This window comes from Myotis yumanensis, unplaced genomic scaffold, assembly GCF_028538775.1.
Source record: "Myotis yumanensis isolate MYYU_CA2020_CCGP unplaced genomic scaffold, mMyoYum1.0.hap1 SCAF_2, whole genome shotgun sequence".
Classification (NCBI taxonomy): Eukaryota; Metazoa; Chordata; class Mammalia; order Chiroptera; family Vespertilionidae; genus Myotis; species Myotis yumanensis.
Genome location: NW_027223753.1, coordinates 122,550,685 through 123,127,400, shown reverse-complemented (window position 1 = coordinate 123,127,400; position 576,716 = coordinate 122,550,685).

The window sequence follows — 576,716 nt, the reverse complement described above, 5'->3', positions numbered from 1 at the left end:
AGTTCTCAGTGTGTAAACATGCAACATACATTTGTGGTCTTCTTAGGAAGTAAGAGGATTCGTCCCTGAGGACTTACTTGCATGCCATGATCCAGTTTGGAAGGAGGCATTGGTCATATTGTGATGAGCGCAGGTTCTTCCTTCCTGCCTGCCTTTTCCAGCACAGCTGCGAGAGGGATTAGAACAGCTAACACTGTGGGGAGCATTTTATGGATCAACTAATGAAAGTGCACAGTCATTTTAGTAGGCATTGTGATATTCATCCCCTGGTACCTGGCTTCGATTTACTATCTTCTTTGATTTCACTGAACAAAAAAATATTGAATGCCTACAATTGTAAAGCGTTGTTCTATGTATATATAGCACAATAGTGGACAAAAGAAACAAAGTCCTTGCTTCACAAAAATGACTTTCTAAGGTGAGTAGAAAATAAGCAATTCTATGTGTTAGGTGGTAGTAAGTACTATAAAAAAGAAAAAAAAAGGCAAACCAGGGTAACATGGTCAAAAGTGAAAATATAAATATAAAATGCAATTTTATATAAGGTGTTAAAGGAGGCCTCTCTGGTAAAAATAAAATTTAAAAAGATCTGAATCAATTGGTGAGTTGAAAAGATTGTTTGGGAGACTATAGACCAGACAGAGGCAAGGAACTTCCAGACTTTACATGGGACAGTATGCTTGACTATTTGAGGAATGCAGAGAGACTTATGGGTTGCCAGACCAAGGGAGGTCATGAGAAATAACCTTGAAGAGACAGACCAGGGATCAGAAGAACATCAAGCATTATGATCTTGGGTATCTTTCTAATCTTCAGAAAATGTAAATAACAGCACCTACTGAAAATGAGGCATTAGGAAAATATTATTATTAAAGCCAATGACTTTAATAAATGTAAGTTATGATAGAAACTACTGTTTTTTAAGTTCTTAAGATATCAAAAGGCTAGGTGAATATATGATTAGGTATATTAATTTTAATTCCATTATCACTATAACATTACTGTCTTCATGCTAGTAAAGAAGAGAAGAGGTACACATATTTATTTAATGTGTGTGTATATAATTACTTATTGTGTATATATATTTTCCAGATTTTTATTATACAGGTACTGCTATGAAATTCCTGGCAGATAGTTCCTACTGTGTATGTGCAAGAATATCTCATGGATATGTATCTAGGTGTGAACTTGTTAGATCATAACTTTTTGCTATTATTAGGTTATCCTATCTAATAAAAGAGAAACATGGTAATTAGCGTACGACTGCTAACCTTCCCATTGGCTAATCAGGGCGATATGCAAATTAACTGCCAGCCAAGATGGTGGTTAACCGCCAACAAAATGGCGGTTAATTTGCATATGTAGGCACAATACAGGGAGGCGAAAGGGAAAGCACGGAAGAAGCCCCCTGCCACTGACAGTGATTGGAAACCCAGGGGGGAGCTAAGAGCTGGGGGGCAGGGCAAAGGTGGCCCTGGGGGCCGCCTTTGCCCTGCCCCCCAGCCATGATCGGAGAATCAGGCGCCTTTGCAGCCCCGGCCAGTGATAGCGGGAAGCAGGGGTGGAGCCAGCGATGGGAGCTGGGCAGGGTGAAGCTGGCAGTCCGGGGAGCTAGGAGTCCCTTGCCCAGGCCTAAAGCCTTGGCCACAGGCGTTAGGCCTGGGAAGGGGTGGAGCCTGCAATTGCGGGGAGCTGGGGGGGTCCCCTGCTCATCCCTAACGCCTCGGCCAGAGGCATTAGCCCTGGGCAGGGGCAGAGCTGGCAGTCCGGGGAGCTGGGGGTCCCCTGCCCAGGCCTAATGCCTTGGCCAGAGGCATTAGGCCTGGGCAGAGGTGGAGCCTGCAATCGCGAGGAGCTGGGGGGGGTCCCCTGCTGAGGCTTAACCCCTTGGCCAGAGGCATTAGGCCTGGGCAGGGGCGGTGCCAGCGATAGCGGGGAGCAGGGGCAGAGTCGCCGATGGTGGAAGCTTGGAGTCCCCTGCCCAGGCCTAAAGCCTTGGCCACAGGCATTAGGCCTGGGAAGGGGTGGAGCAGGAGATCCCTTGGAGAGCTGTGGGTCCCCTTCCCAGGCCTAATGCCTGGGTGAGAGGCATTAGGGCGGAGCTGGCAATCTCAGGGAGCAGGGGCCGAGTTGGCGATGGTGGGAAGCTGGGGGTCCCTTGCCCAGGCCTAATGCCTTGGACAGAGGTGTTAGGCCTGAGGATGGGCAGAGCCAGCAATCATGAGCAGGGGCGGCATGGGCGATCGTAGGGAGCTGGGGTTCCCCTGCCCAGGCCTAACGTCTTGGTCAGAGGCATTAGGTCTAGGCAGGGGCAGAGTGGGAGATCGCTGGGAGCTGGGGGTCCCCTGCCCAGGCCTAATGCCTTGGTTAGAGGCATTAGGTCTAGGCAGAGCGGGAGATCGCAGGGAACTGGGGGTCCCCTGTCCAGGCCGAATGCCTCCACCAGAGGCCTTAGGTCTGGGCAGGGGCGGTGCCAGAGAACGTGGGTAGCAGGGGCGGAGCAGGGGATGGTGGGAGCTGGGGGTCCCCTGCCCAGGCCTAATGTCTCAGCCAGAGGCGTTAGTTTGGGCAGGGGCAGAGCCAGCGATCATGGGCAGCAGGGGCAGAGCCAGCGATTGAGGGAGCTGGAGGTCCCCTGCCCAGGGCTAATGACTTGGCCAGAGGCGTTAGGCCTGGGCAGGGGCCAAGCTGGCAATTGGTGTGAACTACAGAGGAAACACCTTTTCTGACTGCTCATTGGCTTAGCTCCCTGTATGCCACTGGTAATATTCTTAGTAACTTGGGTAATAAGAATCCAAAAAGGTGATCTAGGGTTTTTCACCACACTCCTGGAGAAAAAAAAGGAAGGTCCGCTGCTGTAGGGCTAAGAAATGTCATATCCTGCCCTAGCTGGTTTGGCTTAGTGGATAATGCCTTGGCCTGCCCACTGATGGGTCTGGGTTCAATTCTGACCAAGGGCATGTGCCTAGGTTGCAGGCTCCTCCCTGGCCTGGGCCCAGGTCAGGGCTCATGCAGGAGGCAACCAATCAAAGTGTTCCTCTCACTTTGATGTTTCTCTCTGTCTTTCCCTTTCTCTTCCACATTCTCTAAAAATCAATGGAAACATATCCTCAGGTGAGGAGAAAGGAAAGAAAGAAAAGAAAAGAAAAGAAAGAAAGAAGAAAGAAAGAAAGAAAGAAAGAAAGAAAGAAAGAAAGAAAGAAAGAAAGGAAGGAGGAAGGAAGGAAGGAAGGAAGGAAGGAAGGAAGGAAGAAGAGAAAGAAAGAAAGAAAGAAAGAAAGAAAGAAAGAAAGAAAGAAAGAAAGAAAGAAAGAGAGAGAGAAAGAGAGAGAGAGAGAGCGAGAGAGAGAGGAGGGAGGGAGGGAAGGAAGGAAGGAAGGAAGGAAGGAAGAAAGGAAGGAAGGAAAGAGAGAGAGAGAGAGAGAAAGAAAGAAAGAAAGAAAGAAAGAAAGAAAGAAAGAGAGAAAGAGAGAGAGAGAGAGCGAGAGAGAGGAGGGAGGGAGGGAAGGAAGGAAGGAAGGAAGGAAGGAAGAAAGGAAGGAAGGAAAGAGAGAGAGAGAGAGAAAGAAAGGAAAGAAAGAAAGAAAGAAAGAAAGAAAGAAAGAAAGAAAGAAAGAAAGAAAGAAAGAAATGTCATATCCTATGAAAGACACATCTTGAAAATGCCTAAAGAAAGTTGTCATTTTTTCATGGTAAAGGGACTGGAGTCTGTGTTGATGAAAACACCTTGGTGGCTGCGGTGACTGGCAGCGGCTGCAACAGTGAGGGTGATGGGGCTGGTGCCTTCCCCTGGTCAGCCGGGTCGCCTCCCACAAAGGGAGGCCAGACACTGTGGCTTAGGCCCGCTCCCCAAGGGGAGCAGGGAGCAGGGAGTAGGACATCCCCTGAGGGCTCCCAATATGTGATAAGGGGCAAGCTGGGCTGAGGGACCCCCCCCTCCAGTGCACAAATTTTTGTGCACCGGGGCCTCTAGTCCTATATATAATAAAAGACTAATACACAATAGACCAAACAGTGGAATAACTGGTCTCTATGATGCGCAGTGACCACCAGGAGGCAGATACTCAATGCAGGAGCTGCCCCTTCGTGGTCAGTGTGCTCCCATAGGGGGAATGCTGCTCAGCCAGGAGCCAGGCTCACCGCTGGCGAGCTCAGCAGCAGTGGCTGAAGCCTCTCCCGCCTCCACAGCAGTGCTAAGGACCCCTTGGGGGATGTTCGCCTGCCAGTTTATGCAGGCCTAAGCCAGCAGGCAGACATCCCCCAAGGGGTCCCAGACTGAGAGAGCATGCAGGCCTGGCTGAGGGATGCCCCCCCACCCTGCCAGGGCACGAATGTTGTGCACGAATGTTGTGCACCTCTAGTCTTTTGATAAACAGGTACTGTTTCTTTTAATATAGTCATATTTGCAAATGCATCTTTTATATTTAGTTATTTTTTCAGACTAGCTTAAGAATAGCACAAAACAAGAACAAAAATTTTTGCCTACTTTGTAATATTTATTATATGTAATATTTTTATATACACAATACTGTTATTTGTATTCTTCTGAAATCTTTTAACATTCTATCTCATTTAGAACTCTTCAAGTTAGGTTTTTAGTATATAAACATCCTACATTATTTTGCTATCCTATATAGTAAAGAGATAATATGAAAATTGACTGTCACACCCTCACAAGATGGCTTCCTATGATCAGGCTGGCAGGGGGGTTAGTAAGGGACAACCAAACAACTGAACAAGCAGGCTGCATGGGGTGAGCAGGCCAGCAGGGGGGCCGTGAGGGATAACCAGGCCGGCAGGGAGGGAAGTTGGAGGCGACCAGGGCGACGAGGGCGGGTGGCAGTTGGGGGCAATTAGGCTGGCACAGGGGGCAGTGGGGGACAACCAGGCAGGCAAGGGGGGCAGTTAGGGGTGACCAGGCTGGCAGAGGAGTGCAGTTGGGGGTGACTAGGCCAGCAGTGGGGGCAGTTAGGGGCAACCAGGCAGGCAGGCAGGTGAGTGATTAGGAGCCAACATCCAGGATTGTGAGAGGGATGTACGACTGCCCGGGATCGGGCCTAAACCAGCAGCCAGACATCCCCCAAGGGGTCCCGGATTGGAGAGGGTGCAGGCTGGGCTGAGGGAACCCCCCCTCGTGCACAAATTTGGTGCACTGGGCTTCTGTTGTATAAATAATTGCCACAGTGTCATATTCTGAACATTCTCCACTCAGCTGATTGTAATCTCTTTCACATGTCAGGTTGACATACATGTGTGGATCCATTTCTGAGCAGTCATTCATGATTGGTCATTCATGATTGCATTTTTCAATATCCTAGTTTGGAAGGTAATTTTTAAAAATTATTTTTTGGTGGGTGGGCTTAAAATTTTATGCTGCATTCTTAAAGTATAAATTAATACCATAACACCCTTTCTCAACAACACAGACTTTAAAAAGTCAATACTTCACACATTATTAATATCATTAGTTTACATAGATATATGTTTAAATTGACTTGTCTACATATTAACTCAATTTGTTTAGCTCCTATTCCTCTTATATCCAATACAGTCATCAGGCATTATCTTTGTGTTTTTTAAAATATAATTTTATTGATTTCAGAGAAGAAGGGAGAGGGAGAAAGATATAGAAACACCGATGATGAGAAAGAATAATTGATCGGCTACCTCCTGCATGCCACCTACTGGGGATCAAGCCTGTAACCCGGGCATGTGCCCTGACCAGGACTTAACCATGACCTCCTGGTTCATGGGTTGTCGCTGAGCCACACTGGCCAGGCTGTGTTTGTTTGTTTGTTTGTTTTAATTGGCTCTGCTAAACAAAGCATAGACAAAATGACTAATACGAATCTTATCTAATATTATTTTTTAAGTATTGTATTGTTTCTTATCTTTTAAAATAGTTCTGATTATTGGGTTACAATATAATTCTTTACCTAAAAGTGAAAAAATGTTGTTTTTTTAATCTTTAATTTCTTTATTGGTTAAGGTATTACAAGTGTGTCCTCATCCCCCCCATTAGCCCCCAACCTCCCCCCCTCCCACTCATGCTGTCATCCCCCTGTTGTTCATGTCCATTGGTTTGGCTTACATGCATGCATACAAGTCCTTTGGTTGATCTCTTCCCCTTACCCCCACCCTCCCCTACTTTCCCTCTGGGGATTGATAGTCTGATCGCTGTTTCTCTGGAACTGGAGAGCATTATGCTAAGTGAAATAAGCCAGTCAGAGAAAGATAAATACCACATGATCTCACTCATTTGTGGAATATAGAGAACAACATAGAATGATGATCAGGGACAGATCCAAAGAAAAAATGTTTTATTTACACTGTACAAAATAAAAAACTCAAACTAAAAACTGCCCTTGGCTCCTTTAATAACTGCCTCTCTGACTTTTACATTTTTATCCCTTTTATTTTAAAATTTAATTTCCAATTATTTAAAGGAGGGTGTTAATCTCATATTGCTATTTTATTTAATCAAATAAAAATAAGTGTTATTAAATAAACTGCCTTGTATCACAAACAATTTAAAGGAACAGAATTGGGTCTAATATTTAGCTCTTTAGAGTAGTTGTAATCATATATCATTTAATTCTTCAGTTGCACTAGATGGTTTAGTACCCAAAAACTATGAAGGCAATTAATAAATGTAAAATGGAGACAAGTGGAAGTCAAACAAATATTTGACTCCATTTAATTAAAAATGATAATTTGAAAAAATGACAATGGTTCTTGGAGATTATTAGCATGGCATAATGTTAAATAATTTATGCATACCATATTGATTTAACTTTGTTGAGTAAAAGTCTTTAAATGTGTCATCATAGAATGGTTTTAAATTCCATTTTGTAACTAAATAAAAATGAAAATAAAAATGTATCACAGTTTGTGGGCTGCAGCAAAGCAGTTTTTAAGGGCAAATTTGTAATATTGAATGTACATACTAGAAAATGGGAAAGATATAAAATCAATAAACTAAGCTCCACCTTAGGAAACTAGAAAGATTGAATTAAATCTATATTAAGCAGAAGAAAATAAAAAAAAATAAAAAATCCAGAGCAAAAATAAATGGAATTGATGCTGAAAATCAATAGAGGAAATGGGTGAAATCTAAAGCTGATTCTTTGAAAATATCAATAAAATTGATAAACCTCTAACCAGATTAAGTAACTTAAAAAGAAAAAAAGAGAGAAGACACAAAGCTTTTAGTTTTTGGTTTGTTTGCTCAAAATTTCTTGGGATATTAGAGGTCCCTTGTGATTCCATAAGAATTTTAGATTTTTTATTTTTTTTCTACCAATGTAAAAATATGCCATTGGGATTTTCATAGGCATTGAACCTCTAGTTCACTTTGGGTAGTATGAACAATTTAACAATATTAACTCTTTAATTCATGAGCACAGAATGTCTTTCTATTGATTTATGTCTTTAATTTCTTTCATCAATATATTATTATTTTCAATGTACAAGTCTTTTTCTTCTTAGTTAACTTATTTCTAAGTATTTCATTATTTTTGATGCTATAGTAAATATAATTATTTTTAAATTTTTCTTTTCATATAGTTTGTTGTCAGTGTATAGAAATAAGTGATTTTTGTATGTTGATTTTGTTTGCTGCAATATTATACATTCATTTATTCTAACAGATTTTGTTTTGTTTTGTTTTGTTTGTCATTAGGGTTTTCAGTATGTAAAATCATGGTATTTGTAACCATAGATAATTTACTCATTAATTTTCAACTTGGATGCCTTTTATTTATTTACTAGAGACCCGGTGCACAAAATTCATGCACTGGGTTGGGGGGGTGTCCCTCAGCCCGGCCTATGACCTCTCGCAGTCTGGGACCCCTCAGAGGTTGTTTGCCTGCTGGCTTAGGCCGATCCCTCAGACAACCCTCTCGCAATCCGGATCTCTCCCTCCTTACCACCCTCCTGCATGCTTCTTACTGCTCAGCTCACTTCTCCTTAGCAGTAGACTCCTTACTGCTTGGCTCACTGCTCCTTAGTGCTGCCGCGCAGGCAGGAGAGGTTCCCGCCACTGCCACTGCACTCGCCAGCTATGAGCTCGGCTTCTGGCTGAGCAGCACTCCCCCCTGTGGGAGTGCACTGACCACCAGGGGGCAGCTCCTGCATTGAGTGTCTGCCCCCTGGTGGTCAGTGCACATCATAGCTGCCAGTTGTTCTGGTCATTATGACTTAACATTCGCTTAGGCTTTCATTATAGATTTTTTTCTTGCCTCATTGCTCTGACTGGGACTTCCAGGTTCATGATGAGTAGAAGTGATAAGTGTGGGCCTGGCTCTCAGTTTTTTACCACTTAATATGATTTAATTAAAAATGATAGGGAGATTTAATTAAAATCTCTTTTATTGAGAGATTTGTTTTGTTTTTAGCTACTTGAAGACAGTTTGACAGTTTCTTACAAAGACAGACATAATCATACCATATGATCCCATTATCATGCTCCTTGGAATTTATCCAAATGAGCTGAAAACTTATGTCCACACAAAAGCCTACACATGGACATTAATAAAGCTTTTCTTTATATTGTCAAAACTTTGTTGAAACACCAGGAGATAGCATGCCAGGAGAAAGCAGGGAGGAACCTTAATGCATATCACTAAGTGAAAGAAGCCAATCTTACAGACTAAAAACTGTATGATTCCAAATATATGACTTCATGGAAAAGGATAATCATAGAGGCAGTTAAAATAGTCAATGGCTTCTAGGGCTTCAGGGTAAAGGAAAGGTAGGGGAGGCCATGCATAGGTAGAACATGGGATGTTTAGAGCAGTGTAACTATAACATAATGGTATGATACTGTTATGGTAGAGACATGACATGCAAATGGTCAAAATCTATGGAATTAGACAATACAAACTCTGGACTCTTGTATAAAGTATTAGAGGCCTGGTGCATGAAATTTGTGCATGGTGGGGGGGGGGTCCCCTCAGTCTAGCCTGCACCCTTTCTAATCCAGAACATCCCTCTCACAATCTAGGACCACTGGCTCCTAACTGGTCACCTGCCTTCCAACCTAGTTGCCCCCAACTGCCCCCCCACCAGCCTGGTCACCCCTAACTGCCCCCCCCCCCCCGCTGGCCTGGTTGCCCCTTACTGCTCCCCATGCTGGCCTGATCACCCCCATTACCCCCCCCCCCCACAGGTCTGGTCACCTCTCATTGCTCCCCCCTGGCTGGGCTGGTCACCCCCAACTTCCCACCCTATGGGACTGGACACCCCAAGCAGCCTGCTGTTTGGTCATTTGGTCGCCTCTCACTAACCCCCCTGCCAGCCTGGTCGCCCCACGCAGCCTACTGCTCAGTTGTTTGGTCACCCCTCACTAATCCCCTGCTGGTCTGATAACCCCACGTAGCCTGCTGCTCGGTCGTTTGGTCTCCCCTCACTGAACAACCCGCCAGCCTGGTCGCCCCATGCAGCCTTCTGCTCAGTTGTTTGTCTGTCCCTGACTAATCCCCATACTGGCCTAGTCCCCTCACACAGCCTGTTTGATTGTCCTTTCGGTTGCAATGTCACTTAGGCTTTTATATATATAGATGATCTTTAGTTAGCAGTAATGTATCAATCTTAGTTTAACAATTGTAACAATGTAATCACAGTAATAAAAGATATTAGGGGAAATTGTTTGAGATGGTGAGATGGAAGGGAGGGAGGAGGGAGAGGGGTATATGGGAGTTCTCTTTATTTACTACTCATTTTTTTTTTTTGTAAACCTAAGCCTTCACTAAAAATCAAAGTCTACTATTGATACAAAATAATAGGCTACTGACAATATTTAAGAGTATAAGCATTTATTACATTACTTATATGTGACAGAAGATGATTTGACTTTGGGTAGTGGGCACATAGAAATCCACACCTGAAACCTATATGATCCTATTAACCAATGTCACCACAATACAATTAATAAAAATTAGCAAATAAAAACTTTCCAAAACTTTATACCTAGAAACAAGGCTGCTTATAAATTTCTTTATAGTTTTTCACATTTTGCATCAAATTGAATTATCCTATCTAATAATAGGATAATTAGGGCGATATGCAAATTAACTGCCAACCAAGATGGCGGCCAGCAGCCAGGCAGCTTGAAGCTAACAGGAGGCTTGCTTGCTTCAGTGACAGAGGAAGCCAACGTTCCCCGCCTGTGGGTGCCAGCCTCTGAGCTTGCAGTTTGAAACATTGTTACAAATATAGAAACTAAACAAAACCCCAGAAACCTGCTTTCATCCAGCCGGGATCTCAGAGCTGGAGTTGAAACAGTGTTTCGATTATAGAACCCAAACAAACCAGGTACCTGCTTTCAGCAGCCAAGGCCTCAGAGCTGGAGCCAAGCCTCAGAGCTAAAGCTGGCCCAGAATAAAAAAAAAAAAGAAAAAAAGGAGCGGTTGGGAGCTTCAGTCACCCGCCAGCCTGCAAACAGCCCTCAGCCCCTCCCCCAGGCTGGCCAGGTACCCCAGTGGGGACCCCCACCCTGATCCAGGACACCCTTCAGGGAAAACCAGGCGGCCCCCACCCGTGCACCAGGCCTCTATTCTATATAGTAAAAGGGTAATATGCACCGGGATCAGCGGAGCCTCAAAGCCTCCTGGCACCGGAATCAGCGTGACATGGGGCAGTGCCCAAATCCCCTGATTGCCCTGTGGCTCTGTGTGTGACAAGGGGCGAGGTCACAACCTCCCTATCTGTCCTGCTCTGTTCATGACAGGGGAAGGCACCCCAATCCCCCTGATCAGCCCTGCTCTGTGCCTTATAGGGGGGAGCTCCCCAACACCCTGATCGCCCTGCGGCTCTGTGTGTGACAGGGTGCAGTGCCCTAACCCCCTGATTGGCCCTGATCTGTGTGTGACAGGGTGCGGCGCCCCAACCCGCCCCCCTCCACGGGCCCTGCTCTGTGACAGGGTAGAGCCATAACCTCCCCATTGGCCCTGCCCTGAGTGTGACAGTGGCAGCGCCCCAATCCCCTGATCGGCCCTGCTCTGTGAGTGATAGAGGGTGATGCCCCAACCCCCTGATCTGCCCTACTTTGTGCGTGACAGTGGTGGCGCCCCAACCCCCTGATCGGCCCTACTCTGTGAGTGACCATGAGAGCTCCTCAACCCTCTTATGGGCCCTGCTCTGTGTGTGACGGGGGGAGCTCCCCAACCCCCTAATCGACCCTGCTCTGGGCATGACAGGGTACGGAGCCCCAACCCCCCTGATGGGCCCTGCTCTGTGAGTGACAGGGGGCAGCACCCCAACCCCCTGATGGGCCCTGCTCTGTGCGTGACAGGGGGTGGCACCGCAACCTCCCCATCGACCCTGCCTTGAGTGTGACAGAGGGCGGTAACCCAACCCCCCAATCAGCTCTACCCTGAGCGTGACTAGGGGTGGCATTGCAACCTTCCGATCCGCCCTGCTCTGTGCATGACAGAGGGTGGCGCCCCAACTCCCCAATCGGCCCTGCTCTGAGTAGACCAGGGGCTGCACCTAGGAATTGGGCCTGCCCTCTGCCACCCGGGAGAAGGCCTAAGCCAGCAGGTCGTTATCTCCCGAGGGGTCCCAGACTGCAAGAGGGCCCAGGCCGGGCTGAGGGACGCCCCCCTGCCGAGTGCACAAATTTTTGTGCACCGGGCCTCTAGTCCTATATAATAAAAGGCTAATATGCAAATTGACTGAACAGTGGAACTACCAGTCACTATGACTTGCACTGACCACCAGGAGGCAAATGCTCAATTCAGGAGCTGCCCCCTGATGGCAGTGTGCTCCCACAGGGTGAGTACCCCTCAGCCAGGCTCACGGCTGGAGAGAGAAGCAGCGGTGGCTGGAGCCTCTCCTGCTTCCACAGCAGCACTAAAGATGTCCAACTGCTGGCTTAGGTCTGCTCCCCGCAGCTGTCAGTCAGACATCCATGGAGGGCTCACAGACCGAGAGAGGGTGCAGTCTGGATTGAGGGACCACCCCCTGAGTGCACGAATTTTATGCACTGGGCCTCTAGTTAAAATATAAAGAAAACAGTGTAAATTAACCACCCCTAATCTAAAACTATTATGCTTTGTGTGGTTTGTCATAATAATGCCAAGAAAAAAAATGAATAACATTCAAAACATCAATAAGCAACATAATATAAAAATAAATTTTGTATCCTGAGATCTAAAAGTATGTCACATTAGCCTGGCTGGCATGGCTCAGTGGTTGAACTTCAATCTATGAACCAGAAAGTCATGGTTTGATTCCTGATCAGGTCACATGCCTGGGTTTCAGGCTCAATCCCCAGTGTGGGGCATGCTGGAGTCAGCTGATCAATGATTCTCTCTCATTATTGATGTTTCTATCTCTCTCTACCTCTCCCTTCCTCTCTGAAATCAACAAAAATAGAATCTATACTAATAAAATCATAATATGCTAATTAAATTAGATATCCTTCCTGACATTCTTCTGGATGATTTTTTGGGAGAAGCCTAGGCTGTGAGGAAAGCCCGGGTCCGGGTGCTTGCTGGTGGCTGGAGGGAAGCCCTGGTCCCAGGTGCCTTCCAGTAGTCAGAAGGAAGCCCAGGTCCTGGGTGCCAGAGGGAAACCAGTGTGGATATCTGGCAGAAGGAAGGCCTACTCTTGCACAAATTTTGTGGATTGAGCCTCTAGTAAATAAATAAAATAAACAAAAGTTAACAATATAGTGTCACATTAATATCATGGTGACACTATATTGCAGTGATGGCGAATCTATGACACACATGTCAGAGGTGACACGCGAACTCATTTTGTTGGTTTATTCTTCTTTGTTAAATGGCATTTAAATATATAAAATAAATATAAAAAATATAAGTCTTTGTTTTACTATGGTTGCAAATATCAAAAAATTTCTATATGTGACACGGCACCAGAATTAAGTTAGGGTTTTTTAAAATGCTGACATGCTGAGTTCAAAAGGTTCGCCATCACCGCTATATTGTAATGAAATATAAATAATTACTTGGAATTCATAAGGATTTAAGCCAAATTCTGCATTTGTTAAAACTATAGAGTTATTTTGGTAGAATTTTTTATTTTTTATTTTCTGGAGTTTACTGTCTCCATCTATGTGAAGAATGGTTCAAATTATCTCTGAGGTCCCATTCACCTTTACATTCTATTGTTATATGATTATACAGTTGTACTTAATGAAAATCTTGTGATTATTTTTTGTGCTGAAACAGTTTAAGAATCAGAGGCCTTGTTCTCATGCAAATAAACCAAGTGATGAACAATAAAAGAGAGAAATGAAGAAAATTATGAGCAATATTAATTTTCCATCTGTTTAATTTCTTTTTCTCTTTATTCTTTCTCTAAATATGAATATAAAATTGGAAGGAATGAGCAAACTCAAAATCATCATCCTAACTAAATGAAAAGCCATTAACATTACCCAAATATGAATTTTAGTGTTTTTAGAGCATTTAAAATTACTGATATGATATGACAAGTGGGTAATTTTATCAGACCAAGTCTTTTATAGAAAGGAAGATTTGGGGTATATAATTTAGGTAATTTTGAGTGCTTAATTGTTACCAATATTTAATGAAGTCTTTTTCTTGATTGGAGGTTATTAGTAGACTATAGAACCAAATGTCTATTAATAATTGTTTTTCACATTTTTATTTTATAGAAGCAATTTATGAATTATAATTAATTAGTCCCTTTCAGGTATATGTATAAAAACCTGACTTTTAAAAATCCCTATTTTATTTTTAGCTACGTTCATCTTTGATATTGATACAGATGATCATAAAATTAATTATAGAAGACCAAGGTCAACACACCATTATATTTATTAAAAAATGTTAAAGCCTGTAACATAATTTAAAAAATTATCTATTTTATATTCCATACACTTAATTTTCAGTTTTATATCAATTATTTAAGCTAATACTAAAATCATTAATAAACAACTTTTTCTTTAAATTTGTGCAAATTTTTAAGGTTGTAGGTTTGGGTTCTAGATTACTTCAAATAGTTCATTTAAGATAAAAACCATTAGAAAAATTATAAAGCCTGGATTTCAAGTTGGCGGCCAGGAGGATGCCAGTGAGGGAAAGTGTGAGTGAGTGAGGGAGTGAAAGGGGAGTATGTGGATGTGTGGTGTGTCTGTGTGTGTCTGAGGGAGGGATATCTAGACCTCACAGGACCTTCGGGAGCTGGTCAAACAGGCTCAAATAGCCAAGCAGTCTCAGATACTGCTATAATCTCTCCCAGAGTGCTGGCTCTGCCACAGAGGCTGATCCATCTTGAAGGGGGGAGCCAGCAGCTGCTACCTACTACCATGCACACAGGAAGCAAGCAGCCACTGTCCATGACCTCACGGGGAGCATCAGCCACTGCCCGAGATCACACACACCTGTGGGGAGCCAGCAAACGCCATCTGTGACCGCGTGGGGATCCAGCAGCCGCTGCCCGCAATGGTGCAAGGAGCCAGCAGCCACCCCATGAACCCTGGAGAGGAGCAGGCAACCGAGGAAGAGTAAACACTGCCCATGACTGCCTGAGGAGCAGCTGCTGCCCACGACCATGTGACCTGTCACCAGGCACTTTGCTGAAGCCTCAGGTCCCATGTGATTCAACACCTAGATACTTCAGTGAGAGCAAAATAGGGACACAGAACACCTCCCACCCCACGCCAAAGAAGAAATTGTCAGGAAAGGAACTAAATGAAATGGAGGCATGCAATATGTCAGAAAAAGAATTCAGAATAAGGGTCGCACAGTTCATGAACTAGATGAATGAGAAAATCAACAACTTATTTAAGAACCAAAAAGAAATAAAGAGTGATATAGCTACAATAAATTCACTATGGAAGCTTTCAACAGTAGACTAGGAGAAGTGGAGTACCAAATTAGCAAATTAGAAGATAGGGAAGCTGAACTGCCATTGGAGAAAAAAAAATCAAAAGAAAGGAGGAGAGCCTGAGGGAGCTTTGGAACAACATGAAATGAAGCCACATACATAAAATAGGAGTGCCAGAATGACAAGAATAAGAGCAAAGGCTAGAAAACCTATTTAAAGAAATAATGTCAGAAAACTTCCCGGATTTGGGGAAGAAAAGTCACACAAGCACAGAGTCCTAAACAAGATAAGCCTAAAAATATAAACCAAAACACTTTGTAATAGCGATGGCAAATGTTAACGACAAAGAGAGAACATTAAAGGCTGCAAGAGAGATAGAAAGTTACCTACAAAAGATCTCCCATTAGATTATCAAATGATTTCTTAACAGAAACTCATCAGGCCAGAAAGGAATGGCAGAAAGTATACAAAGTGATGCAAAGTAAGGAACTGAATCCAAGAATAATCTATCCAACAATACTATCACTCAAAATTTAAGGGGAAATCAGGAGCTTCACAGACAAAGAAAATCTCAGGGAGTTTATCACTACCAAGCTAGCATTGCAAGAAGTGCTAAAGGGACTGATGTAAAAAGAAGAAAAAATATAAAAAAGGGTGAAGAAGGAACACAGGCAAAAAAATAAAAATGGCTACAAACAAGTACCTATCAATAATAACTTTAAACATAAATGGACTAAATGCTCCAATCAAAAGACAGCAAGTGGCTGAATGGATAAGAAAACATGACTCATATATTTGCTTTCTACAAGACCTGCCTCAGAACAAGAGACTTACACAGAATGAAATTGAAGAGATGGAAAAATATCTTTCAGGCAAATGGAAATAAAAAACAACAACAACAACAACAACAACAACAAAAACCAAAACAAAAAACAAAAAACTGGGGTAGCAATACTTATATCTGACAAAATATACCTCAAAGTGAAGGCCATGACAAGAAATAATGAAGGCCACTTCATAATACTAAAGAGATTGATACAACAAGAGAATATAAGTCTGGTAAACATATATTCACCCAATGCAGGAGCACCCAAATACATAAAAAATTCTGGAAGAGATCAACAGCAATATGATCATAGTAGGGGACTTTAATACCCCACTGATATCACTGGATAAATACTCTAGACAAAAAATCAGCAAAGAAACAGATATCCTAAATTACTCACTAGATCAGGTGGACTTAATTTACATCTTTAGAACATTTCATCCCAAAGCTATAGAATATACATTCTTTTCAAGTGCACATGGGGCATTTTCAAAGATAGATCACATATGGGGTTACAGGCAAAGTCTCTCCAAATTCAAGAAGATTGAAATCATAACAAGCATCTTCTCAGACCACAATTGCATAATATTAGAAATCAACTACTATAAAAACAATAAAAAATTCAAACACTTGGAGGCTGAATAGCATGATATTAAACTATGATTGGGTTACCAAAGAAATCAAAAAAGAAATTAAAAACTTCCTGAAAATGAATGACAATGATAACACAACAATCCAAAACCTATGGAACACAGTGAAAGCAGCTTTGAGAGGAAAGTTCATAGCATTACAGGCCTACCTTTAAAAAACTGGTAATAAATTATCTAACTCTACAACTTAAAGAATTAGTAAGAGAACAACAAGAAAATCCCAGAGTGAGCAGAAGAAAGGAGATAATAAAGATCAGAGCATAAATAAATGACATAGAGACCAAACAAAGAAATACAAAAGATCACTGAAACCTAGAACTGGTTCTTTGAAAGGATAAACAAGATTGATGAACCTCTATCCAGGTTCACCAAGAAGCAAAGGAGAGGACTCAAATAAACAAAATCAGAAATGAAAAAGGCGAAATAACAACAGACTCTACAGAAATACAAAGAATTGTAAAAAAATATTACTATGAACAACTCTATTCCAACAATCTTCATAACTTGAGGAAATAGACATATTCCTGAAAAATATGACCTTCAAAAACTCATTATAGATAAATATCACATGATCTCACTTATTTGTAGAATATAATGAACAACATGAACTGATGAACAAAAACATCCAAAGACAGAGAATCCTCGATCAGACCATTAAACCTCAGAGGGAAGGCAGGAGAGGGTGGGGGAAAGGGGGCGAGATCAACCAAAGGATTTGTATGCATGCATATAAGCATAACCAATGGACACAAACACTGGGGGGTGGGGGTGGTGAGAGGACGAGTGGGGGTGGGGGCAATAGAGGGATAAGGACACATATGTAATACCTTAATCAATGAAGAAAGAAAAGAATAATGAAAAGAAGAATTAAAAAATCTCAATAGGCCAATAACTAAGGAGGAAATTGAAGCAGTCATCAAAAAACTCCCATCAGCCGAAACCAGTTTGGCTCAGTGGATAGAGCGTCAGCCTGCGGACTGAAAGGTCCCAGGTTCGATTCCGGTCAAGGGCATGTACCTGGGTTGCGGGCACATTCCCAGTGGATGTGCAGGAGGCAGCTGATGTTTCTCTCTCATCGATGTTTCTAACTCTCTATCTCTCTCCCTTCCTCTCTGTAAAAAATCAATAAAATACATTAAAAAAAAAAAAAAAACTCCCATCAAACAAAAGCCTGGGGCCAGATGGCATCACAGGGTAATTTTACCAAACATTCAAAGAAGAACTAAAACCTATCCTTCTCAGACTATTCCAAAAAATTCAAGAGGTAGGCACACTTCCTAGCTCTTTCTATGAAGCCAAAATTACCCTAATCACAAAACCAGATAAAGACATGACAAAGAGAATTATAGGCCAACATACCTGATGAACATAAATGTCAAAATCCTCAACAAAATCCTAGCAAATCAGATCCAGCGTTAAATTAGAAAGGTCATACATCATGACCAAGTGGGATTTACCCCAGGGACACAAGGCTGGTACAATATCCACAAATCAATAAACATGATATATCACATAAACAAATTGAAAGACAAAAATCACATAATCATATCAATTGATGCAGAAAAACATTTGACAAAATCCAACACCTTTTCCTGATAAAAATTCTCAGCAAAGTGGGAATAGAGGGATCATACCTCAACATAATCAAAGTATATGACAAACCTACAACAAGCATCACACTTAATGGGAAAAAACTAAAACCATAACCCTAAGAACAACAAAGAGACAGGGATGGCTACTTTCACCACTCTTGTTTGACACAGTACTGGAAGTGCTAGCCATAGTGATCAGAAAAGAAGAAGAAATAAAAAGCATACAAATTGGAAAAGAAGAAGTAAAATTGTCATTATTCGCAGATGACATAAAATTACTAGACTTAATCAATGAATTTGGCAATGTAGCAGAATATAAAATTAACACCGAGAAATCTTTGGCTTTTTTATACACCAATAATAAACTCACAGAGAGAGAAAAGAAAAAAAACAATCCCATTGACCATTGCAACACAAAAATTAAGGTACCTACAAATAAATTTAATCAAGGAGATAAAGGACCTATACTCAGAAAATTACAGAATGCTGAAAAAAGAGATAGAGGAAGACAAACAAATGTAAGAATATTCTGTGTTCATGGTTTGATAGAATCAACATCATTAAAATGTCCATCCTATCCAAAGAAATCTATAGATTCAATGCACTCCCCAGTAAAATACCAATGGAATATTTCAAAGATCTATAACAAACTTTTCAAAAATTCATTTGAACAAAATAAAGACCCTGAATAGCTGTAGCAATCTTGAGAAAGAAGAACAAATTAGAGGGATCACTATACCAAATATTAAGTTATATCACAAAACCACTGTTCTCAAAACTGTCTGGTACTGGCACAAGAACAGACATATAGGCCAATGGAACAGAATAGAGAACCCAGAAATTGACCCAAGCCATTATGCTCAATTAATATATGACAAAGAAGGCAAGAACATACAATGGAGTCAAGACAGTCTCTTCAATAAATGGTGTTGGGAAAATTGGATGGATACATACAAAAAAATGAAACTAGACCTCCAACTTACACCATACACAAAAGTAAACTCAAAATGGATAAAGGACTTAAATGTAAGACGGGAAACCATAAATATCTTAGAAGAAGCTAGAGGCTGCAAAATAACAGATATTTGTCATAACAATATCTTTACCGATACAGGTCCTAGGACAATGGAAACAAAGGAGAAAATATAGGCCTACATCAAAATAAAAAGCTTTTGCACAGCAAAAGAAACCATCAACAAAACAAGAGAGTCCACTGCTTAGGAGAACATATTTGCCAATGTTATCTTTGATAGGGTTTACTAATCTCCAAAATTTATAGGGAACTCATACAACTTAACAAAAGGAAGATAAATAATCCAATCAAAAATGGGCAAAGGATCTAAATAGATCCTTTTCCAAAGAGGACATGCAGAAGGCCAAGAGACAAATGAAAAAGTGCTCAAAGTCACTAATCATCGAAGGGATGCAAAGCAAAACAACAATGAGGTACCATCTCATACCTGTCAGAATGGCTATCATCAACAAATCAAATGATAAGTGTTGGAGAGGATGCAGAGAAAAAGGAACCCTCTTTCACTGCTGGCAGCAATGCAAACTGGTACAGCCATTATGGAAAACAATATGCATTCCCTCAATAAATTAAAAATGGAACTTCCATTTGACCCAGTAATCCTGCTCCTAGGAATGTACTTGTATCCCAAGAAACCAGAAACACCAATCAGAAAGGATATACACACCCCTATGTTCATAGCAGCACAATTTATAATAGCTAAGATTTTGAAACAGCTTAAGTGCCCATCAGTAGATGAGTGGATTAGAAAACAGTGGTACATTTACACAGTGGAATACTATGCTGCTGTAAAAAAAGAAGGAATCATTACCATTTACAACAGCATGGATGGAACTGGTGAGCACTGTGCTAAGTGAAATAATCAAGTCAGACAAAAATAAATATAACACGATCTCACTAATTTGTGGAATATAATGAACAACATAAATTGATGAACAAAAACAGAAAAGACTCATAGAAGCATCAAATAGAGTCCAGGGGTCCTCAAACTATGGCCCGCAGGCCACATGCAAATACAAATATTGTATTTGTTCCCGTTTTGTTTTTTTACTTCAAAATAAGATATGTGCAGTGTGCATAGGAATTTATTCATAGTTGTTTTTTTTTTTAACTATAGTCCGGCCCTCCAACAGTCTGAGGAACAGTGAACTGGCCCCCTGTTTAAAAAGTTTGAGGACCCCTGAAATAGACTGTCCAACCTATGAGGGAAGGCATGAGGTGAGGGGGTAAGAGATCAACCAAAGGACTTGTATGCATGTATATGAGCATAACCAATGGACACAGACTAGGGCAGGGTGACAGCATGTGCTGGGTTTTGGGGGCAGCATGGGAGAGTTCAATGGGGGAAAAAGGAGACTTAGGTAATACATTAAACAATAAATAAAGAACTTAAATTAAAAACAAGATAAAAACTGTTAAAGTTAAATATTTTTTTTCAGAATGCTGTGAGGATATATTATTCCAGGTGTTCCATTTTAAGAATTTTATTTTATTAACTGAACAGAAATGTCAAAATGAGGTAAAAATCAAGTGAACCAATTTCACAGGAGACTGATTAATGAAGCACAATGCCTGCTTATTAATGGGCAGTATTGCCAAATTAACTGATGTGCAGATCATTAGAAACAGTCCTAGTGGGGTTGAATATATAGACTCAGGAAAATAAATGATGGATAAGATTGTTACCTGGAGAGCACTGAATTAGAACGAAGGGAATTTGATTGCTCTTTAAAAATATTTTTTTCATGCTGTAGTAATAAAATGAATACCCCTTCTCTTCTCTAGAGAATTTCTTGCCTGAGTACCTGTTACAAATCAGAATTATTTCTGATCAGATTATTTCTACTTTGATCAATATTAGGAAAACCAGATAAGTTTTCAATTTATAGTTATATATACAATTCTTTTAATGCAACATAAGTTTCTGCTATTAAAAAAACAAAAAATCTCCTGTCCTGAGTAACAATTATTTAAATTTCATATTTAAATCATGAAATAGTATCTCTTTGAAATGATTTTGTGATAGGGCTTAGGATTGCCATTGATTTAAATAAAATGCTTTGGTTTTATAAACTTTATTTAATATACAATGTGCTCCTATATATTTTCACACACATTTTCTACAGATGAGTAAAGGTAGATTTTTCTCACACTTATATGTATTTCCAAAGTTATTATTTCCTGATCTTATCCCTAAAATCTGGAGTTTTCCTCTGTGTGGCTATATTGCCATTTTTAAATAAACAAATCTTTTACCAGTCCATGGTAATATCTCTTGCCTCAGCCATGCACTATGGATCATATCACTCATTTGGCCATGGCTCCTGTCATTAGTCATTTTCTGGTTTGCTTTCTTTGAAACACCGAGAAACTTTAAACTACTTCATAGCAGGGTTCATTCTGACAATGATTTTACAGGAGTTGGAAATTAATGGATATGTAAAATAAAGATTTCTGAGTACCAGATGGGAGGGGCTGGGGAATGGGTGAAAATGCGGAATAAAGGGGAATATTGTCAATGATATTGTGACAAATTTGCATATGACGGATGATTACTAGAATTAGTATGGTGAACATATCATAATGTACAAAAATGTCAAATCACTATATTGTACACCTGAAACTAATTATCTATGCTAATAAAAGGGTCATATGCTAATTAGACTGGACATCTTCAAGACTTTCTTCCAGACAAAGCCACAGTGGCTGCAAGGGCCGAGGGCCTGCAGCTGTGGCGGCTGTGAGGGTCAGTCCAGTGCTGCTGTCCCTTTTGAAGAGGCCATGGGAGAAGACACTGCAGGAGAAGGCAGAAGGGAGAAGGGAGAAGGCCAGCACCACACACAAAGGGAGAAGGGAGAAGGTGAGAAGGCTGGTACCATGCCAGAAGGGAGAAGGTGAGAAGGCCTGGACCCATGCCAGAAGGGAGAAGATGAGAAGGCCAGCACCATGGGAGAAGGGAGAAGGTGGCAGTTAGGTAGTTAGAAGGATCAGGCCAGGAGGGGAGAGCAGTGAGGCAGTTAGGGGGATCAGTTGGCAGGCAGGTGAGCGGTTAGGAGCCAGTAGTTCTGGATTGTGAGAGGGAACCTGGATTGGAGAAGGTACAGGTCGGGCTGAGTAACGCCACCCCGCCCCCCATGCACAAATTTCCTGCACTGGGCCTCTAGTAATTAATATAATATTGTATACCAAATATACTTAAATTTAAAAAAAAGATTTTATACATAAGTCTGTACTTAAACTAGATCTTGTGAAACTTATTGAGATGGAGAGGAGGAAAGAAGTGAGGCTGAATATGTGGGAACTAATACAGCAAAAGCACAGAAGTGATTAAAAGCATTGAAGGATATCACAGCTGCTTGAACAGTTTATGAGAATGTATAAGTTTAAACTAAAGTGATATCACCAATACTTGTTATTTATTGATTTTTTATAATAATCATTCTTACAGGTGTATCAACCTATCTCATGTGGTTTTGATTTTCATTTCCCTGATGATTAGTGAGATTGAGCATCTTTTGATGTGTATGTTGGACATGCAAATGTCTTCTTTTTGAGAAATGTCTATTCAGATTCTCTGCCCATTTTTTAATTGGATTATTTGTATTTGTCCATGTTGAGTTTTATGAGTTTCTTATATATTTTGAATATTAACTCTTTATTAAGTAATCATTTACAAATATACTCTCCCATTCAGTAGGTTGTCTCTTGTTTTGTTGGTGTTTTTCTTGGCTGTGCAGAAGTTTTTCAGTTTGCTGTAGTCCCATTGATTATTTTTTCTTTTGTTTCAATTGCACCAAGTGATATATTTAAAAAGATATTGCTAAAACCTATGTCAAAGAGTTTACTACATATGTTTCTTCTTGGAATTTTATGGTTTCAGGTCTTACATTTAAGTATTTAACCCACTTTGAGTTTATTTTTGTATGTGGTTCAACAAATGGCCATTTCATTTGTTTTACATGTATCTTTCCAATTTCCCCAACAACCATTTATTGAGGACACTGCCATTTCCCCATTGCATATTCTTGCCTCCTTTTGAATCATAGTAATCCCTCCTTTGGAAAACTGCTGTTTGAAACTGCTGTTTGAACTACTCTGTTATTCTTAGATAGTCTCTTATTCTGTAGGTCAACTATGTTATTTTTAGATAGTCCCTTATTCTATAAAATAACCGTTTTAGTTTGAATAATAGAAAAAGATAAAACTTAACTGTCTGACCTTGCCAGCTAGCCGTCTAACGTAATAGGCAAATACTGATAATAATTCCCATATTCTCATGCCAACTGTTTGTTCATTATATATCCAAGGTTACAAACTGTCTGTAAAAATTGGGGGGGGGGTATTGAGGGTTAATGGGGGGATGAGGACACATATGTAATACCTTAACCAATAAATAAAAAATAAAAAATAATAACTTACACAAAGCTCTTTGTAAAGTCTGCAGAAGGTCCAGAAAAAACATATTTGGGAGACAAAAAACTGGAAAGTTATAAATAGAGAAAGCTTCCTCCATGTTTTTGATTCAGAATTTGACAGAGATATTCTGCTCTGAACCCTCACACAATAAAAGACTTCTAATTAATTGGCTTGTTAAGGCGTCTTGTATCTAGCTCGCTGATTTACGATACAACACTTTGTCGTAGATCAATTGACCATGTAAGTGAGGGTTTATTCCTACACTTTTTATTCTATTACATTGATCTTAGTGTCTGTTTTTGTGCTAGTACTATAGTGTTTTGATTATTATAACTTTGTAGTATAGTTTAAAATCAGGGTGCATAATACCTCCAAACTTGTTCTTCTTACTCAAGTTTCTTTGGATATTTGAGGTCTTTTGTGATTTCATATAAATTTTAGGATTATTTATTCTATTTTAGATAAGGATGCCATTGGTATTTTATGTATAACATAGTTGGAACCACTTATTATTTGTGTTACAGTTCAACATTCTATGGTCTAGTTTTTGTTCAACTCATTGAATATCAGAGGTATTGTCAAAATGAGATACAAATAAAATGGACCAAATTTAAAGGAGACATTAATAAAACAGAATCCCTGCTTATTAGTCTAATGATAGATCATTATATCTGAGCAATGTAGCTCTTCATTGGAGTGGGTCATCAGAAACCAATCTTGGTGGGGTTTGTCTACCCAGGGGGGGAAAAATGACTTTAATATGAATTTAACATTAACCTTTAGCATTAATTGTGACTTTTACTTTGTGTTTCTTCACTTTAAATCTGAAGTTAGAAATTAGTTTTAATGCACAAATATAAATATGTATTTTTATGTAAAATATCATGTATCTGAGAGAGTCAGTGAAATTGGGAACTGGGGAGTTAGGTAATAGTTTTGTCAAGTTATATTTCCTAAAGAAATAGTATTTAATTAATGACTACCTTTAAAAATTTTAACTTGGCTGAACACTCAACATTTGAAAAGCAAGGCTATCATTTTTGAAAGATGACTCTATAAATTAAGTAGAGCTTAGGTCATGAAAAACTAGCAGCCCTCAAATTTGTGTTACTAAGACATACACATAGAAATGAGTTTCTCTTGGTTGGAAGTCACCAGTGCTCACAAGGGTCAGAACATGTGGGAATATATTGCTGAGGATTTGACTGGCTAAAATGGGCTTTTGGTAGCATGTACTTCAAACGAATTTTTACTGAAATGTATCACATCTAGTTTAATTTTTCATAAAAAGATCTCTGGAAATTTGATTCTTCTTTTTTCTATCTATTTAATTGTTAAGCACATTGTTTTTGAGGAAAATAGTTTCCTATTTTTGGGTAAATATCAGTTAAGAAAAATATATTTTCTCCTGAGAGGTTTAGAAGATTTTATAAACCATTGCTTTCCAAAAGCATCTCGGGAGACAAACATAAAGATGGTTTCTATGTGTTTGAAAGATATAGATTTTAACTAGTATGAGACAGCACTACTTCTAGAATGCAAAGCATTGGATAATTATTTCCATTTTTAACTTTATACATAACAGCATCATAAGCTCCTACATTAGTAGGATTACATTAGTATAGAAGAATAGAGGTTTGGGGGGGGCAGTGTTGGTGAAAATAATCTCATCAGTGAAGAACATCAACACTGGTTTTCAGCTTTCTTTCTTTCTTTGCCTCGCTGAGCTAAGGTTGACATTTTTCTTTTGCAGACCTCATTTTACCAACCAGAAGTTTTAAAATTCATGCAAGAATGATATAGACAATCAGCAGAAATACTTCTAAGCTATTAAAGGGGAAGAAAAGTGAATAGAAACCTGTATGAAAATATCTAGGTAATCATACTACTATTCTGTATTAGGGTCATTATTAGCAAATGAAGGAAAAAGTTAAGTCTTTCTGACAGACTTAATTATAAGTAGGCTTTTGATTATTAGTATTGTATGCCAGTGTAGAGGGCCTCCTGGGAGGCACCTAGGCATTTTCTTATTATTGTCAGCTGAACTCAGAGCATAGGCAGCCACGCCCTGGGAACATGCTTCCCCAATAAGGCTGGACATGTTAATCAGGCAGGGGCGGAACTAGATATGTAAATCTAGGCCTTTGAAATAAACCTGCTGTGTGGCTCAGCCGCTTTTGCCGCCTCTCCATCAGAGAGGATGGCGCCCACCTGGCCCCATCTTAAAATCTATTTCTGCATCTTGGTCTTTCTTTAATTTCTTAATCCCCAGCTCCTCCGCTCAAGAACCTGTCGTTTTCCCATGCGGGTCGCGGGAAACAGAAACAGCCCACCACATGCCAGTGCCTAGGTTATAGAAAGGTTTTCACATGTATAAATATAATTTTTCAAAGAATGTCTATAATTCCATAATTTCAAAAAAACCCCACTTTTTTTGTGGTAGGGGGGGGACTAACCCCTTATCAGATGTGTCATTGGCAAATATGTTCTCCCATACAGTGGGTTGCCTTTCCATTTTGATGGTGGTTTCTTTTGCTGCGCAGAAGCTTTTTGGTTTGATGCAGTCCCATTTGTTAATTTTTTACTTTGTTTCTCTGGCCCTAGGAGATGTAGTCATGAAAATTCTGGTATGTTAGATGTCTGAGATTTTGCTGCCTATGTTTTTTTTTTTTAAGGATTTTTATGGTTTCACAACTTACATTTAAGTCTTTTATTCATTTTTAATTTATTCTTGTGTATGGTGTACGTTGGTGGTCTAGTTTCATTATTTTTGCATGTAGCTGTCTAATGTTCCCAAAACGATTTATTGAAAAGTCTGTCTTTGAGCTATTGTATGTTCTTGCCTCTGTCGAATGATAATTAACCATAATGATGTGGGTCAATTTCTGAGATCGTTCTTCTGTTTCATTGATCTAAATGCTTGTTCTTGTGCCAGTGTCAGGTTGCTTTGATTACAGTGGATTTGTTGTACAGTTTGATATCTGGTATTGTGACCCCTCCAATTTTGTTCTTCTTTCTCAAGATTGCTGTGGCTATTTGTAGTCTTTTATGGTTGCATATAAATTTTTGGAATATTTGTTCTAGATCTGTGAAATATGCCATTGGTATTTTAATAGGAATTGCAATGAACCTATAGATTTCTTAGGGGAGTATGAACATTTTAATGATTTTAATTCTTCCAATCCATGAATACAATATATCCTTCAACTTGTTTGCATCCTTCAGCTATTTCTTTATTCAATGTCCTGTAGTTTTCTGAGTACTGGTCTTTAACCTCCTTGATTAAGTTTATTCCAAGGTATCTTATTTTTCAGTTGTTGTTGAAGTGGTTAAATGGGATTTTTTTTTTTTTTTTTTAGTTTCTCTTTCTGAGTCTATTATTGGTGTATAGAAGTGCCATCAATTTCTGGGGGTTAATTTTGTATCCTGCTACTTTGCTAATTCATTTATTAAATCCAGTAGTTTTTTTGGTGGAGTATTTATATAAAGTACTCATACAGCTCAATAAAAGGAAGACAAATAACCCAATTTGAAAAATGGGCACAGGGCCTGAATAGGCACTTCTTCAAGGAGGACATCAGATATCCAATAGACATATGAATGAATGTTCAAGACACTAATCATCAGAGAGATGCAAATTAAACTACAATGAGATATCACTTCATACCTGCCAGAATGCTTACCATCAATAAATCAACAACCAACAAACAAGTGCTGTCTAGGGTGTGGAGAAAAGGGAACCCTAGTTCACTACTGGTGGGAATGCAGATTGGTGCAGCCACTATGGAAAACAGTTTGAAATTTACTAAAATTTAAAAATAGCCCTAGCTGATTTGGCTCAGTGGATAGAGCGTCAGCCTGCAGACTGAAGGGTCCCAGGTTTGATTCCGGTCAAGGGCACATGCCTGAGTTGCAGGCTTGATCCCCAGTAGAGGGCATGCAGGAGGCAGCCAATCAATGATTCTCTCTCATTATTGATGTTTCTATCTCTCTCTCACTCTCCCTTCCTCTCTGAAATCAATAAAAATATATTTTTAAAAAATTAAAAATGGAACTACTTTTTGACCCAGCAATCCCACTTATAGAAATATATCCTAAGAAGCCCAAAACACCAATAAGAAAGAATATATGCAACCCTATGCTCCCAGCAATGCTGTTATTTACAAGAGCAAAGACCTGGAAACAGCCCAAGTGTCCATCAGTAGATGAATGAATAAAAAAGCTGTGGTACATTTATACAATGGAATACTATGCAGCTGTTAAAAAGAAAGATCTCTTGCCCTTTGAGATAGCATGGATGGACCCAGAAAATATTATGCTGAGTGAAAAAAAAACAGTCAGAGAAAGACAAATTTCACATGATCACACTTATAAGTAGAATCTAATGAACATAATAAGCTGACAAACAAAATATGTCTAGTGACATGGAGGCATAGGATGAATGACATATCTCAGAGGGGAGGTTGGCAGGAGGAGAAGAGAAGTGATTAACCAAAGAACTTATATACATACTATAGGCTAGTGCATGAATTTGTGCATGGGTGGGGTCCCTCTGGGTGGCCTGCAGGAATCTGGCCAAAACCCGCAGTCCAACGCCACCTGCAGCGAGTCACCTGCAGGATCAGGATGAAACTGGCTCCCCGACTCCCCAGGGGATCTCAGATTGCGAGAGGGTGCAGACCAGGCTGAGGGACCCCACCAGTGCACGATTGGGCTGGGGAGGGACCGTGGGAGGGTTCCAGGCTGTGTCCGGCCCATCTCGTTCAGTCCTGATCAGTCCTGATCAGCCGGACTCCAACAGCAAGCTAACCTACTGGTAGGAGAATCTGTCCCCTGGTGGTCGGTGCACATCATAGTGAATAGTTGTGCAGTCTTAGCCTATCATTAGCATATTACGCTTTGATTGGTTGTTTTGCCGTTCGGTCTATTTGCATATTACCCTTTTATTATATAGGATATTCATAACCAATGGGCACAGACAATAATGTGGGGAAGGCCTGGGGTGGGGCAGGGGCTGGGAGGAGGGGGTGTCAAGGTGAGGGGAATTTGGGGGAAATCTGTAAAACTGTCAAAATTAAAATAAAAATTTTATTATTGATTCTTTGAGACATTGTATATGGAATAGAACAGGGGTGGGCAAACTTTTTGACTCGAGGGCCACAATGGGTTCTTAAACTGGACCGGAGGGCCGGAACAAAAGCATGGATGGAATGTTAGTGTGAACTAATATAAATTCAAAGTAAAAATCATAACATAAAAGGGTACGGTCTTTTTTTTTTTTTTTTAGTTTTATTCATTTCAAACGGGCAGGATCCGGCCCGCAGGCCACAGTTTGCCCACGGCTGGAATAGAATATTTTGCCACCATAAAACTGCTTTTACTCATTTGAACTAAGGATGGACTGTTGTCATATAAAAAAAGTTTCAAAAGGACCCTATTCATAGGTTTAGATGCTTAGATGCAATTACATGCTTAGATGTAATTACTGTAAGGTGTCATTGTTCTATTGTGATGACATTTTAACTACTTATTTTGGAAGTTTTAAATATTAAAAAGTAGAGAGACCTGTATTAGGAATCCTTAAATATGTATCATTGACTTTCATTCAATTTAACTTATGGTAAATCCCATTTCATTTAGAACTTTTTCCCTCTCTTTTCACTATTGAATTATTTTTAAAAGTTCTTAGGCATCATAATGATTATATCCATAAATACATATGTATGCATCCCTAAAATTAAGTACATATTTTCTAATGTAGCCAAAATTTCATTATTATACAATAATGACAATTATTTCTTAACATATCTAGTGGTGAAATTTCTATTGTCTTATTATATCATATGTTTAATATAGATTATATAGGTTATAGATCAAGCATATCAAGCTCAAAGCGTAACATGGGCCAAATAAACAAGGTTTAAGTTTATGTGGGCCACAAAAAAGCAAAAGCTTCAATTTTCATAGAAATGTAGGTTTATTTCAATAGAGACATGCTGAATACAAAGGGCTGAAATAAATGAGTAATCGTTAACATAAAATAATAGAACATTTTAATAAAAATTAATATTTTTTCTTGAGCATTAACTTACCAGACATTGAATAACTGCACAAATTAATAAGCGTAACACAAATAAACCTATTTTCCTTGTTCTCCAAAAGCAAAATATTTCCTGTTGCACACACCAAACAAGTCAGTGCAAGACTAATGATGTGGCAATCGGCTACTAAAATATTCGCTGCTAGTATTAGTGGAGAGAAATGGTGCACTTGCGTGTAGAGGCCCATAAGGGAAATGAATGCAATGTGATTATAGTAATCAGTCATTAGTGAACATTGTAGTTTGTTATTAATAATTATGTGTAACAGGATATTGTAAAAATTAAGTTAAAAAATTGTTGTTAAAACGTTTTTTACATACTGTTATATTGGCTGGGCCGCAGAAATATTCGTTGTGGGCCGTATGTCCATGGGCTGTGAGTTTGACATGCTTGTTATAGATCAAATATGCATTATCAACATTAATATTTATAAATACACATAAATATATAATTCTATCTATCTATCTATCTATCTATCTATCTATCATCTACCTATACATCACCTATTTATAAAATACATAGATTCTATATAGTACCCCAAGCTTTCCTGGATCTAAACGTGTTTATATATTGCATTTGTGTTTAAAGTCTTCTAAACATCTTTTAATCAACAGATTCCACGAAATTCCTTTATCCCTTTGAAATTTATTTGTGAAATAAATAGATTGCTTGCCTTCATTATTGATATTCATGGGGGTCCTAGAACCAGTATCCCATATTTTGAATAATGCTTTATTGCATTATTGTGGTTTAACATGATTTTCTGAATAGTGTATCTTCTGTCTGCTAGCTACATCTAGAAACCAGATCATATAAAGCTTTCTTGTTTTGACAAAATAACTTGATTAATGGTGCTGTGTTTTTTGTTTGTTTTCAACAAGAGGCTGTTAATATACAATTGAGGCTTGTGCGTGTGTGTGTGTGTGTGTGTGTGTGTGTGTGTTTGTGTTATTTTAATTAAATTTATTAGTTGATATGTTCATACTAATTTCAAGTGTGGGTTTCTATGTTACAAGATCTTTATATTGCACTGTGTGCCCACCACCACAAATCAAATATTATCCTATCACCATATATTAACACCCCCTTCACTCAATACTCCCTTCCCTCTGGCAACCAGCAAACTACTATTTGTGTCCATGAGTTTCAGTTTTATATCCCAGATATAAGTGAAACCATATGGTCCTTACTTTTTTCTGACTGACTTATTTTGCTTACCATAATATTCTCAAGGCCCATCTATGTTGTTGCAAATGGTAGTATTTCACCCTTTCTTATGGCTGAGTAGTATTGCATTGTGTATATGTACCACACCTTCTTTATCCAGTCCTCTATCACAGGACACTCTGGTTGTTTCCATCTCTTGGCCACTGTGAATAATGCTGCAATGAACATAAGGTTGCATATGTCTTTGTGAATAAATGTTTACGAGTTTTTCGGGTACATACCCAGGAGAGGGATTGCTGAGTTGTATGGAAGCTCTATTTTTAATTTTTTTTAAAAATCACCAGACATCTTTCTACAGTGTTTGTACCAGTCTATATTCCCATCAGCAGTGAATGAGGGTTTTCTTTTCTCCACAACCTCTCCAACACTTGTTATTCCTTATCTTGTTAATAAAAGCCACTCTAACAGGTGTGAGGTGATATCTCATTGCAGTTTTGTTTTTCATTTCCCTAATTGCCAGTTGAATACCTTTTCATATATCTGTTAGCTGTTCTCACATCTTCTTAGGAGAGGCATATGTTCAGGTCCTCTGTCCATTTTTTTATTGGGTTTTTTGGGTTTTTTTTGGTGTTGAGTTTTATGAGTTCTTTATATATTTTGGAAATCAAACCTTTATAGAAGCTACTATTTGCAAATATCATCTCCTATCTGCTTGGCTGCCTCTTTGTTTTGTTGTCAGTTTCTTTTGCTGTGCAGAAGCTTTTTAGTTTGATATAGTCCCACTCACTTATTTTTGCCTGTACTTCCCTTGCCTTTGGGGTCAAGTTCATAATATGTAGCTCAAAGTCAGCAGAAGAAAGGAAATGATATATAATAGAGCAGAATTGAATGAAATAGAGGACAAAAAGACAATACAAAAATTAATATAATAGCCATAGCTGGTATGGCTCTGGGGATAGAGCGTCGGCCTGTGGAATGAAGGGTCCCAGGTTTGATTCTAGTCAAGGGCACATACCAGGTTGTGGGCTTGATCCCCAGTTGCGGGGGCGGGGGGGGGGCATGCAGGAGGCAGCTGATCAATGATTCTCTCTCATCATTAATGTTTCTATCTCACCCTTCCTCTCTGAAATCAATAAAAACATATTTAAAAAAAAATAAAACAAAGAGCTGGTTCTTTGAAAAGATTAATAAAATTGACAAACACCTGGCTAGACTCACTAAGAAAAAAGGGAAAAGACCCATATAGACAAAAACAGAAATGAGAGAGGAAAAGTCACCACAGACATAACAAATATACAAAGGATCATACTAGAATATTATGAAAAACTATATACCACCAAAATCAATAACCTAGAAGAAATGGATAACTTCCTAGAAATATATAACCTTCTTAGACTAAATCATTAAGTACTGGAAAATCTAAGCAGGCTAATCAACAATGAGGAAATTTAAACAACCATCAAAAACCTTATAAAAAATAAACTTCCAGGAACAGATGACTTCACCAGTAAATTCTATCAAGTGTTCAAAGAATATTTAAAACCTATCCTGAAACTCTTCCAAAAAATTAAAGAAGAGGCAATACTTCCTAACACATTTTATGAGGCCAATGTAACCCTGATACCAAAACCTAGCAAGGATAACAAAAAAAATAAAACTACAGGCCAATATATCTGATGAGTAGAGAAGCAAAAATCCTAAACAAAACACTAGCAAATCAAATATAACAATACATCAAAAAGACAATACATCACAGTAGAGTGGGGTTCATTCCAGGGGCACAAGTATAGTTCAACATATCCAATGTAATACACCATATTAACAAAAGGAAGGATAAAAACCATATGATCTTATCAATAGATGCAGAAAAACATTTCATAACATACAACATCCATTTATGATTAAAACACTCAATAAAATAGGAAGAGAAGGAAAGTAACTCAACATAATAAAGGCCATATTTTATCATCTGATGGTTGATGGTATTATTACCTTTTAATGTGCTTACTAGCCATTCATTCATGTGTCTGTTGATTTTTCCCCATTTTAAGAGTTGTTTTATCATTATTTAATTGTGAGTTCTTTATATAGTTGATCTTTGAACAACACAGAATTGAACTGTGCAGGTTCCTTTTACATAGACTTTTTTTTAAGTAAATACACATATCCCTGGGTTTTCCATCTGTGGATTCAATTAACTATGATCAAAAATAGTATTTTTAACCTACAGTTTGGAACGCACACACATGGATAAATCCTGTGATTAGGTTTATGTTACAGAAACAGTTGATCCTGGGAGAGAGAGAGAATTTTTAATGAAAGTGGCCTAATTAGATGGACCCTTAAAGACAGAAGTGTGAGAGGAGTTTGACATGATGAAGAATGACAGAGATTCTTTATAGTTGGCTTCAAAGTTAAAGGAGTCAATGTGGGAAGGAAGGAGACTGGCAAATGAGGCCTAAGAATAGCTTTTATCTGATAGACAGCAAGAAAACAAGGATCTCAGTCCCATAGCCATAAGGAATTTAATTCTTCCACAGCCATGTGAGCTTAGAAACAAATACTGAGCTCTAGATGAGAAAACTGCTGTGCTAACATCTTGATTTTTCTCTCATGAGGCCCATGCATGTCCAGATTTCTGTGCTAAAGAATTTTGAGCAAATGCATGGACATTATTTGTCACTGAGTTTGTGATAACTTGTTTCACAGCAATAAAATACAATATTCCCTTTTTAAAAGAAAAGATCAAATGTGCTATTTAATTTAAAAAGGAAACATTCCTTTTAAATGTGAATCCCTCAACATTTTAAAAAAAGCCAACAATTTATAATTCATATTGCTTATCACATCAACTCACACTACCTTAATATTTTCAGACCATAATATTTTTGTTTAGGATTTATTATTCCAAATGTCAGTCTTCATATATCATCATGTTCTTAAAAACCATATTACAGAAAAGTGGATAAAGGAGTATGTTTTGTTTAAATAATGATAGATTAAAACATGGCTTATTTTTAAAAAAAATTATCTTTATTGTTGAAAGTATTACATAAGTCCCCCCCCCCTTTTCTTAAAATGGTTATTCTTGATTTTACAAATATATACTGAGCACTTAGATATGTTTCAGTTGTCATAATGCTTAGGATATAACAGTGAATATGATATGCAATATCTATACTCTCAGAAAACTTACATATTAGAGATGAGAATACAGCCAGTAGAAAGGAAAGAAATGGATGATAACTTAGGAAGTTCAACAAAGACAATAGGCAGAGTAATATGATAGTGGCAGATGGGGTTATTTAGATTACATATTCAGAGAAAGCCTTTCTAAAGACTTGACATTTAATGGAAAGTATGAAATGATGCAAATATCAGTCATGCAAGAAGCTCATGGAAAAATTAACTTGTTGTTTTCAGAAAGAATACCTGAATAAGGATGTGAAGGCAGGAATAAGCTTGCTGAGAGAAAAATATGCCACTGTGGCTACAGTGTAGAAAATATGGAGAAGCTGAGTTCAGGAGACATTGAAACTAGATAATATGTAGCCTTGCTTCCTAAAATAAAGAATTAGAATTTAATTTTAAGTACAGTGGAAAGAAATATAATGATTTTAGGTAAGAAAGAGGCATGAATTACATATTTTCAGAAGGTCATTTATCATATTGCTAGTGAATCCATGGCATTTTAATATGCTGTTTCAAGTTTTATATATACTTTTAAAAATATTTTTCCTGTTTTATTGTCCTTTAGTTTTCTTCCTTTTTTGATACTCCATATTACATCTTTGTTAGCTTTTCTTTGCCTGTTATACCTCAAATATAAGGTTTGAGAAAGTATAAATAAAAATTCACGATCTATTTATAAAATATTAAATAACATCAAAATATCATATGGACTTACAATAAGACTTTATGTTATAATTGTAATAAATTATTTTGTTTTTTATTAGCACTTAAATGTCTGTGTTACACTGGTTGTGAAAAAATATCATTGAAGGTAATTAGAAAATTGGTATTTAGTAAACTTTCTGTAGGGTATTGGAAATAAACTTTCTGTAGGGTATTGGAAGTACTTGGGAAAATCTTGATCCCATTAATAGAAATTATAAAGAGGGAAGAAATATGTTTGCAAAAAGTCAAAGTATCCTATTCAATATCAGTTTTAGTTCAAAATAGGTTAGTTGTATATTATTATCTGACTCAATGAGTTATGTTTATTGGCTAAAAAGTATACAATGTGAAATATAGTTTTTAATCAGAAGTTGCAACATTACTATGACAATGAAAAGTATGAATGTACTAGAAGGGAAACAATTATTAGGTGAATGATTTGAGAGACATCAGAGAGCTAGTATAAGACTTAATTTTCATATAAGGCCTCTCACACCCGCTGACAGCACTGAGCGATCAGGGCCAGCACTGGGTGCCAGCAGCAGGTGCGAGTGCCAGGTGGAACCACGGAGCACAGGAGCAAAGAATTTTCAGCAACCACCAAAGGCTCGCTGACAGGACCGGCACCCTGCCTTGGTCTGGCTCCCCCACTCACCTGCTCCACCATCTCACCATGGCCAATGCCTGCCATGCTCTGCGCTCTGCTGCCTGCTGCCGATGCCCACGATGTTCCCTGTGCACTCCCTGGTGGTCAGCACACTTCATAGTGACCGGTTGTTTGGTTGTTCTGCCATTTGTTCTAATATTTGCATATTAGCCTTTTATTATGTAGGATAGCAATGACATTGATATTCTATGAATCAGAGCAAGGCATTTTAAATAAACAATAACTTAGATATTCTTTTTAGGCTATATTTGGCTGTATCCATCTAAACTTGTGAGAATCCAACATTTTTAAAAAATCTTGATTAATGCCTTAGAGAACAAAGTATAAGCCAAGGATAATTCATTGACCTGACAAAAACTACAGCAAAAAGAGAAAAAGTCAATGGGATCTGGTGATAGTTTATCACTCACGGTGACTGGGTTTATCTGTGGGCAAAAATCAATAATGTTAGGAGGAAAAAAAAACACATTTAGGTGGAAGAATGCACTGAATGTCTTACTAGTTAATATGTCTATCTGCTTTTCTTTTACTTATTTTTGTAAATCCAGAACATTATTCTTAAGGAGGAACTGAGGTATTAATATATGAAGAATACAGTTTATTTTTAAATTATGACAGAAATAAATTAAAGGCAATTTCTCATCAAGTCACTCAAATATCTAGTCATACTTGTACTAGTAAATTAAAGTTGACAAGATATCTAACTACATTAAATAATATTTAATCTTCTAATTATAGCTCTGTTATACTTTGCCCATAAAATCATACAACAATTGGATTTTAATGAAAATTTTCATTATTTTTTTCTGATGATACTTACTTAAAATAATAAGGATAACAATTGTTACTGCCTATATAATTTTGGAAATTCTGATTGAGAAGATCATCTTGCTTTTGTTCTAAAGTTTTTACATTCTTCTTTAAAAGTTTAATGTATATATATATATATATATATATATATATATATATATATATGAAAGGCAGCATCAATAGTTACTTACCAACCTTAATGTGCCAGGTAATCCTATATAATAAAAAACTAATATGCAAATAGACCAAACGGCAGAACCACTGGTCACTATGATGTGCACTGACCAACAGGAGGCAGAAGCTCAACACAAGGGGAGTGCTGCTCAGCCAGAAGCAGGGCAGTCAGACATCCTCCGAGGGCTCCTGTACTGCAAGAGGGCACAGGCTGGGCTGAGGGACTTCCCCCACCCCCAGAGTGTACAAATTTTGTGCACCAGGCCTCTAGTTTATACATAACATGAAATATTTTGTTCTTTTAATTATCTCACAGTTTGGCAGCTGATCAGACCTAGGATTGGCCTTAAAATGTTTTCTCAGGTAACTTACTACTTTTAGTTTTTATATCAGTAAACAGGTGATGATAATACATTGAGTCCTCATAAATACCACACACTGGTCTCAATATCTTATATGTAGTATATTGCTTAATACATATAGAACCTTTATGAGAAGGAAACTAATATATTTTTTTCTAATTTAGAAGTGAAGAAATTTTTGAACCAGGACAAGATCTTCATCTTAGAGATGTAACTTGTGTCTTATATAGGCAGCCAATAAAGGTCCTACTTAACCACTCTAACAAACAAATAGATAAGCAAAAAACAAACAAACAAACAAACAAACAAAACATGAAGAGAGATATTTTGCCTTACTTAAAAGTTAGTCTGCCACAGTTCTATAAAAGCTTGTAGAAGACACAAGACTTCTGGGCCATGGATAAGAGAAACTTTATTACTCTTAGCAATAATGGTAGCCAGAGTTTCAGCCCTTTGGGTGCAGTTACTTATGTCCCAATTTGCATAGGGGAACAGCAAGAAATCCAGGTGATATCTGCATACACGATGCATTACAGGAGAGAAACCCTGAGCTTAGGAAATATAATTTTTTAAATTATGGGTACTAAGCAAATCTACCCTCTGCTATGGAAGAGGAAACTATCTTTAAAGACTGTTTGCTATTCAAAACACCCTTGTAAAGGTAGTCCAAAAATAAGGTCAATCAGTACTTTTCTTCACAAAATTGTGTAAAAATGTGAGTGCCAAGGAAAATTGTCCTTCAATTATCCCTTAATTAGTTCCCAAATATGAGCCAATTTTTGGATTCAGAACCCAGTTGAGGTACTGGCCAAATCCCTAGGAGAATTCCCTACAGCACTATGCAAAGCATATAGCAAGATGATTCCCAGAGTCCTTTTCCAAAGGACCTATAACTATTTCCCGAGGTTGCTATCTGCTGGTAAAGAGAGAAACTTCTAGGTCCCACAGTTTTCTAGCACTACTTAGTCAGCATTGATACCCAAAGAATCTTGGTCCACTGTTAGAGTAGGGGCCAATAGAGACCAAATAATAAATAGAGTCCTGGCTAATATAGGCTCACACTGGGTTCACAGCTTCTGCAGGTTTATCCAAAGATCATCCGCTATCTGTGAGTGCAAACACTTGGCATTTGGAGTAACCTCCATAGTGGTCTGCAATGTTGCCCTTACCAGTTTGGCTCAGTGGATAGAGCATCGCCTGCAGACTGAAAATCCCAGGTTCGATTCCGGTCAAAGGGCATGTACCTTGGTTGTGGGCACATCCCCAGTAGGAGGTGTGCAGGAGGCAGCTGATCGATGTTTCTCTCTCATCAATGTTTCTAACTCTCTATCTCTCTCCCTTTCTCTCTGTAAAAAATCAATAAAATATATTAAAAATAAAAAAGAGTTATCATTGTGAAGAAGGATAATAGCAAATGTCTGAAAATATCACTGACCGTGGTTGTCAGTTAAGAAATAAATAACACTATCGTATACTCAGTGGAGTTAGACAGTTTAATGTCACTTATAGAAACCAGAGTCTAGAGAATTACAGTAGCCTACCATAAACTTATGATGCTGCTACCCCAATTACAACTGCTGTGACAAATGTGATCTTTTTGCTAGAGCATATTATTTGAGACCATTGTTTATTTCTTGGTTTGCTATTGATTGGAAAATGTATTCTTTTCCCTTCCAGTTAAAACAGGAAATCAGATATAGATCTGTTCAGCTAGGATGGACAATAATATTAACTTATAGTTTTGTCTTAGGGTTAACTGTCCTTTCCTATGTTATCATATAATCCAGAGATCTGGAACCTGGATATTCTGTAGAACATCACACTGACTAAGAAGTAGCTGGTTTGGCTCAGTGAATAGAGCATCAGCCTGCGGACATAAGGGTCCTGGGTTTGATTCCGGTCAAGGGCATATGCCCAGGTTTAGGGCTCAATCCCCAGTAGGCAGCATGCAAGATGTTTCGATCTCTCACTGATGTTTGTATCTCTTCCTCTCTGAAATCAATATATATATATATATATATATATATATATATATATATATATATTTTAAAGAAGTAGTTGGTACATTGGAGGCTTTCTTAGGATGCATGTGCTCCTGAGACTGAGAGATAAACCTCATGTAGCTTCAGAGACTGGCCATGATAGTTTTAGGGTTCCACTAGCTGGGAAGTTGCTGAAACATTCTCTCCAAAATAAAAGACAAATTGTTACTTTTTGCATCTAACACCACACACACACACACACACACACACACACACACACACACTGTATTTGGAAGGCCTGTTCGAATTCTGGGGCAAACATATTTCTAAACTTAGGAATATTACTTTAATCCATGTCCTGGGTGAATTCAATCAGCCCTGAGTGGAATCCAGAGCAGGAAATGACACTAGGTCTGGCAGAGGCTATGGTGTTGGAGGTGCCTGTGGTGGAAGAATATTCAGTATGGAGATTATAGTCAGTTCCAGTGAAAGAAGCACAGGTGCGAGACTGCCAGCCACAGCAGAGACTAATATATCATTTAAGAAACAGTTCTTACCAAATAAATAATGCAATCAAGGTTAAACATAAAAAATTAATTAATTTAATAATTATATCTATAGAATAAAAGGCAAAATGACATGATCATATTATAGACACTGAAAAAGAATCTGATATTTATGATAGAAACATTAAAAAAACTAGGTGTAGAAGAGAACTACCTCAACCTGAAAGGAGTCACAACAAATGGCCCAAAACTAACATCATATTTAATGTTGAAAGAAAAGAATGCTTTCCCCTCAGATAAATCAATAGCAACAAGGATTTCTGCTACCACTTCTATTTAACATTATATTAGAGGTTCTAGGCAGGATAGTTATACAATAAAAATAAATAAAAAGCATCTGGCCCTAACCAGTTTGCCTCAGTGGATAGAGTGTTGGCCTGCGGACTGAAGGGTCCCAGGTTTGATTCCGGTCAAGGGCATGTACCTTGGTTGTGGGCACATCCCCAGTAGTGGGTGTGCAGGAGTCAGCTGATTGATGATGTTTCTGTTTCATCAGTGTTTCTAACTCTCTATCCCTTTCCTCTCCCTCTTTGTAAAAAATCAATAATATATATATTTTTTAAAAAGCTTCTGGATTGGAAAGGGGGAAGTAAATATATTTCTTTTAGCATATGGTATAATCTTATGTATAGAAAACCCTAATGAATCACCAAATTATTACAGCATACAAATAAGTTCAGAAAGGTTGAAGGATACAAGATCAATAAAGAAGTCAGTTGTATTTATGAATGATCCAAAAGAAAATTAAGAAAAGAAATCCTTTATCACTAGCATCAACAATAATAAAATACTTAGAATAAATTTAACAAAATAAGTAAAATTCTTATACATTGAAAGCTACAAAAATTAATTGAAAGATATTAATGTAGACCTAAATACAGAGAAAGACATATCATATTTATTTATTAAAAGACTTAATATGGTTAAGATGAGAATATTTTCTAAACTTATCTACAGTTTTATCACAATCACTATCAAAATTTCAGCTGGTTTCTTTGCAGAAATTAATATGCTGATCCTAAAACTAATATGGAAATTCAAGAGACTTAAAATAGTTAAAACAATCTTTAAAAATAATCAAATTGGAGAACTCAGATTTCTTAATTTTAAAATTTACTGCAAAGCTGCAGTAACCAAGTTAGTGATGTATTAGCATTAGGATAGACAAATGTATTAATAGAATGGAATTGAGACTCCAGAAATAAATACATACATTGATTAACTATTTTCACCAAGGGTATCAAAGAATTTCAATATGAGAATAGCCTTTTCAACAGTTACTTAGATATGATATCAAAAGCACAAGCAGCAAATACAAGAATAAACTGTGCTTTTTTATATTGCAAAATGATCACCTTAAGTTGATTTCAGTCCCAATCACACTTACATATTCTTTTTTCTTGTGATGAGGACTTTTAAGATCTACTCTGTCAGCAACTTTCAAATATGCAATACAGTATTATTAACCAGTCTCTATGCTGTACATTACATCCTCATGACATTTATTTTATCACTGGAAGTTGGTACCTTTAACCCCCTTTACCCATTTTGCCCCTCCTAAATTGATCTTAATCAAACTTAAAAAGTTGGATGTCAAAGAAAGTGAAAAGACAGCCCCAACAATGTAAGATGTTTGCATATCACATATCTGATAAGGGACTTGTATCTAGAATCCGTAAAGATCTGTAAAGAATTCTTACACCTCAATAATAAAAACACAAAAACCCAATTAAATAAATTAACTGAATTTTACATTTTAATTTAAATTTTGAAAAAAAGTCTGATTAGATATTTCTCCAAAGATATACAAATGGCAAATAATCATATGAAAATATTTTCAACATTGTTAACTATCAGAGAAATGAAAATCATATCCACAATAAAATATTATTTCACATTCACTCAGATGGATATAATTAAAAACCATGTAATAACATGTTTGGCAAAGGGCACTTGCATGATTATAATTGTGAACAAATATGTGTAGCAACTTCAGATTGAGAAGAATGATTTCCAAGAGATCAGATAATTCAGGAATTTTGCTCACAAAACAGGTTAGCACCAAGACCAAATCAAATGTGCATGAGAGCCGAAACCGGTTTGGCTCAGTGGATAGAGCGTCGGCCTGTGGACTGAGGGGTCCCGGGTTCGATTCCGGTCAAGGGCATGTACTTGGGTTGCGGGCACATCCCCAGTAGGAGATGTGCAGGAGGCAGCTGATCGATGTTTCTCTCTCATCGATGTTTCTAACTCTCTATCTCTCTCCCTTCCTCTCTGTAAAAAATCAATAATAAAAAAAAAATTTGCACGAGAGAAACTTCAATAGGAAATTTGTGAATAAAGGAAGAAGAGTATTTGTATTATTTGCAGCCTCAAGATTGAATGTGAGAAAAGACCCACAGAGAACATGAAGTTGCTCCCAAACCTGTGAAGAAATTTATATTTACACTAGAGGTCTGGTGCACAAAATCGTGTGCAGGTACTGTCCCTAGGCCTGGCCTGTGATCAAGGCCATCTTCCCTGGCTGCCAGCAGCCAGGCCCGCCCCCTGCTGCCACCCATCCCACTTCCTCATTTGCCATTGGGAGATTGGAGCCTGCTGGCTGGGGGGAAGAATCAAGAGGTAGTCAGTGCAGCTCATAGCGACTGGTTGAGTGGTCATTCTGGTCATTCTGCTGTTTGGTCGATTTGCATGTTACTCTTTATATTTATATAAATATAAAGTTTTTAAGTTAATATGCCAGGGTGGGGGTGTGGCCTCATGTCCCCTGTCAAGCAAGGGGCACGGCCTGAGGTCCCTTGCCCGGGCAAGGCTCCATGCAGCTTAAGGTCCTTGCTGTTTGGTTGTGACGTTAAGGCATCCTGGCTAATTTGCATATTCCTCTATTATATAGATAGACATGCTCCAATAATTCCACTTCCAGGGAAAGGGGCAAAGGAGAGTTGCTGAAAGTGATAAGGGAGGCAGCAGGGTGAACATTTTTTTGGGGGGGAGGAGAGTTTCCTCCTGATGAGAAGCTTCAAAGGACAGCAGCCTACTTCTGCTACCCTCTGTCTCCAGAGACACAATTTCTGATTGGCATCTGGCAGGACAGAGCAGTTGCAGGTACAGGCTTGGAGTCCGCGAACTGAAAGCCTGGGATAATTACAGCTAATTACATGTGTGCAAACAGCTGCAGTGGAGGCCACAGGCCGGGGTCACCCCTCCCCCGGCCTTCTCCCTGCGAAGAGACTTTGCTGGCACAGCTGGGGCTGAGCGCCTGGGGGAAGGGCTTGCAGGCGGAGAGCCCCTGGGGCCCAGGGGTTGGGGTGAGCCCTCTGCTTCCAGAGCACCCCCCACGATTACACACCCCAGCGTGTGCTGTGGCCCCAGGATGGCAGGTTGTGACCGGGTTAGGAATTGGACCAGAACTTGGTCCTAGCTCCCCTTGGCCTTGTGCTGAGTAGGCCCTGGTGGAATGGGCCCCAGCATTTGGGTCCTTAGGTTTCTGTTATCTTGGCTTCCTGAGCATTCCCGTCTCTGTGAAGATTGGAGAAGGAGCTCTGCTTGTATCCTTCCCTGGGGGGTGCCTGCTGGAGCTGAGGCCGTGGGTGAGGAATGAACAGAGTCCAGAGCTTGGCTGTTGGTAATCAGTTTGTCTCTCTGCCTGGATGCATCACAGGAAACCAACAGAGTGACTTTCCTGAGCTTGTCTGTCTTTACTGTGCATGCCTCCTCTGAGATGCAGAGTCCAAGGGGAAGGAGAAAGGTGCAAATACCTCACGTGTGAATGAGGCTTTACACTTTGAACTGCTAGCCTGAATCAGTGGTCTAGTTTTGTGGTTTCAAAAGCCTTTGGCAGGTTGGGTTGGAGTGGTGGCAGGGTAGAGTTTTATATTTCTACTAGAGGCCCAGTGCACAAAAACTAGTGCACTGGCGGGGGGGTGGTGTCCCTCAGCCCCACTTGTGCCCTCTCACAGTCTGGGACCCCTTGGGAGATAATGACCTGCTGGCTTAGGACTGCTCCCAGGTAGCAGAGGGCAGGCCCAATCCCTAGGTGCAGCCCCTGATGGGGCTCGGAGCAAGGCCGATTGGGGAGTTGGAGCGCCGCCCCCTGTCATGCACAGAGCAGGGCGGATCAGGAGGTTGCGATGCCACCCCAGTCACGCTCAGGGTAGGGCCGATTGGGGGGTTGGGGCGCCACCCCCTGTCACGCACAGAGCAGGGCCAATCAGGGGGTTGGGGAGCTCCCCCCTGTCAAACACAGAGCCTCAGGGCGATCAGGGGGTTTGGGCACTGCCCCCTGTCACACTGATCCGGTGCCAGGAGGCCTCGTGGCTCCACTGATCCCAGTGCTGGGAGGCATATTACCCTTTTACTATATAGGATAGAGACCTGGGGGCCTGCTGGTTTGCCCTGAAGGGTGTCCTGGATCAGTGTGGGGGTCCCCACTGGGGTGCCTGGCCAGCCTGGATGAGGGGATGATGGCTGTTTGCAGCTGGTCACACACCCTTCAAGGTGGGGGTCCCCACTGGGGTGCCTGGCCAGTCTGGATGAGGGGCTGAGGGCTGCTTTCAGGCTGGCAATTGACTGAAGCTCCCAACCGCTCCTTTTTTCTTTCTTTTTTTCTTTTTTATTTTTTTTTTATTCTGGGCCAGCTTTAGCTCTGGCTCTAGCTCTGAGGCTTCCACTGCTGCTGAAAGCAGGTATCTGGTTTGTTTGCGTTCTATAATCGAAACAATGTATAATTCCAGCTCTGAGATCCCGGCGGCTGAAAGTTGGTTTCTGGGGTTTTGTTTAGCTTCTATATTTGTTACAATGTTTCACTCTGCCAGGTCAGAGGCAGGCAGCGCAGGCAGGGAACGTTGGAGTCCCCCATTCACTGGAGCAAGCAAGCCTCCCTGTTCGCTTCAGTGTATGGCTGCCGGATGCCATCTTGGTTGTCAGTTAATTTGCATATACTCACTGATTAGCCAATGAAAAGGGTAGCGGTCGTACGCTACTTACCATGTTTCTCTTTTATTAGTGTAGATAAGGCCCAGTGCATGGGTGTGGGCCAGCCGGTCTTCCCTGATGGGGCTCCAATGGGGGCCAGGCCGGCCAAGGTGAGAGGCCATTGTCATTCTGGTCATTCTGGTTGTTATGCCGCAATGGTCACTGGGCTTTTATTATGTAGGATAACAGGAAGGGTGGACTATGGCAGCCATGAGAATGCAACTCACAGATCTTCAACTATAAGGAGAGTAATTTACCAGGGGCCCAGTTCCTGTAGTCTGAAATCCTTGGTCGTATTTTCAGTGGGGCCACACTTCTCCTTCATCATCTCTAAGCTCTGACTGAATTTGGTTGCATGTCCAGATCTCGAGAGACAGGACATGTCTGTTGAGTGACTTTGGGTTGAGAACTCCCTGATGATCTTGTTAATCTTTTCTTGGATGAAATGACTGTCTAGGTTGCTTCCACGCAATTCTTTCCCTCTGTAGTTCATTGTCAAAGTCCTTTTGGGCTGTTATAATAAAACTACCACAGTCTGAGTGACTTAAAAACAGATATTTATTTCTCACAGTTCTTCAGACTAGCTGAAATCAAGATTCAGTGTCTGGTGAGAGCCTCTTCCTCATTCATAGTCAGCTGCTCTGTTGCTGTGTCCTCACATGCTAGGAAGGGCCAGGGAGCTCTCTGGTGTACCTTTCATTCATGGTGCACTCATGCTATTCATGAGGACTCTAAACTCATGGCGTAATCACCGTACAAGGCCTCATCTCCTAATATTATCACAATGGTGGTAGGATTTCCTCATATGAATTTGGGGGGAATACAAACATTCAGTCTGCATTAACCAGGGTTAGATTTGGACAGCTATATGCCTAGCTCTGTCAGTCTTATCTTATTCCCTCTGCATTTCTTTCACATGTATGTCCCATAATAAAAGCCATATATGTTCAATAATTAATTGGGTCATGACATCAACTACTCAGAGATTGGTACTAACACAGTAATTACTATTATTAGCAGCTGTTAGGTACAAGCTAAATTTTCCTTCTTCCTTTAATGACATTGACTCAAGATGAGGAAATAGAATATCTGCAAATATCCCTTAGCTGATTTTAAAAGTTTTCCACTTTCTTACCAAATTATTGATCTTACTGTTTTCTGAAGATTTCTGAAGTTTCTATAAATTCTGACACAGCAGCTGACAGGGCTGTACTTTCTTTAATCATGCTTAGGTATCTCACTGAGAATATTCCCTTTTATACCACCAAAATTGCATTATATTTATATCTCTCCATGTGGGATATTGGTACTTAATATTTCTTTCTTGTTTATTTCTGGTTTGTATTTCAGGATTTTAGACTAATGTACTTACATTTTTATAGTATACTTTGTAAAGAATTGTTATTTCTTTCTTAAATGTTTGGTAGAAATCATCAGTAAAACTATCTGGGTCTGGAGTTTCCTTTGTGGAAAAGATCTTAGACTCAAACTTAATTTATTTCAGGGAGCATCTTTTACTCTAAAAATTACTTTGTCTGATCTTAATATAAGTTGAACTTTCTTTTCATCATGGATAGCCAGACACAGTTTTTCCCATCCATTTCATTCTAATCTATTAGTGCATTTTAATTTATAGTGGGTTTCTTATAGATAGCATGTTATAGGAGGCTTAGTTTCTTTAAATCTAATTTGAGTCCCTGCCTTATAATTAGCTTGTTAGACTACTTATGTTTAATATGATTATTGATGATTAGGTTTAAATTGCCCATCTTGCTAGTTGTATTCTATTTGTTCTATTTGCTCTTTGTTTCTCTTTCCCCCCAATTTTTTTTTTAAATCATCTTTTGGCTTAATAATAGATTTTATTTCATTGTTCCTTTTGTTGCCTTATTTATTATCATTAATTCTTTCTTCATTGTCTTCTTTTCACGGTTAAAGTTCATAGTATACATTTATATATTATCACAGCCTAACTTCAATTAATATGATCTTATGTCATACATTTAATAATCTTATAACAGTATATTTTTCCAGTCTGTCCTTTGTGTCACTCTTATCATTTATTTTATTTCTACATAGCTTATAAACCTGTTACATTGTCATCATTTTGTCTATAAATTTCAAATTCAAAGATATATTAAAATAAAAATATAATTTTTAAAATTTTTGCTTACCCAATTACCATTATTATTGAACTTTATTTCTGTGAGTAGAATCAGATTTCCTTCTATTAATCTTTTCCTGAATGACTTCCTTTAAAATTATCTGTACTGTTAGATTGCTTGTGATGAATTATTTCAACTTTTATATATCTGTAAAAGGTTTTATTTTTCCCTTATTTTTGAAAAATATTTTTGCAGGTTAGAGATTTATGAGTTGATATTTTTTCAATTATTTAAAAAATACTTTAAATAGGTTGTTCTATGATCTTCTAGTTGTTTTGCTTCTGTCCAGAATCATGTTGTTATTTTCATGTAATGTTTATTTTAACTTTAGCTATTCATAAAATTTCCTCCTTATCAATGGTTTTAAGCAATTTGATTATCATGTAGCTATCTTCATGTGTCTTATTCTAGGGATCCATTTGGCTTCTTCAAATAGTGGTTTATTAATTTCCATCAAATTTGAAGCATTTTCAGTTTTTTTCTTTTTTGAAATATATTTTTATTGATTTTAGAGAGGAAGGGAGAGGGAGAGAGATAGAAACATTGATATTGAGAGATAATCATTGATCTGCTGCCTCCTACACTTCCCCTACAGGGGATTGAGCTGGCAACCAGGGCATGTGCCCGGACCAGAAATCAAACTGGCATACTCTTGGTTCATGGGTGGATGCTCAATCACTGAGCCACACAGGCTGGACTATATATATATATATTTAATGAAGTGAATCTTCCAAACCATGGAAATCCAATGTGACTCCAATTATTTAGATTTTTTTAGAAAATTTATTTTAGCAAAATTTTGTAGTTTCTATTGGATATAATTTTTTTCTTAAATTTATTCATTATTTTATTTTTGATGTATTCATGTTAATGAAATTGTTATATTAATTTTATTTTCTATTGTTTTCTACTATTTATAGAAATACAATATTAATATTGACATTGTATCCACTGATCATGATTAATTTGCTTGTTAATTCTAGTCATATATTTTGAACTTTATGTATATTCCTATTTATATACAGCTGGATCTTGTTGGCTAATATTTTGTTGATTATTTCTGCATCTGTATTCATGAGAGATACTAGTGCATATTTTAATTTTCTTATGATTTATTTTTCTGGCTTTGGTGTCTGGAAAATATGTTCTTAAGAGAATGAATTACTGTTATTTTTTTTGCAAACTTTTTTTTCTATATATATTTAATTTTCTATATATATATTTACTATGTCTCTAAATTTGTTAAACTTTTATTCTACAGTATCTAATCTCTAAATCCCCACTGGCGTATTTGTTTAATTTCAGACATGGTAGTTTTTATCACCAGAAGTATGATTTCAATCATTTTCATACTGTTTCTATTTATCATGCTCGTGTTCCTAGACATTTTTTAACATATGGGATTAATAATTTTCAATGTTGTTAAATATTAATTCCATCTAACTCCTTTCTCTACCTGCTTACACTGTTTTCTCTGTCCTTATTATGGGTCAATACTTAATGCCCTGTGCAATAGAAAGGCTTTATACCTATTACTGTTGGGATCACAAACTGTTTTTGGCTCTGTGAAAATTGGGGTTGTTTCTTTTTTTTTTTTTCCATGCAGTTCTTTGCCCAATCTTATGTGATTTCCACATATGTTGAAGTGAGGACTGAAGGTTTCTGTGAATCTCCCCCTCTGATATTATCCCATGCACACTCCAGCATCTGGGCCTTCTCAGGCAGCTAACTCCATATCCTCAACTCAGGGTCATTGCCAGGTTCTTCCCCATTTCCCTCATCCTTCTGTGCCAGTTGAAGACTCTTAACACCAGTGAACAGGGGCAATCTTAGTGCTCATCTTGATTGTTTCCCAGGTTATTGTCCTTTACTGCCTAGTGTCTCAAGTCTGCATACTATTGTTTCTTAAATTTATTTAGTGTATAGTTATTTCAGGAGGGAGGGCCAATCTGTTCCCACCCATACATTTTAAAATCAGCAATCTCTTACGCTCATTTTGTTCCTACCAACAACATAGAAAAACTCTGAGGGAAAAAATATACATTTTTCTCAATAAAAATTAGAACACTTAAATTTATTTCAGTCCACGTATAAATAAAAATACCTAAGAGATGATTGGTGACTTGCTAAATGCCCAAAATGTTGCTAGCGAAAGAGATAAGAAACCAATCCAGTACTTACTGTATTAACTCACAATTCTTTGAACTATTATTGGAGTTTTCAAGAATCAAATGAAAGTAAACAATCATGCTCTTCTGGTGTTTTAAATATAATTTGGTTTAAATTAAATGCATTTATGAGCAAATTTCTTGAAAGCTTTTTTTATTCTATAAACAAAATAAAACCTCATAATGTTAAGAAGTTAAAAAACAATAGAATTTTATGTGATAAACAATATATTTTGGAAAAATCATTTTAAAATTAGATATTTTCTTTCTGGATTAGTACTATTGATGTCAACAAGTTAGAGAAGTAAAGGAAAAGGGAAGGTAAAATTAAGAAATTGTTTCATAGCCTTCCAAATCAACCTCTAAAGTACCGAAATGCAAAAGAACATCAGAAATAATTATCATAAACATTGCTTTTAATTAGCAATCAGCACATACATTGTGATGATATATTATATGTATTCTTTAATGAAGTATGAATGTTACAAATCTCATTTATCTTACTCATATTAGCAGCTTGGCTTTTTCAGTACCAGTAAAGCATTTACCTTCTGATTTATTTCAGTTATTATACTAATTGACCATTAGTTTACAGTAAAGTGACTTATTAGGAGTAACAGATACATTATTTGCAGCTATTAATAACCCTAAATCTTATTACTATCATCAATCTTAATAGACCAATAAACTTATATGAATACTTAGAGACTTGGTGCATGAAATTCATGCATGGTGAGGGGGGTCCCTCAGCATAGCCTGCACCCTCTCACAGTCTAGGAGCCCTCATTCCTTACTGCCTGCTTGCTCTCTGCTCCTTAGTGCTGCCATGGAGGCGGGAGAGGCTCCCACTACTGCCACTGTGTTCGCCAGCCATGAGCCAGGCTTCGGGCTGAGCGGCGCTCCCCCTGTGGGAGCACACTGATCACCAGGGGACAGCTCCTGTGTTGAGCATCTGCCCGCTGGTGGTCAGGGCACATCATAGTGAATGATCATACTTCCTGTAATGGTCACTGAGACTTTTATTATATAGACGAGGGGCCTGGTGCACAAAATTTGTGCATGGGAGGGGATCACTCAGCCCGGCCTGCATCCTCTCCAATCTGGGCCTCCATCGGGCCTAAACCAGCAGTTGGACATGCCTCTCGCAATCCAGGACTGCTGGCTCCTAACTGTTTGCCTGCTTACCTGCCTGATTGCCCCTAACCACCTCTGTCTGCCTGCCTGATCACCCCTAACTGCTCCCCTGCTGGCCTGATTGCCCCTAACGACCTCTGCCTTCGCCCCACACCCAGAACCCAGGATTCCCTCCTCTGGCCAGCCACAGGCACCCGGCACCTGGCAACCAGCACCTAGGCTTCCCTCCCTCTGGCCAGCTGCAGGCACCCAGGACTCGGGCCAGCTCACCTGGGCCGGCTGCAGCTGCAGGGGACCATGGGTGGGCGTCTTCACCAAGGCCGCAGGTGCTGGCGCCAGGGAGCTCAGGGTGGGCGGCTTCTCCCTCTCCTGGGCTACAGCCACAGCCACTGGCACCCAGTACTGCAGGTGGGCAGCTTCATCTGGGCCTGGCTTTGTCAGGAGGGACTTCCAGATGGTTGTCTGGAAGACGTCCAGTCTAATTAGCATATTACCCTTTTATTAGTATAGATAGTTCTGGAAGAACATATTGATCATGTCCTCATTCCACAGATTAAAAAATCTAAGAAACTTAAATGAATGTTCCAAGATAAAACTACCAATAGGCAAATAACTATAAATCTAGTCTTCATGTTCCATATGCTATTCACAATGGAATATTAGTCATGCACCATTTGGACACAAGTTAATGGCATGTGAAGGTATAATTGTGACCTGACTAACATAGACAACCTTTAGTTTAAAAATATGGAGTACTCGGTCAGGTTGAAACAGCCCCGGTGTGGTAGGGACGACCCCGGTGAGGTTGAAACGGCCCCCGTGAGGAAGGGACGACCCCAGTCAGGTCGAAACGGCCCCGGTGTGTTAGGGACGACCCCGGTGAGGTTGAAACGGCCCCCGTGAGGTAGGGACGACCCTGGTCAGGTCGAAACAGTCCCGGTGTGGTAGGGACGACCCCGGTGAGGTTGAAACAGCCCCCGTGAGGTAGGGACGACCCCAGTCAGGTCGAAACGGCCCCGGTGTGGTAGGGACAACCCCGGTCAGGTTGAAACAGCCCCGGTGTGGTAGGGACAACCCCGGTGAGGTTGAAACGGCCCCCGTGAGGTAGGGACGACCCCGGTGAGGTTGAAACGGCCCCCGTGAGGTAGGGACGACCCTGGTCAGGTCGAAACGGCCCCGGTGTGGTAGGGACAACCCCGGTCAGGTTGAAACGGCCCCGGTGTGGTAGGGACGACCCCAGTGAGGTTGAAACAGCCCCCGTGAGGTAGGGACGACCCTGGTCAGGTCGAAACGGCCCAGGTGTGGTAGGGACAACCCCGGTCAGGTTGAAACAGCCCCGGTGTGGTAGGGACAACCCCGGTGAGGTTGAAACGGCCCCCGTGAGGTAGGGACGACCCCGGTGAGGTTGAAACGGCCCCCGTGAGGTAGGGACGACCCTGGTCAGGTCGAAACGGCCCCGGTGTGGTAGGGACAACCCCGGTCAGGTTGAAACGGCCCCGGTGTGGTAGGGACGACCCCAGTGAGGTTGAAACAGCCCCCGTGAGGTAGGGACGACCCTGGTCAGGTCGAAACGGCCCAGGTGTGGTAGGGACAACCCCGGTCAGGTTGAAACAGCCCCGGTGTGGTAGGGACAACCCCAGTGAGGTTGAAACGGCCCCCGTGAGGTAGGGACGACCCCGGTGAGGTTGAAATGGCCCCCGTGAGGTAGGGACGACCCCGGTGAAGTTGAAACGGCCCCCGTGAGGTAGGGACGGCCCCGGTGAGGTTGAAACGGCCCTGGTGAGGCTCAGACGGCCCCGGTGAGGTTGAGACTACTCCAGTGAGGTTGGGACAAATAAAGGGGACCAGTATGGACTGATGAACAGGGGTAGATACAGAAGCAGAGCAACATTGAACAGAATGTTAAACTACAGTGGGAAGCCTGGGGAGGGTTGCGGGGGGGGGGATTAAGAGACCAACTGAAGGACTTTTATGCATGCAGATAAGATTAACCAATGGACACAAGACATGGGGCAGGGGGGGGGCGGGGGGTAGGGGCCGGGGGAATGTCAAGAGGGAGAAAAAAGGAGACATATGTAATACTCTTTGTAATACTTTAAGAAATAAAAATTATTAAAATAAAAAAAAAAATAAAAAAAAATAAAAAAAAAATATGGAGTACTATATGTATCTGCAATGAAAAATATTCTCAAGTACTTATTATACAGCATACATAATGTTAACTCCTATGAAAGTAAAAACAAAACAAAAAAACATTTAAATTAAGAAATGAAATTGTTGTGTACTTCTATATATTTTTTAAAGAGAAATTGAGTAGCATATCAACAACAAAGTTATTACCTGCTTTTTTCTTCTTTTTCTTATTTACAAATTTCAAATCTAGGACGAATTGTCCACAATTATATAGAACTAGAGGCCTGTTGCACGAAAAGATTCATGCAATAGGCTTTTCCTTCCCCTGGCTGCTGGCACCGATTTTCCTTCAGCACCCGGGACCCAGGCCTTCAAGCCTTCGCTGCTCTGGCCGGAGCCGCCTTCAAGCCTGCACTGCTTCAGCCGGAGCCGTCTTCAGTCTTTGCTCTGCCACTTCACTCCTACGTATGTAAATCAACCACCATCTTTGTTGGCGGTTAATTTGCATATTGTGCCGATTAGCCAATGGGAGGCATAGTGAAGGTACGGTCAATTACCATGTTTGTCTATTATTAGATAGGATTATTTTTTGACCACATGGCTTTTTTTTTCCCTTTAAAAAACTTAACTTCCTAGTAATTACCATTTTTTTCTTCAAATTATGATATATTTTCATTTAATGAATAAAATATTTTAAAAGCTAACCTTTGACACTTCCTTACTTTTCAGCAGTTTGGAAAGAGTTTGTAAAGGGAAAGAGTACAAAAGAAAGAAGAGGATGATATAGAAAATAATGAGGTGAGAAAAAAATAGAAAAGAAACATTGTATTAATAAAGTAAAAGACTTGAAATAATTGAAACATAATTTAAAAAAATAACTGTAGCCGAAGCCGGTTTGGCTCAGCGGATAGAGTGTCGGCCTGCGGACTGAAGGGTCCCAGGTTCGATTCTGGTCAAAGGGCATGTACCTGGGTTGCGGGCACATCCCCAGTGGGAGATGTGCAGGAGGCAGCTGATCGACTTTTCTCTCTCATTGATGTTTCTGGCTCTCTATCTCTCTCCCTTCCTCTCTGTAAAAAATCAATAAAATGTATTTTAAAAAAATAAATAAATAAAATGTGGTCTTTTAAAAAAAAATAACTGTAATCCTAGGAAACATTTTATTTAATCATTCATATATTTGAAGTCTATTTATTAAGTTGCTCTTATAGATCTGGCCCTGGGCTTGCTGTGGTGATAGACTAATGGATAAGAGAGATAACAGTGAAAATTTTAGTTGTATCATACACTGCACATGAATTTAGCTTATTAAACAATCCTATATAATAAAAGGCCAGGTACCATAAGCATAACGACTGGAACAATTGCTCAACCAATCACCATGAGATGCATTGACCACCTCTCTGTCCCTTCTGCCCCTAGCCTGCAAGCGGTGTCTCGCAGCATTGGGGCAGGGTGGCTTGCGGCTCACCCACACACGATTTCATGTGCTGGGCCTCTAGTTATTGTTTAATTAAATAAGTCCTGGGGATGTGATATACAACATGGTGATTCTAGTTAATAGTACTGTGTTGCATATTTGCAGTAGATCTTAAAAGTTATTAAGAAAATAAAAATTGTAATATATATAGGGATTGATATTAACTAGACTTACTGTAGTGATAAGTTTGCAGTGTATACAAATATGGAAACATGTTATACACCTAAAACTAATACAATGCTATATGTCAATTATACCTCAATTATAAATAGTAGTAAATGATTAATTTCCAACCCAGCATACAGGCTTTGCTTGGATTTTTTCACTTATTTGCCATTATTAACACTAATGTGGGATCAGGGTGTCTTTCTCAAACATGTATTAGATTAGAAACCATTATTGTCATTTTGGAGTAGCATCTTCTCCTAAATGCTAAGCAGTTGAGACTGTATAATTATTAGCACAGTCTGCATGTTAGGTTCCTGATATTAAGTTGTGGGTACATATTCTTTATAGGATATGTCTTTGTAATTGTGCATCAGGCACTAAGAACCTACCAATGCCACCATCTAACTTCCTGAGCATTTAATTATTGAAACAATTCTAACAACTTATTCTCCTTTTATTTTCTTTTAGGGCTTTTTCAAGTAGGCAGGACATGTCTTAGACTAACATATGCATCTGCTCATGAGAAGCTACCTGTTTTGTTAGATATTTAAGGGAAGATATTGTCAGGAAAATATTCTGGCATATGGTATAACTACTGAATCCTTCACAGGACCACTTTTCATATTGTTTTATGGGCAGTGAAACAAGGCACATTATGCCTACAGGGAAAAATAATTCACCACAGGTTCTGCTTTTGCTTAGCTTGTACACTAAATTATGAAGGCAGATTGTTTCTTGATGTTTACTGAAATTTGTGGCAAGTACATATTTTTCTGTAAGTGTCCATTCAACTGAAAGATGTTACACAAAACTCAGAAAGGGGTGTTTCTTGGATGATGGGTGGAGAAAGGTGATTGATGACTGATTTCTGTGGAATTCTGACTAACATTGTTTTAAGCAGTTATAAGAAATGTTTTAACCGTGTTCAATGAATGTTGAATGAAAATGAATATGATTGGCATAGGTAGAGCACAAACAGATTGCACACCATGAATTTAGAGTCTCTGAGATGTTTTCGTATCTGACTAAATCCCCCCCATTCTGAGCACTCATGTCCAGCCTTTTAATTCAGCACCAATCTTTTTATTCCTCAAAAAGTCATAAGACACAAAATGCAAACACTCCCAGGAAAGTTAAATTTACACTTAATTTCACACTACTCTGTAAATGTATGATAACATATACTCTCACTGATTACTGATGAGGCTTTACCTACCTTATGAAATCTAAAACCCGTAAGTTTATGCCAGAGTGGTCAGTGTTAGCAGAAGGTTCACTGATCATACCACTCTGCACTTAGAATAGCAAGGGAAGTGAATTAGGCATTAGATTTTCAGATGAAAGCAGGCAGAAAAGAAAAACGGAGCTTCAATTTTACTCCTTGATGATATTCCAGTGCTTTCTCCAAACTAGTTTTCTTTCCTCAAATGTACTCTTTAATGATCATTTTAACTCAGAACTGTAATAGAATATGTAACTAAGATATGTCAAATCACTTTGGAGAAATTCCTGGAAAATCTGCAGAGAAATTTTTTTTAAAAAGCAATCATTAATACTTGATGAAAATTTTGATGATTAAAACCTAAGGGCTACATTGGAAAACCACATTCTATTCCAGCTTTGTTGTTAATCTTGGAACCATAAATGAAGATCATTAAATTGAAATTACATAATTAGAATCACTTGTTTAAAAAATAAGTAGTTATTGGTGAACCTAATAGTTAGAAAATACAAGCTTAAAAGAACTAAACAAAAACTCTATACCTCTAGGAAAGCATAATTTAGGAGGTTCCATAGCATTAGCTGTTTTCTAGAATATTGTGAGAAAATGACATTTCTGGGATCTTGTTTATAGTGTGTAATATTTAAAACTTATAATGCATTTATATTTTATATTTAAATTTAATTCATAGAAAAAGTAAAAATGTTTCTTGTTAAGCTTCAAAAAATGGTTTATAATATTTGATGAATCAAAAATTTATTAAAATTATTCATGACTTCTAACATTTTCAAATCTATTAACTTCACTTCACAGTGATGATATAAAGACATTAGAGTGGATTTGTTAAATTTAAAGTTGCAGAGATAGTAGTGAATCAAACTGAACTCACATGTCATATCTCTAAACACCTCGTTAGAAGTTTTGTTAATATACAAAATTGATTGTTTAAGACAACCATAAATAGATGCTATTTGTTTTAGAATAAGTATTAATATATTATATGTCAAACTAAAAAAAGTAACTTTCCCTTTAATGCTGAAAATAGTGGTCTAAACAAATACCACAATAAACTATTACCTCCTGGAAAAATTATTTTATCCTTAGCTGCTTTATTTTGCTATGCTATGGGGAAATTTGAATATAATTAGGAGATTTTCTAGCTGTATTTAAACTCTTCCTTTCCTCAGGAAAAAGTAAAATAAGACAACAAAATATTCCAAAGAAACAATTGCCTAGATGACTGGGTTTGCATTTTGTTTTATTATTTTTCACTGAATATGATTGAAAAATAAAATGGGATTCATGTCATGATTATTCTATAGGATTTTTGAAAACACTATTATTATTATGCAAAGGTAGCCTAGATCCTTGCCCAAATATATAACATATATTCAAGCATTCAGCCTTCTTAACAGATGTTTAATATTGGTAGGGCTATTAGGAGCTTAGTGTAGTTCATAACAAAATTAACTCACATTTAACAAATACATTTAATGACTATTTAAATAAAAACAGCAACTAAATTGCTAAGGTTACTTATTTGGGCTAGATCCATTTGTTAACATATTTGCATTTATGTTTAACATTAATTATCTCACTAAAGCCAACTTTTGACAGATGGTCTAAACCAGGGGTGGGCAAACTTTTTGACTCGAGGGCCACAATGGGTTCTTAAACTGGACCGGAGGGCCGGAACAAAAGCATGGATGGAGTGTTTGTGTGAACTAATATAAATTCAAAGTAAACATCATTACATAAAAGGGTACGGTCTTTTTTTTTTTTAGTTTTATTCATTTCAAACGGGCTGGATCTGTCCCGTGGGCCGTAGTTTGCCCACAGCTGATCTAAACAGAGGGGCCTTGACTTACGAGTTTAATTTGTTCCATGACGGAGCTCGTAACTCAAATTACTCGTATGTCAAATCAAAAAGTGAACAAGTGAGACACGTGATGCTGGGCTGATGTAGCATTCACAGTGACGTTCGCTGCGCCAACTAGCGGTGGGGTATCTGAAGCTGGCTCGTAACCCGAATTTTAGCTCGCAACTCAAAGCAAAAAATTGGCCGAGATACAGCTCGTATCTCGAAAAACTCATTAGTCGGGACACTCATAAGTCAAGGCCCCACTGTACTAATAAAGGGTAGTATGCTAATGAGATAGACTGCCCTTTCCTAAGCCACGGTGCATTATCTATGCCCTTATGCCACCTGCTTTTGGTAGAATTGTCTAGGAGATTTATTTATTTATTTATTTATTTATTTATTAATTCCCCATGGTGTGTACATACACTTTCTTTTTCACCAATGTCTTTCTCTTATTGTCTACCATGTTTCCATTTTTTCTCATGAACAGCCAGTGAGTTTGGTAGAGGGAAGCATAAGGGTACAGTGATCTTCCCTTATGTCTGTGGCTCTTAAGGTTTTCTGTACTCTCAGATTACACTATCTTAGACTGTAGCAATTTGATAAACTTTAACTTATTTTTTCTTTTTTTTTAAATGTTTCTACATTTTTAAAAAAGTACCTTTATTGTTGAAAGTATTACAGATGTCACCTTTGTTTGTTTGTTTGTTTGTTTGTTTTTTCCCATTGACCCCTCCACACCACAGCCACCCTTCCCAGGCCTTCCCTGCTCTATTATCTGTGTCCATGGGTTATGCATGTATGCATATAAGTTTAATCACTCCCCACCCAGACCAACCCCCACCTTCCCTCTGAAATTCATCAGTGTGTTCCACGCTTCTATGTCTCTGGATCTATTTTGTTCATTAGATTCCATATATGAATGAGATCATATGATCCATATCTTTCTCTTATGGCTTATTTCACTCAGCATAATACTCTCCAGGTCCATCCATGCTGATGCATAATGGAGTTCTTTCTTTTTTACAGCTGCATAATATTCTATTATGTATATGTACCACAACTTTTTTATCCACTCACCAACTGATGGGCACTTGGGCTATTTCTAAATATTAGCTATTATAAATTGTGCTCCCATGACCATAGGGGTGCATATATTATTTCTGATTAGTTTTTTGGGTTTCTTAGGATATATTCTTAAAAGTGGAATCACTGGATCAAATGGGAGTTCAATTTTTAATTTTTTGAAGAAAAACTTCATACTGTTTTCCACAGTGGTTGCACCAGTCTGAATTCCCACCAGCAGTGTACTAGGGTTGCCTTTTATCCACATCCTTGCCAACACTTGTAATTTGTTGATTTGTTAATAGCCATTCTGCTTTCCCTGTGTCCCATAGATTTTGGGTTGTTGTGTGTTCATTTTTATATGTTTCCAGGATGTTTTTTTATTTTTTCCTTGATCTCTTTGGTAACCCATTCACTGTTTAATAATATGCTATTTAGACTCCAAGTGTTCCAATGTTTTTTGGATGTTTTATTGTAGTTTATTTCTAATTTCATGCCATTGCAATCTGAGAAGATGCTTTTTATGATTTCAATTTTCTTGAGCTTGTAGAGACTTAGTTTGTGTGCTAACATGTAGTCTGTCTTTGAAAATGTTCCATGTGCACTTGAGAAGAATGTATATTCTGTAGCTTTAGGGTAAAATGTTCTGAAAATGTCAATTCCATCTGATCTAGTGAGTCATTTAAGATAGCTGTTTGTTGATTTTTTGTCTAGAAGATCTATCCAGTGATGTCAGTGGGGTATTAAAATCCTCTACTCTTACTGTATTGCTGTCCATCTCTCCCTTAAAATTCTCCAGAAGTTTTTTTAATATATATTTGGATACTCCTGTGTTGGGTGCATATATGTTTACTAGAGTTATATCCTCTTCCTGTATTGATCCTTTCAGTATTATGAAATGGCCTTCCTTATCTCTTCTTATGGCCTTCACTTTGAAGTTTATTTTGTCAGATATCAGTATTGCTACCCCAGCTTTTTTTTTTTTCATTTGCCTTAAGAATTTTTTCCCATCCCTTCACTTTAATTCTGTGTGAGTTTCTTGTTCTGAGGTGGGTCTCCTGTAGACAGCATATATATGGGTCATGTTTTCTGATCCATTCAGCTACCATATGTCTTTTTATTGGGGCATTTAAGCTATTTATATTTAAGGTTATTATCGATAGGTATTCATTTATTGGCATTCTTATTCTTTATACCTGTAATCTTCTCTTTCTTTATATTTCTTCTCCTCATTATAGCAGTCCCCTTCGCATTTCTGCAGTGCTGGCTTCGTGATAATGGATACTGTTAGCATTTTTTTTTGTCCACAAAACTCTTTATCTCACCTTCAATTTTGAATGATAGTCATGCTGGATAGAGTAGTCTTTGGTTCTGTCTCTTAGTTTCTATTATTTTATATACTTCATGCCTTTCTATTCTGGCCTGAATTTTTTCTACTGAGAAGTCAGCTGACAGTTTAATGGGAGCTCCCTTATAACTTTCTGTCCCTCTCTTGTAGCCTTTAAGATTCTTTCTTTACCTTTAATTTTTGCCATTTTAATTAATATGTGCCTAGGTATGGGGTTTTCGGGGTTCATCTTGATTGGGACTCTCTGTTTCCTTAACTTCAGTGATGTTTTCCTTTGCTAGGTTAGAAAAATTTTCTGCCATTATTTCTTCAAAAAGGTTCTCTCTTCCTTTCTCTGATTCTGCTCCTTTTAGAATCCCTATATGTAAATGTTACATTTCATGTTGTCCCAAAGTTCCCTTAGATTAGCCTCCTACTTTTTTTTTCCATTTGCTGTTCTGGATGGATGTTTTTCTATATCTTCTAATTTTCTGATTTGGTCCTCAACTTCTACTAGTCTACTGGCGAATCCTTCCAAGGTGTTCTTTATTTCAACTATGTCATTCCTCATTTCCAATTGATTTTTATTTATTGTTTCAATCTCTCTTTTCATGATGATGTAGCTCTCATGAAGTCCCTCATAATTTTCCTTAAGTTTCTAGAGCACCCTTATTATCATTACTCTGAATTCTCTAACAAATTGCTTGCCTATATTTCATTTAGCTCCTTTTCTGGCAATTCCTCCTTTCCTTTCATTTGGAATTGTTTTCTTTGTCTCCCCATTTTTTCCTGTCACTTTAGTTTTGTTTTTATGTATTAGATAAAGCTGCTATGCTTCCCAGGCTTTGTGGGGTTTTCTTATGTAAGTAGTTGTTTTATGAGACCTAGTGGTTCAGCCTCTTAGATTTCTTTAGCTGGGTGCTCTAGGGCAGCAGTCGCCAACCTTTTGGACCTCACGGATCACCAATGGTCTGCAGACCACCAGTTGGCGACCGCTGCTCTAGGGAAGGCCCTTACTTGAGTTATTTGAGCTCTCCTGTTGTAGTTTAGTCTTGAATGTTATTGTCCCTTTCATGGTTGGAGTCTCATCTCAGGGTGGCTATGTGGCTCACCCCCAACCATGTCATGAAAGCTGAATAAACAGAACAAAATGCAACACAACAAAACATGAAACAAAAGAAACAAAGCAAAAAAATAAACAAGACCCGTACAGCAGCAACAAAATCAACCACCAGAGAAGAGAGAATTAGGAAAGAGAAAAGACAGCAAGAATGATAGTTAGAAAGAAAAAATAGGAGGAGAAAACAAAACAAAGCAAACAAACAAACAAAAAGATGGGGAAGGAACATGTAGATGCAGAGCTGAAATCAAGAAAATAAGAATAGCCCAGCTGGTATGGCTCAGTGTTTAAGATCAACCTATTAACCAGAAGGTCACAGTTCAATTCCCAGTCAAGGTACATGCCCAAGTTGTGGGCTAGATTCCCAGGAGGGGGCTTTCAGAAGGCAGCTGATCAATTATTCTCTCTCATCATTAATGTTTCTAATTTCCTCTCCCTCTCTCTTCCTCTCTGAAATCAATAAAAATATATTAAAAAAATAAGAAAATCAGAATAAAGAATTAGAGGAGTAGGGTAAAAACACAGTTTAAGGGAGGAAGGAAAGAAAAGAGTAAAGAAGAGATAAGAAAAAAATTTTGAAAAGGAAAATAGAGGACACAAAGCAGATAGACATAAAATAAGAAAAGGGGGGGAGGGAAGATGAGATAACAGAAGAAAAAAAAAGAGAAAAAATTGATTAGCAAAAAAAGAGAAAATAATTGAGTAGGAATAGGAAATGAAAAAATAGATATATGAACAAAACAACAGAGACTAGAATAATAACAAATAAATAAATAAAGCAGCCCGCACCTACTGAGCTCTGGTCGCTGGCTACCATCCTTTTCTTGCAGCCTGTGTGAGGCAAGCTAGCTAATTTTTTCTTATCTGCTGGTATGTCATTCAGAATCTCTCTTCCCTTATTGTACCACACATGTACCAATGCCTGTTTCCTGTCTTTCTTCACAAGGAAATACTTCAAGCTACATTTTTCTTGTTGGAGTGAGATCAGTGCTATTTCTAGTTTTCCACATCCCGAGTGGAAGTAGAACTCCTGGGCAGACACAGATCTCCTAATTTTTAATATGAGCATTAGATGGGACTTCCTCCCACAGCTGTGGCCATCCATCTTTGTAGGTCTTGTTTCTGGCCTAGTTTACAACAAACAGGAATAAAATAGGAACTGAACAGACTTGTGTCTAGTATGTGTGTTCCTGCCAACTCAGAGGGTAAGAAATATGCCTAGAGATGCAGTATCCTGTCAAGATTGCCTAAGGGTTCTGGCTTTCCAACACCTCCCCTAGCCTAGCCCCAACTTTTTCCTTATCAATAATAGTAAACGTTTTGGGATCAATGCACTGGTTGTGTGAATTTTTGACCTATCTGAACAGTGTCTACCCCTTTCCACCTGGCAGTGATGGGGTTATTATGTTGCTATAATGCCTGGTAAAAAAAATCTCAGAACTTTTAAAATTAAAATATAAAAATAAAAATTTTGTCATTAAAATATAGAGTGCATAGAAAATATAAGCAATCAGTGAAATATCAGTAGCTTTTTAAAACATTATAATTCAAAAGTAGAGCTTTCAACAAGAGGTAACCAGTTCGATTCCCAGTCAGGGCACATGCCTGGGTTGTGGCCTGGATCCCCAGTAGTGGGTGTGGAGGAGTCAGCCAATCGATGATGTTTCTCATCTATGTTTCTGTCTCCTATACCTCTTCTTTCCTCTTTAAATAAATAAATAAATAAATAAATAAATAAATAAATAAATAAAAACTTACTTTAAAAAATGTCAGCACAATCCTATGAAATGTGTCTCATATATTTCTTTGATTTAACTGCATGAAAACTCAAGGATAAATTTGTAACAATCTTGACTAACCATTTATGAATTTATGAAATGTGTACCCATTTATTGTCTTACCTCATTTTATGGTCCTACCTCATTTTCTCTTTGCCTTGGTGCTTTTTACATTATTTTTATTATATCATTTTCAAGCTGTATTCAATAGTTTTTTATTATATAAATAATGTATATTAATTATTTAAAAGTAGGGAAGTTATACCAGAACAAAAAATACCAAGAAACAATAATGGATAATATATATTTTGAGGATAATATGTTGGGAACTGAGACTTATATAATATTAAAAAATGTTCCTGCATTTATGTTGTTTAATAAATAATACATTAATCTTTTCAAAGGCTTTTAAACTTACCAAACTATATAATATATATATATATATATATATATATATATATATATATAAATTTAAATTCTTTACTGTTTAAATTATTATATAAGTCTCCTTTTTCCCCCCATTGACCTCTCCTCGGCCACCTCTACCCCCTAGCACATGCCCTCACCTCCCACCTCCTGTCTTTGTCCATTGATTATGCTCTTATGCATGCATAAAAAAGGCCTTGGGTTGATCTGCACCAGTCTGCATTCCCACCAGAAGTGTACTAGGGTTCCCTTTTCTCCATATCCTTGCCAACATTTGCCTTTTGTTAATTTGTTGATGACAGCCATTCTGACAGGTATGAGGTGATACCTCATTGTCATTTTACTTTGCACCTCTCAGCTGATTAGTGACTGAGCATTTTTTCATATGTCTCTTCTCCTTCTGTATGCCCACTTTGGAGAAGTATCTATTTAGGTCCTTTGTCCATTTTTTTAATTGGTTTGTTTGTCATCCTTCTGTTAAGTTTTATGAGTTCCTTATATATTTTGGAAACTAACCCTGGAAAACAGTATGGAGTTTCCTCAAAAAATTAAAAATGTAACTCCCATTTGATCCAGTGATCCCACTTCTAGCAATATATCCTAAGACACCCAAAACACCAATCAGAAAGAATATATGTACCCCTATGTACATAAGTCCACAATTTACAATAGCTAAGAATTGGAAACAGCCTAAGTGCCCATCAACAGATGAGTGAATAAAAAAGCTGTGATACATTTACACAATGGAATACTATGCAGCTGTATAAAAGAAAGAATTCTTACCATTTTCAACTGTATGGATGGATCTGGAGAGTATTATGCTAAGTGAAATAAGCCAGTTAGAGTAAGATAATTATCACATGATCTCATTCATTTGTGGAATCTAATGAACAAAATAAACTGATAAACTAAAATAGATCCAGAGACATAGAAGCATGGAACAGACTGATAAATTTCAGAGGGAAGGTGGGGGAGTGATTAATCTGGGAACTCATTGCATATATGCATAACCCATGGACACAGCCAATAGAGTGGCGAAGGCCTGAGGGGGGCAGGAGGGGGGAGGGCAGGTAGAGGGTGTCAATGGGAAAACAAAAAAACAGCAACAGAAATACCACAAAGTGTACTTTCAACAATAAAGATACATTAAAAAAATAAATTAGAGTGAGTCTGTGATGTCCCTGAAGACTAATGTGAAGCTCAAAAAATATGGTAAATCTAGGACTAAAAATGTGGTTTCCACTTAAAGGAAATTCTTTCACTTTCTATTAATCCACATTAAACATCACGTCAAATAGTAAACAGGGATGAAAACTTATAGGTAAATATAATTAGTGTTAGAGTGTCTTTAATTAAAGCTTAATGATTCAGTTTTCAAGGATATTTTCAGTATATGTTCTTTCCATGATTCTTTCCATTCTGATTAAAGTCTACCATTATAAAATAAATTTGAAGCAGGATTTTGATACAACATTTATTTGGCAGACATCATTAAAACTTTAGACTTTATCATTTGTGTTTTTCACATTAATTAATAAGAGGCTTTATAAGCTATAGCATATTTTACTCTTGTAATATTAACTTGGGTTAAGCTCATTCAAAGTTTATTTGATCAACATACATTATCATTGATGGTGACACATTTGATTTGATGATGATTAGTTAACAAATGCACAGATGGTGCCATTCTAATTCTCTCAGAACAACATCAGAATTAGAAACATATTGAAATAGTATAAACCTTTATATACATAAAATATTAAAGATAAATCTCTTATTACCATCTCTGTTGTGTTAAATGAAACTATATTTATAATTTCTATTTAACATAGAAAATAAAAGTTCAAATATTAATAAAGCTTATTTAAACTTCTTGCATATTGATAGTCTTTCTTTCACTATTGGAAAACAGGCTCAACACACTTATAAAACTAAAGCATTCATTATATTTTTACCCTGGATATGCAGACACCTAAGTAAATTTTGTTCTAATGAGAAAGCTACAAATAGTGTAACTACTATCTTCTCTAAGAAGAGTGAGATGGATTAAAAAAGATGTGGGATTTTCTAGAATATTCTGTTTCACCTATTTTATTTTATTTTTTTATTTTCTTGTTTAAAGTATTACAAATAGTAGTACATATGTCTCCATTCTCCCCCCCCCCCCCATTGACCTATTTTTAAGGAAATGATTGGTGATATGCCCCCATTGTAAATGACTCATCAGGCCCAATTCAGCCTTAGGGGAACCCCTCCCCATCCTCCTGCCAAACACATTATAATTCTTTATTTAAAAGAACAGATAAAATGCATGTTAATTAAATTATTATAATCTTATTAAGCTTTTTTCAGTTTTTTCTTTTTCTCAAGATGCCATAAAAATTTTAATACCAACACATTTCAACTCATAGGGGACTAGATATTTTAAATCAACTAGCATTTAGGTGTTTCTCTGAGCTACTTCAGACTAATATAGCCATCTAGAAAAACAAACTGAGTCCTCACTTAGCATAATGTGTCTTCAATTTTTCTAAGAACTCTTGAAATGTATAGTACCTACGGTTACTTGTATTGAAAAATTACCTTATCAGGACATTTATATACTTAATGATTTGGTACAGAATCAACATTAATAGGTTTCATATGTTTTATCCTAGCTCTGCATTTTTTAGAATCGATTTAAGGTAAGTCTTGGTTTGGCCACATTTTAGCCATTTTCCCTCTTCTGAACCTCATATTGTACGAATGATGCATATCAAACTGCTGTTTGGACAAGCATACTTTGCTCCCTTGCAATCAATCATTCTTTTTGCAGTATTCTTACTATAGAGATATATTCCAATACTTATCCACCAATAGGAATCTTACCTATATTTAATGTCTTTTCCTCCATTAAGTTTTTCCTGATCCTCAGGTAGAATTAGTATTGTTGTTTTCTCTCTGAGTGCTGGCATTATATTTTGCAGAGCTAAAAAGCATTTAAAATATACTTCCTTGCATCATTGAAACACACTGTGCATGTCAGATTCTCTCACTTGACTATTAGCTTTTGAGGGTATAAGCCAATGGCATTATTTTTGGTAATTCATGGTAATATTCACAGAGAGCTCTGCATAAACAGTGACATTATTGAAGTAGTTATTAAAATGCTTCCCAAGTTATTAATTAAGCTGTTTTAAAAAAAATCAATTCACACCATCCTTATTCAAGCCAATTATTTAGAAGTGAGTAAATATTAAGTAATTTCCCCACAAAATATGATCAGATATTGAGTCAAAATTTGAGTGAATTATTCATTAACTAAAAGTTCAAAATTGAGTTTTATTTTTATTAATCTATAAAGGAATCTACAAAATGCAGACTGAGAAAGAATGCACACATTCCTAAAGTGGCAGACCAAATCTTTATGTGTTTTCTTACTAGGGTGACAGAGAGAAGTATTGAATCTTTAACCAAGGGTGATGCTTCCTGACTATCCAGACTTAACAGAAATGTTTAAGGTAGAAGGACCGCTGAGAAAAGAGAAAACTGGGATTCTGTTTGTGACATTTAGATGGAGACTGGCTGGAGACTTACACCTAATGTCCTTATTGACCAGCCTTCTTCTCCCTGCCCCACCCCCTGCAATTGAGTTAGCTTACACCTGCTGCTGTTTCATTAAATCTCAGAGTCAACCTTCTATCCTGTATCATAGTTAGCAAGCTTTAATCGAATTTTGTAAAACCTCACAACTCCTAGTACATTGCATTTAGTGAGTGACCGATACTTAGCTATTGAAAAAATGCCAAATCAGTGGAAATATCCGATAGGATTTTCAATACACAATACTATCACATCTATGATAAAAACAATCCCTATTTCAGTTTGAGTGTGTAAAAAATGATATTTTAAGACATGAAGCAACCAAAATATGAATAAAATGTTTCCCATTTACATTAACAATGAAAAGATTGATATAGGCAAAAAACAATCTATATATATAAAATAGAGAAATATGCTAAGTAACTAGGACGCTGTAATGGGTTGACCGGACAAGAGGTTGTGCACACAGCATCGGGGGAGAGGTGGCAGGGGCCTCCGCCTGCCTGCACTCGGGGAGGGCCTGATCAGCAGCAGCCATGGCTGCTTCAAGGGCAGGAAAGGGAGGCAGGGCTGGACTGGCAGCGGCTCCTGCTTCTGCGGGGCCAGGAGCGAGGCAGGGCCGGACCATCAGGCTGTGGGGTCTGGGGAGCACGGCAGGGCGGGACCAGCAGGTTATGGGGTCCAGGGGTCCAGGGAGCGAGGCAGGGCCGGATGGGCAGCGGCTGCAGGGGCTGCTGCTCTGTGGGACCAGCTCATGAAGGAGGCAACCAATAGATGTGTCCCTCTCACGTTGATGTTTCTCTTTGTCTTTCCCTCTCTCTTCCATGCTCTCTAAAAATCAATGGGAAAACATCCCTGGGCAACTCGAGGGTGGGTGGCACCGTGCGATTTCCAATCACGCCCTGGGATCCTAGTCAGTATAATAAAACTCTAATTATTGAAACAGATTTCATCCTTAAGTTCATTTGCTTATTAAACCAGTAGATAAATCTAATTTCTTTACTTTTCACACATCATGTTTATGATGAATGACAATTTTTTACCTCCCATTTTCTATCCAAAACAAAATGATTCATTTATAATGTATGCAGTTATGCCCATATGAGCTGAGTTATGGATATAACTGTTTTCATTAAGTAATAATGCTTCAAATTGCTTCATATTTTTTTTCAAAAAATCAAACTGTTTAACTGACAATTACTATATCATTATCCTCATTTTCTAAATGACACTTTCTTTTTAACATTAATTTACCTTGCAAATATGCTAAAACACAAAAATGTTTCATAGAATATAAATTAACAGATGGAGCTGAAAGAAAAGAGAGGTTAAATTATTTGTCCCAAATCACATAAAGTAATCAGTGGAAAAGCTTGATAAATGCTGAGTTTGTTTTTCCTTTTGTGTTTAAAAATATTCCTCTTAATTCATATAGTTAAGGCTAAATTTACAGTTTGGTAATCTTTACAAAATCTTTTATTTGTCTGTTTTTTAACTCATCAATAGAATCATAAGATTTTAGACATGATGTCCCACTGAAAGCAAAACAATATTTGTAGTGGGAATATAAGAACATAGGTCAGGTTCAATCATCATCCTAAACCTTAGCTCACACTGGTGTGGCAAATTATAACTCAGAAATAAATTATGAGATAATTAAGGATGATACAAGAAGAAATATACTACTATATCCTTACTGACTACCTAATCACTTTTATAAAGCTACTAGAGGCCCGATGCACAAAAATTCGTGCAAGAGTAGACTTCCTTCTGCCGGCTGCCAGCACCAGCTTCCCTCCAGCACCCGGGATCCGGGCTTTGCTCTGGCCCCGGCTTTGTCTGGATGAACATCTGGAAGGATGCCGGAAGGACGTTCCATCTAATTAGCATATTACCCTTTATTATTATAAATTACTTTTATATTAGTCTCAAGGTTAATATGGAGATACCTCCTATACCTGGCTATTTTGTATTTCTCAAAGAAAAAAATAGTTTAAAATATTGGCCTGGGCCCTAGTGGTTAGAGTGTTGGCCCACACACCGAAGGGAAGAGCAAGTACCTGGGTTGCAGGTTCACTCTCTACCCCGAGTTGGTGCCAGTGTGGGAGGCAATCAGTTGATGTGGCTCTCTCACTTTGAGATGTTCCTCTTTTTTCCTCTCCCTCCCTCCCTTCCACTTTCTCTGAAAAAGCAATAGAAAAAAATATTCTCAGGTGAAGATTAACCAAAATAATAATAATAATATAATAAAATATGGGGCTGGAATCCTTGGAGTTAATGCAAGTCATTGTAAAACCAAAATTGTCAAGAAACTATTGAATTCTCATTAACAGCTCCATAAACCAATCTCTAAAATTTGTCTCTTGTTGTTTAGCAAATAACTGTATTAATTTGGGCTTTGAAAATTTTAAGCAGTAACCCTTTATGTGCCAAATTTTTATTGTTTTTTTTCTTCATCTTTGATAACAGTAAGCCTAACATTTATACCAAAAGAAAACCTAATTTATAATTGGTGCTATATTAACTAGAATTGGCTAGCAAGATTGAAAAAATGTACCATGTCTGTGTGGAAATATAAACATAATTCTTCTCTGAAGATCATATAGTCCATCCTTTAAAGATATTCTCTGGAATCATCTCTATGTGTGATACATTTTTAGAAGCATAAGATTGAAATATATTCAACCAATTTCCTTGAAACCCAAACCAAATTAACTCCCATCAAGGAAGACAAGAAAATAGTTGGAGTAAAGAACGCTAAGCTGTCTACTTTATAATATTTTTCACGTTGTGTTCAAATGTTAGACCCTGTCACTCTGCCATTCTTTATTTAATTTCTAAGAAGATTATCCTTTTGTACATGTCTTTTGATTTTTACATACCAATTTTCAAAAGAGATCTCCTATATAAGGTGACAACACAAGACATAAAACAATATTTAGAAAAAAATGAATTAAATAATATTAACAATACCCTTCTCAATGATATCCCCTTCTAGGTACAACTGACATAGGAACGCAGCAATGTTGCCTTGCTTTAGATATCTCAGCATTCTATATTGTTTAACCAAGTGACTAGGAAACAATAGACTCAATAAAAGTCTGGATATTGGCTGCCAAATTTGTGATTCTAAAGACCACTCAAGAGGACAGGACAGTGTACAATATTGTGCCACTCAAACCTGATAACAAATGATTTATGAGTCTTTTCTTATTTGCCCTAAAGATTAAAAATATATGTGTTAGCCCTAACTGGTTTGGCTCAGTGGATAGAGGGTCGGTCTGCTGACAGAAGGGTCCCAGGTTCGATTCAGGTAAAGGGCATGTTCCTTGGTTGTGGGCACATCCCCAGTAGGGGGTGTGTGTGAGGCAGCTGATCAATGTTTCTCTCTCATCAATGTTTCTAAGTCTCTATCCCTCTCCCTTCCTCTCTGTAAAAAATCAATAAAGTATATTTTAAATATATATATATGTGTGTGTTAGACTATGTTATTTTACAGTACAAATTACATGAAAAAGGTAGCATGATGTGCTAAAAATAAAAAGCAGACAGAAACCTAAAGTTAAGTACTGGCTCTAGCACTCATAAATTGTGTGCCTTTTTGCAAGTTACTTCACCTTTCTGAATTACCCTATTCCATTTACGAAGTAAGAATAATAATTACCTACTCTATATCTACATTCTGTGCCTGCGTATGTGTAAAGTTAAAATGACATGATGAATATGAAAACTATTTTAAATAATAGACTCAAATGAAAATATTAGCTATTTAAAAATAATTCATCCTGGATGATCTGGGTTTATGGATCAAGTTGGAAAACAAGCACTGGTCTCATAAATTTTAACTGGTGGAGCTAACATTGATATTAGCTTTTATACCTCAAAGAGTCTTCAACTCTTGTTCACCATTTCATTGTTGTTTTGTTGTTGTTGTGGAGTTAGTGTGAAGAATCCCACAATGGTTTAGAGATTTTCACAAGTCACTGGGAAAGTTACATGGGGAACTGACTTTAGAAATTAGGGGCTTTGATTTCCAAATTTTCTATTTTTCTACAACATGTTTGCCACTCCTAATGTTATATTTTCATAATACATACTAAATTACATAAAGCAACCATAGCCTATTAAAGGTAATTATTGCACTCCAATTTTGGTGTGAATAATATGAACTCAAACAATATCATATATTTAAGTGAGAAACTCTTCAAAATATTGTCCAGATAAATTATGAGACATCAGATTAGAGCATGAGAGAGTTATTCTTTTAGATCATTTCAGTTTTGTTGGTCTTTAAATGTCACTGTCTGCCCTAGAAACATGTAAATAGGTCTTGATGTAACTAAAAAAATAATTAACTAGCAAATGTTAAAAAAATTAATTGTAATTAGATAAAGCAGTCACAGGGAATTGTGGAAGCTTTCAGGGATCCAGAGCAGGGCAGGGAAGCTTAAAAAATATTATATCTTATTTTGTGTTAACATATTTATATTTTGAATAACAATAAAATTGCTAAAATGCATATGGTGCTTTCTGTATACCACACAATTTTCTAAGCTCTCTTCTCATTTTCTTTCTATATAAATATTAACCCTCACAAAATAAAATTATAATTTGTATATTACACATACAGGCATAAAATCAAATTAAATTTAAGCAGCTTGCACAAGTTTGTACAGCTAAAAAGTAACAAATATGTATTTTGAATTCAGAAAGTCTAACTTGAAGATTTGTGTTCTTATCCACTAGGATACATTTTTTCTGAACTTTATATATATGGTAGAGAGAAGTCTAATATGGCCCCCAAAGATTTCCACCCTCTGGTGTATATGACTTGTAAAATCCTCTCCCCCTTTAAATATGATGAAATATCACTCTTCTAATTAGACTATTCATCAGTTGACTTTGAGTCATCAAAAGAGAGGTTTGTGTGTGTGTGTGTGTGTGTGTGTGTGTGTGTGTGTTTTAATGTGTTACTAACTTAAACAGATGACCATTTAAGAAAGAATGAGTTCTGCCTATAAAGTTAGATTCTATAGGAGGAACATTCTCCAATGCTGGCTTTGAAGATGGAAGGATCAATCTTAAAGCCCGCTCCTGAGAAAAGTCTCTACTTGCTTCAAGCAATCATTGGCCATTAGCCATCCAGAAAACAAAACAAAACCAGGACTTAAATCTTACAACTGCAAGTAGCTGAACTTTGCCAATAATCTGATTGGACTGAAAGAAGACTTAAAGCTGCAGAGGAGAATGCAACCTCAGCAGTATCATTATTTCAGCATTGGCAGACCCTTAGCTAAGGACACAGGTAACTTGTGCCTGGGCTTCTGACCTGCAGAAACTTTGAGATCACAAATGTATATTGTTTTATACCATTAAGTTCACAGCAGTTTGTTACGTGGCAATAAAAACTAACATAAGATGAAAGATGTGATTTATGGAGCAATCAGGAATAGCTGCATTTGGAACTGTTCCATTTATGCTCTTCACTGTGGTGTGCTGGACATATATTTAGTCAATTTTGGAAAATAAGGTGTCATGTGTCAATGCATGCTGGGTCCACTTTATTTAAGTAGCTGTCCAACAATGCCTGAATAGCTAATTAGAAAGTTGAAAGAGAATAAGGTACCTTCATGCACTGGGATAATAACTTATTATTCACTCTGCATTCTTCCAAATATTTTGTGATCTATCCAGATTTATATTTGATATTTCTATGACTATGAACACCTATATTAGTTTACTACAGCTGCTTTAACAGAAATTCTGCTTTAACACAAATAGCTGTATGTATAACTACCTTCTAGTACTATCCACTCTGTATTCTGTTTGCCTTCAGCAAGCACCCCTGCTGATCATAGTTCTTTACCTAGTGTAGTGACCCAAACCTTCATTTCTGAAGGGTATGGGCCAATTGTAGTCCTGCTTGGATTCAGTTGTAGTTTTTCTGAACTTACAGGGCAACTAAAAGACACCCTATATTCTTCTGTATTCTCAGCATAGTCTTTCTTACCTTCACTATAGAATAACAGTCTAATTCCCCCTTGGTAGCCAGGATCCGTCACCTCACCAAATACATCTCCCTTCCTCACCTATTGTTTCAGAGGCATGAGTAGTCAGAGTAGCCTGGTGGCAGTCTTAACAACCAGTTCAATAGAATTATTACAACAATGACTCCTGATTGAAGAATACTTCCCTTTGAAACAAATATTTCTAGGCCAGCAGAGTATCAGGTCATGGAAATAGAAAGCAAGAATTTTACTAGTGGATCACTAGGGAATAATAGTGAATGGTACCATTTTCATTCTCACTCCTTGATTCCTTGACCTCTGCATCCTGGCTATGGGAGAAAGAAACAGCACCATATATTGAACACTGATTCAGAGCATATACAGTTTTCTGGAGAACCTGGCCACAGCACTGCAAGGTATTTCCACCTAGTTCAGTGATTCTCAACCTTCCTAATGTCGCGCCCCTTTAATACAGTTTCCTCATGTTGTGGTGAGCCCCAACCATAAACTTATTTTCGTTGCTACTTCATAACTGTAATTTTGCTACTGTTATGAATCATAATGTAAATATCTGATATGCAGGATGTTTTTAGGCGACCCCTGTGAAAGGGTCGTTTGACCCCCAAAGGGGTCGTGACCCACAGGTTGAGAACCGCTGATCTAGTTGGAGCTGTAACTGATCTTCAAAAGGCCGTTCCACTGTTCTTTCAAGTCAGCTGCTTCAGGATATTGAGACAATTTCTGTGAAGTGAGTTCCTTGATTAGAAGCAATGCTTTGTGGAAAAGCATGATCATGGATAAGGCATTCTCAAGTCCATGGATGGTAGTTTTGGTGGAAACATCACATGCAGGAAAGGCAGACCCATGTCCAGAATCTCTATTCCTATAAGGCCAAGTGCCCCTTCCATGATGGAAGTTGTCCAGTGTAAACAACCTGGCTGATCACCCCAGGAAATAGTGACATATCTTGGACTCAGTGTTTATCTCCGCTGCTGGCAGATTGTATACTCAGCAGTAACCATTACTACGACTACCTTGATGAGTGTAAGTCCATGTTGCTGGGCCTTTGCATAACCTCCATCCCTGCCATCATGGCCACCACGTTATGAGCCTATTGGGTGGCAACAGGGTTGAGGCTGGCTGGAATCTACAGAAAAGGTCCAATCCACTTGATTATTTAAAGACTTTTCTTCTGCCCGCTGGCATGGCTCATTGGTTGAGCATTGACCTATGAACCAGGAGGTCATGGTTTGATTCCCAGTCAGGGTACATATGTAGGTTGCAAACTAGAACCCCAGTATGGGGCAGGCAGGAGGCAGCCAATCAATGATTTTCTCTCATCATTGATGTTGCTATCTCTTTCTCCCTCTCCCTTCCTCGCTGTAATCAATAAAAACATATTTAATTAAAATAAATAAATAAAAATTCTTTGCTGAGTCACCCTTTGGGAAGCATTCCATGGGACACAAATATCTTTACATTGTTCATCTATTCAGAGATGAACATCTATGTACTTCTCCAAATTTGTCAACAATTTTTCAATTATGTTCCTTCTAAACCCTTGACCACCCAGCAAAATAATTTAACATGATCCTTAATTTAGTATACTAGTACAATTGCACATCTGGCTATTTCTTCTTCCAAGCAAAGTGACCAACTATGTGCATTGCTAGATGGATGTTCTGCCCACCAGGAGGATGTCCCAGAAATGGGCTGTGGTGTTCCTGCTGTCCACTTTGGGGTAGTGCCTACATATTATGTAGAATGATTTCTAAACCAGGCCTGTTTTCTTTTCCTTTCTTTCTTCCTTTCTTTCTTTCTTTCTTTCTTTCTTTCTTTCTTTCTTTCTTTCTTTCTTTCTTTCTTTCTTTCTTTCTTTCTTTCTTTCTCTTTCTCTTTCTTTCTTTCTTTCTTTCTTTCTTTCTTTCTTTCTTTCTTTCTTTCTTTCTTTCTTTCTTTCTTTCTTTCTCCCTTCCTTCCTTCCTTCCTTCCTTCCTTCCTTCCTTCCTTCCTTCCTTCCTTCCTTTCTTTCTTTCTTTTTTTTCCCTGTCATTGATGGCAGGGAACTTATCATGAAACCTTAGGCGTAGGCTGAGAGGAAGAGGTTGTGTGACAGGAATGAGTGTCATGGACATTTTGGCTACTTCTTCATGTAACTTATTTGTGTTTTCAAGACCTGCTCAGGCCTGTATATCCCACTCAGTCAAGTATATGCCACTTCTAGTTGATGATGGAGTGCTATTGTACATGTCAAACTTTATGGCTTCAAGAGTGAGATAACACCTAGTTCTTGACTGACAACTCAGATGGCCTAGTAACTTGGTGACAAGGACATTTGGAAAAGAGATATGTTGATAGACCTCTCTGAATATGACTTCTCTCAAAACTGAGAGGTGTTATATAGGGAGAAATTTAGTTTTGGTATTTGGATAGAACTAATTGAACTCATTGCAATTTAGTAAAATATGTGAACATGTTTATGTAGATGTGACATTTGACCCAGCCTAATGAAAATAAAACCGAAACAGAAAAATTAAGTGCAAAGTTTAGGGTCTTTTGGCAAATAATGTTTTATTAGGTTGTGTCACATTTTATTGTGAGTGGGGTTTGAACCTATGCAAAGCTACTGAAAAGTGTGTAGAGTTAGTGTTTATGTTCTATCACAATCTAATCACATTGTAGTTGTTAGTACAACTCATGCACTGGAGATTGTGTAAAATGTATGAATTGCAATAATATTTTTTAAAAATTCTGGTCTGCTACTAATCAGTTAAGTGATTTTGGTCAAGTGCTTTTTCTGAGTCTCAATTTCATCACATAGAAAATGGTATTGAACAATTATTTCTAATAGATATTTTGATAATATAAAACTATATCATATGACTTTATGTTAACAATATACATGTCTAAATTATTTTTTCTTACATGACCCTAAATGTGTGGTTTTAAGTATTTTAGTAGCACTATTGATAATTTCATTTTTGCTTAGTGGTTGACGTGATAATAAAATCATTATGATAACAGATAATCAAGGAATTCAATGTCCATCTTTTTCCTCCAGAAAACAAATAAAATTTTATTGAAAGAGAAGCAGCAAAATGAAAAGTCTGTCTCATACTGGAGGAGACTAAAGAGACAAAAACTAAATACAATGAAGGGTCCTGGGTTGGGTCCTTGAAAGGACACTATGGGAAAATGAGAAAATTCAAATGTGGTCTGTAGCTTAATTAATAGTATTGGACCCTGTGAGTTTCCTGGTTTTGATAAATGTACTATCTATAATAATAAAAGCATAATATGCTAATTAGGCCGGACAGCCAATGACCTTCCAAACATCATTCTGAACAAAGCCAAAGCAAGTCGTTGCAGTGGCAAGGGCCACGCCCCTTGCACGAATTTCGTGCATTGGGCCCCCAGTGATTATATAAGGTGTTGACATTTATGGGAGCTGGATAAAGGGTATGCAAGGATCTTCTGTACTTTTTTTTCAACTTTTCTCTAAGTCTAAAGAAAATATTTTTTCAGGTTTTAGCAAAAAACATAGCTTTCAAGGCAAGTTCTTTTCCTAATATGTTTTATTGATTTTTAGAGAGAGAGGAAGGGAGAGGGATAGAGAGATAAAAATCGATGAATGAGAAACTTCATTGATTGGATGCCTCTTGCACTCTCCCTACTGGGTATTGAGCCTGCAACCCGGGCACGTACCCTGATTGGGAATTGAACTGGTGACCTCTTGGTTCATTGGTCAGTGCTCAACCACTGAGTGTCATTGGCCAGGCATCAAGGCAACTTATTTTAAAATTTAAAATGTATATCTTTGCTAACACAACATTTCAGGAAACTCCTAAATTTTGATTTGACTCTAAGATATTTTAAAGTTTATTATAGGAACAGATTTCTATGATATGTTGAAAAAAGTGACTCTTGTGTTCCTGGTAGTACATAATTAACCTTGAAATATATATATATATATATATATATATATATATATATATATGCAGTTTATCAGAAATATAATGGTAATGTTAAATAATTATGTTATTATTTGAACTAAAATATAAAATAAAATAATATAGGGTCTGTAAGGTCTTTGTAAATTCTGAGAATTATTTCACCCTACAAAGCATAACTGAAAAGCTGGGACTTTTTAATTGAAAGTCATATAATTTTTGTGTTCACTAAATGTAATTTCATGTCTTGCAAAATGCAATTAGATATCTAAATTAATGTGATATTTTAGGTTCATCCTAAGTAGAATTGCTGAGCATTTTTCAGATCTTAGTATCTGCTTCACTTCAACCTCATCTTTGCATTTGCATTTGTATTTTTCAAAGTGTGCATCTCTGTGTATAGTTATGCTGTGAACTAGCATGAGAAAACACAGTAACCACTTTTGGAGCTGTGTCTCCCCCCAGAGGCCCACAGAGAACAGTCTTTTCAAACATTATTTCCTATGATTTTTGTGTAGACTGAGAAGGCTTTTAATAAAGTGTTACTATGATTAGTAATTTGATAGGAGTGCATCCAAGTTATCTAGAACTAAATATTGTATAATGTGAAGAGATTTCTTGAAGAAAAATAATAAAATGAATCAACCAAAAGTTATTAGAGATTTGGATGTGACCATTGCATTTGAGGGTGACTAAAACTTAATCTTTATTAATTTCAGAGTATATTTATCCACAATTTTTAATTTTTTAAACAGATTTTTAAAATCATTTTTAAGGCAAAGTTATCCTAAAATGTAAGATGAAATACATGGAACTTGTTTTCTGAACAGTTTGGGGCAAACTATTGCTGAAAATAAATATTTCTAGAATTATAGCACACTAATACTAAATACGTTGTTGGCTACTCTTCATACCATTCCAGTTTCAATTTAAATAGCCTGAAAATTAATTAATTTCAACTAATTTATCTCTAATAATTAATATCAATTGGTGGCTACTTTGTGAAAGAAAAGCTTTCCTTAAAAACATTTTTGTGTGACTATATTTTGCATTTAACAGTTCCATGAGGATTTTAGCCTGAGTCTCATCCTATGTTGAATGCTGATTCACCTCTTGGTGTAACATAATCTGACTTTTCTCTTTATTAGTCCTAACCACTGCTGCCTCCTACTTGACAAATATTTAACTAAGAGGTTCGCCCATCAGTTCTGCCACTTCAGAAACGGTTAACATTGTAAATTAGCACTGGGAAAACAGCAAATCAGACAGTACTTTCAGTTTTGCACTGAGTAAATTATTTTTTAGAGGGGACCAGATAGCTCCTGGGGTAGGTAATGCGATGTAGTGCTTCTAACCTTCAGGTCAGCCTTTGCACCTGCCCTGGGTCAGTGGTGACAGAAAGCCATTAGCCTCTGACTGCTGTTTGCTGACCTGTGTGAAATGAGCTGAGGCTCCCGTTCAGTTTCGGGTGGACAAGTGCATGGATCACATTTGGCAACCTTGTTGGTAGTTCCAGAAAAATACAAATGGATTGAGTAGGCTGTGAGGTTAAAGTACTGACCCACCAGAACAGGGTTGGCTTTCCTTGGAAAGGAACTTTGCTCTTTCCTGGCCCACACTCCATACCTATAGAGTAGATAGACTAAAGTTACTAAGGAGTTTAAACCTCCACTTTAAATATGCTCTGGTTTTCCTTATTACCATGAAGTAAAAGCTTGATCTTATTTTTTAAAGTGATTCTTTTCTTGCTGAATGAATGCTTTGAAATTAACATAAAATTTTATAGTTATCAGTCAGTCACTTATTAATCAATAAACATAAGTAATAAATGGAGACAAACAGCACATGTTATTTTTTAATTCTTATTAAGTCCATAATTATTTTCTTGTAATCTGAATTGTCCCTGAGAGAGAGGATTCACAATGTCAATTTGTTAGCTTGGTTTATGTTTTTGCTCTCCTCTGGAATGTACTCTCCTTTCTATAACTACAGATCCATCCCCTTACGTTAGTGTCTAATTCAAGTTTAGTTTTCAAAATAAAGGCATTCCAGAATATTCTAATCCATCAAAATTTAACTGTCCTTTGACCACTGTCTGAAGCACACAATTGAACAATACTTAATAGCTTCTCTGATCTTGTTTTCTCATTCATTATTTTCTATATTATTCTCAAATTTCTTAATAATTATTAAAAGCAGGAATAATGCTTTTTATTATTTTGGCATTCCCTAGATTATCTAGCTGATAAAATCCACAGGCTTATTGGTAAACTTTTATGCCATTTTCATGGAGCATTATTTCTCATAAATGTATGAAAGTATAAAAACGCTGTGACTTTTATTGGTGTCACCTTTCCTTCCAATTGATAGATATAGTCATAAGCATTATTTTAGGAATGTAAAAGTTCTCAGAGATGATGTAGAGTCAGACAATATACCCCTGTGTTTTTGTCACATAGAAATAATAAACTGAGGCAAATCAATAATCTTTCTAAATAGCTATTGCCTCATTTATGAAACAGAGATAAAATATAAGTACTGATTATTGCATCAGATGATTATGAGAAAAATAAATGAGACAAGGTATGGGAAAGACCTTGCATAAATTTCAAATAATTTTTACTAAGTAATGTCTAAGTAAGTTTTGGATAACTATTTATTTGACAACATAGCTGTTATGGATTAAATCGTATCTTTGAAATATTTATATGTTGAAATCCTAATCCCAGGTATTTCAGAATGTAATCTTACTTGGAATAAGAGTTGTTACATTTGCAATTATTTAAGTTCTGATGAGGTCATACTAGAGTAGGGCAGGCCTCTAATTCAATATAACTGGTATCCTTATGAAAAGGGGGCATTTGGACACAGACACTCAGCGTGAATGCCAATGTGAAGCTAGTAGCAGAGATCAGACTGATGTTTTTCCAAGGTAAGAAATGCTAAATATAGCCCACCCCACCAGAAGCCTGACAAAAGCCATGAAACAGATTCTTCAGGCAGTTTCATTTTGAACTTCTAGCCTCTAGAACAGCGGTTCTCAACCTGTGGGTCGCGACCCCTTTGAGGGTCAAACGACCCTTTCACAGTGGTCGCCTAAGACCATCGGAAAACACATATATAATTACATGTTGTTTTTGTGATTAATCACTATGCTCTAATTATGTTACAGTTTGTAACAATGAAATTGGGGGTCACAACATGAGGAACTGTATCAAAGGGTCGCAGCATTAGGAAAGTTGTGAACCACTGCTCTAGAACTATGAAACAATAATTTTCTGTTATTTAAGACACCTAGTTTGCAGTACTTTGTTATGGCAGCCCTGGCAATCTAATGCAGCATCTTATATCAAACAATAGACAATAAAGAGAATAACCACCAAGAAAAGGGAAGATTGCTTTAAAAGCTTTGTGCTTCATTGCTCACTATCAAGAAAATGAAAAGACAAACCAGAGAATGGAGGAACATATTTGCACACATCAGATAAATAACTTTGATCTAGATTATATAAAAGATCATTGGAGGTCAATAAATAGGAGACAAACAATTCCACTTAAAAAATGGGCAATGGATCTGGATAGAATTTTCTCCAATGAAAATATACAAATGACCAGTAATCACATAAAAATACTCAACATAATTGTCTACCAGAAAAATTAAAATAAAATCAATGAGATACTACTTTGCATCCACTATAATAAAAACAAAACAAAAAACAAACAAACAGATAATAACCAGGTGAGGATGTGGAGAAATCAGAATACTCTTGCATTGCTGATGGGAATAGAAAATGGTGCAGCCACTTTGGCAAACAGCGTGGCAGCTCCTCAAATGATTACATATAGAGTTACTGTAACCCAGTAATTCCACTCCTAAGTGTATACCAAGACAAATAAAAACATGTGTCTTAACAAAAATTTGTACATGAATATTTATAGCAGCATTACTCATTATAAATAAAAGGTGGGAACAACACAAATCACCATCAACAGATGAATGGATAAAATAAGTGGCAGATCCATAAAGTGAAATATTATTCTGAAGTACTAATACATACCATAGTACATATGGAACAAAAAGATGATGTTAAGTAAAAGAAGCCAGTTATAAAAGATCTATGTTACATTAAACCATTAAATGCAATATCCAGAATCAATCAATCTGTAAAGTCAGAAAATAGTTTAGTGATGGCTTAATCTGTAGGGAGTGGAGTATGGTGGGGTGACAGCTAAAGGGTACATGTGATACTTCTTTTTGAGGTAATATAAATATTATAAAATTGGCTGTGGTGAAGGTGCCACTTATCATTTATAAAAGGATTTCAACCTAAAATGGAACCTAAGAAAGAGGATATCAATTAAAGAATCTCATGCATGCATCCTCAGTAAAATGAAACTTACTTAGGGACTGAAAGACTGATTTTTGGTAAATGCCTTATTGACAGAAAACCAAAACTTACTACTCAACTAATAAAAATCTACCAAGAATTTCTTCCCATTCTGCAGTCAATGATCTTACTGCTTGGATTCTAGCTGAACTCCCTACCCCACTTTGTACTTCCTGCCCATAAATAATGCCTGCCCCAGAACCTCAGTGGACTAGCCTTTAGCTTGCTACAATCTGCCTACCCCAAATAGCAGTTTCTCTGCTGTTCCCAAATAAACACAATTTTTGGTAATTTGGGCTTGTCTTAGTTTTCCTCTTTATTGAAGTTGATACTGTTGGTATAATAATAACTATTGAATTGTATATTTAAAAACACAATAATAATAAAGTTACTTTAAAAATATATACTGACATTAGGAGTTTTTTCTATTTTCCCAAGAAAGGTGTCCTAGTAAGGTTAAATCTTATCTATTTATCTGTCTTTTTTTCTCTTTCTCCAAATTTTCTCAGTTAACATTGCCTTATTCTACCCACTTAACTTAGGTTACTCTTGCTCACTAATTCTCTTTATTCTTTACTGTCTTGGTTAATATAATATTTGAACCTCACATTTATAAAGTGGGTGATGGATGATGGGTTGACATTTTTGTCTTTGTGCATTTTCACTTAAATAAAGATTGTATGCTATTTTAACCCTTAGGGGCCTTTCATATACTGCTAGGTGACTTTTGCTCAATAATTTAGCAGAATGGGGCCTACTGGAACAAGAAAATGAAATTATCTCATAGACAGGATTAAAGTTTGCATTTGCAGGCTTGCTTCCCACATCCCTTCCAATGTGAACTCTCCCCTTAGACATACACACATATACATATAGACACAATTATACACACATACACACACACACATGTATACATGCTGCTGATTTGAGGATGTGATCTTTAAAGAGGAAAATAAAACAAAAGACAGAAATCTGGGAAACAGAACCTCATGACAGGTATTATTTTTATTTTTGTAAAGAACGACGCAGCCCAAGAGGACTACTAATCATTCATCAAAGTGGTGGAGTTGGTATTTGAATCAACATAGTCTGGCTTCAGAGGATTTGCTATTAACCACTATACTTAACTCCTTTCAATATCAACTTGGAAAAAGCAGTATCTTTCCTATAAATCAGCATTCCTATATAATAAAAGCCCAGCGACCATACTGGTGGAATGACCAAACGACCAGCCGACCAGTCGCTATGATGAGCATTGACCGACAGGGGTCAGGCGCTCAACACAGGAGGAGGGAGAGGGGGTAACAGTGAGGCCTGGAGGCGTATGCTATGGCCCAGGGATCCCAGGAACCATAAGCCCAGAGCTTGCTTTCCAAAAAAAAAATAAATTGGAAAAAAAAGCGGCCAACACTGCCACCCTGGGAAGAACAGCTCCAGGAGGGAAAGACCTCCCCAGGCCCCACCTGGCTTGGCTGGTGCACCACGAGCTCACAGGGACTCACTGGTGACGTGCAGGAAGCACAGCCCCTCTGACTCCAAAGCTGGTTGCACTGATAGCTGCTTCCCAACCAGCATTACTGCCCAGCTGCCTCAGCTCCGACTTCCAGCTTCTAGCTTCCTGCCTGCCCCTTCGCATACTACCTGCCATTGGGGGTGTGGCTTTGGCCACAGCACAACCAGAGAGTGGCAGGACACAGCCACAAGGGCTGGCTGGGCATTGATTTGGCCGCTGACTGACGTCCATGTGCAGTTACACTGTGTGTTTACATTTGTATGGAAGCAGGGCAGCCCATTCCTGTAGCCCGCATCACCTTCTAGGCTAAGAAAGGCCCGCTGATCTCCGTGTTCTTCTCCCGTCTGGAATCAAAACCTCTTGGGGATGAATGATCCCAGCGATGGCCCCAGCACACACTCGGTTTCACTGTCACAGACATTCCCAGTCATGACAGCCCATTCCTCAGCCCGCAGCGCCCTGCTCCACACACTGCCACTCCTCACCTGTCACCCCCTGAGGACCAACTTATGTTATCCTATTTGAAATGTGAGCAAGGTCTCAAATGCCTCCTTGTAGATAGCTCCCTTGCCCTACCTTTCTTCCTCTAAACACCTTGCATTTTAAAAATATATATTTGATTGATTTTGGAGAGGGAAATAGAGATAGAAAAATCAATGATGATAGAGAATCATTGATTGACTGCCTCCTGCACATTCCAAACTGGGGATCAAAACCTCTCCCGGCCCCTCCCCTAATCCCTCCACTGGCCAGCAGGCCACCGGTGGGGGGAGGTGGGGAACCGTGGGGTGGTGGGGCGCTAAAGGCAGAGTCAGCATCTGGCGTCTGTTCCTTCCAACCATCACCTCCTCTCCCAACCCCACCGGGGCCTTTGTGCCCCAATTGGCCCGACCCTGATAGGCCCTGATCACCCGACAGGCCTAGGGACCCCATCCATGCACGAATTTCATGCACCAAGCCTCTAGTAAAAATATAAAAAGTGATGCAAAATAATTCTTATTCATTAACAACAAATTAAACTTCAGAAACCTTATTAATTACCTACGGAAAAATGGTTAAAAGCTTATGTGAAAACCAAACCAAAATTTATAAATGGAAAATAAAAAAGTTATATTACTGGATGGGAACTGCCTATATTTTTTTAGATTTAATTTATTCTAAATGAATATATATTTACAATATATACTTTAGATGTTAGGTTGAATTACAATGAATCACTATTTTTGTGGACCTAAAAGGGAAAAGCTTTGCAATTTCAGATGGTTCAATATAAATGTTATTTTTTCACAATTACAAAAGTATTTTTAAATTGAGTACAGAAAACTTAATCTTTTAGATCCCCCACAAAAGAAAACATGCAGAACAGGCCAAAAAAATTGTAAGATAAATTAAAGCCTGTGAAGTAGGACTGTAATCAAACTTTTTTTTAAGCGACAGAAATGAGAACTACATGATTTTAGTGCAGAAATACCAAAGTTGATTACCACAAAATAATAAAGCACCATGAAATAGACTAATTTATACAGGGCAAATTTAGTATATGAAATGATGGCATTACAAATTCATGCAGAAATGAGTTAATAAAATTATTGGCAGAGTTGAAAGATTAGTTAAAATCAGCAAAAATTGGTTTAGGTTAAAAAATACACATAAAAATTGCAAATGGAGCAAGGATCTAAATTCAAGAATAAATACTATAAAAACATTTAAAAATATATAAGATGAAAATTATTTGTGATTAGCATGCATACTTGACACAAAATCCAGAGTTTAAAGAGGAAAAGCTTATTAGAATGAATAGATTTTAAAACTTGTAGGAAAATGAAAGCATTAACAACCTATGTGGAGAACACATTGACAATATTGTGATAGATCAGATTACTTGTACACAAATTTACTTTTGTTTTTCCACATTTTCATTACTGGTCATGGTCATGTGACTTACTTCTGTTAATGTTATGTGAAGGAAAATATAGACATGCTTTTAAAAAAGAGCTTTTAAATGTATTTATGTGGTCAGAGTTGTTTTCTTGCACTTCTTAGCAGTAAGTATGAGAAAAACATGCCCAGGTAGCTTAATGGTTTTTAGAATGAGGCATGCAAAGGTTGCCTGAACATGATCTCCAGAGTAGAATCAATCTCAGTTCTGACCAGGTGAAATTTGCCAAAACCCAGCCATTCTGTGGACCTATGATAAAAAAAAAAAGCACATAACTGTTTTTGTAAGCTACTACAACCCAATGGCTTATTTTTTATGAAGAATTATAATGAAGGATTATAACAGCATATATATCATATATACACAAAAAACTTATATAAACTGATAAGAAAAAAAATCTATATGAAAAACCTGGCAAAACATAAAGATAGTATTGTTTCTATACATATCAGAATACATATTTGAGTATATTATTCCATTTTATATAATCATGGCCCGGTGCATGAAATTCTTGCACGGGGTGTGGGGAGGGGGTTCCCTCAGCTCAGCCTGCACCCTCTCCAATCAGGGACCCCTTGGGGGATGTTCTACTGATGGCTTAGGGGAGCAGGGAGCGGGAAGACCTAGCCCCCTGAATTCTAATATGTTTCTCAATGTGGTATAGTTCTATAGCTAATTTTTAATTTAGGCACAGCAAATTTCTTTAAAAAATAAAAAATAAAATAATTAACTGATTTTATAAAATAAAGAGGAGTACAAACTTCAAATGCTTTCTAGCTCCATCATGGTCATTTCCTAACATAATTTTTAGTCTATGTACTTATATATCTTTAGTTGTTGCCAATACTATTCATAAATATTCCATTTCCCCTGCTTCTGGACACATGGTTTGATTGCACTTCTCAAAGCCCTTCAAATCAGAAAGACTTTTCCAAAGTTTCTAAAGTCACATGCTGTAGAGCAGCTTCTGCCCATGTTTTATTGTTCCAAAATGTTTAAATAACTCTCTTTGGATCACCATTACTAGTTGTTTATTTCAAGATTTGTATTTCACCACAGATTTCTATAATCATTTTTGGCTAGTTTCAAAAATGAACTCGAAAGAAAAATAAGATGTCAAAACCAAAACTTATTTGTAGATAGTTCTTATTTGGGAATGTTCCTATATACCTCTATCAATATAGATTATTAAGAATTGACTGCCTGACTAAATATTCTTATGATTTGAGTTTAGTTATCTTCAATGAGATCTAAACTATAAAAACATTTTATTTGAAAGGGCCATAGACAAAATAAGGTATTAGAAAGAATATGTAAAGCTAGTAGATAAGATCTTATATACAAAAAGTAAATTACATTGAATGGATTAGGTTTGTAAATTTATCTTTCGGCTCAAGGACAATATAGATGTTGTTTTCTTCATCTCCAAAACCATATCTGCAACTTTATGCAGCTAATAGGTACTGCCTTCCCAGCTCAACTTCATGTCATAGCAATGAAACGAAAGGCTTTCCAGACAGCCTGTTAGTGCCCTCTACTGATGTTTTCAATCCTTCACATACTTTCAGGAAAAGAAACCAGAATGATTTTTCAAATGTCTCTGGAAGAATTTCCTGTAGAGGAAATGGCAATAATTTTATTAATTCCAGATATACATTTCACTCCTTAAAGTGTGTTTAAACTCATTACTATCACACCTGATTTCCTTTCATCAACTACAGATTTCTTTAACTTAAAGTGTTTTCACACACACACACACACACACACACACACACACAGAAGTTAACGTGATTGAAAAATGAAAACTCCTTATGAAATTTAGCAGTTTAGTGCACAAACAATAGGTTGTCTGAATACATAGGTAAATAGCTGGGGATGTTCTAGACACTCATTGCAGCCTGTAACACAAACAAACACTAAATCTTTCACTAAATCTTTCACTGTGATGTTCTGTAACTATTTTATGGTATCTAACTAAACCCTGGAAAAAGTTATACCTCTAAACTTTACTGGAACATCACATTGTCACATTGATCATTAGTCATCCTTAGCTGTTGTTTTTTTCCTTCAGGGTTTCATGCTTCAAAATTTTAAGTTTGAAATTTTTATTTCATCTAATACAACAGCATTTAATTATTTTAAATGTGTGTGATGCTTTAATACAAAAATAACTATTTAAAATAAGTTAGACTTCATTTTCTAATGATAAACTTTGAAGATGAAATGTGAATTTATTTTAAAATAATGAACTAATATAGTTTTGGCAAACTTATTTATTTTAATTGCATTTTATTCTTTACCTTACCCCCAAACTTTTTTCTCTCTCCCTTTATTTCAGTTGAAATATCTTAAACCTTTAATGATAGTTTGGAGAGAATGCAATTTATCTTTATTAAGAATTTAGCCATTGTATAGGAGGTGAACAATCATTTCCATAATGCAATGAGGCAAATAGAAATAAGTATGTGAAAGGACAGAATAGATACATTCCTAATGTCTACAGAGTCATCTTTCCCTTTTTATCCTTTTATATTATATTTATTGTGATTATACAGAGCACCATAAATATTCTTAAATGTACCAAAACAAAAACAAAACCAACAGCCAAATACAAATTACATAAAAAATTTTTCTCTTTATTGATTTACGAGATTTTAAAGACTCAACTCTCTGACCATGTTTATGAATGTAATAATTTTGTATAGTGGTTTCTCAGTAAAATTACTTTCTAAATAGTTACTTTTTATTTACTTAGTACTGGCTATTAATTTGACTCCAGACTCTATGCATATAACTGGATGTATTTTGGCCAGAGCAATTTGTTCAATTTTCATGTTTTATTTATAATCCTTCTTATTTTTCTCTGTCTCTGAGAAATCTAATCATGAAATAGAAAAAGACATATAAAGGGAATATAAGTTTTTTATTTTTACTACTCTTTACTAAAAATAAACATTTCTGGTCTATCCAAGCTCATTTTTTTTCTATAATGTCAAAAATTCAATAGCATCTGAACTAGTCATTTCTAGCCAAGAAAGACAGTCAACTTTAAGTGGATCATATACATGGAAAGCAAAATTTTGCCTCCTGAAAGACGCTGGTGTCTTTGTTTTAATGAGCTGAAGAGAAAAGTAATAGCCTGTTAAAACTCTTTGAATCTGGAATTATGAAAAGTTACGTGACCTTCACTGTGTATAATTATTAACAATAACTCCAAAAACGTAAATCTATTTGGAACACATTTAGTAGAGTGGTAGATGGGATGGTGAGGTCCTTAGAAGCTGTATCAGAGCTGATTCAAGAAAATGAGAGCAAGAGAGAGAGGGTATGTCTTTTCAACTTTAGTATCTCAAGTTTATAATGGTGAAGGAGGAAATTAGGTGAAACTAAATTTATGTTGATTGCATTTCATGTTATGCAATCATTAAAAATAGCCTATATTATCTACACTAATAAAAGAGAAACATGGTAATTACCGTACGACCGCTACCCTTTTCATTGGCTAATCAGTGAGTATATGCAAATTAACTGTCAGCCAAGATGGCAGCAGGCAGCCAAGCAGCTGAGAACAGGATGCTTGGTTGCCCCAACGATAGAGGAAACCAAGGTTCCCGCCTGCAGCTGTGGAGCTCTGAGCTCCTGAAGCAACAGCTCCAAAAGATGCAATGTTTCAATTATAGAAGCTAAAAGATGACGGTTAATCTGCATACTCAGGCTCCAAGCGTTAGAGCGAAGCCAAACAGCCCTGAAGCCGCAGAGCAGAGATGCCTCCCGGCCCGGGGATCAGCGGAGCCTCGAGGTCTCCAGGCCCCGGGATCAGCAGAGCCGAGAGGCCTCCAGGCCCCGGGATCAGCAGAGCTGAGAGGCCTCCAGGCCCGGGGATCAGCAGAGCAGAGAGGCCTCCAGGCCCCTGGATCAGCGGAGCTGAGAGGCCTCCTGGCCTGGGATCAGCGGAGCCTGATGGAAGCCCTGTGTGTTTCTGCACCCTGGGGATGCAGAGGTCCTGTCCTAGGCAGAGGCCTATGGCGAAATTTTCGACTCAGAAGCAGCCTACGTACGGGCTGGAAGGCGGCTCCTCTGACCTCAGTGCTGGAGAAGACCATTAACCAGAAAACTAAAGAAACCGATTTTACATCATTTCCCAGGTGTAGAACAGTTGGCATGTAAGCCCCTGACCAGTGCCCAGCCTCTCCTCTGTCAGTCTATCTCACTCTTAGGTACCATGTTCTTTGTTCTGTCTTAACTGCAACTCATTTTTAAAATAGATTGCTTTTAAAAGAAGACTAAATAAAGTTTCCCTTAAGTTATTTAGGTGGTGCTGGGGCTGCTGGGGCTGCTGGGGGCCTGATAGAAGACACAAACACTCAACGGGGGGCCTGTACCCAGCAGCCCCAAGGCCCGCCACCTTAGTGCTGGGGCTGCTGGGGGTATCAGAGACACAAACCCGCAGGCCCGGCACCCAGCAGACCCAAGGCCTTCGCGGCAGCGCTAAGGAGCAGCAAGCCGAGCATTAGGAAGCAGCAAGCAGGTGGGCAGTAACAAGGGAGGGGTCCCGGACTGCAAGAAGGCACTTGCTGGGCTAAGGGACCTCCCACCCATCCCCAGTGCACGAATTCCGTGCACCGGGCCTCTAGTAATTGTATAAAAGAAAATATAAGTATAGTATTAAATGGGAAGCTCAGTTGGTTAAAGCATCATCCTGATATACCAAGGTTTTGGGTTCGATCCCGATCAGGGCACATACAAGAAGCAACCAATGAATGCATAAATAAGTGGAATAACAAATTGGCGTTTCTCTCTCTCTCAAATAAAAATCAATCAATAACTTTTAAAAAAATTAAAAATATATTTTATTGGTTTTTTACAGAGAGGAAGGGAGAGGGATAGAGAGTTAGAAACATCAATGAGAGAGAAACATTGATCAGCTACCTCCTGCACACCCCCTACTGGGGATATGCCTGCAATCAAGGTACATGCCCTTGACAGGAATCGAACCTTGGACCCTTCAGTCCGCAGGCCGACGCTCTATCCACTGAGCCAAACCAGTTAGGGCCAATCAATAATTTTTTAAAGTGGTAAGATAAATGCAATAGTATATAGATGAGTAAAACTGATAATATACAATATATATATCCCACGTTGAAAGGCTGTTAAATCGCATTGTTTACCCATATTTTCAGAAAAAAAATCACTTCTGCTGTCATGGTAAACAACCTGCTTCCCTATATAATGGTCTAACCCTCTAGCAACTTCAGCATGATATTATAGCTAATTTGCCTACAAACGTTATGTGGTCATAATAATCTGGCCACTCAGTGTATCTTCTTATACAGTTGAGACTGCACTAGAGTTGAAATTTCAAATGAATCAGAAAAAAATAACATAATTTTAGACTAAAAAAATTATTAAATGAAAGTTTTGGATAAAAATAAAATGAGGTCCCGATTTTTAAAAATAAACCAAAATAAATTACAGAGACATAATTTCTTATAATACATGAAATAGTAAAATTAATAAAAAAATACATGAATGATTATTTACATAATTCTGGAAAAATAAAGGTATTTGTATTATTCATATGTAAACATCATAAAAATAAATGTGTGCATACCTGTGCATGTGTGTATGTATGTACCTATAAATACATGTACAATATTAAAAGTGTATATATAAAAATGTTAACAGTGCTTACTAGTATGTATGGTTAGATAATGAATTTTAAGTGATACATCTAAATATTTTCTTTTACTTCACTGTTATTTTCTAAATTTTATGAAATTAATATTAATTTTTTTACAAAAACATACTGTTTAAAGTATTTGGCTTCATCTCGTTCACTCTCTTGTTATCCAACAGTAGGTCCATATTTTACTACCTTTCTATAATAATCTATATTACATCTGCTGATAAGAAGATATATCCCAAACAGAAAAACATGGTAAAAATTAAATATTTTATTTTCTTATTTCATGTTTATAAAGTGAGCGCTCGTGCATACTTAGTTGAAAATCACCAATAACTTTACAATGTGATGGTTTGGTTGTGAGTTATACAGAAAGTTTATGTGCTACATGGGACATTAAGAATAACACGTCTGTTTCTAAATCAATAACAGTTTCTATCCTTTTTTTTTCCTTTCACATTGACTGCCATTACATTGAAGCCCACCTGGCATTTTGTGGCTATTAAATAGGGCACAAAGACTGCCTACACAACAACAAAAATCATTATCAAAGTTCTCTTAGATTTAACACAGATAGCAAATCTTTGTCTATAATTTGAGATAGTTTTTATAATCTTTGCAACTAGAACTTTTTTTAAAATCTCTTTATTTCTGTAGTGAAGTATAATGCATAAAAACTTCTGTGTCAGTGGTCTGGAAGCTCTTTTGGCTGTGCGTTCTTATCAGAACAAGATGTTAATAGCTATAATATGTGTAGCTCTATTCTCAGTTACATTCCAATCAACATTCTACCCTAAAAAATGTTTCTCTTAGAGTGTGTGTATATGCCACTTTCAATCTATATATTAAGTATGAAAAGAGCTTAATGCTTTATTTAATATATGTCATCATTTTTCATTTAATAAGATAAAATACATATAATTTAATTAATTTTCACAGTATTTGCTTCAGGTATGCCACATGTACTAATGCACTAATATAATCACTTTAAAACATGCTGTACACAGAGGCAAAAAAAAACAACAAAAAAATCACCTGTAGAAAATGTAATTTCTTTGAGTAAGTCTTAATTCTAAAGGAAACTGTGTTAAAATTGTTTATAAACTATCTGAATAAGAGTAAGTGAATTCAGTCAGCAAAGACCAATGTACCTGAAAGCAGAGGTTGTTTACCTTCAGACTTTGTTTGACAAAGCACTAAAATTGTTGAGATTTCTCTTCTGCTATTTATAAGTCATCTTGCAGTGAAGCTTCTTTGAGATATATGATAAGTCAATCAAGAAAATGTAGATTAATTTTGGGGGCATATACACTTTTTATGGAAATCTATAAGCGGGTGAAACTATGCTAACATAGTAGAGAAAAGGCAGTGGACCTAGGGATGACTACTTTCACCTCTCATTCCTGAATTTCACCTATTCATTCCTGAATTCTTTTTTCCTGTTATTTGAAATTTTTGTCAGTAAATCTGTCTATTCAAGGTTATTATTTTGAGCCAAGACATAATTACTAGCTAGTCTATAAAAAAAAAAATGGCTTATGCCAGCATGACTTTTGGAATGTTGAGGACAAATTAGTGACATGAAGGTTGAATTTCCACATAAAAGAAGTTGTAGGTGTAAATTCTCCCAGAAAGAAGAATGGAGAAAAAAAAAGACACTTTAGTATTCTAATGTGATTATTTGTGATATTTGATTATTATAACAACAGCATTTATATATTTCTTTCATTTTAATATCAATCTACCACATTTATCAAATTAAGTGAAGAAAACTATTTATTTCCATCAGTGAATTTCAGTCATTTCTGGTAGGCTTAAATTAACCACATTGGACAATACTTTTTTTTCTCTACAAAAACAGCAATTTCTTATGACCTAGCCTATCACTGATAATCAATTCAGTCCTTTATTAAAAAGATTGTTCTATTGGTATTGCTCATTATTCTTGTCATGGTAGAAAGGAACTTTAAAATAAAGTGTAGGCTATTAACAACTCTTATTTATAAAAGGGGATAATAGAAATTAATGCCTCCTTAAACTGAATTGCTCTGCTGTTTCTTCACATTTTGGGAACTTATTCAGCCTCCTTCTCTGTAAGTTATTTCAATAACTACAAACAATTGAAGGTGGAACTGGTTTATTTTCTTTTTTGTTCTTCTTGCCTTGGTATCAAAAGCATGTACATAACATTTTAGAAAAAATAAGCAACTGTAAATACAAAAGTGTAAATATTCAATCATTTACAAATAATTTTTCTCACTGTAACTTTCTCTTTGTATCCTTAATGAAAATGGAGTTTGGTGTGCATCAAGTGATGGATGGATAAATAAAATGTGCTATATCCATACAAGGGAATTTTATTCAGTAATAAAAAGATATAAAGTACTGATACATGTTACAACATGCATGGACCTAGAAACATTATGCCAAGTCAAAGAAGAAGGTCACAAATGAACACATAGTGTAAAATTGCATTCATATGAAATGTCCAGAGTATGAAAATCTATAGACACAGAGAGTAGATTGGTGGCTGCTTATTATGAGGAGGATGTTAAGAAATGAAAGTAATATGTTTTTTTAAAGATTAATAGTTAAATTATTTTGAAGGCAAGAGAAGCTAAAAAAGGATATATAGATTTCAATTTATACTAATAAAAGAGTAATATGCTAATTAGACTGGGAGACCTTGTGGACGTCCTTCTGGACAAAGCTAGGGGCTTGGCTGGCCTGCAAACCCCCCCGCCCCAATGGTCCTCAGCCCCTCACCCAGGCCAGCCATGCCCCTCAGTGGCAACCCTCACCCCAATGGGGGTGTGGCCAGCCTGCAAATGGCCATCAGCCCCTCGCCCAGGCTGGCCACGCCCCCCAGCAGGTCATCAGCCCCTTGCCCAGGCCCACCCAGCCCCCAGCAGGGACCTTCACCCTGATGGGGGCATGGCCAGCCTGCAAATGGCCCTCAGTCCCTCACCCAGGTCAGCCATGCCCCCAGTGGGGACCCTCACCCCAATGGGGGTGTGGCTAGCCTGAAAACTGCCCCAATCCCCTCGCCCAGGGCAGCCCCACCCCCCAAGGGGACCCCCACCCTGATCCAGGACCCTCTTCAGGGTACACCAGCTGGCCCCCACCAGGCTGGTTGGTCTGCCCTGAAGAGGCCTCTATCCTATCTAATAATAGACAAAAATGGTAATTGACCATACCTTCGCTACACCTCCCATTGGCTAATCCGCACGATATGCAAATTAACTGCCAACAAAGATGGCGGCTAATTTGCATATTGCAGGCAGGGCAGGACAGCGCAAGCCGCTAGCGTGCCGCCATCCAGGGCAGGCCTGGCCCTGCCTTGCCTTCCGGGACCCAATCGGCGGGTCCCCCGCGGCAAGGCAGGCTGGACCCAGAAGTCCCAGAAACCAAGACAGATTATGAGGGTGAATCAAAAATAAAACCCACTTTAAATATAAAGACACATACAAATGAAAAGTAAATGAATTAAGCTGCAGCCTGATTTGCTCAGTGGATAGAGCATTAGCCCATGAACTGAAGGGTCCCAGGTTTGATTCCAGGCAAGGGCATGTACCTCAGTTGCTGGCTTGATCCCCAGTCCCTATCAGAGCATGTGCAGGAGGCAACCAATCAATGTGTCTCTCCCTTTCCCTTCACTCTCTTTAAAATTCAATGGAAAAATATCCTTGGGTGAAGATTAACAAAAACAAAGTAAATGGATTACGTAATATTAAAGAGATTATAAGAAAAATATATTCCAAATTTTGTTAGTTGTATAATGGTTATGTTTAAACACCTAAGAAATTGGGTGAAGGGTACATATAATATGTTGTAGGATTTTATAGGTTTTTTTACATGTATGAGATTATTTCAAATTAAAATATTAAAAAATTAAAAATTAATAAAATATTAGTTGAAATGTATCTTCATTACATGAAAAATCTCCTAATTGCTTCTAGCATAATTTATAAAATTGTGCTAAAATTTACAAGGGTTCAATTAAAAAATATCTTAATTCTAAATGGTATAATAGAAAATATATAATAGTGCAGTTATAAGCACTTATCTGAAAATGAAAATTTAAATAAGTGGATTTAAAGAAGGGATTAACCAAAGAAAATATATGCACAACCCATGGACACAGACAACAGTATGGTGATGGCCAGAGAGAAGTAGGGGACAAGAGCTGGGTAGAGGGGGCAAAAGGGTGGAAATAGGAACATCCTATATAATAATAATAAAAGGCTAATATGCACATTGACTGATCAGCAGAATGACCGGTTGCTATGATGTGCACTGGCCACCAGGGGGCAGATGCTCAATGCAAGAACTGCCCCCTGGTGGTCAGTGCACTTCCATATGGGGAGTGCCACTCAGCCAGAAGCTGGCTCATGGCTGGCCAACGTAATGGTGGTGGCAGGAGCCTCTCCCACCTCTGTGGCAGCACTAAGAATGTCCAACTAATGGTTTAGGCCCGATCCCTTGGGGGCCTAAGCCTTTAGTCGGACATCCCCCAAGGGCTCCCTGGCTGCCAGAAGGATGTCTAACTGCAAGCTTAGGCCTGATCCCCTGGGGAGTAGGCCTAAGTCGACAGATCGACATCACCCAAGGGGTCCTGGACTGTGAATGGGTGCAGGCTGGGCTGAGGGCCCCCCGCCCCCCCAAGTGCACAAATTTTTGTGTACCGGGCCTCTATCTATACTAATAAAAGGGTAATATGCTAATTAGACTGGAAGACCTTCCAGACAACCTTCCGGACAAAGCCATGATGGCAGGGCCGAGGCAGAGGCGGTTGGGGTGATCAGGCCAGGAAGGGAGGGAAGTTGGGGGTGATCAGTCTGGTAGGGGGGCAGTTGGGGGTGAGAAGGCTGGCAGAGGTGGCAGTTAGGGGTGAGCTGGCCAGTGGGGGATGGCAGTTGGGGGTGAGCAGGCCAGCAAGGGGCACACTTGGGGGCGAGCAGGCCAGCAGGGGGGGCAGTTGGGGTTGATCAGGCCGGCAGCCAGAGTGGTTAGGTGCAATCAAGAAGGCAGGCAGGTGATCGGTTAGGAGCCAGAGGTCCCAGATTTCGAGAGGGATAGTCGGACATCCCCTGAGGGGTCCCAGATTGGAGAGTGTGCAGGCCCGGCTAAGGGACACCTCCCTCCCCCATGCACAAATTTAGTGTACCAGGCCACTAGTATATCATAATAAACTGATTGACAAATTACTGAATTTCTAAATTAAGAGAGTAATCATAGAATGGAGAAGAAATATATTGTGAGAATTGTTAGGAATTAGCAATTGGTAGATGTGATAGTCAATAAAAAGATACAGTCAAGGTGACCTAGAGGTTTTAGTCCTAATACAAAAAAGGATAGTGAGGCTATAGACTTAAATTTGATGATGATGATGGTGTGTGTATGTGTATATTTGTGTGTGTGTGTGTGCGTGCACATATGTATATGTGTGACAGAGGGGGGAGGGAGAGAGAGAAGACAATGAGGGAGAGAGCTAGGGTAACACATGAAAATGGAAGGCTACATATATGCATATAAAGAAGCAATTCACAGAAATAGCAGAGTTGAAGTTAGGGTTTTTGATTATGTTTTCCAGACATGAAAGAGAAAAAAGCTGAAAATTCATTCTTTGGAAGTTCTCCTATTGATGATATAATGAAGGAAAAAGATGATCCAGTAAATAATTCTGAGGAAACAGTCAGAAATGCAGGAAAAATTCTAGGATACTATAGTATTGTGGATGTCAAAGAGGGTAACTGAAACAGGCTCAAGGAGTGGAGGATCCAGAGATGCAAGACCCAGCCCTGTATTTTATGTACATGATGTCTTCTAGTAATTCATGCTGAGTCCTTCACATTATCTTTTCCACTCCTTCCCTTTGGGACATTCTTATAAAGATGTCATCATGGTTTCTGATCACTTTCTCAGCTAAGAAAACTTTTGAAAACTAAGAGAATGATGATGACTGAAGATGGTGCTAAGGTTGTTGGAGATACAGTCTACAAATAGCACAGAATAATGGAAAAAACACTTGTCCTTTGTTTCAGCTCAGCTAGATTAGATATTTGTCCATAAGCAAGTCCTCTAGCTTATCTCTACCACCCTTTCTTTATCTGTAAGTCATGTCATTTGAACTTGTTCTCTAAGATGCAGCTCAAGATTTATAATCTTTCCATCTTAAAATAAGAGTTTTCAAAGCAGAAAGACAAGTTTTTCAGGGAAGGTATAAACACAAAGGGGTTAGGATCATCTTAGAATCAGCCTAGCACAAGGTGAAGAGTATTTTACTGTAAAGAGTATTTTAGAATTGCTTGGCAGCTTGCACTGGCTTGGTTCCAAATTTCTTTCAGTGCTATTATTTTTTAATTAAATTTTTATTGGAATATTTGGAACACCAAAAAGCTTGCTTGTGATCATTTACAAGATATAGTTCAAAGTGACTCCTGCCCAGCAGGGTCATTTGCATGCAGAAAGATTCAAAAAATTGAATATGCCAGTTACTTTCATTTATTTGTTCATTCATTTAACAACTACATGCTATCTACCATGCCAGGAAAATGCTATATAACAAAACTATACTGGAGGAAAAAAATTTGAAAGTGCCTGTCCTCATGGATCTGAACAATAATGGGAGAGAACCACATGAATCCAATGTTTAATTACATTTAGACATTTTTAGATAAAGCCATTAGAGCTCTCTCCTTCTTTTTTCTTTCCTAAATCTCACAGATTCAGATACACCACAGGGACTAAATTGTGTTTAGAACATAGTGCTAATGCAGAGTGAAATCACACCTGAGCTTGGTCAGTTTGAGTGTTTAATGCTTTTCATCAACATTCACAGTATTGAGATATAACACTGTATCATAGTATGTGCTTATTGCACTGGTAAGCCAACAAAAAAACAAGCTGTGTTAGATAATATTTACTCCATGCTGGCTTGTGACTAAGTGTTTTTTGATGGACTATGACTTGTGGATTAAAAGTATAGCAACATCAAATAGCTTTGAGGCTCATACAAAATGTCATCAAAATTCATAGTAAACATAGCAGGAGAGACTACAGATATTTTAAACTCACTGTCAAGGAAGTATTGCCATCTTTCATGAAATTGATAAGGGCCATATAAACATATTAAGGAAAATCTCTTTCCATCTACTTTACTTTTTTTAAGCTTACAGCATATGGGGGGCAGGGGGACCGAAACCTTCAGACACATAGAAGGGTGAATTGCTAATAGCTATTCAGCAGACATCCTACATATTTTGTTGACTTATAACTTTGTAAAATTCAGAGTATGTTATTTCTTATCATCATTGCCTGTGTTGTCTTTTCTCTTGGCCAATTTTCTAGGTGCATTTCTAGTGGCATAGATGTAACTAGCCTGCCTGAACATTTTTATGATGCATTTGACAGAAACTTTTGTCTTTTAAAGTAAAGTAAATAATTGTGGAGGGATTGAACCTGCTTCCATGCTCATTACTACTCAAATTATGGACTAAATGAATGACCTAGTGAGTCTTTCAATTGATCCTATTTTTACTATAAGGTACCCATATTATTTTTAAAGTTTAATGATTTGGGATTTCATTTACACCAAATAATGAGAGCCTGTGCATGACTGCAAATTGTATCTTGGGTGTTGTCATGCACTACTGCACTTGATAGATAATTTATTCAATCTTGGAAGAGAGCTTCTTAGAAATAACTGACATTGAGGATGCCAATAAACATTGATGCCATGCATGTACCAGCTGAGAAATCATTACTAGGTGAAACACCTACCGTGCAAACAGCTTCAAACTGACTCAATGAGGGATGTAGTTTTGCCAAAGGCATAAAAATGAATTCATGAATATATCCTACTTCTCAATCTCAGTTCTATCTTTTAAATTTGTATTTATTCATGTTTTATTGAGGTAAGTTGGTGGAATAGCACTTAAAAAAACAAAGTACTCTCTTTTCATATATCCTAATAGATAATTGCTATTTCAAGTTCTATTAGCAAATGATTGCCATTACAAACCTGCCTTTCTAACTAGGTGGCAAATAAACAGACAAGCTGAAATTTTGCTTGGAATTTTTTATTGAGACTAGGTGAGATTATAGAAAGCCATGCTTAAATATTGGTACACGTTTATGTTATAAGAAACATATACATACTAGAGGCCCGGTGTACAAATTCGTGCACTGGTAGGGTCCCTAGACCTGGCCGGCGATCAGAGCCAATCGGATTCCCGGCCTCCCAACCTCCCAACCTCCCTGCCTCCTCCTCTCATCTCCACACGCACTGCCACCTTGTGGTTCCCCGCCTCCTGGCCTTCCCACCTCCTCCTTCCCTTACTCCCTCAGTGCCCCATCGCCACCGCTGGTCACCTGCCATGTTCTGTACCACCCCCTGTTGGTATCGGCCATGGCAGGATAGTGGAGCAGTTTAGTGGGGGCGTCAAGAGGTTGGGACTGGTGCCAGGAGCTGGCAGTGGGCTCCCTGGTGGTCAGCACACTTTATAGCAAACAATTTATCTCCCAGTCTTCTGGTCGAACCTTTGAGGGGACTATTGCATACTAGCCTTTTATTATATAGGACTAGAGGCCCAATGCATGAAATTCATGCACTGGAGCGGGGGTTCCTCAGCCTGGCCTGTGTCCTCTCGTCAGGGGGTTTGGACACAGGGGCGTGAGGCCCCGCTAATCCGCTGATCCCGGGTTCGGGAGGCCTCGCAGCTCCACTGATCCTGGTGCTGGGAGGCATGTTACCCTTTTACTATATAGGATAGAGGCCTGGTGCACAGGAGGGGGCCGGCTGGTTTACCCTGAAGGGTGTCCCTGATTAGGGTGGGGGTCCCGCTTGGGTGCCTGGCCAGCCTGGGTGAGGCGATGATGGCTGTTTGCAGCTGGTCACACCCTCTTCAGGGTGGGGGTCCCCACTGGGCTGCCTGGCCAGTCTGGGTGAGGGGCTGAGGGCCGTTTTCAGGCTGGCGGGCTACTGAAGCTCCCAACGTCTCCTTTTTTTCTTTTTTTTTTTTTTAATTCTGGGATTTATTTACCTTCTATGGCTGTCACTGGAGCTGAGAGCCGGCTTTAGCTCTGAGGCTTGGCTCCAGCTCTGAGACCTTGCAGTCCAGGACCCCTCAGGGATGCCTGCCTGCCCACAGGCCTAAGCTGGCAGTCGGACATCCCTCTTACAGTCAAGCACCCCTTGCTCCTTACTGCCTGCCTGCTCACTGCTCCTTACTGTTTGGCTCGCTGCTTAGTGCTGCCACAGAGGTAGGAGGGGCTCCCGCCATCACTGCTGCGCTCAACAGCCAGCCATGAGCCCGGCTTATGGCTGAGCAGCACTCCCCCTGTGGGAGCACACTGACCACCAGGGGACAGCTCCTGCATTGAGTGTTTGCCCTCTGGTGGTCAGTATGTATCATAGTGACCAGTCGTTCTGGTTGTTCTGCTGTAATGGTCATTTAAGCTTTTATTATATAGATTAGAGGCCCCATGCATGAAAATTCGTGCGAGTAGCCCTTCCTTTCCCTGGCTGCCGGCACCAGCTTCCCTCTAGTGCTGGCTTCCCTCAAGCACCTGGGACCCAGGCTTCCCTCCTCCAGCCACCACCAGGCACCCAGGACCTGGGCTGCTTTCCTCAGGCTGCCTGCAGTCACCTGGGACCCTGGTTGGCTTCCTTCTGGCCCTGGCTTTGACAGGAAAGACATACAGAATGATGTCCGGAAGATGTCCAGTCTAATTAGCATATTACCCTTTTATTTTTATAGACTAGAGACCTGGTGCATGAAAATTTTTGCAATCTGATGGGGGGATTCCTCAGCCTGGCCTGCACCCTCTCAGTCCGGGAGCCCTCAGGGGATGTTCTACTGAAGGCTTAGCCACAGTCTGGCCTCCCTCTGCAGGAGGTGACCAGGCAAGCAGATCAGGGAATGGCGCCGTCCTCATCATCCCATGGCCGCCCCCATCACCCTGCCATTGCCGCTGCTGCCGCCACTGGTGGCCTATCTCTGCAGGAGGTGACTGGGCAGGCGATCAGGGGATGGCACTGCCCCCATCACATCACCACTACCACCGCTGGTGGTCTCCCTCTGTGTGAGGTGATCAGGCTGATCAGGGGAAGGTTCCACCCCTATCACCCTGCCTCTGCTGCTGGTGGCATAACTCTGTGGGAGATGACCTGGAGGCAGATCCAGGGATGGCGCCAGCTGGCGTGGCCCTGCCCCCATCACATATCCACCACCATTGGTCCCTGCTGCCTTCCCCTCCCCTATTGCTATCCCCTCCCTCTGCCCACTGGCATGGCCTTGGCTGGCCTGGCACTGTATGCTCATCAGCCCTGCCCACCACTGACTGGTTGTTCAGCCCTTTGGTCGATTTGCATATTACACTTTTATTATATAGGACTAGAGACCCGGTGCACAAAAATTTGTGCACTGGCGGGGGGGGGGGGTGTCCCTCAGCCTTACTTGTGCCCTCTCACAGTCTGGGACCCCTTGGGAGATAACGACCTGCTGGGTTAGGCCCGCTCCTGGGTGGCATAGGGCAGGCCCAATCCCTAGGTGCAGCCCCTGGTCGGGCTCAGAGCAGGGCCGATTGGGGAGTTGGGGCGCCATCCCCTGTCATGCACAGAGCAGGGCGGATTGGGAGGTTGCAATGCCACCCTCAGTCACGCACAGAGCAGGGCCGATCAGGGGGTTGGGGAGCTCCCCCCTATCAGGCACAGAGCAGGGCCAATCAGGGGGTTGGGGCGCCTTCCCCTGTCACAAACAGAGCAGGGAGGATAGGGAGGTTGTGGCCCTGCCCCCTGTCACACACAGAGCTGCAGGGTGATCAGGGGGTTTGGGCGCTGCCCCCTGTCATGCTGCTCCAGGGGCCAGGAGGACTCGCGGCTCCACTGATCCCAGTGCTCGGAGGCCTCGTGGCTCCGCTTGACACCGGGGCAGTGAGGCCTCGCTGCTCAGCTGATCCCAGTGCTAGGAGGCCTTGCTGCTCTGCTGATCCCGGTGCCGGGAGGCCTCGCGGCTCCGCTTGACACCGGGGCGTGAGGCCTCGCTGCTCCGCTGATCCCGGGTTCTGGAGGCCTCGCAGCTCCACTGATCCTGGTGCTGGGAGGCATGTTACCCTTTTACTATATAGGATAGAGGCCTGGTGCACAGGAGGGGGCCGGCTGGTTTACCCTGAAGGGTGTCCCTGATTAGGGTGGGGGTCCCGCTTGGGTGCCTGGCCAGCCTGAGTGAGGCGATGATGGCTGTTTGCAGCTGGTCACACCCTCTTCAGGGTGGGGGTCCCCACTGGGCTGCCTGGCCAGTCTGGGTGAGGGACTGAGGGCCGTTTTCAGGCTGGCGGGCTACTGAAGCTCCCAACGTCTCCTTTTTTTCTTTTTTTTTTTTAATTCTGGGATTTATTTACCTTCTATGGCTGTCACTGGAGCTGAGAGCCAGCTTTAGCTTTGAGGCTCTGCTCCAACTCTGAGACCTTGGCTGCTGAAAGCAGGTATCTTGACTTTGTTTAGCTTCTATAATTGAAACACTGTTTCAGCTCCAGCTCCGAGGCTGGGCGGCTGAAAGCAGGTTTCTGGGGATTGTTTAGCTTCTATAATTGCAACATAGTTGCTTAGAGTGCAGCTCAGAGCTGGGCGGTGGCAGGCGGGGAACCTTGGCTTCCTCCATCACTGGAGCACACAAACCTCCTGTTTGCTTCAGCTGCCTGTCTGCCTGCCGCCATCTTGGTTGGTAGTTAATTTGCATATCTCGCTGATTAGCCAATGGGAAAGGTAGCGAAGTTATGGTTAATTACCATGTTTCTCTATTATTAGTTAGGATGTTATTTCAGGTCTGCTACAAAGAATCATGAGGAAGAAAAATTAACTTGTTCCATATATGCTGGACAGCCACTTGTTAGCAAGGCTGTACCAAGAATGTAGGCTTCTATTAGCAAGAATATTCTGCCATATGACTTTATTTTTAATGTTATTTTTAAAAAATCTTTATAGTTGAAAGTATTACATATGTCCCCTTTGTTCCCCCTCATTGACTTCTTCTAGCTCGCCCCCACCCCCACACCAGGCCTTCATCACCCTATTGTCTGTGTCCATAAGTTATGCATATATTCATACAAGTTCTTTGGTTGGTCTCTCTCCACTCATTCAGAGACATAGAAGAATTCCAGATGACTTTAAAGGTATTTTATAGCCTTTGGTTTCTACCCACATAAAAAAAAAATTCTCCAGGCCAAATTCAAGTTCTCCAGTACTGAGAGAGGTAAAAATAAAATATTATGGCAAAGGCAAATGCAAAAAAGAATTCCCCACACTGTAATTGAGAATATTTAGTTCCCTTTCTTTATATTCCATAATAAAACCTTCAGTGGGAGGAAATAGTACTGGAAAAACAGCTATGAATTTGTCTTCTGGATTATTCTTGCAATAAAGAGCAGTGCATCTTCAGCATGTTCTTTATTTTTACTTAATTATTATTTCTGTTTTTTTTCTCTTTTTCCATTTCTTTTTAAAGCACCCAAATAAGTGAGTGATAAAATTTAAGATTCATGTCTGTGAAACTGCAATATTATCAGCTAAATGCAATCAATTTCACAGTTAATAGTATACTAATTAGCATTTCAGTATATTGAACATATTCTTAGAACATTTCTTAATACTGTAAGTGAGGCCAGAAAATTAGGAAAGTACTTGGCTATTCATTGAACTATTAATGTCTCTCCTTAAAGTACACAGATCCTGAAAAATGGAACCTGAAGCTTCATATGTAAAAATGTGGAAGAAATGTTATGTTTCTGTAAGTGGAAAGAGCAATGTAAGTATAATGGAGGTCAAGCATCTTTTTTTACAAAAATCCTCACCTGAGGATATGTTTTTATTGATTTGAGAGAGGGGAAGGGAGAGAGAAACATCCATGTGAGAGAAGTATGGATCAGTTGCCTCTCATTCATGCCCTGTCTGGGGAGCGAACCCAAAACCTAGGTCCTGCCCTGATCAGAAACAGAACCCACAGCTTTCTGTATACTGGATCATACTCCAATCAACCAAGTCACCCAGCTAGGACAGGCAAAGCATCCATTTTTAAATACAATCCAATTTTATAAAATTGCACTTGGCACAATACAAAAGATACTAAACTTGTCATTAACCTTCTTTATATTTGGCATTCCAGAATTTACTCATCAGAATGAGCTTTGAATATTCTTGTTTTTAGTTTCAGTATCTTTAAAAATGTAATAATCTTTATGTCAACTATTAAAACAGAATTTACTATAAAAATATAAATAAAAATTGTGAGTGTATAATGATTTTATATAAAATTAATTTTAGGAATTATATTTTCTTCTAAGAAAAATATTACAGGCTGGGAATGTGTAACAAAACTTGTAAAATTGAAAACGAAGTTTTTTTGGGAACCATTACACAAAAAAATTAGTGATGTATAAAAAATATATCACTTTCCAAGCTTTCAGAGTCTAAAGAATTATCTAATTTTGAAAGCAGGAAGTAATAAATTTTAATTAAATACTCTAAATTTAGTACCAGTAAACTGTTTTCATTAAAGTTATGATAAGCCTTTGAAAGAGTCCTTGATATATGATTTTAAAAATCACAATAAAGCAATAAGGCCATAAGAATGACATCTGAAGAATAGAATATTCATATATTGTTCTGATTTTGTAGAAAAATCAAAGAATTTTATATTAAAAAATTGGCCTTTGGAGAAAATTGTAGCAAGCCAATTCCATTCTATATTTAGAGAGGTGAATTCCAAATCAATAACTAATCTTTATAGAAGGAATAGAAAGTATAGGATCATCAAAAACAATGCATAATTGAGCATTTCTATATCTCCAATAAGTCTAAACTTTTAAAAATATTCTACCTGATTAATAAAATGTGCTTTTTTAAAAACAAGAAATTAAACAATAGAGTCATGGTTACATAAGTACATATCTTCCCAAAATATGGAACATTTCCTAAGCAATGCTATTATATACACAAATAGGTTTCTTTCTTAATTTTCTTCTTTTATAGTTAGATACAATATATTTGTGTCCAATATGTAATTTAATTCTAAGTGGCATTTTGAATCTTAAAGAATGCCTATTAACAATTTAGATCAATATTGAAATTGAAATTTTTCATCAAATTTATTAGACTAACGTTTGGCAAATAATGTGTATGTGCCATTGTAAATGGTAAATGTATTTTAAAATATTCTTTTCATTGATTTTTAGAGAGAAGGGACAGAGAGAGAGAGAGACATTGATATGAGAGCAAACATCCATCAGCTGTCTCCTACACATCCCTTACTGGGGATTGAGCCTGCAACCAGGTCCTGTGCCTGGACCAGGAATGGAGTGGTAAGTGCTTTTAGTGTGCAACTTGTATAAAGTGGAGAATAAACTTTCTAGAAATTCCTTCCTTATATCATTCTAAGTTATACATGGTCACAGTAGAAACTATTGAGAGGACTTGTTTATGCCAAACATGAAAAAATTGCCTGGTGCACTCTAGAATGTTTTCTCTCTATGACTCTGGTGAGAAGCTATTTTCTCTACTATTGGTCCTGATAATCAATAGCAGTTATACCTTCTCTGGAAGCTTGGTTGTAGACACACTGAGGCAAAATATAATATTTTCCCACAGATGGACCCACAAACTCCAATTCCCAGTTGTACTTCAGCTATTGTATATGCATAACTTTCTCAGATTGGTTGGATGGTAACTCATACTGGGATACTTTCTGATTCTTCACTTCCTCAGTGTCTCCTTCAGTTTTATGAATTAATCCATATAGTAAACCTCATATTATATAACACTCCTATTGATTCTGATTCTGTTCTCCTGGTGAAACCTGAGAAACACATCAAGAGATAAATGCCATTATTGTCATTATTTTGCAAATGGAGAAACTAGGAGCAAAGATAACCAAGTGATAGAGCCAGAATTCAAATTCAAGTAGTCTTGCAAATGGAAGTCTGCAATTCAACATGAGTCTGTTAAAAGACAGGTTACACTATGGAAAGGGAAGTGTGGTAACTGCGTGTAAAATGACATGGTCAATTTAAGTCCTAGTTTTACCACTAATTAGTAAGACCCAAACCCATTTAGCTATTTCTAGTATTATTTCTCTCATCTGTATAATAATTGGAGGGAGAGTAATTAGGTGATCTTTAATATTTCCTTCATCCTAAAAATCCTATAAATGTACTTCTCCAGCCTAGTACAATTTATTCCAAAAATTGCACCTCTTTCCACAGTAATTTCTAAGGGTTATTGGTATCTAGAGAGACTTGGGTATACGGACTCTGAAGTCACAGTTGAATCCAGACTTTACTACATGTGTGTGGTAGGCAGAATAACGATCACCATTGATGTGCTTGTCTAATTCTTGTGTATATGCTCCACGGTAAAATGAACTTTGTTTATGTGATTAAGTTAAAGATCTTGATATGAGAAGATGATCCCTGTTTATCCAAATGAGCCCAGTGAAATGAAAGGGGACTTTATGAGAGAAAGAGGGAGGCAGGACAGTGAGCATCCAGATCAGAAAAGGAAATGTGATGATGTAAGCAGAGGTAAGAGTAATGCAGGGTCGAGCCAAGGAATGTGGGCAGCCTGTGAAAGCTGCAAAAGGGAAGGAAATAGTTCTCTACGAAAGACCCTGGAATCCGTAATGACCCATTTTATAGACTCTGACTTCCAAAATTTTAAGATAATAAATTTGTATTGTTTTAAGGTGTTAAGTTTGTGGTGATTTGTTATTGCTGCAATAGAAAGCTAATACAATGTCTAACATGATACTGTCCTATGACTCATTCGGGACCCTCTTCTCTTTTCTGTCTATACATTTCCCCCAAGTGATTGCATCAACTATAACTATCAATTCCATTTATATGAAGTTAAACTCCCCCCCCCCCCCAGATCTTATTTTTACTGAATTTAACCTCATATATACAACTATCTAATTTATATCTCATCTTTAATGTCTAAGACACAAATTAAATTTTGTATGGCCCAAATTCTCTCTCAGGTCTCCTTGGATCAGAAAATGAAACTACTGTCTTCTCCATTGTTCAAGTCAGATAGTTAGAAGTTATCCATAATTCTACTCTTTCCTAACATCCAATAGCTAACTGAATTACCAAGTTCTATAATGTTATCTTCATAATGTCTTCTTTTCATATTCCTATGATAAGCTATAATTATTTGTTACCTAAATTATCACAGCAGCCTCCTAACAGATTTCCTTGCTTCCTCCCTTGTTCCACTCTGATCCATTCCTGATATAGTGTCCTAAGTGACCTTTATTAATTTTTAATGTTATGCCAGCTTATGTCACAGCTATGCTTAAAATTACCAATGGCTTTCTATGGTGTTAAAATGAACCCACATTCCTTACCTGGTATATCTGGATCTATTCTAATTATCTTACCATTTTTTCATACCACTCCATTCTCAAGCATCATACTGTAGACACACTGGCCTTCTTTATGTCTCTGGAACACAATAAATTTATTCCCACTTAGGGTCCTTTTGTTGTTCTTTCTCTATTGAAAGGACATTTCACCTATTCTGAAAATGTAGCTTTTTCTTTTTAGCCATTCATTTATCAGCTTACATATTCCTCTTTCATACATATGGATATTTATAATTTAATTTAGGTTCATTGACTATTGAAGGGCTATGCTCTTTGCTGGTGACTTCCCTTCTATTTCTTTAGACAAACATTTATAACACTGTTGTTGTTTTTGTTTTTATTTGTGTGTGGCGTTTTTTTTTTCTTCTACTAGCAAACAGCCCTTCGCATCTTCTCTGAGTTGGGTTTTGTTTATCCAAGTGAAATATATTCCTGAAGATTGAACATGTCTGAAAATGGTCCTTACTTTAGGAATAGAGCAAACAAATCAACATTTTCTAGATCTCAATATCCATATTTTCTCTCCCAAAGACATTCTACTCTCTTGTTGCCTCTCCCCCAAATATTGACCACTATCCAGTATTGCTTTTGTATACTATCTTAATTGTCCATCTCACCCTCATTCTGTTACAATAACAAGCTCCAGGAAGTAAGGCCATTGTCCTTCTGTTCTGTTCTCTGTGCTTAGTGCAGTGCCTAGAATATTAAGTATTTGTTAATTAAATGTATATTTCAATTTAGCTGGTGATTAAACCTCCCATGATTCAAGTTGCATCAGAATTTTCATCTAAGAGAGGATGAGAAAGTTATTTTGCCTGCAGGTGGCTGACTAAAAACCTTGGAGAGATGGGGTCCAACAGTTTTTCTCAGTAATTAAGTCTTCAGCCAAGCTTTGTAGAAATTGTGTACAATCTCTAAAGAGAGAAGAAGGTGCATGAAGTAAATGAATAAATTATTTTGTGTGGATGTGTAGAGAAGGGGATTCAATTGTAACCTGTGAAGCAAAGAGGCAAGACAATGTTAATTTGGTGTGCAATTTTGCATAAAAGTGTGAATAGACATTCTCCTTGTGTCTAAGTTGAAGAAACTTGGTAAGGTGAGCATTTTAATAGTTGCTCTGTTGGTAAAATCTGGAGAAATCATATTTGCAGTGATTGCCAGCATTGACACTGATGAGCACTTCTCAGAGCGGTATGCAGCTTTATCTGATGGTCATGTTGTGAGGAGCAAGGAAGTACAGGTGAAAGTGGACAAGACAGTCACATATGTGAGTATGTAGATAGAAGGCTGAATGATCAACTGAAATGCATTGATGTGCCAGCAGGTTTTAAAATGGTATCTAACTCTCTGATATCTGCTCTTGGTTTCAATGCCTGTAGATGAAGGGCATAATAGTTCCTTTTCCTTGATGCCATCACTCTAAATTCCAAGCATTATTGTGCAGTGTGATAATGTATATTTCAGTATTGAAGATGTTTGAATGAATAGATGAAAGGAGTTAATTGTTGATTCTTATTAATTTTCTGCCTCTGCAGGATGCTTTTATGCTCTATGTAAATGATTGACTTGCATAATTGCATGCATGTCTAAGTGCTGTTTTTTGAGAGATGACATCAATGAGTGTATTTTAGATTGTCTTTAATTTTTTTTCAGATAATTTCTTATATATAATTAATTCTGTTTATGCTAAACAAAAGTGAGTCAATTTTATGCTAAGCCTTATGACATTTTATTTATTTTGTATACTATCTTAATTGTCTATCTCACCTTCACTCTGTTACAATATATACTGCCATAAAGCATTTCTAATGTCTGGGTATCTAGACATTTTCATCATCATTTTATTTGGGGGGGAGATAATGTATTATTCTATAGACTCATCAATCTAACCATCCACCCACCAACCCACCCATTTATTCGTCCATAATTTTTGGAGAATTCCCTTTGTAGCAGACACTGAGGTTTTCCCTAGTGATACCAATTATGAATAACATATGGTCTCTTCATTAGAGAGGTCAATGGCAGTAGAAATGTGAGACAAACAAATCAATAACTTAAAAACAATATGATAATCATTACAACTATATTATATACACAGTATATTACCAAGTGCTCTTGTTTTTACTAATGCTTGTAAAGCTTTATACAAAATGTGGTGCCCTTGATGTTAGACATTAATCAGAGATTCTGGAAGACTAGGGCATATTAAATAATTAAAAGAAAGTAAAACAGAAAGTTCAATTTATGTTTATTAAAATGGGTATTAACATTTGCCAATAAAAATGGAAGTTTAGCCCTAATCGGTTTGGCTCAGTGGATAGAGCGTTGGCCTGCGGATGCAAGGGTCCCAGGTTCGTTTCAGGTCAAGGGCATGTACCTTGGCTGCGGGCACATCCCCAGTGGGGGAGTGTGCAGGAGGTAGCTGATCAATGTTTCTCTCTCATCGATGTTTCTAACTCTCTATCCCTCTCCCTTCCCTTCTGTAAAAAATTAATAAAATATATTTTTTTTAAAAAAAGGAAGTTTATTATCTTGCACAACACTATTGTAAGGGTTCATGAGATATGCTTTACTCTCTAAAACCATTATAATGAGAAAGAGAAAGTAAGGCAAGATTCATCTAAAGGAGGGAAAGAGACTGAAAAAAATGTGACAGTAAAATGTATATTAAAAAGGAAGTACAACTGAATATAGATGAACTCTATCAGTAATGAGAAAATGATAGCTTTCCAACTTAATTTACTTTGGCAAACACTTGCATGTATGCAATGGGAATATAATCTAAAAACCTTACTAGAATATGGATCTCTTTGCTTCAGCGTGCTCTATCATACCAATAGATATATAATGCTTTCAAGAGTAATTTGTGTTTTGTTAGCTGTTTCCAAGAAAACTGAAGGGAGAAATATATTAGCCAAAGTGCATAGAATGTGACTCTTAAAAAATTATATTCATATTTAGGAGACCCACACTGATAATGTACATTACTAATTTCTATCAACATCATATGTGGTGAAAGCAAATGAAATGATTTCTACAGCAAGTTATAAATAATAAAATAATTAAATAAATTTTGTCAAATGTATCCCATCACATTAGAAAATATTTATGCAAATTGAAAAATTGTGTGATTATGAACATTAGCCATATTGATAATATAGTTAAAATTACATTATGATCTTCATGCTATTTAAAATGGAAAGGAACTAATAAAATATTCTATTTCATTACTCATTAGGAAAATAGATCTTAATAAAACAATGCAAAAATACATTATACAAAAATTGATTTAAATATTCATGTACATGAAATTCAACTATACGGAGATATTGATTCACTTGCCAGGATAGAGGCAGCCTTCAAGATTAACACACTAGCCCAACCGGTGTGGCTCAGTGGTTGAGCATCAACCTATGAATCTGGGGGTCATGGTTTGATTCCAAGTCAGGGCATATGCCTGGGTTTCAGCTCAATTCCCAGTGGGGGCATGTAGGAGGCAGCCAATCAGTGATTCTCTCTCATCATTGATGTTTCTGTCTTTATCACTCTCTCCCTTACTTTAAAATTAATAAAAATAATGACAGCACATCTGGATGTTGACAGGTTTTCATCTCCACTACACGTGGGCTGGAACTAACTTTGCCCTAGAGACCTCCATGCGGTGGTATTGTGTCTCAAGTCAGTACAGACAATCTTCTTCTTGGTATGCCCCATTTCGGAAATTTTTAACTCTTTCTCGCTAACTCCCACCCATTGAAACTACCTCAGTTTGTCAGAGTTTTCAGTAATAACAGTAAAGCTTAAAAGGAAGTTGATCTTCAGCATCCTCTGAGACAGCTCCCTGGCCCCTGTGAAAATCTGCTCATCTCCTCAGTGAACTGCTCTGCACAGACTGGGTTATAGTTGGTAAATTCACAAGAGGTTCTGATACTCCTTTTCCTTAGGGCTGCTATGGCAACTACTGTTCACCGTTGCAATATTAAAAGTTGCTTTACAGAAAACTAGTTTAAAAATTGCAGTGGAGCTTTGTCCACATAAACCAAAGCCCATCTGGAAGCATCTTTGGAAAAAAATTGTTTTATCTGTGATTCAAGCTACATATAGAAGATATAATTATTTCATATTTCACATAATCTTAAAAACACATGAAGTTTGCTTTTTTTCTATGAAATAATAGACATAAATAAAGAAAAAAAACACCCATTGGCTTATGCAAAATTGACTCTCCAATAGTAGGAAAAATTTTATGATTCACAAGTTTAATCAAAATTTACAATTAAATCCTTCTTTGAAGTTAGTACATGACATAACTGAAATATCTACACGAGATAAAGTTGATATATCACATTGTTCCTGAGTATTTTATACTTTACATTATACACTGATACTTTCATGGGTTAAATTTATTCTGACCTGTGATTACTGCCTTTACCTAAGCCAGTCACCCTCAGTTTCACATCAGTTGAGACCCCAGGCATCTCTATATATAAAAGCCTAAGTGATCATTATTACGGAATGACCAGAATGACGGATCGACTGGTTGACTGGTCTCTATGACACTCACTGACCACCAGGGGGCATATGCTCAATGCAGAAGCTGCCCCCTGGTGGTCATTGCACTCCCACAACAGGTGCGCCACTCAGCTGACTGACCCATCCCAGCAGCCCACCAGCCTGGAGGCTGCCACTCACTCCCTCAGTAGTCCTGCAGGTCCAATCTTTGGAGAACGGGCCAGGAACTGATGGACCAGTGCCACGGGCACTATCCTGACAGTCCTGCCAGACTCCTGGAAGTCAGCCTCAAGCACTGTGACCACTTCCCCACCCTAGACGCTCCCCAAGGAAGAAAGGATATAAAAGTGGCCACCACGTGTCTCCGGACAACCATCAGGAACGTCAGCAGGACGGATCCGGATCCCGGTCGGGCAACAGCATCCCACCACCCGCCCATAAGGTCAATCATGTCCCAGCCTCCCCTACCCCCTGGGGACCCCACCCATGCACAAATTCATGCACTGGGCCTCTAGTCATTATATAATTACTCAAAATTTTGTGTGGAACATTAAGCCATGGTTTTCAAACTCCAAATACATCTTTCTTCACTCTGCTTTGTCATACTGGTACTGGAGTCTGCAAGTGCTATATCTTCTTTGTCAGTTGGCTCTCTTTTAGGGTCTGTCAGTCCAGGACAGGGGCTGAGGTTTTGAAGGCTGGAAAAATGAAGGAGGATTTTCTCCCTCTTCATGTCTTCCCCCTGACAACAATGGTCTGTCCCAGGGTCCAGCTCCTTTCCCCTCCTACAGAGCCGGTGTCCTTCTCTCCTTGAACTCCCCAGCTGGGCAGTGCTGCCACTTAGAGGCCTAATTCCCAGCTCTGGTGGCCCCTTTCTCCAAGCTCCAGAGACAGCCACACAGAGCCCCTTCCCTGCAGTCTGATTCCCAACTCTACAGGGTCTGTTCTCTAGACTTTTAGTTTCCAGTAACAACCTCAACTCCTCTGCTCTCCCAGGCCTGTGGGAAATTGCTGCTTTTTTACTAACACTGTAAATTCAGTTTTCCCTTCTGGTCTTAAGTTTTCCATCTTCTGCCTAATAAATTCCTATTATTATGTTCTCTTAATTGAAATAACTATTGTGGTTTATTTCTCCCTTGCTGAATCCTGAGCAATAAGAAAATACCTTTAGCTGTAAGTCACATTAATATCTATATACCCTACCACAGTGAAAGCCAAACTTTGCAAAAATTAGAAAGTCATGTGGTTAGACATAAATTAGTCGTGAGATACTTTCATAAAACCTTTCATATAAATCAATTGATGATGAAGAGGAAATATTCTTAGACAATTTTAACTTTTTTCTGTTTAAACTAATGGTTCTCAACCTTCTAGCCCTTTAAATACAGTTCCTCAGGTTGTGACCCAACCATAAAATTATTTTCGTTGCTACTTCATAACTGTAATGTTGCTACTGTTATGAATCGTAATGTAAATATCTAATACACGGGATGATCTTAGGCGACCCCTGTGAAAGGGTCGTTTGACCACCAAAGGGGTCACAACCCACAGGTTAAAAACAGCTGGTTTAAATGGACTATCTGTTTTCTTACTTTGCCCTCTCTTCTTTGGGAAGCATTGTGCAAATTATTTCAAAAATGGCAGTAGCTTGTTTATTAATATTTTTTTGAGAAAACTAACAAATGTCAAGTTAACAATTTTTAAGATCTTATCATTTAGGATTACATGCAAAAATAGAATAATTTTTAATTCTAGTTTATAAATTGAAAAAGTTTTTTCTCTTGTTTTAAGGTCAGTAACAGCAAGTGTCTTGTGAAATTTTAAAAAGTTTAATTCAATCCATAATTGTAATGGAACCCAGCATTTTCCTGATTATACTCACTTAACATTCAAATAAGCCACACAGATTGAATTAGAAAGAATTCAGCAATTCCAATCAAGGTTTTTCTGTTTATTAACAAGAAGATATTATTGAGTGTGAATGATGACACTCAACAGTAATCACCTGCTAAGTATGAGGAAGCAATTCCTGCCTTAATTATTAAAAACACATTAAACAAACAACAACAAAAACACTTTAGTGCCTGACTTGCATTTTTACTATGATAGACAATAAAGATAAAGAAGTAAATATTTTTTGCCAATGAGAAGTTTAAAATATAGTCCGAAGGACAAAACATATAAATGTATTAAAGACAACATTATAGTAAAAATTGTAATAACAATGGTTACCAAAAAGCTTAGTAAAATTTAGAGAATGGGTAAGGAGTGATAGAAGATAAAGACAGATAATTGAAATAGAATATATGCTGAAATATATATTGTATTACATTTTGTCCATAAAAATTCCCAAGGAAAAACTACTGAAAGATGTTAGAAGTGATAAAAAATAAAAACTTGGAAACAAATTGAAAAGAGAATTGTGAGATATAAAGGATAGTGAACAGTGTGAATTAATGGCAAAGAGTATATTAAAATCAAGAGAACCATGACCAATGAAAATATGACTTTGGAAAGTTTACGAATCCTATAACATCCCAAATTGAGCTAGCCCCTAATAATGAAAAATACCTGGTGGCAATTTTGGTATGTTCAAATTAAAAGTTTAAAATTAATGCGCAGCATAGAAATAAAATCTCTAGAGAAATGTTAATTGAAGAGAAAACGATTGATAAATTGGAATTTTCCCTCAGTTTTTGTTAAAAAAAATTAAGAGATGTAAGGAAACACTGATTATACATATAAACTGTCAATACAGATATATTAAATTACAAAATTATTATTTTCTATATGGCTCATTTTTTCTAGTCAAACTATATAAGTATACAAGAGGTTGATGTGATGACTTAAAAAAAATCAAGCTCAAATATATAATATTACATCTAAATTTCTATATTTATACTTTCCACAGTTTAATATATAGGATATGATGAGACTCATAGTGAGCACAGAAATAAGCACAAATTATGTGTATGTATATGTATATATGTATATATACATACATATGTACATATACTAGTATATACACAGATATATATAATATGCACATATGTATATATTATGTATACACACAGACACTATATTATATACATATTCATATATACATATATGCACAAACACACATAAAGTCAGCTCTAAGAAAACATTAAAAAAAAAGAGATGACAAGAACATGGCAGAGTAATGGAATGGAAAGGCTACAATCCAGGTTAGTTGTTTTGGCAAATAAACACATAACTTATTTCAGATATTTCTGGCACCAGAATGTAAAAATAATTTTCTTTATTTAAGACAAATATATTTAAATAAATAGACCTATAAAATGTGGCTTCTATAAATGTAGTTATCAATTTTTATTCAGATAATACATTACATTCTTATTTTTTAATTAATTAAATTATATTGCAAATTATACAGAAAGAAAATTTAAAATTAGAGTAATTTAGGAATGATACATTTTTTCTTATTATTATTTTTAATATTACTTCTAAGTAAACTTTAAACTATCAAATTGAGTTTTTGTTTTGTTTGTTTTTTTGCTTATAAAGTAATTGCAGTCTTATTTTCAATCTATTGCCAAAGACAAAAAATTTTTTGGTCAACTTTTTTACAGTTTCATTACCAAACTAGAGGCCTGGTGCATGAAATGCATGCACAGGTAAGATCTCTGGGCCTGGCAGGTGATTAGGGTTGATCTGTGAGGTGACCAGGTGGCACCCGGCTTGGCTGGGATGGGGGCAGCTATTGTGTTGAGCATCTGCCCCCTGGTGGTCAGTACACATCATAGTGACTGGTTGTTCCACGGGTCATTCTGCCGTTTGGTTGATTTGCATATTAGGTTTTTATTATATAGGATTACCAATAATTTATCACTAACTCACCATTTTCAATAATTTCTTATTGGAAATAAAAAAAAAGCTGGCCTAAAATATGTTATCTTGGGCAACAGAATGGCAAATTGGACTGCAAGTAATTATGTTTTTAATTTATTTTTATTTAATTTATTGGAGTGACATTGGTTAACACAATTACATAGGTTTCAGGCATACAATTCTATAATACATCATCTGTATATTGTATTGTGTGTTCACAGCCCCAAGTCAAGTCTCCTTCCCATCACTCTTCATCCCCCCTTTTCCCTCTTCTACTTCCCCCTACCATCACTTTGCCCTGACAATTACCATACTGTTGTCTGTGTCTGGCATATTATATTATAGGCATAGAAATTTCTGATATCCTGAGTTGATACAGAAATAATGTATGAAACTCTGGATAAATAAAGTGAAAGTATGTCACTTATACAATTTTAATATAAATGGTTTCAGTCAAGCTTAGGAGTATTAGTAGGTAATCTACACTAATAAAAGAGAAAAATGGTAATTGGCGTACGACCGCTACCCTTCCCATTGGCTAATTAGCGAGATATGCAAATTAATCACCAGCCAAGAGGGCGGTTAACTGTCAACAAAGATGGCAGTTAATTTGCATATGTAGGCACAATGCAGGAAGGCAAAAGGGAAAGCACAGAAGAAGCCCCCTGGCACTGACAGTGATCGGAAACCCAGGGGGTAGCTAAGAGCTGGGGGACAGGGCAAAGGCGGCCCCCAGGACCGCCTTTGCCCTGCCCCCCAGCCATGATCGGAGAATCCTGGCCTTTGCCGCACTGGCCAGTGATAGTGGGAAGTAGGGGTGGAGCCAGCGATGGGAGCTGGGCAGGGGAGGAGCCCGAGATCCTGGGGTGGCTGCAGCTGTCAGTCTCCGCTGCCCCGAGCCCACTATCAGGGAGCTGTTGAGCTGGGTGGGGGGGTGGCTGCAGCTGGGGGTCCCCGCTGCCTGGGCCTAACGCCTAGGCCAGAGGCATTAGGAACGGGCAGGGGTGGAGCCCACGATCGGGGAGGCTGCAGCTTGGGGTGTCCCCTGCCTGGGCCTAACGCCTGGCCAGAGGCGAAAGGCCCGGGCAGGGGCGGAGCGCACGATCGGGGGGCAGCTGCAGCCTGGCAGGGGCGGAGCCCACGATTGGGGCGGCTGCAGCTAGGGGGTCCCCGCTGCCTGGGCCTAACGCCTGGCCAAAGGCATTAGGCCCGGGAAGGGGCAGAGCTCACGGGGGCGGCTGCAGTTGGGGGGGTCCCCTGCCCGGGCCTAACGCCTCGGCCAGAGGCATAAGGCCTGGGCAGGGGCGGAGTCCACGATCGGGGGCGGCTGCAGCTTCGGGGGTCCCCTGCCCGAGCCTAACGCCTCGGCCAGAGGCGTAAGGCCCGGGCAGGGGTGGAGTCCACGATCGGGGGCGGCTGCAGCTTCGGGGGTCCCCTGCCCAAGCCTAACGCCTCGGCCAGAGGCATAAGGCCCGGGCAGGGGCGGAGTCCACGATCGGGGGCGGCTGCAGCTTCGGGGGTCCCCTGCCCGGGCCTAACGCCTCGGCCATGAGGCCTTAGGCCCGGGCAGGGGCGACTGCAGCTGGGGGTCCCCGCTGCCCGGGCCCAACGCCTCGGGAGAGGCATAAGGCCCGGGCAGGGGCGGAGTCCACGATCGGGGGCGGCTGCAGCTTCGGGGGTCCCCTGCCCTGGCCTAACGCCTCGGCCAGAGGCCTTAGGCCCGGGCAGGGGGGCTGCAGCTGGGGGTCCCCGCTGCACGGGCCCAACGCCTCGGCCAGAGGCATAAGGCCCGGGCAGGGGCGGAGTCCACGATCGGGGGCGGCTGCAGCTTGGGGGGTCCCCTGCACGGGCCTAACGCCTGGGCCAGAGGCCTTAGGCCCGGGCAGGGGCGGAGCCCACGATTGGGGGAGGCTGCAACTGCGGGCTGAGGCTGCATGGGCACCGTGGGCGATGGTAGGGAGCTGGGGGTCCCCTGCCCACCCTGATCTGGGACACCCTTCAGGGCAAGCCAGCTGGCTCCCACCCGTGCACCAAGCTTCTATCCTATATAATAAACCGGTAATATGCCTCCTGCACACCCCCTACTGGGGATGTGTACGCAACCAGAGTACATGCCCTTGACGAGAATCGAACCTGGGACCCTTCAGTCCTCAGGCCGATGCTCTATCCACTGAGCCAAACCCATTAGGGCGGTAATGTGCAAATTGACCCTAACAGCAGAATGACTGGGAATGACTGGTCACTATGACACACACTGACCACCAGGGGGCAGATGCTCAATGCAGGAGCTGCCCCCTGGTAGTCAGTGCACTCCCACACGGGGAGCTCTGCTCAGCCACAAGCCAGGCTGAAGGCATCACATTGGCGATGGTGGGAGCCTCTCCTGCCTCCTCAGCAGCTCTGTGGATGTTCAACTGCAGCTTCGGCCCGCTGGCAAGTGGACATCCCCCAAGGGATGTATCACTGCCAGCTTAGGCACAATCCCCCGGGGAGCAGGCCTAAGCCAGCAGGTGGACATCCCCGGAGGGGTCCCAGACTGCGAGAGGGCACAGGCTGGGCTGAGGGACCCCCGAGTGCACAAATTTTTGTGCACCGGGCCTCTAGTATATAATAACAAGCAAGGGATTGAAAATAAAAGTATATGCTTTATACATTAGTTACATAGTTAACCAAAATGTCATTTTTTATATATAATTAATCTTTCAAATATTATTCTGAATAAGAATGAATATATGGTAGTTACATAAAACAGAAACTTAATTTTGAACAAATGATACTACCCCTTCCAAATACAGATTTTATTCATTCACTTATAAGTTCCAAAACAAAGTAAATCCTAGCACTTGGACATGTAAATATGATTTCAAGTTAAGAATAAAGCAAATGATATTCATAAAGAACAGTGGCTGTCGTTAGGATAGAGAGAGGGGATTGTCATTGGGGAGATTATTGAAAGTCCTTTGTAATCCTGGGAATATGCTCTTTCTGGACAAAGCCAAAGGATATCACCAGTATTTATAATTATTTCTAATCATTTTTGCATTATATTTATGTGTGTTATACAAGATTTAAGGAAGAAAAATAAAGTTTTTATTATATTCTCTGCACAAATGTGGAACAGAATTGTTTCACAGCAAAGCCAAGGCTTTTCTACTAAGGCTTTTATGATCTATTCAAGTTTTGGAACATATACTCAAGTCAAACTCCAGACATCTTCTTCAGGAAATACAGAGGAGAGTATATGGACTGAGAAAACATTAATGGAATTTGATGCTAAAGCTCAGGTAGAACTCCTAGAAATAATGTTAATATGATGTTAATGTAAGCATAATTTTTTGTATACAAGTTTATCTATAATTTAAAATGTATATAACTTCATAAAATATGTTTTAAATGATAATTTAGATGTTTCAGAATGCCAGAAAGAGCAGTGATTTATATTTTAGAAATGCTGATATTAAGCTCTTCTACTTGGTATTGTTTGACTGAAGACAACAAAAAACAAAACTGTTTCCTGAAGGCAATTACAGACTATATGACAATAGATATGCTGTTGTTCTTCCCTTTTATAAAACTATGCAGAAAAGTGAGGACACAGCTTGTCTAAATTGTGAAACTATGTCCTTGGGCATAGGCCTATACTTTTTTTTTGCATTTAATAGAGAAAATTTTAATCCATGTGACCCACTTAATTTATCAAGATGTTAGAAAAATGTTTCTGGCCCAGCTGACATGGCTCAGTGATTGAGTGTCAACTTATGAACCAGGAGATTATGTTCAATTCCCAGTCAGGGCACATGCCTGGCTTACAGGTTCTATCTCCAGTATGGGGCTTGCAGGAGGCAGCCAATCAATGATTCTCATCATTGATGTTTCTACCTCTCCTCCTCTCTTTCTCTCAAAAAAAATAAAAAATAAAAATAAAAAAAATAAAAAAAAAATGTTTCTGAAAAAAAAGATGAAAACTTTTTCTTTATATATCTCCACAATGTATTCTGGCTTATAAGTGGTTACAATCAAAGAAATAATAATAATATAAAGCCAATACATGTTGTAAAGAGTTTAAAGTGTTCCAATAGGCTTCTTGATTAGGTGAAACTGAGCATAGCAATAGTCAATTATGAAAACAGTGCAACCAGAACTACCTCTTCCCCAGTTATTAAAGACTCAGCCATGCAGTTTATTGAGAAAAGTCAGCATAGTGATTTGAATAGATATAAATTATTTGCAAATCTTCCATGTGTGCATCTGTGTGTGTATCACACTCACTATATTTCAGACTGTAGAAAAACATTCATATTATTTCTCAACCCTCAAAATTTTGTCTCAAGCATAACATTCATTAGTAAGGAAAAGTAATTGAATTGACTTAAATTATTTTATGAAATTTGAATGCTGTTTATGACAAATTGCTCTCAACAAAGGAAATATTATTTATTCCTCAAATCTGGTCTAATTTATTGATTGATAAGATTTAAATGTGATATTTCCTTTAGAAAATTCCTTTTTTAAAATATTTTAAAACCCAAAGTTTCTATTCTTATTTTTTATTCAGGAAAAATAACCTAATAACAATTTCATAACTATTAAGAGGTCATTATTTTAACCACTTGACTTTTGAATTTAATTGTACACATTGTGGTTATATGTTTCATATTTTATTTGATAGTTTATGTTGTTTAGTAAAATAAAAGCATTACATAGATGCTTCTGGTTGCTTTCAACCAGCATTTTAAAGAACAAAATATTCATACTTCTTCCATCTATTTAAACCTTATATTTCTTTATATATGCCTTCATTTGAAAAATTTTGAAATTATTAGTAGTTCTTGCATGTACTATTGAATGAACACACATACCAGGTGTACCAGTTAATAATGTGGATTTTTTTCAATAGTTGGAGTTACACATATGTTGATATATATACGATTTGATATGTATGCCATTTTGTTGTATTGACAACAAGCTTCAAAACTTCGTATGTCAAATTTTCTAAAGGTGTTAACATCATAGATATTTTTACGCTTAAAAATGTTGAATTTTGTGCCTAAAAAAAGAGCATTTGGGGGAAGTTTTAATTCATTACTTTATTTTGAAGAAAAGTGCTGCTGAAAGTTATCGTATACTTCAGGAAGCTTATGGCGAACATGCTCCATCTCAAGATACTTGTGAACACTGGTTTAAACACTTTAAACGTTATGATTTCGATGTGAAAGACAAAGAATGTCCAGGTCAACTGAAAAAGTTTGAAGACCAACAATTACAAGTATTATTGGATGAAGATGCATATCAAACTCAAAAACAACTTGCAGAAAAATTAAACATTGCTCAGCAAACAATTTCTGATCATTTACAAGCAATGGGAAATATTTTAAAGGAAGGAAAATGGGTGCCACATCAACTGAACAAAAGACAAATGGAAAACCGAAAAGTCATCTGTAAAACGTTGCTTCAATGGCATGAAAGAAAGTCTTTCTTTGCATCGAATTGTGACTGGTGATGAAAAGTGGATTTATTTTGAGAATCCCAAATGCACAAAATCATGGGTTGATCCAGGTCAACCATCAACATTGACTGCAAGGCCAAATAGCTTTGGAAAGAAGACAATGCTCTGCATTTGGTGGGATCAGGAAGGTGTGGTGTAATATGAGCTTCTAAAACCAGGTGAAACCACTAATTCTGATCATTACCAACAACAAATAATCAATTTGAACCACGTTTTGATTGTAAAATGACCAGAATGGGCCAGAAGACATGGCACAGTAATTTTGCTTGATGATACGCACCATCACACACTTCAAAACCAGTTAATGACACATTAAAAGATCTTGCCTGGGAAGTATTACCCCCAGCTGTATTCACCAGACCTTGTTCCTTCAGATTACCACTTGTTCTGATCGATGGCACACGCACTTTCTGAGCAGCACTTCAAAACATACGAAGAAGTGGAAAATTGGGTTTCTGAATGGTTTGCCTCAAAACAAGAAAAGTTCTATTGGGACAGTATCCACAAATTACCTGAAAGATGGGGGAAATGTGTAGCTAGTGATGGACATCACTTTGAATAAAGCACTTTTGATGTTTCTCTTGAAATTATTGTGTTACCTTTGATTACAAAATCCACATTATTAACTGGTATAATTGTCAATGTTCATTAGTAATTGTTATTTGGAACAGTTTATCACAAATTACTTATGAAATAAATATTCTTTAAATTCTGTCATAATATGAATATGTTCTAAGTTACATTGGCTCTGTATTAATCATGAAATGAATGAAGTTTCTGAATAACTAACTCTAGATATGATAATACAAGAGAATGCTGGTTTAATAGAAATCTTTGAAAATAGAAGTTCAAATAAAATCTGTGTGAGTCACACATACAGAGCAGTGTATATGGAGTTCACCAAACTCTACAATATAGGGTGAATATTAAGCTAAGTGGACCTCCATGCTTCCCTGATAACTTCATCTCAACATTCTTTGTCATCACTAAACGTTGCAAGTTACTACTAGAGAAATATGGAAATAGTTAATAGATAATTATAATAATTACTTTAATATTACTGGATTTAGTAATCACATATTATTCTTACATTAATAATGGTTGTACAGTTGTAATCTGTTAAGTGTAGAAAAACCAGGGTATTTCTGGGTGTGGAGATAATGAGAGAGGAAATCAGGATGGACATAGAAAAAAGCCAATGATTTCTAGTTTGAGTACTGTAGTAAACTAGTAAATGGCATTGATGAAGAAAGGAAAGGGGTCTATCACTGGCAGAAACAGTGAGATGAGATGCTTGGGTGAGAGAGACAGAACAATGCTACAGGTTACTGGTAACAAATTTCTTTTTAGGACACTGGGATGGAGGATTTCTACTTCTTAGCAAGATAATTGAAATTCTGGACTTGTGGGCATGGATGTCTGTCTGCTTTTTCCCCCCTGGATTGTTGGTAGACTCCATAAATATATAGGCACAAGACAGTCTAACAACCAATCTTAGGTGGTCAAAAGCAAAGGCATACATTCATAAGGAAAACTTAATACTGTGAAACACAGAGAACAAGCTTAAAAATGAAGAATACACAAAAATTAAAGAGTAAGAACTTGTATGAATATATGCATAACCCATGGACACAGACAATAGGGTAGTAAAGGTGGGGGGTGGGTAGGAGAGGGCTAGAAAGGGTCAAAGGGGACATACTCGATCCCCAGTGAAGGGAGTGCAGAAGGCAGCTGATCAGTGATACTCTTTCATCATTGATGTTTCTATCTCTCTCTTCTCCTCCCTTCCTCTCTGAAATCAATAAAAATATATTTTAAAAAATAACTTAAAAAAATAAAGATATATATTGGACTTGTTCCAGAGGATAGGTGCATATTGAAACAAAGAATTTATGTATATAAAAGAACAAACTAGAGAACATAAAAATTAGATACCCAATTTATAAATTTATGTATAAATTTATAAAATTATTAAAATCACTCATCAGCCTAATAGATACAGCTGATGTGGAAATATCAGCGGTTTTCAACCTGTGGGTGGTGACCCCTTTGGGGGTCGAACAACCCTTTCACAGGGGTCACCTAAGACCATCGGAAAACACATATATAATTACATATTGTTTTTGTGATCAATCACTCTGTTTTAATTATGTTTAATGTGTAACAATGAAATTGGGGGTCACCACAACATGAGGAACTGTATTAAAGGATCGTGGCATTAGGAAGGTTGAGAACCACTGGGTTAGATAAACGAAAAACCTGAGAAAGCAGCACAAAAGAAAGCATCAAAGAAGAAAAAGAAAAAGTTTTAAAGAGGAGTTAAGAGACAAATATTTGGCATCTCTGAAGATGCCCAATAATTAGCTTGCCTTTTCTCTACCTCTCAGTATAAAAAAATTTAGAAATAAAATAAGGACTAAAATATATGAAGGACAAATTGTCACTGTTTTTGTTGATAATATCTGGGTTGTGTATGGAGTTTTATGTTCAGGTTGCTATTGCTTTGAGAACATCAATCAGACAACTTAATCCGCCCAGTGGCCATCTCCTGTAAACACAACTTTATTGACAGTTTATGGTATGACCATGAGTATCAGAGAACATACGGTATTTTCTGTGGGCAAATTAGATGCCAAGTATAAAAAAGAGAGATAATGGTCTTTTTCCAAAATTCACAAATCAAGTAAGTTATTTTTGAGAGAAGCGTTGAAAGTATCCAATCACTTTCTAAAAATGTAGTTTCTTCAACATGTAAATATGTATCAAAATTTTTAAGAAACATTTTTCCCAATCAACATAGACTAGATGTTTAAAAGTAATGACATCTATCCTATAAGAGTTTCAGAAGAGACAATATAGAGACTAGATGAAAAATAATATTTGAGTAAGTAATAGTCAAGTATATTTAGGCCCCGAAGGAAAAAAATATAAGCATACCTTGCAGATATTCTGGGTTTGGTTCCAGACCACCACAATAAAGCAGATATCATGATAAAGAAAGTCACACTTTTTAAAAAATTTCCCAGTGCATATAAAGGTTTTGTTTGCACAATACTGTATAGTCTATTAAGTGTGAAAGGCACTAGGTCTAAAAAAACAATGTATGTACATTAATTTTAAAAAATACTTGATTGCTAAAAAATGTTAACCACCATCTGAACCTTCACAAAGTTGTAATCTTCTGGTTGGTAAAGGGTCTTGCTTCAATGTCGGTGGTGCTGAATGATCAGAGTGGTGGTTGCTAAAGATGGGGTGGCTGCGACAATTTCAAAAATAAGACAATAATGAAATTTGTAACATTAATAGATCTTCATTTCATGAATGACTTGTTGAAAGTATGTGATGCTGTTTGATAGCATTTCACCACAATACAACTTATTTCAAATCCTGCCACAGTTTTATCAAATAAGTTTATTTGATATTTTAAATCCTTTGTTGTCATTTCAACAGTCTTTACAGCATCTTCGTCAGGAGTAGACTCCATCTCAAGAAACCATTTTCGTTGCTCACCCATAAGAAGCAACTTCTCTTCCATTCAGTTACAACAGGAGGTTGCAGAAATTCAGTCACATCTTCAGGCTCCACTTTTCATTTTAGTTTTTTTGATATTTTCATAAAATCTGAAGTTTCTTCCTCCACTAAAGTCTTGAGTCACCTAAACTCATCCATGAGGGCTGGAATCAACTTCTTCCAAAGTCTTGTTAATGTTAATATTTTTACCTCAGCCCATGAACTGTGAATGTTCTTAATGGCATCTAGAATGGTGAATCCTTTCTAGAGCTTTTCAATTTATTTTGCCCAGATCCATCAGGGGAATCATTATCTATGGCAGGTCTAAGCTTATGAAACATATTTTCTAAATAATAAGGTTTGAAAGTCAAAATTACTCTTTAAGGCATGGACTGCAGAATGGATGTTTTGTTAGGCATGAAAACAACATTAATCTAGTTGTATATCTCCATCAGAGCTTTTGGGCAACCTAGTATTTTTTTTTAAGGAGTAGGCCTCAACAATGGGCTTAAAATATTCAGTAAACCACGTTATAAACTGATGTGCTGTCACCCAGGCTTTGTTGTTCCATTTAGAGAGTACAGGCAAAGTAGATTTCATTCTTAAGGACCCTAGGATTTGTAGAATGGTAAATGAGCATTGGCTTCAACTGCAAGTCACCAAATTCATTAGCCCCTAAAAAGGGAGTCAGTCAGCTTGTCCTTTGAAGCCAGGTTTTGGCTTCTCTCTAGCTCTAGAAGTCCTCTGTGGCATCTTCTTCCAATATAAGGCTGTTTTGTCTACATTGAAAATCTGTTGTTAAGTGACACCACATTAATTAACTAGCTTAGTAGTTCTTCTGAATAATTTGTTGTAGCGTCTACTTCGGAACCTGTTGCTTTACTGACACTTTTATGTTATATGGAGATGGCTTCTTTTCTTAAACCTCATGAAGCAACCCTCTAGCATGAAACTCTTCTTCTGCAGTTTTCTTACCTCTCTCAGGCTTGATAGAATTGAAGAGAATTAGTACCATGCTCTGGATTAGTCCTTAGTTTAAGAGAATGTTGCAGCTGGTTTGATCTTCTATCCAGACCACTGAAACTTACTTCATATCAGCAATAAGGTTGTTTTGCTTTCTAATCAGTCATGTGTCCAATAGAGTAGCACTTTCAATTTCCTTTAAGGACTTTTTCTTTGCATTGGCAACTTGGTTAATAGTTTGGCATAAGGTGCTTAGATTTGGCCCTATGTAAACTTTTGACATGCCTTCCTCACTTAGCCTAATTATTTCTAGCTGTGATTTAAAGTAAGAGACTGTCTTTTACTTGAACACTTAGAGGCCATTGTAGGGTTACTAAATGGCCAAATCTTAACATTGTTGTGTTTCAGGGAATAAGGATGTCCAAGGAGAGAAAGAAAGAGAAAGTAGCAGGTCAGTGGAGTTGTCAGAACAAACACACTATTTATTAACTTTGCCATCTTATATGGGTATGGTCTGTGGGACCCCAAAACAATTACAATAGTAGCATCAAAGATCATTGATCACAGATAATCATAACAAATATAACAATAATGAAATAGTTTAAAATGTTTCTAGAATTACCAAAATGTGACACATATATACAAAGTGAGCAAATACTGTTAAAAAATACAGTACCAATAGATTTGCTTGACATAGGATTGCCATAAACCTTTAAAATACAGTATCTTTGAATCACAATAAAGTGAAGCATGTAAGATGAGGCATGACTACACTAAAGATATATGCAAATACATATCCACATGCATGTACATATGATATATAATCAGATATACTCCTGCCATATGCACATACACACACACACATAAATGTATACAGCTATACTGCATGACAATTCAACATCAGCTCATCAAGAAAAAAAACAAAGTGCTAACATTACAAGAGAAATTCATGTGGGGGAAGATTGCCTAAAGTATATGACAACAGACTTCATTATCAATTAATAGCATGATAGGAGAATGGAATATCATCTTCAAAGTTCTGAGGGGAGATAATGTTGAGTGTAGACAGCTAAAACTAAAAAAAAAAAAAAAAAAAAAAAGAAATAAAGTCCTCACTGTAATATGAGGACAAAATGATGGTACTTTTATAGAAACTAGTAATCAAAGAAAATGTGATCTGCAATCCTTATTTGGAAAAATTATTAGAAAATATTCTCCAGCAAAAGAGAAAAATGGCCAAAGTCATAAAAAGCTATCTATTGATCATCTTCTCAAATGCACTATTAGAATGGAAAATTCCTTCAAAGTTCATAGCTTTTCAAAATGATGTGAACTTGAAGTTTGCAGAACATTTTACTACCTTGGTCTCTATATTTCTGGGAGTATAAATGCCTTATTAACAAATTTAAATAAAATTTTCTGCTGTCAAGGTCACATGCTCTCTCATAAATAGGATTGTGTTCATTCTACATCATTGTTTTTAGATTAATGAATTTTTCTTAGTACTAAGTATTAAAAAGTGTAAAAGAAAGTATATTAAGAAATAAAAATTCACATTCTAAATAAGATATTTCTTAACATCTGATAAATAAACCATCAATGTATGGTAGGCAACATTTAATAATATAGAATGTGTTTTTTTCTTGCTCTGGAACATATTCATAAAATAGTTTCACACCTATTTATATTTTATTAATATTACATTTGGAACCAATTTCACACAATGGTTATGGCATTGTTTTAATGATAGGCATATCTGAGTTTAACTTAAATTTTCACCTTGAGAAAGTAATTTAACCTTATTGAGTTCAATGCTGTCTACTCAGAAAGTTATTTCCTGAGCATCAACTCTAATATACATCGCCAATGTTATACCAATTTCACTATACTTTACCCTACTTTATTTTTCTGGTTAATAATTATCACTACCAAACACTTTAATACATACTTATTACGTTATTTTTAGTCTGTCTTCCCACTAGAATGTAAATTCCATAGAGTCGAGGACATTTTCTTACTCATTTCTATATCCCAGGAACAATCAGTGGCTGAAGCATAGAAATCACTCACTAATTATTTAGTAAAAGAATGAATGAATGCATAGATGTATAAATGGCCTTAAAAGGGGTTTTGAGAAATTGTTTTCACCTGTTCTTAGTTAGAAATTACAACAAGCACACAATGTTGATAATTTCTTATTGTAGCACTTTAAGACTAATACTCCAGACAGTAACACAGTACATTTGAAATTAGCTAATATGACCTCATGACACAAGGTATGGGGTAGAAAGAAATTATAATATACTTTTACTTTGTAGAAACTGATTCTTAGAAAGGTAAATAGGTGTGTGTGTGTGTGTGTGTGTGTGTGTGTATGTATAGATAGATACAAGCATTGATAAATATAGAGAGATTCAGAAAGAGTTGGGCCCAGAACTGAATGCTAAGACTCTTGATTTTTAACACTGCTTAATTTGTGAAAATAGAAATATTAGGTAAGTTTTCCAGGCAGCAGCTGAAGTCAAAGCAGGAAGGGCATTACCTTAATTACACCACTGGTCTGACTGGTAGAGACCAGTAGTGACTAGAGTCATATGAGCTATTGGTTATGCCATTTCCCAAGCCATCTGTGTACTAATGAGGGTGATGATGCCAGGGCCAGGCTAATGGCAATCAGAGTTCTGCAAGTAATAGCACTTTGGAATGATCTTTTGGATAGAGTTATTCACAGAATATGCAAACTGAAAAATACTTAATTAGCATTCTCAAATTTTCCTTTCTTCCTCTAATCCGTCAGCATCATTGTTCCCTCTTGAATATTAACATACACTTCTTGCATTTTTTTTTCCAAAAACAACTCCAAAAGAAAATTATCTTTAGGGTTCTTAATTATGGAAGGATTTTACTTTTTTTTGTGTGTGTGATTGCACAAATGACACCACAGGGCAAACACTCCAAAGCAACTGCTTTCAAGCAGCATGTCAGAAGACTTAGGGCGAATGCATTTGATAATGAAAGATTTTCTAATTTACAAATCATTTGCTAAATTGACAATCTCTGGGAGGTTTGCTATTATTGCCGCTCTTCTCTCCATGTCTTATTTTTTTTTCTTTTTTTTTTAGCAATTAACCTTGTTTTGTAAATTTAAAGGTAAAAGTCAATCTGTAAGTTCCTCATGCTTCTACTATTGGAGGCAGGGAGGAAAGGTTTAGGGGGATTTTTAAATATTGGATTCCTACACAAAAACAAAAGAGACTTGTCTTGTCTAGAATCTTAAGATAAATTCCAGAAATCTAAAAATTATCATAAGATAATAATTTTATTACAATAAATGTATGACCAATATTTAGTCCCATGTTAAATAGAATAAAAAAAAAATAGAAGGCATTGGATAGAAAGACTATAAGCAATAGTATTTAACCTGTCCATTAAATACATTGAATAGAGCCTCATAATAATTAGAGTCATTTTATATAAATGGAATCATTTAAATTTTTAATTTACATTTCGAAGTTCAAATTAATTTTTACTGAAATGAATAATTTCATACTGTTCTCTAATATCAACTATAGCATAAAATTACATTTTTGCAGTAAGCCATGGAAACTTTTCCAGGCCATGAAAGAAACATTTAGCAAAGAGCATTGACTGAAAGAAATACAGAAATAACCCATTTGGGAAGCAAAATTGTTTACATGTACAATTATTTGTAAAATCATGCCCTCTCTTTTGCAATTTAAGTCATAACATATAATCAGGGAAACGTTTGATATCCATAGCTTTTGAAAAATTCAGCAACTTATATTTAATGTCATCTTTCATTCAAACTAAACTATTTCTCTCTGTAACTTTCCCCTAGAGTGTGTCCACGCCCTCTTCCCAGTTTTTCTGGTATTACCAATTGTTTTTATCAGTCACCATCAGAATATGATGCATTTCTTGTTCATTTTTTTCCCCTTTAATACTGCTATTTCAGCCTTACTCCATGGACCCTAAAGTTAAAAAGTACTTTGTAGTAAATTTGGTTCTTAAAGCAGTGTGACACTTTGAAATGTGAATGTTCTGATTTTTAAGTAACTTAATTTTCTTATACTGGATTATATGTAAATTACTCTTCAGAATGTAGTACTTTAATGTCACACTTTGACAGAGATTTAAGAAATACACTTTAAACTATTCTTGGTTGCTTTTCTATATTAAAATAATCATATTCTTCTTTATTCAAATCTATCATGGTACACCGCAAATATTCCCTCTCTATTAGTTCTGTAAAAATAAGTTTCATAAAAGTCTTTATTGTCTATATTTGGGGATATTAGTATATTTTTTCAAGTTTATTTTAGAGTTTATGGCTTATAATAAAAATTAAATTTTAAGCAATAGTGAATATGCTCATGTAAAATAAGTCATATACTATTTCATGCAAGAATATTCCATACTATTCCATGCAAGGATATATGCGTTCTATAACCTTGATTTTCTAGTTAATGTTTCACTTTTAAATATTCTCAGTCTATCATTATCTCCCTCAACATTGTCCACATTAAGGAAACCATTGCCATACTATAGTATTAGACTTCATTCTATCATAATGAATATGCTTGTCAACATTAATAATCACCTCTTACAACTTTAGAAACAGGAATTACGAGCAGCAAATATTTCTTAGTTTTCAAACTAGTTTTTATATTTGACACATTTGTGACAATGTATAAGAAAGTTTGAATCTATCCTCCAGGAGATTACCTGTAAAATCTGCAGTGAATATTGTTGACCTTGGAAAACTGGTTAAGAACAAAGAGAAACTAGTGATTATTGATGTAAGCATGACCTGTCATCAGATATCACTAAGAAAACTCAGTTTTATAAATGAATGACATACCTAGCTGATACCATTGCCTGCCACAGAATAGGTTCCCTGTGCTCTTTAGAGGCTTGTTTTCAAACAATGACTGAAAATTGTTTGCTAATCTTATGGTAAGCTTTTCCATGAATGCTGCCATGTATTAATGGTGACTGACACCATAAAGAGTCCATTTATATTAAAAGGAGGTATTCTTTTATTCTGTTGCCTCATTTATAACACTTTGAAAGGCCTTATTAGTACAGATGGAGTAGTAACCTTAATGTCTTATAAATTACAACTTTTAAATTCCCATAATTATATGATAAAAAAACTGAAATAGATTTATAGGTACTTAACAAATACAAAAAAATTATATTGACATAAATTATTGAATTTCACATTATGAAAGATGCTAACATTTAACCAAATAAATATTGTCATAGATTTTGACAATTAAAAAAATATTTAGGCCACCTGGAATGAGAATTACACATTTAAATTTTGAGTTTTTGCCCTAACCAGTTTGGCTCAGTGGATAGAGCGTCAGCCTGCGGACTCAAGGGTCCCAGGTTTGATTCCGGTCAAGGGCATGTACCTTGGTTGCGGGCACATCCCCAGAAGGGAGTGTGCAAGAGGCAGCTGATCGATGTTTCTCTCTCACCGATGTTTCTAACTCTCTATCCCTCTCCCTTCCTCTCTGTAAAAAATCAATAAAATATATTTTTTAAAAAATTTTTTTTGAGTTTTTTTTTTAATATATTTTTATTGATTTTAGAGAGGAAGAGAGAGAGATAGAGAGATAGAAACATCAATGATGAGAAAGAATCACTGATCAGCTACCTCCTGCACGCCCCCTACTGGGGATCGAGCCCGCAACCCAGGCATGTGCCCTTGGCCAGAATCAAATCTGGGACCCTTCAGTCCGCAGGCTGATGCTCTATCCACTGAGCCAAACCAGCTAGTGCTAAATTTTGAGTTTTTATTTTTTTTAATTTTTTAAAAAATATATTTTATTGATTTTTTACAGAGAGGAAGGGAGAGAGATAGAGAGTTAGAAACATCGATGAGAGAGAAACATCGATCAGCTGCCTCCTGCACACCTCCTACTGGGGATGTGCCCACAACCCAGGTACATGTCCTTGAACGGAATCGAACCTGGGAGCCTTCAGTCCGCAGGCCGATGCTCTATCCACTGAGCCAAACCGGTTTCGGCTAAATTTTGAGTTTTTAAATTTCAGTCATAAAAATAATATAACTAGTGCTGAAAGATCTATTATATTTAGTAACAGTATGCCTTTCTTAGTTAAGATAGTGTTATTTATAAAAATTTTATAATAATTCCAGATAATTTCAAACTTGAACAACTTAAGTAAATCAATCTATTTATGTTAAATTAATAAATAAATATACACTGAGTGGCCAGATTATTATGACCAGCCAGATTATCATGACCACCCCATCAGTACTTCTTTGGGCCACCTTTTGCCTTCAATACTGCAGCAATTCTCCTTGGCATTGACTCCGTGAGATGTTGAAAGGTGATGCGAGGAATCTGACACCATGCCTGATGAATAGCACTGTCCAGTTCTGTGAGATTTGATGGTTGTGGAACCAGCTGCCTGTTGGCTCTTTTAACTTAGTCCCACAAGTGCTCAATAGGATTGAGATCTGGTGATTGTGGGGGCCACCTAAGCAAGGTAAAGTCTCCCTCATGTTCTTGAAACCACTCCTCCACAATACGAGCACCATGACATGGCACATTGTCTTGTTGGAAAAAGCCATCTCCATTAGGATACACCATCAACATGATAGGATGAACCTGATCAGCAACGATACTTAGGTATATTGTGCTATTCAGACGTTTATAATGGTCTGGCCCTCTAGCAACTTCAGTATGAAATTATAGCTAATTTGTCTACAAACGTCAGGTGGTCATAATATCTGGCCACTCAATATATTTTAATAGGTACACACACAGAGATTTTTTGGCGAATTTTTTTTCCATGAACTCTCAAACAACTTTGATTCCTCTTAAAAAGGCAAATTCCTTGAAGTTTTCCCAGAAATAATCAGCAAAATCTACATATAGGGCCCATGTATACATACATTTCAAATAGCTTCCTAGATGATTTTCTTTTGTACATTATAAGTTTGAAAATGACTTTGTTGGGATATTCCTGTGTTCTTTATAAAGGGTGGGGCAAAAGTAGATTTACAGTTGTTCATATGGAATATAATAAAATCCTATATAATAAAGAGATAATATGAAAATTGACCATCACGCCCTCGCACAAGATGGCCACCCTATGTGGTCACAAGATGTCCTCCATAAGATGGCTGGCAGGGGAGGGCAGTTGGGGGGCATCAGGCCTATAGGGGAGCAGTTAGGCATCGATCAGGCTGGGAGTGGAGTGGCTAGGGTCAAACAGGCAGGCAGGCAGGCGAGCGGTTGGGAGCCAGCATTCCCGCATTGTGAGAGGGACCCCAGATTGGAGAGGGTGCAGGCTGGGCTGAGGGACACACCCCCCGCCCAAATTTTGTGCACTGGGCCTCTAGTAATCCTATCTAATAATAGACAAAGATTGAAATTAACCGTACCTCCGCTACGCTTCCCACTGGCTAATCAGCTAGATATGCAAATTAACCGCCAACAAAGATGGCGTCTGGCAGCCACGCAGCAGAAGAGAACAGGAGGCTTGCTTGCTCCAGTTATGGAGGTAGCCAAGGTTCCCCGCATGCCGCGGCCGGGCTCTGAGCTCCAAAAGCAATAAAGTTGCAATTATAGAAGCTAAAAAAACCCCAGATACCTGCTTTCAGCAGGCCATGGCCTCAGAGCTGGAGCGGCAACAAAGTTTCAATTATAGAAGGTAAATAAATCCCAGAAAAAAAAAAAAGAAAAAAAGGAGAGGCTGGGAGATTCAGTCGCCCGTGGGCTTGGCCAGCCTGAAAACCCTCAGCCCCTCATCCAGACTGGCCAGGCACCCCAGTGGGGACCCCCACCTTGAAGGGGGTACGGGCAGCCTAAAAACAGCCATCAGCCCCTCATCCAGGCTGGCCAGGCACCCCAGTGGGGACCCCCACCCTAAAGGGGGTGCAGGCAGCCTGAAAACAGCCATCAGCCCCTCACCTAGGCTGGCCAGGCACCCCATAGGGACCCCCACCATGAAGGGGGTGTGACCAGCTGCAAACAGCCATCAGCCCCTCACCCAGGCTGGCCAGGCACCCAAGCGGGACCCTCACCCTGATCCGGGACACCCTTCAGGGCAAACCAGCTGGCACACACCTGTGCACCAGGCCTCTATCCTATATAGTAAAAGGGTAATATGCAACTGACCCTAACAGCAGAATTACTGGGAATGACTGGTCACTATGACATACACTGACCACCAGGGGGCAGGCTCTCAATGCAAGAGCTGCCCTCTGGTGGTCGGAGAGTTCCCATATGGGGGAGATCTGCTCAGCCACAAGCCAGGCTGATGGCTGCCAGTACAGCGGTGGTGGTGGTGGAAGCCTCTCCTGCCTCCTCAGCAGAGATAAGGATGTCCGACTGCAGCTTAGGTCTGCTCCCCGCTGGCAAGTGGACATCTCCTGAGAGCTGCCGGGCTGCCAGAGGGATGTCTGATTGGCATCTTAGGCCCAATCCCCTGGGGAGCAGGCCTAAGCAAGCAGGTGGTCATCCTCCAAGGGGTCCCAGACTGCGAGAGGACACAGGCCGGGCTGAGGGACCGCCCTCCCCAAGTGCACAAATTTTTGTGCACTGGGCCTCTAGTAAATAAATAATAATACAAGAATAAACTGTTTTAAGTACTCACTACAGTAGACCTACTTTTGCCCCACCCTATATTCTTTTTATTGTGCACATATATGTACTGACATTGAAATAGGTTTGATTTACATAAAAGTAATTAAATTATGATTGTATTCATTAATCAGAAACAATTAGAACAGTTGGTATATATTAATAGTCTAACTGAGATCAATGCTCTACATACATTATCCTATCTAATAAAAGAGAAACATGGTAATTAGCCATACCTCTGCTACCCTTCCCATTGGCTAATAAGGGAGATATGCAAATTAACTGCCAGGCAGCTTGAAGCGAACAGGGAGGCTTGCTTGCTTCAGTGATGGAGGAAGCCAAGCTTCCCTGCCTGCCTTGCCGGCCTCTGAGCTGCAACTCTAAGAAACATTGTAACAAATATAGAAGCTAAACCAAACCACAGAAACCTGCTTTAGTCAGCCAGGCTTCAGCAAACAGGACCGCAACATTGTTTCAAATACAGAAGGTAAACAAAGGCCAGAAACCTGCTTTCAGCAGCCAAGGCCTCAGAGCTAAAGCTGGCCCAGAATTAAAAAAAAAAAAAAAAGAAAAAAAGGAGCGGTTGGGAGCTTCAGTCACCCGCCAGCCTGAAAACAGCCCTCAGCACCTCAGCCAGACTGGCCAGGCACCCCAGTGGGGACCCCCACCCTGATCCAGGACACCCTTCAGGGCAAACCAGCCAGCCCCTACCTGTGCACCAGGCCTCTATTCTATATAGTAAAAGGGTAATATGCCTCCCAGCACCGGGATCAGCGGAATAGGGAGGCTCCCGTCAACGGGATCAGCGTGACAGGGGGCAGCGCCCAAACCCCCTGATTGGCCCTGCTCTGTGGGTGATAGAAGGTGGAGCCCCAACCCCCTCCACGGGCCCTGCTCTGTGTGTGACGGGGTAGAGCCATAGCCTCCCCATCGGCACTGCCCTGAGTGTGACAGTGGCAGTGCCCCAACCCCCTGATCTGCCCTGCTCTGTGTGTGACAGGGGGCGGTGCCCCAACTCCCCTATCGGCCCTACTCTGTGCATGACAGTGGGGAGTTCCTCAACCCCCTGATTGGCCCTGCTCTGTGTGTGACAGGGGGGAGCTCCTCAACCCCCTGATGGGCCCTGCTCTGTGAGTGACAGGGGGCAGCTCCTCAACCCCCTGATCGGCCCTGCTCTGTGTGTGACAGGGTACAGAGCCCCAACCCCCCTGATGGGCCCTGCTCTGTGCATGACAGGGGGCAGCGCCCCAACCCCCTGATCCGCCCTGCTCTGTGTGTGACTGGGGGCGGTGCCCCAACTCCCCTATTGGCCCTACTCTGTGAGTGACGGGGGGAGCTCCTCATCCCCCTGATCGGCCCTGCTCTGTGTGTGACAGGGTACAGAGCTCCAACCACCCTGATGGGCCCTGCTCTGTGCATGACAGGGGGCAAGGCCCCAAACCCCTGATCGGCCCTGCTCTGTGCATGACAGGGGGTGGCACCGCAACTTCCCTATTGACCCTGCCTTGAGTGTGACAGGGGGCGGTGCCCTAACCCCTCAGTCGGCTGTACCCTGAGCATGACTAGGAGTGGCATTGCAACCTCCAGATCCACCCTGCTCTGTGCATGACAGGGGGCAGTGCCCCAACTCCCCAATCGTCCGTGCTCTGAGCCCGACCAGAGGCTGCACCTAGGGATTGGGCTTGCCCTCTGCCACTGGAGAGCAGGCCTAAACCAGCAGGTCATTATCTCCTGAGGGGTCCCAGACTGCTAGAGGGCACAGGATGGGCTGAGGGACCCCCCCCTCCCAGTGCACAAATTTTTGTGCCCCGGGCCTCTAGTCTATATTAATAAGGAGCTAATATGCTAATGGTTGATATGCCAAAATAGTAACAACCAGGTCATTAGCATATTAGCTGGGCCATTGCTCTGGAGACGGGGCAGAAGTGGGGAGGCGCCCGGAGGAGGCGGGACTATCTTATCCCGGGAAGGTCAAGGGTGAGAGCTCATATTCCCCCCCCCCGCCCCCCCCCCCCCGCCAGGGGAAGGAGCACAGCGCAGCAGGTGGGAAGCTTCCACACTCTCCTCTAGTGCCATGACGGGGTGGAGCCATCGCGTTTCTCTGGAGACTGGGTGGAAGCAGGGAAGCGCCCAGAGAAGGCAGGACCAGCCTGAGGCAACTCAAGGGAATGAGGGCAGGGCTTGAAGCAGCCAGAGAAGGCCAGAGGGTTTGGGGGCTGGCCAGGCATGCTGGAGCTCTCCATGGACAGGTTTTGGTGTCAAGGCAGGGCTACAGGTGGGTGGGCCGTGCTGCACAATTTTGAATCGTGGGCTGCGCTCCTATTCTTTAATAATCACAAAAAAATTGAAAAAACTAAAGGGGTAAACAAACAAAGCCCATGGATACATAGAAATACAGGGTGACCTCAAATCAAAGCTAAATGTATTTTCTATTTCCTAAATCCTTAATATAAAATTAAATTTTCAAATGCTCTCTCTTCCAATATCACATAACACAGTACAGTGTACCTTTTTTCAATTTAATTTCTTCTCTGAATTTTTTTTATTAATGTGAGATTTTCTTCTCTATAACCCATACCTTCTTGATTATAACATAATTTATTTCATAAATTATTCATCAGTTTGGATCATTCAATAAAGCAGACACCAAGATGATATTAGACATGTACAATATTTAATGAAAGAATTTTCTTTGAAAAACAAAAAGGAGGGGGCAAATAATTAGGCAGGAAATACCTTTAGACAGTGTTGGGAGGAAGGAAGGAAGGAAGGAAGGAAGGAAGGAAGGAAGGATAAAAGGGAGGGAGAGAGGGAGGGAGGGAGAAAAAATAGTAAGATTACCTTACTCTGTAGGGCAACTCTGTGCAACTTATTTCTAGGCACATGGAGAGCCCCCCCCCCGCCCCAAGATTTCCCATTAGATAATTCCCACATTCAGCAGGAATAGCCCAGTTCTATTAATCCCACCATGATTATTCATTGGCTGGGTGCATCCAATGAATGGGAGCCAAATGTATTTTCTATTTCTCAGATCCTTAATATAAAATTATATTAATGGGAGACTATAGCCTAAGCATGAACATTGTAGTGGATCCAAATGTACAATAGATAGTTGAAGGCTATATGCCAACTACCCACCTCACAGCTGGTTCTCTTGATGAGAAGGATGAGTGGTGCACCTCCATGACCTCATATGTTCTGAAAAATTCTTTACTACATTACACTTTGACATACTCAAGTGTATAAACAAACTTGTATGTCTTTTGCACTTTCAGAGCCTACTAAATAAATATCAAGGATAGCTTTGGCTATATTCGAATACATTTTTACTTATAGAAAGGAGATTTGAAATAGAAATATTGTTTTACTTATGTAAGGCAGACTCAATTTTAAAACCACATAAGGAATAAACAAAATTAAATGTAAATAATCAGGAAATAGAAGAAAATATGACTAAGTATTGATTTAAAAAGAAAGAAGGGAATCTAAAAAATATATTTTATACATAAAATGGCTCAATTTCTCATTCTGTTATTCATTGAAATTGGAGAATAAATTTTAAAAGCTTCTTGATTATTAAGATTATTGGTGTGTTTTTCCAACAAGAATAAGGAAATAAATGCAATATAGAGTCACCTCTAAAGAAAATAATCACTTTTTTAAAAAGGATACATATCTCCTCTATGCAATTACACTATCTAATTTTTACCATATGAATTAAGTTTGAAATCTACACTAATAAAAGAGAAACATGGTAATTAGCGTACGACCGCTACCCTTCCCATAGGCTAATCAGCATATCCTTATGCAAATTAACTGTCGGCCAAGATGGCGGCTGGCAGCCATGCACTGAAGCAAGCGGGGAGGCATGCTTGCTTCAGTGACTGCGGACTCCAACGTTCCCCGCCTAACTTGCCGGCCTCTCAGCTGCAACTCTAAGCAACTATGTACTATGTTGCAAATAAGAAGCTAAACAAAACCCCAGCCAGACCGCAACATTTTATTGATGTTTTCAGCAGCGAGGCCTCAGAGCTAAAGCTGGCCCAGAATTTAAAAAAAAAAAGAAAACAAGGAGCGGTTGGGAACTTCAGTCACTCGCCAGCCAGAAAAAAGCCCTCAGCCCCTCACCCAGACTGGCCAGGCACCCCAGTGGGTGCTGGGGTCCAACCCCAGCAGGTCCAGGGGTCCCCAAAGGTGTGGACGGAGTCAGCGAAGAATGAATGACATGGAAGCTGGGTTCAGTTCATCAGCATAGTGAGGTTCTCCCTCCAGGATCTCCAGCGAAGTTCTGGTTAAGAACTCCAACCAAGTTCTGGTCAGGATCTCCAACCAAGTTCTGGTGCCATGTTCTCTCACTAGGTTCTCCAGCCAGGTTCTCCAGGTTCTCCAGCCAGGTTCAGTCACCAGGTTCTTTAGCCAGGTTCTATCCAGGTTCTTTTGCCATGTTCTGCCTAGGTTCTCCAGTGAAGTTCTGTAGCCAGGTTCTGTTCAGGATCTTTTGCCATGTTCTCTGGCTAGGTTCTGGTTAGGATCTGATGTTTATTGTCTTGTTACATCCGTATTTATACCAGCCGATTTTAATCCTGTCAATTTCTATTACAAAGGTTAGGGCGTTTCTCATCTCCATTCCAGGGAGTAAAGATTATGTAGCTTAACTACCCCGCCTGGCACTTAATTAAGGGGTTTTATCTCCTCCCTAACTTCAGGGAAAAATCCCTACCTGGGGAAACAACCTTTCTCGGAGAGGTGACCTTGGTTAAAACACATAGCGCTAAGGGGAGCAAACATATCAAGAACAGTATGCCACATACGCCAGGTCCCCCGAAACATACGCTGTGCAGATGTTTCTTCTCTGCAGCGACTGTGTCAAGCAGCAAGGATGGACCGGCTCCCGGCAAATTCCCCCTTTTTTATTTTTTAAATGATAGCGCATGTAAATCAGTGGCCACCTCTCGGATTGGGTTGTTTAAGTCTCAGAAGAAGACTGACAAGCAATGATAGCGAGCATAGCTATAAACTTAGTGGATGGAGTGCAGAAGGAGTCTTGTTTCTGTAGAAGGTTGCTGATCTTTTCAGTCAAGGGATTTCAGCTGTCCTCAAGTCTGTGGTTTGGTTGTCCTTGTTGATCTGGCTAGCTGGCAGCGTCATTGGTGACGGGCTTCCTGGAGCGTCAGCATGTTGAAGGGCTGCATCAAAGGGTCCATCAGGGCCGTGCTTGATGGTGGTGTCGGTGTCCAGGGAAAAGTCAGCTGTGCCCTCTGGGTTGGCCGATATGGATGATACCGGGGAGGAGGAGGAGGAGGAGGAGACGGAGGGTGGTGTGGCATAAGGTCGGATTAGAGGGTCTGGAATCCACACAGGTGAGTCTGCATCCTGTGGAAATATACAAGCATCTCCTCTCCCCCAGGTTAAAAGTACATCAGGTCCCTTCCAGGCTCCTGTAAGTAAGTCTTTCCATTTGACAAAACAAGTGAGTTTCTGCTAAATGAAAGTTTCTTTTGCTGATTTACTCAGAGTCCTCAGACTTGGCTGAGAGAGTAGCTTCCACTTCTTGCTTTTCTACCATCTGTTGGGCCTCAGTTGTTAACTTCTTCAGCTGACCCCATGTTGGCACCTCAGTCCCTTGCATAGCCTTTCTTTTCTTCTTTTTTCCGCTTTTCTGTCATCGGGGCAACTCTAAGTCTTTGGAACTATGAGACAAGGAGCTTCTCTGGGTCTATTGTGGTGATGCACATAATGCATTTACTCAATCCAAGGCAGGCATTAAAAAGAAAAACCCCAAATGCTCTCTTGTATCCATTTTAAGAGTAGGATTGGCGCTTTCTGCTATTACCTGAGTCCTGATCTATCACCCCAGGGAGAGCTTTCCAATCCTGCACTTTTCCGGGGTGGAAAGGCTGCAGTGGGGTTAAGGATAAGGCTCCTTGGGCCTACCTTCTCCCATGCCTCTACATTTACCTTTCCAGCACCTTTCCTTCCTCAGAAAAGCATGGACACACTTCTTGTATAAAACATTCCGTCTGACTGGGAGTAACCTTAACTCCTCTGCTAGCAAGCATATGTGTTAAAAGATCAACACAGAGTCTTTTTTCTTTACACTCAGTATGGCACATCTTCTTAATCTAAAGATCTATACAGTCTTCTTTCTTTGGACTCATTATGGCACATCTTCTCAATCTAAGTTCTGTACTATCCACCTTCTTACCCTACTTATCCTCTATAGGGGGCTCTGTAGCACCCTGGTGGAGTCCTATCCGTCCCGAGTGTGGGGGTTCTCAATGGGGGGGCTTACCTAGGGGAATCCTTTTCCAGGGGTTCCCAAAGGTGTGGACGGAGTCAGCAAAGGCTATCCACCCTCTTTCTACGGTGGAGTCCTATCCGTCCCGAGTGCAGGGTGGGGGGGGGGGGGGCTTACCTAGGGGTCCCTGTTCGGGCGCCAATTGTTGGGGTCCAACCCCAACGGGTCCAGGGATCCCCGAAGGTGTGGACGGAATCGGTGAAGAATGAATGACATGGAAACTGGTTTCAGTTCATCAGCATAGCGAGGTTCTCCCTCCAGGATCTCCAGTGAGGTTCTGGTCAGGATCTCCAGCGAAGTTCTGGTTAGGAACTCCAGAGAAGTTCTGTAGCCAGGTTCTGTCCAGGATCTTTTGCCATGTTCTCTCCCTAAGTTCTGTGTCCAGGTTCTGTCCCTAGGTTCTGTCCCTAGGTTCTGTGTCTAGGTTCTGTGTCTAGGTTCTGTCTAGGATCTCCAGCCAAGTCCTGTCTCTAGGTTCTGTCTAGGATCTCCAGCCAAGTCCTGTCTCTAGGTTCTCCAGCCAGGGTTTCCAAATTCTCCAGCCAGGTTCGGTCGCCAGGTTCTTTAGCCAGGTTCTATCCAGGTTCTTTTGCCATGTTCTGCCTAGGTTCTCCAGTGAAGTTCTGTAGCCAGGTTCTGTTCAGGATCTTTTGCCATGTTCTCTGGCTAGGTTCTGGTTAGGATCTGATGTTTATTGTCTTGTTACATCCGTATTTATACCAGCCGATTTTAATCCTGTCAATTTCTATTACAAAGGTTAGGGCGTTTCTCATCTCCATTCCAGGGAGTAAAGATTATGTAGCTTAACTACCCGCCTGGCACTTAATTAAGGGGTTTTATCTCCTCCCTAACTTCAGGGAAAAATCCCTACCTGGGGAAACAACCTTTCTCGGAGAGGTGACCTTGGTTAAAACACATAGCGCTAAGGGGAGCAAACATATCAAGAACAGTATGCCACATACGCCAGGTCCCCCGAAACATACGCTGTGCAGATGTTTCTTCTCTGCAGCGACTGTGTCAAGCAGCAAGGATGGACCGGCTCCCGGCAAGTGGGGACACCCACCCTTATCCAGGACACCCTTCAGGGCAAACCAGCCGGCCCCTACCCATGCACCAGGCCTTTATGCTATATAGTAAAAGGGTAATATGCCTCCCGGCACCGGGATCAGCGTGACAGGGGGCAGCGCCCAAACCCCCTGATCACCCTGTGGCTCTGTGAATGACAGGGGGTGGGGCCACAACCTCCCTATCTGCCCTGCTCTGTTCATGATAGGGGACGGAGCCCCAACCCCCTGATCAGCCCTGCTCTGTGCCTGATAGGGGGGAGCTCCCCAATCCCCTGATTGCCCTGCTGCTCTGTGTGTGACAGGGGGCGGTGCCCCTACTCCCCTATTGGCCCTACTCTGTGAGTGACAGGGGGGAGCTCCTCAACCCCCTGATCGGCCCTGCTCTGTGAGTGACAGGGGGGAGCTCCCCAAAACCCTTGATCGACCCTGCTCTGTGTGTGACAGGGTATGGAGCCCCAACCCCCTGATCAGCCCTGCTCTGTGAATGACAGGGGGCAGCGCCCCAACCCCCTGATGGGCCCTGCTCTGTGCGTGACAGGGGGTGGCGCCGCAACCTCCCCATCGACCCTGCCTTGAGTGTGATGGGGGCGGTTCCCCAACCCCCGAATCGGCCCTACCCTGAGCATGACTGAGGGTGGCATCGCAACCTCCCGATCCGCCCTGCTCTGTGCATGACGGGGCGGCACCCCAACTCCCCAATCGGCCCTGCTCTGATCCTGACCAGGTGCTGCACCTAGGGATTGGACGTGCCCTCTGCCACCTGGGAGCAGGCCTAAGCCAGCAGGTCATTATCTCCCAAGGGGTCCCAGACTGCGAGAGGGCACAGGCCGGGCTAGGGGACCCCCCCCCCACCCCCCCGAGTGCACAAATTTTTGTGCACCGGGCCTCTAGTGATTATAATAAATACTGAAACAGTATTCATATTATGAAAAACACTAGAGATGTGGATAAAACATTGTTGGATAATTTAAATTTTTCATGAACCAACAGGTTCCAATGTCCTATAGCCCAAACCACTGCTAATTTCTTCCTTTGTTACTTGTTCATTTTATGTTTGACATGTTCAAAAAATATTTTTGACACATGAATAGCTCATAGCGGTAGGTAAACAAAATGAGGTTATAAAGTTTCTCTAAGTTAATAAAACTCAATAAAAAATACTCAAGTAGCCAGGAGTGAAACCATTATTCTGTTACTCTGAGCATTATATCAAATTTTAAAAATTAAGCACCATTAATTTCCAATTTTTTTAAGTATAACAACATATTTCAAAAACATAATCTAAAATTTAAATGTGCATGTATAAAATCTTACATATACATGTATTGCCAAAAAAATTGATTGGCATCCATTGAAGTTCATAGAGTTGCTGGCAATATTATAAATGATAGTTTTAAAATAATTTAAGTAGTTTTTAAAAAATTCATTTGAAGTAATTTAGGAAAAAATAATCCTATGGAGAATTGAAACTTGAAATTGAGAGGAGTTAGAAACAGGATTAGGCAGAAAGGGTCAAGTGTGAAAGAAGGAAGAAATGTGGATGTGAGTTGGAGCCAGCTAAAACCACAGGAATGCAGGTCTTGCAGAAAAGCAGGAAGCACAAGACAAGAATGCTTATATTGCACATGCAAAGGTTATGAGAGATGGGGAGCAAGAGGAAAAAGAAGAGGGGGAACACCAGGTGGATTTTAAAATTTTTGCTGGACAAAAAAATGATAGAGGAACCAATAAAAAAAGTGACCAGGTAGACAAAGAACAGACTTTTGGTAAATATAAACACCTAGACCAGTAAGCTTCAGTGGAAACCAATTCTTGGGCACTCTCCCCATAAGGGGAGTTTGTATCCACTTACAATAAATTTCCACACTTTTACTTAAATCTTCTCATCTATGATTTTCTTCTTCAACTTCATGAGGCAGTTCTTCATGATCTGGGAAGAACATTGGCTTGTCATTTTGGTATCAAAATCATTTAAACTAAAATCTAATCTAATAAAAGAGAAACATGCAAATTGACCGCACCTCTGCTATGCCCCAAGCCATGCCCACCAGCCAATCAGAGTGACTATATGCAAATTAACCCAACCAAGATGGCAGCCGGCACCCACGGAGCTGGAGCAAGCAGGAGGCTTGGTAGCCCTGGCGATGGAGGAAGCCAAGCTTCCCACCTACCCTGGCCGGCTATGGCCTCCACTCAAGGCTACAAAGTTTCATTTATATAAGATAAATAAATCCCAGATACATGCTTACAGCCAGCCTCCACTGGGAGCTTGGGTGGCTGGGGGCCGTGGCCAGCCTGCAAACAGCCATCAGCCCCTCACCCAGACTGGCCAGGCACCCCAGCAGGACCCTCAACCCTGAAGGGGGTGTGGCCAGCCTGAAAACGTCCCTCAGCCCCTCATCCAGGCTGGCCAGGCACCCCAGTGGGAACCCCTACTTTGAAGGGGCTGTGGCCAGCCTGCAAACAGCCATCAGCCCCTCACCCAGGCTGGCCAGGCACCCCAGCAGGAACCCCCTCCCTGAAGAGGGTGTGGCCAACCTGAAAACGGCCCTGAGCCCCTCACCCAGGCTGGCCAGGCAACCCAGCAGGACCCTCACCCTGATCCGGGACACCCTTCAGGGCAAACCAGCTGGCCCCCACCCATGCACCAGGCCTCTATCCTATATAATAATAGGGTAATATATAAATTGACCTTAATGGCAGAATTACTGGGAATGACTGGTCACTATGACACACACTGACCACCAGGGGGCAGATGCTCAATGCAGGAGCTGCCCCCTGGTGGTCAGTGTGTTTCCACAGGGGGAGCTCTGCTCAGCCACAACCAAGGCTGATGGCTGCCATTATAACGGTGGTGGTGGGAGCCTCTCCCACCTCCTCAGCAGCGCTAAGGATGTTCAACTGCAGCTTAGGCCTGCTCCCCGCTGGCAAGTGGGCATCCCCCAAGGGCTTCCGTGCTGCCAGAGGGATGTCTGACTGCCAGCTTAGGCCCAAACCCCCGGGGAGCGGGCCTAAGCTAGCAGGTGGTCATCCCCCGAGGGGTCCCAGACTGTGAGATGGCACAGGCCAGGCTGAGGGACCCCCTTGAGTGCACAAATTTTTGTGCACCGGGCCTCTAATAATATATAAATTTATATAAATATTAATATTCACTTAGCTATGGTATATGGAAATGAGCAGCAAACCTTATTATATATTCTGTTGTTTAGTCTATCTAGAACAGAACTAAGATGCATTTTAACTTAAAAGAAAAATAAATTATATTTTTTGTAGAATAGCAGAGAAGAAATCATTCTATAAATTATCTTCCTTTTAATGTTAGACTTAATAAATCATAACTATGTTCTGGACTAGAATCCATCTTATAACAATGGTAATCATGTGTATCTTGAAACAAGTTTACTATACTAACAAGATCTGAACACTTGCCTATTTCATATTTATTTTCACATGACTTATACAATAACAATATTGCTTTCTGTATACTTTAAAAAATAATGCATTTTGTATACTTTTAAAAAATAATGAGAACATTGTCTATTTCTCCTACTTCAGAAAATCCAGAAATTCCCAGAAGAGAAAAGGAAGAGAGAAAAGAAGTAAACTTGGTATTTATATTTGTTTTATAGTGTCTATGTAACTACTGGCAACTCTTCAAGAGCATCTTTACCTAGTTTATTTTTCTAGCCCTGGAAATTATATACATATGTATATATAATTTTCTTAGTATAATACCAATAAGAATGTATATATATATATATTCTGATTCTAAAAGTTGAGAACCAAGAGTGCTAAAGGCAGAAGTTCTTAGCTCATTCAAGTCTACAGAGAAAGAGTGACCTCCCTTCCTCACTTTTTTGTTCTATCAGCCATGGGCAAACTATGCCCGCGGGCTGGATCCGGCCTGGTTTGAAATGAAAAAAACTAAAAAAAAAAAAAAAAAAAGTCCGTACCCTTTTATGTAATGATGTTTACTTTGAATTTATATTAGTTCACACAAACACTCCATCCATGCTTTTGTTCTGGCCCTCTGGTCCAGTTTAAGAACCCATTGTGGCCCTTGAGTCAAAAAGTTTGCCCACCCCTGTAAAACTAGTTAGTACCTCAGTTGATTGGAGGATACCCTGAGGGCCAATCACATTGAAGAGGGCAATCTGCTTTCATTCCAAGGTCTATTGATTCAAATGCTAATCTTTTCCAGAAACACCTTCATGGACACACCCATAAATAATGTTTAACAACTTATCTGGATATCCTGTGATCTAATTGACACATAAAATTACCCATGACAGGAAGAATGGGACAAAGGCATGGGGAAATTTATTTTTCTCAAGCTTCTGTGAGAATGACTTGCAAAAATCAAACATGATAGCTGAAATTAACAAAAGTAGTGAACTTCTCAAAAGTTATATTCCATATTTTTGCAAACACAGAAGAGGATTACACTACATATGCATCTTAACTAACTCTAACTAAAATGAAGATAATGTGGGCTAAACATTATTACAATGCAATGTTTTGGAATTACTCCAAAAGGAAAAATAAAATGGGGGATTATTATACCAAATAAATGCTGCCAATAAAATATTTGTGGACAAAAGGAGCAACATAGTAACCTGACAAGCTCAGGGAAGGCCTGCATGGCAGTCTTGCATAGTCAAAGACCTAAAGTACCCATGAAGGATGGTCTGAAATTAAACTTTAACTAAAAGGAGTTATGGTGGGTAGTCACTTCCTAGGCCAGTATCTTCCCCGACAAGGTCAATCTTTACCTTAAGGGAGCCTATTGTCTTTTTGCATCTACTATAACTATAACATACTGTTGAAAGGTCAGGGAAATTTGTAACTTCCCTTTTTTCTGGACCCCTCAGGGCACAACCAATGCAGCTTGGCTTCAGGGGGGAGACCACAAATTCCCTCATTGTTATTGTTATCTTATTAATGGTTGACAGTTAACCATCCTGTACCCACCTAAGTAAAAGTATGTGTCTATCATTTTACTTTATATCCAATCTCAGAGATGTCCCCCGCTTTGCTTTCTCCTGCCTCTCTATCACCAATGGGTTTCATGTAACCCACTTATGTCTTCTCCTTTGATTGTAATATATAAAAGAAGGTGAAAAATTGCCATTCTCTGGAGCATTACCCCAATATGTTGAGATTCTGCTTCTTGGCAATTGTCAACAGTTTGGTTCAAATAAACTCACAAAAATTCTTCCAGGTTTGAATATTTTTAAAGTTAACATAGTGAAAGGAAAAAAATGTTTGAAGCAAGCAAGCAAGCGGTATCTACTTTATCAGGAGAGAGAAGGTTGGGAATTAATTGCTTACATGTAGGGACCCGACAAGAAGGAAACATATAAACATGTTAGGTAGGAAGTTATACCTGAGTGGCTGGAGTGGGGCCTGCCCTAGGGTCCTGAACAGGGATGGGACCGACATTGCCTTCAGACCGCCTCTGTATGGGCGGCCCAGCAGCCAGCAGAGCACCAGTGTTCAGAACCAGCTAGTTCTTGACACAAGCTCAGAGGAAAAGAACATGACATGAATATGACCTCACTAGGGCCCTGGACTAATTAAAATAAAATTTGCATTGCAGTTTTGACCCCTCTCCCTCCTTTGGGTTTTTCTGTATGCATTATGGGTAAGGACATATGCAGAAGAAATATAGTTATATTGTTATGCCCAGATTTCAAGATTCCCAAGAAGCCACCAGGGAGCCAGCCAGTCCGATGCAAAAGCAAAGAGTCTTTTATTTTAAGCCCGGGCTTAGCTCCTCTACCTTCCTTACTGACGCAGCAGCAGGTGGCAAAAAGAGAGCAGTCTGCTCGAACCAGGGGTTTTATAGAGGGTTGGAGTAGGGGCGGGAGAGGGGGCTGTGCCCCCCGCCGATTGGCCAGGTGCGAGCTGGTGACCCATTACACAGGATGTGGTCATAGCGATGGCGTGCACTTCCCTTGATTACCATTGGTTAGTCCAGAGAAATGGTGGGTGTGGCTAGCAGAGGCTCCTTCCAAGGGGGAAGGAGCCTTCGCTGAGCACATGGTTCCATACAAAATGGAGGTCCCTTAATGGATGGGAAGCCAGCCACTCGGCTCCCATGCAAGGCCTGCCGCCTTGGGCGTCACCGGGAGGCGGGCCGCCCACCACCCCGCCTGGCCCTTGGGTCGCCCGCTGCTCGGCCCGAAAGTGACTCGGAGGCCGAGGAGGGCGGCCCGGGTCCTTCTGGGCGTCCGCGGGCCTGCGCCTATCTGGTCAGGCGCTGCCTCGGCCATGGCTGCCCGTCATCCTCCCTGCCGGATGCCTGCGGGGCCACGTGCCCCGCCGGCCCTTTCAATATAACCCTTTTCCGTCAGTCATCCCTGAATGTAAATGGAAATCTCCACCCAGAAAATCTCTCATTTAAACCACATAGCCCAGGAGGTCAGACCATTGTCTCTCTTGACTGGCCAGCTCCTCACTTGGAGTATATCTTCATTAAATCCCACTTTGATTTACTTTCATTTTCATTGATCATAAAATCTTTTCTGTGTTGACTAGAAGAACCGAGGCCCCAGTTGGTAACCCCAATGAGTAAAAATATGTCTCAGCAAATGAAATTTCCGAATACTTCCAAAAGGGAGAGGATATTGATACCAAATTTTTGGACTGGAACCCGGATTCTTTGTTCTCCAGAATCAAAGAATGAGTTCACGGACAGAAATTGGTATAGCAAAGATGGAGTTTAATTGAAGAACAAGTACAGACTCCCATGTGGGGAGAGGGAAGAGTCCCCACAGAACTGACTCCCATGTAGGGAGGGGGGAAAAGGGTCCCATTGGGTTCCCTTTCCCTATGGCTTATATTGGTTGCAGATCCTGGTGCCTGATATCCCCTCTGATTGGTCAATATTCTCCTTCGAGTTGGTTACTATAGTAACTCCTGGGCTCAAAGGTTGAACCTCACATGAGACATGTGAGGTTCTCTCCCCTCCTTCCCCATTCTTCCCCTATTTCCTCTGGGCTTTCTTCTCTTTCTTTTGTAAATATAGACCTTTCCTGGCTACTTCCAGTTTCCTTGTCTTATGGAGATGTAACTGCACCTGGCTTCCTTGTGTTATGGAAATGTACCTTCTCCCAGTCTGCAGCCCCTCGCTGCACTTTTCCATGGACCCCAATTCTAAAAAGCCTAAGCCTGCCTATATCCCCTTAAAATTCCTGCTTCAATATGAAAATAGCAAGATAGATGGAAACTTTGTTTGAGCACCAGTTAGAATTCAATCTGCATTTCCACATTTTCTCCCTGCAGCCTGCTCCCTTACCATACTGGAAGATAGAGAAAATATCTTCTCTTATCTAGCTAAGTAGACAGACTTTATATGTGGTGAAAGAACAGAGAAGGATGGAGGTAATGGAAGAACAATTGATTAAAAGTCAGAATGAAGTAGTGATACTCTTCCAACTTGCATGGCCTACTCTGTAAATTTCCAGAGCACTGACAGCCAAGCTTGTACTCTCAGGCAGGAGCACATACTCATGCTTTTACATCATTGTTAAACTTTATTGATAAAACAGAGAGGCATATTAAATGGTAAGCCAAAACTACAGAGAATTGTTTGGGGACATGTTAACACTGAAAAAAGTTATTTCAGATATTTCAAACTACAGAATATGTCATTTTGGAGGGAGTTCTTTTGTGTATTGATTTATTCACTTATTAATTTAAACAACACTTCCTGTTATAGAAGACCAAAGAAATACCAAGCACGCTTTCTAGAGAAAGGGAGAGACCCCGTCCACACTAGTGGACTCTGGGAATAATTTCCAAATCAGAGTGAAGAAACATGCAGAGATCCTGTCTATATATATCCCGCTGGGGTCTTTATCTTGCAGATATGCCCCCTGCCCCCTTCGTGGCCCTGCAGGAAGGCCTCCAGGTGTCAGGCCACATCTGATGGTCTGTCCTGGCACCAGCATAACAACCCTTCCCCCCCAGGGCAGTGCATTGTTCACAGTTCCATGGCCTCTACATTTAGATAATAAGTCTGGAGGACCAGTTTCCTCCTCATTCCCCCACCTTGTCCCACAAGCTTCTTTTAGCCTTGTGGAGCAACGAATCTGCAGAGGATGTTTCTGGTATCCAGGTGTTCAGTCCTACAACCTTGAGAGCGGTGGGGGTGGTCAGGATGATGGCATGTGGTCCCCTCCAGGTAGGAGTCAGTCCTTGGGTGGTCTTTACCCAAACAGAGTCACCAGGTTGGAAGACAGAACATCTCGGACGTGCTTCTGGATTGCTTTCTGGGTAGACGGTAAAGCCTGTAAGAACTTGAGTAAAAACTAGTTATGGATTTCAGCCTTTACCCACCAGAATCCGTAAGGGCCCCACTGGTTTCCAGGGCAGCCTTCCAGGCCACTTCATCTGTGGCCCGGTTCCCTCTTGCCTCTGTAGAGTCCCCATACCCTGCAACAGCACTCCGCACGTGAGCTGTTGCAATCTCATACCCGCCATCAGCACAAATTGTCACTGATTCTTCTCTTGCCCACCAGAGAGCCTGAATAAGGGCAATCAACTCGGCCTTCTGTGCCAGAGTCTGCGGGCAAGCACCTGAGATCAGATGGTTCAGTTCAAAGCAATCACCACCGCCCCCGCATACCTGATTGCTCCCTGGACAGAACTGCTCCTGTCCATGAATAGTACCTCATCTGGTGATGCCAGTGGGGTGTCAGTGAGGCCCAGGTGGGCTGTCTTTACAAAGTCATTGACCTCCAAACAGTTATGTAGAGGTTACTCAGGGTCATCCTCAGGAAGGAGGCTGGTAGCAGAAGAGCCTGAAACTGGATGACTCGAGCATTTCACATCCAGCGCTCCACTGTGCTCCCAAGCAAAGACTCAACCGCATAGATGTAGCCGCTACCGTCTGGAGGCAAGCAAGCTAACCGAATGCAACAGGATCGAGTCTCTTGGACAAGTAGGCTACTGGTTTTTTCCAAGGCCCAAGACTTTGGGCGAGGACCCCTTTGGCTAGGCCCCTGGTCTCACATACACATCTGGTATTGCCAGTTGGCCCATCATTCTTGCTCCGCTTATGTTTGTCTTACTGCCTAATATATTACCTCAAGGATCCTGGCTCTGAATTCTTTCAGGGAAAATGGGCATTAAAATTCTCTTCTGTAATTACTTCCATGCTGAGATGGGTCAGTAGTTTCTCTCAGAGCCAAGAGATCCTTGCTGTCTGTCAGAGGGACGATGAGGCCTGGGCACAGAAGGAGGTGGGCTTGTGACCTGGCAGAGACAAACTGTAGCAATTAGAATAGTAAGAGTCACAACATCCTTGTCTCTCTGGAGCCATGTCCATGAAGACACAGGCATCTTCTAAGTCTGTTATACAGTTTTCTGCAGGCCACTGTCAGGGCTGTGTGTGGTTGCTGGTTCCTCTTTCCGGCCCAAACACAGTCTGTCCAATTCCCCAAAATGTATTCTGGCACGGGAGAAGGTTGCTTCGCTGTACACAGGTAGCTTAACCCCTATACAACTGGGCTTGGACCTCGGCCTAGCAGACTGCAGTCTACAAGTTCAATATGCAGCCTCCGGTCCTCCCAAACCAACGGGGTCTCGGCCAGTCCCTCAGTCAGACTTTTCCTCTCTTGGAGAATCTCAAAGTCCTGAAGGCTCCCTTCCAGGTCCAGGGAGAATGCCTTTCCCTTGGCCTTTTGTTAACTCTGTTTACTAGTTACAGGGTCCTGCCATAAGCTGCCAGTCCAAAATAGCCAGAGTTGCAGTTAGAAACAGCCCTGCATATTACAAAGTGCTCCTGTGGCAGTGGGTTGGGTACCAGGCTCCTGCCTTTGTACCCGTCCCCTGTGGCAGAGCAGCGATCAGGCCTCTCCCTAGGGAGTGCACTAGAAGGGGATATCAGCCCCTCCTCTGCTAGCAGCAACAGGTACCAAACCCTTTCAATACATTTGACCAGCTTCATTCCCAGCCACTTTTACAGATTCCAGGGCCCGTTGTCTTCTTTTAACCAGCAAGCCAAATGACACTGGCCTGTATTATTTCCCATTATGAGTTAGAGGAAGACAATTCCTATGGAGGAAAATGACTCTTAGCCTGGAAAAGAAGGCAGAGGATGACAAGGGTGCAGGGAAATTTTACTAAAAGCCTGGAGGGTCTCCTGAAAGAAAAGATCCTTAATTCAGCACAGGCAGGGGGCAGGGCCTGTAAAATCGCTCCGCCCTGCGGAGCTGTGAGCCCCGCCCCTGAAAGTCCCAGTCAGACAAGAAAATCCACAAATCTACCCCAGAATTCCAAAAGTTCAACCTAACACAGCAAAATCACTTTGGTTTCAAAGTCCCTAGTACACAAACATAGACAGAAATTTTTACTAAGTAGGCTGATTCCTCCCGTGCTAGAGAGCAAACGTCTCTGAGAAAACTAACTCAACAGCACTGCTTGAGACTTTTGCAGACCATCACGGGTTCAGCCTTCAGCAAATCAAATGTTTTAACCAGATGAGCAAACAGAAAATCAAAGTAGCTTTCGCTTTCACACAGACCAGTTAATCAGCAGATAATTATGCCAAGACAGACAAACATCCGTACTCACACTCTCTCAGTAGACTGGCCCAGACTGGAGCTGAGCAGATAATGCCCAACTCCCCAGATGGGCATGGGGGCACTCCCAGCACCCACGGCCCAGACCAGAATTCTTGACCAACATCTCGGTAAGAACCTACCGGAGGAGTTAAGGCTGCATCCAGCTCCCCTTCTCGGTAGCAAATTGGCTAGTCCCACACACAAACAAACAGAAGAGTGAACCTATAATTCCTTAATTGAATCTGAATTCACTCACCTCTGGAGTCCTGATTTCTGATTACCTGATGAAGTCCTATGACTTCTGGGGAGGTTATCAAGCTCCCCCTTCTACTTACTTGGAGTAGGCCTGACTGACTGGGGCCCCTACCTTACAGATTCTGTCGACAGGTCCAGAGGTGTCCATCCACTTTCTCCAGATGCCAGCCGGGTCCTGGGCTGAGGTCCGGGAGCACCTGGAGTTCCTCCCCGTTCAATTCTGCTAAAATCAGCAGCGCACGCCTCCCAGAGGCCTATCCCGCGCCCTTGGAACCCAAACCCTGTCCACTCACCAGAGGCTAAACAAAGCCAAAACACAGTTAGCTTCCCGGTCAGGGGACTATATGTTACAGAAGACCAAAGAAATACCAAGCACGCTTCCTAGAGAAAGGGAGGGACCCCATTTATTAACACTAGAGGACTCTGGGAATAATTTCCAAATCAGAGTGAAGAAACATGCAGAGAGCCTGTCTATATATATATCCCGCTGGGGTCTTTGTCTTACAGATATGCCCCCTGCCCCCTTCATGGCCCTGCAGGAAGACCCCCAGGTGTCAGGCCACATCTGATGGTCTGTCCTGGCACCAGCATAACAACCTTCCCCCCCTCGCCCCCTGCCAGGGCAGTGCATTGTGCACAGTTCCATGGCCTCTGCATTTAGATAACTAGTTCTGCAAGACCAGTTTCCTCCTCATTACCTTCACCTATTATTTCAGACATAATTATTCTTGCTTTTAGAATTGGAACCTAATGATCTACACTAATAAAAGAGAAACATGGTAATTAGCGTACGACCGCTACCCTTCCCATTGGCTAATCAGCATATCCTTATGCAAATTAACTGTCAGCCAAGATGGCGGCCGGCAGCCAGGCAGCTGGAAGCGGAACATAAGGCTTGCTTGCTCCAGTGACGGAGGAAGCCAAGGTTCCCCGCCTGCTGCCGCCTGGCTCTGAGCTCCTGAAGCAACAGCTCCAAATGATACAATGTTTCAATTATAGAAGCTAAAAATGGCAGTTAATTTGCATATACCAGTTGCGAGGGAAGACTGAGGACAACATGGAGGCCAAGAGGTACAGAAGGGAGCTAAGTAGAGGCCTCGAGGACAGAAACGGACCCAAGGCTACAGAGGTGGGAGGTGGGAAGTGGGAGGGCAAGCCCAGCCACAGCGGCTGGGAGGAGGGGCAGTGGCTCAGAGGGGAATGGGCAGCGCTTGGGAGCGGGAGGGGAAACCCGCCACAGCGCCCGGGAGCGGGAGGGGAAACCCGCCTGAGCGCCCGGGAGCGGGAGGGGAAACCGGCTACAGCGCCCGGGAGCAGGAGGGGAAACCCGCCACAGCGCCTGGGAGCGGGAGGGGAAATCCAGCAGGAGTGGCTGGGAGCTGAGGGGAAACCCGCCACAGCGCCTGGGAGTAGGAGGGGAAACTGGCCACAGCCCTGTCACAGGGACAGGCGTCCTCTGGAGCCAGGCCGCTCTGAGCCTGTAGGCCCGTCCATAGGCCCAGAGCAGCCGAAGTCCGGAATGCCGGGCCTACGCTTGCAGGTGCCAAGCGGCCGGGCTTGGGGTGGGAACATCCCCAGGACCCAGGCACTCCAAGCTGGCGCACACCCAAGCGGCCAGGAAGGGGGCGGGAATGTCCCCTGCAGCAAGTGAGCAGATAGCAGGGCCCTGCTTGCCCCTGCGGTGGTGAGCCAGAGAGAAGACAGCAGGGCGCTGCTTGCCCCTGACCCCAGCGGCGAAGGACAGGCAGTCCCCTACAGAGAGGCCACCAGGCCTACGGTGGCCTCAAGCAGGCAAGTCCGCAGAGAGCAGAGGACCATGGGGAGCAGGTCTAAGCTATCAGTAGGACATCCCCTGAGGGCTCCCAGATTGGAGAGGGTGCAGATCAGGCTGAGGGACCCCTCCTTCCCCGTGCACGAATTTCGTGCACCGGGCCCCTAGTGTATTATAATGAAGAATCAAATAGCATTTTATATAAAATGCAGTTGGAGCACAGATCTTCTTAGCTAGTCAGGGACTCTATGTCTTGGAATTTGGTGAATATAAATTTTACCCTCAAGCCAGTTAGGAGTAGGAGATAGTGTAAATTAAATGAGAATAAATAAATGAGAGGAAAGGTGGGTTCACTTCTTCAACCAATGTAGATAAAACTAAACATTTTATTATCACAGGATTCAAGTCCTTTCAGATTTATTATCAAATGGACAACCTCATTAATTATTAAGAACCAATTTTTGTTAAGGATAGTCCCACTGTTTCATTAGAGAAACCAAAGTGCAAAGCCAAAGTGCAGTTAGAAATTGGGTTCAGATAAAAAGCTCTGGATGAAAAATAGGGTAGCTTAAAAAGGGCTCTAATCAAAGTCTGACTGCCAAGCTATAGCTAGATATGTGGGAGGGTAGACTTCTGAGACTAGTAGAAGTGTCTTGGTGTATTCTATAACAGGTTAGAACTAGGTCAAGAAATCTTTACTGAGGAAATGGGAGTATACAACCTATATTACTTAGCTGATATTGCTGCACTCAAATGTCCACTCATTTCGTTCAGTCCACGTGTTTCTCCATGATATTGAGAGGGTTAACTTGAAATGCAGGCAGACAGGCAGGTGTCCAGTGGAAACAAAGGCAGGTGGAACATAGGCAGGGGCAGACATGGCAGTTTGAGCAGCCTACCCACAGGACCCAACCAAGCAGAAATAATAAAATGCTTCTGGACTCAAAGCTGGAGGCATGGGAAACCAAGGGAGGGCCTACAACAATAAGGTGCACTGACACATAGAAACACACAAAGTTCAGCGAAGGAACACAGAAAGAACACATAGAAACAGGGAAAGTTCAGGTCTGTTGCTGGGCAAGAACAATGTGGGAATCAATCAGGTGATGACACAGGTAGACAGACACAGAGCAGGCTTGTAGCAAACATATACCCCTGGACTACAAGGCTTTAACAGGCAGCCCATTGTTGGGTCCCTCTCCTCTTACAGGGAGTCTGAATCTGCTTGTGATACATTTTCCACAATTTTGCTTAAATCTTCTGATCCCCGGAGCTCATTATTTCATGTCACAAGACACAACTTCGGGAAAAACACCTCGGCTCACTGTTCCGGTTATCAGTATTAAAAGTTATTGAACTTCTATATATATTTTAAGAAATATAGTCACAGAGATAAAATAAATGGTAAGAAGATATTCAGGGCCTAAATATATATTAGACTATTTTCTATCCCCTGAGTAAATTCCCCTTTGTCATACTTTTTTTCTGTCAAAATGCACTTTTTTTCATTTATAGCACTTTAAAAATTATTATCCTCTATTCAAATTAATTTAGCATCTCCATCCAATTATATTTCCCATTTTTTTTACCATATTTAATTTTTCAATCAATTTTGTTGCATTGTAGATTGTTATATGTTATTTGTTAAATTTTTATTGTCTTTTTTTCTAACATTTAAATTCACAAGGAAGTGACATTTTGTTTTATTCACATCTCTAGATAAGTATGTGTTGAATGAAATGAGTTACAGTATTTTTTCAATGGATTGAGGGAATAAACCCTTTAATTTAAGAACCATTACTTAACATTAGTTTTTACCTGTAGAAGGCTAGTTCTATAACAATAGTGTTGTTAATATGTTTCATTTATCATTGTTTAACCAGGGTATATCAGAGACTTAGAAACATTATAGATAATATTTTCATTATAGAATGAATGAATAAGTGTTTGAAGATCTAATGTGTTTGAACATTTTTGTTAGGACTTGAAAAAAGTTATGCCTTTATAAAGGACTATGAGATTTGTGGGTTCAAACTATAATGCCCCAGGGGGTACAAGTTGTGATGGAATGGAGAGAAGATGATTTCTACTCCTCAACATCCAAGTTTTTGAACAGTGCAGATTTTATAATATGAGAGTTTAGAAGTAATGTTTTCTGACAGAGTAATCTTTTTACAATTGGCATGGTCAGAAGAAACACTGATGGGAGACTTGAATTAAGTATTGAATCTCCTCCAGAGTGAAGGTGATGAGCTAATTATTACTAATAGGAAGGGGCAGAGGGGAAGTCCAGACCTTATAAGTATGGTCATTTGGGCAGCTTCATCAGGAAGCTGTAATTTCACACTCCCAGGGAACTATTGGCCCATTCCCTGCAGACCATTGGGAAAAGGGACTGGACAAAGGAGGAGATGCAGTAAAGTCAGGGTGACACAGGGAAGGAGCCTGTCAGTTAAAACTAGGAACAAAGATCATTTGGTAGAGGGAGCAGGGCCATTGCAAGCCCACAAAAATTTGGAAATACATAATCTCCCAGACAAATGAACTCACTGTCTTGGCTCTCTTGGCTTTCTGGTTCCTTTGGCTTTGCTTCTGCTAGTGTTCCCTCCATAGCCAAGTGGCCCTGTAGACCCCACATGCAATGGACTAATGGACTGCAGTGGGGAACACAAACTAAACTAGCCTGATGCTGGACAGGACCTGTGCTCCAACATGGAACAAAACTCTGGACACTGACTTTGATCTTAGCCCCGAAGGAAGCAAAATGGGACATCTTCCTTGGAGGATGGCAGGAAAGGAGACTTTGGAAACTCGAGGGTTTGATTCCAGAGAAATAAAGCTTTCTACAATACCTCATCCTCCCATGGGAATGAGAAGGCTAACCCCTATTTTGTAAAACTACTGTTTGAAATTCTCTGCTATTTAGATAGTTCCTTATTCTGTAAAGTCAACTCTGCTATTTTTTAGACCGCCCCTTATTCTGAAAAAAATAACTTTGCTTTCTAGCCTGCTTGAATAATAAGGAAGATAAACTTAGCTGTCTGACCTCATAGGCCAAAGACTAGATACTCCCATGCTCATGCCAGATGTATTTTTTAACTGAATAGAACTGTGTTATTTTCAAGGCCACAAGCTAAATACTCGTAGGCTGGCTCTTTAATAAAAAGAAAACTCCTGCTTGTTGCTTTGCTCAGAATTTGAAAAACTTTTTCTCTGAGCCCGCCGGTGTAATAATAACAAAGTGGAACTCCATTTCTCTAAGTGTTGCTTGGTTCTTCTCCGGTCTTCTGCAACATTATCGGTCCCCTGCCCAGGAACCAACCACACTGGCCTTTTGGCCTCTGGTGAGTGGACCAGGTTTGGGGCCCAGGAGCACCGGACAGGCCTCCAGGAGGCGCACGGGATGCTGATTTTAGCAGAATTGAACCAGGGGACTCTGGGCTTCTGGACCTCAGCCCAGGACCCGGCCAGCATCTGGAGAGAGTGGACAGACACTTCTGGACCTGTCGACAGAATCGGTAAGGTAGGGGCCCCAGTCAGGCAGTCTCGCTCCAAGTGAGTGGAAGGGGGAGCTTGATCACCTCCCCGGAAGTCATACGACTCCCTCAGGCAATTAGTCAGGAATCAGGTGGATTGTTTAAACTCTGAGTGAATGTCTGGTGAAAGTGTGTGAGTGTCTAAGAAAAGGGCCTGCCCTCTCCTCTCCTTTGGGTGGCTCCACGACTTTGGTTACAGAATCTGAGTGTACCCTAACCTGCGGTTTTGCGATTCATCATATGGCATAACGGTGACTCATTCCCACTTGGAGGTGACCAGGCCCGGGGTTTATACGGGTGCACCTTAGCTAAGATGACTCTAAGCTCTCAAGGGTTGTGGCCAGGTGGGCATCTGCGTGAGGATCTGTGAAAACAGGTCTCCCCCTCCCTTGTCTGTCTCACGCCACCAATCATCATGGGATCAGGTCAGAGTAAACCCACTGTTCTCAATTGCATGTTGAAAAATTTTAAAAAGGGTTTCAATGGGGATTATGGCATTAAAATGAATCCTGAAAAACTGAGGAAATTCTGTGAATTGGAATGGCCAGCCTTTAGGGTTGACTGGCCATCAGAAGGCTCTTTAGATGAAAGACTGGTCAGGGCAGTCTGGAATGTAGTTACAGGAGACCCCGGACACCCAGATCAATTTCCCTACATAGACAGCTGGTTAGAAATTGCTCAAACCTTGCTGCCTTGGGTCCGGTTCTGCGTGTGTAAGAAGGGAAATAGTATGGTTTTAGTAGCAGGAATAAAGAGGCAGGCAAAAAAAAAAGCAGGCAGGGCAGGAGCAGGCAAAGGAAAAGCAGGCAGGAGAAAAGAAGCAGGTCCCTTAGAAAGAAGCTCAGCCCCCTATTCTACAAGATACCCCCCCACCCCCAGGAAGTCCGGCCAGTTTTACCACCTCCATATGTGCCACAAGCAGCACCAAGTGCTCCCCCTGTTAGCCTAGAAGGTCCGGAAAGTCTGGAAACACTGCCCCCCTTCATCTCTCCTTAACCGGGCTCTCCAGAGACAGTTGGGTGGTGCTTGCGTTCAGCCAACCAAGGGCCCAAACCACAACCGGCATGTCAGATGCCTCTTAGGGAGACTTGGGTGCCCAAGTGCTTGGAGAAGATGGGACCTTACAGGAAGGAAGGCCCGTCTATTATTATCAGCCCTTTACCACAAGTGACATTCTGAATTGGAAGCAACACACCCCAGCTTATTCTGAAAAACCTCAAGCCATGGTAGATCTCCTAGAAATGATTTTCCAGACCCAGAAGCCCACCTGGGTGGACTGCAAGTGGCTCCTTTTTGTGTCCTTTAACACCGAGGAGCGCATGAGAGTAATGACAGGCTCAGAAGTGGCTCCAGACCCTGGCCCCAGCAGGGACATTAGATACAGACAGATGGGCAAGGGAGATCCTCCCAGATGAGGAACCCGATTGGTCCCTGAACTCAGAAGACCGGAAGACCAGGCTAGAAAGATATCGGCTGGCTCTCCTCCAGGGGGTCAGGGCCAGAGCCAAGAAGCCCACCAACATGGCTAAAATTTCCGAGATTTTCCAGAAGCCTGATGAAAGTCCAGCAGCTTTCTATGAGAAACTGTGTGAGGCATACTGGTTCTACACCCACTTTAACCTTGAGGCCCTGGACACTCAAACCATGGCAATGCCGCTTTTTTAGGCCAAGCCCAGCCTGAAATCAGGAGAAAATGACAGAGGCTGGAAGGGTTTGCAGAAAAAAATGCTACTGAGTTGCTAGAGATAGCAAACAAGGTTTTCATCAACCGAGACAGGGCCCATAAAAAAGGAGGAAGAAAAGAGAATACAAAGAAGGGCCAATGTAATAGCAGCGGCTTTCAGAGGTTCGGGCCCCCAGACAGCCCAGGAATACAGGTCCACTTAGACCGGCTGCTTCAGTGGGGACTCCTTAGAAGATGCCAGTCACCTTGGAACACTCCCCTCTTGCCTGTCAAAAAGCCTGGGACTAATGACTACCACCCGGCGCAGGACCGGTGGGCTGTTAATGAGGCTGTTATAACCTTACATTTGGCGCTGCCAAACCCCTACACACTTCTAGGACTCATTCCATCAGAGGCGGAATGGTTTACATGCCTAGATCTGAAAGACGCCTTTTTCTTCCTCCAGTTTGCCCCCTCCAGCCAGCCTCTTTTCACTTTTGAGTGGGAAAACCCAACTACAGGGGCAAAGGAACAGTTCACCTGGACCAGACTGCCACAAGGATTCAAAAACTCCCCTACTCTCTTTAGTGGAGCGCTAGCATCAGGACAGGACTTAGGGTGCATTCTACTTCAATATGTAGACGACCTCCTACTGGCCAGTTCCACTCCAGCTCAGTGCTGGGAGGGGACGTGAGCCCTCCTGAGACAGTTAACTGAACAGGTTACAGAGTGTTCAAGAAAAAGGCACAGATTTGTCAGAAAGAAGTCAAGTATCTAGGCTTCTAGATCACCCAAGGGAAACGAAGGCTAGGGACTGAAAGGAAGCAGGCAGTATGCGCCATCCCAGTCCCTAGCACCCAGTGGCAGATTCGGGAATTCCTGGGAGCAGCAGGGTTCTGTCGAATTTGGATCCCAGGGTTTTCAGACCTGGCCAAGCCTCTCTATGAAGCTTTGAAAGGGGAAGAGAAGGCACCCATCAACTGGGGTCCCGAGCAGGAGAAAGCCTTCATCACCATAAAGGCAAAGCTCACGGAGGCCCCGGCACTAGGGCTACCAGATGTGACATGGGACTTTTACCTCTTTGTGCATGAGAACAGCGGGGTAGCCCTAGGAGTTCTAACCCAGGAGTTTGGACCCTGGCAAAGACCAGTAGCCTATCTCTCCAAGCAGATTAATCCAGTTGCCTCCGGGTGGCCCCTATGTCTCAGGGCCCTTGCAGCCATGACATTATTACTCAAAGAAGCAGATAAGCTTACCCTAGGACAAAATTTAAATGTAAAAGTACCTCATTCTGTTATTACCCTAATGGAAGCTAGGGGGCAACACTGGCTAACTCATGCTCAGATGACCCAATACCAAGGGCTCTTATCTGAAAACCCAAGGGTACAACTAGAAGCAATAAGAACTCTTAATCCTGCCACCTTTTTACCCATTGCTGAGGGGGCCCCTGAGCATGATTGCCTGGAAGTCCTAGAGGAGGTTTATTCAAGTCGGCCAGATCTAACAGATAAGCCCCTACAAAATCCAGAGTTGGTATTGTTCATAGATGGCAGCAGCTTCTTAGGTAAAGGAAAAAGACCAGCAGGGTATGCAGTGGTATCAAACTTTGAGACAACTGAGGCACAGGCCCTGCCTGAGAACTCAGTAAGGATAAGTGTGCCAACATCTACACTGACTCGCGCTATACCTTTGCTACCCTGCATATTCATAGGGCTATATACAAGGAAAGGGGTCTCCTGACGGCCAGAGGAAAAGGAATCAAAAATCAAAATGAGATTTTAAAGTTACTAGAAGCAGTTTGGGAGCCCAAGGAAATAGCCATCATCCATTGCAAAAGTCACCAGAAAGGGAAAGACTCAGTGTCAGAAGGAAACCAACATACTGACGCCACAGCTGAGCAGGCTGCTAAAGAGCAAGCAGCACCAGCATGGATCATCCCAAATTACCTGAACCTCCAAAATACACTCCTCAGGAAGAGGAATGGGCTCAGCAAGAAGGGGGCAAGAGAACAAAGGAAGGTTGGTGGTTACTCCCAGATCATAGGGTCTATGTCCCAGAACAGTTAGCCAGAAGGTAGTCCTCCAGCAGCATGAACTTACTCATTTAGGGAAGACTGCCCTAGAAAGTTTGTTAGGCAGATACTACCTGATTGCCTGTATCCCTTCCTTGTGTGCCTCAGTCTCTCAGTGTTGCCTCCTCTGTGTGCAGAACAATGCCAAACAGGGTCCTGTAGGACCAATAGGAGTTCAGCGCTCTGGGCAAGCTTCCTTTGAGGACTTAGAAATAGACTTTACAGAAGTAGAGCCTAGCAGAGGAAATAAATACCTACTAGTCTTTATTTGCACCTTTTCAGGATAGGTTGATGCATTTCTCACTTGCACAGAAAAGGCAAGGGAAGTCACAAAGGCATTACTAAAGGACATAATTCTGCGTTATGGCATGCCTCTGACCATAGAGTCTGATAATGGCCCAGCCTTTGTAGCAGAAATAGTACAACAGGTAGCCAAGATTTTAGGAATTAAATGGAATCTACATACAGCTTACAGGCCTCAGAGTTCAGGGAAAGTGGGGCGCATGAACCGGACTCTCAAGCAAGGTATAGCTAAGTTATGCCAAGAGACAACCCTACCCTGGACAGATATCTTGCCTCTTATACTCCTGCGGGTATGCTGTGCCCCGAGGGCCAGGGTAGGTTTCTCTCCCTTTGAAATTCTATATGGCAAACACCCTCCCTTTATTCGGCCAAAGGGAGATTTGGGGGAAATAGGGAACTTAGAAATCCAGAAACAACTACAAGGACTTGGAAAAACTGTCTTTGAGGTCCCAGATGGGTTACTGACCAACTACCCATCTCTCTAGGAACAGTTGTACATCCTTATAAAACTGGAGACCAGGTTTGGGTAAAAGACTGGAAAAAAAGAGCCCTTTAAGCCAATTTGGAAAGGACCCTATCCGGTCATACTAACCACTGTACTGAGCTGTTGTATTGAGACAATTTATATTAACAGTCACGCAAAAGGTCCTTTGTTTTCATTCTGAATTTATGTACCACTAGGGGTCCAGTGCACTAATTCGTGTACCTTGAAAGAAACTGTGGGCCACGAGGCTGTGGTGGGCACAGGGATGGGTCTCAGCCCATCCTCTGCACCCCCTCCTGGCCCCTCCCACAGCAGCCCCCTGTCCCCTGTCTGTTGACAGCCACACTCCTGCTTGCAGCCCCGATCCTGCCAACACTGCTCCTACCCACTGATGGTATGGAGAGATTGGGGCCGGTGCCAACAGCACATGTGAGCAGGGCAGGCACTGTCAGCGGGCGTGAGTGGCAGCTGCTGCCCCGATTGCCCCTCAGGAGCAGGGAGAGGTGGAGAAACCCTCAGGGGCTATCAGGGCCAGCAGCTGCTGCTAGCACCCGCTGATGGCATCGAGCTATTGGGACTGGCACCAGGCACCAGCACCAGGTGCGAGCTGGGCTGGTGCCAGCAATGGATGCGAGTGGTGGTTCCAGCACTGGCAGCAGGTGCGAGCAGGACCAGCGTTGGCAGCAAGTGCTGGGCAGGACCATGGTGAGCTGTGAGAAGGTCTAGTCCTCTTCGATTCTGGAGAGTAATGGCTTCCACTGAGTCAATCTGATCCTGTACTGCAACAATACTTTGGGCTATTTCTTCTAAGCAGTCAGCAGGGTCTTACCCTGATGACAGTGACCAGCACCCTGCCTTGGTCTGGTGCCCCCACTCACCTGCTCCACCATCCCTCTCACAGTCCAGGAGCCTTTGGGGGATGTCAGACTGATGGCTTAGCTCTTCTGTGGATGCGAGAGAGTCTCCCGCCACTGCCGCTGCGCTCATCAGCTGTGAGCCCGGCTTCTGGCTGAGTGGCACTCCCCCTGTGGGAGTGCACTGACCACCAGGGGGCAGCTCCTGCGGTGAGCATCTGCCCCCTGGTGGTCAGTTCATGTCATAGCTACTAATTGTTCCGCCATTTGGTCGATTTGCATATTAGCCTTTTATTATATAGCAGGGGTCCTCAAACTTTTTAAACAGGGGGCCAGTTCACTGTCCCTCAGATCGTTGGAGGGCTGGACTATAGTTTAAAAAAAAACTATGAACAAATTCTTATGCACACTGCACATATCTTATTTTGAAGTAAAAAAACAAAACGGGAACAAATACAATATTTGTATTTGCATGTGGCCTGTGGGCCGTAGTTTGAGGACCCCTGTTATATAGGATTGAAAAGAAGCTCTCTGCTTCCCAAAGACACTGCCTCATTCTGTTATCTAGATTACAAGGATAGTACCTCCTTTTATTGTCTTTTATTTTATCACTAGTGGCCTGGTGCACAAAATTCGTGCACGGGGGCGGTGTCCCTCAGCCCGGCCTGCACCTCTCCAATCTTGGACCCCTCAGGGGATGTCCGACTGCCCGTTTAGGCCCGATCCCTCTCACAATCTGGGACCACTGGCTCCTAACCGCTCACCTGCCTGCCTACCTGATTACCCCTAACCTCTCTGCCTGCCAGCCTGGTCACCCCCAACTGCCCCCCCACCAGCCTTCTCACCCCCAACTGCCCCCCCTTAATGGTCTGATTGCCCCCAACTGCCCCCCCTCCAGCCTGATTGCCCCAAATGCCCCCCAACTGGCCTGCTTGCCCCCAACTGCCCCCCTGCTGGCATCCTTGCCCCAAAATGCTCCCCCTGCTGGCCTTCTCACCCCAAACTGCACCCCCTTGCTGGCCTGATCACCCCCAACTGCCCCTGCTGCTGGCTTGCTCACCACTACTGCCCCCTGCTAGCCTGCTCACCCCCTACTGCCCACCTCGCCAGCCTGCTCGGCCCCAACTGCTGCCACCTACCGGCCTGCTCACCCCCAACCAACCCCCCTGCCTGCATGCTTGCCCCAAACTGCCTCTCCCACTGGCCTTATCACACCCAACTTCCCCCAACTGCCAGCCTGCTTGCCCCCTACTGCCCCCCCTTGCCAGCCTGCTTGGCCCAACTGACACCCCCCTGCTGGCCTGCTCACCCCAAACTGCTACCCCTTCTGTCCTGCTCGCCCCCAACTTTCCCCACCACCGGCTGATCACCCCCAACAACCCTCCCCTCATGGCTTGATTGCCCTAGCCCCATTCCTGGGTTGCTCCCAGGACACCAAGCCTTCCCACCCACTCTCTGGCTGGATCCATGGCTCTGGCCAGAGCCGCCATCTTTGTTGCATCAATTTGCATATTCCCACCTTATTGGCTGTGGGCACTGTCATCTTTATCATGAAGTGATGGTTAATTTGCATATTACTCTTTTATTAGATAGGACTAGAGGCCCTGTGCAGGAAATTCGTGCGGGGGCGGGGGGTGTCCTTCAGCCCAGCCTGCACCCTCTCTAAGCCAGGACCCCTCAGGGGATGTCCAACTGCTGGTTTAGGCCCAATCACACAGGGATCGGGCCTAAACTGGCAGTCAGACATCTCTCTCGCAATCTGGGACAACTGGCTCCTAACCGCTCACCTGCCTGCCTACCTGATCACCCCTAACCACTCTGCCTGCCTGCCTGTTGGCCTGATCACCCCTAGCCACCTCTGCCTTGGCCCCCATGGCTTTGTTCGGAAGGATGTCTGGAAGACATCTGGTCTATCTGGTCTAATTAGCATATTACCCTTTTATTAGTATAGATGCTTTGCAGATCTTGCTCTTTTTTTTTTTTTAATCAAATTGAAGAACCATGGCAACCCTGTGTTAAGCATGTCTTTTGGTAGCATTTTTCTAACAGCATTTGCTCACTTTTTATCTCCATGCCACATTTTGGTAATTGCTGCAATATTTCAAACTTTTTTATTGGTGTGATCACTTCAAATAATATGAATGTTATCTTCTCAACACAGAGAAGCTAGTAAAACACATTATAATAATAAAAAATTTGGGGAAATTATAAAATCCATAACAAAGACAAATTTTTGTTTTACTGGCATAATTGGACACATTTAACTATATTTATTTTTTATATTTAAAAAAAATTCCACTATTTGATATCTGAGTCATACATCTCTTTGCCAATAGTTTACCATTATTTCTGCTGCTGGGTCACTCACTTCTATCTTATTTTGAAATAAATAAATTATCTTCACTGCTATCCAATTGATTCTTGCTCAAAATACTTTAATTCAGAGTCCATAATTATTTTATAAAATTTTCACAGCATCAAATCAAGATATTGGGTCTAATGGATTTTAAGATATAGGCAAAGCAAAATGAACTGGTAGTGAATTAATACATGAGCATGTGAAAAAACATTTATCATTACAAAGGAAAAATTGTTTTAAGTGTGTCTAAATAATATTTTTGGCAATTTTTCAGTAAATATGATGTTTTACTGACTTATTATATTTTCTCATTTGAAGCAAATAGAATATCTGAGCATAAATTATAACCTCTGAAAATGAAATTATGAAAAAAAAGTTTTCATATCTTTGCAAATTATTGCATAACATTTGCATTGCTTTAGTAAAAGCCCTTTGTACAGTTGGGGAGAAGATTAGGCAAAATAGAAAAAATAAATATCAGTTAGCTTGATAATAATCCTTTGTTTTATTTTCATAAACTACTCAGTAAAATAAATAATCTATGTGCTGTATACTGCTAAGGTGGTGATTGCAGTGGAAAATTAAAAATTCTTTTAAAAAAATAATTTAATACTCATTTAATAAAACTCAGCTCTTTGCTATTTCATTCACTTAGCATTGGGGTTGCATCATCTTTCCTTACTATTGTGTAAATAAAGCACAATTAATCTGCACCCAATTCCTCAGCTTGCTCCTCTCACATTTATCAATACCAAGTCTTGATTTTGGAAAATGTATCACCTCTATAAATTAAATATTGTTATTTATTTATCACAGAGTATCAAATATATGTTCCATGGTACAAGGATGCATTTTTACAGTGTTTACTACTTTCAAAAATGACAGAAAAATAAAATCTAAAATAATCTACAAATTGACAGCAGAGGGCACCCATTTCCTGCTATGAAGAAAAGCTGAAATAGTCCTACATACATTTTTCCATTATTGTGTACTGTTTGTCAGTTTACTTAGAAAATGTACTTTGCCCACCAAAGCAGAAATTGAACTGAGAAATATTTGAAGTGGAATCAGTTATGAAAGAAAATTAGAGAAAATAGATGTAGAATAATCTGTCTTCCTATCTGTATCTCTCTAAATCTATCATCTACAAGTTATCTGCCAATCATTTTTTATCTATATGTATAACTATGTACTTTTAACCAGTTACTTATGTTTATCACAATTAATATTTATCTTCTGTGTATAATTATTGATAACAGTCTTTGTAATTCCTTAACATAACTGAAATAAATGACTTTTTTAATTTTAAAAATTACACTTATCTATTGAACACAGATAAAGCTGTGTGTGTATGTCCATGCATGTGTATGAGAGAGAAGGGCAGAGAGAATTTTGAAGATGTAAATAACTTTTGATGTAAAGGATATTATTGGACTTTTCTTAAAACATACTTAAAAGAGAAGAATAGAACCTTAAATGAAAATTACTTTTCAACAAACCACTAAAATCAAGATTTTGAATTTAATATGAAGTTTGATAAGGATTTGCACATTTATTTTAGCTTTAAATAACTGCTTTTGGTCAATGTTATATATATTTTTTCATCTAATAAAGAACTGGAGTGAATATTATTGATCTGTCAATCATAAGGCTTATATCATGTGAATCATTTCAGTCTCTTAGGGTTTTGGATTTTGCTGTTATCTTTTTGTAATGAAACTGTGCTTTAATTGGTGAGTACAGAGAATATTATTTTAATAAATATTTAATGAAAAAATATGTTTATCTATTTATATGATTTGAGAGTGATATATATTCATCAGAAGATACGAGTATTTAATATTCTTTGGTTACAACAGATCTCATGGAAAAATAAATGAATATATAAGTTTTAACCTTCACACTTCAGCTGTTTTAGCAACAATGAGTAAGCCATCCTTTAATACATCTGTTTCATGTTGATTTTTCAATAAAGAAAATAAGTTCACCATTAGGGATAGTCATAGATAATATGTAATCAGAAATATGTTGGAGAGGATTTTCCCTTAAAGTTTAACATTTAAATTAAAAGTGTTATAGATAATATATTTAATCTAGAACGTTTTGATTTCTAAGGAATTAAATAACTACAGACATCTACAGAACAACAAAGATTGGCTTTAATTGAAAATTTATTTAAGACATTTTTTTTTAATTTGAAATTAATATTTTAATTTAATTCTATGGGGAAAATAGAGAAGCAAAATATATACAAAGTTAAGTATGAATCAATAGTTAAATATTTTTTAATATTGTGTACTAAAATTTTCTTTTGCTCATTTCCACTGATTTTTTGTTACATTGAGTATTTCAACATTTAAAAATCACTTATGACTAATGTGTGTCATATTTCTCAATTATTATTATGGTAATAGGATTTATGGTTTTTCTTCACTTAAAATATTAATGATTAAGTGACTTTGTCAGTATTAAATATATAATTTTTGATGCAAACATCTCAAACATTCAGAAAATTTAATTATATAGCTAATTCATTCTTTCTACAATGTTAAAAATGTTGCTGATTATTCAATCAAAACATTTGTGGAAATACTTTTTTAGAAAAATAAGTGAAAGATTTACTATTTTGATTTTTTTCTGTTATAAATAGAGATGTGTTAATAAAATCAAAGAAAATAATTTATATTGGTGATGAAATATCAAGTTATTTTTAAAATGTTGGTAACAGCACTTAAGGTATAGCTCACATTGCTGCTGTCAGAGGTATATTTTATTATTTAATGATAAATAAGAAGTTAACACATTCTGAATAAAAATTAATAAATTATGTACTGTAATTCTGCACACAAAATCCTTTTTACCTATGAAACTTAACCTAAAATATCTGATAAATGTATTATTATTTCTCATAACAAACAATGGAAAGAATTAAGATATCAACCTAAGTTTTCTGAAAATTTAGTTTTGAACTTTAGTCATTATACAGAAAAATTATTTTCTGTACATTAGAATTAAGACATACATTAAGACATGTATTTAAGTAGAATATGAGTTTAATTTAGTAAGTAAAAAAGACAACCACAACTATGAATTTTCCTTCAACAATTTTAAACATTCTGGGTTTCATAATTGACAAGTCTTATTTCTGTATATATCACTGCATATTTTCTGTAGAGCTCTATGTTTCTAAATATCTTTCATTATTATTATCATTTAGCCCCATGTTTCCAGAACTATTATTTTAAACATATTATATTCAAATTCCCTGACCAGTGTCATAGGCTTAGCATGAAAGTGTATTTAAGAGTCATAATAATGATGATAAAGTAGTGATATTATTTTTTTTGTTGTTCATAGATATTATCTTTTTCATTCCCTGATTTGTTTTTGTTTTACTCTTTTCTCTAAGTAAAAAAAAAAGTTGATTTTAATCATAGAGGTTTTGACAATGGTTTACAATTCAAAATGATTCGATTTAAATTGTCAGTAGTCTTACCAATCAATGCAGATGGGACACGATTGATCCGGTTATTGCAATCAGTAGAGATTTTGAACAAAGCATCAGCTGTGCCACAATCTATTTGGCCCCAGAAACTGCATTTTTTTTCTAGGTCCTACCTTTTAGAAGGAGAGGTGTTGGATTGAATACAAATTCACAAAAAAGTCATTTAATCAATAGAGCAGAAGGCAATGAATGACAAGTAAACCTATGGGGACAGAGCAAGCCAACTGCTCTTTATGGTAGGAAACATGGGACAAAAAATTGAAAGGTTGTAATAAAAACAATTCTGTGTTTGAATAAAATTACTTAGTTAATTAGAAAAAAGATTACAAAGTCCATATAAAGATAGTATATGGTAAGAACTAACAATGCAAAATGTTTGAAGAATAGGTGTAGATTTTTAGTTCCATGTTTAGCTCTGTATCTTATCACCCTTTTTCTCTTCCAGGTTTTTCTGTTTCTGTTAAGAGCTCAATCACAGGATGAAAACTTGAATCACATTCAATTTATTCTTTCTTTTGCCTCTCCCATTCAATTAATCTGTCATCAGATACTCATCTACTACATTTACCACTACCCCTTAAAATACATTATATTAAGAACTTTTCACACAGTATCTCATTTCATTCTTCAAAGTCTATGAGATAATTCTTGGTCTCAGATGAGAAAAATAAAAGGTAAAGGTCACACAGAGAATAAATAAAAAGCAAGGCCCTGAATGCCAGCCAACACGCTTCCAGGATGGTGTTAAGTATTATGTGATACTATACTCAAGGGATTCTATCAGAACAATTCTCTTCCATCTATCACTGCTTCTCCATTCTTTTTTCCATTTTAAAATTATTTCTCTATCTCTAGTTTTATTCTTATAATCCATCTTAGTAAATGCTGTTGGAATAACCTTTCTATATCTTATTTCTGTAAAAAAAAAACACACAAAACAACTTTAAGAATTGTCCTTCCATATTGAGTGAAGTGCAAATGTGTTTCAGGAGCCACATTTAATCAGTTCTTTCCTGCCATAACACCATATATCCTGAGACTACATAAACAAAGCTGAACCATTCACCTTTCCCCAAATTTGACCTATTTTTTTCTCACCCTCATAGTGAAACCAAAATGTGGTGTCCAGTTCCTAGTTCATTGTCTCACAAAATCCAAGGTTAGTGGAAGAAAAGTTTATTGAGAAAAGCCTGTCCTGGAACAGATGCAGCTGGGGCTCCGAAAGCAGCCCAGTTCCATGTCGCAGCCAGTGTAGTTCAGCATCCAGGCTAATTAAAGTCCATTAGTCCATGTGTGGAGGCCCACATGGCCACAGGCCACATGGGCACAAGGGAGCACGTCTCCTGCCATAGGAGCCCAGAGCTTGCGTGTGTGTGTGTGTGTGTGTGTGTGTGTGTGTGTGTGTGTGTTTGAGAGAGAGAGAGAGAGAGATTCTTTGTCTAGGGGTAGATACATGCTTGCTAGCTTTTGATTGGTTCTTTCAAAGAATTCTGCCTTAGTAACATCCTTGGGATTGGTTATACCTCACTGCCTTGTGATTGGTTATCTTCAAGCTGCCTGTCTTAGCAACATCCATACATCTTAAAGCTCATGTCTCCCTAATATGCCCTTCTTCCCCCTACCCCCCACCAGCTGGGTCGTCTTAGTAACTCCCCTCAGGTGGGTTCAGTTCTAGGCCATTTTGTCTGTCTCTGTGATTTTTCTCAGAACAGGACATAGTCAGCAAGCTGTATCCTGTTCATGTCTGTAAGGTCCTGTTATTCTAGGACTTCCCCACTCTCCTCCCTTTCCCAAGTTTCTGTCCCTGACTGCCTAGCACTTCTGTCTCCTCATTAGCTTTGTTTAATCTATTGCTTCTTTTTGGAAGATTTCTCTTATTTACTTTGGTTTGTAAGTAAATAAGTTTATCTTCTAAGCCCCACTTCAAATGCTGTCTCATCTAAAAATCTCCCAGAGGTATATGCCTTTCATGTTTATAAATACCATGTATATGTTACATATACGCATGTATAATCTATATTATGTATCTTCCATATTTCAACTAATATAAAATAACTATATTTTCTAAGGTTTTTATCATTATACTCATCATAAATGCATATCTATTATAAGAATAATTATTCAGCGGATATAAAAACATAATTTTTATAAAACTCAAATTCATCTTCTCAGCACAAGTAATAGTTCCTTACTTAGAATATAACTTTTCTATGGGCAGATGTCACATTCTCATTTTTGTATTTCTAGCACCTAGCATAGATGAACAATGGATGAAAAATATTATACATTTTAAATATTTTCTGTTACTGTATTATAATTTTTTTACTAAGTAATAGAATTATGGCTTACTCACCTCTGGTATCCACAGCATCAAATGCAATATGAAAAAAATATTTATTCTTTAGTAGTTTTTACATGCTTACAAGCAATGATAGCTAAAAAATTAAAACTATTGATAATCACAGAATAATTAAATAAAATTTCCTTCAGTTAAAAATTGGTTTTTATTATTAGAAGATAAATATTATCAGAGTGATTGATATTTCAGAATTAATATCTAAACTACTTTTTCTCTTGTAAGATGCTTAACTATATCTATGTATTTCTGAACTGGGTTTAAGTTCTAGCAAATACTTTTGTAATTTTTTTTTTTAAATTAAGAATTCTTTATCAATGTTGATGCAGGGTTTTTACACTAGAACACCCAGTGATCCCCTGGGCAGGATGGCTTCCCCAGATTCTTTGTCCATCAGAGTCAAAGAAATGAATGCACAGACATTAGCAAAAGTGGAAATTTATTGAAGAACAAGTACAGACTCCCACATGGGGAGAGGGAAAGAGTCTCACTGAGTTTCTTTTTCCCTGTTTATAAAGGCTGCGGTTTTTGTGCCTCGATATTCCCTCTGATTGGTCAATATTCCCTTTGATTTGGTCACTATAGCAACTCCTGAGCTAAAAGGTCAAACTTTACATGGAACATGTGAGGCCTTCCTTTTTTTTTGTAAATATAGACCTTTGATTACTCCCAGTTCCCTTATCTTATGGATATGTAACTTCTGTTTCCCCTAACTCCTTTGTCTTATAGAAGTGTAACATTTTGCAGCTCTGTAGCCTGTGCTTTTTCTATGGACCCTTTTAATTTTTAAAAATTCCCTAAACCTGCCTATTTCACCACTAAAAATTCCTATTTCAATATGATATAGACTCTGGAGAGAAAATGTACCTCTCTAATCTGGCATTGAATAAGTGAACCAAAAGAAAAATTCCTTATCATTTATATTTCAAACCAGGTGTTATATAAGAAGAAGGTTTCTATTTTAAAAATGCTTGATATAAATAAGTTTAAAGCAGTTTGACTCAACTTTTATGATTATCAAATAATAGTACCAAAATATTGACATTTTTTTAAATAGCTCTCTTTTGTAGGAAAAACATATTTACTGTTTTGATGTTTTAGATAGTTTGGTCAAAATAATTTCATAAATTATCATTATGATAGTAAGTTTTTTCTCTATAAGCTTATACATATTATAAACTTTAAAAATAATTAGGCAGTCTCAAAATTTCACTTCTTTTGGGGTATAGAAAATGGACTTTCACATGAATAATGCCATAATTTGAATAAGTGGGCTATGACATTTGAATTAGAAAAGAGTACATATTAAAATACCAAATAACCAATAACCACTGTTTAGTCAGATGGGGAGAATTATCTTGGATTATTCAAGCAAGTTATTAAGGTAACAATAACAAGGGTCCTCATGAGACAGCAGAAGATCAGAGTGGATCATAGAAGATGTGACAACAGAAGTAAATGTTCTATGTGACAGGCTTTGAAGATGAAAAAATGAGCCACAGGCCAAGGATTATAGGTAGAAAAAGCAAGGAAAAAGATTCCCTCTGGAGTCTTGAGACAGAATCAGCCCAGCTGACCCTTGACTTTTGCTCAGTTAAACAGATTTCAGATTCAGATGTCTGGCCTCTAGAGCTATAAGAGAATAAATTTGTGTGGTTTTAATCCACTAATTTTATGACTATTTGTTACAGCAGCAATGAGAAACTAATACATCCTCTGACTCAGATTGAAGTCTTTTGAATTTGTAAGACACATCTTCTATAAGACAGTTCTTAAATTTGGGGGAATCAGTGATCCCCTGATCAATTTGATAAGACTAATTGACATTCTAAGAAAATTCTGAACATGTAGATATGCACAAATGTTTGCATTCAATTTCATAGGTTAACATACCCCCAATTTTACCCATTTAGGGACTTCTTAGAGTTCAATGTATTTCAGATGCTATGTCTATATTTGGGTTGGTTACCGTTATCCAGTGAATCATGAAATATATTTCTCTGTCAATAAATATTGAAATTGTCTATCTGATTTTCTATCTCTTGCCTCTATATAAAAAACAAAAACATGAAAATATGGGATTGGTCTTTTTTGTCTAGTAGTCAATAAGTAGCCTCCAACCCATAGATATTTAATAATTCTTTGGTGAAATCTTAGGTTAATGAGAAAAAATGGAGATGTTTTGGACTTCTCTGTGTATGCTTTAAGGATCCCTACAAATTTATTAAGAAGTGATTGAGCTAAGCTGCTTAGTATTTTAGGAAGATAACTTTGACAGCAGTATAGAGTAGAAAACAAATTAGAAGCACAATGAAAGGAAGTCATGTAGTAAAAATATATGTGAAAATAAATTTAAAACTGTTAGGATTTTAAGCAATGCAAATTTAATTAGTTGTTCATCATAGCTTGCTTTTTTTTTTCCTTCTCAACAAAACAGCCTCAGAGTGAAGTTCCCCAGACAATGCTAATAAAAATTTGATCTGGGAAGATTTTAAAAGAGTTTTTTAAATAGATATATTTTCAACAAAGTCCCCAAATCTTAATTTTAAAAACTTACCAGAGTTGTTTTTTTTTTTTTTTTTTTTTTTTTGCTAGCAGATTTTAGAAGCAATGTTTTAATGCTCATTTCCCTTCTCTTTCAACACCTTTCTAATCATTAGGGACCAAAGAAACAACAATACAAGTAACCACTATATATTTCTTCCAAATTTATCAGAGCCTAAGACTTACCTGGGAAAATTTTTTCAAATACAGGAGCAAAATCCCACCTTGAGATATTTCCCTGCAGTACATCTAAAGTAAAACCCATAAATAAGAAATTTTAGTATAAATCTTAGGAATTTATAATGGCCCAGAAACTTGGGGAATCCTACGCTAACTAGAATTTTTTAAAATGATATAGTTGGTGTATATAACTACATTCCTCACTCTGACTTGACACTAGTAATATGCATGAAAAGGCATGTCTTTGTTCAGTTTTAAGACCATAGAGGCTACACATTTTCAACTATGCCATCATTTCTAAGTAACAGAATATTTAATTTTCTACTAAACAGTAATTGAATGTGAACCTTTTTACTATTGTGTACACATACATACACACATGCACACATGTATGTTGTTTTTAAATCAAGGCTTTATTCTTTCTTCCAATGAAATATTTAAAAAGAAAATCACCAGCATCTCTCAACTTAGTATGAAAAAGTTCCAGATTCTATTTAAAATAAATGGAAATTACTATATAAAATACAAAATAGGCAGCACCTGAAAACTTTTAGCATTCAGTAAGTGTTAGCAATTGACCATTAACGAAGTGCCTTGCACATAAAATTACAGTTAAATGAGAAAAGAGTTAATGTTAATTTGAAATACTACTCAGCTCTTTTCTTCTGGTTAACCTCCTTCTAGATCTTTTTTCTTACCTTTTAGTAAATTAACTTGAAGATTGGCATTATTTAATGTCAGCGCAGTATAGCTTCGTATGGTAATAGCCAGAGAAAGTTATGCCTATTTGTCTGTATTGCAGTAAGCTGCATGTCTATGTAGATTTGGCAGAAATAAAATTTAAAAAAATGAAAAAACCTGGCAATTATTGGGTGAAGCCAGGTAACTATTCTTTCATTCAAGTGAAATTAAGCTTTCCAGCCAAGCCATTGTTACCAAAAGGTCCCTTTGAGACTATTGTGTGTGTGCCTGTGTGTGTGTGTGTGTGTGTGTGTGAGGGAGAGAGAGTATATATCTAGCACTCATGTCTCCAAACTTATTTATGTGTACACTTTATATTTATACTAGAGGCCCGGTACACAAAAATTTGTGCACTCGGTGGTGGGGGGGTGTCCCAGAGCCCGGCCTGTGCCCTCTTGCAGTCTGGGACCCCTCAGAGGATGTCCACCTGCTGGCTTAGGCCCACCCCCTTCAGGGTGGGGGGTCCCCACTGGGGTGCCTTGCCAGTCTGGGTGAGGGGCTGAGGGCCATTTTCATGCTGGCCAAGCCCCCCGGAGACTGAAGCTCCCAGCCTCTCCTTTTTTTTTTTTTATTCTGGGATTTATTTACCTTCTATAATTGAAACTTTGTAGCCTTGAGAGGAGCTCAGAGCTGGCCAGGGAGGGTGGGAGGGAAGCCTCCTGGTCGCTCCAGCTCTGTGGCCACAGCCTGCTGAAAGCAGGTATCTGGGGTTTATTTACCTTCTATAATTGAAACTTTGTTGCTTTGAGTGGAGCTCAGAGCCACTGCGGCAAGTGGGAAGCTTGGCTTCCTCCATCATTGGGGCAACCAAGCCTCCTGCTTGCTCCAGCTCCGTGGCTTCCGGCCGCCATCTTGGTTGGGTTAATTTGCATATAGTTGCTCTGATTGACTGGTGGGCATGGCTTAAGGCATAGCGAAGGTATGGTCAATTTGCATGTTTGTCTTTTATTAGTGCAGATAGTCATTAATCTATTGCATATACAATTATATACTTATTTGACAGACTATATTTAGGTTATTTGAAAGGCATAATCTTATAGTCCTCTTATCCTATTTTATTTATAGTTTTGTTATTAAAATTTGACCTCAATATATTTTCTGTTATGCCTTTGTTATGTTAACAAATAATTTTTAAATTTTGTATACTTCTATATACATCTTATTCCAGTAATGTGAGAAAATTTTAAATGTAAGGTATCGTCATGTATTTCCATTTCTAGTAGTTAATACAAACCCTGGGTATGAGAGGAGCTTTAAAAAATGTTTCAGAATATATAAATTAATTCCTGATTGCTATTCTTTACTTTCAGCATATTCGGTACATTTAGCAGCTCTGTAGGTTTTAAAACTTTATCTTCTCAGTACCCAATGTTGTGAAATAGTCATTGATTGTATGCTCTCACAGAACTAATTTCCTGATATTTTACACTTTTATCTTTTTTCCCCTTTGTTGAAATGGACAGTCTTTGGAAATGACACTATTAAATATATGATGCACAAATAATGAAATCACTGGAGTATAGTGAAGTATTCTAACTAGGCACTTTATGCTGTAAAGAATGGACAGTTGCTAAGGTAATTTCTATTGCCGTGAGTTTATTAGGACAGTAAAAAAAAAAAAGAGAGAGAGTGAAAACTATCTGCATTGCCTCTGAGGGAAGCAGAGGGCAGAGGTTGTTCTGATGGAACAGTAGTGGACGTCATATTCTAGAAGCTCGGCTGCCCTACTGCAACAAGGAACTACTTCCCTCTTTGCTACAGTGTTCCTTCTTGAGATGTCTAAGCTACATATATCTTTGCTTTACTGCTCTGTGTGTCTTTTTTTTTTTCCCCCCTAGGCTTCTGCTTTCTTCTGCATTCTCGTATCTTGAGCTTTTATTTTGTGCATTATGCTCTTTCATACAACTGTGCCATGAGAGAGTGACAAACAAGTAGGCACCAGCCTCCATCACAGGAAGCTACTCCTGTACCATGTGTCCCTACAGTAAAAAGCCTGGTCAGGGCAGTGGCAGCTTGATGTTGAAAACACAGGAGACTGTGTGAGCAATCCCTCAGTCAGGCTGTGAGCATGACCAGCGCTTGCATTTCTTCAGACAGATAAACATAACTAGGAAACATGCTGTGCAGCTCTCCCGAGCATTCAGCATAAGCGTTCTCTGCATTTTTCCTGTAAAAGTATGCCAGGAGATAAATAAATTGAAGAACTTTTTTTACAAAAGCATTAATGCAGAAATCATACCTGCATGCATACTATACAGAATGACATTTTACTAAATGGAAAGAAGGCCTTATCATATTGGTGATCAAGTATGATGATTAGAAATAGCCATGTGATATCTACTTTCATAATTTAATAAAATACAGGAAATCATGCTAAGCTTCTCTGAAAATAAAATTTTGATTAGATATTTGGAAAATGCTATTTTAATGCACAGTGTAATAAGTATCACATGATTTCACTCACATGTGGAATTTAATGAATAAAATAAGCTGATGAACAAAATAGATCCAGAGACAAGGAGCATGGGTGAGGAGTAATTAACTGGGGTGGAGGGGGTCAGTGGGAAACAAACAAACAAAGGGAACATCTGTAAAACTTTCAACAATAAAGAAAAATAAAAAACAAAATAAATAAATAAATAAAAATGCACAGTGTAACATAAGGCGACTGTCCTACATGTGGCCCTCTGAGATATATATACAAGGAGGTCTGTGCAGTATTGACTTGCCAGAGACAAGCTAAATTGTTGGTGATTTCATTACTCCAGGGACTGCAAAGGTGACTTGTAGTTTGCCTCCAGTGACAGGTGCTATCCCTTTATTATAATTTGACCCTCTGGGTGCTAAAACATTCATGACTTTTCTATTAGCAAATCTGCATACTCCCCCATCATGTTTATTCATAATCCTGTGATGAGTTGCAGACAAGCTCACAGAGAACTTAAGGCTTTGGCATTTTATTCAGAAATTACTTCTCTCACCCACGAACACAAAAGGCTAGGCTGATTTGCATTTATAGTAGAAAATTCATTAAATATCTGCATGTTAGTATTTTGGATCTTTTGAAATGAAATACATTGTTATTTGTTGCAATTATTAATGGAATTTTTAACAATTAATGCTTAGAAAATATGAAAAGCATATGTTAGAGTGTTTTTAAAATGTATGCACACAAGAGGGCATCATAGGTTTTATTCAAAGCGGTTTTGTTTTTTTTTACAAAATTCATTTTAAAATGAGTTTTATTTTTTTAAACTTTTTCTTTATATTTATTACTCCTCTTTTGCTTTGATACTTATGATATTCTACTCAACCATGGATATTGAACAAACAGGAATATTACAATTAAAAGAGAAAATTAAATCAAGCCCTCCATTTTAATGATTTTCTTACTAGCATCTTAGATTTTTTCATGTGTTTGACCTTTTTTCTCCTACCTCAGGACAATCTCTAATATATATATTTTTTCTATGTCCTTTCTCATGATAATGTGTAAATTGTTCCCTTGCTATCCTTGATTTTTCTTAAACCTCCTTTGTACTCCAGCTATTCAGGGAAAATTCCCCTCCTTGTAAACAAGCTCCAATTGATTGATTCATTCAAAAAACCTTTATTTAATGTCAAAGGTAGAGGCCTCAGATGCAGATTTCCCGGAGCTCACTTTGTTGTAGGGAGACAATGGGAATACATGTGAGCATGGTTTAATGTGGCAAGCACAGTGACCCAACGTGCTGACTGAACTCCCAGCTATGTCCCTGCTACCTCAGGAGCGTGGGGTGATACGGACAAATAGTTAAAGCTGAGCAAAAATGTAAAGAACAGTTAAAAAGTTAATCAGACACTATGATTAGACTTCCTATTTTTATAATTATTTTGAAATAAAATAAAGAGTTGTTCATATGTAAGAATAGATAATTGGGATAAAGGAAAGGTTGTCTCCTTTATGTGGATTTTGTGAAAAGGGTGCAAAAATACGTTTAATCAAATAAAAGGCTATAAAAACTTCTGAAACCATACAATTTTATTAGATTTTAAAAATGATTCTACAAGATGTGATTGTAGCTTTTAAGCATTAAACCCCTCGGTGATTATATCTTCAGCATGAAATATAATAGTATTTATGGCAACAGCAAAAAGGGCTAAGGGCTAACGTGAGAGGAAGCACAGCTATATAAGAGTGACATAATCTTAGAAGAAAGTTCAAGTAGCCCAATAAGTTATAATAAGCTTTTGTCAAGGACAAGAAAAGTTTATTTTAAAAACATATCTCAAAACAATTCACCTAGGAAATCTTTTTCAGTTGCCTTTTTAAATTGAATTTATTGGGATGACATTGGTTAATAAAATTATTTAGGTTTCAGGTGTACAATTCTATAATACATCATTGGTACATTGTATTGTGTGTTAACCACCTAAAGTCAAGTCTCCTTCCATTATCATTTACACCCCCCTCTGCCCTCTTCTAACTGCCCCAAACCACTTCCCCTGTGATAATCACCATAGTGTCAGTGCCAAAAAAATTACATATGTCTCCTTTTTCCCCGATTGATACCCCCCTCCGTCACACGCTCCCTCCAGGACAAGCCCCCACTGCCCCAGTGTCCATGTCCATTGGACATGCTAATATGCATGCATACGAGACCTTTGGTTGATCTCTTACCCCACCCCCTCCCATCTTCTCTCTGAGGTTGGACTGTCTATTCAGTGTTTCTTAATCTCTAGATCAATTTTTGTTCATCAGTTTATGTTGATGATTATATCCCACATATCAGTGAGATCATTGATATTTATCTTTCTCCGGCTGGCTTATTTTGCTTATCAAAATGCTCTCCAGGTTCATCCATGCTGTTGCAAATGGTAAAAGTTCCTTCATTTTTTATAGCAGCATAGTATTCCATTGTGCAGATGTACCACTGTTTTTTAATTCACTCAGCTGTTGATGGGCACTTAGGCTGTTTCCAAATCTTAGCTATTGTAAATTGTGCTGCTATGAACGGGTGAATATTTTCTTTCTGATTGTTGTTTCTAGTGGGATATATTCCCAGAAGTGGGATTACTGGGTTAAATGGGCATTCCATTTTTAATTTTTTGAGGAAATGCCATACTGTTTTCCGCAGTGGCTGCACCAGTCTACATTCCCACCAGCAGTGCATGAGAGTTCCTTTTTCTCCACATCCTCGCCAGCACTTCTTGTTTGTTGATTTGTTGATGATAAATATTCTGACAGGTGTGAGGAGATACCTCATTGTTGTTTTGATTTGTATCTCTTGGATGATTAGTGACTTTGAGCATGTTTTCATATGTCTCTCGGACTTCTGTGTCTTTTGAAAAGTGTCTATTTAGGTCCTTTGCCCATTTTTCTTACTGGATTGTTTGTCTTCCTTTTGTTAAGTTGTGTGTGCTCCTTATAATATGGAGATTAAACCCTTATTGGATATAATATTGGCAAACATGTTCTCCCATGCAGTGGGCTTTCTTGTTGTTTTGTTTATGGTTTCATTTGCAATGCAGAAGCTTTTTATTTTTATGCAGTCCTATTTGTTTATTTTCTCCTTAGTTTCCATTGGCCTAGGACTTGTATTGGTAAAGATATTGCTACAACATATGTCTGATATTTTGCTGCCAATGGAGTCTTCTAAGGTTTTTATGGTTTTCTGTCTTACATTAAGTCCTTTAACCATTTTGAGTTTATTTTAACAAACTTCCACTTAAAATGATAAATTTCTATGTGTTAGAAGCAGTATTTCTAATCCAAGTTTTGTTGTTAATTAGCTTTGTTACTTTAATTAAAAAATTTCATATTACTATGCCCCACTTCACTCATTTTTTCTGTAAAACAATGGAGTTGAACTTTTTAATAACATATTTGTTCAGTTAATGTGTCCCAGGCACTGGGATAGGGCATTTGTATACATTATCTAAATTACTCTTCATAGCAACCCTTATGAGATGGTATGGCAATATTTATTTGCTTTTTTTCCAGGAGCCCTTGAGTTATCTGAATTATAGTGTCAAGTAACTTGCTACACACCACAAAGCTCACTCTATAATGCTCTCCCACTTCTCAAATGCTATAGTGCTCTATCTATCTACCTTTTTAAGATTTAACATTTAACTAGCCTATAATTTTAAAAAAGCTTTAATCATTTACACTATAAGAGTTGAATAGAATAAATATTCATAAATAATCTGTACATTGGACTAGCAAGTGCCTTATCTTAAAGATTCTTTACCATTACCTTCAAGAGGAGAACAAGAGAATCTCCTTACTGATTCATTTTATAAAATGTTAAGTCATTGCCCTTCATGAAGAGGGAAAAAGGATGTACAGTGGGGCCTTGACTTACAAGTGTCCCGACTAATGAGTTTTTTGAGATACAAGCTGTCTCTCAGCCGATTTTTTGCTTTGAGTTGCGAGCTAATATTCGGGTTACGAGCCAGCTTCAGATACCCCACCGCTAGTTGGCACAGCAAAAGTCACAGTGAACGCCACAATATCAGCCCAGCATCACGTGTCTCACTCGTTCACTTTATGATTTGACATACGAGTAATTTGAGTTACGAGCTCCATCACGGAACAAATTAAACTCGTAAGTCAAGGCCCCACTGTATTTAAAAGCCATGAACACTATTCAAATTCATTGCCTCTTCCAGGTGTTTGTAATTGAGCTGCCTCAAGATCAACATGAAACTGGGTAGGATACAGAAGGTCAACAGCTACTTCCAAGGTCAGGTCTTCTAGTTTAGGTATCTGTAAGAGCAAAACCTCCAGCTGCTGCTTTGGAGCAAATCTAAATCTCCATAACAAATCATGGAGGTGAATTCCACAAAGCAGGAACTCCCTAAATATTTTACAAAGAAGTTTAGGGAGACCCTGTTGAGAAACTACCTTTACTTTGATATTTTCTGAACCATGGAATGACACTGAATGAGTCACCATTCATTTTATATACTCATTTAAAATCAGATTTTGAAAGCAAGGTCTTTGTCCAAGATTGTCATTCTAATGCTCCTAAAAATATATATATACTTCAAATTATCTATATTTATAAAAGCCCAGAGACTGTTATGGCGAAATGACCAGAGCAACCGGTGGCTATGACACACACTTCAGGAAATCTGACTGATCTGGGCCCCAATCGCCCCCACCCCCCGCTGGCCCGGCCCCCGATAGGCCCCCAACACCTTTCTTATGTGCCTTTTTGTGAGCCAAATTAATAAATGCCCACTGATTTGATTAGTGAGTCAACATTCAGGTTGAGTCACCTACTGACTCAGTAAACCTGTCCAAAGGAAGGAGAGAAGGAGGAAGGGGGTGGGAAGGAGGAAGGGGCAGGGGAAGGAGGCGGTAACCGACACAGCAGCACAAAGACAGGAGCCCTAAACATCCCAGTGAGTTTGCCAAGCCCAAATCAAAAGCACATGAATGAAGTCAAGGAGTGACAGGAAAACCCAGGTTCAGTCTCAGAAAGTAGAGGTCACATTAAGAGAATCACAACAACCGAGTGGGGGCGGATCCAGCCAGCCAACTGCCCATGGCCCCTTTCCCCAGCTGGCCCTGCCCCTGATCGGCCCCTGCCACCCTGATTGGGGTCAGGCCGGCCGGCCAACCTGCAGAGGCCCCTCCCCCAGCCAGCAGGTTCTAATGGGCCCCCATCAGGGTGGCCAGCCAGACCCTACCCATGCACGAATTCGTGCACCAGGCCTCTAGTTATCTAATAATAATTTAAAGGATTGCAATAATAAAAAATTTTTCATAAAAAATAATTTACTTTTATCTTACTCTAGCACTGAAATTATGCATAATAATGTAACCTTTATTTTTTTATATTTTTTCCTAATATTTATATTTATTGTTTTAATCTTTATTTTTTAAAGTATTGCATATGTCCCCTTTTTCAACTGTTGACTTCTGTCAGCCTGCCCTCTTCCCCCACCCCAGGCCTTCCCCACCCTATTGTCTGTGTCCATGGGTTAGGCATATATGCATACAAGTTCTTTGGTTGATCTCTTCCCACCGACGTGTCCAGCCCTGCTATTCTTCTGTGGTTTGACCCTCTGTTCCATGCTTCTAAGTCTCTGGATTTATTTTTTTTCATCAGTTTATGTTGTTGATTAGATTCCACATATGAGTGAGATCATGTGATACTTATCTTTCTCTGAATGGCTTCTTTTGCTTAGCATAATGCTCTCCAGGTCCATCCATGCTGTTGCATATGGTAAGAGTTCTTTCTTTTTGACACCTGCACAAGGGAAATTTTCAAAGATAGACCACATGTTGGGACACTGGGAATGTGTTGGTATTGCTGTCAATATCTCTTTGAGGAGTTTTTTTTATGTATTTGGATGTTCCTGTATTGGGTGCATATATGTTTACCACAGGTGTATCCTCTTGTTGAATTGCTCCCTTTAGTATTATGAAGTGGCGTTCCTTATCTCTTGTTATGCCTTCACTTTGAAATCTAATTCATCAGATGTAAGTATTGTTATCTCAGCTTTTTTTTCATTTCCATTCACCTGAAATTTTTTCCCCATCCCTTCACTATCAGTCTGTGTGAGTCCTGTGTTCTAAGGTGGGTCTCTTATAGATAGCAGATATATGGGTCATGTTTTCTTATCCAGTCCGCTAACCTATGTCTTTTGATTGGAGCATTTAATCCATTTACAAGTAAGGTTATTATTGATAGGTACTTGTTTTTCACCATTTTTATTCTTTTTTAAAAATATATTTTATTGATTTTTACAGAGAGGAAGGGAGAGAGATAGAGAGTTAGATACATCAATGAGAGAGAAATATTGATCAACTGTCTCCTGCACACCCCTTATTGGGGATGTGCCCACAATCAAGGTACATGCCCTTGTCCAGAATTGAACCTGGGACCCTTCAGTCCACAGGCCAATGCTCTATCCACTGAGCCAAACCGGTTAGGGCCCATTTTTATTCTTTATGCCTGTGTTCCTTCTTCCCTTCCTATTTCTTCTTTTAACAGCAGTCCCTTTAGATTTTTTTTTCATTGTTGGTTTGGTGGTAATAAACTCCCTTAGCCCTTTTTTTTGTCTGTGAAGCTCCTGATTTCACCCTCAATTTTTAATGATATCCTTGCTGGGTATAGTATTCTTGGATTCAGTTCCCTTGCTTTGCATCACTTTGTATATTTCATTCCATTCCCTACTGGCCTGATGCATTTCTGTTGAGAAATCAGTTGATAGTCTCATGGGAAATTCCTTATAGGTAACTTTCAGTCTCTTTCTGGCAGCCATTAAGATTCTTACTTTGTCTTTGGTGTTTGCCAATTTAATTATGATGTGTCTTGGTGTTGGTCTTTTTGTGTTCATCTTGTTTGGGACTCTGTGAGCTTCTTGGACTTGTGTGAGTTTTTTTGTCCCAATATCAGGGATTTTTTTTGTCATTATCTCTTCAAACAGGTTTTCTATTTCTTGCTCAGTTTCCTCTCTTTCTGGCACCCATATTATGTGGATGTTGTTTTGTTTCATGTTGTCCCAAAGCTCCCTTAGGCTCTCCTCCTGTTTGTTAAGTTTTTTTTTTCCTGTTGCTGCTCTGCTTGGGTGTTTTTTCCTACCTTGTCTTCTAGCTCACCGATGTGGTCCTCAGCTATTTCTAGCCTATTGTTGATGCTTTCTATTGTGTTCTCTTTTGGAGCTATGTCATTCTTTGTTTCTTCTTGGTTCTTCATCATTTCTTCTTGGTTCTTACACATGTTGTTGAGTCTTCCACCTTTTTCAGTGTCCTTCTGACCATTGCTCTCAATTCTTCCTCTGACAAATTGCTTGCCTCTATTTCATTTACTTCCTTTTCCAGTGATTCCTTCTTTCCCTTCATATGGGGGATATTTCTTTGTCCCCTCATTTTCAGTCCTCTCAAGGTGTCTAGTTATGTGGCTCACTTTCTACTGCATTGACCAAAAGGCACAAAATACAACTCTATAAGACACGACACAGAGGAAACAAAACACAAATGTATTCATGATACCAATAACCCCAAATAAAGTGACCACCATAGAAAAGAGAATTAGGGGTGAGAAAAGAGTGCAAAAATGATATTGAGAAAAGGAAAAAAGGTGAGAGAGAAAAGAAAAAGAAGAAAAATGAAGGGGAAAGAAACATACATACATGGGGAGAAAACTCCACAAAAACAACAACTAATCCAAAAAATGCAAACAACGAACACCCAGAAAAAAAGGTGAGGAGCTGAATCTGAAGAGGCAGAGCTTATTTCCAGAGGGTAAGGTAAAGGAATTGAATGAACGGGGGAATGGCCACCATTCAGTATAGAAGAGGTAGAAAGACAATGAGTGTATAAGAAGAAACATAAAACAAAATACTCAACAATAAATAATAATTGTTAAAAATAATAATAATTACTCCTACCATTTGCAACATCATGGATGGAACTGGAGAGCATTATGCTAAGTGAAACAAGCCAGTCAATGAAGGAAAAATACCACATGATCTCACTCATTCATGGATAATAAAGACCATTACAAACTTTTGAACAATAATAGATACAGAGGCAGAGCTGCCTCAAACTGATTGTCAAACTGCAGTGGGAAGGCCAGAGAGAGTTGGGGGACAGGAGGGAGGGGAGTAAGAGATCAACCGAAGGACTTGTATGCATGCATATAAGCATAACTAATGGACATAAGACACTGGGGGGTAAGGGAGGGTAGGGGTTTGTCAAGGGGGGGGGGGGGAAAGGATACTTATGTAATACCCTTTGTAATACTTTAAGAGAAAAATTTAAAAAAAAAAAAAAAAAAAAAAGAGAAAAAAAAAAAAAATAATAATAATAATTAAATATATATGTTAAAAATATGTATATAAAAGAAAATTTATATATATATATATATATGTAATTTTCCCCTTTCTTTAATCTATCTATCTATATATTCATCTATTTTTGGGAAAAGAGTATAGAGAGCAGATAAGCCTTAGTTTGGTGAGTGAAACTAATTATGCTATTAGTAGAAAAAGGGAACAAGTGAGGAGAGGAAAAACTAAAGAATAAAAAAAAAAAAATAACAAACTAATACACAATCAAATAAGCAACAAAAACCAGAAAAAAATTGGCTAGCGAAGAAAGAGGAAAGAGAAGGGTGTATGTACTTGAAGCAGGGGAAAGGAAATTAGATATATGAGTAAGCCAACAGAAACTACTATAATAGTAATGCATCAATAACGTAGATAAAGAAGTTCAATTTTTAACAAGGTGTAAAAAGAAAGGAGAGAGAAAAACTAAAGCAGAAACAGGAGAAGAGAAACAGGATAAACAATGGAGAAGTGAGGAAGAAAGGGTTGGCATAAAGAAAAAAATGAGATAGAGTAAAATAATGATAAAAAATAAAAATAGAATGTTGAACACTAATTCAAAAAATAAAATGAAAGGTTAAAAAAATAATAAATAAATCATAATAAAATAAAGAAAAGAGAAAAAACATTTTTTTTTTTAGTTTCTTAAATCAAAAATAAAAAAGTGAAGTGGTGAAGTTTGTTCGCTTCAGCTTGGTTTTAATGTCCCATGGGGGCTATTGTTCTGTCTGCCATGTCTCTATTGTTCTGTCTGCCATGTCTCAGTTTCCTGTTAGGTAGTCAACACCATGTTGAATTTCCCAGTGATCCACCGCTCCTCTGTGTCAGACACCACAACCTTGGTTTCAGGCAGGGGGATCAATCTGCCACTTTGTTTTTCTGCCTGCTTTCAGTCGTATTTACACACGCATCTATTTCCAACACAGCCTCTAGGTGGTGGTGTTTCTGTATTAGTTTCTGGGACCAAATGGCCCCTCAACCCAGTCCCCAAGGACTCCCTGGGGGTATTTAGAATCTTTGTTTCCCTGCCTGAGCTCAAGGCTGGGTGTGGCTGCACTGCTAGGAAGGGTCTGATCTTCAGGAGGAAAATGTCTGTTCAGGGTTGGAGGGATCCGACTGTCCCAGAGCTGCCTTCCTGATCAATTCTCCCTATTTTGTACGCCAGCTTCCACAAAACCACCTTCCCCTGCACCACAGCCTCAGTGAGTGTTTGCAATTGAAAGATCCTATGCACTGGGTTTAGCAAATAAAAGCAAGGAAAATATAAAGACAGAGCAATTGCACCGCTGTACATCTCTCTCCCCCCGGCACTGTGTGGCCAGTGTAGAACTTCAGCTGCCTTTCTGGGCACACCCTCCCATGGCTGTGGGCTTAGGTCTAGAGTCCCCCACTGCTAGCAGCCCTGTGGACCCCCCTCCACATTCAATTGCTACACTGTCCCCAAGGGCCGTGGATTTGGTGGCGTGGAGTCTCCCTCTGGGACTCTAGTCCCGTCTGCGTGCATTTCTCCCTCCAGCCCAGATCCTCTATCCCACCTCTTTCCAGGCAACCTCTGATATTTTCGTCCATGGATTATCTCACCAGCTATGTTTAATTCACCAGTTCCAGGTAGATGTTATTTGATTCAGCTGTTTCTTCTATCTGCTTCATGAGAAGCTACAGGACCTGTCTATTTGGCCTCCACCTTGTCTCCCCATGGACAAACTTTTTAGGAGCCCGTGGCCGGGGAAGCTGGAGTCCTGGTGTTTGTGGGTTTACAGCCAAGGAAGCAGGTCCCTGGCTGGTGTGGCTGTAGGGTCTCGGGTGGTGTCGAGGTCTCCCTGGGTGGAGGTGAGGCTGGGCTCCCAGTCACAGCCCCTCTCCCCTTAAAGATGGTGCGGTCTCCCCAGGAGAGATTGCAGCAGTAGTAGAGGCTGCCCGGCTAGGGGAGCCTGGTCCGCCAGCCCCCAACAGTTCTGTGGAATATAACTGTCCCTCACTCACACATGTACACACACTCCCCTTTCCCTCTCTTACTCACTCACACTCTTCATCACTGCCATCCTGTCTGCTGCCATTTGGATCTCTTCATCCTGTATTCTAACTTGCTTATTCAGTCCTCAGCTTCTTCTAGTCTACTGTTGGAACCTTCAGTTGTGTTCTTTACTGTAGCTATGTCATTATTCTTTTCCTCTTGATTCTTAGCTATGTATTTCTCATTCAGCCCCTTATAATTCTCATTGAGTTGCTAGTAATTATCAGACAGATGTTTGAGCATCCTTATAACCATTACTTTGAATTCTTTATCTAACAAATGACTTGGCTCCATTTCAATTAGTTCCTTTTCTGGAGATTCCTCCTTTTCTTTCCTTTGGAGATTGTTTCTTTAATCTCCCCATTTTTGCTGTCCCTCTTTATTTATTTCTATGTCTTAATTCAAACTGTTATGCCAACTAGATTTTTTGGGGGTGATCCTATGTAATAGGGGTTTTGTGGGACCCAGTGTTGCAGTCTCTCAGATCTCCTGAGTTGGGTGTTGTAAGAAAGCCCCCTTACTTAAGTTATTTGGGTTCTCCTGATGTAGTTGGGTCTTGAGTTTTATTGTCCCATTTGTGGATGGAGTCTCCTCACAGGTTGTCTGCCTATGTGGCTCAACCCCGATCTCGTCGTGCAAACTATTATGGATTTGCTTGGGTTCCCAGCTACCGTGGTGAAGGTCGCCTGCAAGGTCCCACTGGTTTGCAACTCACTGCAGGGTCCTAGAACCACAGCTGGGATTGTGTGTGTGACTCTGTGACTCTCAGTGGGATCCTAAACCCACAGCAGGGGTTCTTTGGCAGTTCCCACTGGCATGCAGCTTACTGTGTGGGTCAGAGGTGGTGTCAAAGGCCAGCCTGGGTGGTGGAGAGGCTGTGCTCCTATCCGCTGCTGCTCCCCGCTTCAAATTTGCTTGGTTTCCCATAATGTCTCCTTGATTAATTAAATTTGGAATTGAATGTGGTAAGAGTATATTTACAAAAATACAACATTGAATTTTGTGATCTTCCAGAAAACACTGACCATTTTTCTGAGTGAAATATATTTTCACTTTCCTCAACAAAGTAGTTGCTTAGTGTGCCAACTAAAGAACTCCATTTGGGCCCAGCTGGTGTAGCTCAGTGGTTGAGCATTGACCTATGAACCAGGAGGTTATAGTTTGATTCTTATTCAGGGCACATTCTCCAGTTGCTGGCTGGGTTCCTAGCTGGATTCCCAGTAGAGTGTATGCAGGAGGCAGCTGATTGATGTTTCTATTTCTCAGCTCTCTCTCTACAAAATCAATAAAAACATACATTTAAAAAAAATAGCTCCATTTGAGAATCAATTGTTGAAATTTTTGACTTAATAAATCCCAATCCGACTTCATGCTAATGGCCACTGCAACCCCACATTGTCCTGTGTGAGGAATGGTGGCAGGAGTATCGCCAGTACTGCTTCCTCTGTGGTGTCCCAGACACTTTGTTCACAGAACCAATCTTAAATCCACGTGCCCAGCTGAGTCAAGCCTTTATGGAAGGCAAAGAAAACAAAATAAGCAATACAAACAATAGAATACTGTGCAGTGACAGTATAATATCATGCACTAACACTCTATTATACTTTTTGAAGGCTTATCTTTCTCTAATCCCTCACCTGCATTTATATGATATTGGTTAGATATCACTGTGTATTCTTAAAAAGATTTACTGAAAGACACAGGAGTTCTTGAGTACTATTATCTTACTTTCCATATTCTGTGTTTTTTATTTTTATTTTTTATTTTTTTAAAAATATATTTTATTGATTTTCCACAGAGAAGAAGGGAGAGAGATAGAGAGCCAGAAACATCGATGAGAGAGAACCATTGATCAGCCGCCTCCTGCACATCCCCCACGGGGGATGCGCCCGCAACCCAGGCACACGCCCCCGACCGGAATTGAACCTGGGACCCCCAAGTCCACAGGCTGACACTCTATCCACTGAGCCAAACCGGTCTCAGCATTAAAGAATGACTGACAGTAGAATTTCCTCCTCACTTAGTCTTTCTTCAATTCTCCTCAAAATTGCCCACAGTATGCACTACTGTGAGAGTTGTTGTATATATCTCCATGTGGTGCTATGTGTGTGCAGCACAGGATGGAGTGGATAGGAAATTTCTACAGAGAACAGACTGACAGCTGTCAGAGGGGTGAGGGCTGGGTGAAAGAGGTGAGGGAATTAAGCAAAAACAAAACAAAAAAATACCTCATAGACAGACAATAGTATGATGATTACCAGAGGAGAATGAGGATAAGGGAATAAATGGTGACAGAAGTAGACTTGACTTAGAGTAGTGAACACACAATACAATGTAATGAAGATGTATTATAGAATTGTACACCTGAAAACGATGTAATTTTTTTTAACTAATGTCACCCCAATACATTCAATACAAATTTTAAAGAGTAAATATCAATACAATGATCTTATAGTTGCCATGATTATCTGGTTCTTTTTATTAGTCAGTTAAAGTCATTTGATTCTTAACAATAAGATCTTTAAACAATGCTATTTGAAAGCTGAGGCACATTTTCATTTGGTGTATAGACTTGGACAAAAAGGAAAGAAAAGAAAAAGCTATTTTATTCATTAAACTTTCCTTAAATCACTTCAAACATCTATCTCTATTTTTCTGATTCAAAGAAAATATTTTCTACATGGCAGTTGTTTCATTTGATATGTGCTGGTTTATTATTTTGAGTGCACCTTTCTACTTTTTATGTTCACTGTAAGTTCCTACAAAAGTGGACACAAAAGTGCCTGACTGAGTTGAATTTCCTCATCTATGAAATTAAAAAACTAACTAACAGGGTTGTTGTGAGGTTTGAAAATTATAATGTATACTAAATGCTGGTTTCAGTGTCTGGAACAAAATAGGTGATGAATAACCATTTTTGAATGACTATAATTAAAGAAATATATTGAAACAGCATTGTGACCCCTGATGCTTTTATACCACTTCCATTCTTTAGTTGATGGTTATGCTGATTTCCTTTTGTGTGTGTGAATTTAACATGTTAAAATGAAATCAGAAAATTATTTCTTACATTTGCAGGTTTTTAATAGTAAAAAGTATTAGAGCACTTTTGTAATAAGGCTTACAGGATTCTTTTTCTATCCTTTATGCCTGGAGGTAAAGAAAGTGCATCAGATATTCTGAGGGATCTGTCTGCTTCCATAGTGTTAAAATAAAATAACAAAAACCTTTTTATTTATTTCTTTATTTCTTGGAGAGAACGAAGTCAAATGTGGATGATGGGGTATCTAATTGTTATTGCTATATGTGCATCTACTACTTAAATTAAAACTAAAAATCTGAAATCACTTTATTAGCTGTACTGAAATTTCTTAATGAAATCATTTTTCTCTTGAGTTTTTCTCATAATAAAAGGGGAATTTTTTAAAAATGTGATGCTTTGTTTTAAGAACTACATTTCTAATGGGAATAAAAAAGATCCTCTAATAAAGAGTTTTAAAACATCATGGTGTGCTAAAACCACATACTTGGGATCAGGTATGGGATGTGCCATAACCACAACCCTATTTAACAAATTTTGCTTTATCACAACTACTCCTGAGTTGATAGAATTGTATTTCCACATACTATGCTACAAACCTGCTCTCACAGTGATGAAGAGTAAATTCATGAGAAATCTTATGTGCAATAGCACCACTAATACATGAATGGTGAACAGACCTATCAGAAATGGTTGTCTAGTTTTGTTCTGTGTTCCAGAACATCTTTGGTTTTAATAAGCTATAGTTCTAGCTACAGAATGTCTTCTCTGAAATATAATATGTCATTTATTGGGTTCCTCTGCACATGCATTATCTCATCTAACTCAAGAAAATTTATGAGTTACACAAAAGAGTGTATCCTAAAACAAATCCTATATTTGACTTTAGTTAGATGCTTTCAGCAGACTGCTATTTTTATATAATAGATTAATTAAAAACATGTTATTAAATAACTTTTAAAGCATTGTAATAACATATGGGCAGCACATGTATTTATGTTTCAAAACAAGAATTTAGGATAAAAGTATAATTCTTCCAAACATTTTCTAGTTTTTATTAAATTATTTATTTTAAATATTTAAAGTTTAAAATTTAAATATTTAAAATTTTTAGTTTTTACAAGTGTATGCAAATATAAAGAAAACCATCTTTTTTAAAAAAAATATATTTTATTCATTTTTTACAGAGAGGAAGGGAGAGGGATAGAGAGTTAGAAACATCGATGAGAGAGAAACATCAATCAGCTGCCTCCTGCACACTCCCCACTGGGGATGTGCCCGCAACCAAGGTACATGCCCTTGACCGGAATCGAACCTGGGACCCTTGAGTCTGCAAGCTGATGCTCTATCCACTGAGCCAAACCAGTTAGGGCAAACCCATCTTTTATAATATTATTCTTTATTCTTCTTTTCTTTTCTTTTTACCAATACAGAATACCTTGGAGTCTAAATTATCTTAATTAAATGTGATTAAAATAGATTGCTTTATTTGTTAATTAACAAACCTGGGAGTTAACAGTATTACAATAAGCATCATGTTGTTTCTTTTATCGGAATTTATTATATTTTTTACATTATTTACCTAAATCGAATTTACTGTTACTGTAATTCCCTTGAATTTCAACCTACTCTGTGTTTCCAATCCATATTTTAGCAAAAGGTATACAGACTTTTCTTTACCCCCAAATGAATGTTGGTTGACATTGCACCAAATCACCTGCTTTAGAAGATGTTTTGAGAAAATACTACATACAGGCATGGTACATACCTGTGTTTGAAATGTTGTTTGAATATAATCAATATCCCAAAGACTTGCATTGCAATTTAGATCAGCAATATGTCAGAAACTTATATTAGGTCTCTTCAACCTTGGACTTAATACACCTTTCCCCATATTCCATTTTATGGCAAAGTTCATGTCATTGGCCTGATATAGGCCACATAGGACCCCTGGACTCCAGTGACAGCAGGACTGCAGTGGTGGTGGAGAAGAATAGCTGCATCATTGGTTTCATATTAAGAATTGTATACCTCATAACTTTCTCTTCTATCTCTGCATTTGTACTTCTTATAGAAATTTCTCTGATTTGATTTATTCTATTTATACTATAACAGGTGAGCATTTCTAAAGCATGTAACAAAATTCTTGCCTTGAAGCTATTTATTGACTTTTTCGTGATAATGCTTACGTACACACAGCTCTTGGGGAATAGCATAGTCTTTTCACTGATCTTGTTGCCACCTATCTCTCATTGCCTGGATCTTTTTTTCCATTCTTACCACAAAATTTATCTTTTTAAATACACCTTTCTTCCTGTCATTTCTCTCTTCAGAAGCCTTCAGTCATTCTGCAGTGCCTGAAGCAGTTACTCCCTTGAGTGTTACAAGGGATTATAAATCCGTGTAGACACCACACACGGATGACACACTAAATAAATACCTTGCACAAATAGTACCTCTACGTTCCAAATGTGTAAGGTGCTGTTAATTAAATATTACTTTCAAATACTATTCGATTTTTAAATTTTAGAAATTATATATATTTCTCAATAGCCCATCCTGATATTTTTGAGGTTTTATTTTGTGCCAGTCAGCTTTGTGTAGAGCGATCTCATTTATTCCTACACACACACACACACACACAAACACACACACATTCAAACACATGCCTACACTGACATGAGAACATACATAAGAATGAGAAATATGATTGCTATCTTTAATTTGCAGCTGACAAGGTAAACTAAGAGAAGACATGTACAAAAGCACATGTCTTGTAAGTAGCAAATTGGGATTTAAAAACAGAAATTTCATCCCAGCTATTGAATACTTTTAATCACATAACTAATACAGCTACTATTTTATTGGGGCCTAGGCAATTTTTTGTTATTAAAAATATTCTTATACTTGAAAAGTGTGGAAGTCAAGACTATAGAAAATTAAGCACTTAATTACCTTTAGTATGGCATTAAAAGTTATGCTACAATAATTTCCCAAATTGAGTTTAAATAGTGTTATTTCAAATATTAATAAAAAATGCAATGAAGAGTTGTTTTAAAGCCATTTAATTCTACAAAAAACCCCTGAAATATTTATCTCCACAATAGAGATCCACAATGTATGTCAGTAAATTACATTTTCTGAGAAGTTCAGCATGAATAAAACTGTTCACCATTTCCCAATTTCAGGATTTTTTTCACTAGTTTGAGCACAGTACATTTATTGTTATTTTGTTAAATAGTTTTGCATGGTAGAATGTTTGGGGGAAACAAGAATCCAAAAGATCAAGTTTCCAGTCTTACTTTCCAAAAGAACCCCAAATTTAATCTTGATCAAACTTCATTTTTACATCTGTGCCTTTCTTCACTCTGCTAGCCACTCAATGTATTCTTCACTCCCCATTTAAAATTTACCATTGCTTAAGGTCCTGCTGACTTTCCACATTTTTCTGGGATATTTGACAAAGAACTCTCCAACTCTTATTTTTTCAACTAATATGCAAGGAATCACACATTGCCTTTGACATTTCTTAGAATTTTTGTTTCTGCTTTATCACACAAGTCATAGTGATAAGCTCTGTATGCAAATATGGATGCTTATACATTTTGTATAACAAATTTTGACTGCAGTATTTTACTCATAGTTGTCCCCCAAATATTTACTGTTATATTGGTGAATGTAACCAAATATTATTTGATATTAAAGCAATTTAAACTTTGTGTGGCCAGGAAAAAGAAAGATTTATATAAGAAATAAAAGTACATATTGGTTGTTATAGAATAGTCATGGGCATGTAAAGTACAGAATGGGGAGCATAGTCAATAATATTCTAATAACTAGGCATAGTGTTAAATGGGTGTGGATTTATAGAGATGATCATATATTAAGTTATGTAATATCTGGGCACTGGGGTGTGCAAAAAATATATAATAAGCAAAAAAAAAGGTGATTAATTTGGTTATTAGCTCTAAACCAGGTTAACATTTTTCACCTAACCTTTCGACTGGATTTGATGAAATTATCTTGAATAAATATTCTCTTTGGTTACTTGGGGGCAGGAAAGTGCTGTCTTTTGTCTGTATTAGTCAGTTATTCTAGAATCATGTGGTCACAAACAACCCAAAACTTCAAAAGCTTTCAAGAAAATGATTTGTTTCTCCTGGATAAGCAGTGTTTCCACTATAGTTTTTCACTATTTGGAGGCTGACTAAAGAAATACCCACTGTCTGGGGCACTGCATGTGTCATGCTCAGTGAAGAGAAATTACTGGAATTAAGTGACAGATCTGAAAGCTTCTACTCAAAATTGGCATATCACTACAGATTACATCTGTGGCCAAGCTTGACATGAATGAGATGATGAACACCATTATTTTATAAGAAAAAGAAGGGAATATTCAAAACAACACAACCTACCACAATAACCCAATTTAGATTATAAGTGATTGCTTTTAATACTTGTTTTATTTAAAAGAAGTTGGGTGAATGTATTTTCTGTATAATAAATGGTGCATATAAAAGTCAAATAGAGATATATTTCCAAGTTATTTAATTCAAAACATGGAAACTTATTGGTGCAAATGAATTAATACAGAGGGTTAAACTATTTTGCCTAAAAGCTTTCTTTTAAGGCTAACTGGTAATTTAGGAGTAACACATATTTATTCCTGCTTGTGTCCATTACTGTGACAGGTCAGATATGGTGGAATTAAAATTTTTGTAGATTTGTCCTCAGTGGATAGAGCATCAACCCATGGACTGAGGGGTCCCAGGTTCAATTCTCATCAAGGGCACATACCTCGGTTGCAGGTTTAATCCCCAGCTCTGGTCAGGGCACATGTGGAAGGCAACCAATTGATGTGTCTCTCTCACATTGATGTTTCTCTCTCTCTCTGTCTCTCCCCCTCCTTCCTACTCTCTCTTTAAAAAATCAATGGAAAAATATCCTTAGGTAAGGATTAACAAAAATAAATTAAAAAATAATTCTGTAGGTTGGTATTCATTTTTAATGAAGTATACATCTCTGGTAGAGTTAATGGTGAGAATATCTATAATAATAAAAGGGTAATATGCTAATTAGATGGGACAGCTGAACGACCTTCCAGATGACTTTCTGGACAAAACTGGGGATACAAGGTCCAAGGCAAGCTGCTGTTGCTGCAAGGGCCAAGCCCCTTGCACGAATTTTGTGTATTGGGCCTCTAGTTTATTGTAAAAATAAATAATTATTTGAAGTTTTAAGTAAAATATTTAAATTAAATAAAATATTGATTAGTAAGATACTCATTTTATGGAAAGCCCACAACTGCTTTTTCATAATGTGCAATAACACACATACACACACATACACATATACACATATTCAAGATTTATTTGTGTTCTATATGTATAAAACCTGGAAGTTCACATATGCTAACTCCTAGTGATTTTTTTGGGGTTAAAAACTAAAAATTAAGAAAGTTTAGAAAGGTGCTTAAATAATGACACTGAAGGATGGTGAGAAGGTGTAATTTTAAAATGTGTTACTTTAAACATAGAACAGGAAAAAAAGAGTATGGAAATAGTTTCATAAGTCAGTGGTGGATGAATTGGCTTGGTCTAACATTGATCATCCAACAGACCAATTGGAAAATATGGTAGGTGGGGATGTGCATGTAAACAATATGAGGATGATGTTGGCATTTTTAAACACAATTGCATTAGCTCAATTATTCCCAGATATCACTTATTTAGAGAAATCATCATGGCTTCCTTAATGTTAACAATAGATGAATGAATAATTTAAAAAATTAACATTAGCCATTAGTTAGCTGTGTGACCATGCCAATTTATTTTACCTCAGACATCTCATGTATGAAATGAAAAGAATGTTTTATTTTGAGGTATTATCAATACTAATGAGTTTAGGTAAATATTCAATAATATCCTTAGTTGTTTCTAGTAGTATTAATATAATTTTTACTTCATACATATTCCAAAAAGTAATTTTATAAAAATTAATTAAGACCTCTTAATATATTTCTTGTATAAATCACAGTGTGTTTACCTTTTTAAAAAGCAATAGTACATTGTAGTCATAAATTTGAATGGAAATTATTAAATAGATAATTACTTATTAGTATTGTACATACTGATATATTGTCCGAGACTTTTTGAAAATAATTTATTGTCACTCTTAAAATTGTCCATAAAATATATCATTTAAAATTAAATTATGCAATGGATATTCAGGTTATGCAATGAATGTATATTAGGTAAATTCTTCTACACTAAAACCAGTTGATTTTTTTGACATAATACATATTTAGAAATGTCTCAAGCTGAAATGCTGCTAGAATTAAACAGTCAGAGGTGTAATGACCTCTCAAAAATTATTTACTAATAAAGATGAAAATAATACTTGCTTAATTTCCTAAAATCATTTTCTCTCTGCTCTGAATTCAATGGCACCAGCATTTTTCTGATTTCATTTGTCTTGCTGCCTGAAGTCTTTTGACTTTAGTGATGGAAATCAAACCCAATTAGGCATGACAACCAACTTGATAAGAGTGTAAATCATTGTAGAAAATGTGAAAAAAGCTTGATATTTTTTGTTGTTTAATTGAATGATATATAGCTTTAGGTTATTTTTTTATCTGTTTTTGTTTTTGCTTCAAATAAATTTCTACCCACCCACAATTATTGAATATTTTTTAGTGAACATAATTTATTTTTCTTAAACAAACATGTATAAGTCATTTGGAACCTTTCCCTTTGTTGTTACAATGCTCAAATCAGAACCCTTTTATGTTTAAATAAAACTAGATCCAATAAATGATCACTTCCTTTTCTGATTAATAATAGGGCTTTAAATGAGAGGGAAAATGCCACCTACATTCTATTGTCTTTTACTTACAGCCTAATCACTCACTTGTATTGTCTTTCTTGATTGATTTGTCATTTGGTGGCAGCTGAACTGTATGTTTGAAGATCTTTTGTAAAGATTTAATCAGGAGATGGGAATCACGTCTTTTTTGCAGGACTAATAATTTATAATTAGTTACTCGGGCTAGAACAGCTGCATCTCTTTAAGTTTCTGGAAAAGAAAAGTCCTTCTACATTTCTCTTACCTTTTCATGTCAGTTCAATTTAGGCAAGTAGTCATGATGGAATAATGTATATTAGAATTAAATATATAGCCCTATAAATTTAGAATAAGGTATATTGCACTATAAATTTTAAAAAAGAGAGTAAAACCTTTTCCTGTTTGTGCTTTAGTGTATCTTACATAACTCCATGAGAAACTGTAAAAGGAAAATCTAAAAGATGGTGTTGAGATGCATATTGCTAAAGAATACTTGCCTTGATATACAGTATGAGTATAATATAATTTTAAATTATTCTAAAAAATAATAAAAGAACATCACATACCATAGAGTTGTTGTTTGTTTGTGTGTGTGTGTGTTATATGTGTGTTATTAAAAGATAAGATTTTATCTAATTTGTGATCTCCTAATAAGATGCAGAGAAAATGTAGATGTGCTCTCCCAAAACTATTGAAAATTAATGTGCAAATACCATAGATTTTGATACCATGTGCAATGAAACTGTCTACTAATTATTTTTGCCATCTTCAGTAACGTCTCTTTGCTTAGTTATTGCTTTCATTTGTTTACTCTCTTATTTTTTACTAGAGGCCTGATGCATGAAATTCATGCATGAGTAGGTCTTCCATCTCCTGGCTGCTGACACCGGCTTCCCTCTGGCCCCTGGGACCAGGGTTTCCCTCACAGGCCCAGTTTTGTCCAGAGGTTGTCCAGAAGGATGTCCAAAGGACATCCAGTCAAATTAGCATATTACTCTTTTATTATTATAGATTTACTAGAGGCCCGGTGCACAAAATTTGTGCATGGGGGTGGGGGGTTCCTCAGCCTGGCCTGAACCCTCTGGCAATTGGGCCTAAACTAGCAGTCGGACATCCTTCTCACAATCGGGGACTGCTGGCTCCTAACTGCTCACCTGCCTGCCTGACGGTCCCAAACCACTCGACTGCCTGCCTGATCGCCCCCACCACCTCTGCCTCAGCCCCCGCCACCACGGCTTCATCCAGAAGGACGTCCGGAATGACATCTGGAAGGTTGTTTGGCTGTCCAGTCTAATTAGCATATTATGCTTTTATTATTATAGATACATTATTATTTATTTTTTTGTTAATCCTTACCTGAGGATATTTTTTCCATTGATTTCCAGAGAGATTGGAAGGGTGGGAGAGAAAGAGAGAGATAAAAAATCACTGTGAGAGAGACACATCAACTGTTGCCTCCTGCATGTGCTCCCACCCAGGGCAGGAAGTGAATCCACACCCCAGATAAGTGCCCTTGACCGGGAATCATACCTGCGACCTTTGGGTGTGTGGCCTGATGCCTTAACCACTGAGAACACTGGCCAGAGCTATTTACTCTCTTTTAATTATAGACTTATTTGCAAATTGTACAGTGTATAAATTTTTTTTCTTTTTCTTTTTTTAAAAATATATTTTATTGATTTTTTATAGAGAGAAAGGGTGAGGGATAGAGAGTTAGAAACATTGATGAGAGAGAAACATCAATTCAGCTGCCTCCTGCACACTCCCTACTGAGGATGTGCCTGCAACCAAGGTATATGCCCTTGACCAGAATCGAACACTTCAGTCCACAGGCCAACGCTCTATCGACTGAGCCAAACCAATTAGGGCCAGTGTATAAATTTGATTGTATACTGAATTGCATTAGATTAGTACATGCATATCTGTGTATACAGAGAGGTGTATATACCAGTATTCATTGCATATATGTTTATACCAATTGCAAGTTTGAGGCCACTGTCCTTTAATTTTCTCTATTTGAGAATCTATTAAGGGGAATTTTCTGCAAATATTCTTGCCAAGCTTTCTTCCAAACCTAATAATTGCTTGGGAAAAATGATAGCCTGTGGATGAATTTTTTCTGGGCCAAATTTACATTAAATATTATATTTAATATAGAATAACCTCTTCTTTTCATCTCTTAAGTCTTCCCTTAAAATAATTCTTCCCTGTCTTAATTCTAGTAGAAGTTTCATATATATAATGCATTCTCTCTAGATTTGTAGATATTTTAATGAACATCTAATATTCTACTTAGGGATCAAGTCCATGTCTGATTCTTATTTGTCTCTCTGGCATAACATAACAACCTGCTCTGAAAAAAATATGGCATAAGTAAATCAGGAACTACATGAAGGTAGTGATTCTGGAAATTGCATATAATCCTCCAGAGTTATGAATTATCAAAATGGCTAAAATCATTAGAAAGTCCCCTGGAATAAAGAAAATATTATCTGAGTAAAAAACTGCTTGTCAGATATTATAAATTACTTGCCCAAATATAATTTAGGAGGAAAGGTATTATAAAATAACTAGAGGCCTGGCACATGAAATTTTTGCTCTCAGGGGGGTCCCTCAGCCCGGCCTGCACCCTCTCACAGTCCGGGAGCCCACAGGGAGGGGGCCTAGGCTGTCAGTTGGACATCCTTAGTTCTGCTGCGGAGGTGGGAGAGGCTCTCACCACTGCTGCTGTGCTTGCCAGCTGTGAGCCTGGCTTCTGGCTGAGCGGCACTCTCCCTGGGGGAGTGCACTGACCACTACTGAGTGTCTGTCCCTTGATGGTCAGTGCATGTCATAGCGACCAGTGGTTCCACCGTTCAGTCGAATTGCGTATTAGCCTTTTATTATATAAGGTAATTATTTTGTATACTTATAATTTAGCTATTTGAATATATTAGTAGGCCTATGAAGGGTGTTCTCCCTAATATGGAAATTCAAGTCTGCTTGTTATTTTAGTTGTTGATGTTAAAGAGCTGGATGATTGTCTTCTGAACACTCATGGGACATGAAGCGGTTTAGGGTGTCAATGTTCATATAGCTTATTGAATTACGCATTATAGATAGAAAAAATATAAAGAAGATAAGTCATATTTTTTGCAACAATACACACAATCACATTGCAAATTTTATAATGAAGCAGTTTTAGCTAAAACATTACAGACTATATGAGATAGTTATCATTTCAGCCCTTTTTTTTTTCTTGTGTTCTTTCAAGTTCTTCATTTCTATATTTTTCATGTAAGTATACTTTGCTCTTGAAAATAACATTTTCACCTGAGAGGCTAGGAAAGTCTGAGTTTATGTTTAATTTATAAAATTGCCTCAATTCAACAAATGTTTGGACTTATGAAAATTATACTGAAGTCTCCAGGTATCTTTTCCACAGGGATTTGGAATGGAATCTTTAAGCTCTTTGTGTAAAATCAATAGCTTTAGCAGTTTCATGCCAACATACAGAATAATTTTCATTTCACACATGGAGGATATTAAGCTGGTGCTGTGAAGATATAAAATAAAAACAGAAAAGTATAAAAAATTCATGAAAAATATGAGTGGTGAATGTATATTACTCCATCAATTATCATAAAGCATTCTGTTGTAAGAAATGATACAGATATTGCCTTTCTATTATTCTTTACTCAGTTTTCTCCAGTGGTACCATCTGACAAAACTATAGTGAGATATCACAAGGATACTGGCATTGAAACAATCTAAACACAGAATAGACTATCACCACAAGAATTTCTCCTGCTGCTGTTTCATAGGCATAGCCACCACCCGCCCTTTCTTTCTAACTTTGGCACAACTACTCTGTTCTCAATTTCTAAAATTTTGTCATCTATACTAATAAAAAGGTAATATGTTAATTAGACCGGACATCTTCTGGACATCCTTCTGGACAAAGCCACGGTGGCAGGGCCAAGGCAGAGGTGGTTAGGGGCGATCAGGCTGTCAGGGAAGAGCAGTTAGGGGGATTAGGTTGGCAGGGGAGAGCAGTTAGGGATGATCAGGCTGGCAGGGAAGCAGTTAGGGGCGATCAGGCAGGCAGGCAGGTGAGCGGTTAGAAGCCAGTGGTCCCAGATTGTGAGAGGGATGTCCAACTCCTGGATTGGAGAGGGTGCAGGCCTGGCTGAGGGACCCCCCATGCACAAATTTTGTGCACTAGGCCTCTAGTTTTAATAATATTACACAAATGGAAGCAAAGAGTAAGTAACTTTTTCTTTTTAGAATAATTAACTAGAGATTCATTCAAGTTGTTACATGTTTTACAGATTGTTCCTTCTAATTGCTAAGTGTGGTATGGACATACCAAAGTTTGTAAACCATTCACTCATTGAAGTATATATGGTTTATTTCCAGTTATTAGCTCTTATTTATAAAGGTATCTCTTTTCTTGCCTTTCTATGGTTTCTAGAGTATTTTGGGGAACTCTCTCTTGAGAGTAACATAGTTTCTTTAGTGGTTGCTCTCTGCATTGCAATATACATAAGCCATTAATCAGTCAATAGGTATCAACATTTTATCATTATGAGTGAAGTGTCAAAATCTTATATTTAGATCTATGTACCCTCTCCACTATTAAATACAATTATCTTGATATTGAATGGTGTTACAATTTTGTATTAATCATCACATATCATTTTAAATATGAATGAGAATAATAGTCTATAGTACTTACACATATTTATGCTGATTCAATTTTTATTTTTTTTCTTTCTGATTTTCTCAAGATATCTTCTTTTATCATTTATTTTCTGTTTTAAAACTTCCCTTTAGCCATTCTCTAAGGGTAGGTCAGCTAGTGGCAAGTTTTTTGAGTTTTCTTTTATCTGTGGAAATGTTATTATTTTCCCTTGATTCCTGAAGGCTAGTTTTGCCAGCTCTAGAATCCAAAATTGATCATTCATTTCTTTGAGCACTAAAAAAATATTTGTGTTGAGAAGCATGCTGTCATTAGGATTGGTGTTTCTCTATAGATAATGTGTTGTTTCTCTGCTTTCAAAAATTTTTTTCTTTGTCTTTATTTTCAGAAGGTCAATTATAATATCACTTTGTGTGTATTTCCCTGTGTTCATTTTGTTTCAGATTTGCTCAGTTTGTTGCATATATGGGTTTATGTCTCTCACCAAATTGATAAGTTTTTATCCATTATTTTCTTTCAGCACACTTTCATGTCCTACTCCCTTTTTCCTTTCCTTCTGGGATTCTGAGGATATAAATTTGTTATAGTCCTATAAGTCCTTGACCATCTTTGTTTGTTTGTTTGTTTGGAAAATGTAGTACATGGTAGGTATATGCTTAGCATTCAAATGTTATTATGGAAAAGTGGAAAAACAGATACTAAAGAAAAATTATCAATCTTCCAGGGAATTTATAGTGTTTCATAATTTGCACAACCTACATCTTTTCTACATTCCTACTCTGAGGACCAATTAAATACAGGCAAAGAAGATATCCATAACCTATCCATTTAGGTAAAAGCAACAATGCTTTTTATTCATTTATTATATACACACCAATTGCATTCTATTATAGGAATAGCAACAATACTCCTTAGAATATATGTTAATTTTTGTACAGATTGCTTTCTTTTATCTCACATCCACAGTTCATTTATGTAATCATGAGAGACTTGTTCACAGTGTCTGAAAATAATTGTTTTAAGCCACAATACGCAGAATCCCAAGAGAGTACTGTTTTTAATACCCAACCCAACTAATTTAGGACCTAGTATATAGCCTTATTTATTTTGGATATGTAGTGAAGATATTTTGCTCTTTTTATAAATTATAGAATTCTGACTATGTTGCTGTATTAAAAACAACTCCAAGCTTAGTGGCTAAAAAATAATAATTTAATGTTATCTTTCATATTTCTGTGAATTGAAGGGATTAAGTAAAACAGATTTTTCTTAAGGTCTATAATGTGTTTTCTGTCAGATGGTGGCTAAACCTTAAGTCATCTGAAGGCTCAACTTGGCTAGGTAGATAAGATAGTTTACATATAAACATACTTATGAGTCCTGTCCCTCAGATAATATAATATTTAGACAAGTAATCCTCCCTGCCAAAACAAAACAATAAAAAAAAAGCCCCAAACCAAATAAAAACAAGATATCTACGCCCTGGAACATCCTATATAATAAAGGGCTAATATGCAAATGGTCATCATGCCCTCACGCCCTCATGCCCTCGTGTCCTCCCACTCTCCTGCCCTTGCACCAGAACTGCTCAGACAGTCAACACTGGGGAGAGAGGAATTGGATCCAGCCAGGCACAAATGAGCTCGTGAGAGAGGAATGGGGACCAGCCAGGCACAAATAAGATCTCGAGAGAGGAATAGGGACCAGCCAGGCTGTGGCCTGGGAGAGGGACAAGCCACCCACGCCACGGTCCTGGGTGCCAGCAGCTGCACTTGCACCTGCAGCCCAGGAGAGGGACAAGCATGCCCCACAGTCATGGTCCCCTGCAGCTGTGGCCAGCCTGGGCGAAGCCAGCCCAGGTCCTGGGTGCCTGCGGCCAGCCAGAGGGAGGGAAGCCCGAGTCCCAGGTGCAGGGCAAGGTAGAGGTGGTTAGGGACAATCAGGCCAGCAGGGGAGCAGTTAGGGATGATCAGGCAGGCAGAGGTGGGTAGGGGCGATCAGGCAGGCAGGCAGGCAAGTGGTTAAGAGCCAGTGGTTCCAGATTGTGAGAGGCAGCTGGACATCTCCCGAGGGATCCTGAATTGGAGTGGGTGCAGGCCGGGCTGAGGGACCCCTACCCCATGCATGAATTTTGTGCACCAGGCCTCTAGTATTAATATATTATAAAAGGGCTCTTCATATGTGGTTTACTTAAGGATCTTGAGTTGGTGAAGAATATCCTGGATTATCTGGGTGGGCCCAATGTAATCACTGAGTTCTTAAAAGATGGAGGCAATACAGAGTGAGGGGGGAAAAAGGATGTGACAAGGAAGCAGAGGTTGAAATGGTGATATTGTAAGAAAATGTCCAGGAGCCAAAGAATGCAGGCAGTCTGGAAACAAATTCTTCCCTCAGAGATGCCAGAAGGAACCAATGTTACTGACACCTTGAGTTCAGCCTGCTGCTACTGATTTTCACTTTTTGATCTAAATTGTAAGTCAATAAGTTGTGGTGTTTTAAGCTACTAAGTTTATAGTCATTTATTACAGCAGCATAAGAAATTAATACCAATATGATTGGTGAAACAATTGAGGATTGGCTAGATCTCTCTTTCTATCCATGGAGCCATTCTATATTATAATGGATCCCATTTTGTTGACATTAAACAAAGATTTCTCCTTTTAATATGATTTAAAAAAAAAATTTTAATCTATTACACAACTGGAATATATTTTTGTATAAGATATGAAATCTTAAGATATGTAATTTGTCCAGATGGCTACCTAGTTGTCTAAATTTTAGTTATTGTATAATCTCTCTTTTCTTGTCCATGTAGCAGTACCACACCAGGTCACACTACATATTTGCTAGAGCACATTAGCCTTCAGAGGGTAATGTTGATTCTGAAGGGAAACAATTCTCCTTCAGAAGAGGCAGTAATCTTCATTTAGCTATTGTCATTATTGACTAAGCACTTTGTGGATAAACATTTCCCATCCTGTGTTAATTTCCTAGGCCTATAGCCACAAAATACCACAAACCGAGTGTTTTAAAGACAAAAACAAAACAAAACAAAACAAAAACCCACACTGTAAATGTACTTTCTCAAAATTGTGGGAGCTAGAAGTTCAAAATCAAAGTGTCCACAGGGTCATGATCCTTAATAAACCTGCAGTAGAATTCTTCCTTGTCTCTTTCTTGCTTTTGATGGTTTACTAGCACTCTGTCAGTCATTGGCTTGCTGTAAAACTTTACCTCTGACTTTGTTGTCACATGGGGTTCTTACTGTATGCTCTGTCCTCACATGGCCACATGGCCATCTTTTGTGTAAAGATACCAGTGATATTGGATTAGGGCACCATCCTACTCCATTATGACCTTATTTTAACTAATAACATGAGCAATTACCCTATTTCCAACTTAGGTTACATTCTGAATTACTGGGGATTAGGACTTCAATATAACATTTTGGAGAGCGAGGACACAGTTCAATATATAACAATTTCTGGAGCTTGTATCTTCCTTGGATAATTTTCTTGATCTTCTACTTAGCGTCCTGACTTCATTGAATTACTTCTGTACTACTGGACTGGACTTCCAGATATATAAATCTTACACAATGAGCCATCATTTGCTAAGTAGAATATCATGTGTGCATCATTTTTTTTTATTTTATAGATAAATATCTATATTTGTTAATAATTACCAGTGCATCAGATTCTTATAATTTGTAGACAATTATATTTAAATGATTTGACACAATTTACATAACACATCTAAACTTATTCTGTATAATAAAAGCCTAATATGCAAATCAACTGAAGGGTGGAATGAACAGCGGAATAACCAGTCGCTATGACATGCACTGACCACCAGAGGGCAGATGCTCAATGCAGGAGCTACCCCCAGATCACAGGCATCAGGCTGGCCAAGGCAGGTGCCAGTGGGGGCCCCCAATCACCCCGCTGGTCACCCCACAGGTCAGCCCTGATTGCCAGCCAGGCCTAGGGACCCCACCCGTGCACAAATTTCATGCACTGGGCCTCTAGTTACTGATAATGTCTTTGGTCAATACTACAGCTCTCAATTTTATAGTGATGTTTAAATTATATTTGGATATTGTTGTATAGATTAGTCCTTTGATCATTTTTAATAGTCCTTGCTTAATCAATGCACCAAACCCAGTTTGAAGAAGAACTACCTTTAGAGAATAGGGATATTCAGTGTGGGTATTTCAAAGATGAAACCAAATTTGGTACTGACATCTAAGTCAAGGGAATAAAGCCTGGGAATTGGCAGACACGGGTTCTGAGAACCAAAGAGCTTATTCCATGGTAATATATGAATGAATAGTTGGCAGGTAAACACCATCTGTATGCAATGTTTTTCAGGGCAGTCTGGTCCTATGTTTACAAATCAACATTGTAAAGAAAATTCTGTCTCCAAAATCTATTGATCTCAGGAGGTAGAAGCACTTACTGTCTAGCACGAACAATCTGGTTATCAGGAAGCTATATATCTTCCTTTAATATCCAAGGTGACATTATTTTAGATTTCTTGAATAAGTGGGATTTGGAATAAGTTTTGGAATCTGCGACATGGTCAGAGGAATAGGGAGGTACACTTTGGTGCATGATGAGCACACTGAGAAATTGACCTCTATTAGGCCCTTAGTGGAATCATTGGCCTTTTCAGCTACCACATTTATTTGGTCCTTATCAAGCTTTAATGACAGCATTTAAAAACTTTGTCATATTTTATGAGGGTGACCCAAAATAAATGGGAATAAAACAGGAGTGCTAAGCTTTGTTACTGGCTGAAATTTGAATTTAAATTTGTAATATGTAAGAATTTGAAATATATGAGTGTGTTCATGTCTTTTAATAGATAAAGCAAGATTGAGTTAATTTTTACCTATTTGAAAAGGGACCTATTTGTTTTGTGTTACATTCACTGAAGTGAAAAATTAGCATGAGGTTATGAAAAGAAATTAAAAAAAAAAAAAACCTCATTATGAACTAGACTGAAAAGAAAAGTAATTACTTGGTGCACTTTACTGCTCCTAAGAAAGACAATGAACAAAGACAAAAAAGGAATTAAGATTGTGAAAAAAAATCTAAACAGCAAAGGTTAAAAGGACAAATTTTATTGAGAGCAATGCTTTAGATCAAGTGATTTGGACAATGCAGTCATCTTCAAGTTATGCAAATCTGGACTAGAATTTTATTTCCTTCTTTAAAGTATTTTTACAAATTTTTAAATAAACGTGTTCTGAGAGTACTTCTAAGTAAAATAAAAGATCAATAGATAATATTGCACTCTTACTCAGGTGAGTGGCAAGGCTACTTGATAAGCCATAGCTGTTATTCCCTTTGTTCTTGAACTGTCAATAAAGTAACTCTTGGTCATTGTGATGGTTAATGTTAAGTGTCAACTTGTTGAGACAGTCCCAGATATTTAGTCAAACAAACATTACCCTGGACAGTTCTATGAGGAGGTGTTTAGATAAGATTTACATTTAAATCTGTGGACTTTGAGTAAAGCAGGTTTCCCTTTATAAGGTACTATAGTACTTCCCTCTATAAGTACTAATTAGTACTTAGATCTCATCCAACCATTCCAGGCCTGAATAGAACAAAAGCAAGAGGGGCCCTCATCTTCAACCTTGGCTCTAACTGGCTTTCCAACAGATGGCCTTGCATACAAGTGCAACTCTTTCCTGAGTCTCCATCCTGTCAGCTTCTACCACCATCAGATTTTGGATTTGTCAAGCACCCACACTTACATCAGCCTAAACTGGCCTAAATTATTTAAGATATTAAATTCAGAAAATTTTAAGGAATCTGAACTAATTCTTATTTCTTGACTTTCTGGTTGGAGGTATAGTGACCTCTGACATATTGAGGAAACAGAAAGAAGCTAGGTAGATAGAGGTGGGACCAAAATAGAGAGTAGAATTGGGGAACCCAACCAGGTGAAGTTTCCAAGACACCCCAACTGGTGGGGAAGGAAGGGTGCATGAGGGAGACATGAGCGTTTAAATGTATGAATGTTGCTAAAACAGTCAGCTTGCAGATAACCAATCACAAGATAGTGAGGCCTATAAACCAATCCCAAGGATGTTGCTAAGGCAGAATTATTTGAAAAGACCCGTCAGGAGCTACCAAGGCTGTTTCCATCCCTTGAATTAAAAGTGCTCATGCCTCCTCCTCTCCCACTCCCCAGTGCTACAATCATAGGTTAATGTCAGGAGATGCATTCCCCTGTACCCATGTGGCTTATGGCTATATGGTCCTCCACCCATGAACTAATAGACTTTAATTAGCCTGGATGCTGAACTACTCCCGACTATGAAATGGAAAAGAAGCTCTGGACAATGGTCTGGTCCTGGAACCCCAGCTGTAGCTTTTCCAGGACTGGCTTCACTTAACAAACTTTGGTTCCACTAACCTTTTTTTGTCCAGGACTTTATTCTTCTACTAGAGGCCCGGTGCACAAAAATTTGTGCACTTGGGGCGGGGAGGGGGGTCCCTCAGCCCGGCCTGTGCCCTCTCGCAGTCTGGGACCCCTCGGGAGATAACAACCTGCTGGCTTAGGCCCGCTCCTGGGTGGCAGAGGGCAGGCCCAATCCCTAGGTGCAGCCCCTGGTCGAGCTCAGAGCAGGGCGGATCAGGAGGTTGTGATGCCACTCTCAGTCATGCTCAGGGTAGGGCCGATTGGGGGGTTGGAGCACTGCCTCCTGTCACACTCAAGGCAGGGTCGATGGGGAGGTTGCGGCGCCACCCCCTGTCATGCACAGAGCAGGGCCCATCAGGGGGTTGGGGCGCTGCCCCCTGTCACTCACAGAGCAGGGCCCATCAGGGGGGTTGGGGCTCCGTACCCTGTCACGCACAGAGCAGGGTCGATTAGGGGGTTGGGGAGCTCCCCCTTGTCACGCACAGAGCAGGGCCGATCAGGGGGTTGGGGAGATCCCCCCTGTCATGCACAGAGCAAGGCCGATCAGGGGGTTGAGGAGCTCCCCCCTGTCACTCACAGAGTAGGGCCGATAGGGGGGTTGGGGCACCGTCCCCTGTCACACACAGAGCAGAGCGGATCAGGGGGTTGGGACGTCGCATCCTGTCACACACAGAGCCGCAGGCCGATCAGGGAGTTTGGGCGCTGCCCCCTGTCACACTGATCCCTGTGCCGGGAGGCCTCGCGGCTCTGCTGATCCTGGTGCTGGGAGGCATATTACCCTTTTACTATATAGGATAGAGGCCTGGTGCACGGGTGGGGGCTGGCTGGTTTGCCCTGAAGGCTGTCCTGGATCAGGGTGGGGGTCCCCACTGGAGTGCCTGGCCAGCCTGGGTGAGGGGATGATGGCTGTTTGCAGCTGGTCACACCCCCTTCAGGGTTGGGGTCCCCACTGGGGTGCCTGGACAGTCTGGGTGAGGGGCTGAGGGTTGTTTTCAGGCTGGCGGGTAACTGAAGCTCCCAACTGCTCTTTTTTTTCTTTCTTTTTTTTTTTATTCTGGCCCAGCTTTAGCTCTGAGGCTTGGCTCCAGCTCTTAGGCCTCAGCTGCTGAAAGCAGGTATCTAGTTTGTTTGGGTTCTATAATCGAAACACTGTTTCAACTCCAGCTCTGAGATCCCGGCTGGCTGAAAGCAGGTTTCTGGGGTTTTGTTTAGCTTTTATATTTGTAACAATGTTTTAAACTGCAAGCTCAGAGGCCGGCAGCGGCAGGCGGGGAACGTTGGAGTCCTCCGTCACTGAAGCAAGCAAGCCTCATGTTCGCTTCCAGCTGCCTGGCTGCCGGCCGCCATCTTGGCTGGCAGTTAATTTGTATATCGCCCTGATTAGTCAATGGGAAGGGTAGCGGAGTGACACCAATTTGCATGTTTCTCTTTTATTAGTGTATATTTCATGAGACAATGAACTTGGATTCAAAAGCCCCACGTTTTGGTTTCATTATTATGACCCTTTCCTGATTATGACTTCTAAAACTTCAAGAGACGATATCAAGCATTTAGTTATATTAAAATATTTTAATGTTAAAAATGTGCTGATTGTGCCCTGGACAGTGTGGCCAAATTGTTGGAGCCTTGGCCCATGCACCAAAGGGTTTCAAGTTCTATCTCCAGCCCCAGTCAAGGTTCGTGCTTCAAGAGGCAACCAATCGATGTGTCTCCTCTCTCTCTCTCTCTCTCTCTCTCTCTCTCTCTCTCCTTTCTACTCACTCTAGGAAAAAATATCCTCTGGGGAGGATTAACAACAACAAAAATGTTCTGATTGCAACTGCTTAAATCTTTTCTCTCAGGTCAACCAAATTTGACACAAATGAAGATTTGAAAAGGCATTAAAAGAACTAAGATTGTAAAGCCTATTTGTTAAAAATTGAAATTCACATTAAATTGTCTTTAGATTTTGTATGAGGCCCATTGCAAATAACTTACTCCTGTTCTGTTTTGGCAACTCAGTCAGGAAACAACAATGAGCACCAAGTCTCCAGAACAGCTCATCGGTTTGGAGATCACACTTAACCCTGGTAGAAGAAAAAGCCTGGCACCTGCATGTTACTTTTCTACCAGTACTATAATAAGCTTGAAAGACTGTAATAACTTGAAAAACAAATTTATCTTATAGATCGGTAGGTTAGAATCTTACATGGATCCCATTGGGCTACAATCATTGACTAGATATATGAACACATACCAAAATATAAAAGGTGGTTACCTCTGTGTCTGTGATGTAAAGGTGTAAGTGATGTGTCATATATATATATATATATATATATATATATATATATATATAGTTTTAACTGAATTTATTAATATTGATTTAGAAATAAAAATAGAAAAACTAAACTTTTGAAAGAGAACAACATGCATTTAATATAAATTACTTAAGAATAAATACTTAAACAAAAGAAACTAATATACAATTGGATTTCAATGTTAATTTCTAATCCATTTTCAGTATAAACTGAATAAAATTCTGAGCTAAAGAAACTCCATTTGAAAGACAAATAACCTTAAATTTATTGGCATTGTTATTATTAAAATCTCCTTTATTAAGATTTATTTGTATATTGACAGATAACAAAGAAATATGCAGAATCATCTTCAAATACCACATGAGGAATAATGGACTCTTTAAATTGATATATAGGAGGATGGATTATTTTAAGAGCTTTATATTACTTGGGACAAATAGCTTTATACATAAAGTCATTTATTGTTTTTCTCCCTAAAAATGGTCCCATGAGGAGATTACATCAGGCATTTAATGACTTCTCACTTCTTTATCTCTTACACAGTTATCAAAAGCATTTGACACTGCTGTTCTCAACTTTCTTTGTCTGGAAACACTCATTTATCCTTGACCTCTTAATAGTATTCAACTTTGTTGGCCCCAAAGGAGACATGAAAATCTCTACATATAGATGATTTGCAGCTAGATTGTAAGAGCTCCATTTGTTAACAGTTAGTAAACTCCTTCTCTAGATTAGTTCAACCACAGAAGGATTTAAGAGAAGTGTCTAGAAATGTTGGTGCTTTCCGTTTTCTATTCTTCTCTCATCCAGAGTAAATGACATTAATAAGTGTGCACTGACACATTTTCCTGCAGCTGCTAGATCATTTTACATTTAGTCAAAGATTGGTGTTTTTTGTTATTTAATGTAAGTATATTTCCTTAATTTTGAATAATTAAGTTAAAAACTATTTTAAAAATGCTGAAATTATATATATATATATATGTATGCAATTGGAAGTCAGATTTATTTTTATATTAGTTCATTTTTTTCAGCACAGCCTAAGTTTTCTTTTTTATGTTCTGCTTTAAATGAAGTCAATTTTAACAAGAATTCTGTGTCATAAAATAGAAAACTTATAAACACAAATATGCAAATTGTATTTCTTTATAATAACATTACTGAGATATAATTCATACCATGGCATTTATTCATTTAAAGTATACAATCAATAGCTTTTTGTATATTATCAGAGATATGGAACTGTTATCACAAGTTTCTAATAAAGAAACTTTGTATCAATTAGTGGTCTGACCTATATCCCTAAAGTCCTTGTCCTCAAGTCCTGTGCAACCACAAACGTACTTCTGTATCTATATGTGGACGAAAAAGGGCCAATGTTAACCTGACTAACTCAGGAAAAGCCTGCCAGGCAGCCTTGCAAACACCCCTGTAGGGTTGTCTGGCAGTGGTACTCCGGATATTTGTGTTCTACATATTAGGATTTTATTAATTATTTCCAATGCTCATTGCACACTTCTGATAAGCCATGTGCAATGTTTTAAAATCTTACATATTGCCAAGCTGGTGTGGCTCAGTGGTTGAGCATCAACCTATGAAGCAGGAAAGCATGGTTCAATTCCCAGTCAGGCCACATGCCTAGGTTCTGGGCTCAATCCCCAGTGTGAGGTGTGCAGGAGGCAGTTGATCCATGATTCTCTCTCATCATTGATGTTTCTATCACTCTCTCCCTCTCCCTTCCTCTCTGAAATCAATAAAAATATATTTGAAAAATAAAATCTATAATAATAAAAGCATAATATGCTAATTAGACTGGACAGCTGAACAACCTTCCAGACATCATTTCAGATATCCTTCTGGATGAAGCTGTGGTGGTGGGGGCCAAGATAGATGCAGTTAGGGGCAATCAGGCAGGCAGGTAGGCGAGTGGTTAGGGGTGATCAGGCAGGCAGGCAGAGGTGGTTAGGGGTGATCAGGCAGGCAGGCAAAGTGGTTAGGAACCAGTGGTCCCGGATTGTGCGAGGGATGTCCGACTGCTGGTTTAGGCCCGATCCCCTTCATGATTGGGTCTAAACCAGCAGCTGGACATCTGCTGATGGGTTCCAGATTACACGAGATGCAGACCGGGCTGAGGGACACCCCGGTGCACGAATTTTGTGCACCAGGCCTCTAGTAAATAAAATCTTACATACTATTTGTTCTCTATATGCTGAAGTTATGTATTGAATCTAAATACGTATAGACTTTATATTATTCTCTATGTCATTTTACAGCAATTACTATTTACCAAGAAATTATTGTTTTGGACTGTTATATATTACTAGAGGCCCGGTGCACAAATTTGTGCAGCAGTGGGGTCCCTCGGCCTGGCCTGCAAGGTCGGGCTGCAACCGGCTCTCTGACATCCCCTGAGGGGTCCTGGATTGCAAAAGGGCGCAGGCCAGGCTGAGGGACCCCACTGGTGCACTATTGGGGCCGGGAAGGATCACGGGAGGGCTCCAGGGTGTGTCTGTCCCATCTCACTCAGTCCTGATTGGCCAGACCCCAGCAGCAAGCTAACCTACAGGTCAGAGCGTCTTCCCCCTGGTGGTCAGTGCACATGATAGCAAGCGGTTGAGTGGCCTTAGCATATCATTAGCATATTATGCTTTGATTGGTTGAATGGCTGACCGGCCAACTGGACACTTAGCATATTAGGCTTTTTATTAAATAGGATAGAAAAGCAAAGGTTTTCTTTGTCAATTGCATTACAATAAAATCTATAACCATGTCACTTTAAGTTTTGACCATTCATAGATGGTCATTGTTTACCTCTGATGTATTTACAGATATGCTATAACTTTAGAAAAATTCATAAAAATGACTCAGATTTACTCAGTTATAGGTTCTTAAGCAGGTTATATCTTTGAACTGGATGAAGACTTATAAAATTTTAAGAAATAACTTAATTCATAGAAAATACTGGGAAATAATCAGGATGAGCAAACATAGTTATGGGACTAAATGAATTGCGAATAATTATTATTCTTATGATTCTGTTTAAAAAATCGCTGATTTTTAAATCTTTTGTTTCCCAAATAAGGAAAACTAAAAAGCAGACATTCTACATTATAGGAACTAATAAATTAGTAACATTCATTTCATAGTACTCCCAGGAGACAAAGATTCAAAGACCATAGCTTACAACCTGGAGATTTTTGTCTATTGGGAAATACATTAATTAAAGGCTCTCTCCAACAGTGTTTAAAGAGACCTTGCCTTATCAGGTACCTAACCACAAATGGACGTCTTCCCCTGTCTCTGACACTCTCCATCTCAAGGTTGAGAAGCTGCCAGCTAAGGAGGAGGTAGACAGCTATCCTCTCCCTCCATTTTGCTTTCTTCCACCTCCCTAATCTATTGCCAGTGGATTTCATATAACCTATTTATGTTTCCACCTCTGATAGTAATTTATAAAAATAGGTGAAAAACCACCATTCTCTGGAGCATTATCCCAATGCATTGAGATTCTGCTTCCAGAAGTTGTTGACAGTTTGGCTCAAATAAACTCACAAAAATTCTTTACAGGTTTGAATGTTTTTATACGCTAACATATAGATTCGCTTATTTATACATACATGTAATACATAATTTTTTGTTATTAGCCTCCGTTTTGCTTTTGTAACATTTTAATACTTTTAATATTTTTTTCAGTATAGTTTTTTTTTTTTACTTCTTCTTGGTTGCTCTATGGCATAAAATGAACACCTTAAATATCAGATATTACTTCAGACTTATACTAAGCTAATCCCAGTGAGATGGAAAAATATTATTCCTATAAAGTTCTATTTCCTCTTCTCCTTTTGTGCTATTATTGTTATACTAGAGGCCTGGTGCACAAAATTTGTGCACTGGCAGGGGAGGTCTCTCAGCCCAGATTGTGAGAGGCCAGGCTGAGGGATCCCACTGGTGCACGATCCAGGGCCAGGGAGGGATGCAGAAAGATGGCCAGCTCGGGGGGGATCGAGAGAAGGCTCCAGGGTGTGTCCACCCTGTCTCACTCAGTCCTGATCTCCCAGACCTCAGCAGCAAGTTAGCCTACTGGTCAGACCGTCTGCCCCCTAGTGGTCAGTGGACATCATAGCAAGTGGTTGAGTGGCCTTAGCATATCATTAGCATATTACACTTTGATTGGTTGAATGGACGACCGGACACTTAGCATATTAGGCTTTTTATTATAAAGGATTCCATCTATGTATGTAAATCCCAACAATACATAGTTAAAATTAGAAAAGTCTATATATTTATGTTTATATTTTCTATATATAATTTTATTTTTTAAAGACAAAACTGATAGAAGAAAGAATAGTCAGTATATATGTATAAAGTTTTTAATATAAAATTTCATATGTATAATTTCTGGCTCTTTTCATTGGTCCCCATGGATTCAAGTTATCATTTGGTTTTATTTCCTTATTCTAATACAGCTCTGTTTCCACCCATATCCTTTGTGCTAATAATATAAAACATATTACATTTATGTATATTAGAAGTCAAGCATATACTTTTATACTATTATTATATATTTTTTAAATCAGTTACTAGAAGAGAAAAAAATTGCAACTATAATGTTTTCCACATTTACTGAAATAATTACCTATATTGGTGTCCTTTAGTTTTCTTATGTGGTGTTTAAATACTTTTTGGTATTAGGAAATCTCAGTCAAAAGAACTGTCTTGAGTGTCTTTGTTTTATTGATTGATTGATTGATTTAGTGAGTTAGTTATTTTTAGGATTTTGTCATGAGATGTTTTATATCATTCCTATTTTTAGAAGTATATCATCTCACTGTCCTCTAACTTCCATTGTTATTGAAAAAAAGCCAGTTTTTAATCTTAGTTTGATTCCATTACATGTGACAAGTTGTTTTTCTCTCTCTTTTTCAAGAGTTTCTCTTTGTATATCAGTATTTTTACTATCCTATAGCTGTATCCACAGGACTCATTTGCATTTGAGCTTTTTCATTGTGTAATTTTTTAAATCAAATTTATAAATTTTCAGCCATTATGTATGCAAATATTTGTCTACCCCTTTCTGTCTTTCTTTCCTTTTGATACTCTTATTATGGGTATGTTGGTATGTCTACTGGAGAGCTAATTTTCTCAGGCTTTCTTCATTTTTTCTTTCTGTTCTTCAGATTATATAATTGTTTATTAATTATTTATTTTTAATTAATTTTTATACTCCCTTGGAGAGTTCTCTCCTATGATTTTGTAATGAAAAGAACCAACAACAAAAAAACAAAACTCTGTGCTGCCTTTCTCAGCCTGTCTTGGGCCAAATTGAAGGTGAGTCCATAGTCTGCTGTGACAGCCCTTCCTCTTGTTCTATGCACGATGGTGCACTTCAGCAAACCCCCTTACTGCTCTCCTTGTTCTTAGGTTGTTTTACTATTATATGGCTCTGGTTTATATTTTAAGCCTAGATCATTGTTTTCACTAATATGTCAAATAGGTATAGGTTGTGCCTCATGACAACAGTGTTGCAACTACTATTCAAATGTGTGTGTTTTTAATTAATACTTTATTTTTAAAACAGTTTTAAATTTACAAAAATATTGGTCAAATAGTACAGAGCATTTCCATCTATCTTCTTCCTCACCCACAGTTCTCCTATCATTAGTATCTTGGATTAGCGGTAGCATATTTATGATTAATGAACCAACATTGATACATTATTAGCTAAAGTTCACAGTTTACACACTAAGCTTCACTCTTTGTGTTGCACATCTATGGGTTTTGACAAATACATATCATGTATTCACCATTATAATATCATACAGAGTATTTTCTTTTCGTATTTTTATTTTTGACATTACAGATGATCCCCATTTTCACCCCTTTAACCCCTAAACCCAGACCCCAACCTCTCTTTCCTTTGAAATGTTTTAAACATTGCCATACTATATACAATAACTTCTAAGAATAAAAATTTTATCTGTGACCTAGATGTTTGCAATTTGTCAGAACCTCCAAATATATTTTAAATCAAAACATATCAGTGTTCATTTCTTTGCCATTAAGGCTGGCCTTTATTTAAACTAAATTTACTGGGGTGTCATTGGTTAATAGGATCATGTAGATTTCAAAGGCCAGCCTTTATAATTTTTAGAATGAGATTTTGCTAAATCAAAATTCCCAGAGTAAAAGCAGAACTGATGTTGATTTTATTTATTTTCTCCTTATAACTTAGGAAATTTAGAAAAATGGATATCTAAATATATTAGTTACTAGAGGCCTGGTGCATGAAATTCGTGCACGGGGGGTCCCTCAGCCCAGCCTTCAACCTCTCTAATTCAGGACCCCTTGGGGGATGTCTGACTGCCAGTTTAGGGGGCGATCAGGCCGGCAGGGGTTAGAGTTAGGAGGAGATCAGGCCAGCAGGGGAGGGCAGTCAGGGGGCAATCAGTCAGATCCCTCTCACAATCCGGGACCACTGGCTCCTAACTGCTCGCCTGCCTGCCTGCCTGCCTGATTGCCCCTAACCACCTCTGCCTGCCAGCCTGATCGCCCCCTAACTGCTCCCCCCTGTTGACCTGATCACCCCTAACTGCCTCTGCCTCAGCCCCTGCCACTGTGACTTTGTCCGAAAGGACATCTGGAAGATGTGTGGTCTAATTAGCATATTACCTTTTTATTAGTATAGATAATATGACAACTGACAATATATAAGCCCGTATTAAGGGATTTGCAATAATTCATAAAAATCTGAACCATTGCCTTAACATATAACTATTTATTTTTATGTACCTAAGGGCAAAGAAGGAAGAAAGGTTCAATGGATAAAATTACCTATAGAGCTCTCAACAAAGTGCATCCTTTTTTTTGTTAAAAACAAATTTCCTTTTTCTTTTCTTGGTGTTAGTAGTGGAAACCATTTTAAGAATATAATAGCTAAATGGAAGTTTAAATATGAGTTTGATTCCCTATGGTTCGGACAAGAATATATTTTAAAGTGTTTTCATTTATTTTAAAAATCTCTTTATATAAAACCCTAATATTCAAATAGATCGAATGGCAGAACAACCAAAACAACTGAACAACCAGTCGCTATGATGTGCACACAGAAAATGGTGCGTGTCAGCAGCAGGCGGCAGAGCGTGGAACATGGTGGGTATCTGCGCTGGGGGAGTGATGGAGTAGGTGAGTGGGGGTGCAAGACCAAGGCGGGGTGCTGGTCACTGTCATTGGGGCCACCACTCGCATCTGCTGCTGGCTCCCAGAGCCGGTCCCAATCACTCTGCACCATCAGCGAGTGCAAGCGGGACCGGCGCCATCAGCGCATGGGAGCAGAGGCTGCAGGTGTGGGGCTGCCAGAAGACAGAGGATGGGGACTGTGGTGGGAGGGGCCCAGCAGGGGTGTGGAGGATGGGCCAAGACCCTCCCCTGTGCTTACGGCAGCCTCATGGCCCACAGTTCCTTTTCAAGGTGCACAAATTTGTGCACTGGGCCCCTAGTGTAATAATCTAGATATCAAATTGAGATGTTTTATATAATTTTTTACCTTGGATTTGCAAAGAGAAGCCTTATATGCCAAAATTGGCAGGTTGGCTCATTAGGTGCTAATGCAGATCTTCTGCTCTTGCCTATTTTCTCTCTGTATCCTCTCACATGTCAGTTTCGTGATTCCAACTTTCTTGTCTACCTCTTGATGCTAGAGTACATTCTTTCAAAAAGAATCAAAGCAAACTCAAAGACTTGGGAGAATGTAATTGGGGTGTGTGTGTGTGTGTGTGTGTGTGTGTGTACATGCACACACATATGCATGTGTAGTTTTAAAGAAAGTGCATAAATTGAAAGGATGTGGGGTATCAATTGCTTGTTTGAAGCATAAATATGGAATCTAATTCTCTGGAAGTTGAAATCATATACTACTCAAGTAATTAAAGGAAGTTATAATACCTAGACAGCAAGTCCCCAAAAACAAATGATGTGGTACTTATGAACTAGAAATTAGTGCCAAATCAAACATAATACTCACCAAGGTAGTATAGTAAAAATTGGACTCAAAATGGAAAGAATTGGAAAAGCTTATACATGTAATAGTAATAGTATTTTTCTCCTCTCCTCTAAAACTGGAAACTGGGAATTTTACTCATAAGGAGTTGGAATATGGTATAATTTATAATGTTACAGGATTTGAATATATTAAAGATTTTTAAGTTGATTTTTAGAGAAAGAGGAAGGGAGAGAGAGAGGAGAGAGAGAGAGAGAGAGAGAGAGAGAGAGAGAGAGAGAGAGAAAGAGAGAAACATCAATGTGAGAGTGAAACATGGGTCGGCTGCCTCCTACACACCTGCTACTAGAGAGCAAGCCTACAACCACAGCATGTGCCCTGACTGGGAATGGAACCAGCAACCTACAGTCCATGGGATGATGCCCAACCACACAGGCCAGGGCTAAATATTTTTAACTGTAGATGATTTCACAATAATTCTTCCCAGGTAGGACACTACAGCAAATAGTTGACCTTCTATGTGACTATTATTTTGCTCTCCTGATTTTTCTAACTCTGATGTTCTTATCCTTGACATCATTCTATTGGAAACACTTGTGGTGATCATAAGTTGAATCATGTGTGTATTTTACAGATTCTATGCTTTTTTTCTCCTAATATCTATTAGTATTTGGCAGTTCTACTATCTATTCCTATATTTAGGTGGACAAGAGTCCTGCCAGGTTTTAACTTCTACCCCTGGAGTGCCTTTACCATGTTTTTATCATCATGTCATATGTTGGAAATTAGGACTAACAGTGTAACAGTCAGTATAGACTTAAAATTGATGCAGTAACAAAGTCTTTGAATCTTTTAAATAATGATGAGAAAGAAAGAGAAAATCCCATATGAGCTTTACCCAACCTCAACTGGAAAATATATAATTATACTCATATTTTATTAGACAGAACTAGTTATATAACACTGCTTAAGTTGAATTGGATAGAGAATTATGGTGTCTATTATTCTTAAGGAAAAAATAAGTGGTAATTGGTGAGCATCATCAATGTTTTTCACAAACACCAATATTTTCTCATGTTTTGAATATACACATTGCCCAGCAAAGTACCTTGTCTACAAATGGCAATTAATATAGGTTACATTTTTTTTTAAATTTCAAAATGAGTAGGCATAAGTAATAATTCATTTTATTCAAGAAAAATTTATATTTTTATTTTATTAAATGTATTGGGTAACATTGGTTAATAAAATTATATAGATTTCAGGTGTACAATTCTATAAAGCATCATCAATATATTGTATTGTATATTTACCACCCCAAGTCAAGTCTCCTTCCATCACGATTTATCTCTCCTATAGCTTCTTCTACCTCCCCACCCCTGTCTCCCTCTGGTAATCACCATACTGTTGTCTGTGTCTATGAGGTTTACATTTTTTAAAAATATATTTTATTGATTTTTTACAAAGAGGAATGGAGAGGGATAGAGAGTTAGAAACATCGATGAGAGAGAAACATCAATCAGCTGCCTCCTGCACACGTCCTACTGGGTATGTGCCCGCAACCAAGGTACATGCCCTTGACCGGAATCGAACCTGGGACCCTTCAGTCCGCAGACCGACGCTCTATCTACTGAGCCAAACCAGTTAGGGCGAGGTTTACATTTTTAAAAACTATATTTCTCCTCTCTTTGTTTTATCTTTAACTGTAATGATAATATTACAATTGTTTTATTTCTTTTAGATTAACTTAAAAATTGCTATTTTTTTCTCAAAGAAAATAAACCACTCATAATCAAAACAACATATGTGTATCTATATATATAAAAAGCTAATATGCTAAGTGTCCAACCATCCAACTGGTCACTAAGACACACACTGACTACTGGGGGCAGATGCTCAATGCAGGAGCTGCTGTGATGTGCACTGGCACTGTGGACCTGGCGTCCACAAAGCAACACTCGGCTTCCCCCAAGTGGGATACAGTTCCCACCACCACAGTGGCGCAACACCCCACCAAATTGCAGCCAATGCTGCCGAGACCCCATGGCACAAAATGTGACCCACAGCCCTGACCAGCATGGAAATGGTAGTTGTGGGAGCTGGGTAATGACATCACATAGCAATGCCTAGCTTCCTCTCCCTAGCAACAACTAGCCTCCTTGGAGTTTCTTCAGCCCAGGAACATGACTTTCTTTATAGCCAGGTGCAAACATTTCACACTTTAACCAAATGTCTATGAACCATTTTCCCATGCCTCATCTCATTTGATCCTCATAGAAGTTTTGGAGTAGGTAGGTAGGAGACTGGGTGGAATCCTATTTTCTCTTCAGTAGCTGGAAAACAGAGATTTAGAAAGTTTATAAACTTGATCTGACTGAAAAGAAGAAATGGTGGACCTTGAAAATGACTTCAGGTTTTCTCACTGCACAGCATATAGTCAAACACTGCTGCAGTTAAATATTTTACCCTTTGTTCTCCCCGCGTGATCTACAATAATAATGTGCTCCGTGTTGATATTTACTGCTGTGTTGCTGACAATTACCTAAAAGAGAAGTTGGGGGTGTTTCACTGGGCTGGAAGAAGATTAGCTACATCAGAAAGCAGGTCTAATAAAGCAAGTTTTATATATATATATATATATATATATATATATATATATAAATATATACACAACACACACACACACTAGTGGCCTGGTGCACAAAATTCATGCACGGGGGTGAGGAGATTCCCTCAGCCAGCCTGCACCCTCTCCAATTAGGGAACTCTTGGGGGATGTCTGACCTCTGTGGGATCAGGCCTAAACCAGCGGTCTGACATCCCTCTTGCAATCTGGGACTGCTGACTTCTAACTGCTTACCTGCCTGCCTGCTTGATCACCCCTAACTGCCATTGCCTGCCTGATCTCCCCTAACCTCTCTGCCTGGTCACCCCTAGTTGCCTCTGCTTGCCCCTCCCTTGCCAACCTGATCTTGCCCCTAACTGCCCGCCCCTGCCGGCCTGATTAGGTTCTAATTGGTAGGTTTCTATGCCAGTAGGCGTCAAAAGCTCCGCCTCCTAGGAAGCCATTGGCTCCTGGCACTTCACCCAGATTTGGTTCTGATTGGTCAGATTCTATGCCATCAGCATCTCAGGGCCTGTCTCTGGGCCTGATCAAAAAGGTGGGGCTGATCAGCAGCCCCCTGGAGGCCCTGAGAGAAACAGAGGCCGGGTTGCTGGTGAAGCTGGGAGAGAAAGAGAGAGGCAGTAGCTGATCAACAGCTGCTACTGAGGCTGCAGATCAGACCCTGCCTCTCTCTCTGCAGGCCTCTCTCTGGGCCTAATCTGCGGCCCCCTTGGCAGTCAGTGCTTGGTCTCCTTGGAAACCCAGCACTGACTTCCAGTGTTAGGTCGAGCCTTCCGTCCTTATGGACCCTGGCTCTTTATATACATAGATAAAAGACTAAGTTGACTCATGCATGTACGATATATATATAAAGCTCTTACTGGCACCAATCACATGTGTGTGTTTCGATTGGTCATTGTCAATTGTAAATTTGGCTGACACTTCTATTATAGAGAAAGGGAAAATAGTGATATTAATTAATTTCCTTTCAATGTGAATGAATCTTTGCACCAGGCCACTAGTATTTTTATGTTTTCAAATGTACACTCCAAGCATAAATCAAAGCCACTTCTTCAAACCTCAATTTCCAATTAGGTTATAATAAATTCACATTGCATGGGAATGCACTAGACCCAGAATACCAAAAGGAAAACTCTTGAAGATAAATTTAAAAATAAGGGGAAAAAATCATGAAGAGTTATAACTATATTTATATTTAATATAGCTAACTGTATGATGTAGAAAAAATAGTAGTTGGGGGCAGCAGACTTGATTTTTAGATTACCTCCTTTTGCCATTAATTAGAAAAGCAACTTAAGATAAATACTAATCTAAGTCTCTAAAATTTATTTCCACTATTCTATATATGCTTTTGAAAAACAGTTATAATTCTGTGACCAACAGAGTAGATTACTATAATAGTCTTTCTGTAGAGTTTAAAATTTAATTTATATGTTTTAAATCTCTAAATTTATTTTAACTTTTTCATACAATGGGATTATTTATATTTTCACTTTCTTATTAAAATTACTGTAAAGTTTTAAAAAATGAAAAAAATAACTTTACATATTGATTCATAACTGGAGGGATGTTCATTTATTTGTTAATAAACATAAATACTAGAGGCCCGGTGCACAAAATTCATGCGGGGGGCGGGGGGGGCGGGTCCCCTCAGCCCAGCCTGTACCCTCTCCAATCTGGGACCCCGTGGGGGATGTCCGACTGCTGGTTTAGGCCTGATCCCCAACTGCCCCTCCTGCGGGCCTGGTCGCCCCATGCAACTTGCTGTTCAGTCATTTAGTTGCCCCTCACTAACCCCCCTGCTGACCTGGTCGCCCCACGCAGCCTGTTCAATCGTCCATTCCATTGTGATGGTTGCTTAGGCTTTTATTATTATAGATGTTTATAAACAGTATTAAACTTTCCTATATAATATGCATTTTTACCATTCAAATATACCATATATAACAGTACATTCTGGTCTTTGTTAATATATACCTTGATTAATTATATATGTATTAGTTATAATGAAACATGAATAAATGAATTATTAATTATTTCATAAATTTTTAATTCATTAGCATGTTATTTGTATTGTTAGTATTATAAATAAATATCTGTCTATAATCTTAAAATCAATATTAGAAGTATAATTGGTATATGAAAATGTATGTAAATAATTGAAGAGTTACTATGTGTAGAAATTTATATTAGGTGTTTATTAAAATATTATTCAAAATGTTTAAAAAATATTATAAAATACTTCCTACTAACCATAAATTAGAGTCCTAATTTCTCTCAGAACACTGCTGTCACCAGCACATAATCATAGTTGTTACTTTTTGCCAAGCAAGAAATAAAAGCATGCTATAACTCACTATTGTTTAACTTAATTTCATTTAATTATATTTTATGAGATTTTCATATGTTTACACTTCATCTTTTGTTGTCATCTTATACTTTACTGCATTTTATCTTGTCACAAGAACTAACATTAACTTTTAGGGTTGCCCTAAATTTAAAATACCACAGTATAATATGGACTGTTTTCAAGCTCTGAAGTCATACCTTTCTCATATCTTTGACAACTTTTTCTGCCTTCATCACACTCTTTTATTTGATCCCTTCTTGATATATGAACAAAATGAATATTTATATTAATTCATATGAAAGTATATACTTATATTTGTGTGGAAGATTGATATATATTATTCTATGTCTTATTTAATAATTTATTTATATGGCCTAATTGGATATTTTTGAAATAATATCTTCATGATATATTGATTCTATCACTGGATTATAATTTATAGAGGTTCCATAAATTATGAATTAATTTAGCCTCAATATCTATATTATGGAATTAACAAAGTATAATTTGTATACTCTATGGGCTTCCCAAATACAAACTTGTGAGATTTTTTATTATTCCACCAATTATGCATTTCAGTAATTTGAAGGTTTGGAAATCTAGATTTATGATAATGGTAATTCTCATTTTAGATATATTATGAAAGATGTAAATCAAGATTTTTCTTATTATTCTTATATTATTTTTATAAATCCATTTGATGTGATTTTTATTTACCTTGCCAGCTGTTTTAGATGGCTGGGTGGGACCCCCTTTACTCAGGGATTGCTGGAGAGTCAATTGCAGTAACATCAATAATGCTATATTGCCTAAAAGTCACAGAGTGAAAGAAAAATTATGAATAATGGTGAGGCTGAAACCAGGTTGAATCTTGGAAGAAAATGCCATTTCATGTAGGAAGTGAAGATAACAAGGAGCAGTAAGGTTGAGAATATTCAGATGAAATGAGACAATATGTTTAAAAAAATGAGTCAATATAAATAATTAAGCATTGCTGTTGCAAATTGTTGTCAGTAGGTCCACTTTAATTGTTGTTTTTGGTATTTTACAGGAGGCCAATGATAGCTGCCTAAATGAAATTAAAGTTCTACATTAAAAAATCTAATGCAGTAACAAAATATAACTTATAAACATTATTTCATATCTAATAGCTTTTTCTATAGAAAGTTGTTTACAAAGATCATTTAAAATTGATATAATGTTCAACGATTCTCCTTGAATTAAATGATGATGGGAAATGTAACACTTATTTTAGAAGGAAAAATGCTTTATTGTTCTTATTTAAGTGGATAAAATGAGTTCCATAAAAATTTTTAGTTTTGTTTAATATTGCTAATGTTGAATTAGCAGAATAAGTAATGTAAACAAATAAATATTTATCATTGATTTTTATGCAAGTTCAGAACAAAACTAAAGATAATATTTTAAATGTAATTGACTAAAATCTCTACTTTTATATAATAAATACAATACATTGATAATTTGGTAAGTTCAAAAAATATTGCATAAAAACAAAATGAATTAATGTTTATATTTATTCATGCCTACAAAAATCAGTTGGGATTTATAATGTGTCAATTTAAACATATTGGAATTTTAATTATAGGATATTGAAATTTTTTTAATATTTGGGTGTATAGCAGAATGCAGTGTAGAATTACAACTTCTCAAAATAGTTTAGAGATATGCTTTGCTGCTTAGTTTTTTCTCCAGATCCACATATTTCATTCTCAATTTAATATACATTAAATATTATATTAGGTGACATTAGTATTTTATATATATATGTTTGTATGTATTATTTTTAAAGAGCAAATCATCACTGTTTTTAGCACAGCATAAAGGTAAATATAGTATTTACATAAAACTAGGTGGTTAAACAAGATAAAAGCATATTTCCTCAGCTTTTAATCACTAATTGGTTGTGAAAGACTTTTGAATCTGAAAAATCTGACCCTCAATATTTCTGGGAAAATCTGAAGTGTTCTGACTTTGGGTGATAAAATTATCTGATTCCACCAGAACTCCAGTACTCCACCAGTCAAATACGGCTTTTCTATTCTCTACAGTGAACACCACTCCTGCTGTGGAGTGTCTGGCATGGTGGGGATTCATGCTGTTCTTCTGACTACAGTCCGTGCCCAGGTTAGCTGTGACTTCTTCTCCAGGTCCTCATGTCTTTGGGAACGTCTATGTGTCTGGTGGGAAGACAGATCAATAGTGGCTTCTTCTTTATTTTGTAATAGATTGGGGGGACTCAGTACTCTTAAATATGTTTGATATTTGCATATTTTCCATTTTTCTTTAGATCTTTTTCTCACAAATTGGCCAAAGCCATTTAAAAATATCTTGATGGTATTTTATAGAATGACATTTTAAATTTGAATGACAATAAAAATAAATGCTTGCCATAGAAAAAATATTTATCATAATTTATAGATTATTTAAATATTCCACAATTTAAATCAGAAAATCAGCCAAAACCGGTTTGGCTCAGTGGATAGAGCATTGGCTTGTGGACAGAAAGGTCCCAGGTTCGATTCCGGTCAAAGGCATGTACCTGGGTTGCAGGCACATCCCCAGTAGGAGATGTGCAGGAGGCAGCTGATCGATGTTTCTCTCTCATCAGTGTTTCTAACTCTCTATCTCTCTCCCTTCCTCTCTGTAAAAAATCAATAAAATATATTTAAAAAAATAAAAATAAAATAATAAATAAATCAGAAAATCAATTATTAAAAAAACAACAACACTTTTCTCTTAATGGCCATTTTCGTTAAACCATTAGAGGTCCCAAGTTAAAAAATCTATGCTTTGGTAATAGTTATAATGAGCCATCCTATCTAATAAAAGACAAAAAGGGTAATTAACCGTACCTCCGCTATGCTTCCCACTGGCTAATCAGGGCGATATGCAAATTAACTGCCAACAAAGATGGCTGCCAGCAGCCACACAGCTGAAGCGAACATGAGGTTTGCTTGCTCCAGTGATGGAGGAAGCCAACGTTTCCCGCCTGCCGCGGCCTGGCTCTGAGCTCCTGAAGCAACAATGTTTCAATTATAGAAGCTAAACAAACCCCAGATAAGTGCTTTCAGCCAGCCTCGGCCTCAGAGCTGGGAGCGCCAGTGAAGGCAACAGAGTTTCAATTATAGAAGGTAAATAAATTCCAGAATAAAAAAAAAGAAAAGAAAAAAAGGGGAGGCTAGGAGCTTCAGTCCCGGCCAGACTGAAAATGACCCTCAGCCCCTCACCCAGATTGGCCAGGCACCCCAGTGGGGACCCCCACCCTAAAGGGGGTGCAGTAAGCCTGAAAACAGCCATCAGCCCCTCACCCAGGTTGGCCAGGCACCCAAGTGGGACCCCTACCCTGATCTGGGACACCCTTCAAGGCAAACCAGCTGGCCACCACCTGTGCACCAGGCCTCTAGCCTATATAGTAAAAGGGTAATATGCAAACTGACCCTAACAGCAGAACAACTGGGAATGACTGGTCACTATGACACACACTGACCACCAGGGGGTTGACGCTCAATGCAGGAGCTGCCCTCTGGTGATCAGTCACTCTGACCTGGGGGAGCTCTGCTCAGTCACAAGCCAGGCTGATGGCTGCCAGTACAGCGGTGGTGGTGGGAGCCTCTCCTGCCTCTTCAGCAGCGCTAAGGATGTCTGACTGCAGCTTAGGTCTGCTCCCCGCTGGCAAGTGGACACCCCCCGAGGGCTGCCGGGCTGCCAGAGGGATGTCTGACTGCCATCTTAGGCCCAATCCCCAGGGGAGTGGGCCTAAGCCAGCAGGTGGTCATCCCCCGAGGGGTCCCAGACTGCGAGAGGGCACAGGCAGGGCTGAGGGACACCTCCCCACCGAGTGCACAAATTTTTGTGCACTGGGCCTCTAGTGTGTTTTATATTTATTATCTAATATTCCATTCACTACTTAATTGAATGACAAAATCTGATATTGTTTCAGGAGAAGATATAACTTTTTCAAGGTCACATATCTATTAAATGGTAAAGCCAAAATGTAAACATAGATCTGACATTATAAAATTTTTCCTCTTCCCACAGTGATAGGATGCTTCCCTTCAGAAAATAAAGCTCCTGGCCAAATTCCTACAATATCAGCATTCAATTTAATTAGTAAAATTTTACCTGTGTTTCAATAAAAGAGATGCAATATTTTTCATAGTAAAAATAAATTAAATGGATGCTTCTATGAGCAATGTTAGATATACCCCCACAAGTTATTAAGTATCTATATATATAACCAGGTAATATGCAAATTAGCCATGCATCATGACCGGCTCGAGGAGGTTGCATCACAACAGCTCAGGAGGAGCTGCACTCGCAGATGGGCAGAAGGGGCCTGCGTGCCGCCCCCAGTCCCAGCAGACACACACACACACACCAGGGGTGGGGGGCATGCTTTGAGCGTCCATGTGGAGCGGCTCGGAGCATACCCCCGGTGGGTGGTGGCAGCGGCTGGAGTGAAGCAGCCCAGGTCCTGGGTGCCAGAGGGAAACAGGTGCTGGCAGCCAGGGGAAGGAAGGCCTTTTCTTGTATGAATCTTCATGTATGGGGCCTCTAGTCTATACTTATAAAAAGGTAATATGCTAATTAGACTAGAAAGACCAGACATCTTCCAGACGTCTTTCTGGACAAAGCTGCAGTGGCTGTGAGGGCCGAGGGCCAGCAGTGCAGGAGAGGCGGTGGCATGGGAGAAGAGACAGCATGGGAGAGGTGGTGGCATGGACCAGTCCAGTGCCAGTACCTCTTCCACAGAGGCAGTGGGAGAGGGGACTGCATGGTCCTAGTCCCAATGCTGCTCCTTCTGCAGAGTCAGCCACAGAGTCAGGGGCTTGTTCTGGTCCAGGCCCCATGCCTCCACAGAGGCTGGAGGGGGTGCGACCTACTGTCTCTCAACCTCCCACAGCCCCTCCCCCAGCTGACCTGGCCCAAGATGGCCCCCCACCCACCAGTGGGCAGGGGGCTGGGCCAGTGCTAAGAAGCGAGGGCTGGGGGCTGGCAGCCATGGCGGCCAACAGTGGCAGCAGCAGCGGGGTGATGAGGGAGGCGCCTTCCCCTGATTGGCCCGGTCGCCTCCTGCAGAGGGAGGCCAGACTGGCTTAGGCTGTGAGAGGGGGCAGGCCAGGCTGAGGCACCCCCTCACCCCTGCCCCAGTTCACGATTTTGTATGCACTGGGTCTCTAGTATATAGTAATAGTTTAACAAATAATTGTTCTCTTAGTATCAAATATATGAAAAATATCACTTGAATATTATCAACATTTATCCTATGTAATCACAAAGTAAAAAATATTATTTGGTTTGGGGGAAACAGAATGAAAACTTATAAAAACATTTTTATCTTCATTTAAACCCTAATTCATTTGAAAAATATATTTAATATAATTGTGTCATTGAATCACAAAAAATGGAAATTATGTTAACAGCAGGATCTTATCTTTTATTGAGGGCAAGCATCAGGGTTGCTGCTAATGAGAACTTCATCAACTTATCAGCAAAGGGTCAGTCTACAGAGCTCTCTACCGAATGTATCCCCGAGTAGTCTTTTTCCCCTTTGATGGCATATCAAAGCAAGACTCATATGTGGCTATATCATTATGAATCACTACACTTGACAAGAAATATATAATTTTAACATGTCCATTGAAGTTGGCACATATTTAGAAGTTAATTTCTCTCCCTAAAAGGAATATTTGGCTTATTTTGTTGACTTTTTGTCATTGCTACTGTTTGTTTTTAATCTTTTGATATTATCTTTAAACTAGAGGCCCGATGCACGAAATTCCAGCAAGGGGCTCAGCCCTTGTAGCTGGGGCGGCTTGCCTTGGCCCTCGCAACCCCGGCTTCATCCAGAAGATTGTCCAAAAGGTCATTCGGCTGTCTGGTCTAATTAGCATATTATGCTTTTATTATTATAGATGGGTCCTTCATTCAAGAATTTGGAAGAGGTAAAGGCATTTTAAACATTGGTTAGGGCATGGGCTTGGATAAAGATAGGGCTTAATACAGACTGATCTGATACATATTCTTATTCTACTAGAGCCCGATGCATGATATTCGTGCAATGGTAGGTTTTCCTTCCCCGGATGCTGGCACTGTCTTCCCTCTGGCACCCAGGACCCAGGCTTCCCTCCAGCACCTGGGACCCAGGCTTCCCTCCAGCTGCTGGCACCCAGGACCCAGGCTTCCCTCACAGAGGGAGGCCCTGCCCACCCACTGCAGCCTGCTGGTCAGTGGCCTGAGCCTCCCTCTGCAGAGCAATCATGCGGGGATGGTCTGGTCCCCGACCAATCGCATTGCACCCGCCTTGGCTGGCCTGGCGCCAGTGGGTGTCATAGCATGGTTATTCAGAAGGTTGTTCAGTTTAATTAGCATATTACACTTTTATTATTATAGATTACTTTCCTACTCTACAAACATAAAAACAATGTAGTAATTAAAATAACAATATCATTTATTGTGAGGTTATTTCTTCCATAAACTAGGCCAAATGTTTTATAAGCACCCTTTATTTTATATTCACAGCAAGCTTAAAACCATTATAATGATTAGTTTTCATTTGCTTTTCTGCAGATTTTTGAGGACTCTCTTGGAGTGCATAAGAGTTCACTGAAGCCCTAGCTGGTTTGGCTCAGTGGGTAGAGCATCGGCCTGTGGACTGAAGGGTACCAGGTTCAATTCTGGCCAAGGGCACATGACTGGATTGCAGGCTCGATCCCCAGTAGTGGGCGTGCAGGAGGCAGCTGATCAATGATTCTCTCTCATCATTGATGTTTCTATCTCTCTCTATCCCTTTCCCTTCCTCTCTAAAATCAATAAAAATATATTTAAAAATAAAAGACTTCACTGAATATATTATTAGAATTGCTTTACTGGTGATATATATTACTTAGACTTAAACCTTTGGAATATAAGGAAATAGGAAGTTGTCGATTATATCATCTGAGAGCCTGTGTTTAACCAGCAAAATATAGCAAATAATTTCTCAATTTAACAATAATAATAACACTAAAATTAATCACTGATTTTCCATTAGGGGATAAAGGTAAGAGGCTTGATTTTAGGTATCTCATTTTTCCAAACTGGATCTTTCTATTTATTTTGTTTTAAAAAGAATGAACCCAAAGAATTGGTCAAGAGATTAACCAAAGAACCTAACCTAATTCAAACCATCTTCAAACCTAGTGTGTGATAGTTAATTTTATTGGTAAATATCTGGGTAAGCCATGGAACCCAGATTTTTAATTGAACACTAATTGATAAGTAGCTCTAAAGTATTTTTAGATGATATTAAAATTTAAAGTAGACTTTGATTAATGCAGATTACCCTCCATAATGTGGGTGCACTGCATTTAATCAGTCAAAGGCCTTAAGGGAAAACAGACTAATGCCTCTCTCTTTTTAAATTTCCTTTATTATTAAAGTACCAGTGGCCCAGTGCACAAATTTGTGCACATTGAAAGGAAATTAATTAGAAGAAATATTTTAATATTGCATTCACCTTTTCTCTATAATAGAAGTGTCAACCAAATTTACAATTGACAATGACCAGTCAAAACACATGCATGTGATTGGTGCCAGCAGGAGCTTTGTATGTATTGTGCATGCGCTGTTCCACTTAGTCTTTTTTATATATAGATCTAGTGGCCCAGTGCACGAAATTTGTGCCGGGGGCGGGGGGGGTGTCCCTCTGCCCAGCCTGCACCCTCTCCAATCTCAGACCCTTTGGGGGATGTCAACTGCCAGTTTAGGCCTGATCTCAGGATGTCTGGCAAGCCTGATCCCTGAATGTATGGCAGGCCTGATCCCAGGATGTCCTACTGCTGGGATCGGGCCTAAACAGGCAGTTGGACATCCCTCTCACAATCCTGGACCACTGGCTCCTAACCGCTTACTTGCATGCCTGCCTGATTGCCCTTAACTGCTTCTGTCTGCCAGCCTGATCGCCCCCTAACAGCTCCCCTGCTGGCCTGATTGCCCCCAACTGCCTTCCCCTGCTGGCCAGATTACCCCCCAAGGCTTTTACTAGTATAGACTAGAGGCCCATTGCATGAAGATTCGTGCAGTAGGCCTTCTTTCCCCTGGCTGCCAGCACCAGTTTTCCTCTGGCACCCGGGACCCAGACCTTCACTCTGGCCACCGCCTTCCATCTTTGCTCTGGACACAGTCTTCACTGCTGCTGGAGCCTTCAGTCTTTGCTCCTCACTCCGGCCGGAGTCTCCAGTCTCCGGCCAGAGCTGCTCCTGTAGCTCCTTCTGCCCCCCACCCTCTCCCTCATAGCTTCATCACTACTTTGCCTGCAGACCTTGCAGACGGGCTCCTGGGTCCCAGGGGGCCGCCTTGCCTGCAGCTCGGCTTTCCAATCACGATCACGATCACGGGCCACAGGCAAGGCGGCTCCTGGGTCCCAGCGGCCCGGCTTTCCGATTACGATTATGATCACGGGCCGCAGGCAAGGCAGCTCCTGGGTCCCGAGGGGCCACCTTGCCTGCAGCCTGGCTTTCCGGTGGCTCCTGGTGTCACACATGGGGGGCCTGGATGGCGGCTCCCGGTGTCCCACCCTGCCTGCAGTATGCAAATTAGGCGCCATCTTTGTTGGTGGTTAATTTGCATATCGCGCTGATCAGCCAATGGCGATGGTAGTGAAGGTACGGTTAACTTCCACGTTTGTCTATTATTACATAGGATATGACTCTTCACAGAAAATTTCACTAACCCTGCTTTACAATAAGGGCTTGATGATTGAATCATTGGGGCCAGACACCAAGATTTCCTTTCTTTGAATAGTGGAGGGAATAATTATCTTGTCTTTAAGTTGCCCTGAACATCAGATGAGATAATGACTTAGGAAAGTATAAAAGCACCATATAAAGACAACTGTCTTTTTCATGTACTGAAAAGACGGTAAAGTGGTAAAATGAAAAACACTATTTGTATTCTCCCCTTCCTTCCTTTACAGCCTTTATTTAAACTTCGAAATTTAGAAAAATTTCACTCCTATTTTCATTTCTTTACATTCAATATTATTTTGTATTAGTTTCAGGTTTTATATTAGTTACAGAATAGTGGTTAGACAATCATATACTTTACAAAGTGTTCCCCGATATTTCCAATACCCACCTGGCATCCTACCGTCATTACAACACTATTGACTATATTCCTTATTTAAGTGACAATAGGTTTACAGGTTCCTTCCAATATTTCTTTTGTGTTGCCCGCCCTTCCTTTTTTTTCTCAGGTCTTCACTCATTTTCTTTATATAGTATCTCAATTGGCCCTCAAAGCTCAGTGAAGGCACTGGGACACACTTGATCCATTTTACAGACCAGGAAACTGAGGCCAATTCCAGTTGGCTATGGAACTGGACTCAGCCCACAGGAAGTCCTCACAATTGTGCTCTCCACCTTTCCTAAGGGACAGCCGCAGGGCAAACAGAACAAACCTCCCCGTGAGGCTTCCAAGCCTCATTCTCAAGCACCTCTTCATCATGGATGCTCCACATTCTTTCCTCTCCCCCGCCCCCACCCCCATTCTTTACTGCCCCACCTTCTGGGAAGCAGGTAGTAGGCTTCACACTCACCGTGCAGGCGTGCACCCCCATGGGGAGGGGTGGAAAGTGGGGGAGCCCAGGGCAGGCTGGGGGCCTGGGTCTGGACACTGCAGCAGCGGAGGTGGCGGTGGCATTGGCCCGTCGGTGTGGGTGGGTCGTGCCTCACTGCTCAGCCTCGGTCAGGCCCACAGGCCTGCACACTGCAGTGGCGGCTGCAGAGCAGGAGGCTGCATCGGCCCACTGGAGTGGGCAGGTCATGACTTCCTGCTTGCCCCCGCAGCCCCCAGCCAGGTCCACAGGCCCAGACACTGCCACGATCGGCCCGCAGGAGTGGTGACAGGCCTTGACACTTCAGCAGTGGGGCTGAGGGGACTGGGCACCACCATCTTTGTGACGTAGTGATGAAGTGACGGTTATTTTACAAATTACTCTTTTATTAGATAGGATAAACTTGCTTAATTAGACCTGCTTTCTGATGTAGCTAAACTTTTTCCAGCCCAGTGAAGCACCCCAACTTCTCTTTCAGGTAATTGTTAGCAACACAGCAGTAAATATCAACATGAAGCACATTATTATTGTAGATCATGCAGGGAGAACAAAGGGTAAAATATTTAACTGCAGCAGTCTTTGACTATATTCTGTGCAGAGGATAAGAAAATTCACATGTTGGTAAAAATATTATTAACTATGTTAAGGAATATAAATCTCCCTAAAACACTATTTATAATTTTTACAATAATATCACATGGTGTGTATGCTTACTCAGAAAAAGACACTTAATATCATAATAAAATGATCATACTGTTTTTCATAGTGGCTCCACCAATTTATATTTCTACTAACAAGCCACAAGGATCCCCTTTTCTCCACATCTTCATCAACACGTTATGTTTTGTGTTTTTGATCATAGCCATCCTAACAAGTGTGAGGCATATTCATCATGGTTCTGATTTGCATTTCCCTGTTCATTAATGATATTGAGCACTTTTTTTAGATACCTATTGGCAACTTGTGTGCCTTCTTTGGAAAAATGTCTATTCATATACTCAGCCCATTTTTAAATTGATTTGTTTGCTTTTCAGCTACTAAATTGTATGAGCTCTTTATATATTTTGTATATTAATCCTGTATTAGTTTTATAATTTGCAAATATTTCATTTTATTAATGGTTTCCTTTGATGCAAATAAAAACTTTATTTTGACATAATCACATTTGTTTATTTGTTGTTGTTGTTGCCTTTGCTTTTAGTGTCAAGTTCAAAAAAAAATTATTGCCAAAACTGATGTCAAGAAGCTTACCCTGGATTCCAAAATGGTGGCAGTAAGTGGAAGCTACACTGACAGTCTCTCAGGACAAAACTGGAAATACAACTAAAATAGAGAAGGATGACCCTAAAAAATCAACTGAAGACTAACTGGAGAAAACCCTAATAACCAAGGATGGAAAGTGGAGACTGCATAGAGATTGATAGGAAGTGTAGAGATGCAGAAGCACTGGCTGGGCTCTCACAGGCAACAGCTGTGGTTTTGGAGAGGTATCTCAGCTGTGGGAGAGGTTCACACTGAGAACTCTGGGGTCTTAACCCTGAAGCTGGGCTCCCAAGCCCAGAGCACCAGAACTGAGAAAAGTGCCCACAAAATATGTGGCTGTGAAAAGCAGCAGAGTTGCTGTCTACCAGCCAGACATAGCTGGAAATGCAGGCACCCTCTTAAAGGGCCAATGCACAAAATTTCATGTGCGGCCACTCACCTTGGGGCCCAGCAGAGGGAGACCAGAGTGGACTGGAGATGTGTGAGCAGAAGTCAAACTTGTGGCCCCTGGGGTTGGTGCTCAGAGGGCAACCATCCCAGTTTCCTGTGCTGAGTCATTCCCTCATACTGCAGAGTACATCTTTCTCTAGCATGCCAACCCTAATTTTTTGAGAACATGTTACGCCTACTTGATATCTCTTAAGGTGTACATATGTGAAGAACCTTGAAGAAATAATAAAATTCATTTGAGCGACAAAAACACAGTATATGATGATGAAAAATACATTTATTTTTTAATGTATACATGTACACTGATAGTCCGACAGAAAACTTTATGACTCCGCTTGATATTATCAGTGGGACTTTTGCTGCTGCATCACTGATGACAGAGATTTTACATCAGGTTTATATTTCGTGACCTTCAGAGATATGCACGAGCTACTACTTTCATCCGTCAGGCTACTCCTATTACGAGACTTTAACAAAATTCATCACTGAGAACAAAGATTCACAAGCATATGTGGATGCAAACATGGAGAGTAATGCTGTTGCAAAGTTTTTCAAACAGGAAAAATTTTCTGGAATGGCATTCCAAGTCCTCAATAGTTCATTTTCGACACTTCTCTCTGGTACTGCTGTCTCTAATCACTTTTTTTCAATGTTTTCCAAGTCAACTCTAAGGTCAATAAATTTCTGCTTCCAAACTGAGCTACTCAACAGCATTTCAAAGTCAGCCATGTCTACGGTCTTTAAGATAACTTGTTATATAAAATTATTTATTTATGTAAGATGTACCTACACTGAATTTATCTGAAAAATAAAAAAATCAATATTAAGAAAAATATTGTAAATGGAAGATTATGAGAGGGTTTTGCATGCCAGCAAAAGTTACTGGCATACCATGTTTGGCACGAGTGCCAGGGGTTGCCCACCCCTGACATAAACCGATGAACAAAAATAGACCAGAGTCATAGAAGCATCAAACAGACTGTTCAACCTATGTGGGAAGACAGGAAGGAGGGGAGCAGCGGGGAGGGTATGGGAGGAGATAAGAGATCAACCAAAGAAGTTGTATGCATGTATATGAGCATGACCAATGAACACAGACAGTAGGGGGATGGGAACATGTGCTGGGGGGTGGAGCAGCCAGATAGAGGTCAATGGAGAAAAAAGGAGACTTATGTAATACTTTAAACAACACTAAAAAAATAAAAAAAGATTAATGAACCAGCTCTAGCCAGTTGGGCTAAGTGGATAAAGCATTGGTCTGCAGACTGAAGGGTCCCGGGTTCCATTCTGGCCAAGGGCACATGCCAAGTTTTGAGCTCAATCCTCAGTAGGGAAGTTCAGTAGGCAGCCAATCAATGACTCTCTCTCATCATTGATGTTTCTATTTCTCTCTCCCTCTCCCTTCCTCTCTGAAATCAATAAAAATATATTGAAAAAATATTGATGAGCCATTGGCCAGTCTTATCAAAAAACAGAGAGTGTAACCAAAATAAATAAAATCAGAAATAAAAGCAGTGAAGTAACTACTGACACCACAGAAATACAAAAGATTGTAAGAAAATACTATGAACAACTATATGCAAACAAACTGGATAATGTGGATGAAATGGAAAAATTCCTAAAAAAATATAATCTTCCAAAACTCAATCAGGAAGAATCAGAAAACCTAAATAGGCCAATAACAACTGAGGAAATAGAAACAGTAACCAAAAAAAAAACTTCCAGCAAACAAAAGCCCTGGTCCGGATGGCTTCATAGGGAAATTTTACCAAAACTTCAAAGAAGAAATAACACCTATCTTCCTCAAACTATTTTAAAAAGTCCAAGAGGAAGGAATACTTGGAAGCTCTTTTGATGCCAGCATTATCTAATTCTGAAACCAGATGAAGACACTACAATGAAAGAGAATTACAGGCCAAATTCCCTGATGGGCATGGATGCTAAAACCACAACATACTAGAATTAAAGAGATCATACATCATGACCAAGTGGGATTTATTCTAGGGATGCAAGGATGGTTCAATATTCACAAACGAATAAATGTGATACATCACATAAACTAATTGAAAGCCAAAAATCATATGATCATATCAATTGATGCAGAAAAGGCATTTAACAAAAGCTAACACCCATTTTTGACTAAAACAAGAAATACTCTCAGCAAAGTGGAAATAGAAGGAGCATATGTCAACAAAATAAAGGCCATATATGACAAACCTACAGCCAACATCATACTCAATGGCCAAAATTAAAACTATTTTTTTTTTCTGAGAATAGGAACAACACAAGAATGTCCCCTCACCACTCTTATTCAACATACCAGTTGTACCGGTTGTACTGTAATACTGGAAGTCCTAGCCACCGTGATCAGACAATAAGAAGAAATAAAAGTCATTTAAATTGGAAAAGAAGAAATAAAATTCTCATTATTCACAGTTGACATGATATCCTACATAGAAAATCATAAAGTGTCCAAAAAACTACTAGATTTAATAAAGGAATTTGACAATGTAGCAGGATACAAAATTAACACCCAGAAATCAATGGCATTTTTATACACCAATAATGATTTTTCAGAAAAAGAAACTAAAAAAATTATCCCATTTGCCATTGCAACAACAAAAAATTAAGATACTTAAGAATAAAGTTAGTCAAGCAGGTAAAAGATTATACTGGGAAACTACTAGATTAGGAAAAAAGATATAGAGGAAGATATAAACAAGTGGGAGAATATACCTTGTTCATGGATTGGTAGAATTAACATCATTAAAGCTCCATGCTACCCAAAGCAATCTATAGATTCAGTACATTCTTTATTAAAATACCAATAGCATATTTTACAGAACCAGAACAAATACTCCAAAAATTTATTTGGAGCAAAAAAAAGTCCCTAAATAGCTCTAGCAATCTTGAGAAAGAAGATCAAAGTTGGAGGGATCAAAATACCAGATATTAAGTTATGCTACAAAGCCACTGTTCTCAAAACAGCCAGGTACTGGCACAGTAACAGGCATATAGATGGAACAGAACAGAGAACCCAGAAATTGACCCAAGCCATTATGCTCAATTAATATTTGACAAAGGAAGCAAGAAAATACAGTGGGCTCAAGACAGTCTCTTCAGTATATGGTGTTTAGAAAATTAGACATATACAAGCAAAAAAATTAAACTAGATCAGCAACTTATATCATAAATCAGAATAAACTTAAAATGGATAAAAGACTTAAATCTAAGTCATGAAGCTATAAAAATCCTAGAAGAATCCACAGGCAGAAAAATCTTAGACATCTCTCATAGCAATATATTTACAGATACCTCGCCCAGGGCAAAGAAAACTAAGGAGAAAAATAAATAAAAAGCTTCTATGCAGCAAAAGAAACCATCAACAAAATGAAAAGAGAGCCCACTGTATGGGAGAACATATTTGGCAATGATCCATCTGATAAAGGGTTAATATCTAAAATATATATGGAACTTGTACAACTTAATAAAAGGAAGACAAGAAACCCAATTAAAAAATGGACAAAGAACCTAAATAGACACTTCGCTAAAGTAGACGTATAGAAGGCCAAGAGGCATATGAAAGAATGCTCAGTCACTGATCATTAGAGAGATGCAAACTAAAACAATGATGAGGTATCTCCTCACACCTGTCAGAATGGCTGTCATCAACAAATCAACAAATGACAAGTGCTGGTGAGGATATCTATAAAAGGGAACCTTAGCACACTGTTGGTGGGAATGCAGACTGGTTCATATGTGGAATCTAATGAATAAAATAAACTGATGAACAAAATAGATATAGAGACATAGAAGCAGGAAACAGTCTGTGGAATCTCAGAGGGAAGGTGGGGGTGGGTGGGTAGGTGGGAAGAGATCATAAAACTTGTATGTATATATGTATAACCCATGGAAACAGACAATAGGGTGGTGAAGGCCCAGGGCAGAATGAGGTCGGGCTAGAATGGGTCAATAAGAGAATGAAGGGGATATACATAATACTTTCAACAATAAAAATTTAATTTTTTTAAGAACTTACACTGTATGTTTACTTCTGGAGATTTTATGGTTTCAGATCTTATATTCAGGTTTTTAATACATTTTAAATTGATTTTTGTGTATGGTGCAGTTTCCTCATTTTGCATGTGGCTAGTTTTCTCAACTGCATTTATTAAAGAGACTATCCTTTCCCCATTGAATATCTTGACTACAATTGACCATACCAGCAAGGGTTTATTTCTGGACTCTGTATTCTGGTCTATTTATCTATATGTTGTATTTGTGCCAATGCCATACTGTTTGATTACTATAGTTTTATAAACTTATACCATATGAGGTACATTTTATGAACACTAAAAGAGAACTCAACTGCTATATGCATAATAATGTGTTTTACTTTGATACCTAATCTCATTTATTTGCTTTAACTAACTGTCTTAATTTCTGTACTGGCCAAAGGAAAAAATAACTGGCCTTCCCTATGATGAAAAATTTACTAAAACTGTAGGAAGTGAAGTTAGAATCAGATTTTTTTTGCAAAGGAATACTAGAGTATATACATTTCTGAAGTATTGTTCTTTATATACTTTTTTGAAAGTTTGTTGGTTCTCTTTCCCTTTATGATTCATAAATAATCAATACAGGCTTGAAGACTAAAACTTCTGACCTAACAGCATTATGTAGAAATTTTTTTTGGAAAATATTTTTCTACAAACACTTTAAATAATATAGTAATTAAAATTAAATGATTTTTTTAAAATGTTGTGCCTACGTTTTAGTCTGTTTATTCAGTATTGTTGACTACATCACATGGAAGTTATCATATGTCATGCTCCTTAAATCATAGATTTTAGTTCTGGAGTGTGTCAAAGACTTCATTTCAGTGAAAGGTACTTAACCATTTAGAGATGACTATGTAAAAGTAGAGATACAGAAAACTGCATGTCTCAGAGCCTTGTGCACACATTTTCCTAGAAATGAATAAGATTATAAAATTAGATGTAATTATTAAACTTTAGCAAAATGAAGATTGTCATATTTTTTCTACAAGCAGCTTATTAAATTAATTACATAATGGTTCAGTCTTTAATCTATGGCTCCTTTGCACTAATGATAATGTTTACCCTAGTACATTTTTTTCAACCACTTAATAGCCTATAATAGCTTAATCATACAACTCTGAAAAAATAATTTACAACTGGTAAAGCTTAGGGTACTTGAAATTGGAAATGTATCTCTAATTTAGTATATTGTCAATGTACATCAGTCTGGGCTGCTATAACAAATTATTGCAGATTGGATAGTTTATAAAGAACATAAATTATTCCTCAAAGTTCTGGAAACTTATATTCTGAGACCAAGGTGTCAACATGATAGGGTGAGGACACTCTTCCAGAGGGCAGACTTCCCAGTGTGCCCTCACTCGGTGGAAGGTCTAGAGAGCTTGTGAAGCACCTGTAATAAGGGCACTAATCCCACTAATGAGGACTCTGCCCTTCAGGAGATTTTTGTGTGAGTCGAATTCCATTACAGTGTTGTGTTCTTGGCATGGCTTTGAAGATATGCTTAGGTTAATCTGATGTCCTAGGAAGATGCATGTGGAAGAATTTAGTTTAGCCAGCTTCTCAAGATAACTTTTCCCATGAAGTTTATTCTCCAAATTACAAATGGTATTCCCAAGTAATGCTTGTGCCTCAAGTAGCTGTAGTCAAGCCGTTGGTTTACTCAAAAGTGTACCACAGTAAGAAACTGGTATTCATACATGTAATCCAACAAAAACAAATCATATTGAACAGTTTTGTCTACTCCTACTTTTTGCCAATAGGATGGAATATAATCAGCTTTCTTCTAAATTATTTTTTTCATATAAAAAATAAATATGTAAAAATGAATGATAAATCATTGGAAAGGCTATATTACCAGCAGAGATTGGGTAGTATGATTCCCTGGATCTTCAGAGCACACATTATTCAGATGAGCTTTTAGTTGAGTATTTTGATCTTTAGCTAAAATTTCAGGCAGTTTTTCAAAGAAATACAGCTTGTCATAATCTTATTTTAAACATCATTATATATATATATATATATATATATATATACTAGAGGCCCATTGCAGGAAGATTCCTGCAAGAATAGGGCTTCCTCGGGCCTATTTCTGTAAGAATAGGGCTTCCTGAGACCAGAGCAAAGCAGAGAAGGGTGGGCTTCGCTCCTTTCTCCGCTGCCTCGTTCCCTTCCTTTTCCACTGCCTGGCTTCCTCCCGTGTCTGCCGCTTTGCTCCCTCCCTTCCCCGCTCCCTCAGCTCCCCCCTTCCCTGCCGCCTTGGACCCTCCCATGTCCTCTGCTTCGCCTCCCTCCTGTGTCCACCGCCTTGCTCCCTCCCTTCTCCGCCACTTCGCTCCCTCCTGTGTCCGCTGCCTCAGCTCCACTTCCATCTCTGCTACCTCCAATCCTTTCCTTTCTCCGTCACTTGGCTCCCTTCTGCAGTGCTTGGCTTCCTTCTACACTGTCTTCAGTCTTTGCTGGGCGCCTGTGTATGCAAATTAATCACCATCTTTGTTGGGTTAATTTGCATACTCTTCTGATTGGCTGGTGGGCATAGCGAAGGTATAGTCAATTAGCATTTTTGTCTTTTATTAGTGTAGATTTTTACATAAGGGATGACCTTTTCCTCCTCATCTATATACATAAAAGCGTAAGCAACCGTTACAACTGGACGACTGGATGACCAGCTGGTAGCTCTGATGCACACTGGCCACCAGGAGGCAGGCGCTCAATGCAGGAGCTGCCCCCTTGCGGTCAGTGCGCTCCCACAGCCAACCACCCAAGGCCGGCCAACCTCCCATAGTCCCTATCCCCATCCAGCCTGCCCCAATCAGGACTGGATGAGATGGCCCCAATCGGCCCTGACTGCTGGCCAGGCCGAGGGACCCCACCCGTGCATGAATTCGTGCTCCGGGCCTCTAGTAACGCATAGAAGAAAAACAAACATTTAAACTTTCCACCTAAGACAATGATTGCTACCTGCCAAGTGTCAACTCATTTGTAAGCTGTTTTACGTGCTTGCCAAAATTACAGAGTTATTTTAGAATGCTTAGGAATAATTCAGATATGATTCTTTACAATGCAGCTCAGTTGCCCCCTAAAAGAGACTTAATATATTAATATCGACTTTGCTTTTTCTTCTTAATTTTTTCTTGTTGAAAGGACAAATTTTACTATGATTCGCCTTCAAATTATATTTTGCAGAGATAAAGTGTATATGATATATCTAACATCAGATAATTATTTTAATTGGAAAAATAACTGTTTACATTTATATATTTTTTAGCAATTTGGGCTATACATTATATAGGATAGGGTAAAAGTAAGTTTATAGTTGTTCATATGGAAAATAATTCAATAATTAATAAGTAATAAAACTGTGTTTCACAGACTCACAACTGTAAACCTACTGTTTTTCCCCACCCTGTATGGGCAAAAACCAGCAGCTGACCAGAAACAGATTCTGAGTAACCAAAACACAACTCAATCCCACAGATGAATGTTGAATGCCTATTACCTGCCAAGCACTGCTTTAGGTCAGCAATAAAGAGAACAAAGGCTCTCTCCTGGAAATTATAATCTGGTAAAAATTTCTGCAATTAGCAGCTAACTTTTTATAATTAATTAATCAATTAAGTTCCACAAGAACTTATTTGACTCATTTTTGAAAAGAAAGAGTGTGTGTCCACGTGCAGCACATTGATTTGGGATTTGGGAAAGAAGCAGTAAATGAAGAACAACTGAGCAAGACAGTACAGGTTGTGTTATGTTCCATTTTCAGAGAAAGGGGAAAGTAATTAGAAGTCACATAGAGGATGATCTTTAGTGGCCTCTCTAAGGCAATGCCATGTGTGCTAAGACCAGAGAGATGAGAATGAGCAGAACATACAGAGACTTTGAAGAACATTTCAGCAAATGCAAAGCATAGAAAACAAATGAACCATAAATATGTGAATTGACCTCCAAACACAAGAGTAATTAAGGAAGTAAAATTTAGCAACAATTAGGTATGATTTTATACATTGGCTTGGCAAATATTTTAAGGTCGACAATGTTTAAAGATATGATAACTCAGTGTTTGAGAAAGAAAGAGATAAGTAGAGACCAGTTAATAAATAGTCACTAAATTTAAAGCTGCCAAGTCCTGCAATGCAGCAGTTTTCCTTCTAAGCACACTGGAATAGTTTTACATATCTGCATTGATGGTGGCAGATACATAGGGTTTAGTTGCAAAAGAATTACAGGACCCAAAATGACAATGCTGACAAAGCTACAGTTCATTGCAGGAAAAGGAGTTGAAGTAAGGGTATACATCACAACCATGTTTAAGACATTAACAAAATACACTGTGGCGAAAAAGAAGGGAAAAAATAATGATGGGATGTGCAGTGATGAACCTAGAGTGATGGCCAGAGCAAGATTTTCCTGTATCTGTGCTAAGAAATACAATGTAGAGTCATTTAATATTTTAACTGGAGACTATCAGTAATCAGATTTGTGTGGTGCCAGAGAGAAGGATACTCCAAGAAGCAAAAGCTCATACAGTACCTACAACTTCTTATTATAGAAAATACTGCACGTGCCCTTCTAGAGCAGTGACAAGCAAGTAGGCTTGCTTAGTGATTAATGGCCAATTTTTGATAGACAAATAGGAGAAAGCTTAAAAATAAGATTTCCATTTTTAAAAAAATATATTTTATTGATTTTTTACAGAGAAGAAGGGAGAGAGATAGAGAGTTAGAAACATCGATGAGAGAGAAACATCGATCAGCTGCCTCCTGCACATCTCCTACTGGGGATGTACCCGCAACCCGGGTACATGCCCTTGACCGGAATCGAACCTGGGACCCTTCAGTCCGCAGGCCGACGCTCTATCCACTGAGCCAAACCGATTTCTGCAGATTTCCATTTTTTTAACTTGAGACTTTTAGAAAACTATTTAAACATTCTGAACTTTATTTTTAAAAATATGTTTTTATTTATTTTTTTAGAGAGAGAGGGAGGGAGAGGAAGAGAGAGATAGAAACATGGATTGGCTGCACTCCTGCTACTAGAGATCAAGCCCTCAACCTGGGCATGTGCCCAGACTGAGAGTCGAACTGGTGACCTCTTAGTGCAGCGGTTCTCAACCTGTGGGTTGAGACCCCTTTGGGGGTCGAACGACCCTTTCACAGGGGTCACCTAAGAACATCAGGAAACACATATATAATTACCTATTGTTTTTGTGATGAATCACTATGCTTTAACTATGTTCAATTTTTAACAATGAAAATACATCCTGCATATCAGATATTTACATTACAATTCATAACAGTAGCAAAATTACAGTTATGAAGTAGCAACGAAAATAATTTTATGGTTGGGGGTCTGCACAACATGAGGAACTGTATTAAAGGGTCATGGTATTAGGAAGGTTGAGAACCACTATCTTAGTGCATGGGATGACACCCAATCAGCTGAGCAACACTGGCCAGGCTTTTTCTGTCCTCAGACCCTGGTCAACTCATATCACTTCCTTTGCATTGATTTTCTCATGGATAAAGTGGAGCATCTGCCTCAAGTATTTTCTGTTTGTCCTTTTTCAGGACTTAGGTTAATTTGGTGGTGAGGGTTGGGGGGGGGGGTAATTACTTGTGCTTTGACGTAATTATATATATCTTTTTAAATTAGCATTTTAAATATAATTTAGCCAAAATTTATCTTCTTTTTAAATATTGCTTGCTTTAAAAAATAACTATATGTGTGTAACTCTGTCTACATCTGTCCATATGTATCCATATGTGTGACTAAAATCAGAGAGACAAATTTGAATTAATTAACTTTATCATTTAAAATAATTTAGTTAGTATATTTTTCTGAAAATGAATAAATTATTCAATAGCTATACTTAAAACTATATCTGGCCCATATTAACTGTGAAATAAATGATTAAGTACTTATAATATTTAAACCTGCCAAGTTTTTATATGTCTATATTTGTGTTTTCTCTGTGTATACGAACTTACAGAAAGAGATGCTCATTGTTCATTAAAAGAAGTCTTACTTGAATTACTTACTTACTTACTTACATGACTGTGGAAATAAATATTCCATACTTTATTTAGTATCAGAGAAAACCAATTAGAAAAATATTACATTAATTCTAATTTTCAACATCCTAGAGATCCCATTATTTAAGTAGAGAACAGATAAAGTTGTAAGCGCGTGGATTCACTTTCATCCAGGCACAACTGAAGTTTGGCTGCCTGAACTGGATAACCAGCCTGAGGGCCCACGCTACCGTCCTTACCACTGTTAGCCCCTTCGCACCAGGTCATTCATAGTGTTTCAGTTTTCATCTCCTCCATAGGTTCCAACAGAGTCTGTCTATTGATTGAGAAGCATCACCCAAATTCAAGATATATTAATGAGACTGTAATATTAATGAGTCTGTGATATTAATGAGTGTGTGTGTGTGTGTGTGTGTGTGTGTGTGTTTGAAAGAAAGAGACAGAGACAAAGGCAAGAGAAATGGGGAGAGAGACAAAGAAAGTTATGAAAATGTCATTTACTATTCCCCTTTTCCCTTTTTGTCTTTTGATTATGACTTATGGCTACTGTTCAGCATAATCACTCAGGTGGTCAAACTTTTTCACATTTCACATATTTTGGGAGAGGATATTTGGGAGAGAATCACTCCTCTCATGTGTAGTGATGATTAAAAATTTCCTTTTTACACAAAGTGACTCATTTTTATAAGAAGGACAAATGATATTTGTATATCATTTTATCATTTGAGGATAAAATTATATACAGATAATATGAATCATATAATCTAGTTTTGGGGGGTTTATTTTAATTCAGCAAGAAAGTAGATCAAGACTATGAAATTGCACAATGTACTTAAGGAATTCAATGTAGTACCTTATAAAGAATTAATGCATAATTGTCATCTTCATGATGAAATAATTTGAATCTCTACTAGAAATTTCCCGGAAATATTTAATACCCAGTACAATTGTTTATTGTATATCTGGATTAAGAAATTGATAGGTAAAACACATCAATATTGCCATCTTATATCTGTATGTTAACCATAATTTTGTATTCTCTTTCTTAAAAAATATTTAATTGATCTAAGAGAGTATGGGAGAGGGAGAGAGAGATAGAAACATCAATGATGAGAGAATCATTATCGGCTGTCTCCTGCATACTCCCTCCTGGTGTCTAGCCTGCAATCCGGGCAAGTGCCCTGACTGGGAACTGAACCATGACCTCCTGGTTCATAGGTTTAGGCTCAAATACTGAGCCACACCAGCCAGGTTGTATTCTTTTTCAAGTGTTAATTCCAAATAATTGTACTTTAGAAAGTCCTTAATAACTATTTTCTCAATTATTCATTCATTCAATTCATTCAGCATCTATTTATTTTGCATCTATATGTGTCAGGAACTTTCCTAGGTGCTACAAATGCAGCTGAGAATTAAATCCACACTTTCATGGAGTTAACATTCACCTAGGAGCAAACAGAACATAACGAGTCAATGTATATTGTATAAGGGGTAATATGTGCTTTAAAAAAAAATAAAGTTGCTTAATAGCATGGGAAATAGAGGGGTGGTGTGGGATACTATTTTAGATAAGAAAGCATTTGGGCAGAGATCTGAATGAATGAATGAAACATTCAAATACATTAGGGAGAAAAAGTCAAACCATATCAAAGGATGTGAAAGAAGACTTGTAACTGAGTGAAGAGACAGGAGGTATGGTATGAAGTGAAAGAGGTGGCCCTGAGAACAATCATGCAGGACCTTGTATGCCAGGGTGAGGGTCTGAGTGAATTGGGGACTTATGGGAGTACTTTGTGTGTGTGTGTGTGTGTGTGTGTGTTTTACCAGAAGAGTAATATGATTTAGTATATGTATCCATTTAAAAATGAACACTGCTATGCTGAAGATAGCTCTGCCATAAATCAACTTGAAAAAAAATTGATAATTGAGAAGGGTGTAATCCTATATAATAAAAGCCTAATGTGCTAAGTGTCCAGTCGGATGGTCAGCTGTTCAACCAATCAAAGAGTAATATGCTAATGATATGCTAAGGCCGTTCAACCGCTCGGGGCAGACAGTCCGACCAGTAGGTTAGCTTGCTGTTGGGGTCCGGCCAATCAGGACTGAGCAAAATGGGCTGGACCCGCCCTGGAGCCCTCCCATGGTCCCTCCCCTGCTGGCCAACCTCCCATGTCCCTCCTTGGCCCCAATCGTGCACCAGTGGGGTCCCTTTGCCTGGCCTGCGCCCTCTTGCAATTCGGGACTTCTCATGGGATGTCAGAGAGCCTGTGTTGGCCCAATCCCACAGTCCAGGCTGAGGGATACCATTGGTGCATGAATTCGTGCACTGAGCCTCAAGATCTAAAATAATATGTTATCTAGGGACTCATTCAAGTTATACATTTATTTCATATCCAATCTATTCAGCAGAAAGTTATAGAACATAAATCACCATCTATCCATCTGTCTTTTGTTTGTTTTCTGTATGCTTAAAGAATAGTTAATAATGGAAAAATGTCACATAATTATTAGTCCCATAGTTTTTAAATGGGAATATCCTTATTGATATTTCAGTAATGTTGTTTAAAAATTAAAATAATGTCAATACGTGAATTATAACTCAATAATGTTCAGTAACATGCTTTTTTTCTTTATTGATTAAGGTATTACATATGTGTCTTTATCCCTCCATTGCCCCCTCCCACTCCCCAACTCATGCCCTCACCCCCCTGTTGTCTGTGTCCATTGGTTAGGCTTATATGCATGCATACAAGTCCTTTGATTGATCTCTCCCCCTTACCCCACCCTCCCCTGCCTTCCCTCTGAGGTTTGACGGTCTGATCGATGCTTCTCTGTCTCTGGATCTGTTTCTGTTCATCATTTTATGTTGTTCATTATATTCCACAAATGAGTGAGATCATGTGATATTTATCTTTCTCTGACTGACTTATTTCACTTAGCATAATGCTCTCCAGGCCCATCCATGCTGTTGAAAATGGTAGGAGTTCCTTCCTTTTTACAGCAGCATAGTGTTCCATTGTGTAGATGTACCACAGTTTTTTAATCCACTCATCTGCTGATGGGCACTTAAGCTGTTTCCAAATCTTAGCTATTGTAAATTGTGCTAATAGGAACATAGGGGTGCATATATCCTTTCTGATTGGTGTTTCTAGTTTCTTGGGATATAATCCTAAAAGTGGGATCACTGGGTCAAATGGGAGTTCCATTTTTAGTTTTTTGAGGAAACTCCATACTGTTCTCCACAGTGGCTGCATCAGTCTGCATTCCCACCAGCAGTGCAGAAAGGTTCCTTTTTCTCTACATCCTCACCAGCACTTGTCCTTTGCTGATTTGTTGATGATAGCCATGCTGACAGGTGTGAGATGGTACCTCATTGTTGTTTTGATTTGCATCTCTTGGATGATTTGTGTACCCATCTGTTTTATTAATGTCAGAAAATAATTTAAAGCTTTACTTCTATAACTTAGTAAAAGATAAACAACTATATATATATTTTAAAGTTGAAGTGAAGAACACTTACCAATATGTTTACTTTTTAATTATCATAGAATAATCAACATAACAAATGGATCTTCTAACTCTAGAAAATGCTTTTTTTATACATTGATTCACTTTCTCTCTTAGAGGAGAACTGTTGTGAATTCTTTTAAATTTATATTTACTGTTATTATTTCTCTCCCTTTCATTTTTAAAATATTTATCAATGCTAAACCTTTTTTATGTCTATTTTAGAACTGTCCCCCATTAATTTGGATTGTACCAAAGTGAAAATAAATAGGCACATAACATAGGCACAATACTGTCAGCCATGCTTTCCCAGGCACAAAGCATTGGATAGAGCATAGTCTTTCATTTCAGTGTTCTACTGTTTAGTAGAAAAGAAAATATGTAATTGATAGTTATCATAACAGTATGTAAACAGTGAAAAATGTAAGGTAGAAAACTTCTTTGACTAAGTATTTGTGGACATATTGAGATGGTTCTTACTTTAAAATAGATATATGTTTAGAACTATCCAATAAAATCCTTTTTCATCTATTGATAAAAATAGGATATTTCTTCAGATATGCCATACACATACATATTATAAAATATGAATATATTAGAAAGCTACTCTTTAAATACACATATTTGTTAATGAAATGTTTGTTTTATTGGCATAATTCCAGGTTATGAGTGTTTATTTTTCAAGATAACTGAGCTCAGACGTGGAAAAGAGATAACAATCTCAATGAGTTTCTATCTGAATAAGGGAAGATATTGCTTACCATTCAAAAATGTCAGAGAAAATATCCCATAACAGGGAGGTTATTTAATAAATAACATATGAAAATAAGATCTAAGAAAGTAACCTTCTGCAACAACTTGAATTGTTTGCAATGTTATTTGTTATAAATTATACAGCAAAGAAAACTATAATCAACATATGTAACTAAGTAAATCAAAGAAGTTTTGTAGTATTTCCAAATACTTGTACTGTATTGAAAATTGATTCTGTTTTTTTTTTCTTTTTAAATAGGTACTTGGTCAATTGGTTATTTTTAAAAAATATATTTTTATTGATTTCAGAGAGGAAAGGAGAAGGAGAAAGAGATAGAAATAATGAGAGAAAAAATTGATTGGCTGCATCCCCCACACCCACCCCACATTGGGGATCGAGCCTGCAACCCGGGCATGTGCCCTGACCAGGAATTGAACCATGACCTCTTGGTTCATAGGTTAATGCTCAACCACTTACCACTGAGCCATGCTGGCCCTGTGTTTTTGTTTTTTAAAGAAAGCCTGAGCGCCAGCTATTGCAGAATCTACAATGTTTGTGCCTATATATTAATTTGTGTTTACTTAGTGCTATTACTATAAAGAGGAACATAATATTTTTTAAGTAAAACAAATCTAAGTATAAGCGGAATCTCTTACTTAAGAAAGAATATGATCACATTTTTGTTTGTCTCTGTGTGTGTTTACTCTGTTTTAAAGGATGCATTTATTGGCTTGCTTTTATTTGTATGAGGGTAAATCCTGTTTGATTTCATATTTGACTTCTTATTCACATGGCTTTGTAAGACGGCACAGAATAAACATAACTATAATACACTTTGAATTATTTTAAGGATAAACAACAATGTGGGAAAGCATGATATATTATTTTTCTATCTACACAGGGAAGTTGGGCTACCATTTTTCCCAAATTAAAATAATAATGAGTGAGCATTTATTATTAGTTTATTACAATTTAAGCATTGGGGAAACATTTACATGCTTGAAATTAATAGTCCCTCTAAATATATCAACTAAATAAATACTATTGTCATTTTCATTTTACCAATAGGGAGACTGAGGCTCAAAGAGGATGGGTCCTTTTCCAAAGATCGCATAGCCATGAGGAGGTAAACATTCTATACCGCTAACTGGTTTTGCATTTTCATGGAAGTATACCTGGTTTTCATCTTGAATAAAACCATATTCTTACTGTGTACTGGTGTCTCTGCTCTTTTAACCAAATGTTTATACTTTTCAAGAGATAATATGTGATCTTAGCTTGGCTGCCTTGGCCATTTGGCTGCCTTTTAGTGGTGCTGTTAGCATTCTTCTACAAGTCATCTTAGAAGTTGCTGACTTCCCTGAAATCTGGCCCCTATATTTTTTGTTAAAGTCTTACAGTGACTTCTGGTCTAATGTGTTGAGGTTGAGGTGACAGGTTTATTTCACTCAATATATGAGATACAGGCCAAAGATCTGAAGAGAGGCACTTGAATCTACCATCCAAATTTAAATTTTAATAGTGCTCTCTAATTGTAGGCTTCTTTAAGTGGAAGACGGTTTGAATAGATTATTATTGATTTTTAAAGATCTCTTGTTTTAAGGTCCCAGCAGAAATATCTAAATAGTGGGAAAAAAGAAATGTTGAGCTTTGGAAATTTGGTCATAAACGCAACCATTATTTTGTGATAGGGATTACTACCTAATAGATTGCCTATTCTAGGGAATCTGTGATTATCTAAAAAAGGGGAAAAATAGCAAGAAACCAAGTATTTAAAGATACAGTTTAAAATCCAAAGTATCTGTATGAATCATAGCGTCGAGCTAATCAGGGGAGAATGTATGAAGAAGAAAGAAGTCAGAATCATTTAAAAGTCAGGTAAATGATATATTTTTGTCTCTTGAATGCAGTAAGAGTTATAGATAATCTTAGTAAAAGCTGACCAGTCTAAAACATCAGGTAAAGTAAGTTGGAAGTGAATGTATGGTGATAGCAGATACCAAAAATGCCTTAACAAATACTTAAGGTAAGTGCAAGAGGCCCTGTGCAAGAATTCATGCACGGGTGGGGTCCCTTGGCATGGCCAGAGATTGGGGCCAACTGGCCAGGGGAAGGGAGTGTGGGAGGTTGGCTGTGGGAGTGCATTAACCACCAGGGGGCAGCTCCTGCATTGAGAATCTGCCCCCTGGTGGTCAGTGCACATCATAACTACCAGCCGGTTGTCAGGTCATCCATTAGTAACAGTTACTTAGGCTTTTATGTATCCTATATAATAACGAGGTAATATGCACATTGGCCACCACTCCAACATACAAGATGCCCCCCCCATGTAGACACAAGATGGCCATCACAAGATGGCTGGCAGAGGAGGGCAGTTGGGGTTGACCAGGCCTGCAGGGGAGGACAGCTGGGGGGGACAAGGCCATTAGGGAAGGGCAGTTGGGGGGCCCAGGCCTGCAGGAAAGGGCAGTTGGGGCAACCAGGCCAGCAAGGGAGTGCAGTTAGGGGTGACTGGGTTTGCAGGGGAGGCCAGTTGGTAGGGACCTCCAGGGGTGGGTAGTTTGGGGGGACCAGGCTGGCAGAGGAGGGCAGTTGGGGGTGACCAAGCCTGCAGGGGAGGACAGTTGTAAGGGACCAGGTCTGCAAGGGAGGGCAGTTAGGGGGTGACCAGGCCATCGGTGGTGGGGCAGTTAGGGGTGACCAAGCCTGCAGGGGAGGGCAGTTTGGGGGGCACAGGCCTCCATTGGAGGGCAGTTGGTGGTGATTGAAGGGGGGGCACTGAGGGCAGTTCGGGGCAATCGGGCCCACTAGGGGAGCAGCTAGGTGTCAATAAGGCTGGCAGGGGAGTGGTTAGGGGGTGATAAGGCTGGCAGGCAGAAGTGGTAAGGGGCAATCAGGCAGGCAGGCAGGCAGATGAGTGGTTGGGAGCCAGCAGTCCTGGACTGTGAGAGGGATGTCCAACTGCCCGTTTAGGACCCATCCCACCAGGATCTGGCCTAAAGGGGCAGTCGGACAACCCTCGAGGGGTCCCAGATTGAAGAGGGTGCAGGCTGGGCTGAGGGACACACCCCTTCTGTGCACCAAATTCATGCACTGGGCCTCTAGTCTACACTAATAAAAGAGAAACATGCAAATTGGTGTCACTCTGCTACGCCCACCAGCCAATCAGAGCAACTATGAAAATTAACCCAACAAAGATGGCAGTTAATTAGCATATGCAGGCATGGAGCTAAGACTGAAGGCTCCCGCCGGACTGAAGACTGAAGACTGAAGACTGAAGACTGAAGACTGAAGACTGAAGACTGAAGAGGTTTGGCTTCTCCATTGTGGCCGCAGTGGAGAAGCCAAGCCTCGCTGTGGCTGGACCAAAGGCTTGGGTCCTGGGTGCCAGAGGAAAACCAGTGCCAGCAGCGAGGGGAAGGAAGGCCTATTGCGCGAATCTCCATGCAACGAGCTTCTAGTATAGATATAAAAAGAAAGGGATGGGTATGTAGCTTGAAATTTATAAACAAGTTCTTATTTATAAATTTAAGTCATTATTTAGTGGGATAAATTTGAGCATATTTTAAAGAACATGGAATTTATCCACAATGTTAAATGGAAAAATAAATTATAGAAGGATTCATTCAATGTAATAAAATTTATATAAATATTAAAGAATTCAAACATACCATATATTTTATTGATATAAAGAAAGTCTATTTAAAAAAATGGGAATGTAAGCTTTAAGTTCAGTTACATGGTCCCTTTTGAGATATAAGGGAATTAGGTTGAGCAAGGACACAAAGGTTATTTGATAAACTATGTTTATGTTCAGAACTATGATCCACAAAATACTTAATGTTTGCATATAAAATAGAAAGTAGATGATTTTTAATGAAATATTTTGGAGTTGTTAAATAAAATGTAATGAAGAAAAGCAATTTATAGCTTTTTCCTCTATTTTCTATAGACCACATTCACACCCTTCCATGGGGACAAGAAACTTAAGCAAAAATCTTCATCTTGTATCTTGACAATTCTACACAACCATGATTAAAAATATGATCTAGAATCTTATATAATAAAAGTGCAATATGCAAATTGACCCAATGGCACAACCACTGGTTGCTATGATGCGCACTGACCATCAGGGGGCAGACGCTCAATGCATGAGCTGCCCCCTGCTGGTCAGTGCACTCCCACACAGGGAGTGCCACTCAGCCAGAAGCCAGCTCGTGGCTGGTGAGTGCAGCGGTGGTGGCAGGAGCCTCTCCCGCCTGCGCTGCAGGTGGGTGGTAAGGAACGAGGGCTCCCAGACTGCGAAAGCCCTGGACTGTGAGAGGTTTGTCTAACTGCCAGCTTAGGCCCGATCCCTGGAGGCAGACATCCCCTGAGGGACCCCTCCCCTCCCAGTACATGAATCTCATGCACTGGGCCTCTACTAGTTAAATAAAAGACCAAAACTATCAAATTTGGGGGTTTATATCCAGTTTCTTTAGGATATGCTCAACCTATTTTTTTTGCTGCACTGGAAATGATCTCTACCAAAAGAATTAATTTGAGTCATACTCTAGAAAAAAATAATAAGTAGTTAAAAATAATAACTGCTGCTAGAACTAGTATATCAGAAATATCATGATGTAAGCTTGACATCTTGGACATTGTGGTGGTCAAAAACTAAATATTTAAAACCATCCTAGCTAATAAAAGACAAAAAGGGTAATTGACCATACCTTCGCTACATTTCCCATTGGCTAATCAGGGTGATATGCAAATTAACTGCCAGCAAAGATGGCAGTTAATTTGCATACATAGGAGCAATGATGGGAGGCGAAAAGGGAAGGATGGAAGAATGGTGATAGGAAACCCAGGCGGCAGGCAAGAGCTGGGTGGCAGGGCAAAGGCGGCTCCCAGGGGCCCCCCAGCCCTAGATCGGAGAACCGGGGCGCCTTTGCCTGCCCCCCAGCCAGTGATCACGATTAGAAAGCTGGGCACAGGCAAGGCGGCACCCAGGGGCCCGGGTGCCGACTTGCCTGCGGCCCCGTGATTGCAATGGCGATAGGAGAGCCGGGGCGCAGCAAGTCGCGATTGCGAGGTAGCAGGCAAGGCGGCACCCGGGCACCCCAGCACCTGACATGCAAAAGTCGGGGATGAAATGACTTTTCCCAACCACATCTGCAAATATCCTGGGGAAGGCATCACTGAAGAGTTCACAACAATCTCTTACCTGACAAGGAAGAAAAAATTTGGCAACGGAAACAATCCCTTACATCAAAGTTAAGGTCCCTCTGAGTAAAAAAGAATATTTCCAACGTAAAGGAGGGAGCAGGAAAAATAATGGGTTCTCATGACTTCCACTGAAGTTTGAGCATATGACAGAGTCAAAATGAACATACAAATTAAAACAGACAGTGGACATTCAAATGACCCGAATCAACTGTCCCTGTTTGTGCCAATAGCAGCAGTGCTTATGTGATAATATGGTTTAACAAACATTCAAAACAAGTTACATGATAAGAGAGGTTCAGCTTCTAAAGTAAAATGAATATGTTCTTTAAAAATTCTCATGTCCTCCCCTCTGACTATAATTCTTAATTTTCCAGTCCGAAAATTACCCCAGGTGATCCAGTAACATGTAGAACTCCAGTAACCTAACTTATTTAAAAAAACAAACATCCCAACCATTTTTAAAATATTTAAATTGATATTTTAGGGTTAAAATTATAGAAGATATTTAGATCCAAATATATTTTCTGAATAGAAAATATTTCATTTTTTGATTTAAAAAAAATAAACATAAAAAAATATGTAAGTGACACATTTTCCCAAGGAACTCTGAATTAGTATCTTTCCCTCTAACTTTCTTCAAATTAAGAGAATCTGTGGAGTTCCCTATACTGCACAAGGTTTAATGAAAGAAAATAAGACTTTCTAAGAGCATCAAATACATGTTTTCTTATTTACAAACATATATTCTCTTCTCTCTCTCTCTCTCTAAAATATATTCTTACTGATTCAGAGAGGAAGGGAGAGGGAGAGAGATAGAAACATCAATGATGGGAGAGAATCATTGATCGGCTGCCTCCTACACGCCCTATACTGGGGATCAAGCCCACAACCCGGGCATGTGGCCTGACCTGGAATCAAACTGTGACTTCCTGGTTCATAGGTGGATGCTAAACCACTGAGTCACACCAGCCGGGCTCAATTTTTATTTATAAATTCATTCCAAGGACATATACAGCTTGAAAAGCTTTGGAAGTAGTTTCAAAAAAACTAGCTTTTAAGTAACAAGAAAACAGTTATAGAAGAAAGTTTAAATTAAAAAAACAATTCTTTTGATTTATTCAAGAATGGGAACATCCTCCATGAAAATGTGTACCTTGACTGTGGATGGTTGGGAGGCCTTATCACACCTTAGGAATTCAAATGCTTTTTACAATGAAAAGAAAGAGAGTTTCATCTCATTTTTCTACCAGGGTAGATGTCTGTCAATAGAAGGTGGACATCAATAAAAGGAGGGGCTTGCACAATCAATCCAGAAAGTCAGCAATCTATGAATAATCCAGAACCCAGTATTTATCTCCTCTGCCACACACCCTCCCTCCCAGCCAGTGAGCAAGATAATTACTCTCAAGTTAAGCTAAGTGCTCCCCAGTCACAGTGGCCCAATGCTGACATACAAAGCATACAAATAATTCTCACTCTGGCATAAAAGTGACAACTTTCTTGGAAGAAAAGCAGATACTGTAAATTTCTCAAAGTCTTCCTGAAACATTTTTTAAAGTAATTTTTACTTCTTTAGAAAAAATGCATACATGGCAAACCATCTATAATAAAAGGCCCATTCTATAAAATTTTACCTGGTCCTACTCATATCTGCAATCATAATCATATTTACAGTCAAATATATCTATACTAATAAAAGAGTAATATGCTAATTAGACTGGGAGACCTTCCAGGAGACCTTCCAGATGTTCTTCTGGACAAAGCCATGGTGGCGGGGCCGAGGTAGAGGCGGTTAGAGGCCAAGAGGGGAGGGCAGTTGTGGGTGATCAGGCTGGTGGGGGGAGGGGCTGTTGGGGGTAAGCAGACCAGCAGGGGGGCCAGTTGGGGACAAGCAGGCCATCAGTGGGGGTCAGTTGGAGGTGATCAGGACAGCGGGGGGGGGGGGGCAGTTTGGAGTGAGCAGGCCAGCAGGGGAACAGTTGGGAATGAGCAGGCCAGTGGGGAGGGAAAGTAGGGGTGAGCAGGCCGGCAGGCAGAGTGGTTAGAGGCAATCAGGCAGGCAGGCAGGCAGGTGAGCGGTTAGGAGCCAGCAGTCCTGGATTGTAAGAGGTATATCTGACTGCTAGTTTAGGCCCGATCCCTGTAAACTGGCAGTAGGACATCCTTCAAGGGGTCCCAAATTGGAGAGGGTGCAGGCCAGGCTGAGGAACACACCCTCCCCCATGCACAAATTCCGTCCACCCGGCCACTAGTCTATATATATAAAGAACCAGGGTCCATAACAACCAAGGCTACACTGAACACTGGAAGTCAGTACTGGGTTGCCAGGGTGATCCAGGACTGACTGCAGCCAGTGCCAGCACAGCGACCCTGCACTGACTGCTGAGGGGGCTGTGAGTCAGGCCCAGAGAGAGGCCTGTAGAGAGAGAGGCAGGGTCTGATCCCCAGCCTCCATGGCAGCTGTTGATCAGCTGTTGCCTCTCTTTTTCCCGGCTTTGCCAGAAGCCGAGCCTCTGTATCTCCCCAGTTGGGGGCTTGCGATCAGCCCCGCCTCTTTGATCAGGCTTGGAGATAGGCCTGGAGGTGCTGACTGGCATAGAAACTGACCAATCAGAACCAAATCTAGGTGAAGTGCCAGGAGTCAATGGCTTCCTAGGAAGTGGAGCTTTTGATGCTGACTGGCATAGAAGCCAACCAATCAGAACCTAATCTGGGTGAACTGCGAACACAGAACCTAAGGTGGGGGCTGAGGAGAGGTTTTAAGGGCAACGGCTGTTTGGTGTAAGGTGTAAGAAAGCAGTTTAATTTTTTCATGACCGGTTTGGTAGAATAGTACATATGGCTGGCTATCAGTCCAGATATAAGGATTATATGTTTTTGTCTGCCAAGAGCATCTCTTCCTGCTGAAAAAGGCTTTTCCCCTCCATTTAAGCAATCCTATCCTAAATCTATCTATACTACTAAAAGGGTAATATGCTAATTAGACTGGGTTGACCAGCCATCTTCCAGATGTCCGACTTCCTTCCAGACAAAGCCATGGTGGTGGGGTCCAGGCAGAGGCAGTTAGGGGTGATCAGGCCAGCAGGGGAGGGCAATTAGGGGTGATCAGGCAGGCAGAGGCAGTTGGGGGCAAGATCAGGCAGGCAGGCAGAGGGCTTAGGGGCGATGAGGCAGGCAGGCAGAGGCAATTAGGAGCGATGAGGCAGGCAGGCAGGTGAGCATTTAGAAGCCAGGAGTTCCAGATTGCAAGAGGGATGTCTGACCTAAATCAGGCCTAAACCAGTGGTCAGACATCCCCCAAGGGGTTCCCAATTGGAGAGGGTGCAGGCTGGGTTGAGGGACCTCCCCGCCCCTGTGCACGAATTTTGTGCACCAGGCCACTAGTAGACAGATAATGAAATTGATCTTAAATGGGAGAAATGTTTCTCTTTCTATCATCTCTCTGTCTGTCTAACTATCTAATACCAATCTATCTATCTATCTATCTATTTATCTATCTATCTATCTATCTATCTATCATCTATCTATCTATCATTTATCATCTAACATATTTTTTGTTGAATCATAGAGAGTTTTAGGGGAAAACACAAATACATTTGATAAGTCTGCACTTTAATTTCTTTGTTTCACTTTAAGTAATATGAGTGTATAATTTCCTCAGAATCAAATCAAACAATAAAATAATTTTCAGAGAAAGTATTCAATTAATATGCTCTTCAGTAAGATAGACTTATCTCTGCCACTTCATTGCTCTGTAACCTTGAGAAATTTAACTTTCTTGCCTGTGATTCAATTTCCTCATATGGCAAATAAAGGCAACAATACTAACTTCATAAGGGTATTGTGAAACTAAATAGGATATATTTAAATACTATCCATCACAAAGCAAAAACTAAAAAAAAATAATAATAAAAATTAACTTTTACTAAAATGCTTTCTTTTGACAGGCAATTTACATTCATTTTGTCATTTTATCTTCACAGTAGCTTTGTGAAGGAGGTAAGCTATTGTGCCAATTTGTTTCTTCCTGCCCTATCTCTATCCCTGCCTCCTATTATACATCCTCTTTCATTGTTGATCCTATTTTTTTTTTTCAGTCAGCATATAAAGAACAAGGCACTACATTAAGGCCCAGAGCTACAAAGATAAATATGATATAAAAACTGCTTTAGAATTTATCAAAATCTAGGAGGAAAGAAAGACACAATGTGTAAAAATTATGAGTAGAGTGCTCTATTACTTCTTTTTAATATCTTATGTCTAGTCATTGAGAAAGGAGATCCAGTGTTCAGGAGTCCTACTTTCAGTATTGGGCCCTGTATACCTCAAATATAAGCAACTCAGGCTTTCTTAGTTCATTTAATTTGTTTTGTTTTATTCTTGCTCTCCAACCCCCATTAACTAGGATCATTGTGTTAACCATCTGAGCAATAGTTGTTGAAGGGGTTGTAGTACATTAAAAATTCTTTCTAATTCTTAACATATTAGAAAAAAAAGATTTTAGCAGATTATAATTTGGATGCTATATTACCTTTTAAAGTTTGTAGTAAAGTGTGAGATGAATTCCATTTGCTTGAAATGATAACAATCTGCTTTTTAAGATTCATTTTTTTTCAAACATCTTTTATTCAGTTCAACTGAAGGACAGAATAGAATGAAACAGATAATGAGCTTAGCAGCTCATAAGACTAACCTTTTTGAATAATTAAAAAATGTACATTTGCTACCTTAGGTTATGTTTCAACAGAAAAGACATGCATCCATCTCATCCAAAGGAATTTTAGGGATCTCTAAAAATCAAAATTACAGAATCAGAAATGCACAATTATTACAGGGAAAAGAAAATAGCTGTCAAATATATCTGTAGGAGAGAAATGTATTACAGAACAAATAGAAAGACTGAGTTATATTAATGAATTTAAAAATCATCATAAGAAAAAAATGCAACAATGAATGGATATCTAAGAACTTTTAACAGTTAATTCCTAATACTGAATAGAAATTGATCAAATTGCTGTATTGAGATGGAAAAGAACAGGAAATGGCCATAGCCAAAATTAGTTAATTCTTTATGCAACACCCCCCACCCCCCCAAACAGGGATGTTTAAATTTTAACCATAAGTGATTAGTAAAGTAGACTAGCATAAAACATTTAAGAAAAAAGCTAAAATTATATATTTTTTTATTTCTTAGTAAAATTAATCTTATATAGTATTAGAAAATAAACACTATATTTTAAGAGTAGCAGTTAATTTTCCTAGAAATGCCACATTTCTATATTTTATGACATAGACCATTAAGTTGAATTAACATGGCATTTTATAAACATTCTTAAGAACTAAGTTAGCTCCCAATTTTTAATTATCTCTAATAAATTATGTTTCTTAATATAGCAAAGAATTGACAGTACAAATAGTTTTCTGCTTAATTGTGTCATGACAAAATACAACCCAAGAAGATGACTTAAAAATACCTCTCTTTAAGGTACTCAGTATCATAATTATTAATTCTATGGAATGAATTAACTTAAGGGAAATTCTCTTCATTGAAGGTTAAATGACCTCTAGAAATACCAAATGAGAGGCAGGTATCCCAGTCATTGTTTTGTTGTCTCTTGATAGCACTCTTTCATTTATGTTTCTTTTATTGAATATAAATGTGAATAATTTATAAATGTGTAAATGGAGAAAATTCATAAAGAACAATAGTGTCTCCCAAACTTAAATTAGAGAATAGCCGAGTTGACTGTATTACTCTCCTGAAACAATTTAATGTGGTGTTCTGTGAAACCACTTTCATTTCAGAATGTCTAGAATAGAAGGAAAATTGAAACAGATATGAAATCTTAAGTAACTCAATTTTATGTAAATTTATGTATGAAACAAAAGGCAGTGCTGCAATGAAATCTTCTGGGTTTTAATTTGATTCAAGGTCTGATACATATTTTGACCATCTTTCCCTCATGCAAAAAGAGAAATACTCCAGATAGAACAAGTCATTGACTGCTTAATGTACATCAATCAAGCTTGCTAACTTATGATGTTTCTCAAGGGTATTGACTCTTTGGGAGTCGTCAGAAATATAAATGGACAATGTGATGTGGGTATACAGCGCAATGGAGCAGGGAGGCATGGTTCAATGTGCCATATCCTTTCATTTTAAACATCTAATTAATGGTCTGCTGTATATCCCCTTCCTCAGGGGTCAGAGGTATTGTTAAGAATCTTTGATGTCACTTGATTAAATAAAAAGAGATGACAGATTCATCTGGGTGTTAGATAGGGAGGAGAAAGCCCTTGTCTCAAAAAAGCTCATGTGAAAGAATATAAGCAATAGAATACCAAGAGAATTAGTTCCCTTTGGTAAATTTTATTTATTAAACTTTTAACCTTTAAGGAAGAAAATTAAAACAGTTTATTCTAAGCAAATAATTAATTTGATATATTTTATCTGTGAAGCTAATTCCTTGAATCATTTTTCTGATTAAACCATTTGTAGTATAATGAGCAGAATATTTTAAAGAAAATCAAATTTATGAGAAGAATGGTGTCACCGATTGTAGAATTTTATTCTCTCTTTTGAAAAACAAAGTATGTTATTGCAGTGAGAATTTAGATGTGTTTGAATACTGAGGTTTAGACATGAGGGCCTATTTAGGTTATAAGAAAAGAAAATCAATAAACTTACGTCAGCTAGCATGTATTAAATATGGCAAAATTCACACTGAATTCAAATTGTATTACTTTTGATATTTATAAAGAAATCAACTTTGAGTGAGCATATTTTAATCACTTAATTATTTTCATGGATTACAAACACTATTAAAAATTGTGATTCATTCCTTTTTTTTTCCTCACACATTCAAGTCACTGAATGCTGAACTATCTGGTAGAAAATTAAAGGTGAATGGAATTTAAAACAAAATTAATGCTCCAAAAATCTCTCTTCTCTGTGCCAGGCATTCCTCTTAGTTCTACTATTAATGACATCATGAAACTTATATTCTTACAGGAATGACATAATAAATATAAATGTAAATAAAACTCAAGTAATTATAGATGGTGTTAAACCATATGAATGAAATACATAGCATGAATTGACAGTAACTGGAAGAAGTCAGTTTAAATAAGATTGTCAGAAAGACTTTTTAAATATTTTTTTATTGATTTCAGAGAGGAAGAGAGAGGGAGAGAGAGATAGAAACATCAATGATGAGAGAATCATTTATCGACTGCCTCCTGCACACCCCACACTGGGGATTAAGCCCGCAACCAGTGCATGTGCCTTGACTGGGAATCGAACCATGACTTCCTGGGTCATAGGTTGATGCTCAACCACTGGCCACACCAGCTGGGCAACTATTACATTTTTTTAAAATGTTACTAATCTGAGAGTTTTTTTAAATGAGACTCAAGACTTCCTGTTCACATGGAGAAATAGATTTAGAAATTCTCTTCAAAAGTATTTTTCTTGTTACTATTAGCATTACCAGTTGATGTTTTATCATTTATTTTTAAATTAATGTACAATGGTTGACATTTTTTGTATATAGCTCCATGAATTTTACCACATGAAGAGAGCCATATGATCCCCAACACAGCCAGGACACAGAATAGCTATTTCACTCCATGAAACCTCCTCTCTGCCATCTCTTTTTAGTGATAATTTTCACATACTCCTGATTCTTAACAACTCTGATTTGTTCTCCCCCAGCATAGTTTTCTCTTTTGGGGGCAATTATATAAATGTAGTTATATAGTTTCTGACTCCTTGAAACTGTTACTAGGAAACCCTGGGTGGGCTCCGGCTGCCTGTCGCTGTGTCCAATAACGCAGGCAGGGTTGAATCATTTAAGGCGTTTATTGAGAAGGCCAGCCAACCAAGAAGACAGGGTACTTACAAGCATTCAAATCCTGTCTTACAGCAAGGTGCAGGGGACAGGATTATAAAGAAGAGGCTAGGTCGGCAAACTGTGGCTCCTGAGCCACATGCGGCTCTTTGGCCCCTTGAGTGTGACTCTTCCTAAGCCTTAAGAGTACCCTAATTAAGTTAATAACAATATACCTACCTACATAGTTAAAATTTTAAAAATTTGGCTCTCAAAAGAAATTTCAATCGTTGTACTGTTGATATTTGGCTCTGTTGACTAATGAGTTTGCCAACCACTTGGCTAGGGGACAGAATGCAGCTATGTGTAGTCCTGGGGGTCTGCAGATGTCAGCTATTATCCTTAATCATCAGGCCATGAGATGATGATGATGAGATGATGTTTTGACTCCTGGTAGGTCAGTCTGACCCTACTTATCGGTTATGCTTGCTGGATTCACAGCTGAGTCACCTCCCCAATAACTTCACACAGGCCTTGAAAAGGAAACTTAAAAACAAACAAACAGACAAAAAAAACAACTTAACCTCCTATTCACATAAGTATATGTGTTCTAAGATTTAAAACAATATGATTATTTTTCAGATTAATTCAGATGTTCTATCTAGCAGACTATAAGTCCCGCTATCAAAACTGGCTTTTTTCATTCAGAATGACTTTGAAACCCACCCCAGCTGTATGAATCAGTGGCCTATTCACTTTATTGCAGGGTAGTGTCCATTATATGGATATACCCTAGTTTGTTTCTCCTTCCACCCATTGCAGGACTTTCAGGTCATTTCCAGCTGTTGGGTAAATATGAATAGACCTATTATAAACATTTGTGTACTGGATTTTGTAGAAATATAAGTTTTCATATCTCTTCAGTAAGTACCAAGTAACAGTTACTGGGGAAGTGTATATTTAACTTTATAAGAAACTGCTGACCATTTTTCCAGAAGTTTTCAATCCACTAGCCTGAACAGACACTTCTCCAAAGAGGACATACAGATGACCAATAGACATATTAAAAATGTTCAGTGTCAGTAATCATCAGAGAGATGCAAATTAAGTCTGCAATGAGATATCATCTCATACCTGCCAGAAAGGCTATCATCAATAAGTCAACAAACAAGTGCTGGTGAGAATGTAGAAAAAAAGGAACCCTCATCACATATATTAGATATAGGAACTTTATCAGATGTTATTTGCAAATTTTTTCGGTGTTGATTAATTTCTAAACATATGATGATGTTCCTATTATTATTCTGTAATTGACTCCAGTTTATTTTCATTATCATCAAAGATAATTCTTATTTGACTTTAATAAAATTCATCAAGGTTTGTTTTTTGTTTGTTTTCTTTGTTGGGACCTCAAGGTTTGTTTTATATTCATTGAATATGGTCTTCCTTAGAGAACGTTATTTATGCATTTGAAAGAAATGTATATTCTATTCTTGTTGGGTAGAGTGTTTCATAAATATAATGAAGTCCAAGTGGTTGATATTTTTCATCCATTCTTGTCTATTCTTGCTTATTTTATGTCTACTAGTTCCATTGATTAAAGGCGGAGTGTTGAAGTCTCCACTGTGGGTTTGTTTATTTCTTCTTCCCATTTTTGTGTTTTGTATTTTAAAATTATTTTGTTTGGTATATACACATTTAAGATTATGTGCCTTCTTAGTAAATTAACCATTCTATCATTATTTAGTAACCCTCTTTTTCTTTATGATTGACTGTGCTCTCATGTCTTCTTTGTCTGGCATTAGTATAGCCTCCACAACTTTTTGTTTTTGACTTGTGTTTGCATGCTATGGCACTTTTTATCCTTTTACTTTTTTTCCCTACCTATCACATTGTATTTGAAGTGCGTTTCCTTAAATAACATTTAGTTGAGTTACAATATTTAATCCAGTCTTACAATTTCTCACTTTTAATTCACATATTTAAGCACATTACATTACATTTAATGTAGTTCTAAATATGTTTTAATTTATATATATATATGTATATATATATATATATATATATATATACCATTAAATTTTTCAATTCCAGTTTATTCTCCCTTTTTTCTTTGTCACTTCCAAGTCATCTTTCATGTATATGCACATTTTTAGCATTTCATTTTAATTAATACATTCAGGTTTTTGTTATATCTGTCTGTATATATTTGCATATGTTGTTGTAGTGATCCATGGATTACAGTATACATATTTAATCTACATCTGTCTACTTATAATCAACATTTTAATGTGTGTGTGGAGTGAAATGTAGAAACATTACCAACATATGGGTCTCTTTACAACCCTTTACATTGCAATTGCCTTATGTATTACGTCTTTATTCATTGAAAATTCCATCAAATATTGTTATAGTTTTACTTACAAGCAACATACATATTTTAAAGAGCTCAAGTAAAGAGGAAAATTTAATTAGATTTGGCCAGATATATACCATTTCTTTGGCCTTTCCTCAGTTTTTATGTTTTCAGTTACCTTCTGGTTTCATTTTCCTTCTTTCTGAATAAACCTTTTTAGTAATTCCTATAGAATAGGTCAGCTGGCATGAAATTCTCTTACTTTTCTACCTTATTCTTCATTCAATCTTATGCCAAAATTTCTGTTCAGGTCTGAGTTCCTTGTCTCACAAAATCGAAGAATTAATTTGCGGACTAAAACAGTTAGTGGAAGCAAATTTATTGAGAGATAGATGGACTCTCTGCTGTAGGGAGCCATAGGAAGGGGGCCCAAGGTGGGTTACAGGTGAAACTTCTTTGTCTCAGGTTCCACAGTCCCCTGCCCCTTAAGCCAGCCCTGGGAAAGGTGCAGCTGGGGTTCCAGGAGAGCCCAAAGCAGGTCGGTGTCCAGAGCTTCCGTTCCATGTTGCAGCCGGTGTAGTTCAGCACCCAAGCTAAAGTCCGGTAGTTCATGTGTGGAGTCCCAGGTGGCCATAAGTCACATGGGTGCAGGGGAGCGTATCCCCTGCCACAGGACAGAAGGAACCCGGTGCACCAGAGAGAAAAGAGTGTTTCTTTGTATAGGGATAGATGTATGCTTTGCTAGCTCCTGATGGGTCCTTTTCAAAGAATCCTGCCTTAGCAACATCCCCAAGGATTGGTTATACTCCTAACTACTTTGTGATTGGTTATTTGCAAGCTGCCTGTTTTAGCAACATCCATACATTTGAAGCTCACTTCTCCCACGGGCGCCCATCTTTCCCCACCCAGTTGGGTTGTCTTAGTAACTCCCACATAGCTGGGTTCAGTTCCAGTCCTTTTGTCTGTCTCTGTGGTGCAGTCAGCAAGCTACATTCTGCCTGTGTCTGCAAAGCCCCACTACCCCCCTCCCCACCACTCCAGTCCCTGATTGCCAGCTTCCTTCTGCCTCCTCAAATTTTATTCAAGAGGACGTTTATCCTAAATGTAGCATTCCAGGTAAAAGTTATTTTCATTTTTATACTATAGTATAATATACTATAGTATATTAAAGTGTTTTTTAACTTCCTTTTGGCCTTAATGAATTCTGATGAAAAAATGCATACTCATTCACATAATCCTTCCCCTGTCAAGTGCTGTATTGTTGTTTTGTAGCTGTTTTCAAATTTTTTATTTTATCTTTAATTTTCATGTTTTTGACTAGGATGTTTCTGGGAAATCTTTTGTGGAGTTTTCTGAGCTTCTTGACTCTGTGGTTTGATTTATTTGCCAAATTTGAAAAGCTTTCAGCATATATATATATATATATATATATATATATATATATATATATATACTAGAGGCCCGGTGCACAAAAATACAAAAATTTGTCCACTCGGGGGGCAGGGGGGTCCCTCAGCCTGGCCTGTGCCCTCTCACAGTCTGGGACCCCTCGGGAGATAACGACCTGCTGGCTTAGGCCTGCTCCTGGGTGGCAGAGGGCATGCCCAATCCCTAGGTGCAGCCCCTAGTCGGGCTCAGAGCAGGGCCGATTGGGGAGTTGGGGCGCCACCCCCTGTCTTGCACAGAGCAGGGAGGATTGGGAGGTTGCGATGCCACCCTCAGTCACGCTCAGGGTAGGGCTGATTGGGGGTTTGGGGCACCGCCCCCTATCACACTCAAGGCAGGGTCAATGGGGAGGTTGCGGCGCCACCCCCTGTCATTCACAGAGCAGGGCCAATCAGGGGGTTGGGGCGCTGCCCCCTGTCACTCACAGAGCAGGGCCCATCAGGGGGTTGGGGAGCTCCCCCCTGTCACACACAGAGCAGGGCCGATCAGGGGGTTGAGGAGCTCCCCCCTGTCACTCACAGAGTAGGGCCGATAGGGGAGTTGGGGCACCGCCCCCTGTCACACACTGAGCAGGGCGGATCAGGGGGTTGGGGCGCTGCACCCTGTCACACTCAGGTCAGGGCCAATGGGGAGGTTATGGCTCTACCCTGTCACACACAGAGCACGGCCCATGGAGGGGGGTTGGGGCGCCACCCTCTATCACCCACAGAGCAGGGCCGATCAGGGGGATGGGGCACCACCACTGTCACACTCGGGGCAGGGCTGATGGAGAGGTTATGGCTCTACCCTGTCACACACAGAGCAGGGCCGATCAGGGAATTGGGGAGCTCCCCCCTATCAGGCACAGAGCAGGGCCTGTGGGGGGGGGTGGGTTGGGGCGCCACACCCTGTCAAGCACAGAGCCCCAGGGCAATCAGGGGATTGGGGAGCTCCCCCATATCAGGCACAGAGCAGGGCTGATCAGGGGGTTGGGGCGCCTTTCCCTGTCACAAACAGAGCAGGGCGGATAGGGAGGTTGTGGCCCCGCCCCCTGTCACACACAGAGTCGCAGGGCGATCAGGGGGTTTGGGTGCTGCCCCCTGTCACACTGATCCCGGTGCCGGGAGGCATATTACCCTTTTACTATATAGGATAGAGGCCTGGTGCATGGGTAGGGGCCAGCTGGTTTGCCCTGAAGGGTGTCCTTGATCAGGGTGGGGGTCCCCACTGGGGTGCCTGGCCAGTCTGGGTGAGGGGCTGAGGGCTGTTTTCCAGGTGGCGAGTGACTAAAGCTCCCAACCGCTCCTTGTTTTCTTTTTTTTTTTTTTTTTTTTTATTCTGGGCCAGCTTTAGCTCTGAGGCCTCACTGCTGAAAACATGGATATAATGTTTCGGTCTGGCTGGATTTCAGTCTGCTGGTTTCTGGAGTTTTGTTTATCTTCTTATTTGCAACATAGTAAATAGTTGCTTAGAGTTGCAGTTGAGAGGCTGGCAAGTGAGGTGGGGAACGTTGGAGTCCGCAGCAAGCAAGCCTCATGTTCGCTTCCAGCTGCCTGGTTGCCGGCCACCATCTTGGCTGACAGTTAATTTGCATATACTCACTGATAGCCAATGAAAAGGGTAGCGGTTGTACGCTAATTACCATGTTTCTCTTTTATTAGTGTAGATATATATATATATATATACATATTATGTATATACACACACACACATATATATATATGTGTATCAGATTCAGATATATTGTCAAATTTGAGAACCTTTTAGAATATATGTTTTCTAAAAGTATATGCATGAGCATATCAGATATATGCTCACATTTATACTTATATTCATGTGACTGAAAGTTGGTAAAGTAATAGAGGTAACTTAATCATTATTTTATATTTTTGTCTATTCATTTATTGACAGTTATATTTTTGTGATTTATAAAATAAAAAGATTTATAATTTATAATTGTTTATATCATAATATAAACATATATAGATATCTTTATTTTAGAAAAAATATTAATTATGTTATAAACATGACCTTTTAATGTTTTATTTAAAATAATGTCTTCTACAGTGGCATTACTAATGGATAATAATAAAAAACATCTTAAACAATACTGATATTTAAAAATAAACTATGTAATATATATTAGGCCAAACCTTTTAAAAGAACTGCTAGTATGTGATAAGTATAATTATCTCAGAAAATATTGCAAAACATTTAGGTTTTGTTACTTTTATGAATATCACTAAATTTCTCATTATGTTCAGTGATTTAAAGCACTGACAAATAAAATACACACACTTTTAATGTACTTTCATAATATTTTATTATATATATATATATATATATATATATATATAGGCTGGTAATATCTATTTCTCTATCTGAATGATAATTAGTAATTCATAATTCTAATTAAAGTGTCAAGACATTCATCCCTGGTTGGTATGGCTCAGTTGGTTGGGTCATTGTCCCATATACCCAAAGCTTGTGGGTTCGATCCCAGGTTAGGGTGATCAGGCTGTGTATGGGAGGCTACTGATAGATGTTTCTCTCTCACATGGATGCTTTTCTTTCTCTCTCTTTCCTTTTCCCTTCCTCTCTCTCTGAAAAAGAAAATAAATTGTCAAGACATTCAAAGATACAAATGACAAAAAGAAGTTATCCATGACTTTATTGCTGAGACCATTTTCCCTTTTCTCAGGTTGTGTCTACTTTATGATCTTGTCAAGCATGAAAAAGCAAACAATAAATTACAAACTTTTAATTAAATACAAGAAAGAAGTACCTGTGCTCTGTACATTTAACATTTCACCTTGTGAAACCCTGTTCAAGCCCGGTTGGTATGGCTCAATGGTTGAGCATTGACCTATGAACTAGGAAGTTATGGTTCAATTCCAGGTCAGGCACATGCCCAGGTTGTGATCTCTATCTTCAGTAGGGGGCATGCAGGAGGCAGCTGATCAATGATTCTTTCTCATCATTGATGTTTCTATTTCCCTTTCCCTCTCCCTCTCAGAAATCTATATATTTTTAATATATATTAAAAAGAAAAAAAAAGACAGAGATAAAGTGAGTCAAACTAAATTTGCTATGTATGAGCTTGACCCTGTCAGTCTCTGAAATCCTTTTTTTACCAACAAAGACAAATGAAAGAGTAGAAATTATAACATCCATAGATTGTTCTATCAATGTCAACTGCAAACAAAATAATTTACATTGGACATTTTCCCCAAAATGTCATTTATTATACTTGTATCTTGCCTATTAATATCTAGGTACAATAACGTTTTCTAGTTTATATGAAGAAAAAGGGCTTTAAAAATATCAATAGGTATCCAATATCATAAAAGTATTAAGTAATTTTGGCTTTGAGTCTGCTACTTTTTGGTTTCAAACTTTGTACTTATAGTTTATCATGTTCCCCTTTTTACTTTTATAGTTTTTGTAAATACATTATATTTATCACTGTGTGCATAGAATCTATATATTTTTCATTAAAGTATGCCAATTTACAAGGCATGAATAGGTGAGATATCAAGGTTAATAGATTTATGTTTGGCTGGGAGAAACTAACAACATAAATTAATATTTATATTTGCTGAAAAACAGACTTTGGAATTTTGATACTTAGTAACATAGAAGAACCTTGATTGGGTTACATTTGAAATGAAATAATTTAAATTAGTTCAGACAAATTTCTAAGACACATCTTTTTTTAACCTTGTGAAAATATAAGATTGAATTGTCCATCAAATTGTTTCTGTCTTATACAAAATTATTAATACCCAATAAAAGAAGAATGATTTATGTAAGTAAGGAGTTTAAAGAGAATAAAATATGAACAGGGAGACAAAATTAAAGTATAAAATTCTGTGCATATTTTTCAGAGAGAAAAGGTCAAAAGGAGTATTCTTAGAAAAGACATTAAAATAGCCACAGTAATATGCTCCAATCCATAAACTATAATTTCACAATAAGGTCATAATAAAATACAACAAGATTCATCAATCAAGTGGACTATTATTTTTTAACTCATTACCAATATATTCAAAGAAAGGATGCATAATCTCAAATTCAAATGAGGTTACTCAAAGATAATATTTCAAGGGTAGGTAACACACATAGCTATAAAAGGATCTATAATATACCTTGCATGCCATAAGACAGTTACTACTTGAGCAAGAATCAATTATTTCTTATTTTTATACTTTATCTCAAATTATATTGGTGGATAATCAACATTTTTTTTTAAAGCAAGTCTTGATTTCTGATAATAATTGAGCTAACCAAATACCATGGTAGACCCTGATTTGGTACTTTTTGTCCATGTCATTATATACCTACTTAAGAGCAAAATTTTTTTAACGCATATTAATTCAATAACTACGATAACAGTGCAAAGCAATGGATATTTTTTTTAGAACTGAGTGTCTACTCTGTGCCAGTTAGCATTTTATAACAGTAATTTCAGTAAAATGTTTACATTGAAAAAAAATCAAAGGCAATATATAATGAGGATTAAGTGCAAATCTTTACTGCCAGACAGACTTTGATTTGTCACTATCTGTGCAATTTTTCTCAAGTTCTACTTCTATATGCTCTTATCTCATCATCTTTAAAATAGTAATGATGATATTAATTACTAGAGGCCTGGTGTATGAAATTCATGCATGGATGGGGTCCCTAGACCTGGCCGGCAATCAGGGCTGATCAGGGTCAGGCCAATCAAGGCTGGGATGGAGAAGAGGCAAGGGTCGCTGGGCCAGGCATGAAAGAAACCACCACCATGCGGTTCCCTGCCTTGCCCCTCCTTCCCTCGCTGCCATACCACCACCGTGGCAGGCAGGTCACGGGCCAATCAGGGCCTGCCTGCTGGGAAGAGGGACAGTGCACATGAGGTTGGCCACTGGCCCCAAGGAGGGAGCCAGCCCTTAGCCCCCCTGGGAAAGGGGCTGCGTCTGCAGCTACCCATCCCTAGTTCCCCATCTCAGCCCGGTGCCCGGCCCTAATTGGGTGATCAGGTCCTGCCGGCCGGGGGGAGGGACCACAGGAGGTTGGCCAGCTGGGGGAGGTTGGCTGTGGGAACTCACTGACCACCAGGGGACAGCTCCTGCGTTGAGCGTCTGCCCCCTGGTGGTGGGTGCGCATCATAGAGACCAGTCATTCCAGTTGTTCTGGTCGTTCCAGTCATTCGGTCGCTTAGGTTTTTATATATATATATAGATAATAATGATACTAATACATTTTCAATAGGCTTGTTACAAATAATAAATAGTGCATTGCATGTATAGCTTAGTAGATTAGAATTTTTAATTAATTGTGAAGTGTTAATTTAACAAAACTTTGGGGACATTAAGTAACCACAGCTTCAATTACTGACACTATCAATTCATCTATAACTAAGATGCTGACAAAATACATGCAAGAAGAAAGAGATCCTAATGATTTTTTCAGTCTACATTGAAAATATTGGCTATATCTAATATTTGTTGAATATCTTTATTCAAAAGTCTTTCTTGGATATGAAGCTCTGAAACTAGATTCAAATAATAAAATTTGTGGTCTTGGAAGAATGCTGGCACTTAGGGATTCTTTGACCAGTCTGATTTTTATCCTTGTGATTATTTTTAGATAGAATAATTATAATCAATTATTTTTGGTGGAAATACTAGATTGTAATAATCAGTGGTAATTTTGTCAAAGGGTAAATTGTTACCTATGTCCCAGTGCATTAGTCATACAAACTTGCCCATTGCTAGTGATGGATAATGCAGATATTCATGTTGGATGACCTGAGCATAATATATAGGCTATCAAAGAGTTTTACCGATATCTATCCAACTGAAGATAATTGTCAAAATTCTTAATCATAAAATTTCACTGCCATTTTCAATCCCTTTTCTCTTTTGTTCCTTTCTAAGTCACGAAGTCAATAATACAAATTTTAAATAATTGACATATCCACATTATAATTTGGTCTGGGAAACAATTGGTTAGAAATTCATGTATTATTATATTTAAGAATAGCATTTCTAAAAAAAAGTGTATTATGTATTAAAACCTAATTGGAGGAAATTCACATCAGGAGTGTAGAGTTCTATTCTGTTCTAAAATTTAGAGGTTATTAGATAAAGAGTTGTTAAATAACCTCTAAGCATTTATAACACATTAATTATAGTCATTGTCTTTAGTTATGGATATAAAGCAAATAAAGTTTGTGAAACATATCCATATGAATAAAATAAACATCATAGCTACATCTATATTGGCACTAATAAACCTTTAAACAAACTTGCCTTTATAGTAAAAACTAGTGGCCCGGCAGACAAAATTTGTGCACATTAAAAGGGAATTAATTAGAGAAATATTTTAATATTGCTATTTGCCCTTTCTCTATAATAGAAGTGTCAGAGATGAAAGAAAATTAATAAAATGTATATGAAAATCTCCCTCCTGTCAGAGTCTGGGGCGTGCTGCAGGACCCAGAGTCAAGTTCCTGCCCACCTGCGTGTATCTCCAAATCATGCAAGACCCAGACCCGGCCTGTCCCACCCCCGTCAATCCCCACAGGGCAGGGGGTGCAGCCTCAGGACCTCTGGCCCAGTGCCAGGTGGGGGGCACAGCTTCAGGTCCCCCATCAAGCCCCACTGGGCAGGGGGCAAGGCCTCAGGTCCCCGGTGTAGCCTCAGCTCCCCTGGCCCCGGCTCGAGGGTGCGAGGGAGCAAGGGCGTGCTGACCATTTGCATATTAGCTCTTTATTATATAGGATTCCATTTTAAGCTTTATGTTATCCATAGCGTCATGGCATACTACCTTAATTCACCAAACAATGCATTGATTTCATAATATAGTTTACTTGAATAGCCATATTATAAAATATAGCACTTTTTTTTACTAGATATCAATGACCTGATATTTTCCCTTTAATTAACTATACTATGGCTTGTTTCAAAATGACATGAATAACATAGCACTCTCTTCAATAAGTACAGCCTTTTACCTAATGATCCAATAAATTAATGCTTGTTTGATGGGTGTGTACTAGTATACTGCTTTTCCAAACCCAATAGGAAGTTGCCAGTGCATTTATGCAGAGGCAATATTTTCTCTTGTTTTAAATTTCTCAATGGATCAGCAGTTAATATAGTATTTTCTGTAACAATTAAATTAAAGTGTCAGAGATTTGTTTCTCCAGATGTTCAATTTGTTTGATTAAGTAATGCCTTAAAGGAACATTTTAATATGGTAAGTGCACTACCTTCAGGAACCAAGCTTTACTTGTTAAATGATGAGTGGCTTCCTGCCATTACATTTTCATGCAAAATGATGATGACATAAGCCTTATACAGTGGAAAAAATATATTTGTCTGTGTAGGCCAATACTGAAAGACAAACCCACAAAAATGTTGCATTTTTATACAAAAAGCATTAAAAATTATAGATAATAAAGAGTTGTATAACCTTTAGAAAATAAAGTGGCATCATTTATAAAGCTAAAAGTTAAGTAAACATATTTAATATCTCCAAAACAAAAGTCTACATAATGTGGCATTTATTTACTGATTCATATTCTATCACAATTTGAGATTCCTGTTAAATCATAGCATTGGTAGTAATAACTTCCCTAAAATGCATGAGACTAATTGTGAAATGCAAGCAGACCTGCAAAGTCAAACAAAGGCTTTCAAAATATTCACACATTATCTTGAAACAATTCCAACAGAGGGGGCAAATTCTTATGCAAGACATTTAAAAGTCTTCTATTTGTAGATATGATGTAGTTATTAGCACCATACTTCCCTCTATGAGCAGATAGAACACTGAAAAAATACAGTTAAAAAAAATCCAACTTATTTCTGTTTTCAAACAATAGGCAACATATGACTTTAATCCCTCAGCAAAATGGATTCACTTATGATCCCTAATGAGTCCTACAATTTTCTTGGCTTTCTGCCAGAAAGTAGTTTCTAGGTAACAGTACAGGAGATAATAATAACAGCCTTGTTGAATTGAGGAGACAACCAGAGGTTGAGAAAGCAGATGCACCTATAGTTTGCTAGATGGAAGACCATAGAGGAGGAAAATATAGAGAAAAAGCATTTCTAAAATGTGAGTGGCTTTCCCCTTGGAACTATTGTGCAATAACAAGCTGCACATGGGAGGATAATATCCCATTAGGACAAGCAAAGAAAGGCTTTAAGAAGGAAGCTCAACAATCCTCAGAGCTCATACTGGGTTGGAACTCATTCTAGTGCTGACTAGTCAGAGTGGACAATACTCACTGAAACTGGGTGCATTTAGTAGACGCATGATAAGACCCTTGCCTTGGTAAAATTGAATTATTCCTGGAGTAAAGCCCATTCGTAACTCACACTAGCAACTTAAAATGAGTCTCAGAGGATCCAGATAAACAACAGATATCATAACAGCCTGACTGATAAAACCTCCTCTCCTCTAAAGGACACAATAAAACCTAGAGCGTAAGAATGCAAAATTTACAATGTGCAAGCTCCAGCCAATCACTTCTACATATGTGTGAATTCTGCGGTAGTTTCGAATGTGCGGAGCTGCAAGACAAGGTCCCTCTCACCCCAACAATAAGAGGAATCTTTACAATCTACAAAATCATGTTTTGAACCCATGAGAGACACTGAGATTGCAGGACAACGGGTGAACTGAATTCCAATGGCTAATGAGCTACTCTGAGGACAGCGGGGACACATGAACTGTCTTAATTTTGCCAGATCATGAGAGGTGGCATAGGAAGAAAACTTGTGAAAATTCAGTGAGTTCTTAAAGGCCATATGTGAACTGGCATGAGAGTTTTGAACTGGGGAAGACCTGTAACCTAAAGGGGTCCTCAGCCACTCAATAGCCCTTTTCAGTGGCTCTCCAATAAGTGCCATGAGCAGGAAAGGTGGCCTGAGAGTCCCCGTGGTGCAGGCACGGAGGCCGCTGAGTTCTGAAACTGGAACAGAAGTACTAGGCAGTGCCTATTTGTGCTCCAGCCGCCGCGGAAGTACGGATTAGTGACCAGCTGGCAATAGGGACGCAATCTGCCAGCACCGGGAGCCTTTGCTATGAAGCAAAATCTGACTGCTGTTGGGGGATGAGCACTACTGACCTGACCAGCCCTGCTTTGACCCACGGAGGAGCAAGTGCTTGGAGAGCAATTTCATCCTTGGAGCAGTGGATGTGCAAGACCTGCTGAAAATTTAATGTAGAGCAAGAATACTAAGGAAAAGCCATCTGGCACTTTAGGCTTCACATTAAAAAGCAGTTAGTGGTTGTCAACCACGGAAGGGATTTGAAGCCTGTGGCATATATAAGGTAGTTATAGCAACAATAAAACTCAAACCAACATCGATTACAGTCCAGATTGATTTAAACCCTCGGAGGACTGAAAAAAAAAAAAAGGTGCACCCATGTGAAAGCATACCTGAAATTTAACTCAGTGTTTATACTTATTTTGCGCACATCTTTAAAACTACTGTGAAACACACATAATAAGCAATAAGAAGCTACACATTATGAAGATGTAAATGGTCAATATAACCAGGAACAGGTAAGACCAGATGTTGGAACTATCAAACATGGTCTTCAAAATAACTATAAATAATATTCAAGGAAATAGTGAAAAAATGGGAAAATACAGATAGACAAAAATAAATTGTATCAGATTAAAAAAAACACTAATAAATTATCAAATTAAAATGCTGAAAATTGAAAACAGGATATCAGAAATTCTTTTAGAAGAGTTATCAACAAACTGGATGAAGCAGAGCAAAGAATGAGTTAACTTGGAGATAGGTCAATAGAAATTATACAGACTGAACTATAATGAGAAAATCAAAAAGAAAACAAAAGATAAGAGAAACTAAGTGGACAATATCAAATATCTTATATATGTAATTTTTGTTTCAGAAGGAAAATGAGGTAGAAGAAATATATAAAAGCTAATAGCCAAAATTTCCCCAAATTAATAAAAAAAATGAATTTTAGATCAAAGAGGCTCAAAGAATCCCAAGTCAGGTAATTACGTTAAAACAACAACAATAACAAAACATCAAGGCACATGACAGTAAGACTTCTGAAAACCAATGAGAAGAAAAAACAAACTCTTCTTTTTATCAAGAATAAAAAGAATTATTACATAAAGAGGAAAAACAAAAAGAATAGACTCACATTTCTGACCAAGATTAGAAAGAGTGACTATATTTACCCTATTACTTAAAACAACTATAACAGAGAGATCAACTATATTAAAGATATTCAATACATTAGACTTTAAACAAGAAAAGTCTACTCCTTGGAAGCAGGACACAAATGATATAAACTATTGCCCCAGCTTACTACCTGGAAGTATTCTTCAATATAAATTATGTTAAGAATACTTTATTTGCAATCAACTTTTATTTTCTCTGAAATATAAGTAAAATTGATGAATCATGTTATATATATTTTCAAGGCTACTGATACAATTTAATAAATTTCCCTCAGGCTAGTCAAACAAAAGTATATTCACATCACCAGTGTGTCAGTGTATTATTTTCAAATTTTTATAATTGTTTTGTTTATGTTTGTCTCTCACACTTCTTGCAAGGGAGAATTCTCTCTTATTTTTATCCCAAAGCCTAGCCCAGTGATGGCGAACCTATGACATGCATGTCAGAGGTGACACGCAAACTCATTTTTTTGGTTGATTTTTATTTGTTAAATGGCATTTAAGTATATAAAATAAATATCAAAAATATAAATCTTTGTTTTACTATGGTTGCAAATATCAAAAAATTTCTATATGTGACATGGCACCAGAGTTAAGTTAGGGTTTTTCAAAATGCTGACATGCTGAGCTCAAAAGGTTCACCATCACTGGCCTACCCCAACCCCTATAATATGCAGTAGCTAGCAGTCAACAAGGCTTTATAAATCAATACATGTGCATGACAGGCATTATCTATAAGCACAAAATTATACCACATAACCTCTAAATTCAGGTATCTCTGAGCTCAGAAAGAAGACATTCATGTTTATTATCAGCTTATAAGTTAGATGTCTCAGAAGATTTGATGTGTAATCTAAGTCCTTTAGGAAGGAGGAGAAAATAGCAATTAAAAGGCCATATCACTTAATAAAGACAGGCACTCAAAAGCTATTGAAATTTGAGTTTGTCCTTGAATAAACATGAAGTTTCAGTGTGTACAATGAAAATTTAAAAGACAGGAGAAAAGCAATATATTGCTTTTTGAAGAATGATGAAATTGTGCTGGGAAGTGACTGTGAAGTAATTGAGAATTTATAGGTATTTGAAAACCAAACCAAACAGCTGGGACTATTTTTGTCTTTGTTTATTTGTTGTTTGATGGTGATGGTGGTGTTTTAGTTTAAGCAGTAAAGAGAGAGAATACCTTTTGTTTGTTTTATTTATTAATTTTAGATTAATTTGTGAACACTATGCAGAATTAATTGGCTGTGAATAGAAGGATAAAACACTAGAGACAAGATGGATATTAGGAGGCCACTAATATGATTTAAATAAAATATTGTATAAGCCTATACTAAGTTTTAACATAGTTTATAGAATAAGTAGACTAGCAGACAATTGGGAGTCAGACATCCAAGCAGATTTATATAGTTCTTTCTTTAATAATAATAAAATGTTTACTTTTTTAAGAAAATAAGAAATCCCAAAGTAACAGTTGGTCTCAACTATTTATGATTCCTCAGCCATAACAAAATACCATGTACTATCTACAAGTCTTGTCTCAGTTTTTGTGCTATAGACTTAGAATTTTTTATACATTGGTTTGTCTCCTGGGAAATAAGAAATACAATAGTAAGACAATGTTGTCAACAGAAAGGAATCAGTGATGCACATAATTGAGGAACAGAAAGTAAGAAAGCAATCTTGATTGTGTTTTTATAATCAAAGACAGGGAGGTCAATCATTACTGTGATTACCTAGATTCTCAATCAAATAAGTAACTACACTATTTATTAATGGTGTGATTATTTAGGAGTAAGTATTTAGATTGTTAACCACTGAGTCAGAAGTAATGAGAAAACAATGTACTTGATACATTATTTTTCATACAGAAATAATTGAGATAATGTGGGGAATAGAGAGAAAGAAATAAGTAATCCAAAATTGAATTGAAATCAGAAGTAGAGTGAAAGGACAAAATATGTCTTTAAATTGACAATTTTCTTACCCAAGAACAAACAATATACCCTGGATTAGAGCCCTGAAAATTTTAATTTTTATTTAAATGTAAAATAAATAATATCAAACAACATACAAAAATATTAGAATTTATTTTTCTATACTTAGTGTGAGGGAAATCATTCAAAATTATGAAATAGAAGACTTCATTTTAATGCTTATGATGCTGGGCAGCACACAGGGAGGCCAAAGGAGGCCTCAATCCAGATTCTTGTCACTAAGCAGGAAAGAATTCAAGATTGAGACAGAGTTTTAGCGAAGCGCAGCAGATTTATTAAAGTGATAGTATGCATTGAAGAAAGGTGAACTCAGACAGTGAGTCCCACCGATTGGGTCTGGTGAGGAGGTTTTTATCAGTTACTAGAGGCCTGGTGCACAAAAATTTGTGCACTTGGGGGGTCCCTCAGCCCGGACTATGTCCTCTTGCAGTGTGGGACCCCTCAGAGGATGTCCACCCCAGTGGGGACCCTCACCCCATGGAGGTTTGGCCAGCCTGGGTGAGGGGATGATGGCTGTTTTCAGGCTGGCCACACCCCCTTTAGGATGGGGGGTCCCCACTGGGGTGCCTGGCCAGTCTGGGTGAGGGGCTGAGGGCCATTTTCGGGCTGACCAAGCACCCTGGTGACGTAAGCTCCCAGCCTCTCCTTTGTTTCTTTCTTTTTTTTTTTTATTCTGAGATTTATTTATCTTCTATAATTGAAACTTTGTTGCCATTAGCGGAGGCCTGCAGAAAGCTTGGCTTCCTCCATCGCCAGGGGCAACCCACTCCTGCTTGCTCCGTGGCCACGGCTGGCTGAAAGCAGGTATCTGGGGTTTGTTTACCTTCTATAATTGAAACTTTATTGCTTTCAGTGGAGCTCAGAGCTGGCTCCTGCTCACTTCAGCTCTGTGGCCACGGATGGCTGAAAGCAGGTATCTGGGGTTTATTTACCTTCTATAATTGAAACAATGTATAACTCCAGCTCTGAGATCCCCTTGACCAGAATCGAACCTGGGACCTTTCAGTCCACAGGCCAACACTGAGCCAAACCGGCCAGGGCTGAGTACAGGTCTTTTACCTCCTTATTTAAGTTTATTCCTAGATATCTTAATTTTTTTGGTCCAATGGTAAATAAGATTTTTTTTTTAGTTCCTCTTTCGGTGAGTTCATTATCTATATCTTATCTAATAAAAGAGAAACATGGTAATTAGCGTACGACCACTACCCTTCCCATTGGCTAATCAGGGTGATATGCAAATTAACTGCCAGCCAAGATGGCAGTTAACCGCCAACAAAGATGGTGGCTAATTTGCATATGTAGGCACAATGCTGGGAGGTGAAAGGGAAAGGACAGAAGAAGCCCCCTGCCACTGATGGTGATCGGAAATCCAGGGGGGCGCTAAGAGCCAGGGGCAGGGCAAAGGCGGCCCTGGGGGCCGCCTTTGCCCTGCCCCCCAGCTGTGATCAGAGAACCAGGCGCCTTTGCCACCCCGGCCAGTGATAGCTGGAAGCAGAGGTGGAGCCAGCAACGGGAGCTGGGCAGGGACGGAGCCGGAAGTCCGGGGAGCTAGGGATCCCTTGCCCAGGCCTAAAGCCTTGGCCAAACACGTTAGGCCTGGGCAGGGGCGGAGCCTGCAACCGCTGGGGAGCTGGGGGTCCCCTGCCCAGGCCTAAGGCCTCGGTCAGAGGCATTAGGTCTAGGCAGGGGCAGAGCGGGAGATCGCGGGGAGCTGAGGGTTCCCTTCCCAGGCCTAATGCCTCAGCCAGAGGCGTTAAGCATGGGCAGGGGCAGAGTCAGCAATCGTGAGCAGCTGGGGGTCCCCTGCCCAGGCCTAACGCCTTGGCCAGAGGCATTAGGTCTAGGCAGGGGCAGAGCGGGAGATCGTAGGGAGCTGGGGGTCTACTGCCCAGGACTAATGCCTCCACCAGAGGCCTTAGGTCTTGGCACGGGCAGTGCCAGAGATCATGGGTAGCAGGGGCGGAGCCGGGAATGTTGGGAGCTGGGGGTCCCCTGCCCAGGCCTGACACCTCTGCCGGAGGCCTCAGCCCTGGGCAAGGGGCTGATCCGGTGATTGGCGATCAGAGGGTGATGAGGATCAACTCCTCTGGCCGAGGCATCAGGCCTGGGTGGGGGGCGGAGCCAGCAATTGGAGGGGGTTGGGGGTCCCCTGCCCAGGCCTGATGCCTGGGTCAGAGGCATCAGGCTTGGGCGGGGGGTGGAGCAAGCAATCAGAGGGAGATGGGGGTCCCCTGCCCAGGCATGATTCCTGGGCCAAAGGCATCAGGCCTGGGCGGGGGTCAGAGCCAGTGATCGGGGGGAGATGGGGGTCCCCTGTCCAAGCCTGACACCTCTGGCGGAGGCGTCAGGCCTGGGCAAGGGGCCAATCAGGCGATCGGAGGGTGATGGGGGTCAACGCCTCTGGCCGAGGCATCAGGCCTGGGCGAGGGCACAGCCAGTGATCGGAGGGGTCTGGGGGTCCCCTGCCCAGGCCTAACCCCTGGGCCAGAGGCATCAGGCCTGGGCTGGGGGCAGAACCAGTGATCGGGGGGAAATGAGGGTCCCCTGCTCAGGCCTGACACCTCTGGCAGAGGCGTCAGGCCTGGGCAAGGGGCCGATCCTGCGATTGGAGGGTGATGGGGGTCAACGCCTGAGGGCTCCCAGTATGTGAGAGGGGGCAGGCTGGGCTGAGGGACACTCCCCCCCCCCACACCCAGTGCACGAATTTCGTGCACCAGGCCCCTAGTATGTATATATATATATATATATATATATATATATATATATACAGGCCTAAGTGACTGTCCAACCTTGACGTGCAATGACCACCAGGGGGCAGATGCTCCGACCAATAGAGGAGGGAGCCTGTTTGCTCACAGAATTGGCCAGTGGGGTCCCTTGGCCTGGCCTGTGGGGATCAAGTCAAAACTGTGCACCAGTGGGGTCCCTCAGCCTGACCTGCGGGGATTGGACTGAAAATGGCTCTCCGACATCCCCCAAGGGGGTCCTGGATTGTGAGAGGGTGCAGGCCAGGCCAAAGGACCCCACAGATGCATGAATCCATGCACTGGGCCTCTAGTTGGTGTATAAAATAACCATAGATTTCTGGGTTTTAATTTTGTATCCTGCTACATAACAAAATTCATTTACTAAGTCTAGTAGTTTTATGATGTAGTTTTTAGGGTTTTCTATGTACAATATCATGTCATCTGTGAATAATGACAGTTTTACTTCTTTTCCAATTTGGATGCTTTTTATTTCTTCTTGTGGTCTGATAGCTATGGCTAGCACTTGCAATTCTGTGTTGAACAGAAGTGGTGAAAGTGGGCATCCCCATCTTGTTCCTGTTCTTAGGGAAAATGGTTTTATGTTTTGCCCATTGAGTATGATGTTGGCTGTAGGTTTGTCATATAAGCTTTTATTATGTTGAGGTATGATCCCTCTATTCCTACTTTGCTGACAGTTTTTATCAAGAAAGGATATTGGATTTTGTCAAATGCTTTTCTGCATCAATTTATATGATTATGGGATTTTTGTCTCTCAGTTTGTTTATGTGGTGTATCATGTTAATTGATTTGCAGATACTGTACCATCCTTGCATCCCTGGAATAAATCCCACTTGGTCATGTGGTATGATCTTTCTAATGTAATGCTGGATCCAATTTGCTAGAATTTTGCTGAGGATTTTATCATCTATGTTCATCAGGGATATTGGCCTGTAATTCTCTTTCTTTGTAGTTTCTTTATCTGGTTTTGGAATTAGGGTAATGCTGGCTTCATAGAAAGAGCTTGGAAGTGTGTCTTCCTCTTGAATTTTTTGGAATAGTCTGAGAAGTATAGGTTTTAATTCTTCTTTGAATGTTTGGTAAAACTCCCCTGTGAAGGGCTTTTGTTTGCTGTAAGGTTTTTGATTACATAATCACTAATCTTGCACTTTGGAGCCATTATGAAGTAAGCTAAGGGTTACTTGAATAAAAGCACTACAATTCTAGTTCTTTATGAAATGTTAAAGGGTCTTTTTGAAGTGGAAAAAAATATGAAATATATAAATAATAAAATGGCAATAAATACATACCTATCAAAAATTGAGTACACTAAAATTTCCTTTAAAGCATTTCACTAACTCATATCAATTTAAAAATACTAATTTTATAGAATTACTTTAAGTATCATTTTTGTATATTTACTGAAGATAACCTCAATTATCTATCTACATTTGTGTTAACCATTTAAGTTTCTATCGTTGTTATTTTTTCGTGGATTAGAAAACTGTGGTACATCTACACAATGGAATACTACACTGCTATAAAAAAGAAGAAATTCTCACCACTTGCAACAGCATGGATGGAACTGGAAAGCATTATGCTAAGTGAAATAAGCCAGGCAGTGAAAGAAAAACACCACATGATCTCACTCAGTAATGGATAATAAAAAACCTTATAAACTGATAAACAAAAATAAATACAGAGGCAGAGAAGCATCGAACAGACTGTCAAATTACAGCAGGAAAGCTGGGTAGTGTTGGGTGAGGAAGGTAAGAGATCGACCAAAGGATTTGTATGCATCCATATAAGCATAACCAATGGATGCAAGACACTGTGTTAGGGAGTGGGGAGTGGAGTGAGGGCATGTGCTGGGGGTAGGGGAGGCTAAGGGAAGGTCAATGAGGAAAAAAGCAGACATGTATTACTATTTGTAATACTTTAAACAATAAAATAAAATAAAAATTAAAAAGACTAAATTAGTAATCAAAAAAATTCTAATCCCAGATGTTTCACTAATAAATTCCACAACCATTTAAAGAATCAACACTAATTCTTCTAAATCTCTTCCCCCAAAAAATAGAAGTGGAAGAAACACTTCTGAAGTCATTTTATGAAACCAATATTATCATAATACCAAACCACACAGAGGAGAAAATCTGTAGAACAAAAGAGACATAGCAACTAAAAAAAAAAAAAGAATAGTTTCAAAATATAAATAATTTTCAGTACTTATCAACATGTAAATATAAACTAATTGTATCTCTGTATAAACAATGATCCTGACAGTTGTGTTTAACAGGTAAAATTATTAATACAAACATGGGCTTATTGGATTCTTAGTGGTATGAATCAATACCATTGTGGAAAATAGGATTGTAGCAAAATAATAAAATATTTACTCTATGAAAATAATATCCTGGGTGCATGTTGAATAAAGAGCCATATAACAATAACTTGTTAATATGCACATTAAATACTAAATAATTAACACAAGCAATTCAAAGAATATTAAACAGCTTTGCTATTTTTTACTTATTCCAAATTTATTGATTCTGCTGCTACTCAAGTTAAACTTAGAAAATGATAGTGTCATTTATTGCTTAATTTTGTAATCATTGTTTTCTTATACATTACAGATACACGAAATAACAATATGCAAGGAAGAAACAAATTTATATTATTTGGCTTGTTCTTAATTTACTTACACTTCCCAAAATAATTCAACACCTCATGATATTCCTGTTTGATTAGATTTGAAGGTAATAGGCAATTTTATTGTATGAATAAATTCAATTCACTCTTTTGCAGACTATTATATTTTCCAGATTTTACAAATTATTTCATCTTATTTATATTTTAAGTATTGTGATTTGTTTGTCATAAATCAGAATATTTTAATCAAATTATATTTCTACTTTGGTCTTGCTTTCTATGTTTACTAGAGGCCTGGTGCACAAAATTGTGCACAGGTACAGTCCCCAAGGCTTAGCCTGTGATCATGGCCATCTGCCCTGGCTGCTGGCAGCCAGATTTGCCTTCCACTGTTACCCACCCGGGTTCCCAGTTTGCCATCAGGCAATGGGAGCCAGAGGTCGGTGGGGAGGGACTGAGAGGTCAGTGAGTCCCACTCACTCGTGGCCCCGCCCTCACTGTGGGTCACCCTCTGTGTGTGGGGCAACCAGTGAGGCAGGGGCTTTGGCCTGGCGCCACCTGCATTCCCTGCCACCCACCCTGGTTCTCCGTTTGCCATCCAGCAATCAGAGCCTGACAGCCAGGGGGAGAGACTAAGAGGACAGCTTTTTCGCCCACTTGCCAGTCCCACCCCTGCTGCGGGTTGCACTCTGTGTGTGTGGGTCAACCAGCAGGGTGGGGGCCTTGGCCTGGCACCGCCCACATCCCCTGCCAGCCACTCCTGGGTCCCTGTTCATCATTGGGCAATGGGAGCCTGCTGGCTGGGGAAAGGGACCGAGAGGTGGTCAGTGCACCTCATAGTGACTGGTCAAGTGGCCTTTCTGGTCATTCTGCCATTATGTTCACTGGGATTTTATTATATAGGATTAGTAGAGCTAAGTTTTCTCTATCATGTCCCTTTTTTCTTAACATTTCCAATAGCCTTTGATGGTCTTTGTTACCTCATACATAAACAAAATATTCTACAAATTCTTCTTTCTCCTCCTAGTTTCTTTACATTATTTCATATCTTGTTAATTTTTAATACTCTCTTATTTGTGCAATATCTCTGTTTAAAATCATTATAGATATTTCAAAATCTGACTTGAGTTAATCTTTGTAGTTCTTTGATAACCCCTTTAGGAAGACACATTTGTTTTAACAATAATAATAATAATAATTTGTTAAATAACAAAAATAAGTAAATAATAAAAAACTAAATATCTCGTTTTTGCATTAAAAAAATCTAAACTATTGTTTATGGCACTTTTCACTCTTTATCCTCTCCATGTTATTCTATTATTTCAAGTCCATTCTTCATTCTGTTCATAAGACATTATAAAAAAATTAACATAGACCTCAAACAATAAAAAACAAATCAAAGGTAAATACTTAGAAACGGAAAAGTGGTTATTTAAAACATTACAATTACTGTTTTGATTTCATTTGGAATATAAATTTAGGGATAATGTAGATCATAGTTTTGAAAACCTTACACTACTATTTTTATTTCCTCCTGTATTTTTTTAAAAGTACCAGAAAAATATTTTCCCACTAACTCCTTTGACACAGAATTTAATTAGACTGATCTGCATTACTTGAAGAAAATATTAATAATCATACATATTTTATTTTCTATCAATTTGCCCAGTACATATTTTCATTTTTATATTACACCCTAGTCTCCAACCAAAATTCAGTTAAACACAACTTGCAATTTCTCTTTTGGTTCATTTGCTAATTCAAGTGACACCCTTTTCTAGTCTCAATCAATAGACTAGGCAGAAGATAACAGCCTGAGGATATCAGAATGAAAATACAGTAACAATCTGGGTGTCTGTTGATTTTTTAAAATTACTGAAATAACTAACAGGAGATTTTTTTATTGCTTAAACCATGCAATTCTGTCAATAAAGAGAATAGCAGTGGTGGTGAGAAGCTATATTGTAAATTCTTCAGTGAATCAATAGAGATTGAGGGTTTGAGAGATATCCTCAATAACAGAAGGCAGGAGAGTATTTGGATTGATGAGAAGCATTCAAAGGAAGCAGGTTTCTTTAGAAAGATGAAAGGGACAATAGTTTTTAAATGGTTATCAGAAGGATGTGTCATAATGGAGCATCGGAGAATCATAGCCTGCACTTTAAAGGACTCCAGAGAAAGCAGTGTTCCACTGACAGTACTGGATTAGAACACAATTTTTTTGCTTGAGGACATATCATAAGGTGCGGAGGGCACAGTGTGAGATGTTATAAAATTTTGAATAAAATAGGAGGTATAAAAGATTCAAGAGAAATAAAAGTCCTAGTAATGGTGGATGACCAAAGAGGTTAAGTTTTTAGATGCTGAATCAAATAAGTATGGCAAGTGTGGTGGATTTCTTAAAATTTGTTAATGGAAGTTGGCCTCTTTCTTGGGATCCATTTTTTAAAACTTAAAAAGCAGAATCAGTTGTGACTTGGTGAAGTAAGGTCAGATAGAAGAGAACTTAAGATCTGTGGGCATCCCTTATAATTGACTTTAAAAGGCATTGTTGGAATAAAAGTTCTAACTCCTAACATTTGGAGCTCTGAAAATTTAGTTTAAAATCAAGTATATATGTGTTATTTTGAGACCTCCTTTATAGACACAAAGCCTAGTGTTGTTAAATGCTGGTTAAGTGATCAACTAAGTCAAGATTATACTTTATTGCAAATGCTGTGCCAGTGACCTATACATATAAAGAGGTAATATGCTAACTGTCCATTATGGTGTCCCAGTAACGACCAGTTTGCATATTGACAGACCAGCATGAGGCTGTGCGTGCAGCAGTGGGTGGGCAGTCGGAGCCAAGTTCCGGGGGGTCTGAGGAGAGTGCCTTACAGGAGCCCGGACTGCAAAGAAGGAAGAGGAAGTGGCCACAGGGTGCTCTTCCAATCCCACAGCACGGACACCCTAACCCAGCCCCTGGGGGGAAGGGGAGGCTGACCAGATGGAGAGAAGACCCAGCCTTGGGGGTAGCTGCAGCCCGCACCTCCAACTCCCAATCTCTTCCCCCGCCACCTCCTCCAGGGGCGCCCACAACAATAGCATGCTGGCGACCATCTGTCAGTGCCCCCGAGGCACCCAGGGCCCACAGCCCACTGCTGCCGGGCCCCCTCCACTGGGGCTGGGCACACCTCTCCTCCCTACAACTCCAGACGGTGGAGGCAGGCCTGAGTGTCCCCCAGGGTTAGACTCTTCCCCACCGACAGCAGCAGCGCTGTCTCCGCAGTGAAAGCACGCTGAACCTTGCTGGGGGCACAGCTAAACCTGCCCTCCTAGCCCACCTGGCTCTGCCCTGGCCCAGCCCCCACCCCGCTCCAGGAGATTGGAGCCCCTCCCTGAGCAGGTACAGCTGTGAAATAGCCACATACAATTTAAAGAATGGCGCCAAGCCGAACGTTTGACAGTTACTCCCCCTTCAGCCTCGCTGCCCCTCTAGCACCCCCCTAATATCCTGTCCCCTGCCAACACCTCCAGGAACGACCACCGCTACAGGGCTGCTGGCCAGAGCCTGCCCCTCCAAGGCCTGCGGAACCCTCTGCAAGGCTTCCATAGCTACAGTCCCAGGAAACAATCATGTCCTCCTCCCTTATTCAGCACCTGCTAGCTGTGAGGGTACCCGTGGGCTTAAAAATAACAATCCCTTCCCGTTTAGACATCACTTACTTGATGAAACATTTCTAGGTTTATTAGCTCAGAACCTTCTCATGACAACCCAGTGAGGTAGGTGGAGAAGAAATTGCAATTCCCATGGTATATGCATATGTATTCAGAAATGAAGCTCAGAGAGGAAAAGTGTCAAGCCCAGTGGTTCCCAAGGTGCAGCACATGTCCCATGGCGGGGGGGGGGGGGGGGGGGGGATTTTATTTAAGTGGGAGCAATTAGAGAATGAGTTAACAGTGAATTTTTTGCATTTCTTATGGTTCTAGGGGGCCTCATCTACGATGTATCCTACATAATAAAAGGCTAATATGCAAATGACTGAATGGTGGAATGACTGGTCACTATGATGCGCGCTGACCACCAGGGGGCAGACACTCAATGTGGTGCTGCCCCCTGGTGGTCAGTGTGCTCCCACAGGGTGAGTGCCACTCAGCCAGAAGCCAGGCTCATGGCTGGCGAGCACAGCCACAGTGGTGGGAGCCTCTTTTGCCTCCATGGCAATGCTAAGGATGTCTGACTTGATGGCTTCGGTCCACTAAGCCATCAGTCAGACATCCCCCTAGGGCTCCCAGACTGCGAGAGGGCACAGGCCAGGCTGAGGGACCCCCCACCAAGTGCACGAATTTCATGCACCGGGCCTCTAGTGTAAGATAAAAAGGATATGGAAATCATTATATACTATCATATAATTCTTTCATGGCACTAATATCAAGGGAAAAAAATGAATAGATGGATATATCTGGTGGCTAGCCAAACAAAGTTCTCAGGTTAATATTTTTTTCATTTTAACTTAATTAAATGGACCTGCATAATTGATTATCACTAAGTGAGCACTTTAATATAATCCTGCCTCACAATGTTTTTAAAATATGTTAGAATGCACTACAGAGTATGGGGTTGATCTACTTGTGCAACCTCATATCAACTCTCTACATTATCTGTGTCCTAATGATCAGGGTTCTTTTTTTTGTTTTTGTTTTTAAGGGTCATTTTTTTCTTCTAGGCTTCTGCATTTGCACATACTACATAATATTCGCACTAATGGCATGGCATTATCCATTTCTTTACCTATCACTTAATCACCAAACTAACTCTCATTCAACTTGAGATCTGAAAATTCAAATGTTATTTTTTCAGACTGGGTTTCCTTTGACATATGGCATCACAGTGCTCTGAATGTATATCAGTCTGTAATTAAGCACTGATTATTTAATATACATCTGCCTCACACACAAGAATATTTCAATGAGTTAAAACATTGCTTATATGATGCAAGCAATTTAGTTACTTTATTTTCTCAGAACTTAACGTATTATTTCTCAAAACTTAAAATATTAAATGATTATTTTATATATGTATATCAACTAATACCAACCAATAGCCTCAAATGCTAAGCATACTCCAGAAATTTCATTTTTATAAATTTCATCTTCAAGATATTGTTAATGATGGATCAAAATGATGCTCAAATTCACTAATCATCAGAGAGATGCAAATTAAAATTACAATGAGGTATCACCTCACACCTGCCGGAACGGCTATCATCAATAAATCAACAAACAAAAAATGAAAAGGGAACCCTCATGTACTGTTGTTAGAAATGCAGAATGGTGCAGCCAGTATGGGAAACAGTGTGGAATTTCCTCAAAAAATTAAAAATTAAACTGCTGTTCAATTATCCCACTTCTGGGAATATATCCTAAAATATTGAAACACCAATCAGAAAGAAAAAATGCATTCCTGTGTTCATAGTAGCATTATATACAGTAGCTAAGATCTCAAATCAGCCCAAGTGCCCATCAGTAGATGAGCGGAATAAAAATGCTGTGGTACCTTTACTCAATGGAATGCTATGCAATTGTAAAAAAGAAAGGTTTCTTATCCTTTGGAACAGTATAGAGCAGTGGTTCTCAACCTTGGCTGCACATTAGAATCACCTGGGAATCTTTTTAAAATCCTGATCTCTGGGCCTCATCCTCTGGAAATTCTGTTTCTTTGTTATGGGGTGGGGCCACAACATTAGTAACAAAGAAACAGAATTTCCGGAGGATGAGGCCCAAAAATCAGGATTTTAAAGATTACCAGGTGATTCTAATGTGCAGCCAAGGTTGAGAACCACTGGTATAGATGGACCTGGAGACCATTCTGTTGAGTGTAATTAAGCCAATCAGAGAAAGACAAATATCACATGATTTCACTTACAAGTGGAATCTAGTGAACATAATAAACTGACAAACAAAATAGGTCCAGAGACAGAGAGGCATGAAACAGACTAGCATATCTCAGGGTGTGTGCGTGTGGGGAGGGGCGGGACAGAAATGGAAGAGATTAACAAAATAATGTATATGCAAAAGGGAACATTTGTAATACTTTCACCAATAAAGATTTTTTTAAAAAGGTAAAAATAAAAAGAATGTATATGCATATATGAATAAATACCCCATGGACACAGACAATAGTGTGCTGGAAGCCTGGGATGGGGTGGGGGCTCAGTGGAGGGAGGCAAATTAGGGAAGATGAAGGACAACTGTAATTCTATCAACAATAAAAAATAAATTTAAAAATAGATGGATCAAATATTCAGAAAATGGATGCACTTATAGTATTTTTTTAAACATTTGTCAACGGGAAATAAATTTTGATTTATACATTCAGTGAAACATTAAACAATTCAAAAAATGTTGGAAACTAATGGTTAATTTTTGGGGGGAGAGGGGTTAATCCTCTTTAGAGGATAGTTTTCCATTGATTTTTAGAGAGGAATGAAAGGGGAGAGACAGAGAGGTAGAGAAACATCAATGTGAGAGAGACACATTGATTGGTTGCCTCCTACACATGTCCCAACCAGGGACGGTCCCTGACCAGGGCCAGGGATCAAGCCTGCAACCAAGGTATATACCTTTGACTAGAATCAACCTCAGGGCCAAAACTCTATCTACTGATCCAAACTGGCTAGGGCTTTTCAAGTGATTCTTGTAGATAATCTTTTATCCTTAATGTTGAAAACATCTTTGGTTATATAAGGATTTATATTTTTTTTCTCCTCTGAAATTTCAACTATTATAATTATACTAGTGGCCCGGTGCACGAAATTCGTGCAGGGGAGGGGGGGGGGTCCCTCAGCCCAGCCTGCACCCTCTCCAATCTGGGACATCCCTCTCGCAATCTGGGACCATTGGCTCCTAACCGCTCACCTGCCCGCCTGCCTGATTGTCCCTAACCCCTCTGCCTGCCTGCCTAATCACCCCTAACCTCTCTGCCTGCCTGTCTTATTGCCCCTAACCTCTCTGCCCACCTCCCTGATTACCCCTAACTGCCTCTGCCTGCCTGCCTGATCACCCCCAAGTGCTCTCCCCTGCTGGCCTGATCTTGCCCCCAACTGCCTCTGCCTGTCTGATCATCCCTAACTGCCCTTGCCTGCCAGCCTGATCTCACCCAGTCTCTGTTTCTCTTTGTTTTTCTCAGCAGTCCTCCAGGCCTCCCTGCTTCCCTGTCTCCCTCTTCCTCTTTCCTAGCTGGGAGCGGGCGGGGCCAGTGGGGGCCGCTCCACCCTCTGCTTGCCCTCCCTTCCATCCAGGCCTCTTCAGGCCCAGTCTGTTTTGTTTCCATCTCTCCATCCCAGTCTCTGTCTCTTTTTTTTCTCAGCAGTCCTCCAGGCCTCCCTGCCTCCCTGCCTCCCTGCCTCCCTGCCTCCCTCTTTCTCTTTCCCAGCTGGGAGTGGGCAGGGCCAGTGGTTGCTGGGCAGGTGCTAACTCTGTTGGTGAGGTCCTCCCAGGCCCTCAGCACACAGGGAGCCAGGCCCTCAGCACACAGGGAGCCAGGGAGCCAGGCGCACTTGGAGGGCGAGATCTTCACAGAGGCCTCGCCGGAAATAGGTCAGGGAGGGCGTCTCAGGGTCAGTGGGACTGATGGAAGTGAAGTGGAGGGGCGGGGGGAACTTGCATGTGCCATGGTCTGGGACTGTTGTGGACAGGCATGGGTGACAGCACGCTGGGGACATTCACGCATGAGGGTGGGGGAGAGGATGCACTCAGTGAAGGCCTGCGCAGATCTACAAACCCATGTGGCCTGCCATGGTGGATGACCCTGCAATTGTGCACCTTCTGGGCCAGGAGGCTGCACCCAGGATCAGCCAGCAGCAAGGGTGAGGGTGAGAGTGAGGGTGGTGGCTTAGAGGGGACCACTGCCACTGCAACTGCCTCCTTGCAGGGCAGTGCTACCTCTGTTGGTGGGCTGCCCACCGCGATGCCTGTGGTGTTGCCTGCTACCTCCTGAGCCAGGTGTGCTCCGAGGGTGGGATCTTCACAGAGGCCTAGCTGGAAACAGATTGGGGAGGGCTCCTCAGGGCCGGTGGGACTAAGGGAAGTGCGTTGAGCCAGCAAGTGGGCCCCGCAGAGAGCAAAAAATAGGGCCTGATTGCAGGTCGCTGCAGCGACCAGGCGAGCAGGCAAGCGGGCCCTGCTGTCTGCTTTCTGCAGGGCCACTGACAGGACTGCTGACAGGTGGGGCTTACAGGACTGGGGATGGGCAGCGCTCACCTGCTGCCCCCCCGACCCCGCGGGGCTGACAGGACCAGGGACTCCAGAGGGGCTGAGGGGACTGGGAGCCGCCATCTTGTGGCTATGGGTGCCGCCATAGCCCCTCCTATTTTATTTCCAGCTCCTCAAGCAGAGGCCAGGGCTGGTCTCCCCCCGGTGACCCAGGCCCCTAGCCACTCCTTGAGTGGAGCCCAGGCCCCCAGCCCCTCCTTGAGCAGAGCCCAGGGTGGGCTGGAAACCTGGGTTGCTGTGGTGACCCAGGCCCCCAGCCACTCCTTGAGCAGAGTCCAGGGCCAGACGGGAAGCTTGGCTTCCTCCGTCACCGGGAGCAACCCAAGCCTCCTGCTTGCTCCAGCTCCGTGGCCACTGCCATCTTCAGTTGTCTTCAGTCTTTGCTCTGTGCCTGCGTATGCAAATTAACCGCCATCTTTGTTGGGTTAATTTGCATAGTTGCTCTGATTGGCTGGTGGGTATAGCAGAGTGATGGAGTGATGGTTAATTTGCATGTTTCTCTTTTATTAGTTTAGATATTTGACCTAAATAAATACTGTTGGGATAAATACACATCAGCAAATTTGAGGTATATGTTCCTGACAAGCAAAATTTTCCAAGGTATTAACATGCCTAATAAGGGAGTTTTATTTTGCTAAAATTGACAATAGAAGTAAAATTTCAGTGTCTATACTTTATTATAATTAATTTGTTGTAAGCAACTGTGATCTGGAAATGTTATAGAAGGGATAGCTAACTCTTTGAGTAATGAATCAACCATGAAAATATATGCTCTGTGCTTCAAGGTTGAAAAGTGGGGAGGCATCAGACTTACATTACACTCTTCCCCTAAGAAGCCCCAATCATATATTTTTTGCATTTCATAATTTGTCTTAATAATGAAGGTTATTTAATGCTTTCTGGGTGAGGAGAAAAGTGTAAATATCTGTTCAAATGAAGGTGATAGATAGTAGTACTTTATGAAGTGCAGGCAACAATGTGGGATGTTTAAACAATTATTCTTCAAACTTTATTCTCTATGAAACTGCCTGGGTTTTGCTATAATACTCATGAGTTAATATTGTGAAAGACCTAGTTAAAATGTGAATGTGCTACCTAAGACAAGTACATGAAAGCCATTTTTGTTTACTATCAACATTTATACATCACAATCTTTCAAGTGTACAAAATTAGATGATAAATTTTAAAATTGTATTTAAAAAGTTGTTTTAAAAATAAAGAGACTTCTATCCTTAAACTTTTTCATTAGTGTTGGTTAGTACTCTACTTTTCCCTCTTTTTGCTATCAGGAGCCTTGAAGATATGAAAATAAAGTAAACCACAGTCGTCCCTACTTACCTGGGATTTCTCCTGCTGTTTGTCACCCACAGTTAACCACTGGCTGAAAATATTAAATAGAAAGTTCCAGAAAAACAATTCACACATTTTAAATTGCAAGTCATTCTAAGTAGTGTGATGAAATCTCATGCCTTATTGTTCCCTCACACCCAGGACCTGAATCATCACTCTGTCCACCATATCCATACTGTATACACTTCCCGACCTTAAGTCAATAGCCCTGTGAGTTATCAGATCTACTCTCCTGGTATCACAGTGCTTGTATTTAAACAACCCTTATTTTACTTAACAATGGCCCCAGGTACAAAAATAGTGATGCTGCAATTAAGATATGCTAACGAGAAGCCATAAAATTCTCCCGTTAAGTGAAAAGATGAAAATTCTCAACTTAATAAGCTTATATGAAAACTTCAGCAAGGAACCTCCGAAAAAAAATGACACCAAGCCATTTACTGCAATTAAGGGATGATTCTGTTTTCAGATAAATGTGTGGATTGCCTTTCTCCTTTGCTAGTGCTGTTATGAATTGGAGTTACCACCTGGGATCTCAGTTCTTTTCCTCGATGCGGAAAAGATTTTAAGGTCAACGTGTGGGAAACTGATATACGGTTGAGCCTTGGACTGACCTGCTGGCAAAGTCACAAACAAGTCCCAGCTTAGAGGGCTCAGTCCTCTTAGCATAATTAGGCTTGACCTTATAACACTCCCCAGATCTTACCTGGGAAGCTAATGGGCTGAGGGAAGTGCAGGGAGTGTAAACGTGATCAAAAGACGTGAAACTCACAAGAACTGTAACTATGGTAACCACTGCATTGTTTACCTCAGACTATAAAAGGTAGGTGCGGACTGAGCACGGGTGGAAGTCCTTCCTCTTGAGTTGGACTTACCCACCTGGTCCCCCAATATTTCCAAATTATCTCTTGTCTTTTCTATTTCATTTGTGTGCGGCTCCTCTTCCAGATATTGAACCCTGAACCACGCGGGACGTGGAGGGAAACATTTACAACACAACAAAAATGAAAGTAAAGCAAAATGAGGTTTATTGAAGATACACTCGTTTGGTAAACAGTGTCTGAATTGAGTTAAATTATAGGATACTCAGCTTGTGTTTTGAGAACTAATTGTGATGTGGGGAATTCTATCCCCCTCCCCGCCCCCACCAATACACACACATTGAAACTGGGTCCAGAAACAAAAAGGCCTCCATATTGTCAGGGGCTTGTGGAGAATATACAGAAGGATCTGACCTCAGTAATGGAAAATACTAATTGGTATTGACAACAACTGAATGTGAGTTAAAAATGCAGAATCTCAATCTCTGCCCCACCCCAGATTTACTGAAGCAGGTTACTCATTTGACAAGTTATACACGTGATTGGTATAAACGTCAAAATTGGTAAGACACAGGATTATGTAAGAGTAAAATAATCAGCTCCCAACCTGTTCAAAACTGCTTTGTTTCCAGGGCCTTTAGGTTAATAGCTTCTGCTTGGTTTTGCATATAGACATGCTAATGGTTAGAGAAATTCTTTTTGTGGCTTGAGTTTTACAAAAATAGCCTTTTATCAGAAAATGCCTCTCCTGAGGCTATATGGGGAGTGTGTACAAAATTAGTGATTATTTATCAAAGATTTGCAGGTACTCCTTGACCAGACTCCCATCAATTAGAGTCACCAGGCTAAGAACAAATCAGTTTCACAATCATACTTGAACTCTGCTGGTGCTCAAATGTCTGCTGTCATCAAACACCTCTTGCCCCTTCAATTTTCCCTTTCTCTTGACATAAATGAAGCTTGAATTCTGTAATTTTTTAAGATGGTTTTTTTTAATGACACTAATTGGTCATCTTCTTGGCTTATCAGCTTTCTGAATAAAATCCCAATTTTTTGTTACTTAGCTTATTGGTACCGATTTGGACTTGGTTACACAAATGCATTATGCAGTGATCAATAACAATAGAAACTTGGTTTTTAATTTAAGTGGAGAATTGAACCTTTTGATGGTCACAGGATAGTATACCCTCAGTTAAATGCCCTTGTTTAATCTTGGAGACTTTATCTTTTTTTTTTAATTCAGCATCTAGCTTTCTGGCTAAAATTCCTATATTATGGAAAGTGTTAACTAATTACTTGCTATCTTGCTATGTGAAAGAATAAATTTTATACTTTTAATCATTTCAGGTTTACTGCTGCATGAACCACACTACAACTTTAATGGCATATTACAAATCAATTTAAAGTATTGAATAAGAAATACTACATTGAATAAGATCACTTGTATTTAGGAATTTGTAATCCCATAGACTCCATTAGATAGAGATAAGCTTTGCTTTCACTTTCATATACTAAAATAAAAATAAAGACATATTGCTTCAGGAAATATGGTACAGTTAGCATCTATAATATATGACACCTATCTCATTCATAATAAACTTCTTATTGCTAAAAACTGTGCTCCTTATTAATGCTTACAGTATAACCCACTACTATTTTCTAACCATTAAAATACATAATACAATATTTTAAAGAACTACATATATTTTTTTTCATTTTTATTGATTTAAGGATTAGATTACATGGAACAATATACACCATAATCTCCACTTATAATTTTACATCTCCCATTTTAGTTATTGGCAAGCAGAATAACTATTTCTTTATATAAACAACTAGAGGCCCGGTGCATAAAAATTTGTACACTCGGTGGCAGGGGAGGTCCCTCAGCCCGGCCTATGCCCTCTTGCAGTCTGGGACCCCTTGGAGAATGTTCACCTGCTGGCTTAGGCCCACTCCCTGGGGGGTTGGGCCTAAGCTGGCAGTCAGACATCCCTCTGGCAGCCCGGCAGCCCTTGGGGGATGTCCACTTACCAGCAGGGAGCAGACCTAAGCTGCAGTAGGACATCTTTATTGCTGCTGAGGAGGCGAGCGAGGCTCTTGCCACCACCGCTGTGCTGGCAGACATCAGCCTGGCTTGTGGCTGAGCAGAGCTCCCCCTGTGGGAGCGCACTGACCACCAAGGGACAGCTCCTGGATTGAGTATCTGCCCCCTGGTGGTCAGTGTGTGTCATAGTGACTAGTCATTCCCAGTCTTTCTGCTGTTAGGGTCAATTTGCATATTACCCTTTTTATTATATGGGATAGAGGCCTGGTGCACGGGTGGGGCTGGCTGGTTTGCCCTGAAGGGTGTCCCAGATCAGGGTGGGGGTCCTGCTGGGGTGCCTGGCCAGTCTGGGTGAGGGACTGAGGGCCATTTTTAGGCTGGCCAAGCCCCTCCAGCGACGGAAGCTCCCAGCCTCTCCTTTTTTTCTTTTTTTTTTCATTCTGGGATTTATTAACCTTCTATAATTGAAACTTTGTTGCTTTGAGTGGAGCTCAGAGCCAGCCAGGGCAGGCGGAAGGGAAGCCTCCTGCTCACTTCAGTTCTGTGTCCATAGTTGACTGAAAGCAGGTATCTGGGGTTTATTTACCTTCTATAATTGAAACTTTGTTGCTTTGAGTGGAGCTCAGAGCTGCTGCGGCAGGTTGGCTTCCTCCATCATTGGGGCAACCAAGCCTCCTGCTTGCTCCAGCTCCATGGCTGCTGGCCACCATCTTGGTTGGGTTAATTTGCATATAGTCGTTCTGATTGGCTGTTGGGTGTGGCTTAAGGCATAGCAAAGGTATGGTCAATTTGCATGTTTGTCTTTTATTAGTGTAGATATTGCCTAATCCTTGAATGGCAATGAGCATATTATAAACAAAACATAAGAAATTCCAAGCACATGATGAATTTCTCAAGTATTTATTGACTGAGTAAATAAACACACTTGGTTATAAATTATTAAATGGCCCCTGAAGATAAAGTAATGCATTAGGAGAAAAATCATCAATTTTTACATATTGGTTTAAAAGTTTTTATATGGATAATTTTATATAATGTTATATTCATAAATAATAATTTCTTACTTCCACTTATTTAATACTAGAGGCTCGGTGCACAAATTTTTGTGGTCCCTCAGCCCGGTCTGTGCCCTCTCGCAGTCTGGGACCCCTCGGGGGATGTCCATCTCCTGGCTTAGTCTCACTCCCCAGGGTATCAGGCCTAAGCTGGCAGTCAGACATCCCTCTGGCAGACCGGGAGCCCTCAGTGGATGTCCACTTGCCAGTGGCGAGCAAGCTTAAGCTGCAGTCAGACATCCTTAGTGCTGCTGAAGAGGCAGGAGAGGCTCCCACCACCACTGCTGTACTGGCAGCCAACAGCCTGGCTTGTGGCTGAGCAGAGCTCCCCCTGTGGGAGCGCACTGGCCACCAAGGTGCAGCTCCTGAATTGAGCGTCTGCCTCCTGGTGGTCAGTGTGTGTCATAGTGACCAGACATTACCAGTCGTTCTGCTGTTAGGGTCAATTTGCATATTACCCTTTTATTATATAGGATAAAGGCCTGGTTCACGGGTAGGGGCCGGCTGGTTTGCCCTGAAGCATGTCCTGAATCAGGGTGGGGGTCCTTCTTGGGTGCCTTGCCAGCCTGGGTGAGGGGCTGATGGCTGTTTGCAGCTGGTCACACCCCCTTCAGGGTGGGGGTCCCCACTGGGGTGCCTGGCCAGCCTGGGTAAGGGGCTGAGGGCTGTTTTCAGGCTGGCCACACCCCCTTCAGTTGGGCGGTCCCAACTGGGGTGCCTAGACAGCCTGGGTGAGGGGCTGATGGCTGTTTGCAGGCTGGTCAAGTTTCTCAGTGGGGACCCTTACCCCATGGGGTTGTGACCAGCCTGGGTGAGGGGCTGAGGGCTGTTTTCAGGCAGACCACACCCCCTTTAGGGTGGGGGTCTCCACTGGGGTGCCTGGCCAGCCTGGGTGAGAGAGTGAGGGCCGTTTTCAGGCTGCCCACATCCCCTTCAGGGTGGAGGAGTCCTACTAGGGTGCCTGGGCAGCCTGGGTGAGGGATTGATGGCTGTTTTCAGGCTAGCTACACCCCCCAGTGACCCAAGCTCCCAGCCTCTCCTTGAACAGAAGCCACAGCTGGCTGGAAGCAGGTATCTGGGATTTATTTATCTTCTATAATTGAAACTTTGGAGCCTTGAGAGGAGATGAGGGCCTGCTAGGGCATGTAGGAAGCTTGGCTTCCTCCATCACCAGGGGCAACCCAAGCCTCCTGCCGGCTCCAGCTCCATGGCCCCTGCCATCTTAGTTGGGTAAATTTGCATACTCACTCCTGATTGGCTTGTGGGCGTGGCTTGTGGGCGTGGCTTGTGGGCGTGGATTGAGCATAGCATAAGGACAGTTAATTTGCATGTTTCTCTTTTATTATATAGGATAGATGTTAATTGTTATCTACACTAATAAAAGAGAAACATGGTAATTAGCGTATGACCGCTACCATTTTCATTGGCTAATCAGTGAGTATATGTAAATTAACTGTCAGCCAAGATGGCGGCTGGCAGCCAGGCACTAAAGTGAGCATGAGGCTTGCTTGCTGCGGACTCCAACGTTCCCGCCTCACTTGCCGTTCACGCCTCACTTGCCGGCCTCTCACCTGCAACTCTAAGCAACTATGTACTATGTTGCAAATAAGAAGCTAAACAAAACTCCAGAAACCAGCCGGACTGAAATCCAGCTGGACCGAAACATTGTATCGATGTTTTCAGCAGCGAGGCCTCAGAGCTAAAGCTGGCCCAGAATAAAAAAAAAAAGAAAAGAAAACAAGGAGCAGTTGGAAGCTTTAGTCACTCGCCAGCCAGAAAACAGCCCTCAGCCCCTCACCCAGACTGGCCAGGCACCCCAGTGGGGACCCCCACCCTGATCCAGGACACCGTTCAGGGCAAACCAGCCGGCCCCCACCCGTCCACCAGGCCTCTATTCGATAAAGTAAAAGGATAATATGCCTCCCAGCAGCGGGATCAGCGTGACAGGGGGCAGAGCCCAAAACCCCCTGATCCGCCCTGCTCTGTGTGTGACAGGGGGTGGTGCCCCAACTCCCCTATCAGCCCTACTCTGTGAGTGACAGGGGGCAGCGCCCCAACCCCCTTATCGGCCCTGCTCTGTGCGTGACAGGGGGTGGCGCCCCAACCCCCTGTTTGGCCCTGCTCTGTGCATGACGGGGGTGGCGCCACAACCTCCCCATCGACCCTGCCTTGAGTGTGACAGGGGGCGGTGCCCCAACCCCCCAATCGGCCCTACCCTGAGCGTGACTGAGGGTGGCATCGCAACCTCCAGATCCACCCTGCTCTGTGCATGACAGGGCGGCACCTCAACTCCCCAATCGGCCCTGCTCTGAGCCTGACCAGGGGCTGCACTTAGTGATTGGGCTTGCCCTCTGCCACCCGGGAGCAGGCCTAAGCCAGCAGGTGGTTATCTCCCGAGGGGTCCCAGACTGCGAGAGGACACAGGCCGGGCTAGGGGACCCCCATTCCCCCCGCCACCTGAGTGCACAAATTTTTGTGCACCGGGCCTCTAGTTTTAGATATAAGCACAAAATGTTATATCTACCAATTCACACTGTTAATTACTTTATATTAATTTTTATAAAGAAATTTTCAGTCTCAGACTTCCCCCCCCACTAAAATTTTGTTTCTTATATATTACTAGAGGCCCGGTACACAAAAATTTGTGCACTGGGGGGGTTCCCCCAGCCCTGCCTGTACCCTCTCTCAGTCTGGGCTAATTGGGGGGTTGGGGCACCGCCCCCTGTCACACTCAAGGCAGGGTGGATGGGGAGGTTGTGGCGCCATCCCCTGTCATGCACAGAGCAGGGCCCATCAGGGGTGTTGGGGCTCCGTACCCTGTCATGCACAGAGCAGGGCCGATCTGGGGGTTGAGGAGTTCCCCGCTGTCACTCACAGAGTAGGGCTAATAGGGGAGTTGGGGCACCACCTCCTGTCACACACAGAGCAGGGCAGATCAGGGGTTTGGGGCGCTGCACCCTGTCACACTCAGGGCAGGGCCAATGGGGAGGTTATGGCTCTACCCTGTCACACACAGAGCAAGGCCCGTGGAGGGGGGTTTGGGCGCCACCCTCTATCACCCACAGAGCAGGGCCAATCAGGGTGTGGGGGCGCCGCCACTGTCACACTTGGGTCAGGGCCGATGGAGAGGTTATGGCTCTACCCTGTCACACACAGAGCAGGAACCATGGGGGGCGGGGAGTTGGGGTGCCGCACCCTGTCACACACAGAGCAGGGCCGATCAGGGGGTTGGTGCGCTCCACCCTGTCAAACACAGAGCCGCAGGGCAATCAGGGGGGGAGCTCCCCCCATCAGGCACAGAGCAGGGCAGATAGGGAGGTTGTGGCCCCGCCCCCTGTCACACACAAAACCGCAGGGCGATCAGGGGGTTTGGGTACTGCCCCCTGTCACGCTGATCCCAGTGCCAGGAGCCTCGCTGCTCTGCTGATCCTGGTGCCGGGAGGCATATTACCCTTTTACTATATAGAATAGAGGCCTGGTGCACGGGTGGGGGCTAGCTGGTTTGCCCTGAAGGGTGTCCTGGATCAGGGTGGGGGTCCCCACTGGGGTGCCTGGCCAGTCTGGGTGAGGGGCTGAGGGCTGTTTTCTGGAAGCGAGTGACTGAAGCTTCCAACCACTCCTGTTTTCTTTTTTTTTTTATTCTGGGCCAACTTTAGCTCTGAGGCCTCGGCTGCTGAAAATGATACAATGTTGCTAAAGCCTGGCTGACTGAAAGCCGGTTTCTGGTGTTTTGTTTAGCTTCTTATTTGCAACATAGTACATAGTTGCTTAGAGTTGTAGCTCAGAGGCCGGCAAGTGAGGCGGGGAACGTTGGAGCCCTCCTTCACTGAAGCAAGCAAGCCTCATGTTAGCTTGCAGCTGCCTGGCTGCCGGCCGCCATCTTGGCTGACAGTTAATTTGCATATACTCACTGATTAGCCAATGAAAATGGTAGCGGTCATACGCTAATTACCACGTTTCTCTTTTATTAGTGTAGATGTTACAATTTTCTTAACTACCACTAAGATACATTTTTTGACTTGTAGCTATTGAAGAGGACAAAAATATAGATACCCTAAAACTGCCTCTTGGAATATTTATTTTGAGCTGGTTATTAACAACAACAACAAAAATCAGAAAGAGCTCTTTACCCTGCCCCTTTCCTCATAAGAGATTTAGATGGAAAAATATGCTTCAGGAGGGGAACCTTATCATAACCACCTTAGCATTAGATAGGAAGGATTCAAGCAGGGGCCAATTACCTAGAACAGCCTCTGTGTCCCAATGTTCCTGAGTTGCCTAGCAAACATTGTATGTTCTGCCATGTATGTTGTGCTCTTCCTCAACTACCCATAAATTGCCCATTTTCACTTTTAAAATTTAGGACTCCAAGCCCTCCTTTTCTTTTTCCTTCAAAATGACACACGTGGAGTTTAAAAATGGTGACAGAGTAGGAGAATGCTGCACAGACATGTTCCCAGGAACAAGCTGGAATTACAACTGAAATATGGAAAGGATTCCTGAATAATCAATGGAAAACTCACAGGAAAGAACCCTGATACCCAAGGACCAAAGGTGGAGACCACAAAGAGACTGGTAGGAGTGTTGGAGTCATGAAAGGGCTGGCTGAGCACCCACAAATGGCAGCTGAAGTTCCAGAGAGATATCTCAGCTGTGGAGGAGAGCCACTGAGAACTCTGGGATTTAATCCCAAAGCTGGGCTCCTCAGCAGAGAGCACCAAACTGAAGAGGGTACCCACATAACATCTAGTTGTGAAAAGCAGTGGGGTGCTGTTTGCCAGGGAGTGGCAGCTGAAAGTTTGGGCACCCTCTTAAAGGGCCAATGCACAAAAATTCCCTGTGGAGCCACCCACCTTGTGCTCTGACAGAGAGAGGGTGAAGTGGACTAGAGCTGTGAGAGCAGAACCCAGGACTGGAGACTTGGGGGATAGAGCTCAGAAGCCAGGCATTCCAAGTTTCCTGGGCTGAGTCACTTCCTTACAGGGCAAAGGACATCTTTCCCACATAGAAATCTGTCTTGCCTGGGGGGAAGACAGTCGACACACCCTATTGGAAAACACCTTGTTCTAAGTCCACTTATGATATTAAAAGTAACAATTAGCCTCCAGGCAGAAGCAACTGCCCCACCCTGTGAAAAAAATCTCAATACCTGAGGACAATTGCCTGGGGGCAATTCAAGCCAGAATCCTATTAGTCTGTAGGCAAAGGTGGTCTCTGGAGGCTTTGAATCTTTTCCTGATCCAATTAGTCAGAAACACCTGCACTAGAGATTGAGAGGTGTAGAGGGTCTACCTAATACATAGTCACAAACCCAAACAGACAACCAAAATGAGGAGACAAAGAAACAACTCCCAAATGAAAGAACTAGGGAATTCTACAGAAGAAGAGATCAATGAAGCAGAGATAGAAATTTATCTGAAACAGAGTTCAGAGTAATGATGTTAAAAATGCTCAAAAGTATGAAAAAAGATATAGTAACTATGAAAAAAGAATAATCTGAGATAAAGTGACATAACACAAATAAGAACACCTTGGAAGGAATATACAGCAGATTAAGGGAAGTTGAGGATCGAATCAGTGAATTAGAAGACAGAGTTAAAGATATCACTCAATTAGAAAACCAAAAAGAAAAAAAAAAACAATTAAAAAACAGGAGGACAGCTTAAAGGAGCAGTGGGAAAATGTGAAACATGACAATATTAGAATAGTAGGTGTGACAGAAGAGGCAGACAGGGAGGAAGAAACAGAGAAGGTGTTTGAAGAAATAATGGTAGAAAACTTCCCTAACTGGTAAAGGAAAATGTTACACAAGTTCAGGAGGCACAGAGAACCACAAACAAAAAAAATCAAACAGACACACCCATCCACAACATAATTAAAATGCCAAAAATTAAAGACAAAGAGAGAATCTTAAAGACAGCAAGAGAAAAGCAAAATGTTACCTACAAAGGAGTTCCCATAAGGCTGACACCTACAAGCCAGAAGGGAATGGCATGAAATACTCAAGGTAATGGAAAGCAAGGATCTGAGACCAAGATTACTGTATCCAGCAAGGCTATCATTCAAATAAAAAGCTTTCCAGACCAAAAAAAAAACAAAAACAAAAACAAAACAAAAAAACGGCTAAAGGAGTTCATCACCACCACGCCTGCATGACAAGAAATACTAAAGGGATTGCTGAGAAGAAGAAATAGAGAGAGAAACCTAGCCATGCAGAATTAAAATGGCTATAAATAAGTACCTCTCAATAATAACCCTAAATGTAAATGGATTAAATGCTCCAATCAAAAGGTGGAGGGTAGCTGAATGGATATAAAAACATGACTCAACTATATGCTGTCTACAAGAGACCCACCTCAAAATAAAAGACACACAGGGTGAAAGTGAAGGGATGGAAAAAATTTTCCATGCAAATAGAAAAGAAAAAACAAACAAAAAACCTGGAGTAGCAATACTCATATCTGACAAAATAGATTGTAAAACCATCATGCTAATCAAAAAAAGCCAATCGGAGAAAGATAAGTATCATATGATCTCACTCATTTGTGGAATATAATAAACTGTTGAAGAAAAATAGAGCCAGAAGGGGGGAAATATTCTAAAATATAATAGAAGTAATCCTGTTATTTGGAGAATTTTAATATTTCCTACAACTTTTGTGATATCACACAATATTAGTACAGTTTTGGTAATATTACTATACTTAAAATCCTTTTACTTTTGAAATATTAATGTTTATTGCATGTAATATTATTATATGTAAGATCGTTTTTCTTGAATAATTGGTATTTATTGCATGTACTTTTATCATATTTAAAATAATTTTTCTTGAGATAGTAAAGCTTATTGCATGTAACATTATTATATTTAAAATAGTTTTTCTTGAAATTAAAGAATACTGGAAAAAAATGACATACATATTCAATTTGGCCTCACTGTCTTTGGAGTTTTCATTCTTATGTGAGTTTTCCTTGTGCACATATAAAATTTGATTTTCACCTGTTAATCTGTCTGTCAGTTTGATTTTTAGTCCAGTGGGAGAAAAAGTTTTGTTTTGCTTTTTACTCCCCACACCACTAAATCAACATCGAATCAGTGAATTCTCTCCTGGACCCTATTGTGAGTATGAGGCAGGTAATACATAATACACAATCAGAATGTGAAAATTAAAAAAAATTCTGTAAATCTTTCTCAAAAATTATTGCATTTTCTAAAACATCTAAAACCAAGTTATAATACCTGATATGAATTCAGATAGGTATCAATATCTTATTTTTTATTTTACATAATATTTCCTTGTACATATATCATACATACAGAGATCATGGAAAATTTACCTTACTACTTAAACAGGATTTACAGCAAAAAAAGCATATTTCAGTCAGAGGTGAGAACTATACTTTATTGAGTGTTTTGTCCATAGAGGTTTCCATTTAAAAATCAATACTGCCTCCTTCAAATGCATTTTTCATTTCTAGCAAAACTATAAAGATTTATTTCTTTTTTTCTGTAGGACAACTCTATACTTGATTGTTTAAGTAAAATGTTACTACTTACTATCACCACAGTTATTTTCTGAATTAACTGTTCATCTTTTCAATTATGCAATTTTTCAGTTACCTTGTATTTTTGACTCCTAGTCCAATTTATTCTTATGGTCAGTATGACTGGTGGTCAAATCTACACAGCTAACTGGAGAATGACTAATCCCTAAAATAGTTAAAACCGAAAATAATATTTTTATCACATTTAAGAGATGAAATAGCCATTTAAGTTACTGTTTGTGACATTGAGAGCCGGAGTGAAGCCTCCTGGATCCTGGTTGCCTGCCGGTGGCTGGAGGAGGGAAGCCTAGGTCCTGGGTGCTGGAGGGAAGCCGGAGCCAGCAGCTGGGGGCAGGAAGGCCTACTCTCGCATGAATTTTCATGCATCGGGCCTCTAGTATACATATATATATATGTATATGTATATATATGTATATATATCCTATATAATACAAGGGTAATATGCAAATAGACCAAAAGGCAGAACAACCTAACAACCAATCAAAGCATAATATGCTAATGACATGCTAAGGCTGCTCAACCGTTTGCTGTGACATGCACTGACCACCAGGCAGCAGTCAACTGGTCAACCAGTCACTCTGAGGTGCACTGACCACCAGGGGGCAGATGCTTCAACTGGTAGGTTACCTTGCTGCTGGGGTCCGGCTGATCGGGACTGAACAATATGGGCTGGACATGCCCTGGAGCCCTCCCATGGTTCTTCCCTGGCCCAATTGTGCACCAGTGGAGTCCCTCAGCCTGGCCTGCACCCTCTCTCAATCTGGAATCCCTCCGGGAATGTCTGAGAGCCAGTTTCAGCCTGATCCCCCAGGCCACTCCTTTTGGGAGGGCGTCAGATGCAGGGCTCATGGCTGACAAGCACTGCTGTGGCAGCACAAGCCTCTCCCGATCAGGACTGATTGGGTGCAAGCCCACATCAGGCACAGTGGGGCCAGGATAAGCAATGAGCGGGAGCGGCAGGTAGGAGCTACAGGTGGCGTTGGACTGTGGGTTTCAGCCCGATAGCTGCAAGCCACCCAGAGACCCCACCTGTGCACGAATTCATACACTGGGCCTCTAGTATTCTATCTAATAAGGAGGCAATATGCTAATTGACCCTCATGCCATCACAAAGATGGCGGCACCCACAGCCAATAAGGAGGGAATATGCTAATTGATTGCCATGCCTTCAAAGATGGTGGCTCCCACAGCCACAAGATGGCAGCGCCCAGTCCCCTCAGCCCCACCGGGGCGGCAGGCACACTACAAGCTTGTCTCTGGAGACCCCCAGTCACCTCAACCCCGCAGGGCCGACCCGAGGTGCAGGCCAGCCTCGGATGGCTGCTGCCCAGTCACCCAGGGCCGCCCGAGGATCAGGTAACAAGGGCCGGCTGAGGCTTGTGCTGCCGCCCATGGCAGCAGCAGAGGTGTGATGGGGCATCACCTTCCCCTGATCATCGGGTCGCCTCCTGCCCCTGAGGGCTCCTGGACTGTGAGAGGGGGCAGGCCAGGCTGAGAGACCCCACTCCAGTGCATGAATTTCCATGTACCAGGTCTCTAGTATATATATATATATATGTATATATATATATATATATATATATATATATATATATATATTTATATATTATTGATTTCAGAGTGTAGGGGAGAGGGAGATAGAAACATCAATGATGAGAGAGAATCATTGATCGGCTGCCTCCTGCTGGGGATTGAGCCCGCAACCCAGGCATGTGTGCTTTACTGGAATCAAACCTGGGACCCTTCAGTCCATAGGCTGATGCTCTATCCACTGAGCCAAACAAGCTAGGGCTATAATTAGCCTCTTTTAATCTTACCTGGGTTTATGCTAATAAACTTTTAATGGACCCTTAGATAGCTCTGTGATGAGACCTGGTTCCCAGAGGAACCAACCATGTGATTAGAGGGTCAGAACTTTCAGCTCCACCACCTGACCTCCAGGGAAGGGAGAGAGGCTGGAGACTGAGTTAATAATCAGTATATCTCATAATGGAACTTCCATAAATGTCATAAACAATGGGTTCGAGGAGCTGCCAGGTTTATGAGAGTGTCTCCACTCTGGGAGGTTGGCATACTGCGCTGGACAGAAGGTCTTATCCCAGGACTCTTCAAGACCTTTATCTGGTTGTTCATTTATAGCCTTTATAATATTCTTTCTAATAAACTGGTGGTAGTAAGTAAACTATTTTCTCTGAGTTCTCTGAGGCATTCTAGCAAGTTTATTGAACCCTAGGAGGGGGATATGGGAACCCCTGATTTATAACCAATGGGTCATAAAAATGAGAAACCTGAGACTTATAATTGGCACCTGAAGTGGGCAAGGTCTTTTTGGCCTGAGCCCTTAACCTCCTGGATCTGTCTCTGGCTCTGGGTACTTAGCATCAGAATTGAATTGACTTGAAGGACACCTAGTTGGTGTATGCAGAGAATTAGAGAATTGCTTGGTGTGAAAAACCCACATATTTGCTGTTAGAATTGTAGATAAAAACAGATCTACTGGCCCAAAGTTTATTGGCTCTAAATCACTATTACATAAATGTCATAAGCAAGTCTTGGTCTGCAGAAGGACTAGCTGAGACTTATTCAAACAGGCATAGCAGATGGAGTGTCGAGGTAAGAATTATTGAGCATTACTGAGTGCTCAGGACTCTGGTATATGTTTACCATATATTATCTATTTTGTCCTTGAATAGCTAGGTAGGAGATATTTTATGTATGAAAAATCTTTAGTGTGTAACTCATGCAAGCCACTAGCAATTTGAAAACAGGCAGACAAAGCCAATGATGAAGCATTGCAGGAAAAATTTTAAAGGATTTATAGTTATGAAACTCAAGGTGAGTTCTACATGAGGAAATAAGTCCACTGAGAGGTGGTAGTGGATACGTGTGTTGGGTTGAATGTAACTATTAGTATTAAAAAATTTAAAATAGAATACATTTTTAAACAATGAACAAGTAGTTAGATAAGTACTTCATTTTGCAAGCACTTACAGGGTACTAGACATAGTTCAAACACTTAGAACTATTAACTCATTTAATCATCATAACAACTCACAGAGGTACGTAGGCACTTTTATTTACATCATGCTTTAGGAGAGAAAATGTGGAAACTCAGAGAATCGTCAGCAAATAATGCCAAGTCAAATAGGTATGAAGTGTTTCAAATTCTATCAGTCCTGTTGCAGAGTGCAACGTTCCAAGCCCGAGGCTATAAGTCACAGAACTTTGAGTTGATTTACACTGGAGATTAGGAGCTACCTTGCAGAATAAAGGGGGCATATTTAAGTCCCAGTGTCTGAACAGTTGAAGTAGTAGGGGTCAGACATTCATGATCTGAGGCAAATAGATACCAATAATTTGAATATTAGATGGACTAGTGAAAAAAAGCAGAAGCTTAACTACTTAGAAATAAAGGTGAGGTTTATGGGGTAAAAAGCATAAACCTGCTCTAGCTAGTTGTGCAGTAGTTAGAGCATAAGCTCAGACTGAAGGGTCATGGGTTTTATTACAGTCAAGGGCACATACCTCAGTTGCAGGCTCAATCTCAGGCCAGGGTGCTTGCAGGAGGCAACCAATCAATATGCCTCACTCACAATGATGGTCCTCTCTCTCTGTCTCTCCCTAACCCTTTCATTCTCTCTAAAAAAAATCAATCGAAAATATCCTCAGATGAGGATTAATTTTTTTAAAAGCATAAAAGGAGCCATCAATAAAATAACAAGAATGCCAACTCCATGGGAGAATATATTTACCAATGATACATCCAATAAGGGGTTAATCTCCAAAATATATAGGGAACTCATACAACTTAACAAAAGGAAGATAAACATCCAATAAAAAAAAATGGGCAAAGGACCTCAACAGACACTTCTCTAAAATGGACATACAAAAGGCATATGAAAAAGTGCTCAAAGTCACTGATCATCTGCAAGATGCAAATCAAAACAACAATGCTGTACCATCTCACACCTGTCAGAATGGCTATCATCAACAAATGATAAATGTTGGTGTGGATGTAAAGAAAAGGGAACTCGCATGCACCACTGGTGGGAATGCAAATTGGTGCAGACTCTGTGGGAAACAGTTTGGAGTTTCCTCAAAAAAAAATGTAACTCCCATTTGACCCAGTGATTCCACTTCTAGGAATATATGCCAAGAAACCAGAAACACCCATCAGAAAGAATATATGAACCCCTACGTTCACAGCAGCACAATTTACAATAGCTAAGATTTGGAAACAGCTTAAGTGCCCATCAGCAGATGAGTGGATTAAAAAACCTATGATACATCTATGCAATGGAATACTGTGCAACTGTAAAAAAGAAAGAACTTTTTCCATTTGCAACAGCATGAATGGACCTAGAGAGCATTATGCTAAGTGAAATAAGCCAGTCAGAGAAAGATAAGTATCACATGATCTCATTCATATGTGGAATCTAATGACCAACATAAACTAATGAACAAAAATAGACCCAGAGACACAGAAGCATAAAATAAACTGTCAAACCTCAGAGGGAAGGCAGGGGAGAATAGAGGGGGGCAGGGAAGAGATCAACCAATGAACTCATATGTGTATATGCATAACCCAAGGGCACAGACAGTCGGTGGTGAAGGCTTGTGGGGGCAGAGGGTGGGAGAGGCCAATGAGGGGAAAAAACAGACAGATAGTATGTAATACTTTCAACAATAAAGATTTATTTTTGAATAAAAAGCATAAACCTAATTATAAAAACCTAATATACCAAGATAAGAGATGATCAAACCCTGGTTAGAGATGAGCTATTAATCTATTAACAGAAACATAATACATATAATAAGACACAAAAATTGTCCAGAAAGCACTGAAGCTTTCTGCTAGGACAAGAAGTACAGAATCCAAGCACAACATGACAAAAAGATAGACATGATTAAAAAGTGGTAAATAAAACCTACTAGGTTTTCTGCCTTTTTCTAATACAATAATCTTAACAACTTCTTCCACATTTGACCTTTTTTTTTTTATTCAGTTGCATATTACACATTTTTACATTTTTGGCAACATTTCCATAATAGAAAAAAATAGATCATTTTTCTATTTTTTGAACATGCATAGAACTTGTGATAGCTGTATTACTAAAAGAGTAAACCCCTAGAAAATTGTGCCACTATTTTAATGAACATGTTCCTCACAAAACTACTCAGATGATTTGATACCTAAATCAGATTGCTTCAGAGGCCACAGCACAAATTAGATATAATGTCAAAATGGTTTTATTATTTTCTAGCATGTATATGACTTTTATATTTATTTCCAGGAATATGAATCAAAGTATCAGTGAAGTGCAGGTAAAACCAAACAAACAAGTTTCATAGATTCAGTTCATACATCATTGATCAATGAATGTTATCAATTTTCACACAGCCTAGGATCCTGATAACTTTCCTGTTGAGTGCATAGCATAAATTTTAAAGGGCCTAGGGCTTGCCATGAGGAGAATTGCTAAAAAGCACTCTCAGTGCCCTAAAAATATTCTGAATCACTAGTCCATATAATAGAAGAAACTTTTAATGCAATTCTCAAAATCACCTAAAACAAATAGAAATATACTTCTTTATATTTAAATTTTCTAAAGATCAACTTTCAAATAAACATTATGGTAATATAGGTAACAAAAATATTTTCCACAGATGATTACCTCTGTAGTTTGAAACTACAAAGCAGTTATCAAATTAAAATGAGAACACCTGTAAACTCCAATTGTCCCAAATCATATTTTTATGTTCTCGTTATTAGTTCAGAAGATAGAGCTAATCCATAAAACATTTAATACTGACCATCAATTAAAGCACATTTTGAATGCAGACCTGGTGTTCACACGTCCAATAGGCAGTGCCACTGTGGACCACTGACATGATACTATTGGGAATCTGTCTCCCTATGTTCTCCCAACCTCCGACTCTTCCCAACATGGGGGATCACATGATGATTGCCTGATTCTTATCAGAAGTCACTGCTGTATTAACTGTTGCTTCTAACACCTAAGGAAGTAGAAGGACCATCCAGGCCCACATTACTGCTACAGGGATTCTTTTATAAAGTAGTAGAATAATCTATATTCTTCTGGGGTTAGTGGGGATGACATTTTCTATGCCTTTCCACCCTGTTTTATTTTGTAGCTGACAAAAGTAGAAGCCTCTTTCCTGCATCTGTCCAAAATAGAAGAGTCTTTCACTTTCTATTAGAATTTTTTGTTGTTGTTGTTTTTTTTTAATATGTTTTTATTGATTTCAGAGAGGCAGTCCTATCAGAATTTAACTTCCTTATCCTTCCTTTCCTGTAACTAAGATCATTTTCTCTCTTTTCTGCCCCAACCCTTGGAACTCTTATTCCATGGTAGCAGCCTCCTCTTTATGTATAAAGTCTTCCTCAGAGGCAAACTCCTTTATTCTCTTACCCAACGCATATCCGGGTCTTTGTTTCTGAATTTCAGTTCCTTACTATTGGACCTCTATCATATTTTAAAAATACTAATGTTTAGGCCCAGCCAGCATGGTTCAGTGGTAGAGTGTCAACCTACGAACCAGGAGGTCACGGTTCCATTCCCCATCAGGGTACATGACCCAATTGTGGGATTGGCCCCCAATGGGGGGCATGCAGGAGGCAGCTGTCATCATTGATGTTTCTATCTCTCTCTTGCTCTCCCTTACTCTCTGAAATAAATAAAAATATATTTTTGAAAAATACTACTGTTTAAAAAACTTGAATGCAACATTTGCTACCATCTTATGGTATACTGACCTACCAACACTCCCTTTCATTTATTTATTAAATTAGTACCTGAGTCAGTCTTATTTTTAATTTTCATACTTTTCTCCATTAATTTGATTTTGTCATCCTCACAGATGACTCATCCAATATGATTATCTTTCAATCCTCTGGGAAACTCTTCCTTGGACTATTTTCTCTGCTAACTTTCTGGTAAAAATTCCCATGTTTATACACTGGAACCAGTAGTGAAGGTGCATCCATCTCTGAAATTTATAATTTAAATGATATATACTAGACCATTACAATCTTCTACTCTGAGATACACTTAACAAAATTTAACTCTGAGTTTACCAAGAACTGCAGCTTGATTTCTTTTTCTAAATTCATTACTTATTTATGTTTCCCTACCCATTAACACTGTTTTGTTTTCTTCCTTAAAACACCAGGTATTTATAAACAGTTCTTTCTATTACTGTCTTTGTAATTCCCTAATATTTTGTCCTAATCTTTGTACTTGTAAAAGACACTACCATCTACTCATTTATTTAGGTGAAGTACTTGTGAGCAATCCTGGATATTTACGTTTTCTTTATCCTTCATACCCTGTGAATAAGGTCCAACGATTCTGTCTTGTAAATGCACTATTATTACATTTTTCACTATTTGCACTCTCATCTCAGTCTTTTGAGCCATCCATATGTTTCACCTAAACAACATGAAACACACACACACACACACACACACACACACAAACACACACACACACACACTCACACACACACGGCAGGTACAATATGCAAAATAAATAAAACTTAGGTCGATATTTGTGGGTATAGTGAAACACTTTTTAACGGTTCCCTTCAATTCTCATGTTTATTTTTTTATTTTTATTTTTTTAAATCACTGAAAAAATGTTTATTTGGTTAGTTACTTTTACAGTAGATAAAAGTTATATAGAGAACGCCAACAAGAGCAGGTACTTGTCAAAGAAGTTACTGATCTGTGTCCATACCAACAACACTCCAGTTAGGCATGCCTCAAAGAACCCCAATCTGGACATGAGTTGTTGAATATCTTAAATAGATTTTTTTAAAATAATAATAACTACCATTTACGTAGTGATGTTATTTCTAATCATTTCAACAACCCTGCAAGTTGGGCATTATCACCACCACTGCCCACAGATAAGGAGAAGTACAAAGTGATCTTGTACCTTGCTCAAGGTCAACAACTTATAATTGGCAGAGCCGCAATCTAAATCCAGGCTCTCTGACTTGAAAGACCACCATCTTTCCCCTTAACTCCACCATCACTCTTTGTCCAAAGCAGCCCCAGTTCTTATTTGACTTTATATACATCCTTATTTATCTGCCAGTGAATTATCTAGGGCACGTTTTTGGTACTTTTAATATGTTTTTTTTTCTTTATTGATTAAGATATTACATATGTGTTCTTATCCCTCCATTAACCCCCCCCCCCCCCCCGCACATGCTCTCAACCCCTAGTGTCTGTGTCCATTGTTTATGCTTATATGCATGTATACAAGTCCTTTGGTTGATCTCTCCCCTTCCCCCCACCCTACCCTGCCTTCCGTCTGAAGTTTGAAGGTCTGATCTATGCTTCTCTGTGGGAATTGAGGGAATGCATATATCGTGTCATTGACTATGTCTTATGATAGTATTGTTCTGATTTGATATTGGGAAATAATTGCAAGGTAAATTTAGTTTCTTTATTTCATAGCTTTTAAAAATGCTAGACTTTTTGTCATATTGCAGCATGAGTATATTTTTTACTTGATAGATTTTATTTTTTGAGCAGTTTTAGGTTTATAAAAATATTGAGTTGAAAATACAGTCCCCATATAACCCTTCTCCAAGCCACCATGCACAGTCACCCTAATTGTTAACATCTTGCTGTGGTGTGATATATCAGTTACAATTGATGAACCAATATTGATGTATTATTAAATTCTAAGAGTTTACATTAGAGTTCACTCTTTGTGCTGTGTATTTTATTAATTTTGACAAACATATAATGACATAATTTCACTATTACAATATCATTCATGATAGCCCTAAAAATCCCCTATGCCACTTATTCATTTCTCCATTGGCCCCACTGCACTCCTAGTTATCACTAGCCTTTTTACTCTCACCCTAGTTTTATATTTTCCAAAGTGTCATAAAATTGGGATCATTACAACGTAGCCTTTTCAGACTAGCTTTTTTCACTTAGTTATATGCAATAAATTTTCCTCAATGTCTTTTCATAGAGTAATCTTATAAAAATAAAAATCACATCATGTCACTACCCTGCTTAGAATGCCTTGATGCATTCCCATTGTTCTAAAATCGAGTCTAAACCAAGCATGTCAAACTTGCGAACTGTAGGCCATATGTGGCCCACAATCACTATTTTTGCAGCCCAGCCAATATAACGGTATGTAAGAAATGTTTTAATAACAATTTCGTAACTTAATTTTTACAAAATTCCGTTCTACATAATTATTGATAATGAACTACAACGTTCGTTAATGATTGATTACTAAAATCGTGTTGCATGCATTTCCCTTATGCGCCTTACACACAGGCGCACCATTTCACTCCACTAATACTAGCAGGGAATATTTTAGCAGCCAATTGCTATGTCATTAGTCTTGGGCTGACTTGTTTGGTTTGTGCAACAGGAAATATTTCACTTTCGGAGAACAAGAAAAATAGGTTTATTTGAATTATGCTTATTAATTTGTGCAGTTATTCAGTGTCTGTTAATATTCAAGAAAAAATATTAATTTTTATTAAAATGTTCTATTATTTTATGTTAATGACACTCATTTATTTCAGCCCTTTGTAGTCAACATGTCTCTATAGAAATAAACCCATGTTTCTATGAAAATTGAAGCTTTTGATTTTTTGCAGCCCACATAAACTTAAACCTTGTTTATTTGGCCCATGTTAGCCTTTGAGTTTGATATGCTTGGTCTAAAAGATGTTAAGACTCTATTACTCAAAGTGTGTTTTTTAGAGAAAAAAATGCAGCTTTAGCTAAGAGTTTATTCTAAATATGGATTCTCAGGGACCATCCTAGTAATATAGAGTCATTATCTACACTGGCAAGATCCCAAGGTGACTCAGATGCTTATTGAAATTAGAAAGCACTGGAGTTAAAAGCCCTGGATGAGTTTTGCTCTCCATCCTCTTTCTAGGCCTATTGTGAACCATCTGCCCCTATGTAACCACTGAATAACAAGGAATTCCAAACTACTAAAAATAAAGCCCTTTATTTTTCTCCAGATGAATAAAAAATTATAGAGGGTTTTTATTTTAATAGTAATGAAGCAGATAATAAAATCGTATTAGTAAATACAAGTCCTACTTTTGAAATCAAACCCTTTTTCTTAATGGCAAATTAACTTGAGTTTTATTTTTTTAAGAATGTAAATATTTTAACGATTTTTATTCTAGAATAAAAATCTATGCAAAATGTATGAGTGCTTAATTAAAAAATTTACTTTCATTCCTTTTTCTTTGAAAGTAATCTAAAATATTTGAATCTATATGGACATCTAGTCCTAGATTAACATTTCTTTTCTTTATACTTTATATTTCTTTGATGAAGAACAGAGCTATTCCAGCTTTTAAATAAACCCAGAAAGGCATATATATATATGTAATCAGTGATGGCGAACCTATGACACGCATGTCAGAGGTGACACGTGAAGTCATTTTTTTGGTTGATTTTTCTTTGTTAAATGGCATTTAAATATATAAAATAAATATCAAAAATATAAGTCTTTGTTTTACTATGTTTTCAAATATCAAAAAATTTCTATATGTGACACAGCACCAGAGTTAAGTTAGGGTTTTTCAAAATGCTGACAAACCGAGCTCAAAAGGTTCGCCATCCCTGGTATATATATATATATATATACACACATATATATGCCAAGTGACCGGAAAGGCAGAATGATGGGAACAACCAATCACTATGACATGAACTGCAGCGGCCAACCAGCCCAATGAGGGCCCTGATAGGCCCCCAACCTCCCGCAGCCCCTCCCAGCCAATCTCCAGCTGGTCAACCTCCCACATCCCTTCCATTCCTGCCAGCCCAGCCCCGATCAGCCCCTATTGAGGCATCCAGCCAGACCCCACCTGTGCACAAATTCATGCACCAGGCCTCTAGTAAGTTTAAATAAGAAGAGAAGGCATAATAACTTAGTCACTTCAAAGCCCACTTGGCTAATTTCTATCTATCACATAACAGCTTAAACATAATTTCCTTAGGAAAACCTACTTTGAATTCATCAGCTAAGGGTAGATCCTTGCATTAACTTGATATTATTTTTGCATATGTCATTGTCACTGCTAAATTGTAAATTCTATTGGGAATTTAGAATAGAATGTTTCTCATTTTCTTCAGCATCCTCAGGCTCTAAGACACTGATTAAGTCACAGATGACTCAATCAAAAATATTTTCTCAGTAAACATGCAATTGCTGTGTGATGTCAGTAAAGATTCTTACTCAATCCTGATATCTTTAACATATATATTCATTGTCTTATGCAAAGAACATTGAATTCCAGAATCAAATACTTTTAGATGATTTTAAAGGAAGAGTCTAAAATATCCTATGTAATAAAAGCCTAATATTCTAAGTGTCCAGTCGACCAGTTGACCGTTCAACCAATCAAAGCATAATATGCTAAGGCTGCTCAACCACTAGCTATGATATCCATTGACCACCAGGAGACAGATGCTCTGACCCATAGGTTAGCTTGCTACTGGGCTCCGGTCAATCAGGACTGAGCGAGACAGGCTGAACATGTCCTGGACCCCTCCCATGGTCCCTCTCTGGCTGGCCAACCTCCGGCATCCCTCCCCAGCCCCGATCCTGCACTGGTGGGGTCCCTTGGCATGGCCTGCACCCTCTTGCAATCCGGGACCCCTTGGGGGATGTCAGAGAGCTGGTTTCAACCCAATCCCACAGGCCAGGCTGAGAGATCCAACTGGTGCATGAATTTGTGCACTGGGCCTCTGTGTTTCTATAATTTCAATTTTATTTTTCTTTGTGTTTAGCCTAAAACTTAAGTGTTTCTTCTTTTGCCAACTTTGAGTATAATCCACAAATTTTTCTTAGTTTCATTTACAAAACAAATATATTCTTAGCAGGCATATTGGTAATTTTTGGTCCTCTCTAGGTATAATTTCTTTGGGGAAAAGGATGAGGTTTTTTTATTGTTACTTTTCATTTTGTTTGACTGCTTGCCATTTCATAGCAAGCATTCAGCAATTGCTCAATAAAAATTAATTTCATTTTTCCTATATACCTCAAATATCCTTTCAGAATTTATTTTATAAGCTTTCTAACAACTCTTGTTTCTAGATAAATGCCTTTTCTTTATATTTTTATAAAAGCCTGCTGGAATGAAATGGTGGGTTCAATATCATACAGTAAAACAAAGATAAAATAAAATACAGGCCTCCTTAATCTTGGTTCACTACTCTCATCACGGCACCAAATTTCTTTGTGGAATATTAATGGGAAACTGTATTCTAACTTGCAAGCGAACAATAACCAACATCAAAATAGAGTGCATAGCTTGGAAGAAAAACACCTAGCACATCAGCAATAAAGACAGAATATATCCCTGAAATACTGCTTTCCTTGGGATTCAGAATTTATATTCAAAACAATTGCAGTCGCTCTGAGACACCACAATAACACTTTTACAGCACAGTTTCAAAGGTCTAATAAATTAGATTCTTCCTTGGCTCAGTAAAAAATACTGTGTTCAGCAGTTTCAACAATGGGAGCTTCATCTAATTAAATTAAGTGCTGTAGAGGCCCATGCCAGCAATGCTACCTTGAGCTGATAGATTCAGGTTCCCAATATTGCTAATCTGGCATGCAGCCACCAGAGACTCTGAGCCAATAATTTGATCTCAAGTAACTGAAAGACAAGAAAGGGGCAATTTTCCTTTTAATGGTACAACAGTTCTAACATGAAAATTTCTGTCTCTCCACTACTGTCTATCTAAAACATTTTTGGAAGGCCCACTCATTAAATTTAGGCATTTAATTCTGAAAAAGACTGTGAGCTCATTACTATTTTAGCATTATAGCTAATTTTCCTCCATAATCATCTACGACAAAATGGCAAATTTTACTTGAAATGTACTTTCAACACTGAAAGATCTCATAGTATGTGGAAGATTTAGTGCTTTTCAGCTTGTGGGTGTTTTTTTTTTTTTTTTTTACTTGTTAGTGTGGGGGTTTTTTTTTGATAGTTAAAAAATAAAAGTTAAAGTAAAACTTGTCACAAAAAAATTAATTATTATAAAATTTTAAATCTGGAGCAAAATTATATTTTTTACAATTGTAGGGCACTGAATTTTTTCAATGAACTATATATTTAGATATTTTACTAAAACTCATAATAAAATTTTCCATAATTTAATTATCAGATTGTTGATTTGTCTCATAGTTTAATTAAGACTGATTATAAAGTAATCTTTTGATCATAAATAACTATATTATTACTAGTGGCCCGTTGCATGAAGATTTGCGCAACAGGCCTTCCTTCCCCTGGCTGCCGGCACCGGTTTTCCTCTGGAACCCAGGACCCAAAATTTTGGTCCAGCCACAGCAGTGAGGCTTGGCTTCTCCGCTCTGGCTGCTCCCAGTCTCTCCTTTTTTTTCCAGCTCCTTGATCGGAGCCCAGGCCCCCAGCCCCTCCTTGAGCGGAGTCCAGGGCCGGCGGGAAGCTTGGCTTCCTCCATCGCTGGGAACAACCCAAGCCTCCTGCTTGCTCCAGCTCCATGGCCGCCACCATCTTCAGTCATCTTCAGTCTTCACTCTGTGCCTGCATATGCAAATTAACCATCTTTGTTGGATTAATTTGCATAGTCACACTGATTGGCTGGTGGGTGTAGCAGAGTGGCAGAGTGATGGAGTGATGGTTAATTTGCATGTTTATCTTTTATTAATATAGGCATTTATTCATTTCAGTCATGGCTTCACTAACTACCAGAGTACATAAATGAAAGTAAGCAAAAAGCATGGTGTATATTAGAATTAGCAGGCATATTGATAATTTCTGGTCCTTTTCATTTTTTTAGATGCAAACTCTTTTCAAGAAAATCTTATAAGAAACTGAGAATATTAAACTGTAAACACCAATAAAGGGACATAGAGTAAAATATAATTATCATTGCAGTAGAATGAGTGTTATGAAACCTTAATCTGGCTTTTGAAACATGTTTAGAAATGTAAGATTTATGTAGCAGTCATGAGGGATCACACCCTGGGTATGCAGTGATGGAAAGATATGTCTAATGTATGGAGGACTTTAAATATCAGGACAAAAGACCAAAGCTTTAAACATAGGGCTAGTTCTCAGCCAAAATGTGAGATCAAGTGTTTAAAACAAGATCCACAGGTGATTAGTATGAAAGTTAAAGTTTGAACAGCACCAATTATGTAGTACTAGAGGCCTGGTGCATGGAAATTCATGCACTGGAGGGGGGGTCCCTCAGCCCGGCCTGCCTCCTCTCAGCAGTCCGGGAGCCCTCAGAGGTGGGAGGCAACCCATTGATCAGGGGAAGGTGACACCTCCATCACACCTCTGCTGCTGCCATTGCCGGCAGTACAAGCCTCAGCCAGTCCTGGTTACCTGAGCCTTGGGTGGCCCTAGGTGGTTGGGCAGCCGTCATCCAAGGCTTCCCTGCACCTCAGGCTGGCCCTGGGTGGCTGGGGGGCTGGAGGGACTGGGGGACTCAGGAGGCAGGCATGCGGCAAGGCTGGGTGCCTGCCACCCTGGCGAGGCTGAGGGGAATGGCACCACCATTTGTGGCTATGGGTGCCGCCATATTTGAGGGCGTGGCAGTCAATTAGCATATCCCATCCTTATTGGCTATGGGTGCTGCCATCTTTGAGGGTATGGTAGTCAATTAGCATATTCCCTTTTTATTAGATAGGATGTGTATTATTAGTCTGTGAAGTTCATTATGACAACAACCCAAACATATTCACTTTCATATTTATACTAGAGGCCCAGTGCATGAAATGCTCGCTTGGGTGGTGTCTCTAGGCCTAGCCAGTGGTCAGGACCTATTGAGGCCATCTTGCCCAGTCCAATTGGGGCTGGGCTGGCTGGGGCCTGCAAACCAGGGGGAGGCACGACTGTGGGAGGTTTGCTGACTGGGGGAAAGAGTTGAGGAGGTTGGCTGGCTGTGGGAGATTAGCTGTGGGAGTGCACTGACCATCAGGGGCTGCTCCTGCACTGAGCTCACTGAGCTTCTGTCCCCTGATGGTTGGTATGCATCATAGTGACTGATGCATCATAGTGACTGGTCAACTGGTCGTTCCGGTCTTTTGGTCGTAACAGTTATATATATCAATTAACTAATTAATTCACTCAACAAATCACCTGAAATTAGTATTACATCTATCAAGGGATATAGTGCAGAGGGTTTTTTTGTTGTGTGTGTTTGTTTTGTTCATTTTTTATTCTTCAAAGACATGCTAAGAGAGAGGAAGAGAGATAAAGAAAGAGAGAGAGAGAAGAGACATCTATGTGAGAGAGATATGGGGCAGAGTTTGATAGGAAAAAAGGGGGGCATGGGAGATTGTTTAATAATAATGAATGCACTGACATTCTTTCTCTAATCACAGATTAACACTTCATTATCCCACTTTATTGACTTGGGTGATATAATTATGTAATTTATATGCTCAGCTCTGCTTAACAGAGTCATTAGGATGACTTTTAGTTTAATATGTTAACCCCTTCAAATAAAATGACTTTAAATGAGTCTTCAGTTATTTATCTAATATTGAAAATTTTTAATCTATGCAGTTTGATGATTATCAGCTACTATTAATAGCTCCTTCACTATCATATATTATATTGTTAAACTTTTTCTAAATATTCCATAAGAATTTATGAGTTGAAAAGTGGGTCTATGGCAAAGATTACCACTTAGGTATCATATATACTGAAGAAAATATCTACTCACTAATACTTTCCTGAGTGTAAAATATTATTAGGTTAATTCAGTTAATTCTTAGTTTACATTACAAATATTTAATAAAGGTGTCAAAATCTTTTAAATTTCTTTTCAAATCACCTACAGATTATCAAGTATAAAGAGGGTTCTTTAGATAATCAAAGTCAAACATTGAGAAACACTAAACTCTGTATTTAATTTAACAGAAGGAAACGCTATTAGACACATACAAGATTGCTTATAAAATTCCTTTGTCCAACTCTTGGTCCAGCCATGATTATAGCAAAGCAATGCCAACCAGGCTCTAACCTGCATTGTACAGAGGTAGCTCTTACCTAATGCAGAACACAGCTTCATTCCTTTTTTCCCCTTTTTATTCAGCTTAACAAAATTATACAAATTCCAGATGTACAATTCTACAGTGCATTATTTGTATATTTTACATTGTACTGTGTGTTCACCACCCAAAGTCAGGTCTCAGTGCATCAATATTTATTCCTCGCTATACCCTTCTCCACCTCCCTCCAATCCCTACTCCAGTCCCAGGCAGTCACCACACTATTCTCCATGTCCATGAGTTTTTTTCTGTTTCTTTTTTATACAATTTTGCTCAATCCCCCCAGCTCCCCCATCCCTACCTCCCAGACAACTGCCAGCCTGCTTTCTATTTGTCTGTCACTATTTTGGTGTTAGTTTATTTTGTTCATTAGATTCCACATATTAGTGAAATAATATGGTGCATGTCTCATCAGGGGATGAGTGGACAAAAATAGTTCAGAGTTCCTCTCTGAAATCAGAGGAAGAGAGAGATAGAAATCTTACCCTTTGTGATGGCATTAATGGAGCTGGAGAGGTAGCTCTTACCTAATGTGAAATACTAAGTGAAATAAGCAAGAGAAAGTAAAGCTTCAATCCAAGTATCCTATGACTGTGTGGTACTGGACATCAAGAAAATCAGCTCCGTACTCTTGCTTATATAACCTAAATGGCCAGGAGTTAAAGTCAAGGGGCCACTTTTTTCAATCGGATTGAAGCCAAGAGATGAAGCCTTTTTCATTTTTTGCCTCCCAGGCCAATGCTTCTGAAATCCATTTTATAAGTCTTCCCAGACTGTCTAATCATATCAAGAACTAGTCATATGTGGCACCCTCACTGAGGAACATATCCTCCTCCCTTGCCTTCTTCTTTTCGGCTTTTTGTTTTTCTTTGCTTCTCCCTGTTTGCCACTCATGCTCCTTTGGATCAGTTTCCAAGTAAACTGTCTGCAAAATACCCTGTGTTTTGGCTTCAGCTTTTACTGAAAATAATATAAATATGTAAGAAAAAGTTCATGTTCAACTATTTACTTATTATAAGCTTTTTCTCTCTGTCAAATATTTGCTTTTATATGGAAGGAATGAAAATACCATTTCAGTCAAAAAGTCTTCTGTTCCCCATTAAGGATTATAAAGCTCCTAGCCCTATACCTCTGGCGTTCACTGGCTGCATCATTTTCTTGCTCAGTTTTCCTAGGTGCCACTCTCTTTTGACAGCTCATCAGATAAACCATCAAAGAAATCTTGCGGGTGTCATGCATGTGCTTTCTCTCCCATCACCTAATTTAAACTTTCTCACTTTCAGACCTATACATATATAGTAGATAGCAGTGGCTGGAATCAATAAACCCCTCAATCAAACTATGAACTAACACCATATCACCAGACAGATGTAATAGAGTTGAGAAGGGTCAGAGGAGGGCAGCCAGAACGATGAAGGGGATGAAGTGGCTTTCATATGAGTATAAACTAAATCATTTGATGATAATCTGACTTGGATTTAATTTGTTCCAGAGTCAAAAGTCTGTGTAAAGTCACAAAGTTTTGGAGAGGACAATCTATTTTCCAACTTTCACAATGTTGGAATCATGATGCACGCTTCCTTTTGAAGGCACAGTATTAAAAGTTCCTCTTAAACCTATGAGTTGTAGTTATTATTACCCCACTAGAGGCCCAATGCATGAAGATTCCTGCAAGAATAGGCCTTTCTTCCCCTGGCTGCCGGCTCTGGTTTCCCTCTGGCGCCCAGAACCTGGGCTGCTGGGCTTCCGGGACAGGGATTGCTTTGCTCCAGCCGCTGCCAGGCACCTGAGAAGGCACTGCTGCTGCCACCCATTGGGGGCGTGCTCTGAGCCCCACTGGGCGGCCGCTGGGAGCAGGTCCCCACCCCTGATGTGTGTGTATTCGCTGGGGTGGGGGCTTGCTCCAAGCCAGGCCACATGGCATGGCTCAGAGCACACCCCCACCCCTGGTGTGTGTGTGTGTATCCACTGGGGTGGGGGTGGCACGCAGTCCCCTCCCGCCAATCTGCATGCGCAGCTCCTGCTGAGTGGTTGTGATGCAGCCTCCTTGAGCCGGTGGTGACGCCCAGCTAATTTGCATATTACCTGTTTATATATATATAGATAGATAGATGGGGAGCTATCTATTGAAACAATGGATAGGAACACCAAAAACTGTGCCGATAAATATTCCCAAGTAGATAATATAGGCATCTGGTACACTAAAGAGCATATCTGTGACACCTGCATATAAAATGTAGGTTTCTGTTTCTGGCTAAAACAGGTGAAAAGTATTTTTTTTTTTTAATCTTTTAGAGCTGACAGCCTTACAGGTTATTCAAAATAAGATATATATTGCCATCACAATCCAAATAGGGCCTCTTTTTCATGGTAGGCAGTGCAAGATTCATCACTTGTCTCTCACCTTAGAAGTAATATTGCAACATACTACAAACCACTAGGGCCTTGGCAGCTTAATTAATGTGTCAAGTTGCTGTAGTTCCTGGGGATTATCTCTGATCTGCTGTCAGACATGTATTTTAGTAGGGCAGTTAAAGTGTTTCTCTACTTTTTGTTCACTAGGATCTAACATAATATCAGTGATGAAATAGGTTTGCATCATTTTATGAGGAATATCATGATAATCAAGATGCCTTTGGACTGGGAAGCACAGGGAACAGAGTTGACATACCCTGGAGGCAAATACGTGAAGGTATATCATTGTCCTTATTGTATAGAAAGAAAGAACTTCTGATTTCCTTTGGTAATAATGATAAAAATAGATTAATAACTGCATTTCAGGTTACAAAGTGTACTTAGATTTGATATACCACATCCATAACTGCAGGTTAAAATAGTATTACCAAATGAAGGAGTTTGGATGATAGATGATCAATAGTTAGACTTTCTTCACAACTTATCTATTTTTTGAGTTAACTGGTCATGATAACTAGTTACTTAGTAGTGTTGACCACTCCTACAATGTTCAAGAATTGCATGATAGGACTAAACTCTGCCATCACCTCCATGGATGCAGAATTGGTTTAATTATCTTGATTGAGAGGGGCTGTTATGGGGGGGCTTTCAGTTGTCCCTTCCTGCCATTCTGGGGGTTAGGAAATTGATGTATATTTATTTCATTATGTATTCTCTGAATGGAAAATAACCATCAGATAAGTCTGTGTTCCCAGGAACAGAGGAGACAGATTTAGGTCTATACTCCCTTTACAGCCCATGTACAAGATCTGTTTTAGTGGACCACAATGTTTTCTCAGGGCAACATGAATTAGAGTCAATCAAAGCCAGTATCTCAAAAAAAAAAAACAACAAAAAAAAACCTCAGAAATTCTAGTTATTCCCTGTTTATTTGTCAAATTAGTCTGGTAACTGGTTTTAAGTTCCTCTAGAGCAGTGGTTCTCAACCTTCCTAATGCTGCGACCCTTTAATACAGTTCCTCATGTTGTGGTGACCCCCAATTTCATTGTTACAAATTGAACATAATTAAAGCACAGTGATTAATCACAAAACAATATGTAATTATATATGTGTTTTCCAATGGTCTTAGGCGACCCCTGTGAAAGGGTCGTTTTACCCCCAAAGGGGTCGCGACCCACAGGTTGAGAACTCTGCTCTAGAGTAATCATGGACTAACATTCATGATATACAACTATGCCTGAGATGTAGAATCCTTCCTCAAAGGAACTGTGAGCTCTCTGTGAACTGTCTAAGAACTGAGCGAGAGGCTATGAATAGTTTTTTGCCCACCTAACCAAGAACTGTTTTGCCTCAATATAACAAGTTACATCCAAGTATTCTGCCAAACAATTTCATTTCCACAGACTCCTTGATCAATGAAATATATCAAATATTCTTGTTTTCCTTTAATTAAAACTTTTGAGATAATTGTAGATTCACATGCAGTTGTAGTAAATAATACAGAGTTCTTTTGTGTATACCCTTTACTTGTCACTCAGGGATAACATCTTACAAAACTATAATGCAATATCACAACCTGAGTATTGGCATTGATGAAATAAAAGTATAGAACATTTTTACCACAAGAATTCTTCATGTTGCCCTTTTATAGTCTCACCTGATTCTCTCCCAACTCACCCCTCTCTCTTAATATTGTCTTTGCAAGAATGTTATATAAATAATTCCATAGAGTATGTAACTTGTAAGGAAAAGCATTTTGTAGTCAGAATAATTTTCTGGGAATTCCTTCAGGTTGGCGGTTGTGTCAGTAGTCAGTTTCTTTTTTTATAGCTGAGTAGTATTCCATGGTAGGAACTTCCAATGGTTTTTTTTTTTTTTTTTTTTTTTTTTTTTTTTTTTTTTTTTTTTAACCTCTTCATCTATTGAAGGATATTGGCTTTTTTTCCCCAACTTTTTACTATTACGGATATAGTTGTTATAAACACTTGTGTCAAGATTTCTATGTACATATGTCTTTCTTACTGTACCTATATAATAAATCTTGAAATTAGACTGATTCCTCTTTATGACAATTGTTTTGGGGTGTTTTTACTGAAGTTGATTTCTAATTTCATCCCACTGTGATCTGAGAAGATGCTTGATATGATTTCAATCTTCTTGAACTTGGAAAGACTTGTTTGGCGTCCTAACATGTGGTCTATCTTTGTGAATGATCCATGTGCACTTGAGAAGAATGTATATTCTGCTGCTATGGAGTTAAATGTTCCATAAATGTCTATTAAATCCTTCTGATCTAGTGTGTTTTCTAGTGTCACTGTTTCCTTGTTAAATTTTTGTTTGGAAGATCTATCCAGTGAAGTCAGCGGGGTGTTAAAGTCCCCTACTATGATTAAATTATTGTCAATCTCTCCGTTAAAGTCATCTAGAAGTTTTTTTAAAAAAATATATTTAGGTGTTCCTATATTGAGAGCATATATGTTTACCAGGGTTATACCTTCTTGTTGGATTGATCCCTTTAGTATTATGTAGTGACCTTTGTTTTCTCTTGTGATGGCCTTCATTTTAAAGTCTATTTTGTTGGAAATTAGCATTGTTACTCCAGCTTCTTTTTTCTTTTTCATTTGCATGGAAATGTTATTTTCCATCCCTTCACTCTCATCCTGTGTGTCTCTTTTGTTCTGAGGTGGGTCTCTTGTAGACAGCATATACTTGGGTCATGTTTTTGTATCTATTCAGCTACTCTATGCCTTTTGATTGGAGCATTTAATCAATTTACATTGGACAAAAGTCCCCCTTATCTTTCAGGTAGCTGGCACCTGAATAAACCTCCTTTTATTCACCAGCACCTATCTCATGAGTTTGGCTTTCATGGTGCCATGCAGCTAGGAAACTTAGTTTCTTTCAGTTACAGCTCTGCTTGGCTGCTTTTCTAAACTGGGGGAAAAGTGGGTTTGCATGAAAAGATAGGCTTTAAAAAAAAAAAGAAAAGGTGGGCAGTTGGAACTTTCCATGTGAGTGTATAAAATGCAATTGTTTGAATGAGACATAAAATTTTCCTTTTTTTTCCAAACAGAAAGTGGAGGTGTGGTGATATTCCTGTGGCCAGTTTATTGGGCATTCCTTCTGGCCATCTGGTCTTAACTTGGCTTTCTGGTCACCTGGTATTTCTCTATTCCTGGACTCAAGTCCCTATACTGTCTCACTTCCTTTCATAATGAGGCAGGGAATAATGAAGTTTAGATGACAGCCATAATTTAGAATCACTTACTCTCTCAGGTTGGAATTCTAAAAGAGCCCAAGACAGGAATTCTGGTGCATGTGACTTATTGAGGAATTTCTTTCAAGAGAAAGTGATTGAGAAAAACAGAATAGGGAAATACCTTTCCATATTTTAGGTTTATTGAATGCTCTATTGTCTCTGCTTGAAGCAAGTCCTTGGTTAACCTCACTGTTTTATCTGTCCTCAGCTGGGGGTAGACTAAGTCCTTCCACAAATTGCCCTGCAATTGATGATGGGTGGTAGGAGGGACTTTCTGGCCATGAGTGACCCACATACACTATTAAATCTGATCTTGTCCTATTTCTTCTCTATGTTAGTAAAGTATTTTTCCATCTCTTGTTTGGCTATATTGTGCTTTTCTTGGTGACCCCAACACCAAAATGCAATGGGCAGACATATTTATCCTGCCTTGGGTTTGATAACTAGTGTACAGTACTCTGCTTACCAGTCCCATCTTCACAAAGGGCAAAATCTCTGCCTCTGCTGGGGAGGCTGCTCCGCCTCCTTGAAAAGCAAGAGCCACCAGCAACGGGTATTGATCTTGACTAAACTTTCGTTTAAGGTAATAATTTGAGGTTTCACATCTGTTCCAAACTCTCAGAAATGATGTATGCTATATAATATGGCGATTAAAAATAAAAATTTAAATTTAAAAACACTGCATCAAATTATCCACATAGAAGATGTGGAACAACTGAAACTCTTTCATTGCTTATGAAATTGTAAAATGGTACAATAACTGTGAAAACAAATGTTTAAGTGTACTTAAAAATCTTGGCATTAACTCAGATCACCTCCTTGAAGCCAGAGGCTGGAGAGGAAGTGGTGTGCTTTGAAAAAGAAAGAAAACAAAACAAAATAAAAATTAGCAAAAAATGGTTAACCATCTGCTATCTGAGAGGATAATTATGAAAACTCCAGAGGCAAAATGTCATAATTGGAAGAGGAAAGTGAAGAATTGAAAGAAGCACAACTTGGCTACAACAGCTGCATAAACAATATTCCAAATATCATCCTGATGCAATTATTGTAAGCCTGAATGGGAACTTGGGAGGGGGTCTCAGAGCAACCTTGAAGTCCTTCACAGGAGGAGTGATTCTGAAGAATAAAGTGAAATAAAATAAATTAGGCTAGGAAATGTAGTCCCCTTAAAAAAGTATCTTTATTGTTGAAAGTATTACATATGTCCCTTCCCCTCCCCCCATTGACCTCTTCTAGCCCACCCCTGCACCTCACCCCAGACCTTCTCCACCCTATTGTCTGTGTCCATGGGTTGTGCCTATATGCATACGAGTTCTTTGGTTACCTCTTCCCACCCACCCAACCTCCCTTCGCTCTGAGATTCCACAGTCTGTTTCATGGTTCTTTGTCTCTGGATCTATTTTGTTCATCAGTTTATTTTATTCATTAGAGTGCACATATGATTGACATCATGTAATACTTGTCTTTCTCTGACTGGCTGGTTTCACTTAGCATAATACTCTCCAGGTTCCTCCATGCTGTCTCAAAGGGTAAGACCTCCTTCTTTTTTACTGCTGCATAGTATTCCATGGTATAAATGTACCACCACGTTTTAATCCACTCATGTACTAATGGGCACTTGTGCTATTTTCAGATCTTAGCTATTGTAAATTGTGCTGCTATGAGCATAGGGATGCATATATTCTTTCTGATTGGTGTTTCAGGTCTCTTAGGATATATCCAGGATATATTCCTAGAAGTGGGATCACTGGGTCATATGGTAGTTCTATATTTAACTTTCTGAGAACAAGTATCTGATGATCAGTGACTTTGAGCATTTTTTCATATGTTTCTTTGGCCATTTGTATGTCTGCTTTGGAGAAGTGTCTATTTAGGTACTTTGCCCATTTTTTAATTGGATTGTTTGTCTTCCTTTTGTTAAGTTGTATGCGTTCCTTATATATTTTGGATACTAAACCTTTATCAGATGTATCATTGGCAAATTCATTCTCCCATACAGTAGGATCCCTTTTCATTTTGTTGATGGTTTATTTTGCTGTGCAAAAGCTTTTTATTTTGATGTAGTCTCATTTATTTATTCTTTTTCTTGGTTTCCTTTGCCCTAGGTCAGTGGTCGGCAAACTCATTAGTCAACAGAGCCAAATATCAACAGTACAATGATTGAAATTTCTTTTGAGAGCCAAATTTTTAAAACTTAAACTATATAGGTAGGTACATTGTTATTAACTTAATTAGGGTACTCCTAAGGCTTAGGAAGAGCCACACTCAAAGGGTCAAAGAGCTGCATATGGCTTGCGAGCCGCAGTTTGCCGACCACGGCCCTAGGTGATGTATCTATAAACATATTGCTATGAGATATGTCTAAGATTTTGCTGCCTATGGTTTCTTCTAGGATTTTTATGGTTTCAATACTTACATTTAAATGTTTTACACATTTTGAGTTTATTCTTATAAATGGTGTAAGTTGCTGGTCCAGTTTCTTTCTCTTTTTTTGCATTTATCTGTCTAATTTTCCAAGCACCATTTATTGAAGAGACTATCTTGACTCCATTGTATGTTCTTGCCTTCTTTGTCAAATATTAATTGAGTGTAATGGCTTGAGTCAATTTATGGGTTCTCTATTCTGTTCTATTGGTCTATGTGTCTGTTCTTGTGCCCGTACCAAACTGTTTTGATTACAGTGGCTTTGTAGTATAACTTGATATCTGGTATTGTGATCTGTCTAGCTTTGTTCTTCTTTCTCAAGATTGCTGCTGCTATTCAGGTTCCTGTTTGGCCTTTTTTATTTTCTTATATCAATTTCCTTCTGGGGACATTTCTAGAAATAGAAATCAGACTATTGCTATATCTATCATCTATCCAACACTTTCTATGGCCAGATACTTTTTATAGCTACTGGTGAATATTATGTCATTTAATTCTTTTAGAAATCCTATATAGTAGTTGTTATAAATATGGATATGAACAAGGCTGAATTTTTTTTATCTCTTGGATCTACTAATTCACTTAATTTTTTTGCTGATTTATGTAAAAAACCTCAAAAACTGTTAAAAACAACAAATAATATTTTTCAATTCTACTAAGGTTTTGCCTTTTGATGCCCAGTATACCACATGAGAAATACTGTGTATATATAGGGTGTCCCAAAAAATGTATATATAAACTCTGAATAATTATAAAGGCAGTGTTTATTAAATACATTTATTTTAAAATTGAGCTATCAGCTGTTAAAGTGGGTATACATTTTGGAGACACCTCTACATTTAACTGTATTCAAAGTTAAGTTGTTTGCTAAATTTACAAGCAAGCAAATTTTTCAAATAATCATTTATATGTATTGGCAGGTATAAAAACTTTATAGGATTTAAAAAAAGGAAAGAAGATTTTTAAAATGTATTTAGGTGTTTAAGTTTTTATATATTTGAACATTGTATGTGTGTTCCTGTGTGTGCCTGTGTTCATGTGTGTGTGTGCACAGAAGTCTGAGCAGAAAGATAGTGGAGGGAAGGACAGTGAAGAACAGGGTAATTCTGCCAATTTTTTATTTGAGTAATTTTTTGAGGCCCATTATTGAGGTTTGAAGTAGGGCGGCTGCTTAAATGAGTGAAATTGTGAATCTAAGATGAGTACATTTGAAACTATGGGCATAAGCATTGTTGATCTGAATGCTGATGGAAGAGTTGGGAACAGGACCATTTATTCCATTGCCCTGATCTGGCACATTGTGGGCCTGGGTACTCCCCTGGAAAACTAGAGTTCCTAGAAGAGAGAGGTCAGTAATTATGGCCATCAGAAGACTGACATTTTATCAAGGGCACTAGACAATGTGAAAGCAGCACAAACAGGTCACTCACATTGGGAGCGAATCTTCAATGAGAAGACTGAGGCTGAATAACGTGACTTCCCTAAGTTACACACAAAAATAATTGGGGAAAGCTTAGAAATAAAGTTGTTAAGGTCTAGGATGTGGAAAGAGCAATGTGGGAACACAATTTTTTCACAAAAGTAATGGTACAGCTTACCAAGTAAGTGTAAAAATGGTTTCATAAACATTTGGATTATTGTTCAAATAATTTGCACTTGAAATAATGACAGTAACACAGCATTCTACATACTTAATTATAATGCTTTTTATGTCACATTATTAATTATAATATGAAGTTTTACAGTTAAATTTTAATTAACAAAAAGCAAAGTGATAGCTTTAACAAATCTATCACCAGCTTTCTGAATATCTGAATGTCGTTCCTTCTGACCACTGAAAGATTTTCTGTTATTTCTTATATATAATTTGCAGTATTTAGCAATTTCAACACATTTATATATTTTTATTCTCTTAGCTTATTCTCTTAGGTTTCTTGATAGACACTTTCTTTTGGCCTTTAATATGTACAAATACACATGTGTGTATATATATAGATATCTGCATAAACATATACATAAGACTTTCCTCAGTTATTTGGTTTCTTTGCTTTTGTTTTTTGGTAAGTTTGCATTTTTTTAGTAAGATACAATGTGAAGTTGAATGAATTTAGCTGCAGTTTTTCTCAGGAATACAACAGTAATGAAAGAAGACTTCTATGGGACATTCGCAAGGCCATTGCATATTTTTAAATTTTCTTCCTTCATTAATTCATTAAATATTTATTGAGTACCTCTGAATGCAAAGTACTGGGCTAAGCACATAATAATTGAGGAAAGCTTAGAAATAAAGTTGAAATAATAGGGGTTACAAAGATAAATTAATCATTATCCCAAACCTGAATGTCTCCAGTTTAATAGTTAGAATTAGACACAAAATTACCATAATCAAATGTGACATGCAAAATGCCGTGAAAACACATAGGAAAGAGAAATGTGTTATTTCTTGGACAAGGCATAAGGAGTTTCAAGGAGAGCGATGCTGAGATGGAACATGAGAGATGAATAGCAGGTAACTAGGCAGACATGAATAAACAGGCACTCCCGGTACACAGAACTGAAGGGGAAAGAAATAGTAGTCAGGAGTCTGAAGCTGAGCTACATGTGTGCAAGATACTAATGTGTGCCCAGAGATTGCAAAGAAAGGAATGTGTGCCCAGAGATTGCAAAAAAAAAAATATTGCATTCTGGTCTATATTCCTGTGAATTTTAACCTTCAAAACTAATTTACTAATGTTAGTCTCTGCTATTCTCATTGGATTTTCTTCCTAAACCTATTAATTTTTAAGACCCCCTCAAACTCTATACCATACTTGAAATTGATCTCCCGAATAGATGAAATAATTTCTTCTGTTATATCAACTCTGTCATACCTACTATATATTTTATGGATCTCATATCATAGGCTTTTGTTTTTATAATCTATGTAATCCCATTATTCTAAACTGCTATATAGATTTAGAAAATAGCGAGTGCACTGAACATAATAGGCACCCAATAAATATCTGTAAAATATATATCTGTAATTCAGATGTCAAGGTCACCCAAGCAGTTTTGTAGAGGAGCAAAAATTGAAATGCCCGAGCTGTAATGTTCATGCTCAGGCTCTGCTCCCAGACTCTGGCTCAGTTTCTTTAAGGCTCTTTCAGCTGCCCTTATCTCCATGTGCCCTCCATCCCTTCGTTTGCTTCAATAGTGTAGCTACTAGTATTTCCAGTTGCTGCTCAGAAGTATATTCACTCTGGAGCTAATGAAGCTTAATCTTACTCATGCTGGCTCCTTTCTAGGCTCAGAGGGAGGGTCCAGCACTGTACTCTCATGCTCATATATTTTCATAAAATTTGCAAAACTAAGAAAATAATTGCAATCAGTTAGGACTACTTCTTTACACTCTAATTTCCACTCTGTCACACTTTCTCTAATTCGGTGTGGTATTAGTGAGACTACTGCTAAAGTTGAGGATTCATATTGTTTGAATTTTGTTTCATATGCAGAGTGGGGCAAAATTAGGTTTACAGTTGTTTGTATGAAAAATAATATAATAAATAATAAATAAGAATAAAATATGTTTTGTATACACACAGATGTAGACCTAATTTTGCCCTTTCCTGTATATATAAATATATATGATATATAAATGTAAACATAAGTAGATAATTATATGTATTACATTTGCATTAATTATATTACATTAATAAATTACATGTTATATTTATATTACACATACATACATATAGATAATTTTATATGTAATATATATTAATTTTCACATTTACATATGCATATGTAAATATATAAGTATATATATATATATATATAAGCTTATATATATATATAATTTTTCTGCCCTTTATGATACATCTTTATAAGTTTAATGTAATAATTATATGGCTTTTAATACTTCATTTTATACTCAAAATGTATTGCATTTATGTTTTCCTTAATGTTTGGGGTTGATGAAATTTGGGTTTTTTTACTATACACAAGAATGATTGTTCTAAAACATTAGCAATTGGAGCTTCTTACCTCCACCCCAAATGATGTTTGAATATTTCCTTCCGCAGAATGATTGTTTTAATATCTGGAAAACTGGGAGTTTTTTGGTGCATATTGTATATTCTGTAGTATAGAGTTGTTTCTCACTATAAAGTTAATCAATTTTACCTATCACTTTGTCTGCACTGACTTTATATGCAACATCACTCCCTTCCTTTTCCCACCCCATTTCACATTCATTCCATATTGTAGTTAGCAGTCTCACACTTCAGGATATTGTTATTTTTGAAATAAAATCACAGGTTTTATTCTAATTTTTAGCCAATACCCAGAAAAATAAAATGGGGCATAGAAGGGAAAAATTATTAATTTGTTTAGGTGGTGTACATGTATGTAGGTTAATACTTTGAACTAATACAATCTTAAAATTAAGCCATATTATTCTCTAATATTAGTCTTTCTGAAGATATAATTTCTAATTAAAGAGACAAGTATATTTGTATTGCTCTATTTGAGTCTAGTTATATTTACAATTTGTTGAGAAAATAGAAAATAAAATTAACTTTGAGTCTGATGAAGGAATTGGTGACTGTCAACAGTTTAGTTTCTCTATGCAGTTACATGCTACACAGAAAAGGAGAATTAAAACCTGATATTTAATTAAACAAAACAAAAAAAGTAAGAGAGATTGATATATGTAGTCAGAGTATCCCCTGAGAAAAAAATAAATGAGCAGTTAATTAAATACCAATTGCCTTAGGTTGTAATCACTTGATTAAAAAAATAAAATAAAGATATACTGAAAAGAAATTATAATTAATACTCTAAAATTATTCAGTTACTTAAAATAATTAGTAGCTCACCACCATTCTTTCTTTACATTTGGAAAAGCAGTCTATTTCTGAAAACATTGTGATGATTTTTACATGCAAAATAATTATTTCAGTAAAGCAGTAGACCAAACATGAAAGAGCTAAAATAATTTAGTTCTCTTTATTTATTTTTGCTGTAGATAAAATATAAAAATGTTTATTTTTAGTAATCTTAATAAAAAAATCTAACGGAAAATATATACCATTTTTTTAAAGTTTTGCATAAGAATATATCTATAAAATACTTCTTTGCCCTCTTTTCAGTCTGTTAATACCCAAACCAAATATCAAAACAAAGTAAAACACTATTTTCATCCTTAAATTATTCTCCTATGTGTTGTTCTATATTATAAAGTGCCTGTGTGCTCTCATTTTTAATTCATCCTTTACCTAAGCATTTGATTCTTCCAAGTTCTAGACTCTTCTTAACTCTCAAACCACCCTTTTTAACTGGTCTCTGTTCCAAGTATCTACTTACTCAGTTGAATTTTGCTCTGACTACCAAATTAATTTCAGTAAAACATAATCTAGATTATGTTCCTCACCTAGGGCAGCAGAACTTACTTGAGCAATATATTGAGATAGAAAACTGCTCCCTAATTAAATGTTATTCAATAAATGAGCATTAGGAATTATTAATAATTATAAATAAAACATTGGGAACCATATTACATTCAGAATATATATAAAATTATTTAAATTAAAAAACATGTACAATTATTTTAAAAGTGTTACTAATTGAATTACTCATAATACATTTATGCGTGCTTAGGAACTAAAATTGCAAGTCTTCTAACAACTGTATCTTCTCCCCTGAGAAAGCAATGAGATCAGAATTGCTCCCCACTTCCTCTTCTATGTCAGAAACTAACCACAGAGCTTCTATTCTCATATCCTTCCAATAAGCCAATATAATTATCACCCTACATTTTACTTTACCTTTAGAGGTTTTATTGTAAGAAACAACCATTATAACTTTACAGTTTTGAAATGGCATGATGACCAGTCTAGCTCATTTTCCCCTTTCTGATGATATTTATAGTGAAAATAAGGGAGAGAGGTAGAGCTACAAAGCTAGTAAATAAGAAAAGACAATATAAATAAATTTCTTGTAAACCCAACCATCACAAATGCTACATTACTCTTTTATCATTGAATGATCAAACAAATATCTTTTGTCTTCAGAACACCCAGAAAAGGCAGAATGTAAATTCTGATAAGGTAAAAAAAATCAACAACAACAAAAACCACACAAACAACAACAACAACAACAACAAAAAAAAAATCAACAAACTATATAGCATCCCTCCCCAAAAAAGACACAAAGGGGGCGTTTACTTCATAAATTTCATACCATTAATATATGCACTGAGTATAAAGGTTAATTTTTGTATTCAAACACTAACATATTGGTTTACTATTTCTCTTATATATGCATTTTATCTATTTTTGGCTTCAGTTACAACTGGGAGGCAACTGGGTAACATGAAGCACCGTGTGTAGGCAAAATCCTTTTCATGAAATATGTGAAGTTTAACCCGTCTCTGTCATCCAGCTCTGGTCTTTCCAAACGTGAGAGAGACATACCTCTTATTTTACCTTTCATATCATGTTTAATTTCTCTAGAAATCTAATTACTTTCAAATTAGTTATTGAAATTGTCTTTTAACTAGAAGTAGATATTGTTAAATGAAGTCAACATTTGATCATTAGTTAGCAGCAAATAATGTCCATGCTTGTCAAGTATAAATATAAAAGCACTTCAAGTGCTATATTTACCTTTACTAATGGATAAACTAGGGTAAACATGTATAATTATTTTATGTGTATTATTTATAAAAGAAATCTCAGAATATTTGTCACTGACATCATACTTGACAATAAAACTTTTTCACAAAGTTAGTCAAACAGCCATATTGCTGTATTAAATTCATGTTAATAAAACATTAAACTGCAATTGAATAATTATCACTCTTTATTAGTGGGAAGCAAATATACATTATTTTACTAAGATGTTTTAATATTGAAAGAATCCTGTGAATAGCAGTGGAACCATGTATGGGCAAGTGAGCCACATCAAAATGAGAGAGCTTCATGACTCCCAAAATACCCTTGAGTGCTTTACTTATGTCAAGTCTTTTGTAAGTATATGGTTTAAGCATCACTCTGTGCAAAAAAAAAATGCCCTATTATTAGTATTTACTCATCCTAAACACATACTTGTATAGTTTGATTAGATGGTTTTAGAAAGGTATCTCAGGAAGAGATTCAAAAATGGTGGAGGAGTAAGTGGAAGCTACACTGACACTCTCCCAGGACCAAATTGGAAAAACTACTAAAATGGAGAAGAACCACCCCGAAAAATCAACTGAATACTAGCTGGAGAGAATAACCAAGTACGGTAGGTGGAGATCCCATAGAGACTGGTAGGAAGTACGCAGGCCCTAAAGGGCTGGCTGGGCTCCCACAGATAGAAGCTGAAGTTCTGGAGAGAGATCTCAGCTGAGGGGGGTTCCCACTGAGAACTCTGGGGTCTAAACCCCAAGCTGGGATCCCGAGCCCAGAGCACCAGAACTGGGAAAGGTGCCCACATGACATTTGGCTGTGAAAAGCAGCAGAATTGCTGTCTGCCAGGGAAAGACAGCTGGAAATTCAGGCACCCTCTTAAAGGGCCAACACACAATATTTAGTGTGCAGCCACACTCCTTGGGCTCCAGCAGAGGGAGGGCAGAGTGGACTGCAGCTGTATGAGCAGAAACCAGGTTTAAGAGGGTCTGGGGTTGAAGCTCAGAGGGCAACCACCCCAGTTTCCTGTGCTGAGTCATTCACTCATACTGTGGAGGACATCTTTCTACAGTGAACCTTTGCCATCCAGGCAGTTTTTGCTTGGGGAGAAGGCAGTTACCCACTCTGTTGGAAGACCTCTCAGCCCCACCCTGTAGTCAATAGCCTAAGGCAAATCAAAACTGAGTCAATGGGTCCACTGGCAGAGGTGGGTCTCTGGAGGCTTTGACTCTTTGTCTGATCTAATCCTGAGCCCGGAGCTAGAAAAAGAAGACCATGGTGCACCTCTTGGTTCTTTCAAAGGCATTCAGCACCATCAGAGGGAGTCACAAGCTGTGGATTGCTGAGAGTTCCAAACAGGGTACTCAGGGCCAGTCACAAACAGCATCTGACAGTTTTCTGCACTGGAGATTCGGACTCATAACAGATCTACCTAATACACAGACACAACCCAAACAGGCAGCCAAATAGGAAGCAAACAAACAAGCCCCAAATGAAAAAACAAGAGAACTCTCCAGAAGAAGAGCTAAATGAAAAGGAGATAAGAAATTTACCAGGCATAGAGTTCAGAATAATGATGGCAAAGATGTTCAACAGCTTGAGAGAAGATATAGTAACTATGAAGAATGACATAGAACTAATAAAGAAAACAGTGGGCAGCATACACAGCAGATTAGGGGAAGCTGAGGATCGGATCAGTAAATTAGAAGACAGGGTAGAAAAAAATCAGTCAATCAGAGGACCAAAAAAAAAAAAACAATTAAAAAAAAATAAGAGAACAGCTTAAGGGAGCTGTGGAACAACATGAAACATAACAATATTCACATAATAAGAATGTCAGAAGGGAAAGAAAGTGAGCAAGGGATAGAGAATGTGTTTGAAGAAATAATGGCAGAAAACTTCCCTAACCTGGTGAAGGAAAAGGTCACACAACATCAGGAGGCACAGAGAGTCCCCCAAACAGTCCCACACCAAGATACATCATAATTAAAATTAGAGCTGAAGAGAAAATCTTAAAGGCAGCAAGAGAAAAGCAATTTGTTACCTACAAAGGAGCTCCCATAAGGCTATCAGCTGATTTCTCATCAGAAACTCCAAAGGCCAGAAGGGAATGAGATGAATTATTCAAGGTAATGAAAAGCATGGATCTGAAGCCAAGATTACTATATCCAGCAAGGCTATTATTCAAAATAGATGATAAATAAAGAGCTTCCCAGATAAAAACAAAACAAAACAAAAAAAGGCTAAAAGATTTGGTCATTATCAAAGCAGCACTACAAAAAATGCTAAAGGGACAGCTGTTATGAACAGGAGAAATATATAGAGAGAAACAAATGGGCCTACACCAAAATAAAAAGCTTCTGCACAGCAAAAGAAACCATCAACAAAATGAAAATGTAGCTCATTGTATGGGAGAACATATTTGACAATGATACATCTGATAAAGGGTAAATATCCAAAATATTAGGAACTCATAAAACTTAACAAAAGGAAGACAAATCCAATTTAAAAAATGGGCACATGACCTAAACCAAGCATGTCAGATTCTCGGCCGGCATGTGCATGAAGCCCTAGGGCTGTGAGTTTGACATGCTTGACCTAAACAGACACTTCTCCAAAGCAGACATACTGATGGCCAAGAAACATGAAAAATGCTGAAAGTCACTAATCATCAGAGAGATTCAATTTAAAACAACAATGAGATATCACCTCATACCTGTCAGAATGGCTACCATCAATAAATCAACAAATGCCCTAACCGGTTTGGCTCAGCGGATAGAGCGTCAGCTTGCAGACTCAAGGGTCCCAGGTTTGATTCCGGTCAAGGGCATGTACCTTGGTTGCGGGCACATCCCCAGTGGGGGGGCATGCAAGAGGCAGTTGATTGATGTTTCTCTCTCATCGATGTTTCTAACTCTCTATCCCTCTCCCTTCCTCTCTGTAAAAAATCAATAAAATATATTTTAAATCAATTAATCAATCAATCAATAAATGACAAGTGCTGGTGAGGATGTGGAGAAAAGGGAACCCTAAACACTGCTGGTGGGAATGCAGACTGGTACTGCCATAATGGAAAGCAGTATGGAGTTTCCTCAAAAAATTATATATGGAGCTGCCATTTGACCCAGTGATCCCACTTCTAAGAATATATGATAAGAGACCTGAAACACCAATCAGAAAGAATGTAGCAGCACAATTTACAATAGCTAAGTTCTGAAAACAGCCCAAGTGCCCATCGGTAGATGAGTGGATAAAAAAGCAGTGGTAAATTTACATGGTGAAAAATTATGCAGCAGTGTAAAAGAGGATCTGTTACCCTTTGAGACAGCATGCAGGGACCTAGAGAGCATGATGCTAAGTGAAATAAGCAAGTCAGAGGAAGACAAGTATCACATGATCTCACTCATATGTGGAATCTAATGAACAAAATAAACTGATGAACAAAATAGATCCAGAGATATAGAAGCATGGAACAGATTTCAGAATCTCAGAGGGAAGGCGGTGGAGGGTGGGTTGGTGGAAATAGTTCAAACAAAGAACTTGTATGTATATATGTATAGCCCATGGACACAGACAGTAGAGTGGTGAATGCCAGAGGCAGGCAATAAGGGTCAATGGAGGAAAAAAAAGGGAGACATATGTAATATTTGCAACAATAAAGATTTTTTTAAAAAGGTAGCTCATATTTTTTATTAAACAATTTCTTCACACAAAGATTAAAGAGCAAATATTAAAGGAATATGCAAATAAAATCAGTGATGTACTGTTATGTATTTCATCTAAATGATATAGTATCCAAGTAATTTTGACATATTTTTTAATTTATTAGGCTCAAAAGAAAATATATATTCCCTTGAGATAGTACTATTTTTTATTATTCTTATTGAAACTCTGGAATATCTGTAGTGATGCTAACTTATCTAAAAAAATTGATTACCCCCTGCAGCACTTTATATTTTCCTGCAATCTATATGGTTTTCCAAGAGAAAAAGTTCTGGGCTACATTTATGTTTTATAACATAATATTAACAATGTGAATCCTGTCTACTTGGTTTAAAACACCTGTGACATTTAAACAAACATAAAAAAAGAGATTTTTTTTTAAATTTTAGAATTTTTTATTGTACAGATTGCTTAAAATAATATTTATTTATGTATTTATGTATTTATTTATTTATTTATTGTTAATCCTCACCCTAGGATATTCTTTCCATTGATTTTTTTTTCCTTAGAGAGAGTGGAAAAGAGGAAGGGAGGGAGGGAGAAGGGAAGGAGTAAGGAAGAGAAAGAGAGAGAGAGAGAGAGAGAGAGAGAGAGAGACATCCATGTGAGAGAGTCACATCTACTGGTTGCCTCCCACACCAGGACCGGGGATGGAACCTTCAACACATGTACATGCCCTTGACCCATAATAGAACCGATGACCTTCAGTGCCCAGGCTGACACTCTAACCAGTGAGCAACACCTGCCATTGCAGTGATATTTAATTTTATCTTTAAAACTGTTATTAGTTATTTGACTTTAATTATTTGTAGATATTAAAAAATCAAGTATAAGAGTGGCATAGCTTTAAAAAATATGTCTAAGAAATATTTTTACATGTTGCACTTGTAACAAATATCACATGACTTTTTCCAAGGGAAAAAACAAACACCCTCATCTTCCACAAAGGTATCAAAATTATCTGCATAATTGTGCTAGTCAACTGCACAGCTCTTTGTCTATTTAGTAATTTGGGTCATGAGCTAGTATATATTCTAGCAAGTTACTATTAGCAGATTGATATCATTATAGAATTCATATTTCTAGAATATCAATTGCTAACAAGCTTCTTAAAATTCAGTGTCAAAAAAAGAACATTTTTTAAAGGCATAAGAGAAAATATTTTAAAATGATCCTCTTAGATGTTAGTCCTCCTTGTCACTGACACTTCATAGCAAATATGTCCTCTCTGGATGCCATTTGATTATCTTGTTTAGGTTTTTTGTTTTGTTTATGTATCTACTCCTCACATTTCACATCAGAGCAGATAAAATGACATGTGCCTGTCTCCTGTTAACACATCAGTAGGTGGGGATACAGATATCCTGGAGTAGACTATATGGTTAATGTTTTGTCATTATAGAGGTACATAGAACTGCAGAGACTTCAATCTTTCAAATTTATATTGATGGGGCTTTTGGTTGAGTAGTTGAGCAAATGTAGCTACTATAGCAATTGATTCTGCCATATTTGGTTATATTGTTCTCAGATATGTTCACAATGTAACTACAGAATTACAGAAGCTTGGACTTGAGTCTCCAAATCCTCTACTAGGCATCTGAAAAAAGGGGAAAAGTTAAGAGAAAACTAACAGGGATAAAAGCTTGTTTGCATGCTGCCTTCTTTTAAGGGCATGAAGGCAAGGAGCCAATAGATATGACTTTCAACCAGTGGTCAGGGGACTTCCAAGAAACAAACAAAAAAAAAATGTGTAGGTGAAGGAAGAGTATGCATTGAAGTTAGTAAAGTCTTATGGACACATGGACTGGACTTATTTTCAGTTTAGGGGCCACTGCTTTCTTTTGAATGACAAGCATCAGAGGAATTGGGGTGAGAAAAGGGAAATAGGAAGTGTCTTTTCAGAGATTTGGGTTAAGAGATTGAAAGATATGAGGAACTTAGAATGTGTAGAGAGGGAGATGTGTGTGAGCACGCATGTGTGTTTGCATCCATGTGACACTACCAGGGAAAATGAGAGCTCACATTTTGAGCTGTTGGGCAACACCCGGAAATGATTTAATGGAAAAGAGTAATAAACAACATGGGCACTTTTAAGAGAAAATAAATATTAGAATAAAAATGGGGCCATTCCAGGTAGGGTATAAGGCCAGGGTAAACAACACACTGCAGAGGCCCTGTTGAAAGCCATGGAATGATGCCCTCATTTTCCACTTCTTTATATATCTTGGGAATATCCTTAAAAACAAAATTTTTAACAATTTTCTTACCATGTATGTTCTCAAAACAGAGTGTCTGCAGAAATCTGGTTCTGAGTAATTTATGGATACGAGGAGGTAATTTTACAGAAAGTAGAATGTCAGAGAGGAGAGGTGGATAAGCAAGAAAGAAAGGGTCCTGCTGCAGAAGACCAGAGAAAAACGAAGCAACGCTTTAGAGAAAAGGAGTGACATGTTTATTTATGCCAGCAGACTCGGAATAACTTTCCAAATCTGAGTAAAGTAACATGCAGGGGGCTTCTCTTTTATATCTTTCTGGAGTCTTTGTCCTGCAATAATGAATTATGCTTCCGGTCCTTTTCGCAAGCTTTGCAAGAAGGCCCCCAAGTGTTGGGGGTCTCCAGGCCATATCTGATGGTCTGGCCTGGCACCAGTGTTAACCCTCCCCCGCCTCCGGGGCAGTGCACTGTTCATAGTTTTATGGCCTCTGTAACAGGTTCTGCAAGACCAGTTTCTGGGAAAGAGGTAGTGACTTAATTATAGGTTATCAAGAATGTACACTGTGCTTGCTGGCTTGGATTCCGATTACTAGTCCCCTAAATATCAGGGTTACATTGGAATTAGCCCTTTTTAGCCTTCTGAGTTCCATGGGCCCTCTCACTACATAGATAACCTGATAGCAAGGGGTGTGTGTGTGTGTGTGTGTGTGTGTGAGTGAGTGAGACCTATGGGACATATCCTATCTAATAAAGAGGTAATATGCTAATTGACCCTCATGCCATTGCAAAGATGGTGGCCCCTACAGCCAATAAGGAGGGAATATGCTAACTGACTGCCCTGCCCTCAAAGATGGTGTGTCCATAGCCACAAGATGGTGACACCCAGTCCCCTCAGCCCCTCCGGGGAGGCAGGTGCATGGTGGCAGGCCTGGCCTTGCCGTGTGCCTGCCTCCAGAGTCCCCCAGTCCCGTCAGCATCCCAGCAGCCCAGGGCTGGCCCAAGGTGCAGGAAATCCTCGGATGGTGGCTGCCCAGTCACCTAGGGCTGCCCGAAGCTCAGGTAACCAGGGCAGGCTGAGGCTTGTGCTGCCAGCAGTGGCAGCAGAAGAGGTGTGATGGGGGCATTGCCTTCCCCTGATCACTGGGTCACCTCCTGCTCCTGAGGGCTCCTGTTCTGTGAGAGGCGGAAGGCTGGGCTGAGGGACCCCTTCTCCAGTGCATGGATTTTCATGCATCAGGCCTCTAGTAGAACAATAATTGATATAATGAAAATTCCCAGGTGGGGAATATAGAAGAGGAGCACATTATATGAGGTATCTTCAATTTCCTCAGTGAAAAAATAGGAGAGTCCCATCAACGACAACAACAACAACAACAAAAAAATCACAGACATTCCAGAAAACTGGGATCTTAAGCTAGCCAAAGGAATGACATTTCAATTTTTCATTTTTATTTTTTTATTATTATTTTGTTAGCTTTTTTTTTTTTTTGCTTTTTGCTTTGTTCTCCTCTTTTTGTTGTTGTTCTTTTATTTCCTACTTCTTTTCACATTATGTTTTCAACCACGTGAGCAGCAGACAAGTGAGCGGCGCGCTCTTGACCAGGGAGCATCAGCCCTGTGAGCAGCCTGCCTCCAGCCTAAGAGCAGCAGCCTCATGTGGCCTGCCCCTGTCCAAGGAGCAGCAGCTGTGTGAGTGGCCTGCTTCCCCATCTGAGAAGGAGCAGCCGCACGAGCAGTCTTCCTACATCTGAGGAGCGGCAGCCCTGTGCAGCCTGCCCCCATCCAAGCAGCAGAAGCTTCATGAGCAGCCTGCCCAATCCGAGGAGCAGCAGTTCTGTGAGCGGCCCAGCTCCATTCCAGGAGCAGCAGCAGCCCACCCTGGTCCGAGGAGCAGCAGCCACACGAGCAGACCACCCACATCTGAGGAGCAGCAGCCCTGCGCAGCATGCACCGGGCTGAGGAGCAGAGCCACAACAGCCTGCACCTGTCTGACAAGCAGCAGCCGGGTGAGTGGCACGTCCCCGTCCAAGGAGGAGCAGCCACACGTGCAGCTCACTCCCACCCAAAGAGCAGCAGCCTCGCAAGCAGCTCACCCCCGTCCAAGGAACAGCAGACTTGCAATCAACCTGTCCAAGTCCTAGGACCAGTAGCCCCACAAGCAGCCCACCACATCAGAGGAACAACAGCAGTGTGCAGCCAACCCCTATCCAAAGATCAGCAGCCACATGAGCAGTCCGCCCCAGTTCAAGGAGTAGCAGCTACGTGTGCAGCTAGCCCCCATCCAAGGATCAGCAGCCACGTGATCAGCACACCCTCTGTCTGAGGAACAGCAGCTGTGTGTGAAGCCTCCCCTCACCAGCCAGAGGAGCCACCACAGCTGTGAACAGCACCCACCAGAGGAGCTGCTGCCAACTGAAGAGCAGCTGATACCACAACCACCCAAGGAGCAACCACAGCCCGAGAAGCCACTGCCACGCAAGGAGCAGCCCCTGAACGACTCAACATCTAGATATGTTGGTGAGATCAAACATGGGTAGACAAAGAAACCCCCAAAGGAAAGAAAAGGAGGACTTGCCAGAAAAGCAGCTAAGTGAAACAAAGGCATTCAGCATGACAGAAAAAGAATTCAGATTAAGGGTCCTAGAATGCATAAACCGGATGGAGGAAAAAATCAATAAATTATGTAAGAAGCAAGAAGAAATGAAGATTGATATAGCTGCAATAAAAAACACTATGGAAAGTTTCAACAGTAGACTAGGAGAAGTGGAGGACCGAATTAGCGAATTAGAAGACAGGGAAGCAAAACACACCCAAACTGAACTGCAATTGGAGAAAAAAATTAAGAGACAAGAGGAGAGTCCAAGGGGGCTATGAGACAACATGAAAAGAAATAACATACGAATAATAGGGGTCCCAGAACAACAGAAAGAGGAACAAGGGTTAGAAAACCTATTGGAAGAAATAATATCAGAAAACTTTCCTGAGGTGGGGAAGAAAAAAGTCACAAAAGCACAGAGAGTCCCAAACAAGGTGAACCCGAAAAGACCCACACCAAGACACATCATAATTACCATGGCAAATGTTCAGGACAAAGAGAGAATCTTAAAGGCTGCAAGAGAGAAATGGAAAATTACATACAAGGGATCTACCATTAGATTATCAAATGATTTCTCAACAGAAACACATCAGGCCAGAAAAGAATGCATGGAAATTTACAAAGTGATGCAAAGCAAAGGACTGAATCCAAGAATACTCTATCCAGAAAGGCTATCATTCAAAATTGAAGGGGAAATAAGAAGCTTCACAGACAAAAAAAAGGTTAAGGAAGTTTATCACCACCAAGCCAGCAATGCAAGAAATGCTACAGGGACTGGTATAAAAAGAAGAAATAAAAAGTTAAGAAAGAAAACAGGCACAAAAAATAGAAATGGCTAAAAACAAGTACCTTTCAATAATAACTTTAAACGTAAATGGACTAAATGCTCCAATCAAAAGACATCGAGTGGCTGAACGGATAAAAAACCATGACCCATATATTTTCTTTCTACAAGACACCCACCTCAGAATAAGAGACTCACACAGACTGAAAGTGAAGGGATGGAAAAATATCTTTCTGGCAAATGGAATTGAAAAAAAGCTGGGGTAGCAATACTTATATCGGACAAAATAGACCTCAAAGTGAAGGCCATAACAAGAGATAAGGAAGGCCACTTCATAATACTAAAGGGATCAATACAACAAGAGGATATAACCCTGATAAACATATATGCACCCAATGCAGGAGCACCCAAATACATTAAAAAAAAAAAAACTTCTGGAAGATATCAAGGGAGAGATCGACAACAATACAATCATAGTAAGAGACTTTAATACACCATTGACATCACTGGATAAATCCTCTAGACAAAAAATCAGCAAAGAAACAGCAATCCTAAATGACTCACTAGATCAGATGGACTTAATTGACATCTTCAGAACATTTCACCCCAAAGCCACGGAATATACGTTCTTCTCAAGTGCTCATGGGACATTTTCAAAAATAGACCACATATTGGGTCACAAACAAAGTCTCACCAAGTTTAAGAAGATTGAAATCATACCAAGCATCTTCTCAGACCACAATGGCATAATATTATAAATAAACTACAATAAAAACAACCCAAAATACTCAAAAACGTGGAAGCTGAGTAGCATGTTATTAAATATTGATTGGGTTACCAATGAGATCAAAGAAGAAATTAAAAACATCCTGGAAACTAATGACAATCAAAACACAACAATCCAAAATCTATGGGACACAATGAAAGCAGTCCTGAGAGGGAAGTTTATAGCTCTACAGGCCTATCTCAAAAAACAAGAAAAAATGGCAGTAAATCATCTAACTCTACAACTCAAAGAACTAGAAAGAGAGCAACAAGAAAAGTCCAGAGTGAGCAGAAGGAAGGAGATAATAAAGATTAGAGAAGAAATAAATGACATAGAGACCAAAAAAACAATACATAAAATCAATGAAACCAAGAGCTGGTTCTTTGAAAGGATAAACAAGATTGATGAACCTCTAGCCAGGCTCACCAAGAAGCAAAGAGAGAGGACCCAAATAAACCAAATCAGAAACGATAGAGGCGAAATCACAACAGACCCCACAGAAATACAAATGATTGTTAAAAAATACTATGGACAACTCTACTCCAACAAACTAGACAACTTGGAGAAAAGGGACATATTCCTAGAAAAATAAAACATTCCAAAACTCAATCAGAAAGAATCTAAAAATCTCAATAGGCCAATAACTACGGAATAAATTGAAACAGTCATCAAAAAGCTTCCAGCAAACAAAAGCCCAGGACCAGACGGCTTCACAAGGGAGTTTTACCAAACATTCAAGGAAGAACTAAAACCTATCCTCAGACTACTACAAAAAATTCAAGAGGAAGGAACACTTCCAAGCTCATTCTATGAAGCCAGCATCACCCTAATACCAAAACCAGGTAAAGACAACACAATGAAAGAGAATTACAGGCCAATATCCCTCATGAACATAGATGCCAAAATCCTCAACAAAATCTTAGCAAATTGTATCCAGCAGTACATCAGAAAGATCATACACCATGACCAAGTAGGATTTATCCCAGGGATGCAAGGATGGTACAATATCTGCAAATCAATAAACGTGATACATCACATAAACAAATTGAAAGAAAAAAACCACATAGTCATATCAATTGATGCAGAAAAAGCATTTGACAAAATCCAACACCCATTTTTGATAAAAACTCTCAGCAAGGTGGGAATAGAAGGATCATACCTCAGCATAATAAAAGCCATATATGACAAACCCACAGCTAACATCATACTCAATGGACAAAAACTAACACCATTTCCCCTAAGAACAGGAACAAGACAGGGATGCCCACTCTCTTGACTTCCCCCAAGTGGGACACAGGCCCCGTTACCACCCCAGAGCAACACCCTACCAAATTGCAGCCAATGCTGCCAAGACCTCATGCTGAAAAATGCAGCCCACAGCCCAGCCCAGCCCAGCCCAGAAATGGTCGCTATGGGAGCTAGGTGATGACACCATGTAGCAACACCTGGCTTCCTCTTCCTAGTGACTAGCCTCCTTGGAGTTTCTTCAAGCCCAGAAACATGACTTGCTTTATAGCTAGGTGCAAATATTTTACACTTTAACCAAATGTTTGTGAAGTGTTTTCACATGCCTCATCTTATTTGATCCTCGCAGAAGTCCTGGGTAGGTAGATAGGAGAATCCTATTTTCTTTTTATTAGCTGGAAAATGGAAAGTTAGAAAGCTTAGAAACTTGACCCAACTGAAAAGAAGTAAGAAATGATGGACCTTGAAAATGACTTCAGATTTCTTCACTGCACAGATTTATAGTCAAACACTGCTGCAATTAAATATTTTACCCTTTGTTCTCCCTTTGTGATCTACAATAATAATGTGCTTTGTGCTGATATTTACTGCTGTGTTGCTGACAGTTACCTGAAAGAGAAGTTGGGGTGCTTCACTGGGCTGGAAAAAGTTTAGCTACATTAGAAAGCAGGTCTAATCAAGCAAGTTTGTTCTATATCTATAAAAAGCTAAGTTTACTTGTACATGTGCGATACATATAAAGCTTTCTCTGGTGCCAATCGCATGCGTGTGTTTCCATCTGTCATTGTCTATCATGAATTTGGTTGACACTGCTATTATAGAGAAGGGGAAAATAGTGATATTAAAATATTTCTTCTAATTAATTTCCTTTCAATGTGCATGAATCCATGCACTGGGACATTAGTTTATATATAAATATTTAATAGCAATACAAAGATACTAGACATGATATTAAATCCAAATTCAATTTCCAGCACCTATGTTTTCATTTGTATAAATGCAGAAAGTGCCAAGTGTTCAGCAAAAGAATAAAAGCATTCAGATTTTGAATCAAATTCTGATGGGGTTAAGTAAAATTAAAATGCATATCCCTGGTAAACATATTAATTAAAATCCAGCCATGTAATTGGAATGCTGAATTATTAGATGGAGATTAGATGAGTTTTCTTGGGTGAATGAATATTCACTATATATCCTAAGACACATTCCAATTTCATCAACATTCTAAGTGTGCTCTTCTGTCATCACTGTGCTCTCCTGATTTATAGTATTTTCTTTACTCACACTTCCCATATTTTAAATGATAAACATTATATATATCATTTAGAATGTTGAAAGTGATGAATTAAGCTCAACTTTTTTTCTAGTTAATTTTAGTCTCTACAACACCCCTTGCTTCAATAACTGTTAAGGGAGTTGTTAGCCAAATGCTTTAAATATATGAATATGTTGGAATGCAACTAAAATCACTATACAGTCACTTTCTTTAAATGGTTCAGAAGATTTCTAACAAACTGTTTAGAACATTTAAACAGAATAACAGAATTATTTAAATTAAAACCCACTAAATAATGCTCTTAAATAGTGAAGTGAAACCTGCATAGATAGCAAATTTACAGGCATGCAATTAACATTGGCTTAAAATCAAACAGCTCACACAGCTTACTGATTCAGTTTAATACTGTCTATACATCCCAATCTCTGAATACCAAGTACCTTAGGCAACTTAGACAACAATATGTTAGAAGAAAACTGGAATATCTAATGGAGAGCAATATTTCATTTTTTCTTTCAAATCAGCAAGGTATATCAATCTATTTTTTTTGAATCCTCACCTGAAGATATATTCTTATTGATTTTAGAAAAAGAGGAAGAAAGAGAAAGGTTGAGAACCATCAATGTGAGAGTAAAACATTGATCTGTTGCCTCCCATAAGTGCCCCAACCTGGGTTCAAACTCACAGCCTTATATGTGGCCTGACCAGGAATCAAAGCTATAACCTTTTTAAGTGTATGGAATGATGCTCCAATCAGCTAGGCCACTCAGCCTATTGAATAGTTTACTTTCCTCTGGAAAGGATCCAGACTGTGCTTCTAAAATAGTGATTATTTTGATGCAATAGATATCAATAGATTACAATAGATTTTGTCAAAGAATAGAATAGAATAGAATAGAATAGAATAGAATAGAATAGAGTAGAGTAGAGTAGAGTAGAGTAGAGTAGAATAGAATAGAATAGAATAGAATAGAATAGAATAGAATAGAATAGAATAGAATAGAATAGAATATGAATTGTCAGAATACATAACGGTGACAAGACACCATAGTGCTCAGACTCTGGGGTAAGGTTGCCTATGTTTAAATGCACACTCTCGTGCTTAGTGGTGTAAAAACTTTGGTTACAATACTTTTTTGTGCCTCAGTTTTCTCACAAGGATAATACAGATGCTTCCACTTCAGAGAGCTCTTGTGGAAAATAAAATAATCATAATGAATAAAGCACTTATAACAGCAGTTCACATATTGACACTCTTTTAAATGGAAGCTATCACTCTACAACATTTTGTGATTTTCAAATCATCTACTTTGTTTAATTGTATATTGCCTGCAGGAAGAAAATATTTCTCATCATCTTTATTCTGGGAAAGCATACATGTTGAAAACATGTTAAAGATAAAAATAATTCTTAATCTCAGAAAAGAAATTAGTGATATCTTCAGAAGAGGAGTCTTAATTTAAAAGACATTTCATTTAAGTATGTGAGTTCAAAGACTTGTTATGTCAGTGTTACATAACAATCAAATCAATTAAAATAGAAGTTTTTAAAATGTAAGGTAAACATTGTTATGTATAACTAAAAACAAAGAAATAAATGTGTTTATCTCAGCTGGAATATATTAAATATTTTTGTGGATTGTGTTTTATCAGTAAATTTAAACTTTCATTTAATATAAATTGAGCTAAATACCACGTGCCTAATAAATGTATGATTTTGAGGGAAGAGGGCAATTTCTCGTATGGTCACTGGTTCCATTTCTGGTAAGTGCACATGCTGGGGTTGTGGGATCATTCACCCATAGGTGGCATGCAGGAGGCAGCTGATCAATGCCTCTCTCATTAACGTTTCTATCTCTCCCTCTCACTTCCTATCTCTCTCTCAAAAAAATCAATTAAAAATGTAAATATGCCTTTCAAGAGGGAAATTTGGCAAAATGTATGCTTTTGGAAATTTAAGAGAAAATTAGCAGAGTCAAAGGTCTATTTTGGCAGAGCACAAATGCAGAAAAATATGTCAATATCTTAGCATAAGAAGACCTCACTTTTCAGTCCCACCACATGCATTTCTGTTACCTTGATTTAATGGTCTAGTTAAATAGCACCAGTTCACCAAGAAGTCTGTACAAACTTTGTTGCCAGTTATTCAGTCCAAATGCCATTATGTAAAAACAGATGTGCATCATGATAGACACATCACATCTGTCAAAAGTCCACACATCAGTTATTCAGTTTATGCATAAACATAAAGCATATAGTTGTGGTGCTTTCTTATTTCTCAGTAATAAACACATGTGGTATTGTATAAAAATGAATAATCATGAGAGGAAATTATACAAAAAATAAAAACAAAAAACAAAAAGTTCTGGTAACAAGATTTGAATCAAATATAAATGGAGATATGCAGGAAATAGTTAACCATTGAAATGTTGACACTGCTGTCATTTGAAGTACTCTACTAGTAAACATGGACACAGAGAAACTTGGAGAAGGCAAATTTATAGAACCAAATGAGGAAAGCAGTTGTGATGGAAAGGATAAAGATATCCCAGAGCAAGTGGCACCAGAAAAAAATTCACATTAAAGACAGTCTTGAGATACTCTGCAACGTTAAAATAAAAAAATCAAATGTTGGAAGTGAATCCAAATTTAGACAGAGTATGCTAATTGGCCAAGGCATGGTAAAATTTCTCACTCTTTATTCAAAGCATAAACAACTAGTAAAGACAAATATTTCTCAAACTCCTTTAGATAACACTTTTGTAAATAAGCAAAACTCTTTGCTTCTCAATGTATGTAATGTTTTAAATAGCAATGTATTAATGTTTAGATTTATTATTTTGATATCTATAATAATAAAAGTATAATATGCAAATCAACTGAATGGCCAAACAGCGGAGCGACCATTCAGCCTACCTTCCTGATGAAGCTGGAACTGCGGGGGCCAAGGCAGACAGGGCTGTGAAAGCCTACTCTTGCACGAATTTCATGCATCGGGCCTCTAGTATATTTATAACTAATAATAAGAGAGTTTTAATGCTCTGCTTAAAATTTTTAAAGGTCATGAAATAACCATAATTTTTCCCATGAAGGTCACCTTGCATGATTTCAGTCTGCATGGAGAGTGAGGACTGCCTGTTTTACTTATGAGTAAAGAATTGGCATGTGACTTTCACTTATTACATGAACATGCATTTTTAGTAAATGTATGCATATTAATAAAGTAATGACAGTGTACATGTTTATGTACATACATAAATAGAGCTGATTGTTTTAAAAATATAAAGTTAGATAGAAGCTGTCTTCTAGTTTTTATAATACTGAAGATAAAATGGTATTAAACTATATCTATTAGATCAGCAGTTTTCAACTTGTGGGTCGCCAACCTGTGGGTCGCGACCCCTTTGGGGGTCGAACGACCCTTTCATAGGGGTTGCCTAAGACCATTGGAAAACACATATATAATTACATATTGTTTTTGTGATTAATCACTAAGCTTTAATTATGTTCAATTTGTAACAATGAAAATACATCCTGCATATCAGATATTTACATTACGATTCATAACAGCAGCAAAATTACAGTTATGAAGTAGCAATGAAAATAATTTTATGGTTGGGGGTCACCACAACATGAGGAACTGTATTAAAGGGTCGCGGCATTAGGAAGGTGGAGAACCACTGTATTAGACTATTATCATTAACACTAAGCAAACAAATGAGACTAACAACATACCCAAACCAATGATAGCATTTCAAAGCTAAATGCATAACCAAAAAAATGGTGCAATCTATATCAGAGATTTCCATGTAAGTTATATCCAAATACATCACAATGGTGATATAACATCTATAGTAATAAAAGGGTAATATGCTAATTAGACCGGACATCCTTCTGGATTTCATTCCAGACGTCCTTCTGGATGAATCCAGGGCTGAAAGGAAGACCCTGTCTCGGGTGTCTGTGGGCAGTCTGAGAAGCCAGCCCAGATCCCTGGTGCCTGTGGGCGAGGGAAGCTAGCCCGGGTCCTGGGTGCCAGAGGGAAGCCGGTGCCAGCAGCTGGGGGAAAGAAGGCTTACTCTTGCATGAATTTCATGCATCAGGCCTCTAGTGTATTATATTAAATCAGAAGAAACATATACTTGAATTTATATAATAATATTTATATGATATGATTTCTAGTAAATTATTAAGGTGTGAAAATTGGCAGGTAAATATTAAAAATCTGAATACCAATAAAGAAATAATCTCCAGGGAAAGAAACTCTTTTAAAAATCTAAGAAATTTAGAAGAGTAAACATCAATACCATACTAACTGGACTATTGAAATCTGTTTTTAAAAGTCTCCATAGTAACAATATTTCTATAATATATAAGATCTAGAAAAATGGCTAAAAACAAGGACACATGATGGTGATAAAAGTACCTGAAGCTACATGTTATTAAAAATACAAATACAGCCGAAATCGGTTTGGCTCAGTGGATAGAGCGTCGGCCTGCAGACTGAAAGGTCCCAGGTTCGATTCCGGTCAAGGGCATGTACCTGGGTTGCAGGCACATCCCCAGTAGGAGATGTGCAGGAGGCAGCTGATCGATGTTTCTCTCTCATCGATGTTTCTAGCTCTCTATATCTCTCCCTTCCTCTCTGTAAAAAATCAATAAAATAAAAAAAAATACAAATACACACTGAGAAATCCTCCTTATGATGAACTAGACCAAGTCCATAGCTACGCATATTGTAAACATCTCCAGATTTGTTTCCTTAACTACACAATGACAATAAGTAGATATCAATCTATGTAGAACACATCCTATATTTATAATGGGATATAAATAAAATATGTTCTATGAAATAACATATCCCTCAAAGTGTAGTGTAAAATTAAATTACTATAACTGATATGTTATCTCAGTTTACTTAAGTAAAATATGCTCTACTGTCTTTATTAATAATCAAGACTAAATTATAATGTATAGACCCACCCTTTTCAGAGAACTGTTTCAAATATATGGTTTGAGAAAATAAAGACATCAGCAATTTTTATAGTTTCATCTTGCTTTATATTTTCAACATTTAAATCTTAATGAATCACAGAATATGTAGACTCAACAAGAGATGATTCTAATATGGGTCAAATAGATTAACCCTGTTCTTCATTTTATTGAGATGTGGAGAGTGAATATTGTCTAGTCAGGAGGAGGACAATAAAAAAGAGTTTTAATAGTCACTTTACCACACACTAAGCTGATCTGACTACAACTTATTTCTGATGAGCAAATGATGACAAGGAGCTATTCATGACTTTGCATATGCCACAAAAGAATTTCAAAACTCATGTTGTTCTGAAATCAGTGCTTGTTTTATATTTTATGAAGCATTATATCATCATTTTCTGACAAGAAGGAACCAAATCCCCTGAATCCATTCTGTTGTTAGGATATATATAATTTCCTAGAAGATATTTTGACCTGCTAATTGCTTCAAAATCTGTATTTATAATTATTATCATATTTTCTAAGGTTATGTAAGATATTTTCTCTTTCTAATGTCTTTTGTTATAGTGAGTGACATATAAGGTACTCTCAAGATAAAGTTTTGACAAAATATTATTCAATAAAACACTTCTATATACATTATTCATTGCATTATTTTAGGAGATACTGGTAAATGAATTAAAGGGAAGAAAGGAGATTTCAAATACGCAATTTAAACATAAAGGGCACAAAATAGTAAACTGAGAACTTGAAGTCATAGTTCTTAGATTTGAGGTTAAACATTCCCAGGATAATGCATGGATTAAGCACACTGGATCTCTAACAATGCAACCTTGACTTAGATATTGATTGAATTATCCATTATCTGTTTTCTGATCTATAACATGTTGATGAAAGTGGCACCTAATCTTAGTTAGGAGAGTGAAATATGCCTATAAGAGCACAATGCATAAAGTAAATGCTACATAAAATTTTGAAATTATTATCACAGCCCACAAAGTAGCATGGAAAGGATAAACTAGAGAATCATGGTAAAGGAAGTCTGATGGAGACAGTCTGTCTTACCTGCATCCTATATAATAAAATGCTAATAAGCAAATTATCCCCTCAACCTGGAGTTCAACCGGGAATTTGACCAGGGGATGAGGCCAGCCCACCAACTGCCCACAGCCCCTCCCCATGGCCAGCCCGGCCCAATCAGCCCCAATTGGGGTGGGCCAGCCAGACCCCACCCATGCACAAATTCATGCATGGGGCCTCTAGTGTGGGAATATGAACAGATGTTGTTATTAGAACAATCAGTGTCTTAATCCATTCTGGCTGCTATAACAAAATACCATAGACTGGGTGGCTTATTTGTACACAATGAAATTTATTTTTATCAGTTCTGTGCAGTTCCATGTGAAAGTGCCAGCAGATTCAGTGCCTGGTGAGAGCTCACTTTCTGGTTCAAAGAGTTCTGTCTTCTTGCTGTGTCTTCATATGGCAGAAGGGGCGAGGGGAGATCTATCTGAATCTCTTTTATAAATATGGTAATATTATACATGCTGATGACCTAATCACCTATCATGTCGGGATTTACAAATATGAAATTGGGGGGAACACAAACATTCATACCATAGTGAGTGGCTATCCAGATTTGCAAAGAGTATACATTTTGGGTTCTTCCTTTAAGAAAATGATTATTGCCCTAACTGGTTTGGCTCAGTGGATAGAGCATCAGCCTGTGGACTAAAGGGTCCCAGGTTCGATTCCGGCCAAGGGCATGTACTTTGGTTGCGGGTACATTCCCAGTAGGGGGTGTGCAGGAGGCAGCTGAATCGATGTTTCTCTCTCATCGATGTTTCTAACTCTCTATCCCTCTCCCTTCCTCTCTGTAAAAAATCAATAAAATGTATTTTAAAAAAAGAAAATGAATATTAATATGAGAAATAAATCACCTCAAGTTACATTGCAAGAATGTAACAAAATCCATAAATACCATAAAATCTAGAAAAATAAAAGGCTATTTTATTGACCCCACCCCTGACACTTCTATTATAATTTTTAAAAGACTAACTTCTGGCTTCTGATAATTTAAACGTTGGTTCTCCTCTACTACTTATATGTTTCTGATGCCAGTCGTGGCTGCACATTTTGCTATGGCTATTGACTCAGCCTGAAACGTCCCCTCACAACATTGGGTAAGTAGATCTATTGGCCTGTGAGAATTGTTATATAAGTCAAACATTTATTGGAATAACAAGGAAAAACCTAACAATTCATGGCCTTGATTTTGAAACCTTTAATAAATCTACTAAATGCACACATTTGGATCATCTTTTTACTTGGCCAATCCAAAAATAAAACCTAGTCACTCAAATACCATCTCACAAGAGAGGAAGTATTTTTTTAATATATATTTTTTTGTTTTTTTACAGACAAGAAGGGAGAGGGATAGAGATCTAGAAACATCGATGAGAGAGAAACATCGATCAGCTGCCTCCTGCATCCCCCCCCCCCCCCCCAATTGGGGATGTTGCCCGAAACCAAGGTACATGCCCTTTACTAATCGAACCTGGGACCTTTCAGTCCGCAGGCGGACACTCTATCCACTGAGCCAAACAGGTCAGGGTAAGAGGAAGTATTTTTGCTGACTTATCTTGCTAGCATTACACTCTCCATGAATGAATAGTGGATAATTCAGTATTAGAAAGAATGCACATGTGAAATATTATTAATCCTTCTTATCTCCACAACTGTGTATTCCCAGGAACCCATAGTTGTGATGGATTTCAAAGGCATGAAAAAATTAACATGTACTTGTGGATGTAACAGTGACAGTACACCAACCACTGAGTATTAAGAATGTTGAAAGGTGATATGTCCCCAAAATACACATATAAGTTAATAATATGAGAAACAAAGAAAAATAGATGCAATTTGTGGAAAATAATAAAACTTAGTGAGACTGACAGGCCACAATGTGGCATTTGATCTCAAATATTATAATGTAGAGAAAATATTTTGACCTTAGTAATTTTAGAATCTATCTATCTATCTATCTATATATATATATATATCCATAATATGCAAATAGACTGAACAGTGGAACAACCAAACAACCTGTCACTATGACTTGTGCTGACCACCAGAGGTCACGCATGGAACATGACGGGCATTGGAAGCAGGCGCCAGAGCATGGAATATGGCGGGTGTCGGCTGTAGTAGGATGGTAGAGCAGGTGAGCAGGTGCGCCAGACCAAGGTTGCTGTCATCAGGGTAAACCTCTGATGGTTACTGAAAATTCTTTCCTCCTGTGCTCTGCAGTCCTACCCGACACTCGAACCTGCTCTGCTGTGGCACCGGCCTGGTTTGCACCCGCTGCTGGCACTGGGGCCACCGCTCTCACCTACTGCTGGCTATGGCCCCTCTCGCACCCGCTGCTGGCTCCCGGCGCTGTTCCCAATCTCTCAGTGCCATCAGTGGTGCAAGTGGCGGCTGCCAGCCCTGATTGTCCCTGAGGGCTTCTCCACCTCCCCCTGTTCCTGAGGGGGGATAGGGGAAGCAGCCACCACTCACACCCACTTGCACCTGCTGCTGGCGCCAGCCCCAATTGCTCCATGCCATCAGCAGGTGTGAGCGGGGGCCAGCGCTGTCAGTGTATGGGAGCAGCAGCAGCCGGAGCAGTGCTGCTGGCAGACAGGGGACCAGGGGCTGCGGTGGGAGGGGCTGGGTGAGGGTGCGGAGGATGGGCCGAGACCTGCCCCTGTGGCCACCACAGCCTTGCAGCCCACAGTTTTTTCAAGGTGTAAGAATTTGTGCATTGGGCCCCTAGTCATATAATAATAGCCCACATGTGAAATCCTATCTAAATTGTGTGAGACACCTTAAACGGCCCAAGCAAGATATGATAAAACTCTTCTCTACCTTGATTGTGGTATGGATCACATGTCTGTATATGCTTCTCAAAATTTACAGAATTTTACACTAAAAGAGTTAATTTAATTGTACATAAATGATATTCTAATAAAATATTTTTAAAAACCTTTGGCAATAATAATAACAACAATAATAAAGTAAATGGAAAACACAGGCAAAGAATTTGCAATTGGAATCACAAAAGGCTCATGTGGTGACTCTATTCCTAATTTTTTGAGGAACCCCCATACTGTTTTCCATAGTGGCTCTTCCAGTTTACATTTCAATCAGTAGTGAATGAGGGTTCCTTTTTATCCACAACCTCTCCAACACTTGTTATTACTTGTCTTGTTGATAATAGCCATTCTGACAGCTGTTTATTGTAGTTTTGACTTGCATTTCCCTCAAAGCTAGTGAAGTTGATCATCTTTTCATATATCTGTTGGCAATTTATATGTCTTCTTATGTCTGTTCAGTCCCTCTGCCCATTTCTTACTTGGCTGGTTCCTTTGTTTTGTGTTGAGTTATATGAGTTCTTTATGTATTTTGGACATTCACTCCTTGTCAGAGCTGTTGCTTGCAAATATCTTCTCGCATTAGGTTGATTGCTTTTTTGTTTTGTTAGCATTTTATGTGCAGAAACTTTTTAGTTTTATATGGTCCTATTCATTTATTTTTGCCTGTATAATATAAAGTACTTCTAAAACTAGAAAAGAAAATATGTGAAAATAATTGAACAAAAACTATAAACAGATATTTCATGGAAAATAGAAACACAAAAGACCCTTCAATATATAAAAAATATGTTCACCCTTACTCATAAATGAAATGCAACTTAAACTAAACTAATCATGTCTAATTAATTATTTTTAAAAATCAATGTGTGATGACTTAGCAAAGCTCTGGGGAAATAAGCATGCTCATTAATTACTGGTGTATATGTAAAATCTGGAAATACTATGAAGAGATTGTGGCACAGGACTAGAATTGTCTTCAGCCAAGACATGGTGGCCATATTCATTGGACAGGACTCACTAGAAAAATGATGTTTCAATGAAAACAATAAAGACCTCAACAAAGGACATACAAAGATTTTAATACACACAATAGGTGGCTGGGCCTTCCGGTGTTTCAAATTTCTAAATTTTGGAAAAGGCAATCATGTACCAAATTTAGAAAAAGATATTCAACCATGAAAGACACTTTTCCTTCCTCTCACCCCACCCACACAAGTTCTGGTAAACGCACAATGACAAAACTTGCTGAGAGATTTCTCCCAATTGAGTTTAAGTACACAGGTTAGGTCATGGATTCTAGTTAAATAAAAAGGTGATTCAGCATCCTGAGGAAACTGCAGTTAAGGTTATACCTGGATTCTCAGAATATAATTTCCCCTGAGATATTTCTCTAAAACCTGGAGACTGTTTTCTTTTTTAAATGTGAGCATAAAGATTTAGGTTTTGATAATTTCATGTGTTTGATTTACTCATTACAATCCTTAAAAGTGAGACTCGTAGGGTTTGGTATTGATATTGTACAGTTTCTGAGATCCTGAGAAAGGATGCTTGAAGTCTAAACATAAAAATTCCAGTAAGACACCCGGGGACTCAGACTTGTTTGGAAGAGTCAAGGCAGGATCTGCCGCCTTCGGCTAGATCCCCCTAGCCTCTGACCTTTCAAAGAATCCTCCTTACAGATTTTCCAACCAAGTCCCATGCTTCCCCACAGGGAGATAAATATATGATAGATAGAAATAGATGATAGATAGATAGATAGATAGATAGATAGATAGATAGATAGATAGATGATAGATAGATACATTGTTGTTGTTTTTGGTCCTACTTATTTATGAATTCATTGATTGCTTCTTGTATTCTTGCATGTGCTCTGGCCACATTCATTCTTAGACTAACTGTGTATTCCCAGGAACCCAAGTTGTATGCACTAGTGTCCTATTAGTTTCCCTAGCATGGACATACTGGATTTTATTCCCTTTTCCCAATTCATTCATGCAGCAAAAGTCTCTTATATTCAAGGTTCATTGAAAATTCTTGGGCTGAGTACTATGTTTGGCATCTGTGTTTCTTCTGTGACATTAGTTGGAAAGATGTCATGTGGATAATCTGAAATGTGACATGAGATATAAATGAACTCTGCCTGAGAAGAGAATGAGGAAGAAACCAGATTTACTGAGTGCTTCATATATACCAGTCACATGTATTTTACATAACATTACTTCATGTAATCTGAAAGCTGTAACTTCAAATAATGAATATTAACATAAATACCCACATAATTATATGACAAAATTGAAATATAAATGATTAAATGCCAAACCTAAACCAGCTTGTAGATGATGAAGCTTTATTTTTAAACAAGATCACTTTTTAAAATTAATGAGTACAGTATTTAGTACCAGTTGGCATTTAATAATTCATCTATTGTATTATTAATTTTCATAACACAACTAACTTGTTTATTATTGAATCAAAGAAGTTACAGTTTTTCATGTACTCATTTTGGAATAGCCACAAGGTTATGTAGGTAAAAAAGTTGTCACATATTGGTAACTAATTACAACAATAGTGTCCATTCTATATCGCTTCTTCAATGTAAAAATAATACATACCAAATCTACAGTTATTGAAGAAATCATTTTAAAGTTGATGAATTTGAGCCATAGCAAAATAAAAATGAAAATTGTGAGGTCAAATATATACCCCTGTCTCTTATGGTATATACTCTTTTTATGTAAATGATAATGCACAGTTCAAGTAAAGGCAAAAAATCAACATATGATTTGAAATCTCAATGCATAGGTGTATTAAATACGAAAAACATTGTCTTACCAAAATAAAAGTACATCTTGACTTTTAATAAAATGATGGTTATCCTAAAAATATGTAGGTGTGGATATCAATATAGGTTAAATGAGAGAATTGGCTTCTATTTTCTATTTTTACTTGAATTATTTCAGCAATACTCACATGTTCATAAAGAGAGATAATAAATCATAATGTGTTTAGTAGCATTTTTATTAACACCATCTACTAAAGATGCTGCTGGTCATTTTTATAGTTTAGGGCATGCAAACTAGTGTAACAAAAACCTCAATGCCTTAAACAACAAAGATTTATACCGGTTTTTTGTTTTATTTTGTTTTTTTGGAGAGGCTTTGATTTATACACTTTGTTTTATACAGTCTTAGTTTATCTAGCTGGGCTGTCTTTGCTTAGGATCTCAGAACCCACTGAGGCAAGGAGGTAAAGAAAGAGTGAGCATAGAGGATTGTAAGTCAAATGAAATGGGTTGGGCTGTAATTTTTTAAACTTACTGTTGCCTAGAGTCCATGGACAAAACGAAGTCACATGGCCATACCTACCTGCAAGGGGGGCCGCGTATTCTAACAGTGTTCTTATGAGGGGAATAAGAAGATGGGTAAACAACTAGCTAACAACATTTAAAAAAATAAGGTAAATAATGTAATTTAGCGCACATTGTTATGCTCACTGGCCCAGAGCTCAGACAGGAGGACCAACAAGCATAAGATTACTAAAGCTATAATCAGAAACCGTGACTTTAATTTTTTACTTTTACTTTTTATTTTTTAAATAATTCTTTGTTGTTGATAGTATTACATATCTCCCCTTTTTCCCTCATTGACCCCTCCAGGCCACCGCTGCCCCAGGCCTTCACCACCCTATCGTCTGTGTCCATGGGTTATACATATATGCATACAAGGTCTTTCATTGATTACCTCCCACCCACCCATCCTCCCCTGCCTTCCCTCTGAGATTCCGCACTTTTAGATGCAGGGCATAACATGAGAAAACACGTGGGGAAGGAAAAGGGCTTAATATAAAATTTAATGAATTACTAATAGATGCATCTTCAAAAGATAGGAGAGAAAGATAATTTAGGAATTTAGTTTAAGTCTAATTAAGAATTACCAATGCAGTGATTTGTAGCTGTTGAGTGATTTTTACATAAGAGAATAAATGGTTACATGGATGTGTTATGAAGAAAAAATTAAGAAGTAAATATTCTAGAGGCAGGAAAGTTAAGGAGAAAGTTACCCCAGAAATTTAAGCCTGGACTGTAGTGGGGCTACGAGATAAAGATAGGCAAAGGAATTGGAGATATTTTAGAGATTAAGAGAACAGATGCTACCATTTATTTAATAGAGTTATAATCCCAAATGTAAGTTTTGAAAATAAAGATGTCTTCACGTAAATGCAGTGAATGTGTCTGGGCCTGATTGGGGTTATATCCCAAGTGTCAGAAAAATACAAAAATAACTTTTTTTTTTTATTAGTTAAATCTTTATTGTTCAGATTATTACATTTGTTCCTCTTTTTTCCCCCATAAGTCCCCTCCACCCAGTTCCCACCCCACCCTCCTCCCTCACTCCCCACCCACTGTCCTCATTCATAGATGCATGATTTTTGTCCAGTCTCTTCCCACATCCCCCTCACCATGTTCCCCGCCCCCCCAAGAATAGTCAGTCCACTCCCTTTCTATGCCCTGATTCTATTATAATCACCAGTTCATTCTGTTCATCAGATTATTCACTTGATTTTCAGATTCACTTGTTGATAGATGTGTATTTGTTGTTCATAATTTGTATCTTTACCTTTTTCTTCTTCTTCCTCTTCTTAAAGGATACCTTTTAGCATTTCATATAATACTGGTTTGGTGGTGATGAACTCCTTTAGCTTTTTCTTATCTGTGAAGCTCTTTATCTGACCTTCAATTCTGAATGATAGCTGTGCTGGATAAAGTAATGTTGGTTGTAGGTTCTTGGCATTCATCACTTTGAATATTTCTTGCCATTCCCTTCTGGCCTGCAAAGTTTCTGTTGAGAAATCAGCTGACAGTCATATGGGTACTCCCTTGTAGGTAACTGACTTTCTTTCTCTTGCTGCTTTTAAGATTCTCTCTTTGTCTTTTGCTCTTGGCATTTTAATTATGATGTGTCTTGGTGTGGTCCTCTTTGGATTCCTTTTGTTTGGGGTTCTCTGCGCTTCCTGGACTTGTAAGTCTATTTCTTTCACCAGGTAGGGGAAGTTTTCTGTCATTATTTCTTCAAATAGGTTTTCAATATCTTGCTCTCTCTCTTCTTCTGGCACCCCTATAATTCTGATGTTGGTACACTTGAAGCTGTCCCAGAGGCTCCTTACACTATCTTTGTATTTTTGGATTCTTTTTTCATTTTGCTTTACCGGTTGGGTGTATTTTGCTTCTTCGTATTTTAAATCGTTGAGTTGATTCTTGCAATCCTCTAGTCTGCTGTTGGGAGTCTATATAATATTCTTTATTTCAGTCAGTGTATGCTTAATTTCTAGTTGGTTCTTTATCACAACCTCGAGGGTCTCATTAGATTTCTTGTAGGTCTCATTAAGTTTATCGGCAGTTTCTAGAAAATTATTGAAAAACCTTAAAAGTGTGGTTTTGAACTCTATATCCAGTAGTTTGCTTTCCTCCATTTCTGTCATTTGTGTCCTTTTTCTTTGTCTCCGCATTTTTTATGCTTCCCTGTGTTGATAAAGTGGTTTTCTGTGCTAAGTGTCCTCTAGGGCCCAGTGGTTCCGCCTCCCCAATTACCTGAGGAGGACACTCTTGGTGCACCCTCTTGTGGTCTTTGTGCACAGTCTTGTTGTAGTTAAGCCTTGATTGTTGTAGGTATCACTGGGAGGAATTGACCCCCAGGCCAAATGGCTGTGAGAATCAACTGTGTCTGCAGTGGGAGAACTTCTGTGCTGGAGACACCCCTCTGGGGCAAGACTTGCTTCAATGGGGCTTTGGTGCTCACTGAGTCTGCCCCCTGAGTGTGTCCTTTATGGTTCCACGGAGCTGCAAACTGGATGGTCCCACTTTGACCTCTGGGTACATTGGCTCCTGGATCTTTAGGGAGGTGCTAATCTAGCCTCTGCCTTAGGCTATCCAGCAAAAGCCTCCCTGCAGGGCTTGGGCAGGGCGGGTCCCATGGTTTCAACAAGGTGGGCCTAGCAGTTATGGCTGCTCTCAGAGGCCCCGCTTCTCAGTGTCTCGGCAATCGCTGCAAGCCCCTCCAAGAGAAAGCTGCCCTCGAACCGATGCCAGACAGTCCTGCTTCTCCCGTATGAGTCTGGGTCGCCAGAGACTCGCCTGGAACTGGAGCTCAGAGACTGAGACTCCCTCCCGATTGAAAAAGACAATCATGCCCTCAGCCGCCAGCCTGCTCCATGTGTGCCTTTTTACCTTAGTATTTTACTTCTGCACTGCGCCTCCTCTGAGTCTCAGTATGCTTTTCTCTTTCCTTCTAGTTGTAGAATTTCCACTCAGCCAGCCTTCCTGTCGTTCTGGGTGATGTCTGTTCTGTCTTTTAGTTGTATTTTTGAAGTGGTTGTGTGAGGCAGCAAACTCTGGTGTTTACCTATGCTGCCATCTTGGTTTCCAAAAATAACTATTTTTTAAATATGTTTTTATTTATTTTACTTTAGAGAGAGAGAGGAAGGGAGAGAAAGAGTTAGAAACATTGATCAGCTGCTTCTTACCTTTTGGGGATCGAGCCCCCAACCCTGGCATGTGCCCTGGCCAGCAGTCAAATCAGTGACCTCTTGGTGCATGGGACAAAACTCAACCAATTAATCCACACTGCTCAAAATAACTATTAAAAGGACAGGTTACTAGAGAATGTAAATAAAAGGAAAGAGTGACATGATTGCTAATGGTTACCATAAGATCTTGGCTGTTGGTATAGTTGATAAAATTATGGCAAAAAATACAGAGATGATTGCGTATTTGTGAAGCATCTTAACTGTGAGAAAATTATGTTGAAACTTGTTTAGTTAGTTTGGTCACTATAGATTTTTTTTTAAATAGAGTTTACATGCTAATAAAATGTGGAACCAAACTGAAACTAGTGGTTTCTTTCTGGGCAGCATGCAAAGGTGAGTTCTTTCTCAGGTTCTTGTCCAGGTAAATTTGAAGAATGAAGTCATGGACAAAAGGTGCTACATAAAAAGGTGGGAATTTATTGGAAACAAGTACAGATTCCCACATAGGGAAGGGGTCCCAAAGGGGGTAGCCCACTAAGCCCCTCTTTCTAAGGTTTATAAAAGCTGCTGTTCTTTGTGTCCTGATATTCCCCTCTGATTGGTCACTATAGCAGCTTCAGAGCTCAAACCACACAAAGGGCCCCCCTTTTTTCTCCCCCTCAGTGGTAGAATTCTCTATCCCTGTGAAAATCTGTTTTCCTCTTTCTCGCTTTTGTTTCTCTGTTTCTCTACCCCCTGTGGCTTTCCCCTGTCTTCCCTGAACGGGTGTCTTCCTCTCCCCTTACCCTGTGGAGCTTTCTGTTTGTGAATGCATGCCTTTTGGCAGCTCACAGCTCCCAACTTTGCAGTCCTCCCATGGATCCTTTTTATTTCTAAAATTCCCTAGACATGCCTATTTTACCCCTAAAAACTCCTTTCACTAACTTACATTTTTCATGTTTTATAATATTGACCTTAAGAAAATATTAAAATTGAATAATTTATGATAATTATTTAATACTTAGAAAATAGGGCTTCAATGTACCTCTGAAGATCTAGCTAGACCAAGGGATAATTTCCTTTTATAAAACAGAGATTGTTAAAGGCATTTTCATTCTAAGTGGACAGTCTAATATTTTTATGAGAACCAATGAATCTATACTCTTCTTAAGAGAGATATTTATTTCAGAAGTCATGGCTTTAATATATCTTTAAAATAGTGTCTTCCTTTTAGAGTAACATCTACTAAAAAAGTCTGTTTCTTTATGGTTTCCACCAGTCAGTTTTGTTTTTTAATTTTTTTGCTGACAATGTAACTGCATATTTTCAATGAATTTATACCTTCTCAAGGCAGACAAGCACAGTTTTCTATTGTCTGTCTATAGGCCATAAGGTCTGCTTTTAGGGAACTTTTCTGAAAAGGCATAATTCATTCTCATTAGTATTTTATAACAAGTTCAGTTGACATAGCAAAAACCGGGCAAGTCATGTTTTTAAAACCTCTAGAAAATCATTAAATTATCATAAGAAACTTTTAAATTTTTTAAAATTTAATTTCAATGCATTGTTTCTCAAGGAGATAGAAGTTTCTGCATCTATCTGGAAGATAGCTTAAACCAGTATAATAAGTTTCAGCTCACAGATAACTAAAATTCGTTATACAAAACACTTATTATATTTTTAATGAAATGATGATAGATCATTAAGTATAACAACCACTAAAAGCAAATTCAAAATATAATATTGCTTTTTTAACATGTGCTAATTTTCTCCTTTAATAATTTTTTATAGCACTATTGGTTTGGTAGATATGTACTTTGGTAGATGTGAATCTTTGATGTCAAATGGATGATAAGGTTTTTGGTAGTACTACTAGCATTTATATTATATAAGGCATTAAATAAATTTAATTTCAGTGGTCAATTTAAGGCATTTCTCTCCATATTTTGTACCTAGTGATTAAAATCTTAATAATAATGTTAAAAATTATAAAAATTGTTGGAAGTTATCAGAATATGGCATTGAAATGTAATTATTAATCCTATATAATAAAGAGTAATATGTAAATTAGCCCTCATGCTTTCACAAGATGGCTGCCTATGACCAGGCAAGCAGGAGGGTTAGTGAGGGACAACCAAATGACTGAACAACAGGCTGAGTGGGGCGACCAGGCTGGCAGGGGGACAGTGAGGGGCAACCAGGTGGGTGGGGGGGCAGTTGGGGGTGACCAGGCCAGCAGGGGGAGTCAGTTAGTGGTGACCAGGTTGGCAAGGGGGGCAGTTAGGGGCGATCAGGCTGCTGGGAGGGGGGCAGTTAGGAGCAACCAGGCCAGCAGGGAGGGGAGAGTTGGGGGAGATCAGGCCATCAGGGTGAGAAGTTAGGGGCAACCAGGCAGGCAGGCAGGTGAGCGATTAGGAGGCAGCGGTCCAGGATTGGGAAAGGGATGTCTGACTGCTGGTTTAGGCCTGATCCCGGCAGTTGGACATCCCCCAAGGGGTCCTGGATTGGAGAGGGTGCAGGCTGGGATGAGAAGACCTCCCCAGTGCACAAATTTCATGCACCAGGCCTCTAGTAGAAATATAAAAAAGAATTCATTCTTGCTAATTCTATTGCATTTATCCCCTTGGTTTTAAATAAGCATGAACAAGGATTTCTGAAATAACTTTTCATGGATTCAATTTAAATAGATCCAGAAACATAGAAGCATGGAACAGACTGATGAATCTCATAGGAAAGGCAGGGGTTGGGGAGCAGGGGTGGGTGGAAAGAGATTAACCAAAGAACTTATATGTGTACTAGAGGCCCCGCACATAAAATTCACACACAGGTACAGTCCCCTAGGCCTGGACTGTGATAAGGGACATCTTCCCTGGCTGCCTGCAGCTGGCCCCACTCCCCACAGCCACCCACCCCTTGTTCCCCATTTGCCATTGGCAATCAGAGCCTGCTGGATGGGGAAAGGCACCGAGAGGTGGTCAGTATGCCTCATAGTGACTGGTCGAGCAATCATTCTGGTTGTCCCATCATTAGGGTCAATTTGAATATTACCCTTTTATTATATAGGATACAGGCCTAGTGCACAGGTGGGGGCCAGCCAGCCTGCCTTGATGGGGGCCCGGGATCCAGGTGGCGGCCCCTGCTAGGGGTGGGGCCAGCTGGGGCAAGGGACCACTGGTGGCTTGGAGAATACCTATAATATTTTAAACAATAAATATAAATTTAAAAAAGACCTAAATAGATACTTTTCAAAAGAGGACATACAGAAGGCCAAGAGACATATGAAAACATGCTCAAAGTCACTGATCATCTGAGAGATGCAAATCCAAATGACAATGAGATACCATCTCACACCTGTCAGAATGGCTATCATCAACAAATCAACAAACTACAATTGCTGGTGAGGATGCAGAGAAAGAAACCCTCATGCATTGCTGGTGGGAATGAAGACTGGTGCAGCCACTGTGGAAAACAATATGGCATTTCCTCAAAATACTAAAAATGTAACTTCTGTTTGACCCAGTAATCCCACTTCTAGGAATATATCCCAAGAATCCAGAAACATCAATCAGAAAGGATATATGCTCCCATATGTTCATATCAACACAATTTATAATAGCTAAGATTTAGAAACAGCCTAAGTGCCCATTAGCAAATGAGTGGATTTGAAAACTTGGGTACATCTACACAATGCAATACTATCTGCAACAGCATGATGGAACTGGAGAGCATTATGCTAAGGAAAATAAGCCAATCAGAGAAAGATAAATATCAAATGATCTCATTCATTAGTGGAATATAATGAACAACATAAACTGATGAGCAAAAATAAAACCAGAGTCATTGAAGCATCAAAAAGACTGTCCAACCTATGAAGGAAGGTAGGGGATGAGGGGATAAAAGATCAACCAAAGGACTTGTATGCATGCATATGAGCATAACCAATGGACACAGACTGGGGGAGGTGAGGAGGGCATGTGCTGGGGAGTGGGACGACCAGGGAGAGGTCAATGGGGAAAACAGGAGACTTATGTAACATTTTTAACAATAAATAATTGATTAAAAAGAACATAAAAAGTAATAATAATAAAATTCACTGAGATAGAAATAGTCAACTCTTGATTAAGAAATATGAGTTTATATTTTCTGACTTGAGCTTAAAGATAAATTTAATAATTTCCTCTAAACTGATTATTTTTCTAAGGAAGAAAATATATACTAGAGGCCCAGTGCATGAAATTTGTGCAGTGGGGGGGTTGTTCCCTCAGCCTAGTCAGCCCCCTCTCACAGTCCGGGAGCCCTCAGGGTGTTGGGGTCCAGCCCCAGCAGGTCCAGGGGTTCCCAAAGGTGTGGAACCTGGCTAGGCTGCTGATCAACTGAGTGCTATCTCCGTGTCATTCCTTCTTCATGGACTCAGTCCACACCTGCCCTAATTAGCATATTACCCTTTTATTAGTATAGATCTTCTGGTAGTTCATTGGGGTTTATGATATTTGTGAGTATCCGATCTGAATTATTTGCCATCAGTAGATGAGGCAGACAGAATTTCAGCAAGAGTTATTATTTTCTATGTAAAAGTACCATTCAGGTTATTTTTCCATCAAGTCAACAATGATATGATCATGGATTAAATCAGAGATTTTCAACCTTTTCCATCTCATGGCACACAAACTAATTACTAAATGTCTGCAGCACAGCAAAAATATAGAGTGTCCCCAAAATGTATACATACACTTTGAATAATTATAAAGGCACTGTTTATTAAAATACATTTCATTTTCAAAATTAAGCTATCAGCTGTTAAAGTATGTATTCATTTTTTGGGGGGACACCTCATATATTTTTGCAGTTCTGACAATAGAGAAATAGTTATAATTTTGATTCATTCACACTGGATGGCCATGGTTGTGTTGGCTGTTGTTATTTTTTTACTTGACATTCCGAAGGAAAAGAAGTCCATACCAGTGACTAAATAGTCAGAGACTGCATGTTTTAAAAATTCTTGTGGCACACTGGTTAAAAATCACTGGATTAAATAAATTTAAAAAAAATTCTAAGCCAAAAGGTTCAACAAGCATTTGAAATAACACCCAGGCTGAACAGGTGCACATTCACATTGAGAACCAGACTTTTGTTGACGCTATAATGAGAGGCTTACAGCAAGGAAATAAATTAGTCTATGTAAGGTTACATCCTGGTGTTTTGTTTTTGTTTGTTTGTCTTTTCCTTTTTATTGTAATGACTTTTACTTTGGGAAAATACAAAACTTTTTAATTTAGCAGTTATTTTCACCTGTGAATGGGATTTCTTGCTAAAATAATTGTAATTAGAATTCTATGAAATAATTCTTGCAAAGTCTTAACCTTAATTTCTGACATTTAGTATATATTTAATCAACACTAGCTATGATTAAAACTATTACAAGTTTTGTATTGTTTAGTTTTTTTTTATATTCAGTCCATGGCATTTAATAGGATTAGTGCTGGCTTTATTTTAGATAAAATGAAAAAGAGACTTATGGAAGGTAAATGACTTGAAGTGAATCACAAAATTTGGGACAACTTGTTATTAAAATTAGTAAATAGAAGGTTAAATATTTTACAGTTAGACTGAAGAATGTCCAACAACATCTGTGACCTAGACAAATATTGTTAGGTAATAGCAAGTATCTCAAATGGAATCAGTTTTTGGTGACACTGAGCCATGAAACAAAAACGGCAGTTATGTTGAATAGGCTTTTATGTGTGCAATATGAAAAGGACAGAATTATTAAAATAATTACAGGAGTTGGTTTTCTAATTTAGCATAGCATGTGTTTTTTAAGACTTGGCAAAAATAATAAAAGTATGAATAAGAAAATGAACTAGTCAGCACTCTCTGTTAATACTTTCTTACAAATACATTTTATTCCCTTTTATCACTAAACAATGTAAACATTTCTAGCAAATGACTTGTCTGAATTTCTGACTGCATTCTAAGTAAAATAATTAATAATTATTAATATTATAATTATCACAATAATAATCACATAAAAATAATTATATTTATTTTATTTCTACCAAATTGATAAGGTAAAATGGTAGCTCATTGATATTTATTTATTTATTTATTTATTTATTTATTAAAAAATATATATATTTTATTGATTTTTTTACAGAGAGGAAGGAAGAGGGATAGAGAATTAGAAACATCAAAGAGAGAGAAACCTCAATCAGCTGCCTCCTGCACACCCCCTACTGGGGATGTGCCCACAACCAAGGTATATGCCCTTGACCAGAATCGAACCCGGGACCCTTCAGTCCGCAGGCCGATGCTCTATCCACTGGGCCAAACCAGTTAGGGCAGCTCATTGATATTTAATCTAATTTTGTGCTCCTGAGATTATTAGGGAAACTAAACATTTTTCTTATTTATTGGCCCTTTATTTTCCTTATCTTATGGAGAGACTTTCCAGATGCTTCAGTTCCAATCAGATTCAAATAATTACCACTCACACCTTCAGCATCCAAGCAAATAAATTCAAATACAACTATATCTTTGAGTAAAACTAATTTAGATGTCCTGCATTTTTCTATTATAAATGTAATTAATTTTCACTATAGAAAATTAAAAGAACATAAAGCATAGTAAAAAAGAAAGTAATAAAGCACAGGAATCTTCTACTATTGTAATCCTTTGATAATAATAATGGCTAACATACTGTTGTATGACTTTTTGGTGTTTTATACATATATGTTCATTTATATATCCTTGTTTCTCGAGGCAAAAATGAATAGATAGATAAATAGATAGATAGATGATAGGTAGATGATAGTTAGAAAATAGATAACAGGAAGTAGAAAATAGATACTCTCTCCAACACACTCTATACACAAATTCTTCAAAGCAAAACTAAAAATATCTTAAAGTCTGAGCAAAGCAACATGGAGGAAGCTTTCCCTTTATACCATCCTGGTTTCTTTGTCTCCTAAATATGGGGCTTCCAGACTTTTTGCAGGCTTTACAAAGAACCCTATGTACTGGGAGATATTTTGCAGGAAGCTTGTAACCTTGAGCACAGCACAATTCAGTAACCTTGAGCACAACACAATCCAGATAACTAAAAGACACCTGGCATGGGAGTAACCAGGGACAGATCAGACCCTTAAGTCAGCAGAGTGGCCCACAAGGCCAGACAATTGAGCTTATTTTCCCTATTATTTGAGCAAGCATGTTTATAGAAGCCAAGAATAGCAGAGTTAATTCACAGAACAAAGGACCATCTATGTCTAGTGGAAAATTTCAAGCAGCAGTTTTTACAACATAATGGTTATGGGAACAAAAAGGAGTGCCTGTGCTTCAATATTACTTATCTACTTAAACTTCAAACTTTATATAAAATCATCATGTATGAATATACCACATTTGTTTATCTATTCATCTCTTAGAGTTGGTCCTGCCTTGTTAAATCTTTAATTTCACATGTTAAAATTTATTTAAAGAAAACAAATAAATATGGATACAGTGTTTTATAAATAAAAATGTTGATGAATTTTTAACAGATGTTTATTGTCTACTCTGTGCCCAAAACTACATTAGTCACTGGAATTAAAACAGTGAATGGCACTAACCAACTCTGTAACTCCAATGAGATTATACTCTAGTGCAGTGGTCAGCAAACTCATTAGTCAACAGAACCAAATATCAACAGTACAACGATTGAAATTTCTTTTGAGAGCCAAATTTTTTAAACTTAAACTATATAGGTAGGTACATTGTTATTAACTTAATTAGGGTACTCCTAAGGCTTAGGAAGAGCCACACTCAAGGGGCCAAAGAGCCACATGTGGCTCATGAGCTGCAGTTTGCCGACCATGGCTCTAGTGGGAATGATAATGAGAATATATAATTTAATATGTTTAGGTAAATATAAAAATTTATACTTTTTATGTTAAATAAGAATATACATATTTTCATATCCAACAGTTTTTTTGAACATGAATATTTATACATAATATACACAACTATATAAATATACTCTCTAAGAAATATGAATCTATAACATAAATGAGCCTCAAAATTATTATACTTTGTGAAAGAAGGCTGACAGCCAAAGAAAATATGCTGTGTGTTACCATTTTTATAAAATTATAGAAAACACAATTTAATCTGTAGAAGAAATAGATCACAACTTGTCTTTGGCTGGAGAGGAAGAAAGGTAGGTTGCAAAGAGTAAGAGAAAAAAAATTAAACTTATTGCACAATACACTAATTGAAAGCATGTATATATTGCATTCTTTTACTTTGTCCTTTCTTTTGGTTATTAGTGGAAATAAAAATATTTTTGTCATTTGTATATAATCTATAAACTTTCTTTGTGGTCATTTTGTCTTTTTTAAAACTAAAGTTGATTTTTTCATATTGATTTCAAAGCCATATTCAAATGTAAAAATAAATTCCTTTAATACACATTGAAAATATGTTTTAATTTATTTCTCACTTTCTATTTTATTTAAAAGCTTACTGATATAAATAAGTTTTACATTTATAGATAACCCACTCAATTCAACTCAATTTAATTTTTTTTTCATCTCTTCAACAGCATATGCGAAGTACCTATGTTGGAGACTGAATGAATACATTATTATCTTTATCAAAGAATGTTAGTTCTGTTAAAAATAAACTGAGGCATCTCAAAATTTTAAATAGTTCATTTGAGCAAAAATTTATTCCAATAAGGCAGCACCAAAGGAGAAGTGGTTAGAAGCAAACTCCACCAACAGGAGCCAGGGCTTTAACAGAAGACGCAGAAGCAAAGGAAGGAAATTATTTCATTGGCTGTAGCTTAAACAGTACCTTTATCTGGGAAAGCCTAGTTGGCTGTTTGTGATTGGGAGTTGCCCTTTAGGTTTTTGACTTTTTAACCTTAAGGCATTTACAGGCTTTTGTTTGGGTTTGCTTATGTGAGCTGCTAAGGCCTTAGAAGCACCTCAGTCTAATGGAATCCTTGTTTAATGAATTCAACCATTCCAAATAATATTATATTGCCTTTTAAAGAAAATAATATGAATTTTAATTATAGACTGTGTTCTGTTTTTATGTAATTTTTAAAAATCCAAGAAAGATTCTTTGATAGTCTATTTAAGAAGGGGTTAAAAAAATAAGCAAAGCATGTGCTGCATTTCAAGCATCAAAATTAATCACAGAGGTTGCTAATCATTATACATTTTAAGTAAATATTTTCATTATTGTGCTTTTGTTTTTAAAAATCCAACAATAACACAATTCCCTCCTCCTTTTGTTCTGCATAGGAGTTATTATAGTAATCTTTAAAATCTCACTCAGCCTTTTATAAAAAGTGAAAGGTGTGTAATTGGATCCTACTAAACGTCACTAGCTCCAGAGACAATTCCATTTTGAATTATTTTAGACATGTCAGAGTTTACAGAGTTGTATTGCCTTTGGAATGATCAGAGGCCTAAGAATGAGAAACTTTGTAAATAAATGAACAATCACCACTCTGTAAATTACCTCCTTGTTCCACCAGCTGAGTGACCAAGCAGAATCAATTTGTTGTCAGAGATTATTCTTGGTTTCCCAGCAAAAACAGATGGCAATGTTTCAACAACTTGACCAAATTACAAAAAGCATTTATAATTTCAACCTCCACTTGTCAATCAACAATAACTATATCCTCTACTCACTCAAATTTCAAAATTCATCATCTATATTTATGATGCTAAAATAGATGAATTACTTATTGAGGATGTAATCACGTAAAGCCAGAAAGAATGAGATCAAACTTGGCTCAGTGTCAAATCTGACACTATTGCAATTGAGTGCTAGATTCAAAAATACCATGAACACAGTAATCGATAATGGTAAAGTCTAAAATAACTAATGTGAATTGGTTTTGTCTCCTAGATTAACTTTCATCATTTTTCTTTTTGACAGGTTAAGAAATGTGCTTATTTTTCCATGTTCATAAACAATTAGAGGCCTGGTGCATGAAATTCATGCACGGGTAGGGTCCCTAGGCCTGGCTGGCAATCAGGGCTGATTGGGGCCTTCTGGTTACTGGCTGGGACCTTCCTTCTGGCTGCTGGCTGGGCCTTTCTTCCCCAGCTGCTGGCTGCTGGCTGGGGCCTTCCTTTGTTCCGTGCTGGCCCCTGGTGGTCAGCACATGGCATAGTGAGTGATCAAACTCCTGGTCTCCGGTCGAACTTCCAAGGGGACACTTTGCATATTAGCCTTTTATATATATACTAGAGGCCTGTTGCACAAAGTGATTCGTGCAATAGGCCTTCCTTCCCCTGGCTGCCAGCACCGGTTTTCCTCCAGCACCAGGACCCAGGCCTTCGCTCCGGCCACAGCGAAGAAGCCAAGCCTGGAGGCTTTTCTACTCCGACCACAGCAGAGAAGGCTTGTGACCACAGCAGAGAAGCCAAGCCTCTTCAGTCTTCAGCCGTCTTCAATATTCATTCGTCTTCAGTCTTCGCTCCTGCGGAGCCTTCAGTCTTCACTCCATGCCTGCATATGCAAATTAACTGTCATCTTTGTTGGGTTAATTTGCATACTCATCCTGATTGGCTGGTGGTTGTAGCAGAGTGACACCAATTTGCATGTTTCTCTTTTATTAGTGTAGATAGATTATAGCATTTGTACTTTCATATATATATATATATATATATATATATATATATATGATCCTTAATTTGGAAAAGGACATTATAAAACGTGAATCTATAGTTTCTTGTACAACATGTTAATTTCACAACTTAACACTTTTATGATGTCCTTATTTATTTTTGCTTCTTCTTTTTGGAGTCATAACACACACAGACACACAGCCACACACACAGCCACACACACACACACACACATGCAATGTATCCACCTATATAAAACAAAGGAGATAGCTTAGGGGTAGAGTGAGTTATGCAATTATCATCTAATTATTTTCTTATGTATAATTTTGTGAAGGATTGAGAGCTTAGTATAAATAAATCAGATGAGTCAAAATTGTGATTCTTTCAAAAATATTAGTGTAAATAGCTTACATGAGAAGACAGAGAAAAATAGATAAATTCTAGTTTTATTAAGTTACAGATATCTTTTTAAGTCACTTTCTTACACCATAGACAAGAATAAAGTCAAAATGGATTAAGACTTAAATATTAGGCTTGAAACCATAAAAATCCTATAAGACAACAGGCAGTAAAATCTTGGACATTTCTCATATCAATATTTTTTTTCTGATATACCTCCTTGGGCAAGGGAAACAAACAAACAAACAAGATAAACAAATGAGACTACATCAAACTAAGGATTTTATAATGAAAAGTAAACCATCAATAAAATGAAAAGTCAACCCACTGAATGGGAGAACGTATTCACCAATGATACATCTGATGACGGCTTAATATGCAAAATTTATAAAGAACTTACAAAACTCAACATCAGAAAAACTATCCAATAAAAAAATAGTCTAAAGAATAGATACTTCTCCAAAGAGAACATACAGATGGGCCAATATACACCTGAAAAGATGCTCACTTCACTAATCATCAGAGAAATGGAAATTAAAACTACAATGAAATACCACCTCAAACCTGCCAGGGTTCATGTCCCAGCATCAAGAAGGATTCAGGAATCTGGATAAGGGGTTGTGCGTAGAGGGCATAGAAATCCAGAGACTAATAAAGAATCCAGAGACCAGATATAATTTTGAAAGGCATTGGGGGTCAGAGGACCTTCAGCTAAACGAACTGAAGACTCCCTCCTTGTCTAGGACCCTTGCTTTTATTAACACAATTTGTCCTAAGGCAAGGTGGAGATAATACACATCAAAGGGTAAGGTTTCAAAGGGTACAGAAGCATTGACAGTTTGGGGAATAGCCTACGGCTGTTCAGGTGTTTGGCCAGTAGGAGGCAATAACATGTAGATTAAGATGCCCTTTAACTGTCTGGCAGCCACAATCAGTTTCCTATTCAGGTTTGGGGAAATGCCTTTAGCCATTCCCAACAGGTGACTACATGTGTGACTCAACCCTGTTGAGTCCCCAAGTCTCATCAACCTTTTGATGAAACTCTTGAAATTATGACATGCTGGAATTGGTTTCCAGCACAAACCTGTCAGAATGGCTATCATCAATACATCAACAAACAACAAGTATTGTTAAGGATGTGGAGAAAAGAGAACTTTTGTGCACTGTTAGTGGCAATGTAGATTGGTACAGCCACAGTAGAAAGCAGTATAGAGTTACCTTAAAAAAATTAAAAATTGAACTGCTTTATGACCCAGCAATTCCACTTGTGGGAATATATCTGAAGAAACTTAAAACATTAATTTGAAAGAACATATGCACCCCTATGTTCCTTGCAGCATTGTTGATAATAGCCAAGATTTGGAAGCAGCCCAAGTGCCTATCAGTTGATGAGTGGATAAAAAAAGCTGTAGTATTGCCCTGACTGGGTGGCTCAGTAGATTGGAGCATCCTCCCATAGACCAAAAAGTTGCAGGTTCATCCTTGGTAAGAACATGTAAGGGAGGCAACTTATGGATGTTTCTCTCTCACATTGATCTCTCTCTCTCTCTCTCCCTCTCTCTCTCTTCCTTTCTCTCTCAAATCAATAAAAAGAACATATCCTTTGGTGAATATTAAAGAGAAAACCTGTGATACATTTAAACAATGGAATATTATTTGGGCATAAAAAAATAAAGAAGTAGCCCTAGATGGTTTGGCTCAGTGGATAGAGTGTCAGCCTGACTGGGTCCCAGGTTTGATTCTGGCATGATCCCCAGTAGGGGGCATGCAGGAGGAAGCCATTCAATGATTTTATCTCATCATTGATGTTGCTATCTCTCTCTCCTTCTCCCTTCCTCTCTGAAACCAATTTAAAAAAAAGTAAAAATATTTACCCCCCAAAATTACATATATATAAAAAAAGTGTATCTTACCCTTTGTGACAGCACAGATGGACCTGAAAAGTATTATACTAAGTGAAATAAGTTTCAGAGAAACACAAGTACAATATAATTTCACTTATATGTGGTATCTAGTGAACAAAATAAGCTAACAAACGAAATAGAAATAGACTCATAGATACAGACAACAAACTGACAGCTGTCAAAGGGGCAGGGGTGTGGGGGCCTGAGTTTAAAAGGTAAAGGGATTAAGCATTAAGAAAGAAGGAAGAAAGAAAGAAAGAAAGAAAGAAAGAAAGAAAGAAAGAAAGAAAGAAAGAAAGAAAGGAAGGAAGAAAGAAAGAAAGGGAGAGAGACAGAAAGAAAGGGAGAGAGACAGAAAGAAAGGGAGAGAGAAAGAAAGAAAGGAAGGAAACCTCATAGTCACAAGCAACATTATGGTGATCACCAGCAGGACAGGGGGGTGGAGGGAGGTTGAAGAGGGTAACGGTGGGATATATGGTGATGGAAGAAGACTTAACTTGGGTTGGTGAACATACAATGCAATATAAAGATGGTATATTATGGATTGTATACTTGAAACCTATTTTAAAATGTCATATATTTATTTCTTCACTAGAGGCCTGGTGCACAAAATTTGTGCATGGGGGGAGGGTGTCCCTTAGCCCGGCCTGCACCCTTTCTAATTTGGGACCCCTCTGGGATGTCCGACTGCCGGTTTAGGCACAATCCTGGAATCGTGCCTAAACCGGCAGTCGGACATCCCTCTCACAATCCAGGACTGCTGGCTCCTAACTGCTAACCTGCCTGCCTGCCTGATTGCCCCTAACCGCTCCCCTGCTGGCCTGATTGAAACTTAACTGTTCCCCTGCCAGCCTGATAGCCCCCAACTGCCCTCCCCTGCTGGCCTGACTGCCCACAATTGCCCTCCCCTGCTGCAACCCGCCTCCTCCGCTGGGACCCACCTTCTCTGCGTGAGGTGGCGGAGATGCTGGGACCAGCCTCCTCCACATCATGCAGAGCTGCGGGACTCCCCAGGACTCACCACATGGAGTGGCTACCGGGCCCCACCTCCACTGTGCATGTGGCCATCTTGTGGCAGCCATCTTTGTGGCGGTCATCTTGTGGCGGTCATCTTGTGATGACATCGTGCATGAGGGTGCGAGGACCACCAAGGTTTTTATTAGTATTGATAATATGTATTTTAAACACCCTGATTTTAGTTGCTTCCTTCTCTATGATACCATACATCTGCAGTTTGCAGTGTGGTAGCCACTAGCCAGGTATGACAATCGAGCACTTGAAATATGACTAGCACAACCAAACTGTATTTAATTTTAAGTAATTTAAATTAAATCTAAAATATCTTCTATTTAGTTGTGGGAAAACTTTTAAGTAAGTTTGGAATACCTGGAGTATTTGTATCTAATTTTTCAACTAAATTTTATAAAATCTAAATACAGGTTATTTATTTGTCTATGGAAATTTAGCTTCCTAATTGAGATGTGCTGTAATTATAAAATGCACGCTAGATTTCAAAAAGTATAATAATTATATAAAATATTACAATAATAATATTTTATTGATTAAATATTAAAATAATTTGGATTATAGGTTTACATAAAATATATTTTAAAACCGATTTCACCTGTTTTCTTTTTACATTTTTAATTGAAAAAAAGGTAAAGGGAGGATTAAGACATTTAATGGTGGTAAAGTAGTTAACAATTCTTAACACACAATTTTCTCATCAATATTCAGAAATTTCACGAGGATCATAGGCAAAAGAGGAATTTTTCTTTTATAATTTGAAGGTCATAATTTAAAAACCTGCTCAAATGTGTCACTTTATTGTGACATGGCCTGGGACTGAGATTATTTTTATAGAATAACTTTAGATAAGAGCAAGAATGACCTACCAAAATTTGTACCCAGAAATAATGTTTCAAGTGTTTTCAAACTCAGCTACAAGAGCATACTAACTGCATTTTCTGTATGATCTTACTTAATTCTTACAAAAACTCAATGTGGTAGATAATAATTCCAACACAATGAGAAAGCAATTAAAGTGCCCAACAGATACATGCAGTCATTCAACAAATGTCTTCTGAGCCTCTCCCTCGTGCTTAGGTTACTCAATGTTCATGAATATCACCCACGAATGAAAGCAACAAAGACTTATCTTTTTGGAGTTTATTAGTTACATGTCTTTTAAAATAATCCCTGCCTTCATTAAATCATACTACTAACCTTATGACTTTGGGGTAGGTACTTAATCTCTTTCATCTTTATTGACTTCATGTCTGAAAAAGAATGATTAATAACAGTAATAATCTATGCTAATAAAAGCCTAGGTGGCCCTTGTGCCCTTGCGCCCTCGTGCGATGCCCTCATGTCATCACAAGATGGCCCCCCCATGTTGTCACAAGATGGCCACCACAAGATGGCTACCCCCATGTCATCACAAAGATGACCACTCCCACATCATCACGAGATGGCTGCCACACGATGGCCTCCACATGATGGTTGGCACGGGAGGGCAGTAGGGAACGAACAGGCTGGCAGGGGAGGGCAGTTGGGGGTGATCAGGCCAGCAGGGGAGCAGTTAGGCATCAATCAGGCTGGCAGGGGAGCAGTTAGGCATCAATCAGGCCAGCAGGGGAGCAGTTAGGAGGTGATCAGGCTGGCAGGCAAAAGTGGTTAGGAGTAATCAGGCAGGTGAGTGGTTAGGAGCCAGCAGTCCCAGATTGTGAGAAGGATGTCCAACTGTCTCTATGGGATCAGGCCTAAACAGGCAGTCAGACATCCCCTGAGGGGTCCCAGATTGGAGAGGGTGTAGGCTGGGCTGAGGGACACTCCTTCCCCCTGCAATGCTGGAATTTCATGCACCGGGCCTCTAGTAATAATAATAAAACAAATTCAACCATGTAGCAGTTGGGGCTAATAAAATATTTTATAAAGCACTGCTTTATTAATTATACTTTCCATTTATTTACTTTTTAAATGTTTTATTATTTTAAAACTATTCATTATATGTCATAGCATATTTTACTATAATATTTATTTTTATCAGACATATTTAATCATTTATTTCAGAAAATGAGTATAGTCATATCATAACAGATATACTTGTAAGATTTTGATAACTCCTCAAATTTTGATACAACAAAGTGTAGAAATAGAAAAAAAACCCACAAGTTTTCTACATATGAAAGATAGAACAGAAGACTATGAATTTTACTCTTAATATTTTAAAAGTTTCATCAGATATTTCAAAGATTTTTGTTTTTATTTGGGGAGTTAAAAGTTATTTAATTTGTTCTCACACACAATCTGAGAAAACATTTTGGATTTCTATTAAGTTAGACATCAAAGAAAGGTGTTTCGATATCCTTGAGAGAGAAGCGCCTCAAGACAGTCTTTATTTTTCATCTCTGCTTCATTTTCTTAATCATATATCTGTCCTATTGAAGTACATGCATATTCAAAAATCTAAAATAGTATGTCTCCTGCAGCTTATTTACAGAAGAAAAAATATTCATGGGAACTTAGGAAAAATAGTCTTAGGACATTTTAAATAGTAGAGTAATTTTGTAATAAACTCATTGCATTATTAAAAGGAATCTCATGTTTTTATTTGAGAAACTAAGAGTAGGTTTAAAAACATGTGTAAAATGACTCCTTTTGAAGTTTTGAAGTGAAAATTAATCATGGCCTTTTAATTTCGAACATCACCTTACCATTGAAGTGCCAAATACCAAATAATTAAACAACTTGCAAACATAATATGAACAGGGAATGAGTGTTTTTATTAAATAAAATTTATAGGTTTTGGCCTACTTATTCACTAAAATTTTATAGTATGGTCAGAATACTAACAATTCGGAAAATAAGCTTTGAAACAAGTGCTTCACAATAACTCCCATAAATAACATTATAGAAGTATTAACTCAAAAGTTAAGATATATTGTTTTGTCTATTAATTTTTTCCCCTGATTGATTTAGCCTATTCTTATTTGGCCAAAAGAAACATCTGAGAGATCTGTGATTAAAATAAAAGTGAGTATATCTGTGCAGAAAAATATTATCCCTTCAAGAAGTGACTTGTGATAATTTTTTTAAGATGAAGAAATAAATAGAAAATAGTTGTTTTAAGGGCTTTTATTATTGAAAACTGATAGTTTTTTGAAAACTGCTATTTTATTAAAACTGATATTTTTTCTTAAGAAACAAATGGCTTATAGCAATAAACCATTAAAAATTACTAGCGGTTATTCTATAGAGATTTATGCACAGATATTAGAAATGTTATTAATATGTCCAAGAATACTTTTATCATAACCTCAGTTAAAACGATGCTCCCACAAGCTTAATTTGTGAACTTTGTGTGACTTACATGTTGTATTCTAATGCAATTTATTAGATATACTAAGCTTTAGCAAATCAGCTAATAAAACAGAAGAAAAAATAAGTAGAAAAATTGAAGAATTAAATAGAGCATAATTATGAGGAAAAAAAAGAGAAGCTTATAAGAAGTCACAAATTAACTCATAGGTGGTTCTATTTATAGAGCTACATTATAATGGAAGAAAGTTAAAGATCGCCAATACTATGATCATTTCTGAGTGAGGAAACGTAAGTTGGGAGGTTCAACAACTTGTCAGAGCTGAATGTCCGTTGGCAGGAGAACAAGGATGGAAGTATGGCTTTCGTCATCAAAGCCTTTGCTCTTTTGGTTATATCATCCCTGCTGACATGCTAGTCCTTACTGATGCACAAGAGGTCCCTGAAGGATTTTGAGCTTCACTTGCCTCCTAAGAGAACTGGGAATGTAATTTGTGCCACAGACCCCTTTGGGAAATTTTGCTTAGTGAATTGGAATACACCATATTTCATAGTGTTTCCCTGTTTATCTCATTCTTCTTATTTCAGCAGTGAAACTGCAGGCATAGGGCTTATATGAAGCCTAGAACCACTGCATCCAGGCTGTGCCTTAAATAACCAAACTAGTGAGCAAACCAGTAATCAGGTTTTTGCTCCTACTTAAGCTGAGATATATATTTTATTATATTGATTTTTCTCTCCTGGGTTAAAGGTTTATTTATTTTTTAAATAGCATGAGTGGTAAAAACATTATTGATCTAGTTAGAGTCAATCTGAAATTCACCTTAGCATTAAGAAAGGATAAAAATAAAGATACCTTGGGAGAGTTAAGTATGATTTATCACTCTAATTCTAGTTTAAGTTTTCTAATTTAAAAGCAAAATAAAATAAAGATTATGTTATTAAATGAAAACATTTTAAACATTTTATTAAAATTATTAGGTACTAAATAAACTCATCAACTTTTCAACTAAATTATTTTGTCAGTTTCAGTTCTTTGTGTTAATAAAAGGAAAACAATGTTTTAAAATAGCCAAGGAAAGAAAACGCTATTCTGATTTACAGTTACCACAATATGCGGTAATTCATGCTATTCACATTTCTAAAGTTGTAAACTCCCTGAGGAAATTGTATATATTTTTATTCTTTATCCATAACTTCTGCATAGTACATCTGAAATAGAATAGATGCTCATTAAACTTTTATAGAGAAAGGGACTGGCAACTGGTCAGAAATTGGAAAAATAGAGATAAGAAAAACAAACAGAAATTGTTGTTATTTTTAAGGAGTTAAATACCTGGGCTTGAATGTATATTGTAGATAAGTTCATTGTTAATACCCATTAATCAGATCATTCTAATAAACAGCAATGTAAAAGCTGACTTGCATTTAAAAAGTGAATTTATCTTTAAAGCTTCTAACAACCCTCATTGATATATTCTGTCATTAGTAATAATGAGTTTATGCCTAAAGAAGTTATAGAAAAGCATCCGGATGCATGATACCCAGAACCTTGAACTGTTGAGAATTATGATCTCTACCATGCCATATTTGGTCTACAATATGAGAGTTTTCTTTTCTTTGCTTATTTACCTCTTCTTTTTTGGCATATTTATGTATTCATTCTTTAATTTATGGAATATCTTATTTCATTTTGTCCCTAATATTTTTCCATACCATTGCTAGAAAAATGACAAGTGGTCTTTATGAGGTTAATAATTAAAAAGTCTTTCATCAAAATATTGATCAAATAACCAATTAATTATATCAAAATGTTACCAGCAAAGGGGTTCTTGACTCTCCCCTTGCCCCAAGACAGAAATCAGGAGAGGCAGCTAAACAGATTAAAAAGAAGAGGTTTAGTGAAAGCAAGGTGGAGGGAAAAGAGAAAGGGAAGGAACTTGATGCATGGAGGGAGCACACACTAAGGAAAGCATGGCTCCCCAACTGCTGCCTGGGGTCTGGCCTATATAGGGCTGCGCTCTTCACACAGGTGCAGACTAGATTCTTGGTTTTCCAGGTCCCATGAACGGGCATCCATGCAGAGACCAGCTCTTTGCTTTCTAAGTTCCTATAGGTGGTGTCCACTTGCAAAGGCACAGTGAAGCTCTTTGCTTTCCAGGTTCCTGCCATTGGCGGGTATGAGCCAGAGCAGGCGCATATGAGGAGTGCCTAGTATTACGCTAAGTGAGATAAGTCAGTCAAAGAAAGACAAGTATCACACGATCTCACTCATATGTGGACTCTAATGAACAAAATTAACTGATGAACAAAACTGAAACATGAAACAGACTGTCAAACCTCAGAGGGAAGGCAGGGATGGCGGGGGGTGGGAAGAGATCAACCAAAGAACTTGTATGCATATGTGCATAACCCATATGAAAGAGAAGTATGATTTTTGACCAGAATATACGACACTTGGAGTTTAGAAGTTCAGACAATAGGGTGGTGAAGGTCTGGGCAGAGGGTGCGGGGGGAGCTGGCTAGATGGGGTCAATCGGAGAAAAAAGGGGACATATGTAATACTTTCAACAATAATAATTTTTTAAAAAGAGAGAGAAACTTAGACTTATCTTAGGAGATGCTTTAAAAAATAACAGAAGAGCCTTCCCATCCATTTAAGAGTTCAGTCTGTCTCAAAAATATGTGACCACTTCTTATTGCTAAGAAAAATATGTGGCCACTCCTCTAGTGCTAAGAAAAAGGTGACTCTGATATAAATAGGAACATCTACCTTTATGAACATCTGATTGTTAAAGTTTATTAAATATGGGATACACAAAATAAGCAATATACTTCTTTTTACTTTTTACAATTGTTATATCTGACAACAATATCATTTAGCAACAAAGTATCAACATTAGTTGGAAATTCCAAATGCCAGATAGATTTTGACTGCCCATCTCCAGTAACTGTCTGTATCATTTCTAAATCAGGATTTACCTATCAGTTTGCATTCAAGATGAATTAGAATTCATATTAATATTTGAGAGTCACCTTAAAGCATTCAGTTATATCCCTGCATGCTCTCCTATATTTTTACAACTAAGAGGTTGCACCTTTGGGGATACTTTGAGACTAATGTATGTGTTATGGATTTCCTTTTCCCTGTTATTGAACCAAATCACTTAATTTAACTTAAATATTTAAAATCCATTTTTCAGAACAAAAATGACCAAATATACAAGTGATCTAAGTTATCTCTTGTAAACTTAGAGAAAACCAAGGATCAAATACTCCCTTAAATCTTAAGTGAATATCTGCATTCAATATTCAATTTTATTTGAATGACAACTCTATACACCTCAAAAGGTAATGTTAGAGAGTACAAACCCTCACCAAACACCCCATTCTGTCGTGGAGGCAGGTATAAAATATAACTACAAAGCATGGTAAATTTTAATTTGTAGCTACTGTGTATAGTTGGTAACAGAAAATTCAAAGAAGAAATGACTCATTTGATATGGAAAGGTTAGAAAACACTTCATGGAGAAGGTGACAGCTAATCCTTTGAAAGAGGAGTGTGATTTTGACCAGAATATAAGACACTGGAGTTTAGAAATTCAAACATCTAAGTCATTTATCAAGTTCAGGAGGCATAAAAATGTATGATGTGTTTTTGAAATTAGAAGCAAATCAACTCAGCTTATTACCTCTTTTATGCAGCCTTACCTGTTCTGCTCAGTTTAAATAAATCTTTCCCCTGAATATCCTGTTGTCACCTTTCATGTGGTACAATTTGATTTCTGCCTTATGATTTTCTAGGGAATGTGCTTGCTGATGACATAGATTAAGGTAATTGAGTTAAAAATTATAAGTTCATAAAATAGTTATATAGAATTGCAAAACAGAAAGAAAAATGATCTGTGTTTAGAACAGGGATATCATCAAATAAAATGAAACTATTCTCTGATATTCTTAAATTAATTAATATAAATGAATAATATAATTTAATATCCTTTAACATCCTAGTGTAAAAGAAAGATAAATACATTAGAATTTTTTATTGTTATAACAAGTCACATAAAATGTATATGCTATTAATTCTTTCTGATTTCTATCATATGTTGAAGTTTCATTTTTGCAAAGATTTTCTATCACTCCAGTATTCCCTTTACCTTTTCCCTTATAAAATTATTTTGTTGTGGGAGAAATAGAATAAGCTGCCAGTCAATGAACTACTATGGAAAAGGTCAAACATTTTTACATGAAAATGTTGTCATTGTGCTCTTTGTTCCTCAGATTCTTCTGAGCAACAATTAATTCAATTAAACCAACTCTAAAGCTGTGAATTGTCATAGATCATAATCTTTCAAAATGTCTCTGTGTTCTTCCTCAAATTTACTTTAGTTAGCATATTTTAATGGTATCACATGAAAGAATATTATTAAGTATTCTTGTTATGCTCAAGAATACTTAATGCTATGCTCAAGAATAACTATAATGCTATTCTTGCCAATGGCATAAGGAGAATGAGACTTGTGGTATTTCAAGACAGTGATATATCAACACAATGAATCACGTGCAAAAGATCAAGAATGATAAGGATAAATATACACAGTGACATATCAACCTCAATCATTTATCATGTTGGCATCATGATTCACCTTTATTTCTTCAGTTGCACTCAAAAGGAAAGGAATATCAAATGAGAAAATCTAAATGCTATTTAATTAATTTAAAGATTAAGAAGGAATAGCATAAAATTTTTCACATTATAATAGGCAAATTTTTATTATTGGATTTTTTGCACTGATATCTGGCATTTCTTGAGCTTTTTCTGTTAAAGAAAGATTGTCTTTATCCAGGATCCAATTTGTTTCATTAAATGTACTGTTGGGATATCCTAAAAAAACTAGAGTTCCAGAGCAAGACTGAAAAAAGATACAGTATTATTTCTCTAAAGCCTATAGGACTTTATTTTAAATATATTATTTACAACAAATATTTAAACAGAAATTGCATTTCCACAATTTTTCAGTTATACAATTCTATACACCTGTAAAAATTCTGGATGAACTTAATTTTTCTAATCACATAAGTAACAATCCAATGCTACAAAAATTTTGAAAAAAAATTTAAAAGTTTATAATTTTAAGGTAAAATCCAAAATTGTAGTTCTGTGTATTACTTCCTCAAATTTTATATATGCCTATTATATATGTTTTATATGGAAAATAAACTAAGAATAATGTCATATTTACTTAATTATATCCTTATTTTAGATTGTTTGTGTTTTGTTCAATGATAACTCTGAAATAAACATTTTTTTCTTATAGTTTTTCCACATATTTTAAATTATTTACTTAGAGCTGATTTTCAGAAGTAAGAATTGATGGGAGCTGTGGTTTAGAAAGGAGTAATTGTAACAAGAAAAAGGGGGCAATTAGTTGCTGTTTTCCTTTTGATTGTGTTGATATGTACTAATATATCTGTGATGATATTTGATTGATCATATTTTTATCCATTTATATTGCCAATCAAACTAGAAGTTACTGAGAGATAGTGTCCACAACATCATTCTTTTTATGGAGCATAATACCTGATATATAGCAGACTCTCAATAACTGTTTAATAAATGAGTTATTTTAACAAAATGGCATGGAAATCTAGCAATCTTTATAGCTTTGGGTGAGTAAATCAGAAATCTTTGCTTGTTGTTTTTATTTTTAAAAAAAAACCTACTGTTGATACATTCCTTAAAAGTGATGTTTACTAATTTGAATAACAAGCATAAGTAATTTTATTTTAAAAATGAAACACTTTCATTCCTCTGTTTTTGAGATCTTGGTGTATAGGTAGAGACAGAACTGTTTTTAACACAGGTAATTGTTATTTGCTTAATTCCAAAAGAAACTCATTTTCTTTCTATAAAAAGAAATAGCTTTACTATGGGTTGAATTGTGTCTCCCCAAAAGATATGCTAAAGTCCCAACTCTTCATACCTCAGAATGTAAGAATATTTGGAATATGGTAATTGCAGATGTAATTATTTAAGGTGGATTTATATTGGAGAAAAAGGCGTCCTTACAAGAAGAGGAGGAGAAATACAAAGGCAGACACACCAAGGCAGAACACCATGTAATGAAGGCAGCAGAGACTGAAATGCTACAGCTACAAGCCAAAAAATGTCAAGGATACCTGGAAACCCCAGAAGCTGGGAAGAAGCAACATTGGCAGTGCGAGCTTCATCCAATCAGGACTGAGTGGGCTCGAAGTAACAGGTCCTCACCAGACACAGAACTCGGCCATGCTAACACCTGATCTTGACCTTCCAGCCTTCAGAACTATGAGAAATAAAATTCTGTTATTTATAAGCTACTCAGGCTATGGCATTTTTTAAAAATAAGCCTGAACGGACTAAGATAGTAGCTCTAGGAAACTAATATAAAGGGCATTAGTGTTTTATTATTATTATTATTATTATTTAAACTAGAGGCCTGATGCACAAATTCGTGCACAGGTGGGGTCCCTCGGTGTGGCCTGCGGGGATTGGGCCAAAACTGGCAGTCCAATGCCACCTGCCACTCCTGCCTGCTGCTCCCACTCATCCTGGCCCTGCTGGGCCTGTTGTGTTCTCACACCCAGTCAGTCCTGATTGGGAGAGGCTCGTGCCAGGCACAATGGCGCTCTCCAGCTGTGAGCCCTGTGTCTGGCACCTGTCCCGAGGGGCATGGGGTCTGGGACATTATCGGCCCTCCGGGCAGGCAGTGGGACACCCCTGCCAGCCCAGGATCCGGATCCATCCAACTGACTTTCATGCCAGTTGTCGGGAGCCACCTGGTGGCCGCTTTTGTATCGTTTCTTCCTTGTGGAGCATCTAGGGAGGGGAGGTAGCTGAGGTGCCCAAGGCTGACTTACAGGAGGCTGGAGGTGCTGTCGGGATCATGTCACCAGCGCTGGTCCATCGGTGCCTCTCCTGTTCTCTGGAGATTGGACCTGCAGGACTACTGAGGGAGTGAGTGGCTGCCACCAGCCTGGTGGGCCACTGGAATGGGCAGTCAGCTGAGCCGCATTCCCACTGTGGGAGCACATTGACCACTAGGGGGCAGCTCCTGCATTGAGTATCTGCCTCCTGGTGTTCAGTGCATATCATAGCAACAGGTTGACCGGTCATTTGCTTACTAGGCTTTCATATATATACATATATATATTCTTATTGTTTAAAGTATTACATAAGTCTCCTTTTTCCCCCATAGTAAAGGACATTAGTTTTAGCAAGTGAAAAAAAAATATAGGATGCTCAGTTAAATTTGAATTTCACAAAAACAATATATCCCAACTATTGCATGCATGTGGCAACCCTATTTATAAAACAGTCTAAGATTTAAGACTTTCAAAGCCTGCAGACAGTCAATAAGATTAGATTTTCTGAGGAATACTGATATTTAAAAGATCAATAACATGCAAAAGTAAAAATGCATTCTATTCCCCTCAAGTTTCCTCGAGCATCCCTTTAATGAATAATGAAAAAAAAGACCCACTTTTTAAAAATTTAATTTTTCAATTACAGTTTCCATTCAAAATTATTTTATTTTAGTTTCAGTTGTATAGCATAGTGTTTAGCAATCATATACTTTACAAAGTGATCCCCCCAATATTTCAGTATCCACCTGGCACCATACAGTTATTATAATACTAGAGGCCAGGTTCACAAAATTCGTGCACTGGGGGTGGGGGGTTGTTCCTCAGCCCAGCCTGCACCCTCTTGAAGTCTGGGATCCCTCAGGGGATGTCTGACTGCTGGCTTAGGCCACATCCGGATATCCAGGAATCGGGTCTAAGCCAGCAGTCAGACATCCCTCTTGCAATCGGGGATCCCTCACTCCTTACTGCCCACCTGCTCACTCCTTATCACTTAGCTCACTGCTCTTTGTTGGCAGGCTCCTTACCTCTGTTTGCTGCTCCTTAGCACTGCTGCAGAGGTGGGAGAGGCTCCTGCCAGCACCACTGCACTTGCCAGCCGTGAGCCCAGCTTCTGGCTCCTGCTCTGGGAGCTCATTGACCACCAGGGGACAGCTCCTGCAGTGAGTGTCTGCCCCCTGGTGGTCAGTGCGTGTCATTGCAACAGGTTGTTCTGGTCTTTGCTCCATAATGGTCACTGGGCTCTTATTATATACACTAGAGGCCCAGTGCACAAAAATTTGTGCACTTGGGGATTGGGAAGGGGGGGGCCCTCAGCACGGCCTGTGCCCTCTCGCAGTCTGGGACCCCTCGGGAGATAACGACCTGCTGGCTTAGGCCTGCTCCCGGGTGGCAGAGGGCAGGCCCAATCCCTAGGTGCAGCCCTTGGTTGGGCTCAGAGCAGGGCCGATTGGGGAGTTGGGGCGCCGCTCCCTGGCATGCACAGAGCAGGGCGGATTGGGAGGTTGCGATGCCACCCTCAGTCACGCTCAGGGTAGGGCTCATTGGGGGGTTCGGGCACCGCCCCCTGTCACACTCAAGGCAGGGTCGATGGGGAGGTTGCTGCGCCACCCCCTGTCACGCACAGAGCAGGGCCAATCAGGGGGTTGGGGCGCTGCCCCCTGTCATGCACAGAGCAGGGCCCATCAGGGGGGTTGGGGTGCCGCCACTGTCACACTCAGGGCAGGGCCGATGGGGAGGTTATGGTGCTACCCTGTCACACACAGAGCAGGGCTGATCAGGGGGTTGGGGCGCCTTCCCCTGTCACACACAGAGCAGGTCCGATCAGGGAGGTTGTGGCCCCGCCCCCATCACACACAGAGCTGCAGGGCGATCGGGGGTTTGGGCGCTGCCCCCTGTCAAGCTGATCTGGTGCCAGGAGGCCTCGCTGCTCTGCTGATCCCGGTGCTGGGAGGCATATTACCCTTTTACTATCTAGGATAGAGGCCTGGGGGCCGGCTGGTTTGCCCTGAAGGGTGTCCTGGATCAGGGTGGGGGTCCCCACTGGGGTGCCTGGCCAGCCTGGATGAGGGGATGATGGCTGTTTGCACCTGGTCACACACCCTTCAGAGTGGGGGTCCCCACTGGGGTGCCTGGCCAGTCTTGGTGAGGGGCTGAGGGCTGCTTTCAGGCTGGCGGTTGTTGATTGAAGCTCCCAACCACTCCTTTTTTTTTATTTTATTCTGGGCCAGCTTTAGCTCTGGCTCTAGCTCTGAGGCTGCGTATCTGGTTTGTTTCGGTTCTATAATTGAAACAATGTATAACTTCAGCTCTGAGATCCCGGCCTATATTTGTTAGAATGTTTCAAACTGCCAGCTGAGAGGCTGGCAGCGGCAGGCGGGGAACGTTGCAGTCTGCAGTCACGGGAGCAAGCAAGCCTCATGTTCGCTTCCAGCTGCCTGGCTGCCGGCCGCCATCTTGGCTGACAGTTAATTTGCATAAGGATATGCTGATTAGCCAATGGGAAGGGTAGCGGTCATACGCCAATTACCATGTTTCTCTTTTATTAGTGTAGATTGAGTAGCCAGATTATTATGATCACCTGACCTTTGCAGGCAAATTAGCTGTAATTTCACCCTGAAGTTGCTAGAGGGGCAGACCATTATAAATAGGGAAGCAGGTTGTTTACCATGACAGAAGTGATTTTTTTCTGAAGATATGGGTAAACAACGTGATTTAACAGCCTTTGAACTTGGGATGATTGTTGGTGTTCGGAGCCATGGAGCGAGTATCAGCAAAACAGCTGAAGGCCTGTTCGAACACCTTTGCTGTCTGCAGTTACCAAGATAAAACGTCTCCAATTCTCACAGGAACGCAAGGATTGGACAGTTGAGCATTGGGAAAAAGTCATGTGGTCCGATGAATCATGTTTCCAGTTGCATCATGCAGATGGCAGAGTGAGAATTTGGCGGAAACAGCATGAAAGCATGCACCCCACATGCATGAGTACAGCCCTTCAAGCTGGTGGGGGCAATGTTATGGTTTGGGGCATGTTTTCCTGGCATGATTTGGGCCCTTTAATTCATGTGGAACAATGTCTGAATAGCACAACATACCTAAGTATGCTGATCAGGTTCACCCTATCATGTTGATGGCGTATCCCAATGGAGATGGCTTCTTCCAACAAGACAATGCGCCATGCCACGGTGCTCGTATTGTGCAGGAGTGTTTAGGCTTTACCTTGCTTAGGTGTCCCCCACAATCCCTAGATCTCAATCCAATTGAGCATTTGTGGGAGGAAGTTAAAAGAGCCATCAGGCAGCTGGTTCCACAACCTTTAAATCTCACAGACTTGGACAGTGCTATTCATGAGGCATGGTGTCAGATTCCTCACATCATCTTTCAAAATCTCGTGGAGTCAATGCCAATAAGCATCGCCTCAGTATTGAAGGCAGAAGGTGGCCCAACGAAGTACTGATGTGGTGGTCATAATAATCTGGCCACTCACGTTCAAATATATCCCACATTCAAAGGCTGTTAAATTCCATTGTTTACCTATATCTTCAGAAAAAAATCACTTCTATTGTCGTGGTAAACAACCTGCTTCCCTATTTATAATGGTCTGGCTCTCTAGCAACTTCAGCACAAAATTATAGCTAATTTGCCTACAAATGTCAGGTGGTCATAATAATCTGGCCACTCAGTGTATATTGACTATATTCCCTATGCTGTCCTTTATATCCCATGTATTATTTTATACCCAGCCCTCAATGCTCCTCCCCTCTGACAGCTGTCAGTCTGTTCTCTGTATTTATGAGTCTGTTTTTATTTTGTTCATTCATTTAATTAGTTCTTTAGTGAAATCAGATGGGGGTATTTTTCTTTGATTGATTTATTTCACTTAGCATAATATGCTCTAGGTCCATCCATATTGCAACATTTTTATGGCTGAGTAATATTCCATTATTATATATACATCCACTTTAATATCCACTCATTTATTGATGGGAAATAGGGTTGCTTCCATATCTTGGCTATTGTAAATAACATTGCAATAAACATAGGTGGTACATATATTCTTAGTGTTTTGGATTTTGGGGAATATATTCTCAGAAGTACAATTGCTGGGTCAGAAGGCAGTTTAATTTTTATGAGGCACCTTCATACTGTTTTCCATATTGGCTTCATACTGTTTTCTATATTGGATGCACCAATGTGCATCCACGCCAACAGTGCACAAAGATTCCCTTTTCTTTACATCCTCACCAACACTTGTTGATTTTTTATATATTGATGATAACCTTTCTGACAGGTGTGGGGTGATATCTCATTTTGGTTTTAATTTGCATTTCTCTGATTATTTATTTTGAACATCTTTTCATATGTCTTTGGTTATCTGTATAGTGTTTTTTTGGAGAAGTGTTTATTCAGGTCCTCTGCCCACTTTTTAATTTAATTTGGTGTTGAGTTATCTTAGTTCTTTGACAATTTTGAATATTAACCCCGATCAGATATATCATTGACAAATGTCCTCTTCCATTCTGTAGGTTGTCTTTGTTTTGTTGCCAGTTTCTTTTGCTGTGCAAAAACATGTTACTTTGATGTAGTCACATTTATTTTTTCTTTTGTTTACCTTTTCTAAGGTAATATATTAGAAAAAGTATTGCTAAGAGATATGTCAAATAGTTTACTGCCGTGTTTTCTCCTAAGAGTTTTATGGTTTTGAGTCTTTAATGCATTTTGAGTTCATTTTTGTATATGTTTAAAAAGATTGTCTGGTATCATTTTTTTGCATGTTTCTGTCCAATTTTCCCAGCACCATTTATTTAATAGACTGTCTTTACCCCATTGTATATTATTGCCTCTTTTTTCATATATTAATTGATCATATAGGCAATGATCCAGATTCTTAGTTGACGTATTATAAAGCACTTACTACAGTTTTGAAAGTATATGTGAACTAACAAAAGATAATAAAGGGCATCAACTTTGACAAAAAATAAAGATAATTTGTAGAGAAATTTGAATACTCATGAACAACAAAATAGGTTTATTTATAATGAAATTGATTTGAGAGTGAACAAACATTGAATCAGTAGCCATTAAGGACATTTGAAATTATAGACTCATATGGCCCCCTCAGTTGACACTGAGAAAGTAAAAGAGACCTTCTATGGGATATCTATGAGAGGTGTTGCTGACCAGCCACAAACTTTTTCAGGCCTCCTTTTGGAGATCTAGGAAATTTAACACTTTCCAGTTGCCCTGGTGAGAGTTTACTTGAGAAGCAGAGCTGGAGTGCTTGCCAGGGTGACATTACTGAGCAGTGTTTGAAAACACACAGCAGAAGGCAGTAGCTAGAGTCATGCTATGATCAGTTAGAATAGTGGTTCTCAACCTTCCTAATGCCGCAGCCCTTTAATAAAGTTCCTCATGTTGTGGTGACCCCCAACCAGAAAATTATTTTCATTGCTACTTCATAACTGTAATTTTGCTACTGTTATGAATCACAATGTAAATATCTGATATGCAGGATGTATTTTCATTGTTACAATGAAAATTTATTGAACATAATTAAAGCATAGTGATTAATCACAAAAACAATATGTAATTACATATGTGTTTTCCGATGGGCTTAGGCGACCCCTGTGAAAGGGTTGTTTGACCTCCAAAGGGGTCACGACCCACAGGTTGAGAACCGCTGAGTTAGAAGCTATACCAAGAACCTAAAAAGTCTAGGTGCACAGAAAACAAATATGTGCCAATAGTCTAAATGACTGTGAAATTCCCATGCTAGCACCAAGCACCTTCAAAAGAAAAGTATACTGTTTTCTTCCTATGATATGTAAGACATAGTCACCTAAATAAATCCCTCAAAACTTCCATAAGTGGAGGACACTTGGGCTTCAAGACAATTAATCATCTATGGAAAGTTGAAATGGAGTGTTACTATGTCCTGCAGCTGTATATTAAATCATGAAATGACTTAACGAATGATGGTATTGAATTAAGGAAAACTAAATTAAAGTTTATTTTTCACTGAAGTTTTCAGTCTGAACTCTGTACAGGGAAATCAAGTTTCATATCCACAATGGTAAATGATCTTTACCACAGTATGCAGTAATTTCTAACACACAAGATATTTTAAATACAATGGAAATACCACCTTTTCCCCCTATAGCTCTCTAATATTTCAAAAAGAAGTGTACTTTATCGAGAGGACTACTTCTCAGCAGGCAGTTCCTTTCTCATTCTACTGTCAATTTTCCAATTTTATATAAAATTAACTCTATTTTTGAGGAAGCTGCAATCTTCGTTTAGTGGAGAAACAAATCATCTTATCATTCAGAGGGTTTCACTCTTCAATAACTATTTCAAAACAAAAACATTTTCCTAATAATTGAGACATTTACTCTAATAAAAAAGGTAAATTCTCATTTTCTTTTCATTCTTTTTCCAAAATTAAGCTTACAGAATGCTCTTAACCAGTACATATTGCTTTGTAACAGTGTGTATTTCTGTTTGGATTAACATCACATTTTCACTGCTGAATCTCATTTTTACTTTGTGTGATAGCGAATGCACACATTTTTGTGCACCGGGCTTCTAATATAAATATAAAACTAATTCTTATGTTTAGTGAATATAGTCAAGGAGAAATTTTTTAAAATTACTTTATGGAGAAAAACAGCTATAAAACTCTGAATTTTTAAATATAAAATATATCTCAGTACAAACAGTATACCAATAAAAAGTTAGGTCTTCAACTATCATCCATACATGGAAATTAAATAGACAGAGGTTCAGCTTCAATGATAAACATTGTATTTCCTCCTCACCAAAGAAAAAGTAGTTTGCTTTCATTCTTTGTTTATCTGCTTTAATGTTAGAGGCATTTATAATTTTATAACTTGGCACCATAAACATATATGCGAGTCAAATGTAAGAAGCAACAAACCTTACTTTGATTATTTTGACTTTTTTCCCCTAGACTTTGAATTCTTGAAATAGAAAAGAAATAGTTAATTTAAGACGTCATCAAGTAACAGTTTAAGCATCTTGAATTTATATTTAGAAGATTTAGTGATTTGCCTGCAATGCATTGGGTGATTGATATGCATAAACTCTCAGTAATCAAGGAGATTATATAATGGCAAATTGAAACAGATCATTTAGCATGGTGACAGTATTTGTAAACGCAGATCCTTGCATGTGATGTTTTTGTCATGCACATGTCTGATGCTGCTCTGGAGCACATGAGCATGATTTGTGAGCCAGCCGTGTCCCCTGTGTTTGGAGGGTAGTGAAGCATGACAATCCATATGCTATCTTAGCCTTTTTCTGTTATCCTTGATGACAGCATCTAATAGCATCCCTGGTTTCTACCATTCCCCAACAGTAAAGCTGAATACTTGTGATGTCTTTCCAATTTCCCACCAAACAATTGTTTGGGAACTTGACTTCACTTTTATTAACCCCAAAGGTCTCTCCATTTATTAAGTTTCCCCAAACTGTATCCAACTTTCAAAATTCAGCAAAATAGATGTTGCAAAGTCTATACAAGGCACTTCTTTGTAAGATCCCTTTAAAAGCTTCAGCACTTAAGGAAAATCAATAGTGCTTGATGTGGTTTTGTGGCTCTGTTTCTTGAACACTAAATTCAATTTGATTCATTGCTATTAGCAGCTTAGAGTTACAGTTCAGGCATCTAGAAAGGTGAGGGTGTTTGGCCTATCATCTGCCATAGATTCACTCACATTGACAAAGTTAATAAGTTTTAAATTTATATATTTCTTTAACAATAAATGATACATATAAAAATAATGTTCTATTTTATGTAAGCACAATACTAAGGGGTAGAAAGCTGGTTTTGATGTATCATTAAATCATTTATCATTAAATCATTTATTAACTGAGTCCCAATTTATATGTAAGTGAAATTTAAATAAGCCCAGACAATAGTGTGGTGAAGGACTGGGTAGGGTAGGTGGGGGATACAAGGAGTCAATTATATTTAAAAAGGGGACATCTGTAATACTTTCAACAATAAAGATACATCTAAACAAACAAACAAACAAACAAACAAACAAAACTGGACATACATCATAAATTTGTGTCATGGGCCCAACCATTAGTATATTTGTATGGAAACTGAGAACCCTCCTGAAAGGGATCAAATTACATATTTTAGTTCTAGACATTGCTGGACATATTCTGTGAAATTTACCCTAAAGAAATTAATTGACATGGAACCAAAAAGTTATCTACACTAATAAAAAGAGAAACATGGTAATTAGCATACGACCGCTACCCTTCCCATTGGCTAATCAGTGAGTATATGTAAATTAACTGTCAGCCAAGATGGCGGCCGGCAGCCAGGCAGCTGATGCGAACAGGGAGGCTTGCTTCCTTCAGTGACAGAGGACTCCAACGTTCCCCGCCGGCCTCTGAGCTTCAGTTGGAAACACTGTAACATTTATAGAAGATAAACAAAAGCCCAGAAACCTCCTGTCAGTCAGCCGGGATCTCAGAGCTGGAGTCGCAACATTGTTTCGAATACAGAAAACAAAGGCCAGAAACCTGCTTTCAGCCGAGCCTCAGAGAGAAAGCCGGCTCTCAGCTCCAGTGACAGCCATAGAAGGTAAATAAATGCCAGAATAAAAAAAAAAGAAAAAAAGGAGAGGTTTGGAGCTCCAGTCGCCCGCCAGCCTGAAAACGGCCCTCAGCCCCTCACCCAGACTGGCCAGGCACCCCAGTGGGGACCCCCACCCTGAAGCAACAAGATGGCGGCTAATTTGCATACTGAAGGCGGGGCAGCAGGCAAGGCTGTCTGCGGTCTGGGACCCGGATCTGTGACCCTGCCGGGTGGGATCAGCAGAGCCTCGAGGCTTCCCGGCACCAGGATCAGCGTGACAGGGGGCAGCGCCCCAACCCCCTGATTGCCCTGCGGCTCTGTGTGTGACAGGGGGCAGCTCCCCAACCCCCTGATCGGCCCTGCTCTGTGGGTGATAGAGGGTGGCGCCCCAACTCCCCTATTGGCCCTACTCTGTGCGTGACAGGGGGGAGCTCCTCAACCCCCTGATAGGCCCTGCTCTGTGCGTGACAGGGGGGAGCTCCCCAAACCCCTGATGGTCCCTGCTCTGTGTGTGACAGGGAGCAGCGCCCCAACCCCCTGATCGGCCCTGCTCTGTGAGTGACAGGGTACGGAGCCCCAACCCCCTGATCGGCCCTGCTCTGTGAGTGACAGGGGGCGGCGCCGCAACCTCCCCATCGACCCTGCCTTGAGTGTGACGGGACGGTGCCCCAATCCCCCAATCGGCCCTATCCTGAGCGTGACTGAGGGTGGCATCGCAACCTCCCCATCCGCCCTGCTCTGTGCATGACAGGGGGCGGCGCCCCAGCTCCCCAATTGGCCCTGCTCTGAGCCCGACCAGGGGCTGCACCTAGGGATTGGGCCTGCCCTCTGCCACCCGGGAGCAGGCCTAAGCCAGCAGGTCGTTATCTCCCGAGGGGTCCCAGACTGTGAGAGGGCACAGGCCGGGCTGAGGGACCCCCTCTCCCCCCCCCCCCCCAGAGTGCACAAATTTTTGTGCACCGGGCCTCTAGTCCTAAATAATAAAAGGCTAATATGCAAATCGACCGAATAAAGGAACTACTGGTTGCTATGACATGCACTGACCACCAGGGGGCAGATGCTTAACGTAGGAGCTGCCCTTGGTGGTCAGCGCGCTCCCACAGGGGGAGTGCTGCTGAGCCAGAAGCTGGTCTCACGGCTGGCGAGCGCAGCGGTGATGGCGGGAGCCTCTCCTGCCTCCACTGCAGCGCTAAGGATGTCCGACTGCTGGCAGTCAGATATCCCCCAAGGGCTTCCAGACTGCAAGAGGTGCAGGCCGGGCTGACAGACCCTCCCCCCACCAGTGGACGAATGTCCTGCACCAAGCCTCTAGTCTATTATAAAAATTATTTATTCTAAGGGGGGGGGGGAACAACAACAGGAATTGTACCATAATTTATAAATTAAATTCTTAGTACTAGGGAAGAGGGAGGAGTAAAGCTTCTGAATATAAGGTGTTGAAAACATGCCTAGACTCTAGTAAGAGAAAAGGTTTATTTTCAGGAAACAGGAAAAGAAAATCACCTTATGCTATCAATATTATAAGATAAATTTAAACAAGAAACTGAGCTCTCAACAGTATCGTTATAGACATATGGCTATGAAATTCACTACAATAATAATTTAAGAGAAAATTTCTTTAGAAATAAAACCTACATTATTATCCAAGCCAATGTTATCTAAGAAGCTATCATTTGCACATATGTTTGGGCTCCTGTGAGCTGATTGTATATGAAAGGAAGGACAGCAGTTCATCACTGACTATCTAAGTTCCCTGAGAGACTAGCATGTGGGTATCCATGCCCAGAAAAATTGATGGAGAGGCAGAGCCATGCAGAACTAAAGCAGGACTTGTCCCTCAGCCCCAGAATGCAGTAGGAATGAACTCATTAAGGGTCACATGTTATTACTAGAGCAATATATATATATATATATAATCAGTACTTTACTAACATACAATGATACAGGGGTAGGCAAAAGTAGGTTTACAGTTGTTCATATGGGGGGAAAAAGACATGCAGATTGTGACTATTACAATAGTTTTAACTCAAAAGAATGTCATGTCTGGCAGGTGTTGTTCAGTGGTTGAGCATTGGCCCATAAACCAGGAGGTCAGGTTTCAATTCTAGGTCAGGCACATTCTTGGGTTTCTAGCTCAATCCCTAGTAAGGGACATGCAGGAGGCAGCCAATCAATGATTCTTTCTCACCATTGGTGTTTCTATTTCTCTCTCCCTCTCCCTTCCTTTCTCTGAAATCAATTTTTAAAAAAAAGTCACAATGTAACTCTAACCCTACTTTTAAGACATATTGGAGGCTTAAGCAAAATCATTGACTTTACTGAAAATTGACATTGCAATATATTTTTATGTATATCCACATTACATTTTCTAGGGAAAGTCAAGTTATACATTCAACTATTTTACCTTCTCTGATTTAGTTTTTAAATGGTCATATTATATTTGGGGCTTAGGAAGAATGCTAGAGTTGTATTTAGAAAAAGACAAACCTAAATGATGTATAGACCAAGGATATAATTATAACTTAAAATGTATGTTCTGTCTTAAAAAACCACACAGATAAGGTTATTATCTACTATTCCAATGAACCTTGAAATTATAAAATAATAAAAAGACATCCATGAAAATTATTTTAATTTTAAGGCAACTTTTATGAAATGCAATTTTGGCAGTGATAAATACATAAAAAATTAGTTTTACATATTTAAGGTTTTGAAAGCCAGATTTCAAAATGATTGGCCAAGTCAAGGAACTATTAATTAATTCACTTGCTGGACAATATTTTAGCAAAACAAGGAGTAATTATGTTTTACTTGAGCAGTTCCAGAATATTTGATGAATTTATGGTTCAATGGATTTAGAAGTAGAGTTTTCATGAACATATCTAAATATTAATTTGTTTTGAAATTCAGTTTTATTAAATTAGGGATTTTATTATGAAACAAATTTCCTTTATATGAACTGTGTTAAATGGATAGTCTCAAGGACTGTTATAGGAAAAGAAGAGTAAACTGCATGTACTACAGCTCCAGGAGTTGCATTGCAGTCTGCATTGATTGCCAGATATGCAATCCTTTTCATCTTTACTGTGGTGATAATGAATGCAAATGAGAAAGCTGGGTTCCCAGCCTTTACTGTTTCTTGGATCTTTTCTTTGGGTATCTTGCTTCACTACTTTGAATACCAATAAATTAAGAAGAGTAAGATTTTTCTGTGCACATTTCCATGTACTATGTATTATTCATTTTGGATATGTGATAGGCAAATACATTCACCCAATGCCAATTATATGCCACCATTACATTAAACTTTACAGACTTATTAACTCATTTAATCCTCACAACAACCAGTGTTAAAAATATAATGTATTCCTTCAAATTATAAATGAGAAAGCTAAGCCACAAAGAGCTTGCAACAAACGGTCACCCTGTTTATTATTTTCAGGAATCATCGGCACACAGATTTAATCCCACCGATTCTCTTAAACATTATGAAAGTCAATGAAGGAGAAATTAATTTCTCATAATAGACATATGACTTTTAAGTACACTAAAATATTTTAGGAGTTCATTTCTTTAAAAATAAACTCTAAATTATTTCCCAAGCTACTGTTTATTAAGAAACTGCAATTAAAAAACATTTATTGCTCTAGCTGGTTTGGCTCAGCAGATAGAGCGTCGATTTATCCGCTGAGGGTTCCAGGTTCGATTCCGGTCAAGGGCATGTACCTGGGTTGCGGGCACATCCCCAGTAGGGGGCGTGCAAGAGGCAGCTGAATCGATGTTTCTCTCTCATCGATGTTTCTAACTTGCTATCCCTCTCCCTCTCCCTTCCTCTCCGTAAAAAAATCAATAAAATATATTTTTAAAAAATTATTAAGAACCTACTAGGAAGGCACAACAAACAGTTCATATTCTTTGAAGGTATACAACCTGGTCATCATTGCTACTTTTATTCAGGACAATTTGTTGGTTTCCCAAGGCCATTAGCGTGATACTTTATATTATGATTCCTTATTATTTTAAGGGTATACTCAGGAAAGCACTTAACTAACCCTTACACCCTTTTTTCTAATTACCTTTCCCACTCATTTATAATATACCTTCAAGAAATTTATATAAAATTTTGCTGATCATAAAGTCTGATGTAAAAAGAATAAGACTCTATTATTCAATCATTTAAAATATTTTTCTAAACATGACATATGTAAATTACTAAATGTTATTTTTGAAAACAATATAAATTGAGTCTCCCTCTCCCTTTCTCTCTCTGAAATCAATAAAAACATATATATATATATATATATATATATATATATATATATAGAACAAAAGTTAAGAGGAAATCATTTAAAAATTAACTATAATACATCCTCACACCTATGGTTCTCACCAGTAAATCAAAAAACAAGTGATGGCAAGAATATGGAGAAAAGGGAACACTTTTGCACTATTGGTGGGAATGCAGATTGGTGCTGCCACTGTGGAAAGCAGCATGGAGTTTCCTCACAATATTAAAAATGGAAATGCCTTATGACCTAACGATTTTACTTCTGTCAATATATTCAAAGAAATCTGAAACACTAATTTGAAAGAATATATGCACCCCTATGTCCACTGCAGTGTTTTTTACAATAGCCAAGATTTGGAGGCAGCCCAAGTGCCCATCAGTAGATGAATAGATATAAAAGCTGTGGTACACTTACATGATGAAATACTACTCAGCCATAAAAAAGAATGAAGACTTACCTTTTGTGACAGCATAGATGGACCTAGAGAGCATTATGAAATAAACCAGTCAGAGAAAGACAAATACTAAATGATCTTACTTATATGTAGAATCTAATGAACAAAATGAAAAAGAAAAAGAAAAGAAACAGACTGATAGATACAGAGAACAGACCGACAGTTGTCAGAGGGGAAGTGGGTTGTGAAGCTAGGTGAAAAAGATGAAGAGATTAGGCAAAAAAGGAAAGAAAATGAAAGTAAAAATGCATAGACACATCCAATGGTGTGGTGATTACCAGAAGTAAGGGGGGTGAAGAGGGGAGAGGTAGAAGAGGGTGAAGGGGGAAGTAAGTGCTATGTGATGGGTAAAGGGGGCCTCTCTGTACTATTTGTGAAACTTCTTTTGATTCTGTAATTACTTCAAAATAAAAAGTATCAAAAAATACAAGTAAATAAGCCCTGGCCCGGTAGCTCAGTTAGTTAGAGCATGACCCCATTTGCCAAGGTTGCAGGTTCTATCCCAGGTCAGGGCACATACAGGAAGCAACCAATTGATGCATTAATGCATAGATAAGTGGAACAAGTTGATCTCTCTCTCTCTCTCTCTCCCTCTCTCTCTCTCTTTCTCTTCCTAAAATAATCAGTAAATAAAATAAATAAGTCAGCCATAATAATGAATATTAGATCCTATTTCCTCATATGTATTAGTTCTGACCTATTTTGAAGAAACTGAAATAAAAAAAAAAAATGCAATTAAAGTAATTAAATAATGCCTGTTTCAGTCATTAACTAATGAGGTGATTCAGACACCGCAGACAATTGATAAATATTAAGAAGTCTACATTTAAACCTAGGGATACAAAGCATCTTAAAATCAGAAACATTTTTATAGATACATATATATTTTTAATGCAAATGTGGCCTTTTGTTTAATAAGCCTTTTCCCAGATTTGCTATTATTTTAATCTGGTTCATTTAGACCAGTGGTTCTCAACCTGTGGGTCGCGACCCCTTTGGCGGTCGAACGACCCTTTCACAGGGGTCGCCTAAGACCATCCTGCATATCAGATATTTACATCACGATTCATAACAGTAGCAAAATTACAGTTATGAAGTAGCAACGAAAATAATTTTATGGTTGGGTCACAACATGAGGAACTGTATTTAAAGGGCCAGAAGGTTGAGAACCACTGATTTAGACAGACTTTGTATAAAATTTTATTTTGGTTGCTACTATTGAGAAATAACAAAAAAAAAAAAAAAAGTGCTAATGGGCAAAGAATTAAAAAGGAGAAAATAGAACACTCAGAAGTGTATCTCAGTGTACTTGCCTTACTGTATGATTGCATGAGAGTTACCATATTACAGCCTTTTATTCTCCCTTAAATGTTTCTGTACTTGCTATTTTCTTAAATTCTCTTTTTGCCAAACCTCTCTTTATATTTGCTTTCTCATGAGTCTACATGATTTGAACATCTTTTTTTACATATTTCATATAATATACTCTATAAGCACAAATTTAAAGAAAGAAATCCAAGTTTCATTTTATTGTTAAATTATAAATGTATATTATCTTCTTCATAAGCTTAAAATTCTTAATATTTATTTGTAAATCACATTGTTTACTTTTTGATAATTTCAGAAAGCATGAGATCAATATGTTTAAATAAATCTTTTTACATGATCACAAACTTTGGCAAATAGTTTTCATTTATAAGACTTAACAATTAAGCACCGTTTTTTAATTAGATATTTATTATTTCTACTTTACAGAAATTTGAATTGCCTTCTTGCCAGAACTTCTACAAAGTAGAGAATGACTTTACAAATTTCCTCCTCATCTTTTTATGGACCACAGTTAGTGTAAGAAGAATAGAGACTGAAAATAAATACAAAATATTAGAAAAGCCTTTTTTGTGATAAGAACACTTATCCTATATACAAAGAGCAAAAGCTACTGTGATGGCAATTATTTATTGGACTTCTGAAAAATTACTTTTCTGTGGCATGACAATGTTTTTCAACTAGTCCTAAAGTAGGAAAGAAAATTAAGTCAAATATTCACATGCGCCAACTTCAAAGGAAATCTGTCATGGTAACCGTACCTCTAAAGCCTGTGGTTGCTGATTTTTGCCAATTAGCAACTCCAAAGGGTGTTATTAGCTTCTTCAAAAACATAAGGGACATGATTTTTATCTGTGATTTCTATTCCTCTTTTAAAATATGCCATGATAAAAGGTGGAATACACAACAACATACTGTTTAGTTCTTACAATCATACAGCTCGTTAATAAAGAGAACAACACATATTTTGGTATAGCACTTTTCAATTTAAAAATTGTCCTTGCTAAATCATCATAACTAAATTAAAATTATTTCATTAAAGCAGATTATACCATTCCAACACAAAACATGTAAATCACATTTAATATCCAAACTGTACATTCTTTTCAAAATGTCTATATTCTAGGCTGTGAGCTCGGGAGGGGATGGATGACAGATACATAATGAGAAGGTTTATTTAATATTATGAATATGGCAACTGGGGATGCTCTAAGAATTATCCTTTATAATTAAACATCAATTATATATTTGGATTGACATTTGAAGAATATTTAACTTTAAATTTATTTTTAATTTTTATTATATTTCCTGAAATCTTAGATATTTTCTACCAATAATGTTCTGTATTTAACTAGAGTTATAAAATTATTATTTTAATGCACTCGTACAGATGATTTTATAAAATTGAGCCTGAAAAGTATGAGATACATGTTTTATTTAAAAACTGATTTTATATTTCAAGATTCTTGATCCTTTGAAAGTTTTCTTTGAATTGCCTATCAATGTTTTCTCAAGAAGAGAAGAGCAGAGTCTTATGGGAGTACCTCCATCTGAAGACAGTAAACATTTACCTGGAAAAAAAGGGCCACTAGCACATCTGTATCTATTGCCTTGAATAAAATAAAAACATATCTATGTTTCCTACAGTAAATAAGAATAGAATTATCAGTGGTGGACTTATTTGTGCCTTATACACGCTAGATATTTAATTTGATTATTTGTGCATCAGTCTCTGCATACCATAAAAATTACTTATTAAAAAAATTCCTTGAATTTTTAACCTAGAGCGACTAGTATGTCTCTAGGGCACAGTATGAATTACATTAAAGATTTCTTTTTAAAGACCAGTTTTTAGCTCACCTGAACAATTTATGTACCAGTATCAAAATAGTCTGTTGGATTCTGAAATTAAAAGTTTAATTAGTTAATCTGCTCAACAAGTTTAAAACAAAGTTTGTATTTATATTCCCATTATTTCAAAAAATATATATTTTTATTGATTTTAGAGAAGAAGAGAGAGGGAGAGAGAGATAGAAACATCAATGATGAGAATCATTGCTAGTCTGCCTCCTGCACACCCCATGCTGGGTATCGGGCCCACAACCCTGTCATGTGCCCTGACCGGGAATCGAACCGTGACCTCCTGTTTCATAGGTTGACATTCAACCACTGAGCCACACTGGCTGGGCTATTCTCATTATTTTTAAATGAAAAAAGCAAATTTGATCTCTTTTAAAATCTGCCTCTGTCATGTCTCCCAATCCCCCTTTTACTTTAAAATAGGAACTGTTTTAGAAAATAATTAGTATAACAAAGCAAACCTAACATGTCACAGTATTTAATATCTCTAATCGCTATATATTTTCTCCACCATACTAGTAAAAGTGAACATTATTCATATCATTTAAGTTCAGCTTTAAAATTGACTCTCAAAAATGCATTTTTATTAGTTCATTTAAGTTTACTGTCCATCTAATATGAACCCAGGGTTTGCAAGAGGCTGTACTACATGCTTAAGAAATAGCTAGAAACATGATAGATGTGTTTTTCCCCCTCTTGGAGTATACGGTCCATATAGAAGAAAAACTGTAAACATGTAATTGCAACTGTAGGAAAGAGGAAGTGCAGATAACTACAAAAACGTATAATGGTGACAGTAACAGAACCTGCTGGTCAGGGAAGGTCTGTTTTAGGAATGGGGACAGTTTAGCTTAGTGGAGAAGGAAAGAGAATATTGGAAGAAAGAAAAGAGGTTGGAATTTACATAACTGAGAGAGATCATGTTTCTATTCCATGACTCAAAAAAAAATTAAAAAGGAAAGGAAAAACAGTGAAAATAGCTATAGCTGGAGCATTGAGGAATGTAGAAAAAGTGAGGTAGATGAACAAGCTTTATCTGTGGTACTTTTTAAGTTATGAAAGGGATTATAGAATTTATCCTAAGGATAATGGTAAGCAGAAAAACAACAACAACAACAACAACAAAAAAAAACGTGAAAAAATAATACCTTAAAAGATCATTTTTATGGACGTGGATTAAGAAAGAGGGGGCGGGGCAACAATTCACAGAGGAGATCCACTCAAGTGAGAATAGTATCATTTAGATGCTGTTGTACTTGTCTAAGTTGAGATCACTGTGACTTTGACTAACTGGGGGGTACTATGGAAGGAGATAAAATGATGAATTTAAGAGATACTTGGGAGTGAGAAATAACAAAATTGGATATTAATTGAAGGAGGCTGGGTGAATGGGAAAGGAGGAACTAGACACACTATTCCTAGTTTTCTAATATTAAAAATGTAATAGGTAGTGCTACCATTTGTAGAAATAACCCCTTACAGAGATAAGAATCATAAAAAAGTTCTTTGTTTTTTTTGTGTGTTTTTGTTTTACCTTTTGACTTTAATCTTATTATGAAACAACCAAATAGAAATATTATGCACATTGTTAAAAACACAAATCTGGAGTTTGTGAGTAAATTCTGAGGTGGGTGGTGTTAGTTAACCTGGCAGTAACCAATGAGAAGGAAGGCTTTGTGAAGGCGGTCTCTATAGATAATGCATAGGATGATGTTAATGAGCTAACAAAGTTATTCACTGAAACTGGATGTTCAAATGAATGAATAAAAAGAATATTATAAATTGTTTTTTTAACTTATTTCAGAGAGACAAAGGAAGAGAGAAAGAGAATAGGAACACTGATGGGATAGAGAAACATTGATCTGTTGCCTCCCGCACAGGCCCAGACTGGGGATTAAAACAGTAATCTGGGTTTGTGCCCTGATTAGAAACCAATCTGTCAGCTTTTGGTGTATGAGATGATGCTCCAACAAACTGAGCCACACCAGCAAGGGCTATAGATCATTTTTTGAGTCACAGAAACAAAGGTCAGACTGAAGTAATTTGAGGAGTGAAAAACAATAAAGTAATGAAGACATTAATAGCTAGAAAGCAGAATGGAGTCTATAGATATGTTTAATTCTGGTACTTTTTAGTTTGGGTTAACTGTGTTTTAATATGGAAGACAACTGAAACTAGTAAAGAAAACTTAACAAAGAAATGGAGAATTTTGGAGAGTAAATTATCCAAACCATTATTGTTCTTGAAAAGTAATGAAATAAGAAACGCTTAGCAGATGCAAGGTAGTTTGTAATTTGGGTGACAAATGTTAAAGTGTTTCTATCAAATGACTTTCACTTTTTCCCTAAGAGGCTGAAAGCAGTCATCCTCAAAGATTGCAAAGAGATCCAATAAATTTTAAGAATGGAGATGACTTAAAATAGTCATTTCAGATATTTATATGTACATATGAAAATAAAGAAGAAAATGCAGTAACTGCCGTGATAGGTTTAGGGTCTGATGAAAAGTCATGATTATAAATTATATTGCTAAAAATATTCCTTCATATTCCTGGAGGTGTGGTTTTCTTAAGCAGTGCTTGAGAATGACAGGAGTGACCATACTCCCCAGTGCCAATTTGTAAATCTGCCACTTCCCTCAGCTTCTGTTCAGTGATGCAGGCATTTTGCTCAAGAAGACAGGCATGCCAGAAAGCCTCATAGTTATGCAAAAGGAGTCTGTCCTTATTTGGAAAAGAGCATAGAAAATTTCATTGGTAAGAATGTTGTCAAAAACAATACCAATATGGGTGGACAACAATTAAGAGAGAGCTCAGAGCTCCATGACAAAAGTAGCAACAAGCAATATAAGAGTGAAATACATTCCAAGGTGAACAAATCTGAGAGAATTTTTTGGGTAGTAGACCTACTTTAAAGAAATACTGAAGAAACATTTCAGGCTAAAAGCCACTTCCATCAGACAATAATTTGAATCCACACACACAAAAAATCAAAAGCATCAGAAAAGGTGAGTTTGAGGGAAATAATAAAATATAAATACAAAAAAATACTGCATATTTTCTCTCTTAATTTAAAAAATAAATTGAATAAAATAATTTGATTATAATTGGATTTGTGATATTTCTATTAGAAATATGACATATTTGATTATATCAACATAAAGAAGGTGGGAACAAAGCTATATTGGAGTAAGTAAATGACATGAGAGGTAATGAAATCTTTAAGAAGTGAAGATAATCAGAAATGGTAAATAAGAAGGTTACTATAACAAACTCTACAATTATATACTTACTTTCTTTACATTTTAAAAAGATATGCATTTATATGAATTAAAACCTGTAATAATGTATTGTAAACAAGTAACATATCTATACATATAAAAAGCCAGTGACCATAACGACAATAACCACCAACGACCAGTCACTGTGATGCCCACTGTGGCTAGCGAACCGGCCTGATCGGGGTTGGGGATGGCCAGCCAACCTCCTGTGGCCCCTTTCCCCAGCCAACCCGCCCCTGATTGCCTTCCCTACCCCAATAGGGGACAGGGCCTGACAACCTCCTGCAGCCCCTCCCCCTGGCTGGCCCCACCCCTGATGGACCCCAACAATCCTGATTGGCCTTCTGCCCCTCCCTCTGGCCAGCCTGACCCCTGATCAGCATCCCCAACCCCCATAAGGGGCGGGGTTGACCAGCCAACATCCTGCAGCCCCTCTCCCTGCCCGGCCCCACCCCAGATGAGCTCCCCCACCACAATCAGAGGCAGGGTCAGCTGGCCAACCACCCATGGCCCCTCCCCCAGACCACTGGCCCCCAGTTGGCACCCCCCACCTCATTTGGGGGCGGAGCCAGATGGCCCACTTATCACAGCCCCTCTCCATGTCCAGCCCCTCCCCTAATTGGCCCCCAAACCCAATCAAGGGTGGGGCCCACCAGCCAATTTCCCACTGCCCCTTCTCCCAGCCGGCCTGGCCCTGACTGGGCCCCAATTGGGGCGGGCCAGCCAGCAGGCTGGCCAATCTCCCACCATCTCCTCCTCCCTACAGGCCCAACCCCTATCTGCCCCAATTGGGGCTGGGCTGGCTGGACCCCACCCAATGCACGAATTTGTGCACTGGGCCTCTAGTAATTACATGAAGATATAATATATATAGCAAGAACAACAGGAAAACTGAAAAGACAATGCACAGAACAAGAGAAAATATTTGCATATAACATATCTCTTAAGGGACTTGTATCCAAAATATATAAAGAAGTCTTATTCTATATAAGAGCTTAATATGCTAAGTGTCTGGTCATCCTGTCATCTGTTCAACCAATCAAAGCATAATATGCTAATGATATGTTAAGGCAACTCAACCACTCGCTATGACGTGAACTGACAACTAGGGGGCAGACATTCCAACTGGCAGGTTAGCTTGCTGCTAGGGTCCATTAGATTGGGACTGAGAGAGGTGGGCCGGACATGCCCTGAAGCCCTCCCGCGGTCCCTCCCTGGCTAGCCATCCTCCCACGTTCCTCCCTGGCCCCCATCATAATGGGGTCCCTTGGTCTGGCCTGTGCCCTCTTGCAATCTGGGACCTCTCATGGGATGTTAGAGAGCAGTTTCGGCCTGATTCAGCAGGCCAGGCCAAGGGACCCCACTGGTGCATGAATTCGTGTATCGGGCCTCTAGTAACTGAATAATAGAAAGGCAATCTTAAAATATAGGAAAAGAACTTGAATAGGTATTTTATCAAAGAAGATTACTATACAAATGATCAAAAGCACATAAAAAAGTACTCAACATTAGTTATTAGAAAAATTCAAGTTAAAACTACAATTAGATACCATTTCATACCCATACCCATTTACTGGATATATTTTTAAAAGTGGGGCAATTAAAAATATTGCCAAGTTATGGAGAAGCTGGTAGCTATACTTCTTGTTGATGGGACTGTAAAATAATGTAGCCATTTTGGAAAATAGTTTGGTAGTTTCAAAACACCCAGCGATTCCACTCTTAGGTATATATACAAGAGAAATGAAAACATGCTTTCACCAAAAGAACTTGCACAAAATTGCACAGCAATATTATTCACAATTGCAACAACCCAAATGTTCAGCACCTAATGAACGGAAAAACAAAGTGTGTTTATTTGTACAATAGAGTATTATTCAGCCATAAAAATAATAAAGTCCTGATACATGAATAAACCTTGCAAATATTATGCTAAGTAAAATGAACTTGAAATAAAAGACTATATAATGCAAGATTTCATTCATATAAAATATCCAGAAAAGCAAATCTATATAGACAGAAAGAACATTAGTGGTTGCCCAGGGCTGGAGAGGGGATGGGAGAGAATTGGTAATGCCTGCTAGTGGGCACATATTTATTTCAGGAATGACAAAACTGCTCTAAACTTAGATTGTGGTGATGGTTGCACAACACTGAATACTACATATACTGAATGGTAGATTTTAAATGGATGAATTTGTGGTACGTGCTAATTAGCTCAATACATATGTCTGAAAAAGTGATAAAAGTAGAGGAGAGATTAAGAGGAGAGGAAAAGAAGATGAGGCAGAGTTTAGGAGGTTCCAGGAAACCGGACTTTGATATATGTTGAATAAGTCATTTACTTTCCTTTTAGTTCCTCCTCTGATAATTGAGGCAAAGTGTATATATTAAAGTGCTATTTTTGCGAGGACTGAAAAAGATGATGCCTGTGGAGTACTTACTCTACCTTTGATACATAGTAATCCTATCAAAGGATTGGCTCAGGTCTAATTTCTTCAAATGGCAACAAGAATACTCATGTACCTGAGTTATGAGATTAATGAGATACTTAAATTGAACCTCAAGTTCATTTCAAACTAGGCAAATACAAGTTTAGTAATCTATCCAACAGTCTTCAGTAATAATATTCATATTTATTGTGATTTTAATAGGAACATGTGTCTGTGCTAAATACTTCACATGGGGTATAATACATCTTCACAAGCAGAATGCCTTAGTCACAGCTGTGTGCTTCTGAGGAAACAAACTAAAAACAAACAAAAAATGACAATAATAATAAAAAAGTATTACAAATCATGTGGGTAATCATGTCTTAGCCAGGTGTGAAGAGGTGGAAAAAACAGAAAAAGCATCCTTCTTTATACTGTGCAGAGCATTTATAGTTTATGCCCAGTCTATTTCTAAAAAAGATTTGTGATTGTTTATTAAAACAAATCAGGATTCAAAGACAAAAATCTGACTTCATATTCTTACTACATGTATATTGATCAAGTTATGTCTGGAGCCTTGGTTCCCTTACTGCTAAGTTGAAGTTTATATTAAAAACATTGATCATATTAGAGTGGTCATAAAACTTTAATGAGATCATATAAAAGACACTCTGTATCTTAACAAATTACTATCCTATGCTAGGTAGTAGTTGTTGTTATTTTGTAATAGTATAGTATGGCAGCATATACATTTCAAATAAGGCTTAAAATTAAAATAAAACCAAAACTAAAACCCATATTAGAAACAGAAAGACAAAGAGTAATAGTACATTTAGTTAGTCCTAGGCTCCCTGACACCCAAAATAAAGAAAGGAAAATACTTTATTCTCATTTTGATAAATTATTTTTAAAAATAGAAAACCATTTTCTAATGCTAAACTCAAAGCAGCTTATCAAGGATCTTTAAACAAGAATCATTGAATGCACAACATTACAGATGATGTCCTTGATTATAGTTTTTCAGAAAATATATAATTCTTATAAACATCTTAAATAAAAATCCTTGGTGAAATTAATATGAAAATATTGCTTAGTGAAAGCATTCTCTGGGAATTAAACTGCAGAGAACTAGGATATAATTTTCTAGTGATCTTGTCTTTTTTTTTCCAGGTATCGTGTCTTTTTTTTCCTTTTTTGAGCTCTTGTGTGTACCAGAAATGGAACCAGCATATTGCACGCATTATCTCTAATCCTCATGACAGCCTGTAAGATAGGTGTGATTATCATCCTTCACTACAGTTAGCAGGTGATGGAACCATCGTACTTATCATTATTCAAGACAATCTTAAACTTGATACATGGGTTAGCTTTATCATCTGAGTGACCTGCATCCTGCTTTTATCATATTCAAATATCAATAACTGCAGTGAGACTGGAGAGAAGTCAGAAAATAAGCAGTTCAAGGGTCACCTTGCTGGCAAGTGTCCAGGAATCCAGCACTTAGTGTCCACGCCCACCTGAGAGAGCTTTTTTGTACCATTTGTTGTACTCAAATATTCAGCAGCTTTATATGGACTATACTTTCTGTTTCAGAAACAAAATTAAACCGACTTTACTTAATAAAATTATTAACACATTAAGAGTGTGATTACTTAAATTCTTCATCTTCAAAGGTCTTTTCCCCATTCCTGGAACACCTTCATTGTTAGGATTGCTGAAGGAAAAATGCATGAGGCCAAAGTGGAAGGGATTATAAATTTGTTAGGTCATCTGGATACCAAATGGGCTGAGACCCAAAATGGCACCAACTCCCAAAGACAGGAGTCAAAGGTTTTTAAAGGACTCTAGGTGGGCTTTTTCTGAGTGGAGCATTCTTTGAGTGGGTCTGGATACTAGGAAGGTTTGGAGGGGAAGACGAATGGTCTTAGCAAGTGGAATGTGGTCTAAGCAAGTGGAATGTCCATGATGAAGTGGCCTAAAGGTCAGTTCCCAGGAGAAGGGGTATCAATCCGATTATTTGATCAGACCTGACATTCCAGCCTTTTTTTTTTTTAATGGAATAGGGGTGAAGGTCATATCTTCCGTAGTTACTTCCTACTGAGGGGGGACTTCGAGATCACAGGGGGATGGACTTTGATAGTAGTTGGCTGAAACACTGTATAGATTCCTCCTTGTTGAGCGAGTGCCCTCAGCAGCATGATTTCCCCGAGAGACTGCTTGGTGAAAGCTCGAAAGTGGTCCTGTTGAGTGAGTTGGGAGGTAAAAGCTGGTCCTGAGGCTGCCACAGCATCGCTTGTCTGGTTTTGCTGCTTTTCTGGGCCTGGAGCTGAAATATAACTAAGGCCTAGATGTTATCTTTAGAAAGAAAACGATCAGGGGTCCAAGCTGCCTGACTAGTGATATGCTAGTGGAAGATAGATTACCCTGGTGGTGAGGTTTTTGTTTGCCCAATTTTGCATCCAGAACTCTCTTGTAGGTCCTGAGACAGGATTTCAAAATATGATGGAGCAGTGGTTAAGGCCCCTATGGCAGTTCCAACCCCTGCTGTGATGCCGAGGGTTATGAGGAGAGGGATTATCTGGACTGCGCTTTGGTGTCAGATATAATGGGTTACGAGGACAAGTAAAGACTGATTATTGGCAGCTATGTCAACACTGGGTGAGAGATAGGTGAGAGTACAGTTTCCTGTCCAGTTGGTCAGGAGGCAGATGTATGTGTTTTCCCCACAGAGGAAGAAAAATCCTGATCCTTGAGATAAGCTGAAAGATGTAGGGAGAAGAGATGGACTAAAAGATATGAGGTTCCTTTTCCTGGTTCTGTGCTCCAAACCAAGAGGGTAGTCACCATGGCCCTACCAATAAGGGGTGATAGATGAGTGGTTCAGATTTTATTGCAGTGAAAGTGGGCAGCAACTCTAGGATGGGCCGTTATCCAAGGGAAAAGTGAAAGGGAAGGAAAGGAGCAGTTGAAGCCTCTGGCATGGATGGTTGGATAAGTAAAATGGACCAGCTGTAGGAAATAACCATTGGCTTCTGGGGAGACCTGGTAGTCAACCCATTGGGATCAATGGTTGTTCGTAGTTCTAGGTAGTTCTGTGGTGTTGATGATGGGAGATGGCCTATTGTTATATTTCCCTGTGACCTTGTAAAGCATAAACGGGTTTGGGCGATTAGTGGGGTGTGCAGAGTGATAAGACCTGTGGCCAGGATGGAGGGAGGAGCTACCTTAGTAAAGATAGAATATAAGTACAAAAAAGAGGGAAGTCTTGATTTGCCTGAGCTGTAGGATAATTACCTAGAAGGGTGTCTGCCTTTTTGAGAAATATAGTTCCCTTTCTCTTTTATAAGCTAGATGGAATTTTGCCTGATTCCATCTCTTGATTGGTATAGGGATGATGGTATATGTTGAAGAGGAGAAGGAAAGGCAAAGCCAGCAATTCCTAGCCAAGGTTGGATTGGTCCGGGTTAGGAGGGAATGTGTAAGGCTAAGTGTTCATTCAAGATGAGTGGAGGTGAGACAGTTCCTTTCGGAATTAAGAGAGGAGGGTGGGAATAGGATGAGAAAGAGAGTTAATCCCCACTTCCAGGGTCAGGAGTGTCTCAAGGTGGGGAAGGGTATGTTCAGGATCTAGAAAGAAGGAAATATCTTCCCATGGGTAATTGAAGTCCCCTTGTAGAGGTGAGTCCCATAGAAAGGTGAGAATCCTAATGCAAAGGGAGAAGGGGCAGTAGCTATGACCTGGAGGATTTGTATTGGGAGAGGAGGTGGGCTTTCAGGGAAGTCAGAGTTTGTAGGGTCAGTACATAGGGGGCACGTGCAGGGATGCTCACTCATTCATCCTCTTCTTCTGGAATGTGGGTAAGGCGGAGTCTGGTGGGCCTGATCTGGTGGCTGTGATACTTAGGGGACTCCAGCTCATGTGATGGAGGTGTTCCTGGGATGGGTTTTAATCTGAAAAGGTGGAGCCATGGGGTATGCCCCAATTGTTTAGCTGCAGTTGGGAAAGTTAGGAGTACCTGCTAAGGGCCTTGCTATCAGGCCTGTAAATTATTGATGGATTTCCTTTAGGAGGACCCAGTCCCCTGGCTGTAGAGGAGTAGGGGGGATGAGTCCCATAAAAGGTGGAGGGAGGATCTGAGCAGCATGTTCCCTCAGTAATTGTCAGACAAGATTTAAAATTGAGACATAGTCTCCTAGAGGGGTCTCTGTGGAAGGAAAGTTTCCTATTAAAAAGGATCTTCCACACATGAGTTCAAAGGGACTAAGAAAAGATGGTGCATGGGGAAGGTTTCCCTGATGCACATAAGAGCTAGAGGTAGGAGAATAGTTTAAGGTTCCTTAGTTTCAAGAGTTAATTTAGCCCTAACCAGTTTGGCTCAGTGGATAGAGCGTCGGCCTGCGGACTGAATGGTCCCAGGTTCGATTCCAGTCAAGGGCATGTACCTTGGTTGTGGTCACATCCCTTGTAGGGATTGTGCAGGAGGCAGCTGAATCGATGTTTCTAACTCTCTATCCATCTTCCTCTCTATAAAAAATTAATAAAATATATTTTTAAAAAAGTTAATTTAGTTAGTTGAGACTTAATTAAGGAGTTAATTGAAGAGTTAATTTAGTTAGTTGAAACTTAATTGAGACTTAATTTGCTTTTTTGACCTTGTTTGAAGTTTGGGGCCAATTGGGGGGTATAAGTTCCACTGGATGTTCAGAGTGGAGGAAACCTGTTGAGTTATTTGAGATATGAAAGCAGGCAAATTATCTGGTTGTAATGAGGTGGATAGGCCAAATCTGGGAATGATATGCTGAATGAGAGCTTGTGGACCTCAGAGGACTTTTCAGACCTAGTGGGGAATGCTTCTACCCAGTCTGAGAAGGTATCTACCAGGGTTAAGAGATACTTGGTTCTTTTAATAGGGAGCATGTGAGTAAAGTCCAGGGATTTGGCCCCTAGCCAACAGTTGTCCACAGAACAGCAGCAATATGTCACAGTGCTTAAAGAGATATTAAAAGCAGGTGGTGCCTCTGTAACAGAACAACTAAAAATCTTATTAAAAATTATTATGACTTATAATCTTTGGTTCCCCAATCTGGAACGCTAGACCTTAATCTCTGGGAACAAGTGGGCAGGAATTTAAAGAGAAATCAGGCCCAGGGAAAACGAGTGCCCTTATCATCATTAACTATGTGGGCTCTTGTTCAAGCTGCATTATGCCCACTTCATATTGAGGATCAAAAGCCTACAGAGCAACAGGAGGATTTACCACCGCCCCCTCCTCTTGAAGCAGAGCTTGCAGAGCCTGTAACACCTAAAGCCCCGCTGCTGGAGGAACTATTTCCTGATCCTCTGCCTCCTGTGTGGGAGAGTCCACCAATTAGGTCCTCAGTTATGGGGTCTTGTGTCAGGCAAGCCAGGTCAGAAGGGGAGCTTTTAGCTTGCCCGGTTATGCAAGATCAACAAGGTAATAAAGTTTATGAGCCGCTCTCTAATACCTTTAAAGAAATAAGGAAAAGTGTTAGAGAAAATGGGGCTAACAGTCCATTTACAAAAGGAATCTTTACTGCCTTGTCTGAAAATTATCACTTGACTCCTTGGGACTGGCAGATTTTAGCCAAGACAGTTCTGGATGCCAGTCAATATCTATTATGGAGAACAGAATATAATGATATCTATGAACAACAGGCTGTTTGTGGGTGTTCACTAGCCACCCCAACCTGGAGCTCTCTGGGCTGCATTCTAGCTGTAAGTCCTGGGCACTATAAGACATCTTCTGAAAGATCCATGGAAAGGGCTCTGGCTTATTAAGTCTTGTCTGTAGGTTGTACACGCCTATAAAAATTGTATGTAGTCCTAACCAGTTTGGCTCACTGGATAGAGCATCGGCCTGCAGACTCAAGGGTTCCAGGTTCGATTCCGGCCAAGGGCATGTACCTTTGTTGCGGGCACATCCCCAGTAGGGAGTGTGCAGGAGGCAGCTGATCGATGTTTCTCTCTCATCGATGTTTCTAACTGTCTATCCCTCACCCTTCCTTTCTGTAAAAAAATCAATAAAATATACTAAAAAATTGTATGTAAAGTGTCTCTATTAATTGTTGTTTTGTGTCTTTATTGTTTAATTTAATTTGTTTTAAAATAGGACATATTTCACTTTGCTGGGGCCCCCCAGCTACCTGTAGCAGGCTGAACTTGTAAGCAGGAATTGCAGGAAATTCCAGCAGCTGCCAAGAACGCTTATTCTCGGGGACCTTCCTACTCTCCCTCTCAAGACATCAGCATTAGAAACTCTTAGCTAGTAGAAGTTCTTGTCTGTCTATAATGTAACTTGGTTACTAATTAATGTTCTTTACTTATTTTCTTATCTTTGGGGGACTTAGTTTGCATTTCACCATTTTATAAATATAGGGAATTGTCTGTCTCTACTGTTTGGGCTTTATGCCACTCAAAAGCTATTGCTATACTGAATTAATCTATAATAATAAAATCATAATATGCTAATTAGATCAGACGTCCTTCCGGACATCCTTCCTTCTAGACAAAGCCACAGCTGGCGGGGGCCGAGGCACAGGCTGCAGAGGCCCCAGGCTGGCTGCAGCAGTGGGCAGGGTCTGGAGCCAAGGCCCTTGCATGAATTTCATGCATTGGGCCTCTAGTGTGAAATAAAATTCTAAGGCTAATGTACCAGTCCACCTTTTATGAATACTCATTCATTTACTATAGGGTTTTTTGTTTCTGTTTTTAAGATCTCTTCTTATATACAAAATTTCACTTTATTAGTCTACTCAAAAAAAAAAAAATATATGGGAAAAATTATTTAAGCTCCCCAAATATTTATCCTAAAGGGCTGGAGCTACAGAAATACCCTTAGTCTGCAGAAGTGACAGCAGCAAAGTTGGGGGGAAGGGGCACTCTCCTTGTAAAAAAATATGGCACTTTTACACTAAAGTTGTTAGAGGCCCAGAAGTTATTGCAGTCCTGGGAACAAAGCCCAGGACCTGCTATCTCCCCACATGCACACCACCCTTTCTCCAGACTCCTGAGAGTTGTCAAGGTCATGTTATCTCTATTATACATCTTAAGAATGTGAGTATATTTTCTATTAGAAAAAATAAGCCTATTTCTAAAAGTAAAGAGAGAAAGGATTTTCCTATATTTGCCTAAGAAACAAAGGTTTTATAAACTAGTATATATTTTTAAAATAATTTTATATATATATATATATATATATATATATATATATATATAATATGCAAATTGACTGAACGGCAGAATAACCAGAACAACTGCTCGACCAATCAGTATGAGGCACACTGACCACCTCTTGGTCCCTCCCCCTGGCTGGCAGGCTCTGATCCCCTAATGGCGAATAGGAAACCAGGGGTGGGTGGTGGCAGGGAGCAGGGCAGGCTGCCAGCAGCTGGGGAAGATGGCCCTGATCACAGGCCAGGCCTAGGAACTATATCCACGCACAAATTTTGTGTGCCTGGCCTCTAGTAATACATAATCTTTTAGTCTAATATATTTGACTACCTTCCCAGGGTTTAAATTTTAAGATTTTCTTTCTCTCCTTATAAAGGAAATTTTATACTTAAGATATATGGGAAGCTCTGTCAAAAAAAAAAAGTAATTATATTCTGTTTATATATGCATGTTAAATAAATTCTAATATGCTTTCATTTATAATTAATTGTTATAAGTTATAATATTGTGGAATATTATGTTTTACAGAAAGGACAAGATTGCATGTCATTTGCATTACTCTATAAAATATCTGAATTTATAAAATTACTAGCAGAAAAACTCAGATTAAGCAATGATTTTATTATAGAGCAATAATTTATTACATTATTAAATAATTATATAATTTTTGTAACTTTTGTTGAAAGTGTTACTAATTCTTAAACTTCTTGTTTTTCAGATATAAGAAGCATTTTTAAAACAATTTGGTAAGTTATATATTTCTCTCAGCAGGCAGTCTGGCCTGCGGTGATTTGACTAATGCTACTGTACCTCCCAACCCTCTGTGTAAGCAAAATAAGTGCTGGGACCCCTCAGCTGAGGCATTCCATTGGGAAGCTTGTTGAGGAAATCATGCCCATTTGATGGCCCTAGAGGACCAACAGGTTATAGATTAAAGCCCACACGGTCAATTACAAACCAACCACACTGACATTCTGGTACACCATCGGTCTAACGCTAGTTACATCAGTTATACAGACATGCCTAAGGTTTAGCCTAAGGGAGGGATGACTTCCCCATGACCTCAAATACTAGGTTTGCCAGTTCAGGAAACTTTATAGGGATTAGGGCATGTTTTCAGCCCTTTGAAATTATAGCACGATAACTGCCAGAACTCCTCTGGCCACTGTAGTATAACTTTACTAATAATCTTACTGACAATAGCCTGATTTACACCACTCACCCCTATGTCTTTGTTAGAGGTCTCAATCTACTAATAAGCCATAGTTCACCTTTTCTAGTATAGGTTAGAGAAGGAGCTTATTTTGCATCCTGTATTACCACCCAGAATATTACCTTATTGAACATCAGCATTTTTATGGTACTTAGAAGACAAGCAGAATCCTGATACTTGTTAATCTCACCAGGAAATGGCATGACTAATCAGTTATCAAAATCTTAGAAAGAACATTGAGCCAATTATGACCCAAAATATTTTTGGGAATGCTCATTGCAGCCATTATCTTGGCTGTTGTTATTCTTACTATTGCCAGGGCAGAAGTGGCCCTTTCTGAGTCTGTGCAGACGGCCACATTTGTAGACAATATGGTCTATAATGTAACTAGGGAATTCACTATACAATAGCACATAGATCAAAAAATATTAGCTAGACTACAGGCAATAGAGACAGCCATTGAATATCTGTGGGAAAGATAGGATACTATAGAATACAGGCAAGTGCTTAATTGTGATTGGGAGCATAAGCACATACATGTCACCCCTTTAAAATGAAATAGTAGTCACCACCATTGGATTGGTTACAAAGCACCTATTGGGAGTCTTTCATGATAACCTTACTGAAGAAGTAAACATGTTGCAAAGGCAAATTAGAGAGATCTTACTTGCCATCAATAAACATGAAAAACAGACTACTGCTTGGAATATGATAAAGGGGCTTTTGGAGTGGATAGACCCCACCACCTGGTTTCCTAAAATCAATTGGTATCTGATCAGACTAACCATTTCTGTCATTGTAATTCTCTTTGCTTTTCTTATAGTCTACAAAATGAGAACTCAACAGTGAACACGCTTTGCAAACCCTGACCTTCCAAAGCAGAAAGTTCCTGGCCTTCTTCTATCTCTGCAGCCAGCAAAGCAAAAAGGGGGGAGATGTGGGGAAGCATGGGACTTGGTTGGAATGTCTATAAGGTCGAGGGCCTCTGAGGGGACCTTGCCAAGGTGGCAGCCCCTACCTTGACTTTTCCAAACAAGTCCAATCCCCCAGGGTGTTTTGCTAGAATCTCTGTTTAGTCTTTTATACCCAACCTTGTAGAAGCATATACTTTCTCAAGGACAGTTAACCTGCTGATTGTATCTAAAGGCTAATTTTAGTTTAAGCTATTGTGACAATAAAAGCCTAAGAAGGCAGGCGAACAGGACTGCTATTTGCTCCTAAAGTAAAACAGTCCCTTAGCCCTCTCTTTCACATAAACATGTATCAGAGCAATCTGTTCATCCATTGCTCAGGATCTGCTGGTCAGCCTGGCAAGAGAGGAGGACAGATGACATAAATGTTATTCCAGGTCAGGTCACAAGACTGGGTCAGGTACTCAAATTCCTTAGTAATGGTGGTCAGGCCAGTGGAAAAAGATCTGAGATTCCTCTCAATCTGTGTAGGATCATATGTGGAAAATGGGATGTGTACCCAGACAATACCTTCAGTTCCTGCTCCCTCCCTCAGGGCAGAAGTGGCTGTTGAGTTAGGTGGTTTTGGGTGGTCCCAGAGCGATGTTAAGTGGGAAAAGGCTGTTTTGGAGCTTTTGTTCCTGGGATTTGGGCTCTCAGGGGCCAGAGGAGAAGGTGATTGCTGATTAGGAGGGTCTGGTTTTTGGGAATCTACTGCATATGAGGGAGGGGGCTCATAAGGGGGTGGAGGTCAGTGGTCTGCTGGGTCAAAAGTAAATTCAGAATCAGAAGTGTTAAGGGTATGATGTTTGCCTGAAGGAGAAGGATCTGATGGGTAGAGCATGACTCACAGAGAGAGGGTTGAGACTGGAGGGTGAAAAAGCCCTGATGTAGGGAATCTCTGACTATTTTTCATTGCAGTCAGAGAAATTATCTAAATCATGCAAATTGAAATTATAAAGTGCTATTTCCAGGCCTTTGAGACTTATTATCTAGTTTATATTGTGACCAAACTGTTACAAAAGAAAGCGAGGTGCTTGGGCATTATCTCCCCCGTGAGTGTGCAGAGGGAGTGTAGTGTAGCCCACTCCAGAGAGAGGAAGGGTAAGTAACAGACCACAAATCCAAAGGTGGTGTTTAGGGCACGTGTCCCTGTTGCTAAAAAAATCACTATGAGAAATGGGTCCCAATCCAGAAGAACCCAAAGCCAAACGGCTGAGGAGTCTTCTGGCCTAGCACTAGGACTTTTGCGACAAGAGACTTTTGAGAAGTCTGTGAGAGAGAGAAAGAGTGGGCGGAAGACTCGAGATGAAGGAAATTGTGGAACATCACTCACCTAGAGAAGATTGGCTGGTGTGGGATGGAGGGTCAGCAATGGAGAAGGAGAGATTCCTGATCTGGAGTCCTCTCCTTGGCTGGTTCGGGAGGGCAAATAATGGAGGGAGGCCTAATCTAGACTAGAAATTGAGTCATCCAAGTAGGAGTCAGAGGTAAGACCAGATCGAGCTGCTGCTGCCTACTGCTCTCTGAGTAGCAGGTAAGATCAGAGAGACAAAGAATGAAAGTGGGGTGAAGAGTTCATAATAAAAAATATCATCTTCCTACATTGCTCCCCCCTGCCTTCCTGATAAATCTGTGAGTCTGTTTCTTTATCAAGTTAACTGGACTTCTTTACTCTATATACCATACCCATTCCCAAGAAAAAAATGGGCAACCATGATAAGCCATTATCTATGAGTGTGCCCTTTCTCCAAAATTCTCTGAGGTAATGTTTGTTAATTCTCCTTAATGGTTAAAGGTCTGATCTTCTAACTAAGTTTGCTACATTTTCTTCCAGGAAGATCTAAGTTAACTCAATTCTGCTTACATCTCTTAAAAAAGCTTATTTTTTAATACGGGAACCTCCCTGGTCTGGAATGATAATATAGCCCTATTTAATAACAAGGAGTACACCACTCTTTTTGTCTTAGAGGTGGGAGGAAATGAAAAATAACATCTCAAACAAACTGTTAAACTATGGCTATTTCCTCCTCAAATTCCTCCTTCTAAAATGTGTATGTTTCTACTGAAGTAGCAAAATAATGCCAGTGGAAACTTGACACTCGTGGCCGCATAGTATGTCCTCAGTTTGCTGAGTTGTCCCAATATATACTTCATACTTTTGTCTTATAATTTATAGGCTTTATTTATGGATATACCATGTTTCAAACTGTTTTTTCTTATGTTTTATGAAGAACAAACAAACAAACAAAACAAACACAAAACCTTGAAACATTCCTCATTACAGTCCACTGTTATCCTTAAAATCACTAATAACTTCTGAGAGTGCAGCTCATCCCTGTACATCACCATTTTTACCAGGTTATAGCCCTTGTTTCAAGGTCAATTGCCTTTCATTCAAGTACAGTACTGGACTTTTAAATGGCCACTGTTGCAGTTATGTTCTGTAGGAGAATTCTTTGAAATTTCAGAATGACCCAGTAAAATGAAATGGCTATGGCTATCAATCCATCAGTGTTAAGAATCTCCCTCTCTCTCTCTCTCTCTCTCTCTCTCTCTCTCTCTCTCTCTCTCTATTTCCAAGGAAAAACTTTGTTTCCATAGGGAGTTACAGTTACAGTGAGTGGCCAAAAATAATTTCAGGTAATTCCAGGTAGTCTTTGCCAAAGCAATTTTCTTACTTCTAACAACTTACCCCAGATAGAGCGGAGCTGAAAATAACCTTTGGTTAAGTCCTGTCTAGAGAGTCAACCCATGGGATAGCCTTGTTTTCAGTTAGTCTCAGTAGCCATTTCCAAGTAGGTCATTGCTGTTTCTTTCTTTCTTTTTTTTTTCTTCAAAACAAAAGACCTAATTGGGGAAACTTTTACATAAAACCTGTCCAGTTTCACCTTTCCTCAAATCTATATTTTACCAGATGAACCCAAACCACATTCCCTTATCCTCCACTTACCTATTTTCAAAAAGAGAAGCACACTGTGCAAACTTCCTTTCCAAGTCCCCTCTCCCTACCTCTCATTCCTCCTCTCTCTTTTCTCTGCTCTTCTTATGTGGACTTTCTTCAAAGCCATGAGTTTGCACAAACTAGAAGATAGAAGACCATGACCACTGAATTTCCCAGAGGGAAAATGGGATCAGGGGTCAATGTATAAACGCCATAGGCTCTAGCCTTTCAGAAGGGAAATTGTGAGTTGCATTGTAAAGATTCTATAGGGCATTTCTACATAGATTGTGCTACAGGTACAAAGAGCAGTAAACAAATCAATAATACAGTCTTATTCTTCCTATGCCATCACTCTTGTTTCTTAGAATCTTTTCCCAAAACAATCACTTATACACAAGTCATTGTTTCAGGCCTTTTTAAAGAGAACCCACATAAATACAGTTTCTACTAACAGTAGCCCTAGAAAACAGACCCTCTGAGTGGGCTACTGAGACTCACCTCATATGACAAGGACCCTAATATTGACACGGAGGCATAAAAGGAGTGAGATGCTAAGAACTGAGATTGCAGCATTTGAGTGAAATACATTTGAATCCTCCAGCCTGCTAAAAGCAGTTCCCTCACTTTCTAAATAATATAAGGCTCCATTTGTTGTTTGTTTGTTTGTTTTTTCTGAGTCTATGCTAAGACTTCAATTGAGTGGAATGACTTGCAAGATGACATGCTGTCTTCACAAATTCACAGTTATCTCCCTTTATAACTTCTAAAAACAACTTTGGTCAGTGCTCAGTATAGCCCAAGTATTTTTGTCCTTGATATTAGAGTAACTATTTTATTTACTAACAGAATTACAAAAAGTGTTCCAGTAGAAACTAGAAAAATATAATTAGGATTAGATCTTAAGAATATTGAACCAAGATGGGAAAAAATACAACAAGGAATGTTATTGACCTACAAACATTATTCAAGAACTTAGAATTAAAAATTTTAGCAAGGACACTTTGCAATTAATCACAAGATGATGCTCCTAGGATAATGGGAAACCTCCTTGAAGCTTGGAGTTGACAATGCTTGCCATTTGGTTGACAGTTTCTTTGCCTGTTGCTCTTTTTCACCTCAAATATCTTCTACTTTTCTCTTTCAGGGATTTTCTCTGAAGCCATGGGAGCAGACTCCAAACAGTCAAAGGCAGCCTCAATGTGTAAATAAATTCCCACCCTGTGAAAAACCCTCAATAAGTGAGGGGGAGGGTCCTCAGTGTCTCAATGCTCCCATTTCTTATTCTTCAAAGAGAAAATTCTGAGGCATATTGTACAAATCACTCAGAGGGTCTAAACCAGTATTAAACCTCAGTGACTGCAGAAGTGACTAGCTCCACAATTCATCCTTGCTAATTTTCCCTTATTTCCAATTTCACTACCTTCTTTAAGGGGTCATCATCCAAAGTATATATCTGTGCCTAGGTCCTTGAATCAGGCTGTGCCTTGGGAGAAACTAAATGAAGAAAAGTTTTAATCATTTCCATGATATAAATAAATAAATAAATAAATAAATAAATAAATAGCTCAGCAATAAAACCTATGTGAGTGATGTTCAGTATAAAGAAGGTGGGGTATCTATGGTAACATGTAGCAGACAAGTCTTCTACTTTTTAAAGTGAATTGATTTATTTTTCAAGTAGTAGTAATCAATATTGTGGTCAGGAGAAGAGTGATTTTGAAGGATCAAAAGCATATCAAGTGTACATTGGAGATCTTACTGGGGTGATGAAATTTTCTGAAGCTGTATTATGGTGATGATTGAACAAATTAGTAAATTTACTAAAAAATAATCATTGAATTCTACACTAAAAGTAGAAGACTCTTATGAAATATAAATAGTGTCGTGATAAGGTAGTTCAAACCTAAGCAAAATCTCATAAAGAAAAAAAATACATAAAAAGCATATTAGATGTAACATCAGAACTGGTCTCCTGATTTTTTTTTTTTTCATGACCTTGTCATATTAGACAGAATTCTTTAAATTGAGATCAGAGGGCCTCAGTAATCTTTTGACATGTCTGTTCTAAGGCCTAATAAATTCAAGCTCTGTGAGAGAATCTTCATTTGATCAGGCAGGAAAAAAAAGGAAGATAAAAGGAGAAAAGAAAAACTTCTCTACTTGGCCTAAATCAGACAATGCAAAAGCTCAACTATAGATAGGTGGCGACACTGGTTTTCTGACATGAGGAAATGATTTGGATCCCAGCCCAGGACAATTTGTACTTTTCCAAGTTTTGCTGTGTACAGAACCAGCAAAGATGATGCATGAGATGGGAACTAGAAAAAACCTTCCTGAGAGTACTACATTTTAGCTCTCTGACATTTCTTTCTCAATGTGCTTAAAGCATCAAATGAGCTGGGATCCAGATAAAAAGTCATCCCAAACCTGAGGCAAATGCCATATAGGCACATAAAATTCATGTGTATTGAAACCTTATTGTATAGAGAGTTTAATGCATTTGTTTTATAAATGATTAAAATTTATAAACAAAAGGACTCTAATTCAATCAAAACAAACTTTACTTTTTAGAGTACATAAATTTATTTCCTTATATAACTTAAGTTTGAAAAATACTATATTATATATGCCATTTTATAAATATGACTAGAGGCCCGTTGCATGAAGAGATTCGTTCAATAGGTCTTCCCTTCCCTTGGCTGTGGGCACTAGTTTTCCTTTGGCACCCAGGAACCAGGCCTTCGCTTCTCTAGCCGGAGCCTTCAGTCCTCGCTCCTCTGGCCAGAGACTTCAGTCTTCGCTCCACTGCTTCGGGCCTACGTATGCAAATTAACCGCCATCTTTGTTGGGTTAATTTGCATACTCTTCTGATTGGCTGGTGAGCGTAGTGGAGGGACGGTTAATTTACATGTTTGTCTATTATTAGATAGGATAAGGTAATTCAAACTAGAAGCTGTAGAACCAAGTCGCCAGGGCTCAGTAGTTGAGCTTCCACCTGAGAACCAGGAGATCATGATATGATTCCCGCTCAGCTGATCAATGATTCTCTCTCATCATTAATATTTCTAACACTCTCTCCTTCTTCTTTCCTCTCTGAAATAAGTTAAAAATAAATAAATAAACAAAAACTACATGCTGTAGAAACCTCCAAATTTCAGTGACTTTTTTGTACATTAAAAGTCTTTATTGCAAAGTTCATATGTTTTAAAATAAAATAGTATATTTAAGAAGAGAATAAAATATGACTGTTGACTTAGAAGATTACTATATATAATGTTCACAAAAGTCAGAGAAATGTAGTTTGATGAACATTCAATTTGAGTCAAAGATGCATCTCTTACGTAGCACAGCATTTCTATCACTGTTGCTAAGGGAGAATCCAAACTTTCTGTGACTATAGAGAAGCCCCATTTCTTGGTATGTTGCAGCAAGTCTTATGTTCTTTACATGTGGAGGGCTCCTCTATGAGGAGCACGTGCAAGAGGAGGAATCCAGCCCAGGGACGCACCCACTGGTCTTAGGGATCCTCACGTGGGGGTGGGGGTGGAGGCAGGCAGCACAGTGGCAGCTGGAGAGGCCATGTGGAGAAGAGGGAACAGCGCTGCTTTAAGACCCAGGTCCACTCCTGAGGAGGGGACCATCAGGGCTTGGCTCCTGGCATCCTGGCAGGTTTGGCAAAGCAGCTTGTGAAGTGGAGATTTTCACGACCTCTCTCCAGGGACCTCAGCATCTTCAGCATTTCCACCATTTCCTCCTCCTGCCTGGAGCATTTGGATCTCTGTTCTTTCAGTTCATGAACCAGGGACTTACTATCCTGCTTCAGTGTCCTGTAGGTCGTAGTGACCTTTCTGTAAGCGTGGGCAAGGCTGGGTATATTTTAATGCCTGTTTCTCACTCTTGCCATCCTCTGAGGATGCCTGGATCTCCTTGCACTACTCTTTAGCCATGCTCAACTGGTCAATGAGCTGGCATTTCTCCTCAACTTGTGTGGCCAGTGCTTCTGCCAGCTGCGCTTCTTGTCTCACATAAAGTCGACTCTGAACAAATCGAAACAGTCTGACCATAAATATGAGACCCACCAAGAAGCCATGACAGGTGGACGAACCACGAACTCCCAGAGGAGGAGAAGGACAGGGAGGCGTGAGCCCAGGCCACGAGGAAGCAGATCCACCGCCTCCTCCCCCAGCTTCCCAAGGATGGGCCTGAAGCCCATGTCTACAGAGGACCACAGCGCCTCCATGGACCTTCCGCACAGGGACTGCCTAGTCACCATGAAGCCTCTGGTCACAACAGACCCGATGACACCCCAGCATTCCACCTGGAACAGCCAGCAGTGGCAACCCTGACTGGTCACCAGTGATGTGGCTGAGACAGGGAAATTTTTAAAAATAAAACGTTCTCATGTCCATGACTACCAAATGATCATTCTCCATTCTACCTGGATGGTTTTGTATCAGTATAAATTAAAATATAGTGAAAATAGTAATCTTAAGTGTACAAGTTGATATTTTTAAACTTTTTTTACCTGCCTATGGTAGGTATCCAACAACCCTATGTATGCAGGCATATCTCAGAGAGATGAGTTCAGTTCCTGGCTACCTCAATAAAGCCAGCATCATGATCAAGCGAGTGTTCAAATTTCAGTGACTTTAAATAGTAAAAACTGATTTTTTTACTTATGGGGCCCACTGGCTTTAACCCAAGTCATGATTCAGAGGTCCAGATTATTTTCATGCCACTTCAATTTGTGGCTTTGTTCCCTATCTCAAGGGGTTTGCCACTTGGGATATTCTACTCAAGAAGGAAATGTGGCTTCACGGTTTTATTTACTTTCAGCAAGTAAGGGAGACAGGGGATTCCCACCAAAGCTCTGTCTCCCTCTAAGAGAGGCTTAACCATTGCTTATATAAACTATTTCGTTAATCACATGTTGACTTCTTTTTGTAGTAGGCTATACTTACTGGTTGGGTTCCTGTCAATTTCATGTTATTTACAGCTCTGTCAGCAAAATACTGGCTACTGTGGGGCCTCAGAAACTGGAGGTCCTTTGTAAACGTGGGGTATTAGACATAGATATGAGAAGTCATAGGCATATAAGAGAGGATTTTTTGCAGACCAAGTAGCCATTGCCAACAAGGAGTCTTCAGGCAAAACAGTTCTTCAAAGTAGCCTTACAAAGTCACCTTACAAAGCAGTCCTTGCTAATACAGTAGCAAACACAGCAGCCCTTGGAAACATAGCAGCCATTGCTAACAAAGCAGCCTGACTAAGCAGCCTCGCACCGGCTGGTCGGTAACATATCTTTATACCAATTCAGACAAAAGAGGCTCTTGCCAAATAGTGACATCAATATTTAGGTTATAGAAAGGTAGGTCTGCGCAGTGCATACAATAAGATTGCTGTGTCCTTGCTTTTGCACCTGCATATGATAAATTGGCCTTGAACATCTAGCGTACTCTGATTAGCGTTCCCACACTCTACCCCTTATGCTGGGTGGTCTTATAGGGATACTCTGGCCCATATGCCAGTACCTTGAGTACAGAGTCCACAACAGTAATACAGACTACAACATGTTATGACTACTGCTCTGGCCCCAATAGCAACACTCATAAGTGCCCAGCACCATGCCCCTGACAGTCCATCCTACAAACTTGGATGGGGTCATGGGACAGGGCTTGTATGACCTGTACTTCACTATCTCTTGCAGGGTACTGGTTACATTGCCAGGGCAGGATCAAGGGGTGCAACTGTAACTAAGGGGATAGGAGGGTTATCCATGGCCCTTCTCTTGTAATGAACCATGGCCAGGTCCACACTCTCTGTTCCCCCTCTGCCAAGGAGGAAGGCCTTGGGTCATAACCGTTCATCTCTTGCTTTCACCTGTGCGTGCAGTGTCTGAGGATACCTCTGTATACACTTATCTAGCACAATCTTGTAAGTTAGGTAGGTCCACCCCTAAGGGGAACTCACATTTCCTGTCGCCACATGGGGTGATGGCCTACTAGCCACTATTGCTTGTGCCATTGTGGCAATCACACAGTTAAGCCTGTAAAGACAGCCCACCTGTCTGTTCTTATGGCCAAAGGGCTACTTTGTCTAGTATCTGAATTGAACTGCATAGTTTGTCAGTATCCAAAAGGACAGTCACAGCCATCTATGTAGCAGGGTTCTCCCCTACTAGGCATGTCCTTATACTACATGGTCTCCGGGAGGGGTGGCATATCCTCTCAGAATGGACTAGGGAGTACCTTCTTCATAGGAGTTTCATCACTTTACAGGGTCTCATAAGTCACAGGACCCAACAGGGTTTGCAATTCCTGTGACAGAGGAATAGTACTCACTACTGCCCTTTGTTCTAAATAGTCCCCCCCCCACCCCCTACTTTGCTAAAGTTGGAGTTTGGTCACACAGGCCTGTGGGGCAGCACACATGGCTGCCAACTGTCTCTCAGCAAGAGAGTATTGGCTCTCAGTTTTATTCCATAACTGGGACCAAAAGCTGATAAGTGCCCTCTCCACCTACTTGGGTGACTGCCCTCTTGGCAGCTGGGTTCCCTCTAATTCTGGGGTTCAACCCCTTGTTGCCCCCTTCTGGGACAACTGACATATGGCTGTAACAATGGCACCAAGTAGGGACTGGACACTTGCCAATACCCTAATAGACCAACATAGGTCTGTAGACCAACACTTGGCGCCAACAACTGCTGACACCTGCATTCAAATCTGCAAGATAGTCAGAGGTTAACACAACCTTATTAATACAATGAAACATGGGTACTGTGGGAGGCTTGCCCCAGGCAGCCAAATCGCATGCCATCAAACCATGACAAATGGATGGACCATGAAAACATCCCAAAGTCCACTGTCGACCTTCCCATGTAAAATCAAACTCTCCTTGACTCTCTGGAGCCCTGTCCATGGAGAAGGCACCAGCCAAATCCATCGCATATGGGCATTGCCCCAGTGCCAGTGCACGGCGATCTATGTGATCCGTTACCGCTGGCACCGTGAAGTGTAGCAGAGGAGTCACATTATTTAGTTCTCTGCAATCCACAGTCAGTCACCACATGCCATCAGGCTTCTTCACTGGCTATACCAGAGAACTGTAGGAGCTGTAAGTGGCAGACAATCCTCATCATCTGCAGCCACAACACCGTCTGTCCAATCTCCCCCCGCCCCCCTGCCCCTTGGGAGGCTACATTGTCACATCCAGACTACCAGGCATTTGAGGCCCTGTGTTCCCATAGCTACATTTTAACATTTAGCAAAAATAGCATGTAGGAAGAACTGCCTGGACATTGAGATCCTTGTCTACTCAACAGCTTTAAGATTTCCCTGGCATCATCCTGCTAGCAGATGGAGAGAAGAGATGTTAAAGAGGACCATAAAGGACATTTAAGGCCTCAATACCAGAACTGGCACACATCTGTCTCCACAATGCCAGTTACAGTGCTCTGAACTTAGTCACAAGGTCCTATCTAATTGCAGAGGAGGCAGAAAAATATCTCAGCTGTGTACCCAGGATGAAAATAAAATAGATTTGGTAATCACATTGAATCTTCTCTACCATAGCTTACTAAGTTATTCAGCCCATCCTATGGACTATTACCCTACTTAGAGAATCCTTCAGGTGAAAATTCTAGAACATGTTCAGAAGAGTATAGCACCCTCTTCCTCCTAGCCACAGCTGATCGGACAAGACTACCTACACAGAGATTCCTACTATTAAAGACCCTAGAGCTCCTTGAGTCTACAATGGCCCTCTGATAATTATTCTGTAAATTCTTGTTTGTTGAAAAATTTTAGTTGCTTATTTGAATCTTTGCAGGGAAGACAGGTTGTGAATCTTTACAGGGAAGACACACTAATTGAAGTAATTTAAATGAATCTCCATTCTTTGTTAAAATTCCTAATTGCAACAATTTTACATCAGCCATCATTTCTCCCTCTGGACACTTCAACTGTCACTATCATGATCCCTTTAATCTGAACACATCTAAACTTACCTTATTTTTTTCTCACCTAACCTACCTTTTTAAAATAACTTTTAATATGTTTCAGTGACAAAAATTTTATAAGCTCCTTGGACTTTGTGTCTATTTATGTTGATATGCATTTTTATGTATACCTAATTTTACTTTCATTTTGCGTGCTCAATTAATATTTGAAATGGATGCAAGAGCATTCAAGGGAGTAAAAACAGTCTCTTCAATAAATGGTGTTGGGATAATTGGACAGGTATATGCAAAAGAATAAAAGTAGACCACAAAATTATAACAAACACAAGAATAAACTCAAAATGGATAAAAGACTAAAATGTAAGTCCTGAAACAATAAAAATCCTAGAGGAAAATGTAGGCAACAAAATATCAGACATCTCAGGTAGCAAAATTTTCACAATACAACTCCTTGGTCAAGAGAAACAAAGGAAAAATAAACAAATGGGACTACATCAAATTAAAAATCTTCTGTACAGCAAAAGAAACCAGCATCAAACTGAAAAGGAAACCCATTGCATGCAAGAACATTTTTGCCAATGATACAGCTGTGAAGGGATTAATGTCCAAAATATATAAAGTAGTTATACAATTCAACAAAAGAAAGACAGCCCAATTTAAAAATGGGCAGAGGACCTAAATAGACACTTCTCCAAAAATAGCTGACTAAGGCCAGGAGACATATAAAAAGATGCTCAACATCAATTATCAGAGAGATGCAAATGAAAATGACAATAAGGTACCATCTCACACCTGTCAGAATGGCTATCATCAACAAATCAACAAACTACAAGTGCTGGAGAGGATGCGTAGAAAAAGGAACACTCGTGCGCTGCTGGTGGGATGCAGACTGGTGCAACCATTGTGGAAAGCAGTATAGAGTTTCTTCAAAAAATTAAAAATGGAACTCCCATTTGACCCAGTGATCCCACTTCTAGGAATATACCCCAAGGAATCAGAAACACCAATCAGAAAAGATATATGCACCCCTATGTTCATAGCAGCACAATTTACAATAGCTAAGATTTGGAAACAGCCTAACTGCCCATCAGCAGATTAGTGGGTTAAAACACTGTGGTACATCTACACAATAGAATACTACACTGCTTTTAAAAAGAAAGAGCTCTTACCATTTGCAACAGCATGGATGGACCTAGAGAGCACTATGCTAAGTGAAATAAGCCAGACAGAGAAAGATAAATATCACATGATCTCACTCATTTGTGGAATATAATGAACTGTTGTACAAAAATAGAGCCAGAGGGAAAAAAATGTATTTTAGAATACAATAGAAGTAATCCTCTTATTTACAGATTTTTAATATTTCCTACAACTTTTGTGATATTATACTATGTTAGTACAGTTTTGGTAACATTATTATATTTAAAATATTTTTTCTTGAAATATTAATGTTTATTGCATGTAACATTATTATATTTAAAATCAGTTTTCTTGAAATATTGTTTGTTGCATGTAAATGGTTAATTATTTTGTATCTACAATATGGTAATAGATTTATTTTGTATATTGTAAAAAAATAAAATAAAATAAGGAGAAAAAAATAAATTCAAAAGTTAGTCAAGGGAAAAAAAGAAAAGAAAAGAAATTCTAAAAATACTATATGAGGTTAGGGGCCAGGGAAATCCTTATATAAGAAGATGAGGAGGCAAAGAAAGAAAATTATTGGATTGGCTCCAGATTAAAGCCTACATGTCTGTTTTTTTATTGATTGTCCTAAGCATTTTTATTTCATAACCGTGAGGCATTTACACACTTAGATTTTGAGTTGCTTATGTAGGCTGCTACAGCATTAAAGCCACCTTAGTCTAACAGCCTCTTTGTTTAATTAATTTAACAATGATAAACCCAAATATTTTATTCAGTTTATGGTGGATAATAATATAAGAATATCTGAGATTTTTTGGAGCATTGATTAGAAGACTAAGCTTTATGAAATAGTGATTGTATAAATGTGAAAAAATCTTAATAAAATTAAATTTATTTATTCAAATTTATTATATGCAAATTACACCATCTGCATGTTCAACAAATTCAAAGGAAATTATTGGTACTAAACAATACAGACAGATTTATGTTGTAGTTCCAAGTGCTTATAATCTCTTTAGCAAAATAGTGCATCAGTCCTTAATTCTTTGAAATAAAAATGAAGAGGCTAAACTGTATATTACTTACTTATAATATTAAACAGAGCCTAAAATTTTAATCTCTAAATTATATTTGTAATTATAATGTCTTTAAAAGGTCAATCATTAATTTTCTTGTTTTGATAATGTACTATAGTCATTATATTTACTCTTAGGAGACAAGTGGATGATAGGCACATAGTACCTCCCTGCCTTTTTTTTTTTTTTTTTTTTTGCATTTTTCTGTAAATCTATAGCTGTCTCAAATTTTTAAAAAATTAAAGTTAGTTATGAAACAATTGTGTTATTCTTTACATTTTTGTATTATTACTTATTATGAAATGAGTTTATACATATACTCATGTACAAAAATTCATGCTTTGGAGAGTTTAAAGATGAAACATATTTTATTATGAGAGGCAGATGGTCAGTTTAAAGTTACTCTTTTCAGTTGACATTCCTCTGTACAGCCTCCTTCATTTCCCAAAGCTTTATATGCTGGTGTCATTCTGACAGAGGGCTGAGCCGTTGGAGATGCATGCCAGACTTGAAGACAGAAATGCCATTTTCCTTCATCATATCCTTCCTACCCATGCTGTACATAATTTACCTTCCTCGTGTGAAGCAGAGGTTACATGCTGTGTGAGTGACAAGGGGAAATGACCCCGAGGGTGAATTACTCAATGCATCTTCAGATGCCTTGATGCTCAGCAAGAACACACCTCTAGGTCAGAGTGATGTATTGCTGTGCATCAAGTCAAATTTTACTAATGCTTCTTGACTTCTTTTTCCACATTTGGAAGAGTAGATACAATAGAAAAAGGGACGTTGTAGATAGGTATGAGAACATACACATTCACATTGGCAAGTAAAATTGAATATAAAATTGGTTTATAGAATGTAAAACACCCTGTTGAGTTTAGCAGCATCAATCATCCTTGGCTTTCTCAGGTCTCAGCAATAGACCTAACTTCTTCCTTCCAATACTCCAATCATCACATTGTAAATCATACATTTTAAAAGAATTATTTTAAAGTAAGAAAAGTAAAAGCAGTAGGAATGAAAATGCAGTTGTGATTGTTTATCATCTCAAAGAAAATCATATTCCATATTTTTCATAGTGATTGTTTCTATTTGGTGCTTGTCCCAATAAGATAATGATAGTCATAGGTCAAATGTCACTAATTATATCTCAAAAATGAATGTTCTATATGTCATTTACCTTAATAATCACACAATTATCTCATATTTGAAGTGAATGCTATCTCCTAAAGTTAATCTTTGCACTATTCAGCTGTAAAAATATTAGATCTTTTGTTTCATGTAACAAGTTAAAGTGTCTTAGGTAGTGTGCCCTCAGAAGACTTCATGCAAGTCTTTAGAAAGAGAGAGAACAAATTAAAGAAATTAATATATACTCTATAAAGACTGCTTAGAGTGACTGTATTACTACTGATTGACGTACTTGGGAAACACTCAGAAAGCTGTCAGTTCAACTTTTCCTGTTTGAAATGTTGAATAAATATGGTCTGGCTGCCTTCATAACAAGTGTGTTTGACTCATTATCTGCAGAAAATTCCATGTATACTCAACGTTATACTCATAGAATTTCCGTGTGTGTGTGTGTGTGTGTGTGTGTGTGCATTTCTATTTTGAAAGCATCATTTGGGGACACTTTTTCTGGTTGTTATTTGTGAGTATTAACACCAGGTTTTCCATTAATCACATTCCTAATGAAATATTAATAGATTATATGAATGGTGATTATGTTTTAAAAGTTTAAAGTCTAATTAGCATAATGAAATGATCCATGAAAAAATGCACTTTTTATTTTAACATTTACTGCAAATTAGAAAATATACCATCACTTAACTATAAAGATCATTTAAGCAGAAAATGGTAGTAAATTATATTATTATTTATTTTTTTAATTTGCTCTAGGTTTAGTCTTAAGAGCTAATCATTTAGTATTTATTGTTTTCAGAGACTAGCATCATTTTTGTCAAAAAAACTGATGACAGTGGGACTATTATGCTTTTACTAGAGCCCTGGTGCATGAATTCATGCACCAGTGGAGTCCCTCTGCCTGGTCTGCGGGATCAGGCCAAAACTGGCTCACTGACATTCCCCAGGGTGTCCCAGATTGCGAGAGTGTGCAAGCCAGGCCAAGGGACCCCACTGATGCACAATTGGGGCCAGGAAGGGATGCAGGAAGTTGGCCAGCCAGGGAGGGACTGCAGGAGGGCTCCAGGGCATGTCCTGCCCGTCTTGCTCAGTCCCAATCGGCCAGAACCCAGCAGCAAGCTAACCTACCAGAAGGAGTGTCTGTCCCTTGTTGGTCAGTGCATGTCATAGCGACTGGTCGACCAGTCGACTGACTGCCCCCTGGTGGTCAGTGCACATCATAGTGAGCTGTTTAGTGGCCTTAGCATATCATTAACATATTATGCTTTGATTGGTTGAACGTACGAACGGATGACCAGACACTTAGCAAATGAGCCTTTTATTATACAGGATAGAGATGAAGATCTGAGATTAAGTTTATTCAAGTTTATTTCACTAGTAAAGGACAGGGTGGGACTTTCATCTAGACAGGTGGCTCCAGGATCCATGTAGTTAATAAAAAGTGCATATGATAAAACTGATAATTATTGCAATTGCTTTATAGCTAATGTTTGCTGAGAAATTACCATATAGAATGATGATTGTTCAGAACTATGTGCTGATTTTCTCACTTCAACCTCACTACAGATTGCTGAAGTAGATTCTGTTATACTCATTTAGGAAAATTGAGGATTATAGAGATTATATAATTTCTGCATTCCCTTAATCACTACTGTTTGTTTTACTATTAAGATGTTTATCTATGTTCATATCACTAATTATGCTATAATACTTTCATAAGACAATCATTTAATTCATTGATTCAGCCAGTCCATTCTATATAGGCATTAAACAATGGGAATGAAATAATGGATAAATAAGAATTCCTGAAGTAGATGCGTGTTCTTCTTTTCAGTCACTATTTTTTATAATTCCTGCTATGTAGAAATAAATGTGCTATTATTCTGCTGAAGGAATCAGGAAGTTCTCCTCTGAGAGATAGGAGATGGTTGGAATTTTATGTCATGGATTTCATGAGTAAAAATATGGATGTGGTGATAATTGGCAGTCCAGGCAATGAGAGGGTGTCAGTATGGACCAGAGACTGACAGTACATGGAGTGTTTGAATAATGAATAGTTGTGCCATGATGTTGCTGTATACAGTGAGAAGGTGTGTGATGAGAATAAATCTAGAAAGGGAGACAGGGGCAAATTTGAGCACAACATTTCAGTTATGATAGGTAACAATAAATTGTATGGGATAGTGTCAGAGACGGAAGGAGCTCTGCACAGCTCTGCTGCTCTGAGTTGCTATGAGTCTATGTATTCTTCTCAGTTATTCCTCACTATGCCAGGGCAGGTCCTTCTCAAACCCTGACCACTGTACTAACTGTTGGGAACTTAGTCCAAGTTCCTCCTTTATCCTCTGCTCACTAGTTACAGGTGTTTATTTTTAACATTTGGTGTAAATTAGAAAATATACCATCACCTAACTGTAAAGATCATTTAAGCAGAAAATGGTAGCAAATTATACTATTACTTATTTTTTTCAATTTGCTCTAGATTTAGTCATAAGAGCTAATCATTTAGTATCTATTGTTGGGTCTGAGATGGAGAAGCCATGAGAAGTTGTGGGTGTATAAGAATGAGTCTTGCCCTCGTTGGTTTGGCTCCGTGGATAGAGCGTCAGCTTGCAGACTGGAGGGTCCCGGGTTTGATTCCAGTCAGGGGCACATGCTCAGGTTGCGGGCTTGATCTCCAGTGCGGAGTGTGCAGGAGGCAGCTGATCAATGATTCTCATCATTGATGTTTTTCTCTCTCTCGCCCTCTCCATTCCTCTCTGAAATCAATAAAACTATATTTTTTAAAAAAATGAGTCTTTACTGCAAAATCCAGTGGCCATATAGCCATCAGACAAATCAGTCCTTTACAACAAAGTCCATACAGGCAGGCAGCCAGACACCGGCTGGTTAACATGTACATCTTTCTCACAAAGCAGCATCAGTCTCTATATCCACAGCTATTATCTGAGCAGCTGCATGCTGCCCCCTAGACTCACTGCTTCACATCATAGCGGAACCTAAACTCTCTCTGGCTCAGCAGCGTCTCCTATCTCCCCTGCCCAGCACACTGGCTGGTTAACATGGTAGCTATATCTGAGCTCTCCCTTAGAGCTTCAGCCTCAGTAGCCTTTCCAGCCTCTCTGAGTTCTCTAGCCTTTGCTCTGCCCAGCAGCTCTCTCTAGCAGACTTCTTCACACACTCTTGGTCAGTAACCTGTATGTTACTCCAGAGACAAAGAAGGCTAGCTGCCAACAGTGACATCAATCATTTGCGTTACAGAAGAGCACAGTGTACCCTGTGTCCTTGCACCCACTCATGGTGTCTTTGCCTTGGGCACCCCAATTAGGCTCATGTTCAGAGCAGCCTTGGCCATTCTGGTGTATTGACAACAAGGCCTCTGTGCTCCCATTGGACTTGACTATCCAGGGACCCTGGCGTGGTTCCCACAGATAGGCAACAGTGAAAAATCAAAAGCTTTCTTTTATGGAGTAGAGTAATGCAATCCATCATCATGCCTTTGTTAGTGTTAGAGACACATATATGCAACATCATGGGATCAGTGGGAAGTAAGAATAGAATAAGCTATGTTGAGATCAGCTTGTCCTTGAAAACTTTATCTGGCACAGAGACATAGGGGAATTCATAAAATATTTCCCCCATTGAATGTATTTTTTATATTTTATTAAAGTTTGTGAATTATTACTTAGAAAATGTATAACCTAGAGATGAAATCCTAAACTGATCACAACCAATATTCTCAGTGCTCTATTCACTGGTTTGGCTCAGTGAATAGAGCATTGGCCTGCGGACCAAAGGGTCCCAGGTTCAATTCTAGTCAAGGGCATGTACCTTGTTTGCAGGCTCCTAGGGCCCTGGCCCTAGTCGGGGCTTTTACAGGAGGCAACCAATCAATATGTTTCTCTCACATCAATGTTTCTCTCTGTCTTTTCCTCCTTTTCCTCTCTCTTCCACTCTCCCTAAAAATCAATGGAAAAATATCCCCGGGTGAGATTCCAAAAAAAAGGGGGGGGGGGGGGGAATGAAATGGGCCAAAAATGATTATACACAAATATGCAATTAACAAGCAAAATATACACATATTTGCTTAAATACTTGTATCGGTGACTGATCATGAGACCTTAATGTATACAAATCAATTCCTTTTTTTACTAACCAACCCATGTATATTTTCCCCTCAGTCAGCACTTCAGCTAGTCAGGTTTCTTCAGTCAGTGGAGTAAATAATTTGAATGCTTATTGACCCTTGCTTTATCCAGTTGTTACTAGTTTCTTTTACTTTTTACTATTAAAATTCAAGTTTTAAGAGAAACCTCCAGAAAATGGTCTGGGTTACTCATGGACTTCCCTTAGGTTGCCATGTTACCATGTCAACTTAGGTAAGGACAACCTGATTTTTCTTTGACATCAAGGTCAATTACTATAGTAATTCTGTCCTTCACCTGGCATTTAATAGTATAAATAGACTAAAATGGCCAGGTGGCAGTCTTAACTTACAGTTCAAGGGAACCATTATTCAAAACCCAAACTTGGGGAAATTTGGTATAATTGAGAAAAAAGTTAGTTTCAATAAATCTTGTCTCCTGGATTAATATATTTTGGCTTTGTTGACAGCACAAAATTAAAATGACCTAACAACCATAATAAACTCTCAGTGGGTGATACCAGTGTTTTTATCAGGCCAGCTGTTTTTGGTTGATGGATGGAGCACATGTTAATACCAAAAATTCCATCAGCTGTACTCTCTGCATGCACTTTTTGGCTATAAAATGGATTCTTTAATAAGAAGAAATATAAATTTTCTTTACTACGATGATGGATTAAAGAATTTAAGTACTTCACTGAGGAAAAGGAGGAAAAATACATTGCATGAAAGGAAGGTAAATTCATATCCTGAATTACTGTTTATTACATTGAGGATCTATTGATGCCTTCTCCTCAATGAAAATATTCCATCTGTTTGCACAGGTAGTGGTGCAATATTACTGGTTCAGTAGTGAACTCTGCCATTGGTGGTTTGGGTATTCAACACTTCTGAAACCTTCTGCAGGGCTATATTCTAGCATAGACATATACTTTCTCCCTGTCACAAAGATAACTTTTAAATCAACCCGTTGAGCAAACACTGTGGTGTCTGGTAAAAAGAGGCTGGATGGTAAATGGACAAGATGTCTACATGATTACTAAGAACTTTTTTTTGTAGTGGATTCCTCTGATGAGCATTTATGTGTGACACAAAAGCCTCAACTATGTGTCCTTTCCAGAGAACTATCCACATTCTTCTTTATCAGGCATTTTTGTCATAGGTCCTCCAACTTCTTTTTCTTAGTCCTTGACAATCTGGTAAATTATAGACGATTTCTCATTAGTCAGCATATATCTATAGCATTGGCCAAATCCATATGATAAAGTGGATAGTCATATCAAATGCTCAAAATTACGCCCAGTGGCATGGTTTTTATTGTCCACGTTTTTTTCAGGGAAACTAGAATAAGAATATAATGTTCTTGTTGATAATACCATTGATAATTAACAGGTAGAGATATTTTCTGTTAAGTTCGATTTATGTTGCATGATATGTGATCATTGACTATCTCATTATTTTTTAATAATTATCAATTTTGTATCATTTTGGGCTTAAGCTGACCCAGAGAAAAAGATTTTTATTTTTTTTTAAAACATATTTTATTGATTTTTTTACAGAGAGGAAGGGAGAGAGATAGAGAGTTAGAAACATCGATGAGAGAGACATCGATCAGCTGCTTCCTGCACATCTCCTACCGGGGATGTGCCCGCAACCCAGGTACATGCCCTTGACCGGAATCGAACCTGGGACCTTTCAGTCCGCAGGCCGACGCTCTATCCACTAAGCCAAACCGGTTTCGGCTGGAGAAAAAGATTTTTATACAAAACCATGTACTTTTCACTTTGTAAAATACTATGTGCCATATTAGACATTTATATTAGGTACTAGGGGCCCAATGCACAAATTTGTGCACCTTGAAAGGAATTGTGGGCCATGAGGCTGCAGTGGGCACAGGGGTGGGTCTCAGCCCATCCTCCACGCCCCCACCTGGCCCCTCCTGCTGTGGCCCCTGGTCCCCTCTCTGCCAGCAGCCCTGCTCACACTGCTGCCACCACTTCCACACACTGACAGCACCAGCCCCACTCACACTTACTGACTGTGCAGAGCGATTAGGGCTGACGCCAGCAGCAAGTGTGAGTGAGGATGGCGCCATCAGTGGGAGCAAGTGGCTGCTGCCCCAATTGCCCCTCAGGAGCAGGGAGAGGTGGAGAAGCTCTGAGGGGAGATTGGGGCCAGCAGCCACTGCTTGCACCCACTGAAGGCACTGAGCAATCAGGACCAGCGCTGAGTGCCAGCAGTGGGTGCGAGTGGGGCCATCACTGGCAGTGGGTGCCAGCAGAGGCTGCTGGCCCTGATAGCCCCTCAGGAGCAGGGGGAGGTGGAGAAGCCCTGAGGAGTGAGTGGGGCCAGCAACTGCCGCTCACATCCGCTGCCAGCACCGAGTGATTGGGACCAGCACTGGGCACCAGCATTGGATGTGAGGGATGGCTCCAGCACTGGCTGTAGGTGCGAGCGAGGCTGGTGCTGGAAGTGGGTGTGAGCAGCAGCTTTGGCACTGGTAGCGAGTTCAAGCAGGGCCAGCACTGGCAGCAGGTGCAAGCGCCAAGCAGGACCGTGGCACGTGGGAGCAAAGAATTTTCAGTAACCACCAGAGGTTCACCCCGATGACAGCGACCAGCACCCCACCTTGGTCTGGTGCCCCTGCTCACCTGCTCCACCATCCCACCACAGATGACACCCACCATGTTCCATGCACACCCCCTGATGGTCAGCGAACGTCATAGTGACTGGTTGTTCAGCTGTTCTGTTATTCTGGTTGTTCCACCGTTTGTTCTATTTCCACATTAGCCTTTTATTATATAGGACTATAAACTTCCTCTTCTCCCTAATGTAATATTAAGTAATACACCAATATATAAGAATTGGTTTTAGAAATAAATTCCTTTCATTGAATATGTACACAAGTCACATTAATTGGTAAGAAACCTACTCAGTCTGTGGATCAGATTCAGTATCCTCAGATGTTTCTTTTAATCTATACATCTATTATCTTACTCAAATATTCTGCAGCATATCATGATATACTCTATACTGAGTGTTTTAGAAATAAAATTAAACAAATTTTATTTGATAAAATTATTCATACATATTTTTTAAAAATGACTAAATTCTTTCCACCATATTTTACAGGTCTTCAAAGGTCTTTTCCTTATTCCTAGAACAATGAAGATAGAATATTTGTTAACTCCCTGGACTACAGGTAAGGTCAGAGAGACAAAGAATGAAAGTGCGATAAATAGGTCATAGACCAAAACAGCATCTTCCTACATTTCTCCCCAACCTGACCTCCTGATAAATCTGTGAGTTTGTTTCTTTATCAAATTCATTGAACTTCTTTACTCTCTACACCTATTTTCAAGAAAGAAAGGGGCAGCCATGGTATTGATTTTATTTGGGTACTCTGAAGTGCCAACTCCCATTTCATAAAATGCATTAATTATGAGTGTGCCCTGTTTCCAAAGTTCTCTGAGGTAATATTTGTTAATTCTGCTTAATGGTTAAAGGTCTGATATTCTACCTAAATTTGTTATTTTTTTCTTCCAGGAATATCTAGGTTAACTTAATTCTGCTTGCATCTCTTGAAAAAGCATGTCTTTCATTACTGAAATCTGCCCTGGCCTAGAATGAGGGGTATATATAGCCCTATTAAAGAACAAAGAGTACACTTCTCTCTTTGTCTTAGTAGTGGGAGGCAATCAAGACTAGGACCCCAACCAAGCTCTCAAACTATGACTTTTTTCTCCTTAAAACTTCTAATGTTTGTATGTTTCTATTGAGTTGGCAAAATAATGCCCCTTGTGACCCCATAGTATCTCCTCAGATCCCTGTGGTGTCCCAATACTGAATTTATACCTCTGTCTTATAATTTATGGGCTTTATTTATAGAAACCCCCTATTTAGAGCTGCTTGTTTCTTCTGTTTTGATCAAATCAAGATAAAAAAATGAAAAACCTATGAAATGTCCTTATTCTTAGGTAATAGTTTGATTTGTTCCATGTTTAAAACTGTGTGGTATTTCAGGACCTTAAAGTTTGATGTCAACAGAGCTGAGTAAAAATGGAAATTAAGGACTCCTTCTTTAGAAATTCAGAATGTCAGGACAACAGCAGAACATTAAGCCAAACATGGAACTGTATGAGACTGAACAGCTACATGCACATGTAGCCAACCCTGTAGGTATGTCGTAGGTTGGCTTTCCTAAAAGCCTGAGATTGGAAATCATATTTAAGTGATCTAATGAGAAGTATCTTCAAGAAAAGGTAACTGAGAAGAAATAACAAGGAGTAATAGGAACAGCTAAGCAATGTCTAGTTTCACAGGATGAACTCTGGAGCTCAGCTTTCTTTAGTTAGTCAAATCTTGAGGAAAGAGGGCAGGAGTTCCCTTACCTCATGTACCTGATCTTAGGTGATTCTCAAGAGAAGGGAGTAATACAGGAGCTGGCCATAGAGTGCAAATGCCAGTAAATGGGATCTAAGTAGAGCAGTTACCTCTTCAACTACAGTGTCCCTTAAATCTGTGCTGCTCTATAAGGTTTCTACTTACAGGATTTTCAACTGGTATGTCACAAGAAGCACACTGGTGTGCTGCAAAAATTTCTTAAACATGCAATACCTGACTATTTAGTCAAGGGCCCTGATCTATTTTCCTTTAGATTGTCAAATTAAGAAAAAAAAAAGACAACAGCCCTCTAATGTGAATGAATCAACTTTATATCTATTTTTTTGTCAGATCTTTAAAAATATATTTTTGGTGTACTAAGGAATTTTAGTAATTAGTTTATGTGTGCAATGATATAAAAAGGTTGAAAATCGCTGTCCTTGACCAACATATCTATGGCAGACTGAAGTGTAACCCATCAAGAAAGGTCACAAAATGGCAGTGTATGAATTGTTCTGCCTTGGTGATTTGACCAGGTACTCAGAGCATTATCTATGGTAAGAACCTAGATTCTTACAAAATTTCAGTTTTTATGGTGTTTTTTTAGTCCATCCAGGCAGCTATAACAGAATACCAGAGACTGGGTGGCTTATATACAACAGAAATGTATTTCTCATACTACCAACGATTGGTAAATCCCAAATCTAGGCAGTAGCAGATTAAGTGTCTGGTGAGAGCCAGCTTTCTGGTTTATAGCAGATTATCTTCAGGGAGAATCTTCCCATGGTGGAGGGGGCAGTGGGATCTCTTTATAAGATCACTATCCTCATTCATAATGGCTCCATCTTCAATGACCTAATTACCTTCCAAAGACCCCACAACCTAAAACCATCACAATGGGGATAGGTTTCAATCTATTAATTGGAGGGTGGGGGGCACAACATATAGAGTCTATAGCAGAACAATTTTAAATATTGCATCTTTCATTTCTCCCTGTTCTTGCTTAGAATCTCTGGAACTCAGATTATTTAAACCTCACAATAAATTAACAAAGTTGAATGTGACTTTTTTTCCCTTTGTAGACCCACTGAATTTACAAAACAGTTTGAAAATTTATATAGAGCTCTATCAAACAGCCTCATAACAGTATACTGATATTCTTAAAATTAATAACTTCTGAGAGTGCACCTCATCCATGCACATCGCCTTTTTTACAGGGTTATAGCCCTTGTTTCAAGGTCAATTGCCTTACATTCAAGTACTCGGCTTTTAAACCACCACTGTTGCAGTTGTGTTCTATAAAAGAATTATTTAAAATTGCAGAAGGGCCCAATAAAGTGAAGTGGCTATGCCTATCAATCCATCAGTGTGTTAAGAATGTACTCCCTCTTTTTTTCTTATTTAAAAAGGAAAAAAAAAACTTTATTTTTATAGTAGCTACAGTTACAGTGAGTGGCCAAAAATAATTTCAGGTAATCTTTGACAAAGCAATTTTCTTACCTCTAACAACTTCCTCCAGGTGGAGGGAGCAGCAAATAAATAACCTTTGGTTAAGTCCTGTCTACAGAGTCAACCCATAGGATAGCCCTTGTTTTCAGTTAGTCTCAGGAGCCATTTCCAAGTAGGTCACCGCTTCTTTCAAAACAAACAAACAAACAAACAAACAAACAAAACTATTAGGGAAACTTTTATATAAGATCTGTCCAGTTTCACCTTTTCTCTAAACCATTTTTTTAGCAGATGGCCTGAATCACATTCCCATATCCTCCATTTATCTATTTTCAAAAAGATAAGTACACTGTACAAATTTCCTTGCCAAGTCCCCTCTGCCTACCTCTCATTCCTCCTCTCTCTTTTCTCTGCTCTTATTTGGGCTTCTTCAAAGCTATGAGCTTGCACAACTTAGAAGATAGAAAACCATGATCACTGAATTTCCCAGAGGCAATGTGTAAATGCTATAGACTCTGCCTTTCAGAAGGAAAAATGTGAGGTGCATTGTAAAGGTTCTTTATGGTATTTCTATGTGGATTGAGCTACAGGAACAAAGAACAGTAAACAAATCAATAATGCAGTCTTATTTTTCCTACTCTATTGGAATCTTTGCCCAAAGCAAGCACTGCCCACAGGTTCTTGTTTCAGCCCTCCCTCTCTTTTTTTAGGGAACCCAAATAAAGACAGTTTCTACTAACAGTGTCCCTTGAAAACAGACCCTCCGAGTGGGAGACTGAGACTAGATAACTCACCTCATATGACAGGACCTTACTGCGGAGGACAAGGCAGGGAAGGAATGGCATGCTGAGAGCTGAGATTGAAGCATGTGGGTGAAGTATCCTTGAATCCTCCAGCTTGCTAAAAGCAGTTCCCTCACTCTTCTAAATAATGTGAGGCTCTGTTTTTCTGGAGTCCATGCTAAGACTTCAACTGAGTGGAATGACTTGCAAAATGACATGCTGTCTTCTCAAATTCACTCTTATCTCCCTTTATAACCTCTCAAAACAACTTTGGTCAGGGCTCAGTATAGTCCAACTTGAACACTGTGGTACTTGATATTAGAGGAACTATTTTACTCACTAATGGAATTATAGAAAATGTCCCAAGAGGAAATGGGAAAATATAACTAGGATCAGATTTTAAGGATATAGAACAAAGATGGGGGGAAAAAATAACAGGAGACATTAATGACCTAGAAAGAGCATTCAAGAACTCAATATTAAAAGTGTTAGCAATGACACTGCAATTAATCTAAATACGATGCTTCAGGGGTAATGGGAAACCTCCTTGACGCTTACATATAACAATACGTGCCATTTGGTTGACAATTTCTCTGCCTGCTGCTCATACTTCACCTCAATGCCTTCTGAATCTTTCACTTTTCTCTTTCATGGACTTTTTCTGAAGTGAGGAGAGCAGATTCCAACCATTGAAAGGACAGCCTCAATGTGTAAATGAATTCCCACCTTGTGGAAAACCCTCAATAAATGAGGAAAGTCTCAATGTTTTCTTTCTTATTTTTCAGATACAATTCTGAGGCGCATTGTACACATTTCTCCAAGGACACCAAGCAGTAGTAAAAGTCAATGACCATAGAGGAGACTAGCTCAACAACACACCCTTACTAACTTTCTCACATTTTCAATTTCACTTCTTTAAGGGATCACCAACCAAAGAACATCTGAGCCGAAGTCCTTGAATCAAGTTGCGCCTTGGGAGAAACTACATGAAGATATATGTCTTAATCATTTGTATGATATACATAAATAAATAAATAAATAAATAAATAACTCAGAAATGAAACACACTTCTATGTGAGTGATGCTCAGTAAGAAGGAGGGTATGTACAATTAAATGTAGCATGCAAGTCTTTTCCAACTTTTAAAATGAATTGATTTATTTTTTAAGTAGTAGGAATCAAAATTATGGTCAGTAGAAGAACAATTTTGAAGGATCAAAAGCATATCTGTTAAGTGAACATTAGAGATATTATTGGGGTGATGAAATTTTCTGAAGCTGAATTATGGTGATGGTTGAACAAGTAGTGAAATTACTAAAAATATCATTGAATTCTACACGAAAAGTGGAAAGCTCTTATAGAACATAAATAGTGTCATGATAAGGTAGTTTAAGTCTAAGCAAAATTCCATAAAGAAAAAAACACACCACAAAAAGCATATTAGATGTAACATCAGAACAGAAGTTCTCCTGATTTATTTTTTTTCAGTACCCTGTCACATTAGACAGAATTTCTTATATGGCCTCAGTAATCTTTTGACATGTCTGTTCCAAGGCCTAATAGTATTAAGCTCTTGGAGACATTCTTCATCATCTCTGACATTTGATCAAGCAAGAAAAAAAAGAAAAACTTCTCTACATGGCCTGACCCAGATAGGCACAATATAATTCAGAAGCTCAACTATAGGCTGGTGGGAGCACTGGTTCCATGACATGTGGAAGTGATTGGGATCCCAGTCCAAGAGAATGTGTACTTTTTCAGGTTCAGCTAGTACAGAACCAGTGTACAGAACCAGCAAAAATGATGCATATATGAGAACTAGAGTTCTAAATTTTAACTGTCTGATATTTCTTTCTCAATGAGATTAAAGCAAAAAATGAGCTGGTTATTTAGAGAGACAAGTCATTCAAAATCTAGACAAATGCAATATATGTACATAATATTCATGTAAATTGAAAATGTATTGCATATAGAATTTAATGTATTTGTTTTATTAGTGATTGATATTTATAACCAAAAGGACTCTAATCAAAACAAACTTTACATTTTAAGGGATATAGACTTTTCTTAAAAATTTATTTCCTATAGTTTAACAGCCTGTTTGATGCTTCTTTACCTCTGTATATATTTTTGTTCATCAGTTTATAATGTTCTTTATATTCCACAAATGAGTGAGATCATGTGGTGGGAAGGCAGGGGAGAGTTGTGGGGGGGACAGGGGAAAGTTAAGGGGGAGTAAGGGATCAACTGAAGGACTTGTATGCATGCATATAAGCGTAACCAATGGACGAAACACACTGGAGGGGCTGGTTGAGGGCATGTGCCGGTGGGGTTGGGAAGGCTGGGGGAAAGTCAATGGGGGAAAAAAGGAGACATATGTACTATTATTTGTAATACTTTAAATAATAAAATAAAATAAAATAATAAAAAATGTATTACCTTATATAAATTAAGTTTGGAAAAAACTCATTTTAAAAATATGATAGGATAGTAAGTACGACATGTTATGCAAACCTCCAAAACTTCATTGACTTTTTTTTTACAATTAAAAGTCTTTATTGAAAAGCTAAATATATTTTAAATTTTAAACAGAATATTTAAAAGGAGAATAAAATATAAATGTTGACTTACAAGATTACTATATATATATATATATATATATATATGTGTGTGTGTGTGTGTGTATATATATATATATATATAACAATCACAAAAGTCTGAGAAATGTTGTTTGATGAAGATACATTTTGAGTCCAAGGTGCATCATTTAAGTAGTACAGCATTTCTTTCATTGCTATTAAGAGAAAATCCAAACAAGTCTTGGTGTGTTAAGTCTTATGTCCTTTACGTGTGGAGGATGAAGAATCCAGCCCAGGGACGCACCCACTGATCTCAGGGACCCTCAGGTGGAGGTGGAGGTGGAGGCAGGCAGCACAGTGGCAGCTGGAGAGGCCACGTGGAGAAGAGGGAACAGTGCTGCTTTAAGACCCAGGTCCACTCCTGGGGAGGGGACCATCAGGGCTTGGCTTCTGGCATCCTGACAGGTTTGGCAAAGCAGCTTGTGAAGTGGAGATTTTCACGACCTCTCCCAGGGACCTCAGCATCTTCAGCATTTCCGCCATCTCCTCCTCTTGCCTGGAGCATTTGGATCTCTGTTCTTTCAGTTCATGAACCAGGGACTTAATATCCTGCTTCAGTGTCCTGTAGATCGTGGTGACCTTTCTGTAAGCGTGGGCAAGGCTGGGTATATTTTAATGCCGGTTTCTCACTCCTGCCATCCTTTGAGGATGCATATATCCTTTGTGACAGGTGTTTCTGATTTCTTGGGATCTATTCTTAGAAGTGGGATTTCTTGGGATCTATTCTTAGAAGTGGGATTACTGAGTTGAATGGGAGTTCCATTTTTAACTTTTTAAGGAAACTCCATACTGTTTTCCACAGTGGCTGTACCAGTCTGCATTCCCACCAGTGGTGCACGAGGGTTCCTTTTTTTTCCACATACTCACCAGCACTTGTCTTTTGTTGATTTGTTGATGATAGCCATTCTGACAGGTGTGAAATGGTACCTCATTGTTGTTTTGATTTGCATCTCTCAGATGATTAGTGACTTTGAACATGTATTCATGTGTCTCTGGGCCTTCTGTATGTCTTCTTTCAAAAAGTGTCTATTTAGGTCGTTTGCCTATTTTTTGACTGTATTGTTTATCTTACTTTTGTTAAGTTGTATGAGTTCCCTGTAAATTTTGGAGATTAAAACCATATCAGAGACAACATTGGCAAATACGTTCTCCCATGCAGTGGGCTTTCTTGTTGTTTTGTTGATGGTTTCTTTTGCTGTGCAGAAGATTATATTTTGATGTAGTCCCATTTGTTTATTTTCTCCTTAGTTTCCATTGCCCTAGGAGCTTTATCAGTAAAGATATTGCTATGACATATGTCTGATATTTTGCTGCCTATGGATTCTTCTAAGATGTTTTTGGTTTCCTGTATTATATTTAAGTCCTTTATTCATTTGAGTTTATTTTTGTGTATGGTGTAAGTTGATAGTCTAATTTCATTTTTTTTGCATATATCTGACCAGTTTTCCAAACACCATTTATTGAAGAAACTGTCAAGAGTATTGTATACTCTTGCCTTCTTTGTCAAATATTAATTGAGCATAATGGCTTCGGTAGATTTCTGGGTTCTCTGTTCAGTTCTATTGGTCTATATGTCTGCCTTATGCCAGTACCAGACAGTTTTGAGAACAGTGTCTTTGTAATACAGCTTGATATCTGGCGTTGTGATCCTTCCAACTTTGTTCTTCTCAGGATTGCTGTGACTATTCAGAGTCTTTTTTTATTCCAGATGAATTTTTGGAGAATTTGTTGTAGGTCTGTGAAATCTGCCATTGGTATTTTAATAGGGATTGCATTGAATCTATAGATTACTTTTGGTAGTATGGACATTTTAATGATGTTGATTCTACCAATCCATGAACATGGTATATTCTTCCATTTATTTATGTCTTTCTCTATCCCTTTTTTCAATGTCCTGTAGTTTTCTGAGTACAAGTCTTTTACCTCCTTAGCTAAGTTTATTCCCAGCTATCTTAACTTTTTTGTGCAATTGTAAATGGGATTTTTTTTTACTTTCTCTTTCTGTGAATTCATTATTGGTGTATAAAAAAGCCATAGATTTCTGGGTGTTAATTTTGTATCCTGCTACATTGCCAATTTTGTTTATGAAGTCCATTAGTTTTTTTATGGAGTTTTTAGTGTTTTTTTATGTACAATATTATGTCATCTGCAATAATGACAGTTTTACTTTTTCTTTTCCAATTTGGATACCTTTTATTTCTTCTTCTTCTCTGATCGCTATGGCTAACACTTGAAGTATTATGTCAAATAGGAGTGGTGCAAGTGGGCATCCCTATCTTGCTCCTGTTCTTAAGGAAAATGGTTTTAGTTTTTGCCCATTGAGTATGATGTTGGCTGTAGGTTTGTCATATAAGGCTTTTATTATGTTAAGGTAAGATCCCTCTATTCCCACTTTGCTGAGAGTTTTTATCAAGAAAGGGTGCTGGATTTTGTCAAATGCTTTTTCTGCATCAATTGATATAGTAGTTTACACTTAATGTCCTTAATTGCATGCTTCATTCTCAGAAATTCAGATTGGTGTTTTGTTTTTTTTTTAAAGTTTCAATCTCTTTGGTAGAGTACTGGTTTTGTTCACTGATTTGTTTTCTGAGTGCAAGGAATTGCCTGTCTGTATTTTCTCACATCTCATTGAGTATTTTCAGAACTGCAATCGTGAAATATGTATTATTTATATCACATATTTCCATGTGTTCCAGCCTACTTCCTGGGGATTTTTCATTTTTTTTTGTCCTCCTCATTACTGTGGTTATTTGCAGTATATGCTACCTTTTACTTTCAGATTTATCTCTGAAGAGGTTTTTCTACTATTTTCCAGTTAATGGTGCTGAATCACAAGATTATTTACCTCTATGTATTTACAAGACAATACAGCTGTGTCGTTTGGAGGTGGGATTTATTTTTCCCTCACCTGATTGGCAACCCTGACCTCAATGGAATTCCACCCCAAGCAAATCTCCCAGGGATCAGTTACAGAGGGAAACAGTAGTTCTACTGCAATAGCTCTTGGTTTACAGATAATATGCTCCTGTGCCAGGACGTCATGACCAGCAGACCCTGAGTGACAGATGAATGGATTACTCTGACATACATTTCTGTGAAAGAGAAGGCTAAGGGGCTGCTTGGCAGGAGGAACCAAAACAACCCCAATTGCCAGCCTCCTTAGGCTTTTTTAAAAATATGTATTTTATTGATTTTTTACAGAGAGGAACGGAGAGAGATAGAGAGTTAGAAACATCGATGAGCCCTAGCTGGTTTCGCTCAGCAGATAGAGTGTCAGCCTGCGGACTCAAGGGTCCCAGGTTCGATTCCGGTCAAGAGCATGTACCTGGGTTGTGGGCACATCCCCAGTAGGGGGTTGCAAGAGGCAGCTGAATCGATGTTTCTCTCTCATCAATGTTTCTGACTCGCTATCCCTCTCCCTTCCTCTCTGTAAAAAAATCAATAGAATATATTAAAAAAAAAAAAAAAAGAAAGAAACATCGATGAGAGAGAAACATCGATCAGCTGCCTCCTGCACATCTCCTACTGGGGATGTGCCCGCAACCCAGGTACATGCCTTTGACTGGAGTCGAACCTGGGACCCTTCAGTCTGCAGGCCGACGCTCCATCCACTGAGCCAAACCGGTTTCGGCTCCTTAGGCTTTTATGGTAACAACAGCTTGAACTAAAATTAACCTCTAGATACAATCAGCAGGGTAAGTATCCTTGAGAAATCACATGCTTCTACAAGGTTGGGGTTAAAGACTAAACATAGAGATTCAGCAAAATACCCAGGGGCTCAGGCTTGTTTGTAAAAGTCAAGGCAGGGGCTGCCACCTTCAGCAAAGAACCCCTAGAGGCCCCTTACCTTTTGGAGATCCCTCCTTAGAAACATTCCAACCAAGTCCCATGCTTCACCACACTCCTGGACCCAACTCCAAGGGCAATGGTAGGCAAGTTTTGGGAATCAAAGTGGGGGCAGGACTCAGTGGTTCTATTTCTGTCTAAAACACCACTGCTGGCCTAACAGTGGAGAGCCACCTGGCAGAGCCCCATGCCCTGTCAGGCATCTGCTGGCTCAGACACTGTTTTCTCCCTCACCACTCACCCTGCTGGGCTGCACCTACATTCTCCAGCAGCTCCCTGTTCCTCCTGGACCAAGGAAATGACTGCTACTGCCAACTTTCTTCCCTCTCCCAGCTGGGCAATCCACAAGCTCCTGGCTATAGGGCTGCATCTGCAGGTCATCTGCACTTTCCTCCTTCTGGTCTCCCCATTTATTTGCAGTTTCTGACCTTTTGGTGTTTCAATGGGTGAGTCTCTCTGACACCTGGCATCTGTGTTGAGCAGGGATTTCTTTATTGAATTATAGTTGGTTAACTTGTTGAAATTTTACGGAGAGAGGACAAGGTGCACTCTCACACTACCATCCTTCTGAGGTCACTCTAGATATTGGATTTAAAGAGTTATTGTGTGATTACTAGTAGAGATGAAGAAATTATATCTATATATTTAAAGATGCAATATGCAAATTAGGCCAGGATGCTGTAACAGTCATGACCAGCTCAGGAAGAGGGGCCTGGCAGGGGCCCAGAGCCTGAGAGAACAACAGAGAGGGCGGCCTGCACCCAGCCTCAGAATCAGAGAGAACAACACGCAGCGGGGCTGGCCCCCAGCCCCAGCCCCACGGCCGGGTTTGATTCTAATCAAGGGCATGTACCTAGGTTGCAGGCTCCATCCACACCCCCAGTTGAGGTGCATGCAAGCGGCAACCAATTGATGTGTCTCCCTCACATCAATGATTCTCTCTCTCTGTCTCTCCCTGCTTCCACTCTCTCTTTAAAAAAAATATATTTTCATAAACATAAAAAATTAGAAATATAATTGAATATAATTTCTTCAGGCAATTGGTGTTAACCATAAAACTTATTAGAACTGGTTATAATACTCAGATAACTTATTAGTGTTTCTCAACCCAAGAGGAGTTTCCTTCCAAAAAGCATTTGAAAAATAGAAGGGCTAATTTTGGTTACCACAATGATTTGTGAGTAAGTTTGGAATTAAGCATTCAGGCGGCCTTGTCTCTAAGTGCTTGTAATATGCTGAAAAGTATTGCTAAGAATCACCCTTCCTCAAATACCAATTTATTGTATAAACTATAAATTTAGAGGCCAGGAAATTAACAATAGAAACAAATTAGTGTTAGAAAGAAAATTGAAATTATCTTTGACTATAACTCTGGAGTAAGAACTATATAAGGATATCATTACTTTCAAGAATTATTTTATATTTCCATTTCTTTTATCAGACTCATCTGAAAAAATTATTAGGTAGTTATAGGTACAAGAAGCTTCAAATTCTTCCTTATTCTTGTCCTCTCTTTACTATGGCCTTCCCTCCCATATATTCCTCCTCCAAGAAAATCTTTGTCATGCATTTTTAATATACTAGAGCCCCATTGTGGTGGTGGTAAGATATAGGGCTATGTCTTGGGGGTCTAACAATCACAAGTGTTTCTCTGGTGGAATAATATTGTTTCCTCCACTCCCATCCCTGGCTTCAGAGCTTCCAATCAATTTCCTCAAAACCCTGACCCCTGTTGATAAGGTATTTCCCACCATAGATAAGGTAGGAAAGTTGGAATGTGCTGGACATACAGGAATTTTTTTTACAAGAAAAGATAAGCTCTGGCAATTACTGATCCTGGAAAAAAATATTTTTAATAAAGAAGGCTCTGAAATTTTTAACAAAAATTATTCTTCACCTTGTGAGAACCAGAAAGGGATCTGGTGGAGCTCCTGTAGATATTCTAACGCTATTCTGCATTCAGTGTTTCATTAAAATTACCATGTAAGTGTTCCTTTCAGTTAATGGCTTCAGTGACTTCTTAGGGTAACCAAACCTCAGTTCCTGGATCTCTCTTGATGTGCCTGTCACTCCAGATTTTAAAGTAGCTGTTTTCCCCGTAACATTAGTTTCTTGATGGGTCCAGAGAAGTCTTCTTGTTTTTTCAATTTTCTTGTTATAAGAGCAGGAGTGAAAACCTCTAAGCTGTTTACTTGTTGGACTTAAATAGTCAGAGCTGCAAGTAAAAAGCTGGACTTTTCCTTTTAACTTTTCTAAATTTCTAGCTCCTGTTTAGGGATAACAAACAATTGAAATCTAACATATTTAATTACTTATAAATATTTTTATGATCTTTTAAAAAGAAATGCAGTGGGGGTTATGAAAAGCAAACCTCCACCAAGAGCCCAGTGGTTTTGGAAAATTATCCTAAAAGAACTGCTAAGCAAGTAATTGCTAAAAATGTTAAATGTGAAAAGGGCAAAAATACAAATAATAGGTTAATATTAATTGTTCTTAAGAGAGGTGTGTGTGTATGTGTGAGTGATTCATTATTTGTATGTGTGTGCTGTGGACTAAACTTTGTCTCTTCAAAAAACATACATTGAAGCCCTAATTCTCAGTGTGACAATGTCTGGAGATAGGATCTTTAAGAGGTAATTAAGGTTACATGAGATCGTAAGGGTATGACCTAATCTAATAGGACTTTGGATTGACTCTCTTTTCTCCCTCTCCCCCATCCCACCATGTGAGGACACAGTAAAAAGGCAGCTTCCTATAAGCCAGGAAGAGAGCTGCCAGAACCTCTGGGACTTCCTAGCCTCCAGAACTGTGAGAAAACAAATCCCTGCTGCTTAAGCTACCTAGTCTATAGTATTTTGTATGGCAGCTTGAGACAACTAAGACAAATATATATTTGTATGAACATAACATATTACATTTTTCTTGGGTGAATACTTAGGAGTGGCTTGCTGGGTCATAGGTATATGTTTAACTTTATAAGAAGTGTTGATAATTTCTTATTTGGGGTAAAATAATATAAATATACTCCGCCCTCTCTCCTGTCTACAGAATGCAGGTAAAAACAAGGACAGGAGACAAGAGGTAGCACTTAATGATTTTTAAAAGTAGCTAGTATCAGACTGATTGGGGAAAATCGGAATTGCAGTAATCCCTTTTTTCTGCCAGTAGCCATCACTGTCAGAGGCAGAGCGAACTCTTGGAGTTGGAAAGGGATTGCTTGGCAGTGCTCAGTGGCAGTAGACACAATGTAGGTTACTTCGACTATGAGGAAGGGTATCTTTCTCTCTTATTGAACAAGTTATGGTCCCTAAATTGTGCAGCCAACCCCTGTTGGGCTTTTTCTCCTTTTCTAACGTTTTAAAATCTTAGCCCTGATGCAGGTACAAATGCAGGAGTGCATGGAAGAGAAGGGTAAATAAAGTTCCTTATTTCTCTCTGGCAGAAAATAAGAAGAGCCCCAGGGAACCAGAAAATACTAGAGATACATTGGAAAGGGAAAAACTCTTGACAGTGATGCATGAAATATTTGTAATAGACTTCTGGGCTCAGCCCTGAGGTGTGCATGAATGGATTTGATATTATACAGCACACAACATACTGTGAACACTGAACTAGTGTTAGACCATTACTTTGATTACAAACTGGCCACAGGGCAAGCAAATGCCCAAGAGATCAGAATAGTATTGCAAAGACTTTAAAAATGGAATGAATATTGAAATTACTGAAATTTAAACTCTCGAAAATCTAAGAGAAACTCGAGGTCTAATTGCCACCAGCCCGATTGTCTGCTAAACCAAAAATACCATTGTTTTCCATAGGACTTAAACATGATCAGAATCTCATAACATAAAATCACAATACAAAAATAAAATAAAAACTATACAAAACATAATGTAAAACCATAATAAAATGCATTTTTCTGTGTATTCACCAAAATAGACAGTGTTATGCATCATAAGCCAAACTAAAAACAAATTTAAAATTCAAATCATATGAAATTATTCTCTGGCAATAATGAAATTTATAATAACATAATAGCACAATCTTCAAACATTTTGAAATAAAACACATACTTCCAAAAATTCATGTCACTGTGAATAATTTGAAAATATTTGCACTGAAGAAAAATAGAACTATAGCATATAAAAATTATGGGATACAGTTAAAGCAATGCTTAAAGCAATGCTTAAAGGAAAATATATATCATTAAGTGCTTATATTAAAAAAGAAAAAAGGTCTCAAATCAATAATCTAAGCTTCTCCCTCATAAAACTAGTAAGGAAGAACAAAAAATTCAAGTATGCAGAATGAAGGAAATAATGAAAATGAGAGGGGAAAAAAGAAAGAAAAGAAAAAAAAATAAGACTCTTAAAGTTGTTATTGGGAAAAAAAATCAATAAAATGAACCTCCAGCAAAATGAAAAACAAAAATTGAAAGACAAATTTAAAATATGAGAAGTAAAAGATGAAATATTAGTACAGACTCTGCCAACATTAAAAGTCTATGAAGTACACTAATTCTTAAAACACACACACACACACACACACACACATAGACACACACACACAGACACACACACACACACATAAACACAATAACTACAATTCACTCAAAATTAAATGCATAGTCAGGATAACCCCAGATCTAACAATGAAGTTGAATTTGTCATTTAAAATCTTCCCACAAAATCCCTGCTGATTGATTATAAACACTTTGTCTCACAGGTTATGGGCTTAGTGTATAATGATGCTTCTTGTGAGTTTTTAGTGTGTTCATTTGTTTTTCTTTTATGTTTTTTCTTTCCCTTCATGGGTCTGCAATGAGTTTTCATCAGTGCCCTAAGGGCAGTAGCACGCATTACCCTTTCCCTACACACTAAGGTTTCTCTTCTGTAGTGGTTTGCTCCCTCAATGGCTGCTGCTCTCCTAGCCAAGTCTGCACCAGAGTGGCTGTTGGGCTCTTCCCAAGTTTTTCTATGTCCCAAGAGGGTTCATGGAGGAAAAAGCCTTCACAAGGTTATGGATTCCCCTAGTTTCTGCCACAGCCAGGTTTGTATACTGTGTCAGCTTTTTTAGCTCAACTCTGGTCTGTTCTCTCTCTGCAGGCACCATCACAATTTAGAATTTGGGCCAGTTGGTAACTTTGCAAACTCAGGTCTCAAAAAGGTTGAGAAAACTAGTGAATTCAAAGTTAGTCTGGCTCCTTTTTGTCAAGAAGACCTTTCTTCTTGAAATCAATATTCTAGGGCAAATGCTTGAGACTGAACTACTTTCTTTCCTTAGCATATTTTATAAATCTTTCTCTATCTGTAAACATAACTGTCCTTCATTTGTGCAGTCCTTTACAGTTTTTTCTTAATATGGAGTTATAATATACTAGAGGCCTAGTGGACGAAATTTGTGCACTGGGGGGGAGGGTCCCTCAGCCCAGCCTTCCCCCTTTCACATACTGGGAACCCTCAGGGGATGTCCTACTGGGGACAGGCCTAAGTTACAGTTGGGCCTCCCTCTGTGGGAGGTGACCAGGCTGATCTGGGGAAGGCACCAGCCCCATCACTCCGCTGATGTTGTCACTGCCACAGCCACTAAGGTGTTTTCATCAACATGGACTCCATTCCCTTCACCATGAAAAAATGACAACTTTCTTTAGGCATTTTCAAGATGTGTCTTTCAAAGGATATGATATTTCTTTCTTTCTTTTTTTTTTATCCTCACTTGAGGATATGTTTCCATTGATTTTTAGAGAATGTGGAAGAGAGAGGGAAAGACAGAGAGAAACATCAATGTGAGAGGAACACTTTGATTGGTTGCCTCCTGCATGAGCCCTGACCTGGGCCCCGGCCAGGGAGGATCCTGAAACCTAGGTACATGCCCTTGATCAGAATCGAACCCGGACCTTGCAGTCGTCAGGCCGAGGCTCTATCCACTGAGCAAACTGGTCAGGGCAGGATATGACATTTCTTAGCCCCTCCAGCAGCAGACCTTCATTTTTTTTCTCCAGGAGTGAGGTGAAAAAACCCTAGATCACCTTCTTGGAGTCTTATTACCCAAATTACCAAGAACACTACCAGTGGCGGCGTACAGAGAGCTTAGCCAATGAGCAGTCAGCAAAGGTGTTTTCTCTGCAGCTCATGTGCAGAGGACCCCCTGCATTGTGTCCGCCGGGCTGGGGGCGTGCCCCTGAGTCATGTGGTGGCTGCCGGGGGTACACTTCCAGCCCAGCAGCCTCTGGGCTGTGTCTGCTTTGTGTCTGCCAGGCTGGGTGCGTGTCCTGAGCCCTAAGGTGGTGGTTCAGAGCATGTCCGCAGCCCTCCCTCCCTCCATGGCTGGGGCATGGGATGCTGGCATTGTCACCAGGGTGAATGACACCTGTGTCCCACCCCGGCTGTTATGGGCGCCACCATCTTTGTGTTGGAGTGATGGTCAATTTGCATATCACCCTTTTATTAGATAGGATTATGTAGTTATACTTAACTGATGGTCACAAATTATTCTGCTTTTCAATCAAGCATTGCTCTATAGAAGCCTTTGGAAATATATCCGTGTGGTTATTTTAGTAAGATAAATACACAGAACTTAAGGTGGTGGTACAATCTGAACTGTCATTCTAAAATTCAAGTCTAATTATGTTTCTCCCACATTACAGATCTTCATTTTCCCCTCATAGTTAAATCAAAATGCAATTACTTCTTCAGTATCTACCTCTAACTTATATTTCTAGCACTTCCATGTCTTACATAAAATTTAACCCTTTCAGGAACATGAAAACATCCAATGGTTCTTTCTCACAACAACTCTTCAAACCTATGCTATATTATTTCATCCCACAGAGATTCCCTCATAAAATTTGATTCTTCATTATGCTTATTGTTTTTATTGTGGATAGACATAAGAAACAACTACATGGCAAATTAGTCTAACATCTTGTGACACTATTGTTAAAGGCCTGTCCATTAAGTTGTTCAAAGAAACATTTACATAATAAGTTTCTCTTTACATTTAGGGCCAGAAAAAGTTTATTTTCCTTCTCTTTATAAATATATTTACCTGCTTTTTATTAGATGATGAAAGCATCATAACTGCCTGCTCTCCATTTCTATTTTTATTTGCAGGATGTCTTTGTTAAATGTTGTGTTCTGAGTTACAATGCCAGCTTCTATTTTATTGGTATCTCTTTCTAAGAGATGATTGGTCAATTATATTATACTAGAGGCCCGGTGCACAAAAATTTGTGCACTCGGGGGGGGGGGGAGGGGGGCCCCCCAGCCTGGCCTGTGCCCTCTCCCAGTCTGAGACCCCTTAAGAGATAACGACCTATTGGCTTAGGCCTGCTCCTGGGTGGGAGAGGGCAGGCCCAATCCCTAAGTGCAGCCCCTGGTCGGGCTCAGAGCAGGGCCGATTGGGGAGTTGGGGCACCGCTCCGTCATGCACAGAGCAGGGCAGATCGGGAGGTTGCGATGCCACCCTCAGTCACGCTCAGGGTAGGGCCGATTGGGGGGTTGGGGCGCTGCCGCCTGTCACTCACAGAGCAGGGCCCATCAGGGGGGTTGGGGCTCCGTACCCTGTCACACACAGAGCAGGGTCAATCAGGGGGTTGGGGAGCTCCCCCCTGTCATGCACAAAGCAGGGCCGATCAGGGGGTTGAGGAGCTCCCCCCGTCACTCACATAGTAGGGCCAATTGGGGGGCTGGGGCACCGCTCCCTGTCACGCACAGAGCAGGGCGGATCAGGGGGTTGGGGCACTGTACCCTGTCACACTCAAGGCAGGGCCAATGGGAAGGTTATGGCTCTACCCTGTCACACACAGAGCAGGGCCCATGGGGGGAGGGGAGGGTTGGGGCGCTGCACCCTGTCAAACACAGAGCCGCAGGGCAATCAGGGGATTGGGGAGCTCCCCCCTATCAGGCACAGAGCAGGGCTGATCAGGGGGTTGGGGCGCCTTCCCCTGTCATGAACAGAGCAGGGCGGATAGGGAGGTTGTGGCCCCTCCCCCTGTCACACACAGAGCTGCAGGGCGATCAGGGGATTGGGGAGCTCCCCCCATCAGGCACATAGCCGCAGGGCAATCAGGGGATTGGGGAGCTCCCCCCTATCAGGCACAGAGCAGGGCTGATCAGGGGGTTTGGGCACTGCCCCCTGTCATGCTGATCCCGGTGCCAGGAACCTCGCTGCTCCGCTGATCCCGGTGCCGGGAGGCATATTACCTTTTTACTACATAGAACAGAGGCCTGGTGCACGGGTGGGGGCTGGCTGGTTTGCCCTGAAGGGTATCCTGGATCAGGGTGGGGGTCCCCACTGGGGTGCCTGGCCAGTCTGGGTGAGGGGGTGAGGGCTGTTTTCCGGAAGCGGGTGACTGTAGCTCCCAACCACTCCTTTTTTTCTTTTTTTATTCTGGGCCAGCTTTAGCTCTGAGGCCTCGCTGCTGAAAACATCGATACAATGTTGCGGTCTGGCTGGCTGAACCTGGTTGAATGAAAGCCAGTTTCTGGGGTTTTGTTTAGCTTCTTATTTGCAACATAGTACATAGTTGCTTAGAGTTGCAGCTGAGAGGCCGGCAGCGGAGCAAGCAAGCCTCCCTGCTTGCTTCAGTGCATGTCTGCCGGCCGCCATCTTGGCTGACAGTTAATTTGCATAAGGATATGCTGATTAGCCAATGGGAAGGGTAGCGGTTGTATGCTAATTACCATGTTTCTCTTTTATTAGTGTAGGCAAGGCACTATGCTAATTATAGCACCAAGAGAAAAAACACACACCACCTTTCTGTTCTTGTGCTGCTTACTTATAGCAGGTTTGGAAATAAAAATGCTTTAAAATTCCAAAAAATGAAATACAACATATAGCATCAGATTTCAGGAAAGTAGATTACTATGACCTGAAATAAGTTTTTAAAATGTTAGAAATTTTCATTCTTTATAGTGTATGAATTAGATTGAGGTTAGGGTTAGGAATAAGAAGATGAGAGTATGAGTACCTTCAAGGCATGTTTAAAGGACAGTAAGAAGGTTATTTATAAACAGAAAAATTAAAATACCATTTGACTTTGGATAAAATTAATATAAATTATTGGCCATAATAAGACTTCAAGATCAGAATCTTATAAAATCAAGTGCTGTGAATTATTAAAACATTAGGCTAAAAAATATCTGTAAGATAATGCAAAGGGAGTTGCAGAATATTTATATTCCAATGTTTATGAAATCAGGGGAAAAGGGCTAAAAAATGGATAAAAAATCTTACCTTAAATGTATAATATTCTGATTCTTATTGCCTTCAATAGGAAAAAGTAAGAAGATATATACTTTCTAGATTGTGCAATGCAAATTATTATTTGGAATAATTTTAAAATTATAAAATAGAAATATTCTCAGAATCTAAGCCAGTCTATAAATGTGTACACTATATGTTTTCTCTTTTTGTTTATAGTATGAATGTGTTTCATATGGGAAAGATACTTTGTGAATTGGATAGGGAATGTGTTAAATCAGACCCTTGCATAAGCAAGTATGTAGGATTTTAATTAAGAAACTCAGATACTGTAAGTTCCCTTACAGATTGCATTTAAGAGAGTGCTCTGCAAATTCAAACTTAAAGACAATACAATACTGTGATTGATTGATTCATTGCTCCAAATCATAAGGTTTGACAAAATGTATAAATGTGGATTAGGTGACTGCTGCTAGATCTGAGATTCCCCAGAATAAGACACATTGGATTTCTCTCTCATATGCAGTAAAAAAGTCAGATAATGTTCATCCAAAGTATGACATTGGATAATAAAGATATTTACATCATTCATATTTTTGCATGAACAGTTAATGTCTTTGTCTAAATTTGAGAAGTTGCATAAGAAAAATAAGTGAAGGCAGAATTAGCATAAATATGTGATAAATAAGATTCAAATTAGTTAATGTAAGGTCAATGCCTTTTATAGAATCACTCTCTCCCAACTCTGTTTTTTTGAAGTCAGAGAGAGAGAGAGAGAGAGAGAGAGAGAAACTCAAACTGAAAGTCTTCTTTTAGCGATTTTTTGAGCTGCAATTTCTTTCTTTGAGTTATGTGGGAATTCATTAAAGTAATTCTGCTAATGGACTTGGCAGAGCTAACATTAGGTTTTAATTTATCAGCCTAAGTTTTGTGAAGAATTTCTCTGTACTTTGGCTAACAACTGACATTTTATGTATGATTAAAAGTTAATGTGCTTTAGTTTGGAATGAGAACTACTGAACATATTGTGTGGAAACTGATTATGCCATAAAATGTTTTGAATGAAAAAAGTCTGTGGTGTCATGCTTCTTTCTCTTAAAGTAATGTTTTGGTTTTGATTTTACTTGTTCCAGCTCCTTCTCTCAATCTCCTTCCGGACAAAGCCACAGTGCGAGGGCCGAAGGCAGGAAGCCATGGTGGGGACTTCAAGGGCTGAAGGCAGGCCACTGCCAGAAGGCAGGCTGAGAAGCAGGCCACCACAGAGGTGGACAGTGGCAGCAGCAGCGGGGTGATGGGGGCGCACCTTCCCCCGATTGCCCAGTCGCCTCCCGCAGAGGGAGACCAGAGGCAGCAGCAGCAGGGTGATGGGCCAGAGGCAACAACGGTGGAGGCTGTGAGGGCCTGTGAGGCAGGCATCTGGCCACTCCCTGGTTTTCTAGTGGAAGTATAGAAGTCTGTGTCCTTCTCTAGTGACAGAGACAGAAAGGTACAGTCTCAGGAACCAAGGCCAGCAAAGAGGTGTGTTAAAGGTTAGGCATTGTGACACATAATATGATTGTCTCATTTCCCCTTGTCTAAGGGAGCCCAGACCCTAAAACACTAATAGCTAGATGTGATTCTTTGGTTTGAATATTTTTTTGTAGTTGTATTTTTGTAGAAATAATAGTATAATAAAGCAGGCCGCCGCAGAGGCCAGCAATGGCAGCAGCAGTGGGGTGATGGGGGTGCACCTTCCTCTGATTGCCTGGTCACCTCCTGCACAGGAAAACCAGAGGCAGCAGCAGTGTCAGGGTGATGGGGGCTGCACCTTTCCCTGATAGGCCTGGTTGCCTCCTGCAGAGGGAGACTAGACGGTGGCTTAGGCCCACTCCCCGAGAGGAGTGGGCCTAAGCCATCAGTAGGACATCCCTTGAGGGCTCCCAGACTGTGAGAGGGGACAGGCCCGGCTGAGGGATCCCCACCCCCCAGGTCCTGGGTGCTTTTGGCCAGCCAGAGGGAGGGAAGCCCGGGTCCTGGTTGCCTGCGGCCGGCTGGAGGAGAGAAGCCTGAGTCCCAGGTGCGGGGGGCCAAGGTTGAGGCAGTAAGGAGTGATCAGGCTGGCAGGGGAGCAGTTAGGGGAGATCAGGAGTCCCAGGTGCCTGTGGCCAGCCCGAGCAAAGCCAATGGTGTTCCAGGTGCCTGTGGCCAGCCCAGGCAAAGCTAGTCCGGGTCCTGGGTGCCTGCAGCCAGCCAGAGAGAGGAAAGCTTGGGTCCCGGGTGTGGGGGCCAAGACAGAGGTGGTTAGGGGTGATCAGACAGGCAGGAAGGTGAGTGGTTAGGAGCCAGCAGTCCCAGATTGCGAAAAGGATGTCCCAGATTGGAGAGGGTGCAGGCCGGGCTGAAAGACCCCTCCTCTCCCGCCCCCCTCCCCTGTGCATGAATTCCATGCACCGGGCCTCTAGTAAATATATATACCTAAATACTTTAAGGTCTAATTGAGGTTAATCTAAGGATAGAAGTAGGATACAATGTTTAGACAGAAGCAATTTTAGAATAATAAGTTTTATTTGTCTATTTTATAGCATTTGTTGAATTATTAGTATATGTGAGGCAGAGTATCAGAGTTTAGCAATACAAAAACATGCATAACACTTGCATTCAGAACATACCATCCAAAGAAAGGGATAATACATAAAATATTTCAGGCATCTGGCCACTCCCTGGTTTTCTAGTGGAAGTATAGAAGTCTGTGTCCTTCTCTAGTGACAGAGACAGAAAGGTACAGTCTCAGGAACCAAGGCCAGCAAAGAGGTGTGTTAAAGGTTAGGCATTGTAACACATAATATGATTGTCTCATTTCCCCTTGTCTAAGGGAGCCCAGACCCTAAAACACTAAAAGCTAGATGTGATTATTTGGTTTGAATATTTTTTTGTAGTTGTATTTTTGTAGAAATAAATAGTATAATAATTCACTTACTAATGTATCATACTTATCAATTTTGATAAGCTCTATAAAATAAGTGTATAGATAACAATGATTAGACTATGTAAATAGGGAGTAATCTAATCAAGTTTGGGGTGATAGTGAAGGTTTCTGAAAGAATATTTGTTCTAAATCTTGTAGAATGAAGAGGAATTTATTTATTGATAAGTAAAAAAAAAAGATATGTCTAGAAGAAAATAGTCTAAGATCCTGAGTAAAATGAATACTGTGTCTGCTCTCTCTGCACACACACACACACACACACACTCCATTTATCCATTTATAACATTTGCTGAATTCTTAGAACATGTGAAGGATAGTACCAGAATCTAGCAAAATAAGAGGCATAATTCTTGACACATAAAATATACAATACAAAGGAAGAGAATCAATACAAAAAAATATTCTAAGCATTTGGCCACTTCCTGGTTTTATAATGTAATCATGGATTTTATTTATCAATCAAATTTTTAAAAATTGGATTTTTGTAATATAATCTAGGGAGGAAAAATCCCATTGCAAATTTTGTCTAACATAAGGTATATTCTGACTTTGACAAAATTATGAAGTCAGGTTAACCTCAAAATAAAAATTAGAATATTTTTCTCTGTACCTATAATGTACCCTAGTTTCTGTTAGGAAATGATCTGGGTATGTTGCCTTGTCATAAAATTAAATACACTATTTTAAAGAAGTATAGGAAAACTCCTAATTGGCACATACATATACATACATTTTCTTAGCGTCTCTGCTAGCAAATAAAACTTTCCCAGTGCATTGAGGTGACCCTTTAGCACAAACAAAACAAATCAGAGATACAGAAATCAGTAACAAAGAATTTTATTGCATCTCTAACAAAATTACAGGACAGGATTTCACAATATCCTCTAGTCTAGTCAGCTTCCTTCAGGCATGTGACATATTATTATGTCTATGCCTTATTCATTTCTGCATCCCCAGTGCCCTACATTCTTCTGGTCACATAAGTATGGAATGTCGACTGAGGTCTGTGTGAATATTAAATAACTTGCCTAAGGTCATGAGGCTGATGAAAAAGAAAAAGAAAAAGAAAAGAGAGAAAAAGAAAAATAAGAAAAAGAAAAGGAAAAGGAAAACAGCCTTTCTATCTGCTTTCTCACATTGTTATAGTTTTTCTGCTGGGTTTGCCTCCTCTCTTTAAACAACTTGTCCTTCCCCCCCTCATTAAATCAACACAGACTGCTATGGGCAGATCCCTGGGACCTCTTGGTTTTTCCAAAACTACTTCTTGGAATGACAGCCTGATCCTGCTCTGCTTTATTTCAAAAACAGTTCTTCATCTCCCTAAGTCTGCATTTTGTCTCTTCTAATTGCTGCCTTGTTTATGCCCCATTTGAATCTGAAGATTAACTAATGTTTTGCAGTTACCAAGTCTTGAATGTTTGGTATTTATCTACCCCTTTTTTTTCAGTAGGTGTTTGCAGCCTGCTCCTCAGATGAGCTTATAATCGGATTTAGCCCAATTTATCATCAGTTTATCCTGCTACTGGCTATTGTGCCCAATTGCCCTCCTTCTTCCATTACACTTTGACCCCTGACTCAGAAATAGAAAATCTATCACTGTACAAAATAATTTCAAAGAGAATTTTGTAGCATTAATGACAATTAGATTAAGAACCACACCCACATAAAAAAATAAAGAAAATTTTTCTTATAGAAACCTGAAAAACATATTTGGGTTAGAATCTGTGTAGCATGCTTCATCAAATTTATAAAGTGTACAATATGTAGTAATTGTCAACCTTTCCATAAACAACTCCCTTCTTTTTTTGTAAAATGCCCTCCTCTTCTCTAGGAACCTTCTCACAAACCCAGCGTTTATTTTTAGATCTGTTTTTCTTTTGAGTTACTAATTAATACATTTTGAGATCTTAACTAATAATTTAGAGAGAAATTAATGATGCCTCAGAGTATGACTCATTCAGAAAATATTGAAATTTTGAAAGGAAATATTGGATATTAATAGATGAAGTCAATGTGCTGAGTTAAAGAATAGGCTGTGATTTTGAGGCAGGGGGAACTTTTCTCTATAGATTTTATTTGCACAGTTTAGGCTTAAACTAGTAGGTAAATGTAGTTATTGGAGATGGAGTAGGGCAATGTTAGACTTACTTAAGGATATTCTTGTAGATTATACAGAAAATTTTTCAGATAGTATCTAAAGTGGGTATTTGCTAATAGTTGTTGTGTGATAATCTATGAGAGTTTACACTAGGGCAAATATGTCATCTTCTGGCTCTTTGGAAATGACCACTTTTGCTGATTCATGGCAAGCCCATCATTATCAATATCTTTTTAAAAAATATATTTTTATTGATTTCGAGAAGAAAAGAGAGGGAGAGAGAGAGAGGTAGAAACATCAATGATGAGAGAGAATTATTGATCGGCTGCCTCCTCCATTCCTCCCCTCCCCCAGAATTGAGCCTGCAACCCAGGCATGTGCCCTGAGATTTTAAACATGAACTCCTAATTCATAGATCGACATTCAACCACTGAACCACACCTGCTGGGCCATTATCAATATCGTGAACCCCATGGGTTTTCAATGGTCATGCCCTGGCTCAGATGTCCAGTGCAGGAAGGTATACACGTCCTTAGCTACCTAGAACATGGTAGCTGGGATACCGTCATCAAACCCTCAAGACCTCTCGTAGATGGGAGGGGCCATGCCAATGGCCTGGCCATGGAAGTAAGGGTTGAAATCAAGGCCTTCTAGTAAATGACAACCTAGTGGGTGGCTCACAGTAGCTGTGAGCAGATCTGGAAACAGCACAAGTTCCCATCAGCAGATAAATGGATAAAAAACTGGTACATTTACTCAGTGGAATACTATGCAGCTATAAAAAAGAAGGACCTATTATCCTTTGAGACAGCATAGAGGGACCTGGAGATGATTATGCTAAGCAAAATAAGCCAGTCAGAGAAAGTCAAATATCACATGATCTCACTTATATGTGGAATCTAATGACCACAATAAAGTGATGAATAAAATAGAACCAGAGGCATGGAAACATGGAACAGACTAATGAATCTCAGAGGGAAGTGAGGATTGAGGTGGTGGTGGGAAGAGATTAACTAAAGAACTTATATGCATATATGCATTGCCCATGAACACAGACAATAGGCTGGTGAAGGTCTGTGGGTGGGAAAACCTGGTGGTGGGGAGCAAGGGGAAAGCAAAGGGGGAACATCTGTAAACTCTCAACAATAAACTTTTTAAAAAAGTATCTATTTAATTTCTTTCTCAATCGGCCATCATAGCACTTGATAGATACATTGTCTGCAGTGGTATTTTCTTAAACATTTGAACACATTGTTTAGTTTTAAGTGTTTTGATCATATATTCTAAATGTGCAAATATGAAATGTCAAATAATTTATTTTTCAACAAACAAACATTTATGATTGAACTTTAACTCAAAGTGACACTTTCACATTCTTGAAAGCATTATTTGAATACTTTCTTCCCAAATATTATACCAAGCTGAATAAATTTTCCCATTAAAAATGTATAGAATTGTCCTCTTACTAATATAAGACAGCCATCTCATTAGATAAAACAATAAATAAAATTTGGCTTTCTCAAAAATTGCTTTATATATGATATTTGACAAATTTTACCACCTTGTTTTTTAACATCTGGAGTTCAGAAATTGATTTATATATTTATGCTGAAACCCCCTGATATAATTGATATCTGGTCTAAAACACCAGAGAAAATTAACAATAAGCTAAGGGATTTTCTTACAAGAAAATAAATTATTGATTATAAATTTCAATTAATATAGTAATGTTGGAGTTTTCCTATGAATACTATTAGTAATAATGGAGTAGAAAATCTTATTTTTATTTAATATATTAAGTACCACATAAGCTTTCTATGAAAATATGTACATTAATTTTAAAGAATATCAACATTCTTATATATTTTCATATTTAAATATGCTCATTATTATTGTAGTTAAATATATGATAGATTGAATGGTAATAATCAGAGATAGCTTGAAGCTAAAAAAGTGCAGTGATTTCATTTAACTATATTATTATAGTACACCATTATATAGCATAGTATGAATATTGTTATAAATAATAGTAAATAATATATTATTCTCAGTAAGCAAAAAATAGGCAAATAAGGGAAAGCAAGAATGGCAAGTTTAGGGAAATTAATATTGCCTAAACTGAAGTTAGGGTAAGCCAGGGGATTGGTCATTCTTATGTTAGTTATACAGAAATATGACCTTAATTCTCATAGCAATAAATAAAAAGGCTTATGAATTCAATAAATGTGAGGTGGACATACAGCTGTTAAGGAGACAGATAGTGTGAGTGTCCCTGTAACAGGAATGAAGGTGCGAGGGACTGGCACTGTGTTTTTTCAATCTTGGATCTCCAGTTCCTTTTATAACAGAGAGCGGAATCTAGGAAAAGAGAACAGGTATTTGTCTTTCTCTGTCTCTTCTTTCACCTAGCATATGATTAATATAATATAATTTTAATAGATGTTATATAATTTAATTGATATAATTTTAATTAATATATATAAGATATAATATGCTAAGTGAAATAAGTCAGAGAAAGACAAATATATTATTTCATTTGTGGAATCTAAAAATTAATTAATTAATTAATTAATTAATAAAACAGAAACAAACTCATAGATACAGAGAACAAACAGAGGGTTGCCAGATGGAAGGGGGTAAAGGAGGATGAGTGAAAAAGGTGAAGGAATTAAGAAGTACAAATTGGTAATTACAGAATAATCATGGGAATGCAAAGAACAGCACCGGGAATATAGTCAGGAATACTGTAATAACTGTGTATGTGTCAGATGGGTACTAACCTTAGAGTGATTACTTCATAAATTATATAACTATCTGACCACTGTGCTGTACACCTGAAACTAATGTAATACTATATGTCATCAGTAACAGAAAAATAAAAAAAATAAAATATTTTAAAATAAGAGAGAAGAGGGACTTACTGGAAAATTGGAGTTCATATACAGGAATCATTCATTTTAGAGAAACTTGGGATGCAGCCCTGAGATTAAATCTCTGAAGGTAGAAGGATCAGGTACCCAGAGCTTTGGTACAGATTTCCCCATGTCTGGAACTTGGTTCTCACAGTCAGGACAGAACCTGCACCAAGGCTAATTTAACGTTAACTCAGCAAATCATAGTTCTACACATACATTTCCCACAGTGAGTTAAATCCAAATTGATTGTTTAGGCTGGGAATAAAGCTTAATCTACAGCTGGTATTGATTTCAATGGACAAATAAATTTACCAGCAGGAAAAGAGTCAGGAAAACATTAAATAAAAACCCACAGTGTGGTAGATCACTACCAAGCTCCAGAATCCAGTAACAATATGTATGTCAGAGCACACAAATGAATGGTCAACTTTGAGTATCCAATTTATATTCTCTCTGAATCTCACTTTTTTTTTAAATAAAAATTGGGTTAAGAATAGATGTAGACCAGGACTCTGAGGAAACAGCTATACCCAATCCAGTTTAACAAAATAACAATAAAATGGTGATTATGAGAGTAGATGGATGAGATTAAAATATCTGGCAAACCACTTGGAGAAGGAAAAGGTATGTGATTCATTATGATCAACAAAATGAAAATTTTAGTGCTAATGATTGAAATGCTTCTCCTTATTTTCCCTCCTGTATAAACACTAAAATTTTAGTAATATACTTAAGAATCAGATATGTCAATACAAATTAATAGAGAAAAACAAGCTTACCAAATTGTATAATTTCCCTTATTTCCTCTACCTTCCATTAACAATAGAAAAGACTAACTCTACCATATGACTCTGAGCTGAGAACTTTCTGAAAATATTTTCAAATTTAAAGCATAACCAAAGAACAGAAAATGTCTAACAGAATTTTTAAAAATCGCACTTTCCTATACAGCACAAAATACTTCATAAATCCCCTTCACCACCCCAAGGTACAATAAGGTTTAAAAGAAAATTACTTTCACACATGATAAAATCAAGGAAGCTTGCTGGAGTGATTTATTTTTAATCTATTTCAAGATAGTGTAGTAAGAAAACAGGGTACTTCATTACCTTTTCAGGAACAATTTTTCATAGCTCTTTCTTTTTTTTTTTTAAGAATAACAATTTTTTATCGGTAATGAATAGTTTGTGGTTAAACTTCACGTTATCCTTTAAAAATATTCAGTGACACTTCAGAAGAATCTATAAATCACCTTTTAATTTTACTTTGTGAAAAAAAAAACATGTATAGAAGTTTCTAGAGTGGGTGTGTGTGTGTCTGTCTGTGGATGTGTGTGGGTGGATTTAGAAAGGGCGGAGGAAGGAAGAGAGAAAGAGAAACAAAGAGATAAAGAAGGAGAGAGAGAGAGGAATAGAGAAGATGAGTAAGGACAGAGAAAAGAACTGTTAGGAAAGAACAAAAAATATACATAAAGGAATGTGGTAATCAAGACTTAATAAGTCCAATACTAGAATTAAATACTTTTGGATTCTAAAGTAAATTGATTATAATTGAAATTGTGTATATGACTGAAATTGTGGAAATAAAATACCTGCTTAATGTATAAATTTATAGTGGTAATTTTTATTGAAATAATACATTTTAGAGCTAAAGAACACTTCTTTTAAGTATATTATCTTCAGATCTTAGTTTACATTGTGAGATAGATATGTAATTTATCTTCTGTGAAGAAAAAGAAACTTATCAACTAGACATAGTTAAACATTGAAGACAACACTATTGGGTTAAATACTTTTACTCTTCAGTAAAACACTCATGGAGACACCAAGAAAAATATGATTCCATAAGTGTAATACAATTTTGACTACTTAAAATATGTCTAACTTAGTTACATACATAAACAACATTTGTTATGCAATAAATTTTTTGAATACCACTAATTAAAATAATATGGTGATAAATTGGGAGAAAAGAAAACTACCCAGGCTTTAACATTCCTTATGCCTGTGTTTCACTTCATAAGATTTATAGAACTTGAAAAAAGACAGCTATTTTAATCTTACTTGATGAATTATTTATCTCAAAGACAAGAGAACTATATTATTAAGGGAACTGAAGAACTGAGCAGCTATCGTCTTTGGTGACGCAGTTTGTTCAATGCTACTTAATATAAGAAATCTTTCTTTATTATCAACTTAGTTTACCTTTTACCACCACTTAATGCAGTTAACTTTCCTTTCCTTACTTTCTTGAGCTTCTATATACACACAAAACTAACGAATCTCAACTTTTTTCTGCTCCTCCTTCAATTAATCTAACCTCAAAAAGCGTTGGTACCCTAGTATTGGTTCTGGGTTCTCACATCTTCTGTTTCCTTTTTGCCTAAATGCCCTAATCCCATACTTTGACTTTAACTACTATTTATAAGCCAATTGCTTCAGTATATGCCAGGTGTATACTGCAATTATTTTGCAGAAAAACCAACCCCACAACTCATCAAGCTTTTATTTCTCCCATGAGTGTGCAGTTAGCTCTAGTTCTCCTGAGATCAGTTTAATTTGTCTTCAATCTGTGCAGTGTATAGGCTTGCTCCATTTATCTCTTCATTCCTCTTGAACTAACAGCTAATAGGTTTATTGTCCTCTGTCAGATGTCCTTTGAAGATTGAAAAAGTGAAAGATGACAACTTCAACCAAGAAACATTCCACTTATATTACCTTTCTTAATTTTCCATTTGCCACAGCAAGGCATATTGAACAAGTCCAAAATCATTGAATTGAGGTTAATTCACCTATTTTATTAGGTCACATGGAAATTAAAATAGTGAAGAATGATGGGTCACAATAATCCATTTTATTACAACTTCCAAATATATATCTCTACTCCTTTTACTGAATAAAAAACTCAAATATCCAACTATGTTATATAATAAATATCTGAAATAAGTGGTAAAAATCAGACTTGATTTCACTATTTCCCCAAACCTTAACAGAATGGGGACTTATTTTCTTTTAGTAACTTTTACCACCTTGAGCCAAAGGCTTATCTGCAATCCCCCCTCTCCTGCTTTCCCTCAACTCCAGAGACAAATATTGTGTGCTTTATCTTCAAATATTTGGAGAAATATCTCCAAATTTCTTCATCTATATTATTAGCAGTATGATAAAAATCAAGACTAATATAATTCCAATGTATTTTCCCAGCATTTCAATCTCTTAGCTATGATCTATTCTTCTTGTGGTAGACAATCACACAGTCACCATCCAGTCAATAAATAATTATTGAGTATCTACTATGTTTCAGGTGTTTCCTCAGGTTTTAACTACACTAAAATAAAGATCCTCATTTTAGTAAGTTTATATGGTATTGAAGGGATATTACAGAGAATATATGCTATGCTGCATGGCATTAAGAGCTATAAAGAGAAATAAAATCAAGAATAGTAGTAGAAAGTAATGATAAAGGAATAGAAGCTGGTAAAAGATAAAAACAAGTGAGGATAGGCCTCTCAGAACTTCAATCAAGACATGAATGAGGGAATGAGCCATGTGGATAAGTAGGGGGAGATTCTACCAAACAGAATAAACAACAGTGCACAGCTTTAAGGAAAGCATATGCTTATAAAGTAGAAAAGCGTGAGTGTGGTTGAAGTAGAGTGACAGAATGGGGACCTAGAAGATGATGGGGTCATAAGGATAATGAGGGGCCATATTAGCTAAGATTTAGTTTACCTTTTATCTGATTAAAAAGGAAAGCATTGGAAGACCCTATGTGGGATGTGAGTAATCTGATTTGTGCTTTTAAAGGATCACTATGACTGCAAGGATGGAAACAAGAAGACTATTGAGGAGGATTTTGTGATACTTCTGATTAGACTGAGAGTGGCCTATTTGGGGATAATGACACAAAAGGTAGAAAAAGAGGTTGAGCCCTAGCTGGTTTGGCTCAGTGGATAGAGTGTCGACCTGAGGACTGAAGGGTCCCGGGATCGATTCTGGTTAAGGGCACATGACTAGTTGTAGCTCAATCCCCAGTAGGGGATGTGCAAAAGGCAGCTAATCAGTGATTCTCTCTCATTATTGATGCTTCTATCTGTCTCTCCTCTCTTCCTCTCTGAAATCAATAAAAATATTCTTTAAAAAGAAAATGGTTGAGAGGAACCAACATGGCAATATAGGTAAACATCTATACTTGCTGCCTCTCACAACCACATCAAAATTACAACTAAAAGGCAGAACAACGACCACCCAGAACCACAGGAAAGCAGGCAGAGTGGAAGTTCCACAACTAGAGAGGTGAAGAAAGCACATTGAGACTGGTAAGAGGTGCAGAGGTGTGGAAAGTGCTGGCTCCTGGATGTGCTGCTCTTTTCATCGGGAGGGAGATACAAGCTCCTGCTTGCTCTGAACTCCAGTTCCGGGCATGACACATACGGGGAGAAACTGGACTGTCTGACATTGGGACAGGAATGAGAGGGCGGCTTTCTCGCAGAGGTACTAGCAGTGATCATTGTTCCTGCCCATGGGGCGTGGGAGGTGGAGACCTGGGGACCTCTCTGGTGCAGGGCTGACTGGCAGCCATTGCTGTTTGCACCACCCTAGTGATTCCCAATTTACAACCCCATCCAAACTGTGTGCATTGGCTTTTGCATGTGAATGGCCTATCCTTTCTCTGCCTAAAACCTGTCAAACTGCAGCTGGGTCAGAGAGGCCCAGAACTTCCAAAAGAAGGCCCAAGGCCTGGCAGCAGCAGCCTGCCTTGCTTCACAGCTGGGCCTCGTCTGAGCACTTCCAAACCCCATACAAAGAGGAGGAATCTGCAGATGTCTCTGTAGCTCCTGTTGGGCAACCCCAGACAGTGGCTGACCTTACACCTCCTTGGAGATCCAAGAGCCAGTGTACCCAGTGGTCAGAGTGAGACCATACCAGATTACAACTCTTCACATCCATAAGAGACACACTCAAGGTGCAGATTCAGTGAGCACCAAAGCACCACTGAAGCAAGTCCCGCCCCATAAGGGTGTGCAATACATCTTCCAGTGTAGACACAGCTGGTCATCAGAGCCAATTGGCCTGGAGGTCAATTCCTCCCAGTGATACCAACAGCAATCAAGGGTTAACTACAACAAGACTGTGCAAACAGCCCACAAAGGGGTGCACTAAGAGCGTCCACCTCAGGTGACTGGGGAGGCTGAGCCACTGGGCCCTGTAGGACACCTACCACAAAAGGCCACTGATCAACTCAAGGAGACTTAGCAGCTACCCAGTACATAGAAACAAACACAGGGAAGCAGCCAAAATGTGGATACAAAGAGATAAATCACAAATGAAAGAAATGGATGAAAGCAAAATACTGGATATAGAGTTCAAAACCATGGTTATAAGGTTTCTCAGGAATCTTCTAGAAACCTCTGAGAAATTTAGTGAGACCCTCAAGGATATGAAAAAGGACCAATCAGAAATTAAGCATACACTGACTGAAATAAAGAATAATATACAGAGATCTAACAGCAGAGTAAAGCAGTGGTTCTCAACCTTGGCTGCACATTAGAATCACCTAGGAATCTTTTTAAAATCCTGTTTTCTGGGCCTCATCCTCCGGAAATTCTGTTTCTTTGTTATGAAACAACATTACAACATTAGTAACAAAGAAACAGAATTCCGGAGGATGAGGCCCAGAAATCTGGATTTTAAAAAGATTCCTAGGTGATTCTAATGTGCAACCAAGGTTGAGAACCACTGGACTAGAGGATTCCAAGAATCAAGTCAAAGATTTGAAATACAAAGAAGCAAAAAACACCCAACCAGAAAAACAAAAAGAAAAAAGAATCCAAAAATATGAATAGTGTAAGGAGCCTCTGGGACAACTTCAAGTGTATCAACATCCAAATTATAGGGGTGCCAGAAGAAGAGAGAGAGTAAGATATTGAAAACCTATTTGAAGAAATAATGACAGAAAACTTCCCCTAACTGGTGAAAGAAATAGACTTACAAGTCCAAGAAGTGCAGAGAACCCCAAACAAGAGGAATCCAAAGAGGACCACACCAAGACATATCATAATTAAAATGCCAAGGGCAAAAGACAAAGAGAGAATCTTAAAAGCAGCAAGAGAAAAACAGTTAGTTACCTACAAGGGAGTACCCATACGACTGTCAGATGATTTCTCAACAGAAACTATGCAGGCCAGAAGGGAGTGGCAAGAAATATACAAAGTGATGAATAGCAAGAACCTACAACCAAGATTACTCTACCCAGAAAAGCTATCATTTAGAATGGAAGGTCAGATAAAGCACTTCACAGATAAGAAAAAGCTAAAAAAGTTCATCACCACCAAAACAGTATTATATGAAATGCTGAAGGGTATTCTCTAAGAAGAGGAAGAAGAAGAAAAAAGTAAAGATAAAAAATCATGGATAACAAAGTGACAACAAATACATATCTATCAATAAGTGAACTTAAAATTCAAATGAATAAAAATCCTGATGAACAGAAAAGACTTGTGAATGTAATAAAATCAGGGACATGGAAAGGGAGCAGATTGACAATTCTCAGGGGGAAGGGATTGTGGGGGGTATGGGAAGAGATTGGACAAAGAACTGACACCTACAGACAAGGTCAGTGGGGAGGGGGATGTCTGGAGTGGGGTGAGAACCAGGTGGAGGGGAGCTATGGGGGGGGGGGGGAGGACCATTTGTAATAATCTGAACATAAAGATTTTTTAAAAAAAGAAAGAAAAAGAGGTTGATTTTTTTTTACTTGAAGTGAAATAGGGAACACTTCAAGAAATATCATATTTGTGGTGGAGTACAGGTCAGTGATGGCAAACCTTTTGAGCTCGGCATGTCAGCATTTTGAAAAACCCTAACTTAACTCTGGTGCCATGTCACATATAGAAATTTTTTTATATTTGTAACCATAGTAAAACAAAGATTTATATTTTTGATATTTATTTTATATATTTAAATGCCATTTAACAAAGAAAAATCAACCAAAAAAATGAGTTTGTGTGTCACCTCTGACACGCGTATCATAGGTTCGCCATCACTGGTATAGGTTAACAGGGGTAATCAAGTATTTGATACATATTAAGTTTGAAATGCTTACAAGACTTCCAAGTGGAAAACTTGACTATCCTTTTGAATTTGTGAGTCTCTAATTCAGATAAGCAAGTAGGCTAAAGATAGTGATTGGGTAGTTTACAGAATGGGTAAATATTAAAAGCCACTGTTCAATCTATGCCCTTCCCCCACTAAAAACCTTCTATGTCTATCTGTGGGCCTGAGAATCAAGTCCACAATACTACTGTATCATACCCCTGGGAATATTTCCAGCTCTTACAGGTTGCTGTCATTTCCATATTCATAGCCAGAAATCAAATATCTCTTAATTTATCTTCCATCACACACACACACAAAAGAAAACTTGCTGCTTATAAAGGGCTCACTCTTAGATTAGGCCCACCTGAATAATCTCCATTTGCCACCAATATAACATAATCCAAGGCATATTAGTAAAGGATGGAAAGGTCATGGGGGCATCTTAAAATTCTGCCTATAGTAATAACCTATAAAATTATGTTTATATGTAATGTATACATATAGTAAAATGTAGTTTTAAGACTATCCTTAATGTTATCTTTATCATGATCCAAAATAAGCTGTTAAAATATACCAGATTTAAAATCCTCAAAGACGATTGAGGGTAGAGGGCAGTAGTGAGAAGGTTGTTTATTTTGTAATCTTATTTCTCTAAACCAGGGTTCAGGAAATTATTGCCAAGATGTCAAATATAGATTAAAATCTCTTTTGTACAGCCTGAGAACTAACAATATTTTTTTTTTACATTTTAAAGATGTTAAAATACAAAAGAACAACAAAGACACTATGCAAAAGAAACCATTTATGGCTACAAGCCAAAAATACTATCTGTTCATTTACAGAAAGAGTTTTGACCCCTGCTCTAAACAATAAAGTTTTTAGTTTATTCTTAAAAGATAATCTTGGAGCACTATGTAATGCCAGAAATAATGAAGTAGAAAGAGAGAGAGAGAAAGAGAGAGGAGAAGAAGAAGAAGAAGAAGAAGAAGAAGAAGAAGAAGAAGAAGAAGAAGAAGAAGAAGAAGAAGAAGAAGGAGAAAAGGAAGGGAGGAAGGAAGGAAGGAAGGAAGGAAGGAAGGAAGGAAGGAAGGAAGGAAGGAAGGAAGGAAAGAAGGAAGGAAGGAAGGAAAGAAGGAAGGAAGGAAGGAAGGAAGGAAGGAAGGAAGGAAAAGAAAATAATATCTTGATATTTTCAAGGTACATAGGAGTCAGGTAAAAGAGCTAATGTCCAATACTGGTACAGTTCCAGGTGGAAACAGGATTCTTCCACAGAGTCATGAGAAAAGCATTCTAGTGACTCACGAATAGGAGGATGTGAGGTGTAGTGGTAAGATTTATTACAGAGAAAACAAAGGACTGCCCCCAGGTGCCTGATGTCTCATCTAGGCCAAGTGGCTCAGACCAGATGGCTCAGCTCTGCCTTGCTGGGGAAGAAGTCCAGCCTCTAGGGCCTCAGACCAGCACCTACACCTGCCAGACCCAGGAAGGCCAAGACCCAGAGAATCAGAACTTCTTTGGCTCCCCTTTGCTAATCTGTATGTCCCCTCAATGTTGCAGGGCCCACAACATGCTCTGCACTTGGGCCCCAGCTGCTTTCAGGCCTGCATAGCTGCTATGGAGAGAGAGCACCCAAACAAAGTAGTCCTGGGCCTTTGTTAAGCTTTGATTATATCCACTTTGTTAAGCGTTTTCAAACTAACCAATCTTCTTCTTAATTCTTTATGGTCTTGTATTGGGCCTTCCCCCTATAACCAATCCCTTTCCTGGGTTTTCTAGGGTTCCATGTCCTCATCTTACCCAGTGCTTTTTCAAAATTTTCCCAGGTTTCCCCTTTATGCTGCCATTTTGGCTCCTACTGCACATGCCCTAAAGTTTTGCCTCACCATCTGGTTTCTACTGAACATGTGCTTACCTCCCCCTGCACCATCTTGGCTTCCACCCCTGGCATGTGCTTCGCAAAGGAATTTCCTCTACTGTTATATCCTTCCCCAGGAAATCCTGGCTAATGAGCCAGTTGTCCCCAGGAAGATGGAAAGCTAGTTCTTCCTGTCTTCTTGGGGAGTCTGTGAATGCTAGAACTACCTAGTTAATAGGATTTAATGTCTGATTGGGCTCCCTAGTTAAGCAGGCTTCATTTCTGATTCCATTTGCTCCTCTCCCTTATTAATAACTAGCTACCTACACTAACAGAACAATTTAAACAACACAAAAATTACAAAGTATTATATTTAAACCCAAAGTATAAAATAAATATTGGTGAGTCTATATAAATATCCTATATAATAAAAGGGCAATATGCAAATCAACCAAATGTCAGAATGACCGGTCCCTATGACATGCACTAACCACCAGGGGGCAGATGCTCAATGCAGGAGCTGCCCCTGGCCCACAGGCCCCATCCCCCCTGATCGGGGCCTTCTGGCCAACCTCTCAGTCCCTTCCCCCAGCGAGCAGGTTCCATTCACCCAATGGGGAACAGGGAATAGGGAGTGGGTGGTGGAGGACACGGGCGGTGCCAGGTCAAGGATCTCACACCACTGGTGGCCCCACACACAGAGGGCCACAGATGGTGGGGGGCGGGGCTGGCCAGCAGGTGGGACAGGCCAACTTCTCAGTCCCCCCCGCTATCCCCCAGCCAGCAGGTTCCAATTGCCCGATGGCTAACTGGGAACTGGGGTGGGTGGCTGTGGGGGGCGAGGTCAGCCGGCTGGCATTCTTTCCCTACAGTGGAGACACAAGCCTGCCCACAGCTGCAGACAGTTGCTCCTTACTCCTCCCCACCTGCTCTCTGAGGGGGATGAAGAAGCCATCAGCAAGGTAACAGGCATTGGTTACGTGGGTTGTTGAGAAACCTGTCTCCTAATGCTGCTGAATTCTAACCCTGTTCAGAATTCCATGTTCTCTGCTTAAAGCTCTTGATCTTACCCTCCTCAGTGGTGATGCGACCTGAAATCTAATGGGACCTGTTTGTGGGATGGGTTGTCATGCCCCAGGACCCTGCAAGTAGAATCCTCCAGCGAATTAATGCAGTGAACATTCAGGTGTGACCAGAATGACCCTGATAGTGCCACCAGCCTCCTGGAACTCTCTTGGGCATTGGACCCACACCCCATCCCTTACCTGAAAGAAATTCCACACAAAAGCACTTCTTGTGAAGGAGCCTCCACCGGAGGGATCACAGCCTTTTACATGAGCCCAAAGTGTATCCTGGGGTAGGCCCCACCTCGGGTGCAAGATGGCAAATGGGGAACCGAGGGTGGGTGGCAACAGGTGGTTGATGGCAGCTGGGAAAGATGGCCCTGATTGCAGGCCAGGCCTAGGGGCTGTACCTGTGCACTGGGCCTCTAGTAAATAAATAATGGAATAGATAAACGGTATTTAATAGACAAATCTCCAATGCAGAATAATTCAAAAAAATTCATATAGGTACTTCACCCTCAAAGAAGTAGAGCATAACTCCTCAGTCCTTAAATGTGAACTATACATAGTGATTTCCTCTCAAAGTGTACACTGTGAAATGTGTGGAGCAGGCAGAGGTAGATTAACCTTACAGTGGAACAACCTGAGAAATACTTCTTGAATTCAGCCAGGTCAAGGTCAACTTTATTAGTGACTAGAGGCCCAGTGCATGAAATTTGTGCACTCGGGGGGGTGGAGGCGGGGACTCAGCCCAGCCTGCACCCTCTCCAATCTGGGACCCCCTTAGAAAACTTAATTTCCTTTGGAATCCCTTCCAAAGACATTGTAGCTTGCATTTAATAGGTGGATAAATAGACACAAAAGTATTAAATAAAGTATATAAGCACAAAGTAATAATTATTAGGAAATACAGGATTTTTGTAGGAATATTTTGTGTACATTATTTGGTATTGTTAAGGAAATTTGGAGCAATGATTCTGAGCACACACCAATGGTTGATTTTGCTTATATAACAAAACTGGTAATAGACAACATAATTATAATAAATGTTAAAGCATTTCAACATCCAAAAATTACTAAAGTTAATATTTGGTTCACCTTTCCCAAATATCTTTTTAACAGTTTTAATTATCAATGCTTAATTCTATGTGTTTTTCTTCTTCCTAGTTTTAAAATAACCCTGTTAAGATCATTTCACTGAAAATTGTTAAAATATAATCACTTCATTAAAAATATTGAGGTATTAATGAAGTAATGAAATATGGATAATGACTTGAACATGTCACTGAAATGATCATCTACCCCCAATTAATACTGATATATTGCAGCTGAGAGGTCTTTTAATGATCACATTACTGGGAAATTATTACTACTCATATAACTTGTCCTCATAATCATGTGTTTATCAAAAATAGAAAAGATAAGTATCCCAGGAGGCTTATTTAAATCATTATTCTCTTGATTTTTAAAGAAAATCTTTTTTACTTTTTTCTTTTTTCTAAAAGATGAATCGAGTTTTCATCAACAGAATTATCCTTAAAATTATGCAATTGTCATATACATAAATCTCCATTTTTTATAAGGGCAGGAAATAACATGTCAAAATGAAAATCACTTTAAAGCAGTCTTTCTGTTCTATGAAATGATAATCAAATAAAATAATGATTATGTTTTAAACTTCTATAGATTCAAGGCAATCTACTAACTACTGAACTTTAATAACTTTAAAATGATTAAGTAAATGTACATAATACTGAAAAACAAGTTATATGTAGACCCTTTCATCTGTTCCAGAATTATTTTTACAAAATGTTATAAATTTAAGTAACTCTACATTATTAATTTTTAATTATTTATTTCTAAATCCATAATTTATGTCATATTTTCCCCAAAATGTGGCATTATATCTAGCAAGACAGAGCCATGTAATACAGTCTGTTTCTAGGTCCTTTATAGACACTTATTCTCAGGTCTAATGTCCTGGTTTATCCTGTGACTGGACATGCCAACATGTTGACACCATAATCAATACTTTTGAGAGACTATTACAGGTTGGTGGAATAAATAATTCAATATAACAAGGGATTTATATTTTATTATTGGCATAATCACCTATTGAAATGTCTACACTATAAAGTTACTACCTTCCACATTACTCCTTCCCTACCTTTCCACACTATTCACCTTGGAAGTCACCTTTCCCATGTATGGGCAATTATATCCTGCACCTTGAGGATAAAGTACCTATATATATAAAAGTGTAAGTGACCGTTATGACTGAACGACCAGAACAACCAGAATGACCATTCGACCAGTCACTATGACACACACTGCCCACCAGGGGACAGATGCTCAACACTGGCACTGCCCCCTGGTGGTCAGTGCACTCCCACAGACAACCTCCTGCAGTCCCCCTCAAAGGTCAGCTGGCCACCTGACAGGCCTCAATCGCCAGCCAGGTGAGGGACCCTACCCATACACAAATTCGTGCACCAAGCCTCTAGTTCATATATATTATTTTGAATAGTTCTGTATGTGAGACTTCTTATTTATTCCCCATTTAATTAACTAGAGGCCTGATGCACAAAATTCGTGCAAGAGTAGACATTCTTTCCTCAGGCTGCTCCACAACCTCTCCTTGTTATTGCTTGTCTTGTAGACAATGGCCACTCTAACAGGTATGAGATGGTATCTCAATGTAGTTTTGAGTTGCATTTCCCTAATAGCCAGTGAATTTGAACATCTTTTCATATATTATTGGCTGTTCACATGTCTTCTTGGGAGAGGCGTATGTTCTGGTCCTCTGCCCATTTTTTTATTGTTTTTCTTTGTTTGTTTTTTGTTTTTCTGGTGTTGAGTTTTATGAGTTCTTTATATATTTTGAAAATTAAACCTTTGTTGGAGCTACTGTTTGCAAATATTATTTCCCATCTGGTGGCTGTCTCTTTGTTTTGTTGTCAGTTTCTTTTGCTGCAGATGCACTTCAATATGATCAAGAACATGCTCGGCTGGTGTGGCACAGTGGTTGAGCATTGAACTATGAACCAGGAGGTCACAGTTTGATTCCGGTCAGAGCACATGCCCAGCTTATGGGCTTGGTCCCCAGTGTGGAGTGTGCAGGAGTTAGCTGATCAATGATTCTCTCTCAGATGTATCTATCTCTCTCTCCATCTTCCTTCCTCTCTCTGAAATCAATAAAAATATATATTTAAAAATAAAAAAATATGATCAAGAACATTCAGATGCAGAGCTCATATAATTATAATAGCATGTACATTTTGTCTATGCTGTGTAACAAGTTATCACACACTTTGCAGTTTGAACTGACACATATTATCTCAAAGTTTCTCTGGATCAGAAGCCTGGGAAAAGCTGAGGTTAATGCTTTGTTCAGCATCTTTCAATGATGCAGTCAAGTTACCTTGGGCTTTGTCTTTTTCCTGAGGCTCCTCTTCCAAAATCATGTGATTGTTAGAAGAATTTAGTTCTTTGCAGTTGTAGGAATAAGTTCCACATTTTCTTGCTGATGGTCTGCAGGTGGTCTCTTTTAGCTGCTAAAGGCTCCTGCATTTCTTGCCACATGGCCATCACACAGTTTGGGTACAGTGCGGCAGTTAACTTATTCAAAACCAGCAGAAAATTGCCTCTTCACAAATGGCCCAGTCCCTGGTTAAGGGCTCATTTGACTAAACAGCCTCACTGAGGATAATCTATTTTTATATTAACTCAAGATCAATTGATATGGAACCTCAATTACTTTTTCAAAATCTCTTTATTCTTGCCATACACTATAAGTCAATTATGGAAGTGGCATCCAATCATATTCTCAGTTCCTCTCAAAACTCAAAGTGAGGGAATTATAGTGGATTTGCATACCGGGGAGTGGGAATCTTGGAGTGGAACCTTGTTGAAATTCTGCCTGCCACACATACAGGTGTGGCAAAAGTAGGTTTACAGTTTTGAGGGTGAGAAACAGAGCTTATTTGTGTATTCTTACTTATTAATTATTGTATTATTTTCCATACAAACAATTGTAAACCTACTTTTGCCCCATCCTCTATTAACTGCTTACTGTGCCAGTCATCAGGCTATGTTACCTTGTAAGGTATGCCATTTTAATTTGCAATGATTATAATGTTGTAGAGTTCAATAAGTTAGATAATATAACCATCCACATTTAAAAAATTTAGGACAAAAATATAGTTTTAATAATTTGTCCATGATACACAACTAGGGAATTTGAACTCAGTCCTCTGAACCTAAACCCTAACTGTTAACACCTCTGATATCAAGCAATTACCTATTCAATTATTTACCAATCATTACTATGAATCTAAGAGATGGAAAATGCAGCGCTAGATATAGTTATAAGAATCATGCACTTCCTATTACTAAGTGACTAGGTAAAGTTTTTCTGTATATAGACTGGGATTGGTTGACTCACTCAGTTAAAAATAAAAGCACTCTGATAGGTAGAATTATCACAGTTAAAAATGTTGCAATGGAAAATGTATTTTAATGTTTTGTTTAAAATTCAATAAAAAGTTACAAAGATAGTACTATTCTACTTATATAGAGGAAGGGCAGATTGGCAAAATATTAACATTTTACCAACATGCAATTCCTAGTAATTCAGGACATCTTCATGTATAATCATAAAATTATCACAAGCAGGAAATGAACATTGACAAAATACTTAAGTCACAGACCTTATTCAGAATTTGGAAGTGTCCCTGAAATGTCCCTTATATTTAAAGTAAGTCCAGGCCAGGTAATCCATTCACTTGTCATTTTCTCTCTTGTCTTTTATGATGTTTACATTTTGGAACAATTATTTCATAAAATATCTTTCAATAGAGTTTTTATTATTATTATTATTATCCCTCATGATTCGATTTAGGAATTGCACTTATGGATTGAATAGCCTGGTCAAGATGTTTTGTTTTTCTCAGTGCATCGGAATCAAAAGACTCAGGATGCCTATTTAACCTACTTCTGTAGATCCTTATTTTAATCACTCAGTTAAGGCAATTATTGCCAGGTTTCTCCATTGTAAAATTATTATTGTCCCCACTGTAATCAATAAGTATTTCATGGTGATATATTTTGAGATTATTACTAATTAGCTATTAGTCATAAAACTTTCTAATGCTTCTTTAACATTCATTGATAATCTTTGCCTATGTCAATTATTATTTTATGCTTGTCAAATGACAATTTCTTATTAAGTTTAGAGAAAGAGGAAGGGTGATGGGGGAGAGAAAGGGAGAGAGAAACATCAATTGGTTGGTCTCCTGTTCTCGCCCCAACCAGGAATCAAACACACAACCTTGAGTTTGTGCCCTGACCAGGAATCAAACCTGTGACCCTTCTGTGAACTGAATATTGCTCCAACCAATTGAGCCACACCAAGGAGGGATAAAATGGCAATTTTTGTAATTCTGTCTTTCTTTTTACATATTTCAATTGTCTTTCTACTGTAAAAAACATGGTTTCTTCTTGTTTGCATTTATTTATGAACTTATATCAATTTAGATTTATGGATTCTTATTGTATTCACTGTATTATAATGATTTACTTATTTATTTGATATTCAAATTGTCCCTAGTTTCTCAGTAAGAACACCTTCATTTTGACTCACATGTGCTTTTGAAATGATTGTTAGCACAAAAAGATATCCCAAGCTCATCTAGGATTAGTTGATCTAGTCCTGGCAACAACCACTTTATGAAGGATTTCTAGTTCCTTTTAGTAGAAACTTATACATCGAAGCCAAAATCTAGAAACTGATTGTGCTCAGTGCTACTGACTTTCATGGCTTCTTGGCTATCTCAGAGGACAGAGCTGGGAAATAAAAGTATGTATTTGCATACATTCACGTTTCTCTATTAACATCTCTTCTATCTAAATGTCTGCCAATTCCAATTCAACATCTCATGGTTCATTTTATTATTTCCTATTTCCGTATTTTCATTTATTTATTTTTGAAGGAGGGATTTTTACAGATTATTTTATTTTAGTTCTATTTATTTTAAATTTATATTTATTGTTGAAAGTAATACAGATGTACCCTTTTCCTCCCCATTGACCCCCTCAAGTCCCCCTCTCCCCCTGCCCAGGCTTTCACCACACTATTGTGTGTGTCCATGGGTTCTGCATATCTATACTAATAAAAGGATAATATGCTAATTAGACCAGGAGTCCTTCCGGACATCCTTTTGGACAAAGCCATGGTGGTGGGGCCGAGGCAGAGATGGTTAGGGGTGATCAGGCCAGCAGGGGAGGGCAGTTGGGGATGAGCAGACTGGCAGTGGGGGGCAGTTGAGAGTGATCAGGCTGGCAAAGGGGGCAGTTGGGGACAAGAAGGCTAGCAGGGGGAGACAGTTGGGGGCGAGCAAGCTGCAAGCAGAGTGGTTAGGGGCAATCAAGCAGGCAGTTAGGTGAGTGGTTAGGAGGAGCCAGCAGTCTCAGATTGAGAGAGGGATGCCTCACTGCCAGTCCGACTCAAGGATTGTGAGAAGGATGTTTGACTGCTGGTTCGACATCCCCCGAGAGGTCCCAGATTGGAGAGGGTGCAGGCCGGCTGAGGGACACCCCCCGCTTGTGCACAAATTTTGTGCACCGGGCCACTAGTATGTATATAAGTTTTTGGTTAATGTCTACCCAGACACCTCCATTCTATTTTTTAACATCCCCCTGAGGTTCATCAGTCTGCATTTATACCATGGAATACTATGTGGCAATAAAAAGAGAGGGATCTATTTGTGTATTTTTAAATCCTTCCTTTGACAGTCACAAATCTGAATCACATTATTCACAATATATTAACCTATTTACTTACTCATATAATGAGAGTACACAGAAAGTACTTTCAGAATTGCTAACAAGTAAAAATGGGAGATCAAAGCAGCAACTAAAGCAAAGGATTTGTGTTTAGCCTAAGAGCACATAGGCCAAATACTATTAGGATTTTTCCTCCTTTACTTTAATTATAGTATTCTGTTGAAATCCACTTGAATTAGTATGTTCCTGTTCATGTTTATACTAGTGTGTCCTCTCTGTCCCTTTTGATTTCTGATATTATTATTTTTTGGGTATGTGAAGTATCAACACAATTTGAAAAGTCAGAATTGTATAAAAAAGATATATTCACAGGAATATAATTCTCAGTCCTTATTAATTCTATTCTTTCTGCTCTGTATGCATCTATCTAGTATTGGTCTCTAGTTTATCCTTTACATATTTCTTTATCTCTTCATGAATAAATAAGGAAGTACATATATATTTTATTATCCCTTCTTTTCTCACAAATGTGTTTTTTATATGTATATATACTCATTTTCATTTTTTTGAAAATCATTCTACATCAGTTCTTATAGATATTTTATTCTATTTTAGAGCTGCATGATCATTTTATGGATATATCAATTTACTAATCACTCTTCTTATGTGAGCATTTAGACTGTTTCTAGCATCTAGTAAATACAAACAATGCTGCAATTAATAACTCTATGTATATGCATTTTCTTATTATTGCAGATGTATCTACAACATAAATTGCTAGGAGGGTGATTTTTGGTCATAAGGTAAACATGTATGTTGTTTTGTTAGATATTGTCAAATTATTCCCCATAATAATTTGACAGTTCTACTGATTGGAATTTGCACCAGAAATGTATGAATGCCAGTTTCCCACAGTCACGCTAATAAATTCACAGCATTTAGAACTTGCAAAAACAAAATAAAACAAAACAACAACAGAAAAACACCTTGCAGGTTACTTATTCCAACACCTTTATGTTGGAAAATGAGATAAAGAATGCATTATTTGAGATTGGGCAACCCTTGCTTAATTTTATAATGGCAAATAGTATCTGATATTTTACATTAAAAGAGGATAGGTATGGCACAAAATGAAATTCACTAGTCTTAGAATTATAAAACCTAATTCTGTTTCTACAGAATTAATGAAAATTATATTTTTTACATTCAAATCTTTATAGTGATGAGTAAGTTATACCACATTTTTAATTCCCAATTTTCAAAAAAAGGACAAAGATATTTACCCCAAAGTCAAAATATCCTAACATTATGCAGTGCAGTTTCCACATAAATATATTTTATTTAAAATATAGCTTCCTAATTTTCCTAAGGCATATTAATTTTTAAACATATTTTATACTATTTAAAGTGCTTTATTTAAAAATAAGACCCCCTAATATATTAAAGAGAAAAAGAAAAACAATGTTTTACTTCCAGTTTGGGGAAATAGATTTTATTTCTCAAGGATTTTATGTAGGCTATGTATTTTGCCACTCTATTAATTCTAATAATACCTTATCAAAATCTGGTCTTCAATATTTTTTCACATAGATTTATAGGCTCAACCAGAGATGATACACAATCTCCTAGCATAATCAGTGTATGCTGCTCTGCAAAGTAAGCCTATGTGTCTGATTTCCTTGCCCAAATGCTTCTGCAAATACATTACACCCGTCTTGCACTGTATATTACCATTAGTAAATGAAATATTGATGTTGTTTGGGTATTCTCATTACTGTAGCCAACATTCCAGATTTATTCCATGATATACATATAAATCAGTTTAGTAAACACACAACCCTGATTTATTTGGCTACTTGGAACCACAAAAGTCTTCAGAAGGATTTGTTTTTGCTCCCTAATGAAACATCTGAAGCATTACTTTCTCATCCCATGTAAATGCAATCTATATGTCATCCATAATTTCACATATCCTTTTAGGCTAGGCTTTGACTCTACATAGTAAAAAGCATAGGTTTAATCAGATTTACATCCAGGATATTTTATAATGGAAAAATAAAAATTTCTAACAAAACTGTCAGTAAGTTCACTAGAACCAATTGCTATATTTAGTCACTTTTTCTGATTTAAATAACACAATGGATATATTATTTGAAACACTAAACCTGAAATTTAAAGGTCCTTTTTATAACTCAGATATTTATTAAATTAAGAACAAATCCATATTTTATGTAAAGTAATAGTATCTAAGTTCTTTATTGATTATTTTTATTTTAAGAGCTAAGGACACCATTCTTATGTTTTTTTTTAGACTACTGATTTTCTTTTAATAGAATGAAATATGCACATAACACACTGTTTAAAATGTTTGATATATCACATATAATAAATATCAAATACATTATTATTCAAGAATTACAGGTTAGAATTATTTCTTTAATATGTCTTTCCTCTCTGCCTTAATTTGCTACTTTCTTTTTTTTTCTTGAAATTTGATTGCTTTCCCACAAAGTTAATAATACAAGCATATACATTCATGAAAAAATAATTATTTTACATCTTTTAAATTGCATTTGTCTCTCAAAGTAAAACTTTATAGATATCATGTTTCTAAGGTTAATTATTAAAGATTATTAAAGACCCATCGTACAATTAATAATTGTCATATAGTAAATATATTTTAGCCCAACGTGGTGGCTGGCAGGATTGCAGTGAGGAAGAGAGTGTGAGTGAGTAAAGGAGTGAGAGGGGAGTGTATGGACGTGTGTGGTGTGTGTGTGTTTGTGGATGAGGGACAGTTAGATATCGCAGGAGTCTTGGGGGCTGGTGAAGCAGGATCTCCTGGACAAAGAGCCCCTGCTATGGCCACAGGCACTCTGGCACAGAAACCACACCATCTTGAAGGGGGGAGCAGCGGAGGCTAGGAGCACAGCCACACCAACACCCAGACTGGCCTCGGACACCACCCCCAACCTGGGCAGTGAGCAGCTCACAAGCCATAACTTGCAAGGGACCCCTGCCTATCCCCTGCAGTGAGTCGCATGCCACAGCCTGTGGAATGCGCAGTGAGTGCACTCCAGCAGGGCCTCGTGGTCCACCCTGCCAGCCCAAACCTTAAACAATGAGTGCATGCCAGAAAGACCTCTCCTTGAGCTACCCCACTGAGGGCGCTGGGGTCACGCAGTGAGTTGCATGCCAGTGAGCTCTAAGACCCTGCAGGGAGACACACACCAGAGGGACTGTGCACATGCACACGCCAACCTTGGGCATCGGCAGCTGACACCTGATGGGCCAGATCCATGGGGGAAGGGAGTACAACTCAGAAGAGAGACAATAAAGGTTTGAGACTCAAGGCAGACCCAGCCTCAGGTTACGGAGTCCCTGACCACTGGACTACTAGGGACTTCAACCTCTCAGATCTCAATCAGGTTGCCCAGGTCCAGAAAGGGACAACGACTCACATTCACCTGCACTAGAGAAGCTTCTAGAAGACATAGGATAGATACACCAAGGGACCAGATTCAACAACATCAGAGCAAAATTCAATGAACCCCCAACCTCACTGGCAGCAAATGGGGGGGGATTCCTCCCAAGAACATGACATCAAAAATCAAGTGCAGCTGGTAAACACACCCAACATATTCTCTGAAAGCTAAACAGCACCTCCCTCTCCTAAAGCCCTGTCAGAAACAGACTTTTGAGTGATTAACACTTGGAGTGGGGGAAACGAGTTAAGTCGGCTCGTGTGAATTGCGCGTACTCCGCGGGAGCCGTCTTAACTTGGTTCATAGATTTGCGGTGGAGTGTGGGAAACGTGTAAACTCGGGCCGATTGTAACTGCGTATTACCAAATATTTGTTTGTTTGCCGTTCACAAAGATACCTACCTGCGTATGCGAACCATTTCATACCCATTGGGGTAATAGGTATCATAAAAATCCCTGATTTTGCGCGGGAAACCTAAATAATTGCCCGCGCCAGCTTATATTTTGGCGGGAAATTCACCCCACACCGGAGTGTTAAGATTGATAGTTGGCTGACAGGCAAAGGGCAGAACCTGAAGATCAGGGGAAGTATGCTGACCCAGCCCTGAGCACCATGCTGCTAGCAAGCCTACTTTAGAGGCAGATCGACCCCTCCAAGGCCTGTGGAGAAAGACACAAGTGATGGACCAGTTGATCAATCAGTAGATTGCCTGGAACAGGAAGCAGCACATCAACAACAGCTCGCATGACAAATTCAGGTGTGAGCCACATAAACAGACAACCTGTGAGGAAACTCCATACATGAAGGAGACAATAACATTCAAGACCCAACTACATCAGGAGAACCCAAATGTTCTCACATAAGGGACTTTCTTAGAACTCCCAGCCCAGGAGATCTGAGAGGCTGCACCACTGGGTCCTATAAGACATCAACTACAAGGGCCACCTCCCCAAAAACCTGGGTGGAATAGAAGTTTGATCTAAGACATAGAAACAATTACAAAGGAACAGAAAAATTTGGGAGACAAAATACAATCCCCAAAGGAAAGAAAAGGAGGGAGGAATCACCAGAAAAGGAGCTACTAGTTGTACCGGTTAATAATGCGGATTTTGTAATAAAGGAAAACATGATTATTTCAAGAGAAACATCAGAAGTGCTTTATTCAAAGTAATGTCCACTGATAGCTACACGTTTCCCCCATCTTTCAGGTAATTTGTGGATACTGTCCCTATAGAACTTTTCTTGTTTTGAGGCAAACCATTCAGAGACCCAATTTTCCACTTCTTCGTACATTTTGAAGTGCTGCTCAGAAAGTGCGTGTGCCATCCATTGGAATAAGTGATAATCTGAAGGAGCAAGGTCTGGTGAATACTGCGGGTGGGTTAATACTTCCCAGGCAATATCTTTTAATGTGTCTTTAACTAGTTTTGAAGTGTGTGATGGTGCGTTATCATGAAGCAAAATTACTTTGCTGTGTCTTCTGGCCCATTTTAGTCGTTTTACGATCAAAGTGTGTTTCAAATTGACTTGGACATTCTTTGTCTTTCACATGGAAATCATCACTTTTAAAGCATTTAAACCAGCGTTCACAAGTAACTTGAGATGGAGCATGTTCACCATAAGCTTCCTGAAGGATACAATAATTTTCAGCAGCACTTTTCTTCAAAATAAAGTAATGAATTAAAACTTCCCACAAATGGTCTTTTTGGGGCATGGAATTCAACATTTTTAAGTGCAAAAATATCTATGATGTTAACACCTTCAAAAAATTTGACATATGAAGTTTTGAAGCTTGTTGTCAATATAACAAAATTGTATACATATCAAATCGCATATATATCAACATATGTGTAACTCCATCTCTATTGAAAAAAATCCACATTATTAACCAGTGCACCTAGTAAGTGAAATGGAAGCAAGTAATTTGTCATATAAAGAATACAAAGTAATGGTTATAAAGATGCTCAAACATCTGAATGAAGATTACAAGTAACTCAAGGAGAATTATAAGGAGCTGAATGAGAAGTTGACCAACATGTATAAGAATCAAGAAGAAATGAATAATATAGCAGCATGGGAGAATATATTTGCCAATATTACATCTGATAAGGGTTTAATCTCCAAAATTTATAAGGAACTCATACAACTTAACAAAAGGAAGATAAACAATCCAATCAAGAAATGGGCAAAAGATCTAATGGACACTTTTCAAAAGTGGACATACAGAAGGCCAAGAAGCATATGAAAAAATGCTCAAAGTCTCTAACCATCTGAGAGATGCAAATCAAAACGACAATGAGGTTCCATCTCACACATGTCAGAATGTCTATCATCAACAAATCTACAAACGACAAGTGCTGGTGAGGATGTGGATAAAAAAGAACCCTAGAACATTGCTGGTGGGAATGTAGACTGGTGCAGCCACTGTGGAGAACAGTATGGAGTTTCCTCAAAAAATTCAAAATGGAACTCCCATTTGACCCAGTGATCCCACTTCTAGGAATATATCCCAATTAATCAGAAGCACCAATCAGAAAGAATATATGCACCCCTATGTTCATAGCAGCACAATTTATAATAGCTAAAATTTGGAAACAACCTTAGTGCCCATCAGCAGATGAGTGGATTAAGAAATGGTGGTACATCTACACAACGGAATACTATGCTGCTATAAAAAGAAAGAACTCTTACCATTTTCAACAGCATATATGGACTTAGAGAGCATTATGCTAAGAGAAATAAGCCAGTCAGAAAAGATAAATTTCACATGATCTCACTCATTTGTGGAATATAATGAACAACATAAACTGATGAACAAAAATAGATCCAGAGACATAGAAGCATCTAACAGACCGTCAAACCTCGGAGGGAAGGTAGGGGAGGGCTGGAAGTGGACGGGTAAGAGATCAACCAAAGGACTTGTATGCATGCATATAAGCATAACCAATGGACACAGGCCTTAGTGGGTTGAGGGCCTGTGCTGAGGGGCGGGAGCAGGCTGGGAGAGGCAAGGGGAGGGGGGAGAAGGAGACATATGTAATACTTTCAACAATAAAGAATTAAAAATATGCCCTAGCCTGTTTGGCTCAGTGGGTAGAGCGTCGACCTGCAGATCAAAGGGTCCCAGGTTCGATTCCAGTTAACAGCACATGCCCGGGTTGCGGGCTGGGTCCCCAGTGGGGAGTGTGCAGGAGGCAGCTGATCAATGATTCTCATCATTGATGTTTCTATCTCTCTCTCCCTCTTCCATCCTCTCTGAAATTAATAATAATAAAAAATGTGAAAATAAATAAATAAAAATAAAAATGGCATCATGAATTAGTGCTAAAATTTATTCATTTTAAAATAGGAGTATCCCTGAAATAAATGTATAAAAAAAAGTATAATTTTATTATACTTTTTTCTACATCCACTAATTAAATTGATGTTTTGTTATTAGGAAAATAGGTTGGTTATATGAAAAACTTAAGAAACTAACATCTTTAGACTTACAAATTTAAATCTATGTACTCTTAAAATAAAGCAATACTTGAGATTAATATTAAGCTTTTTTTCTATTATGGGAGAATGTGTACTCTTTTGTCCCCTCTAAAACAATACATCTGATATCAAGGCCCTATAGCACTTATTAAAGCAATGATTTGACAAACTTTATGTTCATGAGGGCTGCTCTTAAGTCAAAGAGGACTGATTAGGAAATGATCCATTGTGACTAAGGTTTTACAAATGTAGAAGTACATCTTTTCATAAGTCAAGTCAAAATATAGCAATTTTTGCTTTATCTCAAAAATAAATTCAGGTAGTCAACATTGTGACAAAGATAAGAGTACATAGATTTAAATTTGAGTCACAATTTTATTGTGATAGGGCTATGTGAGACACTGTAATAGAGTACAAATTCATCTATATTTCTGTAAATCAATGAGGGATATAAAGTATATTTACTAAGTATCATATTAATGTCTAATGTTAAAGTTGTGTGTTTTTTACAATGTATCATTTTCCTTTGTCAAATTCAAATATATACATATTAAGAGCCAGTATTACATGGCCACATGCTCTGAAAATAGGTGAATCATATAGAATCTTATTTTAAATACAAATAAAATATTGAATACATTAGTGAGATCTGACACATGATATTCATGTTAAATAATATTCTCAGTTACACATATTCATATCTATATCTCTTTATAACATTTAACATTTCAATAATTTTTTGAAAACATATTTACTTTTAATATGTGCAGTTTATTGTGTGTCAATCACACCTCAATAAAAACTTAAAAGTCACTGTGTCAGTATCTCCTAAGTGTACATCCTACATTCAGCTTCTTCCCAGATATCTTCCCTTGAGAAAAGTAACTGACTGAACCTTTTACCTTTCAAAATAAAGCCACAAGACATGTGGTCTGCTAGGGAAAGCTGATGAACACAGAAATAAACTATTTGTATAATGAAATTACTTCTATGCATCATTGAGGCAGGGGAATCAAGAAAGTAAGTATTTTGGAAGATCCTGGGAGAAACAGATTTTAGCAATTTAGTGGGTGGCCAGATGAGCAGCATGAGGTTCTAAAGTTCTTATAAAAGAACTAGTGACCCAGTGTATGAAATTCATGCACATTAAAAGGGAATTAATTAGAGGAAATATTTTAATATTACTATTTGCACTTTCTCTATAATAGAAGTGCCAGAGATGAAAGAAAATTAGTAAAACGTATATGAAAATCCCCCTCCTGACAGAGTCTGGGGCGCACCACGGGAACCAGAATCAAGTCCCCACCCACTCATGTGCGCCTGAAAATCGCGTGAGATCCAGACCCGGCTGGCCTCACTCCCATTGTACTAGATCCAGACCTGGCCGGCCCCACCCCCGTCAAGCCCCACTGGGTGTGGGGCACAGCCTGAGGTCCCCGCCCTGGGCGGGGGGGTACATCTTGAGGTCCCCTAGCCCAGGCCAGGGGCCACAGTCTGAGGTCCCCGTCAAGCCCTGCATGGTGGAGGGCGCAGCCTCAGGTCCCCCGGCCTGGCGCCAGGGCGGGGGGTGTGCCCTGAGGTCCCCCATCAAGCCCCGCTGGGTGGGGGGCGTGGCCTGAGTTCCCCCGTCAAGCCCTGCAGTGCAGGGGGCACAGCCTCAGGTCCCATAGCCCAGTGCTGGGGCAGGGGGTGCAGCCTGAGGTCCCCCATCAAGCCCTGCTGGGCTGGGGGCATGGCCTGAGGTCCCATGTCAAGCCCCACCAGGCTGGGGGCACGGCCTCAGGTCCCTGCTGATTGCTCGTTGGCCTCTGCTGTGGGCACAGCCATCTTGTCTTACGGAATTCCTGCCTCTGCTGTGGACGCAGCCATCTTGACCATTACGTGTGATGATCAATTTGCATATTTCCTCTTTATTAGATAAGATGATGAGGGACACTATGTTGTAATCGTTTTTCTTTTCTTTTCTTTTTTTTTTTTTTTGCTTGTTCAGTGTGGTAATTCTAGTAACTAGCCATAAGCTTTAAATAAAGTTTCTGTTATTTAACCAAACTAATTTTTAACACTGCTTTTAAATATGGCTATAGGCATACCTTGGTGTTTTGAAAGGAGAGCAATGAGTTTCCTAAAATTATGCTGAGGCAGGGCTCTTGAATCACTTAATTTGGATATTAAATAAAAGCTAATGCCAGAAATCTAGAAAATTTGGGGACCATCAGGTACATAGACATTGCAGTAGATCAAGCATATAATAAGTAGAAATATAATAATGACTTGAAAACCACAATACACATAGAAAAAAATGTTTTCTCCCATGCTTTACATGAAGAGTAAACAGAAATGTAACATTACCAAAATAAATCAAGAGATTCTAAAAAATGTTTCAGTTGATAGTTAGTATGCTAACTGTAATAACAGTGAAAACTATTCTGCTCTGTTTTTTTCTTAGATATGGAACTTTTAGATACAGAAGCATAGCTCAATATACCTTAAATGCTTTAGATTAAAAAAAAATCTGATGGGATAATAAGCAACAAGTCAAAATGGTTTAAAATTTGGCTCCTAGAGCTTACCTGTCTAGATTTAAATCCTATCTTTACCACTTGCTTTATATTTGTAGTTTGACAAGTTACTTAAACTTCCTGGGCCTCAGATTCTTCAACATTATGAGGTTTCTAAAAATATTATTTATTTTGTAAAATTGTTGCAAAGTTTGCATAAAGCAGTGCACAAAACAAAACATCATAAGCATCCTTTAGAATTCAGTAAGCACTCAATACGTTACCTATTATTATTCTTGATGTATAACTTGAATTATTTTATTAACAGAAAATGAGATTGAATGTGAATTGATGTTTTTAAGATCAGATATAAATATGGCAGCTGCACCAGGCCATCATCCTTTTGTCTTCACATGTCCAAGTTAAGACAATGAATAAAAATTGCTCTTTTTTGTTTTGTTTTGTTTTTGCTTCTCCAGAAGTAGACAATACCTTCAAGTGCATACAAAACAAACAAACAAGCAAAAATAAAAAAAATAAAAACAACAAAAAATTACTCTTGAATTTATAAATGGGTATAAGAAAAAGAAAATTTGTTTTCCTTTCTTGGTTTTACAGGTTGGGATAATGTGAATCTGAGAGTGCTGGAGTTCAGCTTAACTGGGTGGCCTAAAGTAAGGCAATCTTTAGTATTGGGGATGAATACAGATAGAACTAGCAGCAAGAGATAGAGTGATCAAGAGCCTATCATTAACTTTTGACATAAAAGATTCATCCTTTCCTAAAATACTTAGATTTCCATGTAAAATATGCTATAATATTTCCTTTGTTTAATATAGTTTGAGTTTGAATTCTTGTTACTTTCACTCTAAAGATTGTTGTAACTAATTTAAAATTAAATAAACAACTAAAAAGATTAATCCCCCAAAATAATCTAAAGTTCTTTGTGAGAAAAAACATAGTCAAAATAAGAAAATGTTTATCATTCGTTATGCCATATATACTTGATAAGAATATGTTACTCATTATGAACTAAACTTACTATCTATTTAGAGCTATATAATATAAGATATCCGGAAAGTAATAGAAGAAATAAGAATCTGGATAAATCCATGAAGATGGAACTGGGTAGTATAATACTAGTATATTTCATGGCATATACCCCTATGCACATTATTAAGATAATTAAGACATTGAAATAATGTCATTGATCTGGACACAAGTTACAATATTTAGACAAATTAAAAACTTATACCAGAAACCATTTTATATCAGAATTTAGACCATTCTATATTAAAAATTGAGCTTAAGTTTTATTTTTTGCCTTTACATATCAAAACAGCCCTGATCATAAACTGTCAATTGCTTCTTAAAAACATAAAATTAACAAATAGAATGGCGTGACTAATAAATAATTCAAATAGACATTTCCAAGGAAAATTGTTTTTCCAGAAATAAATTTATTTGCATAATATTTATATCAAATTCAATTTTGCCAAATCCTTATCATAATGTTTTATCTTTCAGTTAAACTTTGGTTGAAGGTAGTATCAAAACTTATAAAAGTATGATTATTAAATTTGGAACACCATATCTCTAATAGTTCAAATGAAAGTCAGAAAAATTTCCTAGAAATTTCCACTTTAAAATCCTCAAGTATCTAGAAATTCAGAAAATTTTGAAAAGTGAAATTATATAAGCAGTTATCCATTTGCCTGTATTGATAGGTGACAAAAGAAGCAATGGCAAATGCCCTAAAATTATCAAATAATAAAGTATTACAATATAACATAAAGAAAGAATAACCCTGCCAGCGTGGCTCCATGGTTGAGCCTGTAGCTCTGAACCAGGAGATCATAGTTTGATTCCTGGTCAGGGCACATGCCAGGGTTGCAGGTTCCATCCACAGTAGGGGGCAGGTAAGAGGCAGCCTGATCAATGATTCTCTCTCATCATGGATGTTTCTATCTCTCTTTCCCTCTCCCTTCCTCTCTGAAATCAATAAAAATATATGTATTTTAAAAAGAATACAGGAATAATTTACACAAGAAAAAATGGCTAATTTATGCGTTCCTACAGATACTTGCTTTGGATATACAGACTATGGAGTCAGTATGAATTTTTAATAGGCAATTAATTTTTAAATCATTCACACAAACACACACTTTGTATTATGACAATATAAGTAAATAATAGCATTATTGTTAAGAGAGTTTGAGAGATAGAGGAATGTGCTTTTAGAGAGCACTATAGTTTTCCCCTGAGCAGATTTTTTTTTAAATTAAAGCTCTACTTAATTTTTATTGGTTGGGTTTGTTTCAAGCGCTACTTCACCTTTTTTTCTAATGTTTCATCATGCTAGTGAGCTGTTTCAAGTTCACTTTGTTGTGACTAATAACAACAAAAAAGTTATTAAAAAAAACTGTTTTGTCTGAGGCTTATAGCCAGAATCTCATAACACATAGCAGCACCAGCTGGTATTTTTTGGAATCTAAAATGCATGAGAAAAACTGTCTGTCAAATAAATAAATAAATAAATAAATAAATAAATTTTTTTGATAATACAAGTTTTAGAATTATTAATGTCTTATTAAAAATAAGTTTTAAATTGAGTAAAGAATTAATTTGGTAAATTTCTGCTACAATAATGATTTAATTTAAACTAGAACAATTAAAAAGATATCTAGTGTAGACACTAGATATATAATGTAAATGGTGGTGCATTACTCATATTTTCCTGCTCATGAAAGTGAATGAAAGTAATTTAGGTCAATTGGAACTAGAATTAGGATAATTCACCATAGAGTGCAATTCAGGTCTTTCCGGTTATACAATGGAGACTATAGGTACACTATTTTTACTTCTAGAATTACTCAGCCCTTTCCCATTTTTTTTTTCCTCTCTGTGGATGCACGCCTTTTGACAGCTCCAAGCCCTCACCTATGCCTTCCTCCCCCATGGACCCTCTTTATTCCTAAATCACCCTAAATTTCAGATCATATTTTATCCCTAAAACTCCTTTCAGTCTCCCCTCTGATTAGGAAACCCTAACTGCTGTTGGGGACGGGGGCTTCGATCTTTCTACTTCCTGCTGGACAGGGAAGTCAATTGAGGTAGCAGTTAGGGTCCCATCGGAGGTGAGTGATCTAGGGGTCCATGGAAGAAGTATGCAGTAGCCTCCATCTGCCTGCCTTATCAGAAGATATATATCCCTGGGGTGAGTCAAGGTCAGCCCAACCCTCGGTGGGTGCCTGGCCTCTGCTTTCCAGCCTTCTCCACCTCCCCCCCCCCCGCCGCCCCGCCCCCTGCCATGGATTCTGGGTTTCTATTGCCAGGAATGAAGGGTAGTTTTTATAGCCCCTACATAAATCTTGTTTGACCCTGAAGGTAAAGAAAGCCTGGACATAGTGGACTTCTGACCACTTCCCATCCTTTCTATAGAAAAGGTCTAATTGCAGGATGATAATATAATTAAGACTCCCCACTGGGGGCCAACTCTCCCCATTCACTAGTTGGTACTAAGGCCAAGCCCGGGTACAAAGGTAAATTGGGCACTTTTTCTTCAGTGTTTGTGGGTCAAAATTATACCAATTCTTAATGATGCATTGTAGGGGGCTATCTTTACTCAGTGTAGACGACGCACTTCCTATCTGTAAAAAAGCACATGAAAGGATGTCCAGCATCCTATCCAGCATCCTTTGTCACTCTCCTTTTGCTGGTGAGGGTGTCCCCCCTCCTAGCTAAGGGTGTAGAAGCTCTGACTTGCAAGCAAGGAGTGAGAGATTGCCTCACGGCATACAGTTGCAGATAAGGGTCAGGTGGACTTAATTGTACTTACCAACTGATCTGGGAGGCCCTCACTCACGCAGAGCTGTCCTTCCAACCCTCCCTCTCCTGGGAGCAGTGCACACCCATGTTTGCTCTCTGTGGTGTACCCAACCATAGGACTATTTCTAACGCCCTGAGGCCCATTTGTCCATGATTAAAAGTGCCTGAAATAGTTCTAATGTTTTTGAAGAGGCCTTGGACTTACCTAGGAGAGTTTAAAAGGAAGTGACTCTAGAGTCTAGGCTGAGGACTCGGAGTTCGGCAGCTCCCAGAGCTCTGGGGAGAGTATAAACAGCTCCAGTCTATTCCTATGTAGGCCCTTACCATCAAAGAACTTACCTTTATCATGGTTTCCATGGTCTGTCAACAATGAGGGGCTCAATTGGAAAAGGTTGGAATCCACTTCTAGCTGAGATTAGTACTTTAAATTTTCTGGGGTTTTAACCTCCCATTAACTGACTAAACTTTTTGCTTTTACTGAACCTCAACCTTTGCTCTCTTTGCTCCCAAATATTAAAATGCTACTTTAAAGAGTTTTACTTTCTTTAAAACAGAGCAACCAATTTCATTCCCTCCAGAAAAGCAGCTTGGAGAGACATACTAGTTGACATTGTAAGGCACATCTCAGGGAAAAGCAACCTCCTTTATATTTATGGTATCTCATTCATGGTGAGATTCAACGCTTGAATAAAAACTTTTAGGTTACTCTGTAAATAGTACTGAAAGAGATTTTTAAATTTCTCCTTTTTTAAGCTTAAATTTACTCCCAAATAGCACTCTTTTTTGGCTAGTGCTCATTTACATATATATGTAAATTTTACTCAGGTATGCTGGGAAGGGGTCTGAAGTACCCTCATTTGCTCCATCTAAACTTTCTTTCAGCATTTCTCTTCTCCTTCCAATCACTTATGCAACCTTCACAATTCTTACACTTTCAGATTAGCCTTCTATCCTTCTTTGTCCTTCAAAAATGCATAATCATGCCTATGCCTTCTATATTCCTAAAGTATCATTTCCAACCAATAACCCTTCTAATAACAAAGAAATATGAACTACTAGCATTCCTTAGATTGACCCTTATGAACACATTCTAGACACTTTACTTTCAAAATAACAGAGCAAAAGGACATCTCACAGTTCTAAGTTAATTTCGAAAAGACTGCAATAAAGGCAAGAGGTTCTCTAGCCCCAGGGGAGGGGCAGGATCAAGCCTTGATACAGAGATTCCTGCCAGCCCTCCTTGTAACCCAGGCAGTTCAGATAGTGACATTACGGGTGCAGTGGAGGCAAGGCCTTGGGATCGCCCCCTCTGCCACAGCCAAGTGTGCCAGGTTCCTGGAGCTGCCCCCACCCAATATCAAGGGTGCAACAAGGGGCAGGAGGCCTGTGGGATGCGGTTTCTCTCTCTTTCCAGTCCCACTCCACTAGGGTGCTGGCACTTGGAGGCAGCAGCACATATGGTGACCCCCCATGAGTCGGTGGTGCCGACCACTGCAGTAAGCCATGTCGTCCCAGATCATGGAGTGTCACACAGGCGCAAGGGGCAGGGAGCCCTGGGAACACCTGTCCTATCCCCTCGCCGACATGTGGGATGGAGGTGGTTGTAGGGTCCACTGGATGGCCTCCCTCTCTCTCTTCCGCCCCACCTGGCAGGGAGTCTGTGCCATAGGGGAAAGGGAGCACTCGGAAGTACTGGCACGCTTTGCTCTCCTGCCCCTGCGACATAGTTTTCTGTTCTCATTCTGCCGCCTCTGCCAAATAGAAGGTGCTCTTACATAGGATCTGGGGTCTGCACCAGAGACAGTGGTGTTGAGGGGGCTGACTGAGATAGGAAGCAGAAGAAAAAAGGCAGATGACTCTCCGATTCCTTGTGGTGGACAGTGTGTCTGGGAAGGGATAGTGTAGGAGAAAGGAGAAATGCCACATAAGATGGCAGCCAGCTTTACTAGTAAGTGGCTGGTGGGTGTCTGTTAATGTATCCAAAAGTATAAAGGGACAGCAGAGAAAGAGATAGAGTCCATGGGTCCTTCATGCTCACTGTTTGATGTGAAGAACTAGACTTCCAAAGTTCCCAGCCAACGCACCAAGGACTCGGGTTGTTTTCCTGAGCAGGATGCAAGAGTGATCTCTTTCCCAGGTTCTTGTCCAAGTGGATGGGAAGAATGAAGCCACAAACAAAAGGTGGTAGGTGAAAAGGGTGGGAACTTATTGGAAGCAAGTACAGACTCCCACGTCGGGAGGGGGTTCCAAGGGGGTAACCCACTAAGCTCGTTTTTTCTAAGATTGATAAAGGCTGCAGTTTTTTGTTTCTTCATACTAGCTTCTAACTGGTAGAATATCAGCTTCAAAGCCCAAAACCCATGTGGTGCCCTTCTCTTTCTATCCCCCTTCAGTGGTGGAATTCTCTATCTCCTGTGAAAATCTGTTTCCTCTTTCTCCCATTTGTCAGCATTGACCTATCCTCTGTGACAGTTTGTTTCCTCTCTCTCTCCATATGCTGTGGCTTTTCCCTATGTTCTGTGAGTGGATGTCTTCCTCTCCCTTTATCCTGTGAAACCTCTTTTTTTCTCTCTCTCTCTCTGTGAATGTATGCCTTTTGGTAGCTCCAAGCACTCACCTATGCCCTCCTCTCCCATGGACTTTCTTTATTCCTAAATCTCCCTAAACCTGCCTTTTTATCCCTAAAACTCCTTTCACTATGAAGGAAATAACAAGAATGGGGAAGGCAAATCAACTCAATAAGAATAAAGATGTTGTTAGCTCTGTGGAGATAATTGTTTGCATTGAAGGAGGGTTATATTAATAATACAAATTTTAAGTCAGTGGGCTAGAGCAGTCTTGAGTTATTTTTTTTTATATAATTATTGGAAGTAACCAACAGTTTGGTAGGTGATAGCAAGAAGAACTGTTGTGGGTGGCCTAAACAGATAGCATGGTTTTGAAAGAGAGTGAGGTATGTTAAAATGAAGAAAGAAATGGTTGGATAGCAGAGATGGCAAATAGGATACAGGTTAAATGTACGTAGAGCTCGGGAAGTATGTCTCAGCGCTGCAGCTGATGCAATGGTGTGAGCACACTCCACCATGACATGCTTCCTCGGCACACCAGGAAGTAGCAACGCCCGCCTGAACGAACTCCTAGAGCCAGGTGCACAGTACCTCAGCCTTTCAGCCATTGGTCGCCTGTAGCAAAGTGTCTCCCTCTGATTGGTCCCCTCATGCTATATATACCCCTGTAGTTCCACAATAAAACGGATCTGCGTCACTGAACCTGGTCTCCGGAGTCGTGCATGCAGACGCCCTAGCGAGTTGGGGCTCTGTCGTCCTCACCCCCGAGGAACCCCCTGCTTCATCTGTGCACGTGGCTCTAGGAGTTCGTTCAGGCGGGCATTGCTACTTCCTGGTGTGCTGAGGAAGCATGTCATGGTGGAGTGTGCTCACACCATTGCATCAGCCGCAGCGCTGAGACATACTTCCCGAGCTCTACGTACATCTCCCCCTTCCTTTCTAATTAGCGACAAAGCAAAGGAGTTGTCACTACTCAGAAGGAGATAGAAGGGTGGCCTTATAGACAGGTAAAAGGAGTAGCAGAGGCATGTGCCACTGGAAACTGGATACTGTCTACACCAACTGGCATGAGAACGCCAGGGTGAGGTATCACAGCCCACAGTTCTTATCTGTGCGCCCCTGTGCTATTGGCTGTGATGATAGCACACATTAATAAGAATAAAGTTCCTGCCGACGGATTCCCCTCTGGTGCCCGAACATGGGGCCCCCAGAACGGCTGGACGGGTGAGCGACCCTCTACAGTAAAATGGGAAACCTACCCCCTTCGGCGAGAGCGCCACAAGCGCTTGTGCTCCAGGCCTTACTGCAGAGCAGGCGAGTTAAGGTCTCTGAAAAGGAACTCCAAACTCATTGGGAATATCTATTACAGTCCAATCCGTGGTTAATCAAGGCCCCCATTTGGGACCCCTCCACTTGGGAGAAGGTCTTGAAAAGGATTCGATCCGCTGAGGTCCATGAGGAAAAATCGTTACCCCCTTCTCTGACACCAGCCATCTTAGCTATCCTGGCTTGCCTGTCCGGCGCTCCGCCCGAACCGCCACTCCCAGTACCCACAGCCTTTTCAGCCACAGTGAAGGATGAGCCTCCCCCTAAGCTTCCCTTGCCACCTTACAATCCCCCGTCACTACCACCACTCCCTCGGCACCTGAGGGTCCCCCAGAGGCCGACCCTTGGGAAGTATCTACCACCAACAGAGCTCAGAAGGAAGCAGAACAAAACGAAACTAAAACCGGGGAAGCCGCTACCTCAGCCAAAACAGCGCAGGGCAGGAAGCCAAGCGCAGGTCTGGTACGCTTGTGAGTTATTTTTTTATATAATTATTGGAAGTAACCAACAGTTAGGTAGGTGATAGCAAGAAGAACTGTTGTGGGTGGCCTAAACAGATAGCATGGTTTTGAAAGAGAGTGAGGTATGTTAAAATGAAGAAAGAAATGGTTGGATAGAAGAGATGGCAAATAAGATACAGGTTAAATAACTAACACAAGTAGAGATGCTAAAAAGAAGCAGCTTCCAACTGAGGAGTCTTCAGGCTAAGAAATAATCTCAGGCAAATATCCAAGGGTCAGTTAATACCAGGAAATGAAAGAAGTTGTCAAACAGACTGAGAAAAACTGAACATTTGACAAATCCAGGTTATGTTCCAGTGAAAGCACTTAAGAGGACAAGCAAAAGGAGGATTGAGTGAGACTGAAATGTGCAAACCAATATGAGAACAAAAGACTTAGGGTTAATGCATGAGGTGGCTGCCTGTGGTGACAGAGGTAAACAGGCACATCACCCATGATATGATTACATCTGATAGTCTAATGAAGGCCTGTGAGCATATGATTAAAATAAATTCATACACTTAGTATCATGGTATGGTCCTTATGTAACTGTCTCCCAAGGGGTTTGGTAGTTTGAAGAAAAGCACATTTTTTTTGGAAAACAAGACAATAAAGTTGAGAGTATCTATCTGTAGTGTAGCTTGAGATAAAGATAACTTATTAAGTTATATAATTGTATCCAAACTCTGAAGATAAGGAAACTAAATTACAGAGAGTTTAAATGTCCCTCAAAAACAATTAGAAGCCAGGAAAAAAATGGAAGAGAAAACTGTGCTTGGACAGTGAACAATAGAAACACAAGACTGAGATCCCTGAGAAAACAAGAACAATGCAGGTGAACTCTACAATTAATTGCCCAGGCTCTCTTCCTGAAAATGCTTTTCCAGATTATGTTACATTGAGATGGAACTCAAACAATGCACAGATTTCACACTGACTTGAGAAGACAGTTACCAGGTAACAAAAGGGCTGAGGTGTCTGGAAATTGTGTAAAAAATTAGTGAAGGGTGTGCTGCATTGAGATATAGCTCCAGGTATGTGATAAAACTTGCTATGAGTTTGTGACTGACAATCCATATATGTATAACATGAAATTCCCTGAGGCTCAGGGAAATATGACCCTCATTCAACAAAATAGGAAGTTCCTAGAACTGACACAGGGTTAGGAGATGTTTGAGGACTGATCAGTTAAATGGTGAGTCCTTTTGAACCTAAGGTGCTTCAGTGGGGAATCCCATTGAGACTGTGTCTTACTAGGGGGCTGTTCTAGCAATACAGGAGTAATGGGTACTATAACTTAATTTATTTAAATTGAAACTTAAAAATACATGTCAGAAATTTTAAATAAAAGAACAGAAGTAGTTAGAATGAACAGAGCATAGAACCAAAGGGGAGAGAGACAGAGACAGAGAGAGATTTTATCAGGTAACTGAAGATGAGTCCCAGTGCAATAAAGAAATAAATACAAATATAAGGCATACATTTTAGAAGTGAAAATGCTTTTAATTACACATGACATAAATACATACATAAGAAATACTTTAAAATCTTCCCCCCAAAAGCTACCAGAATTAATAAGTACACATGGCAAGGGACAAAGATTAACATACAAAAAGGAATTGAAATTCCATATAACTAGCAATGAACAATTGTAAAATATAGCTTAAATACGCAATATAAATAGCATGAAAAAATGAAATATTATTAATATATTAAATGATATGTGTGAAAGCCCTTGCCTGAGAAAAATTATATAAGTAAAAAGAAATATCACATTCATAGATAAGAAAAATTAAGATCCCTATTTTCAATTTGATTTATAGATTCTATAAAATCAAAATCTCAGAACGCTTTTTCTTAAAAATCTGGGTGTGTAAAAATACAGAAGAAGTATAAAAGTAATATTGAATGACAAGTAAAAATTTGGAGTATTTTATTGTGTGACATCAAGACTTATAATAAAGCTACAGTAATAAAGAGAATGTGCTATTATCACAAAGATAATCATATAGCCAAATGGAATATAATAAAATCAAGAAATAAATTCAATATTCACAATTTATTTATCAATGAAATAAATGTATTTTAAGCAAATAAATGTTGAAATAATGTCTTTTAAATGAATGGTGCTAGGAAATGACATATAAATATGGAAAATAACTGACTTTACCTTACACCAACAAAATTTTACTTGAAATGGGTCACATACTAAATGTAATAAATAAAGTATAAAGCTTGTAAAGAAAAACATGGAGATGACCTTTGCAAATCTTGAAATAGTGGTTTCTCAGGGGGAAAATAAAAATACAGTATAAAAATGGTAAATTGAATTTTATCAAACTAAAAACTTCTGCTTTTCAATAAACATCATTACAGTATAAAGCAAAGCCTTTACTGGTATAAAATATCCACAAAACATACACCATAAACAGACAAATTATAAATGATAAATAATGGACAAAATATTTTTTTAATTATATGAATATATGACAGTGAGTATATCAACTGATAACCAACCTCAAAAGTTATCAGTAAAATTCAAATAAAGCCATAGTGAGATACTACTACATGATCACTAAAATTGCTAAATTGTAAACAGAAATTGACTGCTAATCATATGGAAAAATTGTAACTCTTACATATTTCTATGGATATAAAAAATGGTACAACCACTTTGTAAAACAAGTTGATAATATGAGGAATTAATTTGACAGTTTTTTATAGACTGTCAAATTAATTCTGTGATTCAGCTATTCCACCTCTAAATATTCATGAAAGGAAAATAAACATATATACCCACACAAATAATTTGTGTTTGAATTTTTATAGTACTGTATTTGAAACTGGAAGCCACTCCAAAACTGAGACACAAGCTAAAACAAAAAACAACAAAAAAATCCATATGTCCCTCAACAAGTGAGTGAATAAACAATTTTCACTATATTCCTACACAGGAATACTTACTATTCAGCAATGAAAAGGTTCAAACTACTCATATATCCCCAAATCAGGAATAATCTCAAAATTTTTTCTTAAATTAAAAAAGTTTCATTTAAGATCACATATTATGTGATTTATCTTACATAAAATTCTAGAGAAAGCAATAATTTTTAATCACATAAGCCATATTCCTGGACCCAGGGATGGTTGGGGAATGGGTAGAATGACAGTGATGATATTGGTTGCATTGGTATACATACCAAACTCCACATTTCAAATAGACACGAACTAAAAAAGGTTAACTCAAAGAAAAATGAAGAAAACACACACACACACACACACAGTAATTATCTGTGTGGTAATTAACACAGATGGATTTAGAAAAAAATTATTTTATTCAGTTCAAGAATTAAGCCTGTATAGAGGGAAGGACATACAGGTGCTCAGAATATACACTCCTAAAACAAATGAGAAAGAAACAGTTTTCATTCACATTCAAAAATTATTTTTTATAGTAGAAATGTCTTTATTTTTTTAAAAAAAATCAAATAATTAATTGGGTGTATTGTTTCTGAGTAGACATAAGTTATGTGCATGTTTTTATATATTGAATTGATCTATAATATTATGTAATAATGGGTCATTTTTTTCATCAAAATATCTTGAAATTACTGTAAAATAAGTGTGTCATAGAATTCTCAAATTCTTAAAATTAAAGTTGCTTTCACATAATCTCTTAAGACTTATTTGAGTTAGCAAAGTCATAAAGAATCTTGATTTTGAGAATTATTTAACCATTATGAACCTAAAAGGAATTGATCCATTTATTTTTGTTTTCAATCTACATAGTCTGAATTTTTACTAGATTAAGTATAAAAGTTTATTTTTTAACTGTCTACATAGCTTATACACTCAGCTATCTCTTTCACATCAAATATTTCTTGTCCATTTTTCTTCTTTGCTTTGTCTCATTTAGACAAACATGTCTCTGCATTTCATTTTTTAATGTGTTCTAATAGAAAAGAGATAATTATAACCTAGAAGTCTGAAAATCCATGAATCTTTATGACACCTTTTATATTGAGGCTCTAGGTGACTATTTTAAGAAAAAAGCATGCATGGGAATAGAGAGTTAGTTGGGGCAGAAAACCTTAATGGTCATAAATCATATTTGGAGGACAAGTGAATCCTGGTGGTTTTGTTGTTTGTTATGTTGAGTGATTCTGACCTAGTATTGATAGGATCCCTCCAGTGTATATATAGATGGTATATTTATTTATATATAAATATAAATGGCAACAAGTGTTTTTACATCATCACACAGATTGAGAGGAACAAAGAGTTGGAGTTAGTCACATTTTTTTTCACAGCCATGCCCCTAAAATTTTAAAATAATTTTTAAAAATCCTAAGTAGTTAAGTAACATTATATATTTGTGATATATGTACTCTATTTCTGTTTTTCCATGGGGGGTGGGGAATGGTACATGGCTGGAACTCATCAAAAACTATGTTAAATGATTCACTAGCAAATAACAATAACAATAGCCACAAAACGACAATAATAATAATAAATTAAAGCTTGGTCTGTGTGGCTTGGTAGTTGAGCATTGACCTATGAACTAGCAGGTCACAGTTTGATTCCTGGACAGGGCACAGGTGGGCTTAATCCCCAGTAGGGGGCATGCAGGAGGTACCCAACCAATGATTAGCTCTCATCACTGATGTTTCTATCTTTTCCTTTCCCTTCCCCTCAGAAATCAATAAAAATATATTATAATAATAATAAATTAAAAACCAAGTACTCACTTAGACATTTTGATACTTCCCTTATAGAATAGAGTTGAGGACAACTATGCTGGATGGCATTATCCGACTTGGACAATATCAAGGTACTGAAGAGCTTTATCCAGCAATGAGGGCATATGTTTGAGGTGGTCACGATTGAGCAGCACTTGCTGAAATCCTGGGGCTGGACAAAGGAGAAGGGTCGGAGGATGAAAGAACCATTTTTTTCACTATTTTGTGAATTGTCACACCTGATCCTTGGTAATACAAATCACAGGGAGAATTACTTTCAACGAACCTGACCACTGAAAGAAGAGAAAAAGCACCACAATATAGGAAAGAAAAAAGTGTCATGGAGCAATCTGAATGCTCATCTGATGGCAATATCATGGAATGACTGCTTGGCACACTTAAGATTAATCATATGGATTGCAAGATTACTGATATTTATTTATTTAAGCCATATTTGAAGTACGAAAAAGCACTTCTTTATAATCTCCAGCAATTATCCTTCTTTCTATCACTCTCTCATTTGTGTTTCATGGATAACACTAGCACCTCTCCACTGCACTCTATAATCTGAAGTGGATTTTAACCCACTACTCAATAATAGAGGTAATCCGACACTCAGAGTCTCTGCTTAATATTTGTTTTGTCTCTTAGATGCATGGATTTCATCATAGTTGATTTTTAAAGAAGTAATATATACATAGTATTTACTTGCTAGAATTGTTTATTAATTCCAAGTTTAAGGACCTTAAATTGAACAATTAAATAAAACGACTGCAAATTTTCTCATAGTTATATGTAAACAAAAACATCTTTGTGTATATAGTATATGTAAGATAAGTAATTTTAAAAATGTATCCTACATGCATATGCATTAGTATATATATCTTACACGAGCATGTTGCATTTTTGCAAAAGTAAGAGAAATATAACCATTCACATGATTATCAATGAATAGTGTAAAAAATCATTTAAATTATTATTTCTATCAGGTTTTATTTGAGAAATAAAATTTTTCTGGAAATGAATCCTACAGAAAATATTTAGATGTAAGTAAAAAAATATATATGTATAACTGTGCTCATTGTATATAATTAGTAGCAGGATAATTGGAAAGAAACTAAATTTACAATAATGGGAAATTAGCTACATGAATAATCCTATCTAATAAAAGACAAAAAGGGTAATTGATCATACCTTCACTATGCTTCCCATTGGCTAATCAGAATGATATGCAAATTAACTGCCAACCAAGATGGCGGCTGGCAGCCACGCAGCTCAAGCGAGCAGGAGGCTTGCTTGCTCCAGTGATGGAGGAAGCCAAGGTTCTCCGCCTGTCGTGGCCCAGCTCTGAGATCCTAAAGGAACAAAGTTGCAATTATAGGAGGTAAATAAATCCCAGAATAAAAAAAAGAAAAAAGAAAAAAAGGAGAGGCTGGGAGCTTCAGTCGTCAGCCAGCCTGAAAATGGCCCTCAGCCCCTCACCCAGACTGGCCAGGCACCCCAGTGGGGACCCTCACCCTAAAGGGGGTGTGACCAGCTGCAAACAGCCATCAGCCCCTCACACAGGCTGGCCAGGCACCCAAGCGGGACCTCCACCCTGATCCGGGACACCCTTCAGGGCAAACCAGCCAGCCCCCACCTGTGCACCAGGTCTCTATCTTATATAGTAAAAGGGTAATATACAAACTGACCCTAACAGCAGAAAGACTGGGAATGACTGGTCACTATGACACACACTGACCACCAGGGGGCAGACGCTCAATTCAGGAGCTGCCCTCTGGTGGTCAGTGCTCCCACATGGGGGAGCTCTGCTCAGCCACAAGCCAGGCTGATGGTTGCCAGTACAGCGGTGGTGGTGGGAGCCTCTCCTGCCTCCTCAGCAGCGCTAAGGATGTCTGACTGCAGCTTAGGTCTGCTCCCCGCTGGCAAGTGGACATCCCCCGAGGGCTACCAAGCTCCCAGAGGGATGTCTGATTGCCATCTTAGGCCCAATCCCCCGGGGAGCAGGCCTAAGCCAGCAAGTGGTCATCCCCCGAGGGGTCCCAGACTTCGAGAGGCCACAGGCCGGGTTGAGGGACCCCCCCCCCCCCCAAAGTGCACAAATTTTTGTGCACCAGCCTCTAGTTATATATATATATATATATATATAATAAAATATACAGGTATTTTAAAAACCTATGTGCATCTTCTTAAAGAAAAAAATCAATAAAGAAGGAGCCCAATAAGATAAGTTATTTTACCAAAAATGCATGATTTCAAATTTTCTCCAAATTAACTTTTTACATTTAAAATTTTATAGGCTGCATGCATGATTTTTAGTTTGGTTGTTATAGGGGACCCAATCAAGATGGCAACAAAGGTAAATGTGGTACTCACAGCCTCCCACAACCACATCAAAAATACAACTAAATTGCAAAACAAACAAACAAACAAAACAACAATAATAATTTAGAAATGCCTGAAATCTAGCTGAATAAGTCTTACAGCTAAGGATATAAAGAAGAAGCCAAATAGAGAATGGAAAAGAGGCGAAACACAGAATGGGCTTGTCCCACATCCACATGTGGCAGATAAAAATCAGGAGAGATATCTTGGCTGTGGAGGTCCCACCTGTGGAGCAAGGTGTCCTAGTCCCACATCAGGTCTTCCAGCCCAGGGTTCCAGTGCCAGGAAAAGAAGTCCCCATAACTTTTGGCTGTAAAAACTAGCAGGGATTGTGGCTGATTGAGGTGGAGGGCTTCTGGAGTCCCAGGCTCTTCCTCTGTAAGGGCCTGCACAGGGACTTACTTGTACCCACTCCTTCTGAGCTCTAGCACAGGGGCCTCAACTCAAAAGGCACCAGGGACATATGGGGAGGAACTGGGTTGTCTGGCATCAGGACAAGAGCTAGAGGACATCCTTCTCCCTGACAGAAGTGCTGGCAAAGGCCACTGTTCCATTTTTGATCCCTACACCTGCAGAACTGTTAGGTGGGTGTCATATCTGAGTACCCATCAATTTGATTCACACTGCTCACCCTACCCTGGTGATTCTCTGAGACCTGACTCCACCAAACTTTTTGGCCCACTCAAGATGCTTCCAGTGTTTTGTTGTTGTTGTTGTTGTGTTTTATTTTTTTTGTTTTGTTGTTGTTTTCCCATTCAAATGGCCTGTCTTGGCTCAGGCTTCAGACTTTCTTAAAATCTCTCAAATAAATAGCATCTGGCCTTGGCATCTACCTTACTTCTTGCTAAGTGGTCCCAAGCCTGGTACTAGCAGAAGCCAGCCTTGGTTCACAGCTTGGATTCCCTGGGTATGCCCAAGCACAGCACAAGAAGCAGCCATTTGTAGATTGATGTATAGCTTATGCCAGGTAGCCCCAGGCAGAACACAGGTGGCAGTGAACTTGGCCTACACCTCCTGGGAGACCCTAGAGGCAGAGTATCTGGTAGACAGCTTCAGACAATGTTGAAGCACCACCCAACCACCTCCACAAGTGACCCACTTAAGTGGCAAACTCAGAGGGCACCAGAGGCATGCCAAAGTCATGCTTCATGGAGTGGGCGCCTGCACAGGTGATTATCCTCAGTGAGTTCTTGCAACCAATCTGATTCAGGGTAAACATTCCCATTAATGTGCCAATAGAAACAAGGTTCAATTACCACAGGAGGACATACACAGTCCACAGGGTGGGGTGCACCTGGATTGTCCAGCTCAGGTGAATGGGGAGGCTGTACCACTAGGTCACAGGACATCTACTATACTAAGCCACTCTACCAAGCCTGGAAGATACAGCAGCTCTACCTAATGCAGAGAAACAAACACTAGGAGGCTGCCAAAATAAGGAGACAAAGAAACATGATCCAAATGAAAGAACAGAACAAAACTCCAGAAATGTAACAAAATGGAGACAAGCAACCAACTGGAAGCAGAGTTCAAAACACTGGTTATAAAGATGCTCAATGAACACAGGGAAAGAAAACATGAACTTAAAGAGAACTTCAACAGCATAAAAAATGACATGGAAACTGTAAAAAAGAACCAGTTAGAAATGAAGGATACACTAACTGAAATGAAGAATAATGTATAGGCAATTGATACTTGAGTAGATCATGCTGAGAATCAGAACTGCAATTTGAAATATAAGGAAGTAAAAAATAACAAATCAGAATAGCAAAAAGGAAAAAAATCTAAAAAATGAGGACAGCCCTAGCTGGTTTGGCTCAGTGGATAGAGCGTCAGCCTGCGGACTCAAGGGTCCCAGGTTCAATTCTGGTCAAGGGCATGTACCTTGGTTGAGGGCACATACCCAGTAAAGAGTGTGCAGGAGGCAGCTGATCGATGTTTCTCTCTCATCAATGTTTCTAGCTCTTTATCTCTCTCCCTTCCTCTCTGTAGAAAATCAATAAAATATATTAAAAAAGAAAAAATGGGGACAGCATAAGGAGCCTCTGGGAAAACTTCAAGTTCACCAAGAGTTGCATCATGGGGTGCCAGGAGAAAAAGAGAGAGAGCAAGACATTAAAAACCTATTTGAAAAAATAATTACAGAAAACTTCCCTAGCCAGGTGAAGGAAATAGATATACAAGTTCAGAAAGGACATAATGAACCCAAGAGGCCCACACCAAAATACAACATAATTAAAACTCAAAAGGTTAAAGACAAAGAGAGAATATTAAAATCAGCAATAGAAAATCAATAGTTTACTTTTAAAGGCGCTCCATAAGACTTTCATTTGATTTCTCAAAAAGAAACTTTTTCAGGACAGAAGAAATGGGCAAGAATTAGTCAAAGTGATAAAAAGCAAGGGCCTACAACAAGATTATTATGCCCAGCAATACTATTATTTAGAATATAAGGAAATATAAAGACCCTCTCTGACAAGAAAATGCTAAAGGAGTTCATCACCATCCAGTCAGTATTACATGAAATATTAAAACGTCATCTTTAATAATAATAATAATAATAAAAATAATAAATAATAATAATAATAAACAATGAACAATAAAATGGCAGCAAATATATATTTATTAGAGGCTCAGTGCACGAAATTTGTGCACTCGAGGGGAAGGAGGGTCCCTCAGCCAGGCCTCACCCTTTCCCAATCCAGGAGCCCTCGGGGGATGTCCAACTGATGCAGAGGTGTGAGAGGCTCCTACCACCACCACTGTGCTCTCCAGTTGTGAGCCCAGCTTAGGATTTCTGGCTGAGCAATGCTCACCCTGTAGGAGTACACTGACCACCAGGGGGCAGCTCCTGCATTGAGTGTCTACCCCCTGGTGGTCAGTGCGTGTCATAGCGACCAGTTCTGCCGTTCAGTTGATTTGCATATTAGCCTTTTATTATATAGGACTAGAGGCCAGGTGCACAAAAATTTGTGCACTCGGGGCGGGGGGTCCCTCAGCCTGGCCTGTGCCCTCTCGCAGTCTGGGATCCCTTGGGGGATAACCACCTGCTGGTTTAGGCCTGCACCCAGAGGAACTGGGCCTAAGATGGCAATCAGATATCCCTCTGGCAGCCCGGCAGCCCTCAGGGGATGTCCACTTGCAAGCGGGGACCAGGCCTAAACTGCAGTCGGACATCCTTAGCGCTGCTAAGGAGGCAGGAGAGGCTCCCACCACCACCGCTATACTGGCAGCCATCAGCCTGGCTTGTGGCTGAGCAGAGTTCCGCCTGTGGGAACACACTGACCACCAGAGGGCAGCTCCTGAATTGAGCGTCTGCCCCCTGGTGGTCAGTGTGTGTCATAATGACCAGTCATTCCCAGTCTTTCTGCTGTTAGGGTCAGTTTGTATATTAACCTTTACTATATAGAATAGAGGCCTGGTGCACAGGTGGGAGCCAGCTGGTTTGCCCTGAAGGGTGTCCCAGATCAGGGTAGGGGTCCCGCTTGGGTGCCTGGCCAGCCTGGGTGAGGGACTGATGGCTGTTTGCAGCTGGTCACACCCCCTTTAGGGTGAGGGTCCCCACTGGGGTGCCTGGCCAGTCTGGGTGAGGGGCTGAGGGCCGTTTTCAGGCTGGCCGACGACTGAAGCTCCCAGCCTCTCCTTTTTTTCTTTTTTTTTTATTCTGGGATTTATTTACCTTCTATAATTGAAACTTCATTGCTGTCACTGGAGCTGAGAGCCAGCTCCAGCTCTGAGGCCACGGCCAGCTGAAAGCAGATATCTGGGGTTTGTTTAGCTTCTATAATTGAAACTTTATTGCTTTCGGAGTTTAGAGCCAGGCCGCGCAGGCGGGGAACCTTGGCTTCCTCCATCACTGAAGCAAGCAAGCCTCCTGCTCACTTGAGCTGCGTGGCTGCAGGCCTCCATCTTGGTTGGCGGTTAATTTGCATATCATCCTGGTTAGCCGATAGGAAGCGTAGTGACGGTATGGTCAATTACCCTTTTTGTCTTTTATTAGGTAAGAGAAGAGGCTCAGTGCACAAAATTCATACACTCGGGGTGGGGGGGTCCCTCAGACCAGCCTGTGCCCTCTCAGTAAAGGAGCCCATGGGGAGTGGGCCTAAGCCATCAGTCGGACATTCTTAGCGCTGCTGCAGAGGCAGGAGAGGCTCCCACCACCGCAGCTGCACTCACCAGCTGTGAGCCAGGCTCCCAGTGAGAGCGTACTGACCACTTGGGGGCAGCTCCTGCATTGAGCGTCTGCCCCCAGGTGATTAGTGCACGTCATAGCAACCAGTCATTTGGCCATTCAGTCAATTTTCATATTAGCCTTTTATTATATAAAATTAACATTTGAAATAATCATAAAAAAATAAATAAATAAGTCTCTGCCCTCTAGTTGTTGCTTTTATTGGTGCTTTTTGGGTCTTGTGCATGTTTTTGTTTTGTTTCTTTTATTTTGTGTTTTGTGGTGCTGTATTTTTTTCTGTTTGGTCAGCACCTTCACAACAACTATCATGACTTGGTTAGGTGTTAGCCACATAGTCATCCAGGCTGAAAGGAGACTCCATCCACAAATGGGACAATAACATTCAAATCCAACTACAACAGGAAAACCCAAATAATTCAATTAAAGGGCTTTCTTAGAACACCCAGCTCAGGAGATATAATATACTGCACCACTGGGTTTCACATAACACCTTCTACATAAGAACACCTCACAAAATTCTGGAGGCAGGATTGATAAAATGTATAGAAACAAAAACAAACAAATAACAAAAATGGGGAGACAGAGAAACAGCCCCCAAAAGAAAGAAAAGAATGAATTGCCAGAATATAAACTAAATGAAATTTAGGTTAAAAAGAATTGTCAGATAAAGCATTCAGAGTAATGGTAATAAGGATGCTCAAACAATTCAGTGAGAGCTACAAGCAACTTAAGAAAAATAATAAGGGTATATATTTCTGGAGGACTTTAAAGGTGAGATTTACCACAATGCAATAATAGTAGTAGACTTTAACACTGCTTTGACACCACTGAATAGATCTTCTACACAAAAAATCAGCAAGGAAACAGTGATCCTAAACAACACTAGATCAGATGGAATTAATTAACATTTTCAGAACATTTTACCCAAAGCTACAAAACATATATACATTCTTCTCAAGTGCACCTGGATTATTTTCAAAGACAGTCCACATGTTAGGACACAAGCTAAGTCTCTACAAGTTCAAGAAGATTGAAATCATATCAAGCAACTGCTCAATCATAATGGAATGAAATTAGAAATCACCTACAATAAAAACACTCAAACACATGGAGGCTAAATAGCATTCTATTAAACAATGAGTGGGTTACCAAAGAGATCAAAGAAGAAATGAAAATGATTCTGGAAACAAATAAACATGAACATACAACAACACATCTTTGGGACACAATGAAAGTACAGTGGGGCCTTGACTTTAATTCATTCCGTGATGGAGCTAGTAACTCAAATTACTCGTATGTCAAATCAAAAAGTGATCGAGTGAGACACATGATGGTGGGCTGATGTTGTGGCATTCACTGTGATGTTTGCTGCACCAACTAGTGGTGGGGTATCTGAAGCTGGCTCGTAACCCTAATTTTAGCTCACAACTCAAAGCAAAAAATCAGCCAAGAGATGGCTCGTATCTCGAAAAACTCGTTAGTCGGGACACTCGTAAGTCAAGGCCCCACTGTAGTCTTGAGAGGGCAGTACATAGCACTAAAGGCTGACCTAAGAAACAAGAAAAACTTATCATAACTTATCCAACTCTACAACTTAAAGAATTGGAAAGAGAACAAGAAAAGCCCAGAGTAAGTAGATGGAAAGAAATAATAAAGATCAGAGTGGAAACAAATGACATAGAGACTATGAATAAATAAATCTATAATAATAAAAGCATAATATGATAATTAGACTGGACATCCTCCCAGACTAAGCTGGGGCTGCAAGGGAAGCCAGCCTGGGTCCCAGGTGCCAGAGGGAAGCCATTGCCAGCAGCCAGGGGAAGGAAGGCCTACTCTTGCATGAATTTTGTGCATCAGGCCTCTAGTAAATAAATAAATAAATAAAATCAATAAAACCAAGAGCTGGTTTTTCTGAAAAGATAAACAAAATGAAACTCTAGCCAGACGCATCACGAAACAGAAACAAAGAGAGAAGGCCCAAATAAACAAAACTCTAATAATTTGTATTTATTTATAATATTATAGGGAGGGAAATGAGAGCAATGTATAGGTAAAATGTCATTAAGTTTCTATCAATTATGATTCTAAGAGGAGTATCATTAACTAGTTCATATATTTTGCCATTCTTTTTTTGCTAGTTTAGTTTAATGAATCTTAATATTGCAGAGATAATTAAATTAAGTCAGAAACATGACCAAGTAAATATTAAGCAATGAATTTACAAGTAACTTACTGAATCATTAAACATTTAAGAATTTTATAAAGTTCTGTGAAAATAAGTGAAATATATAGAATATGTACTCTATGGACATAGATGTTATTTATATTTACATCATAGTTTTTGGAAAAAATAAAAGTAAAAAAAGAAAACGTAGTTAGATATGGGTCTACTTTCAAAGAATCAAATTCTTTGTTTTTCATTTTATTTAATAGACCACCTGTCCCTGTTACCATGGTAATATGAATATGAACATACAGTTTGCATAGCTTGAAATCCAAGAAAGTGTCCATAGCTACTCACATAGTCTAAATGGGGGATAGTTGTGTTTATAGATACTCTCAAAGTATCTAGTTTCCAAGACAACATGATATGCACTCATACAACTCTATGGAAATTAACAAACTTGTAATTGGTGTTCAACCCTTATGTTAACCAAACTCCGTCAGATTCTCAGTATAAATGCTAATAGAAATAAGGTGGGTAGTTACTCTCCTCCATGTTTCAAACTTATACATTCAAACCTTAAATTGCTTTGGCAACCCCTAGATGAAAGTACTATATAGATATATTACATCATTGTTTATACTGTCCACAATAGAACTTGATTATTTTAGTGCCAATGCTATTTCTAAACGTTTATTAGAAGGTAGGTGTAAAAGGAGATGAATCTAGCCTCTTCCTAAATTTAAACACATTTAATAGAGGCAATGCTTGCTGGCTCTAAATTGCACAAATAGCACATTGCCCCCTCTATCCTTAATCTATTAGGGTTTCCTGCACAAAGCAGTTTCAAAAACAATCCTTTCAAAAATTTTATACCAAGAGCTTTACAATATTTCATTTATTCTGAATTGCCAGACTGAATACTTTATAACTAAATTTCCTGTCATTTTTATGTTCAGTGATTATGTTTAGTGAAGTTCAACCCACACATTAAGTAGATATTGAAAATGTTCCAAGAAAATGGGCAATGTAAATGGTTTACTAGTTATAAACCATCTCCTAATTTGCCTTAAAACCTTCATAGAGGCATATGCGTACTTGCCAGAAAATTAACATAGAAAGTTACAAGAAAAATACATGCTTGGTAAACATTTAAAATAATAAATATAAGAAAACATTCTAAAATGTGTTATGACTTTCTACTAATTTGCATCAATATGGTAAAGCATGTTTACTAGGAAAGAAGCTACATGGAGGATTCAGCCCTCATGTAATATTTTTACAAAATGACATCCATAGAATTTGTGCAATTTTAGAGCCAGCAAGCATTGTCTCTATTAAGTGTGTTCACATTTGGGAAGAGGCTCGATTCATCTCCTCTTATACCTACCTTAATCAGTACTCAACGTACAAGATAAAGAATCTTAATTTCAATCCAGAGAAGCTATAGAATTTACAAATAGAAGACTGTGGGAAGAGTGGATAGCTAGTTCCAACCTCAATACATAGAGGATATTTGCTCTCTCCCAAATTAACTATGAGATATGCACAATTCCAATCCAAATACTAATGGCAGTGGGATATTTTGCTGAATGGAGCAGTGAGAGCTAGTTATCAAAGGCATCAAAAATATTTTTACTTATAAATAAAATGTTTATTTTTCAGAATCACAATAAGTTATTTTCACCTAAGCATCTGCTATCAGATGAGTAACTAACTCGATTTGGAAGATATAAATAGATAAATGATAGATGATAGATAGATAGATAGATAGATAGATAGATAGATAGATAGATAGATAGATGATGATAGATAGATAGATAGATGATAGATAGATAGATAGATAGATAGATAGATAGATAGATAGATAGATAATAGGCAGATGGATGTAGATAGATAGTGTGGGAGGAGAGGAGAGACAGAAAGAGAGACAGAAAAAGACAGACCTCCAGATGACAGTGTAGTAACATTTGATTGCCAGAGACATCCTTAATGCCATCAAAGTGACAATAATTTTTACCTCTATTTATCTTACCAGGTCTTCACAAGTTCTATTCAGGATAGGTTAAAACTAAACTCTTAGTGCCTTGACTAAATTATATATATATATATATATATATATATAAAATTAACAAATATATAATGTTATGCCACCTCTGGCATAACAAATATATATATTTGTTAACATTTGGTGGATTGCAACATGAAATTCAAATATGGTTGATTTCTGGCTAAAATAACAAATGTCCAGAAGCATCGCTCCCTAGTTTTCAGAAGGATAAAGGCTTATAAGAGTACTGAAGTATAAACCATTATCTGAATTCTAGAGAAATGTCACTGACAATTGTGAAGATGGAACTAAACTGAGTGAAGCAGTAATTAGTTTAAATATACTTCTACAGTACATGAAAAAAATAAAAAAAGATGATTCATCCTTTCCATTATCTAACTTCTAAATCATAGGTTTTTCAGTCTTTAGCAACCTGAAAACCAGGCAACCATTCTTCTATTTCATGTACAGGGAGATCTATCTGCTTCCTGTTCTAATTTGATAAGCATGAGGTTGGAGAATAAAGTGAAAGGGGATTGTTCTTTTGCATCTTTGTGATTTTTAATTCTGTGAACTTCTTACAATGTACAAGGAACAATAGCTATACTTTCTTGGCAACACTACAAGAAGAAGTTCCAGGAATTGCCTTCAGGAAGGTATTGGCTGTAAACTAATTTGGTTGCTTGGAATCAATTTGGTCTTAAATCTACTATAATGTACTTCAGGAGATGCATCTGCAATATATCCCATGTACTTATAGGTTTAAAGGAAGGAGTTGCTAAGGTCTTCTTAAAGATATCCAAAAGGATGTTTCTTGATTATGTTATTCATTTACAAACAGTTTGAATAGATTCTCATGTATAAAATTCTCTTGCATCAATAACAGTTGTTAACATAAGAAACATTCAAACATGTAAACAATTTTTGTGAGTTTATTTGAGCCTAATTGTTGACAATTGCTGAGAAGCAGAATCTTTATATATTGAGATAATGCTCTGGAGAATGGTGGTTTTTCACCTATTTTTATAAAACAGATGTAAAGTGGTTTAAATTAAATCCATCGGTGATAGATAGATTAGGGAAGTGGGAGGAAGCAAAGCCAGATGGGGGATAGGGCACCTCTGGCATTGGATAAAAAGTAAAAGGATAGACATATGCTTCTTTTACATAAACAGTAACAATTAACATTATAATAATAACAATAAGTTTAGAAAAGGGGAAGTTACAAGTTACCCTGACATTCCAAAGGTATGTTAACATAGATGCAAAAAGACAATAGGCTCCATTAAGATCAAAGTTGATCTTTGTCAGGGAAGATACTGTCCTAGAACATGACTACCTACTATAAGCTACTTTTTAATTTAAAAAGTCTTAATTTCAGACCATCCTTTGTTGTTATTTTAGTCTGAGTTTGCCAGGTTGCCACACTGGCCTCCCCTGAGTTAGTCAGGTTAGTATGTGGCCCCTTTTAGTTAGTACAGTTTTAAAAATATGGGGACTGAAAATCATGGTATCCATATTTAATTCAATAAAATTTAAGGTATTTGTGAACAGAAAGCTTGTCTCATGGACTTAAAAAACAAAAATAGCCTTAGGGAATCCTATAGTTTAATATCCCATTATGACCTAAAAGAAAACCCAAGATCCAAGGAAAATTATTGACTAGTCCACAGTCAAATAGTCAAAGTAATAAAAAAAAATTAAAATCTACTGCATCTTATTCTTGTACAACCATACTCAGAAGATTATGAAATAAATTACTATCTTACCTAATAAAAGAGAAACATGTAAATTGACCATCCCTATGTTACGCCCACCAACCAATCAGGAGAGCATGCAAATTAACCTGACAAAGATGGCGGGTGTAATTTGCATACACAGGCACCCAGCCGCCTGGGTCCCAGGAACATTATCAGTGCCCAGGTCACTCCAAGGTAGGCCCCGTGTGGGCCCTGAGCAGCCCAGGAAGGGCCTGAGCCAGAGGGCTCCTGGGCAGGGCCGAGCCTGTGATCGGAGCCGAGGGGGCCCCTGCCCAAGCCAAAAGCCTTGGCCAGAGGCTTTAGGCCTGGGCAGGGGCAAAGCAGGTGATTGGAGGGAGCTGGGGGGCCCCTGCCCAGGCCTAAAGCCTTGGCCAGAGGCTTTAGGCCTGATCAGGGGCAGAGCCAGCGATCGGAGGGAGCAGAGGTGGAGCTGGCGATCAGAAGGTCTGGGGTCAACTGCCCAGGCCTAAAGCCTCACCTAGAGGCTTTAGGCCTGGGCAGGGATGGAGCCAGCTATCAGAGGGAGCTGGGGGCCCCCTGCCCTGGCCTAAAGCCTCGGCCAGAGGCTTTATACCAGGGAGGGGCAGATCCAGCGATCTGAGGGAGGTGGGGGGCCCCTGCCCAGGCCTAAAGCCTTGGCCAGTGACTTTAGGCCTGGGCAGGGGCTGAGCTAGGGATCGATGTGAACTGTAGAGGAAACACCTTTTCTGACCGCTCATTGGCTAAGGTCCCTGTATGCCACTGGTAATATTCTTAGTAACTTGGGTATTAAGAATCCAAAAGAAAAAGGTGATCTAGGGTTTTCTACCACACTCCTTAAGAAAAAAAAAAACAAAGGTCCGCTGCTAGAGAGCTAAGAAATGTCATATCCTGCCCTAGCTGGTTTGGCTCAGTGGTTAATGCTTCGGCCTGCCGACTGCAGGCTCTGGGTTCAATTCTGACCAAGGGCATGTACTTAGGTTGCAGGCTCCTCCCTGGCCAGGGCCCAGGTCAGGGCTCATGCAGGAGGCAACCAATCAAAGTGTTCCTCTCACTTTGATGTTTCTCTCTGTCTTTCCTTTTCTCTTCCACATTCTCTAAAAATCAATGGAAACATATTCTCAGATGAGAATTTTAAAAAAAATAATAAAGAATGAAGTGTCATATCCTATGAAAGACACATCTTGAAAATGCCTAAAGAAAGTTGTCATTTTTTCATGGTGAAGGGACTGGAGTCTGTGTTGATGAAAACACCTTGGTGGCTGCGGTGACTGGCAGTGGCTGTAGCAGCGGGTTGATGGGGCTGGTGCCGTCCCCTGATCAGCCCAGTCACCTCCCACAAAGGGAGGCCAGACTGTGGCTTAGGCCCAATCCCCAAGGACTCCCAGTATGTGAGAGGGGGCAGGCTGGGCTGAGGGACTCCCCCAGTGCACGAATTTTGTGCACCGGGCCCCTAGTTCAGGGGTGGGCAACCCCTGGCACGTGTGCCAAACATGGCACACCAGTAACTTTTGCTGGCACGTGAAACCCTCTCTTATAATCTCCCATTTACAATTTTTTTCTTAATATCGACTTTTTTATTTTTCAGATAAATTCAGTGTAGGTGCATCTTAGATAAATAAATAATTTTACATAACAAGTTATCTTAAAAACCATAGACATGGATTGACAAGAGAGGGGAAGAGCAATTTCTATGCCTCTGCCTTAACTCTCCCTGCCTTCCTAGATCCGACCAGTGTTTTGGTTTCATCTACATACGCTTGTGAATCTTTGTTTTCAGTGATGAATTTTGTTAAGTCTCGTTATAGGAGTAGCCTGACGGATAAAAGTAGTAGCTCGTGCATATCTCTGAAGGTCACAAAATATAAACCTGATGTAAAATCTCTGTCATCAGTGATGCAGCAGCAAAAGTCCCACTGATAATATTAAACGGAGTCATAAAGTTTTCTGTCAGACTATCATTGTACATGTGTACATTAAAAAAATAAATGTATTTTTCATCATCATATTCTGTGTTTTTGTCGCTTGAATGAATTTTATTATTTCTTCAAGGTTCTTCACATACATACACCTTAAGAGATATCAAGTAGGCGTAACATGTTCTCAAAAAATTAGGGTTGGCACGCAGAAGAATTTTGAGTCGGAGATTTTGCTGGTTTGGGCACACACTCACAAAAAGGTTGCCCACCACTACCCTAGTTTGATATAAAGGAAAATCTTCAAAAGCTTTTCTTTATAAGTTTAGTAATAGATAATTTGCCATAGAAATTTCTAAGTACCTGTGCCAAGATAGTTATCTATATGACAATCAAAGATATAGTCATCTAAGTGAAGACTTCCTTAGTGTCAATATTACCTCCTTAACAGTGCCTCTCAAGGGGCACACTGGTATAATTTTATCCAATTATATCCACAGATACACAATAATAAAACAAGGATCCTAACCTGATATTAATTATATGGCACAAAAAACCCTTTACCTGTTAAAACATCCTATCTAAAAAAGAGGTAATATGCTAATTGACCCTCACACCATCATAAAGATGGTGGCGCCCACAGCCAATAAGAAGAAAATATGCTAATTGACTGCCACGCCCTCAAAGATGGTGGTGCCCACAGCCACAAGATGGCTAGTAGGGGAGGGCAGGTGGAGGTGACCAGGCCTGCAGGGAAGGGCAGTTGGGAGCAACCGGGCCTGCAGGGGAAAGCAGTTGGGGGGGGACTGAGCCGGCAGGTGAGGGCAGTTGGAGGTGACTGGGCTGGTAGGGGAGGGAAGTTGGGGGCAACTAGGCTAGCAGGGGAGTGGTTAGGGAGTGATCAGGCTGGCAGACAGGTAAGGGGTTGGGAGCCAGCAGTCCCAGATTGTGAGAGGGATGTCTGACTGCCAGTTTTGGCCCGATCCCACAAGCATCAGGCCTAAACTGGCAGTCAGACATCCCCCGAGGGGTCCCAGATTGGAGAGGGTGCAGGCTTGGCTAAGGGACAACCCCCCAGTGCACGAATTTTGTGCACTGGGCCTCTGGTCTATATATAAAACCCAAATATGCAAATAGACCGAACAGCTGGTCACTATGACATGTGCTGACCACCAGGGGGTGCAAGCAGAACATGGTGGGCATTGGCCACAGTGAGATGGTGGAGCAGGTGAGTGGGGGTGCCAGACCACGGTGGGGCGCCGGTTGCTTTCATTCATGGCGGGGCGCTGATTGCTGTCATCCGAGTGAGCCTCTGGTGGTTACTGAAAAGTCTTTGCTCCTGCATCCTGAGGTCCCACCGGACACTCGCACTCACTGCTGGTGCCGGCCCTGCTCATACCATACCCAGTGCTGGTGCCCAGTGCCGGCCCTGATCTCTCGGTGCCATCATCGGGTGCGAGTGGAAGCTGCTGGCCCTGATCACCCCTCAGGGCTTCTCCACCTCCCCCTGCTCCTGAGGGGCAATCAGGGCAGTAGACACCATTCACACCTGCTGACAGAGCTGGTCCACTTGCACCTGCTGCTGGCGCCAGCCCTAATCGCTCCACACTGTCAGCAGGTGTGAGTGGGGCTGGTGCTGTCAAAGCGTGGGAGTGGTGACGGCAGGAGCGGGACTGCTGGCAGACAGAGGATTAGGGGCCGGGGTGGGAGAGGCCAGGCAGGGGCACGGAGGATGGGCCAAGGCCAGACCTTGTGCCCACCACAGCCTCGCAGCCCACAGTGCTTTTCAAGGTGCATGAATTTGTGCCATGGACCCCTAGTCCTATATAATAAAAGCCTAATATGCAAATTGAACAAACAGGGAATGACCAGTGGAACAACCAGTCACTATGATGTACACTGACCACCAGGGGGCAGATGCTCAATGCAGGAGCTGCCCCCAGCCTGCAGGCCCCAGGCCAGCTAAGGCAGATGCCAGTGAGGGCCCCTCAATCACTGCACTGGTCACCCCACAGATTGGCTCTGATCACTGGCCAGGCCTAGGGACCCTACCCATGCACGAATTTCGTGCATCAGGCCTCTAGTGCTATATAAAAATGAAGAGTACTATGCATGCTTTTTTCTGTTTTGACCTATCTTATCCTATATAATAATAGCCCTAAGGTCATAACGACCATAATGACCACCAGGGGCCAGACACTCAACCCAGGAGGAGGGGGAGGAAGGCACAGTGAGGCCTGGAAGCACATGCTATGGCTCAGGGATCCCAGGAACTGCAAGCCCAGAGCTTGCTTTCCAATAAATAAATAAATAAATAAATAAATAAATAAATAAATAAATAAAAAACAGCTGATGCTGCCACCCAGGAAAGAACAGCTCCAGGAGGGAAAGGCCTCTCCAGGCCCCAACTGGCCTGGCTGACACACCGTGGGCTCACAGGGACTCACCAGTGACATGAAGCTACTTCCAGCTACTGGTTTCCTGCCCACCCCTTCCTAGACTACTTGCACTTGGGGGCGTGGCTTCGGCCGCCCTGGCCAATAGCACCACGTCAGCTCTGGCTTCCAGCTACTGGCTTCCTGCCCACTCCTTCACATACTATGTGCACTTGGGGTCATGGCTTCGGCCCTCCACCCCGCCACCCACAGCTAATAGTGCCACAGCATAGCCAGAGAGTGGCAGGATATAGCCACAAGCACTGGCTGGGCATTGATTTGGCTGTGTGACTGACATCCATGTGCAGTTACACTGCATGTTTACATTTGTAGGGAAGCAGGGCAGCCAACTCCTGCCTCCCGTTTCACCTTCTAGGCTAAGAAAGGCCCGCTGATCTCCATGTTACTCCTTCGGTCTGGAATCAAAACCTCTTGGGGATGAATGATTCCAGCAATAGTCCGAACACATGCTTGGTGTCATTGCCACAGATATTCTCAGTCATTACAGCCCGTTCCTCAGCCCGCAGTACCCTGCTCCACCCACTGCCACTTCTCACCTGTCACCCCCTGAGGGCCACCTTATGTTATCCTATTTGAAATGTGAGCAAGTTCTCAAATGCCCCCTGTCAATAGCTCCCTTGCCCTACCTTTCTTCCTCTAAAAACCTTGCATTTTAAAAATATATATTTGATTGATTTCAGAGAGGGAAATAGAGATAGAAACATCAATGATGATAGAGAATCATTGATTGGCTACCTCCTGCACATTCTTAACTGGGGATTGAAACCTTCTGTAGCCCCACCCCCACCCCTCCCCTGGCCAGAAGGCCCCCGGTGGTGGCACAGCACTGAGGGAAGGAGAGGGGGGAGGTGGGTAACAGTGGGGTGGCGGGGCGCCAAGGGCAGCATTGGCGTCTGGTGTCTGTTCCTTCTGCACCTGGCCCAGCCACCGTCACCTCCTCTCCCGACCTCGCCAGGGCCTTTGGGCCCTGATCAGCCTGGTCCTGATTGGCCCTGATCGCCTGCCAGGCCTAGGGACCTCACCCATGTACGAATTTCGTGCACGGGGCCTCTAGTGTATTATAATTTCAAATGTGGTTGAAAAGTCCTTAGGGGGAGCTCAGTTTATTTGTTTGAGGAACAATATAGGATAATGTAACTAAGAAAACATACATTATTTGACTTTCTAACATTGGGATTTATTTAGGAGGTTTATATAAAACAACTTTCCTCTTTTTTACACAATTTTGAATATGTTATAATTATGAGATCAATGAAGATTTAAAAAAATAAATAAAACAGAACTGCCCAGGCTCTGAGATTCTTCCAGGTCTTCATTGAAATTTTCAGCTCCTGTTCTGTGCTTAATTGACAGTCAGAAAGTTTGTGGCTCAAGGTCATGAGATCTGACTGCACCTAAGAGATTGCCATTGATTAGGATTGTTCTCAGCTGGGCATTTAATTCTCTGGAACATTGGGAACAACCACTAGGTCAAGTCATTCATCTTTCTTATTGTAATACAAGTTCTGTTTAAAAATTAAAGACTTGCCTGTCTTTCATCAGTCAAGACAATGAGACTTACTATCCCTTTGAGTAAAAGTTAAGGTTCCCTGAAGTTATAAAAGCTTTAAATAGCTCATTTGCAATTTTCTTCTCTGAAAAATTCCACATTTCAGATGAGTGGAATAGTTTCTGAAAGTAAGTTTAGTTTCTGCTCTTTTTAAGTCATTTGCATTTCACTGTCAAAATACATAGCTCTAACTAGTAAAAATTACTTCTGCAACAAGGTAGGGGAAAATGTTTGGTTACAACAGCTTGAAATCTTTCATAGACATTATGCAAACTTTTAAATGAGCATAAGTTGAATATACTATTAGTTATGTAACAAGTAAGAATTGATGTCATAGGTTAGAGGCCCCTGTTTAAATCTGTTGACAGAAGAAAAAAGTTAAATTCTCTAAACTACACTCTTTACATGGCAGGGAACGAGTTATTTTACTTAGTTTAACATTACAAGATGAGAACAGGTTAAAAAAATTCACATTCTGGAATAAGGCCAGTGCAGCTATTTTAGGATTCCATTAGATTTTGTTTTTCCTGATACATTCTCTGCTAAATCTTCATGACATAATCTTCCCTGCTTAGTAGCATAAATTTAACTCTGGGTTAGCTCTTAACTTCTGCAAGTTAAGAATGAAATGAGGCCCTGACCGGTTTGGCTCAGTGGATAGAACGTTGGACTGTGGACTGAAGGATTCTGGGTTCGATTCCAGCCAAGGGCATGTACCTTGGTTGTGGGCACATCCCCAGTAGGGGGTGTGCAGGAGGCAGCTGATTAATGTTTCTCTCTCATTGATGTTTCTAACTCTCTATCCCTCTCCCTTTCTCTCTGTAAAAAATCAATAAAAATATATTTAGAAAAAATGAAATGAGGCTATTGCAATGAAGGCCACTATTATATAGGGAAGTTTTCCATTGTGGAAGAGGGTTGGAGAGTTAGGATTAATAGGTCTTTGATTTTATTGTAGTCATCTGAATTAATTTATCCCATAAATTAGCTGTTGCCTTAAAAAAAAGGACCTTAACATATTGGGAAACAGCAGTTACATTTTTTTTGAGGAAAAGAAGGAAACATTATTATACTTGGTTATAAAAGGAAAACACTGAGACATATATATTTTACTGCCAGAGAGATTAAGATAAAATGGAATTAAATAAAACCTAGCAAACAATGTCCATAACATCTTTTATTCTCTTAAGGATAACTCTGAAGTTAAAATATTTGGAACTTACAAATATCTACATTTTATTGTGCATATGCTAAGTTAAATGCTTCAGTAGTTTACTTAGGGTTTATCATCACAGAACTATAAAAAATGGACAAATTTTCAGATATTTCTTCAGTATTTAATAAGTGGCCTACTAGAAAAATCAACTTCTTGATCTCAGAGATAAGCAATCCTATATTTTGGTTTACCTGTTCTTCAAAATAAAGGGTTAAAAGTTTTATGTCCATTGTGTGGTTCATTGACCCATGAACTAAGAGGGCACTGGTGCCAGGGCTGACCAGCAGACCCTGAGCAATGGATGAATAGATTACTCCAACACAACGTTTGCTGTGAAAGAGAGAGCTAAGGGACTGCCTGGCTAAAGGGACCAGGCAGCCTTGATTGCCCACCTTGTTAGGCTTTTATTGTAGTAGCAGTTTGAGATAAAGTTTATCTTTTAGATACAATCAGCGGGGTAAGTACTATTGGGAGAACACATGTGTTTGTGATGTCCTTTATGCAAGGACACCCAAAAGATTAAGCATAAAGATTCCAGTAAACACCCGGAGGTCTGCTCCTGCACAGAATTGTTTGGAAAGGTCAAGGAATAATTAGGGGCGCCACCTTCGACACTCCTCTAAATCTCTTCTAAGTCAGAATTCTGATAAACAGGGCAGGCAGCCTTCCACACACTCCCCTTTTCTCAGAATGTCCTCCTTACAAACTTTCCAACCAAGTCTCGTTTGCTCCCCAACAACTGGTTCAATTCCTGCTTAGGACACATGAATGGATTGTGGGCTTGATCCCCAGTAGGGGGAGTGCAGAAGGCAGCCAATTGATGATGTTTCTCATTGATGTTTCTATTTCTCTATGCCTCTCACTTTCTCTCTGTCTAAAAATTAATAAAAACATATTTAAAAAAACAAAATGAGTTTTATAATAACAAGTTATTAGCATTTATCTCTTTTACTTGTATCGTTTGCTTTTTTCCCTTAAATTTTAGATGCATTTAAGATTATAAACTTGCCTATAAATCACTCAAGCAGTATTTTATTGACTGCTTACTTTTTGGTCCAAGTTTTCTCATTCATCACCATATTCAGGTATATCTATAATTTATCATCACATCTAATATTCCATGACTGTATGAGGAATAGCTAGACATATTTCTTGATAGAGGATTTTCATTTTTAATCCCACAAGCAGTACCACTAAAATTATGATATGCATAGAAATATATTAAATATTTTAGAATCATCTGTTTTCATTTTTTTTATTAAAAAGGTTTATAGAATAGTCTAGTTCAGCCGTGGGCAAACTATGGCCCACGGGCCGAATCCGGCCCGTTTGAAATGAATAAAACTAAAAAAAAAAAAAAAAAAAAAAAAAAATACCATATTCTTTTATGTAATGATGTCTACTTTGAATTTATATTAGTTAACACAAACACTCCATCCATGCTTTTGTTCCAGCCCTCCGGTCCAGTTTAAGAACCCATTGTGGCCCTTGAGTCAAAAAGTTTGCCCACCCCTGGTCTAGTTTAAGATTCATTTTCTGATTAATGTGAAACCTAACATTCACAACAAGGACACTTTTCAGGGAACTAGTAAATTAAAAGTATTCACCTTGCACCTATATTACATCGGATACTCATCTAACTAGACTCATTTTTATTTGTTGCTTTAAAAAAATATAGTTTGCCCTCCTTAAATTAAGCATTTGCTGTTATGTTTTGATGACTGATGAGCCTTTGTCTAATTCTGTGTTAACAGATACATATACCTATATTTATTTCTGTTCCAATCTAGAACAGAATCAGAAGACTTTCTTTTTTGATCAGGATGGGATAACAGACCAAACTGAACAATATGTATGTAATGATAGTTTGCTGACATTGGACAACAGGCAGAGCATAACTGTGGTCTGAGGAAAAAAGAAACAAGCAATGTGAGCCAATAGCCACTCTAACTTCTTACCTGGATAAAACATTTCGAGTAGGAAGGAGGGAGGGAAAACCTTAAAGAACTTGGAGAGCTCACTGAGTTGAGAGGATAGTAATTGTGGTTAGGGAAAGTAGGAGGAGCTGATACAACTGGAAGGTGTGGGACAGCCATCAATAAAGATGGAGATACAGAAAGAGCTCCACATATTTGAATAAAGTTCACCTTATTAATTTTTCCCTCCTGAGCATTAGACCACTCAGCAAAGTGAGAGAAACTCACTAAGGTCTGGCAAAGAACTACAAGGAAGTTGTAAGATGAGCAATCCTAGTTTGACCAGGAAACCTAGATATTCAAACTCCAACCAGGCAGAGTAGAGAATACTTAGAGGTCACACAGGGCATGGATTAGAGATCACAAAAGGGAAAATCTCAGTAATAGAACTGAAATACCCCTGAAGTGAAGACTAATCTGTACCTTCCATAGAAATGCTTAATAATAGTCCTCAAAGCAATCTAACTGATCTACAAGTAATTGCAAGTTAAACCCTCATAGTCTCTAAAGGAGATAAATAAATCCAACAATCAACCTGTAGCATTTACAATGTCCACCCTATAAAAATTATTAGGTGGTGAAAAGGAGTAGGAAAATGTAACATGTAAATCAAGTCTCAATATATTTAAAATTGTTGAGTTCACTGACTAAAACCACATGTAAACTTTTTAATCCCTAAGCATGTGAAAATTAGATTACATTTTCCAAAATAACTCATAAATAACAACAACAAAAACTCATAGGAAAGAGATAAGGTATTGAAGCAATGAAGCATGGTATCATTCATCTTGGGTAAAAACTGCTGTTTGAATTTTAACCCTGCTGTTCTGGCTTCTGCACACCTGCTCGCTTAAACAATAGGGTAGTTGCCTCAGTTTCCAGAGACCTGGAAATTCACATACATCACCCCATTATGTTGCCAGCCCACATCACAAAGGCTATTCTCCTGTGTCTGAGGACCAGAACCACAAGATTGCTTTCCTTAACTCAGTGGCTAAGGGAATACTTTCCAGTGACTCAGTGGCTCCAGGAACTGAAACTATAGATAACCTTTAAAGATTATTAACTTCTCAATTCTGCTTCTATAAAACTGCTTTTGCAAGATAATTCCACATTCCAATGTCTAGCAATATGTGGTTTTTGCCTTTATAAGATGGCTACTGCCTTCACTCAGGCACTATGAGATTTGGAGAGCATTTGCCCCCTCATTAGTCCTGTCTTTGAAATAAATGTGGCTCCTTAATACAATTTCTGGAGGTGTCCTTGTGTGATCCACGGGGTACATTACAACAGTATTTTTAACTAAAGGAAAATAAAAACAAAACCTATTAAAACTTGTGAAGTAGTTTAAAGCAAGGGGTGAGGTAAATATATAGTTTTAAATGCATATAGAGAAAATGTTTTATTAAAAAACACTTTTGTATGATATGATTAACATTCAAAAATATATACAAATTGATGAGTTTGGTGCAGTATACATTCATGAAACCATTACTACAATCTATGCCATGAACATAATGTTGCAGAAGACCAAAGAAATAGCAAGCATGCTTCCTAGCTAAAGGGAGGGATCCTGTTTATTAACACTAGTGGACTCTGGGAATAATTTCCAAATCAGAGTGCCGTAACACGCAGAGGGCTTCACTTTTTATAACCTTCTGGGGTCTTTGTTTTGAAGATATGGTTCCTCCCCCTTTTGTGGGCTTACAGGAAGGCCCCCAGGTGTTGGGAGGCCCCAAGCCATATTCGATGATCTGTCCTGGGGCCAGCGATAATGACCTCCCCCCCACCCCAGGGCAGTGCATTGTTCACAGTTTTTATGGCCTTACATGCCTTGCAAGACCAGTTTCCTCTTCATCCTTCCCCCACCCCACCCCCCTTGTCTCACAAGCTTCTGTTAGCCTTGTGGAGCAATGACCATGGGATGTTATGGTGAACAGGGGTGACGACCACTCTTAGCTACTTCCTGCTGGAAAGGGGCGATGACCAAGGGGTTAGCATCCCGCTTCTTTCTCTCAGAGGGTTTTGTAGGGAGTTCTTCTGGTTTGTAGGACCATATGAAGTTTAAAGGCATTCCCGTCCAGTTTTTAGGCAGACAGAGGTAAGCAGTGGTCCCGCACACGTAGAATGTTCCTGCAGGGGGCACCAGGGCTAGGTGGTGTTTTCAGCCTTGGGGGTAGAGTTGTATAGTTCATCTGGGAGGTGACCTGTTGGATATTGGCTCTGTGTACTGTTGAAGCAAATAGGAACAATATTAGTTAGCTGCACATTGGCCGTGACAGGTCCTATCCAATACAATTCTAGCCCCCCCCCCCCCACCACCACCACATGCATTTGGTAGTAGGCTGCAGGCTGATAAGTATAGCTAACAAAAATCTGGCTTGATTGGGTTTTCTCGTGGACTACCTGGTCTAGCATATTTGGGTAGCAAGTTTCTAAGCAAGGAGCTAAGGAAGGCATGACAAGGTGTAATCTAACAATTTATGATAAGGCCTTTGTTTCCTTGCTGGGTGGGGAGCAGTAATTTTATGGTGCTTCTGTGTCCCAGCAAGAGCAGATGAGTTCTCCTCCTGGTACTAGTCTCAGATTCCACTGGCACTCATAAAAAGACAAAATAAGAATTATTAGATAAAACCAGTGATTATCCAGAAATACTAGAGCATGTTACATTAGGAGGAGATAAGAAAGAAAGATTAGTGTTAGGGAGAATTCAGCAGGGTGTTATCTGAATTCCTTGGAGAAGGTTGCTCAGCCAGGTCTGCTGTCTTCTTGAGGGTGATCCTCAGGGGGTGTTTCTGGTCAGAGGTCACCTTCCACTCAGACTGGATGTCACTCGGCTGGTGGGCTGCCTTCACCCAGAGTGGTGGATCCAGGTGTTTAGTCCTGCAACCTTAAGAGCTGTGGGGGTGGTTAATATGACTGGAAAGGGTCCCTTCCAGGTAGGCTTGAGGGGCTCCTTTTTCCAATCCTTTACCCAAACCTAGTCTCCAGGTTTATAAGGATGTACAGCTGTTCCTAGAGAAATGGGTAGTCGGTCAGTAACCCACCTGTGGACCTCAAAGACAGTTTTTCCAAGTCCTTGTAGTTGTTTCTGGGTTTCTAAGTTTCCTATTTCCCCCAAGTCTCCCTTTGGCCAAATTAAAGAAGTGGGTCTACCATATAGAATTTCAAAGGGAAAGAACCCTACCCTGGCCCTTGGGGCACAGCATACCTGCAGGAGTACAAGAGGCAAGATATCTGTCCAGGGTAAGGTTGTCTCTTGGAATAGCTTAGCCATAGCCTGTTTTAGAGTCCAGTTCATGTGCTCCACTTTCCCTGAACTCTAAGGCCTGTAAGCTGTATGTAGATTCCATTTAATTCCTAAAGCCTTGGCTACCTGTTGTACTATTTCTGCTACAAAGGCTTGGCCATTATCAGACCCTATGGTCACAGGTATTCCATACCGTGGAATTATATTCCTCAGCAATGCCTTAATGACTTCTCTCACCTTTTCAGTGTGAGTGGGATATGCCTCGATCCAACCTGAAAAGGTGCAAACAAAGACTAGCAGGTATTTATTCCCTCTGCTAGGCCTTATTTCTGTAAAATCTACTTCTAAGTCCTCAAAAGGAGCTTGTCCACAGTGATGAACTCCTATCGGTCCCACAGGACCCTGTTTGGCATTGTTCTGAGCACAGAGGAGGCAATGCTGAGAGAGTGAGGCACACAAGGAGGATATATGGGCAATTAGGTAGTACCTGCCTAACAAGGCTTCTAGGGCAGCCTTTCCTAAATGAGTGAGTTCATGCTGCTGGAGGACCACCTTATGGGCTAACTGTTCTGGGACATAGACCCTATGATCTGGGAGTATCCACCAGCCTTCCATTGTTCTCTTGCCCCCTTATTTCTGGGCCCATTTCTCTTCCTGAGGAGTGTATTTTGGAGGTTTGGGTAATTCGGGGGCCAAAATGATCCATGCCGGTGCTGCTTGTTCTTTAGCAGCCAGCGTGGCTGTGGTGTCAGCATGCTGAGTCTTCTGACACTGAGTCTTTCCCTTTCTGGTGACCTTTGCAATGGATGACAGCTATTTCCTTAGGCTCCCGGACTGCTTCTAGTAACTTTAAAATCTCATTCTTATTTTTGATACCTTTTCCTCCTGCTGTCAAGAGCCCCCTTTCCTTATATATGGCCCATGAACATGCAGGGTAGCAAAGGCATAGCGTGAGTCAGTGTAGATGTTGGCACGCTTATTCTTACTGAGTTCTAGGGCTCTTACTAGAGCCCAAAGTTCTGCCCTCTGAGCTGACCATCCTCTGTGCTTCAATTGTCTCAAAGTTTGATACCACTGCATATCCGGCTCGTCTTTTTCCTTCATCTAAGAAGCTGCTGCCGTCTGTGAACAATACCAAGTCCACATTTTGCGGGGGCCTATCCCTTAGGTCTAGCCGGCTGGAATAAACCTCCTCTAGAATTTCCGCCTGGAAGATCATGCTCAAGGGTCCCCTCAAGGATGGGTAGAAAGGTGACAGGATTAAGTGTTCTCACTGCTTCTAATCGTACCCGCGGATTCTCACATAACAGCCCTTGATACTGAGTCATACGAGCATGAGTCAGCCAGTGCTGCCCCCTTGCTTCCATCAGGGTGACAACAGCATGAGGTACTTTTACATTTAAGTTTTGTCCTAAGGTAAGCTTATCCACTTCCTTGACTAATAATGCTGTGGCTGCAAGGGCCCTGAGGCACAGGGGCCACCCGGAGGCAACTGAGTCAATCCGCTTGGAGAGATAGGCTACTGGTCTTTGCAAGGGTCCAAACTCCTGGGTTAGAACTCCTAGGGCTACCCCGCTGTTCTCATGAACAAAAAGATTAAAGTCTCATGTCACATCTAGTAGCCCTAGTGCCAGGGCCTCAGTGAGCTTTGCCTTTATGGTGACGAAGGCTTTCTCCTGTTCGGGACCCCAGTCGATGGGTGCCTTCTCTTCTCCTCTTAAAGCTTCATAGAGAGGCTTGGCCAGGTCTGAAAACCCTGGGATCCAAATTCGACAGAATCCTGCCACTCCCAGGAATTCCCGAATCTGCCGCTGGGTGCTAGGGACTGGGATGGCACATACTGCCTGCTTCCTTTCAGTCCCTAGCCTTTGTTTCCCTTGGGTGATCCAGAAGCCTAGATACTTGACATCTTTCTGACAAATCTGTGCCTTTTTATTAGGCACCCGATAACCTGTTTCAGTTAGTAGTCTCAGAAGGGCTCATGTTCCCTCCCAGCACTAAGCTCGTGTGGAGCTAGCCAGTAGGAGGTCATCTACATATTGGAGTAGAACACACCCCAAGTCCTGTCCTGGGAACTTAGACAGATCAGATGCTAGTGCTCCACTAAAAAGAGTAGGGGAGTTCTTTAACCCTTGTGGCAGTCTGGTCCAGGTGAACTGCTCCTTGGCCCCTGTAGTTGGGTTTTCCCATTGAAAAGCGAAGAGAGGCTGACTAGAAGGCACTAATCAAAGACAGAAAAAGGCAACTTTCAGATCTAGGCATATAAACCATTCCACCTCTGGTGGGATGAGTCCCAGAAGAGTGAAGGGGTTCGGCAGTGCTGAATGCAGGGTTATAACAGCCTCATTAACAGCCCGTAGATCCTGCACCGGGTGGTAGTCGTTAATCCCAGGCTTTTTGACGGGCAAGAGAGGTGTGTTCCATGGAGACCTGCATCGTTTAACAAGTCCCCACTGAAGCAGCCGGTCTAAGTGGACCTGGATTCCTAGGCATGCTTCCCTTGGAATTGGATATTGGTGGATTTCAACAGGCTGTGCCCCAAGCTTTAACTCGATTAGCACTGGGGCATGGTCCTTAGCCAGGCCTGGAGGATTCTCTTCAGCCCAGACCAGTGGGAATTCCTTCTCTAATTCAGGTTCTAATGGTGAGGCCTTTGTCTGGGGGGTAGAAAGTCTCCATTCTTCTTCCTTCAACACTGCTAAGGATAGGATCATTGGGGAGGTCTCCTCACCTAGGCGAAGCTGTGCTGAGCCATCTGGAGCAAAAGTGAGTTCTGCCCCCATTTTCACTAAAAGGTACAGTCTGGCAAGTACAGGAATTCATGAATTACTTGATGACCGCCAAGTTGGCATCGGCGAGGGCGGCAGAATGGTCTACGGGTCTGGTCCCCAGTAGCTCCAATAATGGTGACCTCCTTTCCTGAGAGAGGCGCTACTTTCTGAGTGATTACTGAGTGTTCAGCTCCCGTATCAACCATAAAGTCCACAGTCTGGCCCCCAATTTTCATTCTGACCATGGGCCTGTGGGAGCCTCGCTGAAGTGAGCCCGGTCTGTCCTAGTCAGAATCAGCCATTGCTAGCCCAGTGAAATCTGCTTCAGGTGGCTCTGGTTGATAGCAACTGGGCAGAAAAGGGAGCCCAGTCTTTTTACTTTGCCGTTTGGGACATTCATTCTTCTAGTGTCCTGTTTCCTTACAATAGGCACACTGGTCTCGTCTCAGGCTCGCTCTTCCTTTTCCCCCTGGTCTGTATCCTTGCTGATCTGTCTGGGAGCCTGAGCCTCTCAAAGCTGTTGCTATTATATTGGCCCTTTGTATTCTCTTTGCTTCCTCCTTCCTTGCTGCACTGTCTCTATTGATGAAAACCTTGTTAGCTATCTCTAGCAGTTCAGTAGCATTCTTTCCTGCAAACCCTTCCAGTTTCTGTAATTTTCTCCTGATGTCAGGTTGGGCTTGGGCTACAAAAACGGCATTTGCCATGGTTTGATTTTCTGGGGCTTCAGGTCTAAAGGGGGTGTAGATCCGGTATGCCTCACATAGTCTCTCATAGAAAGCTGCTGGACTTTCATCAGGCTTCTGGAAAACCTCAGAGATTTTAGTCATGTTGGTGGGCTTCTTGGCTCCGGCCCTGACCCCCTGGAGGAAGGCCAGCCGATATCTTTCTAGCCCGGTCCTTTCATCTTCTGAGTTCGGGTTCCAATTGGGTTCCTCATCTGGGAAGGCCTTCCTGGCCCATCTGTCTGTATCTAATATTCCTGCCGGGGCCTGGGTCTGGAGCCACTTCCGAGCCTCTGTTACTACTCTCATGTGCTCCTCAGTGTTAAAGAACGTGAAAAGGAGCTGCTTGCAGTCCACCCAGGTGGGCTTCTGGGTCTGGAAGATCGTTTCTAGGAGATCTACCATGGCCTGAGGTTTTTCAGAATAAGCTGGGGTGTGATGTTTCCAATTCAAGATGGCAAGGGGCTGATAATAATAGACTGGCCCTCCCTCCTGTAAGGTCCCATCTTCTCCAAGCACTTGGGCACCCAAGTCTCCCTAAGAGGCATCTGACATGCCGGTTGTGGTTTGGGCCCTTGGTTGGCTGAACGCAAGCACCACCCAACTGTCTCTGGAAAGCCTGGTTGAGGAGAAACGGAAGGGGGCGGTGTTTCTGGACCTTTCAGACCAGCTGGGGAAGCACTTGGTGCTGCCTGTGGCACATATGGAAATGGTAAAACCAGCAGGACTTCCTCAGGTTATCCTGGCAGAACAAGGGGTTGGGTTCCCTTCTGAGATACCTGTTTCTTTTCTTCTACTACTAAAACCTTACAGAACCGGACCCAAGGCAACAAGGTTTGAGCAATTCCTAACCAGCTATCTATGTAAGGGAACTGATCTGGGTGTCTGGGTCTGTTGTGACTACATTCCAGACCACCCTAATCAGTCCTACATCTAAAGAGCCTTCCAGGGGCCAGCCGACCCCAAAGGCTGGCCATTCTAATTCACAGAATTTCCTAAGTGTTTTGTGGTTCATTTTAATACTGTAGTCCTCAATAAAACCCTTTTCAAAATTTTCCAACATGCAATTGAGAACAGTGGGTTTACTTTGTCCCAACCCCATGATGATCAATGGCAAGAGACAGAGAAGGGTGCAGGGATATTTACTAAAAGACTGGAGGGTCTCCTTAAAGAAAAGATCCTTAATCAGCACAGGCAGGGGCAGGGTGGGTAAAATCTCTCCACCCTGCAGATCTGTGAGACCCACCCCTGAAAGTCCCAGCCAGCCAAAAGAGACTTTCAAGAAAAGCCATAAATACCTTTAAATCTACCCCCAGAATTTCAAAATTTCAACCTAAAACAGCAAAATCACAGAGCAAACCAAAGCCCCTAGTACACAAACATAGACAAAAATTTTTATCAACTATCCCTCCGTGATAAAGAGCAAACGTCTCTGAGAAAACTTAACTCAACAGAGCTGCTTGAGACTTTTGCAGACCATCACCGGTTCAGCCTTCAGTAAATCAAACATTTTAACCAGATGAGCAAACAGAACATCAAAGTAGCTTTCGCTTTCACACAGACCAGTTAATCAGCAGATAATTATGCCAAGACAGACAAACATCCGTACTCACACTCTCTCAGTAGACTGGCCCAGACTGGAGCTGAGCAGATAATGCCCAACTCCCCAGATGGGAATGGGGGCACTCCCAGCACCCACGCCCCAGAACAGAATTCTCGACTGACATCTCAGTGAGAACCTACCAGAGGAGTTAAGACGACGTCCAGCCTCCCTTCTCAGTAGCAAATTGGCTAGTCCCACACACAAACAAACAGAAGAGTGAACCCATAATTCCTTAATCGAATCTGAATTCACTCACCTCCGGAGTCCTGATTCCTGATTTACCTGACGAAGTCCTATGATTTCCAGGGAGGTGATCAAGCTCCCCCTTCCACTTACTTGGAGTGGGCCTGACTGACTGGGGCCCCTACCTTACCAATTCTGTCGACAGGTCCAGAGGTGTCTGTCCACTTTCTCCAGATGCCGGCCAGGTCCTGGGCTGAGGTCTGGGAGCGCCTGGAGTTCCCCTTGGTTCAATTCTGCTAAAATCAGCAGCACATGCCTTCCAGAGGCCTGCCCCGTGCCCCCCCCCCCCCCCCCCGGCCCCAAACCCCGCCCACTCACTGGAGGCAAGAGCCAAACATAGTTAGCTTCCCAGTCAGGGAACCAATGTTGCCGAAGAACAAAGAAATACCAAGCGCGCTTCCTAGAGAAAGGAAGGGACCCTGTTTATTAACACTAGTGGACTCCAGAAATAATTTTCAAATCGGAGTGCCATAACACTCAGAGGACTTCACTTTTTATAACCTTCTGGGGTCTTAGTCTTGCAGGTATGGTTCCTCCCCCTTTTGTGGGCTTACAGGAAGGCCCCCAGGTGTTGGGGACGCCCAGGCCATATCCGATGATCTGTCCTGGGGCCAGCGATAATGACCTCCCCCCCACCCCAGGGAAGTGCATTGTTCAAGTTTTTTGGCCTGACGTGCCTTGCAAGACCAGTTTCCTCCTCAATATCAATTGCCCGTTGTTATACCCACAAATAATGCTGTTGGATATTATGGTAGTACTCTTTTTAGTACTTTGAGGGAAGTCCATACTGTTTTTCATAGTGGCTGCACCAATTTGAAACCCATCAATATGCACCAAGGTTCCTCACATACATGTGTTTGTTGATTTAGTGATGATAGCCATTCTTATATATGTGAGGTGATATCTCACTATGGTTTTAATATGTATTTCCCTGATGATTAGTGATATTAAATATTTTCATATGTTTTCTGGACATCAGTATATCCTCTTTGGGGAAATGTCTATTATTTTAAATAAATTTGTTTGTTTTTTTATGTTAAGTTGAATGACCTCTTTCGGTATTTTGGATATCAACCCCTTATCAGATATATCATTGGCAAATGTAGTCTCCCACTCAGTAGGTTGTCTTTTTGTTTTATTGATGGTTTTCTTTTCTGTATACAACTTTTTAGTTTGATATAGTCCTATTTGTTTTTATTGTTTCCCTTGCCTGAGGAGATGTATCCAAAAAACCTAATACTAAGAGTGACAAAAAAGGGTATACTGTCTGTTTTCTTTTAGGAGTTTGATGGGTTTAGGCCTTACATTTAAGTCTTTAATCCATTTTGAGATTATTCTTGTATATGGAGTAAAAGTGTGGTCTAGTTTCTTTTTTTTTCTTTTTGCATGCATCTGTCCAATTTTCTCAACACCATTTATAGAATACAATGTTTTACCACACTATATATTCTTATTTCCTTTGTTATAGATTAATTTACCATATCAGCATTAATTTGTTTATATTTTCAAAGATCCAGTTCTCGGTTTTATTGATCTTTTATACTTTATATTTCTAGTCTTTGATGTTTATTTTCTATTTGATTTTTATTATTTCCTTCCAGAAAGAATTGTAACCAAACAAAAAATGGAGGGGAAAGCATTATTTTCTTTTTATTTACTTTTTATTTTTTATTTTTATTGATTTCAGAGAGGGAGAGAGAAAGATAGAAATATCAATGATGAGAGAAAATCATTGATTGGCTGCCTCCTGCATTCTCAATACTGGGGATCAAGCCCTCAACCCAGGCATGTGCCCTTGACTGGAATTGAACCCGGGACCCTTCAGTCCGCAGGCTGATGCTCTATCCACTGAGTAAAACCAGCTAGGGCTGGGGAAAAAAACATTAAAAAAGTAATGACACTCATATAGTGATGCAGAGGTGGGGAAAAATACATGAAAATAATTTAATATTTTATTTTTTATTATTTTTTGTGTGTTTGATTCTTTTTATTCTACTACTTTATTTTTAAATGTATTTTTGTTGAATTTATTGGGGTGACATTGGTTAATAAAATTATATATATTTCAGGTATACAATTCTATAATACCTCATCTGTATATTGTATTGTCTCTTTATTACCACAAGTCAAGGCTCCTTCCATCACCATTTATGCCCTATTTACTTCTTCTACTGCCCCTCCCCCCTCTTCCCTCTGCCAGTCACCATACTGTTGTCATGAGTCCTTTTTTTTCTATGCTTAAGCCCTTCACCCTTTTCATCCAGCTCCCAACCCCTCTCCCCATGACAGCTGTCAGTCTGTTCTCTATATCTATGAGTTTGTCTCACTTTGTTTATTAGTTTATTTTGTTCAATAGATTTCACATATATGTGAAGCATATGGTACTTCTCTTTCTCTTACTGACTTATTTCACTTAGCATAATGCTCTCCAAGTCCATCCATGCTGGCTGTTGCAAGAGTAAGATTTCCTTTTTTATGGCCAAGTAGTGTTTTATTGTGTAAATTACCACAGGTTTTGTATCTACTCCTCTACTGATGGACACTTGAGCTGCTTGCAAATCTTGGCTATTGTAAATAATGCTGCAATGAACATAGCAGTGCATATATTCTTTTGAATTAATGTTTTGGGTTTATTTGAATATAATTCTGGAAATGGAGTTGCTGGGTAAAAGGATCCATTTTTTTTTTTCTTTTGAGGTAATTCCATACATCTTTCCACAGTTGCTACACTAATATTCATTTCCACCAACAGTGCATGAGGGGTCCCTTTCTCTACATCTATAAACACTTGTTTGTTAATTTATTGATGATAGATAGCCATTCTGACAGGTGTGAGTTGATATCTCATTTTGGTTTTAATTTGCATTTCTCTGATGATTAGTGATGTTGAGCATTCTTTCATATATCATTGGAACACCTATATGTCCTCTTTGGAGAAGAGTCTATTCAGGTTTTTTGCCCATTTCTTAATTGGATTGTTCATTTCCTTGGTGTTGAGTTTTAAAAGTTTCTTACAAATTTTGGATAAGTCCTCATCAGATATATCAGTGAATATGCTCTCTGATTCAGTGAATTTAGAAAATGCCATAAAATTTTGGATATTTTTTAAAGTTAACTATTTTAAAAGATGATCTATTTGAAATCTGGCTTAGGTTTGGTCTTGCATATTTACTTTGTATTTCAAGGTTTTGGAATGATAACCATAACTCTGCTTATAAGCATGGTTGTGTTTTATGATCTGTGACTATGATAGCATATTAACCATAAAATAGTGGTTCATTGTTTAATGTAGATCGCTGGTATGAGAGCTTCTTTTTCTACTCTTGATTTATGCTCCTAAAGAAAAGATAAATGTCCTTCTTGAACATTTTATTACAGAAATGCTCATATATGATCTTGTCTAAAAAAGTGTACAAGATAAATTATTTCATGCTCTACTGATACAGAAGGTCAGCATCTACCTTGGTAAGTCTGGCAATATTTTGGCTTTAGATTCAACTGTCACAATGTAACTGTTTTCCTGTGATAAATACTTATCTGCAACTTAGGTATTTGTTTTTCTCCACTATTTTCTAAGCAAATTCCTATTAATGTTGCATAATTATAAATTAAATTTTAACAATCTTATATAATAAATAGGTAATATGCAAATTGACCATCACATCTTCACACAAGATGGCCATGCCCATGTAGTCAAAAATGGCTGCCCCTATGGGGTCACAAGATGACCACCACAAGATGACCAGCAGGGGAGGGCAGTTGAAGGCAATCAGACTGGCAGGGGAGGGCAGTTGTGGGGGACCAGGCCTGCAGGGGAAGAGAGTTAGGGGTGACCGGGCCAGCAGGATGGGCAGTTAGGGGTGACCAGGATGACAGGGGAAGGCAGGTGAAGGGACCTGGCCTGCAGGGGAGGGCAGTTGGAGGCAACCAGGCTGGCAGGGGAGGGCAGTTGGGGGCAACCAGGCCTACAGGGAAGGGCACTTGGGGGCAACCAGGCCTGCAGGGAAGGGCAGTTGGAGGCAACCAGGCTGGCAGGGGAGGGCAGTTGGGGGATATTGGGCCAGCAGGGGAGGGCAGTTGAGGGTGACCAGGCCTGCAGGGGGGGAAGTTGGGGGCAATTGGGCTGGCAGGGGAGCAGTTAGCATTGATCAGGCTGGCAGGGGAGTGGTTAGGGGGTGATCAGGCTGGAAGGCAGAAGCAGTTAGGGGCAATCAGGCAGGCAGGCAGGCAGGCGAGCAGTTGGGAGCCAGCAGTCCTGGATTGTGAGAGGGATGTCCGACTGTTGGTTTAAGCTTGATCTCACAGAGATTGGGCCTAAATCAGCAGTTGTACATCCCCTGAGGGGTCTCAGATTGGAGAGGGTGCAGGCTGGGCTGAAGGACACCCATTCCCCAGTGCACAAATTTCATGCACCGGGCCTCTAGTATATACATAAAAATATTATAATGAATACATTTTAATTTATCTCTCTAAATATTGAATTTCTACTATCTTTTTGAGTTTTCTGTAGTTATGATTTTCCTCTCTTCCTCTTCCCACTCCCACCTCCTTTCCCTCTTCTTCCTTTGCCCCTAGAAACTAGGTTCCTATCATATGAAGCCATATAGACCAACTCACACTAGTCATTATTAAATGTAACATAACATTGTATTAATTTCTCTGATGTCTGCTTCCTTTTATACTTTGTGTGTAAATGCCCATCTGTGTTTTACTGAAGTAATTTAAAGTAAGATTTTTAATCTTAATTACTTTTCAACATCTGCTTTCTCTTAAGTTATATTCACTCTGTATTTATAGTTTAAAGGATTCCTATTTATTTTCATCTGTACATGCTCTAATGGTACTTTATAATAGATTACTTTTTCTTTATTGATTAAGGTACTATATATGTGTCCTTGTTCCCCAATTACCCCCTTTAACCTGCCCCCCGCCCCCCCCCGCTCATGCCCTCACCCCACTGGTGTTTGTGTCCATTGGTCGTGCTTATATGCATGCATACAAGTCCTTTGGTTGATCTCTCCCCCTTATCCACACCCTCCCCTGCCTTCCCTCTGAGGTTTGATGATCTGATTGATGCTTCTCTGTCTCTGGATCTGTTTTTTTTCATCAGTTTATGTTGTTTGTTATATTCCACAAATGAGTGAGATCATGTGATATTTATCTTTCTCTGACTGACTTATTTCTCTTAGCATAATGCTCTCCAGCTCTTTCCATGATGTTGCAAATGGTAGGAGTTTCTTCCTTTTTACAGCAGCGTAGTATTCCATTGTGTAGATGTACCACAGTTTCTTAATCCACTCATCTGCTGATGGGCACTTAGGCTGTTTCCAAATCTTAGCTACGTCAAAATAAAAAGCTTCTACACAGCAAAAGATACCATCAACAAAACAATAAGAAAGCCCACTGCATGGGAGATCATATTTGCCAATGTTATCTTTTATAAGGGTTTAATCTCCAACATTTACAGGGAATTCATATAACTTAACAAAAGAAAGATAAACAACCCAATTAAAAAATGGGCAATGGACCTAAATAGATACTTTTCGAAAGAAGACATAAGGAAACCCAAGAGACATATGAAAACATGCTCAAAGTCACTAATCATCTGAGAGATGCAAGTCAAAACAACAATGAGGTACCATCTCACACCTGTCAGAAGGGCTATCATCAACAAATCAACAAATGACAAGTCCTGGCAAGGATGCGGAGAAAAAGGAACCCTCATTCACTGCTGGTAGGAATGCAGACTGATGAAACCACTGTGGAGAAGAATATGAAGTTTCCTTAGAAAACTGGAAATAGATTACTTTTTAATATATATCAATTATTTTATTATAGTCAATAGTATATGACATACCAATCTAGAATGGCATTGGTATAGTCCTAGTATCTGTATACCTTTCATCAAAAAATATGAAGAATTAATATATATACATATATACATTTACATAAATAGACATGTACTCAAATGAACATTTGAGCATATATGATAAAAATGTAGAAATATTTGTATACATATATATATATATTTCATAGCAAAAGAAATGTAACATTTCCTGCAGAATTGGAGTAAATTCTTTATGTCTCCTTATACAGACTCATTCATTACACCCAAAGAAAATGATCTTTAAATTTATGTTTAGTCTTTCTGGTGTGGCTCAGTGGTTGAGTGTTGATCCATGAATCAGGAGGTCATGGTTTTATCCTGGTCAGGGCACATGCCTGGGTTATTGGCTTGATCCCCAGTAGAGGTTATGCAGGAACACAATGGATGATTTTCTCACTTTTGATGTTTCTATCTCTCTCTCCCTCTGAAGTCAATAAAAAACATATTTTAAATAAGTAATTTTTGTTTATCATTCCTCTGCTTAGTACCTATAACTAAATACATTGTTTAGTTTGTTTTCAAAATTTTAATGCATAAAATTTAACTCTATGTGAAATTTGAAACTTGCTCTTTATCGCAACATTATGCTCCTGAAAATCAGGGACATTGATTTACATAGCTCATATGTATTGATTTACATAGTTGATTGTTATTTAATATATTATTGTATGAGTATCATTCATTTTTAATTTTTTATTGGTTAATCCTCACTAGAGGATATTTTTCCATTGATTTTAGAAAGAATGGAAGGGAGGGAGCAAGGGAGAAAGGAGAGAGAGAGAGAGAGAGAGAGAGAGAGAGAGAGAGAGAGAGAGAAACATCGATGTAAGAGAGACACATTAATTAATTGCCTCCCCCACTTACCCAAACTGGGCCAGGGAACCTGCAACCAAGGTACATGCGCTTGACTGGAATTGAACCCACACCCTTTTATTTCACAAGAGGACACCCTAACCACTGAGCAATGTGGCCATTTTAACTTACTTTTTGATAGACATTTGAGTTACTCTAGTGTTTGTGTATTATAAATGTTGTATGGGCATTTGAGCAATGTCTCCATATATATTTAGACAAAAATATATCTAAGGAAACTGAATGAAATGACTGCTTCAAGGTCATTAACATCACTTATGCCTAGTATGTCAAACAATTTAATTTTCATCCTTTTAATAAATTTAAATTAATATTTCTTATGGATTTAATTTCCATTTTTCTCTTAAAAGTAAAGTTGAACAAAATTAATTTTCTTTTAAATTAATTTTAAAAGTAACTATTTAAATATTGCCTATATTATATGTCTAATAATAGTAAAACATCACATTTGAGAAACAAAATTGCCCATGATTCAAAAGTAAACAAAAAAAATCATCACTGGTTCATTACTGCTAAAGAAAAAGTAAATTTTCTATCTTCTTTAAAAAATATTATTTGACTACCCTAATGATACCTGAATCTTAATTGCAATTTAATTAAAAATTTTATTATGTTTTAAAAAGCAGAGGGGAAGAAACCCACTAATTTTAAATTAATTAATATTGAACACCCAGTTAAGTTGTTATTAATGCTTCAAGGAAAGCTGAATCTAGCAAAAGCACTATATTTATTGGAAAAGTATATTAGTAATTAATAAATAACATCATAGGAAGAGTCAAGTTAACATGATTTTTTATTAGAAACACTTTAAAGGCCTTGGGGGAGTTACTTTTAATATAATATATATTAATGATTTTAGAGACAGAAAGGGAGAGGGACTGAGAGACAGAAACATCAATGAAGAGAGAGAATCATCAATCAGTTGCCTCCTGCATGCCCCACACTGGGGATTGAGCTTGAAACCTGGGCATGTTCCCTGACCAGGAATCGAACCTCCTGGTTCGTGGGACAATGCTCAACTACCAAGCCACACCAGCCAAGCTAGCGGTTACTTTTTTTTTTTTTCATTCACTAAAACTAAATCATCCTATATAATAAAAGGGAAACATGGTAATTAGCCATAACTTCGCTACCCTTCCCATTGGCTAATCAGGGAAATATGCAAATTAACTACAACCAAGATGGCGTCCGGCAGCCAGGCAGCTGACTCGAACAGGGAGGCTTGCTTGCTCCAGTGACAGAGGAAGCCAGGTCCCCCGCCTGCTTTGCTGGCCTCTGAGCTTGCTCTCTAAGAAACTATGTTGCAAGTATAGAAGCTAAACAAACTCCAGAAATCTGCTTTCAGTCAGCAGGGATCTCAGAGCTGGAGTCACAACAAAGTTTCAAATACAGAAGGTAAACAAACCAGATACCTGCTTTCAGCAGCCGAGGTCTCAGAGCTGGAGCCGAGCCTCAGAGCTAAAGACGGCTCTCAGCTCCAGTGACAGCCATAGAAGGTTAATAAATCCCAGAATAAAAAAGAAAAAAGAAATAAAAAAGAGGTTGGGAGCTTCAGTCACCCACCAGCCTGAAAACATCCCTCAGTTCCTCACCCCAGTGGGGACCCCCACCCTGAAGGGAGTGTGACCAGCTACAAACAGCCATCATCCCCTCACCCAGGCTGGCCAGGCACCCAAGCGGGACCCCCACCCTGATCCAGGACAACCTTCAGGGCAAACCAGCTGGCCCCCACCCGTGCACCAGGCCTCTACCCTATATAGTAAAAGGGTAATATGCCTCCCAGCACCAGGATCAGCAGAGCTACGAGGCCTCCTGGCACTGGGATCAGCGGAGCCTCGAGGCCTCCCAGCCTGGGATCAGCGGAGCCACAAAGCCTCCCGAACCTGGGATCAGAAGAGCAGCGAGGCCTCCCAGCACCAGGATCAGCTGAGCCACGAGGCCTCCCGGTCTGGGATCAGCGGAGCCATAAGGCCTCCCGAATCCGGGATCAACAGAGCCGCGAGGCCTCCCAGCACCAGGATCAGCGGAGCAGCGAGGCCTCCCAGCACTGGGATCAGCGGAGCCATGAGGCCTCCTGGCTCCTGGAGCAGCGTGACTGGGGGCAGCGCCCAAACCCCCTGATCGCCCTGCGGCTCTGTGTGTGACAGGCGGCAGGGCCACAACCTCCCTATCCGCCCTGTTCTGTTCCTGACAGGGAAGGCATCCCAACCCCCTGATTGGCCCTGCTCTGTGCCTGATAGGGGGGAGCTCCCCAACCCCCTGATCGGCCCTGCTCTGTGTGTGACAGGGTGCGGCGCCCCAACCCCCCCATGGGCCCTGCTCTGTGTGTGATGGGGTGGAGCCACAACCTCCCCATCAGCCCTGCCCTGAGTGTGACTGAGGGTGGCATCGCAACCTTCTGATCCGCCCTGCTCTGTGCCTGACAGGAGGGAGCTCCCCAGCCACCTGATCAGCTCTGCTCTGTGCCTGACAGGGTGGAGCTCCCCAACCTCCCCATCGACCCTGCCTTGAGTGTGACAGGGGGCGGTGCCCCAACCCCCCAGTCAGCCATACCCTGAGCGTGACTGAAGGTGGCATCACAATGTCCTAATCCACCCTGCTCTGTGCATGACAGGGGGCGGTGCCCCAACTTCCCAATCGGCCTTGCTGTGAGCCCAACCAGGGGCTGCGGGGCAGGCACCTAGGGATTGGGCCTGCCCTCTGCCACCCAGTAGTGGGCCTAAGCCAGCAGGTCGTTATCTCCCGAGGGGTCTCAGACTGTGAGAGGGCACAAGTGGGGCTGAGGGATACCCCCCGCCACCAGTGCACAATTTTTTTGTGCACCGGGCCTCTAGTATATCTATAGTATATATATATATATATATATTTCTTGAGTGTCCAGATTACTATGACCACCTGACGTTTGTAGGCAAATTAGCCGTACACTGCATCGTATAGGATATGGAAGCCAAAGGCCTGTTTGAACACCTTTGCTGTCTACAGTTACCAAGATAAAACGTCTCCAATTCGCACAGGAACACAAGGATTGGACAGTTGAGCATTGGTAAAAAGTCATGTGGTCTGATGAATCACGTTTCCAGTTGCATCATGCAGATGGCAGAGTGAGAATTTGGCGGAAACAGCATGAAAACATGCACCCCACTTGCATGAGTGTAAACCTTCAAGCTGGTGGGGGCAGTTTTATGGTTTGGGGCCTGTTTTCCTGGCATGATGTGGGCCCTTTAATTCTTGTGGAACAATGTCTGAATAGCACAACATACCTAAGTATTGTTGCTGATCAAGTTCATCCTATCATATTGATGGTGTATCCCAATGAAGATGGCTTCTTCCAACAAGACAAAGTGCCATGCCACGGTGCTTGTATTGTGCAGGAGTGGTTTCAAGAACATGAGGGAGACTTTACCTTGCTTAGGTGGCCCCCACAATCACCAGATCTCAATCCAATTGAGCATTTGTGGGACAAAGTTAAAAGAGCCATTAGGCAGCTGGTTCCACAACCATCAAAACTCATAAAACTGGACAGTGCTATTCATCAGGAATGGTGTCAGATTCCTCGCATCACCTTTCAACATTTCATGGAGTCAATGCCAAGAAGAATCGCCACAGTATTGAAGGCAAAAGGTGGCCCAATGAAGTACTGATGGGGTGGTCATAATAATCTGGCCACTCATCATATTATATATCCTACATTCAAAGGCTTTTAAATCGCATTGTTTACCCATATCTTCAGAAAAAAATCACTTCAACTGTTGTGGTAAACAATCTGCTTCCCTATTTATAATGGTCTGGCCCTCTAGCAACTTTAGCAAGAATTTATATCTAATTTGCCTACAAATGTCAGGTGGTCATAATAATCTGGCCACTCAGTATGTGTGTGTGTGTGTATATATATATATATATATATATATATATATATATATATATATATATACTTTATTGATTAAGGTATTACATATGTGTCCTTATTCCCCCCATTTACAAGAGCCTAAGTGCCCATCAGCAGATGAGTGGATTAAAAACCTGTGGTACATATGCACAATGGAATACTATGCTGCTGTAAAAAGGAAGGAACTCCTACCATTTGCAACATCATGGATGAAGCTGGAAAGCATTATGCTAAGCGAAATAAGTCAGTCAGAGAAAAATAAGTATCACATGATCTCACTCATTTGTGGATTGTAATAAGGGTTACTTTTTAATTTATATTTTTCTTTCATTTATCATAATAAATGTCTAACAGGCCATTCCTCTAAAACAAAAGCATTCATAGAAATTTCATTGAATTCTGTTTATGGTTTAGTAAGTAAAATTTTATAATGTCCAGAGTAATGAGATTGGGAGAATCAAGATGGTTGTGTAGGTAAATGCCAGTACTCACTGCCTCCCACAACCACATCAAAATAATAACTAAAATACAGAACAACCATCATTTGGAACCACCTGAAATCTTGCTGAATAGAAGTCCTAAAACTAGGTAAATAGAGAAGAAAGCACATTGATACGGTCTGATGGGCAGAGGCATGGAACAGGCTGGTCCGGCAAAAATGTCTGGCATTTTTTAAATTGGGAGGGATATTTCGCCTGCAGAAAACATATTGAAAACATATTTGAAGAAATAAATACACTTACAAGTCAAGGAAATGCAGAGAGTCAACAAGAGCCTTAGAGGCTCACACCAAGACACATTATAATTAAAATGCCAAAGGTTAAAGACAACGAGAGAATCTTAAAAGCAGCAAGAGAAAAGTTATCTATAGGGAGCTCCCATATTACTTTCAGCTGATTTCTCAACAGAAACTGTGCAAGCCAGAAGGGAGTGGCAAGACATACTGAAAGTGATGAATAATATCAAGGACCTATAACCAAGATTACTCTACCCAGCAAAGCTCTCATTTAGAATTGAGGATTATAAAGAACTTCACAGACAAGAAAAAGCTAAAGGAGTTCACCACCCCCAAACCAGTATTACATGAAATGTTCAAAGGTCTGAAGAAGAAGATGATGAAGAAGAAGAAGAAGGAGAAGAAGATGAAGAACAACAACAACAACAACAAGAGATAAAAAATATGAACAATAAAATGGCAATAAATACATATCTATCAACAATTGAATCTAAAAATCAAAATAAATGAACAAGGAATCTAATGAACAAAATAAACTGATGAATAAAATAGAACCAGAAGTATGGAAACATCAAACAGATTGACAAATCTCAGAGGGAGGGGGCATGCGGAAGAGATTAACCAAAGAATTTATATGCATATATGCATTACCTATGGTCACAAACAATGGGGTGGTGAAAGCATGTGGCAGGGCAGGAACTGGATGGAGGAGGGCAATGGTGGGTAAAAAGAGAGATATGTGTAATAGTCTCAACCATAAAAACTTTAAAAAATAGAGTAATGAGATTGCCAATCAATGAAATCTATGGTGTATTAAAATGTGCAAACACAATGGTTGTATCCATGAAAATACCATGGCTTTGGATCTTTGATTGAAACAACCTAGTTTTCACAACTGAAAATGTTTACAAAAATATTTGAAAAGTTATTAAATCCTGAGGTGCTGCATCATGTTTGTTAAGAAAAATCCTATTTTCAGATGTAATATATTAATATTAGTTATCTATGCTGCATATCCAATTACTTCAAAATTTAATGTTTAAAAAAATTAACATCTATTATTTTTCAGCTCCTGGATCAAAAATTCAGAAGTGGTTGAGCTCAACATAGTTTTGTCTCAAGGTCTCTTATGAGGTACAGACAGATTTCAGTCCTGGTGTCAGTCATTTTAAAATGGACCAAGCTTACATGATATGTTTTAACTTGTCTCACTCAGGTAGCTTAACTACCAACTTAGTGCTGGCTGTTTTTAGTGGCTGGCAGTTTCTTTAAGTGTAGATTTCTGTAAGGGACTATTTACATGTCATTTCAAAGGGGCAGTTCATAGCTAGTGATTCATCAGAAAGCATCCTAGAATCAGCAACATCTTTTAAATCCAATTTTCAAAAGTCTCACATTTTACTTATGCCATATTATACTGGTCACACAGTCTATCCTGATACAGTGTGGGAGGGATCTTCATAAAAATGTTAATAACAGAAAGTGAGGTTCATTGGGAGCCATCTTGGAGATTTGCTTCTACATTCCTTTTCAAAGATGTATGTTCTTTTCTTGTGCCTATTACACTTTAGTGTTAACATTAAAATCCAACCAAACAAAATAAAACAAAATAACGAAACAGAAATTAAAAACATCTCTCATTAAAAATATATGTTACTTAATAATTCTCTACTGTAATATGATTAGGATAGTTGCAATATCTCAAAAAGCTTTATGTTAAAACTAGAGGCCCGGTGCATGAAATTCGTGCACTGGAGCGGGGGGGTGTCCCTCAGCCCAGCCTGCAACCTCTCCAATCTGGGACCCCTCGGGAGATGTATGACTGCCAGTTTAGGCCCGATCCCTGTGGAATTGGGCTTAAACTGGCAGTCGGACATCCCTCTCACAATCCGGGACTGCTGGCTCCCAACTGCTTACCTGCCTGCCTGCCTGATTACCCCTAACCACTTCTGCTTGCCAGCCTGATCGCCTCCTAACCACTCCCCTGCCAGCCTGATCAATGCCTAACTTCTCCTCTGCCAGCCCAATCGCCCCCAATTGCCCTCCCCTGCCAGCCCGGTTGTCTGGAACTGCCCTCCCCTGCCAGCCCAGTCAGCCCCAACTGCCCTCCCCTGCCAGCCTGGTCACCCCCAACTGCCCTCCCCTGTAGGCCTGGTTGCTCCCAACTGCTGTACCCTGCAGGCCTGGTCACCCCTAACTGCCCTACCCTGCTGGCCATCTTGTGGTGGCCATCTTTGACCACATGGGGGCGGCCATCTTGTGCGAGGGTGTGATGGTCAATTTGCATATTACCTCTTTATTATATAGGATTGTATGTTACTGTGGAATAATAAACTATACTATTATCAGTTCATTTTATACTAGCATGAGCTAAGGATATGGACTAAATCTTTGATAATAAAAGAACAAATTGCCAAAATAATAAAAATGTTTTTGTCTTAAAAAATGTGAAATGGAAGTTAAGAAAAATAAAGGGTATCTGAGAGTTTGAATCACATCTATTTTACAAATTTTCTGAGGTCAATTTACATAAATTGCATTATTACACTTACTTAAATAAAGGGATCCATGTGAAGTGGGAATTATAACCCACCCCATCATTCTTTTTTAGTTTGTTTCTGTAAATGCTCACTCTAATATGTAGCCTATAGATAAATAGCATGCTATATACCAATCTTAAGAACTAACTCTGACCTTCAGTGCCCCTGGTTCTGGGAGATTTGATGATCTTCAACCATAGAACCAGGATGACATCGAATCAGGATGATGAAGACCAGGATGATGCACACCAGATCATCATTTGAAATGGACCCTGAAGGCCTTCATGTAGAGAACTTTTCAACCTCCTCTTCTTGATTTATTTGTTCTGCTTTCCCTCTCTGACTTTATAAAAACCTCTGCCTGCACTGAAATGTTGAGACGGGTTTTGCAACAAGGTCCCCCATCTTATCAGGTAACTAACACTTGAATAAACCTATTTCTTTTTTTCAACAGCATCTGTTTCATGAGTTTGGCTTTCCTGGCAGCAGGCAGCCAAACTTTGGTTCTGGTTACATTAACATTGAGATGCTAAATGTTTCAAGCAAATTTTAACATTACAAAATTGTGGTTAATGCACAAGTATATTTGCACTTGGGTAAAATGAAATTCACAACTACACCAAATATTTATTAGTACATTTATTATACACAGACATATTACTAGTAGAAATTAGGCCAAGCAATAATAATCTTAAATATAAAATACAGTAGAAATGAAAAAAATTCTAATATATGTACTACCTGTCTGTTTAACTCACTAAGCTATATTTAATTGAATAAGTTAATTTCAATTTATTCTACACAATTGAGCACTAGAATCAGTAAGCTAATAATATCTCACATTTGTCTTGTGATTTAAAATCTAAAACTTGTTTAGAAGATATTTCAATGAATCCTCATGACTATTTTTGAGGTAGAAATTGTTACTCTCATTTTATTAATGAGGACATCAATGCCCTGAATTTCTACCTGCTTGCTTAATGTCTCAGTGGATATAAACTGGAGAGTTTTGGATTTGAAATTTTGTCTTTTGATACCAAGTACAAAATTATGTACTAAACCAAATTACTTCTTACACTAATCATGTATCATAAAATATTCTGTCCCAGATCTTATTATTTTACTTTTTAAAATTAAAACAACAACTTGGAATTATAAAGAAAAGAGCTAATTATTGTCTATTAAAATGACTGCAGCCATGGCTGAAATCTGTCTGCAACTCATAAGAGACCTTAAGCCATAACTACCCTGCTCAGCCATTTCCGAATTCTTGACTCAGGAACTGTGAAATAACAAATGTTAATTATGTTTTAACCCTCTAAATTTTGAAGTAATTGTATATGCAACACAAATAACAGTAGAAGAAGCAGTATTTTAAACTGTTATTGTTCATACATCATGAAGTAATCTTTATATAAAAATTCAAAATTGCACATATTGAAATATATTATTTCTCAGATTACCTATTAATATATAATTATTTCTAACATTATCTATTAATATATTACATTTGTACATTTAGGATTTTCTTGACTTAACAAAAATAAGGTAGCACCTCAGGATTTATTGATTTTTTTCAAACACATTTTAGATGGGTTTGTATTCTTTTTCTATAGAATGTTATTCAACTACTAAAAATAAGAGTGTCATTAGGTCATTTGCCTATCAAATGATGTCCTTATTATTTATAATACTATGAATAACAAAATGGAATACAAATGGATAATCTATTATGTTCTGATTTTTTTATGCTATTACTATTATTATTATTGCATGGACTATAGAGTGCCTGGAGCATGAACACAAACATGTCCTAGTTCAAGACTAATTTCTCTTCTCTGGAAAAATACACATATTTCACTGTGACATAATTCAAAATAAGGCATGTTTTTATCATTTGCTTGTTTCATATTCATATCTAAGAAAATGTAGAATTGATTAATGTAAACAGAAGAGTTGTGAATTTCCTTGATGTTTTTGAAGTACTGAGGAAGTGTTAGGCAATTCACACCCACTTTATTGTCAATTATGTAGAGTAATAGAGAAAAAGTATGGACTAGCATTTCTCACATCACCTGCAAGCTGACAGAATATACAATTAAGCTTGATTCATAGCATTTATTAAAATTTCCATTTAATTGCTAATTAGTCTGTATAGATTTGTAAATGTAGGAACTGGCACTTGTATAATTTTTTCCCCTAATGCTTAGCACAGCAGAGAGCATTGAAATTTCTGCAGAGTAAAATCACAGTAATTCTTCACTATGCCCTGCAGTAGTCAGAAAAATAATTATGGATTCACTATCTATTTATTTTCTTAACATTTTTTGTGTCAATTTCTGACTTCTACTCCACCCTACCTTGAACATGATATGTTGGAAAAATCATAGAATCTTAGAGCTGGAAACATGACGTAAGTCAATCTCCTTGTTTTGCATAGTAGAATATCAATGTCCAGAGAAACTGATTATTAAATATTCTGTACTGTCACACATTTAAGACATCAACAGAATTCTGACTGAAATGAATCCTGATTTTATTTTAAGGTTGCTAATATTCATAAATTATCTTTGATTTATTTTCTCTTTGATCTTAGCTAATTTGACAAAGAACAAAATTCAGAATATGTATAGGTAGTTTAGATAGGCCTTGAGACATTTACATTTTTTCTTTTCCTGCCTTCTTTCTTTTAGAAATTCAAAATTGTTTAAAGATTGAATTCTACTACCTGACCTTCCAATTTAAGATCTTTGAGTTATTAAAAATAAGGACAACCCCCTCCCCAGGTTATCTAAATATTGTGACCAATTCCTGAATGTCTAAGAATTTACACATTTGGTTTTAATATTACATGAAAAATGTTTCAGACCACTTGGCCATTCTTGTTAGTACAGCTAGGAAATACAATGTGATTAGGACCATGGGCTTTGGAGGCTGAAAGACAAAACTGTGATTGTGGTTCTACTCTCCTACTTACAGTCTTGGGTAAATAATTTCCTTATGCCTCAGTTTACTCATCTATAAGTAAGGAAAACCAATAGTATTTTGTCATAAAACTTTTATGATATTTAACTAAGACATTTTATATAAAACCTAAGCATACTATCTATCTATCTATCTATCTATCTATCTATCTATCTATCTATCTAAACCTAAGCAACCATTATGAGCAAATGACTGAAATAACCAAAATGACCGGTCAACCAGTCTCTATGACACGCACTGATCAGCAAGGGGCAGATGCTCAATGCAGGAGTTGCCCCCTGGTGGTCAGTGCACTCCCACAACCAACCTCCTGTGGTCCCTCCCCCCCGGTCAGCTGGCCCTCCAATAGGCCTCAATCGCTGGCCAGGCCAAGGGACCCCACCCATGCACGGATTCGTGCACTGGGCCTCTACTGCTATATGTACCTTTATACAAGTCTATAAATATTAGCTATTAACATGTATGAGATTATAATGGTAATTTTGACTTCTAAGGAGCTACTTGACTCTTCTAATCAATGTATTTATGTGTCTGTTATCTATCATCTAACAATTTGTGAAACCATCTTTGCATACACTTATGCCTTTAAATATTCACACAGAGATTAGATGTTTTTGTTTAATCTTTAATGATTCTGTGCTTTATTTATGATGAAATTTAATTACTTTCTCAAATGTTCATAAATCTCTTGGAGGTAGTATTTTAAAACTAGAAAATGGACTCTAGTGATATATAGAAATAATAATCACCAAGATGGCTACCAAGCTCCAATTTAAAGAGAATTTATATATGATTTATTCCACTGTGCTTATTATGAGTAATCACAAAAATTTATGCCAACACCTGTTTTTTCTCAGCCCCCTTTATTTATACAAGTATTCCAGCCCATTGCCAATTTTATCTGAAAAAGGTTGTATTGTTAAGCACAATAAATATATTTTTCAGGATGGCTGCTAGAGTAGAGGTTCAATATTCACCTCTTTAATAATTGAACTGGTATTTTTCAGTACTGATGACAATAATAAAAATATTGGCCAACATTTATTTTTTGTTAACTGTGTTAGACAATTTTTTACATATCTGTTTTATTTAGTTCTCACAAAAACGTGAACTAGATACAACATATCCCATTTTAGTAGCAGAAGTTGAAACAGAGAAAGATTAATTGCCCCAGATCAAAAGATTTGGACTTATTTTGACGGCATTTTTCATTTAAATTCCATAATATTTTTATATAGTTTGCAGCTGATTTGTCTAAATGACAAAGCAAATATTTTAAAAACTTAACATTTAAATTTACATTTAATATTTTGCATTTTTGCATATAATGAATATGAGAGTATCTTACATATTCATATTTCTGTCTATTAAATACATTTATGACATTTTCATAAATTTATTTAACAGTTTCCTCTTCTATAAATATCTTGTTCTACAACTTTGTTGATATCTATATTTAAATTATTTTCATATTTATTATAGGCTTACACTGTAAGTATTCAGCAAAAGAACCCTATCAATTTGTAAGATGAGCTCATTTCCAAGTACCAACTTTTCATTGTCTACCTCTCGCCTCCTTAACTTCAGTGATATAAAAGTTTTGTATACTCTGTTTATGACCAGTATCTGCACATAAGATTAAATACCATTTGGGTTATAGTGTTATTTGTGTTATAAATGTCATGGAGCAATATAAAATAGTTAAAATAATGCACTAAAGTGCATATCAACATCGATGAAAAAAATAAAGATGCAAAGAACTAAAATAGTGTATTGTCATATGTAAAAATGTTGAGAAAACATGAAAATTAAAATAATACATTGCTTAGGAATATATATATATATATATATATATATATATATATTAATAAAAGGATAATATGCTAATTAGACCAGGAGACCTTCTGGGAGACCTTCCGGACAATGCCATGGTGGCAGGGCCAAGGCAGAGGCAGTTAGGGGCGATCAGGCTAGCAGGGAAGGGCAATAGGGGGTGAGCAGGCGGGAGGGGGGCAGTTGGGGTGAGCAGGCCAGGAGGGCGGCCAAGTGCGGGGGAGCAGGCCAGCAGGTGGGGTCAGTTGGGGGTGATAAGGCTGGAGGGGGGAGCAGTAGGGGGCAAGCAGGCCTGAGGGGGGCGGGCAGTTGGGGGCAAGCAGGCTGGAAGGCAGAGAGGTTAGGGGCGATCAGGCAGGCAGGTAGGTGAGTGGTTAGGAGCCAGCAGTCCCAGATTATGAGAGGGATGTCCGACTGCCAGCAGTTGGACATCCCCCAAGGAGTCCCAGATTGGAGATGGTGCAGGCCGGGCTGAGGGACACCCGCCCCCACCCCCCCCGCACATGAATTTCGTGCACTGGGCCACTAGTATATTATAATATTACAATAGTAATTCTATAAGCTGTGAGAAGAAATGGCAGGCCTGCATGTTCATTCTTTTTTAACTGCCACTATGTACAAAAGGCTACTTAAATATTCTTTTCTTTAAGTACCCCTCTTGTAAAGTGAGAGCAATTTACTGAGTAATCTCTAAGATTTCTTTTAGCTTTATATTCAAAATCTAAATTTTCCTGAAGGAATTCTAGGCTTAACTTTAAAAGAAGAATTAATGTGCTAGCCTTTTAACAAACATAAAATCATTGTATTGAATAATAATTTTATTCAAATTAATAATAATTTGAATAATAATTTTTTATGTAGCAGTAGAGAGAGAGAGAGAGAGAGAGAGAGAGAGAGAACTGCTTAATTGCACTGGATGTAACAAAGTGGAGATGAAGTGAATACCTAAGAGTGGGATGGCTGGATTATTTAGTAAGTGAGTGATTAACTTTTAAGAGACATCTAATCTACTTTCCAAAGTTGTGCAATCATAAGTCTCACCAGTAATGTATAACAGATCTGGCTCCTCTACACCCTCACCATCATATGACATGTTTATTCTTTTTCATTGTAGTCATTCCAATAGGTGTGTAGTAGTTCCTCATTGTGGTTTTAATTACATGTTGTTAATGACCAATTAGAGTTGAGCAACTTTGTATGTATGTCTTTGCCATCCATGTATCTTCCTTGTTGAAGTGCCTATTAAAATTATTTACCCATCTTTTAACATTTACTTTTGAGTTTAGAAATGATTTTAGATTTACATAGAAGTTCAAATATACCACAGAGAATGCCCAAAAGATCTCGTATGCAGTTTTCTTATTGTTAACAGGTTACATTAATAAGCTATTTGTCATATTATTAAACCAACATAATCACTGAATAAAGTCCATTCTTTATTCAGAAGTCCTCAGTTTTACCTGCTGTCCTTTTACTGTTCCAGAATCTCGTCTATCATTTCAAATTACATTTAGTTGTCATGAGCCTATGGGTCCTCTGTCTGTGATAATTTCTCAGACTTGCCTTATTTTCAAGGACCTTCACAGTTTTGAAGCACACTGGTCAGGTATTTTATATATTGTTCCTCAATATATTACATATTGTTCCTCAATATAGTTAGTGTTGTATTTGTCTCCTGACTAGACTAGAATTATGTTTCTTGAGAGGAAGACAACAGAGATCAGGTGTCATTTTCATCATATTATATCAATGGTACAGACTCTCATGGCTTTTGATGCTAGCATTGATCACCTTGCTAAGGTAATGTTTAATTTTCCTCTCTTACATACTATACTCATTGGAGGAACGTCAAATACACAGTCCACACTTAAGAGGTGGGAAATTATGTTCCTATTCTTTCAGAGAATTTACACAAAGTATTAGGAATTTTCCTGTAAGGGAGATTTGTCTCTTTTAGATATTGAACTATTTATATTAATATGGACTCAAGGATATTTATTTTATACTCTGAGTTTTATAATTCAATACTATGATGAAAATCTAAGTTATTTATTTTAAATAGTCTTTCTTTCTAATATATCTTCCTATTATACAACTTTTTTTCTAACCACAATTTCATTGCATCCTACAAATATTGGTAAAGCTGTTTTTCCCCATCTAGTTTAAAGTATCTTTAATTTGTCTAGAGACTTCTTGATCAATGGCATATTGAAAATGTGTTGTTGCCCTGGCCGGTGTAGCTCAGCTGGTTGCGTGTTGTCCCATGCACCAAAAGTTCGCCAGTACGGTCCTAGTCAGGTTGCAGGTTCAATCCCCAGTTGGGGTAGATGTGGGAGGCAACTGATCAATGTCACATATATGTTTCTCTCACTCTTTCCCTCTTCCTTCCTCTCTCTCTAAACTTAATAAAAGCATACTTTTTAAAAAGGGTAATTAATAGATGTGTTATTTAATTTACAGATATTTGGAGATTTCCCAGCTATTTATGTTATTGATTTCTCACATAATTTCCTTGTGGCCAAACACAAATTTTGTATGATTTATATTTGTTAAATTTGTTAAAATGTGTTTTGTGACCCAGAATGTGCTCTGTCTTGGTGGATGTTCCACATGAGCATGATAAAATTGTGTACAGTATTTTGCTATTATTGGATGGAACACTTTATTAATTTATAATAGGAATTGAAGTAAGTAAGCCTTTAGAATAATCTAGTTAATCTAGTTAGAAATCAGACTATGTTTAACATTTGTTGTATTTATATGTGCCAGATGTTACTAATTCCTCTAGAGTTTTAGTTTCTTGTTTGTTTGCTTGCTTGGTTTTTCCTCTCCTCTTGGCTTACAAGCTCCCTAGGTATTGCTCCTCTGAGAGATTGTGTCTTGCATCTCTTTCAGTTGTCACCTGTTAATACACTGAAGCCCTGTGTGGTGGTGGTAAAGTGTGGGGAAGTTGAAGCATTGTAATTAAGTCTCAGTCCTTCAGTGAGCCTGTATTCAGGACTGTAGTCTTCACTACTGTCTCTGACCTTCCTCTAGTTGTGTAAATATTTTTCCTCTGTCCCTCACTACCTTCCCTGGATGCAGTCTATTTTCTTGCAGCACTGTCTCTTGCTAGCTATTCCCTGCTCCATGCTTCAAGTGACTCAGGACACTTAGGAAGGATTGAAATGGGGAAGAATTCCTTTCTTCTAGCTAGGATAAGGTTTCAACATTGGGCTCTTGTCAAGTCCCATTCCCTAGACAGTACACTCTTGTTATAAAAACAATATTTGGGCATATTTCATAACGGACAGTCTTCCTGGCCCTTGTTAGATCCAGGAAGGGTTTTGCTTAATCTTTATTACGAGAACTCAATGAGGTTCCTGGAGGGAAAGCTCACAAATGTGTGTGTTTGTAGGGCTGGTGTGATGGTAAGACTATGGCCTCTAGGGGTTTCTCACTTTTAAGCAAGTCCACACTCAGACTCCAGCATTTGATCAAAATTGCATTAATGAATTCTTACCTGTGTATGACTCCAGTGCTTTCTGCTTCAGATGAGCAAATCTCAGCTGTGACTCTCAAGATATATTTGATTTTTCAGATTTTGATCTGGCAGTTTGCCTTGAGGACCCCCCTTCTCTGATGGGCTCATAACTATAGTGCAATTTTTTTAAAAAAATATATTTTATTGATTTTTTTTTTTTTACAGAGAGGAAGGGAGAGAGATAGAGAGTTAGAAACATCGATGAGAGAAAAACATCGATCAGCTGCCTCCTGCACACCTCTCACTGGTGATGTGCCCGCAACCAAGGTACATGCTCTTGACCGGAATCGAACCTGGGACCTTTTAGTCCACAGCCAAACGGGTTACTGCTATAGTGCAACTTTTTAAAAGGTTATTATTGCCTATATTTAATTACACATAAGATTCATTCAATAATTTGTCTAAGTAAATTTATTGGATATTTAAGCATTACAAAAATAATTATCTATTATATTTATATTTTAATTTAGAATATGTGATATAGGTAGAAAATGTTACCTAGTAGTTAATATCAGGAAATTAAGAGTAAAAAAGACCTGAGTTTCAATCCTGAATCAAAACTTTGGCAAGATTTTTTTATTGTAAAACAGAAACAATAATAACTATCTCATAGAATCTTTGAAAAGAGTAAAGGAGAAAATGTATATATTTACCACAGTATATAGCTTATAATAGATGTTCAATCAATTATAATTATATGAGTAATTCTGCTTTATGGATAAGGAACTGAGGCACAATGTGGTCAAGGGTTTGCCCATATTGCTAAAATAAACTTAAAAAAGAAAGAAAAAGGATACATGTATTACTCTTGGAGAATAAAATCAAACAAATACAGAACAACAAGTGAATTAAAAAGCAAAACACAAAGTATTAAAACGTTCAAAATGATTACCCAGAAAATGGCTTTAGAAAGAGATGAGTACAAATGTATCCCATTATGTCGTGGTGAAGTAAGGAAAGTCTCTATGAATCAATAGTATTGAGATAGACAATGAAATCATGGAATTTTCACAGAATAGCTACATAATCAATGAATTTTGTGCAGGAAAACAGCAAATAATGCAGTGTATCTGGAGGACAGCCTTCATATTGATGAGTATGGAGAATGTATATGAGAAGTTAAGCTTTCTGGGAGAGAGAGTGTTTGAACTTAATTCAGTAGTCCATCATTTTTTTTAAGCTGGAGAAAAATATGATAAAATGTCTTAGCAGATTTTAAAATGTCTATTTCTATTGCACATATTTAAATTGAATTTTTAATTATTGGTGATTAAAGAACAAATAATGTGGAAAAGGAGTTATAAAATAATAACCTGAAGAAGAGAGGGTTACTGGAACCTGTAGAATAAAAGTACAACAAATTATATCTGAAATAAGACAGATAGGTATATAAATTGGTGAGGAGTTATAAGAAAACCAGTGTAGGAGAACCAAGATGGTGGCATAGGTAAACACCGGAGATTGCTGCCGCAAACAACCACTTCAAAAATACAACTAAAAGACGGAACGGACATCACCCAGAACCACAGGAAGGCTAGAAGGAAAGAGAACAGCATACCTAGGCTCAGAAGAGGCGCAGTGTGGAAAATACAAAGGTACGGAGGTGCGTGTGGAGCCGGCTGGTGGCTGAGGGTGCAGTTGTTGTTTTTAATCAGGAGGGAGTCTCAGACTCTGAGCTCCAGATCCGGGCGAGTCTCTAGCGACTCAGACTCAAACGGGAGAAGTGGGATTGTCTGGCATCAGTCGGAACGTGAGGGCAGCTTTCTCTCCGAGGTTTGCAGCGGTTGCTGAGGTTCTGAGAAGCAGAGCCTCTGGGAACGGGACTGAGAGCAGCCATAACCGCTCCCTCCGCCCGCACGGTTGATCCTGCCCCGCCCAAGCCCTGCGCAGAGCCATTTGCCGGATTGCCTCAGGCAACGGCTAGATTAGCACCTCTCCAGAGGACAGAAGTTTTCCCACTGCAGATACAGCTGATTCTCACAGCCAGTTGGCCTGGTGGTCAAATCCCTCTAGCATTAACTACAACAATCAATGCTTAACTAGAACAAGACTGCACACAAAGACCACAAGGGGGTGCACCAAGAAAGCATAAAAAATGCGGAGACAAAAAAAAATGACAGAAATGGAGGATATAGAGCTAAAAAACGCAATTTTGAGGGCTTTCAATAATGTGCTAGAAGCTGCCAATAAACTTGATGAGAGCCTCACGAAATCTAATGAGACCCTCGATGTTGTGATAAAGAACCAACTAGAAATTAAGCATACACTGACTGAAATAAAGAATATTATACAGACGCCCAATAGCAGAACAGAGGAGCGCAAGAATCAAGTCAAAGATTTGAAATGCAAAGAAGTAAAAAACACCCAACCGGAAAAGCAAAATGAAAAAAGAATCTGAAAATACGAAGGTAGTGTAAGGAGCCTCTGGGACAGCTTCAAGCGCACTAATATCAGAATTATAGGGGTGCCAGAAGATGAGAGACAGCAAGATATTGAAAACCTATTTCAAGAAATAATGGCAGAAAACTTCCCCCACCTGGTGAAAGAAATGGACTTACAGGTCCAAGAAGCGCAGAGAACCCCAAACAAAAGGAATCCAAAGAGGACCACACCAAGACACATCATCATTAAAATGCCAAGAGCAAAAGACAAAGAGAGAATCTTAAAAGCAGCAAGAGAAAGAGACTCAATTACCTACAAGGGAATACCCATACGACTGTCAGCTGATTTCTCAACAGAAACTTTGCAGGCCAGAAGGGAATGGCAAGAAATATTCAAAGTGATGAATACCAAGAACCTACAACCAAGAGTACTTTATCCAGCAAAGCTATCATTCAGAATTGAAGGTCAGATAAAGAGCTTCACAGATAAGGAAAAGCTAAAGGAGTTCATCACCACTAAACCAGTATTAGACGAAATGCTGAAAGGTATCCTTTAAGAAGAGGAAGAAGAAAAAGGTAAAGATACAAATTATGAACAACAAATATGCATCTATCAACAAGTGAATCTAAGAATCAAGTGAATAAATAATCTGATGTACAGAATGAACTGGTGATTGTAATAGAAACAGGGACATAGAAAGGGAATGGACTGACTATTCTTGCGGGGGAAAGGGGTGTGGGAGATGCGGGAAGAGACTGGACAAAAATCGTGCACCTATGGATGAGGACAGTGGGTGGGGAGTGAGGGCAGAGGGTGGGGCGGGAACTGGGAGGAGGGGAGTTATGGGGGAAAAAAAAGAGGAACAAATGTAATCTGAACAATAAAGATTTAATTAAAAAAAAAATAAGAAAACCAGTGTAAAAATCACCAAAGTAGGTATATTTCAAGCCAAAAGATGAAGGGTATCCTGCTTTTGGGAGCCTTATTTTGATTTCTCTTCTAAAATCCTATATAATAAACCCTAATATGCAAATTGACTGAATGGCAGAACGACCATGCATTGACCACCAGGGGTCAGATGCTCAATGCAGGAGCTGCCCCAGCTGGCAGGCCCTGACCAGAGGCAGCTGCGGGGGATGAGGCTGGCGAGCAGGCGGCACCAGGCCAGCCAAGGCATGTGCGATCGGGGAATCCCAATCGCCCCACTGGTCACCCCACAGATTGGCCTGATCACCGGCCAGGCCCAGGGACCCTACCTGTGTACAAATTTCACGCACTGGGCCTCTAGTCCTATATAATAAAGAGCTAATGTGCTAATTAGATCAATCAGCCAAACGACCTTCAGGACGTCCTTCTGGAAGACCTTCCGGATGAAGCCAGGGCTGCGAGTGCTGGGTGAGGCTGCAAGGGGCTTCAAGGGCCAAGCCCCTTGTATGAATTTTGTGTATCGGGCCTCTAGTAGTACATAATTAGTTGTAGAGCCAAGGATGGGTAGAAATTTCAAAGCAAACAGCACACGTTCTATTTGAATTTTATAATATTATATAACTATTTACAAATATAATAAACTAGAGGGTCGGTGCACGAAAATTTGTGCACTTGGGAGGGTCCCTCAGCCCGGCCTGTGCCTCTCGCAGTCTGGGACCCCTCGGAGGATGACCACCTGCTGGCTTAGGCCCGCTCCCTCGGGGATAGGGCCTAAGCTGGCAGTCAGACATCCCTCTGGCAGCCAGGGAGCCCTCTGGTGATGTCCACTTGCCAGTGGGGAGCAGGCCTAGCTGCTGTCAGACATCCTTAGTGCTGCTGAGGAGGCAGGAGAGGCTCCCACCACCACCGCTGCACTGGCAGCCATCAGCCTGGCTTGTGGCTGAGCAGAGCTCCCCCTTTGGGAGTGTATTGACCATCAGGGGGCAGCTCCTGCATTGAGCGTCTGCCCCCTGGTGGTCAGTGTGTGTCATAGTGACCTGACATTCCCAGTCTTTTGGCTATTAGGGTCAAATTGCATATTACCCTTTTATTATATAGGATAGAGGCCTGGTGCATGAGTGCGGGCCGGCTGGTTTGCCCTCAAAGGTGTCCTGTATCAGGGTGGGGGTCCTGCTGGGGTGCCTGGCCAGCCTGGGTGAGGGGTTGATGGCTGTTTTCAGGCTGGCCACACCCCCTTCAAGGAGGGAGATCCTGCTGGGATGCTTGGCTATCCTGAGTGAGGGGCTGATGGCTGTTTGCAGGCTGGCCACACCCCCTTCAGGGTAAGGGTCCCCGCTGGGGTGTCTGGCCAGCCTGGGTGAGGGGCTGAGGTCTGTTTGCAGGCTGGCCAAGCCCCCCAGTGTGGACTCTCACCCCATGAGAGTGTGGCCATCCTAGGTGAGGGGCTGATGGCTGTGTGCAGGCTGGCCACAGCCCCTGCAGGGTGGGGGTCCCCGCTGGGGTGCCTGGCCATCCTGGGTGAGGGGCTGATGACTGTTTGCAGGCTGGCCACAGCCCCCAGCCACCCAAGCTCCCAGTGGAGGCTGGCTGGAAGCAGGTATCTGGGATTTATTTAGCTTCTATAATTGAAACTTTGTCGCCAGAGCAAGTGGGAAGCTTGGCTTCCTCCATCGCCAGGACAACCAAGCATCCTGCTTGCTCCAGCTCTGTGGCTGCTGGCCGCCATCTTGGTTGGGTTAATTTGCATATAATCACTCTGATTGGCTGGTGGGCATGGCTTGGGCATATGCATCTTTGTCTTTTATTAGTGTATATGGTAATATCTAATTCTTAAGAATACAATGTTTAAAAGTTGTTTTCAGGTAACAAAATGAAACATTTTTTTTGTTATACAATATTCTTAGGTTTCAACATATAAAATTGATTCTTAGAAACAAAATGATAGGAACAGCATAAGCAATTAATGGGAAATATCTATGATAGGGATTTCAATATAACTGAAGAAAAATTTAAAAGGCAATATATTTTTGAATATATATTTGACTATTTATTATTGTTGTGAGCTTAGTTTAAAGGCATTCTTATAATGCTTATCTCAAGCCTGTCCCATATTTTTCATGATATATTCAATTCTTATTCAAAATAGTAAATAAAAAAATGCATTTCAAAAGTGGCATGAATTTTATTAGGATATAATTATTTTTATTAACTTTATTAGTGTGACACTGGTTAATAAAATTATATAGGTTACAGGTGTACAATTCTATAACACATCATGTATATATTGTATTGTGTGTTCACCACCACAAGCCAAGTCTCCTCCATCACCATTCATCCCCCCTTTACCCTCTTACCTCCCCACACTTTCCCTCTGGTAATAGCCATACTGTTGTCTGTTTCTGTAAGTTTGGAGTTTGTGTTTTTTTGCTTAATCCCTTCACCTTTTTTACCCAGCCCCACAAACCCATTCTCCTCTGACAGTTGTCAGGCTTTTCTCTGTATCTATGAGTCTGTTTCTATTTTGCTTCTTAGTTTATTTTGTTCATTAGATTCCACATGTAAGTGAAATAATATGGTACTTGCCTTTCTCTGGTGGCTTATTTCACTTGGCATAATACTCTCCAGGTCCATCCATGCTGTCACAAAGGGTAAGACTTCCTTTTTATTGCAAGGCCGAGTAGTAAATGTACCACAGCATTTTTATCCACTCATATACTGATGAACACTTGGGCTGCTTCCAAATCTTGACTATTGTAAATAATGCTGCAGTGAACATAGGGGTGCATATATATTTTTGAATTAATGTTTCATATTTCTTCAGATATATTCCCAGAATTGGAATTGCTGGGTCGTAAGTCAGGTCCATTTTTAATTTTTCAGAGGTAACTCCATACTGCTTTCTACAGTGGCTGCATCAGTCGGTATCCCCACCAACAATGCATGAGGATTCCCTTTTTCCCACATCTGTACCAACATTTGTTGTTTGTTGATGTATTGATGATAGCCATTCTGACCGGTGTGAGGTGCTATCTCGTGGTTTTAATTTGCATTTCTCTGATGATTAGTGATATTGAATATAATTATTAACTTATATGTGAAGAGACTGTCAAAAGAATAAGCAAATGATCATTATTTCAGGCATATGAGGGCTCTGCTAGCAATGTCTGTTCTATGCCACTGTGTGTATGCTAAGTGAATAGATTTAAGCTCCTCATTAGTGATGAGGGCTGCATGCCTGTGTATGGATCACTTGAAAGAATTTGCAGTGACATTTTGGATGGATATATTCTTTAGAGGTAGACCAAACCCAAAAGAGACAGCACATGCACATGAGCTTTATCCTCAGATGCATGACTGTTGCATTTCTTTAAATTATGATCAGGAATAAATATTTTTATAATTAAAGGTTGTTTTAAATACAATTTGAGTGTTTTAAGTGTTCTTCTGACAAAATTTTGTAAAAAAATACACAAGATTATATGATTTTTTACTTTAATGGCAAGGGTTAAAAGAGAATTACCACTGGAATCCTAAAGAGGCTACTTTCACAACAGCTCAGAAAACATGACAACTGCTGTCGGGGCCCAGATTCATTTTGTTTTCTCTCTGGCTTTCTTTGCCAGTGGGGAAAGCTAAGTAATGCTGCTGCCTCTTCAGTCATCCTCATCATAAATGATCACTCTGCATGGTATGCATTAATTATTCCAGCCTACTCTTTTTCTATTAGATTAATAGTTGCCAATTATTATTCCTCTCTCCTGCACTGATATTGTGTACACATTTTCTAATTCTATTCATTATACCAGTGATTACAGCTATAAGTTATCCATCCATCTTTTCAAGGACATTGAGCAATGTAATGCTGTGAAAGCTTGGAGAGAGAGAGAGAGAGAGAGAGAGAGAGAGTCACAGAGAGAGAAAAAGAGAGAGAGAGGATATCTTGTTACCACATTACCACATCTTGGATAAATATAAACTATATACATAAATATGATTTATTTATATTGTCATTTAAACATATAAAACAAATAGGCAAAAATGAATTAATAAAAAGCCAGGTCTTGTTGGAAGCACTAAAGTCTGACCACTGAATAGCACATTCCCCTACAGCTTACATATCTTTTGGGGATGCATCCAAGGTCTTTATTTGGTTTAGACATTTAAAAGTGCATGTTCCATAATCTAGGTAAACCACAAAGATGTGAATTATCATATCTACTAAAAGTCACATGTTGTAGAATTTTATAATGTTCAGCAAGAGTTTGGTGGGGGTAATAGAAAGAAAGGATGAGGATAATTTAAGTTTCAGGCTAGTTATCCTCAAGAAGAACAGTGTTAGAAAATAGAGGTTATGGTTTCTGAAGACACCCATTTCCTACCTTAAAATGATTTTGTAGTTAATTTTGTACATAATAACACAATGAATAGAAGGAAGAGAAAAATTAAAGAAGCAGGAGAAGACATTCATTTTTATTCTCTAAAAATATTAAAATAGGTTTAAGGCAAACTGTTCTTAGGTCACATGTTCTTAGGTCAAAACATTGTACAACTGGAGGCATAAGGTTGTTGCTAGAATTCTTCAAACGTTCCTTCCTCTCATTTATGACAAAAGTACCAGGAGCCACCAGAACCAGAACTCATGGCTTGTACAGTAGTTTTGTCATAACTGTGGCCAGTTGGGGCTTTGACCTTTATCTTCTTAAGAAGAGAGGGGATGAATAATCTTCACTCCCAAACTTTTCAACCCATGAACTCCTCATATTTATATAATTCCTTATCATTACAAAGCTTTTCCTGGTCTCTGTGCCAGAAAATTGCCTCACTTAATTCTGCATTCTTAACTTTTTATATTGCACTTAGCATGTTACCAAGGCTTGTTTATGTAGACCTGATTCTATTCCTAGACAATGAACTTCTAAAGATTAGAGTCCTATTGAAACTATTTATAGGTTCAGTTTATACCCTAAATCCTGGATCATAATTGCTTTCAATAATCATCTTCTAACTAAAATGCATAAATGCACCTTTGACAAAGTCAATCATTTAGCAAGTATTATGTATCTACTTCCAACTACACATTGTGCTAGGTGCTGCTGTTAAAATCACCAGTTAGAACCACTCCCTCAGGTAAAATAGATCTAGAATCAAAAAATAAATAAACAGAAACAAAATTTAATATATATATATATGTAATATATTTAACATGTCCAATATATAAATTGTAAAAAACACATCATACACATGTATTTTGATCTACACATACATCTGGATTAATGTTATGATAGCAATGCATATATACAATTATCCTATATGATGAAGAAGTAATATGCAAATTAACCCTCACGCCCTCACAAGATGGCTGCCTATGACCAGGCTGGCAAGGGGGTTAGTGAGGTACGACCGAACGACTGAACAAACAGGCTATGTGGGGTGACCAGGCCAGTGGGGGGGGGCTGTGAGGGGCGACCAGGCTGACAGGGGGGCAGTTGGGGGTGACCAGGCCAGCAGGGGGCAGTTGGGGGCAACCAGGCTGGCAGGGGGTTGTTAGGGGTGAACAGGCTGACAGAGGGGAGCAATTGGGGGATATTAGGCTGGCAGGGGGGCAATAAGAGGTGACCAGGCCAGCAGGGGGTAGTTAGGGGCATCCAGATCAGCAGGGGGGGTGCAGTTGGGGGTGACCAGGCTGGTAGGGGTGGGCAGTTGGGGGCGATTAGGCTGGCATGGGGGGCAGTTAGGGGTGACCAGGAAGGTAGGCAGGTGAGCAATTAGGAGCCAGCAGTCCAGGATTGTGAGAGGATGTCCTACTGCTGGTTTAGGCGTGATCCCCAGGATTGGGCCTAAACCGGCAGTCAGACATCCCCTGAGGGGTCCCAGATTGGATGGAGAGGGTGCAGGCTGGACTGAGGGCCCCCCCTCGTGCATGAATTTCATGCACCAGACCTCTAGTACATTATAATTATATAAAAATATACATATTATATGCTTGGCCTTTGCATATAAATTGACTTCTCAATATTTGAAATCTAATTTTGTAAAAAAATCATTCTAAGAATATTCCAACTAGTTTTTTAATGAAGTAACATTCTTTTTGTAATAGCTATGCAATTAAATACTAGTATTTATATCATATTTAAAAATCAATTTCCTACTTTTACATGATGCCATCTGATAAAGAAAATATTTATTATACTTGTAGATATTTATTGAGTGTACAGTATGTGCTTTGTATTAGAAAAAAAATATATAGAGAGAGAAGGGTTTCTGGTTGAGATGGGAGCATAGCTAAATGCAGAACTCCCATCTTCCTACAACCACATCAATATTACAGCTAAACTACAGAGCTAACATCATTTAGAATAGGGGCGGGGACCATATTTCTGCAAAAGGCCATTTGAATATTTATAACATCATTTGAGGGCCATACAAAATTATCAAATTAAAAATTAGCCTGCTATATTTGGACAAGCATTTAATTAACTCACCCTAATGCCTTGGCAGAGCCAGACCAAATGATTCTGCAGGCCTTAGATGACCCACAGGCCAGATGTTCCCTGATTTAAAACAACCTGAAATCTAGGTGAACAGAAGTCCTATAACTAAGGATATTAAAAAAAAAAAAACAAAAAAACACTAAGATCAGTAGGAGTGATGGAAATGTGGAAGGGCTGGTCACACACCCACATGTGGCGGATAGAAATTGGGAGGGATAATTCAAATGCAAAAGTCCCCCTGAATAGTGAGGGGTCCCAGCCCTACTCTAGGTTCTCCAGCCCAGGGTTCCAGGACCAGTAAGAGAAGTCCTCATTACTTCTGGCTGTAAAAATCAGCAGAGATTGTGGCAGAGTGAGATGGAGAATACTGGAGTCCCATACCATTCCTCTTAAAGGTCCCATGCACAGACTTACACAGATTTACTCGCTCTGAGCTCAGTTCTGGACAAGAGCCTGAAAGGTGTTAAGGACATTCAGGGTAAAAAGGAATTGTCCAGAAAGGGCTGGAGGGGTAGCTTTCTTCCATATGGAAGTTCTGGAATAGGCCATGTTTCATTGTTGAGCCCTCTCCCCACAGAGCTGGCAGGTGGGCACCACATCTGGGTCTCCATCACCCTAGCTGACACTATTCACTCTTTCTATTGATTCCCTGAGAAACCTCCCCATCCAATTTACGGGCCTTCTAAAGCTGTTTCCATTGGCCATTTCTTACAAATGGCCTTTAGTGGCTCATGCCAGGAACTTTCCTAAGATCTCTGAAGGTTCAAAAACCCCAAATAATCAGCATCTGGCCTCAGCATGTTGCATACCTCTTGCTAAGTGTCCCCAGGCACTAGTGGCAGCTGGCCTTGGTTTGCAGTGTGGCCTCTCCCAGGCACCTCCGAGCCAAGCACAAATAGCAGCCATCTCCATATTGTTTTATAGCTCATGCTGGGTGGCCCTGGGCAAGGCTCAAGTTGGGACTGATCTTGACTGGCACCACCTGGTGAAACCCAGAGCCAGTGCACCCAGTTGAAAACATTAGACCACACTAGAGCAGCATGCAATCACTTAAATGAGCAGCCTCTACACTCAAAAGGTGGACTCATCATCCACCAGAGCCCTGCTGAAGTTAGTCCTGCTCGATGGGGTCAGCTCCTGCACAGAAGCTCCTCCATTGTAGCCAGTCCTCAAAGCTGATAGCTTGTGTGTAAATCCCTCTCATTGATGTGCCAACCACAATCAAGAATCCACTACCAAAGGAGGATGCACACAACCCACACAGGGCACACCTAAAATGCCCAGATTAGGTGACCAAGCAGGTTGTGCCACTGGACCATACAGGACACCTACTACATAAGGACACTCTACCAGAATCAAGGGATGTAACATCTCTAACTAATACATGGAAACAAACACAAAAAGATAGCCAAAATGAGGAGACAAGGAAACATGTCCCAAATGAAAAACAAACAAAAACTCCAGAAAAAGAACTAAAATGGAAAAAAAAAAAAAACAATCTACCAGGTGCAGAGTTCAAAAGACTGATTATAAGAATGCTCAATGATCTTAGGAAAAGAGTAAATGAACATAGTGAAAACTTCTACAAAGAGATAGGAAACATAATAAAGGAGATACAAAACATAACAAAGATCCAGTCAGAAACGAAGAATACACTAACTAAAATAAATTAATTACAGGGAATAAACAGTGAAGTAGATGCAGCAGGTGATCAAATCCACGATTTGAAAGATAATGAAACATAACAGCCAAAGAAAAAATAATCCAAATAGAGAGAGAGAGAGAGAGAGAGAGAGAGAGAAAAGTCAGTATAAGGATCACCAACATTCGCATCATAGGAGTGCTGGAAAGAGAAGACGGAAAGGAATTAAAACTTATTCAAAAAAATAATGGTGGAAAACTTCCCTAACCTGGTGAAGGAAATAGGCATACAAGCCTATGAAGTGCATAAAGTCTCAAATAAGATGAACCAAGAGGCCCACACCAAGACACATTATTGCCAATAATTAAAGACAATCTTAAAAACAGCAAGTGAAAAGAAGGTAGTTATCTACAAGGAAGATCCCATAAATCTGCCAATTGATTTTTCAACAGAAACTTTGCAGGCAAAAAGGGATTGGCAAGAAATAGTCAGTGATGAAAAGCAAGGACCTATAACCAAGATTATTCTACTCAGAGAAGCTATCATTTAGGATAGAAGGTCATATAAAGAGCCTTCCAGACAAGAAAAAGCTAAAGAAGTTCATCATCACCAAACTAAGAAATGTTAAAAGTCTTTTTTAAAAAGAAGAAAGAATAATAAAAATATGTATAATAAAGTGTCAATAAATACATACTACCAACAATCACTTTAAAGGGTAAATGGATTAAATCTTCTAACCAAAAGACAGTGGCTTAATGCATAACAAAACAAGCTCCTTACATAATTCTGTCTTCAAGAGATTCACTTTAGATCGAAAGATACATGCAGACTAAAAGTAAAGTGAGAAAAAAGATATTTCATGAAAGCTGAAATAAAAAGAAAAGCTGGGGTAGCAATACTTATACCAGACAAAGTAGACTTTATAAAAAAGGCTATAACATGAGACAATGAATGCCCCAGCAATTCTACTTGTGGGTATTTATCTGAAGAAACCCCAAAAACTAAATTGAAAAGACAAACGCATCAATATGTTCATTGCTGCATTATTTTACAATAGCCAAAATATGAAAGCAATCTAATTGTCCATCAACAAGTGAACAGATAAAGAAGTGCTGCATATAAACAATGAAGTATAACTACAACATAATAAAATAATGAAATCTTTCCATTTGCAATAACATGAATGGATTTAGAAGTTATTGTGTTGAGTGAAATCAATCAGACAGAAAAAGAAAAATGCCATATGATTTCACTTATATGTGAAATAAAGTAATAATCTACACTAATAAAAGACAAACATGCAAATTGACCATACCTTTGCTACACCTTAAGCCATGCCCACCAGCCAATCAGAGTGACTATATGGAAATTAACACAACCAAGATGGCGGCCGGCAGCCACGGAGCTGGAGCAAGCAGGAGGCTTGGTTGCCCCAATGATAGAGGAAGCCAAGCTTCCCGGCTGGCTGCTGCCTCCTCTCAAGGCAACAATGTTTTAATTATAGAAGGAAATAAACCCCAGATACCTGCTTCCAGCCACCATGGCCACAGAGCAGGAGTGAGCAAGATTGTTGCTTGCCCCAGCGATGGAATAAACCAAGCTTGCCCGCCGGCTGCTGCCTCCTCTCATGGCAACAAAGTTTCAATTATAGAAGGTAAATAAACCCCAAATACCTGCTTCTAGTCCATGGCCACTAAGCTGGAGCGAATTAAAAAAAAAAAAGGAAAGGCTGGGAGCTTCGGTCACCAGGGGGCTTGATCAGTCTGAAAACAGCCATCAGCCCCTCATCCAGGCTGGCCAGGCACCCCAGTGGGACCCCCATCCTGATCCAGGACACCCTTCAGGGCAAACCAGTTGGCCCCAACACGTGCACCAGGCCTCTATTCTATATAATAAAAGGGTAATATGCAAACTGACCTTAACAGCAGAACGACTGGGAATGATTGGCCACTATGACACACACTAACCACCAGGGGGCAGATGCTCAATGCAGGAGCTTCCCCCTGTTGGTCAGTGCGCTCCCACAGGGGGAGCTCTGCTCAGCCACAAGCTAGGCTGATGGCTGCCAGCACAGCGGTGGTGGCAGGAGCCTCTCCTGCCTTCTCAGCAGCACTAAGGATGTCCAACTGCAGCTTAAGTCTGCTCCCTGCTGGTAAGTGGACATCCCCCAAGGGCTCCCCGCCTTCCAGAGGGATGTCTGACTGTCAGCTTGGGCCTGATCCCCCAGGGAGTGGGCCTAAGCCAGAAGGTGGACATCCTTCGAGGGGTCACAGACTGCAAGAGGGCATAGGCCCGGCTGAGGGACCCCCCCCGAGTGCACAAATTTTTGTGCACCGGGCCTCTAGTCTATACAATAAAAGGGTAATATGTTAATTAGACCAGATATCTTCCTGACTTCCTTCCAGACAAAGCCACAGTGCCAGGGGTCGAGGCAGAGATGGTTAGGGGTGACCAGGCTGGCAGGGGAGGGCAGTTAAGGGCTATCAGGTGGGCAGGGGAGCAGTTAGGGGCAATCAGGCAGGCAGGCAGAGGCAGTCAGTGGTGATCAGGCAGGCAGGGGAGCAGTTAGGGGCATCAGGTAGATAGGCAGAGTGGTTAGAGGTGATCAGGCAGACAGGCAGGTGAACAGTTAAGAGTCAGCAATCCCAGATTTCGAGAGGCATGTCCGACTGCTGGCTTCAGCCCAATCCCCAAGGGGTCCCAGATTGGAGAGGATGCAGGCCAGGCTGTGGGACCCACCCATCAGGGCCTGCTGGCAGGTTGCTGCAGGGACCCGCGAGCAGGCAAGTGCAGCCTGCAGGCAACGCCTGGCAGGGCCTGCTTGCCTGTCACCATGGTGTGGAGCAGGCAGGCCCTGCAGAGAGCAGAGAACCATGGGGAGTGGGCCTAAGCCGTCAGTAGGACATCCCCTGAGGGCTCCTCGATTGGAGAGGGTGCAGGTCAGGCTGAGAGGCCCCCCTACCGTCTCCCCCGCCCAGTGCACGAATTTCATGCACCAGGCCTCTAGTAATAATAATAATTAAACAAAGAGACCAGAAACAGACTCATATATAACAGAACATTTTGCTGGTTTCCAGAAGGTACGAGGGTAGGGGGATGAGTGAATAAAAATAATAGATTTAAGAAGTACAAATTGGTAGTTACAGAATAGTCATGGGGATATAAACTAAGGAATATAGTCAAAATAGCATAAGGAATATAGTCAATAATAATGTAATAACTCTATGTTAGAGTCAGATGGGTACTAGATTTATTGAGGCAATCACTTTTTAAGTTTTATAAATAACTAATCGTTGGGTTGTTCACCTGAAACTAATATAATATTGTACATCACCCGGAATTAAAAAAAATAAAAAGTTGGTTTGAAAAATTAAAAAAAAATAAAAGTACATGGTATATATGTGTGTGTGTGTGTATACTTTTTTGGGACAATATATATATATTGTCCCAAAAATATATACACACATACACACTTTAACAGTAGTAGCTTAATTTTGAAAATGAAATGTATTTTAATAAACATTGCCTTCATAATTATTTAAAGTGTGTGTATACAGTTTTTGGGACTATATATATTCACAACACTTTATTGATTTTCTCTTCCTTTGTACCACATAACCACAAACTCTGTGCCTTAATACCATAGGCATTTATAATCTCACAGTAATAGTTGTCAGCTTAATGTGTATGGATTATCTGAATCCTCTGCTTAGGATATCACAAGACTGAAATCAAGCTCAACTGGTATTGCTCAGTGTTTGAGCATTGGCCTATGAACCAGGAAGTTTCCATTCGATTCTGGGTCATGGCACATGCCCAGGGTTGTGGGCTCAGTCCCCAGTGATGGGCATGCAGGAGGCAGCTGATTAATGATTCGCTCTCATCATTGATGCTTCTCTCTCCCTCTCCCTTCCTCTCTCTGAAATCAACAAAAAATATATTTTAAAAAAGATAAGATTATAATCAAGGTACTATTATGCTGTGTTCTCATCTGGAGGCTTGACTGTAGATAATCTGCTTTTAAGCCCACATCAGGGTGTTGGCAGAATTCATCTCCATGCAGTTGTAAGACTGAGGATCCTGGCTTCATGCTAGCTCGTAGGTGGAGGTTGTTGTCAGCTTTTAGAGGACTCAGGTCCTAAAAGCCACCCTTGCCTTGTAAACCTCCTAACATGGTTATATGCCTCTTCAATGGCAAGGGAGTAAGTCTCTGGAATCTTCTAGTAAATCATGGTTTTTATATAATAGAATGTGATCACGTAAGTGACATGCCATTCATTTTTGCCAGATTCTATTGGTAATATCCAGGTCATAGGTTCTTCCCACACTTCGGAAGAGGGAATTATATAAAGATACTAGAGGCCCGGTGCACAAAAATTTGTGCACTCGGGGGGGGGGGGGTCCCCCAGCCCGGCCTGTGCCCTCTCGCAATCTGGGACCCCTTGGGAGATAACGAACTGCTGGCTTAGGCCTGCTCCCAGGTGGCAGAGGGCAGGCCCAATCCCTAGGTGCAGCCCCTGGTCAGGGTCAGAGCAGGGCTGATTGGGGAGTTGGGGTGCCGCCCCGTCATGCACAGAGCAGGGCGGATCGGGAGGTTGCGATGCCACCCTCAGTCACGCTCAGGGTAGGGCCGACTGGGGGGTTGGGGCACCGCCCCCTGTCACACTCAAGGCAGGGTCGATGGGGAGGTTGCGGCGCCACCCCCTGTCACGCACAGAGCAGGGCCGATCAGGGGGTTGGGGCGCTGCCCCCTGTCACACATAGAGCAGGGCCGATCAGGGGGTTGAGGAGCTCCCCCCTGTCACACACAGAGCAGGGTGGATCAGGGGGTTGGGGCACCACCATTGTCACACTCAGGACAGGGCCGATGGAGAGGTTATGGCTCTACCCTGTCACACACAGAGCAGGACCCGTGGGGGGGGGGATTGGGGCGCTGCACCCTGTCACACATAGAGCAGGGCCGATCAGGGGGTTGGTGCGCCGCACCCTGTCAAACACAGAGCCACAGGGCAATCAGGGGATTGGGGAGCTCCTCCCTATCAGGCACAGAGCAGGGCTGATCAGGGGGTTGTGGTGTCGCACCCTGTCATGAACAGAGCAGGGTGGATAGGGAGGTTGTGGCCCCGCCCCCTGTCACTCACAGAGCCACAGGGCGATCAGGGGGTTTGGGCGCTGCCCCCTGTCACGCTGATCCCGGTGCCGGGAGGCATATTACCCTTTTACTATATAGAATAGAGGCCTGGTGCATGGGTGGGAGCCGGCTGGTTTGCCCTGAAGGGTGTCCTGGATTAGGGTGGGGGTCCCCACTGGGGTGCCTGGCCAGTCTGGGTGAGGGGCTGAGGGCTGTTTTCTGGCTGGGGAGTAACTGAAGCTCCCAACGGCTCCTTGTTTTCTTTTTATTCTGGGCCAGCTTTAGCTCTGAAGCCTCGCTGCTGAAAACATCAATACAATGTTGCGGTAAGGCTGGGTGAACCTGGCTGAATGAAAGCCGGTTTCTGGGGTTTTGTTTAGCTTCTTATTTGCAACATAGTACATAGTTGTTTAGAGTTGCAGCTGAGAGGCCGGCAAGTTAGGCGGGGAACGTTGGAGTTCGCAGTCACTGAAGCAAGCAAGTCTCCCTGCTCGCTTCAGTGCATGGCTGCCAGCCGCCATCTTGGCTGACAGTTAATTTGCATAAGGATATGCTGATTAGCCAATGGGAAGGGTAGCGGTCATACGCTAATTACCATGTTTCTCTTTTATTAGTGTAGATGAACCTCAGGAGTCAAGAATAATATAGGATCACCTCAGAGAGTCTGTCCATAACACGTCCTATGAAGTCAATCCACATTTTATTGTAAGGATACTAAGGACACCAGGTATGATATGACTTGCCTGAAATTTCATAGTGGGAAGTGGTTGCACTGGGATTCTGAACTAAGCTCTTGGGTTTTAGAGCACACACTTTTAAGTTCTATGCATGCTACCTTCTAAAATTTCAGACAAGTTGCTTTACATAATCCGGGTGTCCATTTTAGTGCTTAAAAATGATTAGACACAGGATGGTCTTAAATTAGGTTTGAGAAAATCTGGAGAATAATAGCATTGCAATATCCAGCTCTAGGTTTAGCTATGGTATGCATTCAGCTAATATTTAACTGGTGAATATCTACTGCACTGTGGAGGGTACAATAACATTAATATAAGTGGCTAGATGTGCAAAGAATTAAATTAACAAAATGTAATACATAAAATAAATGCTAAATTAGAATGTTAGAAAATTGTAGGTCTTCTGGATGAAGCCAAACAAATTTACTGTTCTCAATAGAGTTTGGAGATGGCATGATGAACTTACATAGAATATTCACTTTGCCTACTCCAGAGACAAATTAGACTTGGAAGAGGCAGATTATCCAGTTATAGCCTCCTAATGAAAAACACCACCTTAAACAAAAATCATAACTTTAATTGAAGATTAATTGATAGCTATTTGAGAGCAACTCAATTGCTTCCCTTTTCATAAATTTAGGGCTGTACACTATATATGGATCAGCAATATATCATCTCAAAGAAAAAAACAAAAAAATAGCTAGCTAAAGGACAAATATACATATTTATAATACAGTTGATTGTGAATGGGTAAATAATAATAATAAATAACAGAAATGGTTGTTAAACATGTTTTCTTATTGGCTGATATAATTTTAAAAAATCAGAAACAGAACTTATGAAATGTAAATTATAATCATGAAAACATTTGTTATTAATTGATTTAAGGAAAACCACCTAAGTTCTCTCTGCT